A 576,716-nucleotide genomic window follows, 5' to 3' on the forward strand; every position below is an offset into this window, starting at 1 on the left:
ATGTATTTTAGAATTATGCTTTTATGGTGGTAGTAGTGAAGACAGTAACCCACCCCTGTCATTACACAGGAAAAATCTCCACCTGTCACTGTTTCACTAACAAGCACAACGCAAAACCCTGACATGCAACTGCACATGACATTTATGAGTGTCATTCACAAAAGACTTCTCTTTTCTTGGGATTTTTTCTATAGTGTGCAAGAGGAATAGGGATGATAATTTTATGCTTGCTATCCAACTTAAGACTGACTTCTAGTATGGTTTTGTCCTCCTGTACAGAATTTGATGTATTTTTTTTCCTGTTCTTCCACTGCTTTTTCCAGCAAAAAAAAAAAAAAATAGGTATTTGCCATTGTGCAAAAATGGGCCAACATCATTCTCCCTATGAATCCTTCATTGAAAATGCCTTAACTCACCTGTCACTCCAAATGCATATAAATTGATCAGGTCTCACAAAGTGGTTCCAATAGATTAGGAAAGAGGATATGACTGTAAACAGCTGGCAACACTAACATCCCCTGCAGCAGAAGGCAGAAAAACATTTTCACTAACAATCTGAAAAAGTAAAGCTACTCAAAAACCAAACTAAAACACAATACATCAAGGGAGGTGGGGGTTGGTGAAGATGGAGAAAGAGCTGTGTCCCAAAAGTGATGTCAGAGGCCATCTTTGACATTCCAAGTAGTGATAACGTTGTGTCTCAGCTCCCCAGAAAAGGTTTTAACCTCCTAACATTTACATGTGAAGTAACTACCATGGGCAGATCTTTCTCTGAAACCTCCAGATTGCTTCTTGTCAATGATAGTCCATAGCTTTGATAGAGACCAGATCGGAGCAGGTCTGGAGGCTGGCAGCCCAGCAGCCAAGCCCTCTGTGGCACTGACATTCCTGTGGACTTCTGGTCTAATCTGACACAGAACAAATAGGAAGATACATGCAAGAAGCACAAAAAAATAAACCGACCCAAAACCCCAAGAGTTTGGGTTAGGATGTACATATTTCCACACAGGAGCTAATGTCTGTATCCGTAAAGCCAGTCTCTTTTGATTGCTTTGGTTTTGTTTTGTTAGAACTGACAACTGAGGCTCAGATTTGTACCCGAAGTTTTCTGTACTGGACATCTATAAGACACAGATTGCTATGTGAACTACCAATCACTCAATATGCTATGTGACTTACCTCATTAATATTGTTAGATACTGTTCTATGGATGTAACATTTAACAGTACTGTAATTGTGGGAGCACCCAATGTGTGAACTTGACATCTACCAAGATAATACAGTTGTTGGAAATACAAACTTACGAGGAAGAAGGATCATGGTTCAGTTAGCAACTTTTAGCACTGGTACCTCATCTATTCCATATGTGCTTTTCCCATTAAGCTATACATTACACATACATTTAAAATGTTATTGACATTTCCAACACAAGCAGGTTATTAAAATCTCAGATTTGTTAAACTTTTCTGTTCCCTGAAAAATCCTACTACACAGAATAAAACACAACTCATAACATACGATTTATTTACAGATGAATTAAAGTCACATGCTACCGTGGAACAAAATAGTGTGGCAATCTGTGCTCCCTCTACACTGAAGGGAAGTTTTGAAAGACTTCCAGTTACTGAGAGAAAAAGAGTCTGTACATGAAAGCCAACATTTCTCCATCTGTATAGGTGGACTTAACAACCTCCCTTTCTATCTCCAGTCTAACTAGAATTTGTGTGCCTGATCTGTCTGCATGACTGTTCACACCCCTCGTGCTGGACATCTAGTCTTTACTTAATTATTTAATTTATCCTCTGCTCTGAGCATTTAAGCTATTTGCACAGGTACTCCAAAAAAAGCCTATAAAGCAACATATGTGTTGGTAATTCAGGCCTCACAATCCCACTATCACCTGGGGGGGGGGGGGGGGGGGGGGAATAAAATTCAATAGCAGTTAACTCCTACTTCAGCACCAAAATAGTCTTAAACATCTCTGGGGGCTTCACCTGTTCAAGGAGTCAGAGATAGGGAGGAAGGACAGATAAAAAAAAGAAAGCACAAAACACCTGTGCATGAAAGCTGTCCCTTATATGGTTCACATGAAACTTCTCATATCTTCAAGCACATAACATGCAAAATGGTTTAATATCACTTACAAAAATATAGTGGCAAATTACCACTGCGTCTATTTCAGAGCTCCTTTTATACAGTCAGGTGTGGGTGAGCTTGTTGTTTCAACATGCCTAAGTTGCCAGCAGAGAGGATTACTAAGAGCGTATCAAGAGAGCATGGAGTGGGTGTTGACTCAAAAAACAAGAACTGCAATGCTTCAGAATCACATCACAAAGTAATGGGACTACGAAAAGTCTCTACTCTCACAGGTCTCTGAACCTTAACACCCAAACGTAACAGCTTAGCAAAGCAAGCATAGGTGACAATCAGCACTGCACTCAAAACTCCCTGTCCTAACTAATCAAAACTGGGTATATAAATCCTTTGCAAAGTACCCAAAATAATCTATTTGACAGTGTCCCTTTAGCTACTATGCCCTATAATTTCTAAGTTCGGAAAGGCTGAGCTCATTACAAGTAAAAGTGGTTGGTTTTGTTTTTTCAAAAGAAAAACCAAAAAAACCAGAAAACCTTCAAACCAAGCCATCCCAAGCATCAAAGATGCATCCTTGTTATAAATAAATTTTTGTATACACAGCACTACAGTTTTGCAATAACTTAATTTGAGAAAGATCTGTCTCTTGAGTACATAGAAGGTGAGATTTTCTTGTCTCCAAACTATTGTTTTACTTTCTGAAATCCACTGTTAGTATAGATAAAAGCATAGTGAAGCTTAGTGACACAAAATTCCCATCTATGTGATATGCAGATGAAGAATATTTGTAGTTTTAAATAAACAAGATAACGAATAGTGTCAGCCCTTTCATAGTAAAAAAAATAATCTGCTAACTGTGTACACTCATAGCTTCAGACTAGATTGTTTTCCATGTCTTGTTTGAATCCTGTTAACTAATTCTTTAACCACACCAAAACAAGTATCAGTTGCTTCTGAATGATCTTCTACAAAACAACTAAAAATGGAGCTAGACCAATGCTTACACAAGAAATGCAGCTTATTACATTTGTTGCACTCCAAATAAATATTGATTTCAATCTCAGAATGCGATGAAAGGGCTTGCCTCAATTACAGAGTACATCACAGTCATGATGCAAGTTACCTAATTCCAGTGATGCACACAGCAAATCAATCATTCACATCCACACACCTTGGTGAGCCAGAGCCACCACTACTTACCTTTATCTGAACTTTTAAATACTGCATTCATTTTGGAGTGGTATTATAAAGGAAAAGGTTTACAATGAAAAAAATGTCAGCTAATCTGCCAAAAAACCTGTAGTAATTATAATTACCTCTATTCATGTCATGTGTGTTTTAATACATACACAAATGAGTAAAAGAGCCCTTAATGACAACAACATTATGAGGGGAGGTTTCCCTTTTGCATTATCTATTTATTCAGCACAAAATTATTAGGCTATTGTGATAAAGCAGCTAGAGTACAATGACTTTCCTTTAATCACTAATTAAAATGCTGATTGCCTGTTGAGTGAGACGTGCAGTTATGGTCAAACACCAAGTCCTATTGTGTGATAACAGCTTGGGCTGGCCTTACAACTGGGTGGGGTTGAATCACTGCTAAGTAAACAAACCCTCTATGGCTGGAAAACACAATCGCTTCAGCTCAATAAAATCCTTAAGTAACTTTTAATTTTACAGCCTTAGACAAGCTAATATTGCAGAGCACAAAAGTTCAGAGATAAAGAGACCTACCAGGTGCTGGAATAAACAAGCAATTACACAGATTATAGAAGAGCAGTACTGGGTCTGTATGAATTAATTTATTCTGTGTACAAGCTGAGGTGGAAATTAATTTCATGGGGCCAAATTCAAAGGACCACTGGGACATTATTGGCTTCATCTATTCAACTTCTTAAGTATACTCAAATTACACCTCTGCAATCCCACTGATAGCAACCCAGTGCCGTCAGTGGGGTTTCACAGATATAATCAGGAGAACCCACACACTTGTATTTCCCTTACATCCTTGATTTATTGCAAAATAAATTAAGCAAAATAAGACCTATTTGTCTACAGTCCTGTATTCTATGTAACCATTTAAACTCCTACTACAAAAAAAAAAAAAAATCTGCAAAATGCCACTGCTCACACTGGACTATTTAACATGTCTTTATGCTCCAGCCTTCAACACTAAACAAGAAAAAAAACCTGCATACACAGACACACAGGGTGTAGGACACAAGAAAACTAGCAACATGGTACTTGGCCTTTACAAAAAGGACAGAATTTTTTTTAAAAAAAGAGGGTAAATTATTTCTAATTAAAACCAAAATAATCTAACAACTGCTTCTAGCATTATGATTTTAGTTACATGAACTACTATCGTAGATCCCTAAGTAGCACTTCAGCATTTGGCACTTAGCAAAATAAGGAGAAAAAAAATGTTTCTTCTGACCACGGCTTGCTGATATTCTAAGAAATCAGTTTACCCCATAAAGTTAACATGGCATACAGAGAACAAACACACATTATTTTTCATCACCAAATTCATTCCTTTAAAAGGCAGTCTTGTTCGTTACTAATTTAAAACAGCTCCATCACATAAACAAGTAAAACCAAATTTGTTTTCTTCCAGTTCAACAGGTTTATTCTCTTAACAGAACAAATAGTAATGTGCTGTTTAATGGACTAACCTTTATCCCATTCCAAATAATCACAGAAAGTTCAGTGTGATCTGGATTTGGGATTTTTTTCTTTAATACACAGTATAAGAAATTATCTGGGTATGTTATTGTTATAGTAATATGTATATATTTGCCTATTATGCATAACTTGTAGTTACAATTACAGAAACTTCCAATTAAGGTGTTGGGTTTTTTTTTAATTACTTTTGCATGTGTACAATGCCATGAGGGCAGAAAGCATGATTTTTAGTCTATAGCTGCAAACATTGTCTTCCACATCTTTTTCCTAGTGTCTTTTCTGCCAGTTGCTTTTTATATATATACACATACACATCCAGTTAGATCAACTTCCTTACAAGAATTATAGTATTTAAACCAAAAAAACCCAAACACTTGATGACTCCACATCTCCTCACTTGCTGTCTCATTTCTCCACCTCACTTGTAAGAGCATCCATTTCACCTCTCTACAAGTCATCATATTCTGCAAGTAAAACCAGTATCTCTTACCCTTCTAACATCTTCGTTGCTTTTCTAGCATTTGCCTGTAGAAAAAAGAAACTGAAAATAATTCCCTTATGTTTCTGTAGAAACATAAACTGTAGCAACATACTTGGATTTTGGTTTTTTCCCTTCCCTTTTGCTGGAATGCAACTGAAGCCAAAATGGTTGTTTTGTTTATATGCAGCTGCTATTTGTACAATAATTTGTCTCACAAAAAGAGGAGCCAAAAGTCCATGTTCTGTTCAGTGTTTGGGAGTCTCATACAAGGGGCACAGGTGCAGAGAGCTTTCCTCCCCTACTGATTCTGTACAGAGAGGCCAGTGAACATGCTACATCTTGCAGACTGTCAGCACTAGACATACAGAAGTCAATGTGTCGGACTATCTCCCACACCCCATGGCTATTACTACCAAGTGCAACTATCACTGATGGCACTATGCTTCGTGTCATTCTTTCCCCTTCAAATAAATAAAACTATCGTTCTTCTTTTACACCATTGTTGTGAGACCAGTGTCAAGGAACTACAACTGATGTAACAGACAGGATCCAGCCCACAGCAAGTAAAATTCATCAGTTACCCAAGCCAATGGCTGACCTAGTGCCCTGCTCTCACTGCCACACTCTCTGCTGAGCCACGCCTCCTCTATTAGTGTGTAATCTATGTAATTAAAAAGTTACATAAAAAAGCATCAAAATCAGCTATCGAGGAAATAATCAAACATTGTCATTTCTACCAAAAGTTCAAGTAAAATTTTACTTCTATATTTTTGTAGACCATTTGGTGATCAACCCACTGAGATACTCTACAAAAGGTACCACTGAAGTAAAGAAATCATGACCATTTTATAAGATAAGGCATATTCTGACCATAGCTATTGGTAGCAGTACTTCAGAATACTGGCTAAAATAGCTCAGGTTGTAATCTTCCATGAAGACATACATCATTCTCTAAATCCCTGCCTATGTTTCTCCAGCTTTGCAGAAGCAGAGGGAGTTGCGAGGGCTATATAAGTGCAGGACTAGAATCTAGAGGCACGGGGTTCTGAGGTTTTTTGCTTCATAAGCATTCAACAGAATTACAAAACTTGGTCTTATTCTACTAACCTCGCTTAAGCTTACAGCTCAAATTCTTTTAGCCCTTCCACTTAACACATTCAAATAACTTCCAGAGGTATCAGTTTCATAACCACTGAACAAATACAGATTGGATGCAGTAAACCCATCCTTCTCGACAGCACTGCTTCAGCTTTCTTTTGATCACTATTACACAGCTGTCATCAAAAAAGCTGTCTCTTACTGCCTATAATACTTCGGTGGCTTGGCAAACATAAAAATTTGATTTTTAAAGGCATATTGATCATTGAGCACTCCACTTAGCAAAAACCACACCTTTTTAACATAAAGGAGGAACAGACTTCGATTTATACACCAACAGCTATGCCCTGATGAGCCCTCTCAGTGGTTCAAAACTTTGTAAGTTTGCAAAGAAATCTGCCCACATTTCACAAACTTACTACAATTGCAGCCTACAACTTCTATCTAGCTTTGGCATACACAGGCATCCATTTGTTAACCACAAAAATTCTGGCATCCTATCCAACACCATACAGATCCTAAAAAGAGACCAATAGAGACAGCAAGAAAAGACTACTGCTGAGGTATGGTATTCACCTATCCTGTCTGTTCCAAGCACTCCCCAGTGATGCAAAACTGGAGACTGATCAGCACTCTCATAATGGTCTGTTTAAGAGATTCAAAGAATATCAAAAGTCTAGGCAAATACATATGGATTCTCCATCGGTATACAGGAACATCACGCTGTAGTTGCAAAGGACCACTTCAGATTGCCTAATTAAGGCTGGAAAGCTTGTATCCACTTAACTGGAAACATGAAGGAACCATAAGAAACTCTAGGATGAGGTTAAAGCTTGAACATAGGCATCATCGCGAAAATCTTCCTAAAAGCCAAGTGTTTCTGGCCATAGAACAGTCTCACTGGGTAGATGCAAGAAGCCCACTAGCTTTTGACTTTTGTAACAGAACAAAGCAGAAGACTCAAAAATTAAATGTGGAGATTCACTGTGTAAGGGTAGAAAGATTGGATGATCTAAATGGTCTTTCCACAATTGAATTCTATGATTCAGTAGTCCTGAGCTTTATTTAATCTATTCCAAAACCTCACATAGCAGTAACCAGAGAACGAATTTATATCTAAAAGCAAATATTTGTAATTCAGTTCCAAAGATCTTTATAAATATTCACTTTCTCCCAAATCAAAACAGTTCTGTTTGTACCTACTCTAGATAATGTGACTGAGCATAACACTTCATAAGACAAATACACTATATCTAAACAGAAAGCATGTCATAAGAAAAATACGTTATAGCCAAACAGAAAGTAACAGTAGATGCTCAGATGCAAGAGCAGCCTTTAGGATTTCATCATCTATCACCATCACAGAGAACAAGGGAAACACAGGTAGAAAGATACTCTAGCATCATCTCCCAAGTCATGTTGTGCCATAATTTGAAAGAAGTCTTATAGACTTCTTTGTGTGAAATAAATTTAAAGGCTAAACCCATGCCAATACACACCACTAATACACATTCAGTTTACACTTAACATGCTACAGTAATGCCACAATATACACAAAAAAAGAAAGCAATTACTGTATTAACATTACAATAGTAATATGAAAATTGCATACCTGTGAAGTATTATGAACAGAGTTAGTGTTTATGAGTAGGTTACATGTCAGTATATAACCTGATGCTAACTTTATTAGCTGTGGAACAAAGTGTAGATATGCACACCAGCATATTTTCTTTTTATGAAAGGAATGGTTTTAATTAATAAGTATCTCAAACTGGCTGATTATATGGACTGGGAAGCATGTCTAAATCAATTCAAGACACTGTTGCCATCACTTGTACCCAAAAGAGATTTTATTTGACCTTCCACAGTGTCCAAACACACTCATATGTGACTGAGGAAAAGAGATTTTGTGGGTTTCTTCCATTTTCTTGTCTTAGCTCCAGGCAATGCATGAAATACCTTACCTGTCACATTTAAATGGAGTTATAACACTCTCATTAGGATTTCCTTGATCAAAAAAACTCAAATTCTGTCACTTTTTCCTTTTAGACCAAGGTTTCTAGATCTCATGTACTTATTCAAGACTTATGCTTCGCATCTCAGAACGATGATCCTGTATTTGGTTATGTATTAACATGCCACACAAGCCTCACGTTCAGCTTTTTACCAACTGCCATGACCCCAAAATGTTTTTTCTCCTAGATCACTTTTTCACAAAGTATTTAAAACCTTTGCATCATAAAGTTTAGTGCTTCCCTTTATTGACTTGTACATATTTTATTTCCTCAATTTATCGATATAATTTTGAATTCTCTCCCTATGATTTAAAGTGGGGACCTTCCCTGCTACAAGTAGCTCTAAGTAACAACTGCAAACTAAGTACATACTTACTACTCCTTCATCCAAGGCATCAGTGAAGACAAACGTTACCAGACTTAGGTCAGGTCCAGAAGGTATCCCACAGACTTCCTCCACATTGAAACTGTACTCTCACTGTTTATTTTAGGACATGAGTTTGGTACCTACATTCTATGCTTCCTATCTGATTATGATTTTTCTCTCAATCATCATCCCCACCCCCTTCATGGTAATTTTATCTTAGTTGTTATCAAAGAATGATATCTGAAGAAAGAATTTCAAAACCAAGATATTTATTAAAAGTTAGAATTTTACTAAAATTATGTTAAAATCATGATATATGACTTCCCTTGTTTCTCTGCTACCTATAAGGTGCGTTTATCCTATTACTGAAAAAAATCAGGTAGGTTTGACAGTACGCTCTTGAAGGAGTCATGTTGACTGTTACATGTGTGTTATCTTCCAGATGCTTATGATCAATGTGTATTTTTCTAATAATTGAAGTTTTCTGACTGGTCTGTTGTTGCCTGAGTCAATAAGGTTTAAAGAGAAGCATAGCTGAGCGAGGAGACAGTATTCACAGAACATCTCTCAGGAAACCAATTAAATGCCTAAATGATAATTTCTTATACAGAAGGGCACTGCCAAGCGGAGTCCCCTGCATCCACTAGGAGCCTTGACTCACCTCTAGTTGCTCTTTGGGGCCTGGAGTCTGAGTTAGATATCTAACTCACATGCTGAAGCAAGCTCTATACCTGCTAGCATGCAAGGGTTCTCACCACTTCTCCAAGAATTTCCATAGATGATGCTGTCAACTATGTAAATGACCTGGCCAGTTGTCAGTTACTCTTTGATAAACATCACTGATTATAAAAAGAAGAAGGAAAAAAAAAACACCACCAAAAGAAAACAAAAAAACCCACACCACAACCCTACTTACATAGGCATTCTTTATTCTTTTATTTTTTAAGAAACTCAGGCATCTATATACACTTTGCCATGGATGTTAATAGTAAGATGTTTTCACTAGAAGTATTAATGGACTATGCAGCAAGAAGTTAAATTATTCTGAGAATGCCAAGGCATTTATTAGTCTCTTAGTTACTCTCTATGCAACGGGCAATCCTTTTTCTCATCCATCCTTTCTCAGTGCTTTGCCTCTTATTAGTTGAATTCCCCTTTGTGCCAAAGTCTTTAAAAAATTTATCTTCACTTCTCACACCATTCTTTGATATTCATCCATAATAATTTGACCAGTTTCAACTTTTGGCAACATCCCTCAAGTTTTAGGTCACTGAAGAGCTCGTGTTTAATTAAAGTAGAATTGGTTAAATTTCCTTTCTTTGTACTAGCAAAGTTAGTGTTTCAGCCCTTGTGAATGCTTCTCTAAAGAACTATCAGCTGCCTTCATATCACTTTGCCACGCACTTGCTTCCTACAGAAAGCTACCTACCAATTCTCAGAGTTTAATGAAGCACACTTTCTTGAAGCTTACTGTCTTTAATCATAGGATACATTACATCTTCTGAAAGCAGCACAAACTCTTACCTGACAACCAGAAAGGCAATGGAAAACTAATCAAAAAACTGAAAACTAGCCAAGCTGTAGCAGTGGAAATGCTAGAGATGGGCAAATAAGGCCAAGCAATTTGGCCAAGACTATACGTTGCACACTTTGTGCCCAAGTTATTTTTTCTTCCATTTTACGAATAAGAGAAAAGAGTACAGCTGTCTTCATGGTTAGTACCATCATGAGGGTTTTGGCTTCTCTGCCAATGGGACATTCCTTTGACTGTAACCTGTTAGGGAGGGATGGGATCCATCTGACTAGAAGAGGCAAAACGATCTTTGGCAGGCTGGCCAACTTGGTGAGGCAGGCTTTAAACTGAAGGACTTGAGGCAGGGGTCCAAAGTGGCAATGCTCGTGCCATTGCATCCAACTGGGTAATAAGCCAGGCCAACCAGACCAGCAACAGATGTTCCATAGCTGCCTCCCAAGATGAGTACCAGGCAGCCAGCCACCTCAGGGGTGCAGGTGGTTGGTGCTAGATCCTCTCACACCTCTCCTGGGAAACCTGCATGCTCAAATGCTTCTCTGAAATGCCTGCACACCACAACACACGCAGCATGGGGACTGAGCAGGGAGAATCAGAGATCTGTGTCAGTCGCAGGGCCGTGATCTCGCAGTTGCAGAGACATGGTGGGATAGCTTGCATGACTGGAACGCTGTCAGGGATGGCTGTGTAGTTTTCAGGAAAGACAGGCCAGCAAGGAGACGTGGTGGCGTTGCTCTTTATGTGAAGGAGCAACTGGAACATATTGAGCTCTGCCTCAGGGTGGATGAAGAACAAGTCAAGAGTTTATGGGTAAAGACTAAGAGTCAGGCCAACATGGGTGGCACCTCTGTGGGTGTTTACCACAGGCCACCTGACCAGGAAGGGAAGTTGGTGAGGCCTTCTACAGACAGCTGGGGGTAGCCTCACCATCACAGGCCCTGGCTCTCGTGGGGGACTTCCACCACCCTGATATCTGCTGGGAAGACAACAGAGCCAGGCACACACAGTCCAGGAGGTTCCTGCACAGCACTGACAATAACTTTTTGACACAGGTGGTGGAGGAGCCGACAAGGTGAGGTGTGCTCCTGGACCTTGTACTCACAGATGAAGGAGGACTGGATGGGGATGTGAAGGGGGCAGCCTTGGCTGCAGTGCCCACGAGATGGTGGAGTTCAGGATCCCACGTGGAGGAAGCAGGGCAGTGAGCAGGATTGCAACCCTGGACTTCAGGAGGGCTAACTTTGGCCTCTTTGAGGATCTACTTGGAGGAATCCCATGGCTTAGGTTTCTAGAAGGTAGGGGGGTCCAGGAGAACTGACTAATATCCAAGCATCACTCTCTCCAAACTCACAGTAGGTGCATCCCTATGAGAAGAAATCAGGCAAAAAGGGGCAGGAGACCTGCATGGATGAGCAACAAGCTTCAGGCAAAACTCAGAAGAAAGAAGCCTACAGGTTGTGGAAAACAGGACAGGCCACTTGAAAGTAATACAGGGATGCTGTCAGACCATTCTGGAAGCAGTGAGGAAGGCTAAGGTCTATTTGGAATTAAATCTGGTGAGGGAGGTCAAGGACAACATGAAGGGCTTCTTACATCAGCAGGAAAAACGTGACTAGGGAAAATGTGGCCTCGCTGCTGAAATGAGGTGGCTGCCCTGGTGAGGAAGGACACAGAGAAGGCAGTTAGTGAATGCCACCTTTGCTTCAGGCTTTACTGCCAAGCCCAACCCTCAGTTTCCTCAAACCCTGGAGGAAAGAGAGGAAGTCTGAAGAAAGGAAGACTTTCCCCTGGTTGAGGAGGATCACATTAGAGATCACTTAAGCAAACCTGACACCCATAAACCCACCTGGATGTGATTCTGTGCAACCTGCTTTCGGTGCATCTGCTTTAGCAGGGGGTTGGGCTAGATCAGGGGTCCTCAAACTTTTTAAACAGGGGCCAGCGTGCAGATGCAGTGCCAGGCAGTCATCTGCAGCTGCTGGGTTTCCCCCCCAACCCCCGGCAGGGGGGGTGGGGGGGTGGTGGTGGTGTCTGTAAATACCTGGGACCGGATTGAGGACCCTGGGGGGCCGTATCTGGCCCGCGGACCTTAGTTTGAGGACCCCTGGGCTAGATGATCTCCAGAGGTGACTTCTAACCCTGACCATTCTGTGATTCATAAGCCTGAACCCCTTGGTTCTGGATTGCACTCGTGGATTTTTGGAAGTGTCAATTACATGGCTTTATGAAAATAAAGTTTCTTTGACCCTCATAGAGTTTCTATTTCCTTGGCACTAAACTTAAGTAATTATCATTAGTGTCAGTAGCAGTTATATGCACATGTTGAGAAGGGATTAAACAGTTTATAAATGTTTACTTGGAAGGAACAAAGACAGAAGAGGGGCAAATATGCAAAAGTTCTTGGAAAGGTAACGTATTTGGGAAAGTGCTCAGAATAGATTATCATTGTCCACAGCGTACTCCACATGCAGCCATTTATTTTTCATATATTTCTGTTCCCAAGTGCAGAAACTGAAAAATGTTCACTTTAGTGGTTTACCAACTTTAGTTCTATGATATTCACGGTTTTGTGTTTGTTTTCTACCAGTGCTCTGGCAAACTGATTTCCTGACAGAACTGTGTAAAGAAAAAGGGAATTGCTTTGCCTACTCTGGCGTTTATAACCACTAACATTTGGAATACCTAGTTTTAAAAGTTGTATCAATTCAATCGGGGAATAAAAATGACTGTGAACCCAACTGAAAAAGCTTAAGTTTCACATCCTAGCTACTCTCACAAATAGCACCTCCTAAATCAGTATTAAATAAATTTACTTAAATTGTGATTAAAACTTTTGAATAGCTAATAAGTTTGGGAAAATGTTTACAGACAATTCACGATGAGAAAGTCTGTTATGAATTAGTATTTGTTATTTGTTGCCCATTAGCTGCAAATAAATTAGCTGGCTCATAATAAAACATTGTGTCGTATGTCAGTTGCGCACTAAATTAGATGGAGCACGTTCAAAAGTTTTCACAGAAAATGCCTAAAATAAGTTTGGTAAGAGTTTCCATTTACTAATGCTCTAAATGTTTACAAATTATAAGACCAGTCGATTTTAACAAAATAATATCGATGATGAGACAGGCAGAAAGAATATAGCAAAGCTTGGTAGGATATATTGCAAATAATAACTGAAACGAAATGCTTCCCACAGCTGTGGTTGTACCAGTAGTCCAGGATGCAACAGATTTCTGCATCATCTTTATCAGCGGGAAGCTGGCCAGATCGGCTTATCAGTGGATGGAAGGCAGAGCCATGCTCTGCCAGTTTCCAGGCCTCTCCATCTCTGTGTTTTCATTTAGTTTCAACTTACAACAAGCTCTGCATCTGGCACACCCCTTCACTGTGCCAGAGTGCTCTGGCAGAGCCCCACAACTAGGAAAGGTCTAAACTGACTTTAGACCTCCACATACTACTGCTGCTCGTAATGTATTTAAATGAAAGTAATTTTAAGACTTTTGAGTACAAGAAAGTGCATATTTTGCTTATCTTTTCATAGGATTTCAGTTGTAACTAAATATTAATATATTGTGATGTTATAGAAATGCTTTTATTACTAGAAATAAACTTCAAGGTTTAAAAGCATTAATGTATACCAATATATTGAAATATTAGCTGTTCCAATAACTTTGGCTAGTTTCCTCTATGCAAAACCCACTATGGAAAGAAAAAAACAGTCAAGTCTTTTCAGCAAAATGGAAAATCCTTCCTTTAAAGCCAGGACACTTAAGGTGTGTAAGGTTAGTCAGGTTACTTGCTCAAATTAGAAATTAACTATTTGAAGATGCATACTTATTTTAGGGAAGAAACATCATACTGGAACAACATTCTTATGTGCCAGAAGAAAGTAAATCTTCAAAATGTTTGTTACATTGCAAATGCCACTCTGGACTACAGACAGAAAACATAGATCTCTGGTAACTGGATTAAAGGCCAAGGCCGTAGCTTTATTGAAATACAGTAACTCACACCACAGAATTATCTGACAGCCAATAGTCCTTGCAGTAGTAAATAATAAGAGCCCAAGGCAAAACACCATATACACTGGATGCCAAAGAAATGCAGTGCAGCCATAATGTCAAACTCCTAAGTCTACCATTACTGATGAGACTTGAACTCTTTTGTTCTGAAGTACTAAAAATGGAGTAATACCTGTATATGGCAATAAAACTTTCTTTTGCAGTAACTCTTCCTTTCCTGTTGTCTTACTGCCCATCTCAAAAAATTGGTGCAAGAAGGCTTTAACCAAAAAGTGACAACCAGAAAAACCAAGAGTATTTGGCTATTCTCAACCAAATGTAGCCAGAGTACTAGATTCCTAGCATCTCTTCAAAGGTATTCAACTAACTCTGTAACATGAGATAAGATGTAAACCACTTATAACTAGATTCAATGAACGTATAAAGCACGTGCATAACTTGTCATTGGAACCACCTGTATGTTTATACAGGCACTTAACACACCTTGCTGAAGAAAATAACTTTGCTGCTTGCTAATTTCTGACCTAATGCATCTGTCTATCTTGAGCTAGGTTCACAGAACTATGTTAGTAACATTGTAGAATATAAGGTCAATATTATACTCCTGTACTTCAAGGGTTATAGATACCTTTTAATGTGAATCAAAAAAGTACCCATTCCTTGCATCAAGTTGCTCCCTTCCCAGCTCAATACTTAATGCTACTACCCTCCCTCCCTCCCAAGAGTATCAGTCTGGAAGGAAAGTCAGCATTTTTAGCCTTTCTTCAAAAACATACCTCTTATCCTAATTTTTTTATTAGTTTTGTAACTGAATAAGCAGAACAAAAGAAAATTATAAGAAATTTGAAGTGTTATGTCCTCAGGCAACAATACTGGGAAGAGCTGATCTTGCCTGTAATTCGTTTGAGTTTGAACAAGATATTAACCAAGTTTTGCTGTATCTCACTGGTTTTATTTGTTCTTAGACAGGTGAGCAGAACAATGCTTCAGTCCAAACATACAAAAAGGAATGGAAAAACTTGAAATCCACAAATAGGAGGAACAGTCACTAAATACTGCTCAAAATCTGAAAGTATAGGGTTCACTGCAACTGGTACATCCTCCGACTGAACTGGGACCTTCCCAGAGCCTTATGACTTATAGGATCCTACTACATATCACTAAGATACATAAGTAAATAAAAGGTTGGTCATTCTCAGTCACACATCAGTAATAGATCAGTAACTTTTTTCTCTACCTGAAAAATAATGGCTCATGTCAATATCAAGGTGGTTTCAGTCCCACAGAAAAATTTCATGGCTCCTGTTCTTCTTCAGGAAGATCTACAACCAACTGCAATGTTACTAGCATTTGAGAAACAAATTAAGTTCTCTGTAAGTGGTCAGCTGCAATTAGGTAAAATAAAGTCATAGGGCTCAGAAGGAAAGCACAGGAGAAAAAAAAGGTTTGCTATTTCAAGTTAAGAATTCTCCTTCCCATTAACCCTTGCACCAAGTCCCAAAGGCTACCTGAAGAGCGACACGTTACATTAGATTTCAATTGTTTCTCCCTGTTGGACAAATGCTACATGTAAATCCATTAAGTCTTTGGAGTCTGAAACCTCTAACTGAATGCTCAGCCAAAAAAGGTGATAGAACAAAGTGCCTACTAATCAACTCAAATCATCCAGGAAGTGATGCTTTGCTAATGAATTATGGTAATTAACTCTAGGGATTGGTCACTGTGCTGGCAGACTACTGCTTGCTCTAAGCAATAAGAGGCAGATTAAACACACTTGTTCATATGCCTAACTCTATTCCTACAGGTTTTGAAGCAGCATCTCACCTCCCTGGAACCAGAAACTCTGAGGTAGCATCAACAGCTAGACAGGCCCCTGTCACTCAAGTTCAACACTTGACCAACAGTCTGTCTAGAAGGCCATGAGAAATGTACTCATTAATTCCTGTCATCTAACTAAAAAAAGTAGTGATTTGATGTAAACATATCACTTAGCTGGAGACATCAGCATCATTCTTATATCCCATGATATTTATTTGACTCTAGCTAATTGTTGGAGGTCCTGGGTTAACAAATGAGAAAAAGTCATAGGCTCATCCCACAGCTGAGATCACCATCAATACTGGCAACACAAAGAGCTAAAGAAATATTACAATCTAAATACAGAGCTAGCAAATATGCAGAGGCACCTTAGCCCCATACCACCTTTAAATAATCCAAGTAGTATATACTTGCTTAATTTTCCCTGCCCAATTCTTACCAAGGCATAAGGCAAACTGCCATCTAGTCAATTTAAATGGACAACAAAATAATGATTTATATATATATATCTATCTATATATATATCTGAGAACAAGTTAAACAAAAAAAAAGAATCAGAGAACAGTAAAACAATTGTTCAAGTCCAGATGTCAGGCTGCTTCAGGGGAGAGAGGGGAAAAAAAAAAAAAAAAAAAAAAAAGGCACTCCCCAGACACTGAATGCTTGCCTCAGATTATGAAAATAGTATGGTGTTTTCTGTGCCTTACATGCAAGCCACCTGGTAAATATGCTGCTTGTCCTGCAGTCACCCAAGAAACCAGGTCCTTTGTGAAACAAGAGTGGTGCAAGAAGTCCTAACATCACTTACATCTGTGTGTACACACTACAGAAGAAACGGTGCTGGAGATCCCAATGAGAACTGAAGGTGAACAGGGCACAGTGAGATTTAGATTCCCATCTTCTATTCAAGGAGGAGGAGATTTTTAACTCTAAAGCCCCTCTTTACTTTGCCACCACTGTGGGCTATGGCTGAGGCAGCTCAAATCCTGCTCCTCTACCCAGGGCCCAACTCTACCAGCAGCTCCAACTTCTCTCTGAGAACTTCAGCTACATGCCGGGCACAGGGTAAAGCTACCCTTGCAGTTGTATCATCTATGGCTGAAGCTGTGCTGCAGACAGTTGATCAAAAACTCCAACTTTCCACGATGCCAGCTCACCTCTGCTCAAAAAAAAATATTCCAAAACCATGCAAGCTCATTTGTCTGGATTTGTGCATGGCACTTGAGTACCAACACTTTCCTCTTCCCTCCTGGTGGCTTTCCAGCTGTTAGTATATATATAGCAAGTTGTTTTTTCACTGCTGCAAGCTGAAGGCACCACTATCACTGTCAGACTTCATCTAAACTGTATAGCATATGTACACACTCTTCCATGAAGTGATGCCACCTTCTTCAGGCTAGCTGCTACAGGGTCATAAAGTTCACTAAGGCCAAACAGGTCACCAGGATCAATTTTCCCTTTGCTTGTATCAAGCAAGAAGGAAGGAGGTGGTGAGAAACCCAGGGAGTTGTGCAGTTCTCACAACCTTAGCATCAGCAGCACCTATGGGGTCATAGCATTCAATTCCCATGCAAGTGGGGTGGGGAATCCTTGGTTTTGGCTAAGATGCTATGCCTTCAAAACAGCCAGCACAACATGATGGAAAATACCTGTTCCAGTATTTTACTGTTCTAGGTAAGAGGAATAACACTTTAATCTTTTTGCAACTGCCATGAGGCTTACACAGAGGAAATCCTACTTGGATTTCTTTAACACCAGAATAACCTGCCAAAATATTCAAGAGAAAGAGCTCATGATAGTGTTACATTCTTTTTTGAAAGCTTAATTTAGACAACTACCAGCTGATCCCTTCATGGACACAGCAAAATCTTAAACTCTCTCTATTTGACTGTGCTTGCCTAAGGCATTAAGTTCAATCCACCATGTCGCACCTCAGTAACTCACCACAGACTAGGAAATTCTTACAGTCAGCTTCCCCAAGGGATTTGTTAAGTTTCACATACATTTAGTTGTGCAGTTGGCCTGTTCAAATTGATAAACTTGTTGCTCAGTGTTTTCTGCTGCTGATTTTGTCACTAGGAAAAATAAGTACTGGAGTGGGGGAAGGAAGGCTACTATGTTTCAGTAATAACCTTTTTAAAAAAAAAATAATTAAACATGCATTACCATTCCTATCTCTTCTTGAGAGGCATTTATTTTGCAGAAGAGACAGGCAGATACTCTGGCGATGGGCACATTAAAAACGCCACAGATAGACAAGATGAATGTCATTAACATGTGAAAAATTAATAGAGCAGACAGATACAAAAATACTATTCAATCCTATCAAACATAAAGGAATAATTCACCACATGAACATCCTGTGTATCTGAACAATACACATATAATATGCAGGTTACTAATAAAGACTTCAGTCTAGAAAAGCACTTAAACGTTCTTATTTTTTAGTAGGTGAACAGTCCAGTGGAGTCAATGGAATTATTCACTGGATTAGAGTTAAAGCATATGTCTAAGTATGTTTTTGGTTGAAGGCTAATCTAATAGTTACATGTGGGTCATATTATTTTTATAATGTTATCCTATAAACACCAGCATGACATGTTATTACAGACTAAAAGCAACTTCCCACACACACTGATGCTTATGGGTATAAGAATTACTAACCTATGGTATACGGCACAAAGCAAGCCAGTTCAACCCAGTATCTGCAACAGCTTTTGTCAGAAGACGAACAGAGCAGAAAGGCAGCAGGAAAGGGAGGCTGAAGAAATAAGAAGTAAGAGCAACTTCCTTTACAGAAGGGTAGCTTTATGGACCTACAGCAAGCAAAAAGCCTACGGTTCTGGCAAAGAAAACCAGGCATGGTCACAGCATCAAAAAGAAGCAAGATATGATGTGTCTTTTCATCAGTCTTTAGCACACACAAATTAAAACTTTCTCTGTATCCTGCAGAGCTCCTCAATTACTTGTCATTACTATTGTGTGAGATAGAAAGCATTTAGTCCTCAGTGTGTAGCACAGATAGCACACCAGACTCCTCTTTCAGCTATAGAGTCATGTATTTTGATGACAACCCAAGAAGAAGCAATTACTTTCTCCATCTTTCCTCAGATGCTTTTGTTATAAAACACAAAAAGCCTTATTATCAATCCCTGCACCTAAACTGCACAAGGATTTCCAGCGATGAGATGAATTTACAAAGATGATGCATTGCAATACCAAGGACAGAACCACATAAACAAGTATCTTAGCTTCACAGTTCTGCAGTAATCAGTGGTCTGCAGTTTGTGTGATCCTCTAACAGTTACAGGCTCACAAACACTGTGTGGCTGTGCTTGTGGCCTATTGAAGGCTGAAGATTTACAACTTCAGAACAGAGAATCACTGTCTCCTGTAAAGAAATTCAGAATGTCATCATAGGTGCTTTTTTTTTTTTAATATGTTAAAAATACCAAGTTCATTTTGCAGTATGCAAACTGAATGTTTAAAACAATGCCAACAGAAATATATATACATATAATTTTTAAAAAAAGAGGATAAAGATCACCAAAGAGATAAAGACTTAATATAGCTAGGAGAAAAATATATATGTATATTCTAAAGTTAATTCAGAACACAGACCCTAAAAGGTCAAGTGTTTAAAAAAAAAATAATCAGTAAATCAAGATCTAGAAAGTATACACATATAGTTTCATGGCAAGCTCTGAAGGACAGATTACTTAAGGAGCAGGGTATGCAAATGGATATTTCGATGCAATAGCATATGTCTTAATCTTATTTTCAGAGGCAGTTATAGTACCTGTGAAAATAAACAGAATCATACAAGTATAGACTAGAATCAGGCCCATCTGAAAAAACCAAACACAACACCAAAAACCCCACAAAAACAGAATACCACCCCCCACCCCTCTCCCACAACAACACCCACAAAGAAAAAAAAAAAATCAATTGCAAAATACGCTACTGCCAGTTTGGGGCCAGTATTCCCTGCTTTTCTAACTCCTTAAGGTATCTTAGTAAGCAGACCAGGTTACAGAAGCCTTCATTCTGATTACCAGCACTGCACCTGACCTGTGAAGAAACAGGACCTCATCTTCAGCTGACTCAGTGATTTGAACTTCACAGGCAATGAATAGCTGAAGTTAGGGCTGCTACACTTTCTTCACACTTGAACATAATGATTGTCAGCTTGTGAAAGAGAATCTATACTAAAGGGAAATTTCCTCTTGCTGAAGTGCAAGAGAGCCAAACAACAGCCCATCTGCAGTAAGCTGCCTGGTTGTGTTTTTTTTAAAAACTGCGCTACTGTATGTTCTGCAACAAGGTTTTATACATTTATACATATTCAGTTACATATTTATTTTTCATTGGGGAAAGATAATTTAAAAAATACAACACCTTCCCCCCTCAACTTGCTGTATTTCAAGATGCAAAGCTGTTTTACAGTTATAAATGACTGATAAAAGGAACAAATTTCTAAACATCTTGTTGCAATTACTTACTTGTCCTAATTTCACATTAGAAAACAAATTCCTTTAATGTGCCTGAAAGAATGAATGTATTAACAGTAGCTTTGCCATTTAATATAAAACTTCTCTTCAAAAAACATGTATAAAATTTATTTGCATGACTTTTTTTGTTTCTTTCTAGGGACACAATGCTCAGCTTCTCTTTCAAATATTTGGATTGACTAATCTAACTGACAGCGATAGCTTAGTTAAACATACAGTACACTTGGGAGTTAAAGGGGATCTTCCTCAAAAAATTTAGCTGTTATTTATGTAATCCATTTCATAAAGAGTTCTCTTAAGGTGAATATGAGCCACCTTTGTGAATGCAGAATAGGCTTTTCCACAAATACACACAAAATGATTCAACAACCGTATAAAATGTACTTCACACACTTGGAATATAAACTGTGGGAGCTCTCATTTAAAGAGTAATACAGCACCTAGTTAATCTACTCAATCAAGCTATCTATAATTCTCATTTCAAGCCAGCTGTAGTTTATTGCTAAACTGAAGGTTTCTGTACTGCCCTAATAAGAAGCAGTTGAATCTCCTGTCTAAGAATGTCACAATTCTCAGACAACAGTCTGTTCACCATCTTTAGTTATGGTCAGCTCTTCAGGGATTCTTCACCTCTTTCAGAATGAGACAAGCATAAAAAGGAAAAATAACATCTATACTACTTTCAAAGAGCTACGATCAAGTACAAGCCTTGATAACCAGGATTTTGAGTAAAGGTAAATTTCATTTTACCATAGTGAAATCCTGAATCAGTGGTGGCCAATGAAAAAAATGTTGATTAATCAGTATCGTAATGAAATAATTCCTGCTGTATATGACCCAGTTCTGCACTTCTTATCACTAGTCATAGTACTTACTTTTATGAAGCCTTTGTTGGCTAGTAATTGGACTTCTCACACTGTAATTACAGACTACATCTTGAAACATTTATTTGCAGAATTGGTCCCTCTTGTTAAGGAACATAATTTTTATCAGGTAATGCAAAATGCTTAACTTTCAAATACGTGTTATTGGCATTTGAATATTATCCAACCTCTGAAGGCAGAGACACTTTTCTCAATAATCACAATAGCCAGGACACAGTCTAGACAGTGAATTCTCATCCCCTCTTAATTTTTTCAATGCTATTTACTCCATACATCTCAGCTCTAGTGTCAAATTAAGAACTTCTGCATGCATTATATTCTGTATTAGAGGACTTCCAAGGAAGAAATTAATGTAATAAGACAAACAGCACCATTGTATTTTATGACAATTCCTATGTTCAAAGCAAAGCATTACACAAGTAATATTTGTAGCATCTCTGTTAGGCAATGGGGCAAAATTCCACCAAGGAGGAATCTGAGACAAAGCAGAGTGGCTTACCTAAGGTCACTTGGAACAAGTCATAGCAGACTGAAGAATGGAAGCCAGGAACACCAGACACCTTAATCCCAAATGGATCTTTTAGACCAACTGTCTCTCTAGAAACATCCCCTAACAGCTCATAGTTCTATTTATAAATTTATAATTTAGAGCCAAACCTACTGGTAGAATCCACCTGCTTTGCAGCAAATGTTCCATATACAATGGCCCTAATAATTACTTAATTGGGTAATCATGCCTCAAGCAGTTAACAGCTGATCCTACTGCACCACATACCCAACCTGGAGCTTGTAGGCTGTTGTCTACTCTACTGCTTGTTGCCTAAGAAAAATAGGGCCAGGCTTAGCTACTTCCTTTACCACACTGATACTTGATGCACTTTTTGACCCCTGCAGCTGTTTCCAATCTGACTGAAATTAGACCAGACAGCAAATTCTTCAGTGAAGTACAGGGTTACTGAATCAGCAGAGAAGCAAGAGAGCAAAACTAAAGCCATTTTTATGCACTGGCTCTATCCTCTACACAACTGAGCTATAACCCATAAATTATGTTTACAGTTAAGCCATGGGTTGTCGCTGATCTCCTTCTGTACTTGTTTCCACCTGTAAAATGGGAATAATAGTAGTGGACTATCTCCATTCAGGAAACTAAACATGGGGTTTAATTTATTACCATTATTAGCACCACACTACATTTCAGGTAGCATGGTGCTTCATATAAGAACGTATGTATACACATAAACCTACACAGCATAAAGTGGTCTGAATCTCCAGATCTCCCTCCCACATATTTTAAGATGAACTAAGAAAATAAAAGTACATGTCATGCAGGAATTACCAAATTTTCTTCCTTTTTTTTTTTTGTTTTTGTAAAGTGTGCAGAGCAGGTGCAGCAAGTATCATTTCCCTCCTGCTGCTTGGCCCACCTGCTGTCTGCCTGATGGTGTTATCCTCACTACTTTAGTATTTATTTCCAAAATGCAAAGTTAAAAATAACAATATTTTTTTTTCTTCTTTTTTTCATGTCAAGTATATTCTAGGTATCTCCCCAAGTAACTCCATGACTGTATCAAACGCAACTTCATCAGTCATACAGATTATAGTAAAAAGAAAACAGCAAAACTCTTCCATCCAAAATGTTCTGTTGTGCAGATGTGACTTGCTGCAGAGTCCACACAGAGGACAGTGTGTCCCTTTCCTCTGTTCTGCTTCTCATGCATTGTGATGCTTCTCATGCTGCAAGATGTGAAAATGGGTGGTGTCTCATTTGGTGTGAGACATTGCATGGATTCATGAATAGGTACCCAGTGTAGAACGGCTGACAACTGCAGCAATAAAAATCTCATGAGATGCATAATAAAAATAATAAAATAGTAATAATAACAATAAATTTCAAGATATAAGTCTTCCTGGTTTCGAGCCTATAAAGTTTTCAGAGTCTTGTTAAAGAAGAGGTAAAAGAAATACACAAGCACAGGATGCTAGGGGATTTCAAGGAAAGTCTCATTAACTCATAATTAGATGAGAGTTGGCAATATTATAGCAAACCTTATCATGCAACTCTTTCTCTCTTGTTCCTCACTTTCTCTTCCACAAGCTTTATAAAAAAATACATGCTCTTCCCACAAATGTTTACTCTCCAAAACTGGACAAACCTACATGGAAACTTGCATTTCTGAAAAAAAAAATGGAATTCCCTGGTTCTCTTCAGTGGTGCACCCTCTGCCATCGCTCAGGTTGTTGGACACCTGGGCTCAGCTCTCCTGCAGCTCACCCCAGCTCCTGCTCCAAGGGTGCTGCATGAGAAAAGTCTAGAGCAGGCAGCTTGATCCCAGGAGGGGATGCAAGTGTCTCCCCACAGCCTACTGCTTGCACTCCTTTGAGCTAATGCTGCTACTTTGGGGGTGTGTTCTCATTTTTCTGCTTAGATTACAGACTCTAGAGTGGTTTTAGATTATTAAATAGAAATCTGAATTTAAAGGGCCTTACATAACCAACACTAAAACCTAGATGCCACCTGCAGCATATGGCCAGTACCCATACAACACAGCTGCCCTGCAAGCAAGTCTCACTGATGATGGGGACTGGCAGCTCTCCCAGCTTCCAGTCTTCCATGCTTCCAGTGAAGGGTATGGCTGACATCTGTATTTAGGAAATTCCTGCCACCACACACTCTCAAGGCCAAGGTTTGGACCTCTATTCTGTCCTACAAATTCATGTAGATTTTTACAGCAATGCACCAATGGTTTTGTACGAAAGCATTTATTATCTGATCATGTAAACTTAAGTTTTCCTTCTCACCTATGAACTGAAGTGCATCTTAAGCCTGCTTTTCTCTGCAACAAGGAAAGCAATCCATTGATCTGTAATTAGTAATTATTCTTTAACACTACATGTGGTAATTAAATTAACATTTTCATGATTCTGGACAATAAGGCCCCTACATTTATAACAGATACAATTCTTAATTCAAAACAATTGCTTGTATCACTACTATTTATTATGTATACTTTATTTGTTTAGAAGATATTTGCTTAAGCTTCACGTCTGTGTTTTGCTATTTTTAACACTTCCAATTCTTTCTTTGACTATCCCAAATGCCAATGAAAATTATACTGTGCCAAAGAATAATGTAAAGACTAGTGCCCAAGCAATAATGTATTTGTTATTGTTCAAGAAAAATAAATACTTTTATAAATGCATGAGTGATGAGGATATTTAGCTTTTGTTATTAATACTATATGAAAAATAAATTGAAGTCAGACAAAATAAAAAGTAACAGTTGACAATGAAAAAAACTAAGATACTTTACAAAAAGCAAATACATTTCCTACAGGTTCTTTCCTATCTATAGTAACGTCTTAACTTTTCTACATGTATGTATTTTTATGTTCTGATTCCAAATGTTTCAGTCTTTACCTGTGGCTATGCATTCTATCACACAACAAAACAGAAGTTCTCTTTATTTTACTGTGCTGTAACACACAGCATAATTATATTATCTTAAAGAAAACATTTTTACAGTCAAATAAATCAATGTTTCTTAAAGATAAAAGTTTGCAAAAACATGATCTGCTCTGTTTTCTCCCTTAACTGGCCTTCTGTTCAGCATTCATTTTAAATGTAATGTTATTTCAGTCAACCAATACTTTTAAGCATGCTGAATAGTGTGGAACATTCCTTTATTCTGATGTCATGCAGAAAGCATTTTTCTCAGAAGACATCTTTTGTAGTTGTAACCAAAAGGCAAAAGAAACTGGAGATCTCAAAGGGCGGGGGGGGGGGGGGGGAGGGGGGAGGGGAATGGCTTAAACTCCTCAATCCTGTCACTGCTAAAACTGTGTCAAAACCACACATATTTTGGGCAGTGACCTCTTAAAATAGTACCTTATAAGCCAGTAGTTCTTTGCCATTCTCAAGGTATTATTTTTTACAGGTTTTGACTAAAAATTCCTTGCATTATTGTACTGTATCACAGGGAAGTTTGCTATAGTTTCATGAAAGACGTTTTCATTTCTGACTGGCATCTTCTCAATAGCAGGGGGCCCAGGCATACCGCTCTCTTCCAGGCAAACCTTTCTGCTCTTAAACAGTACAGCATTCATAACTTACTTTCAGCACCGCAGGGCAGCTACACAGAAAAGCTTCTCCAACCTAATAGGTTACATCACAGAGAAGTCCACTATTTGGCCAAGGTGTAAAACACAAATGCACCCCTCATTCACTTCTGCACCTTACAAAAGTGAAATCTTATCTACCCCAAAGACCTGCATTTCCACACCACAGCCTGGTTGAGGCTAGAGTACTGCACTGTTCCAAATGTTGTATATTTTAGTGTGGATATTATGTATCATCACTCCCAATTAAACAGTGGAAAGGGAAAAAACAACCACAGATGAAAGGAAGTACAAAAAGTTTCCAACAGACTAAATACATATACTGGCAATAACTTTCATTTCTGCAAATACTCTGAATTCTCACTGTGTAAATTGTACTTTATGCAGAATGTGAATCTGTCTTTACTACCTAGGCTTTCTCACAGGTGTGGTAAAAGGGAAGGCATAATAAGGTAAAATTGCTTCAAAGTATCATCAGCATGACTCAGGAGCAAGAACTTCTCCTAGGAGAAGCAAATCTTGGGAGTTATCCCAAGATAATTGATGAAATTATAATTAATAAAACTTTTATATCATAATATGCTAGACTACTAGAGCATTCCACCAAGGTCCCATATTTTTCTACATGAAATTACATTATGTTACCCAAAAATAATTTTGACAATATTGGAAAGTTAAAAAAACTGCTGGAAATATATTTCAGATCCTTCCACCCATAAAAAAAAAATAAACACACCTCTAAATTTAACAATTTCTTTTCCAATGTTATTAAATATTTTGAGTCTAGCCCTGAAGAGCTTCAAGACACTGAACTTTAGAACTGTGCCATCTTTCTGTACAGAAGAGCTAGAATTAGCCAAAGGCTTGTTCTTGCCATTTTGAGTGTCAGAAAATCTTAACTCTGAGAGACAAAAAAAAAAAAAAAGAAAAAAAAAAAGAGGATTACTATACTTGGAGGAGGGAAAAAACCCACTTTCCAAGTACTTTCAAAAATGCTGTTTGTTTTAAAGGTGGTTAGGTACTCAGAATGCTAAACCTGGCCTTAACAAACACATCATTAGACCAGAGAAAGTGTCAAATGTTATCAGTATAGAAATATATACTACATATGCACAGTTATATGTACATAGCATGTTATGAAATGTGAAGTTCCAACTGTTGTTGCAGTCACAAGTAACAACACATAATGTATATAAACTTCTGTGTTCTGTAAATACAGACATAAAGACACTTTCAGGTTGGACATGTTATTGGATGTTATTGCTGGAGTCAAATGCTGGTCATTTGTGTATATATAGATATGTATAATACAATAATAAACACAACATAAGGATGTCACCTTACCACCCATGCACATTTTTTTCCTGCATACCTACCTACTAATTAGTACACTGGCTGCAACATATTCTGTCAAAACCACCATGTTTCAAGTAGACAAATGCCATACAGTTCTTAAAAAACTACAATGTTTGCTTGGGAGGGGGTTCTGTTGTTGTTGTTTTGTTTTAGTTTTTCCTTTGGTTTTTGATTATTTAGGCACCTAGATTCCAGATACTATAATGGATATTAAAAATCCTGCAGGTTAAACACAAATGTTTACTCTGAAGAAACTACCAGCAACAACGATGGATACAAACACTTAAAGAGTGATGAGAACTGGGAGACTGAACAGGCACTGTGAACCTTTATTCTTTCCACAAAAAGTAAAACAGAAGGCTGATTACTTTTCTGTAGAAATACCTCTGAGGCATGTTCTACCAGAAGGTAGGACTTGGGACACCCTTGGCTTTTCACATGTCTTTGGAACTGGGATCCAAGTCTTATGCCATGGAAAGAAGGAAAACCCGTTCTCCGCAGATGTTTAACAGTGTATCACGATGTATCTATTATTTTAATATACTTCTCCAAACACACTGACAGAAAGAGATCCAACTGTTACCACCACTTAAAAGGAAAAATATTAACAGATTTCTTTAAACATGGTACGATTCTGTTACATTCTCTGAAATTAATCATAATTGCTTTAATGGGAAAAACCGTTATTCTACTTTTTATTTTTCTTCTATAGAGTCAGCACAGCTATGGGAGAATACACTGGATTCTGTTCTGTCTCGTGCATCAGCAGAATTGGTAGCTAAGTTCCAGCTGTGGAGTCCCCATTGTTGGTGTTCCATGAACCAGAAAGAACATAGCTAGACTTTCAAATTCCAGGTTGAGCTTGTGGCACCGGCAGTCAAGAAAAGCACGTTTTCACTTACTCCTTCTCCCCTTTGACTCTACAAAATAAATTAAATTATCCCAGGGAAGACAATCAGCTGCCTTATGAGAATAGATTTTTGAAGTCTTTGCTTTAGGAAAGGACCAGTACGCACTGAATGTTAGCCTGTTGTCCACCACGAGTACTGTGCCAGATGCTTATTAAAGAGCATTAAAGTATGAAAGGGAAAAAAGTACTTTTGAAGGAAATCATGTTAAAATACTTCAGAGAAGCAGTCCAAAACCAAGGGTTTTAAATATGAAAATAATGTAAGATTATCAGCTGCAGGTAGGATTGCTGAAAAGATGAAGGCTATACAGGGCAATGTTTCTGCATGCTTCTTAACCACTGGTTTTGAGTTGCTATGGAGGGGGAAAACCCAAACAATATAAATAAATTTAAAAAATATATACTCTTCTATCTTTCAGTTATTCAGTCTTCTTAAAATTATTATTTCCCCTCAAAATGTAAATACATCGTGTAATGCAGACATTGAAGGGACTACACAGTACCATGAAAATTAAGCAATAATATTGTGTACTTAGATGTTTTGGTACATGCTACAACTTATATGTTACAACTCAATAGAATGAACTAATACTATACGCAAAAGACAGCAAGTTTGTAAAGGAAAGAAAGATACTGCTAGAGAAACATAGACATGTACCTATGAAAAATACTGCAGAATAGCTTTCACGCTCAGTGGAAAGACAGTGTTGGAAAAGAAGTTTACCTCCCACACCCTTAAAAAAAAAATAAAAGCATAAATTATGAGCTATGTATTTTTGTTTCATGAAGACTGGCATAAACTCAGTAACAGCAGTTGTCCCCAGCCTTAATGCTACTTAGCCACTTAAATGACAGCAGTAACACTTCACAGTGCAAGTTTTCCTTTATATTATACTACAGCTAGTCACCCCTAAAGTTTATCACTCTTCATATTTATAACATATCCACCAAAAGCAAAAATTCAATGTCACTCATAATATTTTGAAAGAGATGCAGCTTCACAAGTGATAGGAACCTTGGGGCATTTCAAATTGAATGCATTTTTTAAAATCACTTTAAATTTCAACTATGGACTGCAGCTAGGCCTGCTAGCCTAAAGGTAATGCTCTGTATTACCATGCCACAGATCTGGGTTAAATTTCCAGCCTCTCTACAGCTTCCCAGGCTGGCACAACCTGGGGTGAGACTAGTACCTCTTGTTATCGTGCAGACACCACTTCAGCCGATTAAGGAGCAGCACTGATAGGCTCTGAAGAGAATCGCATCCTCCTCACTATGAAGGCTGTGTCTTTGAGCATAGTGAGAGGTTAAAAACAGGGTTGAAATGGAGTATATCCTCAGGGCTCCATCAGGGACATGAAAGACAACCCAAGAAAGTATGTTATATGACAACAAAGACATCAAATAATTTTAGTGGAATAGCTGCCTTCTACCTCTACAAGTTTCCTGGGCACTTCCAGATGTATACCATATCTTTTTCCACTTCCATCACAAGATTTTTGTGTATTGCTCCTATGTGCTATGAAACAGCTACTACATTTAAATCTAGATGGCTGAATTACAATGGTGGATTAATTTATTCCCAGGTAATGGATCAATTATCGGAACCTTCTGTACCAAGAGAAAAACAGAAACTACCCATAAAAGGGCATGTGCGGAAAACAAGCAGCTGGGTTCAAGTGTTGCTACTTAGTCCTCACACCTCCAGTCCTGAAACTTCACACTATGTTGTGCACTCAGCCATGGAAGGACATTCAAGATTTAATTTACATTTAGGAATGATGGGTTCTGTTTCACTATTCCAAGATACCATTTAAATAGCCAAATTATCCTTGTTACAATGATAAATAATCTCTGAGGGTAAATGTGTGGTATTTATAACAGAGATTCACAGCCAGTCCAGTTACAGGAAAGAATTTCATATAGTTCTTGCCTGTTTTCTGAAGAGAAGCAAAGAAATCCTAAATTTGGCCTGCTTGTTTTAAAGCATTTGGGGATCCTTCAGAAAAAAAGGTGTCATCACACTATATGCTATTGTAAAAGCATTATTGTTACACTAGGCTCATGGTACAAGCTTTGTATCTGATGACTGTAAAGCTTCATAGTGTGACCACTTCACTTGAAATCTGATTTTCATCATTAATGCACTTATATACAAAAGAAAAATTACTTTCAGATTAAGGTAAGCAGCTGCATAGTGACAGTGGGAGTAAAACTAGCATCTGTGGTCTTGTGCAAGTCAGTATTAGTTCAAGACTGGGTGTTGATAAATAAAGGACTGAAAGGCTGCATACTTGCTGGAATATAGAAAAAGCCAAAAAGGCCAGTGCTTAAAAATTTGAAAGATATATACTGCGAAAAATTAAATTGAAATACATTTTCTAAATACCTTCCGCAACATAAGTGGCCTGTATCTTCTTTCAAGACAGAGTATCAGTTTATTTCAAATTTAGAGATATTGGCCTTGATTCAAATTCATGGCAGTTATAGAAACCAATGTTCCATGGCTTGATTCAGGTGGCAAGCATTAAATCTTTTTCCTGCTGTCATGCAACAACAACTTTAATACAAATTAGCACTGCCAAACTCAGTTTCCTGAGCTCAGAAGTCCTTGATGCTACTCCCTGAATTTTATTCATACTTTCACACGGGTTGTGCTCTGCTGAAATTGTTGTAGCTGACAAGAAACAAAAAACTACAATTTAATGACACTGGATTCAGTATTATAATTCATGACATTGTAGAAAATTTAACATGCAGCTCTTCATTATGTTTTTAACCGAGGTAAAGCTCAATCAAATCCGCACAATGTTTGTTGGGGTTTTTTTTAACCTGTAAATTTGGTTTCTATAACTCAGATCTTCCCTTCAGACCAATTGTTTATGCTGAACCCTATCCTGCCAGTCAATAATAGCTCACATTTTTCAAGCTACCAATTCAACTTTTACAACAGCCTACTTGGAGTTCAAGACAAAACCATCCAAGCCTCAGAAAATACAAAACAAACCAAAAGCGAGACTTGTTTCCAGTTTTCCTACTCCCCAGGAATATACAATTAACTAAACTTGACACTCCAGACAACTCAGAATGAAATCCAGAGGGTAGATCTGAGTCAGAGAAACCATATTTCCACTTAAGAAAGAACCCTCTGTTTCTCCGATCAGCCACTCCAGACAGATGGGCCCTTAATTACAGAGTTCCACAAGAAAGGGTGGGAAATACCAGTGAGTACCTAAGACTCTTGGGTTTCCATGGCCATGCTCAAAAACCCCTGGCAAAAATTTGCATTTCAAGGAACGCCCAGTTCCAATTCCTAGTGACTCCCATAGCATTAAACCAAAATCCAAAACCACTTCCTAGCAAAATTTCTGCCAAACCAGTCAACTCCCTATAACTTTAAAATGAACAGCTCATTCTACTGAATTTAGACCTCAATTTAGAGCCAGTCATTCACAAGGGGTTTTTTTCCTTTTTTTATTGTTATTATTATTTAGCAATCATTTATAATCCAGGAGTGCCCAAAGGCTAATGGAGCTCTAGGCTTTAGTGTGCTGGCAATAAAAAGGCATATAATGGTCATCCCTGGTCAGGAGCTTACAATGTGCAAAGACAAAGGAAGCAAAACAAACTAAGATAACATCCCTTTTCCTACCCAAAATCCAACAACGATGAGGACAACCTTGTTAGTTCTGTGACTAACAGGATTTTCATTTCTCATCTAAATTTAACCTCTGTTATGTTTTGGTAACTGCAGCCTTGGTATTTTCTCAGTGATCCTCTTTTAGAATTTGGGGGGGTTTACTTCATAAAAAAGGAAACAATCAATTAGTTTGTCAGTTACCTCCTTTTCTGCCTACCTGTAACTACCCTTGGAAAACTGCCTTGCAAGCATGCATAAAGATACACCAAAGTCAGCACAGGGTGACATTACTGAGGCTCTGAAGGCATGACACATGCCTCCACGGTGTCCTGCGTGGCCTTTTCTACTCCTTGTCTTCCTGGGGAATGATGGTGCTTTTCTTATGAAAAGGGGAAACTATATTCATGATCTTCCTTAAACCAACATAGACAGGACCAGAGTCTTTCTGAAAGTTCCAACAAATCTGTCTTACTCTCCAAAAGCAAAGAGATCAAAAATAGTGATTAACATGGTCCAGCTGATATGAGTGAAGCTCACCTTATGAAAACACTTAAATCAAAATATCCTTTCCTTTATGGTTCAAATACCTCTGTGTGTGCATATATGTGTGTGTTTAAATACCTCTCTCTCTCTCTGTGTAGGATGAAATAGATTTCCTCCAACAGTTTTGGTAAATTTTACATCACTATCAAATGATAACATCTTTAATAACTGATGTTACCAATGAAATATGCTTACTCGGGATTTGTAGCTATATGGCAAACAGTGCTAAGGTAAAGAGAATTTTGAGAAAACTCTGCTCTTAGCTAAAGGCAATACAAGTAGAAAATAGGCTTTTCAAAGAGCACCATAGGTGTTTACAAAAAATAACAAAGACAAGTAAGGAAAGCAATGGGTAAAAGTTCAAGGCATACTGTGCATTGATACAGTTCTTTGTATCTTACTACATACCAAACATTTATCAGATGTTAGGAATAGAAATCCCATACTTTTTAAGGCTCACATGCTTACATGTATGCCACATACACATTCCTTTATTATGATTGGTATAACATTCTCCCACTTTCATTTAAAGATACAGTTAATTTTAAATTTACTATGCATGCTCCTCGAGCAGGGGATTCACTCTCTGTGTGGGGGCCATTTGGGTAGGAGGTCGTGATCTCCCACTACCACAATTATTTTACCCTAGCATCCCTGAGTTTAACTCTTCAGCAGTTTGCTTTCTTTTAGCAGTTAGCACGTCCTTGTCAGAAGGCTTTGAAGTGCTGAGGGGGCATAGTTCCCAGCCTTCTGTCGCAGATAATGAAGCTCTTGCTTGGTCTTCACCACAGTTGTTGACCCAGTAATGGACATCTCACATATTTTACAGCCGCTATGCAGCTTATCAGCTGGACAGTACCATCACGTTTCCAGTCCTGCAGGGAGTACAACAGAGCCTGACCGCGGTGTCTCCACTTCACTCTACCCTCCACTGCTCCTCTAGGATAGCAGGTTGTGTGGTTTAGGGAACTTTGGTGATGTAGATTATGTGCATGCCAACCATCCTGAAGGTGATAGCTGTATTTTACCCTTAAAAGCTTTCTGTAATATTACACTTCTATTAGGACCCAACTCTTCTCTAAACCCCCCCACCCCCCCAAGGTGATTTTCCCACACATGAATGCATGTAACCGACTTCCAGTATCTTACCTCCAATTTGGAATTACAGATATGGCAGCATTACCTAGCTTTTATTGAAATCAAAGAACAGTCTTTTATTGATTTCACCTGTGATAGGTCCCAAGTGATGAAAAACAATCAGATGTCATATGTATATATATATATATATATATACGCAGCCAGCTTCTAAGAGGACTTGAGCATCTTACTAGCACTGACTAATTTGGTGACTAATATCAAGACACTCTATAAAATTTTTGCTCTAGGACCTAAACGAAGTGAAGGTTTTTGATCTAAGGCATAAAACCATGGGTACAAATTGAGAGAAAATAATAGAAAAAGCAGAAGAGGAAAGCTGGAATGATTTCTCATGGGATTTCCTAGCTGCACTGCACATACTCAGCTGGATATTCAGCTTGTGTAAACTGAATTGTGTAAAACACAACACCAGAGCCAATGAAGCCACAGTACTTAACACTGATAATCTGGCTCTATCTACTCATGTCAAGACAAAAATAAGTACATACTTTCCCACCAAAGAGATTAAAATATAAAAGTGACCCTAATTAATAAGATGGTATTTGGGGAAATCCTCTATCTTTTCTGCAAATCAAAAGAAATTATGAAGGGACAGAGACAGTAATGGCAGAGTAATAATGCCTCATGTAACCTTGCTGTTAAGAGATTCATAATGAAAATCATCTCTAGCTGTATGCGTAGTGCCCATGGCAATGTGTGCCTTTGCACTCCACAGAAATAAGGAAAAACTTACTGACAGGGGACTGTGAGCCCACGATACAGCACTGAAAGGTACTTAAACCTGCGAAGTATGCTGGACACCCTTTGAGAAATTAAATTCACATAAATTAATGGTGGTATTATGAGATGGGCAAAACATGAATAACTAGCAATCAGCTGCATACTTAAGGATAAAACAGTTCAACTTTCTTCATGAAAAATAAAAACTTTTTTTAAAACATCAAAAGTCTTTAGTCAATGTGAGTTAATAATTTTTCAAAATCTATCCACAGTCACGTGACACTCAAAGATGTACAATATGCAACACAGACAGATTGTTTTGAAAATTCCTACAAAAAAACTTGCTAGCCTATCTGATAGTCCAGTTTTTTACAGATTTTCATATGCCTATGATGTGAAAAGTATCTTACTGTCCTAACCTTCAGAAATTACTCTCGATTTCTGTGAAGTAATGACTCATTTCATAGGCACTCTAGTAAGTGCAGTGACTACCCTGACAATTTATCAGACAGAAATCAAAGTAAAATGTATTGATTTTATTACTGTTCAAGCCTAGTTAATAATATTAAACACAGCAAAGCTACCACTGAAGGAGAATTTTTAAGTTAGACTAAGAGTATGATCCAAAATCACTTGAAATCACTGAGTGTCTTTCCATTGATTGACTTCTGTGAGTTTTAAAACAGGCCTGAATTGGTCAGTAATGATGCCTCAGGATACATTACAAAATAAAATTAAATTAGGAATGTACAAATATGCAATTATTGTACCTCTATCATGACAGAGGAAAAGCCTCCTCTTCAGTAATCTTTAGTACCACTAGCTCACAAAGCTCTGTTAATACTATATGGATTGTCAGGGATTCTTTCTCCCTTTTTTGGGACACATTAATCTGAAGTATTTAAAGCAATCATGGCATGGCCTGAACACAATAGGGGAACGTCCTCCACGACAAATGCCAGGTGCTCCTGCCAGCAGAGCGATTCCCTGATCCTAGGAGCTGGCAGAACAGAATGTCTCAATCGGTTCGGAGGACGGCCAGTTTTCCGGGGAGGCATTCAGGAGCTTCCCTAGCCACAATCAAAAATAAACTTGTGCCACGCACCTAACAATAGATGGTGATGTAAAAATTCTAAAATAAAGCTTTCTGCCTGCTTGCTTCTGAATGGTGAGGATAAAACAGATCACCTTTACAAGACAAACAGAGGTATACAAATTCCTTAAATTAACGGAAATATTTAACACAAAGTTATACCCCAGAGCTCGCTCTTCTACGTTTTGTAGCCCTGCATTCACTTCATATTTTGAATAACTATTAAATGGATGCTCTGTTCTTTGGATAACTTTATGTTCTGGCATACCGTATGTTGCCACTGAGCACTCATTCATTAATATGTGAGTGATCCTGAAAATCTCTAACTGCGTAGGATCCCTGTACTTAGGTTTTACATTGGAAGTAGAACTGTAAGGGTTTGAAAGGCTGAGCCATGCATTCTGCAACAGGAACAGAATCTGGACGATCATTTTTGCAGCGTTTAGCAGAGCACCAGTGCATGCTGAATGTTATTTTATCTAAAAACATAGGATAATACAGAACTGGTTTTAAAATTCAACCTGAACTTGCATATTGCATCTATTGTCATTAGGCCTTAAATGTTCACGTGAATTCTTGACACCCTTTGCTATCTATTACTTCAAATCATGTTTTCACTCTCCAAAGAATTTATCTGTTTCTTTCAAAAGTATCCCTTTCTGGCAAAAATAAAGAACCCAGTCAAATTTCTGCTGAATACTGGGTGATGTTGTGTGTTACCAACAATTTCTTCTATGAAAAATACAACCCAAAGGACATTTTATTGCTAGTGGGCAAAAATTGAAAAAAAATAGTAGTGACTGAGAAACCAAAGTCCTATTTTTCAGAACAGGCCCTTAGGCACCTACACATCTCTGTTCTTTTCTATGAGATAAAAGTTTATGTAGATAAATCATATATGAAAATGAAACTTAAGGTCCTGAACCACTTTGGCTCTTCTGAAAATACTACCATGCAACTTTCAATAACTGTTCAATAGAAAATGTTGTTTATTTGTTTGCTTTAAAGTAGCATTCCTCTTAACTTAGCAATTTTCATATAATTTACTAGGACTTATGAAGATTTTCACGTAAACAAATATGCAAATCGAAGTTTCCATTTTTCAGGCAACTTTAGCATTTGCTTTATTTATACTAGCAAGTGAAACTGAAAGCAATACATTATCCAGCCTTTAGGGCTAGCTTCTCTTTCTCTTTTCAATTAATCTTGTCTCCAAGGAGCCCAGCATTAAAATAAAATAAAATATCAATACTATTATTTTTAATTTCTATGTGTTTAATTATGAGCAGCAATTAATCATTTTTTTTCAATTTCACTACTTGGGGACATTTCATGGATAAACTGAAAATCAACACTAGTGTATGAATCAAATAATCACAAAACTTTGAGGCAAATAGTGTTCACCCCATCAAGACTGTAACCTAAAGGCTAAGCAAATCCCACCTTTTTCTTGAATTATTGGTAGAACCGATTTACTTTTTCTAGAAAAAATTTTCAGAATATATATTAAACTTCAATAGCAGAGGGCCAATTTCTGTCTTCAGTTACACTCTGCAACTTCATCAACACGAGCGGAACTGTGGATATAGCTAATGACAAAAAATTACTCACAGTTTACACCTTTTTTTTCCTGAGTACTTTCTACCAGGGAAAAGAGAGCTCATGACTAATCCACGCTGATATTCCCAGTACGATCCTAAAGCCTGGAAAATGCAAATTTCAGTCATTTTGACATTGTTGTTACTACTGAATCCACTTTAAATGGAAGAACACTAGATACTGCTGATCTCTTCAACATTTTAATATCAGCAGATCAAATCAAATCACTCTGGATAGGCTTGGATTTTGATCTATGTGCAAGATTAGTTGAGTCGCACAGATTTTCCCTCAAACCCCTTGGTTTGTAAGAATTCTCACTATGTCTAACAAGCTGGCCTTCCTACTCCAATTATTTTTGTGAATATATATAAACTTCTCTGACACTGTGTTTGACCTCATTTACATTAGAACTGCCATTAGATTTTTTTAGGTACTATTACAAATAAGACATTAAAATATTCCAGGAGTTAATTTCAATTTCTAATATTAACCTTTTTTCGTTTAATCTATTTAATTATTTCTACCGTTTTAATCAGTTCAGATAAATTAACTGACTTAACTGCAGCAATCTATTTATTTCTGCGCAAACAAAATGCTGCCCATCAACAGACACCTTGGAGATTCTTCTTCCAATCTTTAAGTTAGTATTTTCTACTGAAAGCTTTAAAAAGCTTTAGTATATTTCTGCTGTGCAGTTAAGTTCTCAAAGCCCATATAGGACCAATTTATATTAATTTACATATATAAAACATATCTGCCAAATTATTATACATGGTACAGTAGTAAATTCATCACTACAGCAGTAATGAACACCCTTCCAATAAGAAAAGTGTAAAAACTGGCAAGTCCGTTACAGCACATTCTGCCACACACCCCTTTTCCCCATTCACAGAGTCAAACCCTCTAAAAGGAGCTTTATGCCTCCTGGGAAGGAAATTATTTGTGACGGACTTACTACTTTTCTTTCCCGTTGTTAATAGCTGGATCTCTTACTCAAACATTGCCTTTATTTATATACGTATCTTTTTAATTTATTTTATATATATATATTTACTTATCCATCTTAACTTACTTCTTCTTAACCAGAAAACCTGAATATGTGAAAGCATATTATATAAATCACAAAATTTTTGAGGAATTAAAAACTTTGCACTAAACACAAAACAATTGACAGGATTTGTTTACATGTGTTACAGCCATATTTTAATGTAGGACTTCAGTCTGCTTCAGAAATTTCACCACCTTTACTTTGTAAAAAGGATCCAGTGAACTATTTTTAAAAGATTCTCTTTGATCAAGAAGGATAATTTTATATTTTATCATTAGTTTTCTAGCTCAGTTCTACACAAGTGGTATTACTTTACTAGAAGTTAACTTTATGTTATTTCAGCAGTAATTTTAATTGGTTTTAATTGGGTTTAATTGTTTGATTGTTTTGCTATCTTTGTGGACAAATAACGATCCATAGTTCAACAAGAACTCAAATAAACAAAATCCATTAACACCTTACTGTGTCAGCAAAGCAGCTGATCACACTATCTTAAAAAATCTGATGTGGAGAAAAGTATAGTGACAATTACTTTTTAAACTGAATCACACCATAGAGGCAAACCCTCAATTCTAAGCATTCAAAATCCTATGGTTTTAAAGCTGCTGGCCCTATGCAAAAATTAGATTTTCTCTTGATTAAATACTGAAATTTCATCTCTTGGAATCCATTACTTTATACTAACAAGGAGTTTGCTAGAAAGAAAGTTTTTAAGAGCTCTCCAGAGGCAATAAATTTCAAGTCTGACATAATTTCAAACACTGTTAAAAACATATCTGTTGATATCTGATCTTAAAATAATCTCAGTAAGAGAGGTATACCTCAGGTATTATTACAAGGCACACTTTTTAATATCTTATTAGCACTTTATTAAGTGGTTTGTGCAGTGCCATTTTTATGATGAATCTAGAGTTTCTTGCAGAAAGTTTCCAGCAGCTCAATAGCTTCCACATATTTCAAATACTATAAAACAGTTTCAGTGTTCTCTAAATCTGGACCAAGATTTTTTAAAACACCTATTCTATTCTTGAAGGCCTCAGTTGAAGGGGCCCTGTGCCATTGCCCGCAGATACCGTCTCATAGTTCCTAACAGGAAGTGCAAAGAACAACAATTCCTAGCATGTCCTATTAATAGTAGTATTAGTATTGGTATTATAAAATTAAGCCTGCCTCTCCTGTCCAACCCTTCCAAGTTTATCAGTGAAAGAAAGATAAAATCTGATCCTGTTGAGGTCAATGGGAATGTTGCCATTGACTTCACCATCAGTAGTATCTGTCTAAGGAAATCAATTTAAAATACCTGTTCAGACTAGGTATCTACATACAGTGAAACTGCATTATTCTTTTAGTTCACTCTGTTGTGAAATAATTTTACAAATTAAATAAAATTCGTATGATGCATGCTGTCCGGCACGCCACGCCACCCCTCACGGATGGGCACCGGGCCTGCGATGTCTGCCCGTGAGGGAGCTCAGGCTCCTCCCTCCAGTTTAAAAGTCACGAAAAGCACAAAATTATGAAAAGCATGAAAGCATACCAATTTACTTTTCCATTTAAAGGTGCTTATTACAGCTTTTGATTATAGTATATTTTACCTTCCAAAGTGAAAAGTACCATCCGTAAACCCGTCATCAGTGCGTGCCCCAGGCCTGGCCTCCTGTTCGCAGCCTGTTCTGCTTCTGCCTCCCACAGCAGCTCCTGGCCAGCCACCCCAACCTCCTGCTGTCCTACTGCTCTAACGGAGACACCGGCAGTACTTCACAAATCCTAGTTTCCATTTTTCTACAAATGTCTACCTCTGTGATAAAACTAGCAAGTGTGATCTTGCCTCCTGCCTTCACCTTCATTAATAAGAGAGCTTGGCATCTCCATTATCTGGACAGCAATCAAGTTCACCAAATTATTCAACTGACCTACAACCTTAGGTTGTCTGGGGTTCCTTAAGAACGTGGAGAGCATTAAGTAGAGCCCCACGCTGGTCAGTTAATGTGTCCCATCTTCTCACAGAAAGAGATAGGTTCACAGCCTCTCAGCTTCAACCTGAAGCACATGTGCACTCTCACTGCATGGCCAGACAAACCTTCACCATGGCACATTGGATGTATTTTGCTCATGGGATCATGAGAAGAAGCAGGGAGAGGTGCCCACACCGTATACAGCCCGAATAATTCTACCTGGAGGCTAAAAAGCTTTCCAGATGAAATGCTGCCCCCACTAACATTCCTTTCTTCCATTCTGCAGATCAAACAACCTTCCCTTTTTACCCTCCATCCAGCCAACAGGTTACAGGAATAAATTTTCAGTACCTCTGATCCGGTCCTTCTAGAAACAACTGTCCAGTTCTGTACAATTCTGTAAGACTCCATAACACTTTTACTTAGGAGGTATCTCTTCAGCTCTGGGATTCCATTTGGGATTTCTGCTCCACAAACGAAGAAGTCTTGCCCCATAGTAAACACTGTCTGTTCTTCATTAAGACATTTCCTTATTCACTAAGGTCAGCTTTCCCTGAGAATTTTTCTTTCTTTTCAGCCCTCTGCCCTCCCACACACAAGCGCTTCAACTGTAAGGACAGAAACAAGCACCAGTCGTGCATGCGTTATAACATGTTTTATGCTAAGCAGTGAAATCATATGATTGCAGAGTAAAACACTACCTAATTATATGCGTAGTGGTCTCTCATGTTCTGCAGCCAGTGTAATCCTTTATGATCTACTTGAAGAACAAAATGCTTCCCTTATAAATAATGTTTGAGACTATGCTGCCCATTTGAGCAGTAAGCATTTCTTCAGCAGCTTGCTGCTCCTACAGAACAAGGATTTCTATTCCTGTAATAACACTGTTTCCAGGTCAATAATAGGCATCAACATGAGCTGCAACACTAGTTGAAAAATCAGGCTTTGAAGTTCTGGATGTTCACAGGAGCTCTTTTTTAATGTCCGGAAGCAGTTGTTAAAAATTATTCATCCACTCCACTTTATTTTGTGCATTTTTATACTGTCAATGTGATGTAAAACATTCCTGCACCATGAAGGGAAATTTTAATATTTAATCTACTTTTTTCCATTCTTGAAGCATCGCATATCTCTTAGAGACACATCAGACATAGCTAACCCAAATGTCACTAGCTGCACCTTTCATGAGTTTTTAAGAATTATTTGCAATTTTCTTATGTACCCATTTCTTACAGAAGTAAAACTTTTTTTCCTGCTGTTAACTGTCCATTTCCAGCATCCTCTTTTATCAAGATCCAGTATCAGTGGACCTCTGAGAAATTGTCACTTACATCAAATTACCTATTGCCCGCAGCATAGAAAAGACTTCCTTGGTTTCTTTCAGAATACCTAGGGATACACATGTAGTAACCATAAAAAAATCTCAAGTGGCAGACCTATTGATGCTCAAGGCACAGCTTACCAGCAATTAAATATATATATATATATATATATATGATGACACTTCTTTCAGCCTGAACCATTGATGCTAATGAATGTCTGTAGCATGCCTCCATTTCTGATTAATCCTGTCCTCAGTGTTAAATGTAAGAGGAACAAACACAATTCCACAGTTCCCAGAACAGTTTTGCATCATTTTGGATATAAAACAAGACTCCTGATTAGTAACTTCCTGGGATTTTTCCCTCTAGAAAATAACTGATGCTCATTACTTATGAACTGTGCCACAGCCATAATTTTAGTATCTATTATGATCATCACAATTTTAAATGAATGTGATTCAATCTTTCTGTCCTAGCTGATGACTACCACTGTTTCACTGCAGGTGAATTTCAGTGCCTTAAACTCAATATATTCAGTATCGCATATAACAAACTTGATCACAGCTGAAGATTGACCATCTGCTGTGGTGTATCCTTCAGTCAGGGTTTATTCAGCCACCCCAAATCACTGCTGTTACCAACCCACCCTTAACACTTTTGTCCCAAAGCTCACATTCAAACAACTGACCATATTCCACTAACATCCATGAAATTTGTGTTTCCCCTTGGAAGGATCTACAGTTTTAGAGTCGGTCTACTCCACAAGAAACCTCAGATGTCGGGACTGTGGTGGACCTTATCAGCGTGCAGCCTTGCAGCAAAAACAGCCAGCCACATACTGAGCTATAGTAACTAGACCGTATGTAGGTGCCCCTCTCTTTCCAACACTTGTGAGATTGAATCAGGAGTACTGAGTCCAGTTTGGGGCTCTCCAGTACAAGAAGTACAGGGACATACTGGAGTAAGCCACTGCAGAAAGCCACCAAGGCACACAGAGGACTGCACTAGCTAATACACCAGGAGAGGCTGCGAGAACTGGGCTTGTTCAGCCATAAGAACAGCAGGTGAAAGCAAGCTCTCATCTCCGTCTACAGCTATCTAGTGAAGTGCCAGAAGGAAGATTGAGTCAGACCCTGAAAATGTTTTCTGTCATGAGGTTGCCAAACCCTACAAGCTACTCAGGGATATTGTGGCATCTCTATCCATGGAGATACTCAAAATCTAACTGGACGCAGTCCTGGACAACCTGCTCTAGCTGATCTGCTTCAGCAGGGGGGGGTTGGACTAGATGATCTCCAGCTATCCCTGCCAACCTCAGCTATGGTGTGATTTCAGTGGAGTTATAACCTAAGCCTCTCACATCGTACCATAAACCCAGGCCCTGCTCAAGACTGTGATACACATTCAAACCTGACAATAAATAGGACTATTTCCTCCTCTTCATATTATACTGTGGAACAAATCGAGCTTCCTTTCACTCTCCTTCCAAAGCGCTCCTCTAGGCTTCTTCCTTATGAAGAGCAAACTGTATACCTGCTGCTACCACAATAAATCTGAAGCCGTTCTAACAGTGCTGGAGTCCACGTTGATACAACAGCAAAATGTGACTTCAAACAATTGTATATATAATTAAATTTACACACATGATAACCCATTCTGCCAGTATGCAAACTTACATGTTTATGAAAACAGTTATTATGAATCAGTTCTTTCTCCAAAACTGGCATAAAGACAGGAATTATATGTGGACTGGTATTACGTACCTTTGAAAGAAGTTACCAATATATATTTCTACTACATGCCCTTTAAACTCATGTCCATGTCACTATTAGTTTGTTTTGTTTACTGTTATCGTGTATAAAATAGATTATATCCCAGTTAAAAAGTATAATACACACTGAAGTTCACACGTGTTCATTGCAATGTTCAAATCATCACCGCAATTAATTTTATGCCATTGGGGTTTCACCAAGCAAAATAATATCCAAGTATTTAATTTTGCTCAATTCATCCTGTTTAATATGCACTTTTCTTGATCGTAAAAAAATCAAACTTCAAATATGAGTGTAAAATTAACTGCTATGTTACAGAAAACCCTTTCCAACAAATGAAAAATAAACAGCAATTAAAATTATGAACTCTTCAAAGCAGGGATTCTTTTTTTCTTTTTTCCAAGGCATTCATACGGCATGACACCTTGTCCATACAGTCCCAGTAAGGTCTTTCTTAGCCATATCAACGTGAGACAAAAATACATTATGCAGCAATGTAATTAAGCTGTGACACGTCTCATATCCATTCGTGAAAAGTGCTGAAAATAATAGTACCCAAAACTAATTAACCATTTTCTCCAACAGTTTCCTAAGAGAGAGAACCACCAAAGAAAATTGCTACACAACAATGTGAGCACAGGTGTACTGGGTCAGACCAGTGTTTCCTGTATCCTTATCTCCAACAACCCCCAAAATTGCAAGGAACAATATAACAACAATGACACCATATCAGGATATGTACCCATAGTCTCCAATCTTTTTCACTGCAGGCACCTCCTCAGTTATATATGTATTTAGTAACATTCAGTGGATTTCTCAGCCATTAAGTTGTCCCATCTCCTCTGAATTTTGTAAAAGCTTTTCACACCCCAACATACTCTAAAGACATAATTTTCTCTTACAGGCACTCAGCATCCCAGATCAAACAAGCACACAGAAGAATAAAGATTTCATTGACAAAAATATTCAAATTAGCAGCAGTAACTACAGTACTAACACATCCACTAGCTAACCAAGTGACAAAGGGCAAAAAAATCCTATCCCAAAGTCTTAGAGTGCAAGTATCAGATAAGAGAAACTAGAAGCAATAAGGCAAAAGCAGCTAGCATCACAAGAAGTGATATCTTGTTAGAAGTAGCTTGGTGGTGTCTTACTGTTGTAGGCATTTCAGGTAAGGAACATCTTGGGGAACAGAGAGATGAACTCGAAAGGTGAAGTTATGAAAGAGTACTAGTCCATGCATTTAGGTATCAAATGTATGTTTGCAAATACAGTGCATGGGCAACAGGGCTCGTGTTAACAACCTGAAGGAAAGCCTTGACAAAGAGAAATGGTAAGATACAGTTGGGTGAAGAAGGGCTTGAAACTTAGGGCAAGTTACTAATATTTCATGCACCAGAGAAGGGAGGCCAATGGGGATATAAAAAGACATGGTCAGAGTGACAGGCTGTCACTCTGCAAATGATCTCTGTAAGAGGATTCCAGACAGATATGACTGGAGAAAGAATAATCCTCAATGGTAGTAAAGATGAGCCTGAGGAGTAGGCAGGAAGGAAAACACATAGAGCAGGGTTGTTAGGCAGAAAAAACCTGCAAGACTTAGATGTAGTCTGAACGCAAAGAACTTAAGAACAAAACAAAACAGTTATAATAGGTCAGTAAAAAAACATATAGCACAGAAAAAGTGTTCATTTTCATGATATCCCACGTCAGCATCCAGCAGTCAGCTGTGTAAAAACTTCCTGGAGTTGCATCATCACCGTCACATTTAATAGCTCCCCAGAGACATAATAGAGTAATGCCTGATCCATTTTTTAACCTGTTCATATTTTGATCTCTAAAACACCCTTTGGCAAGGAATTCCACTATTCAATTGCATGGTATGTTGGGGGGGGGGGGGGGGGGGGGGGGGGGGAGGGGGAGGAGGAGCACACCAAAAAACCCCGAAAACAACAAAACCAAAAAAACAACTTCTGTTAAATGTTTTAAAACTGTTTCCTGAGAATTACACAGGATGTTTCCTTGTTCTTTAAATATTAGACTTAATGAATAATTGTTCCCTGATTGCCTTCTGGAGGCCTTGCATGATGTTATAGCCAATTCCCCTCAGTCATCTCTTTTCCAAGATGAAGTATTTTACTTTTCCTCTGACAAAACTCTTTCTATATATCTCAGCACCCTTCATGCCCTTATCTCAAACTACAGTATCTTTTTGAAATTATGACAAAAGTACACACAATACATAGACTGCACACACTGTGGATTTATAGATCGGCATAATTCTTTCAACGTTCATGTTTTCGGTTTGTTTTTTATTTCTTTACCACTAATACCAAATACTCTATTTGCCTTTTTACTTGCTAAACTATGAAGGGAAGGGCTGTATCTGTGAGACTGCCAAATTACAGTCCTTTCCTAACACGCAATATGGCAGTGTTATCCTGAAAAATAGATGGAGGGCTTGGAAAGAACTCTAGGAGATCTGTTTTGACTAAGGGATTCTAAGCTAGGCAATAAAGGAGGAGATGGCAAAGAAGCAAGACTAAATTTTCATTGAGGTAGAAATACCATAAACCTATGAATCATCTGCAAAGAGATGATACTTAAATTGTATTTCCAGATAAGATTATGCAAAGATGAAGAGCAGAATAAGTGAAAAAAAGGGGGCGGTTGAGAGACAACACGTTGCATAACTCCCACACAAAGCTGGATAGTGAATGAGAAAGATCCTCCAAAGGATGCACTGAAAAAGGGATGAAAGTATCCAAAGACAGCAGAAAGAGGGCACTTGCCAAGAAGTCACAGGGCAAAAAGAACAAGGACATGGTCAACTGTTTTCACAGCTGACTGGCAGGTTGAGAGGATCAAAGTTTAAGATTTAAAGTGCAGTTCACTTAATGATTTAGAAGTCTGTATCTTGCATGGAGAGACAGTCTCAGAAGCAACCCAGTGGGATCACCCCACTTAGTCACATATACCTCTGCTCTGCCTTCTACTATGGCCTTAGTACAACGGCCCATCACTCCAATGCACTCTGCATTTGTGCTTGCTTCTATTTTAGTAGCACAGGGCTATAGTATGATGCTAAGAAGTTGGTTTACTTATGTGATTGCAACGCCCAGGGCTTTTTGTGTAGTAACTGGGTTTGCATTATGCAGCCTTCTGAGCAGAAGTCAATACTGATTGAGGTAGTATGAATTCCGACTGGAACGGAGTCTTACACAACTCTATGAGATACAGTTCCTGACTACCAGCAACTGAGCTACAAGTGGAAGGGTGGCCCCAATGCTACAGGTGTGCACCTCATTTTCCTCACCCATTCCCAGATCAGTTAACCAGGTTAACTACGTTCAGCTAAGATTTCTCTCACCATGGAAGGAAATTACTGGGAAATATAATTAATACAGTTTCCCACCCTGAACTCTTTTCAAATAATTTGCCCATGAAGTTGGATAGTCTAGATCAAAATTACTGTATCACACATATATCAATGACTTCTGAAAGTACAAATGGAAATGACATAGTAATCTTCCAAGCATTTTGCTTTCTTTTTCATTGCAAACAGTAAAAAAAAAAAAAGGGGGGGGGGGGGGGGGAGGGAAGCATTCTTAACTAATACACTTTAGTTATTAAAAATTTCTGTACCTTGGAAAATAAATTAATTATAATTAGCTCCCACTTGGATAATTTTGTGTATAGCATTCACATCAGCGATCTGCTAAAAAAAAAGGCAAAATCAACACATACATTTTCTTAAATAAAGGACTTGCATAAAACAAAGTCAGGCACTCGGTTCCTCTTTCATTCCATATGATACACAGCTGCGTCAATCCCATCAGGAAACAGGCAACAGGAAATTCTTAACATTCTGAAGAGAAATCTAAAGATGTATCTCATCACCCTTCCTCCTAAAAGTGCTTTTCGATTGTCTAAAAGACTTTTACGCCAGTTCTAAAATTATTAATTACTTTACTTAGCTTTTAAGCAGCTATAGGCCTCATTAAGTAACTAACAAGGAGTCAATTTTTTTTTTGTAAGTTGCATTCGCTTTTTCATTTCCTCCATCCCAAAATATAAATCAATAATGAAACCTTGACATCTATGGACAAAATCAAAAAGCAAGTACCCTAGCTATCGGAAAATGTTCCTTCATAATGTGCTGCTCCTGTGTTTTGTGTTTCTAACTATAGCACTTGCATATATAATTCCATTATACTTTTATAAATCACCATTTTGAAAAATGCTTTTGAACCATTAATATATTTTCCTGGTTAAAATTCTTTGAGATGTTCTTAACAAGAGTCTTAGATAATGAATTTGGGCAAACTCTGGAACAGTCTTTACAGTATTATCATTCTCATTAATTTTCAGAACTACCCACTGTGTTGAGATGATTGTCATGGGCCTAAGACTTCAATTTGGCTAAATATTTTTGCATATATTTCAACATATAAGTAACTAACAGATGTTTAAAATGTTAAGTTCACATTCTAGAAATGGTTAAATGTTTACTGTAATATCATAATTTGTTTTTGCACTCATTTTTATTTTCCTGCTTCTATCTTTAAACACTCTGTTAGAGTCCTGGTTGGCTGTAGACAAAACGCTTTAAAATGACTTCACGAGAAAACAAAACATACTCGATTTAGTAAATACAGCTGTGCTTTTAAAGAAAGAAAAAAAAAAAAAAAAAAAACAAAACCCCACTTAATGGTACCACAGAGAAACAAAGAAACAAAAAGAAAACACAATGCTAGAAATGTTACTTTTACCTAAGGTCCAGACTTCATGTAAACCATTTTAAATTGTTTGCATAATAATAGCTTTTAAATTCATATTTTATGTTTGCTTTAGAAACTTAATACATTCTGCTGTCTTACATCATCACTAGAAAGCTACATTAGATGAAAAAAATTACTTTTGAAATGTTAATATGCAGCATATAGAGTATTTTACTTTAGTCCAGATTATTCTTTTTTCTTTGTTTTTTGGGTTTGTTTTTTGGGTTTGGTTTGGGTGGGGTTTTTTTGTTATCTTTGAAGACTGCTTCTGTTTCCATTGTTTCATCCTTAACCATTCACATATCAGAGCAATAAGTATTTCATTACTGGTTTATCTGTCCAGAGGCTTGAGAAGCAGTAACAATTAACCCTCCCTTCACAGTGATTGATACAGGCTTTGCTTTCAATTTGTTCCACTACACAGATCATGAAATTCTGAATGCGATCATCCTTATTGACCTACACTTTCAAACACACAGCTACAATGAGATGAAAGTAATTATTAAAAGGAACACAGGACTACTCAATGCTGAAACAAAGTCTTGAAAAATCTTTTAGATGACCTTCTCATAAAACTAGCATTGTTTGATGTGAAATAAAATGATGGATTTGCTTCATAATCTGGAAATATTAAATTTAAATCTGATCAAGGTACGGTATCATTATATCATATAAATCCAGCTCTAACATCATATCAGTTCGTATCTGACCCAATAAACAGTAACTTCAACCAGAGTGATCATAGTAGGATCAGGCCCTATATATTTTAAAAGTTCCTCCATCAGCTTTATTTTACACCAGCTCTGTTTGAAATGTTGTGTTAAAAATGACAAGACTGTAATTACTATTCCACTATAGTCCATCTCAGAAAGACACGGTGTTTCTTTTTAAGATCCTGTACCTCTTGAGGCACCTAATGTAAATAAGTACACAGGAAATTCAGACTGCTAAGGAAAAATGAGAAACTCAAGTCAGATTTCCATCATCGGCTGAGATGAACCAAGACCTATATAAACCACTGCTGGAGACTTACTGCAGTGAAAAACAAATATTTTTCATAAACCACTGAAGAATAACCCCACCAAAATATTAATTTCTTGTAATCGATCCATTTTTGAAAAATGCAAAAGGATTGGTAGGTGAACAGTAATGACAGAACTATTTAAAATATGGGTTGCAGTCAAAGAAAACCAGGATAGAAAACTGTGCAGAAGGGTGTTCTTACAGGCCTGAGGCTCTAATCACAAAACAGAGTGATGGAGATGAACCAATACTGCATGGATTAGCAATGAATTATTTTGAACTATAATCATGTGCCAGCACAAAGGGAAGGTAAAAACTAGCCATTACTCACAAGCTGATCTGCAGATAAGAAGCAGAAAAAAAAAGTAAAAATGGGAAAAAATTTATATGCTAAACTGAGTCGGGAAAATAATGAAAATCTAAAATGTTGTTACACTTCAAGTAACATTCTATTTAATGTCTTTCGTGTACTGTATAATATCAAGTATTTACACAATACAATCTGTAAGATGCTGGGGCTAAAGCAGGGTTAAATCAGAAAACTCTTCTGTAAATTAGTATGGGATAACAGTATGTGCTAAAAAATATACTACTAGAAGAGTTAGTTTTAAAATAACACACATGGGAACTAATTTTTCCCACTGTAAAATTGCAGGAAATACATATATATATATATATTTATACACACGTGTGCATAGGTGGAGATAGGTAAAGGTATATGCAAATGTGTACATGCACACACACACTTACATATACATATGCATATATCATGAGGGATTTAATTTCCATTAGTCCATCTGAAAGCAAAGCACCACCATCTTAAGATTCAACGTTAGTTTTCCCACTCGGGAAAAAAAAAAAAATATGTTAGAACTAATTTTGTGAGAAAAGAAAAATCAAAACTGCTACCCACAAAGATTCCTGAGATTCTTATGAACAGACTGTTTAAATGAAGAGCACTTTAATCAGTAGAGGAATCCTCACGTTTCTAATGTCTTGCTGTGCATTCTGCAGGTTATAGTAGCAGCTGGTAGAGGTCATATATCTTTTGTGAGCATCCCAAAAAGGCTCACTGCCAGACTGTTAAATTATGAATAAGCAATGAACAAAAGAATGCAGATACGGTGGTGACAAGATAATCCAAGCAAATTTATCTATGACAAATTTCACAGGATTAACAAATTACATTTACACAGAACAATAAAAATGTGCAAAAAAAAAAAAAAAAAAAAAAAAAGGATGAGCCTACTTTTCCCTCACAGCATTAGAGGAAAAAAAATTGCCATTCCAATGCATGTATTTACATTTAACTTTATCTAAAGTAAGACATTTATAGCTTGTGGGAGACAATCAACTAGCATTATTCCATTCAAGCAAATACATATACTGTGTCTATCTAACATACGACATATGCCTATACTTTGTAGTATACATGTGTGCAAGTCAGTGGAAAATCTTTAAAGTTTCCCTCACAATTAGTAACAAGCAGAATAAATATATAATTCTAATTTTGCTTTTCAGGTGGAATATTCTGCCCTTCTGTCAGTTAAACCACACTTTTTTCCTTAATAATTCTGGGGTTTGTTCCTATTTGAACTGAACAAATATTGGAATATATGATAATTGCCACAAGAAAAAATCAGTCATGAATCGGACTTAAATACTTTTTTGCCATAGTGTCACAAAACCATTAAGAACGATAAAAATGAAAAAAAAAAAAAAAAAATCAGCACTCTGAAAGGATTCCTAAATCCACAGTCTAAATACTGGATATTCCTAAAGATGTACATTCAGTATGTCAGAGAATTTGTGGGGGAAGAAGATGGGATTTGCAGTGTTTGCTGCATCCTGTGGTCTCCTATTCTGGTCTGGAGAAATGATACAAACACAAAATTTTTAAAACTGCCCTCAAACAGCACGGAATAACAGTTGCCAAACTGCACTTCTGTAGAGAAACATTTTTCTTCTTGTTAACAAAGGAATAAAATGAAAGACAGCGCCTCTTAGTTTCAAAATTTAACTGTAAGTAGAGTGCCTGATAAAAGAAACATCATATATGTTTGAAAGATCTGGAATCTGCTGTATCTTTTCTATCACACTTCTCATCTGAAGTCTGTATTTTCTGTCATCTCCATTTATTTCTTCTTTTTTGTTAATCCAAAACAGCAGTTTAGTAAAAACACATCTTGAATAAAAATGGGCCTTGTGAAATAATATATATCATTTATGTATCAAATATACGTTCTTGTTACAGAGCACTGCCTACAAACAGGAAACCTCACTATTAAAGTGAACATCCAATTAATTAAGATACTTTAGTAAACTACTTGGATCCTTCAAACACTGCTACTTGAGTACCATTTATCTAGCTCATTCAGCTGTTGAAAAAAATTACTGTACTTTTGATTTTCCACAAGAAATACAAGATTTATTGTAAAAATGAACAGCAACTCAGGAAGAATGAATAAATAAATTCACCCAAAGCATTTGTTTCTGTGTTTATGTTCATCTTCTATTTGTTGCTTACCAAGAGAAAACAGGTTTGTCTTTTTATAATGCGGGGGTTTTTTAAGAACCTCCTGTCCATACTGTTAGTAATTTATGCAAAGGTGAAGCAAACATGCCAATCCTACATCTAACTATAGTCAGACAAATAACATCAGCTACTTTTTTTGCAGCTGTGAAGGTTGAAGGATAAGTACCACTGGCAGCTATTTTCTTTTTTAAGACTTTTTTCCTTTTTTAATCCCACTGCCAGCAAGCACTGTACAGACTCAGTCACTCAGTTCTTTCTATTGACCTCAACCTTGACCTGTGAAGACTGCCCACCTATGTTTTTTTCCCCACAAAGTAACATATTCTGCCTCCCATCATCTCTAAGAAAAAACAGCTTTCTAACAAGTATTCTTCTAAAATTTGGTATGTTATACTTTTGCTAAATGAACTACAGTTTTGGCAGGATAATTCTGAGCCACCATATAAGCCCAGGCTGTGCATAAACTGATCATAAATGTAAATTTGCACATGACTTTCAAACACCATGCACAAGCAAGAGGAAAAAAAAAGCACACACACGCACACACACACGCTGTCAAAATATAAATGTATCGGTTCTGTGCCTAAATTTGAGCAAAACTATAACCCTTTAGGATTTAATCCAAAATGACTGTTCAAAGACTATTCATTACCCAATAAAATTCAGTTTAAACAAGTAATGTGTAATGAAGCCTGTTCTAAATTCCTGTTAGAGACAAAATTCCCAGGCAAGTATTTTAAAAGGGGCTTATAGGATTTAGGTGCCTATATTTCACTGAAATGCAGTACATTTTGGATGCCTAAATCCAATAGGCTCTTAAGAAAATCCGAGCCCCAGGGACATTATTGTAGATTACATACATACATATTATTCAGAACATATCCCATAAATTCACTATGTACATATGTAAACCTAACATGCCTGCAGGTAATGGAACAGTACTTTTCCACTTAAATTATTTAACGTAAGTGTTGAACTTCTATTATATATCAAGCTAACAGCTAATTTTAAATCGCAATCAAGCCATTCTCTGAAAGCACTTTATTTCAGTGGAGGTTTTGCCTGTAAAAGAAATGTAAATCCCTCTAACGAAGGCAGTGTAATCTTTGAATACACAGTCAAAATGGGGCCTGGAATTTCATTCCTAGTGCTAACATTGACACCTTCTGCCACTTCTGCTAGCTCTCAAAAATCTTTTGTGCGTAACTATCTCATCAGTAAAACATGTAGAATGGTGTTTACAGACCTTTCAAAGCACACCAGGCTATATAAAGAAACATATCTACAGAAATACCCAGTATTAATATTAAAGTCTTCTGCAGACGTTGTATGACATCAGTGAGAAGTTCCCTAGAACAAATGACAAGATACGACAGAAGAGTGAAAGTCCAAAATGTAACATATAGGAAAGGCTGGGAAAACAGCCTGTAACAAATCTTCAAAACTCTGCTTCTGGTAATCATTTCAAATTCTTGCTTACATATCACTTGTTCTTTAATGTGCCTGACTCTCACCCACAATCAGAGTGCCAGGTAAGGGCTCAGTATCTGGCTGCAGCAGGCTGAGATCAGAATCTCCTTGAGAACTGCTCCATTTTTACTCGAGAATCTCAAGACTTTCCCATTTTATAATAACATACAGATGCAAAGTTCATTCCTCCTCCCACTAAGTAGGTTCAAGCTTGTCATTGCAATACTGAGAACAAATTCATATCTATTGAATTATATGGTAAAAATACTTTTATCCTTGCTTGTGATTCTCTGTAGTATACTTTAATTATATGCATAATTTCATTTGGGACTTTTTTAAAGATTAAACTGCAACTTGAACTCAATATTCTCCCAAAGACAGGGTCCAGTTCAGCCAAGCTACAAACACAAACAGTATCGTACCCTTACCATACCTTCTTTGCCCTGTGTAATATACCAGTGTAGCATACAAAATTAGCAAATATTTTTACTACTGGAAGTCCTGTTCAGATCGATGGCACAACGGTCCTATTCATTTGACTAGGACTTTGTGTATTGCAAAACTACTGCTCGAGCTAGTCACAGAACAATGCTCTAGTCATATAAGACATGGCAGCAACCATTATGCTCTTACTGTGGCACATCTTATGCAGCAAAATGCAGTATTATTACAAATTATCCTTATTATGCAAAGTCCTATTAAACAAAAAGTCACGCAACCTCATTCACACTAATGGGACTTTGTATGTTAAAGATAACATGCAGTAGCTTTATAAATATTACATAGCAAGAAATTGCCTCTTCTGAAAAAAATGCAATTATTACAAAATGAATTTTCAAAACATTCCCTCTCATGGCCATGAATCTTTGGCAGCTTCTTAAAAAAAAAAAAAAAAACTAAAAAACAAGCCAAACATTAAGCATAAACAAACAAACTAACCAACCAAAGAAATAAACAACTGGGGTGAAAATGGCAAGTCTTGCCTATTTGACTTTAAAACATCTTATGTTTTGAAAACAAAGACAAATTTCCGGGCTGAATTGCTGTAGAACAACTTTGTTTGATTCATTTTGAAACAATGTAACTAATGCTGATGGCTCATCTCAGGAGGTGCTCTTATACCTGCAAGAGCTACTAGTGACAATAACATAAAATGACTCTGATGGGCTGACTGAATGTAAGGTTTATTCACGTGAGATGAGATTTCAGGAAATGGTCTCATAACATTAAATTCTAAAAAAACAATTACTTAACTGATAGCAAATGAAATTCTGCCATGTTTGTGAAACAGCTTCATCTTACTGACATCAATGGGAGCAGAATCAATCCCAAAATGTTAATAAAATGGTAACAGTTACTTTTCATGGTCAGTATCAGTTACTGAAAATTCTTATTTTAGAATACATTTTCCAATAAAGGGGGCATTATTGTAAAGATCGTTTTATGAAACAAACATTTATTTAAACATTGTACCTTTTAGGAAGCACGCTGATGAAACTAATGCCTAGAACGTCAATTTTCAACAACTGTTTTACATCACACTCGCAGTAAAATTCCCATCTGGGCTGGCAACTTGTGTGCCAAGTTTCAGACAAATGTGATTTGAAACTGCCAGTATATTACACTCAAAAATTCAAGTGAGACACTAATAAAAGGAGACGGATGTTGACAATATATCCTGACATTCCCTTAAAAATACCTATGGTTCTGGGTGCTGTATTAATCTGTTAACAAAACTCTCTAATTATTTATAACTCATTTATATGGCATTAGAATATCATGCCACTAACTTGGTAGAAAACAAGCTAACTGGATATAACTTGTAAGAAAAAAACAGCTGTGCTCTAAAGAATGTAGAAACAGTGCTGCAGACAAAATCTTGTTATTCAGAATCCCGTTAGTTACTGAAAATATGTAATATAACTTTTGTTGATCAATACTCTCATGTAAGCTCTAAATAATGTATGAATCTAGCGGAGAAAAATGCAGCAAATCAAATATGGTGGGAGAATGTTTCAAATTATGAAGAGTAGTATGACTGCTAATCCATAAATCAGAAATCGGAAAGATTGTTGTAATGTGGGAGGGCTCTATTTAATAAAGGTCATTATAACTCCTGGCTCTAGAGCTATAAGATCTAATATCCTCTCTGGTAGCTCTATGATATGCCCATGCATTACTGTTCTTGTTGACAGTCTGTTGCCTTGGAAATATTTCATTATTTCAGTTTTTCCATTTGTAGACCCTTGGCCTTGTGATATGAAGGCCACCCTATTTCATATTTTCGATTATCATTTAAGCAATCTTCTGAAGCTATTTATATAAAAGCAAGTGTTAGACAATGCATATCATCATTTATCACTGCTATGTTTAAGCTCATGCTCTAGAAAGAAATGCCAAAATAAAGGGGTTTTTTTCTCTTTCACTTTAAACCAATAGCACTCTGATATTATGATATGCTTTACAAATCAATGTTGGCATATCATATGCATGACACTTCTGTCTATTTAATTTTCTTGGTTATATAGCCACACAATTGAAAAAACTCTAAACTGCTACTGTAACTGTAAAATTTGCTAACACTGGTAGTTTAAAAGGAAATCAAACAAATGTAAGTAACTTTTCAAACATTGTTTAAAAAACCTCCACAGGTGAAAAAAGTTTCAAGGCAATTCAAGTGCTTGGTTGCATCAGAGACTGTTACTTTTTACATTTGTTTTGTAAGCACTGACCCCTTACTTGAAAAAATGTAACACAATCTACCTAAATGTTGTGGAAGCAAAGACTAAACAACAAATGTACACAAAGTTCAGTTACAGGATTCTTAATCTTGAGCACTAGTCTGCTGAAGTAGTAATTAAGAAGAGACTGCAAAAACCCTTCAGTAACTCATATGCGCCCATATTTCAAATAGCTTGGCGCACACAGCTGAAAGGATGTGTTCAAAACCAGCTCAAATAAACAGTCACATGCAAGACTTCAGGAGCACATTGCATAACTTTTAATAAAACGTACGTGAGTGCCGGTTTATTGAAGCATTGATCCACCTTCTCCAAAAACTTTGTTGTTGTTGTTTTTATTAAGGAACAAACAGGTTGCCATTATATCTGCTACAAAAAAATATCATCAACTTCTACATGTAATATTTATAACTAAACTGTTCAGAGCATTGTAAAGAGTGATAACACAGTGAACCCTAAGGGCAAAAAACAACTGCCTGGACACTAGGCCAAGTTTGTGACTATTAGTGTTCCAGGAATTTAGACCACTTTTTTTTTCCCCTGAAATGATTACTCCTCCCACTCCCTACAGGGAAAAACTACTCCGATCCAACCTTTAAAATGACAGCATCAGAGCTGAACAAGAAGATGCTATTAAAGGGCATTAAATTAAATACAGTATATCCTCCTACAACTTCAATCAGAATTTCAGACCAAGTGTTATTTAGTTCAGCTCTCAAGTGGAGCAGAATAACAAATCGCGCACTTTGATTTACCTTCTCCGAATGCCAAATGGAGACAGGTGATAAAGAAAGCACTCATGCACAGGCTATGAAGTTTCCCCTAGAAATTAATTCTATCTTCAAGATTCCTATCTCAGAGAAATTCCCAAAATGGCACACAAATATGCTTCTGCTGGAGAGATTACTGAAGCTATCCTGGCAAATACACTTAACACTAATATAGTACCATTCTCAGAAAGAAGACAGGAGAATTGTGTGTTGGGGGCGGGGGGGGGGGGACGACAGGACGTATTGATAGAAATTGTTTTTTCAACAAAGAACTCTGCAGGAGAAAAGCCTGCTGCTGTAAGTGTTATTAACACAGTAGAAATGCCTTTGCAGCCACTGAAATGGAGATTTTTAAAAAATATTTATAGTTGAAGATGAAAATCTCCAAGTTTAGTCATTGACTTCTGAGGATGCACTGTTTTCCCATTACATGTATCTCCAAATTGTGCTACATATCAATATAGCCTTGTCAAAGTGCAACAGTTAATACTAATGCATCTAACACAGCCACGCTGACACATCAGTGGCGAATATGAAATGTATGGTTTTCTGATACCGGGAAGTCTGCTTCCTTAGGAAAAATGGCATAGCTATTTAGATAAGATCTGAAGCTTTTGGAAGTTGTACCAGAAGTGCTGATCACACAAAAAAATATAAGTTTGAAGTTAAGATTAAAATAAGCCCGATTCCCTGGACTTTATTTTTGTTTAAATATTTTTCAGACTTCTGCTGTGGAATATAAACCGAGTAACACACACTCCAGCTACTTTTAAAAGCTGTCCAAATGTTAACTTCCATTTCCACAGCTAACCAGGCACCTTCCTCACCCCCCACCCACAAGTTCACTTCTAACGGTGCAGGCGGGGGGGGGGGGGGGGGGGGGGGGAGGGGAAAGGAGGGGAGCCCACCCCAAACCCTCTGGCTGCTCTCCTTCTGGGCATACACATCGCAGGGTAGCGATGGGGCTTTGAATACTTTTGTAAGAATCACAAAGTAACATCACATGAACTTGTACTCTTGTTTCCTACCAGTCACTTCTAGAAAGATTCACTTTACTAGAACAAATCCGCTACGGGCAATTCGTGTCACCAGCAGAGCAGATTAATAGCCAGCACTCTCCCCCAACAAAAGTGCGTGGGGCAGGCGGCGGGCCGGGAAGCAAACGGGGGGTAGCGCGACCACCCCCCCCCCCCCCGGCCCCCGCCTCCCTCCCCGGGCCCCGCGCACCGCCTCCCCGCCCGCCCGTGCACCGGCTCCGCTCTGCCCACCCCGAGGGGCGCCGGCACCCGCGGCCCGCCCGGCGGCGGCGGGGCGGAAGGGCCGGGCCGGGCCGGGCCGGGCAGACCCGCAGGCGCGGCCGGCGGCGCGGCCCCCCCCCTCTCCGGCCTAGCGGCACTTGAACCGCACCGGCGGAGCCGGCCCCTCCGCCCGCCAAGTCGGGCCTGGCGCGGCGCCCCGCCGCCCCCGGGGCCGCCGAACGGCGGGGACCGCCTGGGGGGGCCTCCCGCCCCCGCACACACACACACACGCGCGCTCGCTCTCTCTCACACACACACACACACGCCCGCTCGCCAACGCGCCCCGCCGAGCACCGGCTCCGCCGAGCCGCGGCGGTGCGGCTGCCGGAGCGGGGCTGCTGCTGCTGCGCGGCTCGCCCTGTGTGTGTGCGTGTGTGTGTGTGTGCGTGTGTGTGTGTGCGGCTGGCGGTACGCACTAGGAGGAACTCCCGGTGCCCGGCTGTGCGAGCAGCGGGTGCCGGCGGCAGGTCCCCCCACCCCGGCATGGCAGCCAGCCCCGGCCCCCGGCGGCGGCGGCACGGCACGGCCCGGCGCTGCTGCGGCTGCTGCTGCTGCTGCAGGTTCAATAAAGAGAAAGTGTTACCGTTCTCGCCTGGAAGGATCCTGCTGAAAGCTTGGCTTGGTGGGCGCCATCTTCCTGGGATTTTTTTTTTTTTTTTCCTCCTCTCTCCCTTACTTTTCCCCCTCCTGATGTTGGTGTGTGTTGTGTGTCTAGCAGCAGCAGCGGCGGCAGCAGCAATGGCCCTGGTTAGCCAGACAGGCTAAGGAAAAGTACTGAGGCCAAAGCATCGCGGGCTCCCACTCCTCCGCGCAGTCCTGGTGCAGGTTGCTCGCTCGCTTGCTTGCTAGCGCTGCTGCTGCCGCTGCCGCCGTCCATAAGCCGAGGAGCGGAGGGAGCCGGGGCCCCGCCGGCCCCAGAGACATGCCCAGCGCAAGCAGCGGCGGCGGCCGGCGGCGGCGGCGGGGAGAGCGAGCCGCGGCGCAGCCCCGGCGGGCAGCCCGGCCGCTGGCATCGCCCGGCAGGTGCGGCACACACACGCACACACACACACGCACACACACACACGCACACACACACACACGCTCTCTCTCGCACACTCGCACACACTCACACCGCCGCGCCCGCGGGCCAGACTACGCGGGGTGCCAGGCCATGGGGCCAGCGAGGCGGGGGCGGGGGCGGGGGAGGGAAGGAGGGGAGTCAGGGATCTCCGGGCTTGACCGCTGTGAAAGTATTTCTGGGCATTTTCCAGCTGCTTCCCCAGCTCCGCTCCCACTCTGCGTGCAGGGGACGCAGCCTCCGCTGCCGGCGCAACAACGCCACTCAGTTGCAGTTTCGCACACTTTCCTCCTCTGGAGTCTGGGCTCCAGCGGGAAGGGGCTGAGGGAGGCAGGGACTCTCCGCAACTCGGCGGGCGCAGGCGGCGTGTCCCCCGTGGGCTCCCACGGCCGAGGCCGGGCCAGGGCGGGGGGCGACCGGCCGGGGGGTGCGAGCGCCCTGCGGCCCAACGGGGCCGGACGCGGAGGTACCCGACGGCCGCCCCGCGGGGACGGCGGCGACCCCCGCACCCCCCGGCCCCCTCCGGGAACGTGCGCGCACGTCCTGAGAGTACGCGCTGGGTGCTAGCGGCATCAGGGGCGCAGTGCTGGGGACGCTAACTGAGAGTGATGACCCGCTTTGTTGGGAGAGGGTATAGCACTTCACGCTGTTTTATTGGAGATTATGAAACTAATCACGAAAGAAAGGAGCGGGGGAAAGAAACCGCTACCTTAATTGTTCCTTCCAGGACATCGGGAAAACCCGAGCGCTGAGAGCTTTTAAAGGAGGAATCCCTCCTTCGCTAAAAGCTAAAAGCCTTCCACCTCCAAGGGAACTTTGCGGCTGCTCTGCTGCTGCTGCTGCTGCTGCCGCCTGGGAAGTACAGCGTCCTGGGCCTGATCCTGCTCCCCGAGAAAAACCACCCGGCTTTCTTGGGGAAAGGAGCAAACCCCACAGGTCGAGGGGGTTTATTCACAAGAAACGTTTCGGCAGCCTCTCCAAAAGTTTGGGGTGGGTTTTTTTTTTCCGGGGGTGGGGGGGTGAGCGCGCGTGGGAGCCGCAGGGGAGAGCCGGTGGGGAAGAAGTTAGCGAAGCACCTGGAAGTTTGGCTGCGGGGCGCCGTCCGCGCACCAGGGCCCGGAGGGTTTCTGACCGCAGGAGGCACGCGGGCCGGCGTAACTTTGCGCGGAGCGGCCCGGGCCACCCGCGCAGCCCCGGTTGGCGGGGGGCAGCTGCCGCCCGCCCCGCGCTGCGCACGTGCGGCCGTTGTGCACGTGCGCAGCCGCCGGTGGGATGGCGGCCGCCCGGCCTCGGGTCCCACGGCGGCGGTACCACGGGGCTGGCAGCGCGGCCGGGGGTGCAGGTGGAGTTGAAGAACTGGACGGGGGAGGGGGGTGTCTAGAAAGTACCACATGCCGTTCCCTGCCGGCAAATCTGTCTCCTCGCCTCCAAAAAAAAAAAAAAAGTTAACAGGTGTCACCTCGGCTTTTGCAACAGCATAGGAAGGTGTCGGTGTCTGCTATAATTTAAGCGTTTACGGAAAGCACGAAGAAAAATCTTTCGACATAAAGCACGCTGTTTTGTCGATAATACATAGTCAAAATTTGGAAGAAGTGCAAAAATGGTTCCCCCTGTTAGGCTAGTGTGCGAGACATCCAGGCTGGTCTGGATCCCTGTTAGTCAAAGTACTTGGATGCCTCCTAAACACTATTTGAATTAGAGGTGTTAGTAGTTTGTCAGAGAAGTATTGCTTTTGTAACTTCTTTCTGATTACAGACTGACATAATCAAACTATTAAACGCGAGGTACTAAAAAATTGCATGCTGCCTTGTCTATATATTTCTGTTTAACTTAAAGTCTCCAGAGGTCCCTTTCATTTGTCTAAAAGCCAATCTGACATTTCTGACCCTTGACTTCCCCACTTCACAGACTAAACTATTGTGATTGCTGCCTGTACTTCCTCGTTAAAGTGTCCGTCAGTTTCCATTGTAATTTAAATATTTTATAAGTGACAAAAATCATACAGAAACCATGAAAAGAAATAAACTTTAATCCATTCTTTATATCTCTCACATTCAAGTTTTATATATATATATATATACACACACATATATATATATATATGAAAGGTCGGTGTGTTTGCTTGAGCAAAACAAGACTCATACTTAGTTTCAAATGTTTCTCAGCTAAGAAAGTGTTTAGGCATCATCAGGGGTTATTGTAGGAGTATCAGCTTCCTACTAATTTCTCATTTAATAAAACCTACAAAAGTTACCACCAAACGCTTTCTATCATGGGCACCAAATGGAAAATACATCATGTGTTTTCCAAACCTATAGGAAGCAACTCAAAGTTGCTTAACAGCAAAACAGGCAATGGTCGATTACCTATATCTGGCTCCTAAACCAATTAAGTTTGAAATATTATGCTGAAACTTCCTATGATATTTTTTTTTTCTTTTACCTCATAGAGATATTTAGTTCGGATATTGAGATTACACCGCATTTTTCTCGGTATTTAATTTAATGCAATAGTGGAAAGAAAGATACTTGGGACAGTGCCATTTTTCTTGCATTTAGAGAAGTGTAAAGGTTCTGTTCTGATTTCAGCCTACATTTATCTGTTGTAATCTTTTTTTCTTTTTTTTTTTTTGTTGTTGTTTTTTCGAGGGTTCAGCTTCGGTTACAAGTTTATGATAGAGAAAACTAACAGATTCAAACTTCAAGTTTTGCCTTGTAGAAACACGAAGAAATGTCAGGTAATTAATTAAGCTTCATGTTAGTATCAGCACATATCGATGAATTGTTAGGGGGAATGGGGTAGGTCTTTAAACTTCATTATGACTTACTGCCAACTTTCTAAGCTTTACTTCCTAAAGGCGCTCTCTGTGAATTTCCTGCATTTGCATTAGAATGCATTTAAAATGAAAAAATAACAGTGCTGAGTATACTTAGGGTTTCGTGCTATATTTCCCTGTAGTAACAGGTGACATGATAATACTGTTAAACTACAATGTGGAATTGCAAGTGTGCAACCCCAAGTGAAAATTGTTCTCTTTCTTGGTTGAAAGCAAATTATCAATCAGCATACCATGATCAATTATCCCCCTGGCTGCCACACACTGGGATTTGCACAAGGCATTGACATTGAGAAATTCCTCTTTAAAAAGGATGAGCGGACGGGATCCCAAACTTTGCAGTAGCCAAGCTAAGCTGCCGGGGTCTCACTTTTTTTTTTTTTCTCTATTGTTGCTTCCCAGCTCATCCAAGACAAAACTAGGAGATTGTGTTTACTTCTCAGTGCATTTTAAAAGATGCTGTATTGAAAAAAAAAGGTAAAAACCCTCCCCTCCAACCAAGCGCCCTCCCAACAAACAGCAAGGAGAGATTAAAAAAAAAAAAAAAAAAAAAAAAAAAGGAAAACAAAGAAACACAAAAGCACAAAGAAAAAGCAAGTGAGGGAGCCTCGGGAAGAGCCGCACACCCCTCTCCCACTCGGTTCTCACCGTTGTTGGTAGGAGGTGATGCCCTGGACGTTTTGCGGGTTGCCGTTGGCCGCGGCGCCGGCTCGCCCCATGCCCGGCGCCGCCGGCACCCCCCCGGCCGCCCCGCCGGCCGCCGCCGCCGTCACCTGCACGCTGAAATCCGGGAAGATCCTGATCATCCCCGCGGCTCAGCACCCGGCGAGTCTCGGCGAAGAGGTGCAGCAGCAGCGACTCTCCCTCCGGCGGCTGCAGCAGCAGAGCCAGGCACACTGCAATCCCATTAGTGAGTGGCGGCCACTGTGAGTGAGGAAGGGCGCTTTGATGTGAGCTGCTGGGCTGAGATTGAGAGGAGTTTGGGGGGGCTGGGGGTAAAGGGAGGGGGGGATTTTTACCGAATTGCAAACATGCAACGCGTGAAGATTTGAGGGGGTGGGGGTGGGGGTTGGGGGGTTGGAGGGTGGAATATCAGAGCTACAAAAAAAAAAAAAAAAAAAAAAAAAAGGTATGTCTAATACCACTGGAGCTGTAGATATAAGAGAAAAATCCAGGCTGAGGAGGGACAGGGAGGAGAGAGGGGGGCGCAATTACTTTAGCGGTGCAGTGAAAATGATGAGCAGCAAATGTTGCCTTTTTTCCCTCCTCCTTCTCGTCCCTCCACCCCTCACCCTCCACCCAAAATGCAAGTCTTAGAGGATTTCTCTGTCTCAATGAAGTAATAATAAAGGCGGCTGACCACAGTCTGGGCTAGCGCCAACTGTGCGGGGGGGAGGGGGAGGAATATCCCTGCTCCCAGAGTCCTGAGGAGAAGAGGAAGAGTGGAGGATTGTTGCAGCGCAAGTTCTTGCTCTTGGTAACTTGCTTTTGCTCCCCCCCCCCCCCCCCCCCCCCCTTCTTTCTCTCTGTGAAGGGACGGTTTTCACAAGCGAGGAAATGCGCCGCTTTTGTGCAATGGCAGAGTTTGTTCCCTATTATAGGGAGCTGACTCTCCTCCCCTCCTAGTGTGCAGCAATGTTACTGCTAGTCAAACTTGTAAGGTGTGCGGTGTGTGTGCACGCACTGATCCCTACCGCTGCTTCAACATATCAATTATACCGCCCAGAGCTGCGAAAAAAAAAACCCCAAAAACAAACCAAACCAAAAAAACCCAACCCCCACAAAAAAAAAACCCCATAACAAAACCCAAGCAAACCTCGCAAAGCTCCCCCCCCGGGTGCGGCAGGCACCGCACCAGCAGCGGCCAGGAGGGCGGCTTGGCCCCGCCGTCCCCGCGGGACGCGCGGCCGCGGCTCCTTTGTGCCGCCCCGGGCTGCGCAGCCCTGCCCGCCCGCCGCTCACGCCGCCGCCAAGTCCTTATCCCTGGCCGCGGCGCTGCGGGGCTCCGCCAGCCCACCGGGGCCGCGCCGCTGCCCCTGCCGCCCGCCGAGCCCGCCCGGCCGCGGCGCTGCGCTGCGCTACGCGGGGCGGCCGCCGGCAGGGGAGCGCGGAAAGTTGGGCGGGAGCGCGGGTCGGCGGCGGGACGCCCCCCCACCCCCACCCCACCCTGGCGGCTCCCCCGCCTGGTGCGGGCGGCAGCGCGGCCACGGGAGCCCCCTCTCCGCTCTGCGGTGCTCGGCGGGTGCTGCCTGGGCTGCGCTCCGCGTCCCCTCCGCCCTGCAGCTGCAGCGGGAGGCCAGGGGTGAGGAGGCTGTCCCGCAGGGCAGGGGGGAGCCGAGCCGCCCGGCGAGTCAGGGGCAGCAGGGAACGGGGGGCAAAAGGGACACACACACCCACACACGTCCCGTCCCGTCCCGTCCCGTCGTCGGGTCCCACCACACCTCCCCGCTGCCGCGGTGTGACTCTGACACCGCGGACCTGTAGCTCCAAGCTGCGGGTCCTGGAGCTGAGCGCGGCGTCTGCCGGGGACCGCGGGCTGTGTCCGCCCGGCGGAGGGGCTGTGTCCGCCCGGCGGAGGGGCTGTGCGCGCCCGGCGGAGGGGCTGTGCGCGCCCCGCGGAGGGGCTGTGCGCGCCCGGCGGAGGGGCTGTGCGCGCCCCGCGGAGGGGCTGTGCGCGCCCGGCGGAGGGGCTGTGCCCGCCCGGCGGAGGGGCTGTGCGCGCCCCGCGGAGGGGCTGTGCGCGCCCCGCGGAGGGGCCCCGCAGCAGACAGCGACGCGCCGAGGGAGCGCACCTTGCATGCGCGTTAGCTGCGCAGCTGACCCGCTTCTGCGGCAAGCGCGGCTCGCAGCAAGGGGAGCTGCGTGGGACGGAAGGCAGGTTGCACTCCAGAATACCCGTGGTGTTGGGAAGGCTATGGCAGCATCTCTGGCAGGGGCAGACGTCCCAGGCTGCCCCGTCACTCCAAAGACATTGTAACCTTTGCTTCCGTAAATCAGAGCTGTCACCTGGGCCACTCTCCCCTTTTCCCAGGCAACTGTGTGCCTCTTGGAATCATAGCTTGGTTCCTAATCTAACAATATCCTCCTATCCTGACTTTCCACTGCTGTTCCAAACCAAATTAAGACACACCAACTTTATGTTAAAACAGAATCTGCGTTCAAATCCTTTGTATTAAAAAGCATCTGTGTTTGCATTCTGTTTTAATACAAAATGCTTTGGATTGCAGCTAATACCAGGAGATATGAAACTGGTTAGTCCCCACATGTTGCACATAAAAAGAATTCATAATGAGCATCTGTGGGATGTGGAATGGATCCCATGAGTTAGCTGAAGACCTCATAACGTAAGAGCTGAGAAGCCTAAGTGAATTATGACTCTCCTTCCTCGCAAGTAGGATTAATTTTCTATCCCACTTATATTCATTATCTATCCTGTTTATACTATAGGGACATCAATTGTTTGAGTGTTAAATATGAAGGCTTTACAGAAACGTGTAGGTTAGATAGCTTGCGGTGAAGAGGGGGGATGTTATTGCTAGGAAAAATGTTATTCAATCTACATGTTTAAAGAGCAGTATTAGATGAAGCTGCTCACTTTTTTAAGGGACTGCAAATTCTGTGCCTTTCTCTTACAACATATTTAAAATGTAAGGTTTACAAAGTACCCTCCATCTGCCTGTGGCCCTCTCAGTGGTGTCAATAGGAATTTTGCATGCAGATGTAGGCCCGTATACGGCCTTTAGAGAGCAGGTCAATAAATGGCTGGAGGAATAATTAAAGACTTCTGAGCTGCTCCTTTCCTTTTTCTTACAATATAGTACAAGACTGGCATGAATATAGGCTGGGCTACCACTCTAATTGGCTATGGAATAACACTGAAAGGAATTTAAATGTGGGTAGTAGCCATTTTCCAAATGATCACTCCATTACAGTAGTTTTGTCTGTCAATGTATGGCCAGGCAGTAGAGTGGATGTAATCATGTCGAAGTCCCCATCCATTGATTGTCACTCTTTGCTCTACAGTGGCAACTCTAAGCAGATTTCCATGTTTCAAACGGACAGCCAGGACAGAGAGCCTGTCTTTTGCCAAGTTTGCTTCAGCATAGTCCTGAAAGTCACCGCTTTTCACCCGCATAGGCAGAACCAGGTTCTGTTGATACTTAATAAGATCTTTTATGACTATTGATTAATATCTTAATTTAAGTGTGAATGTAACTGAAAAGTCAGTCTTGATACCTTTGCTTCCACAAGTAGTCCCACAGAGTCACTGGAACTACTGACAAGTAGTTATGAATAAGACAAGCAGGATTCAGAGGTACGTTTGTGAATGTCTACAGAAAACAGAACCATTTTCTTTCTCATAGCCCTTAAAAGGTGTCAAATAAATAAAAAAAACCCAACACATTATCTCTGAAGAAAAGCCTGTTTGATTGTTTGAATCTTTTTTTCCCAAATTAATCACGATGGTGGAATCCAGTTAGAATTTCTGAAACTTATTCTCTAGACCAATGAAAATATCAATAATTAAGCTTATACTCTGTGCTATATTAAATAGCGTGGACCCATTCGCCGCATAATTCACCAGTGTTGCAACATACCATGGTGGATATAAATAAATTTGGAGCAATATGCTAGTGTAAATGAGAGCGAAGCCCAGTATTTTTAATGGTTTATTTCTCATTTTGCTCAAATTATTGACAGGTTTTGGTGTCTAAGTGACATAGTTTTTGTCTCAGTACCATATACTATTGTAAGATATTCTGCAAGTTGCTTTAGTATTAAGCCAAGAAATACTCAAATAGAGTACAGTTGTTTCTAACAATGTACTGTAGAACTTCCTCTCTTAGGTAAAAACATAGTAAAGATAAAAATTAAAAACACATGACTGTGTAATATAATAACATTTAATATTTATGCTTTACATATACCTCTCTATCACAATTATATATTATATCTTTATTTGCATTGTCAGTGTACTACTGTTCCTTTCTTTCACAGGTGAAAAAATATCTCTTCTCGGGAAATTCATTTCCATTTACTTAAAGTTAAATGGTTTGACTTTGAATTTTCATTATCTGCTGTTGGAAGGAGCTTGTGACAGGTATGAGAGAGAATGCTACAAAGCTTCATTGTATCATCTAATTTTTGCTTCACTTTAGTCAGATATCATTTAGGTAGAGAGTAAAATACTATATGTAGAACAGGATCAGATAGAACAAAACAGAACAGAAATAAAATAAAATGAAAATAGGATATATAATGAATTACAGTAGAAAAATGCCTTTATCTTGAAGTTATTTTTTTTTAAAGTTATACTGATTCCTCACCAGTGAGAAAATTGAACTAATTTTATATAAAAGGAATATGTCATAACAGGATATGGCATTTATCTTCCTGAGATAGGGGTGACCTCATCATTCACAAGTGGCGTAGCTATGAATGAGTAATCAGCCTCCCCACCCATTAAGTGTAGATAAAGCCCACATCTTCTGTCTAAGTATTAAATATTCAATTTATTATTTTACAACTTGCCATCTCTACAAGTGTCCACTGACTGTTGCTTCTGTTGCTGCTACCAACATGTATCATCAGTGTGAAGCAAAAGAAACTCCTCAGAAAGCTGAATGGAAGATGAGAAGGGAATTGAAAATAACAGAGGAGAAGAAAACAAGAGATGAACCTGCATAAAAAAAAATATGGGCACAACAGGGATAAGGAAACTCTTTAACTGACCTATACTTTTGTTGCCTGTAATATTCCAAGAGCTTTATAACATACATGCAGTGAAAATATTTTTCATATTAATACCTCACATATATCAGCTACGTCCTATCTCAAGTTATATTGCTAAAGTTATTCCCAAAGGAATTTATATATGTATAATGTGAGAGAAATATATAGTTTAGGAAAGGATTCCTTTTTACTGTTTATCAGCAGTGCACATTAGGGAAGAGCTGCAGTTAAAAAAAATATGGTGTCTTTCTAGAACCATATAAGATAACATAATTTTCTCCTTCAAATGATGTCACATGCTGCATTTTGTTTTCATTCCTTTGTAAAAGCAATGAGCGCTGTTTAAAGAAAATATTTGGAGTTTAATTTTAAATCAAAAAGAACTGGCTGTTCATCTGTTTAGAAGTAAAAATCTCTAAATAGAACATGAAGTCAGGAAAAACACTATCAAAACTTAAATAGGAAGTAGTCCAATATTTTCCATTTTCACAGTTCCTTGACAGGTACTCAGGGTTGGAAGAGCAGATGAGGGAAATGTCTTTTCTGAAAGGTTGTGCTGGGAATGAAGGGCAAGATTCAGGTAGCCCACCCCTACAACCCCCCGGTATTCAAAAGAAAAGCAAGCAGAGAGTAAGATAGAAGGAAAGTGCCTGGGGAAAGTAGCATCACTATCGAAATCATAAAAGATGTATAAGGACATCAGTGGAAGAACTAGAAAAACTATTAGAAGAATGCCCTACAGGGCTATCCCAATGGCTCAGTGATTAGCACACTGCGCTGCCACTGGGAAAATGCAGCTGAGGTTTGAGGCTAATCTTAGGATCTCACTCATTGGTACTGGCAGCTGAGAGCCTTACGAGGATGATGAGTCCACAGCGGAGAAAGACTGATACGTTGCTCACATGCCCAAAGGTATGTACCTAGGCTCTGTTTTGACCACCGGAGCCGTCTCAGTAAGGAGTATCGGGTTTTCTCTATCTTCAGCCTAATTTGCTCTCTGTGTGAAAGCAAAGGAGTGCCTCTGGCCCATTGTGTAATGACAAAGGACAGCTAATTTTCCAAGGGTGGAATATCGGTGTTAAAGTCAATTTCTCTTGTGTTGTATAATTTGCTGTGGCCCCAAATTTTAGTGAATGAGTTATCTCTTAGCACCAGAGGTTTTCTGCAGTGTTGATCCCCCACAAATTTTCTGGCAGTTCCAGTAGAAGATCAAGGGGCAGCCAGCTAGTTTTTCCAGACTCCATCTGCTTCTGCAGAGAGTGTGTAATCTGTGATGTTCCTCCAGGGAGTTTTAGCACCCGAGTATCTATTTCCCTTGTCTTCAAGATCACTGTTACACCTCCAAAGTAGAGTAATCTGCTACTTCGTTGGCATCAAATTGGGGTCGTACAGACCACAACTAAATTGTGCTGCTTCCACCTTTACAAAAACCTGTTTCACACCACACAGCCTGATAAGAAGCTTAATTCAAGAAAGTGGAAAAACAAATCATGTAGATGCTTTTTATCTCCAGGGCTGCTAAGAGATACCAGCATGTTATCCTGTGTTCTCACCACATTCAGATTTTTGGTCCAGTAATTCCCTGTGGTCCTGCTCATCCATAAGATAAGTGAAATTTATAAAGTACGCAGGGCCAGTCAATGCACATTTCCTTTTTATTTAACCTTTATTTTTAGCCTCTGGTGGTGTTCCTAAACCAAAATAATTTGTGGAAGCAGCTGTTGGTGTGTCCTGGAAGGACAACATCAATAGGCAGCTCAAGGTTTTTGACTGTACTTAAAGAAGGATTCTTATCCTTTCCCTCACTAAACAGTCATTCCCCTCTAATTCAGAAGAAACAGAAACCAAACATGGTCTCTTTTCTTCTAGTTCTTTTTTGGTGAACAAATCCAAGTTAATTATACATCCAGCAAAAAAAGCATCTAGCTTTCACTCAAAGCTCTTTCAGACAAACCTAGTACAGTCCAATGTAACCTTTCTTCTTTGGTAGCTACCATCAGTGCCCTGCTGAGTCATGCAGCAGTGAACATGAAACAAGAATATCCACAAGACTACCCATGCCTGTGTTTCCTCCCTTACTGTCCAAGGTGGAAGTCCCAATCGGCACCAAAACCAACAGTGCATAAGTGGGAGCTAGCATCTCTCAGCAGCAGAGGTTGTAAGCATCCAGTGCAGTTTCAAGCTGTGCTAGGTCCTCCAAGCCATGCTTCTCCACAGTTTGTTTGGGTTTTCTTTTTTTTTCTTTTTTTTTTTTTTTCTGTTTTATAACAGCAGCAGAATTTTTTCCACTCACTGAAGAAGACAATGCATTGTGCTCCTGCGTAGCACGGTCCCAAGTGGGCAGCCATGTAAATCTGGGACTCTGCTAACAGTTTCTGGAACTTCAAGCATACTAAAGACTCAGAAATAAATACTTCAATCTTTGGTTGTAGTGTTTTTCCAAAAATAATCAAAACTTGCAAGGAAATCTATGGATCAAAGACTTGAATGCAGGCTAGTTTATCTACAAATGCACCCATGCGCAGGAATGTCTAACAGAGTACCGCTCTTATTTACAGCTATTTATTATTCTGCAGTTTCCGTTCTTACCATTAGGAAGCTGATTGTCTGAATTCCTTCCTTCATTTCTTTCTTAATCAATAAATTCAAGTATTGAGCATACTCACAGGAGGCCTTCAAAGTTTAAACATATCTCAAATCTTACTTTTTCAATTTCAAAGTTCTCTTGGGTTAAAAAACAAATAAATCTTTCTGCTAATTATACATGGTCCATCAGAAACCTTAAAGAGATAGCTTTATTCACTTCAAAGTTAGACCTCCACCCACATTACTTGCACTTCTGTCATTGCTCTCCATGCTATAGTAACCACTGAGAAGAGCTAACGAATATGAGTTGTGGCACTCAGCCAAGTGTCCTTACATTTCACTCTTCAGAAGTCATTGCTCGGGGAGTTTAATTCTGACAAAAGCAGAAAATAATCTGAGATCTTTTTAGTCCACTGCTAGATCTTCATTTTAATTTTAATTTTTGCAGATGGTGTAGCCTACAAACTGGCCATAAATTGCACCAAATTTGGAATGTGCTGAACTCTAAGAATGAGTGTCTTTCTTGTTCTTTGGTTGTAAGTCTTCGCACCACTTCAAAGTGTATTTTCTTTATCAGAAAGTGGTCTGGACCGTGGTTTCTGTCTACATAAAGTTGAATGCTTTACTTCATTCACTGGAAGTTACTGAAAAAAGGTACATACACACAAAACCCATTCTTCTCTGTTCACTGCTGATGCATCACATTATCTCACTTTGGTACATGATTAGACAACATAGGAATTGTCTTTGTTACTTTTGAGACTCACTTTGGTAGGTCTTGGTAACATATCGGATGGAGAACTTCTGTACTCTTTGAAGGAAACACATACTGCGATTGCCTGGTCATCGGTATATTAGTTTAAAATATTATGGAGTTTAGCCATTTTTCTCTCTATTACACATTTGAAGCAACATATATTTGGCTATAGAGTATGTGTAGTTTGGGTAGATATGGATGTCTGTAGGAAGAAAATTATAATTCATTTTAATTCGAAATTTATGAAAAAGGCTTTATAGTACCTTTCTGGTTTTTTGTCCCAAGACGGATACTCATTTGCCTTTAATAACTTGAAAACCAGTAATGACTGCATTGTACTAGTCCCTTGATAGGACCTGCTGGTGAAAGTTACTACTTGCTAAGGGTGTCACCTTTTTCTTCTTCACATATAATACAGAAGAAAAAGCAAGGGGACTCCTACAGCCAAACTATAATTTCTTTCGACATGAGTCCTTTATTCTGCAGAAAACCTCCTACAGATTTTCAAGCATACTTCATTTAATATAGATTTGGCCTTTTCAGTCTGGAACAAGAAGAAATATCAGAGAGTTCATACAAGTAGATGTTATAACAGCAGCAACAACATTGCACAATGACAGAGTTTATTTTTAGTTGCAACTTGTAATAATCACTATTCGTCTCCTTAGCTTCTCAATTTCTGCAACAATTTTCTGGCAAACTGGTTTTGTGTCAGACTGTAGCATCACGGGAAGTTTCATCATTAAAAAAATAAGAGGAAAAATTACTTCCTTTAACTGGAATAAATCAATATTTCTTCCTATAATAATTAAACCACATGCAGATAAAAACTATCATACAGGTACAAGTGATTTTTAATCTTTTCAGGGATATCCAGACAATATAGCAGTAATTCTTCCAATACTCAAATGCAATCATTGAATTCATTAAATAAGTTATAAGTCTGTTTTGAAGAACGCTATTAACAGCCCATGGTATTTTCTACGCCAATCAATTCAAACAGCTTTTTGGTGTATCCAGTCCTTCACTATGTGCCAACCAAGTACAATGACCAGATTTATCTAGAATATACTATAATCTATTACTCTTTCTGAAGCTGAACTTTTGATTCTAATCAGTTTTATTCAACTATTATCAGCTTATGGAGAAGTATAAGGGTGAAGATCTGCATAATAAAGAAGATATTATGTGCAAAACATAAAATGACTAAAGCTGATATATCAAACACCTGAAGTAGAAAAAAAACAAGGTTAAGATTTTTCTTGAACTCTTTGTACATCTTACACTTTTTACTGTATACATTAATAATACTTCAAAGTTTGCATATTTGAAGATAGGAAGAGGAAATATTCAGTTCAAATAGCAATAGTATTCTTAGCTTTCAGAATATTCTTATTATGGGTCCTTGCTACTTCCACTAAAATTACTCTTTTGCATTTGATTTTTAGGTGAAGAAGAGTCCACGAGTGAGAATAATGCAAAATAATTTGACTTTTGAGACACTGTAAGCTCTTCAAACCTATTGTTATAACAGATCATGCTTGACATTACAAATCATTCTGTTTTACTTGTAAGTCCTGGTATCTGTAATAGACTGTGTACATACATTCATATGGTGCTGTTTGGTTAGTAGAACACACGTGGCTAGAGTTAAATTATTTAATTTATAAAGTTTAAAATATCTGCGATCTTCACTGTTAGTTAAGAAGATCTTTAAAAACAGAAGGAATAACCTGTAATATGGTTTTCAGGGAAAACAAGCATTTAGAAAAAAACTCAAAACGACCATAACATGTATATGCAAACTTGAACATACCTTTATAATTACCAGACAGTATTTATTCAGGTTTGGGACTGCATTTTGACATTGTTCATTTTATCATACACACATTATTCCATAATCTAAAAAATAACATAGTTTTGCAAGCAGATGCCTAGTGATTTATTATTAGGTTCAGTTACGATGCTGCTAGAAAATAAAATTACTACTAACCTTTCAAAGGGGGTCCAGGGTTGAATCCTCACTATCATCTAGAGAGACTAAATTTGACTATCCCATTAAACTTTGCTTAGAGTCCTGGGGAGCAGGGGGACGGTATCTTTGAGTGTTAAGCCACTGGTTTTCACACACGAATATTCAGAAATCTCAGCAAGCCAAAATGGAGACCACTGTCTGAGAGACAGTCCCTTTCTCAAAAGCAAAACAGGATTTCCTGAGGCTTCATGCTGTAAGAAAAGGAGCTGTGGAGCAGAAGATGAGTCAATGCCTTTTTCCACAACTAAGTACTGAAGTTAATGTGAATGTGAATCTATATGTCTTTGTTCAGAATTACTGTAAATGTTCTCTCACAGAGAAATTGCTCAGTCTAAGGATAATTATAGTTACACAGTCATTCAGGTGAATTAGTGCAGGGAAACGAAGAAGGCTCACCTCATCCCTAATGGACACAAGCTGCATGCAATGACTGACTCTAAACACTGGCTGTTCTGAAGTGTCCTAACCTGGATACCAGCAACAGTATCTGCTTGGATAGCAGATGTGTATGCCCTGCTCGCAGCTAATTATTTCTGCAGAGTGACAGTATGATGGTGATTAAAAATATATATTAATATATATGGTATATTGGACCTATAAATATATCTCACTTGATTTATTTGGTCTGAGCTCATCTATAAATTGTCTGGCTTCTGAAGGAAAATGGCAAAATTGTCTTGCATGTAGAGGGATAGATTTCAAGTTAAATCAGTGGTTACAACAGAAAAATCTAAACGAATGACAAACTCTGAAGAACTCAAACAAGGCAAATGTAATACATAAATATCAGAGGGCATGTGTATGTCTTGAGCAGATAACAAACCTGGGATCTGGATGGATGGGGGAAAAAAAAGGTTCAGATTAGACTTTCCCTCTGAGAAACCAAGAAGAATAAGAAGAGCATTCTAGTACAGCGTAGTGGTTAAAACTGCAACATACCTTACACAATCATGAATTTGAGTAATAAATGAGTTGTAGTCTTATTTCAAGCAAGCAAGCAAAAACCAGCATGCTCATCTTTCCCAATTATTTCCATTGTCAGTTTAATTCTTCCACAGTCTTGGAAGAATCCTGTAGTTTCCTAAAAAAATGAACCAAACAAAACCAACCGAACAAAAACCACAAAAAAAAGAATCCAAACAAACAACCCCTCCTCCCCCCCCCATAACACCACACAAAACAAAGCATCACCAAAACCTCCATAAATATTTTGAGTATATAACATATTGGACTTTTCATACAACTTTCACAAGAGGACAAGAAGGAGTGCTGATCATTTGGTTTTGAAAATGTCATTCAGAGGTTTTCATCTTTCCCCCATCCCCAAAAACCAAGTTTATAAAAGGGAACTAGCAAAAAAGTCTGCAGGATGTTTCTTTCCTTCATATGAGGTAATATTTGGTACTGCGTATTGGGACTCCACAAACCACAACCACAAGGAACTAGTTTTCACTGAAGTATATCAAGGTTTGCTTTTGTCTTTATGAAGTGTTTGAACATTTGGTCTTGAAAGTATGATAGTGGAATCAGCAGTCTGATGCTATTAAGAATGAGTATTAAAATGAATTGAGAATAATTTTTAATAGTGTTTCATTGAATTCAATGGGCCAACATTATCAGAAGTGAGTCTCATTGAAGTTGTGGAGATTAATTTTTTATTTCAAGCCATTGAAGTCAAAGGGAACAAGCTACAGAAAGTTAACCCCACACAGTGCAATTACATTCAAAACAGCCTCATCTTGTGAAGGTAAGAAAAGGCTTTATTAAGTATGAGCTTTGTGTATCATCACTTTCACAGAATGTATTAAAAAAAAACCCCACAATACTATCACAGAGGCTGGTGGAGTAACTGAACAGATGTTGCAGCTAGGCTTTTAGGATAATTGTACAATACCATTTAACAGCACAGCTACAGCATTTTTTTTTTTTAAGAGAGAAATGTTAGGCAAGATATCACATATCCTATAGTCTTTGAACAGTGCCTCAAGCTCTTGCTTTTGCTAGATAGCCATGAGAATCAGGCTGAAGGAGACTGATGGCTTCATGCAAAGGGTAGCAATTGCAAAAAGCACATCCGCTGCCTTTCTCTTCAGAAACAAAAGAAACAAGTCTTCTGCCTTGAGAGCAAGCATACCCTCACTTCAGTGAATATTTACAGAGTTTGCAACATTTGACTAATGGAGAATAAATTCAGCTACTTATATCATCAGGAAAAGGAATTTTAATATTTTTTTTTAAACTTAAATTTAATCACTATTAACTTCTAAAATGTTTAGAGGAACTCATGTAAAACCAGCAGATGCATGACTAGATCCTACTGTGGTTTATACGAGTTCATGAGTGAGAGACTTCCTTTAGTTTACCATTTAATGGGTGCTGTCATTCTCCAAACACTTCCCACTGTAAAATCACATTACAGTAGAAAACATTGTCAATGGACAAATATTATACACAAACATGATGTAGATATGTAGAGGTATATAAATGGTTCAAAGTGATTACATACTGCATAATTGATGTGCAGTTTGGTTTTCTGGGTTTTTTTCTTCACAATTCTAAAATGTTCTTTCTGCTTTAGATTATTTTCCACTGATGAAAAAATGATCCTGTAAACATTTCTACTTTTTAAGTATAAGTACAGCAATTCGAAGTTTCACTGAATGCTTAATTCTTTATATTCACGAGTGCCTTTGCAACTCAGAAGAGATCTGTAATTGTGGAACCCCTGAAGTGAAAGTATTACTTAATGGCCCATCAACACTGGGACAAAATACATAAGCCAACCTAGATGGTGTACACAGGGTAACAAAAGACTAACAAAGTATATGCCAACCAGTCAATATAGGACTTAGAAAAGTTTAAGTCAGCTGATGTAGATCAGTTTAAGTAGTGTCAAACCAGTCCTCTGAAACTCCAGGTGAGCAATGATGAGAATGAAGCAGCAAAACACTAAATGTCCTGTGTCCTTCAAGTGTAATAGGTGATTTTGTTCATTCTGCCTTAGCTGCAGGAAGTAAATTAGGTGTCTCAGTATAGAAGACATTTATGTAACTTTAAAGTCACAACAGCATATAACGTGCTTTCCAGGTCAGCCTGGAAATGTTGGCTCCTGACCAACTACACAAGTACAATGCTCTGTTACACTGCTCACACTGATGCTCTGTCTTTTAATGCCAACTCTCCTCAAAGGTTGTGCAGAACTTTCTTCCACCCATACGTGGCCTTGTGATGCAGATTCATAGAAACTGTTGCAAGGAAAAGTCATTCTTTTTTCTTGTTTGTCTTACAAATTCACTTAGATTCTTGTCATCAAAAAATCAGTTATTCAAACCTTTCTCAAAGTCATAAAAAAGAAAAAAACCCTCACAACCCTCTCTTGTATATCTGAAGATATTCTCCAAAAACTCTCTTCAGATAGTGACACAGAGTTACTGAAAAATATAGTAATTGAAAAGGATTTTGAGAAAGCGTCACAGTCAATCCTTGTGCAGGTCACTGAAAACCGGCTTACTGGTTTTGGCTGAGACAAGTTCTGTGTTAGCAGCAACATTTGCTTTCTTCCTTGAACAGCATAAAGGGAGGACAATTCACAGTCCCAATAGCTTATAAAGGACTAATACGAAAGTTACTTCTTGACAATTTACTACCGTTTTAAAAAATAATTGAAATAAGAAAGTTAGATGCCAGGATTAGTCAAATCAACGTGACTTGAAAAGGCAAAGATGATAAACCCTAAAAAGCAAAATTTTTTATGGTAGCTTTACCACACCGTTCGTTGGAGAAGGACATATATATAATTATGTATGCATGGTAGAACCCCTGTAAAGTAATAACTTTTAATGAACTAGCCCTGTTAAAATAATACATTTCTGGGCACCAAACCAAATATGTACAGGAATACAGTGCAAACCTACTGAATGATAAAGCAGGAAACTAAAAAGAAAATAAAGAAAACTAACAAAAAGAACATTCAGTAAGAAATTGAACTGATAAGCCTGCTTATATTAGTAGTTGTGCATGTTTTCATGAAATCAAAATAAATTTGATAAAAGAGAACCTGTTAAAATTACTATATGCTGAAGAAATATTATTTATTAAAAATAAAAGATTTTCCCTAAGAAGGTTGCTTCTAATTTAATCTCTTGTCCTGGTTTCAGGAGAATTATACCAGGAATGCATTTGTTCCTTTTAGAGTATTTGTTTCATGCTAGTTATATGTTTTGCTTTATTAGGGCAGCACTGCACACTGTTTGATAGAGATCCAGTCTCTGATCAGCAAACCTTATTCTAGTTAAAAAGCCTGACCCTGTGAAGAGCTTAGATCCCAGTCCTCAAATAGTTTTAAGTACCCTTTTTGAAAATAAACTCTTTTTGAGAATAAAAAGTGACACTACCTAAGATCCAGATCTTCAGAGATACTTGGTTTTCTGAACTCCAGTGATTGCCAAGGTCATCAAGTGTCAGGAGGCAGCCAGTGTATTGATGCTTCAGACATATGCTGTCATTCTCACATGATATTCAACTTTTCCCCCAAAATTTGGGAGCCGAAGCTGGTGGTGATATTCACCCTGAGAATGATGTGACCAGGGCATATGAATCTTTGTTTAGTTTTGCATAATTCATTGACTCATCAGGGAGGAACTGAACTTCCAAGGACCATGTCAAACACTCATTTTTGCTTCCCTGAGCATCAGATTACCAGTGGTAGAAGATCCTCAGGAGTGTGATTGGCTTATTAAGGCTTTCGTTAAGATTATCTCTTCCAGTATCTATTATATAGTATCTAAATATATATTCTCACATCAGATCAATTTGTTGCTGAAATTCTTTCTTATTTTAAAAGGCAAGAATACCAGGGCTCTAGGAGCTAGAGAAGAGATCTATCTGATGAGCAAGCTTTTTCTAAGTGGCAAAAAACCCCTCAAAACTGAATATTGCTCAAAAAAAGACAGAACATTAATTAAACTTGGAGAATGGATATCATGGTGTGAGAAAAAGAGCAGTCACAAATACTACAGAACATAACAACATCATAGTGAACTAATTTCCTAAATTATATTTTGAAGGTTGAATATTTCTCCCCTTAATAACGCTCCAGTTATGGTTTCAGTGTCATTTTTGTGCTTCATGTATTCATCGTTTCACTTTTCACATACTCCTGTATTTCAAAAAAATATTTTACCCAGAAATTGTAGAAAACATATTACTGAGAAGTTCTAATAGATTATACAGGAGTGAAAGTTAGTGTTACAAGAATAATGATGTTCCATATATTTTTTTTTATATATTTTACATCTCTTTATGGTTCAACCCAAGCGCAGGAGACTGTCTCCTCATGCTAACCGTGGTAGAGCCTTCTGCCGTTGTGACTCTTTCAGAAGTTGTCTGAATTAAAAGGCAGGTGGTTGTGCTTTGGGTATCTACATTTCTGCAGATGAAATACAGCAGATTAAGTGATTCTGAGCTGCTAACCTTAACGTCTATCCTTCTAGCTTTTTCAGAGCTCTTGTGACTCATTGCCATTCTCCTGAAGTCACAGAGAAAGGACAGACGGTTTTAATTACGATCACAAAAAAAAGTCTATCAGGCATATGGAGATAACAGCTCAGAATTTTTACGAGACCTTGGAGAAGTTGTTTTTTTCCAGAATTTGACACCCTGGAAGTTGGCTTATTTTAGCTTGGGAGAAAATTTCATGAGCCTGATTTTTCCCCCAGAAGAATCTGAAAATAAAATTACTAATATAGGACCTTTGCTTAGAAACAGATGAAAGAGGAAAAGTACAGATAACAATACCTGGAAAACAGAATGCGTTTCTAAGAGGTAATTACAAATTGTTTTGAACTTTATTTTAAAGCTCTTACTCATGAGACTTACTTGAAGTCCTACCATGTTAGGTTGAAGTCAGTGAAATTTTACTGTGCCAGAAGGACTGGGTCCTTGATAACAACATTATAACAGCTGTAAAGGTTTTGCAGAGTGACACAGCGTTTAATTACTTGAAGATTTTAAAAAAATTAATATTTGTGGTAAGATCAGGGGGTGAGAGGGCAAATGCTTTCTGCTGTCCTTTTGATTGACCAAACCTTTTCTTAAAAATAGATCTGATAAACTCTTCTGATTACTTTCCTAATGGAAATGTTAATAGTCAAAACATCACTATCCCCAGAAGAAGAACAAGGTTATTCCTATTCTGGTGCTGAATGTCTTAATTTTTGTTGATTTCCACTGGAACCAGCATCTTCTAAGAAAAGATTTTATAGATACACTTAAGCTGCAAAACATTAAAATAACTCAGATTCTAGCGACATTTTACTTCATCAGAATAAATTTTATGAGGTCAGGCAAAAACGTTAATATTTCAATTTCCTAATTTAGAGCTTCATAATTTTGACTTCTGTTTCCATTTTGCCTATAGGAGCTACTTTAGACAATATATGGTAAACATTTATAATTCTAAAAACATAGTGAAGGCAGAAGCAGCTTGTAATGAAGACGTACCAGAAGCTGAGGGTTCAGTTCATAAAATTTCTTTCATTCATTAATTTTCATCTACAGTAAACATAGTTGTGAGGGAGGGGGGGGGAGTTGTTTCACAAAAGGCACCGCACTGAATAAAGTATATCAGTGAAACTGTTTAAAGAAATCACGACTGTATCAGGTGTAGTCAGCTCAGTACCTGTTGCTTTTCCTGAATGAACGCTGCTCCTGTGGGACTGTGCTGGGGCCCTGTCTGACTTCAGGGAGAGCAGGCTGAGACTAACGTAACCCCGTTCCCACTGACAGCGCGGGTGCACTACCCTTTTAAGGACTAGAGATATATTTTTTTTTCTTTTCTGCAGAGAGAAATAACCTAGCAGCAGTGAATTATGAGCAATCATTGACCATTCAGAGTAATAACCAGTTTATTAAGGGAGCTATTTACAAAGGTACTGCAATTATAGCTGCCTTCTAAGTATACACAGGCTGATTTCTTAGTGCCTCCAAATTCTTTTCTCTTGCAACCTGTATTTCTTTTATAGACATGCAAGATAAATCCTGAGCAAACACAACAGCACGTGTCTTTTACCTGTGTCTATTTCCCTCCCTGTAAAGAAATTCAAGAAGAAATGACTGAAGACTGAAAATAGCTACAACAATTCAGCTTTTTGGACAAAAATCTAGGAAAATGAGAGTTAAGAATCCCACCAAATTCAGAAGTTACTATTCAGGGCCAAGCTCTTGTACTTATAATAACTTGTAACTTCGAATACTGGCTTAGCCAGTGCTTTTTGGAAAGAGGGAGTGCCAGCCTTCTTCCCCCAACCAGCTGAAGTGGCACTATGAAGATGCAGAGGCAAGTTTCAGGTAGAAGAGATGATAGCCTAGCACTTTTAACATCCATATAAAACTTTGGTAATCAGTGAGTCAGCTGGGTCTGCAATTTGATTTTGCCTCCCACATGGAAAGTTGCCATTCTGTTCATAAAGCTCGAGATGGATTTTATTAAGCGTATAAAACTCTCTCTGTAACTTTGTAAAATCACAACTTGTCAATGCATTTTTCTCCATTCAAAGAATCATTTAAACATTTTCTCACAGTTTAAATCAATACTTACTAAATGGTCAAAATTCCATACAGTGGTGAACACCAGCAGTGTTCATTGAAATCAAACCATGCCAAACAGTGCTCAGCTCATGTGCAGCCCTGTCGAATTCAACTTCTCCACCCAGTACAAAATTGATACTCCTCTGAAATCCACATTAGTTCACTGTTGTCTCCTAAACGCATGGAAGTGGGAGCTAAGTACCTCTCAGTGCGAATTCCTACACCCATCATCCATACTATCGCTCTAAGCAAGCAGGAGTACAGTGTCTTCTGAGGACAAGAGACCAGTGACCAAATTGCTATTGAATCAGTTGAACTATAAGTACAATGAAGCCTAGAGCTGTAGCCATTTGGCAAAGAGCCTTATGATCTGTTGTACTGTGGCATGGGTTTCCTGCGGAGATTTGGCTTCATCATGAATGCCGGTGGCCATTGCCATCACTGTGTGATGGAGGTGGGGATGGAGTAACAATATGGGAGTAGCACTGGGAAATTCAGATTTCCACCCCTCCCCCCCTCCTTTTTTTTTTTTTTTCCCAACTTATTTTTCCACTTCCATGTGTTTTTTATTCTGATTTTGAGGACAGAAATAATCACGCACTTACCCTATAATAATGTAGTAATCTGTCATATAAATACCCTGCCATTATATGGTAATTATGGTTTCATTAAATGATCAACAGCTACCATGTTAGCCAAGAATAATTACACATTTGTGCCCTGTATCTTAAAGTGTTCTCAGCTCCTTTTTTATTTATTGAAAAGGGGGAAAAAAATGTTCCCTTGTGAATAAGACCACAATTTGGCCCAATGTATGCATTTATTCAGTATGACTTGGAATGCCACAATCTCCTATTTTGACTTTATTCCACAGCATACCAAGGTCTCATTTAAAGGAACTTCACCACAGCTATTATGGCTGCACATTTTCAAAGTTTCCTGAATAAGGGGCCATTCCACATTACTGCTTTTTTTCCTTTTCACTTCCAGTGCCAGTTCATTACTTTCCAGAAATTTAATAACACACTTGTGTGTGGATTACAGTTCTCTGTCTGTACAACCTGGTTTAATATTTGACACTGATCCAAACAATCTGGTAACTTGAAAATTTCTGTGATTGTCCTCAGCTCCAAGTATCTTCTCGTGGTTAGTAAAGAGAGACATTCTCCACTTGCAAAATCTTTTCTTTAAGTTGAAATCAGAGACATTGGACATAAGGACCGTGTATAATATTCACCGAAGCAGCATTAAATTATACTGAATAGACCAGTGTATGCAGATCTGCTGAATTTTACTATGTAGACACGGTAAAAAAAGTAACATTTTAGCTGTACATTTTCCTACTGGTGACCTTTTAGCACAAATGTGTGATTATTCGCTACATACAGCTTTTGACCATTCATTGAAACTATGGTTGTCAATAGATCCAATGTTCTGGATAAATATGTGATCAGGGAATTTAAGGTACAGTTTGGATGCCTTATCATGGCCTTGTAAGCCCCTGAGTCATCCTGGGGCACCTAAGCCAGTGACACAGATCTGATAGGTCCTGCAGGAGACCAAAGTGCTCCTGGAGTAGCAACTACAACTCAGGTGGGATATCCTTGGGTAGCAAAAGCAACACTAGCCGTTTACATTTGGGCACTGAATTGTGTCCAAAGTATCTGGTCATGGTCAACTCATCTTCCTCCTGGCCAGCCATGATGCAGGCTGGAGTTGAGAAGCTGCAGCTGAAATTGGTACCATTGCTCCATTTCGTTTAACTGGACCAAGATTTCTTTTGAGAGACATATTCATAAAGACTGGATGGGGAAGAGGGTACCAAGGACGGAAAGAGGACAGGAGGGAGGAAAGAAGTGCAGTTTCACAGCTTCTTCTTTAAGTCTCTCCCATGATATGCATAGCTTTGGCACATTAATTCCTGCATTTCTCTTCTGCCACCAACCCATTTTTCTTCTGCCAAGTAATTTCTTTTGCAGGCACTTTACACTTTTCAGATACACTCTTCCTCATTAACTTTCCCTTTTCCTGCTCTTACTGAAAAGCCTCTGTTGTAGTTGTTCTGACCTATTTGTCAGTATTTTTCCTTTCCTTCTCCTATGTAATTTAATTTGTCAGTTCCAGAATTTCAGGGAACCTTCTGTTTCCAACATATTCATAGGGTCTGATTCAGCACGATAACTTGAGCCCATGCATAACTTGACACATTCGTTAAAAATACGCACAAACCAAAATAATTAAACATGTGCTTCACAGAACACTTTCCAAAGCATTCCACTTCTCTAAAAAGTAAAAAGGGCAAGTTATTACAACACGTCTTCTGTACTATTTCCTTGTGTTTGGAGTAGCTCTAGAAGAATCTCTTTTCCTTTCAGATAAACACATATGACGTTTACATTGAGTAAATGCAAGCAATATTTCAAACGCAATACACACACAGTGGTTGAAGACTGTCTTCCTAAAACGTGGACATGTACCCAATGGAAAATTATTTCTTTCCACCACTTTCTCATGTTAAACCCAAAGACAAAAAGACTCACATTCTGTGATACAATTAATGCATCCCGAATTAATAGGACAGCCTGGATTTTTTAAAGTTCAAGACAGAATCTGGATGGGGTTGAGTACTGAAGTCTAATCATAGCATGCTTTATCCAGTGACAGCACTTGTCCTTTGACTGCATGCCTAAAATCACCACAGCAATCTGTTCTTAGAGCATAACACAAACTGTCGTGTACCACGTTGTATTGATCTGTATTTGTACCGTGTCACCATTTCAAGTGAGATACAATACACTCAGTAAGAAACAGGTACCCTAACGCGATCTTTCCGACCATATGGGTCCAACAATCTGTTGTTAGTACAAATGCCTGTGAGGTAGGTGCTTCTTGAAAAATAATGAGTAGAAGTACAAAAAAGGAAAAAGGTGTGCAACACAAGAGAACGGAGAGTATGCAGATGTAATCCTTAACCTTTATAAATCATCATAGATGCCATAGGTTATGACACATAATGAAGTCCTGCACATATTGCTGAATAAATAAGGAGGATCAGAAAATCCAGAGAATTTCTAGATCCCACAGAGATATTTGTCTTCTGCTTTTATATTCCACTCAATCATAAGCCTTATTTATAGACACTTTCAGGGCATCTAAAAAGTATTTTCCAAGCAGAATTTATTCCCCAACTCTGTTGTTACTGTGCATATATAAAGAAAAGAAAAACCTCTGCAACAAGCACGAAAATGCAATCAAGAAATTCAAAGCAAGATTTGTACTCCCCCTCCCCAATTACCACTCAAGAGAGAAAACCTGACTGTTGAGAGGGGAAAAGCAGCTCTGTCATGTTTTATTTATATATTTATTTATTTTTAAAAAGCTTTGCTAAGAAAGGGAATAATTTAATACCAGGAAACATACAAAAGAAAGATGACCACTGATACTATATGCAAGTAGAGCATATTCAGGTAACTTGACCTATATTTTAAAATATATATATTTATTCTATCAGTGGCTGCCAGCACAAAAGGCTGTGGTCTTGCAACTGGAGATTTCTCATTGAAGCCCCAGGCCTGTGTGGAACCCTCCTGGCAACAGGGTCTACAGATGTGCTCTGGGGTGGGAGACAAAGTCGCTAACAGAGCAATAATATTTCTATGGACGGGTTAATTGAACTTTCTGTCTGGATCCTTATACACTGTTTAAAAATAGCTGAATATAGCAGCTGCACAAAGCTGGCGTCTTTTATCTTTATGTACTGGTCTTTTCTTTTCCCATTTATGGCTTGCACATTTTAAAAGTGAGCAAGTTATTAAGGATTTTATTGATGTGAGGGAAATATCTTCTAATGATATAACAGAAATTAGGGTAAAACATAAGAACGAGGTGAACAACGATACAGGCTTTGAACTTGAAAACATTTTGTGTTGTAGCTGAATGCCTTGGCAACAAGCCATATGATATGTGTAGAACCCACATGGGCAGTTCAAAATGCAAATTATAAGGATGCAAGGACACTTGCAAACACATTTAGTCTGTCACATAATTTGTTGTTTAAGTATATATTACAGGGGGGAAAAAATGCGCTTAAGAAATACCAAAGTGAAAAATCACGTCAGGTAATAAAACTGTTTGATAAAGGTGAAAGTAAACCTCTTCCTACTTAACATTACCTTTTAGGGCTGTGCCAAACCATTGTTTTGTTTTTAACTCTTTTTCCCCCCTCAATTTTTGCCGTGTTTTTGAGAGGTTCTGTCATCTTTCGAAAAAGTCCTCCCTTTCAAAGCGGGAAATCCTGTTAGTGAAAAATATCTCAAAAGAAAAGAATTGAAGTGCACATGAAAGGCACTTGAAGTGTGACTACATTACAGCCTTATGGCTCGTGTCAGGTGAAACCAGGCAGTGTTAACAAGGTAAGCAGCCAAACCCTTACGGGTGGCCCCTCTGTGGCCCCTGCCAGCCCAGAGAACTGGAAGCTTCTTCACAAGTCTCTGGTTTTCAGGTTATCTAATTGTTGTGTTCTTTCTTTTGAGCTTCCTCGGGTAATTATTTGAAACAGTGTGCACTGTTATTCTGATTTCTGCCTCATACAAATACCTTGTTCTTTTTTTTTTTTTTTTTTTCCCTCTGGGTAGATGCATTCAAAGGAAACTCATGTTAAAATACCAATGACATTTTAGGCACCCTCCTTTATGTGTACTACAATTACTTTCTTGGGAGACCCTCTGACTAACACGTGTTTGATATGTTAACTTCTGCAGTGTCCATTACAAGGCAGTAGGAAAAATATCAGCCCATTAGCAGTCTGAGTAACAGCATCTCACATACAAGACTTAGTACCCTAAGCCTGAAAAATAGTCAACAAGACAGTGTAGAAACTGATTTTAGTTTATGAAGCATGAATATGCATTTTTCTACTATACAGTAAGTAATCTGGGGTATTACTACTACTGCTGCTACTACCCATTTATCATCAAAGAGTAAGACTTGCCTTTCTGGGACAGTAGGCAAACCTATTCACCTGGGTAGTAAAAAATGGATGCTAAGGAAACAGTATCAGAGACATCACGTAGTGTAATACTTTTCCTGGTATACACTCCCAGCGGTCAACGTTTCTCTCAAAGGTCTGCTGCTTTACTGAAGTTGGTTGTCATAACTCTCAGGACTCGTTTCCTGGAAGGTGCTCAAGACCCCCATTCTACATATAGGACAGTTAGAGTTTACTGCAGCAGAGATATATTCTAGTAGCTAGAACCAATAACTTTCATAACGAACTTCTAGATGGCACTCTCATTAGACCATGAAGAGAGTTAGTAAAATATCTGAGAAATCTGAAAACCTGGAGTTAAGCTCCAGTTTGAAAACAGATATTCCTTGGCCTGCATGATGGCTCCTATGGAGCAGACTTTATCCCTGAAAAAAATAGTAAAGGGGGGGAAAAAAACCAACCCCAAACAACTGTCAAACCAAGAAAGCTGAACTTTCCTTTCCAAGATCTCTAGCACCCTGGATGTAGCAAAGAAACCAAACCCAGATCTGGTGTTTGTGACCAGATAAGCTAAGTCATATATTGTGATACACATGCAAAGTCATAAGATACATAGTTAAGTCATACATTGTGATAGCTAAGATATACTATCAAATACTTTGTATACTATTGGACTTATTGGTGGGCTTTTCCTGGCATCACATTTGGTTAGGTAAAATGGTGGAAGGTGCTGAGAATGAGCTCAGCCATAGGGGAGACATTGCTGGATTAGATCACAAATTCTAGACTTTTGTTCATATGAACATGACATCTAAGCAAAGACATTATTTTTCTTCAATGAGTAACAAAAAGTTTGTTTAGTTTCAAGTCAGCCTTTCTCTGTCTTGCTGCAGAGTGGATTTTTGAAGGGTACTGGGGATTTAGGCTCTTGAGTCTTGTTTTCCAAAGTGACTTCAGCATTTAAAAGCCACTGAAGGAAAATCAGTGGGATTGAAACATCATTTCTCAGCATGAGACCAACACCTGTATTATTTATGAACATTGAAGTGGATTTAGCATTAAACCCTTACTTTTAGATCTATTGGTCTAGATAAAACTGCCAACTGCTCTCCTTTTTCTTCTATTTCTTTGGATGGTAACGACTAGATTTTAGATGCAGTGGGCTGGTGCTTAAAAAAAGAGTGCTCAGATCATCTTTGTTCCACAGAATTCCCAAGTAATCCTGGAGAAACTCTTTATTCCCTCTCTCTCCACTGTCGTTCCTTGCTCTCTTTGTGAAGGAACTAGTGGTGTTAAAATTTGCCTTTGCATAGGGATGGGTCTGTATGGAACGGCCATATAGTGTGGGGAGTCATACTATGGAAAAGTCTATAAATACCTTTCACCTAAGTTACATCCCTGAGTGAAAGTGTATTTATTCTTCCCTGTTTTGTGCACTCAGTATTGTCTCTGCCCTAATTGGAAGCAGCTGAGCAAAAATTCATTTCATGTAGGATTTAGAAACAGGTAGTTGGATCCCTCGCTGTCTTGAATGGTAAGCAGTAAATGGCCTAATGTGATACAACAAATTAAATTAATTCCTTTCACATGTATTGTCTGCTTCTAGCCTTTCTTTTCTCATCTTAAAAGAAAACAGGTCTAATAACCTCAATGTAAAACAAAAACATACGTCATAGTTAATTAAGTAATTGCTCTAAATTGCCCTAACTAACAGATGCATGCCTAGGTACGTTCACATTGTGAATCCACAGAAAAAAGCATAAGAAATTAAGAAGTTTCAAATGGAAGAGAGGTCACTAGATGAATTACTTTACCCTAAACATTGTAATTGGCCTCTTTTAGAAGAGCAGATACTTTAAAATTGCAGAGATGATAAATGAAGAATTTCATGAATTTAGTTCTTTACCTTTGAAGGAAACGTCTTTTTATATGCATACAATTTTTTCCCCTCCCTCCCCTCCTGTCCGCCCTCTTCTTTTTGGCTGTAGACACACAAAGGAGTACCATTGTAATCCAGGAGTTATTTGAAGAGATTTCATCTGGAATGGAGTCAAGCAGAGCAGTGGCGGGGGATCTTTTACAGATTATGACCTGTAATCTGGTTAATACTCTGAATCACAAAGATCCAAATGTTGATTAATTTTGGACAAGACCACAGCCTATGTGGCTACATGCCCTTCTGACAAGACATCCTGGAAGCCAAGATGAAACCAGCTATCTTAAAAGTCCAGTATGAGATAAAATGTTGTTTATATAGCTACTGACACTTAAGTGTAATATTTCCAACAAGAGCAACATAAGCTTTTAATCAGAAGACCATCTTTTTATTTTCTGTCACCTTGCGTCATGCTTCTCCTGGCAATAAAAGGCTGCACAAGACGTAGTGCTATATAATTTCATCCAGTACTGCTAAAGACAGTAGTGCAGTAGCCATTAAAACCCAAAGCTTTTAATGTCTCTTTTGGAGCTCATCAGACAGCAAATCAGTTCACAGGACCTGGTTCAGATCCTCAGCTCTTGAGTAAATTTCACCCCACTGTGAAAAGCTAATCATATAGATAAAAGGTACATTTAAATCTTGTGCTTGAGGAGCCAGGACAATGTCTGAAAAAAGCCCTGTGACTAGATCAGAAGTTTGCCTTTATTATCAAATGAAATACCAACAAGGCTGCTATTGATTGTAAGTAGCTCCTGAATATACAGACCATGCTGAAGAAAGCTTTCCTGGGATAGTTGTATATTTTAAATGCTGCAGATTCACTTCAGAAGCAACTTCTGGCGTGACTGCTTGAGAACAGGTGGCAGAGCAGCAATAGCTGTAAGAGGTGATCTATCATTACATGGATTCTTTGGTCCTCTCCCTCATCATGGAGAAAAGTATAAAGGCTATGAGGTACTTCAGCCAATATACTTGAGTGGCTTGATTTTCATTTATTTATTTATTTTACTTTTTTTTTTTTAACTCCAGATTACATCCTTTTTTTTTGCAGCATGAAGGTAAGGGATGCTACAGATTTTTCTCTTCCTGACTCATTGTTTGCATTAAGTATTGAGGGAGCAATTATTTTTTTTCCCCCTTGAGTGTCTGCACTGTAGACTATTGTCTATTTTTATTTTTCTTTAACCTATAGATAGGAATTAAATAAAAAAAGTTTATTCTGTTCAGTGGTTTTCATAAGAAAGTTACAGAATCATGAGAAGCTGGTCTGGCTAACCAGGCTGATTCCTGCATAACAGAGACCATAAATTTTAATTGAGCTAGAAAATATATTTTAGAAGACATCCCATTTTGATTCTAGGCTCAATGCACCTTCTCTTAGAAGACAGCAATCACACTAGATGACACTAGACACCCCAAAGTCTTAGGCTGTTAAAGTTCTGAGATGAAGACCACCTTAAGCAAGCAGTAGGCCACAGAACCAAAGTAGCTGAAAGTCTTTACTTGTCCCATTCTTGTGATAAGAAGAAAAAGTTTGAGGATTCCATCTTAATTTTAACAAAAAAATATAGCAGTCCCTGATGCAAGGTTAGTATCTTACTGTCAAAAAATGCATCTTATTTCCAGTTTGAAGTTTTCTGTTTTCAGTCATTGGCTTGTTTTATGCCTCGTCTGTTTGAGTAAATAGATCCTCATGATTAGCTACACACATCCTATATAGGTACTCAAATTTGAGCATTTTGACAAGAGAAGAGCAGGAAACAGTTGAATTGTTTCAAATAATTCCAACATTTATTTTTTTGTTTTGGGGATATAGACAGGGATTATGTCAGTAAAAGTCTGTCCAAATAATGATACTTCTTTTCTCCTCACCCGTTTTCTCTCTTATATGAGCCCTCTTTGCCACAGCTCTGTTCTCCCAAACAAGTTTACAAAACAAACTAAACCCAAAATGTCTTAAAACAACATTTTTCACAAGTGTGACTATGGAAAAAATAACAACTAGAAATAATTATCTGTGTCACAGCACTCTCCAAACTATCAAGCTGCAACAAGGTCTTTTACCATCTCATACCAACACACTCTTCATGCCAGTCCCTTTGCTGCCTTCTCCTCACCCAGGGCACGCTCTCTCTTCTCTTACTTCTTCTTTCTGCTTTTTTCTTGGCTGCTTTCTCTTCACTGGCTCTCAACCACTTAACCAGCCACACCTGCACCTTACCTACATTGACCAACCTGCTGCCCCTGAAGCCAACCCACAGCTGTATATTATCAATGCTAATTAACTCAGCTTCATTCCACTACAATCTGGACCTACATGTAATAGGAGCATTTACAAATCTTTGATGTGCAATTTAAAATCACTTGTACTGTCTTTCCAAAGCTATGAAACTTTGTAAGTTCATTTGAAGTTAGTAGGAGCAGCCTCTGATAAAATCCCTATATCAAACCAGTTGCATGGTGTCAGTGGATAGACACCTGAAAACCATGGCTGTTTTTGAGACTCTGGCCTGAATGCATCAAGTCATTCAGATCTTTCTGTGAATTTGTTTGGTATACATGCTTGGTTGAAAGCATTGTAGTACCTGCTTCTTTGAAGGACAGTTGTTCTGGTAGGTCTCCTCTCTTTCCATGACATGCCATACATATTGTCAGCCCATATCACTGTAGATAAGATCTGTTCCCAAGCCTATGGTGTTCCCATATGTGCTTCTGCACAGCTGCTTAACAGCTCCTGTCTGCTAGTGGCCTAAACGTGGCCATAACATCAAGAGTCAGGAACAGGACACAAGGTATTCCCCCAGAGGAAATGGACTTGCAACAAAAACATAGTGCTCCAAGTGCTGGTATGATTTAGTTCTAGTACCTAGATGCTGGCCAGCCATGTGGAAAACAGGGATTATGGTCAAATTTTCTCTCCCTGCCCCTTACCTATTTTAGTACCCATTTCTACAGGCAGCTATGCAACCACTGCCTAATTCTTCTCCAGCTAATTTTGGATTGATAACCATAGTACTCTCCATTGCTTCCCTCTCACTTAAGCTATGTTAACAATTTAGTAGTAATAAAGGAAGACACGGTAAAGCAATCAAGTGGATGAAAACTGTGAAAGACAGTAAGGAGTAAGGTATAGAAGATACTTTTCCATAGGAACATTTGTATAAGGTGTCTGATCTAAGCTTTTAAAATATCTAGTTATTCTAATTTTAAGGTAACTTATAATTTTAAAAGCACAGTATATATCTGCTGTGGAACTTCAAAAGACAGATTTTTTTGAACTTGCTGAAAGTCAGTAGCCATATTCCTAAAGCCAGTTTGTTGGAAAGTTAAAGCATCTTTTGGTGGCAGCCCTGCTCGTAGATTACAAGAGGATATTTTCTTAATTTCCGTTTCTCTAACAGGTTCAGTTCATTAGCTACATCTTTCAAAACTGAATAACTGATTGCAATTTTTAAAAAGCAGGAAATCTTTTCCTCTTCTACTCTATGAATAACAACTAGGGGGAAATAATGAGATTATTTATAAATTCTTGGACATAGTAGCCAGAAAGAATCAGTTCTCCTACTTTCTGCCTTCAGTAAAATTGGTTTTAAATTAAAAACATATTCATATAAATATACTTAATTGTTTCAGCTAAATCCAAAAGGTTTAAATTTGAGGGATCTAAAAAAAATTATCAACATGTTTTACTGCTCATTTATTGGAAAGAATAAACTTTTCTTTAAGGAAAATGAAGTACAACTGCACAACAAGACGATATTTAATTGTACAAATCGAGCTTCCTGTGTGCTGATTTGAATCAATCCACCCTGAATTCAGTCTTTCCAGCCCCTGTGCTTGTGGTAGTAGAGTTTTCTGGCCTTCCTTCAGTTTCTCAGTGTCTTTGTGGTAATGGTTGTGCCTAAAAAGGGAATGCAATGTTCCAAGTGACTTCACACAGACATGCCTAGGGCCTGATCCAAGCCTATTGACAGGGGCTGGAGTCCTTCCATTTGCTTCAGTGAGCTTTGAATCAGTTATTTTATAAGGACATTGCCTCCTGGCTTCCTGATGCGGTAGACACGCACAAAGAGATCATATTTGCAGGGCTTCTTTTTTTGTACTCTATCAAACAGCATCTTCTTATCTAGCTTGCTCTCACTATAACTTAACATCATATTCAAAGAACTGGTTTAGGTCTCCTGCTTAGCTTTAGGGCATTTAGGATTAATGTACTAATTGTGTGTTACCTTTTATTTTTTGTAACTGAATCTGATTTGATTACTTTCTATTCACAAATCTAATTTTTCTAGATTTTCTCTGCTATTATTTCTCTGTTCCTCACAAGTAATGGCTGCTCCTTGCAATTCAACATAATTTGTGAAAATTAGTAGCTCTGTTTACTGCCTTTCTGTTAAAAGTTAAATAAGGCCGAGCGTAATACAGATTCCTGTGGTAATCTAGGGGTCTCATACCCATTGACTGATGCTGTTGGTCAATACCCTTTGGATACGGTCATCCAGGTTGTCATAGCAAGTCATATCCTCCAAACCAAACTGATCTGAGTTTGTAAAAACTAGAAGCAAATATAGACTAATATTAACCAGAATCCAAATGTAGTACAGTCAGCTCTATAAACATCACTTCATGTCCAACCAGATTCTTACAGACTTTCTTAGCTTATTAAAGTCATCAGTTACTCTGTCAAAAAAAAAAAAAAGTAATCATGTCCAACAGTTAAGTTTTACTAGTTTTAAACTCACAGCGCTTATTTTGTAGGACTCTTTAGTCATCTGGATGTTTATTGGCGCCATTCCTTCTCTCCATGGGATACAAAGTAGTCACTGCCAAAGGTCAGAACATTTTTGAAAGTTGAAATCCTTTTACTTTTCTATTTTTTCCCTTCTTTTCTTTCCTCATTTCTTTTATCTTCTCTTCTTTTTACAGTCCTGTATATCTTACTTTATCAGGAATTAAAGTCGATAAACATGCCAGTGGTACAATAAGTTCACAGTGTAACTCCTTTGGCACTGTTAGGGTGTCAGTCATCTTAAACAGGCAACTTGCAACTGCTCATATACTTCAAGTATTCCCTTTTTCAGTCTTTCCCAGTATAAATTTTACTGGGTCTCCCTGCCTTAATTTTTCTGTCACCTTCCTCTACTTGCTTTGAAGGAATTATTTTTAAGTTGTTTGGTACTGTACCTTATACAGGTTTAAGGCATTATTTTAATTTCTTTTATCATTTATGACCAAGCACTTAGCTCAGTCTTGCCTCTTCTGAAGTAAATAGGAGTATGAATGATATATCTGGAAGGCTCAGGAATACTACCAAGCTTACAAGTCTCACTGTGTACTATGTACGCAGCCCACCTCTGTGCCAAGGTGAGGTCAAGCCAGGAATGACCCCACTTTGCAACTTGGTTTCCATGTAAAGGCAGACCAGGAAAGGAGTTGCACCACATCTGAGAATGCTCTTGATGAGCACATATGGTGTATATCTTGCCTGTAAGACTGACTTTATTCTTGATATTACAGAGACAACTTTCTCTTGTTAAAACATTTTTTAGCATTATGTCACTCAGCTGAAATGTTTTCTGCCTTCTCATCTTAACCAAGATTTGAGGTATTTTCACCCCTTGGTGTTCTTTCCATTTTGAATTTCCACAGCAACATGTTGGTTCTTGTTGAAGTCTTACTCCACCACTCATCATGAAGCCACAAGGCTGCCTTCTGAACCTCTGCTTTTTTTGTTTGTTTTCAGTAGCAATTGAACTAGTATATTTTGTTAAGAGTGTCAGTTTGGCATTGTAGGCTTCTTTTCAACTGGTGGGCTTTAAGTCTTTCTTTGTGTCTTAATCATTAGATCCTACAATCATTATTCAGCTAAAATTTTCATAGGATTCAAAGAGCACCTTCTCTGAATTAAGACTGTAGTTTCAGGTCTCTTTGGTGGCTTTCTGTTACAAAATTTTACCTGAGTGATTAAGAAAGTGGGATGACTTTAACCATGTTTGCTTTATATTGAAAAAAACTGCTTTCAGGTGTTAATGGCTTGGGGGGGGTTTCCCCAAAACAAAATAACTTTATCTCATATTTCACACAAAGAGCTCCCACTAATATCATTAGGAAACCCACTTGCACTTGAAGAGAAGTAGACTCTTTTTTGTAGTAAAAAAAAAGGACACCTGATATATTAACTGAAGAAATAACTGAAACTCAGAAAACTTCAGTGAATAACTTTCATTAAAAAAAAACAAACAAACCAACCCCAAACTGAAGTGGGAAAGACTGATTGTGGATCTTCAAAACAAACAAATGAAAAAACAAACAAAAACCAAGAAAGAAAGCAAAACCACAGAGGACTGCAATTGGCCAAGCAGCCTGTTGGTACCAGGTTCTCTGTAGCATTAAAAGCCAACTTAAAAACATCAGTCACATCTGCATGTGCCTCAGGAGTGACTGAGCTTGAACTCTGGAATTACAGAGCACAAACCAGTGTCTAAACTTTACCCATGCTGGTAGGGGAACTTGCACCCTGTTGTAAGTGGTTGGCTAGTCCTCCTAGTGTGCTTGCTTGCTTTGTAATGTCGGGGACATAAAAAAAAATATGCAAAGTGCATTAAATCAACAAGCCTATAGGAAAGCAATGTTAGTCAGCAAACTGTTGCAGAGCACGGTTTCAACAGGTGTGAGCAGAGTGCTCTTTACAAGTAATTTAACTTTCAGCCTGTAAGAAAAAAACGACTACTTTTCTGACAGCTAGTTGGCTGACTCCCTCACTGTCAGCAGATGCTCTCGCTCAGGACACAAGTCCTAGCTGACTTTTCTATTTTTTTATTTTTTTTTTAACATTCACACAGTACCTTGTGGAACAGCAGGACTCTGGTCTTGAGTTCTCGTCCCTTTGGGCAGTGCTCAAATAGTAAACTCACCTGATGAGTCTTATGTGTGGTTGACAGGCAGGTGACGACAGCCATCCTTGTGACATTAGAAAGCAGCCTGAGCAGCCCAGGGGTACCTTGCCCCTCCCCCCCCGACAGATGCAGCCTCCTACCTTTTGGCACTGCTCCTTTGAGGGGAAATGTAATCATGAAATATGGTAGGGATAATTACCAAATTGAGAAGAGCAAGCTTTCAAACAAGCAACAGGCATGTTTTTGGGGAAGTAGAGGGGAGTGTTTGTTATTTTTAATTACAGCTCATTAAACAGAGAGAATCAGCTCTCAAATCAGTGGGGAGACTGGTGTTATTTCAGTAAAAGTCAAATCAACCACCAAAATATCATATAAATCAGAACTTACTTTGCTCTGTTTTGAAATGTTTTCATCTAGAAATCCGCTTCTCTTAGCTGCACCACTTCATCATGTAAACACAGCCCAAGTCAGATCTGTAGAGGAGAACAGCTGGTGCTGAGGACCCTGCTTCCATACAATACTTTTCTAATGCATATCCACCTGGAGGGTGGAAAAAGGATCCTTTCACACTAGCTCTAGTCTGGTCCTCTACATAAGAGGCGTGCGTTACAGCTCCTGTACATTAGAGCACTGGGACATAATTTTTAAAATGTTTTACCTGAAAGCAATTTAGATTGCATGTTCTCACACCACCTGCAATGTGAACGAAAGCATGGTAAGTGGAAATCATTGTGATCTACTATTCAAAAGCATGCTTTGAATCCAAATGAAAATGCTAGTATGACATAAATCATCTTAAATATGAATGATTTGCAATAAAGTGAGGCTATAAAAGTTGCGGGGGATCTTCTGTAAGAGTATGCTCAGCGGCTGAGAGAGATATGGCAGCTAATTTTTGAACAGGGAATGTGTGAGAGCCCAGAAAACTGGTACTAATTCCATGTTTGCCTCCATAAAGATAAACAACTCTTTGTTAAGTGATGCAGCCATGAAATCAAGCCTCTGAAATATTCATCAATGTAACATAAGGACTAGTAAATGCAGATCTGGTGTCTTTTGATGTCAGTAAGAGCCTGTTGTAGGGAAGTGACTGTAGAAAATTATTTATGCTATTGCGACTTCACATTTTATGTTCCCTATGTTTGCATTGTTTCAAGTCCCTCCCTTTTGTCTTTGTCATATATTTCTTTTTTTATTTGAAATGTAGAAGTTGATGGATTTGGTGTAAAATTGGTTTAATTGAGATTCCATTTAGATTCTACTCTATAGTATGATGAAATGCCAACTAGTCTAGCACTTTAATTAGAAGCCGGTTTAGGATGTGGTGGTATATCTTAATTTCTAAATTTCCTACCAAGGGTATTGAATGAAATTTTTGCTCATGTTTTCCTGAGGAAGCAATACTGATTATTGTAATAAAAGGCCTGTGGATTTGACTTCAGGAAGTAATTCTGAGACCCAAAGGAAATGAAGTCCAAGGGGGGTGTAAAATGTGAAGTACATTAATTCTGACCAGTTGTAACCTTTGTGCCTCTTCTCCACACTTTCCCCCATGTCTCTTTCTTTCCTCACTTTTCCATTTCATTTATGTACTGCTACATGTAGAGGCCACAAAGATTTCTCTTTGGGCTGTGAGAGAAACAGGCAAAGAATGAATTTCGTTTACCATGATTTTTTCAGAATTCCCCTGTCACCCTATGTAGACCAAGACGCTCCTCACAACATGTTGGCTCAGATTTCAGAAAGATGGCAAGTACCAGAAAGGCTGACATAAGCCTACATGTCTACATAGAGAACAGTCATTTTTTGGGACATAATTGCCGTAATACCCATCCGTAAGAATTTATAGCAGGAAAGAATACGCTGCACAGATCCTATTAGTTCCTTGCTGTCAAGAGTGCAATATTCTTGCCACAAACAAATAGGAATCAATAAACATAAATATTTTAAACCAGAGTCAGTGTTGGCTTTTTTAGTTACAGTTTACTTTTCTCACAAAACTCTTCAGCAAACAGCATTTGCTAGGCTAGTGCAAAGACAGGCATCTCATACAAGCTAGTCTGATTTCTTGTTCAAAGCATTTGAAAACTGACTATTTTAAGTAAGGAAAACACTTTCAATAATTGTGGCTGATGTTTATGCTTCTTCTCTTGAAATTCCAACAGAGATACAAAGTGCCTAGAACCAGAAGAACGATATTTGCATGATGTTATTATTTTTCCACACAAAGAAAAAAAAATGCACTGTAAAACTAATGGTGTTACGGAGCAAACAGACAAAATGAAGAAACTGAGTAAAGTTTATGGGGCGATGATAGGTATTGATTGCATGTGTTGCAGCAAGATGATACAAAGTTCTAGTGTTTTGTTCTGGGTGTCCCCTAGAGAACAAAGTGATAGCTTTTCTCCTGTGAAACCAGAGGGCCTCCAACTGAGGTTTTCAGGAAGCTTGGAAAGGAAACGAGCAGGAATATGTTATAGGCACTTCAGGCAGAGGTAAAAACCTCTTAAAGAGGGAGGGAATTACAGGGAGGTTATTCTTCATCCTGTACACATAAAGCAATATTTTCATTTAGTTTCACTTAATTTTGCTCTAGGAACCAGCTTTGTTACAGCATGGAAGTTTGGTGCACATGGAAGAATAAATACTACACCACTGGAGTCTAGTGCACATGCAACTGCTCCTTTAAGTTTTCTGTTAATTTTCAGTTTGATAGTCGTGTTTTTAGGGTGCATGTAGACATAGGCCAATGGTGTAGGAAAGCCAAAGGACATTCAAAACATTCAAAACCTTTAACTTCCTAACTTCTACAGCTCTCCCGTTACCTACTCTTCTCAAAGCATGAGATGAATCAAATTTTCTGTTCTCAGGTTAAAGTAGGAATTTTGAAAGGTAATTTGGAGGCTGAGAACATTTCTTGATCTGCATAGCAGAATTAGTACCAGTTGTCCAGTTTTACCCATTACTACTTGTCCAATTCACTGACTGATTTGGCTGTTTTCAGGGCAAAACTGGTATTCACATTGGAGACTTCTGCAGGGGTTGCTGCGTCCTTTCTAGGCTTGAATAAAAGCCATGATTTTAACTCTAAATTCCTGATGTATTTAAGAAATTAAGATTATTGCTGGAGTTCAAAACTCTTCTTTCTAATGGTATTAATTCAGTCCACCTAGTCTCTGTCTACACAAGACTTTCAAGTGCAGTAGCTGTTAATCTGTGTTATCAGATGTTTTCTATCACGGCTTTAATTTTCTTATTCTAGAAAAGAGCTCTGTTGATTGAGAATGCCAAGGAAGATACTAATTCTTTTCATTTGTTTCATTGCCTTTTGGAAGACATCAGCTAGGAAGTGGAGCCATACCCCAGTTCTTACAGAATCTGTGAAGCTTCTCACCCAGTGAACATAAAGTATTGTCAGCATGCAGTTCTCAGAAGTAACTGTGCCACAGCTGCTCTGATGTGGGTTATTCTCATTAATGACAGATTAATAGCATGATAAACAAATCTGGGAAATAGTGTCAAGATAGATGAGAAGCCAACATCTGTGCTGTATGACATGGGTTTAAAGGCTCAATGAAGATCCTCAAGTCAGTGGTCTTCAGATGTATGTAACACAAAGAGTTTACCTGGATGTGGAAATGACAAATAGGAGAAAACTATTTTAAGCAAATAATGTTAAATTCAGAAGAAATGCACCACATCTCATTCATTCCACTGGTATTTTCTCTGAGGAAATAACTATGTGAAGGGCTAATCCTGTTCTCTACACAGACAAAAGTCCCTTCAAGTCAGTGAGACTTTTGCTGGTGCTAAAACTGCCTGATTGGTACCCAAATGTATTCAGATTTACAGTTTGAAGTGTCTCATAATCTTCCCAGCAAAAATACAACACTTAGTGTCCTAATCCAGTGAAGACGTCCACATAGAGAGATTCTTATTTACAGCCAGAGTGATTTACAAGAGCAGAGGCTAAATCTGCCATTAAGATCGTTGACATAACCTTCCTCAAAAGCAGGCCAAGAAACATTAATGTAAAACTCTCTTCTTCTAACTGAATGCTGTTTGCAGCTGTTTTGTCAGTGCTCACCTCATATAGATGCAGTACAACTGCTCGTGTATTCATTCCCCAATGCCAATTTTTGTGCTTTATTTCCCCTTCTGTTAAAGAGACCTAACTGCAGTGAAGTAAATGTTCTTCTGGTACCGGGAATACGGAATTTATATACAAATTCCATGAGAAGCTTTTATATCTAGGCAGGCCACCAGCTTAATCAGATTATTAACTTCTGCTTGTTTCATTAAGCTGCAAGATCATTCCATTTACAGTGGCTTTTTGGACTGTGATAGTGTACCATTGCATGTGAGCCTGTGCTCTGAATAGGAATTTCAAAGCAATCTAAAAATCTTTTACATAGTGATACCTGAATATTCCAGAAAGATAGATACCATTCTTTCACCATTGTGAGAACAAGTAATTAATTAAAAAAACCCAAGCAACAACACACCAAAACCAACAAAACAAAACAAAACTCCTTACCTCTTTACTGGAAAAGGAAACAGTTACTTGTTCTACTTGTCCAGCAAAAATAGTTTATCTCATATGGACACAATAAGTAGGTATCGGGTTTGGTAAAGCTACAGTGAAAGAATAATCACAATGACAGCTAATACATTCATCATTTTGAAGAAAAATTTGACAATATTTTCAAATAATAGCCTGCCTATATAACTGAAGAAATATCTTTCAAATAAAGTCTCCCTAAACAAAGGAGAGAGTTTTATACTTTAACCTGCTGAACTGAAGATGCTTTATGATGTGTTGGGGAAACCCTTTTTTCCCTTAAAGACTCAACAAGCATTGTGATGACCAGTCTTCTTTCAAAAGAAGATACCAACCTATCTACAATATCTTTGCGATAAGAGCACTCCCCAAATACAGGAGACAGTTTAAATTACTGTGCCCTGGGAGACTTCAGCCTTCGTTTTTAACTGTTTGGCTAGTGCTATAGCCACAAGGCTGCAAGGATTTTGGAAGGGAAATCCTTGTTAGTCCTGCCTGTTGAATTATTAAATATTCACCAGGACAAAGACTGTGAGCATAGCCCTGCATCAGTTCAGACACTTATTGAACTATATGAGGATGTAGTACAAAAGACCTGGGTTTAAATCTTCAGCCTTTTGCATTAGAAGTGCAATGAAAGCAGACACTTTTTCCTGGATTTTAAAGGTGATCTTTCATCCCCTGCTGAATTTGAAACAAAAACACCTTGAACATTTAAGTTAGATGCGAGCATGTTTTAACTATAGCATCAACGTCAGCTGGTATCAATTGATGACTTAGAAATTTGAATGGCACCTGTACATATGAAGACAATACATGTTCTTTCTGTTTTCTTAGCCTTCCCCATAAATATAGGCCATATGTAAATGGTTATAATCAATGAGTTTGTTTATATGCAGTCAGGACTTTATGTATTGTATCAAATTCATATAACGTTATTACCTTTCAGCATGACCAGGACCTATTAATTTCACTCAGTATCATATTATACTTTTACTTTTGTAGGAGTATGTTATCATAATAGGTACCAACCAGATCATTGATTCTTTGCATGAAGTCTATATTACTTAGGCAACATACTTCAGTTCTAGCCTACTGCATGGTTGTCATTCCAGCAGTAACCCTCCTGGGTGCAGAATGTTGTATTGAGTTTTGTGGAATGAATTACTTCCTACAAAGTAACATATAATTAAAAGATAATGTAAGTTGTAACCTCTGTATTTGAAAAACTGCTGTTTACTTAAAAATCCAAACTGACTTGAGTACTTCCTTTCTCCAAAGCAAATAATTTCAAGTTAAATCTGAGAAGCATGGTGAGTTATACAATTAATTATCGGAAAAGCATCTGGATCTTGAAAAACTTAACAGGCACAAGGAAACAATTGCAGTAGGATCTTCATTAGGTTTCATACATTTTGTATAGCTGGTTTTTCTATTAAATTAATCATTGCTATTTGTCATTCAACTATTTCTGAGGTAATCAACCTAACACACCTCCTGGCTCCGGTCCATAACATACATTCATAATGCTCAGGTCAGCCTCTGTGGTATTCTTGTTTCTTTCTGATACATCAAGGCAGAAGCATGTTTTTTGTACTTGTTCTCCACAGCTCCGCTGAGTTTATAAAAGATGCTGAGCACAATGAGCCAGGTCATGCCTGCTTTTTAAAATGTGCTTTGCAGAAGATTTAAGAGAAGAGGTACAAAAAAAAATGTGCTAAGTACAGTATTTTCTACTCATTGCTGGAAGCACAGTCCATATCACAACAGTCAGTTGTATTATAGTAGTGTTGAGCTACATGTTGAGTTTGGCTTAACACTCCATTGCTACAAGGAAGGATGGTGTTTGAGTTAAAAAGTGTAGAAAGAGAAAGAAAGAGTGAGAGAGAACAGGAGAAGCAGGGCCACAAGCCATTTTTAATGTTGAAAGCTATATTTAATATTGCCCTTGATACATAAAAGTTTTCTGACAGCTCTACAAAGCATCCAGAACATCAGATTCAATGACTCTGGGCACCTAAATTAGGTATTTAAGGTTTAGGACCCTAAATTCAATCTACATGGTCCAATTTGAAAGCTGTCATTTAAATAGGGGCTAATCAGAATTTCTGAAAAACGACTCATTTCAGGATTCAGATATAGATTGAGACCCCCAAATTTTGAGACCTACGTTCATTTATTTTGTAGTAGATCATGATGTTGTTTCTTGCTTTTAGGGTTGGGTGGGGAGGGTACAGCAGTACTGCAGAGGTATCTTTCTATTCAGATCCTGGTTTTGTAAGAGCAGATTAGTTTCTATTATTCCTCTACTCACACCCACCCACCCACCCCACTCCCCCATTTCCTTGAATTGAAACGAGAGAGAATTTATCAGGGGGTTTTAAGACATTGGGACAAGAAACAAGACAGAAAGATGTTGTGTCTTAGCTATAAAATATTCCATATGTAATAACTCTCATCACTATCTTGTTGATAAAGATAAAGTTCATAGGAAATAAAATGAACTATAAGAAAGTTTCTAACTATCAGGAAAACAATATTTTTGAAGCAGCCCAGAAATTGGAATAAGGTAGTGACAGTTTTGTTCCATTAATGATAATGCTTTATTCACTTCAGAAAAACATTACTTGATGTGAAGATATTCCAGATCAAGATTAAATACCTTTAAAGATCTTCTCCATTCCTAGGTTATCCTTTTAACTAGGGAGTTGCCTGCTTGAGTTGTAGTTACTGAAAAGCTGCTCAATGGGCTCACTGGGTGACCAGCCCATCCCTCCCACATTAAGGGAGTCTTAAGGGCTCCTCCCAAACTGAAAATGCAACTTGATCCTGTTTACTTTATAAGGCATGCAGAATTTTCCCATCCCTTAAAATCTGACTTAAAACTCATTCCAACTGCAAAATTGTGCATTAGCCATGGGAATAAGCATGAGGTATTAATCTGCTTAGATTTCAATAATTTATCCTCTGAGGCACCCAATGGATAGCAAGTTTAGCCAAGTAGCTTGAGGGAATGTTTAAATAGAACTTTTCCACGTGTTAAACAAACATTGATGACTGACAGTAAAACATAAATTAAAATCATAAGGAAAATAATCACAGAATCCATTGCTATGATAGAGAGCTTTGCAAAGGTACATGAATTCCCATTTCAAGCTAAACAATGTAGCCCATTACTGTCAGAATTTCTTCTCTCTTCTTAGTCTCATATCCTACTGACTTACTGCATTGTTAAAAATTTTTGCATAGCTTTGAAGTGTTTGGCCATAATTTGAGCTTCCTGCTATGGGGATGTTTATCAAGTGATATCTGGATTGTTATAGTCGTCAAGATGGGAGTATTCAAAAATGTAATCAATAGCTGTTTTTCTTGTAGTAACTTGGGGAGTTTTATCCCATATTTCCAGTCAATTGCCTTGAAACATATTTCCTAGTTGCCTCTGCACAGATTTTCTCTTTCCCCCCTCCTGGATCTTGAAAAATTATGTCAAACTTGATTTTTAGGTTGCAGTAGAGAAGTACAAAACCCAGTAACTACTTCACACTGTGCCTTCTAGTAACCCTTTCATTTATCCACCACCCTGATCTTTTGTCAAAGAGTTGAGAAGTGATGAGTTTCATACTCACTACTTGTAATAAAAGGCACATCATTTTAAATGGCAAAAAATTAATTTTATCAATATATAATACCCTGAAGACTTAGTGACGGTTCAGAAATTTATTTTTTATTTCAAGTTCAGAAAACTCAGCATTCTAGAGCTAGAATAGCTTTTGGATGTGTTTTTCCTGTTTCTAAGAAAAATCAAAGAAGTAGTTTAAGATCAGCCAAATGCGTCTATAAATTGCTATAGTATCATTGCAGTGTCTTCAAAACTCTGAGTACCTATTAAGAGTCTCTCTTCATGCAAGATTTCATATTTGTACCCTGGTGAAGTGGGGCCTGACAGCCAAGGGATGGAATAAGGATGGCTTTGCAACCCACCTGTTCCCTGAAATGTTCCAACACCTTGAATGGAGTTGAGTTTATGGGAACCAGAAATTAAATCAGGTAAGTTCATTTCAAGGTACAGTTAATAAAAACCAGAGGGAGGCTGGAAATGCAAAACAGAAACAGCTTATTTATTTCTGGTACCTCACGGACTCATGACTAGGGCTTCCCAGGTGCTGCCACCGTACTGGTACTAATGACAAAAACAGAGGAAAGGAGTACAAGAAACAACCAAAAGCTTCAAACCACAGCCCAAACTCATTTCCAGGTTCTGCGAAGGCTTTAATATGTAAAATTACAGGCAATTGAAACTGTCCTTTTAATTTCTCTATTCAATTTTTATGCTTTCACTAGGCTTTTATGAAAGAGCCAGAAAGAAAGGCAGAACAGAGCTTAACCGTGGCTGGAAGACTGGCAGAGGCAGAGGAGGAAAGAGTAGTCCCATTTTCTTTGTAGCACCTCTTTGCTATAGAAAACTCTTACAGCTTCTTTTGCAATCTTGAGAGAGGTCAGAAGAGAAGAACAAATGTGACCCCTAGAAAATAATCTCTTTCATCTCCCTTGCTCTGCTAAGGATACACTTCTTGTCTTGCAAATGGAGCCGTTTGACAATCATTGCTCTCAGCGTCTGGTTAAGCTTCATCTTTGGTGCTAACAACTAGTGCACTTTTGACCTCCCTGTGCTGCAGTAGACATACAGTGGCAAAAAAGGTCAAGGAACAACTTTTCCACAAAGATTATAGTCTGACAAACCTTTTCCTCTGGGCAACCTCAGAACTTGGATATTGGCCTTATTGGACTTGATTTTAAGAAAATTCAAGGTTGCTCCAGCGTGAGCAAAGACAGTCATTCTTTTGCTATTGCTCTGGACCCCCATAGTAGTCCCCTTTTGGGGGCACACTTCTCTTTACATGTTCTCCAGTGTGCTTAAGTTAAGCCTTCTGTGCCTTTGAAAAGGGAGGGGGATAAGGGTTTTCTGTTCTCTGCAAAAGTATGGGCTCGTCTAGCAAGGAGGCCAGTATTGGTTAGGACAGGAAAAGTAAGTGCAGTTTTTGGAACACTAAATTATGCAGCTGCCCAGAATACATATACAAGCACTAGAATATACATGTACAAGCACTAGAGTATTAAATATATAAAAACACTAAAGCTTTTGTTTTTACACTACTAAAAATAAGCCTTTCAGCATTGTCTTATGTAAATACTCTTAACTCAAAGATTGTAAACCAAATCAATAGTGCAATACCTCTTCCATTTTTGTCTTTAAAAATACTAAAACATTACTCTTACAAAAGTAGCCAGGAATTTAAAGCCAGGAACCATTCCATCACCTAATCTAGGGGACTTACCTGAGTGATCCATTTAAAGGTCTTCTGTCATTGCTTACTTTTTATCATGTTTATATTCTAGGAATCGTGGCATGTTACAATCAAGCTGGCTCTCTGTCATTAGCCAGTGCTAAAGGGCAATTTGTCTTGTGTTATGGCACTGTGCACTTGGCAATTTTAATTGTGAAAAGGATATAAATTCTGCAAAATCTTATGCTGGCAGCAATAGTCACAAATTGCAATGGAATTTTAAAAATATAGCTAGTTAATGTATTATTTAACTGGTAGAATTTCTTTAGAACACAGTCATTTTTATTTCTTCTTAAGTGCATAGTTTGTTATAGAACCCAATACTCAAATCAAAGCAACTGTTATTTGCTTTTTCCAAAGATATTACAACAGAAAAATGTAAAGATTTGGTTACGAAATAAATTACGTTTAAAACCATCTGTTTCTAAGTGGACCTTGAGACTTATTTCTATGTCCAGAATGAGATCATGAAAAAACCCAGTCCAGTATAGAAGCAGTAGAGTAATATGCAGCACCACAGCAAGCTTATAATGTTTAAAATGCCAGATTGTTACTTAATCAAAAGTATTGATGTATGATGAAGTATAGTCTGGGTGAAGCTGCTATAGCACGAACAAATCACTATGCCTTTTTTAAGCATACAATATGTAAATATGTTTAAAGGTTCGGGCTAAGGAAAGGCATCGTAATTCTTTTTTCAGTCATTTGCCACACTTCAAACAGGTGCTGGCCCTCTGATTCTATAGGTAGATTCATCCCACTTCATTAGCACTTTAATGAGTTCATATTAGTTGCTTCTGGTTTCTATCTATGTAATGGAAAATTATCTTGCAATAAAGGATAGCTATTTACGGGGCCACTGTATAATTTTTTTAATATCATAACAATACTGCCTTTTTAAGCAGCTATTTCCTATTCTCATCCAGTTTCCCATACTCGCATCACCACTTGTTTATTTACACACTGCTTTGCCCTAGTGAATACAAGACCTCACTATCCAGCTTCCATTTTAAGATAAAGCAAAGGATGAAATACTAAGGGATCTTTTCCCCCTTTCATTCTAATCATGCCCTCTGTGCTGAGAACAGAACTTCCTGATAAAACAAAACAGACAATGTGAGTCTGTAGCCTGCTTTATGGTGCAGGCATTACCAGTAAATGAAACGGCAAGAGCTCCCTTTTCAGGACCACTGTTTATGGATCCTTGTGTAGGAACAGCTTGGCTTCTGTTCGCTAACATCGTCACAATGAAACTACACCCAAGGACTTTGGACCTGGCTTTAAATGTGGATGGGCATAAATGGAAGAACTGTATACTATGTAATTTTGCTTTTTTTTAAAATTTGGCTGATAAGAAATGTCTCATGTAGGAGACATTGCAAGTAGGAGTTGCTGTTGTCTCCTTTTAATAACAAACAGGTGCTCTTCCAAAACCTACTGTACTGTTACCTTTAGTGCAAGACAAAAATAACAATATAGTCACAAAAGAAGAAGCACTGGGGAATAACTTAAATGTTAATTTGAACATTTTGTCATGTAGTAATGTCCATCGGTAATGAAGCATAAGATAAGGACATTTTTATCCAAACAGATGTTTCAGCAAACAGTATTGTAAAGATTCTATAGTTACCAGCTACACTTTAGATACAAGTATATAACTATAGCCATTGCAAGAATTCTGTTAGTATCCCACACATACCTTGAGAAATCTTTTTCTTGGTTGTGCAGAAGCCTCACCAAATCCTTCTTCGCCACATGCTGGCTCATATACAACACTTACCAAATGCTACTTTCTGGGCACCTGATCTGTCATTTCATTCCTTCTATTAAAGACTGTCAGCTGCTGTTCACCAGTCTGGGAAGTTTATCCCACATTCTTAAGCCTTTGTTTTCCAGCTCAGCACACATATTCAGTGCTGAAAGTCAAGCTTTTCCCCAGAGGCCCATTTTTCTACAGCACCAGATCTATATGTGTTTGTTGCAGATACTAAATAACTGCAGTTCTAATACCTCTAAAAATGTCACGTCAAACCTTCTTTTTAGAAGAGCTGGATGAAATCTCAGCCCCTGTTCACGGGTGCCAGGGTTCAGCCACATACCTGTTTTGATGACATCTGAGCCCTATTGTGAGATGCCAGTTGCAGTAGGTGAGACAGGGCAAGCCAAGAACACTGTCCCGATAGTGGCAAGAGCAACTGGAAGGATGTTCCTGAAAGGGTTTTCTTTTTTATCCTTCCACAAGCTTCATAAGCATATGATAAAATATGATTATCAGAATGTAGATGTCTAAGATTAACATCTTTTCGATTTGACTAACCTTAAGACATACATTCAAAGGTACTCCTTAGTGTGTTTATGGTCATGATAAGGATCAGGAAAGACAAATATTATTGATCACCATTGAAAACCCATAAGAAAATAATTTTCATGGCTATCATATTCTAAAAGAACTGCCTGAATCTTTGGGTAAGGATATATAAGTTGGCTTGCAATTTAAACTATATAGTTTCTTCTAAGGAAACGTTAGCATTAAGAATTCCTGTTGTATGCAAAATGTGGTTTCCCTCCTGGCTTATTTTGAAGACCCATAAAGTAAAAGTCCTGGTATAAAATTTTCTTGGAAGAAAGAAAAAAAGAGCATATGATTGCATAAAACTTTCAAAGTACAATGGAAGTCTAAGAGAAATATAATTATTATTGTCGGTTTATCACCTCAAACATGTTGTTGTAAATGTCATTATATCAGATGAGTTTGAAAACAGGTTTTCCATTTCGCACTTTATTTGACAAGGTGATTCATTGTGTAGAGCAGTTTAAGATGTCAGTCCTTGTGGAAGAATTGAGTTGTGCTGATGTGCTTATGAGCATTCCTCCATCAAAGTGTATGATTAAAGAAGGGTTATTCTTCTGAAATATTGTTACCCAACTGGGCTGAAATATGAGTGTTTTCTTTATTGAAATATAATTTATCACAGTTAACTCCTTCTAGGTAACCATGTATATGTTACATATGGCATATGGAAACCTGGTTACAGTTATCTGCAAAATCATATTCAAGATAATTTCTTACACTGCAGCACAATAGCTTGTCAAGTAATTGAATTAATTTGTTTCTGACATCACATCTTCATTCTCAACAAGGGAATGAAGAGGAAAGAAAAGAAACACAGGCATTTTCTATGCTTTTTGTATGTGCCTTGTGCCTGTCAGCGGCCCATTTTTTATTGCCTCAGAGGAAGGAAGAAATCTTCCATCTTGCTTTGGCCATTTTTGCATTGAGTTTGGGAAATTTCCCCTGTTCTTTCAGTGGATAACAGCTTTCATCATGGAGAATGAAGTTTGCTCTCCACTGTCATTATTTTGAACTAACCTGCTATCTTAGCACAGCTGCCTGTTCTATATTTAGACTCCTTTACAATCCCACTAAGCTATTTGACTCAGTAATTTCTCGTAGAAATGAAATTCCACAGATTAATTATATATCATGCAAAGGAGTACGGTATCTCCTTCCATCATGTCTAAATTCACTACCAATCCATTTCTGTGAGTGACTTGGTATTATATGGCTGGGAGAAGAAGACAGACAGATTTGTCTTAACTAAACCATTCATTATTTTGAATACTATCATGTCTGTTGTGTTACAAAATGCTATCAAATAGTTATAGATACACGCTGTAGGCATAACTCAACTGTCCCTCTCCCCCTCCCTCCATTCCTCCCTCCCTTTCGCCTCTTCCTTTCTTTTATTTTTTCTTTTCATTTTGTTCTATGTTGTTTCTTCTCTTTTCTCAGATATCTTACTTCCACATTTGTCTCATATGGAGACCTTTACATTTCTGGATGCTTTTCTATATATGAAAATCCAGTGTGCAGGATATATGGCTAAGGACTAAGGTACAGATCTACTCACTGTCTTTGTCTTCTCCTCTTACTATGGCCATTAGAGTGGCAAGCGGCACAGAAATATCTACACACAGATTATAATTTGACTTTACTCACAATTGACAATCATTGTTAAGAACATATCCTGTCCCTCCAAAGAACTCACACATAGATTTTCCTCCCCCTCCAAGAAGGAACCTCCTCTTCAACACCCTATGTTTAATGCAATCAAATGTTAATTAACTGACAATGGTACATCTGATTGATATACTTGGCATACTGAACAGCAGATTCAGAAAAATGAGTATTCACAAATAGCATCACTTTGCAGTTTGCAATTACAAGTCTAGCAATAGAGATAAATCTGTTTCGATCCTGTATAAGCTCCTATCATTCCACAAATATTTTAACCAGAGCTAGTTCCCATCAACTATCCTTGAAGCTCAAATTCCTCCTCTGCTTCTCTCTTCTTTTTCAGTCATCAGCCAGCATGTCGCTGGCAGATCCGACCCCTCCCTCCAGCCTAGCTGGCACAGCTGCAGCATTACAGATGTACCAGCCACCTTCGCTTTGCTCCAAGCCCCTGTTGCTCTGGCTGCCACTTGCACGCCTTCCAAAACGTTACCTGTAAATGGCCTGTTACAAGATGCAAACTCTTCCTTTAGCTGCTGAACTGTGCAAGAAGAAAAGCTACAAGTAGAGAACTGTTCAGATCGAAAGACCAGAGGCTAAAAGATGCAGGAATATGTAAAATGAACAGCAACAGGTCTGAGACACATTTACACGCTCATTTAAGGCAGACTCCCCTTACAGAGGAAGCTTTCTTTAGTAGGCATATTAATAGTGGAACATAGAGCTCTATGTGCATGAAAAGCCTTTTAAAGACTTTGCCTCCACAAAATATGGCCAAAAGCGTCACTGATCAGCTGGGCTGGCACAGATGCTCAGCAACCCAACAGAGCTGTGGGGCTGGGCTATTTTCTAATTTGTGCCACGATTTTAACTGTTGAAAAGACATTTCCATAATCTTTTCAGCACTTTGAAAAGCCCTACTTTGAGGTAACTAAAGCACAAACCATAGAGAGGCATAGATCTGTTTGGCATCAGTATGTCAGGATAAATAATGATCAGTTAGTAGAACTATCATAATCCTACACAGCTTAGAGTATTCTTGATTAAACTACTGGCAGGGGACCACTAGGATTTACAGAAAGAGTGCTTTTTTGTTTTCTTTTCCCTTTATAATTTTTTCTCTTCTATTGTATATTATTTAAATTCTGCTTGCTACAACTTCATTTTCAAGCTTGTTAGAGGCAGATGTTTCTCAGCCCAAATTTGGTCCAGTTCCCTATGAAGAAATAGCAAAACCCATGCCCTCTAAAGGCAGTTCTGGGATAAAGCTTTTGATTCAGCAGAAATCAGAAAGCAGAAGTTCAAGTATACGTGCACAAGTAGCCTGTATGAGAAATTGCCATACTACCTTGCTCGAGGGCATATTATTTCCCGTAGCATTTATCTCCCCCTGAAAAAAAGGGATAGATTTGGGGTAGATGGTTGATGCTCAATATTCGTTCTTCCAGAGTCTGACTTTTTTCATTCTGTAAATGAAGTGCATCAAGAATAGTTTGTTTTTCCGCTATTGCTTCAAATCTTGTCAAATATGTTTGCCTTTCCCCGTCACTCTCATAATGTTTCTTTGCAAAATGCTACAACTGGATTCTTGCTGCATTTAAAACACCCTCACAGTAATTACAAGAAAGAGGAATATCTTAAAAATCTTGCATGTGTTTTAAAAATTATTTTCACTTTCATTTGCAAACACAGAATGTCACAGAGATGTGAGCTTAACATAAAGTGGAAGTAAAAACTTTTGTCTTTTTTTCACACCATATAATTTCATTTTAAGCATGGTGTAATTCTGTACTACTTGTAATTTTTAAGATTTTGTTTGACAATAACCACAATATCCCAGTAATATTTGTACACTAAAATTACTGACTTATACAAATCTAACTTCACTTTTAACTTACCTTATTTCCCCACTCCCCAGAAATAAAGTAATACTACTTGCTACTGCATAGGTAATTCCATTTTCAAAGCACCAAAGCACTTTGAATTCATCCAGTGCACAGACCTAAGTGATGTCAAGTTCATTTATGGTCCAGTCCTGAAAAACATTTATAAAATCAGGAATGAACATGTATTTACTGAGCAAACAGTAGTCACATGAAAAATGTAAGCAATTCAGGTTGGTAGAAAAGGTACAAGAAACAGGGCGAGTCTGAAAAATGAGAAGCGCAGCACTGAGGGCAATAGATCAGATGTCATTTGTTGGCCAAAATCCCTCTCAAAGTGATGCTTTCGTTAGGAATAACTTTGTAGAAACTTGTCAGTGAAGGGAGATTGACTTGGCTTAGAACTTGACATCCCTGTTAATCCTCTTGAGCCAACTATTAGTACCATCTGGCCTAAACATTAATAACCCCTTTTCTGTGCACTGCAGCACAGGAACTTTTAAAACATTGTTCCTGATGTCTTCAAGAAAAAAAAAAAAAGAATAAAAAAAAAAGGCAACCCTTTTACCAGATACATTTTAGTCAAAATATGTTGTTTTCCTCAACACAGAGGAATTGGAATAAAAATCTAAAATATGTGACACCGGAGGCTATGTCAGCCGTGCATCCTGTCACCAAGGAGGAAGGTCGAGATGCCATCTAACTGACAGAGACTCTTTATCTGAGTTTATTGTGAAACAAACAGGAATAATTTCAGTATCTTTGCATATGTTTGCATGCTTACATGTACACAATGAACAGCACAACCAACCATAAGGACATAGAGATGCCACCTAAATTTCTCTTACTGTGACAAAGGTGCAGAAGCACTGTTCCATAAAAACTCTTTGACTTACCTTGGGGAAAAAAGACAAATTGTTAAGTGAAAAAGACTGGGGACGTGGTTTACAAGGCTAGCCATGTATAAAACTACTGTGATTACAAAACACCTTTTAAATTATAGTCCCGGGCATGTGTTTTACCACCAGTGTTTGTGTGCATTCCCTTCACTTGGAGCTGGAGAGCTCTGGCTCTCCGTGGGAGGAATGTGAAGCAGGCAGGAAAGGGAGATCCACGTGTCAGGGCCGTTGCTGTCAAATGGCCTCCTCACACATTGCAGATGTTGTTCAAGCATTAGCCAGGGAGTGTGTGGAATGAAAAGCAGCCTATGGAACTTTGGGTGGAGATAAATGCTGCAGAAAGCTTGCAGCATGTTTCTACATCGCAAGAGAATTTCACCACCAAGGAACAGGATCAATACAGGAATCTGCGTATAGGCTGACCTTAGAGGTAATATTGGTATGTCAACACTAATTTTACACTATACCAGTATTTTTCTTTAGGGAGTTGCCACTAGAACTTCTTGAAAGTTTGTTGTGGTTTAACCCCAGCTGGCAACTGATTAACAAAGTTTTAGGCACAGTTTGGCCATAAGCATATGACTTACCCTAAGACATGAATAAATCCTGTATATATCAGATTTCTTTTCCTCTAGCAATCAATTTTTACTGACAACAAAGTCCAATATATTCTGAGAAGAAAAATAAAAAAGGGTAAATCTCCTAACCATGCCAAAAAAGGAATAGTTGGTAATGATGGGTCTTGCATCACAGTCATAAAAATGATGAATTTATCTCATGAGATTAAATAATATAGATCTGGGAACACTAGTTAAATTAAAATGTTCGGCATCTCTCAGAAAGGAACCACAGAAATTTGAGTTGTGACCATATAATATTCCAGATATTGTATGATGAATATGTGGTTTATTGATTTGACAAGTACTACCTTTTTCCCCCAGGAAAAAAGTGAATTTGTGGCAAATGGCCTAATAGAATGGTACAAGTAATTGATGGAGTTCTGCACAGTCTGTTGGGTGAGGTGACAGGTCTGAAAAGCCTCTGACTTACTAGCTTTCCTGTTGTCATAGTGTAAGGTTTGACTATAGTCAAAGCAAGTTTTAAAAAATGCAACGTAAACCAGAAAATGCTGTGGAGAAAAAAAAAAAATGGTTCTAAATTCAATTTCATTTCAAAATAATTTTTAAAATCATGTTTGAAATAACTCATAAACAAACATAATTGTCATTGTAAATACTTTACTAAAATTAAGAGTTGTATTCTGAATTCTTTATATATATTTGAATTAAAATATTTAAATTATATTAAAGTAATCCTTAGCTATACAGTTATAGATTTTAGGTAATTATAGATTAATCTATAGATTTGTACATGATACAGGATATGCATGATCAGAAAACTTTATGGATTCAAAAGGCTTTCTTAATAATTGCTTCTTATAATTTATTTATAAATATTTTTATTTATACTTTTTTATACTCTTGGTTAAGCAGAGTTGTTTCTGCTGCCCTATCCACATGATAGCCTACTCAAGGCTACGCAGTGGAAGTTAAAATTGAGAGAAATAGCTTGCTTCTTGCAGTAATAGGAGGAGGTAAATAATTTGGAAAACATGCGTTTTGGGTTTTTTTAAGTACCTGTTCCTTCAGCCTTGTATGAACACATCCTCTGGTCAGCGTAGTTCCTCCAAGCTTCTAGCTAAGCTTGTCAAAGTAATACATGTTTCTTAAAGGAAGAAGGATGTTGAAGCTTTTTGTAAAAACATTTATATACTCGGAAAACTAATGATTAAAATTTGTATGGGAGAGCTTTTCTTGCCTTTTACATTTCTTCACATCCCTTCCCAATAGTGTTTTTAGGAGATGAATGCCATGTTTGCAGAGGTAGGTTATAAAGCTGTCTGGCTTGTTTTAGCCACCCAATATAGTTTAACACAAGATAAAACCATCTAAAATGTACAGGCTAAGTCATTGAAACCACCAGCCTGTATAAGTATATAAAAAGCTTATTCAATATAATTATGTAAATGCATGAAATTTTAAGAAGCAGGCAACAAACTGTTACTGATAAACAAAGAAAAGATCTGCTATAAATGTGTGCCTGATCATTGCCACCACTGCAGTTGGCAGTGTCCTAGTTTAAATTGCTAAATATTTGTGCCTCCTTCTTCAGTCCAAAAGACCTGCAGAATCTTTAATGAAAAAGTTCTTTACCTCTGATCTAGGTAATAAAAATCTTCACCAGCTATGGAATCACATACCTCTAGGGAATATTTGCAAAAAAACCCATAATCTTCTGTATTTTGATAAATCATTCTGTTCTTGGAACGCAGGTAAAACAGATCACAAGTTCTGCTTTTTTTTCCCCAATAAACTATGTTTATTGTGCCAATTCTAATTACCATGCAATCTAATGGTTTTAAGGCTTATATTTTCCACATCACTGGACATCACAAACATGAAAGCATTTTATACTGTCATTATACATCAATGTTTGCACTTGGTTATACATATATACAGAAATTATTCACACATCTTAACCTTGCTATTTCCTTCTTTCAAACCAACATAATTTTACTGTGAAAGCAGCTTTTTAATAAATGGTATAAGAAATACAGCAAGGCACACATTTTTTAAAAACTTTTTTTCTCATTACCACCTCAAGAAGCATAAAAAACCAAAATGTTGTACTTAATTCAGTAGAATGTCAACAGTTCCTAATATACAACACCATGTAGTTGTTTCTTGAAGTGTTGCATAGATTAAATTTTAAAATTAAATAAATAAACCACCATTTATTTTAATTGCTTAATTTTTAGATGTATTGTATCAGGAGGGCTAATGACTTCTTTTCGCTGCAATCCAACAAATTTGTCACTTTTAAAGTAAAATAGTTTCAATAAACTTATGCATTATACACATAAATATTAAATTTGATACATAAAATAAAAGAGTACTGATAGGTACAGTTCTGAAAAGTTGAAACAAACTGATCGTGAATTCTGTGGAACTTCAAAACTTTAAAGAACAGAACTAGTGATAAGTAGTACAGAAGCATCCGATTTAGGAAGGGGAGGTCATTAGAGGTAGCTTGGGAGAGGAACCCATATGGAAGCAAATGGCCTTGCTACAATACAGTATGATCACCAAAATAGGACTAGCATATGCAGCCTGATCACAAAGCCAACATGGACAAATCACATTTGGAAAGAAAATTTATCTTGGGAGTCAGTGTAATGAAAGGCAGTGATACAATGGAATTGGAGGTCATTCTAGGGTTTACAGGATGAACCTGCACCTGAATTGCAGCCAAGTTTCTAAAAGGAAACAAAAAAAGTAATAATAGGTTACAGAAAACGAAGTTTTATTTGCAAAACATAGCTCTCCCAGAACAACCACAGATAGTTATTAAACGGTCACATGCCAGAGCCTTTAAAGCAGAAGCATACAGTAGGCAAACAATGACTTTTAACAGCCTGAGGTACAAGTTAGTGTAAAAAATTGTATTGATGTAGAAAAGTCATTGATTTTTGTAAAGACTTTGTTTCTAAAGAAACAAGGGAATTCATCAAATCTGACCTTTTCCCTGGATTCTGTCCTCATCCTTACCTGTGAACTTACCTTCAGCACACTCAAAAGTGCACCGATCAATGAAAACATAGGAATTTTCAAAAGCCAAGCAACAGAAATATCTACCCATCACTTATTTTAACATTTATGTAAACATATAGAATGAGATTTCAATGGAGAGGAGGAAAGGATTGTCACACAAGTGGTCCATGAATAGAATTGTCAGTGTCATCACTGTATTTTTAAATTATAATTAGCTATTTAGACACTTCTAGTAGCAGCAATGAGATAATTTTCATACTATAGAATTATCCAGCTCAGAGTTTAGGGTTAAACTATTCATCAAAGAGCACAGGCTTATGATGAGGATTATGAAGAAATAACTGTCAGAATACAGCTCAAAGATTAGTGCAAAGTACATCTCAGGCATTTCCTAGGAGGCACTCCAGACGCGCATTATGTGCCTTCCAAATTAAGCAGGAATATCTGGATCTATCCAGTTACCTTCTCCTTTGATCTTATTTGCTGTAACTGACCAGTGTCCGTCCCCCCCCAATTTACAGAAGAAATAAACTTATATGATAATAGTGAAAAGCTCAACGGTTTGTTAAGAAACTAAAGAAGAACTGATCTGAATAAATGGGAAGACTATCAAAAGGTTTCTAAAACTCTGGCATGAGTTTCATACATCTATAGTAAGAAAAGTCTCACTGATGGATACGTCAAGTTTTTCAAAAAATCATGTAATTCAGAAACAGTACAAGATTATCTGGTTTTGGTGTTGTTTTTTTTAAAGTCAGCTACTGTAAGGAGCTAAAAAGTCAGACTGTTTATAACTCTATAAAGAAACATTATAGTAACTACCTCCCTATAAAAACCTCTAGGAAAAAAACAGTAAGCAAAGATTTAGATCGTTCTTGTACTTCCATTCTCTAAAAAGTAAATTATTACATATTAAATATTGTGTAAACCTATATATTATTTTTTCTTGTAATGAATAATTAACTAACAGTCCTTTGCATTTATGTATCATCTTTTATCTGTGGATCTCAAAACACTTTTCAGTAAATAAATCATGATTCACAGGTCCCATTGATCATTATTCTCATTATTTTGTTGCTAAGGAAGCTGAAGCAAGGAAGGAATAAGTCATACCAAAAAAATCTGTTGCTTAGCAGGAAATAACAGTCAAGTCTTCTGAGTACCAGTCTGGGGTTTCTCTCCTGGCTATGGCAAGTGGCAGGATATTCTGGCTAACGTCGCAGCACTGTCATATAAAGCCAATTTAGCTTTCTTAAGCCCAAGTAAAATATCTTTTCCCCTAAATGAAGTTAAAACTTAAGTTTAAATTACAAATTCTGCACAAAAGGAAGGAAATAGCTTTTGGATTTACTTGTAAGAACTAACAGATTACACACAGAATTCTAACCATGTTCTCTAGAAAAGACTTGGACACATCACATAAACCGGCTTAATGTACTGATCTCTACAAATATTTGAATATGTGACTAAAATTCCCATCCCATTGGTGAGTCATGGGTCACAGTGACAGCAGAAGATCTCATGATCTCATGTACAGAAGGACACTTCCTTCAAGCTGTCCCCTACTTGAGAAATACAATCCGCATAGCTTTATGAGCACCTCTGCTGAAGAACTCTGTCTTGGCTCGTACAAGGCAGTGCTCACAGAGATATTTTTAAGCCTGCTTACAGAATTGTTATTATTTTCTCATAATGGTCACTTTTTGTAGCACACTGCTAAATAGCAGGATTGCATCATGTGGCAAAAATATTTTCTTCACTATTAATTTCATTCTGCTTTACAACCAAGGTAACCAGTAAAACTAATAAAATCAAACTACATTTGAAACTATGCCTTTTTCAGCTTGGAATTCTCACTATGTTTTTAAGGTACACATATACTATAGATTATTTTTCTCTAAGTATTGCAGCTACACATGGAATTACACATTTAAATGAGCTTACAGCACAGGTGCTACAGGAAAAATAATGGTGTTTGCCATTTATCTTTCAAATTAAATAATGTGTTTTTAAATAGTAACTTTTTTCATAATACACTTATGGGAACAACATTTATCTGTCACATTTTAAAAGATGTATTAGTAATAAATGTAAATTACCTTTGGAAAATCAGTAATTAGCCTCATCAAAAAATAAACAATCTGCCACCAAAAAGATAATCTTTAGCATAGTTAAGTATAATAACTGTTATTTGAATAAGTTAACAAATTAGGATAGATTGCTTCTGTAATTCATTCCCCATAGCATGAGAGATGAAGTTAAAGCACCAGGCTTGTGAGTGGGGGAAGGGAGCTCAGACTTTAATGAAACTAAATCTAGCAGCTCATATTTTCATTTTTTGGTGTGCTAGAGACAAACTATAACTATCGTAGGGCTTTACTACTGGGAATAATACAGAATTTCATGGAAGCAATGCTGTATGTATCAGATAAGAACCAGCATATTTACCTAAATGTAAAAAGTGGGAAGCGGTGAAGGGCTTTGTTACCTTAAAAATATTTGTCAACCCCTGGGCAAAAATTAAAACTATAATGGAACCCTGTGAAGTTGTTGCATACAGACATAGCATTACATTTTATTGCATTGTGGAGTGTTTATTAATTATCTCCATCCTCTATGTCCAACCTTAGACCTTATGGCAGCTGCATGTTGTCATATTCCTGTCATGAAAATCACAGCCATCTACCCTGTACATAACTACAAAGTTCTGAAGAGTGAGGGAAAGTTTACAGAGTATTTTGAGATCCTCAGAGGAAAAGTACTAATGAAGTGAAAAAACATGTTATTATCTTCATCAGTGGAAGAATGAGATGAAGAATAAAATCACACTATAGTAAGTATTCTTTCTCAAATTGATATTATAGAAATGAATGGGGAAAAAAAAGAAAACTAATAAAATAGTAATCTAGGAAGAGCGTATGTTTACATAATTATCCCTTATCAATCTCAGACTTTTGTCATCGTCTCCATTTCCAAATAGAGGTTTCCATATACACATAATCCTTTTAATGTAATTCTAGAATACATAGTATCATCTGTGAGTTTTGTAAATCCCATTTGATTTCCATCGCTTCTCCAGTTGTTTGGGTGTGTCCAAGTGTTAACTTAATTGGCAATAAACAAGTCATGACAGCCTATTTCAAAGCCATTCAAGAAATATCCTCTTTGCTACAATGTTTCCAAGATAATGCGTTATTCAAATAGATAGGTGTTGAAAGAGACAGTGGTAAGCAGTAGACACATTTTTACATATGTAAATGTGTGAACACTGGGTAAACCACTAATATGTGCAAAAGAAAAGCCCAAAGCACAGTAATATAATACAGCAAAATCAGGAAGTGCAGAAATTAGATATCTAATAGCAGCAAAGCAATCTATTTTGTATAAATAGGCCCAGATCCTCTGCTACAACTACATGGTTTGCAATAGGAGAGTACTAATGGTTTTCATGGGAGGTGATGAATAACAGCCTTTTCTCCTAGCAACATCATGGAATCCTAGCATAACATAGGTTGGAAGGAAACTTGAATGTCATCTGGTCCAACCTCCTGCTCAAAGGAAGGCTATTTTCAAAGGCGGATCAGATTATTCAGGGCCACGTCCACCTGAATTTTGAAAATCTCCAGGGATGGAGATTCCAAAGCTTCCTGGGGAAATTGGTTCCCATGCTTAGCCTCATGTTTTATTGGAAATTCCCTTGCTATAGCTTCTGGCAAGCAGTGCAATTTGGAATTGGAGTGGTATTTGGAGCTGTCATGCTGGCTCTGGTCTACTGGAGGAGTGTTTCCAAAGGCTAATGGCATTCTATACAGCTGTGCTGGCTTTTGGGTAGTAAACAACTAGTCCAACTCAAAGCAGCAGTGCTACACGCTGGGATCTGATCCAGAAGTTGCTTTGTAAATCTTCTTTTGTTGTTAAATATGCAGTTATCTTTAGATGTTTACGTGAGGTCAGAAATTCCCTATCTGAACCACTTTCAAACTTTGGATGAGATCAGAGCCACTTTTTCATCTTAGGTTCCACCATCTTACTTAAGTTTCAAAATCCTTACCACAAAAGAGAACCAAAGGTTCCATTACTGCTGTGTGGCTATCAGTTTCCATCTGCTTTGGTATTCAGGTCCTTATTCTACATTACCCTCACATTATACTCTTTAATGATGTTGCAAAGATTTCTTATTTTGGTAACCTCAGCTTTTGGCCTAACACTGCATTGTAATAATTGTGTTCTTAATAATGGCTTACTGAACTTAAATCATGGTAAACTGACATCAAGAGATGAATTTTTATCTCTCTCCAGTCTGCTTAGCCATTCTTCATGGCTTGTATGGAAGTATGGTAGAACTCCAACTCACTAGTCTTTCAAAATTCTGGTAAAACTGGAAGTTCCGCCTCATGGAGTGATTTTGAACACCTCACAAGGCCATCTGACTGTAGACAAGGGAATCAATGAGTAGAGCTGGTTTCTGGTTCCACAGCTCAGTTGAGGAGGGAAGAGAAGGCTGATATGGAATTACTTTTGAAGAATTCCCAAGTTCTGCAAGAAAGCAGATTTTTTTCCAGGAAGGAGCAGTTCCAGTCAGTGCAAAGTCAAAGGGCAAGAAGCAGTTAGTATTCACTGCAGTTCTTGACCAGTGGCATGTAAATTTGGATTATAGTGTAATCAAGACAAATGATATAGCACTATCATGAAACAGAAGCCCTGGATGGTGATTCATCTCCTTTCATTGTAAAAAATGTAAAAAAGAAAAAAAAAAGGCAAAAAAAATTAAAAAAAAAATGAATGTGCAACTTGTAGAGTACATACCTGGTTTTAGGATAATGTACGTGCCTGGAGAGAGTTACATTCTATCTGTGCATATTTATATGTCTTTCCTTATGAAGATTCAGGAGATTTTCTTCACAAGTAAGAGTTTTACTGTTCTGATGCAAAACATCCTTTTCCTGTGAATGGCCAGGCTTTAACTGAAACTCCATAGCTGAAGCCTCCTCAGAAGCAGCAACACATCCTTTGGGCTCTTCAGCTCCAGGTGATTTTCCTTTACTACTATTGTTAGTGCTAAGCTCTGGAGAATTCTTTTCCAAATATTCAGTTTGCCTGTCTGAAATCAGCAAATCACCATCTTTCAAATTGTTTGATACACTTTGTTTGTTAGGATTGGGGACGTTTATATCATTGGCATCATCACATAAGAATGATAAATCCCTGCTTTCAGATGAAGTTTTAACTTCTAATGACTCTCGAGTCACTTTGTCTAGTGACTCTGGAGGTGTTTCAGAAACAGCATTAGAAAGAGGTTGCTGCTGCTCAGCTCGTGCTTCAGGAGTACCATTAGAAATGGATTGCTGCTGCTCAACTCGTTCTTCTTCAGGACAGGCTTCAAAAAAGCATTCGATATTTTCTCTCTCATCTGTGAAGTCCAGTGGCACAGGAGTGCTGCTCTTTTCCTCTATGTACTTGATTACTTCTCCACAGTCACTATCATGAGAAGAAAGTGAAAGATAAGAATAGAAGTCCCCTTTTCTTAGCTGAATGGGTCTGTGAGAGTGTTCTAACACTTTTTCCTTGATCTGTGCTAACGAAGCTGGAGCTGATGACTCACATTCAGGTTGTGACTTACTTTTCAAAGCTGTTGATGCCATGTCTATTATCTCTCTCACAAAATTGTGTACTGAGCCATCTTCCATGTTTCTTTTATCAAAGGCAGCAGAGTCACAGTTACAGCATGAATCAAGACCATTGTCTGAGGAGTCACATTCTGCTTCATTGGATTTCAAGGCTGTACAGCGATCAGTAGATTTTTCAGTAATGCTTATGCTGTGTTGTTGACCATTAGGTAAGGATGTTTGTAAAGCTGTTTCTTGTATGTCTACACAATTCATTTCTGAGCAAGAGTCAAGACAAGGCTTTTTAGCAGGAGAGTAAGCAACAGAGTGACAATCAGGCTGAAGACTTTGACATTCTTTTGGAATGTTTCTGGATCCATCTGATGACAGAACAGTTTCCTTGCCATCCATATGTGAATCATCTGAACTGTCTGTAAATGCTTCACAGACAAAACACTCATTTTCAGCTTCTCTGACATCAGGTGATGCATGAGTTTTGGGAGCTGCTGACGTTCTAACAAGACTTTCCTTTTGACTCTCAAGAGTATTTTCAACATTGCCATTCTCCATATCATCCACAAGCTGATCCTTGGCAGCCTGGGAGATACCTTTCATCAGGTGACTCTTTGTCCCCTTTTCACAATCACGTGGTACATTCTTACTATTGCCATTATTTTCTGGTATTTTCTGTACTGAACCATTCAATAGTGTTTCAATGCTTAATGTATCTGTGGCTTTTGATGTCTCATTACTAACTTCTTTACTCCGCTGAATTTCATCACTGAGGTTACTTTTTCTCTTCTCCCTTGTCAAAGAAAATTTTGGTCTAATCCAAGTTTGGAGTTCATTTTTTATATAATCAAGTCCTGAAATTAAGTTGCATTCTTCATAAATATCCTCATCAGTTGCTATACTGGAGTCATCATCTTCATCTTTGATACCTAGCTCTTCCTCAGTTAAGGTAAGGGTGGAACTTGAGAGCAAATCACTGTCATCTTCATCATCAGTACAAGCAGAAGTGCAAGAGACATTAACAATCATGCTGACATTGACATCACTCTCATCAGCTACAGACCTATTAAGACGTTTTCTAAATGATGCATTTGAATCTGGTATTTTATTTCTGTGCAGTACAATGTCTTCAGAGCAGAGAGAAAGATCCTCACTGCTGCTGAGTTCAGTGAGAGAAGCTGCTGAGTCTTCATTTATTGAGGATGCAATATCTAGAGACATCTGTCCAGTAAAAGACATTTTCTGAGAGCTACTTTGGAGTGTTATATCAGAGATGCTGCGCTTTATCTTTTGATCTAAAGGACTCTGGATATTCTCTAAGCGATTCAAAAGATCTAATGTCCTTTTGCTGAGCTCTCCAACAGAATCACTGCTTGCACTTATGTCTCCTGAGCCGTGATGACTAAAAAGATCTTCGTTGCTTTTGTAGGAAGTCAGCCAGCTCTCCAAAGAGGTGCTTCGCTGAAGACCGTCCCCACTTTTAAAAATACCTGAGCTGAACAGATCACCTACTACAGACAGAGATTCTAATGAAGAACTACGAGATAAAGTTGAAATCTGTCCTGTATTCTCTGTAACAGTTAATTTTCTTACAGCTTCTGCAGACTTACAGGAACTGGGATCTGATTCTCCAGTGATACTTGCCAGAGTATGGTCATGAATAAACCCATCTGGTTGTGACTCTCCAGGCTTATGTTCAGATTTACCAGGTATTTTATCAAAACAAAAGCTATGAAACAAATTGCCCTCTGTATGTGGTTTTTCAATTTGTGATTGTTTCATTATCAGTGGTAATTTGAATTTGGAGCCTTGAAGATAAGAGTAATCATAAAATGTAAACACGTCATGTTTTCCTTGCAATTCTTCTAGACAAACAGGGTTACATGTGGTAATACTGCCCAAATCCTCACCATTTTCACTTCCACAACATGCAGAAGGTGCCAACTGGAAACCATCTGAGAGACTAGCACGGTCATCTTCATCTTGCTTAATTTTTTGTTTTATTACATCAACTACATCATCCACTTGAGTTTCTGCATGCCCAATTTCAGGATTACTTTGAGTGCTTTCAATATCATTTAGCAAAAAAATTTCGGAATTATTTGTAGTTTCTGTATCGCATTCACTCACTATTCCACTCTCACTCTCAGAATGCCTGCTTATGTTTCCACTCTGATACATATAGTTATATGGTTTTGCCAGCGTGTTTCCCCCTATTAGGTCTGGCAGAGATTTGGTAGATGAAAATGACGAGTCTTTACTAAGACTTTTGTTTAACATGTTAGACTGCGTTACATTGGAGAGTTTGGATGTTTTTTTCAAAAAAGGCATGTGTTTTTTTTCTGATAATTCAATATTATGAAGACTATAGACCTGATAGATGTGAGGATTTGGAGGGGAAGAAATGCTGGGACAATAAAGAGGACTTCCACGATCACTGATACTTTCGTCTTCATTCACATCGTTATCGCCACATTCTCCTGAAGCAGGTTTCTGACTTAGATCATCTTTCTTGAGTTCCTGATCAGGATCAATTAAGTCTTCATGAATACTGATCAGCTTATTACTTATATCAGTTTCATCCCATTCCAGTGCATCTTCACTTGGACCATTTAGATCCATCAAACTGGGTTCGATAACATTCAGAGGCTCCTGTAAAAAAAAAGTCAAAGATTACAAATATTTACAGCTGCACTTTAAATGTGCTTCCACTGAAAACATAAAAGTAAATTAATTGGAGTAAAGTGTGGGTTTGGGACCATGATCACTAGTAGGTTTTTAGTTTTGTTATGTTTTTTGTACCATTAAAATGACCAATGAAAATGAAATCTATTAAATTTTGCATGATTTCTTAGTCTTCTTAGGGTGTTTGGTTTTGTTGGTTGGTTTTTTTTTTATTTGCTGTCAAAATATGATACAGAAATTTGACTTTTCTTTAATAGAGATTAATTGTGCTTAGCCACTTTATATGTAACAAGTTTTAACCATTCTGCAGAATCACATAGGACTAGTTAGTGTGTTAGTAGAAAACATCAGATTAGCATGTTGGATATATGAGAACCTCACTTAGCCTGCTTAAGTTTAAAAAAGTTAAGATATAAAGGGTTTATTAAAGGATTTTTGAGATGTTTATAACAAACCTTTATGTCATCAGCCTTAAAACAGCAGCTCTAATGCACTGGAAATCACATAACTCAATGAATTTTATCAGAATTTCTATTTATTCTTTGCTTCATAATAAATGCAGTACTAATGACCAGTAAGTAAGACTAATTAATGTTAATATCTTCAGCTGTAAGAACAATCAATCAGTCTAATCAAATACTGCATGAATTTCAAATATTGTCTGTGCTGACACCTTTCTTTAGGAAAGGGCTGATAAATAATTGAGCTAAACTGAGTTTGCTTTTTCTAAGATTTTCGTAACTTTCACGTAGTATTTGCTATTATGACTCAGAACATCAAGAATTGTTCCTTCCAGAAACACGTGTGGGAGAGGGACAATACCTTGGCAACTCCTCTCACTGAAATGTGATGTGTCAAGTAGCGAACAGTACCGACTCACCTTAAACACCTTAAAATAAGACAGAAGTGGTCCCTGGTTTTGGGGCTGGTTCTCTGAGCACAAATTAATTAATTATTGACAGGCCTCCATTTTAGGGAAGTCTTTTCTTACACAATAAGTCTTGTAATGGAACTGTTAACTAATGTAGAATTGTTTAGTTTAAATCATCCTAACAGCTGAACAATGATCACTGTATCCAGAAAAACAAGCACTTTTTACAAAAAAAGCCCCTTTCAACTATGATTTCTCACTCTCTCGAGCTTTCTTGGAGCAAGTTTTGTTTTTCAAATACAGCACTGATCGCATGCCAAATAGCAATCTAAATCACAACAAACTTACAAAGTTAATGAAATACAGGCAGGTAAATGGAGGCTGTAGTCCAATGAAGTGCAGTTGTATACAGCTTAGTTACTGACTCAGATTCATCAAGACTCAGCCAAGGTTAATTGTGCAGGGGACGGCATGTATCTCTGGCTTTGATTCTCAGCTGGGAACTCTCTCCTTAAAGTAGGAACCAAAGTGGCTCAGCCCTTTTGTGAGAAATCGTGGGATGTTCTCCAACAGCTTAATGGGACACTGATTTTAGGCATGGGACACTGTCAGACTGGGCACAAGAGACATGAACCAGGTTCTCATTCTCTCAGGAGAAGCCCTACCTACATGCTGTTCTGAAAAGAAGCCTGCTTCTCTTGTTTCATTTTGCATAAAAGAGTTAAATATTAATTGGGTCGTAGATAGACGTGGAGAATTTTATCCTGCAGCACAGTGTTCAGCACACTTGGCTAGCAAGAGGCACAGACAGGTCCAAATCCCTGCTCCAGTGACTCTTTAATTCCTGTTGTAGGTGGCACTGTTTCTGTGCAAGGCACAAGGCTATCCCATCCGACGGTGGGTGGCCAAAACACTCAACTGACGTAAGGAAGAATTATTTTCAACAAATTGGGCAGCTTAGCTATCCGCCATTCAGCAGGGTGGTTGACAAAGCAAGACATTCTCCATGTAAGATAAATCTGTGTCCTCGTGCTTCCTTGGGCTTAGTTGTAAGGCAGGCCCCCGAGTTCTGCAGCTGTGGTAAGATGTTGCACATAATCATGGGCAGAAATAAGGGTGCCAAAGATTTTTTTCCTCCTTGGCAGGTTAGGAGGCTTTTGGAATTTTGAGAATGTGTCATGCCTAATGTTGAAGGCTGGAGTCTCTTTGTGGATCAACCTACTCCAAAGCTTTTTTACAGTAAATTTGTTAGAGTCTTTCACCGCCCCCCCACCCCACCCCACCCCCCATGACACATTGGCTAGTGATAGCTTAAATGTTAAATTCCCATGAAAACATCCATTTTCTAGACCACCACAGCTGTCAGAACAGTTCTGTACATTGTGGACTTTAGAAATCCATATTTGGATTTGCCAGAGGGCCTTGTTTTCATAATGGCTTGTGGCTGGTACTTAGCTGGACCCATTTTCCCACCTGTAGCTGACCCTTAGCCATCCTGCAAGTTAAATACAAGAAAATGACAATAATTAAATTGTTGGTTTGAAAACTTGTTAGGTTAAACAAGAAATCAGCTACAATTACTCATTTTCTCTCTGGCATGTTTTACGACTCTGTTGTACTTAGCATTAGGAAGACATTGCTGTGAAAAGCTTCCTAAACTGCACAGTTTTACTGGTTTAAGCTTCTGCCAGCTGCAAAAAGAAATTCCTGAAGGCAGGAAATCAGCAGCAGGTTCCAAGGATTTTATGTTCCATAGAATCTGATTTTGTTTCTCAAAAACAAAACATTTGGTCCTTATTGGTCGGGAAGATAACCTTCCCCCTGTAAATCAGCACTTGGCTGCCTTGTTTGTTCTGCAAGTCAGATGGACTAAAACAATAAAACATGTAGAGTTGTGACCTCAGCCCATTCATCTTCACTGAGTGCTCCTTGCTTCAAAGCCTATTTTTTATTCTTCAAATGCACGTGCTTTTCTGAGGCCTGGTATTTACTCAGAAGGTTTGCAGGCATAGCTATGATGGTGAAGGATTTGGTATTTATTTTTTTTCCTTCTGATTGTTACAGGTATTCTTGCAAAGGCTTTTATATAGATATGCTTATTTTTCTAGCATAGCTTTCTCTGTCCAAGGAACTGACTGAATTGATATTAGTGAATTACTGCTCTTCTTATAAGCATCACCTCCCTTGAAGTACAGCTCCAGTGGTTATCAGCTACATTCGCAGCCCTTCCCAAGCACAGACCAAGTTTTAACTTTGAAACGAACCACTCAGCTTTAGCATTTTCAGTAGAGGTATATATTTTCCCTGTCTTTTTTACAAAATTTAGCAAGCTGCTCAAACAAGAAAGAGCCTTTAGACATTGAGGTAGTTGTTGGAGAGAGCAGCATCATACAGACCCTTGAATAAATCTCTGTAACGAAGAAAGGAAGGCAGTGTTACTGCAGCCTATCTTTGCACTGACCTCCACAGCAGGTAAACCCCAAGAATCTCTAAGGACTATTTTTATCATGTCAGATGTCACCTTATCAGGCTGCTCGGTGCTTATGTAGGGTTCTGGAGGATTGGAGTTATCATGCTAGTAATAGATTATTAGGTCTTGCCAACAGAGCATTTAAAATTCCCCAAATTGATCCTTGGTGTTATACAGAGGATGGCAGGTACAACGCCTTAAGTGTTAGTTGGTGTCAGAGCTAAATTCTGATTGCTCATTTCACTGGGAAAAAAATGCTGTTGTTTCTTCCCCTGTCTTGTTTTTCATTACAAAGTACTGTATAGTATTGCACAATACATCTTTTACACAAAGCAGACAAATCTATTGCCATTTCCAACTGGGAAAAATGTACTTGTGTGAGAGCTGCACCAAGTTTTTTAATCCCATTTCAGTTAATGATGAATGTGGCTTTTCTAGTGTAAGTTTTCACTTACACGCTCCAAAGGATGTTCTACCTAGTATGGTTCAAGGTATCACTCCTGGAACCTCAAATGCCCAACAAGAAAGGGGTCTGTGACAGATAGACATGCTGATCTCCACGTGTAAGACAGACCATAATTAAAGAGAAGCTTTGAGTGTGCTGCAAAGATTCAGATTTCAATGGGGTCTGCCCTATACGCTCACTCTTAATCCTGGCCTCGCTGAAGTCGGTGACAGAACATGCTGCATAGGCACCATTCTGTCTGGCAAAAAATTCTTTGGACACCAGCTGGTGTAACTGATTGCACTAAATTTCCCAGAATTTAGAAGCTTGTTTTTTATATATGCAAGAGTGTCTGTATAAGCCATCTTTCTAAAAATGGGCATTTTTAAAGTAGGTCAAAGTGACTTTATCATTGTAAAGTCACTAAATACAACTGCATGTAGAGTAGATCTTGATGATCACATGGTTCACAGTAAAAGAAGGTAAATAGTTTTGACCAAACAAGTAAAAAATAACAATGCAATAAGAATAAAAAGATCCACCATGTTATGCATATTCCTGTTTTTAAAATATTACCACTAGATAAACAACACTTGGAAGCATTTACTGTTGCATTAAAAGTTTCATATATACTTAAGCCAAGATCAATTAAATCACAGACTCAGAAGAGTGAAAGGTTGAATTACTTCTAATGTATTTGAAAGTGCTGCTTTAAGGAGCTTGGCTATTCCCAATTTCAACCCTGAACTATTTGCACAAGACAGTACTCCCATTTCAGTGGGATAACTTCTGTGACCAAAGTTAGGTTGCACTTAAGTGTTTGTAGGGTTGGCGTTTAATGGTTAAATAGTTAATCTGCTGAAAATGTTAATGGGAAGAAATAAGATTATTAAACTGAATAAAGACATTTCCTCAATCCCAGTGCTCTTTAAGGAAAAGTCTCAAAAATGCATTTTTTCATTTGTTTCCTTTACTAAAACACAGATAGTTTTGCTTTTTCTGCAGCAAATTATATTAAACAAAGATTCTCTGTTTCAGCTTCATTTGCATGTGCTACTCCAGTACAGATACTTTGTGTTGGTGAAACAGGCCTGTAATGTAACCCCTACGTACCATTATATTTTTTTAAAGGAATTAACATGAAAAAAAGAGCTTTTACAATAATAAATACAAATTCTGTTCCTCCCTCCCCTGCAACATATCCTTCAGTTGCCGTGGACAAATTAACCAAACTCAACTGCACTTAGGGGCCAGGGGAAAAAGAAAAAGAAAGAAAGAAAACCATCCCCCATCTCCAGGAATGTGTGCACATTCAAGGAAGACAAACATGATTTTGTCTTTTGAAAAATGCAAGCATGCCAAGTACTTCTGCTGAGGGAAATAGTTATGTGTACAGTACCTCTTCACCTCAGCTTCACTTAAGTTCATTTTCTAAATGGAGCTCCCTATACCATAGCCAACAAGAAAACACTCCCCATTTCCCAACACCAACGTTTTAATATGCATAAGCATACGCATAAAATTCCATGTGCATAATATTGAAGTGACCTGCACATTACAATACAGTCTCAAAATATATGGAAGCAGTATGCTTTATCACAGATCACCAGAGAAACTGATCATGAACATATATATTTGATATAATTGCAGTCAAAAGAAGAAGGCATCTGTTTATTTCCCAAGAAAATAAGATCCAAAACTGTGGTTCATACTTTCTTTTGCTTCATTTTACAATTATTTTTGCCTCCCTCGATGAAGTAATATGCTCAGTCCTGCACAGGCAGAACTTGTGCTTTTCTCTTAGGCGTTATGGATGCTTACAGGTATTGCTGGGGTCCTAAATGCGTGGTTGTATGTACAGATTCCTGTACCACAGGAAGAACACTGACGTCACCTCTGCTCTCTGCAGTCAGAGGTGTCACCTGCAAGGGTCTCAGTGCAGGCTGGGTCTTATGGGAACAACTGAGGTTCCACCGTTGCTCAGGTACTTTATGACAATGTTTGAAGTTCTCTGATAATGCTCAGCAGTGAAAGTCTTGAGGATAGGACTGTCATATCAAAGTTTTAAAACTGATAATTTTCTTAATCATGATAGCAGCTTTGTGGGAACATCTTCTAAGCAACAGATGAAATAACAGATGAAATGCAGTGACATTTTAAGGCCCAGCTGAAATCTATTAGTCCTTACTAGTAGCAAAAATATTTTTAAAAGTCAGAGAAATTGGCCATTTTCTAACCATTCTTCTTCTCTTTGAATGCCATGTGATCATGCTAGGTAACTCTTTGGGGTCAGTTGTGCCTGCAGGTGGGTCCTCTGAGCCTCCTCTAACTCCCTTGGTAAGCTGTCTGCAGAATCAGATGGTGCAGACAAACCAGGCTGGAACAGAAGGTGACCTGCATCAGCAGAAGGTGTGCAGGAACTAACTTCTATCACAGATCAAGGCAAAAGCAAGGACTCAACATGTTTAGTCCCTGCGCTCTGCCCAGAGTATCACTGCTGACACACTGCCCGTTATCCAGCCTCTGGGGAAGCAGTGGCCTCGTTTTTTTTGCCACCATATCCTCACAGGCCTTTCTAGCATCTCTGGTTCTCATTTGCTGAAGAAGCCCTTTAAATGTTACTAGAGAGCAGAAGAACATCTATAACATTTTTTTATCAAATCATATTGTCATCCAAATAGGTTTACAATCCCAGACCTATATTCCAAGTTGTGTATTTGGGCACTTTTTTTTGGTGTTGGTTTGTTGTTGGTTTTTTTTTTTGGGGGGGGGGGGAGGCTTTTTTTGTGATGAGAAAACCTGGCTATATGGCATATTTTACTGACTGTTGTTTTTGCTGCTTTGTAGTTTTCTTTTCATCTGTCAAGAGGTTACATGACAGGATTTTTCGCCCTTGAATGTCATTTTGGTCTCACCTTTACTTCAGAGGAATATATGATTTTCTTTGTGGAAGAATCTGACACAAGCCCTTTATGAAACTCTTTAGAAAAACATTCCTAGCTTTACCCAAACCTAAAATGTTGCCATGCACACCTAGTTCAGAAAAGAACAAATCCTGGCAATCTACCTCAGATACATACCCATGCAAGCTGGTGGGAGTTCATTCATGCCCAATCACAGAATTCGACCCAATCAAAGATCAGTCTTTATGGTTAAGACCAAAAAAATCCACCACAACCAGGAAATCTGTGGAACTGACCATGCTTAAACAGGTTTAACTATTGCTCTATTGCTTTTCTACACTGCAGAACTTCGGCACAATGTTTCACTGGTACACCCATATTGATGGCAAATCAGTTACATTCTGCATTCAGGTGCTCGTGAACAAAGTTGTACTAGTAAAGCTACAGTGGCATAATAAAATCATGGTCGTTTTGTCTTTGTACTAGTTAAGAAAACTGCATACTGGTTAAGAATACTTTCAATTTAGCATCACTTACGTTGGAACTGGTACTCCTTTAATGATGTACTCTCAGTTAAACCAGAACAAATCAGTGGACACTATGAACACACTCATGGCCACAATGGTCATCTCCAACCTACAACAGGCACAGCACCACACCTGGAATCACAGAGTTTTTAAGAGCTTTGTTTCAGCAGAAATGAGTGTCTGCAAGAAAAACTAGAGTGAGGATCACTATAGAAACAGATAAGGTACAAAAGAATAGGACATAAGCCCTTCGGAGCTTGACCTTAGAATAAACCTAGGAAGAAAGTTTTCTCACCGAGAGCTGGAGGAGAGAGGCTTGAATTTCTAAATAAATTTTTTTCCAGTATACTGGGAAGGCAGACTTTATTATTTATGAATGACAGGACTACATGAAAAATATCTGGCTCTATCATCACTTTCACCTCCTCATGAAGCAGTTGAGAGACTACCAGATTTAGCCTAATTTACATTATCAAAGAGAATGTTCTCTTCCCCCCACGCCCCACCCCACCCCCCTTTAAATTTTCAACACAATTTCTTTGTCATCTCAGTTCAGGCACTTCCTGAAGTCATTGATTTGCCATCTGTAAATTTGGGATATTGACTAGAGGGGAGTCAATAAGCAAGTATTGTGAAGTCAAAGGCTAGAAGAATGCTGCCTATTATAAATACTTTCACAGTCTGCCTACCTATGGATTCCCGAGTGTTAAGTTAAACACCTCAGTTGTCAATGAGTGGCAGAGAGTTCTGGTGATGAATCAAAATTACAATGGCAAGCACCTTAAGGCTACAAGAATACAACTGCTCCTTGCCATTACACAGCCTATATCTAAGAAGAGCTGCCTTTCAAACATTGCAAAATAGAAACACTGGCCTTATTTCCAAGTATAAGAGATCCCTAGGCAGAGCTCTTTCACTAAGATCATCTCATCCTTGAACTTCCAGGGTTTTTTTCTTGTCTCCATCACTGGTAAGTGATGACGTTTATAGTTTTCTCTGCACATAACAGATGCCGACGTAGCCCTGGAGATGGCTGAGAAATAAGGACTGGAATTTGCAGCCTAATCTGGTACATCACATAGATCCTGTCCATTGTCTTAAGGTATCAGTGTTATATGCACATTTTGGTTCAGTCATTTAAGAAATTACTTAATATAAGCCTACCCTGTAGAAATTCACTTAGAAGAAGACAAAGTAATGGACAACTATATCTTACTACGGTGAGAAGTTTATATTTGGCTGCTTTAGTTTGGCTGAGTACAAAATTACAATGGGGAGTATCTCATTATTACAAAACCACTATTGCTATTGTTCAACTTTCTTCTATTACAGGAGAGTTTATTTTAAATGTTACACAGTTTAAACTTGAGCTCAAATTGGAACATAAACTGAAGATTTAAGTCTGTCTACAATTGCTATTTTCAGTGCTGGTGAGGCACAAAAAGTCCAATGAGTACTAAGAGTTTACAAAGTGGTGTAACAACTGAGGGTCACAGGGCTACTAGTATTAACATTATTAATATAAGTGTTGTTAATCTAGAACTTTAAAGTATAGAGTGCAAAGCCTTTCACACAGCAGCTCAGGTTTGTACTGAAACTGAACATTTGACACTCACCTTTTGTGTAACGCTTAGAAATTTTGGAAGAGTTTGTGGTATTTGGTTTCATACTGAAGCAATATCCACCCCCCCCCCCCCTTTTAAAAATAAAAAGAGATTTTTAAAATAAAGCATCTTTCCACATTGTTCAGTAAACCTGCTGGATGAACTGTGAATCCATAAAGTTTAGGAACTCATTTATTATGTTGGTAGATCAGACACTGCATTTATTCACACCGTGCATCTTTAAAACCTAGCTTTCATTAGAGCTGTGGGGAGGCCCAGCCTTTCTCCCTTCACTCGAGAAGGTGAAGCTCAAGAAGATAATTAACCATGAAACAATAAGGAGGCTTGCTGGGTAAGCACTACTGTGAAAACAGTTACTCCTCACAAAAGAGGGGAAATTAGCTGGCTGGATAAAAAAGGAAGTGTCAGACTGGAAGACTGAAAGGACTGCAAGCATAAGTAGATAGCTCTATGCATCATTAATGCAATTTTTTTAACACTTAAACTTCACTGCTTTCTAAATTTAAATGCATTTTAATGCTATGTTTTAGGGGAGATTAATATGCCATTTTGAAATAAGTTCTCTTAAACATTCCATTTTCACATTTCACCAGTTTTAGTCACCCTTTCCACATATAACCAAATCACTGCCTCTTAGCATTGTATTCTTGTTTACAAAGCCAATGTAAACAGAGCATTCTAAAAAGATTCAGTTCTCTCATTGTATTTTACAAGCCCATTATTTTACATTAATACAGAAATTATGATGAACAGAAAGTTTGCTTTGATTTTACTGTTTCGGAGAGTAAAGACTTATGATGTGCGTTTCCTTTCAAAACTTCCTTCTACTTGAACAGTGTTCCCTGAAGCAGCCACATTTTTGGCAGAAATTCAGTTATATGCTACGCCAAAAGAAATAGAATAAACAAACACTGCTTAATGCAGTTGGCTAGGTAATTTACATATTACTGCACACCAAACATGAAGACCTGAATATGGATTAGAGCTACAATGATGACACAAACGTCTTATATGTAAGCAGAAATGGAATTCAGATCATCATTGCTAATGATTTACATTTTATTATTTAATGTATATTATAGTACCTTTGACGTAAATGTATGTACATATTTAAATATAAAGTAGATGTATGTATTATATTTTCTATATATTTTACAGAAAAATGTGCTAGAAATATCTTGAAAATCTGTTAAGCGGGTACATTTTGCAGTATTTTTTCAATTTTTTTTCTGGTGAAAGCAGACTACCTAAATGGCCACATCCCAGTCTTTGGAAATAGCAAAAATAAAACCAGAAACCACTCAATACAATGAAAACCCTCTAGGGATTCCTTAAAAGTTTTTTGCTTTACATAAAAATATAGTACAGGTAGGCCTCCAAATCTGCAAGTTCATGTGTTTTTAAAAAACATCTGTTATTTTGGGTGAGATGGACAGTCTGTTCAGCTGAGTTCACCTCCTGCAGTTGCCAGAATGTTTATGGGAAAGTTAAAACCACACAGGATGGCATGAAAGCTGCCATCCCAAATTTAAGAAGACAGCCTGTGGGGACTTTCAGAAATGGAATTCAATAAGTATTAATTGATGTCTTCTCCCTTAATTTATCTAATTACTTACTGAATTCATTTGTATTTTTGCTAGCCACAACATCCTGTAGGAACCAGCTTAATTTTTATTATGCACTGCATGAAAATAGTATTTCCTTTTGATTCTTTTAGATCTCCTGCTTCATAATTTCATTGAGTACCTTTTACTTTGTGTGTTAAGTTAATTAATTGTACCTTTTTTCCGTGTATTTTTAAAATAGTTTTTTATTGTATTCCTGTCTGCTTACAGCTGATGCAGCTCCTGGAACGTCCTATAATATTGAACAATGAACCACTGATTATACATATGTTTACTGAACATCCTGCAAATATATTTCCATAATGGCTGGAGGACTGGGTCCATATTATCCAATAAGGAAGACCCTTGTAAGATGGAAATAAGTGCTGTACAACCTGTCAGAACATAAGGTTTCTTACTCTTTCTAAAAACTATTTTGTTTGATAAGTCTTGAAACAAAATAAGAGAAAATTAGCTTCAATTACACTCATGTACCATTCCTTGCAGAACTGGGGCCATTAGAGATGCAGTGCAACAAGTCAATCAATTAATTTAAAAAATCACAAGTTTGTGACTTTTGTGTTTCCGTTAACTCTAATTTTTTAAACAATGCTGGCGTGAGTCATGATCACTGATTAGTGTATATTAGGCATCTAAATGAAACACTGACTTCATCCTGTAACCTGAACACAATGTACTGCAATGAGAGTTGCTATCTGCTGAGCATTTTTAAATGTCTGGCCCTATACTGAAGTGCCTAAAGAGGAAGTGAAATCTTTTGAAACAAGATCTCTGTCCTTGAAAACAAAAGCCTACCCATTTTTTCTCTTTTTTTTTTAATGAGTTACTTTTGCCATTTAAATGGTGTTTGACAGTTCTTTCAGCATCTGCACGCACTGGAAACATCAGGCTTCCAATTTCTGATTACATCTTTTCCTACTAAAACTGATTATTCCTGAGAATTCACTTAAGATTTTACGCATCTTACAGTTTTAATGAACAGTTCAGGAGCAGAGAATGTCTCTTTATCAAAGCTGTGGAAAGTGTTTTACCCACACTGTTTCGACCATTATTCAATTTGTCGCATGGAAAAAGAGGTGAATAGATTGGCGGATGGCTGGTAGACCAGAGGCCACCATGCTATAAAGACCTAAACCTTCTACTGTGATGTTGACTTTCCCCATCCCAAAGTCACAAATATCACATTTCCAGATTTTATAGGATTGGATTCTGCTGTCTCAAAACTTGAATTTTTCTGAATACTCGTGGAATATTTATTTTAAAGAATTGTGGCAAGTCGATTTACTAATATTGTAGTTATCTATAAATGCAAAGCAATTAAGAATGCTAGATACACCACCAAGGGGGGTCAAATGCTGTTGCCTATGAGATATGACAGTGTTTTCATCATCATATGTTCAATCACAGGGCCGTGTGATAAAATGGCACTTTTGAAGGCCTCAATGGCATTCTAAATCTCTTGAGGGTTTGTAAACACCAACCATTTAAAAACCATCAGATCCTCAGAGAAGCAATATCAACTTTCTACCAGCTATAAAATTCCCTCACCCAACTCTGGAACAGCACCAGTCTGAAACACAGAGTTACCAGTAGATAGCTGAGGAACAGAAATGTCTTCTGGCTGCATGGATGAACACAGAAGCTTTGTATATGCCCAAAAGAAAAGATTTCCCGCTTCTCACTGGGTAACACAGCACCGCTGACCAGCCTTGAATGTTCCTGAGCTATAATGAAGTGATTCAGCAAACTTCAAACTATGTCAGATTTCCCTCTCTCTGAATTTATACAATTGAACAGATTAAACCTGAATTAACCAGAAAAGGAATACAGAAGAAATCCAAAGAAGTAATCATTTTAAGATATGACTATATATGTATATTTGTAGGTGTATATCCAAAACTTTATGGCACTGAGCCAGCAAATTTATGTCATTCTTCCCCTAACATAATGGAACATAATAAAGAAAAAAAAAAAAGAAAGTATCTGTGACTTTCAGACTTGTCAGCCACTGAAACAGACTGCTCACAGGACACTACTACAAAACCATTAGTGCAGATGCAGTATTTTATACCCGATTCACACACTATGCTTTGAGCTAATTATAACACCAAGAGCTGAGTCCTGTAACACTATGATCATGGTATTTTCTGCCTTGAATACCTTAAGTCAGTATGAGCTATGGACAGTAGTTATACATGATCATGCAACCATGTTTGGTTTGAAAATAATATTGGGAAACATATGCTTTATTTATTTTGCTTTTACAGCCTTTTTGTTTAAAAACATGATCAGCCATTATGAAGCATTCCCAGTCTCATAAAGAAACCTTTCTTCTAAAAAAGCAAGTAAATTTCAAATACTGCACAGAAATGTTGTGTGCTTCATCAAGAAAAAAAAAATATCAAAGGGGGCTTGGAGTAACTAAAGTATCACAGCAATCGATTTTCTCATTAAAATAACTCTTTACTTTTCATGTAATTTCATTTATCTTCCTATACTCACACCAACAACAAAAAAGTAACTTTCACCTCTCATGTCACAAAGTTTGCTGGGTACCCTGGAGAGGGCAAAAAGCCTAAATGTGTCTGCAGAATTAGCAAGGAGCCACAGAAGAGAAATACACACCTCAAAGAAGTATACTGAGTCCAGCTGAGGCGGATGGTGATTGAAATTTGCCAATGTAGGATTGTGGTTGAACAAGCTACAAGAAATGTTCTTGTAGGTTTCATTGTAATGTAAACTAAAAATTAATATGTAATTAACACTATCAATATTAGCAGGAAATGTTTTAGGTCTGGAAATTTCAGTGCAGAGAAAATGATTGAAAGAGCAAGAATGCTGAGCTACTCTTTCTGCTCTAGGTTGTTCACCTTATGGAGCAAAGATAAACTGCGCTGTAAGAGGCTCCACAGGAATGCCTCTTCCTAACATTGTCCACACTGAAACTGTGCTACACGTGAAGATTTTCTGTTACATGCTCCCTTTTCATTAATGGAAAACAGCAAAGGTCAGACAAGCAAAAAAGTAGAATTGGTGAGTACATTTGCTCTCAACTGTAACAACTCAGTGTAATCCCAAATCATCTTCTGGGACTCTAGAGAAAGTTAGGAGCACGTACCTTTACTTTTCATCCTCTCCAGGGGGAGAGCTGAGACTTACTATGGTTTAACAGAGATTGTGAAATAGTAAAATAGGGTTGCCTTAGTCTCTCGAGTCTGCATTAACCATTAACCTCTTCTTGCCCAATACAATCAACAACTAGAGTTCATAACATAATTAAAATTAGAGCAACAACTAGAAGTCTAAGTTGGTGGTAGTGAGCTCAGATGACCCCCTCTGAAGGTTTGCTCTCTTAGAGGACTGGAATTTGTTCTGGTTTGGCTGGGGTTATGAGTTTGAATACACATCTCAGGCTTCCTATCATTTTATGAAGCCATGGCAAAACGTAATGATATCTGCCAGAGCGAGGGAAACAGTTGAATAATTTAGCAGATTGGTAACATTGCATGGAGTATTTCACCTATGGATTGTTACCCTGTACTGTTAGCTGTGACAGAAAGTTATGCAGCCTCTGAGGATGGAGAAGAGTCTTCTGCAGAAGACTTAAATGTATTCTTTTTTCTTTCTATTCACTCTAAAAACCTATCACTGTAAGTGACCACTCAGGAGATTTTATCAAGAATATAACAAGCATTTTTCTGAATTTTTATTTAACTTTGCTGGGTCTGCAATTTTTTTACCAAGATCTGCTCAACAAGAAGGACTTTACCAGCTTCAGTTTTTCCAGATCATCCAGACTCTACATACTGCTGTTATGGCTGCCTTCATAATTATGTCTGGTCCTCAAAAAAATTATGAGAAATATAGAATTTCTTGCAAGAGTGTGGGGCCTATCAACTATCTCCAATTAAAGTCCAAGAAAAATCTAGACCTATGTTCACCATTTAAGTAATTTCATTTTAGATCCTACAGATGATTATTCCATGTCACAAATCAGGAACACAATGCAACCCAGAAGCTCAAAAATGTAAGGACCTCAAGTATGAGGATGGTGTATCACATCAAAGACTCTACAATGAAATGCCCATTCACTTAAAAAATATATATATTAAGGAAGCACTGAAGTGAGCAGTGTTCAGTGTTGAAATATGAGTAAAACAAGATGACTGACAAAACAAATACAAGCAATCAAGGTTTTACAGTCATACACTATATGAAGAGGTCAAATATAAAAAAAACCAACTACTTGTGGTAATGAAGAAAACAATGTGTAAAGGTTCAAACATCAGTCATTAAATAATTACTTTTGGGGGGCTAGATCGTATAAGAGGTGTTCAACACTTTAAAACATGTAGTGTGCCCTGCTCAGCCGATTAAGTTAATCATCACTCAGTACTTTGCTGTGTTAGGCATTTCTGATGAACTTCTAAATTTTATGCAAGATTTTTAGCTAGATCTCACCTTACAAAATAATGGCTTGTGATAAAATAATGATCTTTTAGGAAACAAGGTTTTGTCTATTGAAGCTATCTAACAAATAACTGAACAATGACAAATTCATTTTTTACCTCTGAAGGAAGTTTTTTGTGCTTTTTTCTTTTAAGCTTAGAACAAGTGTCATTCCATGGCTTGAAAAAATACTGCACCAGTGACTTAAATACACAGAAGTGAAGGGAAGACACCATGCCTAGTATTATTAAAGACTGTATTCTTTTCCAGAAAGCATCACGGAAACAGATATATTGAGAAAAAGGATAAAGATACCAGATCAGAAGTGATATAGCATTTTTAAACAGTTTGTTTTTTGAAGTGCATTATAAAGAATGAAACTAAGAGGATGTTGGAAAAAATCCTAAACAGGCTCTTTACCTCATCAGAAACAAGCTTGTGGAAAAGAAGGAGGTTCCTTTTTTTTTTTTTTTTTTTTTTTCCTCCATGTGCGCCATTGCAAATTTTCCCAAGTCCTTACAACTCTAATTAAAATGTGGTAATTGGTTATGTTACCTCAATTACCATGATGCATGGACATTGATGCAAAGCGACACCAATTGAATCCCTTGGGTGTTATACCCCAAGGCCATCCCATTTATTGTGGCCTTATTATTTTCAATTATGTGGCGGGATGTACAGCATACTTTCTAGCCAACAGAGGTGGGGGTTTTGCTGGACATACAGTACAGTGTACACATGGGATGACTCAGGAGAACAAGAGAAATTAATTTTTTTTTTTTTCGTGAAGCATAGTAGTGAACTTAGTGATCAGACAAATGAATATTTCAGACATTTTCAGGATAATGTGAGAATTACAGCACCTTAACCCAAATCGCCTTAGCTCAAAATCTCCATTTTAAAAGCATGATTAATACTGTCCCTTCAATAATTAGCTCTCTCTGTTGAATAAGAAAAGAGATTGTCTGCTCTGTAAAACAGATATGTTTCTCATTCAGTGAATGAGCAGTCTGGAGACAAAGCAGCTTCTCCAGTCACCAAAAAGGCAGGAATATTGAATTGCAACTTAGGAAGTAAAATCCATTAGAAACCACAGTTCTGTCTTTCTCCCAGCAGCGGCAGTACAACAGTTCTATATATTCCAATATTGATAAAACAGTCCCAGAAAAGTGAATTTCCACGTCACCTCGCTGTAGCTTTCTATACAGACTCATATCTGACCTGGACAGAACACCCCCAAACTGTGAACACCTATAGCAGCTGGAACAACTGACTGAAATGAAAATAACTTACATTGGGTATACTACTGGCTGAGCAGAAGATTAAAAAAATGAAAAATTACATAAAAAACCCAACGTATTCCCACTTTGATTTAACTGTTGTAAACTTGTGGACATGGCCATGACTGAGTCTGTCCCAAATGCTTTTTTTAACTGTTCAGTCTTTCAGGTAGACTAGACCCTTTAAAGGAAAGTACATAGTGTGTTAAAGCTTCTCCTGCTGTTAAGCAGAAATTTTAGATGGCAATTTTGGGTTTAGTTGACTAAAGATTGTTGCTATTGCTGTTGCCATTGCCAGACAGTCTCCTTTTTCTTTTAAGATGATTGCTAGCAGGGTCTTGTTAGGCAAACTATAAGGTATCTCTTTAATTCTGAAGCAAAAATTTAGGTGACGTATAATATTATATCAGCAAACTATGGAATGATAAATCTGGGGGGAAAGAATTTACCACAAAAACAAACAAATAAACAAACACCAAAAAAACCCAAGCAGGTGTAGGAAATAAAAACCTCTTTTGCTCAAACAGATTAGGACTGCTTCCACCAGCAGACAAGTGTCCTGCTGTTTTAAAAAAGTAATCTTTGTTTTTTTCATTGTACGAATACTTTATAGCTAGATTAGCCTACTGAATCTAACCACATTTCATCCTTCTGCAGTGATTCTTACTGATAATTTCACATTTTAGACATAACTTTTCATGTATGAGGACATCTTTTACCAGACTTTATGTGCTTGTAGTACATGTTAATATCTTCTTATTTGTAAACTTATGGTGCTCACTATTGCAAAATTTGAGCAAAATTAAACATTGCTGAAAACCATCAATGTAGACAAACAATTCAAAAGAAACAGAAAAGCCTTTTGTGGTTAATTCCAGCATACCTTTGTAATGCTCTGAGTGGCCTAGATGAGTGACTGAATGTAAAAAGGGGCAGAAACAGGACAAAGGAAGATCCAAGCACACAAATTAAGACAACAGTAAAGATGCAAGTGACTCTTGTACTTATATGAGGCAATATAATCATTTGGGCTATATTATTTACTGTCAGCAAGTCAAATGCCATGAATGAGTCAGATGCCATCAGGGTATAAAACCATCTCATTTGTTTTCATAAATTACAGTATTTTGTGGGCAACCACAAATAAAGACTTGTTACCAAGGGATACTGTTTGTGTGCCAAGACTGGCACTCCATCAAATACAGAGAGATAGGGAAGCAGAAGAAACAGTTCTGGTACCTACCCAAGAAATGACTACACAGGAACTGAATGAAAAGGAAGGCTAGAACATGCCAACTCAGGCCAGGGAAGACAAAGAAACCTGAATTCTGCAGTGACTGGGGCATCTTTAAATGTTGAGAATACAGATGTATCAACATGAGAAACTTGTAGATACTGACATACTTCAAAGAATCATATTATTATAAACAGCCCACATTGAAAATTAGGTGAGCATCATGATAGCTCTAAAGGCTGTCATTTCTCAGCAGAAAGAACGATACACCCCCTGCCTCGAGAAAGTCAACTTAGCCCAGCAAATAACTCTAGACTACTTCAGGCAAAGTGGGAACAAAGCAGCACGCACCTTGTGAGGTTCCTAGAGTCCATATATCAAGCAAGGTGCTGTACTCATAGACCCACCATGCCTCAACTCCCGGTCAGTGGCAATCCCAAACAGAAACGTGAGACTTCCTTCGCTCCTGCTGCAAGAGCAGCGCCAAGCTCTAATTAGCTCATAACAGTTTATTTAGAGTAACTGGAGATATAAACAGCAAACTGCTTCCGCACGGCAGCTGCCCACACGCAAAAGGAGAGTATATGCTATCACCACAGTAACCTGGACCTCCCTTCAGCACTAAGTTAGCTCACAAATGCAACTTGTTTCTGTTCCAAGTTCGATAGAAGATACATATTACTAAAACAAAATGATACATTTTGCAGATGAAAAAGGCAAGTCCTCATCTTTCTGGTACTTCACCTTTTAGAGAAACACAGCAGAAACTGAGTCCTGTCTCTCCTGGGCAGTTACACACCCAGCAGGTATCAGCCTCTAGCAACTAACATTCAGGATTCCAAGAAAGATTTTCTTTGTTTGGTTGCCTAACACTGCACACATTTAGTTTTGAAGCTTCAAAATTCAACTGTTTTTTTCTGCTGCCAGTCAACTCATTAAACATTTCATGTAGCACTAACCAACAGTTTACTAGAACTACTGATGTAATATATTAGTAATATGACTAAAAATATTCTGAAGATGGAACTATCAGAAAAATATAACCAGCAATTCGCAAAAGAATTAAAAAGCTTTACTATTACATTTTTTCTTTATTAATCTTACCTATTCCTCAGTCTCGTATTTGTCTTCTAACCCATTCACTTGACCAGCCTATTTCGCTGCTGACTTCTCTTACTTCTGTTCTCATTTCCCGCTCTCCCAGATTCATTACCATCAGAACTCAAGAATGTTGTCTCTCTGACACTGTTGAGAGGCACTTATCTTCTGTTATATCTTTTTCTATTTCTTGCCTTCCCTCTCATTTCAATGTGAATGTATTGTTCAAAAGTCCTATCTCCATTTTCTATCCAGCTTCATTCTAGATTCTCACTAATTCTGTTTCTTCCTTTAATTCCCTTTAAATTTCTCTCACATTTTCTCATGATCCTTATTCTACCAGCTTCTGTTTTACTTTTCACTCCACTTGATCAGATTGTCAACAAACTTCTGCCCGGAATTTTTCTGCTCTCTAGATTGTTTTTATACCTCCTCTGTGTTCTCATAGAATCATAGAATGGTTGGGGTTGGATGGGATCTTAAAGATCATCTAGTTCCAACCCCCCTGCCATGGGCAGGGACACCGTCCACTAGACGAGGTTGCTCAAAGCTCCATCCAGCCTGGCCTTGGACTCTGCCAGGGATGGGGCACCCACAGCTTCTCTGGACAACCTGTGCCAGTGTCTCACCACCCTCACTGTAAAGAATTGCTTCCTAATATCTAGTCTAAATCTACCCTCTTTCAGTTTAAACCCATTACCCCTTGTCCTACACTACAGGTCCTCCTAAAAAGTCTGTCCCTATCTTTCTCATAAGCCCCTTTTAGGTACCAGAAGGTGGCTGTAAGGTGTCCCTGAAGCCTTCTCCTATCCAGGCTCAACAACCCCAACTCTCTCAGCCTGTCTTCATAGGAGAGGTGCTCCAGTCCTCTGATAATCTTCACGGCCCTCCTCTGCGCTTGCTCCAACAGGTCCATGTCCTTCTTATGTAGGAGGCTCCAGAGCTGAATGCGGTACTGCAGGTGGGGTCTCACGAGAGTGGAGTAGAGGGGCAGAATCACCTTCCTTGAACCTCTGGTCACGCTTCTGCTGATGCAGTCCAGGATAAGGTTGGCTTTCTGGGCTGCAAGCTCACATTGGTGGGTCCTGTTGAGTTTCTCATCTGTCAACACCCCCAAGTTCTTTTTCCTCAGGGTGCTCCCAGTCCATTCTTCGCCCAGCCTGTATTTGTGCTTGGGATTGCCCTGACCCATGTGCAGCACTTTGCACTTGGCCTTGCTGAACTTCATGAGGTTTGCATGGCCCCACCTCTCAAAACTGTCAAGGTCCCTCTGGATGGTGTCCCTTCCCTCCAGTGTGTCAGCTGCACCACACAGCTTGGTGTCGTCAGCAAACTTGCTGAGGGTGCACCCAGTCCCGCTGTCTTTGTCACCAACAAAGATGTTAAACAGCGCCTGTCCCAATATCGACCCCTGAGGAATGCCAGTCGTCACCGGTCTCCACTTGGACATTGAGCTGTTGACCACAACTCTTTGAGTATGGCCATCCAGCCAATTCCTTATCCACCGAGTGGTCCAGCCGTCAAATCTGTGTCTCTCCAGTTTAGATACATGGATGTCATGTGGGACAGTGTCAAGTGCTTTGCATGAGTCCAGGTAGATGACAGCATTTCCTCTTCCCTTATCCACCAATGCTGTAACCCCATCACAGAATGCCATCGAATTTGTCAGGCACAATTTGCCCTGAGTTAAGCCATGTTGGCTGCCACCAATCATGTTCTTATTTTCCATGTCCCTCAGCATAGTTTCCCGGACGATCTGCTCCATGATCTTGCTGGGCACAGAGATGAGACTGACTGGCCTGTAGTCCCCTGGGTCTTCCTTTTTTCCCTTTTTAAAAACGGGGGTTCTGTTTCCCCTTTTCCAGGCAGCGAGAACTTCACCAAACTGCCATGACTTCTCAAATATAATGGATAGAGGCTTAGCCACTTCATCTGCCAGCTCTCTCAGGACCCGCGGATGCATCTCATCAGGTCCCACGGGCTTGTGCACCTCCAGGTTCCTTAGATGGTCTCAAGTCTGATCTTCTCCTGCAGTGGGTGGTTTTTCATTCTCCCAGTCCCTGCCTTTACCTTCTATGACTTGGATGGTGTGGCTGGAGCACTTGCTGGTGAAGAGCAAGGTGAAAAAGTTGTTGAGCACTTCAGCCTTCTCCATACCTCAGGTAACCACGTCTCCTGTTTCCTTCCAGAAAGGGCTCACATTTTCTCCAGTCTTCCTTTTATCACTGATGCAACTATTGAAGCTTTTCTTGTTGTCCTTGATGTCCCTGGCCAGATTTAATTCCATCAGGGCTTTAGGTTTCCTAACCTGATCCTTGGCTGCTCAAACAATTTCTCTGTAATCCCCCCAGGACACCTGTCTTGCTTCCACCTTCTGAGTGTTTTTTGTTAATTGTTCTTCCTTCATCTGCTTTTCAGTAGACTTGAACAAGCCTTTTTCCTTACCTGCTTCCCTTTCTCCTTTTTAGATGATAATATGCATTCTTATATCTGCACTTTCCATCTCTGGACTGAGAACTCAAGTAAACTCCTTTGCTCCTAACCCCACTCTTCTGCCTATCTCTTAAATATCTCCTACTTAGTATCCATCAACATAAACTAAGCACAGAAAAAGTTGAACTCTTGATCTGTCCTCTCCAGATCTCCTCTGTTCTTCGTGCTCAGTCAGTATGACTGTTCTCCCTCTGGTAATCTGCATCAGTTGTGACACCTACAGCTCTCACTAGCTCTATGAGATGAATCTCAGTATCGTTAAGATTTGACCTTTTTCTGCTGGTCATGTAGTAAAAGCCCTTGCTTGATCTCCTTGGCTGTTTCCCATAGCATTCTGCTCTAGTTGATACTTCCCTCTCTGCACATAGATATATAAGGAAAGGCTGAAAACAATCTTTTCTCTGTACCTTCGTACAATCACATGTAGCTTCATAATTTTTACACTTCTTCCAACCAGATCAAAATTTTGAGGGGTTAACTGACTCTCCTCATTTATCTACACTTCTTACATTGTCAGTCAACTACTCCCATGCTTATTAAATAATGACACATCTGCTTTTCAATTATGACTTCCTTCCATGTTGCCTCATACACAGACATGCCCCTTTTGACTTGTCATGGAAGTCTGTTCAATCTTGTTCCTTTCTCAGGTCCCATTTCTATCTCAGCACCTGAGACAAAGAAGCCAATAAACCAAACAGTCAGAGAAGCACTCCTACTTTGTAACATTTGATAAAGGCAGGCAAGCAACAGATTATTATTACCTTCAACAGTTCACTCGTCCACAGCACCCTCCTCAATAACTCACCAATTTTTGGCCTGTATAAACCAAGAGTATTTTCATGCAGGAACTGCTAGGGTTTCTGGACAATGTCTTGTATATCTTCATACTACACTACTATAACTTAACAAGAGAATTACAGCTTCTGTTATTTTTGTAAAGCAACTTTAACGAAAAGAAGTCAAAAGTAGTATTTCACTGTTAGTCAGATAATTGTTAGGAAGCATGTAAGTGTCAAGCGTTTTTTCCTTTTATGTGTTTGATATAAGCCTAAAAAATTATGTAAGCTAAATATATGTCACTTGTTCTCAAATCTCATCAAGGCTCTGCAGTGTATGCACTACACGGGGTTATCATTGTTGCCAATGTAGCTGCAGTACACAGACTTCAGCGTTATGATAGTAGCACGAAACATGCTGAGCCAATTCATCCATTACAGTCAACGGTTTTACAGTAGGGATTATTTTGTTCCCCCTATGGTTTATTGTTTAAATGTAGATACTGCTTTGTAATATAGTTTTTTGCTGTAGAAAACCTGTCTAATTTATGCCACTTAATGGATGGTTTAAGCAGAGTGCTCTTGTGCCTCTTAGGAATCATTTCCCTGAGATAAAAGCAAATTAATGCATTTTGCTTATATTCAAATAACACAGAATTGTATATTAATCACATACCCATGGAATTCTATGTGAAATACACATCTACTGCTGGGATGGTAATTAAAATCAGTCTTACTTACACAGAAAATACTTTTTCCAAAATATATTTACCATTGGTGGAATATATCTCTGGGCCCAGTTCTGTTAGGTAGCGAGCAATTTGGCAACACAAGAAGATTTTTTTTGTTACTTGACAGGATCAGACGAGATTAAATATCCAGCAAACAGAATACACATACTTTAAGTTTACCTTATTAATAATTTCTGTCCACAGAATACAAAACTTTCTGAAAAAGTAAAGCTTCACCTGTTGGCAGTAAAGACTAGGAATGGCATCTTCCATCAGAAGAAAACACCGAGATGAATGTGTTTGTCTTGCACTGAAAATGTGTCTCTCGTGAAGAATGAAACCACATGAGATCTTTCTAAAGCAACCATTACTCACCGAGTCTTCTTCCAATCTCTTCTGTAACCTTGTTTGCCACTGGACAGCTTGCATGACAATGGCTTCCCATCTTCTCTCCAGGTTTACGATTATCAGCTGCATAGACTGGTGATCTGCATTTAGGTTGCAGGTCTCCTGGTCATCCAGGAGGTGCTGGCATAATCGCAACACAGAGGCTACCCCACGACGTCTCTGTTTGATCTCACAGCATAGAGACTGCAGGATAGATAAACAACAGATATCCATGTGGAATACTTTGCAAATTAAAACATTAACTATTTTCTGATATTTAATAGTGCCCAGTCTCTGTCTTACAATAGTTTTTTCAGCTTTTCCATGAATTCTCAAAGCTTAGTGTTTTATTTTCAGATAAACTCAGTCTTAATTTTAACAGCACAGAAGGAGTAAAGCTACTTTTGGTCTTCAAACAAATGCCATACATAGCTAACTGTCTCAATAATGTTGAAAGTTTTATGATGTAGACTGTTTTTTTCTTCCCTTTTTTTCATTCAGCTGCGACACATCTGAAATGAGTTACCGGGACAGTAATCAGCTTCAGAAATTCTTCAGGAAAAAACAGGGGGAAAGAACTGTAGTCATGCAATGAGAATGTGTATTTTTCTAGAAAAATAGGAATTATGGGTCATATGTACCCTGTCAGAGGAGAAACCTTAAGGAAGGAGAAAATTCAGTATAAAATTCTTTACAGATGTTTTTGTTATCATAAAATATTACCAGGGTAGTTCCATATTCAAGTAAATGTAGGAATACTGTCATAACTGTATCCTTTTAAAAGATGAGTAATTTACTGCATTTATTTTATCATACTGATTCCAGCGCTACCATGAATGTGGTCTGACGTGAACTGCATGACGGGACACAATTGCTAAGTCCTAATATTGCTGAATATTGATGGGAGCCAGGATATGTTGGTTCTATGCCAGAAACTCGAGTAACTACACTGAGAATCTTATTGAACAGCAGTATAAATAATGCATCCTACATGCCTAAGCTAAAGAGGGAGCTACCACCCAGAAGCAGTTAATGGCATGGGGTGGTTTTGAGCATGGTTTTATCCACAATCGCACTCTACCATCATTCAACATCAAATCAGGATTTTATTAACTCTGAACTTGTCTTAATAATAATAAATATCTATGAAGCTAGGGCACAGAAGGCACAAACACATCTGTGGATGACTACTTCAGCCCAGCTTCTGAGGCCCTATACTTTTATAGCATTGCATGGTTCAAGTATTCAGCTGTTATCACAGGCCTGTGCTACCTCTGAGTTTAACAGGACTGTGCTCCACACGTGGGAGCTTTCCAAATAATTTAAATTGTAACTTGCCAACATCTGTTTCCCTCTGTGGGATGCCACAGATGAAAGTGCATGACCCCATGAGAAAATCTGAACTATCATCTTTTTTGAAGACAGGGTATTTGCCTTTAAGCTTCCCCAGTTAATCATAATAAGCAAACAAAAAAAGCCACCACACCTCTCAAAGCTGTTCACAAGAATTAACTGATAAAAAATCAGGACCTGCCCTCCTGAATTTTACTAGCAAAATAATAACATTCTGTAAAAAGTGGATTCAGGTTCCAGATTTTCATATCACTTTTTTTATTAAAAATCGGAATTTATACTTAGAAATGTTGTTCCTCAAAGAAGTTTTTTGCTGCTCTATGTTCTTGATCAATAATACCAAGTTGAAAGTCTGAAGGAAAACATTGGTATACACATCTAAAAATATTATCTTTTCTTTGACTATGGATAGTGTGCAAGTGATTTTTTTTATTCAAAGCCTTCAAGAGAAATGATGATTGAACCCACAGACATAGCTGAATTACTAATCTACTTTCACTGGCACAATTGGGCCGTTCTAACAGTTAACAGATTGCTTATTAATCAACAAGAGTAAACAAGACAATGCAATCTCATTTAAAGCAGAAGTTTTAATGCTTAGAAGTATTTGTGTTCAAAATGTTAATCCTGATAAGGCTTCATTAGAAGACATCTTAAAATGATTAAGTGCAATTTCATTGTAAAGTACACTGAGTAGTATATTAGCAGGTGGACATTTCATACAGATGTTCCACTTATCGATATAATGCATTCTATAGCTATTTAAATTACCCTAACTCTGTAATAGCTAGAATTCTATTACTTCTATAATGAGAGAACCCTGTATCTTTAATGTTTCTGAATTTTAAATAAGGTGAATGACAAATTTCCAAACCACTATTTATGGCAAAATATGACCAGGAATTTTATTATTCAATTTATACCAGAGCTGCATTTTCACTTATGTTTCCTGAACTTGCCCTTATTTATTTTCCTAGACTTCATTACTAGTTTCCTTCATAGCTCTTGATGTAACCACCGTGTCTGGCACATTTCCTTTGTAATGCTGTTCCTTAGCCTAATGTCACACCCAAAAAAACCCAACCCAACCCGAAAAAATCTACCTAAAGATTATGTCAGGGCTCTTATTTTACAGTTCATGGCTGCTAAGCAATTCAGCTTTATGGAAGTGATGGTAAGTTACATGCTGATGGCAGTCAAATCTACGTAGATCTGCATTAACTTCATGGAAGCCAATACAGCTCAGAATTTGGCCCCACAGCATTAACTTACCTTGATCTATCAGATTATGTCATCCCTTATAAATATCGGGGGGGGGGGGGGGGGTTTGCATACAATACCATATAATATGATGAGGTGAGGAGTATTTCATTCATAAGCCATTATACAGGAGTTTAAGTGAAGCCTTTACATTGTGTTATCTGAAAGCAGAGCTACAGCATCCAAGTCATTTCTAATTTACATCAATTTTACACCAGCATAATAACAGTAGCTTTACCAAAGCTATTTCTGATTTACATGTCTGTGACAGTACAATTAGGCCTATGGCACTTTTGTTTCAATTTTATTACATGATATTATGGTTAATATTAAACAGGATAAGAATGAAGTGCTTGTGTCTAACAGTGTGTTGAAAGAGTTGGCTACAGCAACAATACTTTAAAAGCCAGAGAACTTAATCATGTAAAGACATCTTTAAACCCTGGATAACAGCACTAGCAATAATGAATTTAAGCAGTATTAGGGTCTGGAATACAGTGACCTAAAGGGACACAATAATTGCCTGTATTCTATGATGCAACATCTCACAGTGTTTGTATATTCATCCATGTTCTGTTATTGTTAAAATGGCATGCTTGTATAAAAACCTCTCAATACGGCAGTTATACATGCAAGGTATGCTTCCAGGCCCAAGGTTACTTTAATTATTTGCAAGGTATAGTCTACATTGTGAATTAATAGCTATAAATCATGATGAATAAAAAAAAAAAAGACAAAAAAAATGAAAGATTATGAGTGTCTCTACTAAGGCTTGAACCCGATGGTCTACAGCTGCTATATAAAGCTACTGGGTACTCGGTTTAGAAAACTAGGACATGATCTTACAGTGGGCTGAGGAGCATCACTTAGGTTCACTTAGTCTCCTGTGTGTGCAGAACCGTTGATGAAGTATAGATTAAGAGATCAGATGCTTTCGATTGTGGCTCCTCACACTATCATGTGTCCGTTGAGCTGTGGTAACTGTAAATACAATCCAAATCTTTGCAAATGTGGGAGAAACACATTCACTTAAACCATTTGCAGTGAGACTTAAATTAATGTATTTGACTTTTTTGCTGCAGGCAAAGAGTATACACAGTAACCACAGCTGCCGTGTATGAACTTGACTTTGTGCCTGAGTCCTTTGCTTTGCAACAGATACTCTGATAACATCGAGGTGTTATTCATTATAATGTTATTACGAGTCGTGGTTTCCCATACTGAGGATTCCTGTCCCCGTTGCTAGAATCTTAGAAGATTTTTCTTCCCTCTGCCTACTCCTATTTTCAGTGCTTTGAAGTTATCACCCGCATAGCTAAAAAGGCCTAGCTGAAACTACTTTCACAGCTTGTTAATACCATGCCTTAAATCATCTGGAAAAGCCCCTGCTGAGTCAAATGACATCAAACACTCTTTCCAAGCCATGGGCTAATGGCACTATCTATGGGGATGGAACTAGCCATGATCTGAACAGAAGGTGTTCTGCATAGCTGCGTGACTCCTAAGTGAACAGCATATGACCAGAAACATGTGTGCTGCTTTAGGCAGTGCCAGAGCATATGGGAAGCACGGAAAGGTGGGAAGCTGAGGAATATTCAAGTCCCTCAAGCCCCAGTCCCCTCCATCCCGCAGCTTTCCTGCAGTGTACCAGCCCCCGAGCTGCACTGCGCTGCCTGCTCTGCCCAACTGAAGGACATGGATGGGAAGCCAGCTTCCTCACATAGCACCGTAGATGACCTGGCCCCTTAAAGCACTGCTACGTCAAGGTTCTTCAGCAAGTGTTTTATATTAACCATTTAAAAGTACTAAGGTGCTCAGTGAATTCAGTGGGAATACTTATGCTTAATAGTTTAGAAGTCAGTTCAAGATTAGTTCACTTAAATCCACGTAATCCACATATAATCACCATGTAAAATGTTGAGATATGATTTTTGTAGCATCATTTATTACATATTGTTTGGAAAATTATTTTTTATGGGATCTGAGGTTCTTTCAACCATTTCCTTCTTTCTTGCTTTTACTCTACAATTAGGAATAAGAAAGGTTCATGTTGAGATGCCCAGAGCTTTGAAAGTAGTTGGAAGATGACAAATGGTAACTTACACAGAGGAATTTTCTTCGCGCTTTCAGGTTCAGAAGAAATGCCAAGGTATACTGAGACAAATACTATTTCTAGGCTTACATTGTGCTTCTGTCTACAAACAATACTGGGTGTTTTTAGGAAAATGAAAGAATCTTGACTACAGATAAATCTGGAATGACCGGACCTAAGAGGACGTTTCTGTCTAACCTTGGTCTGTTAAAGTCTTACTCATTCTCCTTGTTACAGGACGTGGGTGTGTGAGGGAGGGAATGACACACTTCCAATTGCATCAGTTGTTGCCTGATGGAAGATGAAATGAAGATGGAACTGTTGTTATTTAGTACAACAACCCTAAGCAGAAATTAAGGCAAAATCTGAGAATGGAAGTTACCCTTCTGAGTAAAACAATCAAACTGCAACTCTTAAAAAAACCTGTAATTTGCATTTTAAAGTCTGATTTTTGGCTAGTGCAGGACTTCAAAAGTGCTAATGTAAAACTTTAAAGTGTCATGGCTAACAGCACTAAAAAACAGGAAATGGTACGCTCGCAAATGTTGGGTAAAATGTAGTTTTCAGTGTTCTCTGTGAAATGGCAATGCCTGCTGGAACTTCTCTTGCCGAGGTGGTGCATCTCTGTACTTCAAATTCCATTCTTACAGGATACGTAGTGAAAATAATTTGCGTTTCTGAATGAAAAAGAAAACCAATAATTCCTCAAAAAATATTAGGAAGAAAGTAATTCTTCAAAATAAAAAGCTAAATGACAAAGATAGGAAATGAATGATGACTTGTCATCTTTTAGAAAAGTATTGCCAAACCTGTGTGCTTTAGCTGATTTCAAGGTTAAAAGAAAATGTCACCTAATATGGGAACTCTACTCAGTTGCATACTGTGGGACTTAATCTATACTGAAGCTAAATATTCTATAAGTATGCAGTGAAGTGCAAAAAACAGCAATTGAAAAATGACATGATTAAATGGCACAACATGCAATCATTTGCTCTCAATTATATCAATGTATCTTCTTCATTTCAAGGAGTCAGGCAGAAATATTGTTTTTTAAATGCCTCTATTAAATTGGGCACCAATAATAAAATAGATGAGAGTCCTAATAAGCTCATTTACGTAACATACATCACACACCACAAAACTATTCTCTCCAAACGGGTTTGTTCATAGATTTGTCTCCTGGTTGTCACCAGTCTCGGCTATATTAAAAGATTTTAAAGGCACAAGGCTTGCAGTCCATCCAGTGGAAAACCTTTGTGCTTAACCCTTGAGAGATCTTTAATGCTAATTATGGAAAAAGTATTGATATAATATCTTTGCTGTCACATTTTATTATGATGACGGTCACAACAGAATCTGGGACTGACATTTTAGAAATATCTAATTGAGAGTCAGAAACACAGAATGACAGTTTAAAGTAGAATATTACTTTTTTCAAAACAGTGAACTGGTTCTCTTTATTTAAAATCCCTACTTTTAATAGCATTACAATCACTAAATTGCTACGCTGATCATATCTCTCTGTAATTCACTGCTTAGCAAAGTGTTACGATATCGCTCTTACAAGTCTGAGCACAGTTCACTATATTCCTTGTCAACTGTGAACATTTCTATACATATTTAAAATGGCAATGAACTAATAGGAAAAAATACTTCATTTTTGCATTGGCTTCAAGAATCTACATAGGCGCTTACATTCTACTTATAATCAAGTGTTTATATTAATTAATTCATTTCGCTGGCATTAAAAAATTACATGGGAATTTGTGTTTATTTGCAATCAATAATGCAAATACATTTATTAATTAGGTAAATACATTTATTTTAAATAAAATATTTATTTTTAAATAGCAGTCTAAAAGTACCCGTGTTCTTTCCCCTTTTTCTTTAGAAGTTCAATATGTGCATTAAAACCAGTAACAGTCCAGAATAGATGCTTCTGGGCTCATTCAATAAAAGATGCTATTATATCTCTACAACATGTTTTAATTTTTGTTCCATTCCTTATGCTCGTTTAAGTACTTCAAAATATTTGTTTGTATGAGTATAGTTCAATGGTCTGTTATTTAGCTCATATTCCCATGTAACTAGTAATATGTAATATACTTCTCTTCATAAATTAAAAACACTATTAAAATTCCAGACATATAAAACAATATGAAGATTAAGTTACTATAAAAGAAACTATAATAGCTTTCAGATTGCTTGTATCATTACTAAAGCACTGGTATCTATTACAGCGTCTCCCTGGAATAAAGAATGCACTTTTGGCAATAATCTGTTAAAAAAGTGCCCATTATTGTTAAGATGCTCCTATCTTAGCTCTAAACTAGTCTGCAATTACAGGAAGGTAACTTTTAAAAATAAAAGGAAAAGAGTGTTGGATGCAAATGCATCTTCCCTACTGAAATACAACATAGCTTTTCCAAGCCTTATATTTCTCGTGTTTAACAGAGAGCATTAATTAGATTCATTTCCACACTGAAGTATTTTAGAGCTATTTACTACACACTGCAAAGTTGAGGTTAACTTGGTTCCAGGGGATAAGCCAAGCCATTCAGACAGAGGAGTCAGACGTGACGGCAGGAGGACCCATTTTTCTAGTCTGGCTCTGTTTGTGTTTATAAATGCCTTCAGTTCGTGCCCTCTTTTCATTCAATTTTAAAATTCTCTTTCCAGTGAAAAAGATGCAAGGGAGAAATATTGAAAGAAGTTGCACAATCTGCTAGGGTTCCTTTTGTGCCCCCAGAAAATGCTAAAATAAAAGTAGGGAAGCCATCAGATAGGTAGGTGCTTTTAGTATGTTTTGCTTTTGTAATGAATCCTGAACCACACCACGCAAAAATTCATTTGCCTGTAATGGACATTGCAAACTCAACATTTTTGCTAGATCACCACACTGGGCAGAGTTTCAACTGAGTGTGTGTGGAAATTTAAGAGATTAAATAACTTAAGGTACAGGTGGAAACTTTACAAAATAAGGAAGGTGCACATTAGGCTCAACTTTACTTCCAGTTGTTGGAATTCACTTACAATTACAGCTTAAAAGAAATCAAGATGTTTCTCAACCTACATTACACTTTAGATGCTAAGAAACTCCCTCCAATTGCCTTAAAATTTTAGGTATCAGAATTTCAGACATCTTTAATGAACAGTTAAAAGTGTTAAAACTTGGTGTCCTGCCTCAGAGCTATACAAGGGGCTTTAAAGTAAAAACGTCTTTGCATGGATGTACATCAATACCTGCAATCCTCAGGCCGAGGTTCAGATTTTCATATTGTACTTACTCCCTTTTTTAATCCAGTTGCCCCCACAAACACACCCAAATGGCAGACATGCTTTTTTAGCTGTCTGTGCAATGGGCCTGGTACATTCTGAAATGTAGTGAGAGTTTACCCTGTTCTACAAAGGGACAAAAAAACCATCCTGCAGTTGCATTGGTATTACCTTTTTATGGGAAAGCAGCGAATACAAAATAAATTCGACTAATCTCTGGGAGACTTGGGGACAGGCAGGGTGATAGGAAAGGGGAAATAAACATATCTAATGAGTAGGGAAAAAGAGATTTCCTTTGGCTTTTTTCTTGTGTCAGTGAAGCAAATTTACCCTGGATTCAGAAATGTACAGCTTGAGCTGCTCCAGGGTAAACAGAGGAAAATATATTATGGTGCTTTCATGTGTATCTGTATATGCACGAGGACAAGCAGGCTTTTCTAGAAATGGTGTTCCTCATCTTACTTCAAAAAAGCAATGCATCCTCAGAATGGATACGTGATTAAAACATAAAAACATTATTTTAATTATTTTGCCATATCTTAATCATAAATACCCAGACAGACACACTTTTTTTTTTTGTTCCAGCTCAGGTGGTGTGGTCAAGATGGACTGAGAACAGCAGTCAAAACACTAAGGGTTGTCAGCGAAATATCTGGATGAGGTGACTGTGTATGACGGTCTCAGGGCCTTGGCACTACTCATAATATTGCACCTTCAGCTGCCATTCTTCCATTGCCTGAGCAACAGGACTGGGGTAAGAAGACTAGATAGGATGGAAGCAAAGAGGGCACAAACCAGGCTTTCCTTCCCTCACTAAACCTTAGAGAACATAACAAGGTTCCTCTTATCGTGTCCCTAATATGAGAATAAGCATTACTGTGATAAAAGGAAAGGTGAGACTGCATCATCAGCCACTGGCAAAACACACACAAAACTCATCAGAGTCCAGGCCTTCGGTTTTATTCTGAGGTGAGGAAATGCAGCACTTTCCCAACAGACCAGCAGGGGAATCGTCCTGCAAAGGACAGGAATCCACACACATCTTTTCTTGTTTTTTTCTACTGACTTTATGCAGCAAGCATAAGGTAAGCTGCTGTGCTGTCTTTAGTGATATGTTGCCAGTCTGCAAATCCCATTCCTGACTGATGTCTCAATCTTGTGATACATAATATACCTGATAAGGACTGCAATAACACTTCAGAATGTATACTGAAGGCCTGTTCTTTTTACATTCATATTCTTACTCATATTGAATTACACTTTACCTTGCAAATAATTCTACTAAAATCAGTGGGTTTCAATGGCCATATGAAACTATTTCTAGTGTGAGTAAATGTACTAGTACAGTCTATAATACTATTCCCTATTGGGACTATGATCTATTAACTTACATGTGAAGATGAAACTTGGGAAACCTGTCCAGTACTGAAACCAAAATTAGGCAACGGTCTACTAGGTCAGTGATCCACCAATTAAAGAAAAACCTTGTTAGTAGGATTTAATGACTCTGAAGAACACTATTCAATCAATAATCCACTAATATCAGAGAGATTTGCACCTGAAAATGCAATGTTATGGGTCCAAAGGGGCAGTTACAGACAATCAAATAAATTGTATAATCACATGCAGTAGCGCAAAGTGAACCCTAATGGAGACAGTACCATGATTTTTTGTTAACTCTCTCATATTTCCAGGCCACACTGTCCTTGTTTTTCTATATGTTATCACTAACAAAGGAAACAAATCTTAGAGACCAACCATTACTGTAAATCAGAGCAAGTCAATCTTGGCTTATTTTTACGGGAAATCTTTCTCTTTCTTTTGTCATCCTTTGCTTTCTTCTCGTTTTCCTTTTCCTTTTCCAGGTTGATAGTAACAGAAGAGAAAGACTCTGGTTTTGCAGTAAATAGATCTTCAAGGCAACAGCAGGACAATAAGCAGTCACATTTTCAAGGAGTCATTTGGGTGGGTTAAAAGAAGAAAATCAATTATACCTTCAGTGATAATGACAATAATAACTGATGGAACTGACAACGTTCTCTCAAAAGAAGCCAAGTCAACTATTTCACTTCTACACATCTGACTCTTGAAGAGGCCATGACTGAGAGGGGAAATAGCCCAAAGTCTGCAGATGTCCTTGATATGAAAGGTTTGGGAAAGGAACTGTAAGCTGTTTATCCTTACAAAATTGCAGGTTTTACTTTGTAATGGTCAGTTTTGGACAGCTTTCTCTGTAAGCCAAGGTGTCTTCTGGGTTAATCAGCCTGAGTCAGACCTCAAGTCTTACAAGCCTGCTCATGCCATGAGAATTAAATGCAGACCATCCCAGTACAGTAAGAAGGATGGGGGCAAGAGCCCCATTGCCTCCTTCTCACTGGCTCCAATTAACAAGAAGGCACTGGTTTGAATAAGTACCTGACTACACATTCAGGAGTGCTGAGAGCTAATTTAGGCTCAACTTTTCTGGAAAAAACAATAACCCTGTAGTTAGTGTAGAAGAATCTCACAGATATTAGCAGTGAACCTTTCTGAGCTGGGATTGCAGTTGCCTCAACATCTTCAAGTCCCTCAAGTCTTAACAACATTCCTGATGATTCCCTGAGTAGGATCCATCTGAGCTAATGGAGAACTCGATGCCTGAGCTAGTCGTTCAGAAGGAGGTATTCTGAGGTACAGTACATCCTCTCCATAGCCTGATGCCTAAAACAGGACAGATTAATTGCATCCCAGAAGTGCTCCCCCCGACCCCTGCCATAAAAGAAGCTCAGACAAGATCTGTCTGATCTTTAGGGACACTGTAGGTCCCTAAAGCTAGTGTGTTTTAATATACCTCTACCCTACGGCTATGCTGTCTGCAGGGTAATCACCTTGGTATGCCAGAAATAAGGGCAGTACATAAAACAGAGGTAGGAAGGAAGCAAAATATGAATTAGTTTCCTAAAAGTACCCACTAGGCTATTCTCTCCAAAGGATTCAGTGTATTCACTGATATGCTGTCCCTGAGCTCTGCTGCACTCAGGGCTCCCTGTTACCACAGTAGCCTACATCCCACATCCCAATCTCAGTCCAGAAGCCCGCTGCCACTGCTGAATTACAACTGCGTGCAGCTACTTCATGACACCCCTGTGGAACTCTGCAGCATGTCAGACTTAACCATCCCCGGTGGCTAGATCTGTGTCTCTTTCTTTCCCCCAGCAAAGGCAGCATTTGTGGGGTAAAAAGGTTTTAGACAACCAGATAGTGTTTATGATTAATTTTGAGATTTTGATTAATTAAAACCTAAGTAACAATGTAAAAAACCTCAGAGAATTCACAGTTCAAGCTTCACAGTCCAAATGGGATGATGGAATGAAAGCTGCTATATCAGTTGGGATATTTAATCCTAAATGGGAACCGTAAATTGTGCTAGTGTTGCCTTAAATAGACAGAGCTTATTAAAACACAAACTGAACTTTCTATCAGTAAGTATACTAAATCAAACTTTGAGATACATTTGAGTATGTTAAGTATTTAAGTACCTTGTGTGTGTATATATATATATAATTAGAGTATTAAGCATTGATATTTGAGTATATTAAAATCAAATTAGAGCTATAAACCCACATATTGTACAAGGGCCAAAATACAACATTTTTGGCAAAAAAATATGTAAAAATATAACGAGGTGGCTTCTCATTTAAGTGGTCTACAGCAGTGCTGCTTTGGGATGGTGGATCATGTAAATTCAATCTGAGTTTGCTTCAAACCATTTTAAGTTGCATCAGGCTACATTTGACTTTGGAATCCTACCTGTTTTTCATAAGATTTGATACTGTATGCCTTCCTGTTTGTTAAAATTTAATCCAAACAAAATTTGGGTAAACATTTCTTCATCTGTGAAAAGATTTAGGGCTCTGAAGTCACACTTTTTGAGAAATTTATTAAAATTATTACAACTTTTTTTTTACCATCTTAGAGGTATAAAAAGGATTAAATCCTGCTTGACTTCTTTTGGACTTTCCATTGGAAACCGTTTTGCATACTTTTGTTACATGCATATTGAATTTCTGTAATTCTTTGATTACAGCTCTGCCAGGAACATCATTCCAAGAATTGTAAAGGATCCAAAATGCAGTAGTGAAAGCGATTCCTGGCACCTGTAGGAACAGCCAGGACTTTTCTCCAATCTCTGACTTTCAAAACCTTTACTCAAAGTTAATACTTTTCTTTGATTTAAGTTTGGCCATAATCTTATACGCTCCTAAACTCGTTTGTGTTTTACTTGATAGAATTATGTTTAACTGTAAGTTTAAGATGTGCAGTGCTGACTCTCATGCAAACTTTTCCATTAAAATGAAAAGCATCATAACAAGTACTGAGTAACTGCCTGATTATTAATTACCAATGCGACTTATATTGTTTAATCAAAAAGTTCAGTTGCTTTTGTCATTGGAGAAATAAGAGCCCATGCTGAAAAATATTTTTTGAAAAAATGATGTTGCATCATCTGGTATGCTCAGTCACAAATTTAGTGGAAGATGAAAACATACATTTCTGAATGAGTCTAGTCATTAGAAATAGTTACAAGCATCAGATAATTTACACTGTTTACAAGGCAAACAGAAATGGCTGCAAATACTACTAGCTATGGAACTCAATAGACCATTGACTTTTAGAAATATTAAATGAGAAAACATTTCCAGCATTTTTTGGTGTGAATAAGTAGTCTGATTTCTTTAATGAACACATTGACTAAAGTCAATGAGAACCATAAGCTTTCAGTACTGCTGAAAAACAGGTCTCTCCTTTTTAAAGGCTCTTTTATAAAGGAGACAAGAATAACATATACAGCATGTTGCTTTTTGCTTCAAATAAAACCAGATCAGAAAACTACATTAAATGCAACATTATTGTTGCCAAAGAACACCATCTAGCAAAAAACCTCTGCTAAAATCCTGTTCTGAACAGGAAAATCTTGTTTCCCCTCCAAGTTTGGAGGGGAAGGAGAACAGGATTCTTTATGAATCTTGCTACTGAAAACAATAGAAGCTTTCCCAGTTCTATGTGATTGACAAGGGATTCTGAGATGAACTGATACTTGCAAGTCTAAGCTTGTTCTTGAGTAGATGGTCTGTGAGCTGAGGCCATCACAACTACCTTTTTGATGCTGATGGGTCTTTTCTCTATATTGAACACTTCAAGTCATCAGTTTTATTGCAAGTGACAGAAATACATGACTAATTATTTAGGCTCCCTTGCTGTCTTTTGGAGGGCATTTTTGCAGCGAAAAAACCATGCTTTTTGAAGACCCAGACACATAAAAGCAAATGTGGCAGAACACTTCCTTCTACTTACAAGCCAACAAGCACACAAATTTCTGGCTGGACCTCACTCAAATGAAATTTGCTAAAACTTTCATGGAAGAATGTGAATTCTTTTTATTATTGCTCCTCATTCTTTCCTGCTCCAAATCTCTCCTGACCCACAAAATTGCCATACATCATTAGGTTAGGAAATCAGTTATGCTGATTATTAGTCTCATGACATTAGGTCTTACAGCTGCTACAATTCAGTGTTTACCTGAGAATCTTGTATTTCATTTTAAAAGCATGTTACTGGTTCTGGTCCTCATCATTGCAGTGAAAAGCTAAGAAAACATGAACTTGAAGCACTCAAAAGGCAGAACAGAAATAAAAAGGATGAATACATAAAATAAATGCATGTTCATAGTTACAGAGATCTCACAAATTTTAAGTCAATCTCTTGATTTTCTAAGTCCAGATTCATGGGTTTTTCATGTTGCAACAGAAGAAAAGAAACCAGGAGTAAGATACCTACTCTTCCCCCTTTACTGATGAGCAACTTGTGTTCACTCCTTCTCCCTTCTCAACAGGAGCCTGGGTTAGGCTACACTTGGAAGGAAGCCCACTTAATCCTGCTGTGGAATGGCCAGCTAGTGTCACTGTAGGCTGAAGCAAAGTCCATGCCTCTCCTTCATAACTAAATATGAACATGTTTGAGGCAACCAGGAGCAGTGAAAGCTGCTGGAATGAGTAACAAAATGGCTCTGCAGACTGGCTGCACGTTGTGTTGCCCAGAGATCGCTGGGCTGACCAAAGTATACCGCATAGTTTCCACACAACCAAGAAAAACAGGACCTTCCGTAAGCTGGGTAATGACCTTAACTAATAGTATTCTAGTAATTCTAATATCTAAATATGCTAACACTAATGTCTAAATATGCTAATAATAATGAAAAAAAAATCAACCAAACGTACTCAGCAGGATTTGAACATTGAATATAAACAAGAAAAAGTGGTAAATGCAAGAAAACAGTCTCTTTAATTCAGATGTGAAAATGGAATATATTGAGAAGTAACAAGGAAGGGAGGGAGGGAGGGAGGGAAGGAAGGCAGGAAGGCAGGCAGGAAGGCAGGCAGGAAGGGAGGGAGGGAGGGAGGAAGGAAGGAAGGAAGGAAGGAAGGAAGGAAGGAAGGAAGGAAGGAAGGAAGGAAGGAATGGCTGCCTTGCGTTTAGCGCCAAAGATCAGGGTCACCGTAGCTGGGTTCTACCCTAACACAGCCATTGACTTGCTGTTAAAACCTGGGAAAGTAATTTAATCTCCATGCATTTTATTTCCTACAAGTGAGTTTGACAACCCCTCCCACCCCATTGTTCTCAACTTGGGTCCCAACTGCATGTGAACTATACATTCAATTCATCCTCCAACTGCAAAAGGAAAGGAAAACACCTGAAAAATGAAATAACTGTTTTTCCTAAGGCATAAGTGTAATTTAAATCATAGCATTATGGAATGAAAATCAAGGCATTGTTGAGTTTATGTTATTAAAAATGTTTCTCTGTGTACAGTGGCTATGTGTATAATCAGGATGGTGCAGCACAATAAATTTCCATTAAGAAACAATGATTCACCTACCACAGTGAAAGCAGTAATAAGGTTAAGCTCTTAAGTTAAGTGGAAAGTAAGTCAAACTAAACCCCAGCAGGTTTCCTACTAGTGGCATAGCTAATGTTTTTGAAAATGTTCTAAATGTTCTTCCTCAAATATATGTATTATACATCGCAGTATTGTTAATTATATCCATTTTCTCTTTTATACACTTCCCCAGGAGATCAGTGAAGAATGGAAAACTTACTTATAGTGGATTTCAGATTTAATGAGACAAAGATGGTTTAATATATATGACAAAGTGATGTGCTCTCACCATATTTGATAGGTAATTATTTTTTATACTCTAATGGCTACCATTTTGAAAATAATTAATGCATTATTTATGTAATTAATAGATAATCAACCGAGTAATGAAATACTCTGGTTACGTCATGGTGGGTGGTACTATCCTGTTTAACATCTCTAAAGCTGTTGGCCTGACATGATGTCATATACATACTAAAAGATTTCATTCATCAAAAAAAAGATTTATGCACATTCCAAATAACTAAGTAACACTGCTATGGTATTTCTGTCCATATATATATATATATATATATCTCTGCATAAAAGTCTAAGCCATACATATATAAAATGTATATTTAAAAATAAGTGTTTGAAATCAAATTTTTAAATCCACAGTTATGCACTTAAATAAATGCCATAATTTTCCACAGAAATAAAAAGCATCTACCATTTCCTTTGGAAGACATGGATCTACTGCTGTGAAGTTCTGCAGGTCTATCAATAGTCCTACATAATCACTAGCTTTGAAGTTTGGTGATAGAACAATCAGCACGATTTTTTTTCCCCATTAGCAGAAGACCACAAATAATTTAAAAACAAATAAATAGATGTTATAAGAAATTTTTAAATTGCATTCAAATGGACACGCTCAGGAACTTGAAAAAAAACCCCTATCAACTCTATCTACTTTGACACAATCTTCTCACTAATCCATATGACTGGAAAAAGAAGAGTTAAGGAATGACTAATTGAGAAGACAGTAATTTTTCTGCTGCTATTTTCTTGAATGCTTGTATAAAAAGTATGTTTAAAAGTGTTCGCAGCATGCCCTTTGAGGTGAGTATTTAATAAATTGTCCATCACTTTAAGAGTGCTGTTGCCCTAGATACCCTGATGTACTAGTGGAAGAGAAAAACCTCTTTACCTCTAAGGCTCAACAATTACTCGTGATTCCTTTCTTATTCTTTGGTCAAAGATCACTTGCAGAGTAAAGTGACCTGTAATGATGACTCAGGTGAGGGTTTATTTAGAAGTGATAGCTATGGACAGAAGAAAATCACATGGTTCTACCAGGTTTGTTTGCCAACTTAATAGCCATCTTTCCTAAATGGTCCCACTACTTTAGAGGCATGGAACAAAACATACAACCTCCATTAAGTCAGTTCCAAAGCTGAATGCTGCTCTTCAGTTGAAAGAGCTTATCGATCTGAATACAGCCTTGTGACTACAATTCTTTTCCTTCTTTTCCATAAACTGTCAGGCTTAGGCGTAAGGTGTGGCCTAGATTAATGCAAATCTCATAGTGTATATGTCTTTTTCTACATAACTATTCACCACAATCTTGAATGTTTTCTCATGTATGCTAAATTTATACCTCTGTAAATGCGACCTCAAATAGGCTATTCTTGGATTATATGTGCAGAGAAATAGGCTATTAAGCTGATGGTCATGCAACACATTAATTTAACTGATGTAGGGAGTGAAATTCGGAGTGAAGCTTTTTGTGAAAAAACTCAACTTCATAGTGAAGTAGAATGAAAGAATACTATTGCTTTTCCAATGCCATGTGATAAGCCCTCTACAGCTCTCTTTTGCAAAAAGTCTAAGGAATAAATATTATTGTAAAGATTCAATAAAATCAACATGAATGAACACACAGTACATAAATGAAGATGAAAATATGAATATATGATCACATATGTACATGAACTGCATTATGTTATGTATAGGATAAATATTTTATCCTACCATAAAGAGGAGTCTCTCTATGAAAACTATGATTGTTTTTTTATTACCTTAAAATATTGCAGTTGTTTCTCAGCATTCATTGTTCCTTCATTTTCTTGTCTCAGACAGGAATTGAAGATGAAAAGCTCTGTATCTCTCAGCCACCCTTTCAGCTCTTTGATCCTGACCTCCAGCTGCCTTACCAGGCTGCCGCTTTCAGGCGAGAGCAGGTCACGTGGACCTAACCCACTGTGCCCTACCATTGTGTCTTGGATCTTCTCTCCTAGGGTTTTCTAAAGCATCAGATAAAGAAAACATAGATTAGTCTTACGTACCAAAACATACACAGGTTAATGTGCAACAAGAAGCATCCCTTAGATGACTACAGATGTGGGCTTTTAAATAATTACTATTCATATCAATCAGTTTAATTCTTTCTTTCCTTGTTTCAATCAATTTCATTTTTTGTATCCTTGTTTCTCACTTATGCTGTTCTCTCTTGGTCAGTGACTTTGCTGGAAGCATGGTAAATCAATGTTTATTAAGAGCAACTATGGACAGAGGGGACAAAATTGTACATAACTTTGTCAAGTAGTTACTCCACAGAATTTGTCCATGGCTTTAGACACCTATGACCATGAGGGTTACTGGTTTCTAGGCCGCAACAGAAAATCTGGCAAGCACTGAGTTCCCCAAACTCTTACCCAAGGTACCGTCTAAGTTTTTGGGGAAACACTGAAATATTTTTTGAGAACTGTCAGGTCCCGGTACCCAAACTTGTAGCCCTGAGGTTGCATATAGGAGCAGTTAGGTCACAAACACTGGTTTGCTTTTAAAAGTGAATGAACTTGTTCAGCCACCAACAAACCAGAAACTGCAAAGCCTCGATGTTCCTGAACATCAGTCCAATTATTTAGGCAACTAAATTCAGATTTAAGTTCTCCGTGTTAACCATCCACTTTAAAAATAATGGGCCAGAATAAACATTCACCTCTGACCGCTAATGAAACTAATTTACTACAGCTTTTCAAAGTAGTATTTCTAATAAAAGAACCGCTGAATAACATTTTGATAGTGGGCGCTGTGAGCATAATGAATATTCTGAAGAGGCCAGGGGAAGAAAGTTACCTTCCTTTTCAGGATTTGAAAGGCAATCCTTTAACATCACAAGGGAGATATGCTGTTGCCTGCTTCTTCTATGCCAGGCAGTATTTTATCTGACCTATAAGAGGCTGTCAGGCTGACACTTATTATAAGCACTAGATCTGTGTTACTGATTGTAGAATATTGAATATACACTGACAACCACATCCAATAACCTTTTAAACTGATAATTAGCAGCGGTTAATTGTTGTAACGTGAAGATACAGTTTTAGGTGACACAGAATGGCTCTGTTGAAAATACGTGCTTCAGAAAGTTACTGGAATATAATTTATAACAATGAAGTTAGCTTCCAAAAATAAGCTTTAAAACACAAATAAAATTAGACCAACAGACATTAATCTACTATGTGGCATTCTGTAAATAACATCTTTAGGAGATCATAACTGAAAAACATGCTTTCTTGGCACCACCTTTCTATTTTCATGGTGCAAATATTGATAATTTGAAGACCCTCAGTGGAATCCAGTGCTAGCTATTGTTTTTATGCTGTAACAAAAGTAGCAGCAGGAGGTGAAATCAATGCCCTTGGAGGGTAGGGTCACAAAAAAGAATTTATTGCCACTTTTTTGTTCTGGAACAGTTTGCAATCATAAATTCTTCATAAACAGAATACTTCAGAGAATGGTCCGTCTTCATAAATATACGACAGAGGACATCAATTTCATTTAATTCACAATTTGTGTCAGCACAGCAGATGCCAATGCCTGCCTTGATAGGGTTGTTTAATATGCAATTGAGACAGAGTAATATTCAGCACAGGGGACAAAATTTCACAGATTAAACTGTACGCACCACTGACATTTCATTCTAATGTATTTCCATTCCACACTGTTCACCTTAGATGAAAGTAATATTAAAAACCATATCCCTCTATTTTACCATTGTTAGAAGTTAAAATCCTTGTCTTTAATTTTTTTCATGCCAATTAAAACGTAATCATGCCAATTAAAACAGTATGCCTAGTGCTGTTAGTTTCTGCAGAGGTTTTTATTAAATTAAACAAAACTCTATCAAACTCTGCTTATTATTCATGAAATTGCATTTAGCAGGAAAACTCTAATAGTTATATTTTATTTTTCTGTAAATGCTGAAATTAATGGCAAAACTTCATCCAGAGGTATATTCTGATTTTAACAGACTGAGAAGCAGAGGGCTTCAATCTTTTTTGAGACAGAGTTATTCTTGATTTTCAGAATTATGATCAGTTGCTTATCTCACAGTTTTATATCCTACCAGCTTTAATCAGTGCCACTGAATTAACTGATTAAAGACATTGAATGTCATAAATGCAAGGCTTACAACTGAAATTATTTTAAAAATACAAGTTGTCATGATCAGACACAAAAGAATAGTTAATAAGCCCCATTTTTATCAGTAAATTTATTAATGTTCAAATACTTTTAAAATGCTTGTGATGCTGCTGCAGACTACAATTAAAAAGTAATAAGCTCACTAGTCATAAGGCAACTTATAACAGTTTCTGACAATTTGCACATTTAGAGAATCAAGAGATTAGAAACAACTGTGCTGAACTAAAAAAGCCCCACCCTCTCAAATGGCTATTGCATTACCAAATAAGCTAAAGCAACACAAGTCAGTATTTAAAATGCTGTTGGCAGGTTGCATGTATAGCTTACTTGTAATATATTAGAAATGTTTTTCAAACTAAGATAATAGCATGCAAAATTATGCAATGTAACTGTATTGCTAATATCACACATCTATAATTAATCATTTAAAGTAATTTATAAATTTATCTTACCCTTGATTTGAAGTGAAGGCAATTAAGGAGAGAAGTGGATGGAAAAATATATAGTTTGACCTCTCTCTCTCTCAGCTGTTTTACAACAATAGGACAATAGTGTCTCCTGCACAGTGCCATCACTGGTCTCTGGGTAACAGAGTCACTATATTGCTTTTTTTGCCAGATTCTTGTATCTCACTCTTTGGCTGAGACCCAGCCCATCATAGCGTGAAATGAATTACATGAAACTTTTTTGGCTTTTGTCAAAAGTGTGCTGAATACAGCAGCATGAAACCTATCCCAGCTGTATTCTTAGCTTCAGGTATTCAGATTTGTACTGAATCTGTGTATTTGTTTTTGAGCCATCAGTGTGACCTGAAATATGCAGTGACAACCCCACTTTTCATCTTAAGGGTATAGTAAATAGTTAAACAGTAGATGTCTCTAACATGTACCTTCAGAATAAATTCTATTAACATTCACTCAAGCATGACAGTCAGTGTATATCAGATATACTGCATTATAGTTGACTTGGTGCATACCCGTAATACATGGCATATTTTACTTACATTTTTTATGTATTAAAGAACTAAAATTATTAAAGTCAGACAGGAGACAAGCATGGAATAAAAAAAAATCTACAGAAGAGGAAAATACTGTGGAGTTTTTATAATAGCATGAGTAGCTTGTTTGAAATGTACGTGGTGAATTGAAAGAGAGAGATATTTGTGCCTCAAATTAGAAATCAGACAGACAGCGTACTTCAACACAAAAATGTACACATAACCCACAAACAGTAATAAAAATGCAAATACCCCAAGCAGTTCCCATTTTTCATTAATTGAATCCACTTTTTCAAGGAGATCATTTGGTAGTAAAACACCACTTTTCTTCAGAGCTTCAACCTTACTAAGCAGTTCCATCTTTTTCGGATGCCTGATTGACATTTCTACATTGTATCTCTAAAATGAAAAGAAATAGGTAACATTAGCCACTGTAAAGAGTTTCCTCTATAAAATTAAACTTTAATTCTATGTGCCCAGTTACGATCATGCTCACTGTGTCATTTTTTTTTTTTTTTCAAGCACACCAGCATGTCATGATATATCACAAGAGATTTAGGTACCACGTATGTGGTCTTCTTGGTGACGTACCTATGCAGGCAGTTAGCAGTTGATTACATATAGTAATATTCACTCACTCACAATATTCACTTGTGCGGTAATATTCACTAACACTCATCTGAAGCTTGATCTGCCTTTGTCTCATTTAAATCAGTGGTGCCTTTTTCAAATGTGCTACTTCAGCAAGTAACACTGATGCTTTCCATAGGAAAAAAAAAACCCACCAAAAAACAAACCCAAGAAGGAAAGAATTTCATAATTATGTTTTCCTGTACAGTTTATTTCTTCTCTCTCTCATTGTGGATTCTGTCTCATATATGGGCCTGAAATGTTATTACACATGAAAACGTGAAAGTTTTGCCTTAGAAAAACAATTAGACATAACTCCCTGACAACACAATACGAGAAACTTGATTTTCATCGCATCAACCAACAGGAGCAGCGAAATGACACACAAACGAGAACAGCCACAATGCTCATACAGTCCAATAGATTCTTCAAGCTCAACATACCTTTTATTTCCTGCAATGTCATTTATTGTTAAAAAGAAAAAACCCAAACAAACAGGGAAAATAGGAATAAACCCAGAAGTTTCTTCCAAAATTACTTTAATATGGCTTTCTAAATATTTTAGCTGTATATTACTTATTTACTCTATAAAAAGGTATTCTAATCTACAGACACATTAGCAAATAAATCTCTTTAAAACCTGTATTCCCTTAAAACCTGAATTAAGTATTAAATATAATAGTTACTATATTGATTAATTATGTTTTAGTAGCTGGTACAGTAAATAAAACCACAAAATTTAATGCACAGGCATCCACTCATATACATACCCTACACATAGTTAAGCTAATCCCCTCTCCCTCCTATGTATCAAACACTCAGAGAAACAGAACTTCTGATCCGGTCAAAACTGCACCTTTTACTGCAAGAGAAGAGTTCAGCACATATTCTTAAAATGGTGTTTACAAGACGTACATAAATTATGCATCGCTGTTAGCAAATTGCATCCTAAACATTAGGCTTTCTTTGCTTTAAATTCAGCCAAGAAAACTGTCATAGCAGCTCATACTGAAAATGTTAATAACTGGGCTAAGTATAAAAAAATTAAACTAGAATAAGGAATGTTTAAAACATGGGTGCCTTTGCCAGATCCAAGAACATGCTCTGTAGGAAAACAAAGCAAAAATACAATTGGAGACAGCTTAAAGAAAATAATAAAGGTGTGAAATCACTGTTTCAGCTAACAGGTCTTCAGCATTTCCATGCATATGTTTGCATATTGTTAGTTTCATATTTTAATCTCTCATTTACACAACACATGCACATCATTTGTATTATGTAAACTTCAGCAAATATTAGTCATTTGTGGATCATAGAGCAAATGTTTTAAATGAGGTGATTTAAACCATTTCTCATTATTAATGAACACTGATCAGGTGTCTGCGTATCCAAAATTACATGAATATGCATGGTAAAAAACAAGGAATTGTTTATAAAGAACCTGCCTTTTGATACTCGGTGTACTGCCGCTAAGGTTTTAGGAATGCACAACAGGAGGCATCAGCCAGGTTTGGCACTGGGGAACTGGATCTGCCAAGAGGCAACACCATTTTATTGGACTAAAATGTTCAACAAGTATGCTTCTTGGTCCTGTATTATTGCCTTTTCAGCTAGAACGGTTACTGGAGGAGATTACAATCTTCTTTATGTAATCTGATTTCTATTTAAAGATGATATAGCTGAAAAGGATTTGCATAATTATTTCCATAAGTACATGTAATATCAAGGGGAATCCAGAGTCCAATTTGCTAGGCACTGAAATCCAGTTCGTGCGACTCCCTCTCTTTTGTCAAGTGAATTAATAGACTGAGGGAGTCCTCTAGCTGTGTGACACTGGTGCAGGCACAGCCACTGAATGCTCATCACCTGTTTTAGGCTGGCAGTGGCTGCTGCCTGGACCGGGGATGGGTATGTGCCTGGACAGTGCAGGACGGATGAAGAAATAAAATACATGGCATGTTTCATGACTACAGTGCTCTTGTTAACACAGAAACAGAAGATGTTTCATTTAATTTTGGACTAGATAAAATAATTCAGTGCAGTATAATCCAAATAGTGTGACAGATGTTATAAAAGGTTATTACATTAAAAAATAAATAAGCTAGATTTTATGTACGTGCTCTGTCTTTGTCACCGTGTAACCTACTGTATAAACAAGCATGATGAAAGTGCTGATTGATAGAAAATGCATTATACTGTAACTGTAAAAGATGAAAGAATTCAGTTCGTTATTAGATGTATTGGTATGTGACTGAGAGTCAGTATTGTTTTGGTCCTGGATATTTAACATGCAGTGTGTATTTTAAGTTAAGGGAAGAGCTTAATGTACAGGAGGAACAGTCTGAGAACTGATAGCATGAGATGCTATTGCTAATGCTATTTTTTAATCCATTAAACACCTACACTCTAGGCAGTTGCATGGAAAAATTAGCTACCAGCTCTATCAGCGCTGCACAACCCTAGTCTGGTAGGACTACTTAATCCTGTGGTGAGAAGATAATTTAATCTTCAAATTCATTCTTTTCTCAGCTTTAAGTGAGCAAAGGCTGCTCCATTGTGACAGTCTGTGGATGCTATGATACAGATTACTGTTTAATAGCCAAAAACGAGATTAAGAAAGTTAAAGTCACAGGTTTCTTGCAACAGCCACGATAATAAATAAATGAGCAATATTTAATTTCCCACAACACCTGGCATATTAAAAAACTGGAGGAAAAAACCCAAACAACAACATACTGGAAAAACTGCAAAATATTTACAGCATGATTAGCTGCCTGCATGCATGGCTGGTTTTGTGTTCCTGAAGCCACTCAAAAGAAATTCAAAACATTGTTGTGTAAGTTAAAGAATTTTGGCTTTTTATTCCTCCTCACTCAAATCAATATTTCTCAAAGGACAAATAGATGAATTTATAAAAAGACAGTAGCTTTTATCTGAGAATAAGTTTGGCAAAAATATTTAAACCACAAGAAGTTGAATTCCAAAACAAAGCAAGTTAAAACCTTACCTCCCCTGATAAAAATATTCTAAGAAATCCAGGCAGGCTTGATTGAGACACATTTTTTGACACTTTATACTAAACTGGGCCTTTCCCCCCCCCACCCCCCATCTTTTTCTTTCTTTCTTTTTTTTTTTTTTCCTTTAAAAAATTATATAAAACATTTTTTGTGTGAAAAATCACACCCGAAAATTCTGCCCAAATGGAGACTGGAACAATGCCTTGTAACAGTGTTAATTGTCACCATGGAAACCAGAAGAATAAGCCATTTTGAAACTGGTATAGAAGGCACACATTGAGCAACTCAAGCATTTTTCAGCCTCCCTCAGTGTTAAGGAACAAGATGCCTAGTCACTGAGAGGTCAGAGAAAGAAATCATCATGAAAGGTCCGTAGATGTGCACTGTCTGCTAAACAATAAAAAAATCTGTACACAGTTAACAACTCTGTAAGACTACGCACTGCATCTTTCAGAAAGAGAAACACCACAAAAAGATGATCAGGACTGGGGTGCGGATTCCACCCCTCGAGCAAAACTTTAGGGCAATATTATGCGAACCTTGCCCCTAAAGCTCCCTGGGAATTCTGTTGTTGTAATAAAACTTCAGAAGAGGAAAGAAAAAAAAAAAAAAAAAAAAAAGCCTGCATGATGGAATTCAAAATAATGCTCTAAAAGCACACAGAGAGATTAAGACATCCATTGTAAGACTTTTGTATGGTGCTTCTGTTGGTTATAGTGAAAAGAGACTAGACATACTGAACACACAGTGGAGCTATGGCTACGAAGTACAGAAGAATTAAGCCAGTGAATTTTCTCCATTATTGGAATAAGGGTGTGCTATTTGTAGATGTTCTGCATTCCACCATTCACATACTAACAAAGTATCTTCCGTCAAATGGCACTGTATGATACACAACTGAGATCAGGACTGAGTGACCTGCAGTTTTAGTTTTTACCAGGGTTGGATCTTTAAATTTAAAAAACTTGTCTTTCGGGGTGTTTCGGCTGCTGCAGACACAAATACATACACACACACGTTGTGTGTGTGTGAGTGCATGCACAGTCAGCATTGGCACACACTTGCAAAATATACTGCATACATTAAGTTAAGCAAATAGTCTGCAAGCAAATTCACCAAAATATGTAATATAAAGATATAAAAATATATAGCAATGCACATATAGCAATATTTGTCCATCATCTCTTCACACACATTCTCACTTTGTGATCTGGATAATGTTTGCACTCTTCATGCTAGGCTTCATGGTGGCCCCTTAGGAAGCCCATGCCTAATGCCATTCAGTGATGAACAAAGAGTCTTTTTATTCCAAAGTCCAGGGTCCAAAGCTCAGCCGTATACAAGCAAAGTGAAGGAATCTGCTAGAGGCCAGCCTACCCTTCACAATAGCTCTTAATGCTTCTACCTTTTTGGTACTATCAGTGTGAAATATTTCAGAAACAGTCCAGAAGCTTGGTTTTATTTCTTACGCTGTCAATAGCACTAGAACCTCTGGACAACATTCAAGATCTGGGCTGAGTGATCTGTCTAGATAAATAGCAGTTGCCGTTTCTTGCAAACTTCATGTATTTCACTATTAGCAATTTATGACAAATAATTGCACAGGGAAATTATAAAGACTCCTACAATTGTCCTTGTAAATTAATAATAGGCTTTCTTGATTGGTATAAATTTGCTGCTGAGCCTTTGGAAAAATTAAAAAGTGCAATGTCATTTAAAATTGCCAGAACTCACACAGCAAATTACATCTGAGGTTAAGAATCAGTTTTTCCTCTTCTAGTTTATTCCATTTGCATGATCTGGAAATCATATTACATTGGCTATGTATTGTTAATTGGACATAGATTGCATTATCTTTGATATAAATCAAACTACAAATATTAAAATGAATTGCAAATTCTCTAATAGAAGATCATAAAACAATCTTTTTTAAGTATCTCCCATTAATAATTTAATTCCAATTATATCACTCAGAAAACTCAAGACAGCGAGTGCTACCTTATTTCCATTTGCTTTTCTCCCTTACAAATAAGCACAATATTACTATATGTATTTGTGTAAGAGTGCATGTGCGTATGGGTGCCTGCCTGTAAACCAAAACAAATCTTAGCGCTTTTGTCTCAAACCCCTGCAAACACCTTGCTTTTTTGTTTGACAGAGTAGCAAATGTGGATTACACTTCTACTAGGCATTCCTTTCTGTGACAGCTAGAGAAATAAACACATTGAAAGAATCATTAAGCAACTTCATGAACTAAATTTTGCCTACATTAAAAAATTATGCAGTGGGTACACATTGTTCTGCCTTTTTTTTAAGGAAGGTGATCCCAACCCTTTAAATCTTACTATAAATGTAATATCTTTTTGAGGACTCTGTATGCCCTTTAATGAATTTATATTAAATATTTAATACTGTTTAGGGCATATCCACTACTACCAAAAACAGTTATATTCCCAGCAGTCCCACTGTTTCAGGCAGAGGGCTTGATTGATCCTCCTAGCCTGAATTGAGTAGAATGAAAAGAAGCAGTTGGAAAATAGCTGCAATCATTTAATGCAGATGACCTCTGACAGGCTCACAGCTCTTCTATCTGAACAGAAATTTGCATGGGGTCTCTGTGCAGAGGAACAATGTAACCTAAATGGTAGACAATCTTTATTCTAATGAAGTGGGTGTCAAGGTCAATGTAAAACTGCAATGATAAATGGTGCACCACTAGGCAAGAGAAGTTGCATAGGCATTGTAGTGCTTTCACATTAATTGAAGGCTGAAATGCACTGAGTGAAAGCACAAGACTCTCTTTTCACCATAATGTGTTAATGCACAAATGTTTAAATGTTTTATTCAAGCCCCTAGCCTGTTGGCACAAATCTTATTGCAAACAAAAATACAATAGTTGGCCAATAACCAGAAAAATAGAACTTTTTATTAGCTTGCCTTATTTCTTGAATCCCTAACAACTTCCACAATCTACTCAGAGTACCAAAAGAATAACAAGTCTCCAGACACCTAATGTAATTCCCATGATCCTTTTTCTATTTAGGATATCTGTCTTTAATTAGTTCCAAACAAGCAAGCCTTTAGACAACTCTTCATTAGATACCATTCCCAATGAACTAACTGCGAGAAAAAAAAGTCATGCTTCAATATTATTATTTCCTAGATTCCAAGTTTTCTTTTAGTATATAGTTAACATCTCCAGGTGCCTTTTGTTCTCAGTAAGAATTAGACCAGTAAAACTGGGTTTTGTAATGCAAAGAGTTGTGTGCCTAGAGTGGGGACTAAACTACAATCTGTTATTGTGGCTTTGTCAAAACTGCAATACAACTATAATTATAGTACTTCATCAGTCGATCAAGCAATTTGTAGAAGGCAGTACATTTTGTCTTATAAAAATGAGGAGGACAGTAAGCTGCTTTTTAAAATCCTGAGCTGCTTAAGCTTGTTAAGGGTATATTGTTTGCTAATACACTCATTAGCAGCCAAGCATTTTAACTTCATCAATTAAATGGGAAATGGTGTTGCACCATTAGTTTCACAAAATGCTAAAATACAGATCGCAGGGTACAGCTAAGAATTATAGAAAACGTATATTCAACTGCAAGCTGCACTACACACTTCAAACCTTTTTTTGTGCAGCAACATACACATGGGGGGGGATGTCTGTGCGTGAACGTAGGTGGTGAAAACCCTGCACATAGTTGTGAAGCTGATTATATATATACACACATATACACCCACCTAAAATTTCCCAGGTCCCATAAGGATTACTGCTAAAGCACAGCGTCATTTCTTGACACTGATGAACATTTACTCATCTGAGTAATCCCAAGGATGACAGAAGTTTATTCCTGTGAACAACTAACAGCTCTCCTGGATAACTAATGGGTTCCCAATATGGACGATAAATTTTGAATATTTATCAGCCTTTATAGTTTTAGGCTCTTCTGTGCAAATAGATGTTAACAATACGATTACAGTTATTAGACAAGGAGCTATAGCTTGTTACTAATTAAGAGGATCTGCAGTGCTTTCAGTTTCTGGGAGGCTGTGAGTGGCACGTACTGTACAACGCCATTTCTATTTTACAACTCGCCTGTGCAAGGGAATTTTCCATACAGAAATCAGCCTTCAGAATATTGCAATTCAGAGAATAAACTCGAGTGGGCGAAAAAAGAAAAAAAAAAAAGGAAAAAAAAGTATGGTGTAAAGGAAAGGAAAAAGAAAAAAACACGTTACTGATGAAACTGTTTAAAAAACTGTACAGCTTCATCTGTGTGTGATTTGTCAGGTCTGAAGCTTTGACGTGCCCAAGGGGCAGACCCCAGCGGGGAGTAGGCTGCAGAGCTAAATAGCTGTGAAAGAAGTCTTAATGTAGGATGGAATTCAAACTAACCTTGACATGACCTCGGGAAAAATATGCAAAAAGTAAAATGAATGCACTCTGCAAGATACATCCTAATTTTGTGGCCGAGCTGGTTAGTTTCACAAACATAACTGGGACTTTAAAAGCAAAATAAAATGCGAGGAAAAAGGGGAAACTTCGGAATTCAGAGTAAAAACTTAAGCGGGCATGGGGTGTTGCTGTGGAGGCATATGAACCATTTGGAAACAATCCAAATAAAAACCAACACTGAACAATATTGTTGTCAGCCTGTCTATTCAGGAAAATTGTTTTTTTAGGTTGAATATAAATGACACAAAGCCAAGATTACATCATTGCATTACAAAGTCTGTTGTGGCTTTTAGCCGAACAAGCCCCATGGATCTACTGGCTGATGGCAGTAATTCAGTAAGAAGTTTTAAGGGCCTCTCTTTTTTTTAAGCTTCATTACTCTAAAATATAGAGGATTTTTGTTTAAATGCTGACTATTTAATTTTTTTTTTTTAGTCCACATCCCTGAGTTTGTTCTGCAAGCTTACTACTTGATACAAACAATAGAAATTTGAGTGGGTGTACTAAGTCTTGATTTGGCTTTATTATGCATTTTGCCCGTCTTTCCCAGTGTTCAGTTAAGCAGGAAGACATCCACCTTAATACAGCAGCCAAGAATTGGCTAATTCACTAGATATATGGAAATTTTAATTGAGTGTCAACTTGTGTTGAAATTCAATCCCATTACCTTCAGAATGCAATTTTGTAGCAATACCAGTTATTTACTACACTATTAACCAGATTTTAAATATAATTAAATTTCTAAGAATGTATAGCCAAAATACAGCAGTTTGAATTCGTATAGCAAGGGTAATCAAGTATCAGGTGCACGAGATGCCACCAGATCTAGAAACTGCCACCCACCTACTAATAAAGACAAACCCTGGCAGACGATGGTAGAACATGGTCCCACAATACAGGTTATAGCGCGATTCAGGTGGTGTACTTCATTTTATAACAATCTATTGACCTCTTAAAGTATGTGTTTTACTGGGATCTTTGGCTGATCTGCATGGGAATTCCTGAGATTTGTTTTGCATTTCTTGCAATGGTGCTGTTACAGCTTTGAGGTTTTTTTCACGCCTTGCACCAGAGGTGTGGCTTTTGGTACAGAATAATACAGATGCAACCAACAAACATGCTCAACATATCAAATGTGGATTTAGCTTAATTTACATTTATTTAGTTGCTGGGAAAATAACTGATATTAAATAAAAACAAATCAATGCCCTTTAAGAATTAATATTTACTATACCTTTGGGTTAGTGCTCAGGTATATTTGTGGAGAAAAAAAAACAGGATAAGAGAAATTCCAAAATACTGGTGTAGACTGTAGTTCACCCATTACTGAGCAGAAAATGTATTTGATGGCAGGGAAACTGTTTGGCCTGGAAACAAAAAGGTGGAGTTGCAGCTCCATCCTTGGCTGGATTTTCTGAAATCTCATATAGCTACATCTTTACATTTACATTTTTACAAAATAAAATACAACAATGTAAGATCATGGAGATTTTTTTGAAGAAGATAATCAAAGAAAGTCATTTATAACCTGTTATCCTCTCTTCTGCTAAGCTGTGCCTGCTTTTGCAGTATGCATGAAACACAAAATTGAAACTCCTCTACACAAAGATTTAATTCCAAATGCACTGACTATTGTCAGGCTGTGTGTTACAGGCATCATTCTGTTTTGAAATGGATGTTCCTGCACATTTATCTTTCACAGACTGGCTCTTCTGAAGTCCTTACTCTGTTGTTACTCAGCCAGAATGCTAATGGCGGTCAGTAATAGCCTTCTGGGAGTGAAGTTTGACTGAAAATCGACAAATAAATTATCCTCTCTTCTAGAAATACCTACTGGGATATGACTGATGGTAGAATATACGGATCCTCTTCTTCTTACCTATTTGCTATACTGTTTCATGGAAGAAGAGCTTCCCCACTGCAAAAAGAGCCAAATGGAAATCTGAGTTCCTCAGACTGACAGAGGCAGAACTCAAAGTCTCCACCAAAGGACAGTACACCCACCTTTGGCACAATGGCTTTAGTAACCCAGATTACTAGACCTTGTCAACTGTGAGAAAAGAAAATCACCCCTGGCCTGTGGTGATAGCCCTGCAACCTTTGCAGGCTGGTGGGTGACCTCAAGTCAAGACCAGAGAGACTCTGCGTCTAGCTTGCTCAGTCTGTGCCTCAGAGCATGTGGATCTGAGTTCTCATTACCTGTAGTATCTAAGGGAACAACAGGAACTTTAACACATTTGAACTTTTTTCTACACGATGGAATTTGCACCTGTTTGAGGGCCCATCTAGGTGCTGATCGGAAAGAGTGTTGACAGCAGATTTCTCAATTTGCCCCAAAGTAATAATGAAATATGTCATTTTTATTTTAAATGCACATTCTGTACTGTATTAAGTGAAAGCTAATAGTTTTTATAATGTGCTATTTGATTTGTTCCTTATAATTTCCCTTGAGTTATGTCAAAGTTGGCACATGCAGCAGGTCCACTAGGAGTGCTAAAGCATCTCCACTGACTCCCTAAAACACTGGTAATCACCGTAATTCCTCTTACAGCAATACCATGACAACATACTGCATCAAAACTATTGTTAAACATGTTAAGAAGAAAGTTATATAGTTAGCTACTGACTGTCATCTCCAGACAGACATATCCTGAACCCTTGCAGAGACACAGCAGACAATAGCTATTCACTTCTCCAGTACACATTAATGCTATTGAAACAAAAGGAGAAAGTTTGCATTGCAATACCATTATATTTGTTAAGTGGGCTAATCTCATTTTATACTGAATTTTATAAATTCTTAAAAACTCAGTATTTCATTTTTAATATTATTCTAGGAAAAACACAGTACTTTTATAATAAAAGAAAAAATACTCTCAAGTTGAAAAGTTATTTTTATGATCAACTACAGACCGCTTTCAAGAGCAAATTTATAAAGGAACTGCTGACACAGCCCAAACTATGGCTCTGTGAATGCTGCAGAAACAGCTATTTCAGAAAACATTTTTAGCATTACAAGAAGTCCAACTTTGTTTAAACCTGAACTTACTTTTTTACAATAGCAAGTAATGTTAACAGCATGCTGAAAATGTTAAGGCTAAGTGTACAGTGTCAAAATAGATTGAATCTCTCTGAAAACTGGAAATTCAAGCTTTTTAAACATAATCCAGATGTTTGGCTTTTAATCACATTTCAAGAAAGAGGAAACTTATGCAATACAAAATTCATACATGCATATTTCATTAGTGCCTTTCCTATCACTGAATTAAAAATTTCTAACATATGTTTTCCTCATACAGATAATGTTTTAAATTAGGAGAGCTGGCAAAAAGTTGTGCACCTCACAAATGTCATTGAATTATTTTAACATGGAAGAAAATATTTCTTTTTTTATGGTATTAACAGCTTTGATAGCAAACGCTACAGCAGTGATCATTTTTTGCCTTATCGATAGGAGTTCAATAGGGCCTGAAACAAACTAAGTGTATAAAGATGACTGAGCAGCGAGAACTAACCAGCATCCTTCCGAGTATCTGAGACGGATAACAGTCTGATGGACCTATGCGTACTAAACACAGATGTTTTCTCTCTTCATCACTGGTGATCAAACCAGGATAATGCTACCCCCAAGCAGCATCTTCAGCAAGAGCCAGGCTACCTTGAAAGGTGGAAAAACTTCTTCCAAGATGTATTTCAGTTCTAGAACACTTAACAGCAGCACTGTATTTGCTGAATGATATTTAAAGGACTATATCAGTGTGGTCATGTGGTCATTGTTTCTAGAAACTAACATACATGATAACATATGATTTTTTTTAATCTCTTCAGTCTTCCAATTTTGACTCTGAGTTCATTTCTAAAAATGGACTTTCTGAATTCCATAAAATTTTAATATTTTAAGTAATTTAAGAAGACACAACCTAAGCAATGAAAATGAGAGGAATTATCACCCATATAATGGGAAAAGGGAAAAAAAGATTTTAAATCCCTGCTTCTGGCCACCCACATGTGGCATTGGGCTTGCTCTTTAAGACCCTTGTAACTTCCGAGAAGAATGTGAAGTGTGACCATGAACCACCAGGAACAGAGATACGCACTCTGTTATACTGTGATGTGATGGGGTGAGGTGTTCCTCTGAACTTTAGTTCTGTCCAGAAATGTTGGAAACTGGCAATCCAGGACATGCTGAAAGCCAGTCTTTCTGTATTTCCAACAGCTGCTGTGTCTAGGAGACATGCTCAGCCTTTTTCCAAATGGCCACCAGCACGGGTATGCCTAACACAGCCTTTTACAGGCAGGATCAAGCTTGCCATTCCCATGCTCCAAACAGTTGCAGACTTTCAACAGTCATGTGAGGTGGAGAAATATTATTCTTAATTTAAAATGGGAAACTGACATACAGATAGACACCGTGTCCAGTCTCAGGGAGGATCTCTGATGTGGGAACACAAGTCTTTTGAGATCTACCCCAGCATGCTGTCCAGCAGAATATATTGTCTGAGCTCATGACTAGTTATTGTTGTTTGTTTCACACTAGACAGAAAAAAAATGAGTTATTGCACTCACGGTACATTTTAGTCAACATAGAAAATACCTCAGCTCTAAACTCAATAAATCTTTATTTCTACAAGACATTTAGGAGCTAACACTAATAGTTACCTTTAAAAAACATACATGAATGCAGTGACACTGAACTCATTTTGTCTACTGAACAATGAGCGAGACAGAAACAAAAGAAACTTTTCCTCTGTTTCTTTCTATTTCCCTGATTTCAGGTGTCTGTTTTCAAGGATTTATGCTGCTGCTGAATGTGAACTCTGTTATTCGCTGGCGTGATGAAAGCTGAAAGCTTCTTCTCATCTCTAATGGCATTCTGCCAAAATATTCTCTGACAAAACTTGGGCTGATTCACAGATCTGAAGTTCAAGAAATTGTCATAATCTAACATCGCCATTTGTACAAAATGTCTTACCTTCTCTGCTTATATTAAGCTCTCAACTTTCTGGCTTGGAGAAAGTCTTTTGGTGTTGCAACCAGCCCTGATTTAAAGATGCAAATGATGGAAAACTCACAGCATTCCTTGGTGATGTGATTAACAACTAGCTTCCTTCACCGTAAGAAATTGTATGGCTTGTTTCTAGTTTGAATTTGTTAAATTTTAACTTCTTGCTGTTTTATCTTCTTACACCTTTGTCAACAGCTTGAATGTCTCTGAAAGCATGACGTTACTACAAGAATCACACATGAAACCAGATGACTTGCACTGATCTTGGGTTAAGTCTCTTTGGTGTTTCTGAGTTTACAATTTATAGAACCAACACATAGAGAAGTTGAACAATTTTTGCATAGGCTAGTGAACTCAAATATACATGCTTTGGACATTCTTAAAACTGTCAGAAAGCAAATTTTCAATAACTTGGCCCTGACATAAATGAAAAATATTGGGTCAGGATGTAAATTGTGATTATGGACACTATTGCCTGTACTCACATTTTGACTTTTACTTGTTAGGCTCTTCTGTTTCACTTTTTTTTTTTTTTCTGCTTCTATTCATGCTGGAAAGGAGGATGGGGAGCAGGAGAAAAAGAACATAGTAGCAGATGAAGTGGATGATATCAATGAGAATTCCACCCACCCACAAGGAGAGTGTTTTCTAGTGAACACCATCAACTGCTCTAGATTCACTGGAAATGGGAAGGTTGAATGTGATCTGGACAGACCGGGGAATCTGCCCCTTTGTGTTTAGCATTTTATAATGAGCTTCCCTGAAACCAGCACACAGCATAACACCTGTATATTAATAGTACCTGTCTTACAGCAATTAAAAAAGAAAATAGTTATGTAAAGACTCTGCAATGAAACTGTAGAAATTTATTTCAGAAAAAAAAACCCACAAGGTTGTGTTGACTTACATTGCCTCGGTGAAATACTAATCTCTGAGCTGTAAGCAAACTGATAAACTGGTGACTATAACATCAACATTCACATCTATCTAACAGTTGCAATGTTAGTGGATTTAGAGACTGGTAAGTTACTGTGATTTTAATGTCTGAATTCTACTTAAAAAAGGTGGAAAATGCATGTCTTCAAAGCTGGAAAAGGTATGCATATATCTGAGAAGGAAAGAAGTGCTTCAAAGGACCACAGCAGCAGAAAATATCAAGACACAAAACCAGTAGTGGAGAAACATGCAGCAAATTCAGGATATTTTGGATCTACTTCAGCTATAGTGAACACTAGGGAAGACATGAACTTTTGTCTTTCTGACATTCTCTCAAGACATTGTGGTCCTGCTTTCTGGAAAGCCTGCCCTGGTAACCGTGCATGCCATGATAGCTGCCTGGCTGTTCAAACACAAATTGGAAAGACCTGTGATCATTAAGACAAGATATATGCTTAAATTAATGTATATTGATGTCTTCAACTTCAGCTGTTGTCTGCTTTGTTAATAGATGTTTGTTATACTATGCAGGGAATTTAGTAATTCCAAACAAAAATGGAAAAACGTAAGAAAAAACTGAAAAAGCATGAGGGATAATGAGCAAGATCTCATTGCTTTTTCTGTCTTTCAGATTTTTTAAGGAATACATTCTATTGACAATATCAGCAAAAGTAAGCGACTCTGATTTTTATGGTGACAGAAACTTTGTGAATGGTATCTGCACTTCAATGACATAGACCCCCTGGTTTCACTGCTTAGTTTAGGTGGCTGCACTTCCTATCTTAACAAACATTTTATAATTAGCAACAATTCTAAGGATAAAAAGAAAGTATGCCTTGTTGAATACTACATGTTCCTAACAGTACTAGGTTACTTTTTACAAATGCACATCTGAGTCAACACTTTTAGGTCATTTTGTTAGCTATTATGCTAGAGGTATAATATGTTGCTATAGAAGTGAAATTTAAAGAAATTAAAGTAATGAATACATATTTTAGAACAGGCCATAGAGCTTTTGTACATTAAGTGACTACACTAGCACTACATTAACCCTATTAAAGGTAATTTTTCCAGCTCATTGGTGATTGGCATTTGGTACTGCTGTTTGAAGGATTGCCATTGCATTGATTTTATTCTTTGCGTCTTTAATAAAGTGTGGAAGAAATGGCAGAGGCAGAATTTAACTGTACTTTGGTAAAGCCATTAGGCACTTAAGAAAAGGGTGTGAATATTTAAACCATGCAAAAAATCTTTAAGGACTTTATATACGTTTTTCATTTTGCAACCTTTCATAGGCCTGAACAAGTCCCACTAGTATGACTACATTTACATTTGATTGGTACAACAAAAAAGATCAAGATTACAAATGCCACACTTGCACTTACACAATAACACCATCCAATAACATTATTTTTAATAAAAATTACTGTACACCTTTCTCCAGACACAGTGAGGGCATACGCCACAGCACAGTGTAGTAGGCCACCTGGTGGTCAAACCAGCTAATTAGCCATTTTAATCTAAAAAAATTAGAGGACCATACAAAGAAAAGATCAACATGAAAGAAATGCATAACACCCATCACCTACAGCTTATTGTCACTAATGTATGTATATGTGAAAGAGATTGTTTCTTCATCTTATCTCAGGTTTTCCAGGAGTGGTCACTACTTGAAGCAGGATACCAAGGTTGATTGATGTTTTCTGGTGTTAAAAAAAAACCTAGCTAAGTTCCTAGGGTTTTCCAGACCACTTTATAAAATGAAGTTCCATAACAGGTAAGTCTATCACACTATACCCCTCAGCTCCATAGGAAAGACCAGAAGAGAATCTGGATGAAAAACAAAAATCCATAACTCTTGAACACAGGCTACACAAAAATATGTCAGTTGGAATTGCTACTTACAGGGATGTAGGAACGAAGACTCCTGTGCCCACAGATCTGTGTCCAAATCTCATATAGCCATACAAATCAATGACAACAGGCATCAGTGCAAGCTATTGTTGACGCTGTACATTCAGCCTCACAAAAGAAGTGGATATGAAATGTAAGGTCACTGCTGACTGCTGACAAGTAGCTGAGATGCCTGAACAGATGAGTTAAGGTCAAAACTTCAGAAAGATCCTCAACTATTGGATGACCTGACAACTGGGGATCATAACATGGGAGAGCGCCTGGTTTTGAGATTCACTCAATCAGAATCTGGCGGTGTCAAAGCCTGTAGCAGTAAGGGTAGAAAATTCTGATGCTGGCAGATTAAGTCAGCAAGCTAAAAGATAGGGCTACAAAAAAAATGCAAAGATGCAGCAGTCTTTGAAGAACCTGGAAAAGGGACTATATGCTTCAGGAGGGAAGAATTTAGAAGCACCAGAGAGCAAAGTAATATGCACGGGACTGGAAATGGTGGGTATTCTTTTATTTTTAGCCTTATAAATCCATAAATATAAATATAAAAGCCTTTTCTTGTAAGACATCAAATTCACAAACAAATCATATGCATGATCAAAATGGTCTATGCTGATTGTAATAAAACTGAATGCCTAAACCATCAGATATCCCATCACTCTAGGTTTCCCTGTTTGGAGATTACCCAGACAGTGAAGAGATGTTTAGGACATATATAGGCACCCATCAGCATAATAGCTTTTAAATGATGTGCAAGTTATTATAGTAGTATATTTCTAGTGACTGGCTTGAAGGGAAGGAAACAGGGGAAATTGGTAGAAGATTCATTTGCTGGCATGAATTCACTTGGGTGAAGAGCAGGAAATATATTTTCTCACTGTTTAAACATGCAGGGACAAACCAGAAAATTTTAGCTGTCGTTCAGGCATGCCTCAGCACCAAGGTCAGGATTTTCTACTTGCTGGTTTACCATGGCAATGAAGAGCACTGTCTGTGAAATGGTTAGTCCACAGAGAGAGAACACCCTGCTGTTCAGCCAAGAAATAGCTTGTGGGACACATGGCTTTGAAAAGATGCAAAAAGCTCCTCACATACATTCCACTTAACCCCCACAATAAGCAATTTGGGTTGTTGTCGCCTGTTGCACTTGGCCAGCAATGTTCTACCTCTCTTTTAATCTGGCTTCTAATAGGAAGACTTGAATTTTAATTAATGTGAGCCCAACAGAAACATTTTCCATAAAATACACATTTTCTTGCTTAACATTTTAATATTCTGAGTAACTTTGACATGTGTCAGGAATAGCAAAGCTCACTTATTTAGCATTTGTGCTGTTAGACAAAATACATGTATATAGATATGTATCTTACAGACAGCTGAACTAAATGAAGATATGTGTCTTTAAATAACTATATTCTCTTTGCTTTGCATCTGTACTGAGTTCCGGACTATGCTATCTACTTTTAGGGAGGACTCAGTACTGTTGATTAATTTGTAGAGATACATCCAGCACTCGAATTAAGATAAAACAAGGTGGGGTGTGGGTCTGTCTGCAGCTGGAGGCTGCAGGTGGTGTCTTAAAGGTGAGATGTTACCCATCAGGTAACTCGTGGTCCATTACCTCTTCTGGCAGACAAATGCATTGTACGTGTGAAGGCAGCAAGATACGCTGTTGCTTCTGGGCAAGGCAAAAACTCCTAATTTCATTGATTTCAGAAACCAGGGCTCTCTGGGGATCTCTGTTGGAAGGAACACTACCTTCATGCTAACTTACCCCTACACTCATTCTCTACTTCTACCATGGTGTGGGGAAAAAATGATAGAGGAACGGATACAGGAACTCTGTATCATCAGGGAAGTTTCCCAAAACTCTGTCCCTTGAAATAGCCTTACTATTTAAGGACTTGTGTCCTGGTATCTTGCTTCCTCCATGGTCAGTGTTGTCATCCCCCTGTCCCTGTTGCCCCCTTTTATTTGCTTTTGGTCCTTTAAGTTGTTTTTGGGTTGTTTCTTTTCTGAGTCACTCTATGTTGTCCATAGCAAAAATACATAGGCTTTTGCCAAGTGTGCAAAAAATCTGTAAAAACAGTTGCTCATCTCTGTGAAAGACTGGACTGTCCTGTCAAGTGTTCTGCCTGTTTTCCTGAGGGGCTCTGGTTTCTCATGGCCAGCAGCTAAGTCCTTAAAAAATCAAGGGATGCCACCCACAGGTGACTCAGATTCTGTCAAGTTTTCTGCACTGAGATTAACACTCCTGTCCAGGTTTCCATGTAGGAGCTGGTTATGGATTGCCTCTTCTTTGACATTTCTCTTTCCTATTTTTTGATTGACATCAGCTACACACTAGAGGAAGGGTGCCTAGTCTGGTACATACTGAAATACCTCTAGAAGCTCAGGCTGATGAGCAGAAATACAGATACCTCAGTAAATATGCAGCAAAACAGTGACTATGTTGTTCATTCAGATGCCAAAATGAGGTTTTGACATCGCAGTGAACAATGTTGCCCTGAAAAAAAAAAATAAAAAATTGTAACTTGTCCCGAGCTCTCAGCATCTTGTTCAATGATTTTGGAAACAGTTTAAGGTTTTCTGACCATTAGTAGATCATTTATCCATTTTGCATTACTTTCTGTGGGTACATGGTCTCTGCTTTGCCACATTGTCTTTTTCAGCAGCTTTACTAGACTAACAGAATTCTGTTTGGTGGACCCTAGGGTGATTTGTGGAGTTTTGTGCTAACTTTGATTTAACATCTAAGTGCTCAACTTCTTCAAATATGTTATATTCAGCTAGAATGCTAGGGAGCAATCACAGGGACTTTCCTGTTTCTTGCAGGTACTGCTTTGAATACTGCCTTCCAATTCAAACCAGAGTTTGTACAGACCCGTGGCCATGAGCACATAGAATTCTTGTAAAACTTTATGTGATGACATCTCTCATTTCAGGGGTTCCTTGTTGACTGACTGCATTTATCCACTGGTCTCATAATGATTTCATTGCACATCTGCAGTGCTTGGTTGCATCTCTCCAGTCTAATTTTGCTCCTTATCAGTGTTGTACTGCAGCTGGCTCCACAATCCAGCTGGTATCAAATTAGTCATTGATCTAATAGCATAGTTGCAAATATAGCAATTGAATGCCTGGCAGCCTTCTGCATTGCCAGAACACTGAGAATCTTTAGATCTGCCTAAGTCACATTACAGATATCTCCTTCTTCATTAAAACCTTAAATTCTCTATGGTTTCAGACACTATATTTTAATTTCAAAGGTAACTGAAATATTCAATCTGTCTGCCTGGCTCTTTTTCTCCAGAACATTTTTCCTTCTACTTTTCATGTTGCCTGTTATACTACATATGTTGCTCTAAAATGCTTACATTTTCAGTTAGTCTGCATCTGCCCTGCTTCATGGGTTCTTCTGACTTACATCTATGTATGTGTTCTGCTGTTTCTGTTTTTGCAGTTCTCTGGATACTTCAGCCACTTTGTGGAGGCATATATTTGACTTCAACATCTTCCCTGTGAATGAGAACTGTGTATTTCACAAGTGATCCTGGGGAAGAGGTACAATTAAATGTTTTATGTCTCTATGTAACTACACAGGGGTGCGCTGGTTCCTGGTACCACACCGTATCCTATTGTCTGTTTCTGGTATTAGTTAAGAAAACATTTTAATAGCTTTAAATTTACTTAGAATTGTTTCATTCTGATCGATTCTTTTTAAAGACTAAAACACCGTTTCTATTGCCTCAAAGCAAAGCCTGTTTTGTCTGCAGTTCCTTTTCTCCTGGTTCTCGGAGTCACCACTATCTATGTCCTATGATTTTAGGTGGGTTTTTGCCCAGGTAATGGCAGATGTTTCCTTCCTCTCTAATGAGACTGTTGTCTCAGATCTCATATGCTACATTTGGGAAAATGAGATGGAATAATATAGTACTTCTAGTCTTAAACTGGCTCTTTATTTACTCCCTTGATTGATTCTTGAACTTTGGCAGGCCCAGGAAGCCCAAAGCCATAGTCTTAATCTGCAATAAGGTCTGCTCCCTTGTGTCTAACTCTCTGGGCACCTTGAGTTAGCTACCAATCTACCATGGGTATTCGTGAGTTGATGAGGAACTGCCGTTGGGCCATATTTACAAAAAAATCATCCTGTATGTTTATTAAACCTGACTCAAATATGTATCTTCATACCCCTTCTAATTCTGAGTAGGCATCTTGTGAATGTTACTTTCTATTTAGCAAGTAAATTAACTGCACAAAGAGACTACAAGGCTCATACAGCACAACGGCTGTAGGATTCAACCATTACTGTTAGAAAGAGGAATGGACAGAAAGGTCCCTAGCTCAGTACAGAGGCAAGGTGAAACAAGGGGTGACTTTCATCACCTGCTTTATTCTCTCTCTATTTCTTTATTTTAACTATTACATGTTTCAGCCTCTGGCATAAATACTTTTTGTATTCTAGTAGATGGCTAACAGAAAAGAGACACCTAAAAACCAGAACTGAAGATTAAATCAGGCAGAAGTCCTAAGAGCAGTATTTTTCTTGGACCGAAGCTGAAGCAATAAGGAAACTAAATATTACCAGAAAGAAAGCTTTTCTACCTTTCTTTTTCGAGGACCTGGGGGAAAAAAAGGCAAAAATCTTCCATACTAACACTGTGAGCCATTTGACTATTGACTTTCTGGAGAAAAATAAAACCTGACTATAAATTATGTACACTTACTGAAAAACCAAAATAGTGGAGATGAACTTTTTGAGACAACAAAGTGGGATCACATGACTAACCACTTTTCACCTCTGATGGTACTTTTTTGTTCTTTCCACACATGATAACAAATTAAAAGATATTGGGAATTATTGTTCTTCCAGCTGCATAAGCAGACACATAGTCCTCCTTGATGAAGGCCAGCAAAAAACATGCATCAGTCTCAATACATCATTCAAAAAGGCTAATGTTCATCTTTAGAAAGTTACCACCTGAAAAACTGTAACGGCAATTCTGTATCTATCATCTCCCATTTCTAAGGAAAATCAATGGGTAAAGCAGACATGATCAAACTCCAGTGTAATGTCTGTCAAAATCTGGATGCATCACAGCAGGGTTTCAAACTGGAATATTGCATAGACATGACACAATGGTACTAAAAACCCCTCTTTTCATGATAACTGAGAGTCAGTGAGAGGTAACGCTGAGTGAGGCTGATCTTCATAACCTCTTTATACAATCAGTGGAGAAAGAGATAAGAGAGAAAAGGTTTCTTCTGAAACTATTTCAGGGTGCTTAGCTTAAGCTTCTGCTCTGAATCACCAGTCAGAGGAGTCTCCTCATGATAGAGGCTGGTCTGCTTAGCTCCCTTAGTAATCTAAATCAGTCTTCACAGATGACCCTTTCTCCCAGTGTGTTACTGGGGAAGCTCCCACCTCTCCATTGCCTTCCCTGCAGTCTGTGACAGTGTCTTGCTGGTCTGCACAGTGACACCGTTGGTATATGTCATGCACACCTGTAACAGCACCTGCCATTCTACAGCTGCTGCCTTCCCCAAGAGCATCTCTCCATAGAGCCATCTTTAACATTTACAGGTCATGATCACTGGAATTCTATAGTAACCGCTTTCTGCAATGCTAAAATATCAGCACCCACCCACCAGAACTTCAGAAGAACCAAAGGACCGCACTGGCCACTGGAGTTGGCTGGAGCTTACCCTAGGTCCCCACTGGACTTAATGCAAGCACAACTTCAACAACAGTGTTTGCTTATTTTACCTTGTTAGAAGGAGAAGTTCATGCAAAATACATGCTATTTTTAGTACAATGTATTAAAAATTTATACACACAATGTAAAAATATCACCTAACCTTAAGTGTGCAAAATGGTTACAAATATATACAAATATTTTATATTGATATTTTACGTATTTTCAAGATATAAATACAATATAGAGAGTTAAAAATACAAATAAAATACATAACAAATAAGAACTCAGAAGATTATAAACTGGTATACTTCACTACAACTTATTTTTTCTAATTTAGATACATATGCATTGAATGTATTGCCACTGCAAATTTACTGAGATTTAGTGAATTTAGGTTTCATATAGAAAACCTGCTAAAAAGGTTTTCTGTGGTCATTTGTTTTTTGTTTATTTTTTAAAAAAGAAACATTATACTATCAATTATTTATGAGCTATACTGATGAGGAATAATTGGGAAAGAAAATAGTATTTCCTGTATTATGTTTATGAAGCAAAACATCATGGATAAAGCACATAATTCCCTTGAGTCTAGAAAAAATATATTTTCTCCTGGAGTATGAGGTGAAAAAATAGGGAAGTGAATTAAAAACTGGCAACTAACTTGAGGAATAGGGTAATACTATTGCCCCGCATATTTTTTGCTGGTGCTTTTTTTTACCTGCATTCCTCTAGAACCACCTAATCCACCAAGCTGCTAAAAAACTAAGAACATTTCCACACACAACTTCAAAAATTATGTTGCTATCATGTTATTAAGACTCCTAATTTTATCTTACTTCAGTGTATTATTTGGTGAGACCAGCGGAAGGCAGCTTTAAAGCAGAAACACGCACAGACACACTGCACAGAAAGTGGTTCATCGGGTGTGGGGCTAAACTGGTGGGACTCCTTGGGGCAGGATGTAAGGTTATGTGGGCTCACGAGTACTGGACAACCGCGTGGAAGAAAAATATCTGGAGAACTGCATAGAACACACTATTCTCTGAGCTGATGGAGCCATTTTTGTGTTATATAGTCATCGTATAAGATCTTAAACGTAGTATATGGTTTCACATCCCAGAACAAAGGCTGTGAAATATTAGACTAAAGGTTCTGAGATGCAGTGATAGATAAACCAGTCCTGGCTTCTTTGAATTTCATTTTTATAGACAACTGATATCCCTTATTTGTCATTTTTGTATATGAGACTTTATGACTGAATTGTGAGTGCAAATTCACAAATCACTTCATAAGATATTTTTAGTCAGCTGATTCACATGAACTTTCATAAAATCTGCCATAATACATCAAATACTAATCTCAGAGTGGGCAGCTCCCAGGACACTGCAATGCTTACATGTGGTCTGCATGTGATCCAATGTGTTAGGAAACAGGAAAATATAGATAACTTAAACTCCTTTAGACCAAAGGATGACGTTTGGAAAGGCTGTGCTAAGCACAATGTAAATCAGAGCAGGCCCATATTTTGGGGCATCATATGGACTCTTTACTCAGTTCAGGGTATTGAAGACCATTGCAGCACTGGTATTGTTGTCCCTGGTGTCGTACTGCACATATAACAGCACAAGTATAACACTTTTTCTTAGGAACTCTTGGTCCAATGATTAAGCTAGAGTGCTGCTGTGTTTCAGTTATTCTCACTTGTACTTCAGAGAACGTGAATAATTTAGTATATCTGACACTGATCTTGAGCCCTTTCTGTCTTGTTTGTACACGAGGCAGCCCTAGCATATAGAAAGCAACGGAGGATATAATTTTCATCATCGTTTGGGGTGAATTGAGGTGCCATGTCCATTTTTTAATAACTACAAATGCTTGATGAACAGAAAATGGCTTTGGGTAACTTACTGCTGGACCTATGCCCTCAAACCACCATAGCCGAGTGTGCCAGACTATTGCTTCAGTGCTGAGTATTTGACACTGCTTTAAGGTCTCACTGCTTGGGACCTTATCCTGCCATTTTATACCAGCAAGGGCACAAAGACAGAGCATGTGGAGTTGACTAAGATGCTTGACGTGATGACTGTAAATTGTCCACGTTTTGCAGCTGTAGTACGGAATGGTGATGACAGCTATGTGGTACACATTTACTTTTGTTTGAAGTCGAATGCCTCTTTCATTCTAGACACACTGCTTTAATCTCCCAAAAGCTGTGCTGGCTTTTGCTACAAGCTCAGTAAATACTGCTTTGCTACAATATGAAGTTCATCTTCAATGTCATGCTGGGAAGAAATGGGAGAAACCCACTTACTCTTGTGAAATGCATGAAGCCACTTCTTGCGGAAATACAGGGAGTCTGCTCCATAGAAATTACAACACGGCCTTTAAAAATGCATGTTTACATTTGAAATATATTATGGAAGCAACCAAGAAAATGCAGAAATATTTCTCATGTTCTTTCTTTATCTGTTTTGTAGACTTATTTCGTAATTCTGTAGACATAGTAATCAGTGTTTTCCTGTTGTAATTACATAAGACATTAAAACTTCACATTTCTCTGCTTTAAGCAAGATTTTTTTCCAGCAATGATTTTCTTTTCTGCTTTTTAAAATATAAAATTTTCCAGAAGTAGCAAGGAATTTAATCATATTACAAAGTTAAGTATATGGACCACTGAAGGTCAAGCTGGTTGTTGCGGGATGTGTCACAAAGGAGTTTTCGCTCTGTTCTCCAGTGCAACTAAACTGAAAATACTTGTGTGGAAAAAGTTAATGAATTTCATCACCCCCTGCAATAAGAGACTAGGAAACTTTGCTGTGTCAGGTCCTGAACTCATTTAGTTGATGTTCTAATAGCAGTCAGATTTTTACTGTTGCTTGAGGTATCAGGCATTTTTGAGACCTCTCATACAAAACAGTTGATTTTCCTACTATGTGGAAAGTCATAGAGGTTCTTAATCTGTTGGGGAAAACCAGTCCCAGACCAGCACATAAAAATTATTGAAATTCATGGAGAACAGTAACTGAAATCAGAGGTTTTGTGCAAAACTTAGCTCAGTCATTTTACTATACATGACAGTTACAAATATACTACATCAAAGGTAAAGAATAACTTCCATTGAAGCATGCATCAATCCGTGTCTGTAGACATGAGTGAGTGCTGTGAATGACTATTGTTAATGGGTAACTCCATTGATATTATTTAGCAGAATAATCTTCCTCTTTTTATTTTAAAGTGTTATATATGCTTTGTCAGAAAAAATAAAAGCTTTCACTTTGGGGTATAATTTGGGACATAATTTGCTAATAGCATTAAAATCATATTTCAAAAAGGTGGTGATTTTTGCAAGGTAGCTCGAAAGTTTATTAGCAAACTATAATGACTATTCTGATTGCAATTAAAAAGCCCTTCCAAATGGGTCAACACACCCAAGTGCTATCTGCAATCATTTAGATTTTAACATCATGGTTATTACTTATTATCAGGCTGCACAATGAGATATTGATTACTTTTAACCTTTAGATCTAAGAATTCAGGAAAAGTCGAGGTAGCAGCAAAGCCTACCTTTCCTGTCTGGTAAACTTACGGCCCTTAGTGGAATTCTAATGACTCCTATTGGCAAGGCAAATCTGAAATTAGTTTATTCTCTTGGCTCATACAGAAATGATGACATTCTAAAAATACTGCATGCATAGCAGATTTGTAGTTACTACCTACAAGGGGCTCAATCCTGCAGTGTGCTGAGAGCTTCCTCCAAAGCGACGATCATCGTCTTCTCCCACGGACTGTTTCAGCAGCTCCGTGCAGGCACTGACAGATTACCAGACAGACAGAAGGCAACCCGGGCTGTGCAGAATATGCAGGGTAGGGAGCAAAAATCTTCACGTTTTCTAGTTTATAACCAATCCCCTAAGCATATTGTCCAAATATATCACTCTACAGGCTGTTAATCTTTTAATAAGTTTTCTTTATATGGAAAATCTGCTTGAAATGAAGACTGAACTACAATGTGGCTTCAGTAGGTACGCAGAACTCCTTTTAAACGGAACAAAGTAATCCAATTAAACTAATCTGTTTTACAAGTTAAAATGATATGAAGCACATTAATTGATCCTTATAGGCTGCTGCTATTTGAGCCCCCTCTGTTTGCGCAGCATTTGGAACCGCTTTGCACATTTGTATCCTCTAACAGCAGAGAACTCGGTCCCCCAGCTCAGGAGAATTATGGGCAAGAGAAACATATTACTGTTATGTGTTAGATTAATTTGCAGAACACTTGGCATTATTATTGCCAAGTAGTCAAATTGTTCCAAGTTGTTCCGGAAGGTTGTTATTAATAGTATGTTTTCTGAGGAAAGTTCTGTCTACTTTTGGAACTGCATTTCTGTTGCCAAGGAAACTCCTTGAAGCACAGCATTCTAGGAGCACACTGCTGCTTTTGTTTGCCAGTATCCTATTCATATCATCTAAGTAAGCACTTTACATACTTCAGCCTCCAGTTTCAAATGTTGAAGTTTTTTATGTATTTATACTACCGCCTTAAATATTGTTTGCGCTTCTTTTTAAACTCGGCGATGCTGGCAAGATTATTTTAACAGTTGCATTAAAGGACAGGTTTGGAGTTTTTTCACAAGTTTGCAATAAATCAGTTTTAATTTGAATAATAGCTCCATAGGTTATAGCACTAGTCCTTAAGTGTTAATTATCTTTTCACTCTGAAATTAATGTAGTCATTTCCTACTGACTCCTCTACACCATTATTGAAGTGCTGAGGAAAACATGTCATTGAGTTCTGAGCCAGAACTGTTGTTGTGATTAATCCTGGTCACATGGCCAATCTCTGCCAAAAGGAGATCACTGAAAAAAGGTGACAAAGACAGTGATTTCCTGTCAGCAAAGAGTACGACAGGGCTGTCTAGAAGTGATGCAAATGAGGGAAACTTTCACCACGGTTTGTTTGAGCCACTCAGGGCCACAGCACAGTGAGCCAGGGAGAAAGGCACAATGGAGCAGCAGCACACCCAGAGGAGGAAACGAACTGCACCTTCCGAGCAGCGCTAGCTTCCAGCAGGGAGACTAAAAACTGCTGGGAGAATTTTTTTCCCCTCAACTTTTTTTTGAAAGGTATCCTCAGCTTTTGATGTGCGTTTTCATGTTATTTAATACAGCGAACCGCTTCCCTTTGATGAAGTAGTTTGGCAGTTAACCTGTTCAAAAGCCGTGTCAACTACATGTTTTCAAAATCTTTGCATTACTACATGAAGGTCTTTTCCCATCTATCATGACCATCGTTGCCGAAGACTTACTAGTGCGAGACTTACGGCTTATGCAGTTTCTATTAAATACGCCATACATTACTTGTAATCAGACAGAAAAATGTAATTCCTTTTATTTGCCATTTTAAAATGTTTAGTTAATTTTATTCCGAACATACTAACATTTTTAACAATCATACTGTACTTATTTAAATGGGGTTTTAATCTAACACAATTAAGTTTTGCAATTAATCTTCTGAGGAAAATTGAAAGAATTATCATTAACTTTTCTGCCTGGTATACTCATTTCTAATCTCCACAGTTCCAGTAAATACTGATTTGCTTCATTTTTGAACATTCAAGGTACAGAATTACTCAAGTTCCCACTAAAGGGCTAATTAGCAGAGTTTAAATTCTTTGGGTTTGATCCTCCAGTAATGGCATATGAATACAGCTGAAGTCAATGCAAGTTCTGTGTACTTAGAGCTTATGAGATCAGGCTCACATGCAGTAGATTAAAATGAAATAAACATGATACATTTGGCATTAAACAGAGCCATTACAGCAGTACAAAGAAGTGAGACTCCAAAAACATGGAAATGCTCCTTTTAATTTTTTCTTGGTTAATAGATAAAGCGTTAGAGGACAAATAAACTGTCAGCAATTCATTCCGTGACTGCCATTTTATCAAACACTAGTTGATTTTCAAAATCATTAGCTAGCTTAAGACTGTAAAGCTGACATTATTTAGGGCTGTGGGGGAACATAGCGAGGAAGAATGGTTTTCTCTTTCTCTAAATCTTTGCACTGAAATCTAGGAAACCCAGATAAAATCATACATACATACTCAGAGTTAAAAAAAAATAAGGCTGTGCTGCTCCTATTAAATTAAGGGCAAAATAAAAATAGTTAAAGAGAGATAATAAGGATCCTAATTAAAAAAAACTGTGAAGCTCCTGGAATATTACAAAACAAAGTTAAGCTGAGAGTTGACTTAAATCTATATTAAATCTGAAAACAGAGTGCTGGGAAAACAGTCTAACCATGAAAATACATTTTATTTTCCTGTATGCAATTTTAGCATTTATATATTATGTTACGCTGCTTTAATGTATGCTTTCCCCTTCCGATTTACCTGTTTTATCATTGCTCCTTCCCATTCATAGACTCCTTAGGGGCAATGATTACTGTTGGTAATAGTGATACCACAGCAGGTTCCCTGGCAGAGGCGGCTTGCTGAGCTGGCTCAGAGGTGCAATTACTTGTCAGCTCAATAACTGAGAAGAGGGAACTGTGGGTTTAGGAGAACCCAACAAAATGCAGAGTGTGCAATTAGCAGGTTCGCATTGGAAGCTGTAACCGGTAAAGAACAACTAAAGCAAGACCTGTGTTTTCATAACACCCCACCTCATTGAGGAATTCTGATAATAATAGCTGCTCAAATTTCTTTTTACGGATTTCCCTCCCTACAGACCAGAATGGCTGTGTTCCCTGTGAAGTGCAAGCAGTGCTCCTGCCCCTTAGCTGTGAGCACTCGACCATTCATGACTGTATAACGGGCTCCAAATAAAAAGGGTGTCACTATTGATTAGAAAAGAGGTTTACTAAGCTAGTTTTATACAACTATTCATACTGGTTTTCAGGGCTTGATTCATTGTTACACGAGTCTCTGAAATTAAGGATGATAAAGACCTAGTGATTTATCTGATTTCTCCTTAGCAAGTGCAGAATTATTTCCTGAATTACATTTGCTAAGGTTTTCTTTTGTCTGCTTTTAAATGTCTGAAATTATGGGGCTTTGGAGCTTTCAACAGTTCTTCTGGAGGTGGGGTTTTTGTTGTGTGGTTGTTGTGGGGTTTTTTGAAAGGCTAATAGATCTGGATGTTATGCACTCAAGCTTTTTACATTACCTGCAAATACTCCTGCTGCTTTACGGACACTCCTTAGTCATCTCTTAAGCAAACTCCACATTTCTAGCTAAGTCTTGCCTTCAGTCCTTAACAATTGCCTTGCTGTTTTCACTAGAAATGTATCTGCAGAGAGTATTCACCGCGGGAGGGCAGGCAGTCTGTTTCTACCCTTCTTCAAGTGGTTTTGCAGTGACCAAATAGGTACTTTTGAGATAGGGGCTCTGATAATTAGCAGATGACCCTCCCTGTGTTTTGGCAGCAGTACTGGTTTGTCAGTGCTGCAAGACTGGATACTCAGCTACTCTCTCTCTGGCAGAAGCATTTTGCTTTTGGTAGTGTCATGCTATCATAGTACAGAATTTCATAATATTAAGAAACTGTTATTTCCCATTTTGAATATTCAATATTCCTCATTTTGCCACCATACTGTACTGCAAACTAATTCCTAAATTATTGCCCTCATTTATTCTTCTCGCCATGCATTGTTATTCCAGCTTGACCATCTATAATTATTCTTAATGGCTACATTTGGATATCAGAAAGGGAAGTACTCTAAATAACACCTAAAATACTTAGAATGGCTGCTTAAGCTTTGTTCCTTTTCATATTGATGGATGGATTCTTTCCTTAAAATTTATGTTTATTGATTTTTTTAGTATACAATTTAGAGTAGTGGTTATAACAGGCATAGTGCAAGCTGGTCTTATGTGAACAGGCACTACCAAAACACCTTATTTTAGATTTGCAAGAAACTTTTTACCTATTTCTGACATTGTTTATTTCTGAGCCTGGCCAAGGCCAGGACTGTTAATGTAGGGCTAATTCTGATTAAGTATTTAGAAAGTTAGGAGAAAGACATTAGCAAAAATAAGAAATGGTTGTCAAAGCAAGAAATGGAGACTACTGAATTAAACTCACTTGCAGGCTAAAACTGTTTGGATCTGAACCGTATTTCCATTTATAAACATATTTTAACTCAGGTGACAACCCTTTCTCACTGGTATTTTAAATAAAAGGACTAAAATTAGAAAGACTAAAATGCAAGAAGACTATCAAGAAATTAGGATGCCAAAGCAAGTAAAAATAAATTATATTTTATTTATTTATATAGAAATTATCAAATCATGCAATCATAGAAGAAAGAAAACAACTTCTATTTGACCTTGAATGTACCATTTATTTGATAAGAAATAAAAAAAAGCTAGAGGGTAGTTGTTTCTTGTCATTATACTGTTGCTGATTCTGTGGTTAGTTATTAATTTTATTTTTTATGATTCACAATCTGCTCTTTGAAATATGCCATATGCTCAAAGCAATTCAAGGATGACAACTGTCAGAATTACTCCAATAAAAATTGCCTAAATGAGGAAGATTTACTGCAGCCTGATATTTCTGTCGAAAGCCCCTCCTTTCTTCCCCCCACCCCCACACCTCAGACCCGTAGACTACAGCTTCTCAGACACACAGTGAAGCCTGAATCAATTTTAGGATCAAATCACACATTTTGGGGAACTTCTTAAAAGTAGTGTCTATCTAAAAGAAGTGATAAAGCTTCTGGGCTAAGGCTGCTATGACAAATAAGAGAAACTCTGTGTGTGTGTGTGTGTGTGTGTATGTTAGATGAAGACCCTATAATCAATATGCAAGTTCAAAATCATTTTGCTGAAATCACAAGCAAGTGTGATGACTTAACATGACAATGTCTGCTTTATGTATAACTAATAAAAATTAAATTGGAAGAGTCCCGTATCCTGGCAGCAGCAAACCAAAATCAAGGCAAATTTCTTTCTTCCCAGATGAGGTCTGAAAGGTGGATAAAATCCAGCTGAAAGCTCCAATCAAAACACATTTTGTTAAATGCTACCATTTCATTTTTTTCCTTCATTTTGTTTCAGTCTATTTATTAATGCGGTTTCATTTATTTCTATTCATCTTGAAGACAAATCTTTGTCCTTCTATAGAATTACACCAAATAGAATGTGATAAAGGGAACTTTCTTGCAATTATGATGTCGGTGCAGCCTGTCAGCGCACAGGGGATGGAAATGAGGTTGGGGACAGGGAAGGGAATTCTAATAGACACCATGATACATACAATGAACGCAGCGATATCCTGTGAGAGAAAGACTTGTCAAGCTAATCAGATCTTCTATAGCTAGGTAAAGGCAGTAACGGTAGCGCTAACCTTGTAAAGATGCTGCTGCTGCTCCTCTGACATCATCAGGTCATGGCTGTCCATCACGATGGATTCCATGTCAATCAGCCAATCCCAGAGCTCCTGGTATTCTGAATCAAAGTCCAGAAGTCTGTAGATAAGGAACAAAATGTATTATGCATAAATACTGCGTAGTTGTTAAAATCTTGTATTAGAATAATATATTCTTGAAAACTCATGATGTTCCTAGTTATATTTCTAAAGAGACATTCTGTATTTATACAGAGTGGGTGAAAATGAAAACTGAAATCCAATTTAAGCCAGTGCCATGACCTAAATTCAGTGGCTGATGCCAAACCCTAACAACTGTCGGCATACTGCCTTTGCTTCAAAAATTTTGAAACAGAAATCCCCCATACATGTTGTGTAATGGTTTTTAAAGTGCTGACTGTATATTGAGGAAACTTCGCAACAATCACCATGAAATAATTCTTAGGAAAATATTATTTTCATCCAAAAATGACTCAATCCATTCAGCCATCCCTCTGCTGTCTATCTGCCTATCTCTGTAAATATCCTACATTTATTTTCATGGATGAGTAGCTAGCATTTCAACTTAACGCCTTAAGATAGGCTTGAGTGAATATGGTAAGCCAGTGAGAACTAAGGCCAGATACAGTATTAGACAGGTGTTCCCTACAGACATGTAAGAAACAAAGGTAAGGACAGGAAGTCAAAACAATGAATCCTTGAATAGCCAGCAATCATTAAAATTCAAAGGAGGATCACTACGGTTTTCAACAAAATAAATCATTAGAATAAGGAGCTTAAAAGGATTAATGTGATTCTCTATTGAAAGCCTAGTGAATAAGTAAAGCATAGATTCTTCTAAAATGCTGTGATACAAGACAGAAGGTACATGCTAAAAAACTGCACATTCGTCAAAAGATACCCCTTGAAAAGGGATCTGCAAACTTGCAAAACTGGAACTAACAAAAGCCTTGTCAGTAGTATCAAAAACCCCACATATTGATCAAAACAATAGTGTATGTTCCACTAAAGCTCATTTCTCCAATTATTAACAACTTTTTTAGCAACCCCATTAAATAAATCAGCAGTATTTCAACAAGAGAAACAATAAACTAAACATGTTTTTAATGTTATTAAGACTATCACAGTTTCAGTTATTAACTAGAGTACCATATGCATGGCGATTTTGAAAGCTTATAGATAAAGTTGTGACAAGCAGAACTCTCTTTCTGCAAGAAAGCAAGCAAGAGAGAAGAAAGCATTTGCCTTCTGTGGTATTATTTTCAATGAGTCAACAACAAAGGAAGTCTTGTATAATGCACAAGTGTTGATTCCAGCCTCTGAAGTAACTCTCTAGTTTAATCCACTGTACTTAGTATACTTTTACTCAATAATTTATGAGGTGTACTTACTTAAAATTGCTTGCTGCCCTGAGAAGGTAAGCAATGATGCTATTATAAAGAAGAGCCAGCATAAAAGGGCGAGTTACTATTGTTGAAATATAATAGTTTCATTTGGAGTTCAGGGCTTTTCTCCTGTTTCAGGAGGTATTTGACTCAGATATCATTTTGCAAGTAAAATAAAACTAAACTCCATTTTGAATAGTATATTTGCAGTGATACTGAATCTTTATCCCTTCCTCAGAAAGCAGTATAACCATTCTGTATCTTCAGTATCTACAGCTCCATTTTTTCCCTTCCATCTTATCCAAATACTCTCCAAAGTCATAAAACTGACAGGCAGTTATTAAAACATATGTTTTATGATAAAGAGGCGAAATTTCATCTCATATAAATCGGTACAGATTCACTTGGACTTGGACAGTCAGTACCAGTGAAAAATCTAAATTAAGATACGAAGATGATGAGAAACAAAGCCTACATCCAACGTTCATGACCTTCTCCTGCCAGAATGGGGCGGGTTGTCTTTAGAAATTGCACCAGGAAGTGGACTGGGATTTTGCTGTAATAGGCAGAAGATGTGCTGGATCCAAACACCTGCTTTGCATCTATAGAAACACATCTTAGTTACAGTCCAAACTGGTCCATATATTGGTGTAATAGAATGCACTAATCCTTTGAAGACACACCAAAGCATTTGTCCCTGACCTTTACAAAACTCAGATAAGAATTGGGAAACAGCTGAACACTATGATTTCTAGCTGAGGTTCTAAACAGCAACTCAACACAAAATGGAGAGTGAGAGAGACAGGATTCACTAGAAAAAGACCAGGAAAGGATGCAAGAGGTAATGGGGACCTTTTCCCCCTCCCTAGTTTACATACTGTGCCTATTCTCTTATTTGGTTTTCTGCTGTAAAATAAAGTCATCTGGGAGTATTTTTAAGCAAACTGTCTATGGCAGTTATTTGCCTGAGCCTGAAGATAGTGAAGTCAGCCTAAAAGCATCATAAATATTTTGTTAAAATTTGATTGTGAGATTTTTAATAGTTCTAAAATAGCTCTATTTGGGGGGGAGGGGGGAGCATTGTTCTTAAAATGAATGCCTTACATGTAAATTGATGGGTCTACTGATTACTATTAAATTACTATTTGGAAGAGGATGTAAGTTACTAAGCTGCTAAAAAGATATTCAGAAAATCCAGCAATTGTAGGATCAGTGACAGGTTAAGATTAAAATGTACCTGTCAGTATTTCTGTGGTATATTGAATATTTCTTTTTTATTCAGAATCTATTTTTACTGGGCTTAGAAGATCTTTTTTTCATATTGCCACAGGCAGAATCAGGGAAAGTATAACTTCTGAAATACTGATGTGTGCTACAGATGCAAGAACTACAGAAAAGATCAAATTTTGGTTGATTATCCAAATCCACCAGTTGCTAAAACAAGAATAAATCAGGTCATCTGTTCATCACAAAAAAAATAATAATAAAAATTCTTCCATTAGAGATACCCAAACATTGCCAACAAGAATGCTATAATATTAGTTAAAGGGCAGGTAAATACAGCTTCCCTAATACAGGTTTGTGGTTAATAAGCTAAAACCATTATCTACATAATAACTAAAATGACATTAAGAAGTATATTTTATCTTGGTAAACAGGGTATCAGATATGCAGAGTTGCATGTCTAATCCCTTGAACCCTAAACATATTTCTTAAAATGTGGACATCAATTTATTATTTTGAATGAAAATTCATGAGCACCTTTCTCATGAGAAAACCAGTTCGTCTGTGGCATTAATAAATAAAAAGGAATGTGAAGCTATTTCCATCAGCCTTTTTCCCCATGTTTAACACACACTTCCAGTTTGTATTATTTCTTTGATGGCATAACTCACATGGCATTTGGAAATACTGTAAACACACTAGTATGCCTACCAAAAAAATTCAGCCAGACAAGAAGTTCTTCCAAGTTTCTGGGTCATCATTTTTTTGAACTCCTTTCACGTTTCTTGTATAGGAGAAATCAGAGTTCTGACCTTAACGGTTGTGAAATTGCTTTATATTCTGTGCATACTTGAAGCCCCCTCTAATTCATTTATCTCAAAGCCTCACCCATGAAGGCCCAATACTAGGTGATGACAGGATCCCAGGATCCAGCCTTCATGTTGTGCAATGGTACTGTAAATATCGTACCCATATCTCCCAACAGTACCTGTATAAAGTCCTCCCCAGTTTTGAGGAGGTGCAGTATTTCCAGCCAGATCTGCTATAACATTTTTGCAGCTGCTCTCAGCTACTCTTGGTTACCTCTTGCTGCCCTGCCTGGCTAGCTGGTGTTCTCCTGCAGTGGATATCCATTCTCTTCTCTTTCATTGTCACTAGCTATTTCCATGCAGATACATGTAAACTGTCTCTATTGCTGTTGTAACAAGATTGCTGTTCTGCCGGAAATCTGTTATCTACACACCCACTAGCATCACCCTGTTCTGCAGATACTACCTTACCTATCTCACTGTAGCTATTTCTTACACAAGGCCACCTCCCAAATCTTTCCCCCCACTATATAAAAAATTCTCTATCTACAATAAATCTTGTTCTCCCTGTAGATACTCTTCTTCCTCCTAGGTCAAACTTCCACAACAGCTAATGGAAAGATGCCCTAACTTTCCCAGCCACGCAAATGGCCATTCTTTGTAGACATCTCAGCCTCTTGCTAGGTCATCCTACTGTGGAATTTCTGTATATATGCAAATATATATGTATATATGTATATATGCATATATGTAAATATGCAGTAGAGAAATCTTTTACCAACTGATTGAAATGGCTGAAAAGCATTTCCATTGTGTTCAATACAATACCTCAGACTGGTTCAACTGGAAGTTTTCCATCTGAATCCAGCCCACCCTAGTTTCTATAATGGCTGAATACATGGTATTGTATTTGTCTCCCTCTGGTCCTTTGGCCCCTTGAGCCACTGTTGAGCCTCTAAGGGCTGGGATGGCCATCAGGGCCCAGAAAGGTGGCCACAGCACAGAAAAGGTAGGGAACACTAACTAGTAGGTTACCATTCCCAGTAATAAGCATATAATTACAAGTGCAAACAAGTGCATTTAAGAGCCTATTTCCTTCTCACATATGGTATGTAGAGTTACAAACTGGATTTTTCCGTGAGGTTTAAAGCTTTATATCCCTTATCCTCAATAAAATCAAACGTTTGTTGATGTCTTACTGTCTTATGTCCCACACAGAATTCCAACCTTAAGTCTTGCTCACATTCAACTATGGCTGCAAAATTAGAAGCTGTTTTTGAACATGTAGCCCCCAGTGCACATTTATATACATATACACACTAATTCTGAACAAATTATTTTTATGGTTGGCACTAGCTGCACTGGCGTGTTTGAGAATCTGACAGATTTCTGCATATGTAATCAAGATCTCAGTAATCCTACATAATTAGCCCACATCAACTTTTCTAAAACAGTCATCTTTCCGTATAATAAGAGGGGATGTTTACAAGGCTCATTTATCCTTACAGTCGGTAATTTAATAAAACTGTGTTCCCAAGACCTCAATGTTGAGTTAACAATTGGAAAAGGAAGTTCTGGAGACAAAGAAGTCCTGAACACCTTGGTCAATGAATTTCCTTGCATAGGGAACAGCAGGCAAAGGTTCTGCTGTATTTACATGTTCCAAGAAGACTTCTATCAGGATGAGGGGGTGCCCAAAAAATGAGCACTAGTTCGCTCCTTTGAACTGCTTTTGCCCCACACTACTATGAACTCACAGATATGTTCTGATGTTAATTTAGGGGAAATAGCAGTTGGAAGATTCAGTTTTCAAAAGACCTTCAAGAAAAAATCTTAACCCAGAACTACAAGTTTTCTTGGTTGTGAAAAAGGGAGGGGCAGCATTGATTTCATTTTAGCATACTCTAGTGATTAACTTGTCCAAGATTCTTTGCTCAAACTATTAGGAAGAGTGCTTTTATATACACTTACATATGTAATATGGGGGAAGGAGAGTGGAGGGAGAGGGGAGTATGTGTGTTTACATTTATAAGAAAACAGATTGAGAAGACCAAGTTAAGGGAAAACATTTAAAATTAAAGCTTTCTAGAAGTACAAAACTGGGCTGTTTGAACTGGTGAACTTTAAGTGAATTGCTTCACATTCATATTTCCTAGTCACTAGTAGAATAGCAGTTATATTGTCTTGCAGAGGTATTAATACATTATAAAGATGCTTCCTTGGAAGATGCTAAGAAATCAAAAGATACAAAGCCATTGGAGGAGAAAAGCCTGAAGAAAAAGGACACATTACATTTGTAAATATCAAAATAATGGATTGCTATTAGGTAATGTTATGTAGTCCCATGAACAAGCCACGATTTGGATAAATTATCCAGAACCCATTATTTTTTGCATTCATATAAGAAAAAAATAAATAGAGTTTTCCCCTGCCTCTTGGGCTAGGAAGAAAAATCCTGGTTAACTACAAGTAAGAAAAAGTATATCATGTAAAAAAAAATACAGATCAGTGAGAATAAAACAACAAAAAGAATAGTTCCCTACCCATTACTTCCCACTGTGTGAACTTTTGACATATCAGCAAACTCTTCCTTTCGCTTGCTACTACTGTTGTACTGCTCACTGTACAGCTTTAAGGACATCTGTTCAACAGCATCTCTTTGTGCTTCCAGATAGCATAGCTGAACCTCAGCCTAGAAAAAGAAAACAAAGAGAAAAAAAAAACACCAAAGAACTTTAAAAAAAAATCAGAAAGAATGCATTTAAAACAAATATTTTTGGACGGCAACAATTTTAACCAAATGATTCACACCATGATTTTTCTCCTTGCATGATAGTTGAAAAGTCTGAAGCATTAAGTCAGAGAAAAGTACAGTGTATTCCCAAATGCTAGAACTGAACTATTTAGTTTCTATCAGAGAATGTGCTATATATTCCATGAGATGAGATGCATATCCAATCAAATGCTGCATAAAGATGTCTGGACATGAATAAAAAAGATATGAGAAATCACGCACTAAGACAGAACAGGTAGATACATAAAATTACATTTCTTAGAGGCTTCAAGACTGATATTATTAATACGTTGCCTGTGCTTCATAATTAATGAAAGCCACATTGCCATAGGTATATTTGTTTTAAATAGTAAGTGTAAACAAAACCAAGCAAATTGGCATCATTCACATTCAGCTTTCCCATATCTGGTGTCCACTGATTATTCAGCAATTTTAATTGCAAGGAAAAAGGCAATAAGTGAGATGTGCTGGTTTCCATCAGACTCTGTGCCTGGCCAGAAGAATGTTGAATACTTGGCATCATAACTTATTGAATAGACACTTTATTTATTGCAGCTGTGGTGATCAGTTTGATTCTGAGGCTCAGAGAACCAGATGATAAAAGGATGAAATTTGCTGTTTGCCACACTTGCCCCTAGGAACAGGACAAAGAACAGAGGGTACAGTAAGTTCAAAAGCACTTTGGGACCAATATGCTATTGTTTTCTTTTAATATGCTTCACCAAAAAAAAAAAAAAAGCATTACAAATTCTGATAATGCTTCAAAAAACCTGCTACTTCTGTGTAACTACATACTCTTATTTCCATTAGGAGAGGAACGCCTGCTTAACCATTTAGTGCTATGGCAAGTAAATGGAACAAGCACAGAGGAAATTTTTGTATGAGGACTCTTGCATTTTTCTGCTGCGGGAGGCAGGGAAATGAAGAGTTTGTTTGGCTGCTGACAGCACGGCAGAGTTACCAATCTATGGAACAATGGCAGCTGTAAAGAAAAAGTAATGAAAGGGCTAGAGAGGAGAAGGGAAACCTGCAAAATCTAGGAAAAATTCAGGCAAGTGAATGGAAAGAGGCACTGAAGATTGTCAGCAGGGAAAGCCTGAAGGAAGGTTGGAATGTCTTTATAAGCTTGTGGTAATAACAGGTATATTTGCTTATGCCTTGCCTTGGTGCAATTTTTGCTGAGTAATAATGTAGCTGATTTGGAAATGCCATTTCCTTTTAAAATTTAAAATTTAAAATTCAAACATTTACAGCTTTCTCTCTCAGTTGCCTCTTACAATGAGATTTGTTACGTTTGGCAGTAAACCAAAATATGTTTTGAGAAATTAAAGGAAAAAAAAAAAACAAACCACTAGCAATTTTCCAAGGAGACAGAAGATAAAAAATGCAAGTAAACCATGCAGGTCTTTCAGTATGCACACAAATAAAATACAAGGCTTTCATACCTTCTCTACAATAGTGGAAAATTAAACCACACAGGGTTACAATGAAGAAACATTACCTGAATACAGGACAAACTACTTGGGACTGTCCAGTTAGAGTAAAATGTTAAAGGTCTGAGAGTGCTATAAAACACGCTCTTTCAGAAACTATAATTAAAATTGCTGTTTATATAACTCAGAAACTACTAAAAGCAGCAAATACACAAACATCATCACCTTCCCGTTCCACTTCCACCCCCAAGTATGTTTCTGTTTAAGCTGATAAACAAACCCCTTCCACAGGATACAGGGGAACCTCAACAAATTTCTTTTTTGGAAGGATTCTTCCACCAGTAAGGATAATCTTCCAGCTTTTTTTTTTTTTTTTGTCCACACAAGGCTATGAATTTGTTCTTTTAATTCCACACAAGGCTATGAATTTGTTCTTTTAATTTATTCTTACCAGAAAGCAGTTATCCATTGGTTGTTTTTATCTTATTTATGGTTTCCATGACACTCAGTCAAAAGCCCTCTTGTGAGTGACCAGTAACTTTCTAAAACAATTACATTATCAATTACAATCTTCCATGATTCTTTTCAAGCCTAAAAATGAAATCTTGTGGAAGATTTTAGGCAAGTAATTTCCCTGGTATTCAGGATGGGTTTGGGAATCAAGATTAGTAATTCTGGCTTCTTTCCTATGAGTTTTGTGTGGGTTTTTTTAGGGTTATTTTTGGTGGGGGGTTTTTTTGGGAGGGAGGGTGGGTTGGCTGTCATTGAAATTATGTATACAATGCCCCCCTCCCCCACTGCTCCAGTGCTCCAAAAAGAGGGAATTCACATATAGCCTAAACTCTGGAACCTCACACACACAAATTAAAACTCAGCTCTGAACTATATGAACACATGGTGTTTCTAAAACAGCACAACTATCCCAATACTTGAGATAATCTTTTTTTTTTTTTCATTTTCTAAATCCCCTCTCTATAATTTCCTCTATAGTTTAAAATATAAAATGGGAAAAATAAGGAAAGCAGCTTTTCACAGATCTTTCATTCTCTGTTCACTTGCAAAAATATTTGTAAACAAATCACTAATGTATGTGGAAAATAGGAGAAGAAACAGGAGGATGAAACAGAATAGTGGGGGAAAGGAAAAACGGGATGGAAAGGTAACTAAATATATGGAGAGGGATGAATAAGAATGCACTATTTCTTCCTCACAGCTATAAGGCCCTCTTGTACTGAGCATTACAAACTCCACCAACATCATACTCTAAAAATCCTGAATACAAGCAATTGTGTCCCAGTTATTGTATCTCAGAACTATGATCCCTCTATAAATCAACTATTTTTGTTTTAAACCCAATTTTTGTTTTCAGCGATTGCAAATACTTACAGCAACTCAAACTCAGGCAGCGCAGAGTTTCAGATAGATCTCTCCGATTTCTTCACTGTGTGAATTCATCTATCTCACTGTTGTACTTAAGCACTTTTTGTGTCCCTATTCTACTGATATCAACTGCAAAGCCAAAGAAGCTTTGAAGAACTCGAGTCGGTATTGATCAGTTTAAGTCTCAAAAACCTACATTCTGCAGAAGCTGAACTAAGTAGGCAGAAGGCACAATCTCAAAACCAGTACAAAGCACAGATACGCAATAAATCTACTGCCATTTATTTTCAATTTAAAATCTTTACTGATAACAAAGGACTAGCTTTGCAGTATACTGGCAGAATAAAGTAGCAACTTTATTAATTGCTAATCAAATACATAAAAGCTACTTGCTTTACCTTCTAGCTTATTTTAAGTGTGCACTTTCAGATTGCTCTACATATGATTTCTTGTTACTTAACACAACTATAATTTCTATCACAAACACACCTCTATGGACTTGGATATCTAGGAAATCCTGAGAAAGTCTACTGAGATATGCATCATCCTAAATATATGTAGTTAAAATTGGTTGAGAGGTAATCATTCATTTGCTCTTGGTGCCCCATCTTAGAAGTGGAATTCAGTTTCTTCTTTTTTTCAGAAGATGTAGCCAGTCAGAATCATTGAAAAATTGAACGTGTTAAAAAAATGCCAAGGAATGATACTCAGCAGGTTTTTTCCACTTTGTGGTCCTCTTCTAAGTGACATTTTTTGCAGTAAAAACACAATAAAGATGCTGGTGATGGTCTGGCTACACATTTGTACAGATTCTCTGCCTAGCAGGATTGAATGAGTTTACAGTTTTCTGTTGGAAATTAAACTGAGATATTTCCAATAATCAAATGACAAAACGCTCTCGTTTTCCTGAGCCTGGAGGATCCAATCTCTGAACAAGACTATGAGAAAACAGTAGTCTCTGGGGAAAAACAGTGAAAAAATTTTATACTAGTGCCAAATATTCAGTTCTAGTGATCGATTAATAACGGTAAATATTTTCAAGGCTATTGTCAGAAAGCTCATTTTCTAAAAAGTAAGACCTTATAAATAAACCGATGGAGCCTGGGGTGCAGAATCTGTTCCTTAAGACTGGCTTTGCATGACAACACAGAATGTCCTTTACTATACAGATCACTATAGAACACGAAGGGGTAATCAGTGACAATACAAATCAATGAAAATACATTGTATTTCTTGTTAGACCTACACGTTAGAATGACCTTATTCTGAAGTGGAGAAAGACAAGAGGAGGGATAATGGCTGCTACTGTGGGAGGAAGGAGATTGAAAGGTTATATTGTATACAGTGTCAAATCAGAGACTCAAAATTTACACCAATGTAAATTGGAGATTTTTTTATGAGGGAAGGTACTAGAATAAATATCACTGAATTGGTATTGAAAGGAAAGTATTTTCAGATACTCTTTCCTAGGGAGCACAAGTCTTTTGTTACAAACTATGGTACTGTAAGCAAACTATTCTCTGTTTTAAATATACAAAATATAACACATTCAGTTGATTTGAATTATGAAAGTATTCTATCTTGCATTATTCTTTCTCTACAGTGCTTTAGAAAAGCTATACCACTGCCACACTAGACTGTAATTACTGTAGAATTACATATGAAATACAGACATAGTTCAGCTCCTCTGCCATTATTGGAACTTAAGCTAGATAAAAGCATTGCCTCTTAAAGTAAAGCACAAATTCCAGTTTGCACTAAACAAGGAGGTGGTCAGATGGCATTATACAGTATGTAGATTTAGAAGGCTCACCTATATGTATATTTTATAGAAGTGCAAATTCAGCTGCACCATTCTAAAAGCATGCATGTCCCATCTCGGCACGCTTTATACCTTTGTAATTGGTGAATTTCTTAAGAAATAAAATTGGGAGTAATTCCTTACCAGAACTGAGTTGATTGCAGTAGCATTTACGTGGTCATATGTGTGCCCTCAAGCATTTTTTGTTGTTTTCTGACACAATATTCTGTCTATTTCTCCACATTATAAAGTTGTGGAGAAAGCTTTATTACACAACATGAAACAGATCCTGGCTCTGTCACAGATGCAGCCACTGTATAAAATTATGTTAAGAAGTACACAGCTCAACATATCTTCCATGGGGGTGTAGCTTACAGAAAAAATTCTTTGGCAGGCAACAATTTGACCAAAGACTTGACCATCCACCACTTCATCCCCACAGCCAGCCAACAGGTCTTCTGTTGCTGTAAACACTTAGGGTAGAAGCGATACTTCCAAGAGGTTACCCTGGCATTTTAAATGGAATCGTATAACAGAATCATAGAATCATTCAGGTTGCAAAAGACGCTTAAGATCATCGAGTCTAACATTTGGCAGCATTCGGGTTCTTGGACTTCAGGTGACTTGGAAGTACTGTTTCTACCCTAAGTGTAGGCATTTGTTGCTGAAGGAGGATGGTAACTCTTATCATCAGCTTTTTTCCCCCACTTTTCTCTCCCTATCCTCCCCTACCCTGCACAACTAAAACAGAGACCTTGCTGCAGTTGACATCTTAGTCTGTTACCCTTCCTGTTTTTGGCTCCCCTGCCTCTTCCATCCTTCATCTTGCACACTTTCTTCAGAACTGAATCAGATTAAAAAATAATCCTATATCATAAAATGTGTTTACTGAGAGCTGAACATTTGATAGTCCTATTACAAAAGGACACGTTGTGTTTTGATCATGCAGGAAATGAATTCTGTTAATCAGGGCATGCTTGTTACCAGTTAAATCTCAGCAAAGTGTTTTTATCATCATAAATCTCAGAAATGCTTTTATATTGGTAATAACTTTATCACTTTGTTTTTCAGTGTACTAAAATAATCACAACAATGTGAAACCTCCACACAGAATGAGCAAAATTACAAGGCAAAAACATTCTTACTTATCAAGGTACTTAAATTCATCATAGAGTTTAAGTAACAGCAGTAACAGCACAGTGAATTTTAAGCCCATCTACAGGAGCCAGAAATTGAAATTTTAGATCAAGTAGGGTTGTGTTATAGCAAGCAGAACTTCAGGCAGTTCCCAGAGCCATCAGAAATAACAGGGGGTGGGGGGAGAAGGCCAGTAAATAACAGCAATACCTTTTTGCAGAGTTGCCCTTGGCTTTCAGAAATACATAGTGGTTTTGGATTTTTGTATAAAGATTAGGAACATGACCTGCTACTTCAGGACTGTGGAGTGCAAATGCAACCAGTAGCATGGCCTCAGCAGCATTGTCTGACCAAATCCATGGAGGTATCCTGATCATGTTGTTAATTTAAAATCTGGATCTCTGGTGTCTAATTCCTGACTGTCCCCCTGTCTTTGGTTCTGTTCAGTGTAATGTTAAACACAACACGAGAGTGTGGCATGCCCTGTGCATCAAACAGATATCAGCGATGTACTCAGAGAAGTTCCCTATATCACAAATACCAAAAAGCACTGAAGAAAAGTATGAAAGGATTAGCCTTTCCAGCGACTTCCAAGACTGAATATTTACTGACAATAGCATTCCAAAATTACAAAGTGAAAAAAAAGTCCTTGTAAGACTGGGAATCACACAATGGCCAGTATCTTTTGCTACTTACTTTTCTTGTCCTGCAGGTCTGCACCTCCAGCCTGGAGCTGGAGCGACAGGTAGGATGCAAAGGAAGGTTTTGTAATAACTGGGGGCCAGGTGGGGAACAGGCTTGCTCTGACAACAGAAAGGACTGGGATGAACAGAATAGTGCTTGCTAAAACCAGGCGGAATACACAAATTAACAAGGATGCAGATCCAGCCGAACTCATCAACATAACAGTTGGAGTGCATTTCATCAAAACTGCCACATGCCTTCCAGCTCCTTCAGTGACACATCTTCACATGCCACAAGAACTGTAAGTCCAAACAGTCCCATTCTTACAAACCCAGAAGAATTTTCTTTATTAAAGTAGCAATTCATCATCACAACCTTTTGTCTTGGTTTCTTTCCTGTCTGGCAGAGAAAACAATTTCCTATAGGAGGTCAGAACACAGATATGTTGTACTTAAACACAAGGTTGAACACCATTCCAGGCCAGACTCAAGATCCCCAAGTAGTCAAGAAGAAAGACTAGTCAGACACAAAAAGTCTTTCCTCAATGTGCAAAAATTGTAAACTTAATCTTACTTAATTAAAACCTTCACTATTTGCACAGTTCTGATTGTTCCTACCATTCCCTTTGTTTGCACATTTAGAGCAATGAAGTGGCTTAACAAGAGATTGTTAAGAGTCTGCCTGTCACCCCAAAGCATTGGTATTTCTAAAAGTCATGCTCCTCTGAAAGGCTTGTGTACCAAACCACATGGGCAGGCAATGCACCTAGCTTGATCTGTAGGGCTGGGCATTCAAAATGGCCATGCTTTTAAGGTTAAAGGTACCAACGTTCAGAATTCAGGATGGTACACATGTGCAAAAGAAAAATTCGCGTGATGGTGCACATTCCCTCACCTCCATCTCTGCAGCAGACTGACACCTACTTTTGTATTTAAAAAAAAACCGAGATGAAGTAGGTCTTGCAAAACCAATACATTGTAGGGAAAACAGGAAGGCATGACTGAACTAATATAAAAATGCTATGGCCTTTTCATTGGAAATTTTTCTCAGAGATCCACTTTGTGCATATTTTGGAGAAATCTCTTTTTCCACTGTTGGAAGCTCTACTGCCTTAAAGTGAAGTGCAACTTGATGACTTATTTGTAGAAAGTGGCTTCCAAGTTATCTTGAATGCATTATATTGATTATATTATATATATATATATATATAAAATTATATATTATATTTGAAAGTAAATATAAGGTAATGATTTCTTTAAACTTGCAACGTATGAATCTGAACTTACTTTGGTAATACTTTTAATTAATTTTAACATACTGTAATAGTATTCCCGGTTTATGTTTTGATATCGTTTCATGAACAGAAATGTTTGTGTATTTCTGTCACTTATGCTAAAGGAACCTACATAAAATGTAGAAATGGCTAGTAAGATGATGCCATATTACAGAAAAAAAATGTGAACTCTTTTTTCCTGAAATACTACATCATTTATGAGCATGCTACATAGTAATTATTTTAACTAGTGCATAAACAGGGTTTGTTTTCTTTTAGTAGCTCCATGTTAAACTTCTATATGCTTGGGAAATGTTTCATATTTAACAACTAGTTCCACAATTTCCCATACACACCAACTCAGAAAATTGCAGTTTTGAGATAAAGTTCTCCTTTTGATCTAATATTTTGAGACAAATATTTTGAAATGCTCAGAAGTGTCAAAACATTTTCAAGGCCAAACTCCTACACTGAGTTTACCTCAAATGCCTCTCATTGATTGCTTATTTGACTTGTTCAGAAATTAAGGAGATTCTTTCCATGCCTACATAGTCTATTTGATGTTGTACAAACCCTAAAGATGAGAATGTTTTCTTACTATACAATGTAGAGTGGTTTGTTTTTGGCTGGTTTTGTTTGTGGTTTTTTTTAATATGATCAATTTTTTTCCTATTACGTGGAGAAATTATATTTTTTTCAACCATTTTTTAGATATTAAACTATTAATGTTATAAAATTGCGCAGCTGTGAACACAGGATTTTGTCTCCATTGCAAGATAACTAAGAATAGGCAGATTATGAAGGAGGATAAAAATGACATTTTACTTAATTCATTAACAGCAGAGAAATGCAGGTTAAGTATTTCTTTCTGTACATTATTTTTCATATATATATATATGAAAGCTTGCGACATATGAGAAATTATGTGTGTGTATATATGGGCTTTGACTAAGATTAGGAACAGAAAATACAAAAAATAATTTTGAGGAAATGTAAAAAAATATTAGTAAAAATATTAGTAATTATTGTAGCAGCAACAAAACATACAGCTTAATACGCTGATTTGTACAACTGCTTTGCCATGTATAAAAAGCAGGCACAGACCGCTGCTCCTTTGAGTTTATTTATGATCCTCAGCTGAGGAGCCTCTTGAAGCACCTGACACCTACTGAGGCAGAGGGAACTGTAAAAAGATAACTGTTTTAAACATAAAATATTTGTATTGCTGAGAGGTCAGCTTTGCCGCTTCTGACTTCATTGCAATTTGCATACTATTAAAGCATTACCCATAATGTTTGTAAAATTTAATTTTAAAGCTATGCTGTTAAAGATGTTTGCTGAATTGTAAGCACCTAGGACATTTGGGAAATTTGTTAACACTTTGATAGTTACAGTATTTCTGTCTCACTTTGCTTTTTTATTTAACACACCCCACACACACACCCCTAAAACACACTTACTATTCTCTTCTTCCATTTTACGACAACGAATCTTGTTTTAATGCAAGCTGAGATACTTAAAAAAAAAAAAAAAAACCAAACAAAAAAACCCAAGTATACTGCACCAGTACAGTAATGGAGAAAGCTTCCCCTTTTATTCTCAATATATTTAAGTTTGTTAAAAATGTCACTAACTTATTTATTTACTTCTTGCTGGGGGCTGAGATCCAATTATAGCCCTATAGACTAGAGGTGATGGTTATGATTTTCTACTTCACTCTAATACAGGCTTTCTCATTAAATCTCACAGCTCGGTAATCACAGTCATCACATTTGTGTTTCAGTGCTGCATTCATGCTCACATTCTCTTCCCCTGGATTTCCATCCTCCTTCCCCCACCACCTCCCCCAAGATCTTTATTTACTCCCTGGCACAAACTGCAAAATTAAAGATGTATAATGTGCAGATACAATCTTTGCTTCCTTTGCTCTGCCAGGCTAACACTTCATTCTAAAATACACTTACTTTGGAAAGTACTGATATTAACTCAGTTACTGTAGTACATGAACTACCGTTCCCCTTTGAAGTACTATAGAAAAGTTGTCCTTAGATGATAATGGAAAGGATGGAGTAAAGCAGGAACAACAAGAATTACTTTACATACTAATAACAACAATTTAGTTATCAAAACAGTACAGAACAAGCATGCCTTTATACAATTCTTTAAAAAAAAATTGCTTTCTAGGGTTCTAATAGTCTTTTCCTATGGTTCAGGAATGCACAGTAGCACTCAGCCCAGTGCCTGTATCCTTATTTCAAAGAGAATCATTCAAACCGACATCCACCCTGCCAAGAATCTTGACTTTGAGCTGCTAATGCAGAATAAAAATCAATATAAATTTTGATCATTTGATGAATATTTACTTCTTTCTTTGGAGCCTGGGGATTTAGAATTGAAAACTGCTGAATCAAGTCATTTTATTTTTTTGTGTTTGTGCCAACACCAATTTACTACCCTCCTGAAAGTTCCTGAACAAGATGTCTCATGTGGCATACATGTTGGGTTTTCCTGTCAATCATAACTGTGTGCCAGTAGGGAACCATAAACATTTTCCTTTCATACTCTTAGTTCTCCAAAAAAAGAATATTTTGATTACTTCCCTGGAAAAGGTAAACTTGTCCTATTTAGACATACTGTAGAATGCCTATATCTATTTTTCTAGGATGGCTGCTGTGCCTAAATTGATACTATCTATTAAACATTTTCTTTTCAGTATGAGCTGCTTCATACAAAGAAACAGTTTAGAATCACTGCAAACAAAGCTTAGTAACACAAAACAGATAAAAATCTATATTGGCATTATCACTTCCCCTATATATTTTCTGAAAAACTGCATGAAAATTCTGACCAGTATAATTTGCACAAAACGTCTGTGAAAATGAGGATAGCAGGAGATAAATAGATCCCACAAGCAAGCAATTAAGATGCGACTCTACTTTGCATTTAATCTTAAAAAGAAATGTACCTTCAATCTTAATAAAATGAGCTTCTAAAAAATGTATATGTAAAGCTCCTATGTTTCCATAGCGATTGGCTAGGGGCGGGGGGTGGGGGTGGGGGGGGGTGGGGGTGGGGAGGAGGGGTGCAGAGGGGAAAAAGGAAAAATGATGCTTCTAAATTTGAAAAAGACTTAGATTAGTTTAACAAGAACTGTAAATGCAAGCAATTTTCATCTTGCAAAATTTTTTTATATATGACTCAGTGGCAGACGGGCTTTATCTTAAGGAGCAATTTTGTTGGTCTCTTATAAATTAAATAAAAGTGGCAGCAGCTGTCTTTCAGGAGGCTGATATAGGCTTGTATAGTCATATGATATTATGTAGACAGATGTTTTAAATAAAATAAAATATTTAGATTGCTAGATACCTTGCTAGATACAAAGGCAATTATAGGATGTCTTTGTTAAATTAAATTTCTCATTCTTCTGAGAAGAAAAAAAGGGCATTGTCCTGGAAACTGTACCAACAGGAAATGATTCTATATCTAAAACAGCTGGAGACTGCAACTAATATAAATTTACTTGAAAATAAAAATGCTGTATGCCTCTAGAGACATGCAGCAACATGCAGTAAAAACAGATGTGATACAAAATTATTTTTAAAAACCTCAGTTTATATAAATACATAAAATATTAAGATATGATCCACTTGTAGAGAGGCTGTTCAAGGCTAAGACAAACTAAGAGAACAATTAAAGTCCTAAAATATAACAAGTGACATCCCTTTTCTAGCACCAAAAACTTCTTTTTCTCATGAATGCTCCGTTTCAGAAACATGTTAGACACCTTACTTCGGCAAGAACTCTAATGTGATAACACTTTATTGAATTACCAAGACAAAATTTAGTGGAAACCTTTTATCTCAGCACTTTAAGGTAGATTTTGATTCACATGTATGTTATGTGTCAAAGCTCCAAAAATAACTGTAAAAGAAAAGCCAATATCCAGCACTCAAATTCTTTAGATACTGTATTGAGGAAAGCCTTCTACAGTTTAAAAGGGAATTTTGCCAGAGTAAAGACTGCACAATTGGGTTTTATGTGAACCATTTAAAATATATACCCACATTCTAGCCCATGAGTATCTAATGTGACTTAACCTGTTTGCTCTTTCCATTTCTGTTGAAAATGCCACAGTATAACAGAGTGCATTCCATGTACTTGTAGTTGTTTTACTTTTCCCCAGGACCTCTTTTACGAACTTGTCATGACTCCAGACCCAAACCTGCACAGCTGATTTGGTTAAAGCACCTGAGGTCTTCACTTACTCATAAAGCAAACATTCCAGAAGGAATACATATGCCTAAATGTAAGAATATGAATTTTAAAGGGGTACCTTTCAAATCACTATTGACAAAAATCTATCCAAATTTGCATGGCTTCCTTCTTCCTTGTTCTCTAATAAAATGGTACTGTAGAATCGCTTGTTTTGGATGCTTTTTTTTGAAATATTATTCTCTAATTTTTACAAGGAATTAAACTTTTTAGCCTCTCTCTCATACCTAACAAAAACACCCCAGCTAAATAAAACCACACCAAATATACCTAAGATATTGAAAGAGCTATATTATAGTCCCTATACAGCAAGAGAAGTAAATGGTGTTAAAGATTCCTTTCAGAAAGCTCCAGGTTGGATTGCTTTCATTTTTTCCAATAGCCTTAATTGGCTAAGTGCCTTTGGGCCAACTAATACCCAGAGAGACCTAAACTCAGTAATCTTGTAAATACAATGATTTCAACAGATTTTCATCAAAGACATGACCATTACACAAGATACCGCCTGTTTGGTGGTGTATTATTTCTCATTTAGAATGTAGTTAAATTGCCATATGAATACAAGATTTATTGCTAGAGTATCCTGTGCTACCCACAGAGCCCAACAAGCAGGAGACATTTGGCTTTTTTTACTTAAGTTTAGACAGATATTTAAATGGATATGATCAAACACTTTAATTTCACAAAGAAAAGAAGCCAGGTCCTAAGCAGACTGAGAACAGCAAAATCACCCATCTCAAGATGTAGATGTCCAAAGATGACATATGTGTGTAACAAATGTTCATGTGACTACAAAATTGCATAAATTAATCTTTTTGCTTCAAAGAATATTAGGAAGCATAACTGAGATGACAAGAACATATCACAGTATAATATGAATACCTCCTGCATCTTTGTATTTTAACACCTGACCCATGAAAATATGACTTTTCTGGTGCTAAAATAAGATGCATATTGAATCAAGGAATCTGAAGTTCAATTACTACAAAAAATATCTGTCAAGGGAAAGCTTTAATTAAAAGATGCACATTTCCAGTAACCATAAATAAGACAATACTTTGTGGCCATACAGTACTTCTAAAGAACATTATACTGTTAAAGAAGTTGAGTATCACTACATGGGGATTCTGGGCACTTAGATTATGATAGACTTAATGTGTTTCCAGAGACAAAAAAGTGTAATTTCTAAACCATCTAGTGACCTTACAATATGATGTGGGACACAGGCTCTTTAGAAGTGAAAACTGCAACAAAAATCATTACACACTGATTAATCAAGACCCAAGAGAGGTCACTAACTGATAACTCATAAGTCAAGGGCCATTACAACATTTTAAAACAAATATTTTAAATGCAGTTTGGTAAAAGGGTTTTATTCTAATCTCACAAATACCTTAAACAGATTGATAGTATGAAGATATTTTTTTTCTTTTTTCATAGCATTAATTAAAATGGAGGCATTAGGCCTGAGTGTTACAAAAAGCTTTTATTAAAAGGTGTAGGCAATCTCTTATACAGATAGTCAGCACCCACTCTAGTGGGATGGTCTAAGGTCTAAGGCCATTTTTAGCAGGAAAATATATAGGCACACATGATAGATTCTGGCAATATAGCCACAGGCTAACCTTGTGCTCCAGGTTCTCTTTGCTGAGCATGGTTGAAAACTGACTCTCTGGTGGTCTATTTCCCCAGAGGCCACACAAGAAATATACTTGGCTGTACTTCTGCATCACATGTATGAACAAAATTTGGAGCCTTCCACAGAAGCCTACATCCATTCCTCAACTGTGTGTCCAAACCAACAAAAGTTAGCATGCTTTTTTTGGATCTTGGCTTCATTATAACTGAACTGTCAATGTCTTATTGGAGTAGGCTCAGATTAAAAGTTCAAGTCTTGGAGCTATCAGGAATAATTACCCTAGAAAGTTGTATGGTAGCAGGACATTACGATCTTGTTTATGGAGCTTAGGTAGAATTTCCAATCAGCATGATTGCATCTATTTCTAGTGCTTTGTTAATCGCTTCCTGAAGCTGCTCATTAAAAGCTCCTATGTCAACACGTAATGCTGTGGTGGCTGAAACAGAGATTGGGAATACAATCACATCTCTTGGCTTGGCTGAGAAGTACACTGCAACATTGTGCACTTTATCACAAATGCTGCTTTCCCATTTGATAAAATGCCTCACCATGTCATGGAACAGTGGTCATTTATTTCAGAGGAACAAGCTGAATCTTCACCATTAAATGCTGGATGTGAACAAACATCATTCTATTTTTGTCTCCCTCAACAATGGAATTGCAGTGAGACCCAAGTACAGCAATTTAACATCTCTCTTACAACAGCCACAGAAGCGATGACAGCCCTAGACAATAATCACTTGCCAATACCATAGTACTTACCTACCAACTGTGAAAGCTCTCATAGCCATAGTCAATAATTGAACCGACCAATTCCACTGTGCTGCATGTGATTGGTGATATTATCCCTTTAAGTGTGTTATTTAAGTTTGCAATGCAGTTAATTGAAACCCTACTAGATGCAAATCAAAAGTTTCAGCCTTAATTGAGATATTTTGAAAATTGAACCCATTGCTTCAGGCAGGTGCTACATGAGATTCCATTAATATAGGTAATTAACATTAGCCTCTGCTTTAATTAACATGCACACTTTAATTAGTAAAGCATTAACCAACATTAAAAAATCTGATCTTCATGCATCACAAAAACTGCAAAGTTATGACTATGTTATTTTTTTCCAAGACTGTAAATCATACAACATATCAATTCTTTTCTTTAAATACATCAAGATATTTTAAAAAGAGAAATATACATATAAAATATACATCCTTCTTTAACCGAACATTTAAAATGGTGGGAAAGATTTCTTAAGAATATATAAAATGCGAAGAAAGCTCACATAATACCTTAAAACTTGTGTTTAAAATGTATAAATAGGTATATTATAGATATAGTGTGTGTGTATCTAAATAGTCACTTTATAAATGAAAATAATTCAGCTGTAATCAGATGCACTGCTCACTGTTAATTCTATGGCACCGTCCAAGACAGTATTTTCCAGACCTGGCATTTTAAAAATGAATGTCCTGTCAACAGTACTCGCTTTGTTTCCCATCATGCTTGTTTTAACACATGACATTTGAACATCATGCTGCTCCCCAAAGTAGGCCTATCACTGCAAACACATTTGCAAACACAAACTGAACATCTTCTTGAGTTTGCTCAGAGCCTTAAACAGCATCCTCAAGGACTACCCCGTTGCTCCAAAACTTTTTGTCCTACTGTGTCACAAAGCCCATTGCTGAGCATCATCATCTCTGGGAGCTCAAGTCATTGGGGAGCTGCAGTGATGCAGCTGAGCTGGTCCAAGATCAGCCTTTCTGCACAGCAGGTCCCATTTACAGCTGTCCAAGTTCTGTGAGAACGGAACTTGAACAGGTACACTCATGCTTTCAAGCAAATAGAGGAATTTTTCTTTGATACAGGCAAGGTCTTTATGACTCTGGACTGTTTCATTTCGCATCTGAAGTCAAAATTCTTATTTAGAAGCATAGTATGTTTCCAGATATATCCAACATAAGGAATTCCGTCCAGGCCTCCATCCGTGAAATTAAATGGTGCAGAGCTCCAGCTTAAAAATCCTTCTTTAAATAAAATCTAACATCAGTTTATTTCAAAATACATTTCCAAACAATGTAAAGATACCTTCATCTTCCTAATCCTTTCTTTCTGTTATGCATTTACTCATACGATCCTGACAGCTTTGCTTTAAACGTAGTAAGTTCCATCTCTACAACCTCAGTATTACCACAAAAACTATTTTTAATCCAGTCACTTTATTTCCTGTGTTTCCTTTCTCAATACAGGGAGGTGGAATGTGTATTAATTATTGTTATGAAATTCTCATAATAAGATGCTGGATGTGTTGGCTTGAATAATAGTCAGTTGAAACCTAGGTCTGTTTCTACAATTTCTGCACGTTCTGAACCTCCACTGCATTTGGCAGTGAAAGGAATGGACAATGTTAAAGGACTATATACTCTATTCATATTGCATCCAAATATCTGCAGATCTTAAAGACAGCATGTACATGTGCAGAGAAAAGAGTATGTCCTTTCTGAAGCTCCTAGAAGTACCACATCAATGTCACATCAGGGTTCTGTTTATTTCTTTTTGTTAAACCGGAAAGAACTTTCATGAAAGAAACATGAAGACAAGAAAAATGCTTTAAAACTGGAAAGATTCACTTAATTTTAAGCACTTTTTCTCTATGGGAGTAAATCCTACATTGTGCTTCATATTCGTAACACACACACACACATCTCAAATGTAAGGCTTTCCAGACACTGAATCTACAATGCTTCCAGCTAAAAAAAGCTAGATCTCTTTGGTGCAATTTGCCAGACTTTGTGGGATTCTGTGGGACACATTGTGGGTTTTTGACAGTTCTCCCTGAAATTAAAAGAGAATTACAGCTAAAAGAATACTTTGCTGAGTGCTTTTCATGGCATGCTGTTGAATTCACCATATTTTATATCCTGCAAAACCACAGCTAGACTGAAACCAACATAAATAGTAAAAATCTGTCCTGACTTGCATCTGAGTAACCCATAGAGATCAGGAAACTATTGTTTTCTGTAAAGCAATGTGACAATACTTTTAAAACAGTGATTTTCACAATACAGAGTTCTTCGAGGTCTGTGCATATTCAGATTTACATGTAATACTGAATGAATGCACAAAAATATCTTTTTGTCTTATTTACTTGCTTGACTTTAACTACGTATTTTCAGGTAACAAAGAAGCAAGAATAAAATATGTAAAGAAAGTGCTTAAAAAATGCTGAGCAGCATCTTGAGAATCAAGGTAGTCTCATCCTGAGGTGGAGAACCCACAGTGTATTGACCATGCAATGATCAAGGGGCCACAGAAACCCCTGTTCCTCTGTAGAACATGCAATAACTCTGCAGAAATCCAGCTTCTCTATAGCCCCAACAGAAAATCATCCTCACATCGTCATTGCAACATAATCAAATAGCTGGCTCTACCTGTTACTCTTTCACTTTTTCAGAGGAATCCTCCCTGTTGTTGGGCAATGAGGACAACAGAAGTCTACAACAAGAAAATTCACTTTCGATTGCAGTAACCTGCAAATTGTGTAGGGTTTGGTGACAGTTTCTGATTGCTTTCACAGCTGGCTGTACTACCTACATGAGCCTGAAGTTAGGGTGATGGGTTTTACAAACACTATAATTTTCATTAGTCCTGATACCACAAAGTTAAAATAGACATGACTTTTAAGACTAAACTAAAAGTTGGGAATAACTAGCCCAGAAATTCCATCATATAAAAATCAGTTCCTCATTCATCTGTGACACAATTTCTGAGTTTCCTTATGGAAACTTGTTCAGACTCTTATTAAAAATGAATGGCTTTAAAAGGGTCCTAACTTAGTAAAAAAACACACATCATACAATATTATAAATAAGCAACTTCTAAATCTGCTAAAATCATCAGTTTTAAAATATTAACATCTACTTCTCAGACTTGTCAGTGTAGTAGCCATGATGTCCTTCTCCAGTGCAGTATTTTTCATCAGTAAACAGTTGTGTAAAAGAAGTTTCAGGACTTCCAGTAACACAAGAATCATAAACATACAGGGTTGAAATGCATTGCATTCATGACATTTTGAAAGGTTTCTTTTTTTTTTCCCCTGTGTGGTCTTTAAAGTGCTACCATTCAAAATCTTCTAGCACCTCTAGCAAAACAGGCTAAATGTAGGAAATGAAAGGTGGATTGCATTCTGTCAAAGTCGATGACAATTTTCTTATTTCTATTTCAAGCAAGCAAAATATGCTCTTACAAATTATGTGACAAAAAAAAGTATATATCTATAAAGATGATTTCAGAGATATGGGCTCCTGACACCAATATTTTACATATTTTTAAGGCAACGACTGCATACTGTAGCATAACTATCACAATATGGGGTTGCAAGCAAAGAAAAGTTTGAAAGCAAGTGCAGAGGAGTCAACGTTTTGGTTTTAGCGGTTTAGTTCGTTTTAGTAGCTACAGGAAAACTTGAATTTTACTGCTCTAAGAATACTGTATCCCCCTTTTATCATGAAGAAAACAGGACAGTATCGGGATCAGTTAATAACTTGGGCTGGAACTTCAAATGTCAGCCTTGCTTCTCCAGTACAGCCACAGGAAGGAAGGGCTGGAGACAACAAATATCTTTTGTTCACTGTGGGAAGTGGATTTTGCCTTCCTCTACTAGCTGCCACTTCTTCTACCCAACTTCTTCATTTGCAGCTATAAGTTTCCCATGACACAGACAACTGCAGACATCGGGGTCATGGGTACCATGCATTGTGCTGAGAGCCACCCCTTAGGCTTTCAATTCTTTTTTTGTCTCTAATAGATGGTCTAATAAAAGATATTAAACTTTCCCTCCCTTATCTATAGTTCATAACTTGTCCTTACACACTAAAGTTATGAGCAGTTTTGCACCTTTATAGAGTTTAACATGTTCTGAAGCACTACTTCAAATGTGCCTGGAACACTTCTGGAATTACGAAAAGCAAAACGGGTGTGATACACAGCACTCAATGTCCTTTTGTTAAGAACAATGACTTTTCTTAGGCTACGAAAATACATAGCTAACATCCTTTATGAATTAGAATGATAACTATTATTTTTGTCTCATGGAGGTTTGTGAGGAATTTGGCAAATGTGACTTACACTTACAAAAGCCACAATGAATATGAGAATGCAACTTTGAGTTAACTCACTAAAGCAGTTTTAAAAACCTACATTTTATTTTTCTGCATTTAAAATGCCATAATATAGAAAACAGCAAAACATTAGAAGTAGTCATTCCGATAAGCACTATATTGCATGTCATGTCATTTATAGAGTCACTTTCTTTTTTAAAAAACATGCACCTTAGCACGTTCCCAAATGGCTGTGTATACTTCAAGTGTGAGCTTATAATAGCTATTAGTACCCATTTGAATTTTATATAACCTATTCCTAATTATCTGAACTTCAAATCCTACCAAAAAGTAGGAACAGACCACCTAAATTGCTTGTCCTGCACTTGCATGGTTGTCCCGGAATCCTAGAAAGAGTGTTTCTTTCTCTGTTGATCTTGTTGCTTGCCAGTACTGACATTCACTATTTGTGTCTCTGGCAGGACTTTTGTTCCCCACTTGATTTGCTGTCCTATTGAGACATTACCAGGAGCATGGGAAGTTTGCTGCCGTACTCACAGAAAACCTTTTCTGTTTCCGTTTTCCTTCTTACATGTGTGATGAGAACACCAGCCTTAAAAATCCTCTGTGATCAAAGTATATACTACATACAAAAAATAGAGAAGCTTAATATTTCTCATCAACAAATATATTTACTGGCTACATCCGTGTTCAGTTTGTTTAATTGCTAATAATTTCCTAAGAAAGTTCAAGCACAGTATGCTAACTTCATTCAAGGAGCAAACCTTCTGCAATAAGTGGAAATACCCCAGGATTCATTTGCATTTTGCATCTCTTTAGACAAAAAATGGAGAAGAAATTATTGAAACTTAGCAGAAACTTTGGAGAAAAATTAAAGGTAGATAAGTTTTGATCATGTATTTCTTCTTGCCAATTGACATACATAATAGAAAATGGTAGAGAATAGGTTAAACAGTCTAAAAGGATTTTAACCTTAAATTTGACAGAAGCTAAATGGCTGTGACATTGGGTTCTTCTACTTTATTCCAGCTAGTAATCCACCTTCAAAGTTCCTGTCAGGTAAATGACCTTGTATTTCATTAACTGATAATTAAATGGATTTATTCCACTAACGGTTTTAATTAAAATGCTAGAAATATTGATTACCCCTCTCATCCTTATTCCCCCAGATGAAAAAAAGGTTTTAGGAATGTTTATTTAGAGAAGACAGAGAATTAAATTAGATTGAATCTCTATGAGACCTGAAGACTGGTTCTTTCATTTCTGCTGCTCAAGCAGAAAAAGGTTTCAATTTTTTGATGTTTGATTAATTATTTTGAAATCCATTTATGCTTACCTTGGTGTTTAATTAAAAATGTCATTTTTAGCATAATTTAATTGGCTATCTGTGGAAGACTAACTTCGAACTTATATTTTAAAAATGTTGTGGTTTTTTTTTAATTTGGGGTAAAAGAAACTTTTTAGTTATTTGCTTTTGCTTTAAAGGTATCATCTCATGAATGAAGAACTAAGAAGGGCTGAAGCTTAACTGGATTTTCTACATTTGAATATGAGGATACATATGCTTATGAGTAATGCAGCTTTATTTGGCTGTACGCTTGAATCCATTACCAGTCATTTAGAATCTCTAATCTAACAAATATGGAGTGTGTGCCTCCAAATATGTTGGATTTATTGTTACTGACATTAACCAAACTCTCTGCAGTGTGTCCAGAAATGCTTTCAGTTTGGGCTGGGATCCTTTTGCAAATGATTTAATATACAGTATGTAGTACTGAAGAAACCATTCAGCTCCATTTATAATCAGCAAACAAATATTAGAAAGGAACACAAATTTTAAATATTAATTGAAAATTTATCTACTTAGTTTTACTCACATAAACATATGTGAATATTTCACTGTTCTCAAATCCTATTGTCTTCCCTATCTAAAATTTGCTTTCTACATGAGCCACTAATCCACTGAAGAACCAGGCCTTTTTTCTTAAATATGAGGGAGATTTAAATCAAACTGATTTGTATCTTTTCAATACCACATAAGAACATATTGTGGTCTTATAAAGAACACGCTTTGTTACCACTTGCTACCTCTAAAACATTTGTTCTAGAATATTCTATACAGAACGTGACAGTATCTTGACCAAAAAAAAGTGCAAACCCGATAACTAATGTCCTGCAAATAATAACTATAAAAAATAACTATAAAAAACCCCACTAAATTCTGCAAAACACATGCTTAACTTCAAGCACATAATCTGTCCCAATGAAGGCCAATAAGATTACTCCCACAGTTACTGCTACAGGTTGTGGAGTTGCTTAACATCTTTGGTGACTCAAGACCTTCACACCTACATATTTGTTCCTTTTCTGCTATTTACTTGTGAATTGAATGCTACACAAATATGGGGTCAAAAACCTAAGATTTAAAAAACTAAAAATCCTCACTGTTATGGAAAGGCTAATTGCAGCAGGTTGTTTAATTTCTAGTGTGAAAAAGAAGAAAGCTCTCCTCTGCAGACAGATGTGATACCGGACTTTCAGGCTTGTCAAAAACACACTAATGATCTATTTCATGCAGTCAGTATAATTTATATTTCTCCCCTCTTTCTTCAAGTATTTAATGAAGAAAAATTTCATAGCCTGATTCAAAGCCCAATGAATCAATGAAAATATCCTTAATCAAAATATTTGTCTCCAGAACTACATTTCTTTACATTACTTTAAAATGTTGTGTGAGCCTGAAATACAGTTAGGTGACAGTGGCTTGTGTACAGTCATGAGTCATTTAAGAATGGGGTGGCTTAAAGGTCCTTCCAATAATTTACTGTCTAAAAGTCATCCCTGCCTCTTAAAAAATAACTGCAAAAAGCAAGCGGAAAACAACCCGGTCCACCTTGTGCATTTGTGAGCTGCATAAGATTTAAGTTGAGGAGCTGAAGAAGATGAAATGAGTAGCATGATGCTGCTTGTCTCAAGTCAGTGGATGTTCCACTCCCCTGACGTACACATTTTACATTTTCAAAGGCTGCACTTGGTTTTACTCACACAGCTCTCCATGACGTCTGTGCCAGCCCGGGAGCCAGCACCCCAAGTCAGGCTCCTTCCCGCAAACACGTACTCATGCAGGGACTTTATTCCTACAGTGGTCCTTCTGAATTCATGGCCGCCACCCAAAGAGGTGGTGGCAGCAAGGACTGTCAGATCATTCAGTCAAGATTCTGCTTCTTTGACATACCCAATGCCACAACAAATTCTTGTCACTGTTCAGCGAAGGACTAAAGAACTTGGTCACAGCATTTCATTTCTGAGTCACATTTTTATTGCCACTTTCATTTTCATTACTGTGAATATGGGGAAACAGAGTATTATGTTCTTTTCATTTAATTTTCTGCTATTGATTTGCTCAATATTTAACAGGATCATTTTGCCTTATTTGGTTATATTTTCTATTTTATTGTGCAAATTTATTAAATTACAGAAGAACTTTGACCATGTAGTGCCTATAAATTAAAATTCTGACAACGATGATCTATTGGGTGTTTTCCATGTCTACTTTCAATGCTGATTTCCAAGGAAAATGTGAAATAAAAAGTCACCATATGTTAGTAACTCGGATGTCCATGGACAAAAGAGGATTGAAAACATGTGGAAGCTTTTCAACAAAGAGCAATCACCATTCAAAACTAGAGAAATTACACAAGCAAATCCATGTAAAAATGCTGCCTTTACTATTGCTACCATTGGGAGCAACTGAATTGGTTTGTTTTCAGAGACATGCGAAATAATTTTTAAAGATACACATGGCATAGGTTTTACTGCCTTTTTTTTCTGAACTTTGAGAAAATAGCCAAGATGAATAACTTTATTTTTAACACTGATATATGACACATTTTAACCTGTCTACATACAAAAGTAGTGCTGTTAACAACTGCAACTTTCTTCAAGTATGCTATGAATCACTGTATTCCTTTTCCCTTTTTTCATGCACCATTGCCACTATCTTACCTTCAGCGGTTTTGCTAGATTTCAATGAAGATGGAACCAGAGGGCACACATTAGAATTTTATATCAGTTCAAGAAGGGGAGAGAAGAAAGACATATGAAGCTAGAATGACATTCATTGAAGGTTCCCTAGGGAAGATAACACATGTTTTTGTCTCTCACCTGCTAGGCATGCTAAATCAGTGCAATGATAAGCTAATTTATGAAATATATTTCATTGAAACCTGGACATCTTTACTGTTGCTAGTTTGGATATTAGCTTTTCAGAAATAAAAGACACCTAATTTAAAAAATGTTAAAATACTGCTTTTCTTAGGTAATGCTTACAATATATGTTCACTGGGGCTCCTGATTTCCCTGCATAAACATTTCAAAAGCAGTTACGATCAGGTGAAAGTTAAAATTTACACTCACTGTTCCTTCAAAAAAAGGCGTAGCTTGCTTTCAAAACCAAAAGAGGACTGTACCCTATTTTTCTTTAAATGTACTGAAACAAAACCACAGCAGCTGTAAGAATGGTGAAAGTGTGTCTTACCAAAACACTGGCTCAGCCACTTTCTGTAACAATGTTTAGCAATCCAACACCGAGTAGTTCATTTCTTATCAAGACAGTATAGGCTGCCTTTTGTTCCTCACAGAGCCCAACATGTAGGAGCTGACTCTTCAGGAGAGACCTTTAGGCTACATGTGTTCAGGGATTGCATACCGGAAGATTTTTAAGACTTCTATTTCAGTTACGGGAAAATGTATTATATGTCTGTTAATGGAACACGATGCTAATGTAAAGCTTTACAATTTACTTCACCATCAAAAAGAACACTGGAAAATGTTGCGATACTTCTGAGTTTGGGGTTTTCTTTTGCGAACAAGAACACCTCAACATTTCATCATTCTTGCTGAACACACACTCACAAGGAATTTAGAGATAGTCCATAATGCAGATGTACAGACGTACAATTCAAAAAGCATGTACTAATGAGGTTAAATTTTATAAAGTAACCTAGCTGTCTTACAGATAATTGTGTTTAATTTTAACAGTTTCATGATCAGACACAGATGTGAGCATAATATCAAAGAGGATTTAATGCTTACAACAGTTATATCTCATAATTTATTCTATTTATAATTTTGGCAGTGCATTAACAATTATCTTTTTTTTTTTAATAATACTCCAAGCAAAGATTTTAAAGAAAAAAATATGTCTCTATATCTTGAAATACTGAGCACAGAGGTCTTACACATTTTTACTGCTGTACTACTGGGACTTAAATATTTTTGTTTCGGAAAAAAAGCAGCTTGGAGAAATTGGAACAACCAGGAGCTTAACCACCATGGATGAATATAGTTATCTTCACTACCCCCAGAACTGAAGACTGTACTTCCCAAAATCTTTATCTTTGCTTCGACTGCAGTGTTTGTTGGCCCCAATAGAGAGAGGAACTTTAGACTGATGAGCAGCTTCAGCAAGGTCAATGAGGCAACATATATGCTTTAAGTTTTAGTGCATGCTTAAGCATTTCACTGAATTCGTGCCACGGTCTTTTTCTGAGCATTTATGCAAGAGGTAGGAGAAAATGTGTCAGTTAAAGTTACCTGTTCATTGTGGGGGATGAATAAAATCTCTTTTGCTCAGTCAAGTTTCCCTGGGTGTTTCCACATCTTTTCTGATGTGATCTCTACACTGCAACATTTTCTTTTTACTAATAATTCATTTTCAAGCATTCAGGACTTATCCTGAATATATTCACACCAACTTTTATAAACCAAGCAAAAGCATAATTTTCACCAAGTTATATTTATTATTCCTCCACGTTGATTTAATAACTTTTAAAATGGTTGAACTAAATCAGCCAAAACTTTTACCTCCTCAATTCAGTTTCCTTTGTGAGAACTTCCCAGAGACTGAATGTCTCTGATATCTTCAGTTCCTGCAGTCTGCTGCACATTGGCAGACCCTGTGGACCCCAGTGTGGAAAGCTCCACTGAAATCAGTAGGTATCTGCTCAGGCATAAGTAGTCGGAAGATGAAGATTTTAACAAATAAATATGAAGAAGGCTCAAAATGACCAATTTTCAAAGGTGTTCGTAGTGCTCAGGGATTCAACTAGGTACTGAAATTCAGAAGTATGCATGCATACATCCAAATTTTCATTATTTTCTGGGGTATATCAATACTTAATTTGTATAGGTATTTCTAAAAATGCTTCTAGGGGTTTGTAGACCCCCTGGGACGTTTGGGCACCAAACGATCTCAGCAAATATCTTTTTAAGTGACTGCAGTCATACAGTATTTTTTTGAAGCATGAAAATAACATGTTCTTTGACTGCCTGAATTCCTCTTTTATGCTTGCTAATTACCACAATATATACAAAATATATAAACAGAAGGAAAAAAATAGCAATAATTGGATGCCAAGATCTCATGCAGTCTTCTGTAGAAGTGTGGCAAGACTGTACTGCAAAAACAAACTCATTCCAGAATGTAGGACTACCTGGATTCAGACTGGCAGTTTGGCATTTGCAGTGTTGCAAAAGGATAAATACAAAAATATTCTTGATTGCTTCCTGTGATTTTAATGAAAGGTACTTTTTCAGTGTTTACATGACCGTGGCTCTTGCTGCAAAAAAGCTTTAGCCACTAGCAGTTTTAAAAATGTGCACAGATTTTTGCATAGAAATTAATAACAGCTTTTTCTGATCTAGTTTTTCAGTGCACAGTGTCAGAACAGCAGTGACCCCTTTTGACCTTTAGAAAGAAGGAAGGTCTTTTAGGGAAGCAGATATTCTTCTTTTATAGGGGAACTCTGTAAACATAAGTAATGTGCCCATGAACATTTTATGATCAAGATAATAACAGAGGATTTAGCTTCGGTGTCCACCACACAAATCTTTAACAGAGATGACTGTTTTGTGACTTCTTCAGCTGAATACAGTGGTGCTTATGCTAACCATCCCTTCAGTACTGGCAGCCTTATGAGAACTCTCAGAAAACCTTTCCTGTCATTAGACATTCTCAGCTGGTCTCCAAGTGAAGGAGTATCCAGCCCCTTGTCAAAGAAAATGTCATCATAAGATTATGAGAAAGAGGGGAGTGAAGGTAAAATTAAGTAAATCAGGGAAAATGGAATTCTGAGGAGGATGTGAAAAGTATATTAAAAATGAAGTGAAGATCAGCATCTTACTTAGTACACATTTCAATATTCTTACAGGAAAAGAGAATATCAAATCAAACTACTGATCTCCTGAGGACCAGACCATCGTAGGGAGGATACTCTCTTTTTCTAAATGGACAGATGGTGTGTAGCTGAAAACAGAAATTCCTACTTACTATCAGGAAAATGTATGGATCTGCAATGAACATTACCTTGGAAGCAAGCACTATGGTTTATGTGTACTGAATTTTTCAACTTGGTGAGGCAGCAGGAGTGAAATTTAAAATTATCAGCTATAAATTAGGATATGGAAGGGTAGGTCCAAGAGCATTTTCCTACAATAATCCACAGAACTACCTACAGGAAAATGGATAAACTTTAAGGGTATTACTTTGAATAACCATAGGTTATTCACACAGGGGCTGGCAGGAAAAGCCCATGCTAACAGCAGTTAAGAAGGCTGTAGACAATATGCACATGCATAGCTGATATATACTTGTCTCTATATATTGTTTGAATCCTTAAGATTCATATCCTTTAACTGCTCTTCCTCTTTAATGAGGTGAAAGGAAACTTCAGACAAACAAATGGTGAAGAGATCTGGAGAACCTCAAAGGGGAAATCTTTCATCCAGGAGACAATCTGATATCGGATAATAAGACAAAAACATTCATGCATGCAATTATATAGCAAAACTATTACCTGGACATTACAATAAATAGTCTGCTTGTCAGAAGTGGTGCCTCACAGCCCTAGCTATTGCCAAGAAAACCTAAGATACTCCAGCATCGAAGTGTTGATTTAAGTATGCAGTCTTGAACACTTGGGTTTGAATATTTTTACTTAAGTGACCTTCCCAAGGTCAGGAAAATTTTATGCATAACTCTCTGTTGACTTATACCTACTCAATTCAGCACTTTAATACTAGGCTCCCTGCTGTTTAATCTATCTTTTTTTCAATATGAAAGTTGTAACTAAAATCCTAAATTTGCCATGACTTATACACATGCTGAATAGTATGTACCTAAAAGGTGTGTAAAATTAAAAAGACATGTGAGACCTAGATCAAGACATACACATGGGAGGGAATTTAAAAATATAATTCACAGTCCAGGCAAGGTGGCCAACTTCTCTTTACAAGGCATGGAGATAGCTGGGTAGTAAGAATGGGATTTCTGACATTCAGCACACTGAGCAGAACGTTATATAAGGAACCAATAGAAAATGAAGAAGACCAAATTTCACACTGTCGCCTATAAGCCTAAAATAGATGTCATGGAAATCTCGAATTCAGACCATAAAATGCCCCCTGAACATATAAAATGCACATAAGATATCCCTATAGGTTAGCTCTGCAAGAAAAGTAGATCACTGTTTTCTTAAAAAAAATCTGGGGATTGGAGCTGCTACGATTAATCTGTTTCTTGATAGCTTGGTAATTAGAGCATTCTCTTGGGATGTTGAAAATAGAGATTTGATTTCTCATAGTAACTGCTTAGACAGCTAGACTGCATGCAAGGTATTGTCTGCTCCTCCTACTGAAGCTGGGTGATGAGAATCAGAAATACAAGATTGCTGATGACAGAGAATAAGCAAGAGGGATCCTGCCTATCAGCCAGTGAGAACAATCTTCCAAGTAAATGAAAAGAGAAGAAGGGACAGCTTGTGTTCCTGGCCCTAACCTAGAGGCTGAATGCAATTTTTCAACAAAGAATTACTGGATAAAACATTTAAACATATTGTGAACAGAAATAAAAGCTCAGAATTTCTCTTTTCCAAGAATGAAAGGGTATTCTCTCTATTATTTCTCCTCGCTTTCTTTATAAATTGAGATGTATGTTGTATCTACATGTATACTTTAACTGCACTGGCAATTTTGTATGTACACTAATTCTGTGCCAGGCTGTGGTAGTTTTAACAAAAAACAATGAAATTATGAAGACTGCTGACATTATCTGAATTTTCTGTTGTGTTGACCATTTTCTGATGTATTGTACTACCATCATGCATTTACCCTGGGAAATGTACACACAGATATACTCTATTAGTACACTCTAATGGCTTCACTTACACAAGTGTCAACATTTGTTCTAAAACATAACAGCCTTGTATGGGATACTAAGTGAAATAAATCTTTGTGAATCAAAATAAGAATATATTGCTATGTTAATAAATTTATTTGGGCTCATTTAACTTTTTTTAACAATTCTCTTTTACATGTAATACATGTAAACAACAACAACAAGGACATAGCTTTTTATGTAGCATAATATAACGGTAACTTCAACAATTTTATACGGATGTTGTTCCAGTTTGTTGCTATTCGAATCGTCCATTTAAAAGGAAGATATCTAATTTCAAGGACTTTCTTTTTGCATTTTATTAAATAAAATCTATACACTATGAGAAAAATAGACAGCTACCAAGGAAGCATCTGTGAAAAAACAAAAAAAACCCCCCAAAAAACCCCCAACCAAACCAACACCACCAAAGCAAAACAACAAACTACTGCCCAAAATAGGGAGGCAAGAAATTACATTAAAATTTTAAACAGAAACAGAAATTTTCCACCAATGTAGATAAAAATCTTGTAGAGATAAAACTGTGCAAATACAATGCTCCTGACTGCAAGCCCATTATTGAATGCTACTGGGAAATGACCATAAGACTCCAAAAAGGGCAATGCTAAAGTTACGAAATACAGACCTTACAAAATATATACACTGCAGTGTAATTTTTCATGTTATGTTCTCTTATCATCAATATATAGCAAAGTATAACAACAAGAACAAAATAGCAATAACGTTAGTTTGCAAAGATGAAAAAAGCAAATAAAATAATACGGATACCTAGTTAATTAGCTTAACAGCCTTTTATCTTGTGGAATAGTTTCCCTCCATCAAAAAGACTGTATTAATCATCTCTTGTTCTTCTCTACAGATGATAGAACATTTTCAGAAATCTAATGTTAACCACTTTTTTTCTTAATGACAGAGCTGGATTCTTCAATGGTCAGAGTACTGGAAACACATCTTTCAGCATAAATACCCTAACAGGACTACCATGCCTCTTCACATAAATAATACCTAAACTCAAGTCAAGATTCCCTAGAATTTCCCAGTAGGGTCTCTCCTTTCCTCCTTCATATATGTACATCTGGTCTCCAACTTTACTACATAAAACACAGAATCAATATGTTTTACCGTTTTATTCTTTCAGGCTCATGATACCACAGTCACACATATACAGAATGATAGTTGCCAGCAAGATAAATAAGCAGTGATAAAACCTACAATATTATTACTATAACTCTTTCCCAGAATTCCTTAAATTCTTGGGAATTCCTGCCCTTAAAAAGTGACACATCTTGCAGCTAGTCAAAGCACAAAGAGATGAAATACAGATGCAACATTTTCTCAAGCCTATGTTATGTTCAAGCATCTTTCACCATTCATCAACTCCTGCCCCACTGCTCTCCTAAAAATCCAGGATCCAGCCTGGGATCAACTAGTATGCTACATTCTTCTATGGATTCTCCAGTAAAGGCTCCTTATCACTGTTCAGAGACCTAATCTGCTTGGGAGTAATTATTTCTAAAATAATTTTAATTTCTACTTTAAGTTTATTTTCTTAATATGTCTTACCCTAGTAAACATCCTTTAAGTGATATATGTCTGTACTTTCAATATTTGCAACATGTGTGGATGGTACTGACTATTTTGGCTGTTCCATAGCCCATTCAAATACAATTCAATACATGCTTTAACACTTTTCTAAATAATAGAATACGCAAGACACTGAACAGACAAAAATAAGTATAATACAAAAGTATTATAACTGTAAGAATATCTCCCTCTAAGAGAATGCAGACTTCTATGAATAAGTAACCTTCTCTAAAGATTGATTAGAACAGATGTTTTTGTTTGTACTTATGTAGCTGTTTATAGATGGTTACAAATGAAAATGGATATATTAAGTTTCTTTTCAAGCATACAACAGGCTGGAGAAAAACGATGACAAGTATCTGGGGCAAGCCCTTTAGGTCTTAGGAGAAGGAGGGACTATTCTTTCCCAAGGCCCCATAATCATTTAAAATGATGAGGGTTTTTTTAATGATTTAATATAGTGAGTTGAGCTACATTCCATTAGATATAATTAGACCTAGACAGGAAAGGTAGATCTGAAAAGCTAATGAAATATTATTCAGATTGAATCTAAGATTGTTGATTAGGATAAAGCTAACCCTGATTAGTATAAACAAGATAGGTGTTAGAGACCTTATTTTTCTTTTCCTTTTAATTTCATTTTTATGTTAGTCTGAGGAGAGTCATAACTTACCATTTTCTTAAAGGAGGTACATCTGGAAAGATTTCCTTTATACTTCCTAATAATTTCTTCCTTTCGTTTGGTTATACTTTCAAAGTCTTCATCATTTGACCTCTTCTATACCTGTACTTTCAATTCATTATATATATACCATATGACTCCTAAGACTCACCACAATTCTCCCCCATATGATAAGTGCTCATTTTGCAATGAGTTGGCACAAGATCAGTGCTCTGCATGAGTCCCACGTAAGCTCCATCATAATTTCTTCAAACAGTTCATAGCTATACAAACCCCTACGTTGAGGGATTAAGTAAGATCTAAGTGATGTATAGATTTTGTGCTGGCCTTTCACATAGCAGTGTATTTCGTCTTCTGTCTAGTCCCACTCCCAGCTTTATACTTTCTTCATGCTACTTCTTAACGCTTTCATCAGCTTTCCAAATCCTACGTGTCAAGCAATTTCTGAATCCTTGTACAAATCTCCCTTTAAACCTATTTCTTTCAAAAAATTGCCCTTGCTTCCCATGTCTAAATACATGATGCTCAGTCTAAAAAAACCTTTCTACAGAAACAATGAAGAAGCGTTGCTAAACTTTGTATGTGTCCTAAAGTAAACTTCGGTGTTGGTGTTCAAATAGTGAATTAATGATGAGAGCTGCTTTTAGCTTAGTTCTTTCACTATGGTCTTTCAAAATAAACTTTGAAAGCTTGCTAATAGAATTTGAGAAGTCCAAAACAATGCTAATTTGTGAAAGATTTTCAGAAACTTGACATGAGCAATCTGAATACTTCTATTAGTCATCTTTGCTGGCAAAGAAACATCATACCTAATTAAGAAGAATTTCTGGAATGTAACAGCTTGAAATGTATATTAATACTGCCTTAGATTTATTATATTCCACCAAAATGTTTATAAAATTATTATGTCGTGCATTATTTCTCACATGGCAACTAATCTGGAAAATATCCTGTGGGTAATAGACTACACTAGTAACTTTTAAGAGGGACACCTCATCCGCCTCTAGGCGGATCTGAAACCTGAACAAACAGTGCCCTTTTTAATAAATTGCTTGGGATGAAATTTTCTAACCAGATGAGTAGTAGTAAATTGTCACAGTAACAAATTAAATGATGCCAACCCCTTAGATACTGATAAAAATGTATTACATATAGAAAATACATACTTATAGCATTAGTTTAATTTATGCATTGGTCGAAATACGCAAGCAGAGGGCATGAGGTGGGTAGCATCCAATGATAGACTCAGCTAATTGATAAGTAGGTATTATTTGTACTTTTGATTATTCTTGCTAATGATTTTTTTAAAATGGACAGCCTAGGGCACAGCCACTTTTTGTACTATGTGTTGCTGTAGGAGCACACAGTGACATAATGGCATTCCATTTCCACTCAAGGATAGAAGTTACCTTGGATTTATCAGACATAATTTCTATCAATGTTATTTCAGATTATATTTTAATTCATTCCTTTAATCCATCTACAAAAGACTATTAGTCACAACTAATTTACTAATACAGCTTTATTATAGGAAGTGCTTTTCGAAGTAACTCTGATTTTAATTAATCTCTATTGTGTGCTCAGTCCCAATTTTGGAGTGACAGATACACAAATAGAAAAAGACAATGAAATACACAAATACAAATCCTCTCTCTTTCATGCTTATATTTCAATATGCCAAAACAGAGATTTTTGTATCTTACATACTAACACCTCTGTAATTCTTTTTTCTTCACAATTACAGAGCTTTGCAAGAGATATTCCATTTCTTCCTACCTTCAATGATTCTCTCACAACACAGACTTGTGGCAAGGCCTATGGAATTTAAGTTATAGGTGTAATATAAAGATGAAATTCAGGTTTGTGCTGAAGTTGTAATTGTTGTGCAGCTGGAAATCAAGGAGATCATGCATCTGTGGGCATATCCAGTGCACTTAGTCATTAATTTCCTGAGTGGCCCAGAAACTCCTTGCCTAGTGTCTGAACAGAGATAACAGGCTGATTGGAGACACCAGACCAACTTAAGCAGCAACTGCCTGACTGCCTCACCACCCTGACGGCAAAGCGCTTCACTGTTTCAGGAGCTCTCCAGGTGGGACTTTCAGTTCTGGAGATTCCTGCAGGCAGCTCCTGCTGTGCCTGGACCAACTGACAGACACTACTTGTGTGCTTCAAAGTGCTGTTTAACATCCTAGGTGGACAACCCAGCCAGACCAGAGACTCCCCAGGCAGTTTCTGCTGCAGGACTGACCAAACTGGACATGGATGATATACCTGTAGTAGTCAGTAGAAACTGTCTCTGCAGATGAAGAAATGCTTATGCAGGACATTCCTTTCTGTGTAATTAAGACCATAAAGAGATGTTTAGTAACTAATTGCTAATAATCGGTAGCAATGGATCCTTCACATGCTGTATTGGTCACATAAGACAACAGGCCAGTTAATTTTAAGAATTCAACAGAACAGCACTTTGGGGAGCTTCATGTGATGCAGCTGAAGCCACCACTGCAGGAACCTTTGTCTATTGGCACTTGGAAAATGACTGGTCATCTTCTCTGAGAGATTTGATTCCTCATGTCAGTGTTACTCTATGCCAAAACCCCCCAAAAAAGCAGGGTGGAGGTGGGGGTGTACTGCTGGGTTCTTTTTACAAGGTTTTCAGTGTCTGTGCTGTAGATTTCCAGGAAAACTGAAAAGTCATTTTAGAAACAGGAAGAAAAAAAAAAAAAAAAAAAACACGTCCAACTTTTCACTTTAAATCATACTTTATATTATTATATTTTTCTGTATGTATGAATGGCCTGTGCTCAGAAAAGCCAAATTGTACTATAAAAGAAGACCAAAAAAAAAAAAAAAAATCAGTCCAAAACAGAACAAACCCCTCAATCCATCCCTATTTTGGTTTGAAATAATTTGAGAACACTTAAACTCTGCAATGTGCAATAGATTTTTTTCTTTTTTTAGAAACCAGAAAGACAAAAAGGCCCAATAAGTGAAACAACAGTAAACGTTGAATTCAGACGGAAAATTCAAAGTGAATATAAACTTTAAAGTTAGCTGCCTTTCCTGATTTATCACAAACTTAATACTGTTACAAAGTATTTAAACGAGACACTGTCTTTCCTGCAGGATCTGCAGAAACCAGCATGAGTCCCTTCACAAGTTTCTCTGAGCTCATAAGTTCATTAGAAATATTTTTTCAATAAAATTTCAGATGCAGAAGGTTACTGCAAAAAACAACAAAAACTGCTACTAGTGATAAATACAAAACTGCCAATAGCAGTTATTGCCAAATCCAATAAAACTTACTTCGTAAAATGAACTAAATGCAAAATTTTACTGTGCTGAGTAAAGCATGTTGAAAATTTCCCAGCACTTCTATTTTTAAAATGTGTTGTTTAACAACATTTTGAAAAACGTACAGAGAATCACATATATTATGTTCATCATTGAGATTAAATCCTAGAGGTGAAAAGATTAATTTTTCTGTATGTCAAACTATGGTAACTGGCAGTAATGGATTTATTCCTTTGCAGAAAACAATCATTAGGGACTGGAAAAAATCAGTTAAGATACAAAAGTATACAGAAGGCAAACCTGCAAAGCAAGATGTCATACTATGTACTCATTTTCCTGGATGTTGTTTATATTGTTTAATAATATATTTTGCTGTGTTGCAAAAAGTACTTTACAACAAATTTTTTTGTAACACTGTGTTTTGGTATAACTTCTGGCCTACAACATCTTAGTTTTCATCTTGAAAAACCATCCTCTTTTTAAGTAAGAGCATTTCATGGAGAGAAAAAGAAGATGGGAAGCTTTCCAACCAGCAGTAGTTGTGAGACATTAAGATCCCTCAAGACTGTTCTTTTTTCTCTTTTATGATAACGAGAATATAAAAAACTAAAAACTTAATTAACTTAAGTTTTTAATTATAGTTATACTTTAATGAACTGACAACTCTGCATGCATGATGAATAAAGAATTATCTTTTTCCCTTTCAGACTTTATCTTGGTTTTGTTTTGGGGGTTTGTTCTGCTGGGGTTTTTTTTGCATTATGCACAATCTGAGCAACAAAGTATACAAGGGGATAAATTAATATCTTCTTAATAACATAAATTATTTAAGTACTCTTTTGGATAGTCTTGGCCTGGGATAGGAGAAAACAATCATATCTTCTCAAGCAGTTTTATCCGAGGGTTACTTTTATCAATTACACAATGTAAGGTTACGCAACAGGGACAAAAAAAACAGAATTTGCCATGTTCCCTATTTATAGCTAAGCAGCTTCCTATACAAACAGCTGCAGTCAAGATGAACATTTAAGAAAATAATGGCAGATAAATTGTCAGACCAGTAACTTCTGTCATCTTTTTGAAGTGCCTGCATTTAAATTAATGCCCATTTGGCTATTTTTCAACATCCAACTTCTGAAAAGCTTAGAGGAATTATTTTTACTTTGGGTAATAACAATACTACCTACCAGTATTCATTCCTTATTTGCAATATTAGTTTTCTGCTCTAAATACAAGATATGTCTTGTGCAATGTCTTTTAAAAAGCCTGTTTCAGAAGTTAATAAAAAAGCTCTGGAAAGTAAATATCTTAATCAAATTCAACTGCATTGCCAGGAGAAACTATCGCATTTCAGGGATATTTCCACATACCGCTCTGCTTTTCATTCATACAGCCTAACCTGGCAAAAACAATTGTAATAGCTTTTATACTTATCTGAAATCGTAGTATAGTGTTGCAAATCTATACCTAACCGTGTTTATTTTTATGTGATGTTTCCCCTTCTAAAGATGATTGCTATCTACCAAATTGGACTGAGTTCTTTTCTGACACCGTTATGATGTCAACATACATCATCTATTTGAGATGGTGTTTCCAAAGTTTTAGTAAGCAAAGGAACAGAACTGCACATGTTTAGAAATTACATTTAAATACTGAACTTTAAAAGTTTAAGAATATGTTCCTTCAAAAAATGTCATCTTAGGACATATGCACAAAGAACTAACTCACCAGCACTTTGGCAATCAACATCTCTGGAAGCTCTCTGAGCATTTGTTAGCATGGGGACAAGACTTCTAAGGTTAATTAACTAATGTTTCAAAACTAAGGTGCAGAAGTTAAAGTGCATTAATCCCCCATGTGGACACTCATTCAGGGCTAAAGTGGTCTTAATTTGCTGTAGCTTAATCCTCCCCAAAGGAACAAGAGCAAGCTACAATGACTTCTGAGTAAACATCCATTCGGGATTTTAATGCTCTTCAACTTTTGCACAAAACCTGCATTGATTTAGTAAGATTTCCTAGGTGCTCACCATGCAGACAAGCTTTTAGATACAAAGGAAACAGTATCACTGCTAACCACTCTGTGTGGGATCTCTTCTACCACTACTTGCCTTTGCTAATTTGGGTTATTATTGCATTATGTTCTGCCATGTTTAAGTAGCAACCAATGGACCAAAAAATTAAGTAGGCTGGACTTACAGAGTCTACACAAAGCAGAACTGAGAGTAAGGACATACGGATTCTGATTTTGCCTTGTTTCTGACCTGCTATGTGAACTTCTTAGTAATGCTTCCATCTCTTTGCTTCTGATTCCATAACTGTAAAACAGAACCACATCTTCCTATCAACTTGTTTCTGGTACACATACTACTAATACAGGTTTCCCACACCATAAATTTTCTCATAGCTTATACATGTGCCCTGACTAGAGACTAGAAAAGATGAAATCCAGGCACAGGTGCAAGCCTGCAGTACAGCTGTAATTTTCTACATATGTCTGATCAGCACAATTTAAAACTTTGGTTTACAAATATGACATGTGATGGCAAGATTAGTTCACAATCCCTACAAATCAAAGTCACAAATTGGAACCAGATACCATGCGACACTAAGCTATTTCAATTACAGTTAAAAATCAATACATGTGGTCATTTGACTTTCCTGACAAAAATGTTGCTCACATAGCACGTAAGCCTAACACTGCAATTCATAGGAGAGATGTCAAATGATGATTCATGTATATTCATATAGTCAACGATTTTTAAAGGGGTTTTTGCCATTCTTTTGGGGATAATATTATTAATGCTCTTATAAGGAAGAGACTCTACTCAAGTTGATCTTGCACAAAATTCCCAAAACAAACTGGTCCACATGAAAATTGGCCTAATTTTACTTTGCACTGCACACATTGCAATCCTTGAGACACAGGAAATGCACCATATGCCCTGGTACTACTACTGAATGGCATAACACCCACTCCAGACTGCATATACAGCCTCTATATCTACCACTCCTCTAATAAAAGTTCCTGGGAACAGCTCAGCTCTTCCAGGGGAGCTCTGATCTCACCATCAGCTTGCACTAAAAGCAAAGGAAATAGGTCTGACTGGCCTGTTCACCCCTGCTATCTTTTTGTAAATGTAATTTCTCCATACACATCTTCAGTATCATTTGTAACTGCATCATTTGGCAGTGTCATTTCTGTTCCCCATTGTTTTACCACCTCTGAAAAGCAAGAAGGCCCATTCATGACAGATCGTGCACAGCAGCTCTGATCTCAGCAAGCTTAGATCTGCCCTGTCCTTTGCTCAGATAGGACAGTCAGTAACAAGGAGAAGATAGTAACCTTGCTTCTTGTCCCATTATTTTACTATTTATTGCTTCAGCTCATTATCTTTTTATCATTTTTTTCAGTTTTTCATCAGATTCAGCCTGCTTCAGACACCTCCCTTCTCCACAACTTCTTTACATCAGCCTACACAGTTCCAACAAGCAAAAGCAAAAGGACTGTGACAATTCAAACAAACATGACTTTTGACTCCTAATTTTTAGCTACCATGATGCAGACATGGCATGCCTATTCCTCCTGGTTTTGTTTTCCTCTATTTCTCCAAAACCCTACTACCACAAATGTTTAACCATTTATCATGGTACGTTTTACAGATACCTCAATTCTGGTAACCTTCAAGAACATGCTTCACTCTACTCATGTTAACCTTTGTCTTTTGTAAGATCATTGGATGGAGAAATACATGTGCTAATACTGAAACAATGAGGATTTAAAAGTATTTTTGCCTTTATCTCCCCAGTGCTACACCTTACCACCTACTCATCTGTTTGTTTTCTATTACGGTCTCATTAAAAGGAAAACTTCGAGGATCAAACGCTCCAGAGCTGTTAAATGTTAGTGACATTGGGCTTCCTCATGAGACAGTAAAAAACTAAGAACTGACTTATCCTATATTTTTGAACATACATATTACTATAGAACATAAGGTCAGGCAAAAGGTATATTACATGCTGAAGAGAATTTAAAGTAGCAACAGAAGAAGGGGGGGGGGGGGGGGCGGGGGAAGTGTGTATCTCCCCATGTAAACAGTTGTTTACTAGCAAGTGCAGGAAATCATTCCTAGTACAATCATAGAATCATAGAATGGTTGGGGTTGGATGGGATCTTAAAGATCATCTAGTTCCAACCCCCCTGCCATGGGCAGGGACATCTTCCACTAGACCAGGTTGCTCCCAGCCCCATCCAGCCTGGCCTTCGATTCTGCCAAGGATGGGGCACCCACAGCTTCTCTGGACAACCTGTGCCAGTGTCTCACCACCCTCACGGTAAAGAATTGCTTCCTAATATCTAGTCTAAATCTACCCTCTTTCAGTTTAAAACCATTACCCCTTGTCCTACACTACAGGTCCTCCTAAAAAGTCTGTCCCTATCTTTCTTATAAGCCCCCTTTAGTTACCTGAAGGCATCTGTAAGGTGTCCCTGGAGCTGCCTTCTCTCAGGCTCAACAACCCCGACTCTCTCAGCCTGTCTTCACAGGAGAGGTGCTCCAGTCCTCTGATAATCTTCACGGCCCTCCTCTGCGCTTGCTCCAACAGGTCCATGTCCTTCTTATGTAGGAGGCTCCAGAGCTGAATGCGGTACTGCAGGTGGGGTCTCACGAGAGTGGAGTAGAGGGGCAGAATCACCTTCCTTGAACCTCTGGTCACGCTTCTGCTGATGCAGTCCAGGATAAGGTTGGCTTTCTGGGCTGCAAGCTCACATTGGTGGGTCCTGTTGAGTTTCTCATCTGTCAACGCCCCCAAGTTCTTTTTCCTCAGGGTGCTCCCAGTCCATTCTCTGCCTAGCCTGTATTTGTGCTTGGGATTGCCCTGACCCATGTGCAGCACTTTGCACTTGGCCTTGCTGAACTTCATAAGGCTTGCATGGCCCCACCTCTCAAAACTGTCAAGGTCCCTCTGGATGGTGTCCCTTCCCTCCAGTGTGTCAGCTGCACCACACAGCTTGGTGTCGTCAGCAAACTTGCTGAGGGTGCACCCAGTCCCGCTGTCTTTGTCACCAACAAAGATGTTAAACAGCGCCTGTCCCAATACTGACCCCTGAGGAATGCCAGTCGTCACCGGTCTCCACTTGGACATTGAGCTGTTGACCACAACTCTTTGAGTATGACCATCCAGCCAATTCCTTATCCACTGAGTGGTCCAGCCATCAAATCTGTGTCTCTCCAGTTTAGATACATGGATGTCATGTGGGACAGTGTCAAGTGCTTTGCACAAGTCCAGATAGATGAGGGCAACATCCCCTCCTCGTCTCCCCCTGCCTGTCCTTCCTAAAGAGCCTGTATCCTTCCATTCCAACACTTCAGCCATAGGAGCCATCCCACCAAGTCTCCATGATGCCAATAAGATCACAGCCCTGCAGGTGTGCGTGCATCTCTAACTCCACCTGTTTATTCCCCATGCTACGTGCACTGCCTTTGCATAAAGGCATTTAAGTTGGGCCCCCGATGAAGCTGACTTACTGGCTGGAGTGGCTGCAATTCCTCTGCACTGCTCTTCAGGTGCTCTCCTGCTGGCCACATAGTTACAAAGGGGAAACAAACTGTTCTAATAAAGAGGTTGCCCAGAAAGTCTCCCCTACTGAAGAAGAAAATAGGAGTTTTGAAGAGTAAAGGATTAAAACAGCCTAGACCTTTTAGAAGATCTGAATGGGAGATGCAAAGCATGCACAAGGCCCCATCTCCCACTTTGACAAGGAGCAAGTAGTGACCAGGCTGAATGAATGAGAGAGAAAGATTAGGTGTGTAATTTATTTTATTACTTCATTTATGCCCTCTCTAAACATACTAAATATTTCACCTTTCTCGAATATTTGTTCTTACATTTTTACTTCAATCTAGTTCAAATGCCACATCAGGTAAGTAGGTTAACAACAATACATTCCTGACTGGAAGGGTGGCAGGTGACTAAATATCATTTGCCTTTAGACACTCCTGCAGTGCCTCAGCTTCCAGGCTCATCTTCCACTGTGTCTAAGGGATTATGGAACTGGTCTTATGGTGAGAAACAACAGAGCTGGCACCAATGGACCAGGGGAGATAGAAGTGTCCTCTTGTGAATGCTGATACAGTGAAGGCTCTCTGCCATGCTGCAGAATATTGGGATAAAGTTTGAATCTCAAGGGGTGCAGAGAAGATGTCACTTCCTTTGTTTGTTTGTGTTTACCATGGAAGGCACTTATCTTGACTTTCATTTATTATTAGTTTTACACTCAGTTTACAGTTTGACAGAACAAGCCCATGCAATGTGAAACAGAACAGCAAAATGGTGATCTTCAAATACATTAAAGCTTGCCACACAGAATAAAGTAACGATTCTCTGTGTCTTTTGGGGATAGGACAAGAACAACTGTGCATAAACTGCTGTGAGGTAAATTTAGGCAAGACTGTAGGGTAAAGCTTTCAAGTTTGCTAAGCACTGGAATAAATTGTTTTGGATGTTAGAGAATACCCACCACCGGCTGTTTTTAAGAAAACAGTCAGACAGCTTAAACAGTTCAGATGTGTTCTTTAACTGTTTGTGCATTGGACAAGGGAGAGGACTAAATGACCTCCTGGAATGTTTTTTAGTACTCTGTTCTATGATTTTCTGAAAATGTCACGTACCTATGAAACAGAACTACAAGGACTTGCGCATCACTTATTAGAACCCATCTTCTCCCAGTTACAAGGCTAATACATTAGACCACTGCACTAGGCAGCCCCAGGAAAACGCTCTAAAATACTGAAGTAGTTCTTTGCATGGAAATATGCACACACCACTTCACCATTTTTCAAGAGGAGTCAGCATCTCAGCAAATGACATTGTTATGTTGTGTTATGATGCATGATGTTTTCATAATGATGTGACATGTCTAAATGACAAAAACCTGGCTTCCTACCAAAAATATAAAGTGGTGTACTTTTTTTTTCTTTTAACATGGGAAAGGAGCCATGATCAGTTCATATAGCAAATTTCCATGCAAGAAAATGGCAATAGACCAATTTAAAGTATTCCCCAAGTCTGTAATTATGAGAAAACAAAAAGGTTCAAAGGATTTTAGAAGCAGAAGATGCTTTCTTAGAACTGTGCATCACTCCATACAATGAAACTATAGAAATATATAATGAACAACAGAACTGCAAATTGAGCATCATCCTGGAAGTTCTGGAAACACCCAGAACATTTCCAAAACCTAGAATATTTTTTCTGTAGTAAAGTCAATTGACACTAATAGTATTAGTAACTGGGTTTTCCTCACTGCAGAAAACCCTGTCCGGTAACAATACAACAAATAACCACCGTTTAACCTTATTGGTTTCATTTGATGCATTAATATAAAAGCAGCAAAAAATCTTTTGGATAGCATGTTCTCCTTTGTTATAAATAACTCACCCTGAGATTCTTTTCTCTTTGCAACTTTATAAGACTGCTAGATCTCTTTTAATGTCACAGTTTTTCATAGCATAAACACAGTATAGCTTTTGGCTCTCAAATAGGACCTTGAAAAGTTGCCATGACAGCATGGAGGATTCTGTTCAGTTTGCAATCCTCTGTATGCTACGCTGTTCCTTTCTTACTAAAGTCTCTTAGCACCTGCCCAGACATGCACTTGGCAATGTGATTAACTTCTATCATATAGCAGCCATTCTTCTGCTCATCATTCCTCCATGTGAACAAAACAGTGTTTAGCGTTTTGTTCTGGTAGCGTGTTGGTTTTGCTGCTGTTATTTTAAAGCACATTACTGTGTCCTCGGGTTAGAAAGGCAAGTACAAAAAATTCTGTTTCAAGAAGACTAAAAGGTGGCAAGATATGCGATATTCCTCTGGTCCCCTGAGAGTTCATTTTACAGTCTCATACCTCTTCTCTAGCCCTCCAGCATTTCAGACTTATTCCACAGCCTATTCCTGATATGCCTTAGGGAAGGGGACAACATAGAAAGATGGAGCAGGAGGGCTACTCATGTATTAGCTCAGCCCTTCCACCTAGTAGCTGCTGTTTCAGGTTCCTGGGAGCCCCAGCCACAGCCCGACTGGATTTTGTGTGGCTGGAAGAACAGCAGCGATACTGTCCCCACTTACCTTCAGGATGAGGTTCTCTATACAACAAGTACTGAACTTAGCATGGAACTATAAACTGAATTCAGAATCAATTCAGTGTGGCTGCCACCACGCATCAGGTTTATAAGACAGATCTTTTTAGGCATCAAAGGATTTTTGCTTTAACTTAGCAAGAGTTTTGAGAACACATGCAATTGTATTTATGAAAAGAAGTTATTTTTTACTCAAAAATATACCGCCTGCATTTGCTACGGGTCAAGCTGGGATTTGTTCCTGAATCAGTCACCCAACTCTCATTCTAACAGCATACCTCTGAATAGTTTTATACTAATAACTGCTCTGTAGGGACTCTTGAAATGATAATATATTAAAGACTCATCAGCCTATCAGAAGAACATGTAATTTTATGTTCATTACTTCTTGGTTCCTGACTATAGAATTTGGATGGTTGCACCTCAATTAAAAGTTGAATCAAAGTTAATATAATTTAAATAAAAACTTCAATAAAAAGTTAAAGTTCTGTTCTTAATAGCATTAATACCCTCTAATGACCGCTACGGTCATTACCACTAGATAACTGACCTTCTTGAACCTCTCTTCACATAGAAACCTTTCTCCCAACACAGTCAATTATTTAGCAGTAATGAGTGCTCTGTAAGAGATTATTGTTTAACCAAGTACCTTGACACACTGCTTTTTCCCTGTTATCTCTATTCTTCAACAAATGGTACATTTTTTTCTATTGTAAGCTTTTTTAGTTCTGCGGATAGAAGGCTGTGGTCTTATTCTTTCCCATGGCAAAGCTTCAGATATAATTAAAATCTTGAAAATTAGGGTGCTATGAAACACTGTGAGCAGCAATTGTGGCCCTGTAAGACAGAGCAGTACTGAGGGCAGGTTTGAGATACCTAGGGAAAATGAGGGACACAAAAAGAAATATTGTTGGGGGTGAAAAGACCTAATTCTCTTAACAGCATGTGGACAAAAGGAGGAAAAAAGAAAAATGAATTAAAAAAGACAAAGATTCAGGAGCATAAAAGAAGTGAAAGGGAAGACAGAATGAAAGAACAAATAAAGAAGAGCAAAGAAAGCAAGGGAAACAGATTTGGGTGGACAGAATTAGTTTTCATAAAGAAAGAAATCTTTTTGGCAGCGTCCTGGAAGCATTAAATGTTAAAGGGTCTTTGGTACTGTAGAAGTGTGAGAATTACTGGTTCAGTGAGCTCAACATAAGGCTGAAAGACAAAACTCCTGAATTCTAATTACAGCTGGCCTAATGACTCCCTTAAACTGTGGGGAAGGCTCTTCACCCCTCTGCCTCAGTTTCTTTCTCTGTAAAATGTAAAAAATATTCTTTTTTTCAAAAGGCATTCTGAAGTTTAAGTATCCTGTGCTTCAGAAATACCAAGCATTAGTAGTTAGTAATGCCATTAACTATGTCCTCTTCCCCATATCTTTCTTTAAGATGTCACGCAGGTTATTTTGTTTTCAAGTTTTTAATACAAGACTCCAGAAGCACCTTCCAATTCAAATGCTCATGTTGAAGTACCTCAACCATTTTGCACAAATTCAGGTGTTTTTTTTCCTAAAAGATGCTTAATCAATTTAACAGAGCAAGTATATTCTAATCAGTTTATTTTGAATGTTCTGATCACTGTTGCTTCCTCTGGCTCCTCTATACATGAAGCGAGCTACAGTCAGATTGTGGAACGATACCTGATGAATGTATAAGAAATACCAGTGTGCTATGCTAGAAATAACATAGTAAAAATCAGACATTTAAAATCTGCATGTCATTGTTATACGTTACTTGCTCTATGAGAGGGTATTTTGGCACAAAATACATGAAAAAAGGTCCATATAATGCCTTAATCCAGTATTCAGAAAAGAATGTCCTAAACAAGTCCTTTGCTCATTTAAAAGCAGTAAATATCTTTTAACGTCTTGGACGAATTCTTATCTGCTCTCTTTCCTTAGAAAAGGGCCTTGAAACCTGAAAAGGGGGAAGTAATACATTTTCCTATTGCCAACACTGCTGCTATTTAGAAGACAACACGGGAGACATTTTTTCAAATTATTTTTCTACACTAATATGTAGTCTAAACGGCCAGCTTTTTTCAGTATATCTGTTACATTGATTGAGGTTTCCTCGGTAATGGAGCTACTTTGCTGAAAGGGGACAACAGAGAACAACAGGGAGAGGGCCTTCAAAGCAAACTGCTTATGACATACCTCCTATCTTAAAGGGGTTAAGCTAGATTTTTTCTTAATGAGGAGATTGGAGGAAAGTGCAATATTCTATTCAGTTCTGGAAAATACTACAGGTAGCACTGCTGTATATAGAACCTTGTCAAGTAGACAGTTTACTACACTGGAAGAAAATGGAGCAAGAAGGATTTTTTTATTATTTGTATAAAATATATTGTTCTTCCAGGCTGTAGTGAAATAGTTTCTATTTAATTGCAGAGAAATCCTAAGAAGGTTACAGCAGTGAAACATTAAAATTCTAAGGGCAACTAATAACATTAAAACTTTATAGCCCCAGATAGAATAATTTAGACAAAAACAACATGAACATATGTTTTGTGTAATAATAACAAACATTTATAGCTGTCAAGAGAGAAAAACACAGGTTTATGCACACCTTAATGGCGTGCATGGGTGAGCATGAGTATATTTAAAACATAATATATTACAAAATTGACAGCAGGCATGACTCTTCTGGGTACTATGTTAAATCAATGAATAAATTACCAAAAGTGTGTTGTGGCTGTTTGGATGTGTAATTGAGCTTAACGTATGTAGTGTTATTTCAAAAGAAACTGTTCAAGGAGTTTCTAGACCAATCCACTATGCATCTTTACTAAGCTGTTTACAAATAACAATAAATGAAACTGTCTCACAGTAGGAAGGAAGTTTAGTTATACGCATTACGTAAATGGGGGAAAAGTTAATTTTAATATGTTTTTCAAGAATTAAACCCAAACATTATAATATTGCTAGGATTCACTGAATTGGAAATCAACATTTTTCATGTTCACTTTTAGATTTATTTTAATTAGCTGATACTCTACAAACAAAAGTCTTTGTACCAGTACATGTCAGGAAGAAGTCCACTGAGATAACTATGGATGCATCATGCAATATCTATACTAAAGACTAAGAATCAAGGCCCAAATGAATGAACTAGCAAAAACATGAACTTAAATATATTTATTTCCTTAATACATTTCCTGTCCAACAGATAGACAACATATTTTAAAAACATTTTATTAGATTAGAAACCTATGAAAGTAACTTTCTAACCTTATTGTTGACTTGTTAATAACAAAAAAAAAAAAATCACCGATTTACAAACTAACTCATTAGTTGTCATATTTAGAAAAAAGCTGGGCATCTACTTCCATTCCTTGTTTTAGGGCTGTTTCATCTCACTACACCCAGGATTTGTGTAATAGAAACTGGTCCTATTTTCTTCCATTCCTCTTTATATTTTGCTGTCCTAATAGTACTGGGTTATTATACAGTGCTCTAAACCCTTGCACCTCAAATCTAAGATAGGAAGGGCAGCCTGTACAGGTTAATACTTGTACTTAACATCCTTGCGGTCTCCAGGAAAACTTGCCAAACCAACAGCAAGTACAGAAAAGACAAGCTGACCTCAGTCACCTACTTCTTGCACCTCTCCTCCAAACTGAAATGACAGTCCTCAAATGTACACAATCATAAATGCACCATTCTAGACTTCTGTTGCATATCATAGCTTTAAGTCATAGTATTTCAGAACACATGGTGCCGAACACTTAATTGGATCTGAACTTTTTCCTTTGCAATTTTCTCTCTGTTCTTACCATTTCCTTTCATGATGTGACCTATCAGTATCAACCATATTTGTGATGTTCTTAGGGCTCATAAACCCAAGGATTAAGGTATTCTATGCTAAATGCCTGGCTCCTTTCTATAACATGGTTGTAAAGAGGAAAAATAAGATGAAGAAATGAAGTGTACATGCCCAGATGAGCTATTCTTTCTCTCTGGCCTGATGATGGTTCATAAAGCATGCTATGGGGCGATTATAAAAGAATATGGCTACCACCTGTCTCCTGGTCAGAATTCCCATTTTACATTTAAAGCCATCTTAGGTTAACTGTCATTAATGTTTACAGCTGCCCATGGGATGTAGCTAAGTGCACTACTACCACACATATTTTTCTGTAGTTACTTCCAGGTGTTTAAGAAACAAGTCTAGATTTCTAAATGTGATGCAGCCCCAATCATACCTCTCAGATTAGTCACACTACCCTGGGTAACTATAATTATCAATAAATTAAGACCTTCTGAGATATTGTGGTAAAGGCTTAATTAAAAATCCTGGCAAAATACAAAAAGAAAAGTACTACAAAAAATATTATCCACAAGTTACTAGACCTGACATACAAACTTGCGTATGCTTTTACCATAAGCCTTTTGCAGTCTTCTAATATGTAAGCCTATGTTTCACCAAGTGCTCTGCTGAAAAGGTGTTTTTTTTTTTCATAATGTAGATACACATAAAGACGTTAGATGACACAACACTCAGCATGGTATTCTGTTGCCTTTTAATAGATTACCATACAAAACTAACAAGATCTGTAACATCACTCTGAATCTAAAAGTTTAAGTGTAGTCAAGTGTACTATGCCACAAGACATTTAAGAACAAATCAGATTTAAAATGCTGAATGTCCAACTAGATTGTTCCTTCATACATTATTTTACCTGATTTCGCTTTTGTGACTACCCCAGTGAAGAATAGCTGTTTTATACATACAGCTGAGACTAGAATGGAAAGATTCTACAGATTAAATCATTGCTAGAAGATGTTGTTCTGAAAGACTAAAATAGGAACTGAATTGGAAAAAAAGGAAATGCCACCCAATCACACTGACTATAAAAGTAATTAAAATACTTTAAAAAGAATAAAAACATGCAGAAGATAAAATTTAACTTTATCTAATAGTATCTTTGTTCACATCAATGTTTCTTTTGTTCTCTATTACATATTTAATCACTCCTAGACATCAACCATAACAGCAAAAACTCAAATACTGAACTGATAATTAAACACAGTAATATTTATAAGATGTTAGTTTATTCTGTAGATACGAACACTTAATTTAATGCACAAATACAATGAAAGTAAAATTTCTTTTTAAAGATCAGAGGAGTGCCATGCCAGTCACTCTTCAATTGAATAAAGCAGTAATTCTTGTTTTCAGAGCAGTAATATAATTTTAATAAAATGACAAAGATCGAATGCTATTAACAGAAGCAACAATCTTCAGTAATGACAATTGGCAATAGCATCCACATTAAGCTGCCATTTTTAAAGTATAGGATTTTCAGGATACTATGTGAAAAGGGAAAAGCTAGATTTTTAAACATGATTTTTGTGCAAGCAAAACATGGTGGGAACAGTTTAGCAACAAAAATAAGAAAGCACCTCAGTACAGGAGGCAAGCTGAGTTTACTCCACTGAAGCCTGCACTACCAGAGGTAATCAGGATAAGCATGAAGTGATTCTGTGTTGTTACTACCAGAGCTAGAAAAGGCAAAATAGGCTAGTGGAGATAGTCAAAGAGAGCCCTGTAAGCCCAACCTCTAACTCTTATGCCACATTATCTAAACAATCCAAAATATTTATCATTGTGATGACTGGTAAACAACACGTGGGTAGAACACACATTCAAACTCTATTGTTTGAGCTGACCAGAACCAATTTTGTTTGCAATTTAGCTACAATGTCCATAGAGTACCAGCTTTCAGTCCTACTGCCCTTCCATCTGGGTCTGACCACGCAGTGAACCCTGTGAGAAGAGTCTCCCCACACGCTCCTGTACTTTGTTTCGCTTGTGATCCTGGTGAAATCCTTAACTATTCTGAAGAGCAACAGATGGCATGGAGGGCAATGGAGCAGGGATAAGAAATGAGGAAGGAAAGTTAACTGAAAAGATCTGAATTTCAAATAATTTGCTTTGTTAGTGATCACTATCTACAAAGCCAACCACAAACTTGTTCCACCAAGACTTTTCAGTCAGCTAGTATTCCTTCTTTTCACTTGCTTATTTCTGAATTCAAACTCAAAAAAATAAATAAAGAAAAAAGCTGTTTCTCCTGTGGCTGTAAAAACTTGAAGGGGCACACCGGATTCTGAGCCCACACAGGAAAAAGAGAAGTAATAGCTCCAACAGCCTATCCTAGAAATTTCTGCTTTGAAGTGGGAGATGTCCAGTTTTCAGTAAAATGAATCTGTATATTTGTATGTGCATGTTACTAAACACTTATTAAATGTGGATTTCTCTGGAAATCTGAGAAGCATGTGAAACAATAAGCAGACATGAATAAGAACAGCCTTCTACCAATATTCACTGCTGAAAATACATTCTATTAAAACTAACAGAACAAAAATGCATAAATAGAATTGTATAGAGAAAGCAGAATGAACAGATACTGGCAAAATAGAAAATCAAGGCCTTTGAGTGGTTAATACTTAGTTTAAGTCACTTAAGATAAATGTGTTCATATGAATACATACACAAATTACACTCTTGTCTTTGTATTTTCAAATACAGGCCAAGCCCAACTGGGATTTTTGTCTAAATAAAATGTCGGAGTTGTCCAGTTATGCATGCGAAGTTACAATAGCCTAACATACTTTCAGAGTTTCAGATAATAGCGTTCAAAGATTCAAATAGCATTATGATAAAATTTGCCCCTTGGGCGTATGTCAGTTTAAATATCAGTTCTCATCAAGTTCTCAGTCTGCACTTGTTCTCAGTGGAGTGATTTAGATTTAAAACATCTTTCAAACTGAACTTGATCTATGTTTTAATAGAAAGTAGCTTTCCTTATTCTTAAAGTAAAAAATCATAATTTCTTTGCTAACTGTTTAAGTGTAACTGTTTCTATTAACAGTGATGGCTGTTAAAGAGCCTACAGTTGCCAAAAGTCATCAATATACACTATCTAGAATCACTAAGGTGTAAAAATTATAGAAGCATACTATAAGTACCACAGATACCTTGGAGTCCTTGTTCACATCTTCAGTTAGAATATGACTTTTAATATTTTTGTAGGAAATATCAGAATATATTGGTTTAAATACATACCTATGTTTTATAACAGGATTTAACATTGTGCTTAATAGTAGATGCAACTTAGCTGCAAAAATACGACTTTTAAAGTACAGTACTCTGCATTTTATACTTGCTAGTGAGCTCAATAAACCAAAGATAAGGTTACTTTTAGATTCACTGGAAAAAAATGAGGAGCTTTGCTACTGTTTTAGAAATCTGGCTTGTTAAAGAGTATCAAAATTATTTTAGATACCATGAAAACAATATTGTCATACAGAATTTGCAGCAAATATGCAAGGAGGTTGATGGATATATGAGAAAACAATCTGAGAACTAAAATGGGACCCAGGTTTGCTTAACTAAGACTTCAGGGACATAGTATCATTGAAAACTAGCAAGATATTTAGTTAAGTTGTGATATAGAGAAGTTTTAACAGGGCTTATGTAACATGAAAGAAAAGAATGAAAGAAAGAGGATGGCGCTCGTATTCATTTGTCTTATTGCAGTCCAAGCACGGTCTGCTTAGTTTCATTCCTTTCTCCGTGAAGCGGGGCTCTGAATTAAACACAAAACTGTTCCTCCTGCTCACTAAAAGTCATACAGTTAACAACTCGGGAGAAACATCTTCCAGTAAATACCAGTGAATCTACCATGTGGAAGCTGACTGTACATTCAAGAGCCCTAAATCTTTTTTGGGGCACCTCAAATTTTTTTGCTTTCAATCATACAGAAAAAAAAATCTGCAATTATTTGAACAAAAGAAACATTTTCAAAATACAGCTCTCCCAGATACATAACTTTTAAATTCTTCTATCAACTAAAAATGACTTCTAAAAGCAATGGTAAAGTGTTACTAATCCATTTACAAGCACACCTGCATAATGCTGCACTTCAGCCATTGAAAAATGTAGTTATTATCACAACATACTCCCACCAAAACAATGGGTGAGATTCATCCCAGGTGGCCTCAGTAGTGCAGGCTGTGGATTTCCAGCCAGTGGTGAGGAAGGCAGTGGGGAAGAACCACACCATCTCTTTTCCTGTGAAGCAGCCCACTGGCACGGTCCACAGCAGGCTTACAGGGGCACAACGTGATGAGGCTACCAAGGACATGATTTGATTAACAGCATTTTCCTGGAAGATCTCAGCTGTGTAAATCCTTCTGAAAAGCCAGCTGGAATATAACACTCTTCCTCCAGAAAAAGAACAATAGTTCAGACACCTGCTCAGGGTGTGGTGGGGAGAAAGCCCTTCTAAAAGAGCTGACAAAGGGAAGGTTTTAAGGTTCAGTTTGCTTGTGCCTATGTTTGTGAAAAAGACCTTGGTCTAATGATCCTAAAAATTCAACTTTTATGAGCTTTGAAATTTACAATCTTTCACCCCAAAATTACTTGCTCATTTAAAGCCTTTTAACTAAGCAAGAACTTGTTCAACTACATAATTCCTTTACTCTAGGATAGACACAAAAGACAAGACAGAAGAATCTTAGCAGTTTTATGATGAAGCCGAGGCATTCTGTGAATATTATTCTGTATGGAATTTATAAATTTAAGATTGCACTCACTTAGAAACTTAAAGGAAACTTTCTATACATAGAAGACTACATGGCTACCTTGTCTTTGCATGGGTTTTTGAAAGCTTCTGCTTATCTCAAGAAAATTGTTCTTCGAAATGTGACAAAGAAAGGCACTTCCTTGGCAAGGCACAGATTTTGCCGATTAAAACCCCCATACCAGAAAGGTACTAAAAAGTACTAAAGTTCTGTGTTTTCTTTCTCTCTATACTACAGTTCTCACGTAAAATTTTCCAACTAATTCTCAGTCTAGTACAATACTTTCAAAAAAGATTTTCTGCCCAGTTGTCATGATCACATCTTTGATACCCTTCAGTAGATTCCATTTATCTGTATTTCTTGTTTCTACAAGACTCACTATAAGTCAGTCCCATTCAATTTTCCATATGCAGGCTGTCCTTTTACCAATGCCGGCTTGTGCTACTACACAATCTAAAACACCCTTCTGTTTCCTTTTATTCATCCACTGTAAAATGGTGTGTAAATTATGGTTTCACCTCTCAAATCCTTCCTGAAGATACTTTATGTTACAATGATGGCTAGGTCTGTGCACATTCTAGGTGATGTCTGTAAGATTAAAAATACTTAACTTATAAAGCAAGGTATTAAAAACTAGCAAACTGAGGAAGCAGAAGTGTCTAGCTGCACTAAAAGACACAAATATTCCTTCTTGTTTCTTAGGTTCTTTTCATTGTTACACCAACATAGCTTGTTTTGACTAGCTTGGAAATTCTTAATGGACATTTTCAATCCCGTATTTGGATAACAACTAATATAAAAAGAACTCAGTTGTGTTTCACATGCTCCAGTAAAAACACTAATAGACAGGCTTATTCCTCACAAAACCAAAATTTTGTCTATCAATTTACAGAAGGATTTTGGAAATACCACTACCCTTTCTATCCATTTGACCAACTCATCCAACCCCACCATAGAGGCTGACACATCAAGAATACTGTAATGTCACATACTAAAATACCTAAATCCAAGCAAAATAATAACTGTCAATGCATTTTTTTTCTGAGTAGGGCAGAATTAACAGCATCATTTCTACTCAAGAGTGAGATCACAATATCTTTAGTCTAGACTTCCAAAGTTACAAAAGATTCAGAATTGAAATGTCACATGTATGATTTTAAACTGTTCAGCTGTTAGGCACAATAATACTATTTATGTACAGACAGCATTTTAAATATTCAACAATTTAAGACTATGCCGCAATGGCAACATAGCAAAACCTTCTGTTCTAATTACAGGAAATCACTTCCCCTATTACCACCTTTTGCAGTAGCGAATGGTGAGCTACAGACTTGCAGTAATACTTTTCAGCACAGAAATAATTTGTAAATACTTTGTAAGGTATTATAAGGAAATTTATTCACCAGTGAAAAGTAGTAACTATTTAACTGTGCCCAGCACTATCCAGTTGTTCTGAACAGAAGAGACTAATACATTCAGCTGAAACTGCAAAGAATTAAGACAGCAGATGGTAATTACTGATACTGGAAGTAAGCCTGGATAAAGGTGGTTGGAATTTAACTTTAATGTCTGATCTATAAGGTGTTGTATTCACAGCATAAAGCTCTCTCATGTCTAGATGGGAATGTGGCTCATTATGGACACATTAGAGAAAAAAAATAAAGCACAAACTTTCCTTGTACATTTCTTTTCCAAGAAAAGACTTGATTAAGCCATGAGATAACCGCATGGCATGTGTACCACCAGATGAGGTTCCCTTTCCATATGTCTGTACCATGTCAGAGATGGAAGTCTGATTTTCATTTTATTATTTTTCAAATTGTTACTGACGAAGTGATGGCTATTTATTTGACATTTTATTCCACAATATTAAGAACATGAGACGTAGGATTGAACGCATGTGTCTGACACTGAGTTTGTGCATGTAGAAGACAGAGAAAGAGAGACTGTAAAATAAATAAATTCAGTTTGAGGTGTGAAGTTTCAGAATTCTTCTGTGACTTAAGAAACTCCAGCAACCCAAGTAAAATGATCCCTCTAGCATATGCTATTCCTGCCTAGATGCAACTAACTCTCTGTTATCTGTTGACAATATTTAAGACTGTCCCAATACAGACTTTGCCTGTTTTTAAATAATGGAAGACATCAGAAGAAATACCAGTGTGTTGGCTTTTATATTACAGCACATGCATCATACTGATGTCTGCAGATTAGAAATCTAGAGCTGATAAAAGACACTGAGAAAAAGCAAAATGTCGACTCACAAATATGATATTTTTCTGCACTGATCACAAAGATGCCAAAACACTTCATTTGTATATTCCTTTTGTATCAACATATTAATCTAAATGTTGTAGTCGTAGCAGCATGATATGATGGCCAGGACATTACAAGTCTGAAGTAATAAAGGACGGACTGTTACCATTCTCTAACCTTTGGTCTGTCTTGTCCATTTCACAGATTCATCCTCATATTAAAATGTCAAACAGGATGCAATTGTTCTGGACTGCAGTGCTAAGTCCACGAGTTAGGTCTGAGACCAGTGCCACTATAAAACTGTCTGTCAAGGAGTGCTCCCAGAATCTCAAACTGAGGTAGATATTAAACAGCTTCACCAAGTTTTATTTTTTTTCATGAAAATCACTTTTCTATGTACTGAAGACCATTTATTTAGAATGGCTGTAAAACTGTAAAATTATGTGCAATTGAGTGGGAGATGATCCTTGACGTGTGGGATGCTTAATTACACATCAAGAGGAAAATAGACTGGTTTTCTTTTTCCCTTTATACAAAGGCTTTTTTAACCACTTTGAACTCTGTTATCCTGAGCCATCTATTATTTCTGTGATTTAGGTTTACTTTGTTATTTTCACCTCTCCTTCTAATATTCTTTAAATCCTTACTGTTTCTATCAATAACCCACTGACAGGCAAGTCTATCAGAGAGTTATGACAATCTTCCCAAGAGTGCTTTTCACCTGAGACAACAAAGTCAGATTTCAATGTTCTAAGCATTAGGCCCAATGCCTTAAACAGTTTCATGCTTGTTTCTCTGAAGCTGGAATGGAAAAGCAGAAATATTTTCCAGTAATACAGCAGTTATTCTGGAAAGGAACATGTCCAGAAGTACAGACTACATATATATTTCTAAAGTACAGCGCTATCCTTTTAACCTACCAGCCTTTACATTCTGATGTTTTGCTCTGAACTGTTACATAAAAAACAAAACTTACTTCAAACATTTACTTGCAGAACAAAAATATCCAGATCCAAAAACTGTAGTAATGAACCAACTGTCCAAAAGCATGTTGGGAGTAAAACTTACAGGTGACCCTAAGAATAGTATTCCATACAAGTTTCAATGAAGGAGAATGTCTGCCATGGGCATAAGTTAAACACTTAACTTACGGGGTCTTCAGAACTTTTCCACCAAACAATGATTTAAATAGATCAGGGTAATACTCAGGCAATAACACAGCCACTAGATAAGAAAGTTCATCTTTTTATTTTTCAATACCACTCTTCACTGTTCATTGAAAGCAATACTGTTCCAGTAGGCCTTTCCTGATGGAGAAGTGGCCCAATTATAGAGTTTGTTACAAAACAAGTGGTCTCAGACATCTCCAGAAGGTGAAAAAACACAAGATACATACACATATGCAAACATTCATCCTATTTTCCGGATATTTTAGAATATTACTTACTATTTCCACGGGGAGAAAACCCCTACTGTTAGCTAAGTGTCTTAAGATTCTGAAAGGAAGTCATATGTATTGTATGTCATGTTTACTACTCATAATGTTAGATCAGTACTTGTTGGAATGTATCATGGCAAATCTGACATTTATTTTTAAAGGTATTTCTCAATGGGGTAAGAAGGCAAAACCTTATATCCTTCAATTTAAGCTGAATACAGTCATCATTTGTTTCTTTATAAAAATGACTGAATAACAGTTATAGTAAATACTTAAAGAGGAGACCTAATTGTTTTTCTAAGATTGTACAGAGAATGCAATACCTTAGAAAAGCTTAGGCAAGAGAAATATTTGAAATCCCTTGAGTCTTCTACAGCAATCACTAGGAACCACTACGAGATTCATATACAATAAAATGAAAAATTTCATAAGCAAAATCTGAATTCTTGAATACAAATGTTGACAATGTATTTCTAGAGTGCAGAATGTCCTTCTCTCCCTTCCACTCTCCATTGCTTGCATAAAAGATGCTGTAGCACTATGAAAACATGTTTAGAAAGTCCTAAGGGAAAAGTTTCCTAGGGTCTTTGAAATTTCTTCTTTTCCTATTTCTTTACAGATTTCTAACACCAGCACTGTTCCTGTAGCTTCTCAAACAAGGCAAAAAGAAAAATACCCTCTAGATATAATCTTTAGATTTTCTATTATACTTCTCAGGTTCCTTTTGGCTTTTCAAATAAATGCAAACTGAAACCTACAGTTATATTACCAACTGTATTTTAACATTACTTAATCTTTCAGCATGAAGAGGTAGATGGCATTTGACTGCACTATTGCCCGTATTTATAAGAATCATACAGGGATGTGATTTAATTAATGAATTAACCTGAAAATACTTCTTGTTTGGTCTATTTTTTTTTTGGTCTATTTGCGTTTTTATTTAACTGTAGGCACAAAAAAAGCATTGCTTCAGGCTCCTATCTCTATGATGAAAAGCACGGGGCAAGGACCTACCACCTATCTCTATGAAAAAGTTACTGCAACATAAAACATGCCTCCATTTCTCCCTTTTGAAGCAAATATTTGAATATAATTACTCCAAGCTAGGGATTCCATGATTTCCACAGCAAAATCCAGCTGAATTTTAGACCAGTTTTATGTGGTTAGACTTTTGGCCATAGATGCGTCAAGCTATTCAGTGTGGTCATACTATTGGTGGGGTAGAACCTGAGCTTTGAGCTATTCTGTTTACTTTAACAGACCTAACTATGAAACCAAGTGTTGCTCCACTACCTCCTTTCTAAAGAGCTGCGTGCCACAGCAGCACCTTCCACCACGCATGTGATGAGGACTATCAGTTCAAGTTGTGTCTCCTGCATACATGTCTTTTCCTGAATTTTTGTTTCATTGTTATCCTTGGCTCTTCCTCCACCATCTCTAGGAACATTCTTGCTATGTAGAATTATTATAAGAAAACACCAGAACATTTCATGTAATCCTAGACAAGTCACTCTACAAACTAGTTCACTAGGAAGCACTAAAGACAAATGCAAAGAATTGTCTAGTATCAGAATTTGAAAATCTATTCAGCACAAACATCTCTGTTATTTCTAGAAATCGGAATTGTGAATTTGTCTACAAATCTGAGCCTGCTACATGCCAAGACATTACGTTATTGGATTGTTCTGCTGCATATTCTTTGCTTAGAATGCATTGGAAAAATCAGCACTTCTCCAATGCACCTTCCCCCAACCACCTTTGCTTACTACTGATGATAATGAAAGGTCATGGATCCTCTGCCAGTAGTTCCTATTGTGTGTAGTGTCCCCACACTACTTGCACCAATTTGAATAAGCATGTTTTGTATTCAAAATGCTCTTACAAATATTAAGTTTGGCAACTGGTAAGTACTAAAGCCCCCTTTAATAATTAATACCCACACAATTATGATAGGTGTCACTACCTTATTCTTAAAGTACTTGTTGTATTTAACACATGCACTATTACAGAGGACTTAAACTCAGAGCAAAAAGATTTGTGAAAAGGCATATGACCTTCTTCCCACTACAATGGCCATCCCCTAATTAAGCAATGCATCTGATAGTCATTAACAGGAATGAGATAATGAATCACTTTCTCTCTTCTTTGTTAATTTGCTGTAACCAAGCGGCTAATGGATGTCAGAGCTGAGTGATTGCACTGATTATAGTGATTTATAGTTGCAACAAAACAATTTAAAACCATTCTGATTATTCATGTTAAAGATGCTTTATGTTTTGTTTACTAAATGTTTTATGTTCCCCCCCATGCCCCTCTACACACACAGTGAGACAGGTCTTCCTGGAAAACTTGAAAGTTCTAAGATTTTTTATTGTTTCAGAGTAAGGCATTTCATTTTGTTTATTAAAAAAAAGTTTACCCAGTAGAAATGAAAAGAAAGAAAACTTCAGTGGTGCCTAGTTCAAAAGAAGACAGAAATAAGAGGAAATAAGGCAAACTTCAAGCCACTTACCTTAGGGCTCCCAGTCCCTTCCTCATTCTCTACAGACACATCAGTAGCCAGTATCTCTGCTTTGATGATATCCAGAGCCCTAAGAATCCAGCTGTGTTGCCGTTTGATTTGCCTCTGTAGTTCCTTCCATTGACTTGCAATCATCTGCAGCATGTCCTTCAGTCCTTCTCCACAATGAAGGGGAAAAGAGTTAAAGCTGTAAACTCAACTGCATCTTTAAATATTATTCTTTATTCAAAGAATTAGCAGGATATTTAAAAGAATAATTGCACCACGGATTTTAATGTATTTTCTCAGCAATAAATTCAAGCATTACCTTTGTTCATACTGCACAACAGTGCTATATGGTAAAAACATTTCTTTTGGCCATCAGGTTAAATTCTGATTATGTTTCAGCTGATGATTTCAAGAAAAGGAAAATCCCACATAAACTGTGATTCCTATGCAGTAAGGAATGCTCTGGTAGTCTGAACCTCTAATATCTAGTCTTTATTTCAAAACATTTCAGAATCTTCAGAATACATTTTTTGTAAATATTATCTGCAGTTTACACATTATCGTTTCCAAAGTATATGATGACATGCACTACCCTTCTCTGTTATGGTTTCTATACCTTTTTGGAACTATACATAGAAGTCACTAATTTCCTATAGCTTTCACATTACACAGATGTCTGATGCTGTGAAACAATAGAGGCACAATGTGAAAGAGGCACATGATCAGAAACAATAGAAGCACATGAGCAGAAAACAGTAGACCAAAGGATAACTTCAACCAGGACGAAAAGCATGTCAAATAGGCCAAAATTAAGATGACATTCCATATCAGTATATGCTGATTAAAACCCTACTATCATACAAGTCACACAAACACCTAAAAATATAGGGGGTGGTGGGGATAGAGATAGGGAAATAAGCATATCTCTCCTCCTCCTCTCGATTTAAGGCCTCTGCAGAAGACAAGCCTAACCAAGGGAAAAAGGTATTTTTAATTTATTCCTCATAAATATATTAAAATCAATGTAAGAATTAGTTTAAGTGGCAAAATAAAGCTTTACCAATGCAATTATCCATGCAGAGTATGTAAAAATATATATATATTTGAAATCCTAATTCATTATCTTAATGTTATTTCCATAGCACCTACATCAAAGAATGTGTCAGTGTGAAGTTTTCAGTGATGTGATTTCAATTGAAACTCAGCTGAGCAGCAAGACCAAAATAAAATGAACAGACTATTTGCAGGCAGTATTTCATTTTATAAGTATCACTGCATTGTATGCAGTATATGAAACATTTATAAATCTTGAAGGTCAATCTGATAATGTAAATATTAATAATACATAAGGAAGTGAATATATGCAGTAATTTACAGCAATGCTTCTTCATTCTTTAATAGTCTGGAGACATAAAGACTTGCAATATTTCAGAAGGATTTACCTGATTTGTGAGATACAATAAGCTCAAGAAGTTGACGTCCCTCTTCTACCACTGCTTCTTTTAAAGCACAGTGGCTATCTACATTCAACTTAAAACTCTGCAAAAAAAAGAGAAGAAAAAAAAAGAGGAAAAATCTCAGTATCAGACATTGGAGAGGCAGTTATCATAAAACACACGTACAAAATTACTTGCTGCTTTTTATCAAGAACCACATCCCTATTTACCCAATAGCCAAACTAATTTGCGATACTAAAAGCTATTGATATTTTGGATCTGGGCTCAAAATGTTTCCATTAGATCAGCAAAGTGCATCTGTGTTGAAACAGCTGACAAATCTAGAAATTCATTAGGTTTTATGAAAAGTCACAACCCGTAGGCTATATCTGGAGTAACAGTGTTCTATAAAATACACTAAATTTATGCTACCACATATGAGCTCTGTATTTTTCAGATTTCTTTGAAATGTTGGTGATAGCACTATTTATGAAACCATAAAAAATTACAGCATTGAATATATTGGCCTTATGCGCACTCATACAAAACTATTAATATTGTGTTTCTGAGTTTCTCTCGTATCCGTTTTCAAAGAACAAATCAGACTGCTTTAGATCTCTGCATTCTTAATTTGCAAAGCAAGTATTTTTCATCCTTTTTTCACGAATATTTTTACTAGTTTACAAAGGATCTCCGCTTTAACAGTGATTAAAATATTTTGTTTCTTTTTTTAATTTAATTTTTATTTTTACAAATTGCATTAAAATCTAGTGATAAAGAAAGGAACTGGAAACATGATCCAGTACTATATGTTATGCCATTTCATACACTACCAATAACTTGGATAAATTTGTGAATTATTTGCCAGAGCTTCTCACTCGTACTTGTGTGTAAGAAAGAGAAACACAATACAATAAAGAAAGGGGTACTTGCTGTATTTAATCATAAACCATGTGCAGCCCTGAACACACACACACACACGCAACTCTTGTTCCCTTTGAAATGTCTATGGAATGAATGAAAACAATATTTGACCCCTTGGAAGAAAACTGTTTTGCCTTCTCTTGGGAATGAGTTAAGTAGATGATGAAAGAGATGAAAGGAGACTGCAAGAGTACATTCGCAGCTTCTGGGTTTTATAAAACTTATTTATAAGTCTCCAAATACTAGTGACTATGTTAGTACTGAAGTAGCAGCCACCACAAAATACTCAAAAGCCTTCATTTCTTAGGGAAGCAACCATTTCCTTTCTTTCCTAACTTCTGTAGTCAGGCTGATTGGTGTAGCAGAAAATAATATTGCCTGAACTGTAAAAAAGTGATGTTCTTTTACTGTATTTGTCATGGTTGAAAGAGGCATCTTGCTCAGGCAGACTAAGAGTCTCAGGCAACAGTGTACCTCACACTTAGTGACAGAATATTTTTAAGAATTCTCCATTCAAATAGAGCAATAAACAAGAATTTTGCTACCTTCAGCATTTTGCCTAGTCCAATTTTCCTTGGATGGGCATCTGAATACATTGTTTCGTACCAGCTGTTGAACAACTGGGGCAGCCCCGAGAGAAGTTAAGAAGGAGAAAGGATGCCTAGTTTACGTCTGGCCCTTTCTTAAATCTAGAGTTTTATGAACTCAAATCTAGAAGTTCTTTTTCCTTCGTAAGAGCATGTCTGAACAAGCATTGACAATATTTAATTTTCTGTTTACTTAAAACAGGCTTGTACTGAATAGTTTGTAATCATGCACTTCACAGGAAATGCACTATGCGTGTGCCTCACACAGCAAAAGAGAACCTAAAGGACCTGAGAGTAGGTTGTGTAATTTCATATAATTGAAGTTGAGTATAGATGCAGCTGGATGTGGCAGTGTCTCGAGATGATGTGGATGTGTTTGATAGGAAAATCGGAAAAGATGAGGTATTCTTTTTCATTAGGGAAAAAAAAAGAGGCTTGGTGTCCTAGAAAAGATTCATTTAACATAACGCACCAGATACTACAATACAGCTTGATTTTCAGGTGCACCTATTAACCAGTAATAATGTTAAACTGAAGAAGCAAAATATGATGAATAAAGATGGGGCCAAACTTCTGGGATTTGACTAGCAATATTCTCCTTGTGCAAAATTCTGATTTTAAGGCTAAATCATGTGTGGCACAAATACTGTGAACATACATGAAATTTAGCAGAAATAAACTCTTAACAGCACAGAGCCGCCACGTTGTGGTTTAACCCTAGCCAGAGACTAAGCCCCATGCAGCCACTCACTCATTTCCCCCCGGGCAGGATGGGGGAGAGAAGCAGAAGAGTAAAAATGAGAAAACTCGTGAGTTGAGATAAAGACAGTGTAATAGGGAAAGCAAAAGCCAGACACACAAGTAAAGCAAAAGAAGGAATTCATTCACCACCTCCCATCGGCAGGCAGGTGTTCAGCCACCTCCAGGAAAGCCGGGCTCCATCACTCAACAGTTATTTGGGAAGACAAACACCATCACTCTGAACATTCCCCCCCTTCCTTCTTATTCACCCAGCTTCATATGCTGAGCATGATGCCATATGGTGTGGAATGTCCCTTCGGTCAGTTGGGGCCAGCCGTCCCAGCTGTGCCCCCTCCCAGCTCCTTGTGCCCTGCCAGCCCCTTGCTGGTGGGGTGGGGTGAGGAGCAGAAGAAGCCTTGGCTCTGTGTGAGCGCTGCTCAGCATTAACGAAAACACCCCTGTGTTATCAACACTGCTTTCAGCAAAAACCTAAAACACAGCCCCATGCTAGCTACTGTGAGGAATATTAACTCTATCCCAGCCAAAACCAGCACACACTAAAAGAAGGGAACCACTCATGTAAGTTTAAATACCAACAGAAGAAAAGGAAATTGTCAGTTGATGTAGGTGAAATGTGAGTTTTGGCTTTAGAATTATATATGTATGTATAATTCCTTACAGGTGGTAATTTCATAAGAAAAAGAAACAAATGGACAAGGAACGCTGGAAAGAATAGCCCTCAATCAGGGCATCGGTGTTCATGGTTCCTCATACCGCAGGGCTGATAACGTGACACATGAAAAAGGAAGAGTTGAAGATGTAACAAGTATTACATGTTTATACAATGGAGAGATGCAAATTTGCACAGCTAAAAATAAAATCAGGTGAAATATTTAGAATGAAGGAGGAACTTCAAACATAGAGGTCCTCTCCCACCCCAGATATTTCCCGTTCCCTACTGTTTACTTATGGCATCTGGAAAATTGTAACTCTAACAGCGTGCGACCCAGGAACTCTGCTCCCCTCCTCCTCTGATCTTCCCTGATAATGAATGGAGCCTTTGCATTTGAGGAGAGGAAAGGAGAAGAGGAGGGTAGTCAATTAATCAAAGCCATTTTACCAGACACATTTGCAGCTATGGAGCAGTCTAAATATCACACATGAGCACATATACATTATGGAAAATGCATGTGCATTGGCCTGACAGCAGCTTTTTAAACAACACATTAATGTCATCCCTAGCACTACAGTGTATGTAATGTAGTTTACAAGCTGCAAGAAGCAAAACATCCTTATGAAGTTCTCTGCACTTTTCCCAGTCACCATGCATCTATATATAAATATCAACTGTTCTTATTTAGCAAGAAAGGAAAAGTGAGGCAGGAATCATGCAGTTCTGTTAAAGCTACAGAACTGTAAATAAACAGGAATAAAGACTCCAAAACTGTAAGTACAAAGCCCCAGGAGTGCTATCTTCTGTTGGCTGCACGGGGCCAAGGAGCTCAGCCTTCACAAAATGAAGCTGTCCCCTGACACTTAGCAAACTGATTGATTCATAGGGCAACAATACTGCAAGAACCTCCATGGGGAAAAAGGCACCTCCTGATCTATACTGGGCTCTGAACACACTAAAAATAAGAGTACTTTTCCAACATATTATAATCTCGCCCTCTCATCTTATTCGCCTGTGCAACTGGGGATGAGAAAAAATATTTGAAAAAATATTTATTTGAAGTTCCCCTGAGGATATATTTTACAGCTGTAGATACTTATATTTAGGAAACTTCTACTGAGTAGCTATCCTACAGTATGTACATATTGAGCTCTGATATACAATCTTTCACTGTTTCGCAACCCTCTGTTCTTAACAAATCTTTGTAATGTGATAAAGCACAACTTGGGTCTTGACCTCTTCATATCTGCAGTAAGGGAAGTCAAATATTGAGTATTTTTGTTTCCAGAGGCACACAGACTTTGTGTAAGCATGTATTTTATTTAAGTCATGATGTGTCCGACTAATGATTTCTAGAGTACTTTGCATCTCTGAAACACAAATAAGCAACTAAGTATCATGTGAACCTAAAATGTATATGTTAATATAGATTACTTTAAATGACACAGCAGATTACAACTACTGCCAGATGAAGGTAATGTACTAAAATAAATATTTTAATTATCTCAGTCAATCATACTATTAGTGTGTGTGGAGTACTGGGCTACCCCTGAGACCTAATTTTCTTGAGGTTCATTTTTTTATGTGTTTGAATACCTTTGAGAAAAATATCACCACTTCTAGGGTATTTATTTTTAGAGCAATGGTTTAGACAATTCAACTTTAAGTGAGCTATGATTTTAGAATTTTAAATAGAAAGCTTAATTTAAAATTTCCTATAGTCATTTGCATTTTTCAAGAAAACCACAGTATTACTAAAGTAGGGACTTCTATATTTAGGTACAGTTGAATGTATGTTTTTGCTAATAATGTAGCACATTTAATTACAACACCTTCTGTGACAGATAGAATTAAATTGTGAAATTTAGAGTGATGGGTACAGTTTCTGGTAGAAAAGACATGTGATTCTTTCACTGAGACAATCCTGGAAGGGTAACCAAACTCCTGCAAATATTACCAGCCATGCTGTGTTTTGGATAGGTAGACAGTTTCAACTCACAGTAAAGTTCCAAGAAAATGGAGCAACAAATGTGTTTCACTTATTTACTAAATACATGCCATATACCAATAATCTCCAAGAAAAAAAAAATGTTGGTTTTTTTTTTAATTATCATATTACATTTTTCTTAAAGGGAATATTACTTGAAACAGATCCTGAAAATTTGTTCTGATATTCTTAATATACTTTTGCAACTATGTTGGTCCTGGCACAGTTACCTCCCAATAGCTTGCTATGACAAAATACCAAGATATAAAGTACTGAATTCAACTTTTGGTTATGCAAAGATAGCGGGTTTTGGGTGGGGTTTTTGGTTGTTTTTTTTGTTGTTGTTGTTTTTGTTTTGGTTTGGTTTGGTTTTTTGGTGTTTGTTTTTTTTTCCTTGAGGAGTTCTGACCACACAGAAAGTCTCTGTCTGGTCACTGTCTACTCTCAACATACTCGAGTTAATAACCTAATAAGCCATGTAATAATATGGTACTTTCACACTCCTGAACACTACCTAACAATGACGTTCAGTAAATCAAAAAAATAACTACTGTGAAAGCTGCCCTTATGTTAACAAGGAAATGGTCATATATTTAGCATTCTAATGACATAATAATAAATACATAATTAATGGGTCAATGGTTATATAAAATGGGTATTCATATGCAATTTGTACATGGAAAAAGATCCTATCTTCTATGAAATAGTGCATTTCACAGATCTACAAATAGATCATCAAACTATTTGAGTTTTTAACAATTGGTGAATATCTTGCTTAGGAAAGCCTTACATTTTTCATCAGAGATATAAAGCTTACTCACTATTAGAAGTCAGTAGGATATGTTTTCCTGGGCATTAAATGTTACATGTGAAATGGTTCCAGTAAATGTCTCCTTTGATCACATTTTCTATAAAACCTAGGTGAGTATAAAGAATTTTTTAATTTCTTCTTTTTTTTAAGCTGTATTTCTGAGTAACACTCCACCTATTAAACAGAACACAAACACCATGGAAATGCTTTACGAAGCTCCATAGTCAAGGTTTATTTTTACCACAACAGCAGACATTCTACCTTTGCTTTCTAAGGAGAACATGGTGAATCCACTTCTGAAGCTGCAGCACCCACTAAGGATCTTTTTCTTCTTTCCCTAAGACGGAGAACATAACCTCCCTACAGCAGCGATGGCCAAGGGGCCAATTATCACCAACTGCTAAGCAAATTTCTAATGCCTAATAGAATATGATCATCATTTTCCTTAGATGAACCACACAGTATTTCCTTCTGTAACTGATGGGAGCTGGTAGATACTTTTTAAAATTGGATAGCTAGTGGAAAGATGTCATCTTCTACTCCCTGCAACAATGAGAAAGCTTTAAAAGATTAATTTGTTGGGTTTCTCTGGGGGTAATTCCTTCCATTGGCATCTGTAGGCAGATAAAACTGGGCAAAATAACAGTATCACTATCTATGTTGATTCACAATATCAGATTATAATCTAAAATGCCTTTAAAATTGACATAAAACTGATCTGGGAACCTCACTACTGAAATCCCACAATCATCATCTTATGCTGGCATTGTGCCACTGTAGATGTAGATCAGATGTAAGGTGGTTTGACTGCTCAGACAATTTCTTTTTGTAAGTTTATCATTCATTTAAACATAGTATTAACTGAACATTCTGAGTTCAAAATGCTTAGTAACGAGATAATTATAGCAAACCCAGGAATGATTTTACCTTCCAATCACTGATATGCATTCTCCACCTTTCACTTGATCTGAATATACATTTTGCCTGGGAGGACCCAGCATATTTGTGAACACACAGACTGGTGGGAGTTTAGTGAAGAGCAAACGGAATATGTTTAAAGGTGGAAATGGTAGAAGTTTATAAGAAATAAACAAGACTGACTAAATGATGATTAAGGGCCATTATCAGCTACTTATATTCTATGAATCTGAACACCAAGCAGAAAGAAGACTTATTAGCATAGTACAGTATCAGAGGGTCTAGTAGATGGGACTAATGGAATTAAATTAAGAAAAAGTCAGATCTATTAGATTGTGTAATAATCTCCTAAGGGAAATAGTGAAAGCCCTGATCCCTTGAGACCTTTAAATAGATAAAATTGTAAGAGTAAGAACTATAATACAAGGACAGAGAGCAGCCTAGGTCTTTCGCATACCATCGAATTTGTGACAGGCCAAAAAATCTAAATACAGTGGGGAAGGCTCTACCCCAGAAGTCCTACAGTAATTCACACTTTTGTAAAACCACCTCACCCCTTTCTTCTCCATCACAGCTTCTGCCATTCCAGTACTAGGCAATCAATGTCTTTTCCCTTTGTTACCTCCTAACCATGAATAGCACAATCTTCTTCACAGTAAATACTTTAGGTTTCCCAGTTTCTGTTTCTCATTTCTCATGGTGTTTTTCATCTCTTCAGAATTTAGCCAAGTTTTGAATGCCTAATTTTAGACGTTGAGAAAAAAGTATAGCTAGCCCAACTCTCCAGGAAGCCCTTTTTGCAGATTTAGTTTAGAAGGCATAGAGGCTATTTTTGCAGATGCTTCCAATTTCAAACTGTCCTGGTTTCAGCTGGGATAGAGTTAATTTTCTTCCTAGTAGCTGGTACAGTGCAGTGGTTTGGATTTAGTATGAGAATGATGTTGATCACACACTGATGTTTTAGTTGTTGCCAAGTGGTGCTTACCCTAAGTCAAGGACTTTTCAGTTTCCCATGCTCTGCCAGTGAGCAGGTGCACAAAAAGGCAAGAGGGAGCATGGCCAGGACAGCTGACCCGAACTAGCCAAAGGGATATTCCGTACCATGGAACGTCATGCTCAATATACAAACTGGCAGGAGCTGGCTGGGAGAGGTCAGTTGCTGCTTGGGGACTGGATGGGCATCATTCAGCAGGTAGTAAGCAATTACATTGTGCATCACTTGTTTTTCTTGGGTTTTGTTCCTCTGCCTCTTTTTTTTTTTTTATCTCCCTTTTCATTATCTACTATTATGTTGTTGTTGCTGTTGTTGTGTTTTACTCTATTTAATTATTAAAATCTTATCTCAACCCATAGCTTTTACCTTTTTCCAATTCTCCTTCCCATCACACCAGGGTGGGGGGAGTGCGCGAGCAGCTGCGTGGTACTTCATCACCAGCAAGGGTTAAACCACAACACAAACTCACGTAAATTCTCCTGCTGCCAACTCTGATTTCTTTTTTGTGTTTCACTACAGAAATTTCTCTCTGCTTTTGTCTAAGCGTAGTACATTCATAAAAATGTTTACGTGAGGCTTCCTAAATTGAATCTCTGTTCATTATCAAGGGATGAGGAATGGAAGAACATGGGCAAGAAAGCACAGGGGCAAAATGGCTATACAGTGAAACAATTGTTAAATTGTCATAAGCACGGAGAACTGCACATCCAGTCCACCATATGTAACTGTCCTTGATCACGTCTTGTCTTCCTGACATACTCAGAAAATAATCCCCAGAAGTCGCAGTCTTCTGACTCCTTTTTCTTTCAAGATGACATTTGTCTAGCTGATCTTACACATTTCTAGGTATACTTCTTCCATCTGGAGAGACCCAACATGCCGGAAAGATATTTCACCAAAATATGCCTAAGTAGTATTGTCCTACTACATGCAAAAAAAAGCCAACCAAGAGAAAAGAACTTTCCAATCCAAAGATAAATTAATGGGGCACAGCAGCCTTGGCAAATATGGAGTTACTGTTGGGGAGGGGTGGATATAGATATAGATAGATATAGATATAAAATTTAAAAATAAATTTACTAACTTACAGACCAAAAAGCACTCACTGACACTAAATAACAGTATGTAGTTTTAGAAAAATCCTTGAAAGATTTTAGTTCTGTTAAAATTTCAGGGGAATATGAATGAGATGTAATTTGCTTTTTATATATGTACAGATATAAGGTTTAATGCAATTTATGCCTTCTTAGCAATATATACCTAACAAACTGAGATTCCAAATTATTAACCCAATTCATCTGTAGAATTAGGAAACAAAAAAACCCAAATACCATAGGAGGTGCAATGCAAAACATTTACCAGTGAAGACCTCCATTCATGTCCTGATTTTTCAGTAATTCTGCTGAAATCTTTGGCATTGCAAACACCAAAACACAGTCAGCAATGCCATCACTTCTAGTACTTAAAGTGTGAATATTATGCCTTTGAGAGACATAGCACAGAACCCATGGGAGTGAACTAACTCTTGGCAGATAAGTAAAAGCAAATATAGTTTAAATGTTGTTGAAAGTGTGCTTGTTTGTTCTCTGAGATCCTAGCATTATATTCTTTTTAGTCTCAGAATTTTTTAAGAATAGATTTCATTTCACTTTCAAAAACAAATTACAGACTACATCTATATTGATCATGCCAGCATACTAAAATTTCAGGCAATAGCATATATATTAAGACATAAAAATCACAGTTAACAGAGTTTCTACACAAAGCATTATGCAATTCATTAATAAAATAATCATAACTTTAAAATCAAATTTTTAAAGTTTTGCAAAATCTTACAATGATAAATTAGTGTAAAGAGAGTAACCAAGTTGTCATTCAAAGAGAGATTATTTGGCAATTGCTATAAAGCTTCTAAGTCAGAACTACATGAAATACTTTTTACTGAAATTTCCTGATCAAGTTAGTACAGAACATTTTATAATGGCAGTTTGATTCCATTATATCATTACAGGCACTGAATCCCCTGCATGCAAACAATTTCTTCTGCAGGCCAGGCACACAGTGGACCCAGCGGAATGCCTAACTTTCGCCACTCAGACTTACAGTATCTGTGTTTTGGGATACCTCAGCACCCAAGAGTTTTACTGTTATGAGTGGTGAGACTTGAGAGGGGATGAACACTGTAACACTGCCAAGTCATTACCCTGCTTTGTTCAGCTTCATCCACAAGTGCAAATGAATTTAAACCTTTCCCAAAGTCTGAACAATCTGGGTTTTAATGTGCTTCATGACAGCGTTTGGCCTTGTTTTCTAACAAAACTACATCAGATATTTCATACATACCCAGAGGAATATACCACCCTCTATATTCTTGCATGTAAAAGAACACTATGCTTTAAGGATCTCATCGTTCCCTCCTCCAAAGCAATAAATATTAGCTTAAAAGTATCCTGGATATTGGTGAAAATAAAATTCTGGTTTTTTCAAATCTCAAAGATCATGAATTATTTTTAAAAAACAAACAAACAAACAAACAAAAAAAACAACAGAGCAATATCATTGTTCTTGAGACACACATTAAACTTGTTCATACACTAGATTTCCATACACTTAGATCAAAAGACTTCAAAATCCTCACAAATGATGGAGTTTAGATTTTGGACGTTACAATTTTCCCTTCTCCTTCATTAGAAGCAGCAGAGCTACTTTAGGGTGATGTTCTAATATTCTTTGCCTCTGGTTTAATGCCTCCTCTGTCCAGAGAGAGCTGCAGCTCTAAAAACTAGAGATGCTGGGACAGCCTCCTGTGAAGCTAGTTAACTAATATGTTACAGGCAGGCCCAACAGTGCTACCTTTCATGACGGGATCCTGTTCCCCTCCTATGCACAACTATGTAAATTCGGTGTGGTAACAAAGAGAAGAAAAGGAGTACTGGGATGGTGTGAACCAATAAAAAAAAAAGTAAATGCAATAGCCTTTTTTTCTTCATGGCTGTAAAAAGTACCTATGCAAGGTTAGGTATCTACAAATTTGGACGACAAGTTTAGAAAAAAGTTGTACTCTTAATAGCATTCAAGCCATTCAGTCTCTAGGAAAATTACTAAGCCATCACTTCTTTTGGTACAAGCTTGCACAAAATAAACCTCCTGAGTGGGACTGTGTGGTAACAGCTGGTAGTAACAGCATGGGCCAGTAAATGGACAAGTCCTTCCTTCACTGAAAACAAACATAGTAGTAACAGATCGCCTACTTCTGTGATGCTGGGAGCATAAACATGGCCCACTCCTTCTTACAAAGAAAAGATATGTGTCAGCTCTTCCTCATTGCGTGACCTTATGGGAAACATTTTTAGATCAAGCGCAGCATCTCTCTATTGGTCAGGACAACAGTACTGTGATTAGCAGACTATATACCTGGATTTCTCTTATATACCTGATTTTTTCTCTTATTTAGTCACCAAAAAAGTCGCTGAAATTCTAAAGAACAGTCCAAACAGTTTAGAAGCCTCTATTTTTCCCACTGTCAGCAACTGTACGCTGTCTGGCTCCAGGTACAGCCAAATGCATTAAATGACAGCAACATTTCCTCTTGATGATCTCAAACTCAAGAAACAGAAAAAAATACATAGAAGTTATTGAATTTACATATTTAAAAAGCTGAATAATAGTCACAACTGGCAATATACATGCATTCTCTTTGTTTAAGATTGATGTCTTACTTTCTATTAAGTCCTTTTATTTGCCTGTGTCATTTGCAATCTGCTGGGTTTAGTCTGTATCTCTGATTAGTGTGTTCTGCAGACTGCTCTCTATATAAAAGGGCATACATTCAGGAACCCATGCATACCCAAAATACCTTTCAAGATAACAGCATAGGATTCAGAAATTCAAAGTAACAATAGGCTAAACAGATTCAAACCAAAGTCCTTAGAAAAGCAAGAGATTAGTCCACCCATGGCGCTCAGACTCTTCAGCACCATCATCCTGCAGACACTATTGTGTATTTTGAAGAAAAAAATCTAAATTGGCTGACAAGGACATTGGAAATGCCCAAACAGCAAAAGCACAGTACATAACTTTGCCATTTCAGAGGCTTTAATACATTTAATAAAATTACTGTTACCACCACTACCACAAAGACAGCCAGTAGATTAGCCCAAGGCATGTGTATTTAACCTTATTTTCAACAAGAACAGGTATTTAATACTCCTCTAAACTGACATTTTTCAGAAAACGAGATTTTCCAAGGAGATGAGAATGATTTTTTTTTCAGACATAGCAGACTTGTTACAAACAGACAATCAGTTATCATGAGATATCACAGAAGCATCATTACTTCACCAATACAATTTCTTAAACGGGGAAATAGTCTATTTTCTGTATGAAAGCATTTTCTATTTACAGCTAAGAAAGTGCTGAGCAATGATGTGGCCAGAAACATTTATACTGGACATAGGAAAATTCTTACTTCATTTCTCTGTAGATAAAACTATCAAAACTCCCATATCATAAGAAGAATTTAGTTTTGGAATGGAGTTGACATCTAAACTTCATATACAGAAGAGAAGTAAATGCTAGTGTGAATCAACATGTATAATTTGCTTTGAAATACTAGTGATAATTGCTCTATGATATTTTTAAGACTGTAGCATGTAAAGTAAATATGGTGACTGAGAAGGTTAATATAATGGCACAATTCTGGGCTAAAAAGCCCTTTAATGTGGCATAAAAGTTGCAAATAAAATGAGGTTAAAAATACAGAAAGGGATCACACAATTTTTTAGAAATAAAACCAAAAAAATTCTCATTGATGGAAATGATCATTTAGCATAGCCAAACCACACTTTGTACTGCAATGACTCCATCCAATCCAAGCCACTTGTACTTTCTACAGAACAGTATTTGCTATTCTAGTTTCAACTAAATAGAACAGATATTTTTGCCTAAAAAAGCCAACAAATAAATAACCCTGGTGTGAACAATTATTTTCAAGGAGGCCATCTTCCTCCATTCTTTCTGTGAGTGACCAACAACTCCTTTGTGCTATCTGGAGAAACAGGAAACCACCAGCTGCCATCTTTTCTAAGGATAACTTATGTCCACATTTACAATGACAGTAAAGTGAAACACTGACAGAAGCCCTGCAGAGAAGGACCTGGGGGTACTAGTAGATTAAATGCTGGACATGAGCCAGCAATGTGCGCTCACAGCCCAGAAAGCTAACCGTATCCTGTTCCGCATCAAAAGAAGCGTGATCAGCAGGTTGAGAGAGGTGATTCTGCCCCTGTTCAGCTCTGCTGAGCCCCCACCTAGAGTGCTGCATCCAGCTCTGGGGCCCTCAGCACGGAAGAGGCATGGACATGCTGGAGCAGGTCCAGAGGAGGGCTACAAAAAATGATCAGAAGAATGAAGCACCCCTCTTATGAGGAAAGACTGAGGGACTTGGGGTTGTTCAGCCTGGACAAGAGAGGGCTCCGGAAAGACTTTATTGTGGCCTTTCAGTACTTAAAGGGGGCTTATAAGAAAGCTGGGGACAAAGTTTTTAGCAAGGCCTGTTGCAACAGGACAAGAGGTAATATTTTAAACTAAAAGTTTCAGACTAGACATAAGGAAGACATTTTTTACAATGAGGGTGGTGAAACACTGGAACAGGTTGTCCAGAGAGATGGTAGATGCCCCATCCCTGGAAAAATTCAAGGTCAGGTTGGACCGGGCTCTAGTTAAAGATGTCCCTGCTCACTGCAGGATGGTTGGACTAAATGACCTTTAAAGGTCCCTTCCAACTCAAACCATTCTATGATTATGTGATTATACAATTTGCTCTCATCCAGACTGCAAACTTAAATGTAAGCAGGTCACAGCCATGGTCTTACTCAAAAGGCAACAGGCACTTCAAAAGAAAGTACATCATCTTAGGAACCTCTAGCAATTCTTTAGCTGGTTTTGAAATAAAAATGCTAAATCTATCATCCTACTTCCCCTCTTGTTCCTTGTACTCAAGATTTCAGCATTTTAACCTTAAGATATTCTGAAGAGCAAGATTGCTAGGACAAAAATACCTGACTACTAATTCCAAATTTCTAAGACGACCTTTCCTTAATTAATTTTATCTCCACTGAAAAACAGTTTGTCAACATCCACTAATAAATGCAAGGATTTAAAAAGTTCCGTCAAATAAGCTATTTTTAATTTGCAGGTTTCAATTTAAAAGGCTTGTATTACCTAGCTCTAAGTATGACACTAAACACAGAAATGGATTTGGCCAAAAGACCTAAGAGGACACCACACTATGGTGCACAACCAGGAGTTGTGCAGCAACAAGAAAGCAGATTACTGTATTGACAACAAAGGGAAAAGCTGAGACTACAGAATTAAAAGTCCCAGGCCTCAGCAAATATATCCAGTGCCTTTCATCTAAACCTTTTCCTTGATGGCTCTTCACATTTCCCCATTTGCTAGCTTACTTCTTTACTGTGCTAAAACAATGTATCTTTTCAGGTCAGGGAGAAAGAGCAGTAAAATGTCTATTTTAGCAGACTAAAATGGTCACAAGTAACATGGAGAATTCTTATTTGTTAAGCTGGTAAGAAAGTCTGTTTGGTTTCACCAGCACAGCAGTACCATCTAGACAGATGCTTTTAGCTCACAAGCTACCTTCAGGATACTGTTTCTGATGAGAACTCATCTGCATACCACCAAGACTATGCTTAGAGTCTGCTAGTAGCTGATTTTGATCTGGGTGCCAATGGGCAAGAATCAGCAAAACAGAAAAGAAGAGCTACAAAAGATAAAGTGAATTAGAAACCATTTTCAGAAGTTCCTTTTTGTAAGGATAATGAAGCTATCTTTTCATTAGGAAGTGATTTGAGCCTAACCATTGACAAAATTCAAATCCTGCCCCCCTTTTTTCTCTAGTAGGGGCTGACTGAGGCCTTTGTGGCAAAGCAGATTTCTGCTGAAAAATGCCCATTTTATGAAAAACATATGAGAGTGTTTTCAACATCTGTCGGCTTGGGTGGCTGCCTGCAGTGGTGCCAGAAGTCCAAGTGGTGGCAGCTCCATGTCAGCTCTCCTATATGAAAGGGAAGCACACAACGCCCAAATCACTTTCACCAATGTTGCTCAGTTGTGAAGACCCATAAAATTGAAAGAATAATTTCGGTCACTATTCCAGGGGTCTCTCAGAGTATTTTTATTGATTGTTTTGTGCTTTGGTGTTATCTAAAATGAAGTATATAGCAATGTCTTTTTTCAGAAAATCAGGGAAATGAATTTTAAAATTTGCAAGAAAACTGCCTCCAAGCTGAAGATTGTCTGTTTGGTGCACATTCCAGATGTAGACTACATTTCAATTTGTAGAAGAAATTTACTCTTTACCAAACCATATGGTCACTCATCATGGCAAAATCTATGGAGTTTAAGTTGTAACTGTAATTTCAGAATGAAATTTCAATTTGTCCTACAGTTAGTAATTATAATTGTGGTGTATTTGAGTATCAGGGCTGTGCCTGTGTGCACACACAGCGCACTTAGTTGACAATTCCCTGGATGGCCCAGGAACTCCACAGCTAGTCTCTGCACAGACGACATAATGGATTAATTGGGAACAACAGACCAACTTGAGGAGAGGCTGCCTTCCACCTTTCACAATGAAGTGCTTCACTAATTATTTCAGGAGCTGTCCAGGTGGGGCCTTCAGACAGTCACAGTGATGACTCCAGGTAGCTCTTGCTAGGCCAAGAGCAATAGACATACACTATTTGTATGCTTCAAAGTGCTGATTAACATCCTGCGTGGACAGTCATGTCAGACCAAGTATAAGAATTAACTAGAACAATAGTTTGGGGAGTTCTACCAATTTAAGCTGATGTCATGCAAGGATGCTTATAATAGAGACTTGCATTGCCATCCTGTTCAAGAGATTTGATTCCTCATGTGAGCATTACCTTATACAAAGATTCTAATAAATTGAGGTTGTCGGTTTCTTGTGGTGTGTTTTTGTGGGGTTTTGGGGGTTTTCTTAATATAAATACACTCTCTTTAAGTGTTTGTGCCACACCATTTCTGGAAATGTCAAAGATGTAAAAAAGCGAGTTAGAGTGAGGAAAGACTTTAAAATTCAATCTTGTATCAACAATTTACACTGAGACCCTAAAATAAGAGTCAATAATTTTACATACTGAAAAATTTTGAGGATGTTCACAACTTTGTCCTTGTGTCCTGTGCAAGACTTTTCCCAGCCAATAAGGAGAAAGGGGACAAGTACATTTTTCTGTTTTCCTGCTCCCATATTTTCTTTCCTTAGATTTTGACAGCAGACGTTTAATTCATGAATGCAAAATATTCTCACTTTATGGCACTAATTTTGTTATTGCAACAAACATATTTCCAAGAAAACAATATCACAGGTGGTGAAATTGATAATTTGTGCCAAAGGCTAAGGCCTTGCCTCTACTAATAAAAATACTAATCTACAGAGTTTTCACTCCTTCTACAACCAGAAAATGTGCACCAGTGAGGAATCATAGCTATAAGGTTCGCCAGTGCAGATGCAGTATATAGTAAAGAACCAATACATTTTCTTTGTTTTCCAGGTTAGTTTGCTACTAGTGTCTGAACCCCTAAGTCTGGAACCTAAACCTGTAAAGTACTAAAGCCCTCTTCAACAAATCTTAGGCGAGTAACAGCATGTCACCGACTGGCAAAAGAAGAAAATGAGCAGTATAAGTACCCTCACAGAGACCTTAATCACCATTGTCTCATAATGCTGAACCAAGGGACATCTTAACATTGAGCTTAATGCGAATTGTAGTTCATATACTTCTGTTTAAACACAGATTAGGATTTCTGACAGACAAATGACACTGAAAAGCTGACAATCTAATTAATATAAATTACTATCTTCCCCACTATAAAAATGCTCTGTATTTTAATAGTTCAATTCACTGTGTAGAAACAAACACAACAGCAAGTTTTCTGAAATCTAAAAAGTCACAGTTACTTTTTTTAGGTTGTACAATGATATTTTCACTAGCTATATATGCCACAAAAATAATTATAATATCATCAAATTGAAACTGAACTATTCTTTAGACATTTTACATCACAGTAGTAAAGGAAAAAAAACAACAAACCAATCTTCTTGTTTCATAACATAGTAATCCTGAAACATACGAAGATCTTCTTGCCCCAAAGATACGCAGATATACAGAGTACAGCTGGGAGCCTAAGTACTTGCAGAGGAAAGTGAAGTTGTACAGGTGCCCACATACTCATTAATTCTGACTACCTCTAGCAATGAAGGAGTTGCCTCTGGGCTACTACTCCACATTCCAGTTTGATAGATGGGTTTGGCCTCACCTCCCACAGAAGGACAAGGCAAATTTGGAAGTCTGCAAAAGAGCTACTGTGCTACTCCCCATGGAAGAGGGAGAAAAAGAAACTGACTGTGACAGAGACTCAGACTGGTGATTGCCCTGTTCCTGGAATATGTTTCTTTCTATCCAGTCAAGAGTGAAAATTGCAGTTCTACTTGCAAAAATTCATCTCTCCAAAAGTTTCATGTTGCAGAGTAAGAAGAAAACAAATTGAAATTACCAATGCCTTTCCTGAGGCCTGATCTCTATGTCTTCAGAGCACCTGTAAACATAGTGGGAATCATGGGACCAAGTGTGTGCAGAAAAGGCAAAAAAACAAACTCTGCCATAAAATCCAAAATCTGCAATGTAAGGTGAATATGTAGTGTCTTCGTACTACATTTAATAGACTAGCACAACAGGCACTTAGTCTAGTGGCTGCCTATAGGTGCTACTACAACAGAAATGTTTAAGAACAAAAGACACAAAAGAGTTTTCTTATAGCTGAAATTCTAAAGACAGTTTTCAGTTTGGTTCTAATTTTATATGTGGTTAATGTATATTTAATTAATAACAGTCACTCCAGTATTACGGGAGGGGCAGAATGACATTTTTTCCTGTAATGCATCATGTGACTTCCTGGGACTGTCAAATAATTTTCCACCATCAGATTATCAGAGACTGGAAATGAGCCTGAGCTTTGCAGGTTGATGCTCTGATGTGGGTTCAGCTAATGTACTGTTTTATCTAGCTGGGGCGTCTAAGTCATTGGCTCAGAATAGTGCTATCACTGGGTTTTCTTCCAATTCATACCGGCAAGAACCTAAGATTTTGGCAGAGAAGGAATTACTTAGCTTAATTTTCCATTCTTTTTTTTTCTTCTTTTTTTTTTTTTTTTTTACTGTATAGTTTACCTATTAAGACACCTATCCATTGAACAGCATATATTGATGTCTGTTTTCTACCTGCAGCATAAAATTTTGCTTTTGAGAACTTAATATTTGGTTTAATTCAGGTCTTTGTTTCACCTCCACATAACCAGAAACAGAATTCTTCCAGAAACTGGAAGAACTCAGTGAATGTCTCATGAGGTTTACCAAATATTTCTCAATGTGTAATTCCAGCTTGCAATATATTCAGAAGATTATTCATCCAAGTGTTTGCTACTTCCACCCAATGATTTAGCTTTTTGCACAAGAACAAGCTTAGTGACAGTTGTATTAATAATACAACAAAAATGCACATCAAGTAAAATGATGGAAATAATTATTTCATATATTTTATTTAAATTACTCTGTACTATGTTAAAAGTGTGGGAGAGAGGAAGAGTTCCTTGCTAGTGGCAGTTTTGCTAATGTTACAGTCTAGTAAAAATCCTAGAATGATCAGAAGAAACATTATCTTTTCTCCTTTTGCTATCGCCATTTTCTTTCAGTTTTGGAGATAATTTCTGAACTGCAATGTAATTCTGGCTCTTAATTTAATTTTTACAAAGCTATCAGTACATATTTCAAATACAGAAAATAATTTGTTGGTATTTTCATTAAAATAAACTGCAATGCTGCAAATCTTACTTTAAAATATAGATTCACACCAGTAATTAAAAAATAATAATCAAGTAAAAAGCACAGCAGAACACTTCAATTACAGATAGTAATCATAGTATAATCTTGTCCTACCAAGTGCGTCTCCAGGTACAGTTTAAGGCTGTCTGTCTCTGCTTTAGGAGGAGTCCAATTCTCTGTTGTTTCCATGGCTTCATTTAACCAGTGAATGAATTCATCCAGCTTGCTTACAAACCCCTTACCAGATAAGAAAAGAGAAAGAACAAGAAAAGCATATTTGTTAGTAAAATGGCAATCCAGAAAATGTATGCTCGATATTTTTTTTAAGCCAGGAGAGTTTTGTACTCTCATTTTGTAAAATGTTGCCTTTTACTTTACAAGCATGCAAAGAAATAAACAATTAGCAAGTGGCCTTCTAGTAAATGAGGAGCAGACTGGTGTTTCTGGGGATAATCTAAGGTGATATTTTGGAACAGAACAATGCGACATCTATATGACTGTGATGAAATGGAGAAAACAGTAAGTTTTAGAAGATATGAGGGGAATATGTAAAAAGCTGCATATAGATTACAATGAAAATTGAGCTGAAGACCTTGCACTGGGCAGACTGGGTGTAGCATGAGCACTGCTGGCTGAATTAAGTGCTGAACAAAGCTGCATTATATACATGAGTGGACTGAGGGAAGAAACTACTTGTCAGAACTTGGGTCTTGTGATCCCTGTTTTGGTTCACAGGATGAGACTCAGAAGAAATCTAACAGTAGGTGAGGCAGAATATATAGCATTTAATATAAATATTGCTGATTGCATATGAGCCACACAGATGGGGTTCCTGAGAAGACAGGAGCTCCTGCTTCTCAGGAGCACCATTTATTTCAAGATTAGTACCAATTATATTGTCTGATTAAAAATAGTGCCCATGAATTTACATGATTAGATGATACTGTAAGCACATACTGGGTACAGATAATTTTACTGAAATCTTATCCACCACAAAGCAAGAGAGTAAATGGAATAAACTGACTGTGATGTTTATAAGCATGCTGAAAATTAACTCTGAAGAGAAATGTCCATCTATTACAAGATGAAGAGCAGATTAAGTTAGGTCTAATATTGGTTATATTATTAGTTACTAACTATGAATTTCACAGCATGGTGAGAATTTTAATTTCTAGTCAGATAACAACTCTGTATATACACTCAGTATCTCGTTCTCACCAATTTATTTATGGAATGCTTTCTGTCAATTACTAGTCCATTCAGATAGCTGAAAGCAAGCTACACGTAACTTTCAAAGGCTCCTGAGCAACTCAAGAGCCCAAATCCCCTTCTCTGAAGTGACACATGAAACTGGAATTCTAAACAAGAGAGAAATGAGTTTGAGCAGTTGGTGCACCGCTGTGTTATGCAAAGAAGCGCAATGGTAATAGCCCAGACCAAGCAGAGTCACACTTCCTCCAAAATTCACGGTAGCAGTTATTTTGGTCCAACACTGTGCCAAGAAGCAGGGCCCAAGAACAAACTCCTGGCTTCCAGCTGAAGTGGCAGTGCTTCTGAACCAAAGCTAGCCTCTGACAGGACGCTCCAGTGCATACTGCAGGCATGACAGCACTCACTCAGGCATTCTAAATACTTTGTTTTAATTAGTATTATTATTTATATGAGACCCTTACACATCCTCAGTATGAAACGGAGACTATTGCCATCTCTATTCATGGAACCCACTGCATCTCAGAACATTATAAGGATGAAAACTGTTATTCTGTGGGTTTTGTTGTAGGCTGTTTATCAGGACATTCCAGAAAGGGGGAAAGAAGACAGGCAGAACAGCCCAGTGGATGTGGTGAGATGACGTGCCTCCCTCCACTCTGGGGCAAGTAATGAAGGTGGCTGCATCTTCTCTCTCCCGTATCAGGCCATACCACAAAGGCTATGTTCCCCACATCAAGCCATGGGACCAAGGGGAGGCAAGATGTTCCTCAGCTCTGTTTCTTGCTTTCTCCCAGCTCGCAGTGGAGCGTAAGAGATGCCAGACTGGCAAAGCAGTAGGACATGAGCTGAGGGGGAAAGGCAGGCACAGGAGGAGTAAAGTCTTTCTAGTCCCTCCAATAAATCTCTGCCTGCATTTTAGCAATGTGTTGTCCTTGAGAGACAAGGTGATATGGTAAGCACAAAAAAATGAAGAAAGGCTCTCTCTTGTATATGCGTCATGTATTTTACGGAGACAGACACGTATAACATCTGCCTGCAGTACTCGATGTCTGTATGCCTTCAAAAGGGTGCTCGGAGACATTGCAGCCTTGCACCAGTATAAAAAAGCAACTACTAGCAACCAAGTTACTTCTGCCCTCTGACAAAACATGCCTGTGTTTTTATATCTGCTGCTTCACGCTGGTGCTTAGAAACTGCCAAGCAGCAGTCTCCAGCAGCCTGGCACGTGCCCCTCGCCGCACAGATGAGGTGGGCTGCAGGCCTGAGCAGGCGTGGGGGTGGCACAAGGAATGCCGGGGGGCTGGTTTGGGGGCCTGGGGGAAAAAATTATATATATACACATGCAGTCTCCCACAGAGCCACGATGCGCCAAGTTATCTGAGGAAAAAAGAGGCAGAGCTGCCAGCACCAGGCACTGAGCATGGCAAGGCCGGGCCTGCGGCTGGGGACCCACTGCCCGCGGGGAGCCCCGCTGAGAGAGCACGGGCCGCGGCCAGCCCCGCCGGATTCGGTTTCTTTGCCAGGCATCACAAATCACAACAATCCCACTGTCTTTCAAATGACGGCAATAAAATGTCGTTGAAACCACGCAAGAGCGCACATCTGTAGAAACCGCAAACAGCGGCGGGCCGGGAAGCGGCAGGGCCGGACGGGCAGGGCTGGGCAGCGCGCGGCCGCCGGCGGAGGGAGCGCCGTGCCTGGGCCCACAGCGCCACCTGCCGGCGCGCGCCGCCACTCCGCCCGCCCGCGGGACGGGACGGGACGGGACGGGAGGGGGCGGGACGGGACGGGACGGGACGGGACGGGACGGGGCGGGACGCCCCTCGGACTGCGCACCCCGGCGCGGAGGGGCACGCGGCGGGCTTGTAGCAGCGCTTGTAGACTGCAGCCTATGTATTTCAATAGCCTGGTGCCGGTGAGCGAGGACAGAGCCACTTTTATCACCCAGAGACTCGTCCCTACCTGGGAACCGAAACCCACGCCAATGCACCCCACCGTGGCGGCGCTGGCGTTGCGGACGAGACCGCGGAAGGCGCTCGGTGCTGAGCTTTCCCTTCTCGCCTTTGACGTTTTGCCGAGGCGCAGCGATGTACAGGCTGCCCGGCCCCGGCCCGGCCTCGCCGCCTCCATCGGCTGCAGACCCCGCAGCTGTGCGGACCCAGCCAGAGCAGGAGGCTGCCGGCGCTCCCACACGTGGGGAAGGAGCATCTGCAATACCGGCGGGCCATCAGCCCCTCATCACCGATAAAAATCCACGTCCTTTATCCCCTCGATTCTCATAACAGAGGGGAAGCCCAAACACAACTTAGCCCGGATGGAAGGGCTGCTGCTCCTCCGCAGACTGACCAGCACAAAGTCATTTCTGCGTAATCAGGACGGCTTAGTTAGTTGGAACAGAATGCAATCGGTGACGTATGTGTACCCAGGGACACAAGCAGCATTACAATAGTTGTGTTTTGCATCGTTTAGGGTATTTGCCAGAATCTACATTTAAATAAAAGCTTTAGACAAAATAAGTTCTAAAAAATAATAGGGGAAAAACGTCTTACAATACAGAAAATCTGTTGTGAGACCCTGCCGGACCATGAAACTACGCTTTGAAAGAACAGATTACAACATAAATTATATCAAAACAAAGGATGAGGCTTAATGTGCAATTCTAAATCCAAATCAAGGAGTATTCAGCAAAAGAAATAAATTCATAGGATGACAAATAACCAATAAAGGATCTTTTTCAGGTTTTTTTCTTCATTTTATAAGGTGCCCATGAAACCATTTTATATCCCTTCCTAGACACTTAACCTTTCTGCTTTTTCTGTTTGAACTTACATTTTTCTTTCTCTAGATTATTTGTTTCTCATCATTCTTAAGGTGGAAAAGAGTTTCAACAGGTATAAACTTCAGTGGAGCTATGCTGATTTATACTAGTTAAGGGCCTGATCTAATCACTATCCCATTTGTAATGAAAATGCTGTAAAATCCACTCAACCTGTGCTTTGCCAATGAGAAATTAAACTTTTGTATTTTCCATCAAAACTTCTTGAAAGTTGAAAACCCACAGGCAGCCACGTTGAAGCTAAAAATTACCGTACAAGAATTCCTCAGCAAGAAAAGAAGGGAACAGAACAGAAAAAAAGGAGCACCAGTATAATCCAGTCCCTGCCTTTTGACCAGCTGGTTCAGTATTGCAACTGTAATAGTTTTGTCATAGTTTTGTACTGTGCTAGCAAGCTAGATGTTTCTAAAAAACTCAAGCCCCTACATGACACAGCATAAAGTTATTCTTACTCTGTGCTGCTTAGTACAGAAACAAATGTTTCTGGATTGTTCTTGGATGATTTGTAGCAACTTCTATAGTCAAGTTTGCGAATAATGATAAAGCTTTTCCCTACCCTACACAGAAAATTTGTAAACATTCAGCTTTCCATTTTGTTTCATGACAGGTTACAGATTTTTCTTAGGGGGCGGGAAGAAAGTTCTAATCACACATACCTGAACAAAGCTAGGGCAAAAATGCCTTCATTTGAAATTTGGCATGTACAAAGTGTTGTTTTTGGAGTCTAATTCTATTTGCTCTGGATAGATAAGAATGAAAAAGACAGACCATGGTAAATACTGGGGGGAAAAAAATGCTGTAACTCAGTGTGTCTGCTTTGGTGTCTTATAGAATTAAAATATACTTAATTCAATTGTTCTGTAGAATTAAGGAATTAATTAACTGAAGAATTAAAAACAAATTAGATGGGATTTAACTGAATTTCCTGAGACTTCCTCATTAATGACCAGAACATTCAAATATTTTAAATCATAACACATGAGAATTCATTTGCTGAGTCACCCAAAAAGGCTGGGGATGGACCAGCTCAGAGGCCAAAGGCATGCATGGATATTGGGCTGAAGAAGATACTGTACCTGGAAGCGTGCCTCCCACCTTTGTTTTGTTAAATATAAAGGCACACAAAAATTACAGATCCTCCAGCTGCTGCACAGGGCTGTAGGGCTCCCTACACCCAGTACAGCTGGTCAAAGGATCTTGGGTTAGGCAGCCTGGTTGTGTCTGGCATGTGGGTAACAGAGTGGGAGAGCAGCTGTGGTGGTATGCTGCCAGTACAAGAAACCCTGGAGCGTGGCAGCGAGGCCTACAGAGGTGGTCAGATGAACAAGTCTCACATGCAATTCATTACATTTAATAGGACTGTGTGTGTTCTGTCTATCCCAAGTGTGTGTCAGAAAAATTAAATACTTAAAATAAAAAAAGAAATGTGCAGTCTCTGGCATCCCAAGCAGTTTGTGCCTGACTCCATTCCTTTTTCCTGTTTCGCTTGATGCTATTTGCAAATATGTTCCTCCCTACTTGCGACAACTGCTCAGCACAGCTCATTGCTCACTACCTGTAGCCACTACTGCCTCTTGGCATTGCCCAGGAGTCAGTCTCTCCTTGGGCCTCTCCAGCTCCTATAGTCCTCTCCTGCACTTTGCCACTGAACTTCAGAAGCTCACCCCATCTCCGGCCAAAGACCGACCTTTAGAAACAGATATCCATTAACTTCCCATTTCACAGTTTGCGGCAGAAGACCCAAGGCTGATGCTTACTGCCATCAAATGTGTCAGTTAAAGTTAGGTACCCACTGACCCTCACTACATGGTCCCCCTGAGTTGGTGGCACAGCCAGTGCTTATGGTGAAAAAGGACAAAGTAGAGCTCAGGAGAAATATTAAGGCCTGTGGGCAAAATAACAAGCAGCTGACCAACTTAAAAACTTCTGATAACACCTGATAAAAACTGGTGATAACAACATAAGTGCTTATGACACTGTAGAAAGGCTTCAGTCCCTGGTGACATCCATGCATGCTTTCTTAGCTTGTCAGGGGTGTTGCTTAGACACACTCTCATAGGAATTCAATTTTCTGAGCAGCACACAACTAAGACCTCCCAGAAAAGTTTTTACTGCCACAGTCATGAAAAAAATGTGTGACTGTCAAGTGAGTCACTTAAAATTATGCACAAATGCCTCTCAACCAAGCTAGCACCACTACTTGCAACTAGAACTTGTAAAGTTTCCTAACTTTATTTCAGCGGTTTAATTTTACTTTTACATTTCAAGCTCTCTCTTTTTCTTGGTCAGATAGGAAGGTAAACAGTTCTGGTGTTCAATAATTTTAGCACTTCAAATGATCCTGTTTAGACTTTGAAGTTCAGCTTTCATTAATTGAATGGAGTGGGAAAGGAAGATGTTTCCATCTCAGCTGCAGCTGTCGCTTTACAAATCCAGCTTTTATTAGACCACATTTAGAATGGAAACAGACTAAAGCCCAGTTCTGTAATTTTGAGCTCTAGTCTAAGAGATAGCAAATTTATGGCTAAAAAAAAAAAATAAATGTGAAAACATGGAATTTTTATTGTATTAAAAATTGCCATTTTTTTTACACCAAATGCAGCAGTATCTTAGATGTTTTTAGTATATTTTTAATGTGAGATTCCTTTAGACAGGGTATATGTATATGTGCATTTAAAGAAGCTAGCGTTAACATTGCCAAAATTATGCCATAAAACACAGGGGATGCAACTGCATCCAGTTAACACCATTATGAAAAGTTTTATGGCCCTCATCCTAGACCAGATTTTGGGTTTGCTTTTTATGGAAAAATATTTCCAGATTTACTGTGCCTACATGGCACAGGTACTCAAATTATTTCAATACCTTTTGGCTTGTAACTTTAAACTGTGCAGTGTTAACACTGCTCGGTTTATTAGTCTAGCTTTTTTGTCTAACATGTATGCTGGCTTATACTTAAGGCACTTCTGGTCATTGCATTAAAAGTACAAAGCCCTTCTAATGACTTGAACTAAGATCAAAATCAGAATATAAGAGATGCACCAAACTATTAAAAGCAAACATACTAAAATAATCAGTCATGGTAATTAAGAGTGACAGAGTGACAGTGGAAAGTCTACTGTATCCCACAAGCCTCGGTGTGGAAGCACCAGACAACAATGCTTATTAAATCACTACCCCAGACCTTTTTTTTTTTTTTTTTTTCTCTCCACCTTCCCTTTATTGCACAAAGGGAGTTCTCTTCTTTAAAGAATTGATTATGAGGCTGTGTGCTTAAAAATGAATGTCCAATTTTGTTGCAAGCAAGGAGTGTTGTAAAGTTTGTTCCCAATTTACGAAAAGACGGAGCTCACACAGGGGTCTGTGCACAAGGATGGGCTGGCTCTAAGGGCACTTCTATCACAGAATGAATTAAGAAAACCCTTTGTCTAACCACAAAAGGACTTACATATTAGTCTCAGGAGGAACACATTCCTGCCCATGGACTTTATTTTCAAAAGGATAAAAGTGCACTTTCTTCATAGGCAAAGGTAAGTCAAAGAAATCCAGGTACTCAAGAGGATGAGGCTGCAACAAACTGCCACGGTCAATTTAATTGGAGTTAGACCCAGAGGCAACGATAAAACCATTAACACTACAGATGTTAGGGGTCCCCAAAGAACAAAGATGCCACAATGGAAAATATTCTTTGTGTGATATTGTCAAGATTCTGTGGCAGACAGTGACCTCCCAGAAACATACAACTGACCAAACACATCAGAAGGATGGCAGTGCTTAATATACAGTTCAGGGTACATTCATTCACACTTTAGAAATAGAAAATAGCAGCTTTCTGCTAAAGAAGAATATGTTAATGTTCCTGCCAAACGGAGAAGATAAAGATTAAATACTTTTCTTAGTGGGCATCTGTGTAAAGAAACATCCTCGTCTTCTACTATATACTGTCTAGTTATGCATTTTTAAGACTGTTTAATTACATAAATCTTTCACAAGTACCACCTCTAGGCTTTGTACCCAACTACTACACACAGAATTAGAAATGATTATTCAATGTATTTTCCCTAATGGCCATCTGATTTGTCACGATTCATATGGACACAGAAGGGGAAGTGGTAGCACAGGCTGGTCACTGGCTCATGACTTTTCCTGCGTTTAGAGTCCCTAGGATGCATTCTGATGCTGGAAAATGAGAAGGATTAGTACATAAAAATATAGAGTTATTTCAATCAGAGCCAGTCAGACGTATCTCAGCTTTTCAGGGAGATTTCACTGGAGAGCTGAGAGTACTTGAAACAGTAAAGACAACAAAACACAGTACTTACAAGACTAGGAGAACACTACAAATTAACTCAGTTCTAGCTTTGTCCCTAAAAGTTGACAATAAGGTACTCTTTTGCAGACGTTTTGGTCTGCTACTAAATCGACAGACTTTGCTTACATTTCCAAGCTCTTTTTCCATACTGTATTTTAACTAGAGCAGAAATGGCAGACAACAATTTTAAGAAGTTCTCAGTTTCCAAAAGCCTTCTAGTTAAAAGAGCCAGAACCATAAAAGTAGGATGGGCTTAAAAAGCATGATACAGAGGAACACGTAAAGAGTTACTTTTCAATCCATTAAAAACAACTATGACTGAAGACAATGAACCTGATTCTGCAATAAAAAGTTCATTGCCCCCATGGGACTGTTGACTTTATTTCTGCTTCTAGACAAAGAGCAGGTTATGCTAATTGAATATTAAGAATCATTCCTAAATGTATCTATGCAGGGTACTTAAAACTTTCCATGATACCACAAACAACATTCATTCTTTACCCTACGCCTTGTCTTACCTTTTGCTCAAGGTGAAGATCTACTTTCTATTTAAAAAAAAAATACAAGGCCTCCACTGCTATTTGAAACTTACCAGATCTAAAAAAGGACATTCTTAACATCAGCAGATTGACTGTGGCGCAAAGGTAGATACAGGAAAATTAAGCCAAATGCTTCCTAAACCCTGTTCCTGAGAGGTATATTCTTAGACAACAGGCAAGCTTCCAACACCACCGGTAACATTTCTCCAGCCTTCTGAATGATCACTGGACACCTAGAACCACAGAAGCAAAATCCATGGGCTGGAAGAACATTGCTGTGAAGAGATCCAAAACAGCCACACATATGAAGGTCATACAGCAGCATAGGAAAGCCCAGCATCATTGTGACTTTGCAGGTGTTCAAGAGTAGAGAGGGCTAGTGGAGAGAAAGAAGGGGATAGGGAAGACTTGTCTGAGAAGGCGATAGGGAAGACTTGTCTGAGAAGAGGATAGGGAAGACTTGTCTGATTCATCCGTCATTTAAAGAATCATCTGGTATGAACCTAACAGCAGTATGGATTCATTGTAAACCTCCAGAGATGCCATCTGCTCTGATGGCAACAATGCCAGGCATACAAAATGGCTGCTGATCTCTTCTCATACTGATGTGGCCATGCTTTCTACCTGAGATGTAATTTTGACAGGCACAAAGCCAGATAAAGTTTTAAGCCTCCTGCATTCATTCAGGTGAAGACAGAGTTCATGCTAAGAAAATATGGGAGGCCGGCACTGTATCTCAAAAGTGGTGTGAGATTCAAAGCACTGCTGGGAATCAAGTAAATAAGTAAATTAGCATATCCCTTCTTTGTATGGAAAAATTTTATGTACGCCTTCACATTCTAGATGTCAGAAAATAATTTTGCTTAGCTGCCTCCTAAGTTACCATGCACACTAACTGGATTCTTAGTGATTTTCAAGGCAATATTTCAAATGGCCCAAGTCCCATGCGAGGCTGCCATGGCCTGACCTGGCCCATGGCCTGCGCCAGCCCTCCCAGGGAGGCTGCCTGCGCTGCCCCAAACCCACCGCGCTGCAGGGCCGCGAAACCCTCCTTTCCAACGTATGAAAGTAATACTGACAGGAAACTCACCACTTTTATTGGCATTGGGCTATGCCCATGCAGATACATTGGTTAAAGAAGGAAATATTTTCCACTGTTCTAATCAGTACTGGCTTTTGTCAGAAAATCTCTGCAGTGTAAGCCTGTATTTGCATGTTTCTAGCACTCGTCTCATTCAGCATTCCTAATCCGTATGAAATTTTGAGGTTGACTGGGAATAGATTCCTGAGGAAATGATATTGAAACAATGGAATGAATACTATAAGCAGCAGAAGGGAGAAACAGGAGTTAAAGGATACCAAGAACCCTGAAAATGAGACAGAAACAGGAAGGAAGAACAGACAATACAGAAATGGGGCATTAAACAGGGAGGAAAATTGAGGAGGAGGAAATATAAGCAAAGGACAAGGTAGTTCTTTTTATTTAGTTTAAATAAATAAGACTGTGATGTTCTTTGGGCCATTGGGAATAAAACAGGCAGCGAAAAGCTCCTAGAGTTAAAAGCAGAACAGTCAGCACCTGTGATATTGTTGTGACTCAGCTGAGTAATGTGCAAACTTAATGATCATCCAAGTCTCATCTTCGAAGTTCATCATACTACTAGGAATGAACATTTTGTTTCTGAAAATACATTTATGCACCAAGAGCAATGCCTGTTATTGGTCATGTCTCACAGAAACTCTCACTACTCCTAAAAGAACCTTTTCCTGAGTCATTTATTTTCTATGTAAAACCCAAGAGGCCTAAGCAGCAGTTAGGGAATAAAGATAGGTGCCCAAAACATCGTCTAGTACACGATAAGTTTTGCATGTCTCTTGTGCATCACAGCACCAGATATCCCAAATGGAGGCCTTTTTTGATTATACCCTCATATGACCCTAAGTCAAAGACGTGCCATTATCTAGAGATCAGCTAAGAGATGTGAATGTTTTTAGGTCACATACTCATTTCACTCAGCTGGTACACCAGGGAGCAAGACATTTGTGGCCAGCGATATATCAAGGGAAGGACAAGAACAGCAAATAAATCTGCCAAAGGCAAGAAAGATGATGCCAGTAACTCCCAGAAAAGGGGGACTTCAGCTCTGCAGCAGCAGCTGAAAGGAGTGTCTGGATTCTGGAGGGACCCTGAGCACAGCACGGGAGGGGGCCCTGTCTTTGGGAAAAGTACCAGGCAGCAACACAAGTTGCTATGTCCTGTTAAAGGATAATGGCACAATGCTGCAGTGTACTCACATCTATGTCACAGCCCCAAATATTTTTTTATGTCCACTCTCAGCAAGAAAGAATGAGCAATAGAATAGAAAATGTAGAAGTTAGCCCAGGACGTGTTGTTCCTAACTGCAAATTTATTTATTCTACTGATAATCCTAAATCAAATCTCCTGATCAAAACTTGGTTTTTTTCAGTACGAAATGTTTGTTATGCAGCAGCCTTGATCGAAACTCTATGGCTAATGTAAGTCTATAGACAGTATCTTCATTTTCAGTGAAGCCAGTTTTCTGATGCACTTTTTCTTAAAACGCTGCCAATATAACTGTTGATGTTGAAGCAACTGACAGTGATTTAAGGGTACTTGGAAGTACTGCACTGTCTCTTCATATAATTTTGTAAAATACGTGTTGGCAACATACCTTATTTTCAGATTGTTTTACAGCTAATCTATGTATCAATTATGAGCTGTACTGCATCCAAAAGACAAGCTAATCTTCATTTGCAATTTTTCTGTATAATGGCCGCTGTAATATATTAGTATTCAGCTTTATTCTGCTCTAAAAAATAGACAATTATGGATGACCATCATTCCTTGGCTTGCTTACCCTGAGTATTTGGGCTTCAGACAGTGGACTGGGGGTGGAATGCCCTTGTGCAGCTGTTATTTCCAGCTGATGGTCAGCTGCTACCTTGCACACACACTGGCCAGCATCAGAGGACACTCTATTGGAGCCACGCTGGCACCTCCCTTAACTGGTCCTAACATTTCTTTGCTCTTTGATCTCATAGTTGCTAGAAATGAACCTCATTCTCCAGCATTTAATTCCTTGAAAGGTACATGTGATATATATACAGCATGGTTGCTCCAGTAACCTGAAATCAGAGTGGCCCTATATGGCTTGATGTCAATTAAACAGATTTGTGCACTTCCAAAAATGTCACCTTTTCCCAAAAAAAGAACAAATCATGCTAAAAGAATTAAATTAGCCAAATTTTATACCTTTACCCAATGGCAAAAAATTAATTCTATAGGATTTTCAGTGCCTTTTGAATAAAAATTAAATTCATTATTTTTCACATAACATTTTCAGGAAGTTAGCCAGTAAGTGATAGAGGAAAAAAGCAACTGTATTCTTGGCCTGATGGTCACAAAGCAGGACTAAACACTGCTTATTTAAGTAATGTAACTATAGTTCTCTAAATAATAATAAAAATGGCAGTTATATTTGCAGGGAGATAACATCTCTAAATTTTTGTAAGAAGAAAAGGTGTATTGGTTTAATATATTTCACAAAATCTGTAGAAGTGCACTTGAAGGTTACATTTTTTGAAAGTATAATTGGCAGACACATGCTATTTTTTTAAAAAAAGACAATATTTCAACACTAAATTTGTTGGAATAAAATTGTAAAAAAAAATGTTGGAGACTCCACTAAAGGAAAAAAGAATCTTAAAAAGCAGGAAAGATTCTATTTTATGTTTTATTTAATCTCTGAATTTCTAACAACTACGTTTGTAAAGTTAAATGAGTCTCGTTCATTTGAGAAGGAAATCAAACATTTCTGTAAAATAGGTGCAGTAACAAGTTCTGGCCTCAAGAGGGAGATACAGCACCACGTCTAAAAGTTTTCCAAAATGAAGGAAAAAACCACTTTTTACTTAAATAGAACAGCTGCTGTTTGCTTGTGGGTAGCTGCTAAATGCATTGACCTCTGCTATATCATTGACATGACTTAAGATATAATGACCACGATTCTCCCTCAAAAGCAGAACGTTTAATACAGCATTTCCTATTATTCAAAGCTAATTGGTTAGAAGAGGTTAAGTCTGTCACCTCACAAGAGATATTATAATTCTTTGACCCATGAACTTGCTTCACAGTTAAGATTTCTGAGTTTAAAAACAGGGAAAATGGTGACTGCCACTATTTGCTAAATATGGCAGCAGTGAGGAGAAATTAATATTTACCACCTCTTTTCTTTACTCCATTATTATTCCTCTAGTTTCCTAATTTAGCCTCCTGTTATGCACTTGGTTCTTCTTCACCTGCAGTCTCCAAAGAAATCCTGTCACTATTAGTTCCTCCATTAATTGCTTTTCCTTTGCTTCCTAATTCATGTGCCTTCCCTTTTAGCTAGTTTCTTTTTTCAGTGTTCTCCAGTGGACATTCCTTTACACCCTTTTTAGACCCTAATTCTGGCTTACTTTTGTCATCCCAAAATCGGGATATGTTTACAGAGTAAAATAAAAACAGTCTCGTCTTTTTTATCTTCTTATTCTTTATTTTTTACTCCAGAAGCTTCACTGTTTCTAATAAATTTAGTATTTTTTCTTGCCTCTGTGTATCTCAGCAGAGCTGTAGGAGATTTGCACTGCAATGCATAAATGAGGTTGAACCTAGTTTGGACTTACCTGAGCTAATTTTATGCTACCTGCCATAGTTCAGTTGCTCCTAATAGTGCAGCAGTATTAACATTTTAAAGTATTTGTCTTTAGTCTTACACAACACAGCAAGGAAACATTTGTGTAGTCAGATGCTGGCAGATCAGTAAGGAAGAAGCAGTTAGTAATATTAAATTACTGTGACTTGAACATCTACACTGTCTACTACCAAAAATCTGTTTGCTTGCTGGTCCTCCCCTCTGTCAGCCTGGAGAGATTCCAAGCATTGTCCAAGGGAAACCAGAGGCAAATCTAGCCCTTGTTTGGGTAACCTTACTTGACCTGCATGAGAATCAGCATTCAAAATAAGTCTTTACTAACAATAAAGGAATATTCAGATAAGATTCCAGTTTGATTTGCTAAGGACAGCTCAGTTGTTTGTGAGGACTGTCATCTGTGCTCCAAAACCTAAAAGGATGAAAAAACAATTTTTTGCCTTTCTGGTTGCTTTCAAGATAACTTTCAAATACCTGCATAAGCATATAAACAGTCTGAAACAAGCCTCTGAGAGACAGTTTCCTGTCCATATTTACCACAAATTATCTTCACTCTGATGCCTAATGATGACAACTGTGATTTAAGAGTCAGCATTATTTAATGTTTCATTCCTGATCATAACATACTGGAAAGGATGAAGGAATGAAAACCAGTTGCTGTCAAAATATATAAAGATACACGAGAAAAAGATATGAACACATTTTGAGAAGTTATGCAATAATCTTACATAAGTGGACTTGATCTTTCTCCTCAGGTTAATCCTCTCTAGACCCTTGGACATTTTTCTTGCTCTGACTCATCTCCAGCACACACACATTTTAAGGCAATGATGCGTTAACAACAGTAGATAGACTGGAGTTTGATTTAGGTGGAAATTAGCAGCAATGTATTATTTAAATAATTAAATATTTAGAATAGAGCATAGTGATTTTGGTATACTGTATCTTTCTGGAATATCCTGTACCTCCTTACATAAGATACATAAAACATAAGTACCCAAGAGCCTAAGTATATTATGTAATGGAAGAGCTGGACCTTAAAACATTGGGAAAGGCATATCACTATGAAAATAAAAATCAATGAGCATGCTGTCTCACTGCTCCATATTTACTATATTTTAAGGGAATATTAGAAAGCATGATTTTAATTTCAATAGTTTTGTGTTTAATAACAGTGACACTTCAAGGAGTCCTAAAATCAATACAGTAAGTAGTTGACAGGGTAGCTCAGAAATATTCTCGAACTTTTCACAACGAACCAACCCTCTCCCCAGCACCTGCCCCCATAAAACAGCAGTTATAGAGGATTCAGACCTGAGCAACACAAGAAGATTCCTCTTAAACCACCATACATACCCTGAAGTAAATTTTCAACAGCTATTTGACTCTTTCTGTCTGTTTTGAAAGCTAGTGCCATCACTGAAAGCTTCCAAACCTCCTTCAGTGGTTTCTGAGTGCCTTTACCTCCATGAGAGAACTGAAAGCTGTGAACAATCCCAGATAATAGAGTGTATGCACTGATAGAAAGGAGTTGATAATATGATCATCTTAAAGTCAATACTGATTAGTTTTCCAGGTTATCACTGTGTGCCTTTTAAATCTTGAGCCTCTACTGGCTTTCTGAGTAAGTCACCTGGCACTCACTGCTCACCTTCGAGCCTGTCCTTTGCTGCAGAGAGCAAGAAGTCCACCTCTTGCAGTCTCAGCATTCCTTCTCTCCATCTTCAGCTTGGTTGCACCCTTTTGACTATTAGCAGAGATCCAGAACGTAAGAAATAATCCTTGACCAATTTATAGGAAGTTTCCAATTCACAAACAAATAATGTGGATGGCTGTGGTGCAGATGTGTGGCTAGGCTGTGATACAGATGATTAAGACGTGACTCTGGGTTGTAAAGCCAATGGTCACTCAAAGCTGAGCTGGGTGACTGCATTAGAATAGGAGGGGCTCACAGAGTGCATGCAAAAGCAGCTGTTCCTCGGTTCTTCTAAGCTGTTAGCCATCCCTGAGCTGAGATGTGGTGTCCAGCTATGTACACAACAAGAGAAAATTGTGAGGCTTTCTGCAGCCAAAGGTCTCACATCAGATGTGAGCCAAACACTGGATGCAGACATATCCCTTACAATCAGTTCTAAATACCAGTAAAGACATACCCTAAAATCAGTGCTACTAAAATTATTTGTGAGCAGGTTTTTTCTATTTCTCTCTCTTCCTCTCTCTTTTTTTTTCCCCAGAAAAATTATTTGGAATGACTGCCAAATACTGAGTGTAAAAGAGTCCCTGATCTAAAACTGCTCACTGCCAAATCATTCTGAGATCTTTACACTGGAAATTCAAACAGCTCTGAACAAGCATATGCTTCGCAATAGATGTGTTTCATTAAGGAGGCATAATTCCTGCAGTCAGTCTTAGATGTAAAGTTACAAATTCAGAATTTGTGCAGCTCACATAGAAGTTCTGTTTTCGCAAAGATCACTGGTGACAAACTCGCTCAGATTCTTGGTGGTGAAGCCAATGCCAAGGAAAAGTGAATGTACTTGGAGAAGCTGTTTAAAATTCAAGCAAACTGTCAGGAGCTAAGTGTTTTGGAGGAACAGAAGGTTCACTGTATTTCAGAATCATCTTCTAGTAAAGAAGCATTTGTCTGAATAAAAGTGAAAGTTCCATATGTATCCTACATTACTACTTAATAATACTTTAACCAGCTTGAAAACTGAGCAATGAACTTTCAAAGCAGGCAAGTATCATCAGACTCGACTCCCAGTACAAAAATGTGAAGCGACATTTTCAGTTATGCTGCACAAAGCAGCAAGACTGCTGAGAAAACTGCAGAGTTGCCAAGGAATTTCTGGATCTGATACCTCTTTCAATTACTGTTTTTCATAAACTGGTTATCAACCAAGAGCAGTATTTTAATCTAAACTGTATGAAGCAGTATAAGTAAGATACAGAGATGAACAAATTTTGGCAAGCACTCCATGTATTAGGAAAAATACACAGCCCATTTCTTTTAAAAGGGTCACTATTAGAAGCACCATTACTAAGTTATTGAAAGCAAGAGGGCTGAAGGGAGCACTGCAACACTTTAAAAATCCCTTATCTGGTAATCCAAAATAAGGCAGTCCTCTTCCCTGGTGATTACCTTTGCTTTTTCCACCTGTTCTGTCATTGCTGATTTCAGTTCTGGTTTTTCTTTGCTACCAAGCCCCATCAGCATCACCAGGTCTTATTAGTTTTTCACTATGTTAGCCCCAGAGCCCAAACTTCATTTGTCCTCTATGCATGCTTTTCCCCCTAACGATGAAAATCACCTCCAAACACAATAAACTGTGCTTCCCCTAAAGCAATACAGCTTCCACCTTAACGGTACTCGTGTGTTTTCAGTCCATTCTCTGCCCAGAAGCAACTCAAGTCCCCTTTCAATCTAAACACCACAAATTCTTTCCCCTTTGTGTCAGTTCTCCAAATATTTTCTAACCAGCTGGCTCTCCACTGCCCAAATGTACCCCCAGCCATATTTCCAATACACACACTCTCTACCAAGTCCATTAACCATTTGCAGAAGCCTACTGTTTAATCACTTTTTGTGACTACCCTCTAAAAATGCAAATCTTTCCCACCTAAACACACAAGCTATTTGTCATACTAACAAGGCTTAGCACTGATATTGCACTCTCCTTTGCACACTGCACCGATCCTTAGTCCCTCCTAGACAGGAAAATTATTCACATTACTCCAATAATTTGGAAAAGGAGTCTTTAGTCTCTGCTCTGCTGAGGCATCTTGGGTTCAGAGGGGATAAATGGTTGCACAAGGGTGAGGCGTTCCCTGACTGGGTCCTGGTAGGCAGCAAAATCTTTTTTTCCTGTCTCTTTGCTACAGGATCCCTGTGGCATGGTCTAACCCATAGCAGAAAATCATGCAGAGCAGAATTATTTTATTCCCTTAGCACATCAAGAACGTGGTAACCAGTGCCAAGGCTAACTGGGCTTCCCAGACATAATACAAAGCCAACAGACTTGAAGGCAAATTCATGAAATGTGATGAGCTAAAAAGATGGGATCGATAGATATCAAATTGCTTCTTGCAGAGGAAATTTAGCTGCCTCTTACAGAAACAGAGTCTGTGATAAAACAAGCTATGAGTCTGTATAACAGGAAAAAATCAGCAATTTGCTCCATACAATTAACCCTGAGGCCTGCAAAGCAAACACATCTTCGTTTAAATGAATAGTGTTGCAAACGGGAAAATTTCTACCCTTTACAATAGTGCCCTCAAAAATCAAGTAGACGGGAGTATCAGTGACCCCAAATTAAAGCACAAAGATGTCGGTATAGTCACAACCCTAGTATCGCTTTCTAGAGAGGGAGATGGAACTGCCTGAACAAGGTTTATTGTGATTATTACAGTATTCACGTAAGATAATTGAAAATCATTGTCATTAGATCAGCCCAGGATCATTTTTTTCTTCCAGTTTTTCAGTTTGCACATAAAAGGGGGAGAAAAAATCAATTATTTAAGTTTTCTTACAGAAAATAAATTTTAAAGCATTCTGAACCCAATACTATGGAGTCCTGGTGTTACATATGAGAAGTGACAATCAACCATCTTCTTACAGCAAAAAGAACTCTGTTGACTTTACTTGTGAGAATGATGTTGTTCTATCTTTTTCCTCTCCAGTTAGTATAACAGAAGCTACAGAGCTTAATGTGCATTCTAAAAATTCATTTGGGGTGGCTACTAAAAGCTGAATGATACTTCAACAGTAAGAGAAACATTCAGAATTTGCTATGACTTGTTCTTACATTTAATTCCAAAAAGTAATTTCTGAAACATACAAGGTGCTGCCACAGAAATTGTTATGTACCCCAGAATGGAAATACCCAGTACTAAAGGCATAAGCACTTGCCAAAGAATTAGCTGCAGTAAAAGGCAAAATATGGTGAGAATATGCAGTACTTATTGCAAAGCAAGAAAGTGATCCTATGTAACAGCAAATGGGCAAGTCAAGCAGAATTCTGTTTGTAGGTGGACAGATTAACAGCATGATAATACACATGCAAGGGCATCTGCATAATTTGCAAGTATGAAACCCCACATTTTATCAGTTTCTACACATGACTATCCACCATATAACTGAGAAATGAATAAGGCTTCCAATAAATGCTTTTTGTTGTTTCTAAGCTGTTGTTATCTGAAAAAGAAAGGTTGTGTTATTTTAGTTCTCTTTTACAATCTCAATAAATAAAATTATAAAAAAAAAATATTAGGCTAGACATTTGCAGCAGTGTAACTGGATTACTAATGGGCATGAGCATGCTTCTTCTGTCCTTAATTAAGCTCTCAATTCAGATCTGACTTCTTTAGCACAAAAGTACCACTAACAATAGTACTACTGAATTATTGCTAAGACATGTATTCATGCAATTAGGAAACTCCTTTTTGAGTTGGAGACTTCTTATTAAATAATGGAATTAATGTAAATGCCAGATGACTAATTTAAAAAGCAATGGCACACTTCTGATATGCTGCTTAGGGAATTATGAAACAGGAGATCTAGCAATTGAAAGGACTCAATATGTGACACAGGTATGGTATTTTATGTTAGATTTTGTTTACAATACTTCATAACATCACATAAGGGAGGAATTTTCTTTTTTTCTGTTACTTATGTCAAATTAAAGCACCTCAGCAAGACACCATAATGTTACTGAGGAAGAATTTACCTCAGTAAGAGCTCTTGTATTGAAAAATTGGTTATTAGTCTTACAAGCAGAAGATATAATTACTAGCAACAATGGGAAAACTCAGGTAAATAAGCAGCTTGGAAAAACCTTCTAGTTCTTTAAAATATTATAATTGCTTTGCCAAAATTTTTATTCAAAACTTTTATCTTGATTATTTTTATTCACTATTCAGGAAGTACATTTTCAAGCCATTGAGTGTAGCTAGCATACATCTTTCTTCATGAAATAAATATGAAACATTCTTGTGTTTGATTTTTAAGGGCATGGATCACTGAGCTATCTCTTCCTAGCAGTGCTCTTTGCATCTGGTCTTCTTTTTGTTTAAAGCCCTTCTAATTTGAGCCCCTTCCCACAACTCACTTCATAAGATTATTTTCAAACTCTGTGATCAACACTCCCCAAACATTCACCACAACCAGGAACACTGAGAAATTGTGGAAAAAGCATCAGCAGTAGCAAAGTTCCTCAAGGACAAGAGCAGCAGCTGTAATCACTAGCTAGAAGGGTTTACTCTGGCCAGAGAGCAGCTAACTACCTTTAATTGCTGTCACAAGCTCAGTTCACTCCCCAGAGAAGGTAAGGAGAAGATGGGTATGGAGAAGTGGGTGTTTACAGCTGCAGCCAGCTGTTAGAGCTGGTTCTTATTCCTCCATCCTGGCAAGACTGAACTGTAGCTGCAGGGAATCACACAAAGACAGATGACCCCAAAAAGAAGAATTAACTTTTCCAAAAGTTTGAGAAAAATAAACATGATGATTTGAGAGGGTGATGCAAAATTTCTCTGCCATCTGCTTCTGGCCAAAAGGATGCTAGTCAGCATCTAGTGGAGGGAGCTGGTCCCTAGACACTCAACTAAATCCATTCCTTAAACAGGCTCTTGTAGTATCATTTGAAAGACACCATGTTACATATTCACAAGCAGCTTTGATGGGATTTGTTGCTTGCACAGAATGAAGGGGTCTGTATCCGTCAGACTCATCTGGACTAATTTTCAACACTACACAAACTTAAGCACAGAAATAGCTTGCACTTATGAAGATGGTTCTTTCATCAGAGCCCAGAAGATGAACCCCAGCCATCAGGATGGAGGGAACAACTTGAATCATTAAACGCTGCCCTTTAGAGCTGACAGTTTCAAGGCTGACAGCTGCTGCTCCCTCTTTTGTTTAAGAATTTTCTCTTTCTGTGTTTTCTACTCTGACTTTATCATCCAACATTTCTAGCTCAACTACTTTTCTACTAGTTATAGTACTTGGAATGCCTTCAAAAGTTATAGAAATCATGCATCGTAAGAAGCATTTACTGAAGTAATAGCTATAAAACCTTTTTTCTTAGCTCTTACAGAGCTTGATAAAACAGAAGATAATACAGAGACCAGATTTAGCATTTAGATGCCAAGATCACCCTTTAATATATATATCATGAGCTTCAAAGGATTTTGAAATCTAATAGAGATGAAGCTTTCTTTTCTGACAGCCATTTTACTAAACTATATCGCGGATGGACATGAAATGTTCTGCATAGGAGAGTTCTGCTCTGCAATGGTAAGGAAGACAAACCCATCAGAAAACTGAAACAAAAATTTACTATGAATGTAAGCTAATAATTATATTATTGAGATGTCTAGGTCCTTATTTGATTATTCATTCAAATTCACCTCCCTTTCCAAAGTTTATCTTTTTACTCGGAAAGATCTTTCATAGTGTTAACTACTGCAAAAGTTTCCATTTTTTATAAAGAGGTATTTCTGAAGAAGTGATGTCAGAAGCCAAGAATGAAATCCTATTAAATTTCTCTTATTCAGAAAGGATTATTTAAGAAAAAACAAAAACACAACAAAACCAAAAAAAACCCCAACAGTTGCTGTGCTTAGTTCCACCAACACTGGAGGGAATATACTCGCTGTCAGGGAAAAGACCTGATTAAAAAGAAATGTGATTATTATACATGATATGACAGGAATCAAGAAAATTATTATTCTATTCTTGGACTAAAGAATTTTTTTATTTTTTTTTAAGATAGTAGGCAGATGATATTAGGTATAACTTCATTCAAATACAACAAAGATCCCTGATTTTCCAATGTTTATTTTTCACGTCATCTTAAAAATAACTTATGTACCTGATCTTGGCAAAAAGAAACTGTATTGATTAAAATAATGTTTTGCCAAGGGTAAAGGCATTGGTGTAAGTAAAATAATGTAGGCAAATTCTGTATAGTTAGTTAAAGTTACCTGCAGTCTATTGGAATTACAGTTGCTGCTGTTTTCTACTTCTAACAGTCACTAGACAAGACCATTCTCAACATTAAAAGAAAACAAGAAAGCAACTCCACCCCTGTCCACACCTCCATCTCCATATACAGTCTTATCAAGAACAGAACAGAACAGCACAGGATTACTGCTTTACCTCAATTTTCTCCCATACGGTTTCATAATTCTCTTGATGTTGTATATCTTGCATCAGTTGATGAATTAAAGCTGATTTATTTGAGGCAGAAGTCTCATTCTCAGTGGACTGAGTGACAGCAGTCCTTTCTGACTTTTTTTCAATGTATTTTTTAACGCAAGATACAGGCATACAAAGTTCTTCATCAGAGAGAATATCACTGAGAGGCCCAGATTCAATACTGTCACCTAAAGAGGATACTATATCACTGGAAGAGCTTGGTGAAATTCTACCCATCTTTTTGTGCTTTTTGGTCTGGTATGTTGGATACATTTCTGAATCAGAGTTCATTTCTGACAGCTCCCAGTCATCAATGTTTTGAATTGTTTCTCTTCTGGGCTTTTGGGGCAGCAACTTTGTCAGATTTTCTAGTTTTAAAGCTAATACTTCAGTCTGTTTGAGATGTGAAGGAAGTGCTAAATATTCATCAGATCCATACCAGACCTCACCATCTTTACTGGTTTTTTGAGTGTAGCTTGGGGTTGAGAAGCTTTTATTATTCTTTCTTCTCAGTGGAAGAGGTGATGAGTTGTTAAGCTCAGAACCAGCTGAGGAAGCACTCTTCTGGCTACGTGTTGGTGAACTGAAAGACTCATTTTTACCTTGTGATTGCCCATTTGGGTCTCCCTGGTTACAAGAATCTAATGATGCAGGAGAATCTGTTTCCGTCTCCTCCAGAGACTGAGAGTTATGAGAAGAAATTCCATTCTGTAGAGAAGAACGTCCTCTTTTTTTGACTTGTATTGATGGACCTCCAGGTGCTCTGCCAGCTTTCACTTTCTCTGGAGCATCATGAGGCTTCTTGTGTTTTGATTTTTCTTTACTGTTATAGAAAGCAGACTTTCCTAGACTTATGGGACTGCCCTTAAAGTGATTATTTATTGTGTACTCAAGATTTCTGTCACCTATTGTATTTAAGCAATCATATGACTGACTAACTGCAGATGGACTGTTAGTGTAGGGTGACTGTAAAGCTAGGCAAAGCTTGGACCTGTCTGGTGGATCTAACAATGAGGGTGTACTTCTACTCATTTCATTTTTAACTATCTGAGAGATTTGCCTTTTAAAATCATTGGCTTCCATATAATCTTTAAGCACATCATCTTTCAAAAATAGACCTCTTTTTGGCAATGTAGGCTGTGTAGGGGAGTCTTCATTATAGTTAAAGCAGTCTCTGATGGACCTCTTAGGAGTTGAGTTTTCACATTGAGAATGGTTGATTTTTTCCCTGGTGTGCTGTGGAAGATTGGATTCTGCTTTCTTTACTGTGGAAGCTGGTTTGCTGTCAGTAGGTAAAACACCATCTTCAGATGGTCCTTTAGGAAGAGAGGAGTTCACAGAAGGAGATACTAGCGAGTGCTCATGCAGTGCTTTCCTGTCTTTGCTTTCTTCTCCATCTTCCACTGGAAAAGGTACATGGGTTTCTTTCTCATGTAATGCTTCATTACACTGGGAAGCGATGGAATCAGTTGCTACTGCAAGTAAACCCACACTTCTAATAAGTCCTGGAAAGTCCTTATCCATCTCACTGTAGTTCCAGGATTCAAATGATTTTGCTTTCCCTTGGCCAGAGGTCATATCATCCAGAGCACCAAGCAAATCCTCACTAGGACTGTAGTCAGATAGTTCAAATGCAGTAATACCACAATCCAGTGACAAGTAATTTTGAGAACATTTGATGGTTAACTGTCCAGAATCATCAACTTCAGTTAAAGAGTCAAGACGGTCCTGAAATAGACAAAGAAATGGTACTTTTTTAGAAAATTAATTTGCATATACAGCACACAAAGTACCAAACTGTCAGCTTTTATGTTTTCCTAACACCTAGAAAAGCATTTATCACTGACCTGCCTCTTCTGGCAGTACCCTGTAGATAAGCAAACCATTCCAAAGTGTTTGGGAATAAAAAATGGCACCAAACTGAAAAATGCTTAGATTCAGTCAGGTGTGTCAAGTTACCTAAAAATATCAACTCACTTTTCTATTGGTATTCTCCTGCTTAAATTCTGTTCTCAGTTCTACATACTCTGTAGGGGGGACTCAGAAATTCCATACAGCAGACTCATATTTCCTGTGCTAACAACCTCAAAAAGGAAGGAGGGGATCCTGGGGACCGCTGACTGTATCAGTCAACTTGTTAATCTTGTGTTCTGAGAAATCTATCATTCTCTACTGTCTTTCAGTTGATTGCCAGAATGTTTTTTCCAAACACCACCTTACAATGACAGACATTTCTTCCTGTATTTGTGAGATAAATGTTGTTAACTACATGTCACTTTTCTGTAGCATTATGAACTGAGGATGGATTTATCTGCTGGATATTTGGAGCACAAATAGAGAACAACTCAAGGAAAAGAAACTATAGCCAGTTTTCCTAAACCTCTGGCCTGCTGTGATCCCTTGACAGCATCATCTCAATGGACATCCTTCAATCTCAGAAATGCAGATATAGCCAGAGGACACATCTCAGGTGGCAAATAAGATTTTAAGATTGAAGTCACATTAATGTCTATAAATCGGTGACTTATTTGAAGGATACTAAAAAAAATCTGACTACATTAAGATCCAAAAGCAGCCTGATATTATAACAATCACAGAAAAAATTATGTTCAGTCAAGAGTTTATAAGCATATTTTTAGTAGATGAACACCTAGGCAGGTTTCAACTATTCCCAGATCCTAGCACATGACTTGAAACCTGAATGCAGGATCAAATAATGCTGAAACAATTTCTGTTCTTATTTACACTGGTATACATTTTAAGTAACTCCATGAAACTATCTAGAACAAGAGTAATTGGCAGAGCACATCAACTGAACAAAAGAAACTGAAAAGCAGAATTTAAAATAAAAAAGCCAACATTAGCCCAAGTGCTTACAGAAACTACTTTAAAAACATACAGGGCAGAAACTCATGGTTTAGGGTTCTAACTTTAGGTGCCTTAATCAGTGTACTGGTTTTCCGAGGTATGGTTTTCATAATAGAGTTCTTTAAAGCAAACTCTTGAGTATCCACAATAGGTGCTTGTCTGAATTATTCTCTGGAATAAGCTTGTCTCACTACACTGCCTAAATCCATAGTTTAAGGACCTTGAGCATCACGGCTGAAGAAGATTCAATAACCCCATAATCTCTTCATCTCGCAATAAACCATTTGGATTTTGGTCTGAACAAGAATAGCGTCAATAAAGAAGGCTATTGCTTGCCATCTTCTATAAGCATGTAATGTTTGAGTCCTGTACTCTGTCCACCCCACTTATATTATTCAAAATAAAAATGCAAAAAATCCTCCAGATAAAAATATTATTTATTTATAGAAAAGATTTATTAGAAAGTTATTTATTAACCATAATCTTGGGCACTGGAAATATATTTTATTTATCACCATTTACCCAGATGTAGAACCTATGCCACAAATTGTACATTGTCGATAGTCCAGAATTAAAAGAGGAAGTTTCTATAAATCTGTCAAATTTATATATTGAAGCTGCATTTAATAAGGAAAATAATGACCAAACAATGATCAGTATTACAGCTGCATTTTCCCTCTAATCTCAGGAAAAGATTAGAAACTGTAAAACCATATATAAATCAAAATCTTTTCCAAGGCCCTAAGGGCTTTCATTTCTCCCGAGTAATGAGCTCCATTCCTCCGTCTCTTAAAAATGTGTTTATTAACATTAATAAAATTTACAATCACATGCATTAAACCATCTTGCTTCATCATTTTCCAAGCAGTCTCTTAAATGTGTGCTTCAGAGGAGCATTATTTAATGCCAGTATTACCATGTTTTTGGTTTGGTTTTTTTTTTCAGAAAAGCATTGTATTTAGTTATTTGCATGGCTACCAATAGGAATACCTTAGTTCAAAAAATATGTTCCTTTTCACATAGTAATGCTTCCTGTAAAGCTGTGTAGGCTGTTTCCAATACTTTCTTGTATTTTTATTTAAACCAGGACAATTCTGCTGGTTTTGGTTTCTTTTTCTTTTTTTTTTTTTAACTCTTTCAAATGAGCTGATTTAATTTTTAAGATATTCCTTTTGTGACTTTACCAACTGTTTGAGAACATAAGGATTCACTGCATTTTAGCATAGCCTTGTACTGATCCTTTCTCTACTTCCTGGCTTTATCAAATGTGAAATGAAACTCACAGGCTAGGTTCAGCTGGACAGAACTCGGGCCACACAGAACTCATTTTTCTTCCCTTCTTACCTATCTCTGGGTAATTCCTGAAGGAGAAATGGTCCTCCAGAACCTTAACTCTCTGAAGTTTTTTATTTAAAAAAGTGTTTTCTTAATTTGGCGTCTCCATAATGGCAGGCTGCTTGCCTCACTGGTTCCGCTATATCCTCCAACCCATAAAACTTTTTGTGCCTTTTCTTGCTGACATCTTATGCAGTATGGCACTGCTGAGACAGCCAAAAGCACAGTTACTGCCTGCCCAGTTAATGAGCTGGATTCCTAACCAAGCCAGGACAGCTTGTGCTGTACACTTCCATGTTTTGGCAGGTACATTAGTGGCTACATCCCCGTTTGTTATGTTGAGGCTAGCTTGTGCACATCTATGTGCGTTACAGCTACATTGTAAATATAGCCCTGGCGGGACTGTTGAGCTGTGATTGACTGCAGTCTATAAACTGAGTAGCAAATATTAACTAGATGAGACTGTCTACTGAATACGAAAGAGACCTTGGCAGGTCACTTCTCCCGTGGAGCTCCTCAGTTAACTTTGGCAGTCAAAGATGCTCTTCAGCATTACACAGAACACAGCTGACTTGAGGAGTGAGCCAAACATTTTGTGAAATGATAGGTTCATGGACTACAGGAAAGCATAACATTTGCAGTACAGCTTCAGATCAAATTTCTGTCTAGCTGAGTACTGTCTCTGCATCAGTTCTAAACATTTTCTGCTAGCTGAGCTATAAGCCATGGGTATACGTATGTGGCCCTTCCACATACAACATTTCTACCAGCACTCCCACCTTCTACCAATGAGCAGCATAGGGACTTCCTCATCTAGAGTTATAATTTGTCCTATCTTTGCTTAGTTTTCACATTTATTCTTTTAACTTCTTTCTACTTCTAAGTGTCTTATGATAGTGAATTCCAAAATAGAAGTCTTTGTTGTGTGTGAAAGTTTCCTTCTATTGATTTCAAACCAGATGACTTCTCAACCTTAGGAGAAAAAAATAAGTTGTCGTTCCTAGTTCATAATCCTCAAGGAATACTGAAAATTAGGGTAATAATTCTCCAAGGAAGGGTTATCTGTATGGGCAAATGTTTCTAGGTTTGCTCAGAGTCTCACTATTCACACATGCATGAAAATCCTTAATAGATAATACCTGTATCATGAGGCACTTACTAGCCCTACAGTGTAGTCCTGTCTGGGAAAGGATATGGGGGAAACGCACCAAAAAACAGAGGCAGATGAGAGTAGATACAATTGCCTCTACATTACATTTTATGTATTAATTTGTTTTCATCAAATAAAGCCACGACCATTATACCTGCCGAAAGGCTTGAATAAATACCTGAACGTTAAAAGCTGCAGAGCAATTTCTGGGAACCTATTCAAGCATTAGACCAGAAACATAATATTAATATTGTGTGCCTGCTATTGCTAGCCATTAATTTTACAAAATATTATTTATGTTTTTGTTGGAGTGGAGAAAAACTATCGTGTCAGGATATTTTGTCTTTTTAATTACCATAGAAACCTGTCTGGCAACATGTTTTTTTCCCCACTGAAAAATAGTCTATCCTTCCCCAGTCAGTCCTCTCCTGTACTTAGGGATGTTTTTTATAGCTGTTGTAATCAGATCCAGATGGGACATTTCCTGTTTCTTAGTATCTGAATCTGCCCCTTCCTTATGTCTTGAAATCATCACGCTCATGTCATGAAATGATGACTTCACCCTAATTCACCACTCTGGATATTCAGACAAGTGTGGATTTCCTTCAGACTTGCCTGAGGGGGTCTACCAGGAAGAGCAAAGCAGAAACTGAACCTGAAGCACCAGGTATGTACACATCAGGAAGAGGGGGTGTGGAAGGTGGGCCTGGGCATATCTAAGCATTGATTTCAGAACCACCCACTCTGTTGTGCCAAAGTCAACTATAAAACCCAACAGGGAGCAGAGAAACATGCACATTCTGTTTAAAGTTGAGTGATCTGAAATTCAGGACATCGTTAGGGAACTTCTGACTTCCTCTGTAACACAAGTCGCAGAATCTCACTACATCGATCTAGAGGTCTCTTTATGTAAATGTATCTAATCCTAAAAAAGCATTTTATCCTAATCTTATGACTTTCCACAAATAAAGAATCCTCTACACACTAAGTTATCTTCTATTAACCATTAACTACCCTAACTATTAAAAATTTACCTCTTCTTTCAGTTTTCAAAATTAGGCCAGTAGTGTCCTTCTAACTAAGCTAATTTAGTAATGATTAATTCAAAGGAAAAGGCATTTTAGTTAAATGAATCCAGATTTACAAACCATTTACATGTGTGCAACTTTGACACCCCGTTAGAATAAAAGATGTATGATTCATGCATCATTGTTTTTCAGACAGAGTGTGTAACTGTTTAGAGGCATATTGCAGAATTCCCATAAAGTTCAGCCTCTCTGTTATAAAGGAATGTTGACCTAGTCTGGAAAGTTTTGGAAAACATTGTGTAAGCAAGAAGGGAAATATCTACATTTTTCATTAAAGAATTCACTGCAGATAAAAATTGAGTTTTGAATTTTATATGAACCTTAAATTCACGAGTGACCAGACCAAGGACTTTGGACCAGATGCACCCCTGCAAGTGTTTCCAATCCTTTGTGAAAAATATTTCAATCATAAGAAAACATTGCTATCCATTAGCATGACACTTCTAAAATTTTACCTTAATGTGCTTTAATTAATGAAGTGAGAACAGATATCAGTGAAGACATTTAAAACACCAAATCAGCAAAATATCTAGAAGACAAGTAAGCCATCCTTTAAATTGTCATCCTAGCAATTTTAAATGTGCAACAGGGATGAGCTGTTTCAAATATAGATGAAATTCTCAAAATTGAATTTAGTTACTGTACCTCCTTAGTCTCTTCAGAAAATGCTTGTAGAATATCAGTCTGCCTGGTGTAGTTTCCATTGGCGTCTTGTAGTCCCTGGAGAATACGCTCTCTCAGAACCAGAACAGAAACACGTAGCTGGTGCCAGAGTAGTTGTACTGTATGGATATCGACTATCACATTGACAGAGTAAGAGAGAAGCTTCAGGGAAAACTCAGTCTCTAGTAGAGCATGAATTTGTTCAACATGATCAGATATATCTTCACAAATATCCTGTAATGGAAAAATAAAGCAGATATTTAGCTACAGGCATGGTCCTTTCATGGATCAGCTCTACTTTTCAAGTACTTTTTATTAAATGCAGAACAGATTATTTCAGAGAGGAAAGTAATTAATACATCCAAGGTTCTTTTTTTTTTAATTTCTTTTTTTATTTATGGCAATGCTACAGCAACTGAACCAGCAGCTGTCCTGTTTGGCAGGACTGCTCAGTAAGTGCAGACACATCGTATCATAAGGAAGCCTGGCACAACAAGATCACATGAATCAGAAGCAGAAAACTAACACTGTAAAGTGACATCCTAGAAGACGGCAATAGGAATGAACATGGTAAGATTGCCAAAAGCAGTCTCCCTCTCTGCTTCACCACCACCCCACCCCATTAAAATGCAAAGAATTAGAACTGTGCCATCATCAACAAAAAAATATTTTGAACAGAATTTACCTTTTAATCTAGCCTCTATAGCAAAGTAGGGCAAAAGTCTGGGATAGACTCAATGTGGATAAGCTGTGTCTGAGATCCATTGCTAACTGCTCTGATGAGAGGGGGCTAACTTTTGCATAGTCTTGTTCTGGACTCAAAATTTAACAGAATAAGATGGGTGGAGAAGGAGAAAGAGGTAAAGCAGAGAAGCTGTGAACAGTTGTGTCTAGAAAGGAGAAAATTCAAGTTACAAGGTTATAAAATTAAGGTTTCGATGGGATGGTATCCTCCAAATTTAGCAATTAATGTTCCAGATTTCTGCACATATTTAATATGCCTTAATAGCATATTTTAAATCCCAAACTTATTTCTTTCAAAAAAACATAAAGAAGTTTTTTCAATTCAAACCTTCAGAAGTGTCCTTTTGAGGTAAAAGTTTGTATATGCATAACACCAATTAAAAAAAAAGACTAAACAATATAATTTTTATTCATTTGAAAACTGGTATCAAAACAATTCTATCAGGCAATTATAATGAAACCTTATGCCTCTGATGATACTCCTGTGGGTTTGTACAGCAGTAGAATAACAAGAAAATCACTAAAGCTGATTTTTTCTAAATTAAAAATACAGTACAGTATTTTTTATTAGTTCAGATATGGCATCTTCAGTCTGAAAGTAAAGCCAAATTATTCAATATGTAAGTGTATGAATGTAACAAATTAATCAAAATCAAATCCCTAGATAATTTTAAATAATTTTAGTACAACAGATAACAGATAATATTAGCCCATGAGAAACTCTTATGGTTAAGTACTATCAGTAGTTATTCATTCTAATAAATCACTAACAGATTAATCAAGTCCACTGCAGGGGTAGCTCTCAGGAATGCCAGAGATGAACACACAATGTTGGAGTTTCAAAGAGCAGAGTTTTGAGGTTGCCTTAAGAGAGAGGCAGTATCTCTTCCCCTCTATCCTCAGTTCCCTTATTGTGACAACCAGCACCTATATTTGCAAGTACAAAACACACAGCCTCACCTGGAAACACATAGGGCTGCAAGTGCTCAGGGCTTCAAACATCCACAACACTTGCAGGTGAGCAAATCGACACTAGCTACCAGATTAGTGTATTAATCTAATTCTACAGACACACAGACAAGGCTAAAACTCTCAGAAAAATCTTTTCCAAGCTTTGGAAAGATTACCGTTATCCATTTATCCAACTACAACTGAATCTTGACTGAAAAGCACAGCTGTATTCCTGTGGTTTCAAATGTTTTAAAGAATATTCTTAGTGAATTAGCTTGTTTGAATTTGCATTCGCTTCTCCAACGTCATTCACATCTTTTGTCTTGGCCATAAAGCAGTTTAATTTTAATTTCAGGGATTAAAAAACAGGTTGCTGCCCAGTAACTGTAACTTTGTAAATTAGACTCAATGTATAGAAAAATACTTAATGTACCTTCAGTTAGACTACTTATGTGAACGAGCTTAAGTTTGTACCAACCTGCAAAACCAGTTTTCAATATTTTCCAGCTCCACACACACACGGTGAATTCAACTGCCATAAGAATTTTCAGAGAGGTTGAAAATGTGAAGCCATAAGAAGAAACTATTAAGAATGAGTAAGTGTCTCCTCATAATTGTTAAGTAATGTACTGAAAATACTGGCTAATGGATCTAGATAACACTCTAAAGCAAGAGTTCAGACCTACACTTCAAACAAGTTTTGTCTTGCTCTACCATTACACTAGCTACCAAGCCATCTCAAATTTCTGAAGCAGACAAGCTTTCCACACCAACACAGAAAATTTTGTACCAAAATGCAAATTCCAGCACCACTAGGGGCTTGAAAGAAACACATATTCAAAGACATGTGCTGTTAATTTTTACATGGACTGTTATAAGTTGCTTGTTTTCCTCAAAAAGCAAAGGCAGAAGTACTTACAGACTACTGTGAGCACGGCAGCAGCCAAATGCTTTATGCACTAACAAGATAATGAATGGCTTTTGGCAGTTTCAGTAACACAGAGAGAACCTAAGGCTGACCTCATCCATATACAAGCGAAGGTCATGTACTCTGATCTTGACATATAAGACTACCATCCTAGTCAGAGACAAAGTACCAGCTCTTAAAGGATGTAGGTTTTAGAAAAAGTGGGTGGCCACAAGACAGGAAGCTATTTTCTCAGTGGCTGAATGAGGAAATCAAGTCCCTACATACCTTTTCATAATACATAAACTCTGAGCTCCATTTTATGATGATCATCATCTCTCTCTCCCTTCTGGCCTGGAATTAGTGTAGCATTGAGCTGTCACTGTAGCCTTGTATTTGCTTTCATGGGAGAATAGAAAGTATTCTTTCCTTTGCTGATATGTTGACATGATGTGATCTTTAGGGCTGATGGTTTGATTATATTTTTTTTCTTCTCTTCCTATTAGATGAAAATCTGATTGAACCATTCAGGAAGTCTGATTTAATTTGCAATAGGGCCAGGCATAGATTTTAAGCGATTTAACTCCCTTATTAATTGCTGCAGCTATTCAACACCTGGAAGTCCTGGACAAATGTCTACAATGCATGCACAGGTTCAGTATGCCCGGTTTGATACCACACACACACACACACACACATATATATATATATAAAAAGAGCAGTAGTGTCAATGCAACAATCTTGCTGAACGTGCACTAACCGTTTGTGTGGTAGCTAGTAGCTGACTAGCAGTCCCAATAACGTCAGACCCTGCACGCATGGCACAAGGTCATATATGGGTCTATTGGGTATTTCTTGAAAAAATTCTTAGGAGCCATAAGTTGACATTCCTGCATCACATAACATTGTTTTGATAGGTAACTTCCATTTCAGCTGAGTCAGTAGCCACTGTCAAAGGTACTGGATTTCATTTTACCACAGGCCAGGTTCCTGACTAAAATAGATTAGGCCTGGGTTTGCAGGAAGTCCATCTTACGTAAAGTTTGGAAAAAGAATTTATGCCCCTATTCATATCCCCTTTCCTTGTTTTTTAACTGTCATATGATGATGCAAAGGTGAAGGTCGCACAAAGAATAGCTGTGTAAAGGCTAATACCAGATGTTTATCAAGAGAACATGATTACAAAGAAATGATCACTTTTGAAATATAAGTTAATGCTGATTAGTCTTCAGCAGAAGAGCATTAATAAAGCTGCAGCCTACTTACTGGCATTTTCTCTTTACGCTTGACTGGCACAAAACAGCATATTGAGAGGAAACGATATAATGTCAAGTCCAGTTGGCATTATCCAGTACAACACTTTCTTCCTGCTGTACCTGATGTCTAGATTCACATATAATTCAGCAAAATGAAGTAATTATATTTAGCACAGCTATGAATTTAATAGTTTTCTGTAATAATTAATGCAGTTCAAATGCAGCACAAAAATGTCATGTTATGTAAGTTCCCAATTTTACTGAGGCTCAATGTCAAGACCTGGTACAACATAGCCTCATTGTCCTCATTCTTCCTAGCTCTTTGTAGGTGATTTAGCATTAGCTAGAACAAAACCAGCTGTCATGTGCCCGTTTTACACTTTGTATTTATGACTGTACCTCAGTGCTGGCATGAGTGCCAGTTGCTTTTACCAGAAGTGGCAGGTAGATAAAATAAACCATGTACTCCTAAGTAATAAGAAAACAGCATTTATCTATCGGCATCTATTTCTAAATATGCGTAGTTCCTGGTCAATAGCAATAATATACAGCATACGAATACAAGCATGGAAATCCTTCCCCGTTTTATTGTATATAGTTTCATATCAAAAGCTATTCTAGCCTGATAGTTTAGAAAACAGCATTTCCAAAACAACTTTTTGAAATCATTAATCTCACATATCCACTAGGCATTTTTATTTTTACACAGTTTCACAGTGGTGTTAAGGTAAAGATTTTCTCATAAGCTATCCTGGAGTACCAACTGTGGAATTTCTTAGGCTACAGGGGTTGTACCCATTTGGCTGCCAACTGCCCACTTCACTCAGTCTTCCAGACAGCTGATCCTGTAATGTGCAGCTGCTGAATCCATCAGCCAGCTTGTAGCCCTCCACATCAACCAAAATAGCCTGAACTGCAAACACTGCAGTAGACAAAGTGCATAAACAAACGCGCAAGAGTCCATGAAAATTAAGCTTTGATGTTGACTTTAAAAAATATTTTTGCTCTGCTCTTCAAGAAATTCTGTTAAGATGCACATGAAACTACTGCAAGATGAAAGGTTGCAGTATGTTGCTTTAGAGTTAGTATCAGTGACAGAGAAGCTGTACTGCAGATTTCTGTTCTTTGATCTCACGGTAAAACCTCAGTAGGAAAACCTGATTGCCATTGAGTCTTACAACTACTGTACATGCAAAAAAACCCACCATGATTTAAGAAAATGTCTGTCTATTTGGTTTTTCCTTTTAAGTACATTTTAATTCCTCAGAAGGCAAGGATTCCAAACAGAATGTACCAATTCTTCTCTTCAGAAAAAAAATACAATATCTGCCAAATAATTTTTAGATTCATTTTTTAAAAAATGAACTTGAAAATTATGAATTAAACTCACTCTCTGCACTGTTCTTTTAATGCTTATAGAGAAAGACCACACAAGAGAGGCTTTTTTATTACTGAACAAATAAAGATTTGAAGTTTTCAGAAAGGAAATTTTCCTTTAAAATGCACTCTGACTTCTTAAAGAGAAAAATTTTTCATCTTTACCTGCATCCAAACAGTGTTGTAAAAAGGATAAAATTATTCTCTTCTGTTTTGGATTGTTGGTGAAAGCTTAAGAGCAAATGCTACTCACTTTCTTTTTTTTAACTGCTGTTTTTAAGTAAACAAGTAAGTGAAAGATACATGGAAAATACAGTTTGACTAAGCAAAATCAGCTGTCGTGGAAAACTCTAGACTCACTGGGAGTGACAAGTTTAGCACTTGAGCTCACTTTCTGACAAAGTGCTGTAGCTGGTATTGCTCTGGCATTCAGTGGCTAGAGGAAATAAGTACATTTTACCTGGTGAAGAATGCAAGTGCAGCAGGAAAATAGCTACAGCTCTGAGATCACTGACCCTGCCTTCTGCTGACACTGACAGCTTGGAAACACACTGGTCCTCAAAGTAAGCGTCTTTGCTCTTCCTTCATGATAATACACATTATTCTCTTTCCCAGCTTGGCTTTTATTTTGATAAATTTACTTGCATTATAAGTGAGCAACATTTCCATCATTGCAAAATTCCAGTAAGTAATCTTCATTTTACCTCTTGCTAAAAATCTTAGATTTTTTTTTTGGAATATGAGAAAGTTGTTAACTTGACAGAAGTGTTTTCCCTGAAGAAAATTTGTTTTCCTTTTTTTTTTTTTTTTTTTTCCTTAAGAAAGCCCTGTTTTAAAACAGATTTCTTCTTCAATGGAAATTTCCAGGTGTCACAGAAGCCTAGCTGCCTTGACACGCTTGCAAGGAAAGATGATCCACTTTTTATTGTGCAAACATTGCTATTACAATATGCCCTCAAAAGTTTTGAAAATAAATATCCAGTCTGGTGAACTCTAAGTAGGCATGCTTTACTGTATTCTGTTATGTCAGGAATCAGTTATTTACATTTTTATATCCCTGTACTTCAAAAGAAAGTGAAACAGATGTCAAATCACCAATTCTTTGATAAAGCTGCTAAAATAGTAATGGTTTGTCTAAGATCGTAGCAGGCATGGTGCTGCTCTGTAATAATTTCTTAGTAGTTTGTGTGGCACGCTTTGTTAAGCTGTTTCTTGTGCAAGTATATTGGTTGACTACCAACCTGCACGGAAAACGAGCAAGAAGAAAGGAAGTGAGTAAGATATGATATCACTGGCTAAGCGCTAATGCCTGATGTTAGTTGTGAAGCTCCTGCCTCAGGATTCCAGGAACTTGCATTTGTTTTGCCATATGGGCCGTTGCTGGGGCCAAAGGATCAAACATACTGGGAAGAAGCAAAAGGATTCTTTTGTCCAGGAGCAGGGCAGTTGCTGCTGTAAGATATTCCAGCTCACTTCCAGGACCAGCTGCAGTGCCTTACAAACCTAGGCCAGCCTGTACCTCTTCTGCAGGAGGGGGTGGCTGCAAAGACGACAACCTGCTTTCAAACATTTATTTTCCCTATTAAGTTTAATGAGTATTTTAATGTAAAATGACTGTCTGGTCACAGCACTCACCACAGGCCAGATTCTTAAATGCTAGGAAGTATTTAGTTCACCCAAGAAGCTTCAGACAGCTGATGCACAAAAACATTCCACCGTAAGGCCTGGGATGGAACTAGAGAAATACGGAAGAAGTTGTGGCAGTAAAATAAGCACCTCCGAAATGTGCTGAGTATCATGTAAACAAATCTGGGCTAGCCATTTCTGGGATATTCCTGACATCAGTAAATCTGATGCATGAATTTCATTTGTGTAAGAAGCCACATATATGAACTGAACATGGCAACTGATTTGGTGTGGGGAGTGATGTGATATCTGCAGCTCAGTGTTGCTTTGATATTCCTGAACCTCCACTAGTTCCACACTGTGTAACGTGCCTACCCTTTGAAACATGCTGAATGAGAATACTCCTGTACACCCCATAACCAGCCAAGCCCACAACGTTCAGAGACTTTGCCCATTAAAATTATCACTGTACAACATTTCCTCAGTGAGTAACCTTACAACTTCTATCTTACTTTAAGCATGTTAAAGCATACTGATTTTTATAAAGGTCTAACCTTCTAAATTTTTAAAAAGTGTGCAAAAAAAATTTACAACTTGATAGCAAAAGTCATATCTGTGCTTACTGAAATCTGGTTTTGTACCACACCCTGGAAGACAGTGTTGCACAGGTACTCTAGAGCAGTTTTTCATGCAAGAAGATAGCTGGTACTGAACTGTGCAATACAATAGCAGGTTTTGATTCTAGCTACTGCTGACAAAAAAGCAAAAATACCAAAACCCAAACTTGTGTGAAAACCTAGTCAAGCAATTGGTAGTAGAGGCAAGTTTTGAAAAACAATAAAAAATTTTCAAATGTCAGTTCATTGGACAATAATAACAATATATGCATATATATTCCACTGATTGTTTAATATCACAAAGAAATGAGAAAAAATGATGAAGTAGCTTTATATACTAGACATACTCATCATCTACTATATATTCATATCTACTGAAACAGAAGAGTGAAGACTTATTAAAGCATCCTTTAAAAAAGTCCTTAAAATCATCCTTAAGAGATCTTAAAACATCATAAGAGACCTTACAGATCTCTTCACACAACTCTAGCCTTTTTCTGTAATAATGGAAGTATGTAGGATATATTTTACCATCCTCTAGATAACAACGTTTGCTTCTTATTTTTTGCTCTCTTTACTCACCACTTTCTTGATTCTGTAAGCCATATATACTAAATGGAATTTAAAGGCATCTCTAACAAGTTCCAATTACCACAGGCAAATAAAAAATGAGGATGCAAATGGAAGGATGTTTTACCCACAGTGAACACTGTGAACTCCATTGTAGCTAAAATAACCAGTTCTTGGTCAGCTGGCCAGGACTAGGCAACTTTTAATCTCAGTGTAGACAGTAGCTAACTGGCTATGAAGAAACCCATACTATCATTTCATGCAAGACATACATCAATTGAATGTGATAAACAATCATGTCAGCTACATGAAGAAGCAGGAAGAAGACCACTCCTATTATTTGATAAAACTTTCATAATTTGATCTACTACATTAAATAACTAGTAGAATACAATACTAATGCACAAATAGCTCAGTAATTTTCCAGCGAAATGGTTAGACTTCTGAAAACAATGAGTTTTCAAAGCTTTATGCAGCTAAACTATTACTCTGACATCTCAGCTTTGAGTATATCCCACTCAAGAATTATTTAAGACTTCTACAGGGCTGTAGGATCCTCTTTGTCTCAGCTCTGTTTTCTGATCTTTTTTTATTGTTTATACAAGATAGTAGGTGCATTTCTCTTAAAAGATTTTTCAGTTTATAGACTTCTTCAGAAAGAGTCTTGTTCTTATTAAACTCAGTAGACTTAATTAGGGTGTTTGGTGGAGATCAGCTGCTCCTGAAGAGTTTAGATGAAGCAAAAAAAAATTCTTGGAGAAAAGAAATTTTCATTCTTGAAATAATGAAGTTTCAAATAACAAAGTGTAACCCCACATAAATATCATGAAGTATTTTAGGCAGCAACGAATTACTGAAATGTAAGATGTCAAAATAAATGAAAGGAACTGCAAGTTCATACAGGAGAAAAATTCAGTCCTTCTGCATAGACATGCATATCACAAGAGAAAAATTTTAATCAAAATGTTTTGACTTGCTCAAGCCAAAGAATGCTAACCTCATTCAGTCTCTTTGACTACAGCTTAGTAGCTATAACAGAATTTGATGAAGGTTGGTGAGACTCTTTACTCTCATGTCAAATGCTCAATATGGTAGCTGTGCTCTCCTTTCTTTTCTGGAACAGGTCAGAAGTGAACTACCATCTGTGCCAAATTTTCTATAATGAAAACTGATAGCATGATAGGAAGTTTTCAAGATAAGTGGCTGTTTTATATCAGTGCAGCTAAGCCTCCAAGAACTTCTGTGACATGTTTTTGAAGTTATTTTCCATCAGTCACTGTTGAGGACAGTGAAAAGGACACAAACTCTCTTGTACTTTATTATCAGACTTTGCTTTATTAGCACTCTTGTTCCCTTTTATGTTCTTCAATGAATCATAGACTCATTTAGGTTAGAAAAGACCAAAAGCTAACATTTAATCCATGAACCCTTATGGGGTTCACTGACATTTTTTTGCTTGGTTCAGAAATATAGATAAGAAGCCTTATAGTCTATCTTGCATGCTGCTTGCTGTTAGTGACCTTCCTGCCCTCTTTCCAGAATGACAAATGTTCAAGTCAGCTGGAAAGCTCTTGTAGATCCTCCAATGAGTTAGTAACAAAGCACTCTAAGCATGTGGAGGTACTTCCAGTAGTCTGAAACAGCTACCACCTACCCAGAGTAGCAGGAGGCCTGTTCCACACTGGATATCACTCACTGTCCTCTAAGAGTCAGGGTTAGAATATGTATCAGTGCTAGTTAAAAAAACAACAACAAACAAAGAACCACACCTAAGTTGGCTATATCCAGGAAGAAAAACTTGAAAGACTGGTAGAAATCTATTTTACGAACTTAAAGTCTTAAGCGAATAAAGAAATAAAAGAGTAAATTTTAGAAAAAAAAATAACAGTTAGACAAGTGAATCTTAAAGACATCCAAAATGCACAGAATGCACAATGCCACTTCTGCAAGTGCACATGGAATTTTTTGATTTTGGAAAAAGCTCTTCAGCAGGTAAATCAAACCCCTTATTATGATTCCTAATTAGACAATATGTTAGAAATCATTCCTAATTGGTTTGTGATAGGTACAACATAGGATGTAGAGAATGTTCCTGTGACTTTTGGCCTCAAATACAACAAAGACGAAACTAAACAAAAAAACTAATTTACATCCACAGAAGGAAGAATACAGTAGGTTTTTGCAGGCTTTTTTGAGAAGGAATATGACAGAGACTAAATTTGAAACCTGGAATTATGGGACTGGCATGACATCCAAAGCTAACCGAATCATTCAAACTACTTTAATTGGCTTTTGGCAAGTATCAAAGTGCTTACAACATGAGACTTCACATATAAAAACAATTAACATATATTATCTGGTAGTTTGTACTAAGTATTTCCAAATCTCACTGTCACCCCACAGGTGGCTCTTGGGTAATACAGATATATATTTGAAGTTTGTGTATGGCACCTTCTTTTCACACAAAATCATGTTCATAATATCTTTGATTTTTTGATTCAGATGTAAAGAGGATACTGCATAAACAGCAAATGATCAAAACTCGGATTTTATACCATATCTGCAGCACTTTAATCATAAATACTTCTAACAAACTGGTAAACATTGCCATACTCAATAGACACAATGAAGCATTTCTTTCAAATTAAATTGGCTCTAAGGAATCTGAAATTCAGCATCATTAATAATAAATGGTTGTTCTGGCTGCTTATAAGATTGAGAGTGCCAAACGTTAGTGGTTTAATACCATATTTAGAACTAAATATTTAATTTTAAAATTATACATAATATCATAGATAGAACTATTCAAAGAAACTGTAGTTGTAATTTAGAAACATGTTACAAGACCGTAGAGCATATTCCAATAGCATACTCATATATAGCATATTCCAATGCAACAGTTCTAAGAAGTCAGCTTGTGCTCTGGCAGGATAATTTTCCTAATAGTGCCAGTTTTAGCTTTACAAGAGAACTTTCCTGTGTAAAGTACCAACAGATTTAATGGCTGTTAAAATGTTGATGCTGCTTGAGAAAGTACTCATGCACTACACAGTAGGACTGAAGTGCCTTGAAAGAAGCAGGAAATGAGCAGTGCTTATTTAAATATTTATTCATTTCTGTATACACATATGTATATATAGACAAATATACTTATTACATATTGCTAACTGAAATAAGATCCTTGATTTATAAAGCACTTCATAGTCGGTGTCATTCAATCTTTAAGAGAGCGAGGCAGCATGACCTGTGGTTTTGGTTTAGATATTTTTTTTCTTATGCTGATGGAGAAAAGAATGATTTTATGTATGAACAGCCTTGCATTTCTTTATATGCTATTTTATTTTCCAGCTATATGGAGATAAGTTATAAATTACCTTTTTCTAGACTGTAGCTTTCAGTGATGAGTGTAACTTGCCACTGTGCAGGCACAATGAGAAAAAGAAAGGTTGTTGCCATGCCTGGGCTTGTAAAGTAGCCCTTTGAAATTCAATAGCTGAAATTTTCTGCGTGGAAGTTAATGAATCTAAGTGGCTTCAAGCTGCAAATGCATATTTGTGTATTTTATTCTCTTGTAAATATTTTTATTTCCTGCAAAAACAGTCATCATCAGTTTAGCCTCAAATTGAATCCTGAATTTACACAAAGTCAAACCTTTTATCTTCCTCAGATAGTAAGATTCACAAGAAATAGCACAGGATCCCTGGATTGTAGCATTTTGAAGGGAAAAAGGAAAGGTAAGAAGCACATCAAACTGCAAGTGTTCGTATTTCCATATTCTTCTTGGAACCACTGAGCTGGGTCTGCAAAGACCTAGCTATTCTCACAAGCTTTCCCCTGTGATAGACAGGCCACGTTGCTGCTGGGTTGGATGTGACCCTGGAAATACAGTAACTGTACTCTCATGGTGTCACACTTGAGCTAATATCCCTCCCTGCCAAAGCCTGACTCACTCTGCATTAAGTCCCCACCTCTTGCACAGGTAATATAAAATGCCCATGGAAAATGAACGACTCTTGTAGGCTAAAGACAACATTACTGTATGACAATCTTGGAAAGAAAAACACTTGCAGCAGCCTGACCACAAAGCCATGAATTTTAGTCTGGAACTGATAACAAGAAACGTCCCCCCACCCTATACAGCCCAAAAGCCTACATTCTTAGAGGATTCTGTAGCTTTTACATTTTCTACACATTTCAACTCTACAATATATTTCTACGCAGGTCATGTTCCACCAAAACAGGAAAACCATTAAACTGTAGAAAAAGCCAAAACTGCAACTGTTTTCTCTTTCTGGACAAGCCACAGTAGGATAGCAGCCAATCCTGGCATAATAACTGGCAAGTTTGAGTTAAAAAGTACTGGTATTTTTAAATAATCTTTTTATTTATATTACACTTTTGAATAGCAAGGTATTTTCACAGACTTTTGCAGCAGTTCATCAAGAATTTTGTGAGAAACCGAGTCACACTGAGCCAATAGGAAACTTGGTCAGCTGAGGAATTTTGAAATAGCATTGATAACAGCAAGTCTGTCAAACCTAATATATATATATATATATATTCTCTACATCCTTTCTTATAAAATTCTAGAACTGCCAATAATTCAATAACCTACCCTCCAAAAATACATTAACCTAACACAAATATGTCAGAACGTTCTGACTCCTTTTAGCCATTATTATAAATTCACTTCCATCAAGAAGACATCCTAAAACCCGTACCAACGGTTTAGCTCTCTTTATAAAGGGCTGGGGGAGGCCATAGTTCTTAATGAATTGAGCAATCTCTAGCTCTGTGATTGGAGCATAAGCATGGAGGATGACAAAATTGCCTGTTGTAATGACCCTTTCCCAAATAATTAGCCATACCTTCTTTCAAAGCTCGCAGTGTGAAAAATTTCTAAAATCTACCCTTACTGTTTATATTTCATTATGTTTATTTCAGTAAAACTTTCAAATGGGATTAGGAGAATCAAAATAATTCAAAAATCTCTCCTGAAGATAGCTGCAACTTGAACTTATAGAAAATACAGTATGAAAAATCTGTTTTGCAGACTTAAAATAAAATTCAGGCAATAATCAAAACTGAATGACTCTATACTTCCTGATTTTGTCTGTGAAGTGAGCATACTGAAAAAGAAAAGCAAACCAGCAATAATACTAATTTCTCAGAAATTTTCTTCACTTATCAGTACAGGCAATAGAGACAGGAAAGGCAAATGTTATAGCAGCTAAGTTTATCTCTGACTCATTCAAGGCAATCACCTATACCTTAAATGCCAAACCTACTTGCACAAGAAACTATCAAGTCAGAAATGCAAAAGAAAATATCCCTACAGATGTGACAACAAATGAAACAAATAGAGACAAAGGGATTTAGAAAACAAACCTCAAAAAAAAGAAACCTCTAGTTGGCAAAGACTGTGAATAGCAAGCAGTTTGCACACAGGAAGACTGCTCTCCAGCACAAACCCTGAGTGCTGACTGGGGATAAATAGCAGATTCACTTCAAAATCACACTCTCAGCCCAAGGTTAAATGGTAATTTAGGCATACCCATGGAAAAGCAAAAAGATCTTTCTAGTTCTTATATGGAGCAAAAAGAATTGAGACTCTTACTTACTGATACATTTCAATATCTGAAACAGCATTCAGAAAAGAGTAAGAAATGGAGCAACAGTATTTATGTAAGAAGCACCAACTACACTTAATGTAGTGCTAAGCACATATAGCTGTGGCAGAATTTTCCACTCCTTGATGCTTCTGAGCTTTAAATGAAACTTTCAGGAATAGCACTTTAGAGAAGAATACAGCAACGACTGCCATTATAAAAATGAAGGTCCTAACTTGCTTAGCCAGCAAAGTCTAAACAAGAACAGTTGGCCACTGATGCATGGGCAGCTGAAGAGCAAAAGTAAAAACTTTTTTAAAGTCAATGAAAAATTCCTAGCCAAATAACAGATGTAACTGCTGCCATAACGTATGGCTGATTTCCCATTCTTCTGGCACCTTGTACAAACTATACATCAGTCAACAAGTGCCAACTTTTGCTTCAGGGAAGTCAAAAGGCTTTATCATCTTAATCCAATGCAAATCTTTGAAGAAAACAGTCTTGGCTAACCAAAAATTCCTGAACTTTTCCTGTAGATACAATTTCAAAAGAATGAATAATTTTGCAGAGAGAACAGACACTTTTGAGTAGCCTGAGCATATTCCTCAGGACATGGCACACACACAACTTTGTGAGCTGAGAACAAAAATAAAACAAAGGGCCTTTGGAAAGGGTACAGTTCTCAGAATATTTTTTAAATTCCTAAACCAATGTAACCATGATAAGCAGCAGACTGTTCATGTGACATTCAGTCTCCCTATGAAAAGCTACAGAATCTATTAAGTTTCTAATAATGGTAATAAAATCTAGATATATTGAAGATGTTCCGTGTTTTCTATTATTTCTTATTATTTTCAAGTCTGCTGGCATCCTGAGCCTTTACTAAACACATCTCTTCACAATATAGGTCAAAGTTTTAACCAAAGTACTGTAATTATAATCTTACAGTGTCTATTTCTAATTATACTGTGACCTATAAAAAGTTAGCTGAGTAATGTCTCAGGGAATAGGGAAGATTGAGCATTAAGTTTCACCTCAAGACACATACAAAAGCTATAATGTCCTCAACAAAACATGGGAGTAAGGGCTTTAGACAACAAACATCTTTTTTACCTTCAGAAGTGAAAGATTTTGATTGCTTAAGCCTAAAACTGGGATTGGTGAAACTTTACACTGTGTAGAACAGGGAATGAAAGAGACCGAACAGCTTTTCTTGTTATTCAGAAATCTACATCCACAGGGAAAAAGATCTCTCAGTTTTGCAAGTTAGATTTGCAGTGCACAGGAAATGCAATGTATTATTTCAAACCAAACACATTTAGTCATGCAATACTTCCAAAGACATTGCAAACAATCTGAGTTTTTTTTAAAAAAAATTGCTTTTGTTGATATAATATTTGCAAGCACTGATAATTTACTGGTTTAGACCTTTCTAGTGTTTTGTAAAATATTTCACTTTAATGGTGTCTTACCTCATTTATACTGGAAGGAGAGTTTTCAGGTATCAGCTTTGCAAAAAGATAATCTGTCCCATTTCCTTTCCTCAGCTAAAGGCATTACATGCAACCAGCAATTCAGAAAATAAGTGTCTGTTTAAAAGACAGACAAGTAAGTCATAGATGATCTGTAACCCAATCCATCTTCAGTGCAGCGTCAACAGCTTTTGTTTTGCATGAAATATAGCAAATAGTCTGCTGTCTCTACCTGTGTTATTGTGCAGATCAAGTTTAGGCCTGTCTGCTCTTCCCTTGCACGTTCTGAGCTACAGTAGTGATTTCTCAGCATTCAGATCGGCTGTGTGGCAGCTAACTGAAATTTCAGCCGACACTTGTAGACTTGCAATTAGCAAGGTTATTTTAAGCAGTGATCTAAGTTCCAGCAGAATGTTTATGGCATTATGACAGGAAGGCATCTAATATAATATCAGTCACTTGGTGACCCTGTAAAGCTGATCTCAGAGAGGAGAGAGAGCATAAAAGTAAATATCTGACCCCCAATTCACTTTGATTTTTGTTTTCAAGCTTTGAGTGGAATGGAAATATTTACCGGGTTAATATTAGGAAGCTTAGAATTTATTTTAGGAGCTAGTAGATCATATGCTTGGAACAAATGTATTAATAGGAAGCTGTGACTTCCCCCATGGAGTGATTCATCACCTACAAAACAGACCGTTACTTTGGTAATGTTCACATTTGTAGTAATTACCTATCACGTTCTGAACGGGAGGAGAAAATCACTTAAAGAGTTGAACTTATTACAGCTGGACTCTATAACAATACCTTTTAGTTTCTCCTTGGTTATCTTGAAAAGGGCTCCCTCTTCTGTGCAGGCCTTTGGAAACCCTTGTTTGCCCTGGATTCCTTCTGAATTCTCTGGCTGGCTGAACTATTTCAGAGTCATGTCGCAAGGCTCAGTCATACCTCCACACCCTCATCCGTTGTTCATCCTCATTCCTCCCCCCTCCTTTCTTCTTTTTTGTTCGTGGATCAGCTTTCTTGTTCCCACCCATCCTCATACTTCCAATAGTAGCAGATCTAACCTCGCAGAACCATGACAAACAGCTCCTCTGACTGCCCCAGATGAGAGCTATAATGGTCAGCCAGCTCGTGTCTGCACACAGACACGAGACAAGATTTTCTGAAAGCATCACAATCAGAAACACTATTAAAAGAGAGAGATTTGTTTTAAAGGAGAAAATAAATAGTGAAGAAATAAAAAAAAATCCTCACAGAGGTGTTACTTTTGTAATTTAGTCACTTCTACACATCACTGATCACAATGAAACTGCTCTCTTCTTCTTGTAACATAATTTACCTGAGGCAACATGTACATTTAAGAATTAAGAATATTGAAAGAAAAAATGAAAACAATATAAATTTGTTTTCTCATTTAAAAACATGAAGTGTATCCTGAGTTACATACAAACTTGAGATGGCATTCAAAACAATTAGCAACAAGCTGACCGTTAGACGTATCCTAAATAGCAAAGTTTAAGATACAATATAGGCACCAAGCAGTGTCTTCAAATATATCACAAGATATAGAGCTAGAGTTTCTGAGTGAACTGACCGTTCATACACCTTTGAGATAGTCAACACTCAGAAGGGCACTGTAGTCACCGCAAATAGTGCAGTACCTGAATGCATGCACGCTTCTGAACTCTGAGTGTAAGGACAGAAACATTACTGTCATGGATACACAATTACCTCTTTTTTAGAAGAATATCTTTATAAGAGGAGATTTCTTCTGAAATATCGTAACCTAACTATTTGAAGACATCATGAAAGCATTGGTTTGCTAACACAGGATAGCCTCAGCTGTCAAAAACTCTAAGGAAGTTAATAAAAAACATTTTTCCTCTCTCAGACATCCTTTTTTTTCAAACCTGAGAATCATAAAATCTGCATTTTAAGTGGGTGTTTTCCATTTTAGATTAATTCCTGAACATATAAATAGGATGACTTCTGTAGGAATAAGCGCTAATAAAAAATAATAATAATAAAAAAAACATTATAAAAGTATTTGATTCAAAAAAGGCAGGAAAAATACCAGCCAAGTAAATATTTTGTTTCAGCGCTTAGTAAAAAAGCAGGCTGAGGCTACTGACTTCAGAGTAGAGGGGAGAAAAATCTGGCTGAAGCAGCTTTTCCAGGTTTGGCCATAGTTGCTTGCTCTGTGCCTGAGACACATATCTTACATTGCATTACCTGGTTTTACTCAAGCCATTTAGAACAATGTTATACAAAGCTCTCTGGCCAGATCTTAAAACACCACAGTTCAAAATTATTTCAGATTATTTCAGTTGCAAATTATTTCAGTTTCAGTTTCAAAGAATCCTGGTTCAGAAATATTATATCTTTCATAGGAAAAATATCAGTTTTGATCAATTGCTAATACTTAAACTGGTAGATCATAGGCTACAGTAGGTTTGTATCCTTTTTACAACACTAAATAGATTTTCCAAGGTTAATTAAAACCTTTATTTAATTTATACATAACAGTGTCATGATACCTTGAGATGTGATGAATCTGCAAGGGCTTCCTTTGTTTTGGGGCTTAACTTGTAAAATACTGAGAAAGTATAAGTGAGGATCAGTGGCTCAGTTCTCTCTTTGAAACTTGATTCATAGCTGCCAAATAGGAGGAAATTCATTTCCCATTGAATACCAGGTAAGTCCAAGAACTACATCTCAGCATGTTGTTTGCATTACTAGCTAGTATTTTCCTTGCTGATTGCACTCCCTGTTCCAGGAGGGAGCTATAGTTGAGTCAAGTTGGGTGAGAAAGGCATGAAGTCTACTGATGAGTTGGAAATGGACTGCTATCTTAATCAGAAGAAACTATAAAGATCATTAATAAATCCATGGTGAAAGAAATATATGCAGAATAACATACACGAGCTGACTTTTTTAATAAACACTACATAGTAGGAGGATAATTCAGTAGAGCTGGATGGTTTCATAATTTTTTGAAAGATCTCTATTGCTAGTAGCTCTGCAAATGGGGCAGATTTTTGGCAAATTAATCTGGAGACATGGAAGAGGGAATGCAGTAAGGAAAACAACTCAGGGGCAGAATTAATAAGTGAGTCATATGTTTTCCCTGAAATACAAATACTCTTAGAAGTGTTGGGTAAAATGCGAACATTCAGTGAAGTGACACCCGCGATCAGTTTCATTACTCGTGGGCTGACTTATACACTCTAAATAGAATTATTGAGTGGCATTTTTTTATTTGTTACTAATGACTTTTTTTGTTAAAAAAATATATCAGAAATAAGATATGAAAGGCTTCTCATTTCAAACTTGTAACATCACTGTAACTTTTCAATTATATCCTTTTGTTTGAGGTTTAATTCCCATGTTCTTTCCCTTGTGCTATCTTTTCCAACAAAACAGACAACCTACATAATTTATATCACAAACTCACAATTTTTTATATAATAGACTAAGAATGCAGCCCTGGACTGCAACCGAGGTGATCTTTTATGAGTTTGACGAACAGAGCTAGATAACATGACTTAAGGTAGTTTCAGGTTTTCCAGTTAAATAAATCTTCCCTGGGAAAAAAAAAATAAATCTATTACTTTAAATCAAGAATTTGCAAAGAAATTTATGTACAATCTGACTGGAAATGTTTCTCAAAAGCAAAATAGGCTTTCTCTCCATGATATCCAGTTTGTATAAGTGACTCAACGTGCAGGATTTAAAAAAGTTTTTTACAGCCTGTTATGTTTCTGTGGTTCTCAAGTGGGATGTAAGAGACCAAAATACATACCGCTTTTCCACTTGGTATTTACTAATTCACAGAAGTGTAGCTATGCATGGAATACATCAAAGACTTATGCACGATAATTCAAGAAGGGTGTCAAGACAAGCATTGGATGTATGATACTATGTTGTTCTGTAACTTTTTAGATAAAATTCTATTTGGGGGGTTGACAATATAAGAATAGGGTGGCTTTAGTTTCTTACGGGTAATATAACCAAGTCTGAATACAAGGGTGGGAAAATTCAAACTTAATGAAGTTTTAATTAACTGATACTTTCATAATTTCCCTAAAATTTTCACTAAGTACCCCACTCAATCATTATAAACAAAAAAGGAAAACACACCAGTTAGAAGCAACAAACAGATCAAAAGGAAAACAGATGAATTCTAACATGACAGCTTTTGCAGTCTGGGTATCACCATAATTTAGTTGAAAAATGAAGTTTAACAACAAATCTGCCCCATGTGCTGGTCCCATGGCATGTATTTGCATTTATTTAATGCCTTCAGAAAAACTATGTGAAGAAATGCACCTATGTGAGGCCCAGAGACATAGTATAGACATTAACCTCTCCTTTTGATAAAGAAAACATCGGTGAATACTGCCTTTGGCATTTTCATTACTGGCATTTAAACTGGGAATCATTGAGAGTAATTTTTTTCACTGCATACCTATTATGTATCCCTTTGTTGCAACATATCTTCCATTTGCACACAGAAGAGAGCAAAGGTTTAATCTGTTCCTCCCTATGTTTTCAAATTCTTTCTCTCAGAAAATAAGTAATTCAGCGGGGCTGCTTGGAGTGCACACATGTTGGCTTCCTATTTATTCTAGCAAACAAGTGCACCGAAAATGGATGAACCTGCAGATTTCACTCACACTGTTCAAGCTTAGTAACCTATTAAAAAAATCCTCAATGTGTTATCATTACAAAGTATGAGTTGGCGTATTAGGAGATAAATATATTGTAATTGAAAGACTCTAAGTAGAGCCAGACTTCCCTGTTATAACATTTCATCATCCTCCTGAAAAAAAAAATGAAAGCTGAGTAAGCCCACTGCAGAGGAATTCTTTTTCTAAATTGCATTTCTAATATTTCATACAGAATAAATAGCTAGACAAATGACAGTTTTAGCCTTTGCCCTGAAGGATTTAATCATGTAAAATTCTAAACATGGTCTTTCCTAGGAAATGAAAGGCTGGTTAAAACTGGTTTTCCTTCTCCTATTCCAAGTGACTGATTGTCACATTCCAGACATTTCTAGGCAATGGGATTACATCATTCAATTTTTTTTTTAATGGAAACAGCTGTTACATCCAATATTCATGACCTTTAAGTTTTCCATATCAAGTTATTCAGCTGTTCTTTCAGCCCATCTGAGATGCAGCAAAATGAAACTGTGCAAAAGACCAAACAGTTTTATTCCATAGTTAAATGAATGCACATATTGTTCCAAAGCAACAGAAAGAAAACAGAGCTTAGGGGAAACACAGCATACAAAAATCTTGGTCTTATCACTGCTTCAATGGCCTGTCAGGCCCTTATTCATCCCACACAAAAATCAGGGCAGTATTTTGTTGCATATTTCACATTGCTTCTTACTAGGGTTTGATGTGCACAGCTGTATGTGTTATGTGTGGATAATTCTTACAGGGCTTCATAGAAGAAGAAAAAAAAAAGAAAAAAAAAGGGAAAGCACACAAAGATTTTTAAAGACAGAACACAGATACTTTTGAGGATACGTGCCAGCTCATTTCATTAACTGTTTTTTGAGCTTCAAGTTCAGTCTACGTTACATCTTTTTTACTGATTTTGGTTTGTTTTTTCAGAGAAGGAAAACATGAGTATCTGGATAAAAGGAATTTATCATGTTTTGATTTAGAAACATATTTACTTGTTAGATATTCAGATGGTCATTAACTTATCAAGGGAAGTTAAACACAATCCATTAGTCTACTTAATGCATAAGGGCATTTTTCATGCTAAAATTTTATCATGCTGGATACATTACATTTCCAGGATGTTGTTGTATTGATGTCTGCACCTCTTGCAGAAAACTTGCTTTGTAATAATGCTTACTGCAAAATATAAAAGCTTATTTTGTTTAAAATAAATTTAAAAATTTGTGTAAATTTAAATTTGTGTAAACAAAACAGTGAAAGAACCATGCTATTACAAAGAGAGATCTTGCCATAGGAACTGCCCGAGAGGTTGAAGGAATAATAACAGCAGTGGTCTTGTGGATTGGTAGAACTGAGGGAACTTGTTCTTGCTCCTGATTTTGCTACCAGTTTATTTTGCATTTCAGTACAAGTCATATTGTGTCTGTCTGGTCTGCTTTATGTCAGGTATACAGTGGGTGTGATCATGCTAACTCGCACTGTGTAAACAACTTTAAAGTAGTGGGTAAACCCAACTAAAATAGTAATTAATCCAGTGACCTACGCAGACCTGGAGAAGCTGTAATTTTGTATCCAAAGAGAAACTTGTGGGTTTGTAGGTATCACCATCTTCAGGGACATCCTTACCTTAAACACTGTCTCCCATTAGCGGCACTGCCAAGCTGCTATTTTTCTCATACAAAGCACTGTAGAAATTGAATGTTTCGGGGGAGTACCAGTATAAATATTTATAAATATAAGTATCTACATAAATGTACACAGGTTTCCCTAAGGGCTCTATATCAGCTTTGCCATTGCAGGATCAAGCATTTTATTTTAAGTCTTATTATGCTAAATTTGCCATATTAGTCACGATATTATTTTTTTTCCAGATAAGCATTTCAAAAACCTTGCAAGTGACTACGGATGCTCCGTGCATGCTATAACAAACTGATGTCCCGCCTCACCGCCTCACCCCCTTCCCTCCCCCCCCCCCCCCGCCCCCCCCCGCCGGGCGGCGGCTGGCGCTGAGCTCCCCGCAGCGCTAGGGGGCGCCGCAGCACCAGCGCCAGCGCCCGGCCCCGCAGCGAGCTCCCCCTCCGCTATCCCCGATAGCTGCCCGCACACCCAGCTGACATTCCAGCTCCCCGGGAAAATAAGATTGAAACCACACTGGCGTGTTTTGTCTGCTTTTCTACATGCTAACAATAGTAAGCATCCCATAAGTATCACTGCTGCAAGTCATGATCCATGATAGTTTGGATGATCTGGTGAAAGGAACGGGTATTTCTAGGAGGAACGCAGGGAAGAACTGCACGGGACAGAGGCAAGCCTGTTCATTGCAGAGTCTTACAGTTAGGCAATTGGGATTCCACAAGTTTAGTGCAAGACAAGTTTTGTAGGAAAAAAAATTTAAAGCAAACAGCTGGGTTTGGCAGCTTATACATCTGCATTAACAGAGAAGAAAACATATCTTCGAAAACCTGAATATTTCTGGTATATGAAATGATTAAGACTCAGGGCATTTTTACAGTACTGAAGCAGATAGGAACTGCTGAGGATTTTACTGCACAAATTAGACCGGAGGTATGGCTTTTAATATACTAGTGCCTGCTGATAATTCTGAGATTTCACGCTCTGAAACTAATGGTTTAAACTAGAAAAAGTTTTTGCAACAAAAGAACCATTATAGCTATGGCAACAGCAACTTGAATGGAGGAATTGCATTACTTGTTAGAGAATTGGGGAGAAAAAGATGGAGACTTTCTAGGAGACTATATCCAGCGTGGTTTTCTCACAAATGCTTTATGAACAGCAATAACGATGAAAAGTAATGTATGTCATAAATGCAATTAATTGCACACAAAGCCAATATTATTGAAATTTGTAATTTATCTCCTTTATCTTCTCACGCAGTGAACCAAGAAGACAAATCGTAAAGTTTTTTTCCTACAGTATGAAACTTGTACCTTGTGAAAGCAATTTCTCTAATAGGGGTACAATCAATGAAGGCATTTTAATCCTTTATAAAAATAACAAGGTACAACATTATAATCATGTTATTCGCATGCTAAAAAGCAAATCCAGTCTGTTATTAAACTCCACATCTGAGTTACGCCACACAGTTCAAGGGCTTCTCAGGAGCATGACATTACCACCGTGCACTCCTGCAAAACTATGTCCTAAGTGTACATTAGTTCTCCAGCTTTCTGTATATTACAAAAAGCAGAGGGTTTGTCTTTGTGTAGCTTTTTTAGATTTGTTCATTTTGGCCTGGGTAAGTAGACTTCCATGCACTGGGTAATTTCCCAATTACAGCTAGTTCTGCAAGAGAGTAAAGTCCACTTGCCGAGAACAGTTTGATGAAGTGAAATCTTCAAAATAGACTTGAAGCATGTAATAATTGCAGTTTAATGGAGAATTTTTGGAAATTCTTATAGATGTGTAATTTATAGTTCCTTCTCAATTGCCATTTTTCACTACCAAAATTACATTGCTTCCTTTCTGTAAAAGCTAATAGCTGTATTTCTTACTCAAGGCCAGGTTATTCAAATAGCAAGGCAACAAAACCAGTATACATTCAATTATAACAAGTGAATCTTAGTCTTTAATAAGGGAACATGCAAGACTAACTATAAAACCTCCACTAAAGTCAGCAAGATCAGATTCTAGTAATGCAGGACAGTGTGTCTGCACGCAGAGCCAACTGCTGACTAGATAATTTGCTACAGGCACATACCGTGACCATACTAGAAACTCTTTGAAGCAGAAGCCCTCCATCCTAAGAACCTATGCATCCATTGTTTTGAGCACACTAGAAAAGGTATTAAAAATTTTAAACCAAACTTTCTCTTTACTCTTCTATGGTCATACGAATTACACAGAGCCAGACCTAACAAAAAAGGCACTAGGAGGAAATAAGGCCCATGCGCAGAGAACAGCATTGTCCTTTGCTTCCCTCCTTCGTTCCTAACGCAGTAAGTATTTCTTAAACATGTGCTCTGGCAGGCTCCTGCCGTCGCCACAGAATGTGGCACTGGTCCAGGTTAAGAAAGAAAGAACGGTTTTTTGAATTAGCAATGCAACATGGTAGCAGATGACTCGGCAACGTGCTTTGGTGAAGAACAAATAGGAAGAAGAAAATGAAAAAGGACAAGAATCAGATGGGAGTTTTGAAAGACAAAAATTGCGAGAGAGAGAACCTGACAAGAACAGAAAAGAAAACACAGGAGAGAGGCTGGAAAATAAAGCTAGCAACTGATAGCTAGAAACTGATTTGCAACCAAACAAAATAAAACTCCTGAGCTGGTCTGCACCGACTATTCATTTGAATGGAGGAAAATGTCTTTTTCAGCAGGTTGTAGGATAGCTACGTAATGTGGGTCTTTCCCTGGTAATTTTTCAAGCAACCTCTGTAATAAGTTACAGGTGTGGCCCTGTCATTCTGACTTGTGATCTTTTTCAGATCTTGTATGTAAGACAACACAGTAGCAAAGAAAATCCAGCTAACAATTAAGAACTGGTGCAAAATTCACATATCAATCCCAAATATTGTAACTACAAAACTGAGAATAGTGTAAACCACTATTACAGTGGACATCACCATGAATTCTTTGCCACTCAAATGCTTAGTTTGATGCTACATTTATTTATTCATTAGCAATTAAAAAAAAAAAAGGAAGAAAATTAACTCTGTCCCAGCTGAAACCAGGACACAGGGACACTGAGAGAGATATTATAAGTATTCCATTCATAATTGGTATCAAGAAACAATCTGGAACAGATTTGAGTCAGGGAAGCTATTCTTGCAGATCTCAACTGAAGACCAAAAGCATATAATTTAAATTGTAATGCGGTAAAAAAGCATGTTTTCAGCATTTGTTACTTATTCTACCTGATGTTTGGAAGAAATGCAGCATTGTCAGTATTTTGTGTTTCTTTGAAAGAAAACAATGTTATTCATAACCAGAGATGTAATGTTCCTATGGAGAAAAGAGACTGGTTCCCTTCCCAGGTACATTTTTCCTATTTACCTCTGCTTTAATCCCTCATACTGAACTTCTGGCCTAAATTCATAAATAATGTGGATACTTAAACTACTCTTTCAAGAGAAGATTATATTTGTGTGCTTCGTATCCAAGAATCCATATGAGATCACACACATGCACAGGTAGCGCGCTGTGCAACTTTTGCTATTTTAATCCAATGTACCAAAATTATCTATTTCAAGTTAAGATGCTAGCCCCATGTGAAAAACAGGTGAAGAAGGGATCCTGTATCTGATAACGGACAGACAAATGTGTAACAAACTGTCCTTCTTCACAGTTAAATCTGGCATCTGAACTTTCAGGTAGCCCCTACAAACACTGTATGAAAGAAGTCCAGATGACAGCAAAGAAAACATAGGATAACTTAAATGATAACACATCTATACAAATCCTACTGTATTGCCCTTGGAAATATCCCTTTTCCCTTTATTTTATCATGAGTCTTATGATACCTGATAATATTCTTAAATGTCCAGATTGTGAAATTCATTTGTTACCTCAAAATCCTGGATTTAATTAAAAGGTTTCTAGCCTTGCTTTCTTCTTTAAAATAGCCTCAAAAGAACCACCGAAGAGCAAGTAAGATCATTCAGTTTAATATTTCAGCTCTATGATTTTAAAGCATAGTTGGCTAATGATTTGGCAGACTACCATTTGATGATTTTGTCTTCTAGATACTGGACGGTGCTGGGATGTAGTGACAAATTCCAGCCACACCTCTCATACAAGCCAACTGAGTGGTGTGTGAACCACTTTGCTCACCCCACACAGCTTAATAGCTTTAAACATTCAGTTCTGTTTCTATTATTCTGGGGGTCATTTTCATGTGTTACTGCATCCAAAAGTACAGCTATGTTGCACCATTTACAATATAACATTGCTCCTTGAATACATTTTCTGCTTCCCAAAGGACATTAGCAATATTCTGTCATGTCAGAAATTTTTATTCTGTCAGTATACTAGACGCATAGACATAGAGTAACCCTCAATAACTATCCAATAACGAGGTGAACTGCAAGCACAGAGATCTTACGCACAACAAACTAAATTATGTACTACAGTGAATTGTAGTATAGCAGCTCAAATAGGGTGGATAATTCAGAAGAATCTTGGAGAAAAAACAGAAATGTATGATGAATAAGTGGATATGCAGATACTGAAGTAGTGGCACTGAATGTCTTTTACAGTATTACAAACATGATATACACACACACATATATTTATGCACATATATACCCCTATATGTATTTATTAAGAATGTATTTCAGGATGTCAGATCATGATCACACTGGAAATGCACATATAAAATCATCTATTTCCTATTCATTACCACTTAAATTATGATTAAATCTACAGAACCTATTCTGAAGAAATGTTACTTGCTTTCTTGCCTTTTGAATGTCTGCATAATACGTGATCAGAAGCAAATGTACTCATCAGAACACAAAGAGATGAATGGTCACACCAAAAGACACAACTGTATATTGTAACTTGTTTCAAGTCCCTTTTTGGAGTATGGAACCACAGGTAAGGGCAGGTATGGTTGCAGGGCCAACTGAGGAGAATAAAAGCAATATAGTTATATAGTGAAATATAGATTATGAAAAGTAAGTACACTGCTCAACGGGAAAAGGAAATTGCAATATATTGCTAGACTCAGATCTCATATTTTGTGAAAGCTTATGAAAGCTCTGGCAGAATTTTGGAGTGTTACCATTGTTAACGCAGTGCTGCTTTATACCTTCTAAATTACATGTGTTTTCTAAAAAGAAATGGAAACATTTCAAAAAAATTAAGTACTCCATCTTCAGAAATGCAAGGTGTAAAATCACAACTGACTCTACAAAAGCTATTATCTTCCTCCAGGGAATCATTTACAGGGAGAAAGAGAAGAAAACATTCATAAAGCTTTAACAGATGGAACTGGTAGATATCAGTTCTCCTTTTCCTCCCTGTTTCTGCACACTCCGTTGTAAATGGTTCAGCTCCCATTCAAAAAGCAAGTTTGTTCATCTGTCTCAGATTCTGCACAATGTCACTGGAGACAGTTACATGGAATATGTTAAAATCTTCAGATCAAACCTTTTGGATGTATGTCTGTAATTCTGCTAATACTTCTTTAATGACAACTCAAGGAAGCATAAGGCAATTCAAGAAAAAAAATCTAGTGTGTATTTCTAACATTTTCTGAAGAAGATGGCATCATTACACCTATGAAGTCAGCCAGACCTTAGCCTGAATTTAGGCTCCTGCCCAGACTTGCCACCCACCTGTATTTGTTAGATGCAAACAATGAGGCCAAGCTCTAGAGCAATCCTTAAGAAAAGTTCAGTGTCCATCACAGTTCCCAGACTGCCCAAGATGACAGATCAGTCTCGGGCAAGGCCACTTGAACTTCATCTTAGTCCTCCAGAAGACATCTCATGCACCTTAGTCACAGGATGGGTACTATGTGTAGGCCAACATTTCAATTAAAATTATAACCATAGCCATGCAGACATGTCAGTGCATTCTCCACAGGAAAATACACAACACCCTTTTGCTGTGTTTGCTCATTAGTTGTGAGATTTTGATTGATTTATGAAGGAACCCCATGAATTCACAGAAAGCATTTTAATGATTAACTATACAGAAAGGGATTTCATTCTGAGGAAGAATGCGTATAATTCAAGAGGCAAATATCCAAGGATATTTTAAAAACACAAACTTATGGAACTTGTTCTGACTAAAATGCAAGTGTGTTATGTTATTGAAATATTCATGTCACATTCCTGGCTTTCAGACAGCAATCGTCCTATAATCTGAAATTTCTTCTGTCAACTCTCATAATGAAAGCCCATCAGGCAGTTTTACCAATAATGAAGCAAACTAAAAAATTCCTTACATTCTGTGCAATTTTCTGTGCCTGTTCTTTGTCTGCTCCTTTATGCCACATTACAATTTTCAGATATCTATTATAAATGGCATGTAATTATAAATTGAAAAAGCAACAAACCCTGCCAGTATAATGACTAATAAATATATCCACAAAGCCTACTGAAATATGCAAAGCAAGAAAACATCTGTAAACATAATAGCTCACAATGCAGATAAGAACTAGATGACTGCTATAAAACATAATAATATCCTACCTTCTAAACTACATACAGACTCAAACAGTTCCTCAAGAAAAAAAATCACCAGGAGGATTTATGTCGCATTGCTTTTTGTGTGTATGGTTTTGTTTATATATATTTACATTAATGTAAATATATTACATTATACACACATATATATTTACATTATAAAATAAATTCTTTCAACCAAGTCACAGCTACCATAATAAAAATTCCCATTGGCACCTTTACTTTCAAATCAAAACAACAATATAGTGTCAATGACCTTTAGTTTAGAAAGTTGACATTACTAATCTTATTCATACCATTGAAATAATATTTAGGATTTTTCCAGCAAATCTGGACATCAATAGGTGTTATTATCATAATATGTGCATATACTAAACTATAAAATATATTCCCTCAGCAAGTGTTTTGGTTAATAAAATTCATGATTACTTAACATACAACATTTTTTTCATCATACTGAAAAGTCTTTATATCATTACATGCAGTAAACATTTGTGCTTGAGTCAGATTAGAATACAGGCTAGAAAAGACTGTAATAGGAAACATCTGTGCTGGAATTTGATATTTGATTTAATATTTCTCCAGAGACCATTGGTAGAGTACATTAGCTCATGTTCCAAACCTGTATTAACATATTTTAACGTAGGAGCAACATGAAGTGGAAGAGAGAGAATAATCATTATATTTGGTCAAAGGGCACTTACATGCATTTATGTATCGCTGAGGTCTAAACCAGAAATTCTGGAATAAGTATATATTTAAAAAGTGTAGATATCCAAATGAGAGTGAGATTTTGCAGCGTTTTTATTTTCAAAACTAGATTAGGAAACTGAAAGTGGTAAATCGCCCACTTTCTTCCTCATCTGAGAGCTCTGATTCCCTTTTTCACAAGCAAATGTTCACCGTTCTTCTCCTGAGTCTCCTGACTGCTGAATTATCCAAATGTCTATTTTTGGACAATCTTAAGACCTCCACAGCATTGCAGATGCTACTCTACTCTTCTGCCTACATCCCCCTGAAATACACACCACCCTTCTATGTCCAAATACATCGCTCAGAAACTACCGAATCCATCTCTACCCTCACAAGAAGAGGTAATGTCCCTTGGAGGTAATATCACAGGTCGTGGTATTTTTGCCCCATGTGTCCTTGCCGGTTTGCTCTGAAGAAATCCAAGCCAATTCAAGGAGCTGTTCAGATTGTACCCTTGCATTAAGGGGAGGGTTTAGAAGCCTCAGGCATTGTTCGCAATTCCTCTCCAAAGGCCATGCATATGGACCCTAAATTAATCAATTAAGTAACCTATGCCTTTTCTTTTCTTTTTTTCTTTTCTTTTTTTTTTTTTAAATCTTTTTTGCCCAAGCCTAAAAGGGACATCCAAGTGCTGGTGTCTTCTACCACTCCAAGGAATATTCAAGTCTCTTTGTCACAAGAGCAGTAATTCCAACCATTATTTGTTGGTGTTCTTTCTCTGCTTTTCTAGAAACAAAGTCCAAGCTTAAAAGGGTCCAGCACACTGTTTGCAACATTTATTAATTATTAATTTATCCTGATAAATTATGCAAGCCAGATCCACCATTATCACTGGGGTTACCAGTTAAGTCCTTTCCAGCTCTTAGCTACTTTCATTCCCTTGATACATAGATAACAGCAGGCTAACCAAGTAGTTCTGACTTTTCTACTGAGAAATGGTATCACAGCAGACAGGAATTTCTTATTGTTTCTCCATTTTTTTTCTTCTCTTTATTAGCTCCCAATTCTTTCATCCTCTTACTATATTCCAACCAGCAGCCTTCCATCTCAATTTGATCCCTCAAATAATGACCAGCCTTCTTTAGAAGGCAACTGAATCTCCAGTAAAGTATGTATGCTCTTTCTGTGTTCATACTATGTCTCCTATGGCATCCAAGCAGACAATTAGAGGATGGTGGGTGTGCATAAATATGGGCTATATCAATAGACTTATTTACTAAATGATAACAGGAGAAAATCACTTTAACTTCATTGTATCTGCACAGACTGAACAATAGCGGCAGGAGAGGGGGAAAGTTTTTTTCTATTAGGCCGAATGGTACAGTTTAAATCCACCTAATTTTTTAAAAGTATTGTGCTAACATACCATTATTTGCTTTTTTTAAAAAAATGTAATTATCAGTGTACATTAGCTAAATGTTAAGGGTATACAATTTGATTTGAAAATTGCAGTATTATCTATAACTGTACTAGATCATAATTTAGAATTAGATTACAAATGTTGGTGGTTTATTGTTTTTTCTAAGGTTACTGTTGAAGAAAAGATTGTCTGAGTATTAATAAATCAATACAGTCACTAGCAATACTTAGGTACTTGAAGTTAAAAATAGGTAAGAGCCTACACAGGTTTAAGAGGTACTTGCTTAGTGTAAAATATTTGTAGCACCAAAAATGGTTTTAGCGCCAACAGTAACATATAACTAGCAGTAATCCAATGCATTCAAGTATGTATTATAAAATGGTATAAGCAATCAGATGAGGGGGTTTTTTTCCTCATTGGGAATTTAATATGGGCCTTCAGGAATGTGTTCTTAACAGACTTTAATGACTAGAGCAGAATAAACACTAGGACAGAAGGTAGGCAACAATGCCATCATGAATCATGTTGCTCAGTCACCATTTAGTTTGTAGATACCTAATACCACAGATACACCTCTGTCACTCATTCCAGTAGAAGTATCCAGCAACCTAAAATTTTGCATTTCTGAGCTCAGACTACCACCAGTCCCAGCAAGTCTGAGCAACTCACACCTAGTTTCTAAACGTAATTAGTACCTAGAAAATCAACATTTACTTGATCATTATTATCATCCTTGAAGGCACTGACCCAGTAGGTGAGCAAGCAGCATACCTAGCACCTCCAGGGTTGCACTCTATATCAAATCAAGCACTACGCTCTGTTCATGCCTGGTAACATATAGCCAAGGGATTAGAACAATTTTTGAGGCATGTGGAAAAAGTGGGTTTGCTCCCCTCAGGCAGAAGAGAATTTAGCCTAAAAGCTACAAAACCAAGATGACTTTTATAGGTGTGGTATTGTAGTTATTTTAGTAAAGCATTTTAAGATGTGGTAAACAAGTCACATCATCATCTTTAAAAAAAAAAATTAAAAAAATCGATCTGAGCAAGACTGCAGAAACGCCGTGCAAGTTGGAAGGCTTCTAAACAACGTCATTCTTTGACCAGATAAAGTTTGAGAAGCACAGATTTATTTCTGGTACTCAGTATTTTCCATTCTGGCTTTTCTCCAAAATTGGAATATGCTCAAGGCACAGAAGAAAATTTAAAAATTAAAAAAGTGTAGGCACACTCAACTAATCAGAAAATAAGAAAAGCTAATAAACCCACCTGTTTGATGTTCAAGCCTGGACTGTAAGTAAAGGGTAGCCTCTGCAAAACCCAATTTTGGAACAGTTAATCTGTATTTAGCAGCATTTACACTCAACTGCACTACTGAATGCTGGGATTCCACCAAGCTGTTCAGAGGCAAACTATATAAGAATACAACTTCCTAACCAACCAATTGCTTCCTTTAAAGTGTGTGTTAATCTTGTGTTTACAAAGCATAGAACTAAATATATAGCAGATATGTTCTGCCAATTTATAGATGCATCAGGCTATCATTACAGCATTATAGATACACATTACTATGTAGCATCTGCTCCTGTAGAGCTACTTATGAGTGCCTGACATTTCTGGAGTGCATAATATATTTGGTCTGAAAAAATAACTTGAGCATAAAAAATATGATATAACCTACGAACAGTTTTTAAAAAAAATCCACAACAAATGTTTTAATCCAAATAAATCCTATTACCCATTTGTTAAATGCTAGGTGAATTAAGGCCTATAAAGCTGCCCCACTGATATTGTTGGGATGAGTACACAATAAATTTAACATTTGTCTAGAGGCTTAGCTAGAATGTGCTCTTAACCATAACCCTTTTCCTCCCAAAAAAAACTATATCACCAATACAGTGTAATAGAACATATTTTATGTTTACATAAATATATTCCACTGGTAATGTTCCATATAGATAAATTTATTTATTATCTAGTCTTTCACCATACTTTCATAAGCAAACTTGGATTTGATTTGCAGCCAGTCAGGTAGCAAATTTCTGCCTATGTTGTATTTGTGTTAAGCCCTTGGGGGCGGGGGGTGGGGGGGAGGAGAGGAAAAAAAAAAAAAGTCACATCTGTAATCTGCAGTTATTTAGATTGTAAACTAAAAAGACTGTCACAACTTTGGAATCGCTATGCATAAAAAGCAGTGTAATATATGGTATGTTTATAGAGAAATTGCTATTTGTTTGGTGTTCAAGTGTTTCACAAATATATGACCTGTCATCAGATGAGAAAATAAAAGGATAAGAGCAAAATGATTTTGCATATATTTTCCTTGACATAATTAATCTAACACAGAAATATCCTGTATGTTACATAGAGAACCAAGATCTAAAGTTTTCTTACCAAATTTGCAGTTAAGAAAATCCGATACTCAGAACTGAATCCACAATACAGCTGCAACTAACTTTCTTTTCTGTATTTGAAGTTAATAAAGAGTTTGAAAATTCGGAGTATTTTTTTAATTGCTTCAATCTGCAGTGGACACCAAAACCTCAAGTACTGCAAGAAAATTTTCTTTAAAAAAATCTTCAGTAAATTTGAGTTTACTTATGCTTGTCAATAATGTGGAAAATATTTCCCCTCCCCCTCAGCATTCAACTGAAACATTCAAGCTCTCTTTTAAACTTTAAACTTTTCAGATTAATTTTCTCTCAGAGAAGTTTACAGCTTTAACAGGATCAAGGAGACTGGAATTTGTCAAGTGTCATTAGCTTAAGAGAGTCCCTTTGAGATGCACAATCCTAATAAATTAGGTCATGTTTTAAATAGTTCAATATGAAAGAAGTTACATTTTCCTTGTAGTTACAGTCAGCTTTCGTTTTAGGAGGGTTTTTTGTGCACATTCTGTCCTTTAGCTACAAACAATCTAAAATAATTCTCAAAAACTGAAAATCACGTTTCATAGTGGAGATATCCTATTGCACAGATAACCCTTAAATGTTAGGTTTGGTTATCGGAATTGCATTTCAATTATGCTTAATAGATTTTATTTCATATGCAACTTCAGGTGACTTCTTAGTATAGGATTGTTAATAGTGACAAAACCAAGTAATTACCAATGTTACTGGCTTTCAACCTATTTGCTAGACCTGAGACTGCAAATAATAAGTCCCATGAATTTCTGTGCAACAGCTTGTTGATCCTCAGAACTAAACCCAATAGTATGTCTTTGTCACCATGGAGCTATAGGTCATAGTTTACAGCCAAATGTCTGCTTTTATAAACACTCATACTAACGCTCACACATAGAAGGTATAAAACTATTTGTCAGAGAGATTTGTTTCATGAAGCATAACTGTTAAACAGGCCCAGAAGTCTTCTGAGAAATATCTCTGTGAATGTAAAAGTTGTTCTTTCCCTTCACCTCCTTTTGAATAACTCACGAATCTGCATAGCAACCCTTCACATGAAGTACCGGCATCATATCTTGCCTGCAAGCAAAACAGCTGAGCAAACTTGCAGTCAACCTCTCCAATTAAGGTTTTCTTTTTACCTCTTGAGTATAACTGTCATCTCGTGTGACAAACTTCTGTCAAGATAAAGCAGCACACAGAGTATTTCCATTAGGAGGTTCATCTATACAACCTTCTGTAAAGACTGTGGCTAACACTTTCTGTGATTATTAGTAAAATATTAATTATGTTATGGTAACGTGGTAAGTTCTTAATACTTCTCTTACAATACACGGTTGCCTGTGCAGTCTAGAGATTTAGACTTTAGAAAAACTTCATCTGTACACTTAGTTAAAGGTGGTTTAGATAGCACAGCTGAAAAGCTGTACAGCTGCAGAAGCAAGTATGTTGTCACAAGCCTAGGAATACTAGAGCCACTAAGTCATCGAACCAAAGGTTAGAAGAGAGAAACCAAACCTACTGAAGTCATCTTCCAGACTCAGCCATATTTTGAGTCACTTATTTTAACATGAGGAAAAAAATACTGATTTTTGCTCTTGAAAAGAACTGATACAGGAAAAAGAAGTTGAAAAGGACTCAGAAAAGTAATTTGGTCTACCCTTCGTATTTATTCAATAAAACCAGAAACAATATTATTTATGCAATAAAAGCCTACTGAATTCAAGAAGGGGGGAGGATGCAAGAGAGAGGCTCCTACAGTACCCTAGGTTTACATTTATTTTCACAATGCATGTAATGGAGTGAAAAATAGAATAACTTGTGTCTAACTGCAGATACATCAGAAGCTAATACCATTTAATATCTTTCTTTGACAATGCCTTACACTCTTCTCTTATCCAGGATTTAAGTACAAGGAGAAAAGCAACTAACAATTTTTTGGTGCTCAAAAAAGTGGAAACAGAGATAGCAAAAGGATAATGGTTGCATCATACTTGACCTCTATCCAAAGTAATGACAAACTTGTTGTAGGAGTCAAAAGGAAAGATGAAACATCCTGTCAAGAGATGTTTGAGGCTGATCCAGGTATCCTGGAAAAAGATGACTGAAGTTTCTTTCTTGGAAAGACAGAAAGGATCAGTGCTCTTCAAAGATCTAAAGATACTATCGTAGCAGAAAATGTGGCTGTTTCTATGCCAATATATGTGGTTCATATATTTAAGTCACAAAGCGGTGGTGGAGTGCTTTACTACACAGTAAGTTAGAAGTTAATTGACATCTCAAATATAGACCATTGTACTAGATCATCCAAAATGACAGTTTTTTTCAAAAAGATAGAAATCAATAATCAATGAGTTGAACCACTAGACCCTTTCCTGAGGGGGTTAAGGGATATAAAGTAAAGCAGAAGAACTGGAGTTGAATCCAAGTTGGATCTCAGGAGGAATCCAAGAAAGAATGTGCTGTAAAGGCAAGCATATTTTCTTCACAATAAAAAAGCTAAATAGATCATGAAAGCATCTCAGCAGGTTAACACAATACAAGCACAGAAAGAGCATTTTCAGATTCGCTTGTACTAGATTCAAAAGGTTTTTTCATCTCTTTTACAAATATTTGCAATTAGTAACAGCTCCACTGAATGTGTAACAGAGATGTAAATGTATGTTAGCCCAGCTTAAGTTAAGAGTGATGACCAGATAAATGACTAATATAAAGCATTCCAGGACCCAGAGAGTTATGATTCATGCATCTAGCTTACTGAAGCACTCATGTGAAGCTGAGCTTGCCAGGAAATTTCCCAAGGGACAACATAAGACAAGCCTTGCACTCATGCTGCATGGCTAGTTCTGAGAAAGGGCATTGCAAAACTGAGAGAAACAAGTATGTTCAAAGGATCAGTGGTGGCTAGTAAAGCTTTAAGTCATGTAGCATGAGACTGGCAGCAAACATGAAAATATCCAGGGAACAAGGCAGAGAAAAGAAACAATGCTTTGGATTGCAGAAAGAGCAGAAGCATAGACAGATTTGCAACAGGGATACAGAGCAAATGTTCACAAAAGAAAGAGACGATCTGTTTGCTGAGCAATTTTTCCCAGAAATAACATAAAAAGTCTGCTATGGCCTAGATCATCAAACCAGCTGTATCACCATGAGCCAACCAACAGTCATAGGAGAGAAATCAACATTAAACATCCAAAATCAATAGAAAACTGCATAAAAATGGAATTGGACCTCTCCTGGCTGAGGAATACAAACTATGAGAAAAAGAAAAATTGTTTGCCTTGCTGCTACATCTGGAGTTTAAAGATTATATTCAGAAATTACTATATTACAGACTTTTATCCTGAGTCTGTATCATTCACTTTTGGCTTTATGATTTGGACAAAGGAGTAGAGAGAAGCCTTCTTAAATTTGCAGATGACAACAATGCGTTTGGGGGAGATACTTCAAACACACCAGCAGACAGATTCAGAACTGAAAAAGTCACAGGCATGCTTGAGAAATGGGAGACACAATAAAATAAAATACATAAATAAAAAAAAAATCTAAAATAGACAAAGGCAAAATCCTACATGTAACATTGCACAGATAAAATGGATAAGAGAGAAGAAAAAGCCATAATGCAGCAAAGGAGTTTAGGAGTTACAGTGAATCACAAGTTGAACATGAACCAACCATCTCCTGCTATTATGAAAAGAAGAAAATACTAAACCCTGAGTGTGGCAAGACACTGGCACAGGTTACCCAGAGAAGCTGTGGATGCCCCATCCCTGGCAGAGTCCAAGGCCAGGCTGGATGGGGCTGTGAGCAACCTGGTCTAGTAGAAGGTGTCCCTGCCCATGGCAGGGGGGTTGGAACTAGATGATATTTAAGGTCCCTTCCAACCCAAACCGTCCTATGATTCTATGTATTGTTTGAAAGACATATGAAATACTTTTTCATGTCTACTCAGCCATGGTGAAGCTTCACATTGAGCCCTGTGTCCAGCCTGAGCACAATTCCAGAAGGACTCAGGTCAGCTGGAAGGAGTCCCTCAAGGAGAATTATCAGAGCACAGAAGAAATAAAAAAAGAGGATCTGTATGAGGTTGCTTTTGGGGGTTTTTGCTTAGCTGATTTTCATTAAGTTATGTAATGCAAGAGGATACAAGGATAAACAATTTAAAATATTACTAAAGTCTGAACAAAAGCATTTCCACAACACTTGCTTTTAAAGTCTTTTTCTTTTTGTCTGTAAACAGATTTAAAGGTAAGCAGGTTACAAAAGTTCTGTATTCCTAATGTGTTTGTTAAGACTTTGCTGTGTTTCTTACTACTACTCCAGATCTTTCTGAAAGCTTTTTCTTTCTATGTTGCTTTGTGAAAAATCCAAAGATATATCAAATATTTTAGAAGTATCTTCAAATACAAGTCACAATTGCGCATGCACACAGGTACGCACGCGTATAAATACACAGGAAAAAGAACACTTCCCTGTGAGTCCAGGGTCTGTACATCAAATACTTGACAGCCTCAATGACAGTCCCCCTAGGCTGACAGGCCAGATAACTGCAGATAATTGAGATTCCTTCTTGTTATTATTTTGTCTTTTTTTATAGTTGCATTAACCAGATTTTTCCCAGTCCCAAACAATCCCTAAGTGCTACAGCAATTACATGGAGAAACACAGTAGTGAAGTATTTTATGAACTACGGTTGACTCTTGCAGCTTCAAAATAGACTTTACAAAGGAGAAAAACTGAGAGGAATGCTATTCACTCACTGACTTCCATTTGGAAAGAAAACCTTTTAGTGGATGTATGAGATTGAATTATACGTACAGAATATTCACCTTTTGCAAGCAGGCACAGATCACTTCTGCTTATGCTCTGAGCCAGCCCAAAGCTGTGTGTGAATACCATCCACAGGCTCCACAGCCATTCAATTTCAGCTCATCCACTGCGCTAATACAGCCACAAGCAATTCCAGATCAGAACTGGCACCAAGTCCAGCAAGATTTGTTACGTCTGCCTGCAGAAATACCTTTCAGGCATATTTGTTAAAAGCCTACTGCACATTGTGGACATAGTCCTTTCTCTCATCAAAAGCCGGTAATGTCTACCCCAAATTTTTCAGAGAAATGATAGGACCATAAAAATCTCAAGATTGGCTCTCTATTTTGTTAGGACTGATTACAGTACAATTGCTCCATGGTTAGCACTAGTACACAGAATGGTATTTTGAGGCAGCCTACAGCTCCAGTCCTAAAATAAACACAAACAAAATACCATCATGCTGAGTATGAAGCAAGACTATGTTCACATAAACAGGCTTCAGAATGCGATTCTGAAGACAGCTCAGTCTGAAGAGATAACATTTGCCTGCTATTTTTGGAGTTTGCTTGCTGCCTTCAAAAGTATGTTTCATGTGCTGCAGCAAACCAAGCCATGCAAACGAACATACACACACAGTGCCAGACACTATTTATTTTAATTTCACCTTGAATTTAAAGATTCAACATCAAAATCTACATCTGGGATGAAGACAGAAATAATTGTTTAAAGATACTTGTGTTCAGTTGTCAGGTTGGGGGAAGGAAGATTGTTCTTTTAGTTTACACAAAACACAGATTTTTAGGGTCAAAGTGCAGTCTTGCTGTAATGCATTTTCTTGCTGGGGAAAATAAAAAGGTTGATTTACTGGCTGTGACTGTTTGAATTTTATCACTTCATATTTCTTCCCAAGAATCAGATCTGAAAAAAAATTCTACACGTTTACCATTTTGTATGTAGTCCCACCAGAGTTCAATCTTCAGCATAACCTTTACGTGACTGAAAGCCAGACGTTAGACAACCTTGCTACCTTTCTGCCTCTGTAACTTGCTTAGTTTTCAAATGAGCAGCCATGCTTATTGGGGAAAAAAATTGGGAGTTTTAGGTACTGAAGTGCATAAAAATCAATGGGAATTTTTCTGGGTACTTCTGAGATGTCCAGTCAGGTTACCGTTAGTGTTGTATTAGCTGCTCTTGAAGTGTGAACATGTTCTTTAATATGGTTATGACTGTTGAATTAAGTGATGATTAAATAATGTTGCCAATAATCTGAGAACGATGCGGTTTCTATTATCTCCCTGGAAAGGATTTATTCGCTTTTCAACACAGGCTGTCAGACATGCTACAGCAGTTACAGAAAGCCCTTTTGTTTACTCTACTAGTAGCAGAGTTGAGCAAACCACCTTTCACTGAAAAGTCTGCAATATAAAATTCATCCTACCTTGAGCTGTACTAGATGCACATCCACATGCTTGCTATCTGAGTCCTGCTGGACAGAGTAGGTCAGATCTCTGACTCTTTCAGATGTCATCCGAAGCCAGGTCTCAATTTCTGGCAAGTGGAGAACAATCTTCCAATCGGCCCCAGTGTGTAGAGGAGGAGGCTTCTCATACTGCTGGCCAGAATCGAGCTCCTTCATGACACCCTCTTCCCCATCTTGTTCTGCTGTAGGAGTCATGTTTATAAGCATGGGAGATGCATCAGACAGCACGGGATCCAGTTCTTGTGTTCTCATGGGAGAAAGTGCTACGTCCATGGCTAACATGAGAAAGTCTAAACCATAATTCTTTCCAAAATAGCTGCAAAGACAAAAAGAAAAGAGACTGCTGTTATGAGACCAAATTTTGCAACAAAAATGTTCACGAGGAATAAATGCTCATATCTGAGAGGTATCATACTTCTAGCAAATCCATACAATAACTTCAAGAATAAATAGATTTTTTCAAATTAACTTTGCATATTTGTACAAACAAGTTCTTTGTTTAAGAAAACAGCAAACTTCATTTCTTTCATTGTATACAATCACCTTGGAAATGGCAGTTTCCATTGATGAAAAATATGTGCTGATTTTCTACAACTGCAACATTGAGCACTGACAAAGTTAGCAGAACTTTGCTGAACTCTACATCTCCAATAAGACTGGTATTTGTAAACTAATACATATTAGAACATATTCCTTGGCCTGAAATGTATGACTAAACACAAAATACCTCAAGTTTTATTCAAATTTCCCAAATGTCCACTCAATTATTGATCACATAGAACAAAAATTTTGAAGGCAAATTTGAAGCAACTATTGAGGAAACTTGGGTTGATTTTCTGTAGGCAGATAGTAGGTTTTAAGTTTACATTCTTGCAGTTCCGTTAGATATGAACTGTTGCAATAAGCAATAACTATCAAAACTCAGAGATAAGAATTCCAAATGTCAAAATATGTACCCAAAATTAAAGCATCATTTTATGAGTGGCTTTATTAAATTCCAAAAGCTGTATCATCAATATAAATTTACAAGGTTCACTGGAGCAAGTAAATCAGTAAAACATGTACCTCTTTGTACCTCTTTCTCTGTACACTCTAGCTGTACAAAATACAGAAGACTGCCATAAACCCTATGCCCAAGAAATAAAAATACCTTACTTAACAGCATGCACCTGGTTTGGAGCTAAGTACCTAAAGCATTATGAAAACTTTAATTTGGTAGGAGATGTATTTTTTGCCTAATTTTGGAGATACTCAAATATGACACGTGCCTGTCGTCACTAAAACTTCACTAAACCTTATACCAGCACATACTTGCTTCTTCAATACTTTGCAACCCTAAGCTATATTCAGTAAGTTTATATTAAGAGAATCAGGAAGATTATGTCCTTTAAAGCTTTTTTTCTTTTTTTTAACCAGTGCACATTAGAAATACTTCAACTACATTTTAATAACTTTTGCTTGTATTCCTCTTCCATAATGCTAAGATTGCAAATAACTCACGCCGCTATTAATTTGGGCAACATTCCAAGTTTTTATACTTTGACTTCCTTTTCTATAAAAACTGCATTTTAGCATTTAGCATAATAGCTATAAGATTGCAGGAAAGAAAGAAATGCCTCTCACCATTAAATCAACTGCACTGACTACAGAGTTATATTCCTAAATATTTCAAGTGGAGCCTCAGCATCCAGAGGCAACTACGGCAGGCAGTGAGACTATCGAAGAAGTATCCAAACACCAGTCTACTTATCATAGCTGCGAAGGACAAGAAAAGATCACATATACTGTTAATTTGATTTTATTTCCTATCCTGCCACTACCTAGTAAATTATCTTTTGCACATCTATCACCTCCACAAAACATTATTTAAAACTGATACTAAGCTAGTAAATATTAATTTGGCACTTCAGAACAGAATTTTTTATTAGTGCAATCAATGAAAGGGAATGAAAGAATATTCCAATCATTCTCAGTGCCTGCTGCACAATTTCCAACTCTTTAGTTTGATTTTGAAGACTTCAGAATTAAATGATGTCAAATAAAAAACTGCAGCAAGACTCTGAAATTAACATTTCAGGATGCTGAAAAGTCCATCTCTTTTCACTGCCTGTTTTTCAACTTAAACTGCTACCATGGTACATATCTACAATGTACCAATGTTAGACAACTACTCAATTTGGAAACATTTTTGTCTTAGACACTGCAGATAATAGCCCCAGTTTAAAAGTATAAAAATCAACTGTTTGAACAGCCAAAACCATTTTGTTACTTTAAGCATATACTTTACATTATTTACTCCTGAAAATGAAATTTTGGTGAAGCACATGTGGTCCTTATTTGTGCATGTTTATCATTAACAAATTAAACATGCCTACCAGTAAAACAGGTGATCCTGAATCACTAATTTATAGGAAGTGCAGCACTTGCTTCATAATTTTTCCACAAAAGCTTGGCACTTTTAAACATTTTTAAACATGACTCAGCTCTTGTAGGGACATTAAAGCAATTAGCAAACAGAAATTAAAACATGCTCCTGCAGAAGCAAACAAAAGGCAGTTCATGCTGCATGCAGAGTGTAGCTCTAGCTTTGATACCCTGGGTTTGCAATAAGCAACCATTAGGAACGTGCTGACCTGTTTGTTACGATGTGCTTGACTCTACACTGGCTCTCCAGCACTACAGCTAATGCCTCCTTAATCCTAGTTGCTCTGAAAGTCAGGTCCTTTGAATCCTTTCCTTTCTGCCCGATCACAACAAGTTGCAACACTTTAAATAAGAATATGTGGAGAAACTTTAAAATAGATCATTCCACATTCTTAAAAAAAAAAAAAAATCCTACAAAGGTAATAAAACACACTGCGGATACTAATTAGCAAGAACCGGGAAAGCTTTAAAAAGCTCAGAAATACTTGAAAGGAGAAACTGTTGCAGCTAGAAACAGCTGAATCCAAACACTAGGGCATAGATTCATTAAATTATTTCTTGGCAGAATAAAAAGGCATCGTCATCCAGCTACGCTGTGAGAAAGGAAAACCGAAAGGTTCTCCTGCACCTTCCGAGAAAACTGGCACTGAAGCGGCGTATTCACAGGGGTGCTCCTAAGTTCACTGGAGAACCAGTAAGCTCCACCCTGCTATCCCTCCCCCAGCTCCTCCACAACTGTGGAAAGCAACACCATTCCCCTGGCACGCCTGCACTGACCTACGAAACACACTGGCAGGGCACTGAGAGTGCAAGCTTCAGTCACCCCATGCACTGGTTATGAAAGGAAAATAGGAAAATCCCTGCCAGAGAGGTGTTTTTTACAAAGTTCTGATCTTGAAATATTTCAATAGCACACAACAAGGCCCAGCAGCAACAGCAAATGTCACAGACATACCCATTTCAAGCAATTTTGGAGTTATAAAACTTGCCAAAATACTTTGGATCAGAAGTAGGTTCTGCTTTTTTGATTTCTGAACACGTGCAAGTTAGACTTCCATACTCCTGGCTAGGTCAGCAACCTTGCAGAGGACTGCATTCATATAGTTTTGTTAAGCTACTGAAGATGACTAAATTAGCTGCTCTCTACCCCATTCTTGTATAGACACTTGCATGTATTGTCCTTTAGCTCTACCCTTTCCCCCCCAATATTTAGGATATTACTTTTGTACTGACACATGAAAGGTGGAAACAGCAAGATGGGGCATGGAAGTCCTTCTTCAGCAGTTCCACTATTTGCATAACATACCAGCAGCGACATATGAAAATTTCAGCAAAGCCAGTTTTAATTTGACATTTGAAAAAGTGTATTTAAGAACAATATTCCATGTAACAAGCTGTCATCTAGTGCATTAAAACATTCACTAAAAAAGATATGAATGGATGATCAAGTTAAACAATACTTTGGGTCATATATTGTGGTATTTGGTATTTTAACTGACTGATTTTAAATGCTGGCCTTATAATTTGTTATATTTCTAGAGTATTTTTCTTTTGCAGATTTTGCAAGATGTACAGGTAGTGAGTTGTAAACCACTACAATAAGTGTTAGAACACATATTAAAACTGAATAAATATTTTAGAGTTGCTCTTTTTACACTACTATGCAAAAATAATTCTTGAAAAGAGGTAAAGTGATTAATTTCCTTCTAAGCAGGACCTCTAGCACCACTAAAGTTCTTTATAAACATGAAAAACTAAGCTCAGCCTTGTTTTCTACATCACAAAATCCTGGTAGCATCAATGACAGTTTTAGGTTGGCAAGCAATGTTAAGTCAGACTAGCTTTCTTCTAAACCAAATCATTTCTGTACCTGGAATAGCTGTATAAACTAGAGTATTTTAAATTTGCAGGTGAACAGCTGAAAAAACATTTTCAAGTGTCCTGATCAAAGTTCATCTCTGAATATTTTAGAGCATAGCCTTGTTTTCATCATCACAGAGTGAGAGATATGATGCCATTATTTTTTCAAATTTTCAAATTACTTCTTTCTGTCACTTCTGAAGCTACTGTTGCAATCTGCTGAAAGGACTCATTTATGAACTGTACAACACAGCTGTAAGCTTGTACTCTTTCTGGTGGGAGAAAAAAACAGATTAATTGAGGGTATTTTTTGCCATGTGTTATTTCTTTGTATACAGTTCTATATTTTCATGGATGCTTGTATAAAGGTGAGAGATCCTGTGTAAGCACGTGCACACATATGCTTTCTATCTTCATCTTTGGTAAGTGCATTATGCCTAACAGATGGCTGATTACCTTCCACTAATCACATAGGCAATCTCGCTTTCCCCTGGTTTTCTGCTCAGTCAGATGCTAACGCTTTTATGCAAATCGTAGAGTGTGTGTGTCAACCATAGCATAGTTCATCAATTGCCACAAGCCTTGACAGACTTCTCTCACTCATTCTGCTCCCCAGTTATTCACATTTCCCTTGTTTATAAATTGCAGGCCATATTCACCCTGCCAGCTATCAGATCATCCACATTTTCCTCCAGCAGCAGTTGGTTCCTGTCAAACAAAGATTCATTAAGCATTTTAAGCCATACAGTAGCCCAAGCATTGATCAGTGGTGCAGACACTGGGTCGAGTGAATGTTAATGAGCTCTAATTTTTCTTACTGTCACATATTGTTAAAATCAGCTATAAGCACTATACAGCCACCTGTCTGTCAAGTAAACAATTCATTTCATTCTCCAAAATGGCCCCAAAACCCCAGAGAAACTCCATCATTAAATAATTATGTCTGCTTGCTGACTTTGAAATCTAATGACGTAAATTTTAACATCAATTTAACGCATTCATTGATGTTGAGGTTTCTTAAACAGATACAATGAAAATTAATATCCCACACAGCCAAGTCATACTTCAATATCTTTTCCATTTCAATAGTCTCAGAAATTCTCTGCCAAGTTTTAAGGCTCATTATATCTTTCCTTGAAAATGCACTGTACTGCATCTATGCAAAGATAAACTGTCAGTACACAAAAAAAAATGAAATACATCATGTGAGTAACTATATATAGAGCAACTTGAATTAAATAACATATTAACACTATCCATGCTGCACTGATTCTGTTGCTGATTTCCTACATAATTTAAGAAATACAATAATTTAAAAAAGCTTTCAAAGAACTGAATTATAAGAGAGCCAGTTTAGGTTTTTCTCTTCGTATCATTCATATATTTAAAAAATATCTCCTTTACAATTATACTATTATTACAGCTACAAATCTGAACAAATTGGACAGGAAGAGAAAAAAAAATAATTTAGCACTGCTGGGCCTCCTATTTGATGTCTCTAGACTCCTAGAAGGTACATCTGAGAGGAAATACAATGATGCCTGAACTCCTGCATGATGTGGACCAAAGAGCCTTGCATAGTAATGACAATATTAAGCCTGAACATAGATCCAATCATGATTAAAATTTTTAATGTGACTGACTTAAAGACCATTTAAAAGTCTACCCCCAAGGCTTTAATGGTAGCAAAGCCAGGCGACTAATAATTAACTGTGGAAATCCCACCATGAATGTTTGAGTTCCTGATTATGTCTATAAATCAGGATTTAAGACACTGCAATGACCGAACATGTTCTTTGGTATCTGCTGTTTCTCTTTCTAATAGAAGATGAGGGGCAATGTAGAACTTAAAAGGCAAGTGTTTAGCTAGAAACTGGAAATTATTGTGGAAAATCAGGGCAAGTGAAAATTCTACTGGAGGATTTAGCAAAAGATCTGTCTGAAATTGGTGGCATAGTAGGAGAGACTATGAAACACACAGACCACAAGGTCTAGGCATTATATAGTCAAGCAATCTATGAGAAGCCAAGGATGAAATAGGCAAATTGCTGATTGTGGTGTGCATAATCTTTCATTTGCAACTTCTTCAGTTCTTAGGAAAACAGTTTTTAAAGAAAGGTTCTGGGGAACCTTTCCACGTGATGTTTATACCAGGAAAATTAGTAGAAACTGTAGCAGAATGAGGCAAAACCTGAAAATGTACCATTTTTTAGAGGAAGAGACTCCACTGCTTTTGAAAAACCACACTACTGGAGTTTTCCAAACAGATCAAAAAAACCCTTTGGACAAAACGCAATGCCAAAAGCTAAAGGAATCTAAATAGCCATAGGATAAGGAGAAAGGTCCTTGAATAGACAAATAATTGAGTAAAAGCCGGAAACAGTAGCAAGAATTAGACAGTGGAATGGAGAATGAATGGAGACAAACAGAGATCACAAACAGAATTTCACAGAAACCTCTGCTAGACACTGCTTCTCAATAAACTTAAATGACCTGACAAATGGGTGAATAATCAAATTAAAATGTCTGCAGAAGGTATTGAAATATTTGGGACAAATTCAAACTCTGAGTAAATGCAGGACCTTACAAGGCTGAAAAAATGAACAATACAGTATTGGATTAAACTCACTATGAGCAAATTTGAAGTTATGTGTATGAGAAAAAACAAAAGTCTTAATTGCATTTATAGAATGGTCTCCAAGATGAATGTTACTACTCAAGAGCAACGTCTTGGAAGGAAAACTATCAAAGGTCCATAAAAATAATTGGCTTAATACACAATAGCAGTCAAAAAGAAAATCAAATGTTAGGAACATTTACCAAAGGAATAGGAAATAAAACAGAAAAAAATATATCATTACATCACAATATAAATCTATGGTACACATCCAGCATATTATGTGCAATTTTGGCCCCCTCATCACAAAGGAAATACAGGGAGATGGAAAAGGCAAAAAAGCCTTCAAAAAAGACAGCTTGAAGGACAAACAGGAATAAGTAACCACCTCTGTTCAGATCAAAACTGAGCAGGTTGAGACTTGCAGCCTTGAAAAGAGTTGAGTTAGGAGGATAGGGTGGAGGTCATAAAAAAAACACTTTAAGACCACGCTGTCCAGAAACTTTAAATGTTGCTTTCTTTCACAACCTGGGCCTCTTTGTTCTGCAAAAGAACCCCAACCTCTTATCAATGGAAGCGGTCATTATATTTCCTATGTGCTTTTTGTCCAAAGGACATTAAAGTGGTAGACAATTCCTCACAGTCTCAGTCATTTGCCAAACCGCATAATATATACCTAAAAGGGTGCTTCAGCCATTCTACTTGTTGTGGGTTTTGTGCGCAATTCTCCTAAAGAGACCTGGAAGATCCAAGCAGGACCACTTTTTCAGGTATTCCTTTCAGGAACAACTCAGCACAAAACCTTGACCTGCAAACAGCTTCCTTTTAAAGAAAACATAACTGAAAATTTCAAACAGCAGTCCTGAACTCACCTCTCTTTAAGCCCTTGGTTTATTCAGTGTCTTCAACTGCTTCAATAAACGCAAAGTCCCTGATCTAAACTAATTTCAGTATATCTACAAAGTCACAAGTATGATAATCTGTATGAATAAAAGCTTTGGGCATAAATCCAGTACACTCATTGTATCAACATTTTTCACCTGTACTGTCAAGTCCAGGAATTTCATAAACTATGGAAACTGTACAGTATTATGGCCCTACAATTCATCAGGGATTAGTACTGGAAGCAAAACAGTTCTTTTTCAGAGAGAGAGTTCACATCTCAAGATGTACCAACTGTGCCTTTACACAAGAACCAAGTTTATTCAAAAATATATCCAGTAGTTCTAGTCCAGCGTTAACTGCAATTATCCTAAAAAAACCCAACTAACCAGCCAAAAAACAAACAACACATACAAAAAAGCCCCCAAAACCCCAAAACCAACAGCCGGGGGGGGGGGGGGGGGGGGGGGGGGCGCAGAACAACAACAACAACCAGCCAAAACCCCCAACTATTCCTCTGAAATTAATTGAGTATTGGAACTGTCATACTGACCCTAGAAAGTCACCACGGAGAGAATGGAGTGATTCTCTGCTAAAGAAAATATGCCATACATGCTTATGTAAAAACCTAAACACTGTGATGTATACTGAAGTCTTGCCTGAAACAGTGCATAAAATTTACACACTCCCGGGTCATATCATTATGAAAAACAGGGGGAATAGCTGGAAAGGATCCTGTTAGACAACCATTATGAGGTACATCAGAAAAAAATTTACACTACAACATGTACAGACATTGAAAACAATTGTGTAGTGCTAGATTTGTAGAGGTAGAGGAGTGTATTCAAAGACTCAATCATATTGGGCTGAGTAGTTGTGTTCCCTGGCCATTTCTGACTTGGTGCAGGTTTGCACTGCAGTAAGAAACAGTGACTGAGAGATGATGTGGTGCAAAGAGATTAGCATTAACACAGACAAAGACAAATCAGCTGCTTCATATTAATTCACTTCAGCATCCTTTATTAGCTAATTACCCTACACCACCATAAGCTTTTATTCTCCTAATTTTCACTCCAGAATGTCAGCAGTACATAGAAGTCATACATAGCTGTAACTTTCATATGCTGATTCTTCAACATACCTGTGAGGGGTTGGTTGCTGGTTTTTGGTTTATGTTTTGAGGATTTTTTTATAATCTCCCTAGATAAGGCCATTTTTGTCATTCTAGTGGCCTTTCTACTGACCAAAGCATTTGCAGTCATAACATAATTTTTTCCCTTCACCAGCTACAAAAGTCAGATGGTGAAGGATGCAAAATAATTATTCTAGCAAGAGGGCAGCCCCTTGTTCCAAAATTTTTCTCCAAACACATAATATGAAACGTCTTTTAAATTGGAAGACAGCAAAATCAAGATTAGGTTTGGCTGAATACTAATCTGGATCTAAAATGGTTTTTAAGTATGCACAGAGGCTGTGAGACTTAGGTGAGAACATTCAGAACTGTTTCACAGAGGATCTGCTTATTCACTCATGAATATACTACCACAGGTCTTTGCCTACCAAATCTGACCCATGTCCAGTCAGGTAAATGAGCAGGAAGAATCCATAATTGTTTGTACGCATTTGTGCAGACACGATCTTAAACTCTTCAGTCACTGGGAAGTTTTCTCAAGAAGTTATCTGCCACCAAAATCCCAAACAGATTATTTCCACTTCCTAAACCAAAACAGTTTACAGACATGACATTTCATTTCGTATCTGTCTGCGTCACTTTCTTGAAGGGCTCGACCAAGCAAGTGGTGCACTACGTAAGGACCAACCTTTTCCAGCTCCAAGCAAGATGACTGTTAATTCTCTCTAAACACAGCTAGCTTGGTAGCTCCCTAGGAGCTGCTGCTGCTGCTGAACTAGATGGAAGTTCACTTGGTTTGCAATGCTAATTTTTTTCCAGTTGTGCATTAAAGGGAACTTCCTCATTTCAACTTCAGGACAAAACTTAAGGTCTAAATTATATTTTTAAACCTGATTTAATTGTAGCTACCTGAAAATATCTTACCAAATCATTCACAGAACCCTAGTTCACATTTGCATCTTTAATTCGGTGTTTACTTGGCAGCTGGGAAAGGATGTTTTTAACTGAAGGTTAATTGATTCTGAGATAGAAAAATCCTCACATCAAAAAATATGGGTTTTTTTACCATAAACTTGATCAGATTCAACAAAATTAAGTTAAGCTAGAAGAGGAATCCAAATGTTGATGGTTCTCAAACTTTAGGGTACAAAATGATTGCTTCAAAACTTTAACTAGCGATATTAACATAATATTTATAATATTAGTAGTTCAGCGTTAACACTGATGCTTTGGGTAGCTTTGTACAGATATTAGCTATCATACATGCTCTGGGAGAGAAACTATAGTTCTGACACGGGTTGTTCAAAGCACAATCCCTGAGGAAAAAAAAATAAAAAAACAGGAAGGAAGCACCTTTGTCCACCTAGGACAATCTTGTACAACAGAAGAATACAACTAGGAAAACAAAAACAACAACAAAAAAAAATTAAAACAAAAAAAAAACAAAAATAAAGAATGAATGAACAAAAGAAAGAAATTAAAAAACCAACCTGCCCTTTTATCCCCTTTATGTAGGTACACATCAATACCTAAGCTATTTATATTGTTAAGGGCAAACTCAAACTCTTGTAGTCTGACTGCACTCATGAAAAAAGTACTTCTGGTAAGTTTTTTTTCTAATCTGGACAGATACTGTCTTGAAAAGGCTATGAAATGCTTCACAGGAATACTACAGATTTTTGCACAAGACTCTTCCAAGGAAGCTCAGTCCTTGAAGAACACATATATCTTGGAAGGATCAGTGATAAAAGAACACAAACTTGGTTTTGAAGTGACTTCTAAATTCCAAGAGCTAAACATTTGACCAGGAAATAAAAGAAAGCAGACAGTGTTTTGAAAAGAAGCAGATAAAGCAAAAATGCAAGGACTACAGGCTGGAGATATAAGAAATAAAAAAAAGGTCAGTGGGAGCTACAAGAAAGTGAGAAGCTTACATATGGGTGCAAGACAAAAAGATGCTAGGGAATAGACTCAAAAAAGCAAGTAATCAGAGTAATAGGAAATTCCATCTAAAATACAGCTTATCTGGTGTGAAACAAGAGGAAAAGATGCAAGCAGAATTAACAGGGTATAACTATGTTCATCTATATCAGGGGTCCTCAAACTTTTTAAGCAGGGGCCCGGCGCACGGATGCAGTGCCAGGCAGTCATCTGCGGCTGTTTGGTTTCACCCCCAACCCCTGGCGGGGGGTGTGTGTGTGTGGGGGGGGGGTGTCTGTAAATACCGGGGGCTGGATTGAGGACCCTGGGGGGCCGTAGCTGGCCCGCGGGCTGTAGTTTGAGGACCCCTGATCTATATCAACATTAGAGCTTGCACTACCTTGACCACATTTAACCATGGCACCTTAATGGTACGCCAGGGCAAAATGAGGCCCTTTGCCCCCAGTGCACTGAAGAGGCTTAGCTTGCCTGAAACTGCAGGCAACAGTAACAGAACGACTGCAGGAAGAAATTGTGGCACAACAATTATATTGGAAAAAATCAGCAAGAGGGTAATACCAGAACGGATGTTTAGTAAAATATAAACATTCAGTGTCCTGCTTGACGGTACTCTTTTATTCAACATCCACATGACAAAATATCCAGACTTCAGAGCATACCACCACAAAGAACAGAATATCATCAAACAAGAAAGGAATAGGCAGGAGTTTTCACTCGTATAGCTCAAGCAGTTTATTAACATATTTTCTACAATTAACAATTCACCTTTACTGTAGAGCAAAGGAAAACTCAGCCATTGTGCCACAGTTCATGAAAAGCAATATGTTGATGCTTCCTGCCAATCAGAACAACTTTAGGAGAAAAAAATATTCCTCTTTTAATCTTGCAAGACATACTTCTCAAAGTCCCACACAATGAAGTAGTAAGATACTTTCCAATCCCCCAAATTGCACATAGGTATGAGTACAAATGTTGTTTTAAAGCTGAACTATACCTGTAATTACAAATTGTTAAGAGGGACAGAACTCTTTACTTCCTAAAGGCAAGAAGAAGGGGAAATCAGTACTATTCAGCATCATCTATAAAATTATAAGGATGTTTTCATTGTTTATATATGGCATTTTGTTATCACGGGAGGCACTGCCTATATTCTAAGGCTATATAAGGTGGACCACATGTTATTGAGACTGTACTTAAGAAATGGCCCAGGAATTCTGGAAAATATGGCTTAAGCATCAACACTGTCTGTGTGGGAGTTGGACTCTGGCTCAGCAAGGAAAGGAAAAGTTAAAGATCTAAAGTTTGAAGTTCCACTATAGGGAACAAGGACTCTGAACAGAAGTCCTACTTACTCTGGATGCTTTTTCTCTTTCTTCCTGCCTTTCCCAGTGATTTTGACTCTTGCAGGAGTGGTTCTATGATAATGACCAAAGAGTCACCCAAACACAGACTTTTTTCAGTGAGACCCAACAGATTATGATGGTGCAGATATCACCTTACAATACTCCAAAAAGACCACCCCAAAGCTGGCCAACATGCACTGAAAGAACATATATCACAGAACTAGACCATCTGCACAGTAGATTGCAACTTTTTTTTCCACAGTTGTCTGTGGGCTGGCACAGAAGAGAGGGATGGCAGTCTCCAGCTATGAAAGCTACTTGTACATGGGAATAAACAGTTATGGATGTTTCTGGTTCAGATTCTTGGACCCCAGTAACTCAGAGAGTGTTGTCTTTTTGTCTGCCCCATTATGACTGGGCTACACTCATTTCGTACAATGAGAACATACAGACAGTTATGGTTGTTCATTTGGGCTTATTATTTTTTCTTCTAATATAAAAGGTACATGTAGCACTATGCTCCAAGACTTCTCTGAATGCTTTCAAGCACAGAGAATTCTGATAGAAATGTGACCAGGGATTTATATTTTCATTTTCCAGAGCCAGAAATAATTACACTTGTCCAAATATGATCTTAAAATATAATTTGATTCATAAGAGTAGCTTGAGAACGATGGATCTTACCCTGTCTGCTGCCACCAGCAGGCGGTAAAACGTTCGCACCAGCACATTTTATGAATAAACAAGCTGCAAACCCTTGTTCTCTGCACATATATGGTGTACACTTTTGGTAAATCTGTACAACTCGGATAATTTTCTTATTATTTTCAGAATTGTACTGAACAATTCAATAATATGAATTAATAGAGATGCCATAAAACAGTACACAGGAGATCCATTAAATTTGCTATGCAGTCTAAATTTTAGACCAAGCACCTACAGAAACAGTAGGATCGTAATACATTCTGAAGAACTGAAATGCTGATATGAACTAGAATTTTTCTTTGGTTAAATTTTAAGTCAGTGTATATAATTACAGGTTATTTACGGTTCTGAGACTTTTTCATCTTGCTACCAAATACACGTACGGTATGTGAAAAAGGAAGAGTATAAATGGGCAGAACAGGAAAACAGTCATTGACCCAGAAGACCAATTGTCTGGACAATTGCAGCATTATTCTTCACGGTTTTAATCTAGATTTTCTTACTCTGTATGATAGTTTATACAAAATTTGAATGTTTATTATGATGGAATAGTACCTACTTCAAAAAATACACTTGCATCATTGTTTTGAACATATTGCTACAAGTCAAACATATCTTCATCATATGTCTGTCTTTCTTAACTCAGCAAAAGCAAACTATATAGCTAGGCAGAATTTGTTCAGAAAGCTGGGTAAACATACAGCTATGAATTATATGCATGCAGGAATGTGTTTTAAGTCTGTATTTAAGCCTGGTTTAATAAAAACTGCTTCAATGAAGTAATTTCAGTTTTATGACTAGGTCCCCTCCAAACAGAAACAACCAAGACATCAAGCACTGGCTAACTGCTTGAGCTAAGAAGCAGTGAGGAAACAATCTGCAATCAGTAAGTTATCTCTGGAGAGTTCCCAGGTGTGTTTCATTCAGAAGTTGTGGCCTACTTAAGCTGCATTCTGGTTATGTTGTTTTTCTTTCTGCATTGCCCATGAAAATTCATTTTGCTGTTTGGGAAATCAGTGTCTGAGACAAATAATTGACTGATTTAGCAGTAAGGAGAAGTGGAAGTTCAAACAAGAAGCTGAAACAAATTTGGAAGGCAGCCACTTCACAAGTCCCTGAGATTTACCTGTTTTAGGTCAGATACCAGGGCTCCAGGACAGAAAAGAAAGAAGATAAGTGGTCTACCTCATAAATTCAGAAAAGACTGTAATGAGCTTCAGTTATTCTAGAGTCTAGTAATAGAAAATGACAGAGATATTCCAGCCGCCAGAAAGCTACCAGCAGAAACAGTGGAAAAGGCTGGAAATGTCTGTGTTCCCAGCAGCTGTGGAATTATATGCTATTTATAGAGCCTGCCACAAGTGATAACATTTTTCCAGAAAAATCTCAAAATCAGTGGAAAGCTAAGAGGGAGGGAGAGATGAACAGTCAGCTGGGAAGGTAATTTTCTTTGCAGTTGCCAAAATCTGATACAATTAAGATGACATGCATGTTTTCTGCATCGCTCCTCTTCTAATTGGTAACTACACTCCTTGATGATATTTTAAACAGGAACAGATGCTTCTGTCTTAAATTTATTTTGCAAAGCAAAAGGAAAACTGTGTCATGGATGAATGGATCTGTTTGTCCTTTATGTTCAGAAAAATTGATTTTACAAGGATTACAGATCCTTCTTTGTGGAATGAAAACTATGCTATCCTATGACAGCTTAAAAACTCCTATAAAATTAGAATAGTAATTTATAATGGACAGTGTAATCAGATATTTGTATCTCCGCAGTCTGTTCTTTCATTCACTGATAAACATTTTCAGGAGGATAAAAAGCATACTATGTTATGGAACATATCATAGGAACGTAGGGCTTTTAGTAACAAGGAAAATACTTTCCTCCTCTCCAGTGCTGTCATTTACATTCTCCATTATGTAGACAAAGAGTAAGCTATGTCAGACACCTTCACTCCTCTACTGATTCTGCATTTGTTGAATAAGCAAATCACCTCCCTGTGCTTCTGTTTCCATCCTTTGATAAGCACGCTCCTCAGGCCAATAACTTTTCAGTATGCACCAGAAGTAACAAAACAGAGCCTAATTATGTCTGGGAATTTTAAGCATTAAAGGTAGTAAAAAATAACTTGCTGTGAAAAAAAGGGGAAAGCAAAGTAACAGCCAGTCTGAATGTAGGACTTGCCATCCTCCCTCCAGATAGCATCAGTATATTCTTTAGTAACAATGAGACATAGTGGTACACTTTAAGTAGAGACACCTTAATTATGAAGGGCAACCCAGTTTCACTCCCATTACATAATTAAAATGAAAGACATATTTGCTGAGCAGCAACTGTTTCCAGGGTTCTTTTCTTGGAGAAAATGATCCCTTATCACTTGCCTAAGAAGTAACATGAAGCTATGAAAAAAACAGAGTAAATACAAAGACCTGGCACAGCTCTTCCAACCTTAACTCTCCTTCTTGCCTATAATAAGACTTTTTTCTTTTTACTGCATTTAGCAATCTGAACTAAACTGGGAGTATGAATGCCCTTGTGTTCATATCACAAATTATATCTACTTTGTTAACTGGACTTATTCTTTCCTGGATGTAATCTTGGAAGCAAAATTCCAAAAGTATTACATTCCGTTTTGATTGCCATATTCAAATATTTATCAGGGCGACATTATTGTTGCTTCCTTTTCAGTTAGTATAAGACTATTAATACCTACCATGCATCAATCAACAGTTCTGGATATGCTAAAACATGGTAGTATCATGAATGTTACATAAAGTCTGTGTGAAGATTCAAAGTAGGTTTTTCAAATGTACGTTTATGGCATGCAGTTCTTCAGAGATTATTTGTGGGAAGTGCTTTAAAAGGAGGAAAGTATAGCTATTAAGCACATTTAATATTCTTATACAAGATGTTATATTTGGTTACAACAGAGAAAGGTTGCTGATGAAATTTGCTAAAATCTTCATTATGAGAAAATAGCTAGGATTTCAAAGAAATAAAAATTACCTAAATTTATGATAGAATAATACTAATTTCATTTATGACCTATAAATTTATATTTATATGTGTATTTATTTGTGCTTGTAAATTGCAAGTTCAATATTAATGATAGTTTTTGACCAAAAATGCATATACAATGCATTTTAAAATTAACTATACTATCACAGTCTTGCAATAAGTGTAACAAGTGAAACCACAGGAAAAGCTGTACATTTACCAAGAACTGGAGAATGAAATTGGAGGAAAAAGGATTCTTGTCTCTTCCATTTCGTTACATGGGCTCACGCTTAGATCCAGTCTCGAAATGTATTAGTGCACAGCCCCCATAAAAACAGCATACCTGCATCTAAACTGAACGCAAAGTGTTTTCCCCATAGGTATGATCACATCTGTGTTCAGATTAGTATTTTTGAGTCTTTATAATTTTAACAACTCTTGACTCAAGCTTTTCTTCATGTTCATTTCCCCTCAATATTTTCATAATTTTCTTTATCTGGCTTACTGAGAACTTTGGTCTACATCAAAACCATTCTAGAGAAATACCAAATCCTGTGCTTAACTGAATTTTGTAAATTGTCCAGCTAAAGTAATGTGTGAACATCTGGTTATGTGCCTAAGATCTTGGTTGTGTCAAAGCATTTTTATAAATAAAGGCAGCACTTTATAGCTTAAGGCAGCACTAGCCTTATTGCTGCCTTTTATACTCAAAAGATTTTACTGTCAAGTGAGCAGAATTAGACCCATATTGGGTATTTTTGAGAATGTCATCTCACATTTTCTGTAGCCACAGGTATACCCACAATGATCCAATACCCTCAAAAAGGCTAATCACTAGATTTATTACACAAATCATTCTGTGTTTGTGCTTGACCTTCTAAAGAATTTCTGAAAACAATCCCACTCACTTATAATGGAACTGATTGGGGGGGACTGAACTAAGTGAGTATAGTATATATTGCTTTATACAAAAACTAATAAAAATCCACGGTAGTAAAACTCGCACAGGCCTTTTACAAGTTTGTTACAAGGAAATTGAGATGTTTCCTTCTTTGTAGTACCAAGAAAGTACCAGAACTGCACTATCATTTCTAGATTTTCTTGATACTGTAATTCGCTCATGTTCACTGCTCTGTCATTTTCAGCCATTCCATGATCCTGCATTTTTTTCCTCTCCTAGTTCCTTTGAAGAGCATATAATGTAATACTGTTATGATCCTTGAGGGGGAAATGACACTTGATACTAAAATGCAGGTGAATAATGGTATCACATGCTAGTTTGTTTAACATTGTTTTATATAGGCTATAAAAATATACCTAACTAAAAAGTAGTTATAACCTCCTGTTCAGTAACTCAGTGAGAAATTTTTCTAGAGTTGCTTGCTAGATAAAAGGAAGGTCTCTAAGAGTATGACAGTAAGTAACTGAAAAATGGGTCAGTCATTGAGCATGAGAAAAATGAGTAAAAACATGAGTGAGTCTCAGAAGAGGCTCTAACAGTCATTTCACAAAGAGTTTTTAATTCGAAAGGGAATCAGTTAATTTTCATAGCAATAAACTACCATATTTAGAAAGCATACCAGATGTGTAAAGTTTCAACCCACATACATAAACTTATTTTGTTTGTAATTAATTTGAAAATTCTCCATGTGATTTCACGCAAGCTCAAGCATTCCTATGCTTGCAACAGTGACATCAACAATTTGATTAGACGGTTTGCAGTCCCATTAAACATCTATGACTAAAGAGCTTTCTAACCCTTCCTTTGTTGTGATGCTCATTCCTATTTGAATTAATATCTCACTCCTAAAATTAGTTTATCACCATTTCTTCTCAAACTTGCCTACAAAACAACCTCATATCCAATAATTCTTAAGTTGCAACCATTTTCCCTACCTAGATATGGAAGACCTCAACTCATTTGTTCAAACACCAGCACCTAGGACTATACCCTTTCAATATTTAAGATACTTGCGTGGGCTAGTAGCTATGATACAGGAGCTATGGGAAAACTGTAAACTTCCAGCTGGAAGCCAGGCAGAATATTCTAGGATGGTGCAGCTCTAACCTTGGAGACAGTCCCACTCCACCAGACCTTTACAATCCATGTTGCAATTATATTTCCTTTCTCACACCAAGTATGAATGGCACACGTGCCAGAATCAAGCCTTGCACAACTCGCCAGAAGCAGCGTTACATGCCAGGAGAGCAAGTACCGTGCCCTTGCCTGCTGAGATCCCCCCAAGCAAAAAGCTTTGAGCTAGAACTGCTCTGGGGCATCTCATATCCCTATTGCCAACTGAATCAAAACCAAACAGTCCATTTTATGGTTGGCCCACATCATCTCCCTAACAATTCTCATTAAAGCATGTTTTCATCTGCTCGTCTACCTTTGGCCACTAATTCTGTTCAAAGTACATGCCCTAACTGAATCACACTCTAGGGCCCCACAGCATTATGTCCTGGATTTTATCCTGAGTCTCTTTCTACTCAGGACAAATGAGAATCTTCCTTGCAAATTGTATGTCCACCTGGAAATCTTCTTCATCAAAACTTTGGAGGATTATTTTTTTCAGCAGTCTACGAGGAAGACATATTTCTCTGAAATACTGTATTTGTAACAATGAAATATTCTGCCCTAATGGACAAGCTCACTTTAGAGAAATTTGGTCATATTTCAGCTGTCAATCTTGAATTTCTTATTCTCTATCATTGCTTTCATTTTTTGTTAAGGGATTTTCTGCCTTTTCAAAACAGATGCGTTACTATGTTTGTAGTATTGCATACCCGATTGCATATACTATATATTAAAGGCCAAAATGAACACAGAAAAAAACCTAAATTTTCAACTAAATTCAGTCTGAAATATTGTTCAAAAAGATGAAGAGTACAGTAGAATGTGTTGGAAATTGAGTAATACATTTTGAAATAAACTTCAGAAGATTTCCTTTGCATTACAAAGCTGTTGAATATACTGTCAAGACCATTTTCATGATGCCTTCAGTACCTTTTCCTTGAATAGCAAAAGCTTCCAGATGAGTTACATGCTGATCCTGGGAAGAAAGTGAGTCATCAGTGGAAAGAAAGAATGTTCAAGAGAAGTGAGGGAACTAATTCTGCTGCTGTTAAAAACACAAGGCAGAAAGGAGAACGCAAAAGTATTTGAGAATGAGAACTTCCAACTGGTAAATTACAAGAGTACTTTTGAAATTATTTTAATTACAAATATTATGTTGACATCACACTGTTTGGGTTCACTACATCCTGGTTTTTCCTTAATTAAATAACAACATAAACTGAATGCAATTGAATAGTTACCATACGAAAATGCCCCAAGTTTCAGCTTACTACTTCATCAGTAAGAAACTGTCATACAACGCTGTGGAGTCTCATCCCATATATCAAAAAGTAATTCTAAATGCCAAGACACGCAAGACATGCAATTCTTTTCAAGGGAATATTCTCACTGAATATTCCGAAATCTGGAATAATCCACTTGGATAGTTTATACAACACTGTGCAACAGAAACACATAATGAAATACAAAGATGTAATGAACTATTAGAACTTTATTGTAGTGTGTAGGAGTATCTGCATGAACACTGCTATATGAACATCACCTAATCTTCATTCTTTAAATAGAAATAGACATTAAACAATCAGAAGGATGTAGCAGTGCCAAAGGAAGAGGTGAACTTTGGCATTTGCTATTGCTCCCTGTAGGAGTTTTAATGCATATCTTGTTTCAAGTATCTATCTTTGTGAAAGCATCTTTTTGCATTAACATAGCACAGTAGCAATTAGCATTCTCTTCTGTAACACTAATGACCCCAGTTTATCCTGATGTTACCAAACAGCTTCAGTCAGAACAGAAACCAGCTTTTTGTCTACCAGAGAACAGAGGTAAAGGACAGTACAGAATATTAACTTTAAAATTAACTGAAACAGTGGCTCTTCAGAGTAACACACAGTGACAGTCTTTGCCATCGCTCTGCTTCCCTGAATTCTTTTCTGGTTGAACAAATGTAGTCATCTTTAAAAGACACAAGTAAAACAGGCTTGGGGATAGGAAATACATTTCTCCAGTGGGGAAAGAAGGAACAAGCTCAAATAATGCAAGTTTTCCCATAACAACCTATCCACTTTCTGAGCTGATTGCTTCTATTCAGGCACATAGGCAGAGTTTCCAAAGTCATCCTAACAGTGAGGAGAGGTAAACACTGATAAAGCACATAGGGTTTTTTCAATAGAAATAAAGTATATATCAAAAAGACTTAAGAAGCTGGTGGCAAGCTGAGGGATCTTGGAAAGAAGCATTTGGTGGCGAATCAAACAAGGCTGTTTTGAGTGAGATTCCACAGGGATTAGAGAGGCCAAATGCTTTTTGACGTTTCCACCAGTAATCTAGAGGCAAATATAAAAACACTACTCATAATGTTTGCAGCTAGGCAGACTACTGGAAACCTAAGAATGACTGGTCCAAGCCTGTTACAGCAAGAAACCTCCCCTGCTTTTCCAGAGGAGCCCCACTGGTGGCTAAGATCATGCTTTTTTGAACACTAGCCCAATAAATAAAACACATTTTAATCTAAGCAAATGCTGAGTTGCACACCAAAGATCAAGGAATGAAGTCAGTAACTAACATATGGGAGAATTCTGACTTGGGAAAGAAATTAAGGATTGTTAAGGGCAAACTGAAAATGAGTGCTATACATTATGCTGTGATCACCTGAGTTAATACGGTTTTTGGAGCAAAACAGGAGGAAAAAACTAGCACTACCTCTGAACATAAGTAATAGTGAGAATGGAATGCTGTGTGGAGGCGTGGTATACACATTTAAAAAAAAAATGTTGAAAAACCGGAAAGTGTATGGCAAAAGTCATTGAAACAATAATAGAAAGAATGTTAAAATTCGAAGGCATAAATAGCTTTATGTTTAATGTATCAACAGGAAAACTGATGGACATTTAACATGGAGAACACATGAAACTCCAAAGAAGAATATGTTTCTTATTAAAAAGCAGAGGAAAATTCAGGTGTGAAAGTTGAAGCCAGACAAGTTCAAATTATGAAAGATGTATCCAGCAATAAGGGCAATTAATCATGATAATCAAACTGCTGAGGAAAAAAAGGTGGATTCTTTGCCTGTTGTTAATCCAGAAAGGAAGGTAACAGTTGGCCAAATGGAAGTTATTTGGCCCAAACACATGCGAAGATTCAGCAACTTTAAAACCTAGAAACTGTTCAGGAAAGAAAATTGTCAGAAAAGACTGCTGGAACAGAAATAAGGATTTCTGTAGTCAGTATTCATACCCTTCGGCTGTACTACATTTCACAACACTAAAGACTGCTAAACCATCAGAAAAATAAGTATCTGACTCCTTCTGATCATGCCTTAAAGAATTATTGGTTTACTGCCATTATTGTTCTGAATACCTAACTCTATTTCAGTGCTATAACCCTTCTCCCCCCACCAAGTGAAGAGATTCATTAATAAACACATGTTGTTTTGTAAATAATGGATTTTACCATCTACTAGCATTTCTGAAATATTTTCTTTTCTATCAAACAAAGTTGCATTTCAAATAATTTCTGAAGGGAAGAGAGATTGAAATTAAAGAAGATTTACACTGAAAAGACTTTTTAGTATTTATGGCTTATAGTTTTCTTTCTCAGTATCTTTCCATATTTCTACAGTTAGAAAATTCAGTGTGGCCATATCCAATTAAAAAATAGATTTGGATTAAGAATTTTCTTTGAACCCAGTAAATAAATTAGTCCAGTAAACTGTCCACCACTATTTTTTCCAGCACTGCAGAAAACAGGCAATGAAAATAACATCTTCAGCGTAGCCTTTAAATACTCCCTTCCTGAAGCAGAGCTGAAATAGCATGATTGATAACTCAGCCTATTCTGGGTGCCTTCATTTAGACTATATTACTCAGTGTATCATGCTGGTTTGATTCAACATATTGGTAATATAAGCTTCTGACACTAAAAATAAGTTTCAAAAAGAGGTGTTTATTACAAATTGCACAGAATAGCTCTGCTTCCAAAAGTGTACAGTCAGTCAGGAATAGTTGGTTTGTATATTACATCCCCTGCAAACACAGCCTGACAGAAGGAGAGAAGCAGACCTCTTCTTCCATTTCTTTTCACCTCTTAAAGGAGTGAAGAAACAGGTCTACAAAAGGAGAGGAGAATAATTTGCATTGAACTTTACAGAACATACCCTCAACCACATTCCATAATAATAAAACTACAATTATACTTAATGTATATCCTATTTTCTATTCATATATATAGATATATATATAGGATGTGCTTATGGAAGGCTCCTGTTTAATTCATAACATTCCTGAACAGACTCTGAAAGTTCTGTACTTAGCAATCATAATAATTTCAAAGGCATTGCAATACATTCTGTAATTACAGCAATCTTGTATATAGAGGCAGTCTATATTACTCATGGTTTCATTCTGCTAGACCAGTTTTTCATTCGACATTGAAGCAACTGAAAATTCACTGACTCACAGAACTGTTCCATCTTTGAAGAGCTGCAGACTTGTTTATATAAATATGATTCTAGGAACAGCAAGTCTGCCTGCAGTTCCTGTAGAACTGCTCTGACATGCCATGTTGTCAAAACCACAACCATCATATATACTGTAGACTCAGTTTAACCCCTTTCAGATGAGAGATTTATACCTTCACTTCTGCACTCCCCGAAATGCACACTGGATCCTTTCCGTTGAGCTTCAGAGCAAAAGAATAACAAAGCATGACTCATAGCCTTGGAAGAAAAAACCATGACCGTGCCTTGGAGAAAAAGATATTGGGTATACCTACAAGATCTGAGCTGACACCAAGCAAGAGAACATTGGCATGGATAAACAGTAAGACTTTATATCAGTTGCCATTACCACAGCTTTTGTTTGTATAATATGTGATATGGAGCTGTCGGTGGGTAACTGTTTGCAGCAGGTATAAACAGTCCTGATGCATTTTGCATTCCAAACTCAAAAGTTTAGCATCTCATGTTGTCAGCAGTTGTTCACAGCAGAGCTGCTCACCCTCCTGAGGGAAGCGAGCTGCAGCCTTCCCCAGGCACTCCTGCCACACACCTGGGTGTGCATACCTGGGCCTTAACATGCAACTGAGTTTTTGCCAGTGACACAGTTGGCTGCACGCATATACTTCACAATCTTGTGAACTGATACATGATGTCTCAAGTGCTCTCAGGGACCATGCTGTCAGTTGCTTAACAAGTCACAAAAGCTGTGGCCCCAAGTTCAACGTCCTTTTAGGAGGGAAGGTGACACAGGGAAGCCAGTGGACAGCTGGTCACAGGTTGCTCCCCTGCTGGAAATCCTGCTACAGCATTTCCTCTAGGACACAACAACAAGGAGAGAAATTTCTCCTCTATCTCTAGACAGAACAACCAGGTTCTGTTACACTGCATTTCACAAAACCCTTCTCCAGTCCAAATTAGGAAAAATTAATTATTTGTCTACGTCATATGCCATACAAACATGGGATAGTCCATGGGCTGGGCAGCAGGTGGGCTGATAAGGGCATTGTGGGTGTTCTGTAGTCTGATATTATTATGTACAAAGCTGAAACCCCCAGCTACAATGATGCCAGTGAGGACAGCTACCTGGCAAGGAGTATGTAACCCTGCCGTTACCCCATACCTGGCTTCCCTAACTCCAGAGGTGCACTCCACACTTCCATCTGTGCAGACTCTGATAGCTGAGATTGCATGTCTACTGCAGACTCTGCTTTCAAAACCCTAAATTTGCCACATTACTTTGAAATGTCATTACAGATTTGCTAGGTTTTTCTACAGCATTAGTATCATTTTCTTTGAAGGTCCTTTATAACCACAGTTGTCAGCTGTTCAGCTATCACTTTTATTACATCATGATGTTATGGGCCATTAGCACAAGTTGTCTTTATCACCTCATTTGCACATTTTAAAGTTCATGATGTATTATACCTCTTTAGCACAATGCAACCATTTTTACTGTGTTCAACTAAGAGCTGCCCTTAAGGCCAAAAACCTATTAATCACAGCTTTTTCCTCCATTGCAATGTTTTGCTTAAAATATGTCTTTATTAAATATTTCAGCATATAGTTCCTGTCTGCATATGTGGCTTGTTAGTAAAGCAATGATTAATAAAAACATACCTCCTCTAAGAAAAATATTGCAAACAGCCTTGAAAATTCACTTCTATATTCATTTAAAAAAAAAAAAAAAAAGTGTCACCAAAACTGTAAAATCCAGATGGGCAAGTAATTCCTGCTCATCTGTGTACACCTCAGGTATCTATAGATATCTATGAATTCTTCTCTGGAGTGTTATTCCTAAAAAGTTTCTCTGGAAAGGAAATCAGCGAAGCACTAATTCGAAGTTGGTACTTCCCATATTAGCATAAATCTCACTATAGATAGATTGATACTTCATGTACTAAAAACTAACCATTTTCTGTTTTCATCTGTACAAGCTCCATTCTTTAGGATATCATATGGTAGGTACCTTACCCACTGTATATAAGTTCGATTTGTAATGCAGTGTATATATATCAAGTTAATTTCGCAAAATCAATATATAAAACTAGATGCTCCCAAAACAGTAATTTGTAAACTGGCAAGCTGTAGTTCTACATAACATATCTGAAGATGAGACTGATAGAAAAGTCACTTGAATAGGATGAGCATAAGCTACTTAGTATTATATACTAACAACATGAATTAGACTGACTCTTCATGTATTCATCTAGATGTATGTACACTTGTATAATGCGTATATGTTCATAGGTGTGTTTGTTCTTGTGTCCAGGTCACTGTTCTCTTTGCCTCCCTTTACTCTTTCTACCCCAGTCATGACCTTTTCCAGTATTTCCACAGTCCCATACCTTGATTTACAGCAAAAGCTTGTCTTTCATCCTTCTGCTAGACTACTAATATATGTCTTTGCCTTCATAAATTTAAGGCATTTTATATAAAACTTCTATATAACTTAAATATATAAGGCATCTATATTATAACTTAATTGTTATTGTCCCTTTTCCGGTATAACAATAGCTGTATCTAATGATAAACACAATCAGGAAAAACATATAGTACAGTACAGACTTCATGTGCACAAACCATCATAGAAGTTTGGAACAAGTCACTTCTCAAATAGATTTTCATTTTATGTTGTACTTGATCCAAAGAAGGTTCTAATACTGTAGAACACAATAGAACCTAAAGAGCTGCATTATTTTTTACCTCTATAATTTTTTTCATTTTAAAACCTGATATTAACACTCAGGTTCTTCCTCTATCCCAGGAAGTATTACCAACGATGGCATTTGTTCACATTGTCGAGAACAGGCATTTGCATGAGATTTCCATACTTGTAAGAGCCAAACTACCACCCTGGTTTTGAACATCACATCCTTGTTTGCTTGCTCCTGGTTGGAACAAAGATGTAGATTGAAAGATGGAACTACAGAATATTTGAAATAATGTAAGTAATTTCAGCCGGGTGTTTGAGCATATCACTGTTCCCTGTCTTCCAAAAAAGACAAACAGAGATCTGAAGACTGAACTTCATTATCTTCAAAATCCATTCGCTAATTTTGACCTGCACTCAAATTTTATTTGTAGAGTTTATGAGATTAAGGTTAAAAAAAATTTATTTTTAAAAGTGTAGGTGACATTTATATGCCAAAGTATTTTTATGTATTAGACCACAGTTCACTAAATGAGATTTCCCTTAACCAAACATTACAGTTCCAGAGCAAACATTGCTATATGAATTATTAGCCACAACACGTGAAGCAGAAAAAAAGATGACAAAGGTCTACTTTTGTTCAGTTTTGCAAACCAACCATTTCTAGCTATTAAAAAAATCCAATGAATCAATGTACTCTTATATGATAACATGAACTAGAGAAAACAGAAATTCAGTTTGCATGCGTACTACAATCTGAGTAAAACAAGCAAGGGCAATAATGAGAAATAATTTAACTTTCATTCAAAAGTTCACTGGCATACTGCACAGTAAGAAAGAATTGCAAAAAAATTTGAAAGTCAATACATTACTTTAGAAGTTACTTTTAGATATTAGACATTGTATTAGAAAGTCAGAGGTCAGACTAAATTCATATTGACAGGTGAGTTCTGTCAGCTGCCAACTCCATCACTCACATGTTATTTTGCGGTTTATCTCATCACCCATATCATCTCAAAGAGTTAAAGTTTATGTTGCAGTATAAAGTAGATTCATGAGCAAGGGGACAAGAGGGGCAGGACATGCGGTATTTTATTTATGTTTTTTAAAATCAGACTAAGGTTTGTGTCCTTACCTGCAAGCCTCTGTTTATGTAGTTATTTCAGGAACTCCTGTTGTGACAAAATCATATCTAAATGTCTTTATATTTTTTTTTTTTTTTCTGTTTTGTATTTTAACCTCCTGCTGTTTTGACAGTTTCTTTTCAACTTTTTAGTTTCATGCTACCTATGTTCTACACTACTTGGGATCAACATCCCAGTTCATATTTAAATGCTCATTCAAGAATGCCATTGGATGTGAAGTGCAGAAGGAAAACCAAAATACAGCAGTACCAATAAGTTTAGAGACATTAATACATTCTAAGCTCTCATACAGCAAATAATACAGACAGCATCTGGGGCACTGTTGAAATCACAACAGCCTTCCTGACCTGAAGCACTGCTTTCTTTGGCCTGTTCTCTGACCCTGTAAAAGGGTCCATTTTTGAAATCTTTATTCAGTCAGGATTTCTTGCTTAACTACTCATTAATCCTGCATAAGTACCATAACTATACATATCTTCCTGGGGACTTATTGTTAACAAGAGGGATATACACCAGTATAGACTGTCTGCTAATATTTACTCCTTTTTTATTCTTTCTTAAACACCAGTAAAATGCAATAGCTGAAAGGCTAAACAGAAGCAAGTAGTGTACCATGCAGATGTTTTTCAGTAGCAGAAAAAGATCTTTCTTTCTGAATAGAATCATAATGGTCCCATAAATAAAAACAGGAAAGAAAAAAAAAACAAACCCACAACCACTCGATTTTAAAATCGAGTGATGTTTCTAGGAGGCTTAAGGCAAAATAATATAGCTCTTTTATATCAAAAAATAAGAAACTGCGACAATAGCCTGGCTTGCTACCTCTCCAGATTGCCCTGCAGCCTCAGCTGTAACCTGCAGCAGTAACACTCTGATATAAACTAAACTGCTGTCCTTTGATAGTAAGTATATACAAGATACTCTGCATGGGCTAGAGCACCATGGAAGCAAAGGTGACACTCACTTTTTGCAGAAAATCTGTAAAGGAAATAGTAATAGCAGGCAACCTGGAAACCGGGCCAGACATTGTTCAGAAAGCTCCCTTCTGATAAGGATAAAAACCCAGCTATCAGCTGTCTCAATCTGCAGATAAAGAACCCTAGGAGCTGATGTTGGGGAGAGATTAGGATTTCACAGGGAGAAGGAAAAGAGATCACAATCGCATAGAAAAGTAGCTTTAACTGCTCTACCTTGACCCTCACTAACTCAGGGACACACTGCCTGCAGGCAGGAGTCTGCAGGGAGCAGGGAGGAAACGGCTGGAAGTTCTTTCCTGCAAGTACAAGTCCCAGAAGTAATAATATGTGATGTTGGTCCTCAGTCTTGTAACCCAGCTGCGAAGACCAGGTAAGAATTTTTGTGTTCCTCATATTTCCGTGTTTATGAATGCTGTCTTAAAAAGAAAAAAAATATATATATATATAAATAAATATACTTTTTAAAAAATAATAATTATTTTTTTAATTAATGGAAGAAACAGAAATACAGGCTGAGCAAGAGGCCACAGCGTGTCAGAATGGAGCATTCGCTGCAGTGCACCTTGTTACTGCATAAAAGAATTATACAAGTGATAAAAGCGACAGGGTATATCACAAAGAAAGGAAAAGGAGAAAAGAGCCATCTATGCAAATATTTTCCGTTCATTAACTTAATGTTTGATCACATAAAGCACATTAAAAGATGCCAAGTTGTTTCTTTCCAAGTAAAAATACACAGACAAATCTGTTTGTTTAGATTAACAGAAGATTGACTAACGTAGTTTTGACAAAACTTCTCATATGTACATTCAAATGCATGCAAAACCAGCATCACGCTGGTCTGTTTGCTGTAAATCTTTAAGGAGAAAACGTATGACTTTGCATAACTGGTAAATTTTGTGCACAGCATGCCTTCAAAAATGCATGATCTCTTAAAAGTCTCAGCTGTCTTCCTTTGAAATGCACTCCTATCGAATGAAAGATGATGATATGACACCATAACACATGGTAAACACACCAAAGAAAGTAAAAACAACCCCCCAAACGGGCAGTGTTTGGCTTCACGCGGACATGAATAAGGCATGCTTTCATGCAGTTGCCCCTTATCTTCATAATTTATGTTCAAGTAGTTTACAGCAATTAAGAGTCAAGCGAAACCAAAAACAAGAAACGTGCCTGTGTGCAGCTTAAATTCAAAGCAATAATGAGGATGGCTCTTTCTATGAGCATCATAATGAGCAGTAATCAAATAATCAAGACCGACTAATTGACAGTTTTGGTGTCTTTGGTGAAAGACTTCTGTAACGCATACTGGAACTAGAACACTACATTGTAATGTTAATTAGGTAAATAACAGTTGTTCGGCAAAGTTCTCCGGTAGGCTTTAATGAAACAAAGAAGGGAACAGATCGCTATGGCTTCTCTTAGGCACAGCATCATTCTAAAAAATGGGACCACTTCTGTAAGTATGATTAACCAAATTAACTACCATTTGTTTTGGACAAGATCAGGGGCAAGGAAACTAAAGTGCTACAGGTTTTTTTTTAATTTTATAGATATATTCATATTCCAGTTTTAAGCTCTATATTACAAATCCAGATTACTAAAGGTTTTAAGTCTTCTCCCTTTCTCATCCCTTCCATGCCTTGCCTTAGAGCTTTTTCCAAAATGCCTGTACCTCTACAAGATCTATAAGCTCTGATGACATGATGTGACATGAGTATTGTTTTTTAAATAACTAAGCATCGTGGGGGGAAGAAGTGGAAATTCATTTACCCTGGTTAAAAAAAATGTTACTAGAAAATTATCTTTGTTGTTTCTGTGGCTGTTACTTTAACATCAGATTCAGAGAAGGTAAAACATATCAAGTACGATAAATCAACAGTTACTGACTGCTGTTCACGGTTTTGGAAAAATTCTAGAACAAAAGTAGATTTCTACTCATGTACTGTACACAAGTTACTGTAAGCCCTAGAAAGAAATACAAAGAGATTGTGATGTTAATGGGAAGTAAAGAAAAAGGTCCAACAAAGTCAACTCAAACTCCTGGGGCTTCCTCACGTAAGAGTAGTTGCTCTCCTGGCAGCAAACCCAGCAACATCCATTATGTAATCGATTTTATTGCAACAATGATGTTGTGCTCAGGCTACACAGGAGTGCACAGAATATCTCCATGTGTCATGCTTAACTAATATAATGGATCCGAATTTTGGAAATTTGTTGGACGCAGATTAAATACAGCATGTAAAACTCATTTTGGCTGTACTTTATATTTAGAGTGCTTTGGGGGAAATTAAGCAACCTATAGTCAAAAAAGGGTTTTTACTTTCTAATTGACAAGTAATTTTGAACCTGTTAAATACCTGAAAAGGAAAGAAATTTTTGGAGAAGTGAATGTTCTGTCAAGATGTATGCGGTCTGAAACTAGATCACTGTTTTGTGATACAGGAAATCTTGCACTTTTTGAGAACTTGTAGATCACTTTCAACTGCAAAGAGATCATAAAAAACAGAGGAAAACTATTTCCTGTGCTCATTTTCATGCTGAGTATAAGAATCACCCCTGGAAATTTCAAGGAGCAATGCATGGTAAACTGCAACCACATGAAGAATGTTTTTTCAAGGCCATATAGCCTAACCAGCTGTGGAAGCAAAAAAGCGTGTGAGACGTGAGGATAAGCCTGCTGCCAATAGTAAGTTCTTATTTTACAGTATGCTTTTTAAGTATCATTTTCAAGTATTTTAAAGATACTAAAGTATCTTAAGATATACTCATTTTTAAAGAAATTCTTACGGTTTGTTTCCTCATTTTTTTAATTAATACTATCAAATCTGTATTTTCTCTCATATATTTTAAAAATGTTATCTCCCTCTCACAAAAGAAATCCAAAGAAAATTTAGCCTTAGATGTTTATCCATCTGGAAAAACTTCATTTCCAATGGTAAACATCAAGGTCTTACACACCACTTTACATGGATAGAAAAAAAAAATGCCTGCATATATATAAAAATGTATTTATATCTTTATGTGACCATGCAGGCACAAGTAAATAGGTCTCCTACAGGACAATATCTTAATTTGTGCAGTAGATAGTGTTTTTGCTTGAATGGGTACAATTTACATAGCTGCAATACTTTCTACAACCTAAGTGTTTCACTGTGACCTGCTTATTCCTACTCTTCACAATCACAAAATAGCCACTGGATGAAGGAGAGTGAAACTGTCTTTGTATCAAATTTTGAAAATGTACAAGCTAAAAGGTGGGGGGCAGGAGAGACTTGGGAGTGAGAGAAAAGGAATAATCTCAAAACAAACAGTATAAGCCCCTTGAGGCTGATCCTCAGACCCAATTAGGTTTATAAAGTTACACTGATCTGCTCCACTTGCAGAACTGGTTCAAGTCTGTGTGTTCAACAATGCAAGAGAAACATATTGAACCTTGTTCCTAGCTGAGCCTTGATTCTAATTGTACCTTATTTCTAGTTAAATATACAGTGAAGAACATGCATCACCCTCCTGTCAGTAGAATGCTTCTGGATACTTCTCCCAGTATGGTGGAGAATTACCCAGATCTCATTTCTTAGTCTTAGTGGTGGTGATCTTTTAAGTCTTCCAATCCCACAATAATATTCACATATACTTGCTCCTCCATTCTGTCTCACAGCTCTAGCTGCAAATCCAAGCCTGCACACACAATCATCTTCAGTGGTTTCTCAGCACTTAGTTCTTTTGATGAGTCAGAGATCATTGTGCTGGGTGGTATCCTGCTTCCAGGTTGAACATTATGAAATTACAGCATATTTCAAGCATAGAAAAGGCATCCTGGGATTGCCATCATTATAAATGTAGCTATCAAGCATGACTAGAAATACATGTACACTGTCAGCATCTTCACCACTTTGGTTTCTAGACTAGTACAAGTTGTAGGTACATATAACAGTAACTAAAGTGCTAGTGGCTGGTCTATACCAATGTTCTTATAAATGCTGTTCTGAGCAGAGCTGCATTGGTGAGGGAAATAGGAAAAGTGAAATAAATTCAGCTTGGGATAAAGAATACGTCTAGTACCCCTAAAATAATTTTTCACTCTGAGTTTATCATGCGTTTTACAAGTTTTCTCTCTAACTTCTCTGCCAGGCAACTCTCAGGTCCAAGCCCTAGGAAACTTCAACCAACAGGTAAGTCAGAGAGAGATTTGACCTCACTTTACTTCAGTGCAGGTTAATGATTCAGCTCTGAGGATGTAAGCGTAGGAGTTGACAGCCCTGTAGTGCATGCACTGACGCTTCCCTCCAGCTCAGCTACATTATCCCGTTTCCTCTTTCTCCCCTTCTTTATTAGAAACACCTTACACTGGCTTGATTTTTACATCCTGGGCTATTCAGCTGTATTTCTACAGATCCAGCAATTCAACAGAAAGGCTTAACCTACTAAGCCTTACTACTGACATGCTGCCTGCTACCTGCACCACTCAAAAAAAAAAAGGGGGGGGTACATGAAGGTTCTGGAGCATCTGGTACATTAATATCAGCAGGACTCCTGACTTTGGAGAGGCATCAGGATGCAGCAGTTCCACCACAAAAATTTCAAGAAACAGCAGGTAGTTATCGGAGGATGCCCCAAGAAAAAAAAAAAAAACACCACCACCCCAAAGTTTTTGAGAACATACATGGAAAAGCTATGGTGCATAAATTCAAAGAAATATGACATGGATTTACTAAGAGGAGTTTCACCCTTTCCCTTTCTCACTGGCTACATTTAGGTGAGAAAGGAGAGGCAGTGGAGAAATAGCAGCTCCAAGAACAAGTGAAGGCAAAGATGTGGGGCTGGCACCCACACCTACTCTCCTGACAGATTCATGGCTCAGAATTTTTGAAGGATTAAATGACAGGAAGAAAAATCAGAAAGTGTTAGTTACTGCAGCAAGGGAAGAAACAGATAGGTACATTAGGAGTTAAATCATAACATAAACCAAATCCTGCACCTGTTATAATCTCATTTTGCTGTTGAAATTAAAACCTGAAGAACTATGGTTTTCAGCTCTTGCCTCCCAGACATTCAAGACAGAATTGAAGCTGGGAGAAAAACTAAGCATAGAAAGAGCAGACAATTCTGTTTGGCAGCACCATGTGCAACAACTAGCACAAACAGAGCAGAATGTATAAAACACATGTTTATGTATGTTTTCATCATGTGCACTTGCTGACATCAACACCAGCACTAAGGAATTTTAAGAAAAAAACAATGTATTAAGGCCCGATCATCTACGTCACTATTCAGATCAGGAATTTTTCAAATCTTCTCAGGATTGCAGGTCTGAAAAACTACCAAGTGTTGATAGGACATGACAGAACGATTCATCTGTGGTTCCATCTATGCTTTCATTACTCACAAGACTTCTTAGAGCTTAGTCTTTGTATATATCATCAGAAAATACAGAACGCTTCAAAAGAAATGCCTGGAAAGCCTCTTTCCTCTTCCAGTCTGGACCTTGCAGAATGTGACACTTCAGTCACGTTCTAGTGCAATTGGTGTCTCAGGTACTGCTAAGATCATTTATAGCTACCACAAGGTCCCTGCCCTGCTGCCAGATTAGCTGTTCCTCATTTCTGTTTATCACTTCTTATCCTGTTCTGTGGTTAAACTGGTTACAGCAGCTTCTGAGCAAAGAATCTGAGCCTATACCTCAAGTAAATAAAGAGCTAGCATTTCCTTTTTGCTGGGACTCGGTAACGTCAGGGGGAAAAAATTCTCCTCCACCTCCAGACACAATAATAAAGTACTGCTTTTCACAAAACTCTGCCCCAGTCCAAACAAGGCATGTCCACAGGAGCGTGTGTCAGCAAAAGGAACAAGAATCCTTTAAGAAACGAGAAATGGCTGGAGGCAAGCTGCTGCAGGAGCTACAAAGAGAACTGCCAACAAGTCAAACCAGCTTCTAGAGTAGCACAACAGCCAGGGCTGGTCTGCCGCTGAGCGGGTGCTGGTGGAGGTTATAGCAAACTACATTCCCCATTATCTCAGTAAGGAGAGGGGGAGGAGGAAAGGCAGTGCTGATAACAGCTGAGGAAACAGCAAGCCAGGGAAACACTAAGGCAGCTGCTTGGCAGCAAACAGGCAGCAGCAGAAAGTACTCATCACGACGAAATAGAATTGCATGTACACAGAGTTATTCTATTGTATTGCACTTCCAATTCACTTTCTCCCTTAATCAGAATTAATTTTTAAGGTCCTAAGAGAAATCCACCTTCCACACGGCTGCTCTTGCAGTAATAAGGATTAAATCAATCCTTTCTTCCTTCAGCACCCCACGGGGAGCAAACATATGGCTTCTGAGAGAGTTTGACCCATTTCCCATCTGCCAGTGACCAAAGTGGAGGTGGTGAAGTGAAGCATTGTCACCCTTCTACGAGAAGATGGAAAGAAACCTTCTAAAATTGGGATGAAATGAGTCATCAAGCAAAGATTTTTAAATGAAGGAAAGCTTTTTAGCATGCCAGAACTCATTATGTAACATGTACGTGTATGCATATGTATGTGTACATGCATACATTAGGGTTCCAGACAAATCTTCTATCAGTCATGCTATGATAATGCGAACTCTTCCACAGTGAATTTTCAACTGAAATTATTAGTCAGTTTTCAGGATTCCCTTTTGTCATTACTTTAGCTGTTTGTAGACACCAGGTAAAGCTACATGTGAGATGGACACTGTTGATCATCCCTACCGCAGAGCAGGATGCAGTGAAGGGCTTCTCAAGTTTGTGAATCCGATTTCTCCAAAAGTAGCCACGTTCCATTAGTAAGCCCAGCTGACAGATAAATTTATTGCCTCAGGTAAAGTACTCCACTAATGGAGCCTTACTGCTTTAGTGGCCTGAGCTCTCTGTATCAATGCATTATATGATGCAAAGCTATTGAGCTCATTTACTGTTATCTCAGGGTTTCTGTAGTGCATTTTATTATAGAATTGCCAGTGCTAGACTTGTCCTGGCACTCTTGCAAAGAGACTTAATATATGCATTCCTGTTTTTAGGCACTGTGGGGCATTATTGTAACCACTTTTTCATACCCTGATAGTCACTGATGTGCATCTTTTATAAATGTGCTAAAACACCAGCATATTTTTAGTCCAATATAGATCTTCCAAGCTCTAACCAGCCAAAGCTTGTATATGGGCCTATTCAGAGTTGCCAGCATCTCTGTTCTGCAGGAATCAAGCTCAACATCTGTACAATTTAGGAACAAACTATTAAAGGACCTTTCCTGCTCATGCAATCTCCAGCTTTCCTAAAGGTTTTCACCCTTTATAAAATCTTCATAAAAAGCAATGCACCTAAATTTGCATAGTTCCATTGACAGTCATAAGAGTTATCAGGTGCTAGATGACTTACTGATTTAGACTGCTAGCTCAATTGTCAATGCTTTTCATTCTAGACTGTAATTTATTTTGTTCCAGTCTTCATTCATTCATTGAGCAACACCCATCACTTCTTACATTATGGAATTAAACCAAGGGCACTTTTAAATGAAAGTCAATGGCTGTGAAAATGAAAATAAAGCATTTAGCTTTATGTTAACTTCCAATCATTCAAAAGTTTTGTCTGCTACTCAGATTTTAGTGAAATTGAAGTTCAGTGAACACCAGTATCTCACCTAAGCCTCAAGTGCATAAAATGAGAAACACACCTTCTTAATGCTCAGTAGCCAGCACAATGTTTCCTAAGGTAACTAGTTTCATAGATTTAAGAAAGTTATGATGTAGTGAATCTAACAGAAGCAATAGGTATCAGCAGGCACCAAGACTGTAATGGTGCTTTCTGTTATTTAATTTTCCATTTGGGTCAGGTCAGAAACACCACAAGAATGTGTTCCCATAGTACTTCAGAACTTCCAAGAGCAGAAAGAAGTAAACAGAGAGCATAGCAGGACAAAAATTCACATCAAAAATTGTTTTGAGGCCCAAACAAGCATTTAGACTAATCCACATATTAGCCACAGGAATGCTTCTTTTCCCTTTTGGGAAGACTGAATAGCTTGAGAAGACCAAATAGCTTGAAAAGGCCAATACCTTTCGCTATACATTAAAGCTGCAGACTTCAGAGCTATCTATTCTTAGCTGAACTTCAATTTTTCTTTTTCTCTTTGCTTTTAATTCTGTTACTACATATAATACATTTTTTTCTTTAGGAAACTGACAATGACAGAGACTGAAATGGGTACCAGCTTTACTACTACCTTTATTTTTACTATTACTACTTCATTTAGTTTTATATCTGAAAATGTTTTATTCTGTAAACTTTATACTGCTAGAACCAGAGACGATTCTGAACTAATGTGATTAAGGAGATTTTTTTTTCTGAAATATTAGAAAACGTGTGTGAAAGGGATTGTAAATACATGGTCAATGTTACACAGTTTCTGCTACATTTAGGTTATTACTATCTCATCAACCATTAACATCTGACTTGCCACAATTTTTTATTTTTTCGGCGCTGATCAGAAATTTCTGTCATGGAAGTCAGAAAATATCACTTGAATTGCAAATTCTTCTCCCTCATTCTTTAAAAATCTTTGTAAATTTTTAACTGTAAGTCAGTGTATTGGGAAACAAGACTGTTCAAAAAACAGCTCCAAAATATTATATTAGCTTTGTACCTACATTTTTCAGAATCAAGTAGATAAAGTTTCAGAACCATTCAAAATATCTTTTAGAATCCGTTTCTAAAAGGTTTTAAAATTTTGAAACAAGGAAAAGCTTTACAACAAAATAAATTATTCTTTTTTTCATTTTACTACTACTTTGATCAACAATTTTTATGATGCTTTACAATGCAATCATTCTTAGGGATTTCATATATATGTGTGAAGGTAAATATCTTTTCAAAAGCTTTAAGAGTAAACTCACCAAGACAGGAAATTCAACAGAAATACCTGTTTGCACCAATTTCATGAAAAATAAAGAAAGAATCATGAACGACTTCCATCTCTTACTTCCAAAAAAAAATATGAAATCCTATAAAATGCACTAAGATAATTTAGTTATGGTACATACATTTTAATGAACAAGCTGCAATAATCTCATCATAGAAAACTTTAAATTCTAGGAACGAAACTGGCTTTTTCAGCCTCGTTCCAAGCAATTTTTCTTACCTTGGGAGGCATAAGGCACTCTAAATTCTGGCCCACATAAATGCATTAAAAAAAATTTCCTGGGTCTTAACTGGAATCTTTGAATAGTTCTGCGAGTGACCTATAGTACTAGGTCAGTACATGTTCTCTTAGATACTTTTGAAACCATGAGTGGTCTTCAAACTGCTGAAGAAAACATGTTCTTCCCCAGAGAAAATAAAATCGCTTGCCTAATTAAGCATGTCTACAATATTTGCTGAAAAATGTATGCCTAACCTATATGCTCCAGACATAAAAACAACATATGAAATTGTGGCTATGGTTTAGTTTCACACACAGAAAATGTCATTTATGCCAGAATTTTAATTAAAGTCCTCAGCTGCTGTTTTAAGGATGTAGTTTTAGTATGCTTGGATTTATTAAGCAGATCATAATTTGGTATCATGTTCTAATAGTCTAGGTAAACAAATTCTTAATAATGGATGCAAAGTCAGCATTGATTAAATTGAGCTCCATGCCAGAAGGATGTAGCTATTATTTTCAGAAAGTAATACAGCTATTTGTATTGTTTCTTCTTTTGCAGAGGCAAGTAGTCTACTTTTTACATTTAACATTTCAGATATTGCAAAGTCGGTAAAAATACTTCCCCCCACCCCTGCCAGTTTTTCATTTTAAATCACAGCACATATCATTAAAAAAGATTTTTCTATGTGGACTGATGATGAAGTTAATATAGAATAAATCTGTTTCACGATATAGACAGATACACTGATAATTAATTTTAAGATATAAAGGTTCCAGAGAAACATGGATTTTAATTATATTCTCACCTGTTTACTTAAATTTTCATTCATCTATGACAAAGCACTGACATATAGACAGAATTAATGGTGGAGAAGACAGATACAATAACGGCTTCATCAGTTAATTGACTGAGCACTCTAACATTTAGTGGAAGATCCATCGCTGTTAAAAGGATCACATAACATTTCTGACTGCAAAACACCTGTCTAAACAAAAAGGACATCTATAAATGAAATAAGAATAGAGTACTAGGCACCAAATGCAACCAAACTATTTGAGCATGTGAGCCCAATCATTTTAACCATTCCACATCTACCTTTATATTTTAATATAATGTTAATTTTTAAATTAATTTTAATATAGTAAAATTAATATAAATCTGGGTAATGCTAGACACAAGCATCTTTGGGGAGAGGAGTGGCTGGAGAGCAGCTCTGAAGGAAAGGATCTGGGGGTGCTGGTTCGTAGCAGGCTCAACCCGAGCCAGCAGTGTCCCCTGACAGCCAAGAGGGCAAACCACATCCCAGGGTGTATCAATCACAGCCTAATCAGCCAGTTAAAAGAGGTGATTATCCCACTGCATTTAGCATTGGTGTTGCCTCACCTTGAGGTATGCAGTTCTGGGCCCCAGAATTTAAAGAGGATGTTAATGCACCCAGAGGAGGGCAACAAAGCTGGCAAAAGGGCTGGAAGGATGTACTGAGGAGCAGCTAAGGGCTTTGGGTTTGTCTAGTTTGGAGAAAAGGAGGCTGAGGGTGACCTCATTGCTCTCTGCAGCTTTCTGAGGAGGGGAAATAGGGAGGGGGGCACCAATCTCTTCTCCCTTGATATTCAGTGATAAGACACATGGGAATGGTTCCAAGCTGCAGCAGTGGAGGCTTAGACTGGACATTAGGAAGAATTTCTTTACTGAGAGGGTAAAACACTTTAATAGTCTTCCTAGACAGGTGGTCAATGCCCCTCACCTGTCAGTGTTTAAGAGGCATTTGGGCAATGCCCTTAAAACATACTCTAACTTCGGGACTTCCTGAAGTGCTCTGGCAATTGGACTAGATGATCATTGTAGGTTCCTTCCAACGGAACTATCCTATTCTATATCAAATACCAACAAGAAAAAAGGTTGATAAATTATCTTTTATTATTTTTCATATTTCAGAGAACAGAATTTTTTGGATCTCTGCAAGTCAATAATGTCTTCTTTTTAGATGAGAATTATTCAAATCTTAAAGACTACTGCTGGTATTTCAGAAAGTGCACTCCCTATTTAGCAGCTCTCTAAATCACATCATTTCCTTCTTTTCACCCAGAAAATAGGTTTAATTTGTGGTTTCAATATGGTTCTCTGCTAACCTCTGTAACACAGATGGAGACAATATCTTTCTGGGTGGCAATGATACACAGATCAAGCTATTCCTAATTACAGATGGCTCCCTCAATTTATGTTGTCAATGGCTGGCTTCAAAGGTTCCCCCAAAATCATCAAGAGCAGTGGTGGAACTCATATTGCCTTTTTTGACATACAGCTGTGTATTAAGGACTTATTAATTGCAAGCTTATTGCCAAAGGGTAAGTATAGAGCCTAAAAAGCTTTGTAATGGGATATGCAGCATTTCACTGTTAAGCCATTCATCCACATCTGGTCTAGCTTAGCAGTGACCTAAAATCATTAACGTATGAAGGCTCCTTCCTAAGTTATGCAAAATGAACCTCCTTAGTCTAGTTTTTAAACTGAGGAAATATCCACATCACAAAAGACCCATTAAAACATCCTGCAGAGTCTCCAAGGATTTAAAAAATGAGCTCGCTTAGCCAAAGTTAAATTTATTATTATGTTCTTATATTGCTGCTGATTCATTTTCTGCATGCTGTAACCATACTGGGTAATGCCATTACATATATTTTGTTGCATATTGTGCTTTAAACTTCTAGTTGTATTGGGAATAAGTCTAAGAAATAGTGCATCAGACCCATTAGATGGCCACAGAGGGGTTTGCAATGTTCACGTCATTTTGACAGGAGCTGAATAGGACTAAGGGCCTGTGGAGTCTTTAAGCAGCAGTTAACTTCTGGCCCACTAGTATCAGCTGTTACCTCATTCTCCCTCAGCTTGTTACAGCCCACAGCAAACCCATTCAGCCTGGAGCAATCCAATTCCTCCCCTCTTTGCTTGAGGTAGCTCTTACGAAACTCTTCCCATTCTGTGCCCCTTCACTAATGCTTTCTCCAGACTCCAACCAGCTGGGCTGCTCCTGGCTGCCTCTCTGCATCTCCTTGTGCACCGGGGTACCCTGATACGACAAGCACACCCTGGGCACGTGATTTTCTTCCTCTCAAATCCCTTCCTTATCTGCCCAAGCATCCTAAAAGGATGTTGACTCTCTCATTTAGCATTCCCCACATATGTCTAGCAGCAAGAATCACTTCTTAAAAAAAAAATCTATCTGTCAATAAGTGGTGGTAGGAGTACCTAATAGGGCTGTTACAGGTCATGTAGGAGCTCATGTCACAAATCTTTAATATCCTCTCACATGCCTGCCACGTTCCTTTGCAGGCCTGCTCTCAGACTCACACACTAACACAGTATGTGTTCTGGGGTGGGGAGCAGATACTCAGGACTTCCGTGTGCATCTGTGTGGGACTTCACATGCTAAGACCCTCTTTCTGACATTAGCAACAACAATAACCACAGAAATATAACCCATACCAGAACAGATCACACTACTCTGTTCGGCTTATTTGGTTTTAGGCTCTGCAAAAACAACTTGTACCTACTGTGGATTTCTTCAAAAACAGGTTGAATTACATCAGCAGATGGAGTTGTGGATCTTGACCCTAATGTTCTTACTGCCTGTCTACTTTGTCACTATTATCCCTGCTTTGTCATTAAATAGGACTTCATTTCCTGCAGCTATCATAAATAATTCCTGTAAATTCATGTTTCAAGTTGGCTGTTATGCTGTAGTTCAAAGAAAGCACTACACGAAACTGTTCCCTGCACAACTAAGAATCTTCTGTTCTCAGATTCAGTACTGGGGATTCTTCATTTTCAAATAAGAGCAAAATACACCCAAAACTTTAAGATGATAATATCAAGCAGTCTAGCCTTCTGCACCTAAAAATCAATGAATTTTTAAATCTTATTTTCAGGCCATGGATATCTTTCCTGGCCTTTTCAAAAATAAAGCCACACATCTTTAAAGTTCTTGATGCATTCCCGAAAATTTTGCCTTCTTTACCCTTTAAAAGCTATATATATCAAAGGATAGCAAGGACAAAGCACATCAAATTTGGTAAGATTTTTTTATCACTTCTCAGGAAGGCAAAATACTCATGTTATCTTCTTGAAAAATGAATTTAAAACGCACCTGCGTAATATTACTGGTACTCAGATCTTAATCAGCTTGACAGCACACAAAAAAATGTTTTAGCACTCCACAATACTATAGCAGCACCCTGAGCTTCACAGGCAATACCAGTAACATTTTCAGTATTTAGCAGGAAGCTGAGGAGCAAGATTATTCCCAAATCTTTACAGTTGCATAGTCCTTTTTCAAACCTTTGAATCTCAAATGAGACACATACATTTCAAATGGTTTTGCTGCTTCCAAGAATTCTGCTTGGCTTCATTTAATTCACCACATGACACTTTCCTTGGGGAAATCACAGAACCAGGAAAAAACACCCAACCAAAACCCACACAACATGGGAAGATACTGGGCCTGACGCCTATTAATCACTCCAGTAAGCCTCGAATAAGATCCACAGATTTATATTTCCATTAGACGTGAAACATGAGAAGCCAGGAGCAGCAGTTAGACCTGCACCAAGAACTAAACACCTCCTGAGGCACGTTTCAGCGGCATGCCTGTAATAGGTGCAGCACAGAAATGATTGTGAAAAGAAAAACGTGCTAAGGTAGTTTCAAGACTAACCTTGTGCTGACATTTCTGGGCAGTTCCAAGACGTAACTTACAAGCATGCAATATTGTCACAGGTAATGAGCAGACCAAACCCCACTCGCCGCTGCTGTGCTGCAGACCCTGCTCCTCCCAGCCACTGCACCGCTCTCAAGGGAACTCTGACAGCCTTCCCCCTTGTCACTGCAGCAGGAATTATCTTGCTGCAAAGCCTGGGAGCCATTAAAGTGCCATTATGCCTTTTTAGTTCCTTCACTCTTATTTAAAAACAAAAAAACTCATCCGCAGAAGCTCACATTTTATTTGTGTGTTTTTTTAAATCAAGTTTTCCCTGTTGTGTTTCAATATGTTCTAGATTTGTTTCTTGGAGTCAAAGTTAATGTCCCTGGCACATACACTTGATGAGCTAGTCAACTGACTGCTTAGATAGCAGTCTCCCTTCCCACCCCCATACATCTACTCCTCTAATCTCTTTAATCTTAAAGAACAATATTTTTCCTCCCCTTAAAAAAGGATATTATTTGTATTGTATTACCACCCAAAAAGTGTAATAACTGTATGATTAACTACAATGGGGAAACATTATTGGACTTTTTTCTACTCTCAGTACCACAGAGTTACCACTAGATTCATAATTTTTATATCAAATTGCTGGTAATCTGACCTACATCTACATCTTTACCAATCTTCTAAAGGGTCACTGAACAGAATTTTGTTTGTTTTTGAAGTATTGCCTATTTCATCCCACTGGAATCGAACTTTGATTCTGTGATGTCTTAAAAGAGATTGTTTAAATGCTGCAAACTGTAGCAAATAATTTCTGATAGTATAACCAACTCTGAAGTTTTTTGACTACAGACAATGCAACTATTCATAGAGTTTTGGTGTGTAAAATAATCATGTTGCAATAATGTATTCCCTAGTATTTTAGTTCTGTGTAAAGATCTTTCAAGATTACTTGAAACAATTTTCAGAAGGAAATTTGAACCATTTCCAATATACACATTCTACATTCCATTTAATTATTCATTCTCTAGTCTTTGTTGAATGCAGACAATTGAATTTCCATTTTAGCAAATCATATAAACTCATTTATTAAGTTAGATCTAAAATATATGCAATTAAAATTGAAATGCTTGTTTACAATTTTTCTGATCATAGAACTACATAGATCAACAGAAAAAATCTATTTGGCTTTTTAATCATGAGTACATTTCTGTGTGAAGTTTAAGTTGTAGATGTAAAGATGTCTGGGTTTAGTTTTAAGAAAGAAGCCAACTTTTCTTTATGCTGCAGCTAGCAGTAAGATGAGGACACCTTAAACAGAGTCATATGGCATAGACCATATTTTCCTCACCTTCAGTAAAACACTTCAGAAAGCTGGAATGAAGCACAATGCATCCTGGCCCAGGCGATAACCACCTCTAAATATTCAATACATCCAGCATTTTTACTCATAAAAGGATTTAATCTACCAAAACGATTCTTTTCTCAGCTCCCTGCAGTGAGAAGTGAAACACTGGACCTCGTTCCACTAGCCTGTCAGGATATGTTATTTTGCTGATCAAGAATCTTCAAGTACCCAACACTAATCAGCCTAAGACAGGCTAATTATAATCCCTGAGGCCTTCTCCAGTCTAGGAAAATACTGCTTTAAAAAAAAAATATCATCTGAGCCCTGCCAAAGTGGCATTTTTCCTCATTCCAAATGCTATCAGTTTTCACTGTCAGAATGTATAATTTTCAGGTTGGATGTAGAAGGGGGAAATAGCATTTCACAGACTGAAGGTTTGTTGAGGTTCTCTACAACCTCTGTCCTCCCTGTGGTTCTCCCATACCAACAAAAGCACCAGACAAATCAAAGAATGTTTCTCAGAACCCTATTTTATCTTCACACATTTGATTAGGTCATTGCTGTCCAGAGTCTGAACTTACTAAGAATTAGTTAAAAGCATGAGGAACCAATCAGTTTATAAGAATAATACGAAGAACCCCACTAATAATCCATTAACAGTTAACACCCGGTAAGAACACAGAGAAACACACAATTCAATTCATAAGCCATTCAAGAAAGTTCAAGAAAATATGTTATTGGAATTCAGGTGTGTCCAGCACTAATTTTAGCATACTAGATTGTTTTATTTACATCCTTAGATTATTTTTTTTTTAACAATTCAAAGGATGACTATGGGAATCAAAGCTACATGCCAGTATATAGGTCTAAGGAAGGCTAAACTGAAGTGGATTCTAAGTTATATTGGGAGTCAGAAAAAAATACAGGTTAACTGTGGGAGCTTGATAAGGTGCCTTTCTTGCCGTGCCCCTCTTTCCTGAACTATCTGAAATATACATCCTTATGTCACTTGACACAGCTATTCTAATTTCTATAAATAATTAAGTATTTATTAGACTGGAAAAAGAGAGATCTCCGGAACCCAGGGGTCTGCCTAGTACAGAATAGATGCTAGTCTATTATACATATCTTACATCTCATTTTAATGCATATCCCTCAGTCATAAGCTGGTTTGGGTTGTTTGCTCTCTGAACAAAACCTCGGCAAAAAAGTTTCATGAGGATCAACAATAGGTATTTTAATGAATCAGCAATAACTGAGAAAACAGTACTTTGTTGAATAATTCTTATCAAGCTCTAATTGTTGAAAAAAATCCTTGAAGATCATGCAAAATCATGGTGGGTCCCCCTTCTTCACCAAAAAAGATTTCTTCTACAGCAGGATGGCACGCACATGTGGCCTCAAGCTTTACAGACCAGGTGTTGCTGCTCTCTGTATGGCAATCATTTAGATTCAGCCAGTAGAGATGTCTGCTTTGTCTTTTCAAGCTGAGTTGTAGAATTAAGCTTTTATTTTCAGCTAAGCAGGCTCAACAGTTTGACATATGCTACTTATAAATGTAAATTTTGTGTTGCCAAAACCACTAAGTTTTCCATATGTTTGGTAAGTCTTCTACTGTGCAATCCGTTATCCCAGGACAAAAATCCCAAAAGGTAGAATGTAAAAATAAAAAGGAATTAAACTATTTTCAGCATCCAAATTTGTCTTTTATTCAGCAGTGTTCCCTTGCACCATTCTGTCTGGCATCTGCTGCTGTCTTGCCTGTATATATATGTGTGTGTAAAGTTAAATTGATAGTAGTGTCACCTAGCACTTTCACAGAGCACTCTACAAAGGGGATCAATATCATTAATTATGTCCATTCCACAGGTGATGAACAAGAGACAGGGGTTCAGAGATGATGTGCCAGGGCACATTAAGTATCAAAGCCAGAAGTATTTTCTAGGTCTCCTTGATTCAAGTATCACAGGCCACAGCCCAAGGCTACCATTCTTGTAACTTAGCACTTCTCTGACCAGCTCTTATTCTATATCTTACGTTAAAATTTAATCCCATGAAGTCCTTTTACTAGTTTCAGTACATTTTTGTGACAAGCAAATGAGGGAGAATACCTATAATCCTTACCTCAAAGAAATAATAATCTAATACTAGCGTCCTACATAACTCACCATTCAAGCCCTCAACATGCTGACAAACATTTCTCTGTATCGCCCAACGAGAAGAGAGAACAACAAAAATTTAAGGGGGATTTAATTTTCTTGACCAAAGTGACTTTACAAGTTACAAGAAAGAGAAGGGATCACATAGATGGGACCAGCAAATGAAATTGAAGTTCCAATCCAATTTAAAATGACATGATGAAGCTAAACAAAAGGAGTAATTAAGAAGTTTTCTGCATAATTCACTGAAATGCAAAATCAAATCTCTCTTTAAAAAGCTACTGCATTGCAAACAGGTACCAAGCACTTGGAGGGTTAAAATTGTTTTCTTCTGAAAGAGGAATCATCATTGCTGCTGATACACTGTCTGTTCCTACATCATGCATAGAGCATATTTGGACTCCACCTTTTCCAGACAGAAGAAAACCAAAAATCTCCTAATTATTTTTCCAAGGTATCTGTGCATAATGTCACCAAAAACTAAACAAGAGTGTTATTATTAATGACCTAGTAAAATACTAGGATGAAGTTTTGAGAAGGAACAAGACTAGATGACATATTAAGGATCTGTAATATATACCCTGCATATTTTAATAGCTGACCCTTAAAATGGCAACTCACATATCTGCTGTGTCACTGCCTCAGTGACAGACTAGACATGCTGAAATCTGACAGCGGCAGCCTTTTCTAGCTGTAGCTATGGGGTTTGGGTGGGGTTTTTTGTGGCAATCAAAATCTGATGTATTATTCTAACAAAATATGGTACATTTTAGGAAACTAGCAGTGCAGCTTGAAGTACAGGAACAATACATACTTGCTAGTACAGAAGTACCTTGGCCAGGGAATTAGCCTCCTTAGCTGGAAAAGCGGCTTCTAAACATGACTAACACACTTGAGAATTGTAAGCAGCCTAGAGTAGCTACATGCAACAGCTCTGAAAGATGTCTGTATTTGAAAACATTCTCAACAGACCCTAGTTATTCTCTTAATAGCATTCAACTCTGAAGTGCAGTTTTTCATGACAAAAAGTAAGTGTTGAGAAAAGTCTTTCATTAGTTTTGGCATTGTTAAGTAGTATTTTATTTGAGTTTCTCTAACACTTGAATTATCATCTTAAAAACAATCTTATACAGCCCTCAGACTTGACAATATCTGGCTCCTTTTTGGTTTGTATTCACTGTGTGAGTTCCACCAAATATCTGTCAGAAATCTTACATTTACTGAAAGGGTGAAAATGCAGCAAGTCACCTGTTAAACATTATTTCTTGGTGGGCTCAACTACAAGCATCTAAGGTTGTATTTTGTAGTGTAAACCAGGCATTTATCTTTATTTTCTAATTTCCTACCTAATAAGCCTAATATTTCAGTAGGCAGGTAGGTTATTTTCTTAAACGTTTTAAATTATTTTGCAGAAAATTTTTTTATATCAACTCCCTTGGCGGTATTCTGTCACAGAAATCTGTCAAAGGATAAGCATTTACCTAGCCAATAAAGAAAATGCTGTTTTAAAACTTTCAAAACAAATGTGCTTTTTTCAAAAAAAAACCCCAAAACAAACAAAAAAAAACCCCGAACACAAAACCAAACAACTAAGTGTACAGAAATTTTTTTTCTGTTGCCAACTCAGCATATAAAGGTCCAGCTTTCAGCAACTAAGGTATGGATTTTTATTATGTTTTTCATCTTAAACAATACAGTCAAGGTTTGTCTAAAAAAGGTTGACAAGCAGATCCTCCTCTTTTGAAAGACTAGAACATTCCCAAGCTCATCATATTAAGCTGCAGAATAATTTAGGATAGGTAACAATCATTTTTTTGCCTTAGATCCCTTGAAATTTCATGGATCTACACTACGAGCTCAGCTTTACCCAATACAACCACCAACACCAAATATTAATCAACCTCAGAAAACAAACACAGAAGTACAAACAGAAAAATACAAAACCAGACAGATTAAAAGATTATTTAAGTACTATACAAGCAATAAGAAAAATAGCTTCTTCTCCCAGGTCTGCCAAAGTTTTTCCAAGAAATGAGCATGTTACCTATCCTTTATGAGGCATATTTACAAAAAGTGAGGAAAATAGTTTCTCACCTCAATTTAAACTGAAAATTAATGCAATCTAGTAAAGAAAGACTTCATTTCTCAGGTATTTGTACAGCCCCTAGCGCTGTAAGGGTCCTATCCAAAATTTGGTAGGGATACCTGAATTGTTTTGTTATTTTAAAATATAGTAATAACCCTGAAGTCCCACAAGTTTTCTGTATACAGCTTATCACAAACCACTTTTTAGAGATTGTGCAGAGGACACGCAACTTTTTTCCAAGGGATTTAAATAAGAAAAAAATGACAACTTGGTAGAAGAGAGCAATTACAGGCATAACATTCAGGAACAGAAAGGTGGACAGAGCAAGTCAGACCAGAGGAAGTCAACACGTGATAGAATTGAGCAGGAACTGAAAATAACAAAAGCAAGTCTAACATAGTTTGCAAGAAGTAATAATGGAGGTTAGGTGGGATGCATTTTAAAACTTGATGCATTAAAGACTTGGCTACAAAGTTCTCGTCCAGAGAGAAGATGCTGCAAAAATGACACAGAAAAAAAGAAAAAAAAATCTACAACCCAACTCATTTTATATTAAGATACATGCCTCCTTTATTTTATCCACACACAGGGCTGGTAAACAATTATTATTCTTCTTTGACAGATCATAAAGGAACTTCATGTCTGCATCCTAACCTTGAAACTAAGGCAACATCGAGTTTACAAGGCAATCAGTACAGGGCAACTCTTGAAAGAAAAAAAACCACCGACCACTATATGTGAAAGTAATAGATACACATTTAGACTGAAAACAGAACTAATTATTGCAGTTGGGTGCTTCCTCACTTTAAAGCTAGGACTTCTTTTAGCACAACCTAAAGCTAACAAAGGCCATCTTTTTAAGTGTGTCAGCTCCCACAAGGCATTGTACCATGGGGGCTGGGAAATCTATTTCATAGAGCTAGTTCCTCATAGAAATCGCTATCGCTGGAAAGATCTCTTTGCCAAACACAGAGAGCACATTTTGGCTATACACTTAGTGTCTATGAGAAAGTAATTGGACCTGGGGCACCAGCAGTACTTGGGGTCAGGCCTTTCAGTGCCTGCACTCAGGACTCACAGAAACCTGACTGCCGCACAGAGGGTCCTGTGGTTCCCCTGGCACAGCGCCTCTACTGCCTCACCCTGCAAAACAACTGGTCCTGTGGAGAGCTGACTACTTACCCTGGGTGCTCTTAACAGATCCAGAAGCCACTTAGCTGGCAAAGGTGAGAAAGTGTTATGACAATTCACAGTGCTCATCCTGCACTCTTAACATCGAGGCCAATAGTCTCCACAGGACATGATGACAACGCCCTGGGCTGAAGAACACTTCACTTACATTTACAAGCCATCTTTGCTTCCAGGTGTCTTAGAAGACACGTCATTCAGCAGCTGAGAGAAAGTCTCTCCTTGCCTGGCACCAGGATTGAATACTGGACAAGAAGCAGGAGGTGACAGCCTTTTGGCCAAGGCTGCCAGAGCAAGCCTGTATCTGACACATGCCATGAGAACTGAAAGTTCTCATAGAGCAGAGAGCATTTCTGGCTTTAAATATCTCATCTGAAAGCACCAGACATTATAAACTGCACAGAGCTGAATTCTTTGACCTTGGAGGGATGAAAAGCTGAGTCAGTCTTGCTGGGATTCAGAGCAGCCAGGAGTCTAGATACTTGAAACCTGTAGTTCAACGATAAAACAGGAAGGGAAGAGCTATCGGGATTGGTTTTTTTCTTTATCCCCTAGCCCTTTTCCTCATGCAGCAAAGCTTTTCTGATGGTATTCTAATAAGAAGAAATCTTTTGCTTCAGGAAAGCACATTTTGACACTCTTTAAGAGTGATTTTTGTGATGATCCTTCTGACATTATACATATGTACACATGTGTGTGTATATATATATATATATGTAGGATATTAATGCAGTTAAAATTACTGTGACCATACCAAACCAGTTTAAGGGATTTATATTAGGCATTTTTATGTTTGATTTGAGGGATGTGAAGTGTGGTTAGGTGTCTTTATTTTTAAATTAATAGAAAATATTAGATACAAAACTGAATATGAGAAAGAAAATACTCCATGGGCCTTTGCACAAGAGAACTGATTGAACAGCATGTGTGCCCACTCAGCAAACAAGGGACAAGGACCTTTTAAGCACCGACAAAATAGAAAAAGTCTATAGCAAAAACTTTTTAGGGTTAGGGACATAGCTGAGGTCTCCCTTCCTCTGTACGAAAACCTGCAGAAGCCGAGAAACCCAGGATGGCAGCCACCTTTTCTGGATCATGACAGTGATGTCAGATATGGTTGCCTATCCCTTGTCACTTCACCCACTGTATGTCCTGCTCCCTTACTGCATAGAGCAGCAATCTGACCTCCCCCTGGCTCTCTGTCCAGCTCAGCTTTTCCTTTTTCTCCTTCCCTTTCTGTGGCAGGAAAGACCTGGCCCAGCACATGATAGGGGTAATACATACAACTTCCACTTTCTGCAGCTAGAATCTGCTTTAATGAGTGGCTGTTTTCATCAAAACAGCAAAGCAAAAGGCACATTTTTTCCCCCCTAGTCCACAGAAATATTAGTACTCAGACATAAATTAGTTGCAAGGTGATTCCTTGAAGCCATTTTTGCATTCATGTATCATTAATTTTATGCCAGTAGTATCAGTATGTCTCATTACAGAATGTACAGACAGTTCGTTATATAGCATAGGCCATACTTACAATACAAAATACAAATATTCTACTTCAACAGACAAACATGGTATCTTCTAATACATACAAATCTTTTTTCTTTTAGATACAACTCCAGAACTTCAGGCATTATGGATAACTGTACATCTCCCTTAAGCCAGTAGCATTCAACACAGACCAGAAAAAATTAAAATTAAAAAAAAAAAAAAAAAAAAAAAGGCAAGCACAGAATTTTGTCAATATTTCTTTCATGATGCAGCAGTGATTTTTTTATAGACGGGTGCAAGTAAATTAAGACATGGCATAGGATTTTCTTTATTATTATTCTTAATTTCTCAATTATTTCAAAGGAAATATTTCACCAGCATTTTTTGAATACTGCAAGTTTTAATCAATGCCTGAGCACTTCTGATAAAGAGGACTCCTTTGACTTGACTTTCCAAGGATGAGTTCCTGGATGCAGACCCATTCCAGATCTGCCAGAGGGTGGGAAGGACAGGACACTAACCCACCACTGTTATAATGCAAAATGACCAACAGAAGTCTAGAGCACAGGGTTCCCTCAACTCCTCTTTAAAGAAAGAAGGCTTTCTTCCATTGAGGACACACTCTGATCCCCTCTAAGTGGCCTTTGCATTGCCATATACTGACAGAAATATTCACAGTCTTAAAACTGTACCAACTTCCACTGCTGGAGTCAGGTTCTGTCATCAATTCATAGCTGTTTTAGGAGGAACCAAGCTTCTGTTTCTCTCTGTTCAGTGCTAAGCTATGTAGGAACTAATTAATTTATGATATAATAAAAATCTTTAGAGCAAAGTAAAGATTAAATAGTAGCATCCTTTCAAGTTCACCAGTATACACCCATCTCCAGCTACATGTCAGTATGAAACTGCATACACAGAGGAACTCAAGCCTCCAGATTAACTGTCCACATTCAGCTACTTTGGGGAAGAGTATATGTATTTACAAAACATATTGCCCTCAGTAATGATGAGTAAAACCAGCTGTGTAACAAAACTGAAAGCAACACATTTCCTACTGTTGAACGCTGTCTCACTCATAATTGTACCAGTCATGAATCTGCCTCAACAGCAAACAAAACTGTATTAAATCTGTAGTGTCTCTACATTTGCTCATGTTCTGACTCAGGTAAGTAGGCTTGCTCTTCATAGTAAGATTCTCTTCATTACTCCATACTCTTTCATGTCTTCATATACAGACCTTAGTGAAACACTTAGGTCCATACAGAAATGGCCAGGAAGTATTCTACAGCCAAGGTATTCAGCTGGAGTCAGAATCAGCAAAGATGTTCACCAAGAAACAAGTAGTGTCATCACAACTCCATTATTAACGAGTGTTCCCCAGGACAAACAATGCTGTGAGAAGTGTGTGGAATAGACAGTAACAGGAACTTTTAAAAAAATAATGTTTAAAACACAGCATGATTTGCATTCTCATTATTAGAAAAACTAAAAAAAATCTGCACTGTATGCTTCACAGCAGGTCATCTCTCTATTAATACTGTCAAAAGTTGATCCTTTTCCCCCAGTATGTTTGCCCTCATTTTTAACTCTTGCAAGTGACTTGATTACCACTAGAATTTCTCAGGCTAGGCCTAACAAAATACATTATTATTAGTAAAGGCACAGTATTTCAACCAAATATATCTTATATTTGCTCCTTATAAACTGTTCTTTGACAGTCCCTAAAGTCGCAAGTTAAAATGCATGGCTCACCAGCTCTCTTCACATCTCCAGTTCTGACACTAGCCAGACATCAGCTGTCCCGCCCTCTTTCCCATCCTCTTGCTAACTCATACCTTCCGAGTTTGCCTGATGAGAGCACAGCAAGCACAGGAGACCACTATTTTCACACTGAAAAATGCATCACAAGTAAATAAAGCATCATTCTAATGCTCATTTACAGTCATCTGCTTTGGGATTTGCAGTAGAAAAAAACCTCAGCAAACGTACACAGACCATACTGAAAAAAAAGCATATATAATGCAGTATAAACTAACTAATTAAGACATAGGAGCTCCATTCCAGCTTGTGCCAGACGAGACCATCACACCCATCCCTATGAAAAGCAGTAAGATCTCATTATATTTACTACTCCATACTTTATGAAGTATAAGGGACTAAAACCCACAATAAATACAGACACCACTACAAGATTAGTGGTTGGCATTTTTCTTGCTGCATTTTTGAAATATAAACTACACAGACAGAACAGAGCCAGAGACCACTCCCTAATTCCTAGTGGACATATTGATCAATTAAAATGACATGTGTCTGGTCTTTTCTTTCTTTCTAATAGCAAGCAGCTGAAAGACTGAGTCTTTTAAACATGCAAAATCAAACAATTAGTGTTGTATACCATCCAGCAAGATTAACTTGAAGTTAAGCAAAATTAGCCTGGCCTCCAGAAACCAGACCTTAATACGATATAAACAAATATTAGATATTTTAAAGAATTACTGAATATTATAAACATGTTTTTAGCCAGCTTGCTAAATGTAAGAAATATGTATTTTCTTCCTACGATAGAGGTAGAAGCTTTAAAATTATTACTATTATTTTTTCCATAGCAAACCCCCTCAGAATGCATGAATCTTTGACTACACCTTTTACTGCAGTTGCAGCAGAAAAAAAAAAAGCTTGTTTTCCTTCCAGTAAAAGATAGATCTAAAATTCAATAAATTCATATTACTATTTAAAAAAACAGACTAAAAGCAAGTCAAACAGTGGGAAAGCTAAAAGCCACGTTACTTTAAAAATATCTGATTATTGTTTGACAATTCTGTCAATGTTTTCCTTTTTTTAAGAATACCAACAGAAATAGGACAGTACTGAACCATATTTAAAATCAATATTGTTCCAGTTGCTTGTTCAGCACTGGTTCACAGTATTTTCTGTACTATCATGTTATGGAAGGCCAATGAAAGTAAATAGGTGATATTCATGCTGTTGAAATAAAATAGGTTAAAAGAAGAGCTCCACATAATAAGAATGCTTAAATAAAGAGAAAGGGAAAGGAACAAGCTATGTTTGTGGCATTAAAAGTGAAAACAGCTATTCTTTCCATTTAAGCAAATCAGACTGTAGCAACTTTAATTGGATTGTGAAATTTAAATATATTCTTAGCAAATCTTTAGGGTATTATCACAAACACAACGACAAGTCTAAACATTCAGACTGAATGCATTTTCTGTAGGCCTTTGTCTTAACCTGTCTGCCTGAAAAATAATATTTAGGCATGCAGCATCTTTCTTCAAAATGATTTTCACAAGGCAAAATCCACACATTCTTATATTAGGAAAACCTTATAAACAGGAAAAAACAACGGTGCAATTAAGAACAGAACAACATTTTGCACTTACCATGTCCTGTTCAAATCATCCTCTTTTGATGTTTACGGCACATCTGTAAGATGCAATACTAGGAGGTGCCTTGTGTGACCTGCTGCATGATGCTGTGACATCAGTTCAGATGATGCAGCTCATTATGGGAAAGACTGCTGTTGCTATGGCAACAGAGATGTGATACGAATCCTTACTGCATTTCCAGGGGAGCCCGAGACAATACGGAAGCCCTTTAAAGACACAGACAAAACACAAACAGGCTTTTAAAGTACTGTGCCATAGGTTTCAGAGCCCACATTCAAGTACATGTCTTTTATTAAGGAATATTTTAGACAAATTATTCCTGCATGGTGATACAGAATGCAGATGTATGAGCTATAAATAATTTTTATATTTAAAACTTAGTATCACGTGTGTCAATTTAAGAACAAATTTTATAAGTAAAATTTGGTTATCGTGTAAGGGAACCTTACTTAAAATGAACAGTCAGTGGTATGATTTTACCACTAGGTCTGTACAGACAACAGTTATTGAACAGTATTTTAAGAAATATACATTTTCACCCTGCCCCACCCTGCTCCTACATCCAATCTGTCATTTAGAAGAAAAATCTTGTTGCTAGGGAAAAATGCTTGATACTTCAAAATGAGCAGATTTCACACTGTTGAATGAATGACAATGAGTTTTAAAAAAAAACAAACGGGGGGTGGGGGGGTGGTGTGGTTATTCACAAGAGGGTAAAGAAGTTTCTAACCAACCAAGTAAAAATCTCCTTATCATTTTTCAACTGTAGGGCAACCTGCACTACCATCTGCATGCTGAGTAGCCTGGCTTTCATCTGCCTATCAGACAGATGGATGAGTGAGGACTTTGGAAGCTGTGGGCCATGCTGCTGCTAGCCTCTACTGCCCAGGTAGAAAGGGAAGGCCAGAAGGGACAGCCCCTCCCCATAACCTACCTCAGGGGCTGGGATTGGTGAGGCTGAGCCTGTAGATGTTATCTTTGGCACTGGGAACCTGCTTGCATCCTCTGTTCACAGTAGTGATGAGAGAAGCAAAGGCTATGTGAACAAGTACCAAAAGGAGCTGTCTGGAAATTAAAATTCACAACCAAAGAAGAACCAGCACATTTTTGGCCACTCGCCAGTTCTATTTGGGTGAGAAAAGTTTCTGGCAAAACCTGCTTTCCCTAGCCATGAAAATCCCTTTCTACACAGTAGGGGAAAAAAAAAAAAAAAAAAGAAAAAAAAGTACACAAAAGGCTGGACCCTAAACACTTGATATGCTGAAGCCCAGAGTAAAGCAAAGGCCCAGCTTGAACCAAGAAGCCTCAATGCCTTGAAGATGTCCAACAAACATGGGTGCCACTTTCTGAAGCCCCTCATTCCATTAAACTTCAACCTGTGAGTCAAAATTTTGATTTCAGAGGAAACCACAGGAAATAATTATATGCTTTTACCCATCATCCACTTTTGAAAGAAAAGTTACATTCGTACCTTTTGATTAATGGATTAAATACAAAGCATCTCCATAAATCTAGGAAATGTCATAGCCTTTCTAATTAGTGCTGTCTTGACACTCTATGTTTTCATTTTTGACTGTTTTTCTCTTCTAACGTTAATCCTATGTAATTCCAAACAACACAATAAAGCTCTCAAACTGACTCAATAACAAATCCAGTCCAGTGGCCTATAGTAGAGTGTTAGTCCCAAAAGAGCTATAGCTCTAGCTTTTTGAATGTTTAAAACTTTCTTAGGTCTCTGAGGATACGAGTCACAATTTCGGTGAGGACTACATGATTGAAACATGATTTGGGTTGGACTGCCATGAAAGCTAAGGAATGTCATTGCAACTTAGCAAAGTTTGCAGCATGCTAAATGCCACACCGTTCAAATTATATGAGTTTCTGAAAGTTTTCATTAAAGGAATATTTTTCTTTTGCTAATTATTATTTGATATAATTTTTACTACCCTGACTGCTATGGGAATAGAGTTGAATGGAGACAGTGATCTTTTGTTTTTCTTAGGAAAAGTAGGACATCCAGGATCATCATTATGGCAAGCCAGGAGTCAATCTAGTTGATATGAGGGCTCTGCCTCATGTCTGTCAGCTTGGTCCTTGTTCCTGAACACTGGGAAAGTGCAACTGGTGGGACAGGCACATCAGGAAAGCCCACCCTGGGCTTGCCCCACCACAGTGTAGTAGCCAGCCCCACCAGGCATCCCTCTCCAGGCTTATGCTCCACAGTCTCCAGAACATATTTGGCTGTGTGTGACCTCCGTGTAAGCTCCTCTTGCAGTCGTGAAGTAGAAGCATGGCTAACATGGACACAGAGAAATATAGGGAGGGGAGGGAGGTCAGGCAGGAGCAGGGGAATTATCAGGCTATTTTTACAAAGACCTCTGCCGGTTTACTGTTAACTACAGACTGAATGAGTCTGTTTATTCACATATGCAAATGATAAGTAAATGAAGACAAAATTATAGTGATTTTCCTGACTTCTGAGTGTTTAGTATTTTTTAAATACCAGTCTGTTGCTGGTATTTCTCCAGAAATGTTTATTATGAGCCAGGGCATATGTCAGATCGCATGCAAAACAGCTATACCAGGAACGTCCCAGGAAGGGTGTAAACTAAAGATTTGTCATGTAGGTGTTATGAATTTTGCTATAGTGACTTTACATGGAGGACTGCAACCACTAGATGCTAAAAGGAAGTTCTACCTTATGATTACAAAAGGTAGCACTCTCAAGCTTTGCAAGCCCGTAATTAAAACTGCAGATCTAGAGGAAGAGAACTGTGCGTAGCTGCTCCAGTTGCCTTTTTTTCCCCCTTTGGCAGGGTGTAGAAATGAAGCTTTTGTTTTAAGACAGCTGCAGTTATTCACCGAACCCAGAACTGACATATCTTTTAAATCTAAGCCTTAAAGTTGCTTTCCATTTGCATTCCTTCCAGTTCACTGGAACAAAAGATGGAAAGAGAGAGAGAGTGCACCCAACCCATTCTATCACCACATAAACACCTTGATCATTTTGAAGTATCACCAGTAGGTTTCCAACCCAAAAGCACAGGGCTTTGATTATACCTTTTTCCTACCAAAACAGAAATATTTCATCCTACTTTCAACCATCATAACGCAGGTCATTGCTGGCCATAGATTTCTTACTCTAAATCCTTATTTTAGTCACATTCTTCCTCTCCAACACAAGCTGTAGTGTCTTTCCCTTTCCTCACACTGGGATTCCCCCCCATTGTTTTGAAGGGAACAAATTTTATTAATGTTCTGTATTGAGTCTGGCTGAGCCTCACAGCAGTCCTTATAGTGCTGTGCTTTGTACTGGTAATACACTAGTGTTTTGAGCACTGCTGAGCCTGAGCCATGCTCACACATCATCAGGGCTGTCTCTCCAACATTCCCCCACCACCACCAGTAGGCTGGGGGTGGGCAAGATCTTGGAAGAGGGCACAGGCAGGACAGCTGACCCAAACTGACCAAAGGGATATTCCATACCATATGATATCTGCTCAGATATAAAAGCTAAGAGGAAGGGGGTGGGGGGTGGGGGTGGGGGCATTTGTTATTTACGATGTTTTCCAGAGCAACCACTACAAGTACTGAAGCACTGCTTCCCACGAAGTGGTTAAATATCACCTGCTGTTGGTAGAGAATGACATCCTTTTTTTCCTTTGCTTGCAAGTGCACAACCTTAGCTATTGCTTCATTAAACTGCCTTTATCTTGACCCACAAGGTGTTTTTCATCTTATTTTCTCCCCCCCATTCTGCTGAGGAGGGGAGTGATAGACCTGCTTGGTGGGCACACGGTGCCCAGCCAGGCTCAACCCACCACAAGGTCATCTGAAGGGAAGAAGTGTTTCGCCTACCTACTGCCATTATTTTTCCTTACAATCAGTTTATGTGGATAACTAACATTTGCACAATCCACAGAGGTTTTCAATGAGCAAGTCTTTGCCATGTAAGCAGGCACTGCCTTAACTTTAAAAAGTTCTGTTTCCCCTCAATAAGACCAGTAATAAGCCAAGGACTAACCGTGACATGATTTACTTTCCATTTAATTATGTTCAAGAAAATGAGTTAGGAGCAAACTCACAAACACAGCTAAACCAAGTAAAATGCCATTGCAGACCTTTTCTCTGCAAAATCCAGATGTTTCCTTTTATGTTGTTTCCCCTCTCTGAATGAAGGAAAGCAGCTGCTTACCAGTTGCCAGCTACACTACCCAAACAGCCAAGAAAGAAAGGGGGAAGTACATGGAAGGACCAAAGGAAATGAGAATTCCATATTCTGAATTACTTGTCAGATAAATCAGAAGCAGGCTTTAAATTAAAAATAAAATGCAAAATCACAATTACTGAATGCCAGTGCACAACACATCAGCAATGTGTAATGGCACTCAAAGGAAGTCATGATTCTCATGCAAGATTTTGCAATCCAGTTCAAGAACCCATGTCCCAGATTTTGGATGGAGTGCCTTAACTAAACAGCTATATATCAGGGTTTCCATTCCACCACTGACCTTGTCAGAAGGAAAGGCTAGGTCACACATATTGATAAGAACTCTATCCCTTTTCTCTAAAAGGAAAGGGTTATAAATCGAGGTCTTATTGAATCTACTGTATTGAATCCATCAGCTGAATGTTGAAGGTCAGAGATATGCATAGTCTGCTTTGACTAAACTCATTAAACACCTATGTCTACCTACAGTGTAGGTAGGGGATATTGTCCACTCTGTCATCAAGGTCATCTGATCGGACAAGGGAGAATGACTTTAAAGTGAAAGAGGATAAATTTAGATCATATATTAGGAAGAAATTCTGTACTGTGAGGGTGGTGAGGCACTGGCACAGGTTGCCCAGAGAAGCTGTGGGTTCCCCATCCCTGAAAGTGCTCAAGGCCAGGTTGGATGCGGCTGGGAGCAACCTGGTCTAGTGGAAGGTGTCCCTGCCCATGGGTCATCTTTAAGGTTCCTTCTAACCCAAATCGTTATATGATTCTATGAAGCTGACTACCGTCACTGATTGACTTCTATACCATATTTGGCCAACATGTTCTAAAACATTTTATTTTCCTTCATCCACCTTAGCCCCCTCCAGTCAATCTGTGATGCTCCTCCCCACTTGTTTCACATATTTACTATATATTGCATTTTAGGAACAACAGGATAATGGCATAAACATTGTACACACAAATGACTGAAAAATCCATGGGAAAAGCTGAATAACCATTTTGGCTTCATGCTGCTGGATTTACAGCTATTTGCTCTGAAACTGGGTAGTTTAAAGTTAGCTCAGGCATTCCAGTATTAGGCTAAACTTCTAGTTTAGTTTAAAGCTAAGTCACCTCCTGTACACACATACCCACAGAGGGTAAAACACAGCATGGTTCCCACATACCCACAGAGGGTAAAACACAGCATGGTTCCCCATACTAGTTAAAGCAGGGACCTATTTTTAGCATCTGAAAGCAACAGTCATTTTATTAAAAAATTAATAATGAAAAAAAGATTGTTTTTATCTTAACAGGCTCAATGCTTTCAAGAGCATCTTGTTACAGCAGTTACAAGGCTGCTTTAATCTTTCGTATTTTCTTTTTAAAAACATAGTTCAACATTAAGTGGACTCCAAGTTAGTACTTAAACACAGTAGGATGGAAAAAAGTCTGGCTATTATTGTAATAGAATATGGGTAAAAGAAACCACACGCACAACAAAAAAACACAACAGGAGGAACACAGCAAGAAATATCAGATAACTTATGGTGACCACAGGTTGCTGCAAGGTACTAGACCCCACTACATAGCAGAAATAATCAGCACTAGTAGAAAACAACTCATTATATCTTTAAGTAGATGCTATACACTAGTTTGATAGCCCTGAAGAAAGACTGTACAGAAAAAATGCTGAACAGGTCCATCAACACCTTACAAGCCCTACTTGGCATATTACCACCTCATACTAGGTAGTTTGTGTAGCAGGTACTTTTATAAGCAGAATAAAAAAATTACATTCCAATAATTGACCCATTTGTTGAAATGACCCAGGTACTGGGAGACAGTAAATCTGTTTATTTTATTATCTTAAAAAAAACCAAAAAACAAAAAAAAAAAACCAACACACCACCAAAACCACACCACAAATTTAAAAAAGGCTGTGGCTGCTTTATTTTTTCCACCTTGGCTGTTGGTATCAAACAACAATCGATGTCATTCCCTAACAAGTGAACAGGATGCAAGCTGGATGCCTGTGCCTGGAGCAGGGCTGTACATACCCTCCTCGGGACACACCACTACAGCTCTTTTGGGAAGTCTGTGCGAGGGCTTACTAGCAGAGTACATACGCACTGTAGAAGCCAACTCACCAAACTTTTTGCACACAACACAAGTTTACTCACTCCATGCTATAAACTGTAACTGCTTACATTTACTATCTAAAGATAAGTATATTTAGTTACATTATTATTATGGCTAGAATATCTTGTTACGAACTTACTTATTCAGAAACCCTACAATGTGGGCATGAATAATGTATCTTTAAATACTTTATTTCATATATTGAAAATACAGTCACTACTTATTATGTTTATTACTTCTAAATTAAATTTTATATTACAAACATCCTCACATCTGAAAAGGCATTAACTATCTTTCGGGCCTTGGACATGTATCTTCTGCCTAGCAGAGCTGAGGTACTATTATCTCACTAGCTGCCTCTCCATGTCCAGGAGGTAGCTCTGGCTACGGTTTATAGTCTGAATGAATCTTTTGGGCTTTAGAGATCATAAAAAGAGTTGAACAAGTGTGACGTTACCCCCAGACTGAAGCACAGCATAAATTTAACAACTCAGCAAATTCAGACCTCCCGCAGATAGCACTGCTCTGAAACCAAGTTCTCCTGACGGAGGCGGCACACTGGAGCCGCAGGCCTGCCCTCCCTTTGCCTGCCCACATGAACTCAGCACCCAATTCAAACCCAAACCCATGACAGAAACAGCTTTTCCCACTGGCAAAAAAATCAAATTTATCAACAGCTATTCCCCCCCCCCCCCATTGCACCAAAGCCAGAGTCCTTACCGACCTGCTGCCACAAGCACAGCCTCTCCCAGCCGCCGCCGGCTGAAATGGCCAACACCTGGGCTGCCAGGCCCGGCAGAGCCCTCCCTGCCCCCTCAGCTTCCACCCCTCGTATGTGGGCTCCCAGACACACAGATGCTAAATCTAGTTGTCAGGGCAGGGCTGGGGGCCAATAAAGCTTTTTGCAGCTCTCCCAATTTCATCAAGGTCCCTGAATCTAAAAGCCGACCCCAGAGCACAGGCTGAGTAGATTTCCCACTCAAGAGCAGCTGCTGGCCCATGATGGGTCTGGTGACCTACAGGCAATGCTCTAGCTGGGCTTTGCCCTTGTTTTCCCACAATTTCCTTCCAAGTGAAGTTGTTGGGAGTTGGAGAAGACAAGGCCAAAGCTGTGTCAGGGCACAAAGACTGAATGGCCCTCTGATTTTTGAACACATTTTCTTTAAACAGTTAGGGAGCTCAGAATGCTCACGGGACAGTGCAAAACAGCTTACCTCAAGTCTCGGCCACAGAGCAGATTTACCTGCCCTTTGGTATGGCTAGCTGGCCAATGTATATATATGCAAAACAAACCGAGGGACCGAAATCTGAGTCAAACAAGGTTAAAACCTGAAAATCTGGGCACGGTGTGCCTGCTGCCACTCAGAGAAGGCCCCTTACCCCAGGGCCAGGCGCGCCAGCCATCTTCACCAGCAACACTCAGTCTTGTTGCAGCACTGTGGTCCCCTGAGACAACCGGGGCCAAAACACCAAGAGGCAGCACTGTCTCCACAACACATGGAATGCAATGGTCCCCTCGGATCCAGAAAAGAGGCCAAGACTATGTCAAGCCACTCAGGTGCTTTTCAAAAGGAAGACTAGATCTAAACTGGTTGATCCTCATATGTGTGCTTAAACTAGCTTTCTGGTTTAAAGCAAAAGCACATTTTCAAAGCAACTCTCCCAACCATCTACATTGATTGTACTTGCATTCAAATCACTGAGCAGTCTCTGAGGACACAAACTGCATTCCTTTCTCACAAGACTAAACCAGAAGATGAACTCCATGAGTGCACCCAATGCACTGCAACTGCTAAGAAGTATTTAATCCTGGGAACTAGATGGGGTCTAGTCTGCAGTGAAACCTCCTGCAATGCTTCTAATGTAGTTGTTTGGCCCCCAGAACCAGCTGTGTTGCTTCACAGCTGTGCTCTCACTGAGAGGCAGAGCTTGCTTGGGTGGGCACTGCCACTGAGGCAGGGCCATGAGACCAGGCTGGGCCTGTGGGTTCCCTGCAACACACCTTCACTGGTCACAGCTTCAGGAACAGCTGGCTCTGAACCAGCATTATTATCTCTGTGCTGCATTAGAGAGACTGCATAGCCTCAAAATCTGGCTTCTCCCTGAAGACAGTACAGCTGCATTCACACAGCACAGCATCTAATCTAGTAAGTCCTAGTAGACCTGGGCTGGCTCTGCATCATTGCCTCTTCTCCTTCCAGTCTTACAAGAAAACCACATCTTCTCCCCATCCTCCTCCTCCTCCAGGCTTTCCCTATGCCACAGCCCATCTCTCCACCCCTCTCCTTTGCTTGCATCCTCCCCAAACAAATTACCTGTATCACTCAACCTCCATGTGCTCTCAGTCTTCAAAATTTCTCAAAACCAATTCATGTATGTTGGGAGAACTTTTCAGGTGTTGCTGGCCACAGTCTCTGATTATTGCATTCTCACTTGGTGTGGTTGAGTCTCCACAGTCCTTGGTACAGTGGGTCTGACACTGCCCCATGCCTTTGCAGCTCCTGTAGGTGTCTAGCTGGGCCTTTACCTGCCACTGGGAAGAAACATGCATCTGTGCTTTGGATGGCAAATGAAAAAGGGATCTTACTATTGCAAGACTGAATTCAGCAATTTTCCTATAAAATTGACAAATAAAATTTGTCAAATGCAGCTGAGCTGATCCAGTTGTTCACTGTCCACCAAAAAAAAAAAAAAAAGATAAATCTTAATCCTTCCTTCCTAGAGCCTTCTTAACTTTCCAGGTGTGCAGTTTCACCCCTTCCCTCATACCAATGAAACTTGCGAGATACTTTCATCAGCCCATTTAACACACTAGTTCAGAAAGAAAATGATACAATTTTTGCTGGGTTTATTTCCTGCTAAATTAGTAAAATAAATTGACTGACAGAGGATAAACAGTCGAGTCTGTGCCACTCCCACTTCTAGGAGAAGTAAGCTAAGAGATGGTTTCACCTCTCTCCAAACTGCTCATTTCCTTTGATGTATTTTTTCTGGGCTTGGTGGGGAAGGGCTCATGCCTCAGAGAGTGCTTGATGCTGGATCAGGGCTGGCAACGACAGGAGACAGCCTGACACTTACTTCAGTGTGGTTATGTAATGCTTGTATGTATTGCTGCTCTTATGCGCTCGTCCTCCCCATCACTTGTGCTGCTTACACCTCCAATTGATCCAACATCATCAGAGCATCTATGTCCCTTTCCTCTGTGCCCTTCTTTTCATATTGTGCTTATATTTAGTTTACCTTTTCTGTGGGTTTAGTGAAATACTTTTCCATCCTCCAACTATGGCATATAAACAGCGCTGTATTTGTTCCACTCAGGGACCATGTTTACGGTAATCTAGAAGATGCCATCTCACTCCCTGTATAAGGTAGGTCAACTTTATGTGGCATGCTGCTCCTCCATCCTGTTTTATTTTCATTCAATGGACAGCCATAGACTGTCATACATTGTATGAATTCAAAAGACAGAATGATTAAATTTCCTTGTGAACTTTTCTATGTTACCCTTCACTGGGGTACCTGAAAGCTTCACAAAACCAAGCTCCTTCTTGTTCACAAAATCCCTATAATGGGAGAGATCTTAACCCTGCTTTAAGGAAGATAAAAAAAGACACATGAAGATTAAAAACAAAAGTATGACTAATTTTGTGTGCCTGATCTAAGATTTGACTTTTCAAGAGCACATGGCTTCCTACAGCATGTTTTCTATTCAAAGCACAGCTGCTGTTGATTTCAGTTTCAGCTGTGAGCACTCAGCAAGCCAGTTCCCAGGGTTTCAAGTCAGGGCTAAGGAAAACAAGGAAACAAGTATCAATGTGACAGAAGTTTAGGTTAAATAAATTGACCAACATCATACAGCAGCTCTGTAGAAGAGTCAGAAACACAGGCAGGAGCTGTTCTGTACTCAATGGCCTAAATTATGCACTTTTTTAAAAACCTTCCTGTATTCACTTGCATGCTTTCAACCTATGCCACAGAGGACTGATGAATAATACAAAAATCTTCTCCTGGCCTTTTTTGCTTTCATTCATTTATCACAGATCCTTCCCATGCAGGCATTTTGAGGGGAGGAAGTAGTAGATGAGCATTATAATTACAGACTATATTAGAAAGCACTCGTGCAAGAGGGTCGGTTAAATGTTAATTATAATGTTGTCTACCTTAGCAAAGTCAAGAGCCAGATCCTCACAGTGACCTATAGAACAGGTTTTTTGAACAATACATGTAACTTTGTGTGTTTGATCCTACATGGGGTAGATCCATATGTCTGGTTTACTTTAATATTAAAGTTTATGTTGTGTACGATATAGGTAGGAAAATGTCAGTTTAACACAGGTACATGCATAGGAGGTACAAGCCCCAAAGAGCAGATGCAGATCTTGTCTAGCCATCAAGTGAAGCTAAATTCTAATGCTGTGAAATACTCAGGTGACTGACTTACTGTATAAGTGACTTTTCGTTAGTAATCTTTGGTCTATCATTACATAATAAATCAGAATACATTTTCATATAAAGAATATTAGGTGATGAATGTATAGCACTACTGGCTGCCAGCAGACAAAGAGAATAATTGATCATTTTTCTAATGCGAGGTTAGTTAATACATAGCTGGTTATCTTAGTACCTTGAAAATTACAAAGTTATGCAGAGTTTGCGCTTCTACTTAAAGTTTTCCGTTTGAATGTGCATTTCCCAGACAAGAAGATAATTATCAGCTTTTGATTAAAACAAAATCTAGATCTCACACGCCTCCTGGAAATGACCATAAAATAAATCGGTTTACTGTATGATTTGATTAGGTTACTTAATATTCTCTGTGTAAATCAGTTTTCTAGTTAATAAGAATATATGCTTTATTATATCTAGATATAAAGGAATAGAAATCAGTTATGCATGTGGATTTTTACAATATAGGAATACTTGAAAACTCAAAAAAAGTAAGCGTGCAAGAAAGAAGAAAACATGAAAATGCTTCAATTTCAAGACATCGTGAGAACACAATAGCCCAAGCACAATGCTGCACATCTGCCTCTTCAATAATAGCGAACTAAAAACTAAATGTGACAATAATGTTCTAAAAAAACAAAAGTGACATTTTACTTCTACACTGTGTAAAATGTTCTCATTTTTAAATATCTCCCTCTGTTCTGAACAGTGCTGGTGCCCGAGTCCCTATCTGACAACAGGACAAGCAGACAAGGCTGCAGTGCAGCATGGTCCCTTGCATGGGATTTTCACTGGGAGCTGAGGGCACTTGCAGTGAGTACCTGGCTCCCAGCATGCTGTGGGTGTCTCAGTGGTGTCATCAACAAGGCATCATACAAGTAAAATAGTTTTATTCCCACAAAGGCCGGAGTTCACTTTAACAAAGGAAAACAAATGTCTGTATTCCTCTTCAACAGTCAGGCAGCAAAATGGCCATGGGCTTTAAACCCTATGGAGTATTTTTGCCTTAGGACTTCAAGATAACCCTTCTTGTCTCTCCATAGGCACAGCTCCAGAAATAATCCACTCAGTCATCATTTCATGGCTCAGTTACTGCCACCTTTTGGCATCTGACCTTGATAGGTTTAGACTGAAACTAAAACCATCTCTTCCTTGACTGTTACTTTGCCTGTATTGCTCTCTGCATTCCTCGGCTTTCTCAGAAGTTTAAATTGTTTACTTGAATTTCAGTTCCTTTCCTAGCCCATCACCACTATACCAATCTTTTATCATTTCCATCTCCACATCAGCATCAGTTTAAGGCATGAAACTTCATCACCCTTAAAAACAAGCCTTCAAAACGGGTTGCTTACTAGCATTCATTTTTTTGGCAAAGCTCCTCATAAGCTTTGAAGAACTTTCTTCTCGATTTCAAAGAAACCTCTTCTTAAAAGTCCCTTATTTATTCTAGGCATTGCACAGGTCATAAGGCAGAAGTAACAAGGTCCCAGTAGCCCATGAAACTGATCGGTGCTAGACATGAAGTTGAAAAATGAAATATTCTCATTAGACCAACTGACAAAGCTGGAAAATTAAACACTAGTCCTTCTTTGTAAACAGAAGCAAAGAATGTCAAAGATATGCACAAGCTGAGAATAAATGTTTTCAAAAAAAGCTCAGTTCAATATATGAGAGAAAATGAAGCTGGTACTTAAGAGTGGAAAAAGGTGCTGGAGAGAAGTGATACAGTGATTCTCTCCAATAGGAAAGAGAAAGATGGTTAAAATATCATACATGGTACAAGAAGGAATAGCTGGTGGCATGGAATAAAAATATAACACCAAACTAATATAACTTTGGAATAGCACATGGGACCTGTTTCAAAAAGTTATGATCAAAAGCTGTTCTGTAATATACTAAAACTGTGTCCTTACTGGATCAACATCAGAAAGATACTACATAGACAGCTTCTTAAAGAGAAGCTATATGAGCAATGTAGGACGTAAACCTTTACAGGCAGGCTGGAGGCTGACTATTTACAGACACCACTTTATAGGCATAGAAGAAACACATCATCTTTCAAAGAAGGCTACGGAAGGGCAAAAAGCCACTAAATAGCAAGGTAAAGAAGTTTTTAGTGGCAGAAAGACATGAATCAAACAGCAAAATCTATGGCCAAATAAGGAATGTAAAAAAGACTATAAACCATGGCAGTTTAAATGTGAAAATGTGATGTCAGGGCCAAAAAGAAAAAAATAAATAAAAGAAAGAGTTTGAAGAGGAAAGCTTGCACAAGAATAAAACCAAAACAGGCTGTAACTTCTTTCTTGAACATAGCAGGAGCAGAAAGCTTGTCAAGAGTCTGTCAAGCTAGTAGATAACCTGGATATGCATGGAGTACTAATAAGCTAAGACCATAATAAAAAAAGCTAAATATATTTTTCACTTCTATGGTTACTACGGAAGAGATTTACAAAGTTTGTAGCCCAAAACTCTTTGCAGGGGAGTCACCAGATGGATATCAAAACTGAATTACTGAGAAGCTGATATGGAACAAAACAGACAGAACAAACTAACAGAATCACAGTCTTCAATCAGGAGTACAAAACAAACTCAAACATGAAATAACTAAGATACCAACAATGGTATGTTAACTCTCACTTTAAAACTGCCCTGATAACTCGAGTGTGTCATGTAGGAAATGGCACCAATTTTCAAAAGGATTTCACAGAGTATCTTGGAAATGACGAACAAGTTAATTTGGCATCTACATTGAGGAATAAGAATGTAAGAATTTGTGACAAACAATATAGCGAGGAACACTTGCCACATATTTTAATACGGGAGCATGCACCTCACGGATGTATTGAGACTTTTCAGGGTGTCAGCAAGTATATGACCAAAATGACCAAAAATGGTCCAGAGGATACTGTTCATGGGGTTTTCCAAAAGGTACTCAACCAAGTTTTTCACCATAGGCTTTCAAGGTTATTAAGCAGCCTGGAAACCAAAAGGAATTCTCAGATGAAATATTGGAAAGAGGTGGGAGGAAAAAACAGTTTCTCCAGTAAAGAGAGATCACCAGGGGACTTCTGCCAGAAGGTGAAAGTGGCATGTTAGGAATTCTAGGTTAATCAGTCCAGTAAAGATGAGAGCTGTCTCTGAAGAAGTGCACGAAGAGCTTACAAGAGTAAGTGACTATGCATTAAAATGGCAGATAAAATTCAATAGACATCAGTGTGAAGTAACGTACCCAAGAAAAATTATCCTAATTTTGCAAATACAGTGGTGGGTGCTGAGGTGTCCATTATGAGTCAGGGATGAGATCTTGCAGACTTCATAAATAATTCAATGCAAACCTGAGCTCAGTGCTGTAGCAATCAAAAAAGCCAAACACTTTACTTATTTCCTGACAGACTAGCACAAGCAAGCACTCATCCTACTGTAATAAAGGTATTTCAGCCCAAGTCAGTGTCTCTCTTACTGGAAGTGAGCTCACAGCCTGTCTGTCTCTCTTCCTTGGCATGGGAGTTCTGGTTGCTTTCCCCCTTTGCTCCACAAGCAGGAAGAACATATGCAACTCATAATTTCCTCATACAAATCTAATCTCTGCCAGTGTCTCTCCTTGAAAGTGCTCAAATACTCTACCAGCCATCCTGTTTGCAACATGCTGAGGGAATAATGCTGTTGGCAGTGCACTGAAGCTCCTGTGCTGGCTCCCAACAGCTACAATTGAGTGGCCTGTCATGTTCTCCAGTGAAGTTAAACCTTGAACGTATTTCCTGACGTCTGTTTAGAAACTCTCCCTATTAGACAGGTTATTTAAAAATACGTATCATTCATATTAGTGCAACTGGGAATAAAAGTATAGTTGGCTTAAATGGCTGTCACTCACCTTTTCCTAGATACTAAGTGCTTACTGGTATTAGTAAGATTGCAAGAATGTTTGACTCCTTAGATATTTGGTGAATTTTTTGTTCAAAATTCTTCATTTCACAAGGCATTATTTCAAATCTCTAATAGATTCAGTAGCATAACATGAAACTAACAACGTGTTTACCTCTTTAGCTCTTGTAACTTGTGCATTCTAGAGTAGATCTCTAGACTCAACCACAGAGAAGACTGTGAAAGGGACAAAGATTACGTGTCTCCCTACCGTAAGGCAGTTATTTATTTGGTGCAGTAAGCTTTAAACTTATGTTCAGTAATAATGCAAAGAGCTAACTTCAGCATCAATAAAGCAGCATAATGCAATGAACAATCCTCTAATAAGCTAGACTTCCCTATAAAACTTTATAGTTGCTCTGGGACATAGAAAGAGGGTTGCATATTTATTGCACAGTGTATGAAAGTAAAATTGTTGTAAAATGAAAAGAGATAGAAATCCATAGGTTCCATGTCCTAGGGCAATTCGTGAAAATATTCAGCTTCCTACCTTTCAAAAAATGTATTTTACAGATGTATTATTATTATAAGATATAGAAATAACTGAACATTATCCACAGGGCATTTTGGAAACTCTGAAAGAGGAGAGAGAATTACCCCAGGAATCCTGCCATAAATTTTATGTCAGAATTTTGAGAAAGATATCCCAGAAATGCCTTTGGGCACGTCACTGATATTATTTCCAGGCTAATTAAGGATATATGCTCTCTCCCAATGGGATGAGTGATGTGGTATGTTTAACCAGGTCTTGCCAGGAAAATGAAAATATGTGCCTATTTCAGTACATCATCTCTTCTTGGCAATATGCTTAGTCACCGTAGAAATTTGCACAAAAGCAAAAGGTTTGCATAGGAGCGTGTATGGCCTGAACCTGCAAAATGTTCTATCTGATATAGTTCAGCTTTTCACTCCACCTTTTCCATAACTACTCAGTCTCTGAAAGCAGTAACACTAATGTTCTTCTCTTTTTCCTCTTTTATGAAGTGACCAAAATGGGGGGGGGGGGGGGGGGGGGGGCGGGGGGGGGAGAAAAGAAGAGAAAAAAAATCCGTAAAAGCGGGTATGCTTGAATAATCACTGCAAAGCAATAACAGACATGTGTTACACTAGCAGCAGATACAGCTCCACTGTAAAAGATAAGAACTGAATCCATCCCTTACACTGGGTCACGTCCCTCCGAGGTTTTATAGTTCATGGCTGCAGGAGAGGGATGAATCATAGACATGTTGGTTGGAAGAAACCTCTGGAGGTGTTTGGTCCAACCCATGGAATAACGTTGAACTATTGCCAGAACTAGACCAGATGAGCCAAGCTTTGTCTGGCTCAGTCTTGAAAACTTCCAAGGATGGAGCTTCCACACCCTCTCTGCATAACCTGCTCCAGTGCTACTCTACTCTCCTAGTGAAGAAGCTGGTTTGCTTTGGGTTTTTTTGTCTAGATGGGAGCAGAAAGTAGGAAAGTGATAGGACATCATAAAAAAACCCCATACTATATATGCTGCCTATCCGAATGGCAGTGTCATAGTCTCTGTGACTTCATGTGAACTAGAAATAGCAGTGGCAGCTTACAACAGCAAAGAGCATATGAAGCATCGGTGCCACGACAGGACAGTGAGAAGCAACATGGCAGCTAACAGAGGGAGGAAGGAGTGAAATTTCTCTTCTGCCCTCCTTGCAAAGCTGCCCCTGCCCCTTCGATACACAACCTACCACCCGCTGGGCTTGAAAACAGGCTGCCTCAATCAGGTGGGGTTACAAATAGCAGATGACATAGGAAAGAGCCTGGTTCTGGACCCCCTGTGCTACGCTGGGGCATGCAGGGCTTCAACTGAAATGTCTCAAGCAACTGTAATCAGATTTAGGCGTCAGTGGCTGACCATTGGTGCTCTAAGGTGGAAATCAAAGTTTTCATAGACAGTTCTGAGAAGGAGGCATAACATGATAGCTTAAACCTTTGGCAGAATTAGAACACAATGGGGAGATGTGCATCTCTAAATTCACTCTTATTTCAAATATTTATCCACCTCTCTTTTCTAGATTTGAAACTAGTCTGACAATCAAGTCTCCCTAGATACTGCTCCCTGAGCCCAGGACACAGACGCGTCAGCCTGAATCATGCTGCCTCCAGCCCTCTGAGCGTTTCCTGGTGCAGAGGGAGCAAACAGCTACAGTCTGACAGTTTCAATGGGAGGTGTCAGCCTGTTTCCAGAGCTTTCAAAAGACATTCCATCATTTCATGAATCATATCATTGTGTGGAACCTCTGAGATAATGAGACTATGAACATCATTTCATGATGCCATTTGGCTCAAAGACAGGGAAACATATGGGCATTCTCCTCAACACAGATTTTGCAGGGGAAATAGGGAAAATCCTGCTATCTGTAAAAGACTTTTATTAGCCTCACTTGCAAGAGGTTGGAAGCTACCAACAGTGGACGAGACGGAACTGGTCAGCCACAGATTGCACATCTCAACACAGCTTTGTTCTGCTTTAAAGATTGCACATCTCAACACAGCTTTGTTCTGCTTTAAAATCCTGCATAGAAGTGTGAGAGAGTCACCATGGGATGTGAAACCTGTTAAAACTTACTAAGGGCATTAGACTGAAATAATTGCAATAAAACCATCCCACTTCAATTGAAAGACTATTTTTTCCTCTTATTGCCAAATTAAATGAGTCTATGAGACTGCCCAAGTCTAGATTTTAGCCTACATAGATAGGATGACCCACCTACAGCTTACCTCTATGCAACGGAACTTGATAGTCACTGGGATGAAACTGATCTGCAACAAAAATATTAAACTCCCAAGTCCCACACCGCAGATTGACATGACCATTTAGGATCCTAAATGTCATTGAAAATTCTTTATACTTGAGATTTTATTCTGGAAAACAGAAGTTAGAACCTAGCAGAGACTCTGCCAAAATTGTCACACAAGCTTCAACTACCACTTTATCTCACTTTTCAGAATAGCACTTCTGAGTTGTACTATGAAACAGGTTTTATATTTACACATTTATCAAAAGGTTTTATTCAGTAGCTACTGCTTCATTTGGTTCAGCCACTGACCCCCAGGCCCAATCACACTCTGCACCTCTTCATATATATAAACTACCTACAGAAAGCAATAAAACCCAAACCCCCAGCACGTTCCCTCAAGGAAGGATGTTCAGCCCTCTGGAGAAAAAAAAAAACACCAAACCAACAAACGTGAACATGTTACAAAAGACTAAAACACTTTTCTACCTTTGCCTAGATTTTCCTACATATGGTATATATTAAAATTCTCAGAGTTTACATATGTCATATGAGAGCAATAAATTACTTTAATTGGCTCAAGTGTGAATTTTGAATGAATGGAATTTTTTTTTTTGTAGGTGTTTAAATGTAACATAGAATTTATTTTTCACATTAAAAGGCCACATGTTCTAAGCCACATTCCTTAAATAAAAAGGCAATAATGTAAAAACTTTTTAGCATCCAGCATTTCTAGTCCGAGCAGGGATATTTCAGCAGGTTCTTACATAAAGTAGTTCAAAACCTATAGGTGAAAATGTCTGGAGAAGTCATTCCCATACCATTTGAATTGTTCATTCAACAGGCAAATATTTTCAATGTATACAAAACACAGGCTGTAGCCCACCTTGCTGCCTACACCAGCACAAAGCAGCGCCAGCAAATGTAACCTCCGTGGTACTGCATTGCGGCACTTTCCATGAATTTAACTTCAGTAATCAAAATATTCCACTCAGGGTTTTAGATGAGCTTGGCTCTCTCAGTGATCTGGACACATTCCAGTGTAAACCCCTTTTTTTTTTTTTATAACAACATAACAGGAAGGAGGAGTAAACGGACAAAATAGAGAATAACTTGTCTGTTCTGAATTTGCTAAGTATTTCCTAAGCGTTAGGCCCAGTTCTGCACAATACTAAATCAAGGCTCAACTTTGTTGACTCGGAAGATGTTTAAAGCCTGTTTTCTACAGTAATATTCTGCATTTATTTACACAGACAAGATGGAGTTTCCCTCCTGGTGACACAGGCACCAAGGAAGAGGCTGCTAACTCTGTTAAAGCAGTCTTCTTTCTTTGTAAAATTATCTCAGCCTGAAGCACTTAGGCAGGGACTCCACAGAATTTTGAATACAGATTCAAGAAGAGAAAAAACAGGTTATTTTCTTTTTTTCTTTCTTTCTTAAGCACAGGTTGTCTATGAAGAACTAACCTGAGCCTCAGCATTTGTATTTATACCTCAAGGGAAGGACAGATTTCAGAGGCGATAAAAGTTGTTACAAGCTAGAGAGCCGTAATAGAAAGCCAGCCCTTTTGGTGGAGTGGGAATTCCCTTCTCCAGCTTTTGTGTCTGCTTCTCTCACACAGCCCCCTCCAAATCTCTTTGCAATTAAACTTGCCAGGGTTCAACTAACAATGAAATAGCATCCAGGCACTTACCTCAGAATTAATCCTCAACAGCAGTGGAATAGATAAGTATGATGATTAACAGTCACAGCAATTAAAGCAATTTCATGTTGTGATATTCATTCTCAGCAGAAAGGAAAATCTAGTTGATTTCTCCTGAATGAGTGCCAAGATAGCCAACATGACACTGAAAGATTTAACACAGCTACTTGCAACACAGAAAATGTGCCTCCTCTCTTCTGTAAAAAGGAGAATGAGGTGACACGCAGAGTTCTTAGGCCCATCTATATTGTGCTTTCCTCTGCTGCACTGCTTTGGCCTACACTGAGTCAAAAATACTGTACAATACAGCACGCTAACCAACTTTATTTCTATTCTCTGATACGCTTATGTTCACAACCTGTATTTAACTACATGTTAAAATACAACAACCAAAAGCTAGGGACTGTGTTCTTTGCTACATCTGGCAGTGAAATGTAAGAAGAAAGCCAAGTGAAGTGAAAGAACTGCCAAACTGAAAATGCATTCCCCAAAACGTTGGTCATTTGCTACAGATCTTGGAGGAAATACCAGTACATTTCTGTCACCCAGAGCAATGAAAAGTCAGGGCATTGACACAGTGGAATTGGGAAAGACATCTTTACAGAAACTGGAATTATACAGCTAATCAAAATCTAAATACAGATGCTCTTACCACCAACATCTATGTTGTATCAATTATTCTTACCAGGCCAAAAAAGCAAGAAATAAAACAAAGATAAACTAATATACAAGCTCTTTGCCTGCAGAGCTGTAGAACCAAAGCAAGCCAGACTACCAAGAGAGTAATTTCTATTGCCATCTATGAAAAGCGTAATGTTCCAGTTTAAAAATATAAATTATGTGTCTAAACTTGAAATAATTCAGAAAGTGTAATAATGGATAATATAGATATGCGAACATATAAATTGTATGACATTGATATGTTCCATGTGTTGATCCATAGAAGCGGTCATACTGAAGACTATAAAGGTTTATAGGATTTGACTGGAATAAAAGAAATCTGAGTTTATCTGGGGGCTTTGATGCACACTGTCTGCATGATCTCAGGATGCTTCAGAGGCAGTCACACCTATTCTCATGCAGATGAGAACCTTACTCATGCCAAGAGCCCCTTCTCTTGACGTTATTTTCACATAGGTTAAATTATTCACAAACCTATCTATCTGCAATATCAGTCATTCGTTCCATAGGACTCAGATCACCAAGTATAAAATGGGCTAATGACACTTTTCTCCTTATGTAATTAATCTCTATTTCCCCAGCCTTGCTCTCCGTCAGGCCAGAATATGTCTGGGTGATCTCTCTTAGTACATACCTGTAGAGTACCTAGCACAAAAGGAACCCAAATTTTGTTGTTGTAAGTCATTCTAACAGTAGCACAAGTAGGCTGAGAAACACCTTCTGTTTGAATAGTCCATCTTCACAAAACACTCTAAAATTGGAGGGGCTTTTCCTTTCCATATCTAGTTTAAAGTTTTCACAGATTCAGTGATCATGCAAAATGGAAGTGGGAGTGAACAAACTGGATCTTTTCCATTTCCTTGAAGTCCCAACATATGGAAGAGGAGAAGCTGGATTCTCTGTCCTTTACACAGCAGGGAAGGAAGGGAAGAAGGAAAATGCAGAACACTTCTCAACTGACTGTCAAATGCCAGGAATCTTTACAGAAGACTTTACCTCCTGGTTCACTGAAGATCTGTAATGCACAGAGCTGCAATGTTCTGAACTTTCTATGTATAGCGTATAGCAATGAACTTAAAGGTTTTGCATATGAGCAATAGAGAGCTAAACATAGGCACTTAACAGCTTCTGACATGTCTGGGTGAAACAAATCATGCTTCTAAATGAAATTCATCTTTGAATAACATGGTTACCCTTGGCAGAAATTTCCCCATTTGGCAACACCGTAATTTCAGTGTCTACATACAGGCTGGATGCTAGGGATTCTAATTCCTTAGTCAGGAATTAGAAGAGAGAAATTAATAACGTCTGGTGCTCACTAACACTCATCACAGCCAACAAACAGAGGCTGGTGCATCTCTTAGGCTAATTACGTGTGCTATGACTGAATTGGAGAACAGGCATGGTAACCCTCGTAAAATAAGCTACGAAGTTGCAGGTCCAAGTGAGGACAATCATATCAACCCATATTGCTCAAAACTGGTGAGCCAGGGAGGCCAGGAAGACTGGTGTTAGGAGGATATGGATAGTTTTTGTTTTCTGCATGGTCTAAGGAACACGTGGTAATAGCTTAGTACAGTTGCAAGCAGTTTATGCTTTAGTGATCTGGGGTGATCTCAGCACTTTTTAATATTTTAATTAATTTTAAACACTTTTGGAGAGAGCAACACGTTTTGCTCTGCTACAACAGTTCCTAGGCCCATTTATGAAAAGTATGGATCTTAATAACCAAGACTTCTTTTCGGTTTCACCTCAACAGTTTAGTGATTCTTCTCCACAAGGTGGCAGAAAGACCACACAGTTGACCAATAATGGTTCTAACCAACCTCGGTCTTGTCAGAGAATTACCACTGTAAAAGTCCTACCGCTCAAGCGAAATAAATCCTTAAACAATTAATTCTATGTTAATTGGAACAGTGCAATGTACCCATATGATATTACAAAGTTTTAAGGATGAAGATCACAAACAGAAGAGATTAAACTGCTTAGTCATCATGACCTACTCAAACATTATTATGCAAATGGCGGCTTTGCACAAACATCCCGGTGATACCTTGGATATCTGAACCAAAATGGATACGAAAGCAATTTGGATAAGAAAGAGGATCATATTTATAATAAATGAAACCAGCCTGGAGGTCAATAACCTCACATTGGATGAGTTTTCAGATGATAAATCTTCAGAGAAAGAAGCTCAAGATAAAGTGGCTTTTAAAACACAAGTTTTTAAGACAGGTAATGAGGGAACAGGACATGTGTGGGGAAGGCCCCCCCAGCCCTGGGTCACACAGGGCTGTCCATGGAACGGGGTGACACTCATGTGTCTGTGGGACAGGAGCTGGGACAGGAGCGTGGCAGGGCAGCCAGCTCGGGGGAGCAGGGCTGGCCTGAGGGGGAAGCAGGCGGGCAGAGCGAAGGCTGCCTGGCTGGCTGGCAGTGAAAAGCCTTCTGGCACAACTGGAGATCCAGGATTCAGGGCAGGGGCAGGAGCCTGGTGTGAATTCAGCGTGAAGCATGAGACTTGGTATGGCCGTAATGGATTCTGCAGCCTGGAGCAGCCTGCGAGCTCAGCTTGGTGCCTGAGGGGCTGCCTGGCCAGGGCCCTGCGGTGCACCACCAGCTCCCTCTGTACAAAAAGGTTGTAAGCCACTTCAAACTAGAGATTACATTTCTGCTCCTCTCCTAGATTTGCCTAAACTGGCTGTAACAGATCACTGCAATTCAGAAGGGAAACAATTCTTGCCCAACACTGTATTTTTTGATCACTCCCCCCACAGTATCTCTCAGTGTCTATCTGACCCTAGTTTTTTTACAACTGATAAAAAGATATGCTTCATGTACATAAGAAGCCCTCTCTACTTCTATACCAGATCCTCCCAGGTTCATCTACACCTCCTATCAATAAATTGCAATTTCCCCCTTGAGGATTAGTGGTAGGAATGATCCTTACACCCTCCAGAAAGGCCTCCAGCCCTGCCACACCATATGAGTAGCTGGCCTTTTAAGAGGCTTACACAATAACAAATTGTGAAATATCTTTTAGTGGAACTGACTGTTGTAGTTATTTCAGAATAGAATAAGTAGTAAAAGATAATCAGAAGTTAGGGCAAAAGCTAGTTAAATGGATAGAAGCGTTAAGGCCAAGTACACAGCAGCAATGGCGGTAAAGAGTCACGTGCTGCGAAGGCCTGACATGACCTCGTCTCGGTGACAAACAACCTCTTCAACTTGCGAAAATGTCCGTGATTTTGTTGAAAAATTATTCCAAAGTCTGTTGAAGCCAGAAAATCAAATTAGGAAAGCATTTAAAAATCAGCTTAAAGAGATTAAAATTTTTGTGAAGTGTAAAAAAAGGGATTTTTAAATCACTTTTGCTTGTCAGGAAGAAAGCACATCATCTGACTGAACGTGTTGCCCACACGCAAACAGAAGAGCTACAAGGAGCTGGGCTGTGCTATGTGACAGCTTTGATGTCCACTGTAGTGCCACAGTGACCACAGCTTCAAAAGTGTCATCCCTCCCTCCTGTTTCAGCCCTAGAGACTGGGGGAGTTGGTTTGTAAAAGTTGGCCTTTTTGTGAAAACCCACCAGACTTGCAGAGGTGCCTCAGTCTCATCTCTGGCTTGTCCATGTGGTGTCAGCCGTTCGACCTGAGAAGTGGGTCTTCTCTGCTTTCCCCCTCTTCTACAATCAGGTGGGCCAGACCTAAGTTAAAATTAATTCACTGAAATACATTAACATGTTTGGGATGCCACAAGCAAAATTTGTAGTATCTTTTATTGGGTTTTGGATTTTCAGTTTAAAGCAGCCAGAGCCTCCAAGGTAATTTAGTGGAGTTTAAGAATAGCTTCTGTTTATACCAGTGGGACTGTGCATCTACAGAAATAATGTCCTACATCTGAGAGAAGCCAGGGCATTTAACAAGATTCTCCTCACAGAAAAAGAAAACACATTTCAAGTGCTTCTATTTCATGTATGAAAAAGATTAATCCTATTCACAACCTAAGCTGGGAAAAAAGGTGATTTTGCAGCTGAAATTCAGGAGGCAGGGATTTGTCACCCTGATGGTTCGTTCACAGGTTCTCTGCATTGCCTCAGATGACTTGTGTCTCTGCTTTCACCTGGGAAACGATGGAGGCAGTGTGTCACATCTGCTTCATCTGTGCCTTTCTGATCTACTTAAATCATAGGGTTTTTTTCAGACAGGAACAAATGCTGAGGGCTTGCTTTTTCTTAACAGAAGAAGACTAAGAAGGTAAACATCAATAAAATGCCCTTCCATGCTTACCTTAAACTATTCACAGACCACAGAAGAGAGGGAAAATAAGAGCATGGCAGGCCCCACGCAGGCTGTTGAGTGGGGAAGCTTCTGCTCTTCCACTTTTGCCCTGATGCTCAAGAGAGTTTCTATCCGAGCTGAGAAAGAAGCATATCAGAGCAGGCCAAAAGTACACTCTGCATGAAGACACCATCTCCAGAGTATGCTGGATCTGTATTTTCAAGTCTACCCAAACAGGGTCAGCCCCAATTTCCCCAGTCTATATTGCAAATTGCCCCCTTGATAAGCACCCCCATGCTCTACCAGGTGCATGCTTGTTCTGGCTAACAGCTTTCAGGCTTTCACACTGCCAGAACATGGGGCATGCAGGAATGAAGGAAATGAAGCAGTGCACTGGCTTTTATGTCCTTTTGCTGAGATCTTGCAGACTTCTAAAGCTGCCTGGTTTCAGTGCTAAATACTTGAGTTACTCACTAAGAACAGCCTGCTCACTCCCCCTAAGAATGAGCCAAAGGAAACCCTGCAAATGGTTCCCAGCTTTCAACAAGGCGGGGGTGGTGGTGTCACTATATAAGGGATAATCTACTTTGCAAAGCTACTTGCTATAGTTAATGGGTATCAGGGTGGTACAGAGAAAATTATGACCAAATGTGCTTAGGTAAAACGAAGATAAGGTACTGGAGCACTACACAGAAGGAAGGCACTTTTCTGCCAAGTTAAAAACACCACAGATCTGGTACAGCCATTACTGATCATGTTCACACAGCCTTAACTGCCTTGCCCACTCTCTGCAAAACTGAGAATGGCTTTATGCACCTTGTACCTCTTACCCAGAAGCTATCATTTAGCATCATACCTAGATAAATAATATAAAGTCCTAAAAGCAATGCAGTCAGGAACTTCCCCTGCAGGTGGAGGGTTTTTTTTTTTTCTGTGCATCTTCACAGATGATTTAGCCCAAATTAACCTGTTTAACTAAGTGTGGCAGAGACAGCATGGCTACATCTTTCTTATTCCCATCAACATTATCTGAAGTGCAATCAAGTTTGCAATTCTTTAAAATAAAGTCCCAACCCTGTCATAAAATGTGACAAATCTGATCAATTGTCTAAAAATATGAAAGCATTTATAACACTGCATATTCATTTGCTGGGAATACTAGAAGAAAAAGGAAGAAATTAATGCAACCAGGAATTTAGAAAATACTATAAAAATCACACAGGAAGAAAATTTGCTCAGTGTCAAATCCTTATTCAGTTAAGCTCTAATTGCACTGTAGTTTAAGATGGAAATGACTTACAGAGCTCATCAAATTTATGTCACTGCAAGGGCTGTCACGGAAGATGTATCAGATAGTTAGATGAGAATACATTTGTTCTTAGCAAAAAGGCCAAGAAAAAATGTATCTTCTTCCTACATCCATCAGCTGAGGCAAGAACACATAACTGGTTTAGAAGATAAGGCGGTAACTAATTCAGTCATGTGGAAAGAGCTGCCATGAAATCCCTCCCACCACCCACAACATTTTTCCACCCACATTGTTTGTGCTGCCGCACAATCCCCACCTAAACTTTAAGAAACTGAAATTCATCTCTTGGCAATAGTAATGCTTTGTTATTTCAGCCCACGATTCTTTGCTTTGTTGGCAGCATAATATGTTAACGACAATGAAATCACTACAAGCCTAATTCAAGACCCTCAGATGTCCACAGCAGCAGTCACTTGAAAGGGAATCTATCCTTATTAGAGGCAAGAGGATTTTCAATCAATAACTGTCAGCTGTGCATTTTCTTAAACATGCTGTCAATGGGATTTCTCTCCTTCCTTACAGCAGTCAAATGCTTTCCATGCACACAAATGTGAGAGCCATCTAGTCATTCCATGCATCTGTTTGGATTTTAGTTTCTCCAGTGAGAATGCCAACAGGGAGGCCAACACTGACTGTGATTTTTCTGTTCTCTGCGTACACATGTAGTAGAAACTGTATTGAGACCACAAACTCATTTCACATTCTGTAGGTCACTGAACAGCTGCTGGTAATGATTTTTGCTCACTAATGACCTAGGTTATATTTGAATCAGTGCCCTAGAGGGGAAAAACTCTGTATTCCATTACTGATCCCCTGAGTAATAAAACCCCTTGATAATTTTTTTCTAGGTGGCTTTTGCAGTATTGTTATTTATTATCTTATAAAAATCGCATGCTCATCAAGCTTCAGAAAAATGTGTAATAAAAAGCTGCACGCATAAGAGGTGGTAAAATTTGCATTAAATGACCCTCAAAATGTGCCAATGCAATGGAATCAACACTATGTAACAGTCAAGGGGGTCGGAAGTAAAAGGCTTGCTACCCATTGAAAGGAAATATTCTGTCAGGAGAATCGAATTGTATAACCAAATAGATGAACAAGACATTATTTCTGGCATAGTCAAAAGGCTACATAGTAAATGAATTATTGCTTGGCTTCCAGTCGCATCCTTAGGTAATATTCCAACACACATCATTCACATACTTAAGTTAACATGACCATTTCTACTGGGGAAGTATACTTCTTCTAGTAAGATATTATGCATATCATTCGCCACGTCACGACCTCCCATGTGTTACATACATAATTCTCCTACTCCAAGGGAAGAATTAATTAAGAGAAACACCCGGGCTCTTTGGAGAAAAAAAAAAAATTACCGTGAATCTTAAAAACACAGACTTGTGTAAGAAATATAGCAAGGCGTTAAAAAGACAGAGGTAAGCACTTTGGTGTCTCCACATACCAGTGCCTGTCAAATATTAGACTCTTCCTATCTGCTGGATTTTGAAGCTAAGCACAGTGCTGCCACAGGAAAAAGAAGAAGAAGAAAAAATCTGTTTGCTTTTTCATCCATGTACCACATGACTTTCACTTTCATCAAAACACAGCAAAAGTGTCACAGGGGAATCATTCCCTTGACTGCCTTAGCACTCCTGATCCTTGACCTCCACCGGAAATGGATTCCAGGCACACTTCTGCCTGACAAGTGAACCGTGTAAAATCTTGATGAGGTGTGTGTTTTGTTTTGTTTGATTAGCAAGCCCTAAAATCGAGGGAAAGCTTTGTCTAACAACAACAACAACAAAAAGCTCACTTTCTTCGTCTATGCTTCCCCTTTGAAAATTTACTGACCTAGAATGGCAAATGCTGCCTTCTACATAGGTAAAAAGCACATTAGTACATCAAAGTGGCATTTTAGCAAGACACAAAAGGCAACAGCTATGCATACAGACCTTGTGGCAAAGGAGGAAGGCTTAGAGCCATGACGTCATAAACCTCAGCAACTCCCGCAATGCACTGAACGGGTACGGACAGCATAATGATTCTGCTCCCTGGAGGAAAAAGCTTAGGAGCAAGAGGAAAGAAAAGATTATTTTTAGCTAAGGGAACCCTTTGTCTTACAGCATTAAAAATCCTTGAGTTGGCTTCTCACAATAGCAGCCTTGTGCAGTGCTCTACTTTTAACTCTCGGAGTGCCGTAAAATGTAACAATTACAGAGCAAAGTGCCACCTTCTGAACTTGCCTATTTGTTTTTTACTTGATGTCCTTTTGGCTTCTATTAGAATTTTGCACATATCAAAGCTTCAGATTTTAGCCATAGAATTCAAAGCTCTTGTTCTTATCCATTTCCAAGTTACACATTTTCATAAGTAACACAGACAGAAGCAATAGGAGCAATAAGCATCATTTATTAGCCTGACAGGTTTAAAATGCAATACCTGAAATTAAACTGAACGTCCATTCCCATTTAAACATTTTATCTAGTGAAACACAGATCATCCTTTTCCTCTAATGCCAAAGAAATTTGATTCTACATCCATTAATAATCCCAGATGTCAGCCACAGACAACATTTTCATCAATCATTGCATTAAAGCACTGACCAAAAGATATACCTATAAAAGAAGAAACCATACTTCCCACTACTTTAATGTCTTTAATGTGTTTTCAAGATTTTAAGCCATTTTGCTGAAGGCTACTTTTAGTAAAGTAAAGAGACAACTGCATATACATCTCAGTTGTAAAAAAAAAAATTGATTTTGTTTAGCAAAGAAAAAACAAGTCTTTAGCTGCATCCTGGACACTCCAAAGTAACATACCACGTTTTGTAGTGTGCCTAGCTGTTTGGCATACTTCGACCGGACCTCTACTATATGTGGAAAAGCCGCAACTGCCTACTCTTGCTCCATGTGCCAGGGCAGCCTGGCATAGCTCTGTTGAATGGTGTAACAGGGGCATGCCTACATCACACAGATCAAACCTGAGCTGCCTCCAAAAACGTTAATTCAGAAACAAGACAAACACATCAGTGCAGTATTAGTCTGACTAACAAGCAGGGCTAATTAGTCTATATAGCAGCTTTTACTAATGGATTTCAATGAAAATGGGCTAAGTCTAATTATCTAACAGTTCTTCTGGTTAAGAGCACATACACAAAGTGTTACTATGAATTTGCTGGTCCACAGTACCTGTTCACACATTTAACCTTTCAGTCCAGCTTGTATCAGTTTCATTCCCCAACCATACCCCTAGAACAGGCCTCCTGACCAGCTGTTGGAGAAGCCATGCCAAAGACTGAAGGTGGAAGATGTGGAACTACCACAGGTGATCCTTTACATTAGGACATAGCTGGTGAACAAAAGAAACCCACCCATGTGCTACTAACGTCACACCGTAGTTGTTCTGTACATTACTGACATGTGCTTAGGGCAACCTTTTAAAAATAGAACGGAGGTGGCAATCAGAGTAACTGGTGGGGAAGGAGGAGAGAAGAATTTGGTACCCTTCCCCTGTCAAAAATCCCCCACTGTGCTGGCCCACATCATTGGGCAGCTCTTGGAAATCAGACATACTCAGTGAACCAGCTGAAGGCACAGATTAAGATAGATTCATCCTGTACCTGCCACACACAAATGATGGCACTCCAGCACTTGCCACACACAGTGCCTCTTCGACAGCAAGTCTGCCACATGGAAATTCAGCCTCTGCCCTCATCTCTATAGGCATTGCCATTCCAGATAGACAAACCAAACTGTTCACAGCTGAAAGCCTGGTGATGATTTTTAAGACTGCTGCAACTTTGTTTGCTAGTTGCTTCAAATGGAGAAGAAATTGAAATAATGTATAGCCATTCAAGACTTGCCTTTCAGAAAAGTGCTTCAGAATGGTCATGGTTATTTCAGGAAACAAGCGGATCCTTATATGTAGTATGCCCATCCTCTCTGTCACTAAACAACATTGAATATAACTAGTGATTATTAATAAGGCTAGGAATCCTTATCACAGGAATTAGAAATGCTAATCAATTTTTGCCAAATGTGTTCTAATTTCCTAGCACACGCAGTAGATAATGTATATTGCTTACTGACTCTGATACAATATGTGTGCTAATTTACTGGCATCTACGGAAACCATAAGAAACCAAATATATTATACAAAAAATGTCTTAACTCAATCTTATAGTCTCATCCTTCACAGGAAAAGCATCTGAAATCCATTAATAACTTGAACTTTAGCCGTGTCTTAATGAGATACAGACTTGATCCTTTTAGTAAGCGTGGCAGCAAATTCAAATGTTTCTAAAAATACAGATATTACAATTCATTGTAACCAAACACTTTCTTGGCATTCATTTCAAACAACAATACTAATGAAGCATGATAATCCTTGATGGTACAGGATGTTTAAGCATCTAATTAATTTTAACAGGCAAAGACTAATCAAGGGTTATAAAGAAAGTGCTATAAGCTGGTCTAAGAAAGATGAACCATGCAACACCTACTTGAAAACAAATCCTACTCTGATTGCCAATAATTGGACTGTAATAGGTAGGATCTAGTTAGTGCACGTAGACAGATTTTAGAGCGGAAGTAGTTACAGTGGGGAAAGTAGTGAAAGCAACCTTTTTCCACAAAAACAAGATTTCCTCATGAAACAAGTTCAGGGATGTAAAAAAATCTCGAGTTTCTGACAAAGAAACTGCAATGACAAATAACGCAGATCAACAGAAGGCTCAAGGATTACTGCATCCAGGATTTATTTTATTTATATGTAATTCCTAGGGAAAAATCGCATAAAAACATTTATTTTGAAGTCTGGGTGCTACATGAGAATCTGGAGAAACAGTTGTTATCCCCGAGATTGGCACAGCTGATGGGAAGAACTTCACCTTGGGAAAGGATGTCTTATTATGAAGGTTAATGTACTCAGCTGGTATGTTCGGTGAAAGGACCATGTTTAACTGGACTAGAGAACTAGGCGAGTCAGTGAAAAACAAAGGATCCTTATATTTACGAAGAGATCCTGAGAAGCCAGTTAGGACAAATGGATATATTATTGAGGATCACAAAACAGGATACCTTCTGTAAAGCAGAATGCAGTAACCCTGAATGGAGCACAGCTATTAAAATGCTGTCCAGGACAGGAGGAAAAGATAAAGGTGTTTGATAGCATTCTTCATTAATGGCATGTGAGATGTAAAGAGAGAAGAAAGGGAGGCTGCAGTACAGGTCCAGAGGTGAACAGAGAGCACAGAAATTCATTCATAGGAATAATTACCAAGGTCTGTCTCATCATTGAGAAAGATTATAAAAACCCCTGTAATAACTCTACTGAAGACCTGTTTATTTCTGGATGAGACAGTGGGTTTTATAAATTTTATAACCAAATAGTTACTTTCTTTCAGTAAAAGCAAAGAAAAGAGGAACTGATCCTGAATTGAACAACTATGTTTATTCAATACATGGAATGTAAGTATATAAATATATATTTATATTAGATTATTATATAAATAAGAATATAATTCAAGAAATAGTAGTGTTTGAAATTTTCTGTTTCCATAAGGTACACATGGGAAATACTTAGTTAAACCACATGGACAAGGAATTTTATGGACTTCAATAAAGGTGACCTGGAATTTCTTTACATCAGATGGGCATGTTTCCTGTAAATTGTATATGAGTCAAAGAAAGAAAAATCTCTTACGGGATTAACATACCAGACCCAGCTACATCAACAGCAGCTATTGCTAGGCTGGAAAGGAAAGAGAGGCCTGGGAAAAATGAAGGCCAAGCTATCAGTCTCCAATATGTTGTCTGTATAGCTCAGAGAACAAAACTGACGGGATCCTTGCCAGCCAAGTAATCTGGAGGCAAACATTCATTTTCAGGGAGCTTCAAACTGAGTTTTTGCCTGGAAAGTGCCTCCCAGTGAGATTTTGCATGGGATGGATTTTCCTTCTCTGGCTCGCTCTGCTTCTGCTTTAGGTCTTGAATCCTTTTTGGCTTTTAACCCCTCTGTCACACTCTCCCTCTCTACGTATATGTTCGTAATAAGGTTTCTCTTCCTATCATGTGAAGGGTTTTTTTGTGAAGATCTGTCAGTTAATTAAACAAACACTTCTCATTCAGTAAACGTTATTACCAGCTAAACCAGGTACCCTTTCCTTTGGCTGTGACAACTATGGTTCTCTATGGCTTTTTTTTTTGTTGTTTTTTTGGGGTTTTTTTGTTTGTTTTTTTTTTTTTTTAGTTTGAGGAGTAAAAGAAGTTTGCTCATCTCTTCCTGATTTTCTCTTTCAGACAACGTAGGGCTATTTAGCTCATGTGTACTATGGACTGCCTGCTTTATAGGACCTTGGAAGGTGGAATTCTGACCAAAGAGAACCGCTTTCATTGTCTGAAGTGAGTAACCCAATGTTTGGATTCTGAGGAACTCTGGTATGAATATCTCGTTACACACTGGGTCTAGGAAAGCAGACAAATAAACAAGGACCGGTTAAATCCTACTTACTGAAATGATCTCTCTGGGTATTTTGCAGTAAGATTGAAAGATGTCCACCTGGCACTCAATATACATTTGCAATGTCGATTCTCAGATGACTTCCAGTACACTGCCAATGCTGACTTTCCCATCTACCCCAACTGCAGCTATGGTGGGGGAAAGGCAATCTCTTCTCATGCAAGGGAAAATGCATTTCTTTATGAGTTTCTGAGGATTTCACATACATACTCCAAGGCCACCGACAAACAGGTAAGAAGAGTGAATAATCTGTATGATACTGAACATTAAACGACTTCTACAGAAAAAGAACAACAACCAAAATCAAACACCTTTCTCTGATCACACACCATTTTCTAACACACACATTATCCTAACTGATCTCTGTCTAAATAAATACTAAACTTGACCAGCTGGAATTAATGAGCACTTTAATAAATCATGTAAAACTATAGAAGTTTTAAAATATAAAACTGAAGTTATATTCCATATTGAAAAAAAATTAGTTTAAAAAAAAAAGACCATAAAAAAAAAAAAAAAAAGAGGGGATGGTGCTTTGATACGAAGATAAATTTAGAGGAAAAGTGTTGTACTTCTGAAAGCCATGCAAAGGAGATAACGCAATCATACACATACAAAAAAGAAGTTAAGATAACACTCTTTACCACGGATGATTTGTAGCATTCCCTTAACTTCTGCTCTTTTTTTCAGTTGTTACTGCTCTGAAGAATATTATCTGTACTCACAGCTGCTAGATAAGTAATACCGATATTTCAGATATCTGTTGAGATCTTGTGGTATAACAAGTTGTAAAACACACTACGAGAACACAGGAAATATTAATCCTCATGTTTCAGGATAACCACTTCCAGGGCTTGAGAAGGTCAAGACGACATTTCCTGCATAGTACATGATTGCTCTCCCGATTAGTACAAAGATTCTCACCTTAAAAAGCCCTTGTAAAGCCATAAAATAAAGGAGTGACAAAATACTCTGGCAGTACAGCAACTTTATTTTTTCCTTTTGAAAATCAGAAGCATTGGGCTTCTCAGACATTTAGCTTAATTTTCTTTTTCAGATTAAGTAAGAAGGAAATATTTTTTATTATTACCGATTAATTTTGGTAAGACTCTGGAACAGCCCTGTCTGGTTCAGAACAACTTAACCCAAAGACTGCAAACATTTTCAAAATCAAAATATTTAAAAGGCAGGAAAATATTGTAGCTGAAGCAGGATTAAGTTGACAGAAGTTTCACGTGTAAAACATATTTTTACCAGAAAAGAAAAATTGAAGAAAAGGAGAATGCTGGAGATAGGCAATGTTTGGTAAATTCTTGTTCATTCAAGGCTATTTTCACCAAGGGACAAGTGAAATTAAATTCCCACACTTGGGAAAACAAGAACCAAGCAAACCAAGGACTCAATAAGGTGTAAAGCATCATATTATTATTTTTGTGAAATAGAAGAGAAACAAGTGAGCACCTGCATATTCAAGGGAGAAGGACAGGATGTTTGAGTTCTTTTTCTGTTTCCTTGAAATATTGTCTGTGCATTCTCCATTTAAACACCATGGGCCTTTGTGAAAACCAGCACGATAACAGTAACTGTCAAACAAGGTGAGCCTAGGAGGCTCCGTTCATTAGCATTTCTAACTGACTTAGGAAGCTCAGCTGCAACATCCTGCTCAGAAATGCAAAAATCTTATCTGTATTCTGATGTAATGAACAGACATGATGCAGATGATGTTTAGAATAAAAATTCAGAGAAAGGTGAGACTGCCTTAAAGCTTGTGTTTTCTGGAGAACAGGGACTGGTTACAAAAGGCTGGCAGGCTGTAAGGTACGTGAGCTTTCAAGAAGAAAGGTTCTCTTATGGATTGATCACAGCAGTTTCTTCTGGCTGAATCAGATGCAGTCATTAGGGTTCATGTGCTTTGTTCTTGTATTTTTCAGTGTTTAACTTTTTCAGGTCTTTTAATGGCAACATCAGATGCAGTTGAATTTGATCACCGTGAATCATATTTATGATCAGGGAAGTCAGTCATCTATATTAGCTAGTCATTCTACTAGATTTTTCACTATCATCACAGCGGATGCTGTGAGCCACATTCTCCCAACATTATTCTCCCTGAGCAATTTTTCTGCAAAAAATCTTGTTGACTTCAATGGATAAGTGAATTTTATTCTCACTGGCAGGAGACCTGATTGCAATTTTTATTATAGGCACAAATTGTTCCCCAGCTTCTATGCCCTATCGTTACCCATCAACCAAAAATCTTTTACTGAGAGTGCTTTCTATTGCTGGAAATACTAGCCAATGCTTACAAGATGAAGAGGTGCTTGGGAGCACCTGTGTTCTGCTGCAGAACAGATCAGTCAGATAGGAAGGAATAAAAAGGCGGTGAAAAATGAGCATCTCCTCTAATACTTGTTTCCTTTTACAAACACGCCTCTTCCCAGCCTTGTTCCAGATGTGCAACCAATCTTGCAAATAAAGTGGCAATAGGATGAAGGATTGATTGCTTTGAGGTAATATTCACAATCTTTTCCAGGAAAGAGAAATAGTGGGACATCCAGCCTACTGCATGTTGTTTCTAAAATATGGTGCAAAGTTTTCTGCCTTTAAAATAAAATAAATTAAAAAATTAAGTAAAGGACGATTCACCACCTTCCTCTGAAACTCACTTAATTCACCTCCCTGGATTGAATATTTCTTTTATGTGACATTTTAAGCTTCCCGACTTTGCATTTCAATTGTAAATGGATGAAAAGATGTGTTCACAAGAAAGCATGAGTGGTACCACCAGATTTGGATGGAATGAAAGTAAGCTTTGTAGCCGAAGGAAAAGATGGGGGACAAAGGCAGTCAAGTTTCCTACTGAACTACATGCTCCTCCATCACCCCGCACACAAGCAGTGAAGCAGATAACCTATCTGCAAGGCTGCAGCCCAGTTACAGGAAGGTGTCCTTTCCCTCTTGCTATAAAAGGCAAATGGAAGAAAAAATATAGTTAAATGGCGAGTGAGTTACAAAGGATAACATGGAAGTGAAGAAATAACTCACAACCAAGACTCTTCTTTTTCTTCAAAACACTTAAGACATTAGAAGCACATAATCCTATTTCTTTCCCTGAATTTCAATTGTCTGCTGAAGCATTTGCATACTGCAAATCAAAAAACAACAGTGAGTGGGCTCTGGCTCAAGAGTCACCTTCTGACAAAGAAAAGCGTCAGTAAAAGACACAGCCTGATTTAAACAGCCCACTCGGGAACGTAAGCCTGACTGCAGGCCATCATTTTGCAAACAAAAATCTTTTTCATGGGCAAGGATCACCTCTTCGTAAAATAGAAGGGTGAAAACGACACCTTCCTTCTCAGTTTTTGAACTCACTCCTGTTAGTGACTATAGTCCGAAAAACCAGGATCCACCGAGTGCCAAAGGCTTTACCCAGTTGGATGATGAGAGTTCATGGGTGGCTAGTCTGCAGCAAAGGAGTTTGCCCGTGCATGCCTTCCAAGATTCAAGTCTTTGTGAACACTTTGCTCTTCTACGCCCCCTCCAGCCACACAACCGAAGAGTAGGGGAGGGAGAAAAGCAAAACTCCAGGAAGGAGCCTGAGAGAAGCTGCAATTAAAATAGGCCTGGCCAAATGCCAGCCCTGAATACCTCTAGATACAATGGGTCCTAAACCTAAATTAGGCCAACTGCCAGGCTTGGGGACACATGCACAACCATAATCTCCCAAGAACAGACAGAGACAGCAAAATGCAATTAAGTGTTCTCAGTTCACCAGTCAGTCAGAGCAATCCTCAAGCACAGCGACACTTGCCAAACATTTTCCACATACAACATGAATAACAAAAAAAATAAAAGATTTGGTTTGATTCCTATCACTTTGGAGAAAAAGAAAGAGAATCTGAGATCTGGGAAAAGAAATATTAAAGCACATGTATGGACAGGGCTAGGAAAAAAAGATTTCGAAGTTATTTTTTGACAAGGACACATGCCTACACATGAATGCCATTGATTTACCTTTCAGTAACAAGGACAGTTGCAAAAATGTTGGCGAAGAGGCAAGAAATTAAATAAGAAAACTGCATAGCAATATACTTTGGCTACAATTTATGTTTGTTGCATTCTCAGCTTGTACAAGACAGACTTCCAGTAATCCCCTCTGACACTACTACCGTGATCCAACTTATTCCCCTCATTAGGCTCAGTTATTCACCATCTGTCTCTGCAAAAAAAATTGTCTGAATATTAGTTCTTCCTCGTAATGTGGAAGCAATAATGAAATACGGTACAGGAAAAGCAAGCTGGAACTAGGATACCTCTCAGTCCAAACAAGAAAGAGCTGGAATCCATACTAAGGCTGCTGGAGTTCAAGTTCTGCCACAGCCTTGTACTGGGAGCCAACTGCAGGGACTGCCAGAAAGGGAGAAAGCATTAAATCACAGCCAGCACTACTTAGGGTCAAGAGTCAGAAGAAAAGAGTTTTAGTTATGAATAATGCCACTGCAAAGAAAACAAACCCCACAAACATACATGCAACACCCAAAAGCATTCCAGGTAAGAAGGACCATGAGGTCATGCCTCGCAGGCTACTGCAGCACAGCGCTCTTGCTCTTTCTCGTTAAGCAGAGCCAGGATGCAGTCTCAAGTTCTAAGCATCCTCCCCCCACCTCATCCCCCTTCCCACACCATAAAAAAGGCCAGAACTGGTTGAAAGCAATGGTAGTGGCTTACCTGGACGTACATCAGCAGGAGCCTGCTGTCCGCGAAGCATGCTGCAAAAAGATGTGCAGCTGGCTGCAGGGGCACACAAAGCAGGGCTGTGGTGCTGGGGCAGGGGACAGAACCACTGGGCACTTGCAGGATGGCAGCTGCAGCCCAAGAAGGGGCAAGCAGCACGGCAGGTCAGTAAGGCAGCAGTACCCGCAGCGTGGGCTCAAAGGAGAAAGGAGCTGGAACACCCGCCTGTGCCTGCTGGCTGCTCAGCTGCCTGCAGCGGGGCTGGGCGAGGGTGGCTGGGATCAAGGATACCGGTCAGAGCACAAGCCCCGACTCTGGCAGGTGCAGGTCACTCTACAGGTAAAAACTATGGATAGTTTTAGTGGACTTCATTCCCCTACAAACTCTAAAGACAGGGATACAAATACTTCAAATGATCCCTAACTCCCAGCTGTTAAGCTGAAAAATCTGGCCTAACTAGCCAAGCTTTGCCCTGATTTCAAAATCAGCTTTGCCCTGGTACTTACTTGTTCCAGTTCTAATAACTGAATCGCCTTTTTTCTTTCTTCTGTACACAACATTTATGGAAACCCTCACAAATAAACCTCAGGATATTGAATCTCACCATCTAGTAGCTGAAAAACTAAATGGTATGCACAATTGCTTCATTACTGTTCACTAGCATTTCTAGGAAGTCAGAGATACCAAGAGAAAGAAAGAAATATCCAACAATTTCTGTGCACCCCTTCTCCCATCCAGCCAAAGAGAGAATCACAAGGTATTCATTGTCTGGGTTTTTTTTTTTTTCTTTTATGATTGACAGAAGTGAAGCAAGTCTCCCAAAGGAGCATATAAATAATGTAAATAACACGCGCAGTGGCTGCCGGTACCCAGCCAAATTCACCCCTGCTATAATTCTGCTTGCCTCTGTAGCATTCCGTCTCCAAAACAGATAAACCAAATGCCTAACCGAGAATAAAGAAAGAATAAAAAACATCAGTAACCCTCTCTAGTAACAGTTATAACATGTCTTGATATAGATTTAAAATCTAAGCTGTGTTTTCAGAAAGGTTATAAAGAAATTACGTGCTGAACTGCTCTGCGTTCTTTGGATGCAAAACAGTACATATATTCTTAAGTCATTGTTAACTACCACAACTTGCATACCATTACTTTGAACACAGCCAATCCAAAGTACATGTAAAAGATGTTATAGGAGTATTTTAAATCAGGGCACCAAGCCAGAGAATATTAAAGTATATAAGCTGCCTTCCTGTCTCTAGAGGTTTTAATATGACGAATGCTTGAACTCCTGTTAGCCTTGTTGCAAGAGTTACGATGTAGAAACTGTTCATCTGAGCACAACCAGTCCATTGTAAACCCAAGCAAAATTGATACTACCCTCCAGTGAAAACTAAGAATTGTTTCTTCTGCTTTTTTTGTGTTGTTGTTTCTTTCTTGCAAAAAAACCATTTGATTTAAAATTTTCATTTCAGCACTACAAAGAAGTTAAAAGGTCTTGGTTTGCCTGCTGATTTAGAAGGCTACATCAAAAGGGCTTTTTATTTTGGTTTGGTCTTATATCATTAGGGAGTTAAGGCATTCTTTTTCTTGTAAATAGTCTAGAGAACTAAAGAACTAAATATCTGCACAAATTAATTTGGAAGCTAACATAATTTTCTTTACTTTAAGGAAAACATGGTTTACTAAGGCAGCCCAAGGAAAACCTATGCTATTTATTTTTTCCTTTGAACATCATACCAGCTACAATCTAAAATAAACCTGTGTTGGGGGAGAGAAAAATATATAGTTTTGTCTATCAAAGTCAAAGCGCAAAGTACAAACATCATTAAACTTTTCAAAACCTTTGTCAGAGGTATGAATGTTCTCTTTGAGGGGAAAACCAAAACAAAAAACGAAAAATTACTTCTGTTTAAATTCCTTCTATGGGATTTTTCTAAGTCTTTTAAAGCTCCTTCCTAATCCACAGCTATAGAGGCATTTCAAGCAACAGAACTAAGGGACTAAATGTTTTGTGGTTTATTCTACATATGGAATGATTTACTTAACAACCAAATTGCTTGTGATATTAAGAAATTATTGAATGGTTTCTAAGCATGATCTTAGGTGTCAAGAAACATTCTTTTCCCGTGGAAAAATACTGCAACACATAATATACTCCACTGCTGCATGTCTTACAAAGTTAGTCAGATTTAAGTGTCATTCCTGAACTTGAATTAGCTGTGCAATACAAATTAACATGGCAGTCCTTAGCCATGTTATCTACGGAACGAGCTGACTTTCAGAAAATTCCAAAGAATGCATAAGCCACTGAACCAGTCACTGCTAATGGTGATGTTTCTTAAGGCTTTTTGGGGGGAGCAGCATTCTTCTCACTTTGACCCATCCACACCACCCTGTGAACTCCATTAGAAATCATCTTTGCTGATTCTGCAGCTCAGTAAGATCTTACCTGGGTCTCACTTGCTGCATTATTATTTGTGTCGTGTACTGCTTCAATGTGTTCAAGTCTACTCTATCATTGCTCAAGCTCTTCACGTGTGTGTGTGTGTGTGTGTGTGTTTAAAATTCAAAAAAGGATCACGAGTAACAATCACTTTTTAAAAGTGCAGTGACACAGCTAAACATGGACCTCATGCACATATGGTAAAAGCCTGCAATTTTGTACAAAACACTGTAAAAAGTTAAATCTAGCACAGATAAAAATCACTAAGGACTTCAGTGTGAATTTTAACCCAGCAAACTCTACAGAATTTACTCCTTTTGAAAATCTTATTAAATACTAGATGAAGCAGAAGTGATTTTATAGAATTCATAGAACCTGCTTTACAAGTAAAAAGAACATGTACTATTTATCTGCATGTGAAAGTAATTAAAATTCAAAGCATTGACATGAATAGTAAGAATAACAAGAACTTTAATGGGTCTCTGTGGAGCATAGGCTAAGCTGGTTTGTTTGGCTAAAATCTCTTTCATAAATATAACTGCAGTGGAATTGCGCACACAAGAACAATAAAGCAGAGTAACCGCCTGAAAAAGAGAACGAAATAAAGGTGAACAAAGCAAAAAGTATGAATAAATGTAAATCTAGTGTACCAAATATAAGTGAGAATTAAGGATGACTGTATCAGCATGTAGTGAGAGGGGCAGCTAAAGAAGCATTGCTGTCTCTCAGCCACTGTCTTTATCTCCTGCCTGTTTCATGTAACAAAACCTAGACAAAAGCTGTAAAAGTAAATTCGGAATAAATATCAGAGGCACACCGCAACGTTGTACTGAAACAGCAGCATATACAAACCGCTTTTTCCAGATGACAACTGAACAGACAGTGAAAAGAAGTTTCCCTGCAGTCCACCTCTCCTGATGCTGTACACAGACCTGAGCTGGCTGCTTGTTAGGCAACTAGTTTGCATCAAAGCAAGCAGCCTTCCCTCAGAGGAGTATCTTTTAACAACCTCTTAAGTCTTTTAAGTGCCAATTTTCCAAATATGCTCCAAGGACACAAAAGAAGTCAGTCACTCCAATCCCTGCTTTAACTGAAGGATTTGATTAACCATCCAGAACGTATTACCTTGGGACACATGACAAGCTTACATCTCTCTATCTCCACTGCATGGATTTTCAAACTGTTTGTGAAACAGCTCCCAAAGGGCTATATTACAGTACAGTTTTAAAGTGCATGGAAATGAGTGATAGATCTCTGTAAAATGTTACATTTCAACCTAAAACATAAGCCCCTGGATCACTAACAACCTGGACACAGACCGAGCAGGGCAGGAAACTCAGAGAAGTTACTGCAAAAGTTGTCCCAGCGTAAGCCTTTCCTGCTTATTTCCAGAGGCCTGAGAATACCCTTTGTTAATCAGGCTAGATCCACAGTTGGCTCTCAAAGCACCTATTTTTCGGCACTTCACGGTCTGGTACAACACACAGCCTTTAATTGGGACTTAGACTTCCATTATGATGTGTGGAAAGATTTGATAACTAAAGGTCGATCTACAAAAAACAGTCTTGGTGGAAGTATGGACCAAACCGAGGGGTTGTGTCTGTGTGGAAATCATGCTCTTGGGCCTGCTCCTAGGACTTGGTGTTTCCTACAACACTTGCCCATAAAACCAGGGGGCCAAGTGGTGGCTTTTTGGTTTCATCCTATAGTTAAATAGCTGCAGCATACCACTTGAGACACAGAAGAGTTGTGTCCAGATCCACTCTCCTCTTGAGACATTTTAAAATTGTTTATCTTACCTCCAGTGACAATGCAGGCTGCTTTAATTACTTTTTTTAAAAACAGGGCTTTGAATCTTTGCTTCAATTATCATTTACATACATAACATTCAGTTGAGCACGGACAGAAAGGAAAAGTGGCAGTGACTTGGTATTATTTTAAAAAATGTTAATTATTTTAACCTGTTGTTGTCAGACAAAATACTCAAATTATTTCAACATGTAGTAAATGTGTATGTGTACACGCAAAGCCGCAGTAACAACTGCAACAACAAAACAAACCCCAATGATATTCATTTCAGTTATCTTTGGTGAATTGCACTGATGCAACACTGGAAATCTTCTAAATGGAAATAATGTGCTCACACACATCAGTTTATACTTCTTGCTATAAACAGCTTTTTTTGCAATATTTACTTTCATCAGCAACAGCCTGTCTACTCACACTTTTGAATCACAGCAGATTCCTGCAGTATAAGAGCCTTAAAAATAATAAAACAAATGGCTTTCTGATTCAAGAGATTAGCCTCTAGCACACATAACCATTATTCTAGCTCTAATACAATTCACATCTGGTTAAAAGAGATGTAATGTGCAGAGATGTGAAGAGAGGGTCTGTCTATCATGCAGACCTGATGCATTAAGTCTTTATTTTTCCTGTTCATAGATATTTGCTGTGCTCTAAGGTTCAATGGAGAACATGAATTGGAGGTCTCACAGCTCTCCCCTCTCCTTTTTTTCTTACCTTAGAGATCAAGCCTACTGTATGAAACATCGGGGCAGGGGGAGGGGGGGGAATAATTTCTAAAACTATCCCATGGTGAAGAATATTATTTCTTAGGTATTCTATTAAACAGGGATAGTCAGTGTTTACAGCAGGGTCATGACTCAACACAGAGATAATTTAGTGAAGTATTTGCCTTAGCTGCATTGCTGACAAAATAAAGTAACAGTAGCAATGGCAAGTTGACATTTGTTTTCATAAAGTTAATTATTTAAAGTAGCAGTAATGAGTCTCTCACAGTGATAGAGAAAGAGAAAAGCTGCTTTCTTTACAGCACAAACTTGAAGAACCATAGGCACAGTAAGGACACCTCAAGATAACAGCCAGCACAGAAGTACGTATGAATACCATGAGTCCTGTTTTATGTCCTAACCACTACATACACTCATTTTCTGACCATGAACAGACTCAAGTAAAGACTTTTTTAGATGACAGAGAGGAGGAACTCACTTAGAAATATGAAAATATTTAATTCTCTGGGTTTTCTCACATTCAAAAATAATGTTTAGAAGAAATCCCAGGCTGAGTCGTATGTGTGTTTTTAAGGCAAGCAATCTTCAGGAGAAGATAAATCCGGATTAAGTCCCATGCAGGTTCAGGAGAAACATAAAAAGGATACCACACTGAGAGCTGAATTCTTTTTGCCTGAGGGCACTTCTCTTTGCCTGAGGGATTACACTTTGCCTAGTTATGTTAATTGAAAGAAAAAGTTAATAAAGAGTGAGCAAGACTTTACTTTCTGTAAAACTTCTAGATAGTCTAGAAGAGCTAGATGGGAACCTCACAAAAGCATAAAAACCTCAACTGAAAAAAAATGAAGCTATACTGAAAACTAATTAAATATGAGAATCAAAGAAGTGAAGCCCCCACCAAAATTACTCGGAAGTTTCCATGTAGTAATGACACATCATCCAGTGTTTTATTGGGTTTGCTGCTGGTGGAAGGAGAAATGGACACAGCTGCTCAGTAGGCTCTACAGCAAGTGGCCATACTGGGAGACAGAGTTGATTGACAGCAAATCTGAGATGATGCCATGTGTAACGTTTTGTTGTTGTTGTACAAGTGAGTATCACAGATGAGAATACCTTGGATGAGATATCAGTAAAACATTCAATACAGTTATTCCAGAGTCTTTAATTGAAGGCTGGTCCAGCTGCGTAAGTCAACGCAAATGAAAACTGGCTGCGCGGTCATACACAAAGGATAACAGTAAATGACATAACATAAAGCTGAAATTTTTATCACAACAGCACATCCCAGAGACTCATACTAGCCCCTTGCTGCTTAACAGCTCTACTGATTGACTGAAAGGAGTATGCCAAGAAGAGAACAGCATGTTGGTCAAGTTCTTAGTTAATAATACATCTCATGAAGATCGCTGTAACTGAGAGAACAGATTCAGGAAGTTTTCAGTATTGGCTGAATAGAGATTTTTTTTAGCTAGGAAAAATACAAGCTAATCCATCTGTGAGAAAAGAAACTGAAACACAGCGATAGAATACGAGCGAACATTCAGTGGAGCATTGTGGCCACAGGAGATCCAGAGGAAAGTGAGGAAAGGAGCAGAGGTGTGCAAACTCTGCAGGGGTCAGGTCTCCAGAGGCATACTTGCAGCACTCGGCCAGCTTGCTCACAGGGGCTGGCAGCATGCCAGCTCCCAGATGTTCATCTGGAGATTGGAGTGATGATATTGAACCTCCGAGGGAAGACATCCTGTCCTCCTTCCTTTCACAACTTAGGCACTTGAGGCTATGTGACCTCCCGGCCTTTAGTTGTCTATAATGAACTTGTCTGCTGTCTTACGGCACGTCGCTCTGCTGGAGCATTGACTCAGGTGTATCCTGTCCCCTAGCAAATATTTTGTGGCTGGAGGCCTGCAGCCAATACAAACCATCACCTCAAAAGAGTGACAGTTGAGTGTTGGAGAAAGAGGGAACACGTATGATGTTACTCAACAACTTCTTTGTGCAAAAGGTCCACAAGAGTGATTTGCTGTCCAAGTTGCTGATCAGCATGGTTGAGCAGAACCACCACTTGGTACTTGATCCCTTCCCCAGAAAAGAAAGGATAGAAAGGACGAAGGTATTCAGACTGAAAATGTAACATAAGGCTCACTCCTATGTCTAATTCAGCTTGAGGAGACCTGAAGCTGTGGGTAGCAAATGCTTTCAGTGATGAACATCAAGATCACAAATATGGTTGAGACAAGGAACGTGAAAACTGGCCAAAGCATGTTAAACAGAAAAGTGATTTTTCTAATGGTTCAAGCAGTTTTGTTTTGTTTTTCATTAATAAATTAATTTTAAAAGGAGTAAAATCCCATTGATCAAGCAATTAGGTATGCATTTGCAAAATTAATTAACATTTTACCTTGAAAACATTATTACAGAAAGCACGTGTAGTGAAATATTTTACAAATCTCATCGCTCCCCTGAAAGCATTATGGCATTTCACAGAGAAGAGAAAGTTGGAAGAAAAGATAAATCACTTCCTATCTTTCAACAGGAATGTTTGGGGGTTTGTTTTTTCCTTGCCTAGTTATGTGCCTTCTTTTTTGCCTGCTTCATTATTAAAAAGAAACTCATTCACCGAGCCCTGAAGCCCAGCCATGACTCCCAGCTGAAGGCAGCTTGCAGTTCATAGGCAGTACCGGGTCTATGGCTGGAAACCCCAGCACACGTGGCACCGTAGCAAGTCTTACACAGAGCACATCAACACATGCCAACCCAAGACAACTTTGCTGCTGAGGCCCAGCCGTGGGCCGCTGCTCAGAATAAAATAACCACTTGCAGGCCAAATGAATTCTACTATGTCCAGCTAGCTAGTCATCAGATCGCCCAAAACACTGAAATGGTGATGAAGGAAGCTTACCTAAACCATGTTCACAGCAAGGCCTTTGCTAGCCAGAATAATTCATGTGCCACTGTTATATATATTATTTTTGAGTCTATTCAAACAGCGCAATGTAAGCAAATAGCCTGAGTGCACTGGTGACCTTCCCCTTAAGCTCCAGACTCAAAGACACGTGATCTTTGATAAGGTGATCAGTACCCTAGTAAACCCCCCTCTTGGTTCCCAGACACACCTTAATAAAGTTCCAGTTGAATACTGATAACATACTTGGGGTAGAAAGAAGACAAACTCATCTTATGTTAGTATCTCAACAGTACACAAATGTGCTAGATGGCGAAAAATAAAATCGATTTATATATTCTTTATTGTGTACGTACTAGTGCTTGCTGCAGTGGCTTTGCAATCAATTTATCCTAGGTTATCCCACGCTTTTGTCAATAAAACCTCACATTCACACCACAATGGATTGCATTTCTGAAATAATATACAGTGCATTCTATATCGTGTCAGGTGTGCATACTTGTATCTATAAATATGTTAGCATTACAGGAATATGCTTCCTAATAGGATATTTTTCTTAAAGCAATCCTTTCATGTTATTACCTTTTACAGGTGTACCATAAGTTGTTTGCTTTGTCATTTAAGAAACTGCTGCTTCAATATTTTAGAATGCATTGTCAACACTAAAGGCTGAAGGGAGTGATATTGATACCACACTCCAAAACCAGCGTAACTTGATTAATGGCCTCTATTGTAATAAGAAGTCACACTGCAGCACTATGGATTTACCTTCCTATGAGTGTAAAGAAAGTGAGAAGAATGAGAGGACAGCTATGTGTTTTAAAAGCCAAATCAGACACTGGCCTTCAGACAGTGGTATTTACGTCACAAATTTAAGGTTTGGGTTTATGTTTTTTGTTGGGCTTTTTGTTGCTTTTATCTAGCCCTGGAACTGATCAAGGAAGCCATAAATTTAAGTCAACAAACCTTATGAAAACATGACATTAAATCTTAAATTAACGTGTACTAAATGAGATCTTTATTATGGGATTCAGTGCCAAAGATATTTGTATTTTTTTATACAACATCACATACATCTTTGCAGACAAAGCTAAAAATGCTGCAAGAGAAATCCTCATTCCTTTCAATTTTAGAATAAGGAGTTATTAAATGTTAATTAGGTACTCTGAAAAGTGGGAAATATCTGAACAGTTTGGATACATTGAAGTAATTCAGAGGTGAAGAATCCAACTTGCATCACCTAACTGTATTTCTCTCTTGAATGTTAGAAGCATTCACTAAAGAACAAATGGTAATTCTAGAATCCTCACTGAACAAAGCAATTCTAATATTTTTATGAAACAACCAGCCATGGTAATTGAAGAAAACAGCACATCTGCATTAACTATACATGCTTTAAGAAGACACATCTCCTATTCCTCACCACTCAATTCAGTAACCATTTTGAATGCTGCCTCTGCTTTTATCCAAGGCTCACCGTGTCTTTTGTGTTTTCTCTATCATCCTTCTCAATGACAGCATTGGATCACAGCGCTGTAGCACGGTTTAATAGCTAGTATTTCAGGAGCAACTAATAATAAAACCACTCGCCTCTCGACTTTGAAAGGCAGAACTGCAGAACGCCTCACCTCGCATCTTCTCCCCATCACTCACGTGCTTATTGAGGAGATGCCCGTAACCCAACAGCTCACACCACAGTGCATCGAGTGGACAGAAACACACACTGAACAGTGCAATAGAAGAACCTGCATCTCGTAAGCTTCAGCTAAAACCAAGTCCCCCTGTTTGTTACCATTTTGAAGGCACACACTGATAACAAAATTCAGGGCTTACAGTATATTGGCTTAGAGGCTTATCAGCCTTACATTTACAAGATAGAAGAGATATTACAGTGGTGTAATTCATTGCAGTGGTCAGGACTGTGCCCAGTTGGACGACCAATGTACTTAAAAGAAAGGCAACAAAAATACTACAAGGTTTATAATCACAAACGGTAAAAAAGCTTAAAGGAATGTGTTACTTTGACAAAGACAGCTGTGGAAAGCAGTGAGAGAGGAATGGGACATAGCAGCCTTCCAGCATCTAAAGATCACCATAAAGGTGACAGTGATAAATATTCACCACGTGCACTTGCAATAGAACTAGAAGAAGTCAGTTTATCTTGCAGTAAAGAAGATTTAGTTTGGCTAGCAAGAGAATCTTTCTTCCCATAAGGATACTGAATCACTGAAATAAGACATGGAGAAAGCTGTGGAATTATTTCACAGGTTTAGAAGAAAAGCATAGATTAATTTCATCAGAGATACAAGAATGATTAAGACCTATATTTGTATACTCAAAGATACTTGGTTTTATAATATATCTCTTGTGAGTCAAGAGTTGTTGTGTCTCAATACTTGCGTAAGTTTTAAAACCTAATGAGCATTTGTACTTATTAAACCAGCACAATTTAAATACAGATTAGTTAAAAAAAAAACCACCACTTGCTCACCTTGAGCTAGAACCTTTATGTTAATACATGCAGCCATTCCCCTGTCTATGAAGTAGCTTATTTCTCCATCTTGTAGCGCATCTTCACCTTCTTTAAAAGCTAAATTCTTCCCCCTTTAAAGACCTTTGCCTTAACTCTAGTTCTTATCCATTTCCATATTTTGTTCACTATTTTGAGGCCTTTTCTTTATTATTCTCATCAATATTCTATAACTCTCCCCCCGCACGCTCCCCCCATCCCCTGGCCCTGACCATACATTTCTTAAACAACCTGTGCAGTCTCCACAACTTCCAGCATCTTGTTCACAGAAAACACTATATGGCCATAAAGGTCTATCACCTAGCAAGGGAAGAGAGAAAGAAAGTAGGGTGTTACATAAGGAAAAAAGTGAAAGCATTTCCACAGGATCAGAAAAAATAATAATAATAAATAAAGAACTGGGTGGGTGGGGTGGCAGAATTATTTTCTGCTCAGTGAGTAGGTGCACGTGAAGATCTCATGCATGTATTTGAACTTCTTTCTTCCATTTTGCCATTCAGTTATTCTGAAAGCTTGTTTACACAATTCTTTATCTCCTACATCAATTAATCAGAAGGATCAGGGAAAGCGTGCAGTTCAGAAACAGAAGTGCGTTCCTTTAAGCCTTTTGAGGAAAAGGACAAATACTGACATTTCTGATGTGAAACGAGGATAATTTTCTAAACTCTCTCTCAGCAGTATTTAAAGAGGGCAGTACACAGTCACATACCACAGGTTTTCAAAGACACACCTGGTGATGAAAGGCCAACCTTTGAGCCTCTACCCTGCCAAGAAACAAGGCACAAGGGACCAGCTACCCACAGCACACCTGCAGGAATGCTGCAGCTGGAGCTCTTCCACAGACACAGAACAGGGGCCAATTCCCAATACAGAAACTCCCAGATTGTTCTGAAATCCACAGAGGTAAAAATCACTCACCTTCAATTTCTCCTCTGCTTCTTAAATACCAGATACAGGGATAAAGCATGGATGCTCCTCAGGAAGCAGACATAGACCAAAAATTCACACACTTAGAGCAAATTTAGGTTTAGTTTCCAATACAAGGTGGAAAACTCAACAGGTTATGCCATATGTAGCTGAATCTGAGACATTTGGGGACATAGTAATAATAGTTTAACAAGTAAACAGCAGTGCCCGAGAGCCATGCTCATAACTCTCCGCATGTACATGCACATATGTGAGAGACTTCCACCAATCAAGTAGAATCTGCCTGCTGGGGACTTCACATGTAAATGAAAACTGCAATTCCTTCCTTGCTAACTGAACCTTCACTGAAGCAGGCAGCACAACATTTCCACCTCAAGTTAATTTCTACTTCACTTTTAGGTGAAGAAGCACTTTATTAACACAGGACTCGATCTAACTTTATCAGATAGACTCCAACCAAAGACTGTTTTCTGACAACATTCACTAAAACTTCTAAATTGAGCTAATGTTGCCTTTGAGTTAATATGGTTTTGTACATGTGTAAACAACTACTCTTTTTTAAAAGAAACTGGGTACAGGGCAGAAATGAGAATATAACGAATATAGGAATATGGGTCTGCTACGGAGTTTTGAGAGACAGGGTAGAAAATATAAGTCTAGCATTTATACTTGGCCAGATTACGGCACAAGACTATAAAACAGGCTATATAAGAGTCATTCTTGTAGTCAAATTTCCAGGAAGGAAAAATGAAGACATGATTTTATCTGCTTTACCCATTGCTTCACTCTTTAGAAAGTTACATATATACAGAACCGGCTTCTCTTCCCTTTGCACATGGGTGCTCCAGATGTTGCAGTAGAAAAAAACTTCCACCAGTCCAGGCAAAAAAAAGAATACCCTAGTTTTTCTTCAGTAAGGAAGAACATCAGCTGTCTCCTTTTTATATCGTAAGAAATCTGAATCCCTTTTACTCACCGTCAGAAGACGGAATAATCCAGGGCTGTCTATAGGCAGGTACCTCCACACATTAGTTTCTTTTGAAACTAATGACTGCAATTGCAGTAGTTTAAAAATGGCATTAATATACCTGCAAATAAAATATACTTATACAAAGCTGTAAGAAAGAATCTGCTTGCTAGTCAGAAAAATGTGATGCCACTAGGAAAACTAAAAACAAAAACTTATTTTCTTCAATGGTATTTCCACAGTGTTACTTAGCTAATCCTAATACTTTCTTTGAAGAGTAAATTCCACCCCACCACCACCCCCAAAATGTTTCCCATTCAACAATAAAATGCTTATTAACATTTTTTTGCCCTCCTTTTTATAAAAAAAGAAAAAAACACCCCATCAATGAACCCCCCAAAACCCTACAAAAACTGTTGAGCTTGTGGTTTTGTATATCTATACATACATATATATATATGTACCATGTATACCCCTGAGAACTTTGCCAGGGTGGGAAACTCTTACCCTACATGAAACTAGAAAAGGCTCCCTGTAAGCAGGCATTGGTTTTACAGCACTCGGTTCTTATGTTGAAAGGGGAAAGGCTGGTGCAAACTGTCTCCAGCACCTCCTCAAGTCTCCCCATCAAGCACACAACTAGATAGCTGTCCAGAGCATTGCGGCACTGGGGATGGAGCCTGCTGGAACATGTCCTCGTGTATAAAGATGCAACAGAAGCCACTGAAAACACTAGAAGGGAAAAAACACCCAGCGTAAGTTTTCCTTCAATTCAGTTAAAAACTGCTAAGTTCTAAACATTCCCACTCTATCTTAGCATCCTACCGATGAGCTAAACTAGTCACACATCCTATTTGCTTACATTTAGCACTTTTTCTGGTGGTTCTTCACTTCACCTGTACTTGCAATGTTTATCTGCCAAGGCGGCAATTAATTTTTTTTTTTTTTTTTTTTTTGCAGCACAATTCTGAATATAGAGACATTTAACGTTTACATGAGCTCAAAACATACTTTTTACTGTTAGCACAAGAACAGGTGTAGGCTTCCTTAACTAGTACATCAGAAGGAAGGAGGATCACAGAAGTTGTAAGGTGTTTTTTTCTTTACATTTCTGAAGAAATTTTGCCATCCTAGAGCTCTGAGCACCTGTCCCATAAATTGGTGCATAAAGATAAATAAATGCCTGGAGACATTCACTTCAGCCCACTCGTCCTCAGCAGGTTTAGGGAGGGGAAAAAAAATTGGTTTTGTAGCAAGTCCAGAAGTTAACATACATTCTTGTAGAACAAAGGAGAAGAGGTGAGACGTAAAGCCAAGTACTCCCAAATGAGAATGGCCTGCAGCAGAACCCCTGCTCCATATTGAGGGAATTCTAGCTGAGCAGCTCAGCTGTTGCCAGGGGGTGTAAAGGGGGGGAGAAAAAACATGAAGAAAAAAGAAAAAAAAAAAAATGGAGGGGAGGAGGATGATGGTACCATTTCAGGAAATCTGACTCAACCTACATATAGATCAGTAGCTTAAAACCACAATTGTTATGGCCAATATTTTTAAGTAGAATACTGGCTGTGGGGCAGTGGTCAAAATCCAAAGAGAGCCGTGAGACCCTGCCCCTCAGCTGAGCAGCACACGGTTTTGGAGGAAAACAGAAGCATCCAGCTCCTCCTGATACTTTGGATACCAGGATGGGACATAGATGTTTGCAGAGTCTTCTAGGGTGTTCCCGGTGCCAAGTTGTTTGCTCACTTCCCCATTGGGTAGGAGCTCAGCTTTGACAGTCAAATTACATGCACACCAGTTCGCCTCCCTTCTGGGGAAGGGAAGGAAAGGAATAAAACAGTATTGTTACCTTCCAAAAGGAACTGCAGCCAGGATAATTTTCTCCACAATTCACTTAACTCTGCCACGGACAGTCCTCCACACCACTGCAGCAAGGTTCACATCTTCATACGCTACTTCCATGTCTTCACTGAATGAGCTGGACATTTACTTTCTGGTGTCGCTATCACGCTACAAACATACACCTCTGTCAGGTAATAGCTCAGCCCTCTCATTTGTCTTAGAAACTACCTTCTTTGAAAAGAATGGAGAAAATAAAATAATGCTTGATGGCACCATGTACAAGCTCCAGGAGAACAGAGTTTGATTTCTACTTCCCCAGAAGCATTTCAGGTCAAAGCAGCTTTGTATCCTGGTAAGTCAGTCTGGCCAGCTACAAGGAGATGACTTAGAACTGCTGATCTTGGTGGTAATACCACTCAACACTGTTTGATACTAAAAAACAGCAACAAAAGACCCGTAGGGCAGCATGTTTCAAGGAACAGGGATGCTGAGGAACAAGTCAAGGTTGTAAGTGTGTCACCATTTTTTTGCTGCACCAGTTTTGGTTGAAGGCCACATGCTATTCCATGACCCTCTTCTTGGGGGGCCAAAACTCCACACTGGGCAGAGGACTTGGTGCCCCAAACTCTGCAGGAACAACACTGGCCCTTGAGGTTAGAGAGAAGGGTACAGGGAAGCGCTTTCCCATCTCCTCCTCCCTTTACACCATCAGTGGACAGCTTGAAAGCTCCCTACACACAAACCTCTCGCACAGGCATGAAGAGTTGAGGCAAGCATCTTCAGCTCACCGACGCACAGACCACACGTAGTATTTACCCTTTGCCATTTTTAAAGTTTCCTAGCTGCTCTTTCCAGCACTCTCACGATAAGCAGGCTAGGATACAGAAAAGGATCACCCCAATATCTACCTCCAAGCGACCAGAATCTCCAGACATGGACAAGTGCCACATTGCCCCAGGTCCTGCATACCCAAAACAGCAAACGAGTGCACACAGACAAGTGCAGACACAAGGGGACAAGAAAGTATTGACAGACTTTTATGAACTTTATGCAGGACCCAGTATGTTTTACAAGTAGTATGATCACGCTATAAATTTTAAGTTTTGACTTTAAAACTGATCAAGTCAAAGAGACGTACTAAGAGAAGAAAGAATAGACGGCAGCCATCTGTGAAGAGATAAAGAAACTTTGCAACTCCGATACAGTTAACCAAAGGACACAAAATCAGGCTCGTCTGTGTGACCACACAGGATAACAAAATCAAATCAACGTGAAGAGCTAGACAACTCACAGATAGGATATCAAAATTAGTGACATGTTTACATTCTGTTTTCAAAACTTAACATCCGAATTGTAAGCAATGTTTATCTGTAGCAGGCTGGCCACCAACATTACTTCTTTACTAAATTCCAAAAGCATATGTGTGTATACATACATATTTCAGTAATGAACCATGGACATTTCATTCTCCGTATTTTTTTCCTACATTCTACATTTAATAATTTCATCTCAGTGTTTTAAGAGGCGGCTGTTTAAAGTACATGATTTTTTTGAGGTAGGTTTCTTGATCTCTTCCTCATTCCCAACGTGCATGGGGTCAACGTGGCCAAGTAAGGGCAGTCACGGTAGAAACTGAGGTCACACGGCCAAGTACCGAGGGGGGAACCTTCCAAGGGAGACTTAGCCCATAATTCAATAGCGCAGCTTGGTTTTTTCCCAGATGCTTCACCAGTTCATCGCACTCAGCATCAGTTAACCAAAGAACTTCAACTCATAACTTACCACTCTGGACATTTTCTACTTGTAATTCAGTAAAATCCTGCAAAAGCTATTGCAGAGTCCCTGACAATTCTCATCAATGGCAAAGCTGAGAGCGCTGCAGGAACAGGTGAGAACTACTTTGCCTCCCCTTCACTTCATCAGTTATGAAGCAGAAAAATCTGTAAGAACAGATAGACCGTGATACTGTAATTCTGGGGAAAATACAAGCTACAGCTACACTACTTATAATATGTACAATAAAGTACAGCTATACTACTATCAGTCAGCCACCTAAGCAGCCAGAGGTACTCTTCAAGGCAGGGTATCTACCCCTGAAGCACTGATAAGCAGTCATGGCTGGAAGGGCCACCATGAGATCCCCTTCCCAGCTTAGCTTAAACAGCTCATAAGTAGAAGCAACGATGGCCTTTCATTATCACCACACTCTAAGTCTGAAAAAAACACAGTTACCGCACTGTAGGCATTCAGTGAAATTATTTAATTCTCCATATTTCATAAGTCACACCAAATAAAAAAACAGTAACGGACAAATTATTATTAATGTAATCAGGCATACTAAACCCTATTCTGTAATATAAAAGCACCAGAATGTTGGCTAGGCACCCATGACACTCAATTCAGCAACAAAAATACCAGGTCTAAACACACATGCATTGTATTTTATAAGGAAGATGAGAAACATATGGGCAACAGCCGTAACATGCACCATCTACACACTTGGGAAAGAACTTGTCAATAGGAAAAGGAAGGAAGTCTTTGCTTTCACTAGCCACGATGACAGATTAAATTCATTCCTTCTGATTCCATGGAAACCATGAATTAGCTGAAGGATGGAATTTGACACAAGTGAACACTAATGTCACACTTTGGTTCCCTAGGACAGCTATTCATCAGAAACCTGCGGTCTGTTCAGAGCCCGAACACAATACACTGTGCCTCAGATTCAGCACAGACAGCTTCTGATAACAGAAGTCTAAAAAACAGATTTGCACACTGAGTAAGTTATAGGTAAAAGGCATCCTATATCCTATCTGAGATTAAAATGCTCCAGTACCTGAAAGCGTTAAGATATATAATAAAACCTGAACCATGTTCAGATTTGAAGGTTGTCAGGAAGTTTTTGCAGTTATTTCTGCATCAGCCATGTGACTGAAGATGCTTTGAAAAAAAACAAGCATAGATGTTGCGTGCACAAGAACTCAAAGCAATAGTATCATCAGAGTTGGATTTATCCCATATAGTTCGTAGAATTTTGACCAATGACATACAACTCTGAAAATGTAAAGCTGACCTGAAAAGCCTCAGTATTTACTTCAGGATTAAAAATTCTGTAGGAAAAATAATTTTAAGAGACCCATAAGAGACACCCTCCCCACCCTGAGAATTGCTTAAACACTTAGTGCACTCAGTTTAGCAAGATTTACTACTAAATTTCATCTCTGTGTATGTTAAAGACAGGGTGCTTTTGCCTTTAAAACTTTAGCAGGCAACTAAACTGAACATTATACACAGTAAGCATCTTAGTATTTTATTCGTTGAATCTTTTATACAGAATAAGCTTCACTGATATTTAATTCACTGCAGTATTCTGCTGACGTAGCAACAAAAGATTACATTATAAACAAAGAACAAAATTTTGACTTTAAAATTTTTATAGATGTGTAATTTTTTCAGTTGACAAACAGCATCACAGTTACTGAAAAAACCTGAAATAAGCATGTAAGCTAAGGCCAATTTTTTTCATTTCCAATTGATAGGTTTTTTCTATATTTATCATAAATATTGGAAGCTAAACTCCAGCAACTAAAAATAAACATATCTATAATTTCCTAGCAACCAGGATTAAAATAATGGAGAAAACATACAGCAACAAAAAAAGTGTCTTTTCACTTAAGTTGACATCCGTAATCTATTTACACTATATATGTTAAAATCCCACAAGATCATCGAGGGTAAGGAATTTTGAAATAACCTGTTAAGCATTACTTAAAATGGCACTTTTGTAACTCAGGGCTGGGATTTTAAAATTGCGAAAACACTGAAAGACAATACACTGCAGTATGTCTATACCAATAATACATAAAAAAGACAACCTACTCCATAAAGTGTCACTGAGATGCTCAACCAAAAATAATATACATTTGTATCTTTATCAAGATAGATATTACTGTAAAAATGCTCACATTAAAAAATATAGTTATTATTGTTTGGATTTTCATTAAAACTAGAACGGACTACATTGAGCCAAAGTATGAGGAATTCGTATATAATGAAATGCTTCCTCATTTTATAGCACTAATAAAAATAATAATAGAGAAAGCTCTATTATAACTCTTTAATAACGATGGTATAATTTCCTAGTCTTTTAAAAACTTTACCTATGTGGGTGTATGTGCATGCAAGTCTGTGCACATGTGCTTGTGTACATAAACACACAAACACATAAAAAATATCAACGTGTATATATTATACATACACACATATCCACATTCCTGCATATAACACTTCTATAATGCTAACAGTATGCAGGGACTCTTCCATGTGACAATCAAGCGCCACATGCCATGTTTTTGTATTATTTCTTTTTGTTTTATCCAGTAAATGTAATAACACTTTCACATTTGGCCAAACGTAAGCATTGAGATTTTCAAAAAACCATGAAGTGATTTAGCTGTAACATTATACACAAGAAATAAATGACACCACAAATACTGCTGATCACAAGTCCAACATGAAACGGAATGTAAATTATTTGAAAAATTAGTATTCAAAGATTAGTTAAATATTATGGCAAACAACTTGGAATTCATAGAAAGTTTAAAATGCAATTCACATTACAAAGACTGGAGATACTTTATAGATAGAACTTTTAAATATGGATATGACTGGCATTTATTTTTAAGCTTACTTCTATGAGAAATAGACTTGTTTCCTGTACAGGTGATGCTTTGTCTATACCATATACAGTAGAAAAATAAATTCTTTAGCAACCTAGAAATAGTTTATAAAACTCTTGAAGTTTCATTTTCTTTGCTAAACATGCCAAGATTAGACTGACAACTATAAATAAAAGCTATATAGACAACAGGTAAAGTAGAACAAGTTAAGAATGCTACAATGTACAGGACAGACTTTATTGTACTATTAATTCCTGTGTGCTTTGCAATAGGAATAGGGTTGACTTTTCTTTTTTGTTTGTTTTCTTAGAAAAGATAATTACTTGCAAGAATATAACACAATATCAAGATAATTTATAATATACATGTACTTCAAACAGCAGCCAGGTTTATGGTATCATAGTAATCTAGAACGATAATCCAAGTCATAATTAGAAGTACAATACCTAGGACATTAAGTGGGAAAGGCAATTTTTATTTTGGGAAAATGGAGCAAATCAAACTCTTAAAAGCCTTAATTCTCAAAATCATCTATTTACTATAATACATACAAGGCGATCTTAAATCTTGTTATAAGTGAAGATTACAACAGTGACCATCATAAAGCTTTTTTTTTTTTTTTTTTTTAAACTACACAAAACATTCTAGCGGCTGAATGAGCCAAAACTGTTGTCTTCTTTGCAGACCTAAAAAGGTGTACTTTGAGCATGAAAGAAAAAAAGCTGCTATGAAAAGTCTCACAGGTAGTGTTTATCTATGGTCTCCCCTTTGCTACAATTTGTAACCTTCTAAATTTTTTACCACTAACAAAATATTTAACCAAAAGATTTGTTTAAATTAAGCAGCATTCTTTTACAGCAAAATTGGTACCAACGTAAAAGTAACATAAATGGGGGGAAAAAAAAAAAAAGAGAGATAATTTAGAAATGGGGGGGGGGGGGAAGGAGGGAGAAGAAAGAAAAAAATTCAGTCATTTGAATTTTTAGCACAACATACCACAGGAAAAAAATATGATTACAAGTTTATGTGATTTTATATATACACACTCCAAAGAGGTTAATTGTCAGTACCCAAAGTATTTATTGCTATGTATTAGCAATGCATTTTTGTATATCTTTAAAGGGTCACATAAAAATAGATTTAAAGAATAGATTAATTGAAGTCCTAGATTAAAACATTGTTTGGTTTAGAGAATTTTACTACAACAAAATTCATGTTTATGTATGAAAAGTTATATAACCTTATATGAAAATGTCATGAACTATTTTCTAAACACTACATGTATTCCCAAGTGGGAAAAATTAAAATATCTAAAATATATTAGATTAAGTTTACAAGACCATCAATGATCTTTTAAACATGCAGCTGTTTACAGAATTAACAGTTTTACAAAATGTTTAGTTCAGTAATGGAACATAAAGAAATAAGTAGGCAACATCAAAATTTTTGTACAGTATTTGAAACTCACTTTTACAACAAGCATGTCCTTGGTATTGTGCTGTAAAAAATAATAAGCAACTTCACCCACCCTTAACGAACTGTCCACAGGTTTACTTACAAGTAAAGATGGATGGTTAGGGATTGTAAAATTCTCAACAGTGCATTTTGCATTCTTCCATAAACCATCCTAAGCATACCGTCACATAAGTAGCCAGGAGATTACAAAATAAACTATAGCTGGGCTTTAGTTGTTTACACAGAATGCTCGAATGCGAATAAAATTGCCAAAAATAGCATGTTAAATAACAAAAACAGCCATAAAGCAGGCTGTAAGCATTGAATGTTTCATAAATGTTTTTTTTTTAAATCATTAAATTTGTATAGAAAAATTTTATTCACAATATATTGTGACAAACCGTCACAGGAATGATATAGTGATTGCAATAAGGTATCATGCAGCAGCAGCTTTGTACTTTATAGCTATTTTTGCTTTTAAAAATTAAACCTCTCCAGTCATGCTTATCACATAGTTTTTATCTGCAGTGTGTACAAATGAGGAACACAGTACGGGATATAACAAAAAGATGTCCAATCAGCTGGATGGGAATTAGTTTTCATAAATATGAAATACATTACTGTATCCTGAAACATGCATGTCTATAGCTTGTCTTTACTGTCCAGTGCCAGGCTGCCTGCAATCATCTTCTGTCTATATAATACCAAGAGGGTCTGCTGGTAATTGCGACTGTATCAGCTGAGGCTGCAGCGGTGGTGGTAACTGCAGAGGTACCATTGGTTCCACCATCTGTACTGCGTTGGAAGGCGGTGGCTGACACGCCACGGGATTAGGTGCTTCTACAATCTCTCCATTGTAAAAGAAAAACTGACACTGTTGAATGAAGGTCTCTATAACCGACTGGTGGATTTTGGTGGTAGAAAGAAACTCTCTGTTTTCAAAATCAGGTCTCATCAAAGTAGGCCAGAAACAAATGGACAAGTTATCAGCCGTCATATAGTTGGTTTTATATTGCTGACTAACCCTGAAATGAGAACATGCACAAATTGAATTCAAACCAGTATGCAATCAGTTACAAATAGTTTCATAGCTCTCTAACTGTAAGCAGTATTATTAAACATTCTCAAGGTTATTGTTGCTTTCCTCCAGCTATCTATTTAAACAATCATTCTTGTTTTTTAAAAGTGATTATGCAGAAGAAAATTTAGAAACCATGACTTTTCCAGATTTGAATAGCTAACAATTATCAACACGATTAAGCTTTTAATTAAGAAAGAAGTTCAACATTCCACCAACATTCTGATGTGACAATTATAAACAAACTTTCAATTTCTCAACCAGCTACAGGAGTTCATAAAATTAAGATTTTTGTCCATTAAAATGTCTAGAACAAAAGTGACAGAAATCACCTCTTACTGAGGACAGTCAGATATTAACCAACATCTATGGCACTCAAAGGAAAAAGGCATCACATTAGATCACATGTTAAAAAAAACCCACAAAACAAAACAAAAAACCAACAAACAAATCAAGCGTTGACTAAAGCACACCACTGCAGGTTTTTTCATACTGGCCAGCAACAGAATTTGGCCAAGCTGTAAAGAATACCACCAGTGGAAATTTCACTAGTATCAACACACACAAATATTGGTTTATTTTTCAGCGTATAACACAAAGACTTCCAACTGGGTTTTTCTTTCTAGAAGTTTCCTGCTTTTAAGCAAGGGCTGAAACAGATTCTTCACTTATGATCTAAATTCATTATTACAATACTATTACAAGAAAAAATAACCAAAAAAACCAAACCATCCTGTTACCAAATTTACCATCTACAACTAAATGCCGCCTCAGAAAAAATGCAGTCCTTTTCATAGTAATAGTCTAGTAAGAGACAGGATATTTTGTTGTCTAAAAATACTCTGCATTCTAAAGTAACATCACAATTTTATCTAGAAGTAATTAGCGAGAGAGATACATAAAAAAGTGTGTGTTAATAAATCTGACAAACACCTAAGAAATTCATTCAGCGGGGAACATGTAATCCCTGTATTACAGGAGACAGCACAAAGCTAACTGAGCTACAGTTGTCCTGCAGAAACAGACAGAAAATAAAACTTCAGCAATTTGTCTGTTACAGTTTTGATGATTAACAAGAGCAAACTGCAAGAATTTCTGACAGCTGGCTGTAGTCCATAGATTCAAAAGCTGTGAAAACTATAGTAAACACTAGAACTAATGCTGTAACAAAATATTTTCACTCATTTACAATGCATGTATAGTGAAAACTATAAAGCGTAGGCTTACATTTTAGCATGCGCATTACTTGGAATAAGTAGTGTAAGGGTACACAGACACTGCTTCTCACAATCTGTTTTGAGTAAGTTTGGTCCAAAGGATATTTGGATACTATTGACAGTAATACTAGTGACAGTAATGTTCCTAAGCCCCTTCCTAAAACAATCACATTTTAACTTCATTTAAGGATTAAAGAACCCAAAAATACAAATGTAAGCTTACATTTTCCTTAGTGTTTTTATTAAAGGGTTTCCTTCCTATACTGAATTCTGTGTATAAACTCCTCCTAGACTATAGTCTAGGGGTAGAGCAATGAATGAGACTTACCAAGAATTAAATAAAACTTAAGTGTAAGACACATTGTGATGGGACAACGAATCGGTCAGAGTTTTGAATCAGAACTGCCTGTACCTTTTCCCTAAAATGAGTACAATGAGCATGATTTCAAACTCTGTAATGGTGTACCGTTAGAGAACAAACTACACCATGATAAGTTATAAAACCAGAGAAAGAATAGCACCTGCTATATAATAAAACCTATTTTATGAAATAAAAGCCAGATAGTCTATTTTACGGACTGCTTTTTTCCTGACATTTTTGCTCTGAATTTAAAAATCTTTCAAGAGGCTTCTTCAGTCACATAGGCTAAAACTTACACCCTCCAACATACTTAAGCACATCTAAGGTTTGATTATGTGTTTGGCCATCTCATGCATCTTTTTTCCCCACCCTTGTCATGAGCTTACTGCTTGCCGGTTCTCTCATACTGTTTTCTTAATCTAATCTGATGTAGCTGTAGACTGCTGCTGCTGTTTCATTCTTCCCCTCCTCCTTCTCCACCAACTTTCTGGCATCAGACCACAGGGTGTCTGAGATCAGCTAGTATGTTCTACAGAAAATTAGTTTTCCGCTATTTCTCTTTTCCTTTAGAACATGCTGCAGCTGCATAATCATCAGATCCAACAAATGAAGTAGTGGGAATCTATGGCTAAAAGTGAGATCGGAAAAGCGCTGCACCTCTTTCCTGATTGCAACCCACAACTAGATTAAGCATAACGAACAATCAACTTTATTCTCTCCTGTCTTTAAACCTCACCTCTGTCCTAAGGGTAAATAAAAACCTACCACCGTGTATGCCATCTCCTACCAAACTTTCCCAAACTATTTCACAATCTTCTTGTAAGTACTTAGCAAATGCCCATTCACCTTCTTTTAGGTTCACACAAAAAGGAAAAATGAAGAGCCTGTTTCTCTTGATCCTGCCACCTTCCTCCACTGCAAACTCTTCAGGAACTTCAGGCTGTAAACCCACTCTATGATCAGACTTTAGAAGTTGTACATCTGTCTTCCCAGACTTCAGAAGCATACTATACCATATTGGCCCTTATTTATAAAGGGAGTAATTATCAAAGAACAAACATAAAACACAACCAGTATCAAAAAAGCCAATGTCAATCTAACACTGTCCTGTTTCAACATCTTTCAAACTCACTTCTGCTCATAGTTCATCAACCACAATTAGCTAGCTAGTATCCTCTGAAAGGTGCTTATCACACTGAAGAAAAATTCACATCACTGTTGTTATTTATTATATTCTCATGGTTATTGGCCTCATATTACAACAGCACTCAGCTGGATAACACTTGTATTTTTTGTTTCAACAACTAAGTCCTATGCTCATGAACACAGCAAACCAGCATCAATCACTAACACTATAATCTATACAATACCCCAATCCTTACTCTAATGACATACGATGCACACACAAAGCATTTAAAACATCAGTTTGCGATGAGAACTCTTCCATCACGTAGAAGTGTGTTTTATCGCATTTAACAATTAATTGATGAACATTTCCATTTTAATTATATACTAGCAGTAATTTACCATAAATTAATCTCTTAAAAAATAAATACAGACTCTAAAGAATTTAGTTACAAGTTTCCTTTAGGATCCTGTATCCACCTCTATCTACCCCTCGCCCCCACCTCACCCTCTGCAACTGCTTATGCTCAAGCAGTTTTCTTGTTGAATGGGCCACAACTACTTGGCACTGCAAATGAAAGAAAAAATGACAGCCTTAAGATTATTTTACTAGCAACCTGCGATGTAAATCGGTCACCACTAAAAAGAGAGTGGACCAGAAAGCAGTTCTCCAGTAAGTTCTGCGATTAATGCAACTTCATTTGTCTGTAGATAGGTGTGAATTAGAACCTATTCAGAATTTTTTAAAATTGTATTTAGCTCTTTCACTTGCAGCAATCCAGGTACTTCACACTGTACATTCAGCTGCACTACGGAAATAGGTAACCAGATGAAGCTTTTTGACAATTCAGAGACTGCCATCCTTCCACAAAAATTTCTATCAGGTCCATTAAGAACTATTGAAACATTTCAGGTAATTAATAACTGTGTCAAATTTGAGATGTTTGGTTTTACTTCGTACGCACAAGCACATCTTGCAATTCTGTAATATGTAAATGCATGGAATAATTATATCCATTGATATGAGTTCATCTGTTTTAGGGCTCAATTTGTATTTGGCAAGACTGCAATGGAAAAACTGATTGATTTCCCTGCAAAGGAGAACTTATAACTTTTATAAACGCTTAGTAAGTTGTATATGTGATAGAGAAGTGTAAAAGTAGGTGCCTAAATTCTCAAGTTTCTCATTCAGTGAATGACTCCTTCCAAACTGCAATGGAGAGTACCTACATTCTCTCTGTTGACTAAACAGGGAAGTTAAAAGGTCTCATTTCTGCCCCCATATCACATGCCCAATTAGAGTGTTACAAATACCTGCGAAAACACAAACACACACACACACACGTCTAGAACAATTTAACAACTTAAAAGTCATTAAGAGGTTATTGGTGTATATATATGAAATTGTCTAGCTGGAAAGCACCATTGCAGACAATGACTTGAGAATCCTGGTGGGCAAGAAACAGAACAGGAGCCAGCAACGGGCCCCTGCGGCGAAGGCAGCCAACAATCAGGAGTGCTGCCAGCTGGTTGGGGAGGTGATCCTTCCCCTCTACTCAGCACTGCTAAGGCCACATCTGGAATACGGGGTCCAGCTCTGGGCTCTCCAGCAAAACAGACACATGGAGGCACAGAAGCAAACCCGGTGAAGGGACACAAAAATCATTAAGAGACCAAGGATCTGTCAAGTGGGGAAAGGCTGAGAAAGCTGGGACTGCTTAGCCTGGAAAAGCTATGGGGAAGTCTTGTAATTGGTTTTAAATATCCTATAGGAGGGTGTAAAGAAGATGGATTGAGACTCTTCTGAGTGGTGTCCAGTGACAGGACAAAAAGTCACAGGCACTAACAGAAACAGGAAATTTTGCCTGAGCATAAGAAAACACTTTTTTACTGTAATGGTGACTGAGCACTAGCACAGGTTGCCCAGAGAGGCTGTGGAGTCTCCCTCCTTGGAGATACCGAAAACTCAACTGGACACCATCCTGAGCAATCTGTTCCAGTTGACTGCCAAAGCAATGGGGTTGGACTAAACAACCTCCAGAGGTTCTTCATAAACTCAACAATTCTGTGATTCTGTCTAAAAACAGATTAAAAAAAAAAAATCACAAGCTAATCTTTACATGACATATACTGGAAAACAAAGTTTCTTACAAAAAAGTTATTTTAGCTTTATTTCAGAGAATAATCCCATTTTAGTTGAAAAAGTAACATGACTAAGCTGGTCTTTGTCTTCCTGTTTTTTATAACTTAATATTATACACTTGAGCATGTAAAGCAGCAGATTATGAGGCAGTATATATCTACCAGTATCAGATTATTTTAAAAGTTATTTTTCTATTTACTAAACACAAACCTATTAAAATTCCATGCAGGAGGCAAGATTTAGGAAGCAAGTGTAACCAATTTATTGTTACTTACAGCTTTGTCCTACATTTTACTTACTCAGCAGGGAGTTTGGGTGCTACATTTTAGATTCTGATTGAAGCCAGCCCTGCTTTAAAGGGGTGGGGGTTAGGTTTAGGCCAAATGACTTTCAGATCCCCTAAAACCTCTATTAGTCTATAAATTTAACAGCTACTTCCTGAAAACAAACAAAAAGAATTTTTTTTGAAAAAAAAAGACCTGTAACTGTGATGCATAGTTATTTTTCAAGCTTTTTTGTTATATACACCAATCACCCTTACAACTTTATAGTAGCAATGACGCCAGCTATTTATACATCAGTAAAAGACAACAGAACATACAATCCTTTTCTAATGAATCCCTAATTCCTAGTTTCATTTTCCAGAGTTATACTAACAGATAAGCAATACAGCATAACATTTTCTATTCTGGTGGTCAATTCATTGTTACTAACACAATCTTTTTTGCAATTGTTACAACAAACAAAATTTTAGTAGAAAAATACTAAACCTGTTTAGATGCGTTATTACATATTTGAAGACATCATAATTCACTGGGTGGAATTTCTTCACAATTTCTTTTAACTCGTGTAGCCGTTCTGTCTTATCCATGATTTCTATAGAAATAAGTGACATTTTCTGACACATCAAGACATACTGAATAAAGCGTTGCTAAGCCTTTTTCCTGGTATAATGATACAGATAAGATACCCACAGAGAAATATCAAGTGAGAAAATATTTGATAAAATTCCTGTCTGCATATACTATTGTATAGCATAACTTTTTATTATAGAGGTAACTATCTAAACAAAGAAATATTTTTCTGTATTTAAGCAGAATTACTCATCTGTGTCTAACAGCAAAGAATCACTTGATTAGCTCATCGTTGGCTTGTAGAATGACAAGTAACAATGTGACAGGGTCATTTCTTGTTAGATTTTCCTCTGCTTGCAAAATGTGAAAACTTAGACATAAGATTTATTTAGACTGAAGTTTCATAAAGATTTGGAAGAAGGAAGACATTCACATGAACTTAGAATATCGTAATTTTCTCATTTAAATAACTGATAAGCTTATGAATGAGCCTGATGTAACTATTTTAAATACACAACTGAAAGAAAAACAGGGATTTTTACAGGCCCAAGCAACATCATTTATGCTTCCAAGAGGAAATGTGCAACGTGTAAGAAAGGACTACAGAATAAAACAACTTTAAAAAAAAAAAAAAACGAAACAACTCATGCTGCCGCTAAAACACTTGTGGAAAATACCACTGAAGTATTGTAGAACGATACATTCTGCAGAATATACTTCTATTCCATGATGATTTGTACCATAAAAAGGAATACAAATTCACCTCTATTACTTGACTGCACTGCTAAAACGAAATTTGATATAGCCTAGCACTACTGTAGGAATAATATGAAATATGCTCCAATATATCACAAATAGTGATTTAATGCAGTATTAATGACATTTTAAGCAGTAAGTCCATTTATATTCTAAGTTATTACACATTTTGGCTGAAATCTAACTGATACGCTTTTAAGAAAAACTAAAACCTAACTAATAACATTAAACGAGCAATTTGTCTGAAAAATACAGGTGTAATACTACAAATATGTATCTACAGATATAGTCTATTAGAAGTTTTGTATTTTTGGACGATTATTAACCAAGTCCAGGCCCAAGCCTTAGGTTTCCATGTTCTGAACAAAAAGCATTAGGAATACTGTCAGAGTCGTATCCTACAAAAACGTTTAGCAGACTTTTTGTAAAGCAGTTTGCTGACAATACAAGAGAGATACTGTTTAAAAGAAGGGAACAATTTAGTCTTTTCACTTTGAAGTGTCCAAAAAATATTTGTAAGGCAAACATAATTAAGTATTTGATCTTACAAGGAGTTCAAAAAGAATTTGAAAAATCTAAAAGAATTACCATAACATTCCATAGATGTGTCTGATTTCTAAAGCCTACTTTGAATCTAAGACTTCATGAATTCAAAGACTTTTTTCCCTGTTAACAACTGCAATACAGTTCCAAGAGCTTTCATCATATGCAGCCCTAATACAGAACAGAAAAAAGTAGTTTTCTCCTATTAAATTTTCTACAAAAAGAATAATAAGCCACAACTTATTTAGAAAAAATAATGTATTAAAATTATTTCATCATATAGTTCTGTTAATTTTAAAGAATGCTTAAAAAAACTACATGTCTAAGCACTTTTAAAAATATTTTGGTGTGGCTAGTCCTTTCAACTTACAATGAAGTAAAAATTGCAATAAGGGCAATCAATATAACATAACTAGGCCAAGACAAGATTTGTTTATTACTTACTTGATGTTTCTAACAACTCTTGATGCAAAGAATAAGGAATTAATGGATCTGGCAGATCTGCAAAAAAAGCTTTAAGAGCCCCAGCCACAGCATTTACTGTTACTCCCATAGACTCTAGACTGATATTGTGATCTGTAAAACAAAATTAAACAGCAGTGTAAATAAAACTTACAGCTATCATTCCTCATTAGTATTTAATGAAACAAGAATTTACTCAAAACACTGAATATGAAAATGTTGCCAAACGTTTATTACAAGAATGCATGAAAAGGTGAACCTACAGATAAGGTGCCATCACTGTGACCCACATGAATTCAAATATAAGAAAATCTGACAGTATAAGAAATCAGCAGAAGATCAGAAAAATAAAGTTGTCTGATTTTCCATGCAGACTTAAATGCTTTTCTATTTGTCACTGACTGGCTTCTGATTATCATTTTTGCCCAATAGTAAGTTTTAAATTATATTTCCCAACATTTTGTTAAAACCTGGTACAGGGCACATTGATTGGCAGAATTCATGTAACCACATAAAGCCTTTTAAAAAAAGGACAACAAAACATAACAGTGACCACACTTAGCCATATAATCTACTGCTAGATTCCCAAATAACAGAAGCTTCATGTTTTATAACTAGAGATTTTTTTTAAGATGAAATTTATAATAATAAATTAATGCTACATAATTTTAATACCGAGGCTAGAATTGGAAGCACTGCAAACTGCAGAACTTCAAAATGTAAAATATTTGAAATGTTTTTAAAATTTTAAAAACATAAAATTTAAAATATTTAAAAACTGAAATTTTGAAAATAATAAGTTTAGTTTCCAAAAGTCCACTCCACCTGAAACTCTGGAACATCCTTTAATAAGGTGACTGAAGAAAATCTCAGACTATCTGAAACAGCATAGTAAGGCATAAAAAACTCGAACCTAGCACGTTTATTTTTCTTACCACCAAAGAGTGTTTTTACTATTTTTCACAGGCTCAACTTCATTATTAATATCCAAGAACAATTCATAAGTGTTTTCATTTTGAAATATCAACCAAGATCATAAATTAAATGAGAAAACAGAAGGAAAAAAATAATGCAACCCTTTCCTTTAACACATCAAAGTAAACAGCATAACCTACCAATCATATTTCAGTACATTCTAGCATGAGAAAGGCTGCATTTGAAATTTATTATCAAGATTTAATTGTTAATCCATATTATTCAAGACAGCTTTCAATAAAACAAGTATCAAGAAGTACTACATTTACCAGAGGGTAAGAGGGGGAAGCGAATGCATTAATGCCTAGGTACTGATAAACTATTAACACAAGGAGCACCTAGGACTCCATTTAAACTCTTAAAAACTAGAATACCACTAGAAAATATTTTTAACAGCACTTAAAGCCAGCTGCAACAAGATTCTATCCCATCTTGTGTTTATACATAGCTTTATTGGTAATAACCAATGGACCATACCAATACAACCTACCAGAGCATTAAGTACTCGGTGCTATGGAAGTCAGTTTGGAAGTGCAACCCCTTTATATTGCACTATGATAAATCCATGGAGAATTCAAGTTCTGTTTTGACTTTAAATAATAAAATCTGCCATTACCTTGATCAAACTGTTTCTGAATGTTGTCTTGATCTGTTTTATTCCCACTAACACGGTACAGGCCTTCCGTACATAATCCTTAGAAGGGGAGGGAAAAAAACAAATTAAAAACCAAGTTTGTATACTATAGAGCAAAACACAGCCAGTCATAATTACTAATACAGAAACCAAAAGTAGGAATACAAATCTTAGATGCCTAAAAATTAACATGTTAACCATTTTACTGATATAGTATTATCAAAACATAAAGTATCAGTTGTTTATCGAGTCCAGTGTTCCATTTAATACAAATCACTCTGAAACTACATTGTGGGACAGCAAGAATCTGACTGTAGGCATTTGTGGAATAGTTACCCAAAACTATTCCCTTCCTGATCTCTACTAGACTCTTGTTACTTACATCTTTTTTTTATATCATCAAAAATCTTAATTCTGGAGTTTGGTACCCACAGAATTTATGTTTTTAAAAACAGTCTTCACAAATTGGGTGTAACAACTTACTGGCAAGCAATAACACACTGGTAAAATACTCTGCAGAAAAATCTAGCATTTGTAATTGATTCCTGGTTTTTTTAATTTCATGGCGTAACGCACTCCTGCAAGATGCAAGGACTTAATCTTTTAACATACCTTCCCTTTTACCATTTATATTTTATAAGTCTTGCATACATTTCTCCTCATTTCTTTGCTAAGATAAACCATCATGCCATTTACAAGTCTGTCTTTAAGGGTGCAGAGGAAGAGGGAAAAGGAGACAGGTGTTAGGAAGCAGAGGTTCTCCAGGCTTCTCATTATTACTTTGTTCTACTGTGCATTATGGAGCCATCATAATTACAGCAGCCATTCTAAGTAAATATTAAAAAATACACCTTTATTATGTACACACACACACACCCTGCTCACTCCACTCCAGTGATTATGCTTCCTATCACATTGCTATCTTTTTCGCACACAGCTACTCACTGAATGAAACTGTCCATCCTGCTATTTCACACCATTACCCAAGATCTTGTTCTTTGTTAATTTAGAACCCATTAAGGAGTACAAGCAGTTTATAGTTCCATAATTCTCCAAGTTACTTTTATGGATGCAGAATTACCTATAAGCTAGATCTCCATAACAGTACATGGTTCTATTTACAAATTCCCAAGTTTTAGAGCTTTGTGAAATCCCTAGGCTTTTTACCATCACAGCCTAGTGACTGAACACATTTTAGATTATCAGATCAATACATAACTTCGCTGTCACACCACAGTCACCGAGTGTGCCTTTTAAGCTACCAAGAAACACTAGGAATCCTGTTACAATGCCCAAAGTACAAAAAGCACTTAAATGCTTCATACTGCTGGGAAATTTATATCAATTAATTTTATATCAACTCTTCTAACTTAATGCCACAACAATTCACATGTCTCTCTACTGGCTGTACCAAGTCTATGTGAAGTAAGCTTTTCTTCAACTAACTTTTATGCCTACCATTTATCTTTCCAAATCCATAGTCAAAGAGTTTTCTCTGGTAAATACACTCCTAAACAGTTCTTTCAAGAAACTGAGACTCATTCACTGACATCCTCAAAAAGCACCAGAGGGTATAATTGGTGGCACAGGGCAAAAAGTGGTTTCAGTGATTCAATGGTTTCCACAGCTGGAAGGGATTTCAAACCTGTCTTCAAAAGAATGCCCTGGATATGCTACATACTATCACAGATGTAAACACTTTGCATTCCTCTTTCAGAAGTTGTAAATAAAGAAATATAAGAAAATCACTAGTAGATAAGAGCAAGCTAAGATCAAGATTCTCTTTGTTTAGCATGGGAGAATTCTCAGTTGGAGACCCTACAGCCCCAGGGTATTCTGTGTTCTATCGAACTACTATTCAATTTGTTTTTGCACAAAAGGAATTGAATGTGCTGCAACAACATTTTCTGAGAAGTCTGATCCAGTCACTGTTTAGTAGGAATGTTTAATCCTTGAACTGGGCTGCTCTGAAGACAGAGATGCTCTATTGCAATATTTGGGCTTCCCCTCCCCATTTCATCATGTAGTAGACACATATTTACTCAGACCAGTACAGCCCCAAGCAACACAGAAAGACTGCTTACAGTATTTCAGAAAATTTTCAGATTAAACAAGGAGATGCCTACTGAGAGTAAAAATAATTATTCTTGCTTGTATATTTTAAAAAGTAACACTTCATAAAACAGTTGGTCAACAGTCATTAAAGTGTTTCTCTAAGGCACACAAGGACACAAGTTTAATCTGTTCATGGGCATACACACAGCTAGAAGTCTGAAAGTGTAATTTTTAAGTAATGCTTCAATTGTTTGTTTTTTATTATACTTCATGAAGATGTGATTGGATAAGACATACAAGTTCCCTAGTTTTAGCTTTTAAATTTCTTGTGTATCTATAATATATGTTCATATATTGAGAAACAGAGAGAAGGTAACATTTATTTTTTAAAATTTATCCACTTCCTTCATCTGCAAGCCCATTGATTTTTTCAGAATTCTTATCTATGTTCTTATCCTGCTTCCCTTCTGGTCCAGCTGTAATTTTCACAATAACCTTACTAGACAGAATGGCTGTTGTAATACTATATATCAGAATAATCTAATTTATTTGCTTCTCTGACCTGCAAGCTTTATACACCTTTAGGTTTAAAGAATTAGATCCTCCTTATTTCACGTCACAATAGCCTACATTTGCTTCAAGACAGAGCTCATCTTTGTGTGGACTAATCCTTTCTCGAAGTAGCTTGTATTGCCTCATAAATTCTCTTCTTGTGCCTTCTTTTGTGCTGCCGGTTGTGATTAGTGTTCCATCCCATCTAACTGGAACTTCACACAGGGTTCAAAGCATTTCAAGGAAAACAAGCAAAGTGGATCTGCACCTACAGACATACTTAGTTTGTAGGACAATTCCATTCTTAGGCACCAACACATTTCACAACTCTTGGTTCCTCCACAGAACATACTAACTTCAACACATGGGCAGATCAAAGCCTACCTGGTACAATAGCCAGTTTCCACACCAGTAAGCAGTATGTGCTTGAGAAGACAAGTAGGAAGAGCAGGAGGGAGACAATTTTCCTGTGGGATATACTCTCAGCTTCCTGCAAATGGTGGCTTACACAGACTTTTGCATAAGGTGTTGTAATAGCCACTTGTGGATTCATCTTCCACCGATTCATCCAAATCCCTTTAAGTCATTTACTTGTGATCTTTACAACTACCCACAGCAAATGTAGTTTTGTAATTCAGGAATGCACATCATGAAAGCACACTAGGTTTATGCTCAGTAGCTGAAGTTTTCATAAAATCTTTTTTTCTTTATTAACAAGAAGCAGTAACTTCTCTGCTCTTTCCCAGCAATATTTATAAAAACCTATGTAATTTCCTTTCCTCAGAAATTCTCTAAGTTAATCATTTCAGTCTCTTTTTTTATCCAAGAGTTACTATTATTGTCATATGAAGTATCTTTTCCCAATCTTTTCTACTCTAAGACAGACTGACCCAAATTGTAACCAATTCAAACTGCCTGCATACCCTGGAATTACATAACAGCATGATTTCCTCCCGGCCCCCATATCACACACTCATAATTCTTCTAACTCTTTTTTGCTTACTTGATAGCAAGTACTAAGAGTTTAAATTTTTCAGACAACTGTCTATAATGGTTTTAAAGCTTTTTCCTGAGTGACAACAGCTATATTCATATTTAGTCTGTTAAAAAAAAAAGTCACACAGCATCTGCCAACTTGACATCCATAGCCAGGTTCCGCTACCATTGCTCTGTCTCCATTTCTGAATATGTGCCACCTAATCACAGCAAGTCTCTCTCTCTCCCCAGCTTAAATCCTTCCTCTACAGCAACCATTTGAACTTTTCAGGAATCATTCATCACCACAATAGCTGAAGCTATCATTCCCACACCTACTTTTGTAAATTTTGGGATCTATACAATTCTAGAATTTTATTTCACAGATTGACCCGGTGTACTGCTTCCCAACCCCTGTGCTACCCAGACTGCACAAGACTAAAGGAACTACCACCCTACTGATCTAGAATGGTAACTTCTATGAATGTAATTACAGAGCAAAGAATCTAAACTCTTGTCAATTAAGAGTCTAGCAACTAAACTGACTTACATAAAATACATTTAAAATTCTACATACAAGGTGTTATCTGTGCCTATCAACACTGGCCTTTAAATATCCATGACGTTCAATTCACACACTGAAAACCAGACACAAAAATAAGTGTCTTACTGCTTCTTATAAAAATATAACTTAAAGAATAATGATAAGTTTGATAAAAAGTAAGCAGTGTAAGAAAATAAGGAGTACTTTTTAAAGACTCAAAGAACAGGCAGCTCTCAGCCAATGCTGAATTAACATTTCTATCATATACGTTAACCAATTATTAAACAAGCTCTCAATCATTTTATGAAGCATCGCTCAATCACATATTTCAGGGCCTGTTCATTTCGAAAAAAGAATAAAAGACTTCAATTAATAGGACATGCCAAACACACCTAGAAAAAGGTAGGCACATTCTTTACTTCATTAAATACGGGTGACATCTGAAGATACTCTAATTTTCCAGGCATACTGGCTGTTTGGTCACTTTGGGCCTGGAAAAAGCTAGGGGAGTAAGAGGAGCAGCGTAAGCACTGTCAGTACTCTGCAAAAGATATTGATATCTTGGTCCTGTCTGCACTGTTTAGGAATTCTTTATGTAATTCCCATGATGTTCCCTTTGAAGCGATACCTTAATTAGCAATACAGCTCAAGTGCACAACGTGTTTATGAGTATTTCAAAACATATTTGTTTTCAGTGATTCTCACACACTAATGAATTAATGCATGTGCTCCTCCTCCACCCGTCTGGTAGTCGGTCTTCCATTAGGAGAAACAACTGATGCCTGTTTCCCCCTCCTCTCAAGTTTGGACAGGGTTTCCTCCCTGGTGATTAATTCCCAAGTTGCAAAACACAAAGTGGTATATAGCTTCTTAACTGCTGAAATGTATTCTATTTTAATGTTGAAGCAATCACAGAAGGGATCCTCAGGAAGTCATCTATCAAACTTTCTGCTCAAACACGGGTCATCACTGAATTCAGACTAGGTTGCTTTCCGAAATCTGATCTTGAGTATCTCCAAGGACACAGTGCCCACAACCTCTTTGAGCAACCTGAACCAGTGCTTAAATATCCTCAGGACAAGAGTCTTTCCTTTCTTTCTAGTTGGAACCTCATATTTTAATGATCATTGTCTCTGCTCCTCCTGCCATGGACTTCAGTACTTTAGCCTTGGCTGCAACTTTAAGTCATTTTTGGGTATCTCTTCAGCCTTTCCCTCTCCAAGCTGAACAAACCCACTTGTTTGGTGGCTAGACCCAACCAAAGTTGTCAACACCTTTCTCACAGTATCTCAGATGAGGTCTAACAAGTGCAGAGTAAAAACAAATAATCACTTCTGTTGCTGTAGTGCCTACCCGTCTGTTGGGACAGTCCAATATGGACGGCATCATTAGCAGGATGCACAATTGACTCATGCTTAGCCTATTCTGCACCCCAACCCCAGATCTTTTTCAGCAGCATTGCTATCCTGCCATTCAAGTCCTCAACATGTACCACTGCAGAAGTTTAGTCCTTGCAATTCTAGTTGCAGGACCCTCCATTTGTCCCTGTTGAATTCCATCAGGTTCCTGTTGTCCCATTCCTCCAGCTTGTCTACACTCCCCTGAATGGAAGCCCTGGCCTTGAATATATTAACTACACCACTAGGATCACTCACACACTTCATGAGGGTACAAAATGTACTGTAGGGCTATTTAACTCTATTGTTACTCCATCCAGAATCGATAGTAACAACCACGGCCTATGCATTTTTTTTGCTAAACATGTACTTTCATGGGCAGTTGGGTCAACTTAATTGAACATTATAACTGAAAAAGATTGTCTAACTCCCTGCCTCATCAATCACTCTTTCTATCCTTCCCTTGCTCCTAGCTACATAGCCCTGCTCCATGCCTTGCACTTGTTTTGACATGGATTTGACCCTTAACTTACCAGCTGTAATGCTACACAGCAGGACCTTGTCCGTTTTTGCTGATGTAGCTTTCCAAGACAGTGAACTCCACCGATTCAGAGATGTCTGACAAGCACCCAAAATTAAAAGCAACAGAAGCATACAGCAGGAAAGGATCGTACTGGCTATTACACTGTTTCTTATGAAACTACCCTCAGAATGCTGGATCTCATACATAAGGCTAAGGAGGATGGCCACTCTTGTCCTATTCTATTTTCTGTGTCCAACAGAACAGCGCCTTAAAAGCTTCTAGCTCTCCCAAGCCCTTTGAATAAAAGGGGAGATAATTAATCTTGAATTTCTGGATTTTGCAGCCACTATTAATACTTTTCAATGATTTACCAGCCTTTTGACCTCAGCAGGTGCTGCTGACTCATCTTCTTTGCCTATTTCTACCCAATCCTCATTCTCTAAAGACAAACTTCGCATTATCTATACTTTCAAAGTCAAAATCCAGCCTCATGGCAGATTCAATGTAAAGACCTGGGTATAACTTAGGTGAGAGGGAAATTCACAGAAGGCAGTATTCTTTTACTTGCATTACCTCCAAAGTTGTTAATTTAACAGCATTACAAAGTGGCATCAATATCAAAAGCAGTGATTACTGCAAACATAGCAAGTACAAAACTTTTAATTTCACCTATAGCTCCCTACCAAGACCATGTGAGACATTAAATGAGATATGGCTCAAATTCATTCATCCTTCTTTATTCCATTCCTTGTCTGACATAAATTGAGTAACTAAATTATTAAAATTCATATTATTCTAATAAGCTTATCTTCCCTAAATTGTTTCATGTAGAATTAGCACTGTATTAATGCTATCAGTTTTCTATGAAGTACAGAATCTAAAATTTCTAATCTTGTCAATGAAGCACAGGAATGTCAGTATTCTACAAAGATTTAAAAAAAATATTTGAAAACCCAGAGGAAAATCACATTAAAATACTGCTATTATTATTACAGTTGCAAATAGTCAAGAGCTAAATTCATTACATTGCAAAATTGTACTAGTATTCATATTAATTTGATGCCTCCTTCCTCAGTAAACAGAACGTAATTTATACCAAACTTTTCAACAATGAAAAAAATCAAATCCAAAACCAATTTAAAAAAAGATACTGAAATATTAGAAGACCCTCATAAGCTAATACTATCGGTGAGCATGAGTAATTTTTTCCCACATTATTATAAGTTTGGGAAAGTTAAAAATAATCAACAACAGTATGTGTTGAATAGCACACAAACAGTACTTGAAATTAAATTGGTGTCATGTAAAACAGCATAAAAATTTTATTGTTCACAAAACACTCGAGCTACAAACTTGCCATAAACATGTGAGCTTTTCCACTTAAAATTAGACATTCAATATATATTTCCACATGGTATTGCAACAGAAAATTCAAATCATACCAGCATTTTGAAGGTAAACATTAAATTAGCCTTCAGAAATCTGCATTGCATTCTCTCAAAATTATCAAAAAATCCTACTTACTCTCTACATAATTCTTAGAGAAACACAGAATCCACACTATTAATACAGTTAAACAGCTTAGCTTCAACAATTATCTGAATTCTGCCTACATTTAGAAAAAATGAGCTGTACTAAAAAAAAAGTAATGGTCTACATTGGATAGATTTTTTTTTTTTAAATTAGTTCATTTTTTTTCTAGCACATCTCACATCACCATTATTCTGCACAAAAAACGCGACTTCAGTTTTAAGAAAATTATACTTTAGTTTCCCTGCTAAATACATTTCCATAAACCTAGTTTGTAGAAAACCAATACACTTTGTAAGTTCATTGCAAGTGACATAACACAATGACCTTCAGTCCATCAGGAGAAAGCAACAAAATACACCAGAACAACCGTATCATCAAATTCTTCTTTTGGAAACCCATAACTGAAAGTTAACTACCAACGTCAAAAAGTCACTTTAACTAGCTGCCCTCAGGAGCAAGTTACACATTGATTTCCAAAGAATGTGACAGAGCATACAAACACCAGCAGCTTATAGCTTACGCTATGTCACTAATGATAGGTAAGTGTTTATATAGTCTGTAGAAGGTTACAGATAAGATTGCAATATCTTTACCAGAAAACACATTTTCCTGAAAACATTATACATCTATACCAAGCCATTTAGTGAAAAACTTGGTAATTCACCATTATCAACTTACTTACCTGAAAGGTAAAAATTGTTTTGATCATCTTGTTAAATGAACCAACAAGAGCTCTGACAACCAGCCAAAAAATTACTCATCCTGCTATAATTACAATGAATTAAAAAATGAAAGGCTTCAATAGAGAAAAGGTTTTCATATAATCACGGAGAATGCATAAATACTCAAGCAAGCTTTTTTACAGTATTTATCCAACCTTTCCTCACTCCTTATCCAGAAGTGACAGTGTTATTAAATTTAAGATAACCTTACATGGTATTTTACAAAGTGTTTTTTAATCAATAGGTTCTAACAAGACAAAGTACTATGTAGTATTACTGCTTTCTACTACCAGTACCAGCAGCGAGTACACAGGGCAGCTGAAACGGAGGTTCTGATACATACTTGCTGCTTATTAGGTTTAGATCTGTTCACGTATTAACCACTTCACTCCCTCATTTTCTACTTCCAATACTATCAAGAAGATTCCAAAAGGGATTCAAGCACTAGGTTATCTTTCAAAACCAGAAATTAGTTGACTCCATAAAGCTAAACCAGTTCAGAATAAAACTTCTTGTCAGAAAATAGCAAACTAAACAGAAACACACAAAAAAACCCCTACATCTGTAGGCCCTGACTTAGGATCCCTTATCTCTACCAGATCTCCCTTTAACCTGACAGCATCTGTATAGCTCCTTCAAAATAAAAAAATCTGTTTATTTATAAAAAGCTAGAGCTATTCAGCTCCTGGATTTACTTAATTTTTTCCATATTGTTCCTTTTCTACTGATGCAGATGATTTTTTTTTTATGAGGATATTCCAGAAGAGTATGGTAAAACAAAAATCTGATGGTATTTTCTGCATGCACTCAATTCTTTAAGGTTTACGGTGGAGCACAAATCTTCAACAACACCTTCTGATATCATCTTCTCATCTAAGCATCCAAAACAAAGCAGAGAAAACTTTTTTCACACTGCGTACTTTCTAGCCTCAGTCACAATTTAGGTGAGTGGGTACGACACACTGTTTTGTATAATTTCATGAGGCAGAGATAGAGAACATGAAAATTAGCTCTTCAATTTGAGGTTAATCATATCGTCGCAAAAACATGTGCAATTCAGCCACAATACAAATTGTATGTGGTAATACAAAGGGAAGGAGCTGCACTTCACAGAAGTACCTTAAAAGGAAAAGCTGAACAAATACATCATCTGTAAGAGAAATATACTGATTAGCCTCATTCAGGAAGAGTTGGGAAAGACTGCACTTCTTGAATAAAAAGGCAATGACAATAAACACCGGCATTCAGTTCGGTTAGTACTGGTACTAGGCTGACTTGCTAAAAGACAGCTGAAGTACTGGGATGATTCCCCAGGGCCAAGCAGCTTTGTCAAAGGGGAACGGTACCATTCTGGATTCCCACCTGAAGCCAACAGACCCCAACTTGCCTTCTGCAGACTGATCATCTCCAAAACCGTATTTGTGGCATTTTCTCTCAGACAGGCTCACATCACTGACTTTGAGACTATCTCAGCACAGGATTTGAAGACAATGCAAGTGAACAACCTCCTCAAAGGCAACAAATATGTTCCATCAGAACAATGCTTGAAACTCAAATACCTACAGAATATTAACCCAACATAAAAATAATAAACACCAAAAATAAAATTCCCACAGCCAAGTATAAAGTTGAAAAGAACAACCAAAGCTACTTACACAGAATTCAGCGTAGGAGGAAAAAAAAAAATCTAATACAGATAAAAAGTAGAGGTTTTCTTCCATCTTTGCTAAGTGCTTAACAGAAACAGCAGGACAACTATGGTCTTCACAGCCACAAAAAAGGCATACAGATGGCACAATGGTTGTCCAGCTTACATGTATGTCCAGAATTAAAGTTCTCCAGCTTTCAGTAGCTGCACAGCAGCATCCCAGGATGAACTAACAAATACTCAACCAAATAAAGGTAATGCAGTACCTCCCAAGTCACCACTTTTGAGGAGCCACTCACATCTTGAAAACATCAGAAGCTTAACTAAACATCTAATTCCTCAAAGACAGGTGATTAGAGGAGAATAAAGTGTTAAATCTTCTGGATGTTTGCACTATTTGACTATTATAAGGAAAAAAAGATGACAAATCATACTCCCACAATACTAGTTCTCTCTCGCCCCACAAGTTGGTGAAAATCCTTTTGGAGAAATACTACACTTCCTTTCAAAAGCCTACCACAAAGTCAGATAACAGACACCATTACTTATAAGCAAATACAATTTTCTTTAGATCTAGATTTATAATTTTGTTGTTTGAAAGCATTCTTATAAAGTTAAGCATGCTCAAATATAAGATACTACCTTCCAGATCCTACAAACTTCAAAATTCACTTGGTCTTCATTACTGGTGTATGTTTATTTTATATAGCTATACATAGTAGCTGCATGTAGCCACTTTTAAAGAAAACACATTCAGACAGTGACTCACCCATAAATTTATGTTGATTTGTTTTAATTTGGTTTTTTTGCTACATACAATAGCGAACAAAATATAAAACTGTCTATACCACCCTATTACTCCTTGCCCTTCTTTCTCCTTCCCTTTTTTTTTTTCCTGGATGAGGTGGGGAAAGCAAAAGCAAGAGGGAAGAAAACACAGCTATTACCTTCAGGCAAGGAATCAATAGCAGGTAAAGTTTAAAGACAGATTTATACTAACATATCTAACTCCCAAAAGATCAGTGCCTAAGATTTCACCTAATTCTTTTCATTGCATTAATGCAGTATTTAAGTCTTCAAAAACAGTCATTAGGCGTACCACCTGCAGTAATTCTTCCAGAAACACTACTCTCACAGATAGCAGTAAATGTGAATTTTAGTTTAAGAAAGAATATCTATCAGTTTTATTCCTGCTAAAACTGCTACTGTCATCGTATAGCCAAAATTGTATTACAGAACTAAGGAAATGTTGAGAAAAGGTGCAGTTTTACCCCACGCTAAACAATATTGAACTGCAGACACCCATCAAAAGATGGTCCTGCTCACGTTTCAGCTTCAGTCAGTCAGTTTCATACTCTCATTTGCTTCAAATACAGCAATACAGCATTCAGGCAACCTCACAGCAAGCAAGATCTACACACTAACAGAAAACCGATGCTCACCATCTTTAAAAAAAAAAACAAAAAAAAAAACCAAACCCAACCACAGGTCAGTCCCAAACCTCAACACAATTCCCCACTCCTAAATGTAGTCTTCTGTTGGACCAGCAAGATCATCCTATTCGCCTCATGGTCACACAGTAAATAGGCTGAAAGCAGTGACAAACACACAACCAGGGAGCCAGGAAAAAAAAAAAAAAAAAAAAAAGAGAGAGAAAACCATACTGTGAAATTTCATCCCAGTGCACACACATATATGTTAATATTTTACATTCAACTGGAAATCTGCAAGTTAAACTGATTATCATTTTCCATGTAGAATTACACAGTATTTAGAAAAACAAATGTTTCCATTTCTGTATAAGTTAAAAGTACAAAACTACATTTATCGGTAAAATAAAGAAAGCAAGCTAATTAAGCCATATGAAGTGCCCATTTTCTGCAGTTGGAAAAAGTGGATTTCAGAAGTTTTTAAAATTTGAATTAAAACAGAGTGCTACAGTGAGACATATAAGACTGAAATGTCATCAGGTTAAAAGTCATTTGGCATTAGAAAAAAATACAAGTTTTTTAAATTACATGAAAAAATTGTTAAATTCAAATGTTTGTCAGAAAGAAATTAAATATTTGTGTAAATAAAGACAAAAGACCATCACATATTAAGCATACAATTTAGAGAGCATATTCTACTTTTAAAATGTGCTTCTCCCATAATTATTTATTTCCAGGATAAAATTCTAAAAATATTTTAAAACAGAAAATGAAAGGCTTTACTCAGTATGCAAAGTGGGAAAGTCTTTCCTCCAACAGTTCTCCTATCTTACCTGTATCTTCAATGAATTGCACACATTTTTCAACAAACAGAGGTATCGGTTTCTCAGGTGTAACCAGATCCTGTAGGGGCATCCCAAAGTAATTACTTTCCCAGTTTCTACGGATTGGAGGATTGAATGTCTTAGTTTTCTTTTTCGGCTACAACAAAACAGAGTTATTTAAGTAATATTTTAACTAATTCATATTGTAACCATTCAGTAAAAACAAAGAGATTATACAGCTATCAGACATTAAAAATTCCTCTAAGGCAGACTGAAAAAAAAAAAATGTACTTTTAAAATAGCATACGTTAGAGACAAAGCACTCAAATAACTTCTAATAAATTTGGTCATTTTTGTATCACATTAGGAACTGGATCACCCAATGCATCAGTAATTGAAACACCGTAGGAATAAAAATAAACACACTACTTGTTGTTTAGAGTTCTATGACAAGTCTGCATACAAACTTTCAGCACCACTCACAGAAGAGTCTCTATGAATCCCACCAGAACCACACCTCCACAGAAATCTTTAGGACAGGACTGAGTGTCATATCAAAACAAAACAAAAAAGGGTTTTCTGTATGCATCTCATTAAAGACACTAAATAACCTTTATAGTGTAACTATGCTAGAATAGAAACATGATGATGCAGAGCATATAGTAATCAATCTTAGAGTTGCAGGCACTCCTATAAAGCATGATTGCTTTGTTACAGGCACAAGATCTTGAGCCAAAAGGAAGTCCGCACCCAATTGAATCTAGTAAGACAATGAGTTTCACATGGAATTTTCTTGCTTGGAGAGGGGCTTTTATCAGTTCAACTGATAAACCACCCTTGAACAATTACAAGAACTGCAATATACTGCATTGGATACCATGTTTCATCTCTTGACTGTTAATGAAAATATTCAGAGATAGCCATATTCAATGGTCAATCAATTGGCTGTATATTGGCAACTGAATATGGAAACTGAATGAACATCACCATTAAAATCATAGAACCATTTAGGCTGGAACAGACCTTTAAGATCAAGTCCAACCATTAACCCAGGACTGCCAAGTCCACCACTAAACCGTGTCCCTGAGCACTGCAGCTACATGTTTTTTGAACACTTTGAACACGTGATTCCGCCACATCCCTGGGCGGCCTGTTCCAATGCCTGACCACCCTTTCAGCATTTTACCTACAGTTTATATACAGTAGAGAAGTTAGTTAAAAGAAGTTACATTTTCATATAAAAGCTCTTCAGTCAACATCCAATAGTATAAAAGAAAAACAAAAAGCACAACAACAGCCAAATTACAATTTAAGGTTTTGAGAATGTTAAAATGTATAATAAGACTACACCTCAATTAACTATTAAGACAAAATGTCTTGTTTCTGCATTTTACATCTAGAAGAGTCTTGAATTTCAATCACTTTGTGTAAAAAAAAAAAGTTAACAGTTAACCACCATCAAATTTGCTCAATCACTGCTTACTGACTACCTCAAATTTCAATTCAGTAAGGTACATATTTCATTATTATCTTGCCCACTGAGAATTAATGAGCTGAAGTTGGAGGGAAAGTGGAAACTACAGCCTAAAGAACATTTCTCCAACCATCACCCTACAGCACCTGTGGAACTTCTCCAACATTTGATAAAGAAACAACTCTGTTAATCAAAGCCTTTCAATAATATAATACACAGGTGAAACCTTTTATGTGGAATGTCTCTTTGTAAGACAATCAGCAGCAGAGTACCTGTGACCGGCCCCAGTAACAGAAGGGTAGCAAAAAAAAATATTGCGTATCTTTCAAATTTGGGATTTCTAGAAAAGGTTTGGCACTTACAGCTTAGAAGGAAGGAATATTTACTAGAGCATTCTCCAAAACATTAGAAAGAAATTGTTTTCCAGCAATTCAATTCTCAAAGTTTTACGTTAACTGAAAATTTAAATTTAATGAAAATTTTACTTAAAAGTTTAGAAAAAAGCTTAGGATAAAACTTTAGGATAAACCTTCATGACTAAAGCAGACTATATCTGAAAGCATTCTTTTCAACTGTCAGCTCCTTGGGTCACTTTTATTCATCTTGACTAAGATATCTATGCTTTCACTAGTATATGCCTTCAGATTAGAAACAGCTTTTTCTTTTTCTTCTCTCCTACTCACTGCAACAGTCCCTGCTTTGATGTCCCAAGCACCCAACCTAGTTCATCAGCCATTTTCTCTTTAGTGGCAAAATTGTATTTATTTAGAGGCAACACCAGTTCAGATAAGCAGCAGCTGGAAGGGCCAAGCTGAAGCTAAAGAACCTGTAACACTCAGTGAAAACATCTTTGTCAAATGTTAAATGAAAATATCATTTTAGAGAGACATACATTAGAACAATGAAAAAGTGTTGTTTTTTTCCCCCAAGGTATTCAGTGCACATCCACACCATCTTAGAATAAATGGATCTACATTCAGACTGTGTATTTCAGACCCAGCAGATAATCAGAGACACACAGTCTTTTTCTAAGACAAGATATTAGCATAAAATAATTAAATATAAACAGATTTTGTTGGTGTGATTGGAAAGCAATCCAGTTAATAGAATAATAAACTAGGATTTTACAGAATTTTTATGACAATTATGATACTAATGGATATTATTACTGCATAGAATACCTGGACATAGTATGAAATATCAAATATGTCTGCAAAGCCAGAATAAATAATGTTTTCTTCTAATAGTTGTCCTGTGTTTACAAGAATGGTTGTAAGGAACTGACATATCAAGTATGACATACACTCAAAAAAGCAGAAAGGTTTCTTAGATGAGTTGTCTGCTGAAACAGTTTACTCTCCAATTTGGAAAGCAAGAATTTGTCTACAGAATTTAAAAAATAATAAAGAATAAAAGGATAAAGCAAAAAAACCAGACCCTGAAGTCCTTTTCAAACTGATCCAAATGTAAGGCAGGAGAAGAGGTGATCATTGCAGGGCTACCCCACAAGCGTGAAATTATGATTTCACATTGCAAAGTTACAATGATAATTTTATCAGTTATTTCCCGTTACATATTTTGTCTCCCTCCCATCCAATATTTATTTAAATACCTTACTCATGATTTCCCTTTCTTTTGGGGCATGTGAGTAGGCAAACTCTCCAGTGACAGTGCAAATCAAATCTTCCTGCAAATAATCCTATCTACACAATCTTCACCAAAAAAAACCAACCAACCAAACACCAAAACATCTGCAAATTAACAACAAAACTTTAAGGTATTAAAAAAACACCATGTTATTTCCTGATTTGAGACTTCCACACTTTCCTTAGTTGTAGACTTCTCAGGTAAAAAACTTGTTCTGAAAGTAAAGCCATGTCACTGTGCAAAAAGCCTGATCTCTGTCAAAAGATCAGCTGACTTTAGGAAAAGATACAAGTCTTATTTCTAAGAAAAATAAGCTTAAGTGAAAGCTTTTTTTTCATCTGTGTTCCCCACCCTGAGAAAATAACAGCTTTTCTGATCCATCAGTCATAGCATTGAACTTTAAAATCTACTAGTCAACATAATGACCATCATATTTTTTTCTGGGTAAAATTAACTTTTAGAAGTTTTCTAATGAAACAATATCAAACAAAAACACTGTTAAACATTAAATTGTTCATTTAAACAACACCTGAAAAAAAGTGAATTATTTCTAAATTCCTAGATTTTGATGGAGAGATTATGAATTTGCCACCGGTATTTTCAGTTCAATAGTTCTGCCCAATAGACCCACTCCCCACAATACAGCAGTCCCCTAATACTGCATACAAAGAGCACTAACCTAGGCACAGTCCAAGACATTTTTGTATGCTTTTTATACATCATAATAAAAAAGGACTAATAGGCACCAAGTTATTGTTAGCTTATTCTAGAAAGGTTTTGTTAGCTTATCCTAGCAAAAAGCTCATTGTTTCATATACCACTGTTTCATGTTAGTAATTAAAATACAAGTCCAACACCATAAAGCTGAAATCCTTATTTTTCATATAAATCTGTTGGTTTGGGGTTTTTTTAAATAATTGATTGCTGCACTAATGTTGAGCTTTCCAGCATGGGTTTCACTACTTGTGAAAGTACTTGTCTTGCCAAAGACAACTTCTCTTCATACCCTAACAGAGGTCAACGCCAAACCTCCAGCTGATCCTTACATATTTTGGCAGGAAAGCACTTTAACTCTGAGAATCGCAAACTTGTCTTGAGTCACTGATACCAAAGGCATTTACCTGAAATATTGATTTAATTACAGTAGTTTGATCACTGAAATACATGTTGCAAAAGATTACCTGAAGTCCTCTCAATAAAAGACAAGGTAAACAAGAAAACATGTATTCTAACACAGCACAGTATACAATTCTTGATTTCAAAACTAGAAATATTATTTTTAAAAAAGCATCAAACTGAAAATGTGGATTTGAGGCATACTCAAGATTAACCCTCTTGACTGTAGGTGCCAGGGAACTAGCTAGGCACCACTCATTGTCTGCGAGTCTTGAGAGTACAATGCACTTAAATACAACCTTTCAAAATTAACTTAGAAAACTGAAAAACTGCCTAAACCTAGCTATCAACCCCCTTTATTGATGGACTGCTTACTCTAGCAAGTCCTCTCTGCTCAAGATGGGCTCCCTTCTTCCCCCCCCCCCCCCCCCCCCCCCCCCCACCTCCATCCCATCGGAACTACCACCATAATTTATCAAATGGGAAATTCAGCCACTTCTCTACCTCCCACACATTTCACTACTACTTTTAAAACAAAGAATATTTTCTGTCTGCTTCATTTGTAGTCAGCCCTAGGTCATAGAGGGCAAAGTCAATATTTTCAGGACTATTAAAATACTTCATAAAATGACACAGTATGAACAGCATTCATTTTATAGGCTCAATAAAGTATTTGTAATCTCTAATCCATGGCTAGCTCGTCAGAAACTATACAACATGAATAATGCAGAAGATAGTCCCCGACATGCTCTGTCTTTCTTCCCCTCCTGCCTTCTGCCATTTTTAGAGTTACAGCTTGTTATACTAAGTTTTAAACTATGGAGGCTCAAGAAGGCATATGGCTCCAAACATGCATTTTAAAAGTGTTAAATTTGAACAGATGAAACCTGAAAGTACAGATTTTGATATTTCCTATACTCCTCAGAAGAAAAAAAAAAAAATAATCACTGCACATTCCAGTCTGAAGTAGACAGTACTTTGCTAAATCAACCACTGAACTGACACTAGAACAGCTGAATAAAAATCTAAGTTGATCTCCCATTTCTCACATGTTTACCACAGTTTTATTAAAACTGAGATCAACACACACGGGCTATACAGCTCCTGACACTATTTCAGTAATAGCTGCAACACAAAATTTCATATAGTTTTGAAATTATAATGAGAGCAAACAAGTTTCAGCATAGAAAAATAGATGTCAAACCTGTACTACAACTATGGTGTTCTAAAACAAGTCAGTGTAAGACATGTGAAAAAATCCTTCTAGGTGCTAGTGGATTTTTCTTGCTAAAATACTGAGACAAGTTTTCAGGTTAATGTAAATTAAAAGGCATCTTACAATCATCTTGGTATAAAGGAAAATAGAAAGAATGTAATTCACAATCTTCTTTGGAAACAACAAATGTTTGCAAACAAGATTACAAGGCTTAATGTTTTAAAATACCGTTTTTCAGATTTAATTGAACACCAAAGGTGGAAACTCCAGTCACAACAACAACAACAAAAAAAAGTAACAACAAAAAAAAGTGATCAGACTTTGAATAATAAAATTATTGACTATTGGTCAACAAACAAAAATAGTGAAACTTTTTCAGATTTAATAACTTTTAACAATGGCATTATCACTGGTCAGTTAATTTACTATATTGTTTACAAGATCTCTGTAGTTACTACTTGTTTCAAAAGTACTCCAAATAATTTCTTCCACACAAATAAATGAAAGATACTCATACTAATCTTATTCATCCTTTTACAAAATGTTTTCCATAACAAGGCAAGAAGCCTGCAGAATTTATTTCAAGATGAGGCTCTGCCTTTCTCTTTGCAGAAATATATTCAGGATATTTGCATTTCTTTATATGCTGGGGAAGATAAAAACTAAATGAACTATATTTTATAAGAGGGGGAAAAAACACAGCGTAGATACTCAACATATCTCAAAGTGTTCACAAAGATAACAGCTCTAAATTAAATGGGTAATTTTTTAATACTCATCAATTCCATAGTAAAGATTAATAAGGTTATTATTTGTATCTGCATGGAATAGCTACAAGTTCCTGGATCAGGCAGGCTTCCTGCTATACAGGGAATTACTAAGACAAGGGTCAAAAATAACTTGCAATTATTATATATACAACAAAAGTAATAATAATAGAAGATCAATAATAATGGATAAATAATTTTAAAATATTTCCATGAAGCTTGTTTACACGACTAAAACATGGTGAGAACAACGAAAAGCCAAGGAGCACTGTGGTTTGTGCCTTGTATCAAGGCATAAACTGCATGACCGTTGCAGCTTTAGGGTTAATGCACACACATGAAGAGGATCCTCCTGTCTGAGGTGTAAGAAGACTTCCTCCAGCAGGATCCTTATCCTCTAGGAATGTTCACTGCCCTTTCATGTCCTGAAATTTTCTGCATTTTCTCTGATGTTCCATATCTCCAAACTCATCGAGTTAACTAAATCAAAAACTAAGGCTGCTGCTTTTAAAGAGTCTGGTGGGTATCAACACACAATAATGTCCTGTATTAGACCTTAATATTACAGCAATAAAGATTCTAATTGAGATAAGCATCTACCTGTAGTTGTGTAGCTCCCACCTGCAATTTTTGAAAAAAAGACATGGAGATGAATGAGCACACAGTTCAGCTGGAGAGGTCTAACTTTGTAAAGCAGAAACAACAGGGGTAAAGTTGCATGTGAACATAGTACTCTGTGCTTAGTTCTTCCAAGTTTGCACAACGGTAAGGAAACAATCAAACATAGAAAGCGTGTTGATACAGGGGAGACTTCACTCTGGAAAACACATTTAATCTGAGAGATACTTCGCATAGTAACAGCGGAAAGGACTGGACTAGGCGCTTTTTCATAAGAGAAACTTCTACAGAAAAAGTTCCGGGGGGGGGGGGGGAGAGCACATCATATCTTAACAAATATTGGCACACAACATGCACAGTGTGCACAAACAACTCCACATAACTTGGTTAAAACGTCCTATGACTGAGGGCAGTCTGCTTTCTTTTCTCTCCTTCTCTCCAGTTTTCTTCATCTACTTCCCTACCAGAAAAAGTTTAACAATCCACTTGTTAACAGCACATGCAAGGCCATACAATAAATATTTCAGAACATTTAGAAACACGGTAATAACATGAAATAGGATACAGGTGGACACATCACAAGTTAGACTATGTTAGACAGATTCAACCTTCTTTGTTGGAAACATGTTCTTTTCTAGAGGCAAAGAAACTACAACAATCAGTTGGGTTTACCAATCTAGCCTTTAGGAAGGCATTTAATGGTGGCATATAGGAAACTACCACAACAGCTGGAGTAACAGAAACAAGATGATATTCAACAACAAAAAGGACAAAGTCATAGGCTAAGGGAAAAATCATGTACTGGAATGTCATATAGCACATACTATAATGTACATGTACTATAATACACATGTACTATAAACCACCTGTACTAGATGGCAGGAAGTCATTAGCTGCAAATTATCAAGGACAAGAATAGGCCAGTGGTTACTAAGTGACAATAACTGCAGCTACGAAAAAGTTTGGTGCGATCACACAGTTGTGTCAGTAATTTCTAGTACAGATCAATAAACATTAAGATTTTGTAATGCACTGCTATGACATTCTTTGCAATATTATACACAGGTTCATCCATGTTCATTCAAAAACATAAGTTCAGAGGGAATTACAAAACCATTTTTAATCTTCTAAAACTTGGGTCAAGTAGCAGTCATATTCTCATTACCTCTTTGGAGGTCAGAGACATAACAACAGAAGAAAACATTTCAGGAGAAAGGTTACCACAAGGAAAGGTGAAAACTGGAAGCTGCTAGAAGATTCCTCACCAATACGGAGGAAACTGAAGTTCTGGATGAGTTTTACAGAACAGTGAGAACGAGGAATAGAAGTTTTCATAGGAATTATTTCTGTGATAACTGAAAACAGAGCACAAGGATGTTTTTTCCAGTTCTCACTACGAGTATACAGAAACAAGATCTGAGGAAACAAACATGGTGTTACGGACAACAACAGCGGGCAAATAATTCAGACCAAAGCACATTTACTGAACTGATCTCAGTTTTAGATTGTTTAATTTCCTCTGGTAGTAAGCAATGTTAAAGGCCCTTGCAAGTAACATTACCTGCTCACCACAGATTTGTCATGGCTATACTATCCACAGTAAAACATCTGAATTTATGCTTCTGAATAGCAACAAGTAGCACAATTCTGACTATTCACTTCTGCTTTTAATAACATGTATCACAACAGATTTTTTAGAAGTTTGGTACATGTGTTAGCAGATCAGTCAAACTATGGCTGCTAATTTCAAGGCTGTAAAAAGGAACTCTTATTTTTCCTATTCTGTAGTTCACCAAAACTCCATTCCTCCTTCCTACCCACCCAGCTCTTGCATTCTTCCCTTCAATTTCTACCTGAATCCTATGACTGTATCTGTCCTAGTGCCCATACCTTTATATGATTTCATCTAGTAAGTTGGGAGACTGGAACCTGGAAGCATCAGGACAGAATAAGCATCCTTCAGCAAGGTCATGTCTCTTTCTCGAAACACATTATCTTTAAACGTTTTCTTATTCTGGCCCTGACTTTAAAACATTTTCCAGAACCTCCAAGACGAAAGTAAATAGCACTTTAAGAAACTTTCATTGTGTGTAACTTTAAAAGTAATTGGGGGGGGGGGGGGGGGGGAGAAAGCCAAACCCAAATAATCCAAAACAAACCAATGCCCCCCAACGTGATTTTTTAAAAAAATTCTAAATGTAAAAATTTGCATAGGCAAATTATGTCTTCAAATGAAATTTGCTTTGTGTAACTGAAAAAACGTGCAAAGCCCATAAATGACTGCATAGGAGCTTTCTGCAATACTGTACAAGAAACTCACCCAGCACATGGGATCTCAAAACCCTCAAATCAACAAAGAGGAAAGGAGTATCAAGAATGTTACATATCCTGTTCGGGCTTTAAAAAGCAACAGCATACTACGAAGCTGATTTAAAAAAAAAAATCATTAAAAAACAAATCAAGTCATAATCTTTGACAGAGATAGTGAGGACCTCTGACTTCAAAAGTTGAGTTTTTCCAAACAAATTCGTTTTGTTTGTAAGATTTCTATATTTCAGAATCACTGTAATTATACCAAGAGTAGCTACATGTGCATCTGATGTTCCCTTTACATACAACTGAACAATTTAGAAAAAGTATCAGTAAGAGCTTTAAGAAATATTCAGAAAGGACTACAAATGTTTTACTTATCTCTTTCACATTCAGGGGGTCAAATTTCTCAAAAAAACCAGCAAGTAATCTGTAAACAGTGGGGCACTAACATCCCTCACATAGACTAAAAAACACTGAACAAGGAAAATACAATATGACTAAGTTTTGAAGTTTTGCAATTAAAGACTGCTAGCTGCTCATCTAGAAGAACACAGGAAAACACAGTGAATAAGTTCCAAAACTAGTAAAACTGCATCTCTCTTGGAAAAGAAAAAAATAATCAACAGTTAAACACCAAAAGGAGTATATTACGGACTAGAATGACTCATCACAAAACTGGAACTACGCTCACTTCAACATAACGAAATTCAACACATATAGAAGTCACTACTTATCAAACATTAAGTACTCATATTTTGAATGCTTGCAAACATTTTAGCTATCAAGTTAAATTTGCTTTCTCCATCATCACTTTACTATTAAAAGTTTTCTCTGACTAATTTCAAAGTATCAGCCCTGGACCACAACTTGCAAGTAAAGAACAGTATAAAAAACCAACACAACACCACCAAGAGGTATGTTAAAGAAAATTTGAAACAGCTTTTTGTACTCTTCAAGAGTCTTAACCACTATAAAAATTCAAATAGCCTGAAACTTCCAAGTCAGGCTGCCTCTCAACAGGCCAAAGCCAAAAGTGGAGGCTTTGGATATCAGGGGGTTTCCTGACACAATGCCAGGAATAAAAGACTCCACTATACCAAGTCTACACAGTTTAAGTGTAAATATCCAACTCGGAGGAGCTTTCTGTCAACTTAACACAGCTGAAACAGTAGGATTATGAATACTACATTTCAATTTCTATGTGGCAAGATTATTTCAATCAAAAGCATATAAATTACTGTTTTAAAAAACATTTAACTTTCCCAAAAAGAATAACTTCAAAGTATTTTTAACCATATGATTATATACCCACAAGACATCATTATCTATGCTTATGAGTAAGCCTTAAGAAAATTTAGTGCCCTTGAAATCAGCCATGTGTAATTCAAATCACAGCTGCATACTAGGAAATGCAATTCAGAATTTAATCCATTACTAAAATTTAACTATGCTCTACTTGAACAAAACTTATTTCTAAATGCTACTCAAGTACCGTCAGACTTAAGCTAAAAGGGACATTTTTAAAATGCTATGAAAGATCATATTAAAAAGGTTGACTTATTTTGAGACAAGAAAGAAAATATCTACCTAACCAGGAATGCTTCTGATTTAATATTAAACAAAACCTATATGCAAGACAATGATTATAGTTTAAATTTTAATTTTAGGGTAGAAAAGCGTATACATCTAGAATCTACACCACAACACTACCTTGACATAATTTTTTTTTAAAACAGTAGATCAAAAAAATAAGTAACTATCAAGCATAAAGATCAAAATAAAATGCAGACATTTTTCAAGTGGAATGTCACATTATTATTTAGAGACCCACACTGGGCAGGCGTTTTGTTCCCTTCTATTTTGTAATAGAGAATTGTACAGGTAGCACAGCTTTCAACTTGATTACTTGCTTGCTCACACTAGGAAAATGCAGCAGTCAGTAAAACCACTATACAGTTTCCTTTTCTTGCTCTTGTTTTAGAGTTTCAGGTAGACAACTGAGAATTAAAAAGAAACCACCCCTTTCATTCACCAGCCCTAAACTTCATTCCAACAGCCAGAACTGCAAGAACTGAAAGAACCAGTTCTACCCAAGAACTCATAAAGGAGCTTTTTTAAAATTAAAAATAATAATAATGTTATGATTAACAAAAAAAAGGCTCTGTGGAACAAATTCTGTCTCCACTCTACTCATATGGAAGGGAGACTGCATACCTACATACAGAGGTGAAAAGAACTGAAACTTACTGAACAGCTGATTAGATACACAAACCATCTCATTCCCTCAGCTTTGCCAGTTCTGAGCAAGTTAAGTGGAAAATTGGACAAAAATCAAACACTGCTACATCAAAATTTTAAAGCACCCATTTCAAAATAGGATGCAACTCCTGCATATTTTGATTCTTCCCTTCTTACAATGCACCAGAAGTTGTAAATAAAATTTAAATCAATTGACTTACTTTCTTATCTTCTTTTACTTTGTGGGTTTTCTTTTTCATTTTTTTATCATCCAATTCTTGATCCGACGTAATAGCAGGGTTATCTATGCCACCCTTCCATGTTTCAACAGGTGAAAGAAGTGGATCTTCTTCACTTCCACGATGTCTTCCTTTTCTTTTAGTTTTAGAGGTGGTGAAAGCCTCATCATCACTCGCATCCGAATGTGTTCTCCTATAGTAAGATTTAGCTTTGCTGAACAGAGTCTTGGATTTATATTTGTATTTTGATGGCCTTCTTTCCCCATGACTTTTGGATATTCTATCAGAAAACCCATTTTCTTCCTCACTTTGGGTATTTATAACAATTGAGTTTCGAACTTTAATAATACGATTCTGACTATCATCTGGAACCGCATAGATATCATCTGCAAAGCCTTTATGTTTGAAAATAGTGTCAATAGGTTCAGCATAGTTATCAGACTGGTCTATATCTTCTGGTGGTACCGGAGGCACTCGAGAAGGTTGTTTCCTGGGATTTTTGCCAATACCTGCCTCAATTGTTTTCAGGAGGTTAGGATCCAGTTTTTTCACATTTGTTCTTGGAACAAGTGGTTTCGGTTTTATTGGAGGAGGCACTTTATGGTTGCGTTCATGGTCATGACAATTGAGCGGTGTACTGTGAATAGGATACTCGTTTCCTTCCAAATCCAGTCGGTACTTTGAACGGTCACTAGGTGCTGGGAGTAACCTTACGTCATCACCAATTGGACTGTAAGGTGGTGGTCCTTCAGTATCATCCTCTGAATCTGGATAATTATAGTCAAGGGAACTTCCTCTGGGAGATCTTGGAAAAACATCTTCACTTGTATGTGTTGTTTCCCTTGTGCTGTCTGACATGTAAGAACTTTCAATCATGTTTTTCTTCTCTAATACATCACTGAAGAACAATGTGAAAACTTCGGTTTGACGATGATACTGAGATAATGAATATAAAGCTGTAAACTTAGCAGTAATCTCTGTTGCTATGTGTTCCCCTTCAGTCATAAGTTCCTTGATTGCTTCATTCTCAAAGAAGTCTGCCTGGCTATCAGTAACAGCCACTAACTGGACAGGAATCGTATCCTGAACTTCAGAAAGAAATGCTCGAAGCATTCCCATGGACGCCTTCCGCTTCGCAGAATAAACCAGTATATATCCATGAACAAGTTCATCTTTCCTTACCCCAATTGAAGAATGATATGATAATATAGTTATCTGTATTCGACGCCTCTTTTCACCTATTATTTTATCAAGCATCAAAGAATTATTCTGGCCAGCCTGAGCAGCACTACAGGAGTGAGAGTCAAGGAAGGGTGAAAGAATAAGATCCACACTAAACGGATCACCACACATGGCACACATGACAATTCTTAAGTCAGCTTCTGACAGATCTTTAATGGTAGGAACTGGACTTACAACATCAAAGTTGTGTTTAACTGCTTCTAGTACTCCCCTCAGAGCTTGTTTTATTTGGGTCTCATTAAATTTGCGTGGATATGTACCAGCAGGTACATCTACAAAGGGACACTGTAATTTGTTGGCCAATTGCTGTCCCTGATGTCTCAGTATAGGCAGATTCTTGCTAACACTGTCCCTCTGGTTCGCCAGTATTAACGTAAATGGAAGATTAGCCATATACTTGTCTCTCCTTATCTGAGATGCTTCAGCCCTTATTTTTGCAATGCACTCCCCAATATAATTCAGCGATTCAATAGAGTTAAACACACAAAAACAACCATGTGGTTTGAAGGTTGAGGTCCACAACTGAGTCAACAGGTATGGGGATTTTGCATCAACTGGCCTAAGATCTAGTTCATATATTTTTCCATCTAATGCATATTCATCATCAGTGGACTGTGTCCGAATTTCATTTGCCAATTCTTGTGCAAGGCCATCTTTGCCCAAAATGAAAAGATTGACTTTATCAATGTTGGCACTATCATGGTATAAATTTGAGCGGCCATGGTCTAGTTGCAGAAGACTGTTGGCAAGTAACTGCTCTACTTTAATGTCTGTGCAATTTTGGCCACTAAGACAAGTTTCTTTAGTTGGGTGATAAACAAACCCTATGTGTTTAAGCAGAAGAGATTCTCTGTCAGGTGCAAGTTTCTGTAAAGCTTTGTATCTAGGTTCTTCACTCAGAACAGCGTGAATTTCACTCATTTTATCTGAACTTGGTGTTGCATTAAGATCCAGGTCATAAAACAGCTCTGAATGTTCAAAAAGCATTTCCTGAAACTCCTCTTTGGCTTTTTCAACAATCTCCCTCTGATGCCTACCATACACTTCCTTACTATCTGCATCAGTGATGTATTTGAATGCTTCGTCCTCCACCACAAAACATATAACTTCTTCCCATGGCTGTCCAGGTGAAATGAACTGGATTTTCTCAAGAGTTTTTTTGAATTTCTCCTTCATTTCAACCCTCCTTTTTTCAGATATAAGATGCTGCACATGGTTTTGATAAACTTTTTCTGCCTCTAGCGTAGTAAGAAGGTCAAATGGAATTCTTCTGTCATTCACTTTATCTATATGGTCAGTTTCATCCCAGGGTGTTTTTTCAAGCACTACAAAACAGGACTGGAAGTCGGGCCTTTTCTCCATTAACTTCAAGGCTTCTGACCAGCTCAAGTGTTCAATCTCATCAAGATTTGACAGAAGAGTATTAAGAGCTCTTGGCAATGCATTAATGTATTCTTCTTTTCTTTTTCGAATATGTTCCTGTTTAAGCTGCTCTATGTGTTTTGAAAATGTATTTTTGGCCTTTTTTGTTCCTTCCAAATTTATGTACTCTTCATAATCAGGGTGGTTTTTCAGTTTATTACTAACAGTTTTCCAAGTTGCATGATAGTCTCTCACAGTTTGGACAAGTTTTTCAAACTTGTCCGTTGCTGTAACAACTAGCTGTCTTTGAGTTTTATAGGCATCCAGATAGGGGATTATTTTAGGTTTACCACGAGTTTTATCCATCATTTGTACCAGTGCAGTAAAACATGTTTCAACATTGACATTGAATCTCGCTGATGTTTCCACTACCACAAGGTTCTTCTTATTTGAAGCAAAGGCCTGAACCTCTCGCAAATAATGATCCACACATTCATCACATTTTGTTGCTGCTATTATTATGGGTTTTTTAGATTTTGAGAGCTGTATATAGAGGTTATTCACAAATTTAAGTTGATCATCAAACTTCCTATTACATCCTTGGCTTACGTCAATGCACAATAAAAACCCATCTATGCTTAGTTTCCCTTCAGGCATTTGTTTTTGCTCAAAGTCTTGCTCCAAGCCTAGCTGATCTGTGCAAATGTACATTAGTTTTTCTGCTGACTGCAGTTTGGAGGCAGCTGCACGTTTTATATATGGTTGTAAATTCGTACTCCGATGAGGCAAGAAAGTCTGATCATCAATGAACTCAGTCTGTTCAATCACGTGAATCCTGCACTCAATTCCATCCTCACCGCTTTGTGTTACGTCACCCCAGTACAAAAAGTGATCATTGTTAACAACTCTTCCTCCAAAGTCAATTGTGCTAAGCACAGAGGTATGCTCAGGATAATATTCATCTGCTTTTGAACGAACGAATCTATTGCACAAACATGACTTTCCAACTCCACAATTACCTTTATCCTTTTCAGTTCCAGACAGTCCAACAACACTAACAGCATAAGATGGGGGGCGTGGCTCTTTGTTTTTTGCCATCATAACTTTTCTCTCATCCTTTTGCAATTATCAAGGTAACTGTATGTGGTTTTCATTCTGGAAAGGTTCCTACAAATTTAAGTTGTATATCCAGGGCTTCAGAAAGAGCTTTCAGTTGTTCCTACTTCAGCTTGTCATTGAGAGAAGCTCAGATAACCAGGATGAGGAGGATCATCTTCCTAAAGAAAACAAAAAGGAGAAAAAATTTAAAGTTTGCAGGTACTTCTTTCTGATATTCATGAGAGAAAAGAGTTTTTTTAAAGCATTTTGCTTGCTCACCCTGAAATTGTTTTCTGTGTACATGAAAATTTTACAGCTATTTTAAATGAGGTCTTAAACCCGTTATTAATTCATGTTAATGCTATTTATGTTTTAAAATAAACAGTTTCTAGGTACAGTTTAGTAACAGTTAATCACATATTTTGATAGGTGATCATCATACTTCTAAAAAAACAAAACAAACTAAAAACACCACACTCAAAATCCCAAATTACCATTTTCCTTTACAGCTTACAGGTAACTAGGCAGTAGCATTTTCCACAATAAATACAACAGAAAAACTAAACCAAACCCAATATTCACATACACATACATCTATTCAGTCTCATATTCCCACTAGATAGCCTGCTTACCTACATGAACAACACTCCTTTTCTGTGCATTTCTATGTTTGGTTTTAGGTTTCAAAAAAAGAAGCTGTAAAACCAGGAAGCTGGCAATGTGGCTCAGCCACTACCTATCTGCACAAGTGAACTACTTCACTTGTATACTAACAGTAAACTGCTTTTAAGAAGTTTCTAACCTGAATTCTACAGAAAAATACAAATATTGCCATACGGATACTAGACATAGAAAAATGAGACTTATTTCGGAGATTTTAAGATTACAAATGTAGTATTACTCCTTCTATCTTTAACAAAAGACAAAAACAAACTTTTTAACAGCCATAAACAAAAACTGTATCTACACTCAAACTTCCACAGAATTATTACAAGGTTCCAGTGGCTTTACTGAACCTGTTGTCAAGTGTAACGACTACGACTAACACTCAGTTAATAATCAGAAGACTTTGCCTACACACATACTGCAAATGGAAAGATATTAACTGATTTAGAAACAATTACATTATAAGGAAAACATAAAAAATTAAATGGCTGGGCCTTGCAGGCTGCAATCAGTGGTGTGAAATCTAGTTGGAGGCTACTAATCAGGGTTGTGCTCTAGAGGGCAACACTGGGACCAACACTGTTCAACGTCTTCATTAATGAGTTGGATGACGGGACAGAGTGTGCCCTCTGTATATCTGCTAATGACAGAACTGGGAGGATTGGCTGATACACCGAAGAGTCATGCTGCCTTTCAGGGAGACCTCAACAGGCTGAAGACATGGGCTGATGGAAACCTCGTGCACTGCAATGTCCTGCAGCCAGGGAGAAATAACCCATGTACCAGCATATACTGGGAACCAACTGGTTGGAAAGCAGTTTTACAGAAAAAGACCTGGGGATCCCAGTGGGCAGCAAGCTAAACATGAGCCAGCAATGCACACTTGTGGCAAACAAGGCTAACTGTACCCTGGGCAGCATTAGACAAAGTATTACCAGCAGGTCAAGGTGGGTGAACCTTCCCCTCTACACAGCACTGGTGAAGCCACACCGGATGTACTGTAGAACTGGACACAGTGTAAAATAAAAGAGATACAGAGCTACCAGACAGGGTCCAGCAAAGGGTCACTAAACTGATTAATGGACTGAAGCATCTCTCATATAAGGAAAGGCTGGCAGAGCTGGGACTGTTTAGCCAGGAGAAGAAAAGGCTTGGGGGGCGGGGATCCCATCAGTGTGCACAAATATTTGGAGAAAACGCACAAAGACGACAGAGCCAGACTCTTTTCAGAGGTGCCCAGTGCCAGAACAAGAGGCAACGGGCACAGACAGAAACACAGGAGGTGCCATATGAACATCAGGAAACACTTTTATATTCTGAGGGTGACTGAGCACTGGCACAGGTTACCCAGAGAGCATGGTCCTCAGCAGCCTGCTCTAGGTGACCCTGCTTGAGCCAGAAGGTTGGACAAGATGACCTTCAGAGGTCACTTCCAACCTACACTGTTCTATAATTTCGTGAAAACATTCTAATAAAAAATACTTCTCATTTTCTTAGAAAAAAAGACAGCTATCACATAGCCCTATAAATGAAAGGTACAGACTACTGTACTTAATGTATTTGGGTTTACACTTGTGGAGTAAAAAAGTAACAACATAAATGTATGTAAACAAACCTGTAAACGGCTGTCCTGGTTTCAGCTGGGATAGTTAATTTTCTTCTTAGTAGCTGGTGCAGTGCTGTGTTTTGGATTTGGTGTGAGAACAATGTTGATAGGACACTGATGTTTTTAGTTGTTGCTAAGTAGTGTTTATACTAAATCAAGGACTTCTCAGTTTCTCAGGCCCTGCAGTGAGAGGGCTGGAGGGGCATGGGAAACTGGGAGGGGACGCAGCCAGGGCAGCTGACCCAAACTAGCCAAAGGGATATTCCATACCATATGACATCATGCTGAGCACATAAACTGGGGGAAGAACAAGGAAGCAGGGGACACCCGGCATTATGGCGTTTGTCTCCCCGAGTAACTGTTAGGCGTGCTGGAGCCCTGCTTCCCTAGGGATGGCCAAACACCTGCCTGCCTGTGGGAAGTGGTGAATGAATTCCTTGTTTTGCTTTGCTTGCATGAGTGGCTTTTGCTTTACCTATTAAACTGTTCTTATCTCAACCCTTGAGTTTCACATTCCTTTCCGATTCTCTTCCCCATCCCTCTGGGTGAGGGGGGAGTGAGCAGGCGGCTGCGTGGTGCTTGGTTGCCGGCCAGGGTTAAACCACGACTATAGCCCTTATACAAAGGAAAGGGCATAACAAGCATTCATACTGAATTTATAATATCCATATTTCACCATTATTTATTATGTATTTTTTCATTCTTAGCAACAATTTATTGAGAAGGGTACTGTAGTACCTTCCTTCTGTTTAAAAAAAAATAAATAGTGTAGAAACTGTCACCCAAAAAGCTCTCAAAATCTGCTTTAATACTTGTAAAACTAATTCACAACTGCTAAAATATATCTGAGTTTGAAGACATGCAGCAGTAAAAGTAGTATTTTGTCATGGTTTAACCCCAGCCAGCAACCAAGCACCACGCAGCCGCCTGCTCACTCCTCCCTCACCCAGAGGGATGGGGAAGAGAATCGGAAAGGAATGTAAAACTCAAGGGTTCAGATAAGAACAATTTAATAGGTAAAGCAAAAGCCACACATGTAAGCAAAGCAAAGAATTCATTCACCACTTCCCACGGGCAGGCAGGTGTTCGGCCACCTCCAGGGAAGCAGCACTCCAGCATGTGTAATGGTTACTTGGGAAAACAAAACGCCATAATGCCGGATGTCCCCTGCTTCCTTGTTCTTCCCCCGGTTTATGTGCTCAGCATGATGCCATACGGTATGGCATACCCCTTTGGCTAGTTTGGATCAGCTGCCCTGGCTGTGTCCCCTCCCAGTTTCCCATGCCCCTCCAGCCTTCTCACTGGCAGGGCCCGAGAAACCAGAAAGTCCTTGACTTAGTATAAACATCACCCAGCAACAACTAAAAACATCAGCGTCCTATCAACATTGTTCTCACATCAGAGCCAAAAGACAGCACTGTACTACCTATAAGGAAGAAAACTATCCCAACTGAAACCAGGACATATTTGTATCATGACAAGTTGCAACACAAGATAAAAATATTGAAACCTTTAATACCTTGTATAGAATCAGTGCCTGGTCAACAGAGCTTTCCAACTTACTAACATCTAGAAATTGTACCTATCTAACAGTATTTGTAATGAAATTAATTGACCAAAGTATAAAATAAAATATATTTTTTATATATATACATAAAACCAGCTTTCAGTTACAGAAATCATAGTCAAGGAAAGTATCTTCTTTTACAAGTTTCAACTTCATTACAAAATGACGAGGAAAGTAAACTCATTCTAGTTTCTGTACTTCAGATTTTTTGTATTACAAAAATGGAAATGTTTATGCCATGTTTTAGGAATTATTTTCTTTTTTTGTTTAAATCAGTTTACTCAATGACACATTCAGAAAAAGAATTTGTATTTTAAATTTTGGTTTTTACTCTTTCCACTGTTTTTTACATCCTTAAAACACAGATTTTAGAGGTAACAGAAAATGGTTCTGGGAATAAAAAATACATGGCGAAAGTAAATTCTTCATGAACAGCATTTATATTACTACAAATAAACCTGGTATTTTCTTTCTGAAGCAAAGCTTATCACAGTAGCATCATTCAAACCATTAGAATGAGAAGTTTAGTCAGCACTTCCACTATAAAATGTTTTGTTTGCCACAGCACAATACAGATTTGGTGTGGACTAAACCAGAACACAAAAATCTTCATCCATGGGATTATTTCATTAATCAGGAAGACAGTATCAATTTGCAACTGGTTTATAAGAAAGAATCAATACTTTCAGATACTCTACATCCTCAGTTAACAAAGGTTCATCCTCCTCAAGCAATAAATGTTTGTCAAATCGATACATTTGTAAGTAAGTACAAAGAGAAAGGTGAAATGGGACACCGACACAGGGAAAACACACACATTAGTCTCTCACAAAATTTCTGACATGGAAGAATTTCACCCATAGAGGCAGTTGAATTACTGAAGATATTTAAAACCAGTGTGGTTTTCTTTCCATTCCTTATACAGTTTCTACTGTGCACTGATTGTACAAAGCAAAGTCACAGAATGAAATCTATGTTAAGTAATAAACCTGGTAGAAACCTGAAGTTATAATGGCTACACATTTAATATGCAATCATTATCAAATTGCTCCCTAAATGGAAGATTCTTCTTTTCAGTATACCACTAATTTAAAAGTACTTTATAGTTTTATACTGTTTTAAAACATACACTACACACTGGAAATTCATGGTAAAGTAAGTTCAATTATCTTACTTCAATCTGCCTAATTCCATTATAACAAATTGAAAACACTACAATTCATTGCCCCCCCCATCTTTGTTACAGATTCAAAGGAAGAGTTGTTTGATTTCCCCAACTAATTTCAATCTTTGAATTGAAAATAGAGCATTTCTATATTTAAATAGAAAATTTCTGAAGAACTACAGAAGACAATATATGACATCACCGCAGGAAGAATCTCTGACCTTCTACAGTCACACCATAGGACCTTGTCTCTACAGGCTCTTAGATTTCCAGATTTAGTTATAAAGAAAATAAGGTGTATCATATTGTACTTTCTTACTCACTTCCCCCCTTAAACACAAGTTTATGAAGACCTAAAGTCCCAACTTACCCTTAGGAAAACAAGGTGCAAAGCAAGATGATTATCCTGCTGCAATCTTCCTGCAGTAATGCCACACATTTAAACAGTGTCCTTCAGTAAGTCCTTCCCTGAGGGATCTGAAAATGAAAAGTAAGAATCATTAATATTTTCAAAATTATGAAAGCAGCAGCAGCAATCAGAGAAGGTACAACACTTCACCTGTGCATGAGGATTGTTTTCCTCAATTTAAACCTATAAACAGAACTCAGAACTCATGTTGGTCTTCCTCTAAACTTAAGAGGGTTTAAATCCTGTAAGCACAGCTATTAATACTTGGGACAGAAAGGGAACAATTCTTCTTAAGTGACTGTGATTTCACAAGTTCAACTTGGTATTTTAACAATACCTAGGTTGCAGAAGCCTTTTCTGAAAAAAAACCCAAACGTAGTATCTCAGATAACAGATGTGAGTTATGCATATCACTAATCACTTGCACAAGAATTTGGAATTCTGAAACATCTAGAACATAGCTTTCCAAGTTGAAGGAAGTATAGTCTGTAAGTACAAAATATATAAAATTAATGTATGCTTAAATACATGTATATACATTTCATTACTGGGAAAAAGTACAATCTACCTCAAAACCCTTTTATCTGTAGTACAGCATTTCTTAATTAAAAGGCCTCACAGACTATGACAAATCAGAAATTGAAAGCGTAATTATATTTGAAAATTGTAAATTCTCAACTAGGATACAAATTATTAGTATAACCTTGATAAGTGTTGATGATTGTACTGCAGGGATGCTGCTACAAAGTAACCAAAAATGGACCTCTCTTCCAGGGAACTTCTTCAGCTTGTACCCACACAAAACCCAGACTTTGAATGCCAAGCCAGTGAAGCACATATTAAGATGCAGAAAGAGAACTTGAGGCATTTGTAAGCCACATAACTAAGGAAAAGTGTCACTCTGAAGAAGGGTGCAGCACCACACTGTGCATGTGCTAAACATCACATCAAGAAGGTATGGCAGAGCTTCTTCTTGTTTTGTTACTTATGATGATACTCTTAGTAATTCCACTTTTCTTTGGGAATAATACAGCTAATTTAAAAAGTCTAAGCTTTAGTAAACTTTCTTTGTGAACAGAAAGGGTTCAGCAATAGTGATAAGCAATATACCAATACCATAATAATACTTCAAGTCCAACTTGTTACCAAACGCCAAAATCATTAGGCAGCAGGCTACCAGTCCCACACTAAGCCTGGCTCAGCTGCAAAGCTAAACTCTTATTACTTGGAAGAGAACACAGGAGGTAAATAACTCCCTGCCCTTACCTCCTAGCTGTGGCACTCCTCTACGTCCACAGCTAGGCGAGCAGAACAGATAGTTGCAGGTGAGGAAACAAACTATGGGAGTCTGGAGAAGGGTACGTGGAAGAGCAGACAGATCACTAGAAAAGTTTCTCTGCCTGAAAGAATGCATCTAGTGCTTGGGGAAGGAACATCAGCCATTTTGCAATGCACACTACCACAAGAGAAAGCTCCAAGACAGGCCACCACAAGATGAGCCAGAAGCATTAATAGGCCAGAGAAAGCCCTATTTTCAAATACTTGTCTCCCCATGACTTCTGAGCAGAATTCTAAACATTAGCACAGAATACCATATTATTAGCAACTAATAAATACTAAAATAGTTAATACCTTATCATTTAGAAATTGTGGCTGCACAGGAACTTGTATGTGGGTCCATAGCCAAGAAAATCACTTACAGGTAAATAGTTCTGCGTAATGCTGAATACTTTCCAAAATTGCTTTCTGACCCTACACATGTTTACCACCTTCAGACCTAAAACGGCCAAAGCAGAAATGTTGTCTGAAAGACTCTACAGAATTGCTCATGACCAACAACCATTTAAGCAGCCACAAATAATGCCAATAGGGAAAGTAACAGTGTTTTCCCAGAGTCCTTTACTCACTCTGTAATGCTGTCTAAATGCAACAGTTTACAGACCAGTATTTTTAAGGGTTATTTTCAATTACCGTAGTCTTGTGATAATGTTTGTAAATTAGCTTGCCAAGTGAAGAAAAGCACACATGAGAAAAAGGGCCATCACAGTCTAGTCAGCTTTGCAGGGTATACGAATACACCAAGAGAAAGCTACTGTGACCTCTACAGTGGATCGTAAAATAAATTCAAACACATTAGATATCACTGAAATGGTTTGTAGGATGACTTTTGAATGCACAGCACACTCAAAAAACAAAGACCATGATCCCAAGGAAGTTACAGCTCTGGATTCAGGTTACTGCTCACAGAAAGTTCTTACACCAAGTCACCGCTCACTGCATTTTTTGAGAACCAAAACTTGGCATTGGAAAATATTCAATAAGGTATCCAAACTCCAAGACCTATCAGCACATCAGTAATTACAGCTCTACCCAAAACATACCAGAAAAACAAATCAACCATTTTCATTTCAAGAACCAGTAAAAAATCTGATGTTGAAGTAGTTTAATGTAATTTGTTACTTCTCATTCAGTATTTACCAAGAGGTATCTTTCCACTGGAACAAGCATGAGGAATCTTCTCTTCAAATCAAAATCCTTTTTAGAAACTAAACCAGATACATAGTATACCAATTTCATCTTATCAACAACTTTACCAAAGTCTGACGAGGTCCTAGCCACTTCATGTGTCCTGTCTCCATTATTAACATGCCAATATTCTTCCCTTCACAAATGCTGCTAATCTTAAGTAACTGTAATCTCACTTATAAATACAGGTAAATACAATAAAAATAAGGGTAAAATACTGCAAGTACCAGCCAACACTAGGAAAAAAAAAAGATTCAGATTGCTCATCGGGAAATATGCTTAATCAGGCAATAACAAGACAGTAATGGGCACTGCCTTGAAATGCCTTCAATAGTGATACTCTGACTGAAAAGCAACACAGTTTAAGTGGTATGGTGATTAGTCATGCTAGGTAAATGAAGGATAAGAATGGATTACCCCAACCATTGTTCATTTCAGATTCGGTTAGCATGATAGCCAACTACCATACCTGAAGGAGTTATGTAGCCTAGATAATTCTTTACATTTATTTAAAAAAAAGAGAAAAAACCTGACTGCCCAACTTCACATTACAAATTAGTGCAAAAATGCGGTTAAAAACAGAGGTTCAAAGCTTTTAGTTCTTACCAGGTTCACTAAATTCCTCCTATTAGTAGCAATACTCTCAAGACCGCCAGTGTTTTACGAAAAATGAAATCAATGCCTAAACTCTATTTCTAAACTCAAAACAAAACATCATACTTTAACTGGAATCTCGCATTCCAGGGGGCATCTGTTATCATTGTTGCTGTTAAAAAAAACAAAACTAACCAAAACCCCCAAAGCAACCTATAATACAAGTAAGATCAAGGTACAACGAACAGGTAAACTGCAAAGGTTCAAATTATCAGTGCTAAACTAGTCTGAGCTTAGGCATCTCAAGTTACGTATCTACAGATTTCCGAGAATTTGACAGCACTCCATCTAGGTTCAAAGCCAATATTTTAACAGGAAAGGGAACAGTACAAGTTTAAAAGAAAAATAAATTCATATCTTTGCACAGGAGAAGCTCCTACTAAAGACATGTATAGTGCTCACAGAAGTTCCTTAGTGCAAGACTACCTGATCAGGCTTATTTACAAAGTTATTCAGGAAGAACACAAAAGAACCAATGGGAGAAATTTTACAAAGGGGACCCAAGAAAGAACTGGTAAAAAAAAGAAGCAGCAGGTGAGGAAGAAGGGATCAAGGTAAGGAGTGAAAAAGAGCTAAAACACATTTCCTGCAAAAATTTACATCCTGGCAGCAGCAACCTAACAAATTTCACTGATCCACATATCTGGATATTTTAATGTTATTTTGCATGGCAGTATAGAACCCAGGACCCAACACCCAAAGTTTTGAGACCTAATTCAAACAGTAGTCTGTTCTTTGACCTTGTACAGGCCGTATGTATAATTTCTACTTGTGTAAAATGAGAACACTGGTTACTCATTTCTTTTTTAAGTTATGAAATGAGCAAGTGAAAAGGCATATGTAAGCAGTAAAAAATATTCTGCATAAAAATTAGCCAACTGAAATTAATGCCAAGATGCAACAACATACACAATTTCCAAAATTGTGCATGCAGGTATTGGTCTTACTTTTTTAAATGCAAACAGCCTTCTCTTACACTTACATGTCAACTGATGCAGGATTGCAAAGATGCATGGGAATTGCAACTAAAAGTCAAAGAAATAACTCTAATGTACCACAAAATGTAATGTGCAGAACTAGCAACAGTTTAATTATTTCAGCTTCCAGTATGTGTTGGTGACTAGAGAAGCACAGTTAAAACTTTAATTCAAAATAAATTGACTATAATTAGTTCAGATTTTCCTCCAAGGAATTCTGAAATCATTTTTTCTTGGAATATTTCGTTAAAATCCATCAATATACGGAAGTGATGAGAGGGTTCAACCAACAATCTGTAAAACATAATACCTTTAAAACTGATGAAAAAAACAAGGATACTCCAGTTCACTTACACTGACCTTTAGGTTAAAATGTTCAGGGAATTAAAAAAAAAAAAAGAAAAGAAAAAAAGAAAAAAAAAGAAACGATAGAGTTTTGTGCGCCCATTAAGACAGAAAGAAATACAACAGACAGAGAAAATCTTGACGGTCCTAGTTCTGAATTCCCCGTGTTATCAGGACTACCCGAAAGTAAACTTTTTCTTATAGCTATGAGTACGGTGGAGTACTTCAAAAGCAACATGCAGCTTAGGTCAGCTCCTGCATTATTTACTTTAAACATGTAGTTAAAAGGGACAGACCCGCCGGCAGCTCGCCGCGGTCGGGCCGGGCCGGGCCGGGCCGGGCGGCGCGGGACAGGCACGCTTACAAAGCCCCCTAGCGGCCGAGACTGGGACCAGCAGCTCGCGCCAGCACGGCGCACCGTCCCCGAGCACGGGCACGGCGAGCTCCCGGGAAGAGCATTTCTTTCCTTATCACCCGGCGAGAATGCAGCACGGGCTCTGCCTGCCTAGGTGCGTCACGGCCACCGACGTGACTGTTCTCGGTTTGCTCACGGACACAGCTACGCCGGCGGGACTCAACGCAGAATATTCGGCTTCGCAAACTTCCGTTCCTTCAGCGAAGGTCTGCGAGTGTCCTCCTGAAGGATGCCTTACACGCTAAGAACACACCGCCACATACCAGTCTACTATGAGTAGTGGAGTGTTTTGAAGTTTTACACAAAATACTCCTGAAGGACGCCAGTACACGCGATTTATCTTCTGTTAAGGCAATGCTTCTGGAAGTCTTAAGATCCCATCAGCATACTTCTAATATTGCTATTAAACAGAATGGAATTATTTTTGCGCTATCTACTCAAATAACAAGTCCCAAAGGGGAAGTTATACAGAACAATCTATTATTATGATCAGTGCTTTTCTCTCCTACAAAGTTTGCACACGTAGAAACACCTACAGCTTTAGGAAAGCACGTTTTACCTTTAACCTCAAAAACATGTGCAGCCTCTGATGCTGTTGGTGCTAAATATAGCATTTTAAAACAATTTAGTCTCAGCCCAAAGTATTTAATTGGATTATGTTACACATGCAACACCTTAGCTAAAATAAAGTCCAATACCAGGGAGTGGTAGGCATTTGGTTGCAATTATTTACATTTTTACAATGCTGGCAGCTGCTTTCTATAGGGATACTTTAAAAAAAGAAAAGCATACTACTTAAGCTCAGTATGTTCCAAGCTTAAAAGCAACTTGTTATACTAACACAAGCTAGTGATAATGTAACAAATGCTTAAACAATTTCTGATACTTGTAGTACCACAGACTCCTTCAAAAAACTACTGTATTTACATCATACTTCCCAAGCTCTAGTAGCACTGAGTTTCAGTAGAGTGCTATAAATAGATTTTTGAGAATTTTAGCACTTCCTTAAAAATGATTTTCAAAGCAGCACAAAGGAAAATAAACCCTTGTAAAAATGCACCTGGATGGATCATTTAATATGCTCATTTTAGTTATGTACTATAAATTTAAAATATATACGGTTTTTGAGAAAGCACTTAACTCTGGCCACTGATGTCACTGCTGAAAACAGCTGTCATACTGAAGAATCTCAGGAAGGTAAGACAACACAAGGGAAAAAAAGCTGCCTATTAATTCCTCATTCATTTATGACATAAGTATACAAGTACCAGTGCTGTAACTGGCTTCAATGCACAGGTTTAAAATGGACGTCCAATTGACCAGCAAACGCTGTTCCCTCCTGTTTTTACTCTGCAGTGTAGAGTTTTTAAATTTCTGTCAAGGATCTTTATTAAGAAAGAAATAACCCTCCAGTTATCTGCATGACACTGAACTAAAGAATACACACATACCCCCACAGGCCTATTTTGGTCTAGATTAAAAACGTTTCCCTCCTACTTATTAAGGAAATATTCCATGCTGTTATCAAAAGCGATACAGGAGAGGGCAAAAGGGGGGTAGCGAGGAAGGGTGGGGTGTATTCTGGAGGGAAGGTGACAAGTATGTCTTCCTTTTACAAGTAAATGGTCTTTCTTCTATTTTCAATTAAAACAGCAGTTTACAGTCCTTGTGGCCTAAATTTGGAACAGTGTGGCATTATATCTGTATATCTGGTGCTTTCCTTGGGTGGAGAGAGTCTAAAGGTTATGCTGGTCGAAGGGATTCAAAACGCTTGAAAGCTGCAACACTGCAACTGGCTACCCTATTTCAAAGCCTTAAAATCCACCTGGTGGAAAAACAGAAATGCACACACATCATTAGGAGAGTGAAGTTTTCTGAAATTTAATATCGAGCAATATTTGAAGGTGAAAGGAAGGAGGAGAGGAACTGACAACTGTTCAAATTTAGTAGAGAAGGAAAAGAACAGATAAGACAAGAATGAGTAAAGGGGGCGACGAGGAGGAAAAGAAGTACAGAGAAAGGAGAACAGAAAAGGGGGGGGGCAGCAGGAATGGAAGAAGGGAGGAAGCTGAAGGAGTAGGGGGAAGAAGGGAATGAGGAAGGAAGAAAAGAGGAGCAGGGAAGCTCCCCTTCCTGCCTTCCTCCCTCCCTGGAGAGCCGTGACCAGCTGGCAGCCTCGTACAGCAGGCTCAGACCCTCCCATTGCTCAGGCCTTCATCACCTGTCTGGGACCAGGCACTCCGCTCCCTGCCCTTCCCGCCTCCCCTCCCTCGCACGGAGGTGCCGAGGGGGCCGTGCGGGGGAAAGGGGGAGGGGGGGCTGGCTCCCCTCTCCCCACGCCAGCCCCAGCCCTTTGAACTGGCTGCAGCCAGCGGCCGCCGCACCAGCTCGCCAGGCTCCGGCCGCCTCCTCCTCCCCCCGCTCCCCTTCCGCCTGCCGGGCCGGCCGCCCCGCTCCGGGCCGCCGGGCCGGGCCGGGTCCCGCGGGACCGGATTCCTCCCCTCACCTCGCGCCGTCGGGATCCGGCTCCTCGGCGGCGGCGGGAGCGGCAGCATTCCCGGGACGCTCTCTCCACGCCGGCGCCCCCGGCGGCTTTTCCTCCCCGCGGGGCTCTCTCCGCTCTCCGGCCCGCAGCTCCCGAGCGCTCCCGGCCGCCGCAGCCCCGTCCCACCTCTCCGTTCCCTCCCCGGCGCTCTCGGCTCAGTAATGGCGGCCGCCGAGCTTCCCCGGCTCTCGCTTCGCTGACGGAGTCTCTCTCTCCCCCTAACTTTACCTCAGCAGCTTCCCTCCCCTCCCCCCTCCCTCCCGCCGCCGCGGCTCAGCGCGCGCCCGCCCGGCCAGCTGCGCGTGCGCGGGGAAGCGCCTCTTCCTGCTGCCGCTGGAATCCCTGGGAAGCCTGGGAGAGTGCGCGCGGCCGGCGACCAGCTGCGCGCGCCCGCGGGCCGCTCCGCCTCCCCCCCTCCCTTTAGCGGCCCGCGCGGACGCGCGCGTAGGCTGCCCCAGTGGCTGCGCGAGTAGCGTAGAGAGCCGGCAGGCTGAAGGACCGCGAGTTCGAGTCCTGCCTCGGCAGCGACACACGGTCGGGACGCCGCCCAGCTCCGCACTGCGTCCGGCGAGAGGGCTACCGCGCAACTTCGCGTGGCCTTGCCCTGCCGTAACACGGCGCTTCTTTTGGGTTTTAATCACGGAAAAAACGAGGGCTGGCAGCAGAGCCCGCTCTGCGGCCTACAGCCGTACCCTCTGCCTGCAAGGGGGCCGTAGGGCACTGCTTCGCCAGCCGTGCCGCCTGCCTTTGACAATTCAGAACCCCATCGAGCAGCCAAATGTCACACATGCTTTCCAGCACCATCCCCATGCGCCGCCATGTTGCGGGTGGCCGGCGGGAGGTTGGAATCCTCCTGCCGGTCCCGCAGGCCTCCCGGGTTGTGCCTGCGGCCTGTGGTGGCTGTGTGGCCTGTGGGGCGCTGGTGGCTGTGTGGCTGCCTTGGGCGCTGGGTTCCCCTGGGGGTGCTGGGTGAGGCACTGAACGCGGGGAAAGAACGAGTAAGCAGGTGCTAATCCGTTCTGTCCCTTGCAGGGAACAGGGCACCTGTGCGCACAGTGCACCTACGCCTTATTTCTGCGTACGCGGAAATGCATGTTCTACACAGCTTTTATTACCGAAGGTGGTTTTCATGTGTACGTACAAAGGAACAAAGTAATATTTTACTTAGCAACCATCTTCCTGGCGCAGTCCAAATTTTGAGTGGTTTACTTGTAACCGTAGTGTTTAATCACAGTATGGTTCGTTCTGTGCAGTTTTACACGTTGCATGTGCGTCTTAAAATTTTACATCTGAAAATTAGAAAATTAAAAGGCTTAAAAATTCAGATGCTTTCTAAAGATTCATAAACTGTGTCATAAAATGTTACAGGCACATTACTGTGCCTGTAAGCTTGAATTTTTGAGAAAATTCTAAATAGCTAAACTTTTTTATGTTAAATTTGAGCAAATGGCCTCGTGTGGATGTTGCCCTACAGGAGAATATTTCTAGAAATACTCATCTTAGGTAGGTCCACATTGAAGAAAAGTAACATTATTTGACACTGTAATCACAGCATCTGCTCAAGAGTGTTTGTGGTTATGTGGTAGGTGGGTTGTTTGTTTTTTTTTTAAAAAAAAAAAGAAATGCAAACTAACAAGCCTAAAATCAGAACTTAATTTTAATTTGAATTGCCTGATTTTTAGCTGCTTCTATTTTTTTTTTGTTCAAAATACTTACCTTGTGGTATTAAAGCCCCATTTCACATTACCAGAATCAAAACCTTATATTCATATGAAAAAAAAAAATCTTTTGAGATTTCTTACCTTAATAAAATAGAAATTTAAAGGAGTGCAATCTGTGTCCTTCAGAAACTCCACTTAGGTATTAATTACCTTAAGCAGTTAATATTAATGAATTTTCATAAAGTTCCTTCATGTAGAAGACCTTTCATGTAGAAGACCTCTCAGGTAGGAACTGATTGTATCACTTACTTTGATCCTGATCTGAGTAAAAAAAAAAAAAATAATTCAGCAAAGCAAGCAGGCTTACATAGGTGTAAAAAAAATCCAAACCCCAAAACGTTTAATGAAGCAGGACGTGAGCTTGGGAATAGCAGGAAGCCTTTCCCAGCAAGCTCAAACATAAAGCATGCAAGAACAGCCAAGGAGTGCTTCAGTCAGAAGCAGATGGCAACACCATTAGTTACTGGGAGGGTGGAGGTACTCTCCTCACAAGGATGCACAGCGAGCAAATGAAAGGCAACAGGTATGAGTAGCTTCCTGTGATGTTAGTCCCCTGCAGTCACACTATCATTTCCAAAAGCGGTCCTCAGTGAAAGAAAGGAACAGGTTTCCAGACAGAATTCGATCAGCTAATTCTTCTTCCTTGACCTTAAATATTCCCCCAAAAAATTAATATAATGGAGGAAGACTGTAAAGACAGAAATTGATTTTCATATAGATTTCCTCAGTTCAGATCACAACAATTAGAGGAAACTGATGTGCAGAAACTGCATTTGCTTGTTGCCTTCTAGGAAGCATGCAAAAATCTGGCAGGCTAGAGTAGGCAGCTTGATATGATTTTGCAGAGCTTATTAAACCCTTTGATTTTGGATAAAGCTACAGAAAGGCAAGAGTTATGGCCAACAAACCAGCAAGCAGGGTTATAAGCATATTTATGAATCAGTGTTTTTCCTAGACTCTATGAAATGTATAAGCTTTACAGTTTAGTGTTAACTATTGGGTAGAGATATACATGCAACCCATTTCAGAGGTATCTTAAGAAGACAAGCAAGGTTTATAAAGTTTCAGAGGGGAAGTGGTGAGAAAGTTTCAAATCCATGAGAAAACAGTAGACATACAGGTAGTTGTATGCCCTTATAATAATTAGGGCTATATGGCTACTTAAAGATTTCATGTCACTGGTGAAGCAATAAAATAAATGACAACTCGATCAAACTATTTTTAACATAAAATGTAATTAAAATAGTTCAGAAATATTTGTATTTTTCATAAGAAATCTTTCAAAAAATCTTTTCCACAACTGAGGAGAATACAGGGAGCATTATAACTTAGAGAAGGCAGGCATAAAAATAAAATAATGAAATCCTATTAATAATTTTTGTTAATTATACAGAAAGAAATTTCAGAGAAATGTTTTAGTAAAACTTGAGAAGCTCAGACGAAAGTCATTAATGATGTGCAACATTTGTAATTTGTAATGACTATTGTTATTTGAGCTTTTTTCTGTAGCAGATTTCCCCTTAGCAATACCCTCATGCTTCAAGGGCTGATGATAAACACAAATAAAGTAAGCGCCTTCCTGATATCTAGAAGCCGATGCAAGGCAAACAAAGAATGGATAGTTTGCCTGTCTTTCTTTTAGGAAGGGGGCCTAGGAATAGAAAACAACAGCATCAGCATCAGCGGTCCACCACTTCCCAGCCTCTTTCTGTCTCTTTCATTAAGCCAGGCCAAAGGAGAGAAAAGTTCACACCTCACTTTCCTCACGTCTCTGGAACTGGGGGATTTCAGATCAGTAATGCACACACTTTCCATGGGTACAGCATTTTCTTAACTGCCTTTGCTCTTCCATCGTTGCTTTCTTTATACCACTCGGAAGTACAAAGCAAGCATTGGTACCAGTGTACTGAACCAAAAATAAATGTGCTGGTTTTGGTTCTAGAACATGAAAACTGCCCATATTATTTTACCACAAGCTGCTTTTCAGACCTCTTCCCCAACATCTCTCACTAAACAAAACTGCCAGGTCTGTCTCACTTTAAGGAAAAGGCACTGTTTTGCATAAAATTTAAGAATCGATGTCACAGCACCTTCTCTGTGAGAAAGTCTTCACACACTTTGAAATTGTTCTACTATTTATGCTCATGTTAATTCATTGCACTGTAAGAACATTTGTGTACAGGAAGAGAGGGCAAAATAGAAGCATAAATACTTACACCATTATCTCAAATTATTAGGGAAAACCTGTTTGGTTTCTAATAGGATCATTTAGATAAATGCATTCACTTGCTAAGAGACCCACATCACTGCATAATTCCATGGTGTTAAGGGGAAAGCTCACCAATATTACTGGTTTCCTGAGCATCAGCACATCTGACACAACAAATAGAAGGTAGAATATTCCCCTTTCTTCACCTTTCTCTTATCTCCAACCTGGTTCTTGTTTGGGGGTCCAGATTTCAGGGTTGTGGGGGTTTTAAACAAATCTTTTATCCATTTTTAAATTTAATACCGCATTGCTCACTGTTTTTTACTCATTTGGATGATCTACCATTTCAAAAGGAATGTCAGGAGCATGATCAGTGATTGCACTGAACCTGGCTTATGCAAGATCAAGCATTTTTTTGTTGCAATATTCTGTCTTGAGGATACCTAACATAAATACAAAAAGCTATTAATAAACAATCAATTATCCATAGATCACCATTTGGGTTTCTAGAAGTCAATTATTTTGGAAATAAATTATGGAAATTTTTCTTCCCTTAAATTTTTATTGACCTTTTGTGCAGCAGAATGCTATTTTATCTATTGAAAACTGAAATGTAAGTAAATATTTGAATATGTCAATGCACTCATTTACAAGTTAGCTATATGCAACAGTGTTTACCAGAATCATAATTTTGCTTATTATTTTACATGTAATGATTTCTGTGTCAAGAATATTTATATATATACACAAAATTATGTACTTTTTTCTTATTCTGTGGCTTCACTATTGTTTGGTTAAGTATGAATGACAGAACCATCGTTCTGTCCACATCTGTAAGAAAACCAGGCATCCAAAGGGGGTTTTGTTGGTTTTTGTTTATTTATTTTTTTCTTCCCAAAAAATCCATTATTTTAGATTATATTGCCTAATAGTGGGCAGCATGTAGGCAAACCATAGGAAAAGGAACTGAGTATGGTCAGTATCTCCACTAAACAATTGTTTTTTGCCTTCTTCTTACAGATGCTGACACATCACTTTCTTGTCATCCTTATCACTCCTGTGGACCAGCATGGTGGTGGGTTGACTCTGGCTGGACACCAGTTGCCCACCAAAGCTGCTCTATTGCTCCCCTCCTCAACCAGACAAACCAGAGAGAAAACCTAACAAAAGGTTCATGGGTGAATGATAAGGACAGGGAGATCACTCAGTAAGTACCATCACAGACAAAACAGACTCAGCTTGGGGAAATTAGTTTCAATTATTAGCATACAAATCACAGTGGGATAATGGGAAATAAACCCAAAACTTAAAAACACCTTTACGCCTCCTCCCTTCTTCCCAGGTTCATCTTCACTTCCAATTTCTCTACCTCCTCCAAGGGGTCACAGCCTCCCTCGGGCACCCCCTGCCCCGGCGTGGGGCCCTCCGCGGGCTGCGGGGGGGTGTCTGCTCCCCCGTGGGCTCCGTGGGCTGGGGGCACAGCCTGCCGCACCGGGGGCTGCACCTCGGGCTGCCGGGGGGTCTCTGCTCCGGCACCTGGAGCCCCCCGGCCTCCTCCTGCCCTGGGTGCCGCCAGGGCTGCTGCTCTCACACAGTCTCACCCCTCTCTCCAGCTGCGATTTATTGCGCAGGTTTTTCCCCCCTTCTGAAATACGTTACCCCCAGGCGCTGCCACCGTCGCTGACGGGCTCGGCCTTGGCCAGCGGCGGGTCCGTCTTGGAGCCGGCTGGCATCGGCTCCATCGCCATGGGGGAAGCTGCCAGCAGCTCCTCACACAAGCCACCCCATAGCCCCTGCTACCGAAACCTTGCCACGCAAACCCAATACAATAACCATACTTTTTTCCATACTGGAAACATGTCATAGGGGTAAAAAAAAGCAGTTTTGAAGGGCACTTTGGGCAGAGCATGTTGTACAAGAAAGCACTTTTTCCTATCCCCCTGTACTCCTTAGCAATGCACAGAAAATTCTGTTCATGCGAGAGTAGTAAACTGAAATCTGCCATACAAAGGAGGTTGTCTCATGAATTAAGTTGGATCAAAACATCCATATCACACTCCAATACAGAAATGACAGCTACCAGGTTCACAAAATCAGCTTTTTGTGCCATTGACTCCCTGCCTGCCTTTTCCTAAGCCGTGCTACGTTCCATCTGCCAATGTGGAGCCCATGACTCCTGGAGACTGGAAAATGTCGGAGGAGTGCAGAAAGACTGAACAGGGCATGGGAAAGAGACAGTGTGCAAAGACACGGAATCAGTTCTACTTCTAAAAATTAACTGGAAAAGAAAATTAGCCAGATACCTTGCATATTTTAGTTTAGAAAAAAAAAAAAAAGGAAAAGAAAAAACCCCTTTCAGAATAAGTTTAGCACTTTTTTATATTAATGAAACCTAAACACTGAGGAGAGAGCTATTGCCGAACCTAATATAGAGAAGGAAACAGCCAGTTGTTTCAGTTTGGTATTGTTGGCTCATTATCACTTATAATGAGTCAGTTTTACCTCCTGCTCCAAACCCCTGGCTGCTGTAGCCCAGCTTCACAGAAGCCTTGGCTTCATCAGAGCACTGGTGCACCCACAGCATCCTGCACCCGTTGCTGGAGGCTTCCAACAGGCATAGGTATACCCGCAGCATCCTCTCCAGCCGACAGAGGCTACTGCTGTAACCTACGCAGGTTTGAATACCAGTTCCTACTGATGACACCTCATTTCAGTGCAGGCGTCAATCTGATTAAGGGAGAGGAGGATAGATTTTTTATGAACAACACCTCTTCTGTTGCTTGCTTGCTTGTTGAAATCAGTGAGTGAAGTACTGGGGGCTGCCGAGAAGAGATTACAGTTATCATAGGTGAACAAGAAGAGGGCTGCAAGGAAAAGATACCAGAAAAGACTACAGAGGTCAAGGCCATAAAGGAGGCTTGCTTTTGCTATCATCATGTCTCCCTGTGTGCTTTCAAGACAGCTCAGGCTTTTCTGTTTAGAGGCACGTTGGTTGTAGGAGTAAGGGGAGCAGAGAGAGTTGGGAGTAAGAAGGTTTTCTTGATTGCTTTCTGCTAATTAGTATCAATATGTTCTTGTTTCAGATGCCTCAGGGATAACAGAGCTTTAGGAAATGGGTGGATTTCAGTTGCCTGTTTGCTTTAACAGCTACAATTGAGAATTTCTTTTTCTGAAAGGGGGGAAAAAAAGGTGCTAAATGTGCCTTGGGAGAGGTGATGGAAAATATTATGACATTAGTCAAGATGATTGCAAACACGGTAAGGCTGAAATGTGTTCAGCTGACCTAACTAAGCATGAATAATACATCACTTCATTTAACTACAATATTACTGGTCAAATTCCAAACATAGCAAGGTGATTTCAATAGCCAAGTTGTTGTAGTATCGAATACTAACAGTTTAGATGTTACAAGAAAAATACGCTAAAATATTAAGTTTCCAAAGAAACAGTACTAAGCATTGTGTTTCAAAGCAGTCTTCCTTATAATGGCAAGCACCTTTCCTTCTCTAATAAAAAGTTGTCAGAGACTGCAGTTTTTTAATATCACAAGAAGAGCAGTTTCCTCCAAAGTACAAACATCTGAGGAGATTAAAGGCAACAAATTCTATGTGAAGGAGCAGGGGGATGTTCATTTTACCAACAGATTACAATTAGAAAGTGATCACACCATTGATTATATTGACTTCTACTATTGAAACTGTCCTTGTAAAGATATTTTACTATTTAGAAATTATCTTGAATAGGAAATCTAATAGAAATAAAGAAAGTTCATCAACTACCGAGAAATTGACTGTAGGCTGCAATATTTTCAAGCCAAATTACAATTGTAGGGCTGTACCTCCTTGTGTTCTCCCTCCCCAGACGTAAAGGGAGAGCTAGGAAAGAATTATGCTGGAAAGGATTGGTGGATCTTGCACTAAAGGTTGGAGAGGCTGAGTAGGCTTTTGTTTTGTATACGTATCAGAATCCTGGGCAAAGGCAAACAAATACAGCTATGAAATGCCTCATTTGGAAATCTACTGTTTGTGCATATAAGTTCTGGGTTTTTTTCACCAAAAGTGAATGTGGCTCTTTTTTTCAGTGTGAAGAACACAGAACGGCCATTATTTTCCCAATAGGTGCTAACTGCCTTCAGTAGATGCACAGTTCCGTACTTTTGCCCAATAGTATGAATCTAGTATGTAGTCAGATGAGACTACATTAGGAGAATTCAGGTTGTATGAGAGCATCGTAAGTTAACAAAACATTAAGAACACTTACTCCCAAAACTTGGATTCTGAGCTGTAACTCAGAAATGGCTTCTATATGCCTATGCCAAATACTTCACATCTAAGTCACATGTTAAAACACTTCTGCATGAAAATAGTCAGTTGAGCAAACATGTCTTAAAAGGTGTTGCCAAATAGAAGCCCAAGTTATTATATACCGACAATAAACGGGAAAAAGATCTTTTGTTTTCATTGTAAAAAGAGTTAATGGATTCATATGAACACATTTAAATGCAAATCTACATTTATTAATGTAATGGTGTTTTTGACATTATGTTGTACACCTCTCTTTTTTAAGGTAATTTCTGCAGTGAAGTATAACAGCCCAAATTTGTAAGAAAAAAAAGCAAAACCTTGGGATTTTTAAATCCTTGGTGTGAAGAATTTGTTTTAGAGTCCTGGACAAAAGCAAGCAAATACTGCTATGGAATATATCCTCTAGAAACCTATTGTTCCTGCATGTGTTCTGTTTTTTCACCAGAAGTGTATGTGGCTTTTTAGCCTGTGTGAAGAATGCAGAGCAGCCATGTTTTCATAATAGATGCTAATTGCCTTGAACAGATATGCAGTTCCCTCCTTTTGCCCAGTGGTATGAATTCAGGATAACAGGCCTATTCTTCCCATTCTCTATATATAGACTTCACAGACTGCAGTCAAGACAGCTATTCTACTGAGTACGAGCAACTTACGTGCATATATGCTTATGGGAACTGTCCCAGTAAAAAGCAACATAGACATTTATGTCGTGTGGTGCCTGAAAGTCATTCTTTACCATTTTTTTCAGGTGCTTTTTTTTCCTTGGTGATTTTCTTAGTTCTCATTGTTTCTTCCTCAGTAATTTCTATACTGTCTTTTCCAGTGCATGATCCTTTATATATATCGATCTATAGATATAGATATACAGATATATAGGTAAAGCTGAGAAAAACTGAGAAAAGTCATAAGGTAAAATTTTGATCTGGTTGGTATGAATGGCAACATTTCCATTGACTGTCCAAAAGCCATGACCTACCTGACGGGGTGTTGCAGAAACAAGTAGTGGCAGAGTACCTCGTGTATTTATGCTGTGCTGACAAAAGTAAGTTTAAAAAGACCCAGAGGAAAGGTTCCTTTCAGGTGGTTCTTTCGTATTTAAAACCTTAAAATATTTTCCTCTTACAAAACCGACATGTTTACCTAGTTAATATGACACTCAGTGCTTCACTGTGGTCTTTTTTTCTACATTCCTGCCTTTCCAGCTACATACGCATGTGCACATGCTCTCACGAGTACCACGTCAAATGGTACAGCAACTGGCTGAAAGGCTCTGCTAGGAAGGTTTTGTTACTAAACAGCTGCTCTCCTCCTTTAGCGTTATTCATGAGCCTGCCAACTCCTTCCTCTTCTGACAGTGAGTCTGTTGTGCACATGGAAGAGGTGTGGCACTCCTCTCTATCTTTGAGCGCATGAATAAGAGAAAATATGGTGTTTGTTAAACAGTAGCTATCATTATACCATTTTGTTATCTTATAATCTAATCCTTCTTTACAAAGTTTCATCTTAACAAGACTGAAAGGAAAACAGAAAATAATCTTGTTAAGTGACAGATGTATTTATGAACTATAAACCTTATTACATCAAACAACTAATATGGCACCAAATTAGTTTTGCAATTAGGGGAATTTTTCTTTTTAGTAAAACAGAAAATTAAACACATTTCAGTCATTTTGGGTATTCTGAGGTAAATCAAGCATTTGAGCTGTATTCACAAGTTCCATATAGATTTGTCTATGTAAATCATTTAAATTAGAGAAGCTACAATGATGCTATCACGTTAAAAAAGCAAAATTATTTTTTTTTAAATCAGTAACTCTTCAACATTCGTGTGTCTGAAATATTGGACACTATAGCTATAAGCAAAAATAAGTACATTCCTCAGATTCCTGTTCACAAATGTCATCTCTGCTTCTAGGAAGCTCCTTGGACTTCTTTTGTGCCTGGCAATCAAGTCAGATTTTTTAACAAAAAGAGTAAAATTACACAGGAAGTCGTTTCATGATCAAAAATTTAATAAATATTATTTACTCATGAAAATATATGGAAGGAATTTCAAAACTGCTAAATGTAATTTAATACAGTCCAGAAGTGAAGTAATTAATATTTTATAGAAACGTCTGTATTTTGAGACACATTAATCACACAGATTGCATTTGGAAAACTGACTAGTTGATTTTGCTCTTTGCTTTAAAAAAGAACATGTATTTTCACTTTTCTGAAAGTGTTATTTTAGCTTTGTCTGAAAACTAAAAGTAACAGTTCATTTCTATTTCCAGTTAAATGCATTACCTGGAGTACTTAAAGAGTTGATGGATAGCTAATGGTTTCCTTGTTTTAGAGGCTTGCCGGCTGCGGAGCAGGTCATTTTTGCTGAGAAACACCCCACAGGAATCCATCCATCCATGTCCTTAGTCTTCACCGGGTTCAACTAAGTCTCCTGTTTAGTCAGTGGGATGTTTGCCAGTAATTCCACTAAGATCCAAATTTCTCCCGTCATGCATCTATACGATTCATTAATATAATAAGATGCAAGCAGTGAGTGGCAAATAATCCTCAGCAGAGCTGAGCCAAACCTACATCAATAATACAGATATAGGAAGAACTCTTGCCCAGATACTTACCTGGTTTCCCCACCTTACACTGGGAGATGCTACCCATTGTGGCCAAAGAATAAAAAAAATCAATTCTTGTCTCAGCTGTCAAAAAACCCTGTCTCACTCAGGAGAGGTAACCAGATTCTCTGGCATTTGCCACACCTTTATATGTCACATGAATTGCTGACATCTGTGTCAGGCTTTTAAAATTTATTTCAAGACTGCTCTGCAGGAGTTAAAATTGTTGGTCACAGTACGGAAGCATGTACTAGTTTTGCCATTAAATTGCTATGTGGAGTCAACAAATTGCTTAGGGCCAAATCTAAAAAATGCTGATAGATACACAAAACAGGACACAAACATATTCAGAAAAGCCCTACCAACCTCCAGTCAGATCACTCTGTGTTGTATTGTGCAGGGCATTCCCCTAGGAGTAAGGAACCCTGGGCTCTGGTTCCAGTGCTGTAAATTATTTTGGTTCTTTTACTTTTCTTGAGCAATTGTCTAATGTAGGATGGATAGGAAGACCACTGTTTCAGCATCCTCCCTTACAGCTGGTGTCCTAACCATGGTGTCAGGCTCTTCTTTACACTCTTAGTAGTCATGTGTTTCCTTCCTTTCCGCCTGGTGACACAGCTCAAATAGAAAACTCCAATGGCAACACTTGCCTTTTGTCTATAGTTTGGATCTTTCGCAGAAATAAAAGATAGAAGGTTGAATACTCCCCATCTGAAGAGAAAAGGCAAAGACGATATTGGACAGATACATCTCTGTTTCCGTAGATGACTTTCCACCATGCTCAGCTCTTTGACCTAAGGGGTTTAATTGCATAACCTCTAAGGTGGCTTCCCTGACTTCCTTTGGGCATCACTCTCCATTCACCAAATGGTGCTTTGCATAGCTATTCTGCACGAATTGCTAAGGGGAGCCTGAGCATCCAGTCTGGTTTTGGATCCCATTCTTAGCACCAGGGGCCTTAAACTTACAAGCACATAATTTCTAGGTGCTTTTGCCTTTTACTGTAACTAATTCTTAATTTTTACAGCTCAGATTTTCAGCTCAGGTCCACAAACAAATTGCAATGTCATCTCTCAGATTATTGTTAGGCTTCATTAATTTCATATCTGTAAAACCCCTAGAAACCATCAGAAAAATGCAGAGTAGTACTCTTGCTACCATTACTTTTTTTTTAAGATAATAGGTCTGAACATCCCTGTATGTGTTAACTTTCTACATGCTGGTAATTCTTTTGAGCTAAGCTTGACATGTGAAATTTGCAAAGTTAAGCATGTATTTCAGTGATTACAGGGTCACCGTGTCTCCCCATGTAATGAATAAGAGAAAATGACATTAGAAGAAATAACAACCATCATTATTTTTACATGTTTTTATGTTTCTGGTATCCACTTAAATTCCAGGTAGGCACTTAATGACTAGATAGGCAGATAAAGTGGCTTTACTAAGATATGCCATATATAGCAGAATTATTACAGTTTCCATTCATAGATTAAGTCTATAGTAAACAATGGATGGAGACCCCCTCAAATACAAAAAGTTATGTTTTGAGGTTCCATTCTCTAAAAGGAAGATGCCTACCTTATCTGATTAATTTCGTTTTGTTGGCTGTAAACTATAGCTTGTGTTGTGAATTTCTTTACCAATCCTCACTGGACAATCTGAACAAAGAAAAGCTAGTAATAAAGGTGCTTTAAAATAATTGGCAAAAATTTGCAAATAATTTGCAAAAAAATGGAGGACAGACTTTTCAGCAGAGCCTGTTGTGACAGGACAAGGGGTAATGCTTTTAAACTAAAAGAGAGTAGATTCAGACTAGATAGAAGGAAGAAATTTTTTATGATGAGGGTGTTGAAACACTGGAACAGGTTGCCCAGAGGTGGTGGATGGAAACACTCAAGGTCGGGTTGGACGGGGGCTCTGAGCAACCTGATCTAGTGGAAGTTGTCCCTGCTCATTGTAGGGGGAGTTTAACTAGCTGACCTTTAAAGGTCCTTTCCAACCCAAACTATCCTATGATTCTATAAATTTATAAATGCATGTGTTTGTGAGATAATAGGAAAATTGATTCCTTTACATATAGGTTTACCATCGTTTAGCTTTCTTTTTGGTTTGGGATTTTTTTTTTTTCTTCACTGAGTGGTTACTATATTCCCTTTCATTTGCTCTTATAGTTGGTGAGAACACTCTAGGAACAAATTGCTCTACTGCAGTTTTCATAAATCTTAGAAAAATCATGTGCTTAATATAACATTCATAATTCTGAGTAAATCAATAAGAAAATCACTACCAATTGTTTTCATTTCCAAAGTTACAAGATTCAACAGTAACTTGAAAAGTTAAGTCAGTAATATTCTAGTTTATCTATCATTTAAATAAATGTAATCTGTCAAATGAACGCTGTGTGCTTTCCTGTGTCAGGTAAGATTTCTCCTTGGTTCAAAAATACCTTAGTCATCTTCTTTATTCTTTTAAAAGTGCATTTTAAATAAATTTTCCAGAAGTATGTAAATCTGTGGGGTTTTGAAGCATGACGATCTTAGGGCATTTCAATAATGCATATACTATTCTTGTAGCCTTTTACAGTTTTAATATAAATGTCAGTATTTTTATTTGGTTCAGACTATCTGTTTATTTTTATGCTGTAATCTAATTGAGCATTTTCATTCCATTTCCTCTCATTCAGATTCCTGAACTGTTCTCACTACGGATACAGTGCTACCTTGATATGGATACTCAATTTTCAGTTTATTTCTTTGAAATATAAACTCTTTAACTCCTCTTCAACTCTCTTCCCTGTTTTCTAATTAAGGTGCTCCACTTCCTGAGGCTGAAGAATTAGGTCCAGACTTGGTATTAAAAGGGGCAAACACAGGTCTAGATGCAGTCTGCCTGGGAAGTGCTGCAAAAACTCACTAGCGCTTCCCCAGCACTCAAAACGGTGCATAATTCTGATGAGAAAGCCATTCTGATAATGCGGCACAAGTAACATTGAAAATCACTCAGAGCAAAGCATTCATTTATAGGAATATTTCCTACTGCTGAAATTGTAAACACGGGGATTTTAAAATTTTAAAATTCAGCTGTTCAAAATCTCTTGCTTCTCCTCACAACTAGAGATTTTTGAGTTGATGTCACTTTCAATATGCTTTGAAAATGGTAAGTTGTTTTTTTTTTTATATGGAACCTTTTAAAAAGAAATTGATGGACCAGGTAACAGGAATATAATCCTGAAGAACTACTCAACCCTAAAGATTTCCTCGGTCCCTTCACATACATTGAGGGTCCTGTGGCTGCTTGCTGCTCTTGTCCTTTCCTATGTTGGCAGAGTCAGCAGAAAGCACAGAAGTGGTACCAGAGAAAGTCAGCACAAAGTGATGTAATGTGAAGGAACCTGCTTCTGCTGTAAATTAAACTCTCATTTTCCCAAAAATGAAAACAGAAGTTTCACTGGTCATAACATAGACCAAAAGCCTCTGACTGTCAAACCCAGGGTTTAGGACCAGGACTATTAACACATTCCTGGATAGATCCATATATTACAAGGGAGTAATGAGTAATGACTTAATGCTACATTTTAACAGTGCCATCAGCTTACAACTGAGCACATGAGACCATTGCTATTATAACATTTAGCCAATTTTGGCTAAATTCTCTTTTCATGTTAAAAGATCAGACAATACTGTGCATGAGTAAAGTGAAGCTATGTTCCAAAGTTCTCCAAACAAATTTTTAAGACTTTTTCCCACAAGTATGTCTTCTAAAATGCTAATAAAATCAGTTTTTTAATGGGATTGCTTAAGACTTTCAAGGCCCTATGCTGAACAAAGAAAGCCTACTTTTTTAAAGAATTAACAGATCATGAAAGGAATTTCTATTCTTGTTTTCTAATCACTTTCAAAAATTACACAAGCCTGTAAAACCACATTCTGATCCCATCACCTCTAGCAGTTTTTACCCAGTATTTGACATTGACATAGTTTTCACAACTTTATTTTCAAAAATAGAAATAGTGAATGTCTCAAAAAAGAAATAAAAAAACCTGGCTCAAGCATAACCTGCCGAAGACAGCAGCATAGAAGTACACTAACAGAAAAGAGCAAAACACTTAACTAAAATCTTATTTGAACTCAAAGTAGGACAACGTCCTTTTATATGTCAAAAAAAAATAATGGTTAGCCTAGCAAATTACTGTCTCCTCCTGGTAATCAGCAAAGTGAATAGTAAGAAATATTTTTTACTGTCTCCAGATTCCTAGAAGATTGTGCATATTCCCTTCACATGACAACTTTTCAGCCATGATGTAGAAAAGTGACCTTTTTTGCTCCTACTTACAGTTTTCACCCAGGAACTCTTTAAACCTCTCAGCAGTACAACATGCTCAGTTGCTGCTTTTGAGAGCACTTCACCAGGGATGCAGGCAACTGTGTATTTTTAAGTTCAAACAATTTTTTCTTGCAGCCCCCACAGCCTGACAGCAGGGCTCTGTCCATGACCTACCGTCACAGCAGTTATTTGTCAGGTTGAATTCTTTGGTCTACTAAAGCCTGGATTAAAGGGGATCTAAAGGTGTACAAACGACTATGCTAAGGAGGCTCTCTGGCCTTGTTCCAGGCACCCCCTGGATGGCAGCAGCCAATGGCTTCCCCTTCTTCCAGAAGCTACCTGAGGTCAAAGCAAGCCCCAACACAAACTAGAATTCTTGCATAAAACCAGAAAAAACTACAGCTCTTGCAACCAACCACTGACTGTGGAGTGAATGACACTCCTGGTTTACTCTTCCATCCCAAACTAATCTTGACAAGTCCCTGTGGCAGGGACAGCAAGGAGAGACACAAAGTGGCCTCTGGGGCATCTCAGGGTTCCTTCATGCCAAAGGTACCCTGAACAGCACGCTTAGAAATGCATTGGAGTTACCTGATGTCATTTTAACATGCACTGAGGATCTGCTAGGAAGATGTGGAGATTGCATCCAAAAGGTCAACAGACCTAAATCATTCTTTTTTTCAGTTGGCATTTGCTTACCTGTCAAGAGGTGGCTCAAAAAGGAGCAAGGTTCATGGCAGATAACACCTGAATACAAGTTCCATGGCAATGGATTAAGGTGATCTTTGTACAGGCAGGGGGTTACCCTCAGTTATCCGCTCTAGCTGGCCCTGCTTTGAGCAGGCCATTGCTCCACACAGGGTCTGGAGATCCCTTCCAAACTACACGATTCTTTAATTTTACCAATATTGTAGTACTTCTGAACTCATGTTTGGTGACCAAAGTACTAGAACATCTACATACCTTTCAGAATTTGCATTTTAAATCAGAAAGAGTTTGGAAAAGAGTTGCAAGCTTGTGCAGAAGTTTGCGAAGCCTGTCTCACTCTGTACTTTTTACTTCTCCAGCGTACATCAGAAACAGAGTAAGAGTGGATTTGTTTATGCTCTCTGCGTATTTTGCGCTGGAAAAGATTTGGATAGTAAAAGACTAGTCCTTAGTCTAGTAGTCAAGAGAATAATGATTATAGGTTACTAAGTTTTTATTTCAGTAATCAATTCATTGATGTGAAGTAGTATTTCAGAAGAACCAAGAAAATTACAAATTTCAGTACAAGTTGGCAAATGTATCTGAAAAGGAAGAAAGATCAACAGGAATGTGGAGAGGAAAGTTTTAAGATATAAGAATATTTTGTTTCAATATTTGCTAAATGTCTTTCAGAATTGCTTCAATTTGTTCATTAAGGCATTTTTTAAATGAAGGTTTAAACCTTTTCTGTAGCGCTTCTAATAAGAAATTGAAATACGTTTTTAAAGAAGAAAGCTTAAAAGAGCTTATTTAACCAGTTGAAGAAATAAATTAATTTTCTTTATAGAAAAGGCATTATGACTTAACCACAAATATTCTTCGATTTTTGGTCTCTTTGAAAATAAAAAGCCAATCTATATTATCCTAACATGAGCTTCCACCCATATTTTATGCAGACTTGTTGGCACATTCATGGGGTTCAGGATGGATTACTATCCTGTATCTATTGAAATTAAAACTCCACCATTTGCCCAGCTTAAGAAAGAGATACAGTGGATGAAAATGATCTAATTAGGAAGAAAACCAAAGTGCAGATATTTAAATATAACAATGTTTAATCTTTAGAGTAGCTTACCAAAGCATGTGGAGTCTTCTATGCAAACAAGATTTTATTGTTCTTTAAAATATGCTCTAATTCAGTTAAACTTATGGCCCATACTATGAGGGAGCTGAGACCAAATAATACTGTTCTCTGGTCTTAAAAAATCAGTGAGTCTGGCCAATAAAATCCATCATCAAAGGATTCTCAGCAATCAGCCACAAGTGCTGAATCACTTGTTGTAAGAGACTAGAGCAAGTGCTTCTCTGTTATTTTTACATCCAAACCTGACCCTGTCAGAATCAACTCTCAAGCTTTCATTTCCAGAAAAGTGTGAAAATAGAACACACTGGAGATAGGAAATCACCTAGAAGAATGAAAATGTTCATTTTGTGACTAAGCATTAAATTAGTAGCAATAAATATTTACAACAGACTAGTCCTGCAAAGACTTGATGCTCCATGCCCACTGGGGACTTTGGTTCATAGCAGAGTTAAGGAATTTCACACTCTACCTTAATTTGTTCGTGCAAAAATGACTAACACTACCATTGCACCGCAGGACTTCATTGTATTTTACTGCAGATATTTATATTCATTTAGCTCTGTTCATTATTGTGGCAGTGTAATGTATACTTTTGAACATATTAATAACAGCTATAATGGGACATAAAGGAAACAGAATATGTTCCTGTAATAATATATTGAAAGTTCAATTTCAATTTAATATGCTCTAAAATCAGGCAAATTATAGATACAAAGCATTTAATTAAACTGATTACTCTGGCTGTGCCCATTCTACCTCTGTTAACAGCACACAGATGCATACACCATTTGCCAGACCCAGCCCAGTGCCCTGGCCTTGGCAAAGCCCATCAGGATGTCCATCCCATGCTTTGGAAGAAGCACCATGAACCATCCCATGGGTCTTTGCAGTCTACAACCAGAAGCTTTTATGTTATACGAAGTTCACAAAACTCCCCTGACTCTCCTGTGTTCACCCCAGGGTGCTCTAAAAAATCAAGATCTCATTTTTTGCTGTTCTTCAGGCTCCATCCTGAAACTGAGGGGCAGCCAGCCCACTTTAGGGCCACCTTCCATCTCCATCAGATGGCTGGGCAAACTAGGGGGGATCTAGCATGCCTCACCTGACCCGTATCCATGCACAGGAGAGCATGCCTGCCTTTGTCTGTAGACCAGGCTTCAGGTATAGTCCAAAACAGTCTCACATTTGTAGAATGCCAGGCACAGACAAGAGAAGCTAGCGCCAACCACACAGCACTCCAGACCTGCCATGACCAGAAGCTTTTGCTAGCTGTTGCAGTGCCTAGACAAGGATGAAGCATACGTATGCACAATGTGAATCTAGTGTAAACATTCCTCTCTGCAGAAAAATTGAGGAACCCGCTTCCACGTCTTACCATTTTAAATGTACACCTACAGCCCACTTAACAAGCCAATACAGGATGCCTGCAAATGACGCTTTTGTGTTTTCTCACTTTTAAGTGGCTCAGGTGCCATGACCAGTTATACTAACCAAGTTCACCTTCTCTTGTCCAGGTATTCTGCCTTTTCTCAGCACACATAGGGTGGCACTCCCTTCCTGACAGCAAAGAGAGATATTCGTGATGTCAAGTCACCTACCTGTCCTGCAGATGGTACAGTCCTTGGGCTATGGATCGTATAGCCCTAACTAGTTTGTCAGGGTCCATATAGGGAGTTACCAACAACACTCCCTTTCCAAATGTCCTTATTCTCAAAGGATACACATTTGTGAGCTGTACTAATGGAGTGCTTCACCAAGGACCTGGCAGCATGGGGAGCCAGAAAGTGAGTGGGTGGGACATGGCCCTTATCAAGCCTGGCACATAACCTGGCTGTTGTCCCTGCGCCTGAGATCACTTCCACAGAAAGAAAGCAGCAGTCTCCAACTTGACCTAATGTCCCAGTGGGTTGCCAGGAAACCCCTTTCTCCTTCCTAGAGTTATTTGATATTGTGCAGAGCCATACTCTGTTTTACTAGTGAGCTAGCAACGAGGAGGTGAAGCAAGCAGAATGCAACCAGAACCATGTGTATGTAGAAAACCCCCGGGCGGGGGGATGCTAAGTTGTGCTTTGACAAGCCCATGACTCAAGCCAAGACCAGAAGAAGAGGGAGGTGCCCAAGAGGATGTCTAGCTAGGGCTGGGAGAGCCTGATGACAACCAGATCATGCCATGTAATCAGAACAAAGTCCTGCCAGGTAATTGTTTACCAATCTGAATGGTGTGTTTGCATTCAGCAGTTGCATGCAACTACTTGAATATGCTGCCATGGCAGCTCTTCCAGGATGGTATATAATGGGGAACAAGGATTGTGTGTGCAAGTCACCTGCAGATATCTGGGAAGGTCTGTGTCCCTTGGGAAAGAAATGCCTTCCAGCGCTGCAGTCAAGCATAGCAGTAACCCAGTCATGGCACAGCCTGCTACCAGGTGGAGCTTCCAGCCAACCTGCTACACATACCTTGGCCTCTCCCCAGCACAGAGTATGGCTCCATCCATAAGCAGTCCAGAATTCCCCTTTGTCCACAAGAAAAGGAGAGCAGATGGATAGGGAAGGGGTGAGTTGTTTGTGAAAGGCTCCGTTTCTCCTCAAGAGTGCTATGTCCTGCCTTTGCCTTTGTCTGGCTAGAACTTGCCCGTCATTATCAGATGACCCAAATCTAAGCAGAGCAGTTTACCATCACCTACACAACCCCTGCTCCCCACTGCCAAAACATTAAACATACTCACCACAGCTCAGCTCCTCTCCAGATGTTTAGCTGGTCCACATCTCCTGGTTTCAGCTCCTTATGAAGAGAAAATGAGAAGAAAGCAGCTGCAGATGGGTCTCCTGGATTCTGGAGATCTGTCTGTCTGCAACGGTTGGTGTTGCAGATGTGGATACTTGTTTGAACTCCAAGTGTAACTCTTCCCTGCTTTGTGAACAGCCAGCCTAGGGCAGCTCTGTCATGCTCCTGTCAGGCATCCTCCTTGCCAGAGCAGAGATGAATCCTCATCTCTGTTTGTACCAAGAAGTGTCTGAGTCTCTTCTGAGCTCAGGTTGCTCCTTTGTGTATTGCTGCTGTGCCGAATAGGTGGGATCAAATGGCTTTTTACAATGTGTACCTGGGGATGGTGAATGTATGCAAAGTGTGAGGACATGGTGGGATTTAAGGAGCTATCAAGACCTGGAAGACTTGCAAGTGAGCTGCACCCACTGTTACGTTGCCCTGTTTGTGGGAAGCACTGGGATGCAACAGTGTGTGCCATGCAGCACCTCTACCAAGCACAGGCTGCCCTAGAAAGGGAGCCCCGGGTGCACTCCAGCACACCTTGGCACCTATGCAATGAAGATTATCGGTGGACTCGCAAACAAAATCCACAATCTTAGTTTGGCAGAACAGTTGAACTGTGAAAAAAATGCTGCTAAAAACATAGCACACTGTCACTGTAAAAAAGGAGTCTGAGGACAAACTTTAGGTCAGACTTGTCTGTCTCTTGCCATGTGCCTGCTGACAGCAGTTCAAACCATGCTTTAGTTTTCTGGGTATAAGCTGGGAAGTAGGAAGTGAGCAGGCCTGGCGCTGGGAAAGGACAGCTTATTCTGCTTTTCCCTTCTTGTTCCTCACCACGCAAATCATTTATATTTGCCAGAAAGAACTGACAAAGGGAATGAAATGTTAGGAAGAAGTGAAATAACACAGGAACTTATAGCAGAATGCTATTCAGTCACAGGCAGAGCTGGAAAGACCTTCAGAATAAGTGTATTGTGTTTGAAGAGAGCCATGCTAACTCCTTGTTTATATGATAGGCACAGCTGCAGCAGAGCTCCAGATGAAAACAAACTTCTAGGCTATGCTGATGTTAATACACAAGCTATCAAAAAACCACACCACCAAGAAAATCATGATATTATGTGAAACCAATCCATATAAATCTTTCATATGGTATATATCCTCCTTGGGAAGAGTACAAAGGATATGTGGTATGTCTAATGCATTGCTGAATTGAATATTCTTTTATACTTATTTACAAGCAGACAAGTACAGCATACTGAATTTATAAACTGAATTTTACTTTTCAGTCTTCTGAGTTCAGAATATGTTTGTAAGATAATTTCACTGTAAAGATGCTGAAAACAAACTTGTAATTTGTCTTGCAAAGATGGCTTTGGAATTAAGAAAAATATGGAATCCACGCAGCATGGGGCCTAAACAGGGAGAATCAGAGATCTGTGTCAGTCGCAGGGCCGTGATCTTGCTGCAGTTGCAGAGACATGGTGGGATAGCTTGCATGACTGGAACGCTGTCAGGGATGGCTGTGTAGTTTTCAGGAAAGACAGGCCAGCAAGGAGACGTGGTGGCGTTGCTCTTTATGTGAAGGAGCAACTGGAACATATTGAGCTCTGCCTCGGGGTGGATGAAGAACAAGTCAAGAGTTTATGGGTAAAGACTAAGAGTCAGGCCAACATGGGTGGCACCTCTGTGGGTGTTTACCACAGGCCACCTGACCAGGAAGGGAAGTTGGTGAGGCCTTCTACAGACAGCCGGGGGTAGCCTCACCGTCACAGGCCCTGGCTCTCGTGGGGGACTTCCACCACCCTGATATCTGCTGGGAAGACAACAGAGCCAGGCACACACAGTCCAGGAGGTTCCTGCACAGCACTGACGATAACTTTTTGACACAGGTGGTGGAGGAGCCGATAAGGTGAGGTGTGCTCCTGGACCTTGTACTCACAGATGAAGAAGGACTGGATGGGGATGTGAAGGGGGCAGCCTTGGCTGCAGTGCCCACGAGATGGTGGAGTTCAGGATCCCACATGGAGGAAGCAGGGCAGTGAGCAGGATTGCAACCCTGGAGTTCAGGAGGGCTAACTTTGGCCTCTTTGAGGATCTACCTGGAGGAATCCGATGGGTTAGGACCCTAGAAGGTAGAGGGCTCCAAGAAACCTGGCTAATATTCAAGCACCATTTCTTCCTGTTATGATGGAATGACAGAGAGAAGAGACAAGAAGCAAGAGATCAGAAATTAAATGAAAGGTAGGTAATGGTTGGTGCAGGAATCCTCCAGAAAAGTAAAATGCTGGGTTCACTGACCTGCTTCTCTGCTTGTTCCCTATCCCTTCTCTGAAAGGCTCACGGGTTTTCCTGTGTTTTCTATTTTTAAGGAGAGAAACCCCCTCAGCTTCTGCTTGTGGACTCTTCCTTAGTGACATTGCCCTGATTGCATTTGCAGGGCTTCTGTTGTAATAGAAGGTGGCACAGAAATGAAATGCAGAGGAGAGACCAACCCTTTGGACAGGCCATTGGAGAAACGGGGCATTCATTTTCTTTCTTCTAAGGCACTAGTTTTGTTTGTCAAATACAATATTTTATTCTTTTCCTACTGAAATAAACTCTCACAAATTTAAGTAGTAAAGCAGCTTTGAACTTACAGACACACTATTAGTACAGGAATTTTTTTCTCTACCACATACTTTATTATTTTCTTCAATGTCACTGGTTGGTTTTGAATATATGGTCAGATTAGAAAGTCTGATATAGAGTATTTTCAATTTACATGGATTTCTCTGTCATTATAAAAAAAATAAATTTGCTCTAAGTATTGACTGTAAAAGTCATAGAGCTCTAGATCACTTCCCCTAGGAATCTTTCAGTATCCTTCCAATTAGTCAGTCAATAGGATCGTCTTATGAACATGGTAGTTTATTCTTCTTTAGGGATTTCCTTCTACACTCTTCATCCAAGATGTTTCCAGAAGAGGAAGAAAGCTTTTAAAGCGTCTACTCCCCCAGCACAGCGTTTGTGATGACTAATATGCATCCCATGCTGTGAATGATAAAGAAGCAACTGCACAGTGATTTGCTCTTTTCTTTTAAAAGTATTTGCTGTATTTTATTTCTAGGCAACTGTCTTTTTTGGTAGCACCTAGACAAATGACAATGGTAACAAACTACTCTTACTGATTCCACCAATTATTCTTCTAGTGATGGTAAAAATCATGCTTATTGCCAGTTACCTGATTTAATATAAATTCTTATTGTTTCTACTGCACAAACAAAAAGCTTCTATTATTCATATCAATACTTTTTCTTATACTTTTTATTAGATTCTAATGCTCCACCCATATAAAGTAGGCTGTCACTGTATTTACACTCCAAAATATATATAAATATACATGCAGACAATACATAGGATACATATCCCACAGACTTCAGATGATTCTATTCCCATCAACTTTTCTTCATGCTGGGGAAAAAAATCTAACAATAAAATCATTAAAAGGTCCTTCAGGCAGATAACTGTCTTCTAATTACATGAATAAATATATTTGCATTATTTTACTTAAATGCAATATATTTACATAGCATTAAGTTCCTCAGTCAAAATGAAGGTCTGTGAAAGACTGTATGTATTTCATCAGTCCTATATTACATATTTTCTTTCACAGAAAGAAAATACAAACTAGTACAGTTTGTTTCACTTGCCACTTCCACTGTAGACAGGACAGATGCCAGGAGCTCAGATCCCAGGTGAGGATGCTCAGTCCCTTGCTGCGGAGGGTGACCCACCGCGGTCATGCCGTACTCTGCCGCGTGTGTTGAGCAGCCCCTTGTAGCGTGACGCTACAACTTTAAAGTCTGGCCTCACAAAAAATGGCTGTAAATTCTGATATTCAGATTACTGTGTTAATATTGTCACACAGGCTTGAGCCAAAACTCTCTTATCACCCCTGTGCTGGCTTGTCAAGAGGGATCACTGGCACAGGTCGGAAGATTCAGTGATCAAAACCAGGGCAGCTGAAAACCTGCTGCCACAGGCAATGTAGATGCAGCTGGCTCAAGGGGCATGAGGTAGTGGACTCTGGCCCAGACACAGCTACTACCAAGTATAAGGAACAGTCACTGAGACCGCTGTTTTGTGTCACACATAATCTGTATGGTCTGCCCCTCATTTTGCATACATTCAACCTACTAACTCAGTGGCTGTAGGGTGAGTTGGATCAGCTTACCACTTTAGCAGAAATCTGACTTACCCAAAGCAAGACCAAAGAAAAAGATGATGTAAAATAACAGCTAAAATACTGTCAGAGCAGTGAATTAAATAAAGTCATTTCTCAGCCTGGATTTTATATAGGGAATGGAATGGAAATATATGGGACAGAGAGTCAATAAACACAGGACTGTCATTTTTAGCATGTGACTGCAGGTAAACTGAATGGTGTGTAACATGAAGCTGCATCCTGCACTGAAGGGGGCAATTAGGTGAGCTGCACAACAGAGTTACAGCACGTTTTCAAAACACATTCTACAAAATCTCATCCCCCTGAAATGAAATCATGTAAGTTCAAAATGACGAGGAGTGAAATAGCAGAGTTTTCAAAAAGCTATTAAGTTGAAAAATAACAGAAATATGTTCACATAGTTGTAAAATCAGTCAAAAATATTCAAAAGAGGTTCTTATTAAATAAATGAAGAATATTTACAACCAAATTCTTACCCTTGGACAAAGCTCGGGTAAACCTGGCTTTCACAGACAAACCCTAATAAATAAGCTGGTAGACAGCATTTTCCAACTAAGCTGAAGTTTTCACAGTCCATTGCAACCTAGAGAGTGAACCAGTGAATTTGCATCATGACATATACCAGCTATACCTTTGCCTCATTCTAAGCCCTGTGAATCATCTTAAAACCGAATGACAACAAATAGCAATAAATGGCACGTAAAAGCACAGCTTCTTTCAACACATCATCACCTACATCTAGTGCTCACACTGCAAGATGCTACTGTCTTGGGGGCCTTGATTATGTAAGCAAATATTAATTCCCTAATATACACTTTGGGGTCTAATGTATACTACTGTATTATTCAAATCTTGGATGAAACACCTCAGTTGAGCAATAAAATTCTGGTCACAGCCCTAGAGAAGAAAGTAAAGGTCAATTTTAAAAACAGACCTGGTAGAAGACAGTATTTTAGCTGTTATTTTGCATCTTTTTTTTTTTTTTCTTCGGGGAGTTTTGTTCTATAACTAGCTTTTTTCATCTTCTAAATATTGGTTATTCAGAATAGTTCTTGTAGTAGCAAAGAGCTGATACAGAAAGGATCTCATAATAATAAAGAAACTTTCAAAAAGGAGGAAATGCTTTTCTTTTAAAACTAACAATTTTGGATCATGCAGCATTTCAGCATTTGATATTGTCCTTCAGAAAGTCTTTGTTCTGGAGAAAATATTCTGTGAACACTGAATGTTTTAAGATACTTCTAAAACAAAAGAAAAATAAGTAAGATTTGATACAGAGTCCAGAGTCATAGAAAAACAAACAAAAAAATCACTTAAATCATGTTTACATCCCTTCACTGGCAGGAAAAATGAAGTCTCCTAAACATGTGTGGAGACTTTTAATTGGCTTTTAATTCTAAACAAAAAAAAACTTCGGATCACAAAAGTTACACCCCTTCAAAGATGTGCTTGTCATTTCTCATCACAGCAGCTGCCCACAATGACCATCAACAAAACCAGAGTCTGAGTCATGAGACTCAGCAAAGCACCCCTGGCAGAAGATCCTTGATCCCTCTCCCATAGAAAGTCAGCAGTGACCTTAACCCATGAGGTCCCCTGTAGATGACTGCTCTTTGGGACCATTCCATCAACCTTTACCTGGGCAAAATTCCCACAGACTTCCAATGGACAGTGTTTTATCTGCACAAGCACTTCAGGCTCAGGACTTGAGCACAACATAGTGCTTCACAGAGAACAGCGCCTAGTCATCCATCCACAGGTTTCCACTGTGTCTTTCACTATAATGGCCAGGCAGCAAGTTTGAGATCAGTAAAAGTGTTTGTTTGCCATTCAGTTTTGCTACTATCATCCTATGAAATATTTACTCTGGTTCCACTAGCAAAACACATCTTGAGGGAAAAATGTGTGTAGTAAACACTTTGCTGACATACATGATCGATTTGTAGGCATAGGTAAAGTTTTGGTTAGTCACCAGAGAATACAGCAAGGGTTCATGACTTTGGGGAAGATTTGGTCCCAGAAGTCCACGAGATCAACTTACATTAATAGTGCTTTTGGGAATTACAATCCCAAACTGTTCAGCTTTATTCTGCAAGGCCAGGTGATGTAAGTGGGAACGATACTGTGATTCAGAGCTGAAAAGCGAGAGTTGGAGTCTGTAAAAAAACATTGCACTCTCTTTCCGTGATGGCCTTCTGTTGTGCTCCTTTGGGGCTAGGCTGCCGAACAGTTCACAGCGGGTGTCCACACAGCTATTGCTACCATTGATATAATGATAAATGTCAGTTCATTAGTATTTTCAGCCCCTCATCTAACTGCCTCCCTTTTGTCCCCTACTGTGTTTGAGCCACAAACTTTGTGTTTCTGTGTTCATTAATGGACTAAATATATAGAAGATTGCAAATAGTCTGAGAGCTTTTTAAAGCTCAAGCATAATGAAGATTTGGGGTAAGGAATACCCAAAGTTTATAGGTGCAGTGTTGCTGTCGGGGAACGGGGCAAAATAGCACAATGTTCTCCATTTCTTTCAATTATTGTTAAACAAGTTAAATTTCTAAACAGAGTGACTATGCATGCTCATATTTGCTATATGCATCATAATTAAAAAATCTCTAATATTTGTCATTAATTCCTTGATGACTAGAATAACTGAAAAACATAACAGGGTGGGCTGTCATAAATCTAGGTGGAGCTCTCCTTGTGACTATCAGCATAGGCTCTAAGGAAAAGGTTGGGAGGCTTCTGGGAGGGGTGGCACCTTGTGTCTGGCAAAGCCCCTACAACTGAGAAATTGCATATGCTTTGTAGTGTCAGACATGCAGTAACACAAGAAACAAAAATCACTATGATTTTTCGAAATGCCTATACGCCTGCTTCCTAGTAAAACAAGAGGGCCGGGCATGCAGATGCTTTTGAAAACTGTAATAGTAGACATCACACTAAAGTATTTAAGGCATAAGTACCTATAAAATCTGTCCCTCGCTGTCCAATAATTTTTAGAAAACCTTTCTAGCTACAGAGATAGGTTTCATTCTGGTGAGTCTGCTGTCAGACCGGGGCTCACAGTCTAGCCATATTGCAGCAAATTTGCCCTAGTGTTAGTCCTTATACTGACACTTTGATAAACTAGAACTCCAGCTCTGATGAGAAATAGTGTGATAATAATCTCTGGCAAACAGTCACAAATGAAAAAAAAAAAAAAGAACAGTGGTGTAATGTATTGCTTCCCAGCATTAGTTCCTACAAGAGACATCTGGGCAGTGCATTGCACTCTTGCTTTCTCTCTCCCTTGTACTCTCTCTCCCCCTCTCTGCTTCTCAAACACACTTTTAATTTTGGAAATCAGAAACATAATGAGATCCAACCCATAATTTAAGGTTAATTTAGCATTAAGTTAAGATGTTTCAGAAAGTCTGAAACTGACAGTATACCTCGTTCTTTAGCATAAATCAGGAGTAAAGAGCTGGGAAATCAGACCCTCTAATCATAATGAAGCAGAAACACTGAGCATGATCAAATCAAACCATAGTTTAAATATGTGTAAATTAATTTTATCAGTGGTTCACTTCATTTATTTAATTTGTCTCTTATAATGACACTCCTTGTCAAATCACCTTCATTACTTACTTTTTTAACCTAGCATTTTTATCAAACACACAGAACCCAGGACTGTGTCTAAACTTATTTCCTTGGTTGGCCATGGTGTTTTTTTTTTAATTTAAAAAGACTCACAAATTCTTGAGCTGTCCTTTCCCTGATGCATGATGCAATCAAGCTTCCCAGGTTCCTTACAGCTCTTATCATGCCATTAATTATGGCAGGCAACAATACTGACAGACACACTCCCAAGCATCTTTCTGTAGTGAAGCACACAGCTGATGCACTGTCACTGGCTGCTTCAAGCACCCAAAAGAAAAGAAAAAAAAATGCTGAAAGTCCAAGCAGAAGATAGTGTGCACATACCTTTTGAATATTGATGGTTCATTAGTTTCATTAGAAAAATCAGAAGGTTCCAGTCACAATTAGATACTGGCTGACTAACTGTACGTTTTGTGTGCTTGTTCCTTCTACAGATGCACCTTGTAAGAGATGAGAATAAAAACCATGTACAGATGAGGTAAGAAATGTTTGTGGGACAGTATCATAGGGCTTATGTTTTGAGTTCAGAAGATTTTCTGTATCAGTATGTTGGTTAAATTGATCAGTAACTGATAGATGCAATACATAAAACCATAGAAAATGGCTACAAAGTAAAGCTTATAAAGACATAAGAATTACTTTAGGAGCCTAAACTTAATTTTGAAAATTGACTCAGAGCTGAGACTCCAGCTTTCATCCATTTAAAATATGTTTATATAACTGAAGATGCACATAAGCACCTACTATTGAGCTTTTAAGTATCTATACCTGTTGAGCATTTTTAAGTATCCCACTGGAGTCCAGATTTCCCAAAGTACTTCAATTGTATTGTTTCTAACAGAGGTTAGAATTGAGGACCATCGCTCCAAAGAAGATATGTTAGTCTTTACACATATGCATTACTAGTTTAAGGAATCATGGAATATCTGATGTAGGTCTTTTAAAGTGTGTCATGAAAATGCAGGCTAAAACTAAAAAAATCTTGAGCTACAACTGGAAGATTCACAGTAACTAACTTCACTTAGGCTGATATTTCATGTAAGTAACTTTTAATCATTCATCATTAGAACAATAAGAGTCATAAGAAAAAAAGACATAAACGGTAAGAAACATTTCATACATTCCATCTGGTTCAAGAGAAAATAGTATTGAATTCAAATTTCTTATGCAATTCTTAAAAACTTTGCTCCGGATCTTACTTGACTGGAAAAAAATGGGTGCCTTTATTAATACAGTTCATAAGAAACAAGGCCTCAAGATCTAAGCTTCTCATCACTTAAATTTGTTGCAAAATAGTTGTTTTCCTCTGTTGAAACCTTAGTTTGGAGTAAATGCAGGATTCCCACATCCTGCAGCTCCAGCTTTCAGGAGGAATTGCAAAGATGCCAAGGAGGAAAACTGGAAGAAAAGGGCAGGGTGTTAGGACTTTCCTGCATGCCTACTCTTGTTCAGCTGTTCCATCTCCTGTCAGTGATGTAGAGATGGATTCTGATTTTTGTGATGATTCAGTTCGTTCAAGTCCACAATAACTTCACCAATGGACACGGAGACTTCCTCTGGGTTGAGAATCATGCCCACCTTGTATCTCCTTGCTGGCTGAAGGACAGGGAAATAAATGTTTGAGTGAAGCTCAGAGGGGGAAACGGGAATGCATGTTTTGGGAGTGCCTTTTTATTACAGCAGAAACTCCTTGACTTCCTGCCTCCCTCTGAGATTGAGAGGGAGAGAAGCAAGACAGAAATGTCTTCTGTTTTATCTTTAATTGAACTGTGAAGTCTATTTTCTACTTTTCATTATCTATGTATTTCACTAATACAAGACCAGTGAAGAATTTGAAGAATAAATGTACAGAATTATTAAATTTAATTACTCAACAGCTTTCATTAATGTTTTAAATACATAATTTTTATTATTTCTGAATAAATGCAAGGGCTACATTTTTTCATATTTTAATATTCAGGGTGTAAAAAGCTAACTGGAATGCATTTACTCTTTAAAAAAGTTAACATTCAGACTGTACCAAAATAACAAAATAAACGGATTAAAAACAAGTAGAATAAATATGTTACATTAGTTGTCATTTGCCTACGTGCTGGTATATTGTCCAGACTTCACATTATGAAACATTGCTGAAAATGCTGCAGATTGTGAAAAAAGCTATGATGAGTACTATTCCCACCCAGAATTTGTGGTACAAAGCTTCACTTCTTTTAGTCTATTGTCCAACAAATCTTTTTTTATTCATATTACTCTCCAAAACTGAAAATATGCTTTTATCTCACCTTTCAATTTTCAGATAGCACTATGTGCTTTGAAGATAATTTTCTGTGAGGGGACAACATGAAAATTGTAAGCAATTTATGTCCATGGCTGTGCTATGACAGCATCTTTAATTGTTAAAGTAGACAGAGAATCTTCCTAGCCTCAGGCAGAAGCACAAGTAAATTGGCCTTGAGTTTCTAAGATTGCAGAGATACAGGTTATTAAAAAATTATCAGCTTTGGGGTTACAAGTATAAATCGTAACAAAAACATTTATATTGGTTTTATGGTTGGAAGAGCCCTCTTAACAGTCTACACATTTACCTAAGTTTATTACCTTCAAATTTAATCTTAAACTATTTCTTCATTTGTCTTCACATACCACTGGGTAGATCTGAGGACAGTGGAATAAATTTTTCATATTCTGAGTCCACTACAGGGAGCAACACTCCCTCACACTGCACCAGCTCCAGGAAAGCTGCGTGCTTGAGCAACATCTTGCTGCAGTGCATTGCAGTTGATCAGAAGTCCACAGCTCTCCGTCCTGCTAATGTGTTATCCTGGGAGAGACTGAAAAAAATCAGAGGAATACAGCAGCTTTTCAGTAGTGTGTGTCCTAAGCCTCCTCTGAACCATTCACCACCTCTGAAAAGGCTGTGCTTCCTACCGCCCTGACCTAGACCATGCATAGAGCTGTACTACATAGTTCAAAGGTTGTCACAGAGGGTTGCTGTTAGGTGTGGGTGACCTGCCTTCAGGAGGGTCCCATCTAGGCACCAAAGAACTCCACCAACAAGGTGCATCTACATGAACTGCAAGAACAGTGGTAGTATCAGGCTTCGTCACAGCAAGCGGCACCTTCCTGAACAGGCATCTGACAGTTTATTCAGAGCTGGAGTCTGAGCAGTGTGTGGGACAGGGGATCCAACAGGAACCATCAGCTGAAGAGGCGGACATGCACATGCCTGTCGTTGATTACTAGGCCCTCTGCTGAAATGGCCCATCCAGTGTATGAGTTTTCTGTAGATTTTAGAGAAGCCTGAATTCAGAGAGATTCTTTTTCAAGCTCTCCCTTGACCTGAAGACTTTGTACAGTGCTGTAAGTGCAGATGCGTGGGAGAGGGAATGAGCTGGATTTCCCCTTTGTTCATATCCAGGACCCATCAGAAGGTCACGATGCACCAGTCGAATTAAAGAGATAAGCAGTTATCACTTAGGTATAGCACTAATGTCTCATTAACTGCCATTGTATTTTAGAAATGTCAAAGAATCAGAGTGGTAAAACACACTTTCAATTCCTATTGAAATTGTACTTAATCCTGCTTAAGTTGAATTAATCTTGTTTAAATGCTGACGTAAAAGCCACAAAATGAGGATCCCAAATACATCCTTATATCATAGCAATTATTTGGAACAAAATTATAATAATCTTTATTCCTTTTATCGTCATGCTGGTATTTCATTATTGCTCTGCTCAAAAGGATTTTAATACAATGCATGGAATGGGCCTTTCAATTCTACTGGCATCATATTTATCTAATCCACAAGTTATTTTCTCAAATTTTATTTAATAGGTTGTATTTTTCTCCCAGTTTCAGAGTCCTATTTGTACAGGTACTGTACATTGACATAAACCAGGAAAATAACAACTGACAAGCACTGTAAGATTGCAGTAATTATTTTAAAATCAGGCTGATTTGTTCTACTGCTTCCTTCCCTGAGGCCAATAACTAGAGGCTAGCTATGCTGCAATTCAACAAGCCAGAGGAAAAACACCTGTTGCATACGATTATTCTCTATTAAAATGCAATGAATAATTCAGCATGAATATTTTAAAGAGCAGCATTGTTATCATGCCTCTCAGTTCTTAAAAAAGTGTCTGTAGCTGAAGAAAGAGAGAGGGTCAGGTCAACCCAAAATATTGGCTGTGCCCTATGAGGTATAGTCCATTCACTTTCTCATGCTTAACAAACACACAATTGTGCTTTTCCCTGTCATTGATAGGGCAGTGATACAGCTTCATTAGCATCATAGAATGACAGTAGCAAAGAATGATAGAATCAAAGACTAGTTTGGGTTGGAAGGGACCTTTAAAGGTTATCTAGTCCAACCCCCCCTGCAATGAGCAGAGACATAGAATCATAGAATGTGTTGGGCTGGAAGGGACCTCATCTAGTTCCAACTCCCCTGCCATGGGCAGGGACACCTTCCATTAGACCAGGTTGCTCCCAGCCCCATCCAACCTGGCCTTGAGCACTGCCAGGGATGGGGCATCCACAGCTGCTCTGGGCAACCTGTGCCAGTGTCTCACCACCCTCACGGTAAAGAATTTCTTCCTAATAAATCATCTAAATCTACCCTCTTTTAGTTTAAAACCATTACCCCTTGTCTTATCACTAAATGCTCTTGTAAAAAGTCCCTCTCCAGACCTTTCTTGTAAGCCCCCCTTTAGGTACTGGCAGGCTGCTATAAGGTCTCCCCAGAGCCCTCTCTTCTCCAGGCTGAAGAACCCCAATTCTCAGCCTGTCTTCACAGGAGAGGTGCTCCAGCCCTCTGATCATCTTCACGGCCCTCCTCTGGGCCTCCTGACCTGCAACTAGATCAGGTTGCTCGGAGCTCTGTCCAGCCTACCCCTGAATGTTTCCAGGGATAACATTCTGGTGATTTTCTACATCATATTATTATATACATAAGTGAGCTGAAAAAAAACAGCTGAGCAAGATGACGGATTTGTGCAATGACCATTCCAAATAAGCAGTTCCAAAGTTAAGACAGTGATGTGACTTGAGTTTCATCTGAAATAATTTCCCATTTCACTGAAGTTAACAAGTAAGTTCCTAGCAGTTCCAGTGGAACCTAGATACTTGCCAGGTCAGTGATTCAGCATATTTTCCAAGAACTCCTTTATTACTACAATTTCATGAAAGATAAGTTTTGTGCGTCAATGCTTTTAAGCATACACCACCTTGGGATTATCAAAAGCTCAAAAGATTATAAAGGGCTCAAATATGCCAACCAACTAACAGAAAATGAAGAGCATCCTCCTTATACATCAAGAATGCTCAGCACCTTGCAGCACTGGGCTCTCACGAAATAAGAGACAGTTCTTAGCAGTACAGATAGATACGAAGTAAATATACATATTTATTTCTTCTCACACAGCTCTAATAATCTAAACTCTCACTTGTTTCAAGGTAGGGAAGTTGCATGTTTTCAGCATCAAGGAAGGATCTACAGAAAGAGAGGTAGGGGAGCTCTATTCATTATTAGTAGTAACCATAATAATAGTTTTACATGCCATGACTCCTTGAGCACTGGCTAAGCCATGCAGACTCTGTCATGGTTCCATTTTAACAGGCATCATCCTGAAATTCAAACTCGGTTGCTGTAAATATATAAATCACCAGAACTTCCACTTCTAAAAGCTCATTCACTCAGAATATGACTTACAGGGACAAGTTATATTATTCTTTCTATAGTTTTACACAGTTACTGGAAAGACAATCAATAGTACCCATGATTCACAAAGGGAAATAACGCTTTTGTTCAGATACTGCCTACTGGCAGATCAGGCAATTAATTCAGTAATATTTTCAGTGATTTCTAATATCCTTTCATAAACCAATCACTCAATTGATAGCCTCAGAGGGTGGCCTAATCCTCATTAGACCTGTATGAAAATGCTTGTATTCAGGGGAAACACACACATTCTGGCATTGGGAGTGATATTTTCAATGATTCTTATGTTTTGCAGTATTAAAAAAAATTTTTTGAGGAACTCCTTTTTTTCCTGTAAATCAACATTTCTTCTCAATACTGTAACAAAAACCTGTCTGGCTTTACAATTAGGTAGAAAATATGTTACCAAAATTCTCACTGTGGGGCAGTAAGGAAGCTTCTCTCCCTGCAACTTCTTTACTCTTTTTCTACAAAAGGCTCACAGCTGCTTGATTTGCAGGCTGTCTCACAGCACTCCTAAACCATTGTAGCAGACTTTGCAACCTCAAACCAGCTAGAGACAGCATCTCTGGAAATGGGCAGTTCTTCATTTTTTCAAGACGTAGAAAGTTTTCACAAATTTTGATTGGGCTAGGGAGAAAGATTGTAGAGGGCCTCTATTTTAATTTTCACAGTTTTCTCTAAGCTATTTTGTGCAATATTTTACATTCATGAACGCTGTTAGCACAATTCTTTCAGCAACTACAATTTTCATGTTGCCAGCCTTCTCTCTACCTGAAAAATCCATACTGGGTCAGAGCAAAAACAAGCTGAATGAACCTTCTGTAGGTTAGGAACTGAAGTATTTCCTAAGCTAGCTATTATTTCCAGTTTCCTTTTTCCATATCATTCATGGTATTATGGACATCTATCCTCTCCCTGAAGTTGTCCTACTCTAGCTTCACACAGAAGCTATGCAAAACATTTGATAGTTTTTATTGTCCTATTCTGTTCTTCTTTTCTAATTCTTCTATATTCATTTAGAGATGAAATCATCAAACTTAAAGCAATAGTCAAGATGTGGGAATATTACAGGTCCACAAAGAGTTATTATTTTTTGGTTTGCTGTCAACCCTTTTTTAAAATTTAATTAAATTCTCTATGCATTGTTGTATTGTTTTCACAGAGAACCCTACAAACATTTCAACATTTCAAAGCATTTTCCTGTGGCACTGAAATTCAATCCCATAGATGTCTCTCAGCAGTCCATTTTGGCATCCAGCAGCCAAGTTGTCATCACCACCACGCTGCCTGCATTTCTGATGAAGAAAAGCTACATAACAACATCTTGCTTCCTAGATGTAACATCAACCCCTATAGTGACCTCCTCTGTGTCTGATGAGTTGGTTTCACTGTATGAGTTGATAGGAATATCTCCATAATTACATATGGAACTATTAGTAACCTACCTTTGTCCATACTGTCATGCTATAGGTGTCTCTTAGTGTCCACCCAGAGCTTCTAGCCACACACACTGCCAGGCTGCCAGAGCCATTCCTTAGGATGATTGCTGTCATGTATGGGAAATTATTACTAACTAAGAAATTTTAACTTGTATGTTTTAAGCAATAAGAAACCTAACTTTAAGTTTATTCAAAAAATCATATTCCTAGAATTTTAATGTGTTTGAACTGCTTATTTGTAGAAAGGATAGTGAGTTTCAGCTGTCACATGAATCACAAAGTATTTCCATGACATGCAGATGAGATCATCATATTTCTTGGTACTATTACTTTTCCTAAAGACTTTAACTGGCAAAGTACTGCTGCAAGCTACAAGTACGTGAGAAATACACCACATCATTCTGTGCTTGTTTTACCCTTCCTGGACTGGTTTTTATTTTATTGCACCTTTTGCCATTAAAAAAAAACCAACACAAAAAACCACACCACCATTCTATCAGAACACAACACCATCATACAATAATACCATAATACTAACAAATGATTTGCCTTGAATCAGTTTATTTGGTAAAAAAAATACTGGATAATATAGTGTTTTACATTAAACATTGAAAAAAGACATGTGCAAGCATAATTTATCTCCCTACCATCTATGAGATTTACCTTAGCTTCCTAGTCACAGAGTTCTACCACCTCCTATGTTCTTCCTCCTTAGCTCAGTGAAATCTTTAATCACTTCTCTGCTCACCTTCAGTTCTCCCTGTTTCCCCATTCAAAATATGTCATGCATTGAGAACGCTATTTGATGTCCTCGAGTGGTGGAAGGGAAGTAACCAAAGTTCGATCTCTTAGGGTGCCTTAGTGCCCCAGGTTACTGTAGAAGAAATGACATGTGCTTCTTCTTATGCCTTAAAAGAAGGTGGTGGCTATCGCAAATTTATTTTTTGAGGGGTCAGCAAAATTAAATACATTCCAGAAATACCTACAGCCTCAAGACCCTGAGATAAAAAGCGTCTACTCTCTATTTTGTGATTTTGATTAGATATGAGCACAGATATGAGCACAGAACTAAGACAGTTTGGCACTTGTGTAAAAAAAAAAATGCCTGGAAAACATAAAAAATTAATAATTCTAGTATCTTCAAAATCAGCTGGCAATTGAAGCAGAGGTTTTCAGCACTAAAATGTTGGATATAGGTATCTAAATTCCACCTAAGTTTCACCTAAGATGCCTAAAAGTTCTTTGATGGATCTGGCTCCAAATTCCTTTAGTTATAAGAACAGGATAGAAGAAAATCAATACTTCAGGACCAAATGTGTCTGGAAATAGAGTTAATCCATTACATACACATTGTGTCATACCAAAACAATATAAGAATTCTCTTCCTTTGGAGAACTCACAGCTGCAATATTTCAGCTCTACTTTGCAGGTTTTATCACAATTTTAATGAAGTGTAGTTGGTTTTGAAGTAAAAGTCTGTCAGTTTTCGTGAAAAGAATTAGATTATTGTCTTGCATTGCCTGATCAGCTTTAAAATAGGGCTTAGTTCTCATTATCCTCTGAACAATATGTTTTAAAGAAATTAATTGTAGTGATACATTTTAACCTGATGTGATGACAGGCTCATTATCAAGAGTAGTATGCTATCAGGCAAAAATGGATTATCTAAAAAATGGACTGTTTAAAAAATGGACTCATGGGAAGGAAGTTTAAAAGATTAGACGTCTCCTGTGTAAAGGGTCTTTTTACCGAAGTGAAGAACCTTTGGGAATGCTCTACATTCACTTGCAATTTTAATAGAAAGGATGCCTTTCATTTCTACAGAGGAGGCTGTAAATGCCACAAGAGTAACTTCTTAGACCATCATTTATCGGTAGGACGTTAGCAAAGATCCAAGAAGGTAACCCAGTAGGTAACTGCCTGACTTCCGTGGCCTCAGCACTCTAGCAAGCCCCATGCTCTCAAAGTGGGGAAAGGTCAGTATGTCCCTTGAAAATTTCAAATTTTGATATGATACATGGAAGACATTAGGAGAAGAGGAAAACAAAATAATTAGACTTTTGTTGTCTCTGCTTAGAGTTCTACCACCTCTAGATTTTCGGCAATTGATATGAGTTCTCCTCCAGACTTCAGCCTGATGAACTTCTAACCATTCAATTTACACCGAATCCTGTCCTGCTATATTTGGTGATTGTGTTGGCTCTGGCATTGGCATCCTGCCTCCTGCCTTCATTACTTTGTGGCAAAGCTCTCATGTGGAACTCCTCCTGCAGTGGAGGTGGCCGCCTGGGTGCTCAGGCCTCATTCCTCAAGCAGAAGCACCCTGTGCCCATCAGTCCTGGGCATCTGCCAAAGCAGCAGAGAGCACCAACAAGAGACTTGAAATGGTCAGTCCTTAGCGAGACTGCACTACCTGCTGTCACCTGTGTCTGTGAATAGAAATAGCCGTGCTTTCTACATTTCCTCCACTCCCAGCCAACTTTCATCCGAACACTCATAATCAAATTGAAGGCCATGATCAAGCTCATTCATGGATGGTGAGGGAAAAATTGATACCTCATCATGCTGTGCAGCCAGCCCTGCAGTCTCTAGTAGTAGTGCTTCTCTAGAGGGAAATCGGGAGATACTTTTAATAGGAAAATATAGTATTTGCTTTAAACAATCTTAACTGAGGAAGAGTTACTGATGCAGCTTAGTGGCTTGACTAAATTGGAAATGGAACAAGCTTCAGAAAAATCTGTCTCTGGAAGTTTTTCAGAGGGAGAACAGAGCATGTCAACATTTTTGCAATCTCTCCAGCACTGTGAAACACTAGTTACCAGAAGACTGCTTTTATAAAGGAGAAAGGGCAGGGAAAGCTAAGAACTAAATAACACAGAGATTGTTAAATTCCAAGAAAATTAAAGCCTTGAAGGAGACACAAAAAAACCCCAAAAGAGAATAATTTAGACTTTTTAAAATATTACTGAATATGTGTAGTTTTCACAGGAAAAGAAAAGAAACAAGAAAAAGAAACAGGTCACAGCAGAAGAAAGACTTTTCAGAAAGAATCTAGGGAATCAAAGAGGTCTTACAAGAGACAGACGTGAAATGTCTTCTCTACAAAAGATTTATATAAAGGGGGAAGCTCCCAGCAGGAGACCACCTCTGTGATTAAACCCAGAAAAACTAGTATCAACAAATTCCACTAGTTACCAAATGTTTTTCATTACTTCCGCAGTGGAGGCTTCTGCCTTGAACTATGAAAAATGCTTTGACAAATAGCTTCCAAAAACCCAGCGTGAGGAAGCTACAAAGTTGTTTCATTCATAAACAGAGACTACAAATTTCTGGCAAAAAGTCTGGCTTCCCAGCTGCAAGACAAAACACCCCAAAATAGCGCACTCAATTAGGTGGGGGTTTTGAAGGAGTGGTTGCTGCCTAGCGAAAATAAGGGAACTGATTAATGTAATGTATCAGGCAAAGCACACTGAAGAGCCAGCTGCAGATTTTGTAATAGGAAGAGGCTACAAATTTGAAAGGGGCTCTCTCTTCGAGATTATAAACCACTGAAATATTCTATTGATGGTGGTGGTTAAACTTCTCTACAGCCTTCTTGAACACCAGTGTTTTCTGCAGCAAACTTTTTATCAGCAACCAAAGCAGAGGTTTCTCAACTTGCTGTCCTTTTTTTTTCCCTCTTTCCCCTTTTGCCTTTCCCTACGTACCCATGGAGAGGAAAAAGGAATCAAAACCATGGATATGTAGATAATGCCCAACCTGCACGTAAATTGCTTGTATTAACTTTGATGGAAACTGCTCAAAAATAAAAGGGTTTATGAAGATTTAGATTTTCTGAAAGGATTATTTTTTCTATTAATATCTGTAATGAAAACTTCATTTTTAAATGAAAATACATTAGGGTGAAGGTTGAATTGTAATTTAAGTAGAGCAACTGAGGCCTCACATTCAAGTTAACGTATATCACGAGTGTGAGAGATGCACAAAAACACTTCCCTCCTCCTTAACAGATCCTACTTAGAAAGCTTCTAACTGGTAGATTTTATTTGCCCTACACTTCTTTTTTTTTCTGACTTGTTTCAGAAAGGGTGATAAAAATTACTATCATTCTCAAAGATTTAAATAAAATTTGTATGAACACAATTCCTTGTATTGTACAGTTAATATTCTGTTTCCTTTTAATGTTATGACAGTTATTTAAACACAGTGGCTGGTGATCCACTACCTTTTCTAAAACTTACTCACCGACTATCTGTGAATTCAGGCAGAAAATATCCTCAACACAGTGACAAAATGTGGAATAATTATTCTACATGAATATGCAAGGAAAACTTCTAAATTTGTGCTTTGAATTTTTTCCAATTTTGCTTCCAGGCACCAATTTCCCATCCTTTCAGTAAAAAATTTGAGAACACACAAAAAAAAAAAAAGCAAACCAAATTCCATAAATAAAGCATGACTTCCTCAAGAAACTAATTTTTCATCTGATTCTTATTGAAGGGATGTCAGTGGGCAAACAGTGCACAGAAGCAAGGATGGGGGTTATTCTGTGACCTTGAGAGAACTCTCCCTGACTTTCTTTGTTACTCTTCAACTTGGCGATACCTAAAAGCACATCCCTGAAGAGCCTCTCAACTGCAAGTCAGTGACAATTGCTCCTCAGCTACCCGCAGGCACTGCAACAGCAAGCATCTCTGCCAGATACATAGAGAAGTGTCGCAAAGACTTGTTACCAGTTACAAGGATACAAAAGGAGATTAGCTCATTAGGGTCAGGGTTGATGCTATAGAGAGAAATAATGGTAGAGTATTAAAATGGAGCAGAAAATCCACCAAAGAAATATTGTTTTCTTTTGGATCTGGAACAAGTGATGTAACTCCATCACAGGAGAAATGAAGATATTTAAAAGCAAACACAGCTAACTATTCAGATGGTAGAAAAAAGCAGCAGCCAAACCAGAGACTTGTCTAGGAACAAGTGACAAAATGAGGTCTAGTCAAAACCACTCTCCCTCTGACCAAGAACTATTTAGAGGAGATTGTGTGAACGTTAAGAGAAACTTGTGGCTTTGGAAGGAGACAAATTGTAAGTGACATCAGCTTTCCAAGCAAAAGGATTGAGAGAAATGGTACGAATAATTCAGAGGCCAGCTATTCCCTGGTACAATAACCAACAGATATTTTCAGCAAATAGTTGTTAAAACAACTGGACAGAATTCTATTTTAAGCTTAGTTTTGTTAGTAGTGAGGACATTTATAAAATAACTTGGTCATAGGAAATAACCTTGAATTGAATGATCTGAAGCTGATGCCATTTAAATGGAATGGAAGGACAAACAAAAAGCACAGGCTGTAACTCAGCAGCCTGTAATAAACTTGGACACTTGCAGGTGAAGTAAAGCAGCCTGGTACTCAGGGCAGGCTTCAAAACCTACCTAAGAAATAAAGTTAGCCTGAGCAAACCTAACTGCTACAGTCAGAGTAGTGCATGAATAACCCAATTCAAAGCTGCCATGGATGTTTTTTGTTACTCCTCAAAAAAAACCCCCGACACTATTGCTACTGTGAGAGTTGCAGTACACGTAAGAGTGAAAGCTCCGGACTTCAAAGGGCAGACTTTAAGGAAGTGAGGGTACTGGTGAAGTCCACCAGGCAAAGAAGCTCAGACACCTCTTTCTTCAGGAAGGCGGGAATGTCAAAGGTGCCCATCCTATCTGGAATTGATACACTAAGGCAGAAGATTGTAGGAAAAGTCTTGAAAATATTACTGAAAATAAGGAAATGACAAAAAAACCCACCAGTCAGCCAAGAGTCAAATATTTTAATGGTCAGGAGGTTTAAGAATAAAGTAAATATATTCAATAGTCAAAGGAAATGAAAACAATACCCTTTAGTCATAAAACTGAAAAGCAGGGGAAGACAAAATTAGGCTCATTATACAAGAAGGAAGAGGTGGTTATTAAATGACATACAGGTATGTTCCTAAAATTAAGCAGGGACAGGTTGGAAAAAGGGTATGGAACTTGTACCGACTTGGAAACAAATCTGTATGTGTGAAGGGCTAGGTTATCAATTCAAAAGGAGGGCCACAAAAAATTCCAGGTCTGACACCAAGTATAAGCAATAAATTTATCAAATTGAATGGTACCAAGTAACCAGAAAATCACGTGTGTAGTAGCTACATGTGAAGAAGCAGGGAAGGGGAAAGAAGAGTGGCCAGGGTGACTATAGACCCATTGATCTGAAAAAAATCCAAAAAATCTAGAAAGAGTTTTGAAGGGGAAGACAATCAGATCTGAAGGCACAATGAAAATGGAGTGGAATGTAACAGAACCTTACTTAACATAGTGAAATACTAACAAAATCATATCTCCCTTTTCAAAGATAATCAACTCTCTAGCCAAAGGTAATGCAGTACATCTATGCTAGTTAGAGTTCAGTAAAGCATTTGATTCAAAAATTAAATGAGAAATGGTTAGTGACACTAAAGAGAATTATTCTTTTAATGAAAATAGTACTGTTGGTAAGGATGTACAGCAGTATCACGTACGCCATAGTTATGGCCCAGGCTTTGACAAGCAGTAAGGGTAGGCTGAGAGTATATTTTCTCTGCCCACATGCAATATGAATTTCATTGATATTGTTTCATGTTTCAATATGCTTGCCAATCCTGGAGCAACTTTTTTTCAGTTAAATGAGATAGAGAAATAGATAGATAGGTACTGGAAAAATGGAAGATCAGCTGATACTTCATGGCAAAGTAGAAAATATTTTGAAAACAGTGCTCAGCCTGAATTTTCACTATCTTGCTATCTGAACACCCAGATGGAGAGCAGTTGTCTTTAGTAATAGTAGTATTTATTGTCGTTTGCATAATTGTATATGACCACATAAAGTCACAAGAGGAGAAACTAGGCTATTGTGTCAATTATAACAGATGTACTGTTTGTTTGGCTTTTCCTTCCTCTTTCCCATTGTTACCAGAATGCTATTGAGGAAATAAGAATTTACTGACAGTTGCTCCAGCTGTTTATTTTCTGCCAGGCGCTTCAGGGGGACTGCTTTTTTGTCAACACTTGTTTGATGCTATACCCAGATGTACATGGTGGCACAGCCTGGCAAAGGTGGCTAACAGTGACCGAGATTTCTCTGGCAGCAAGGAAGCTGGCCCTTTGCTGTGCCTTTTAGCCCACCTGGGGCAACTGGTCAATAAGGGGAACTAAGGGTAACTCCAGCTGCCATCCACATTTAGCGGAACACAGACCTATCTTTCACTGAGCTCCTCTACTTAATGTTATTTATTTATGTAGCATTTTGGAGGAGTAATGTGAATTGGGAGAAATCCCTTCTAGGAACAGATGAAATACCTCTCTCACCCATGTGAATTTCTTTGTTTGACATAACTTCTATGTGACAGCTGCAAATAACGGCCAATCCACCAGTCTGGGCACCTTAGCAAATTACCAGTCAGAGAACTGGATGTGCATCCACCTGCTATGGAGCAGCATATCCCTTTCATAAAGCTTTATCACATCACGTGATTCACTGGAAGATTTGATATGGAAAATCAGCTGGGAATTTTTTCTTTAGAGATTAGAAAATAGCCATTCTGCAAACAAAATAATCTATAAATGCTTTGCTAGGTCTTATTTATAGTGCTTAGCCATTATAGTACTACGGGTCTTACCGAGTACATACTTTTACAGTTACACATAAGTTATACACAATAGCATTCACAAGGGAGCCGTGCATAGTGACACTGAGGTAATGCAGCCATTGCTGGCATGCGTAAACTAAATAAGCCAAAGAAACTGCAGATACTAACAAAAATGTCTTTTCTCCACAAAGAAAAACAGAGCAGAAAATAATAGTGTGAAAAGCTGAAAGCAGAACATCTCCAAGCTAAGAAAGGGCCTGAAAGCCAACTTCTGAAGTGAGCTAACCCTAAATTCAGAAATAACAACCAAAAAGCAGGCAGACTGAAATAAAAGCCAGTGTAAGATAGAAAGCCTCTGGGATATAGTGTCAAAGTGACTCATGAGGTTTAAAGTCAATACAAGCTGATGAGTGAGACAGAGATTCTGTGTAGTGCTTTAAAAATATACCCGAAGGTACCAAGCAAAGAAACCAAGAGCTAATCCCTGCATACAAATATCATAGAATCATGGAATCATTCAGGTTGGAAAGGACCTTTGAGATCATCAAGTCCAGCTGTTAACCCAGGACTGCCAAGTCCACCGCTAAACCCTGTCCCTGAGCACTGCATCTATGTGGTTTTTGAACACTTTGAACACGTGATTCTGCCACCTCCCTGGGCAGCCTGTTCCAATGCTTGACCACCCTTTCTGTGAAGAAATTTTTCTTAATATCCAGTCTAAACCTCCCCTGATGTAAACTTGAAGCAGTTTCCTCTTGTCCTGTCACTTGTTTACCTGGGAGAAGAGACCGACCCCCACCGGCCCGCAGCCTCCTGTCAGGCGGTTGCAGAGAGCGATAAGGTCCCCCCTGAGCCTCCCCCTCTCCAGGCTAAGCACCCCCAGGTCCCTCAGCCACTCCTCATAACACTTGTGCTCCAGACCCTTCCCCAGCCCCGTTGCCCTTCCCTGGACACGCTGCAGCCCCTCAATGTCCCTCCTGAAGTGAGGGGCCCAGCACTGAACACAGGAGCCGAGGTGCGGCCTCACCAGTGCCCAGTACAGGGGGGCAATCACTGCCCTTGTCCTGCTGGCCACACTGTGTGGGATACAAGCCAGGATGCTGGTGGCCTTCTTGGCCCCCTGGGCACACTGCTGGCTCATGTTCAGCCGGCCATCAGCCACCACCCCCAGGTCCTTTCCCCCAGGCAGCTTCCCAGCCACTCTGCCCCCAGCCTGTAGCGCTGCGTGGGGCTGGTGTGACCCAAGTGCAGGACCCGGCACTGAGCCTTGTTGAACCTCATACAACTGGCCTTGGCCCATGGGTCCAGCCTGTCCAGATCCCTCTGCAGAGCCTGCCTGCCCTCCAGCAGATCGACACACCCCCCCCTGCCTCCCCCCAACTTGAGGGTGCACTCAATCCCCTCATCCAGATCATTTGTAAAGATACTAAACAGACCTGGTGCCAATACTGAGCCCTGGGGAACACCACCTGCGACCAGCCACCAGCTGGGTGTAACTCCATTCTCTACCACTCCTTGGGCTCAAGCCGTGCAGCCAGCTTTTTACCCAGTGTAGAGCACACCCGTCCAAGCCACGAGCAGCCAGTTTCTCCAGGAGGATGCTGTGGGAGACAGTAGCAAAGGCTTTGCTAAGGTCCAGATAGACAACATCCACAGCCTTTCCCTCATCCGCTAGGCAGGTCACCTTGTCATAGAAGGGGATCAGGCTGGTCAAGCAGGACCTGCCTGTTATAAACCCGTGCTGGCTGGGCCTGATCACCCGGCTGTCCTCCACGTGCCACAGGATGATCTATCTATCATTCTGCAAACTTTACTTACACATGTTTTTTTAAAAAGGTCGCGAGGAATAGGTTTTTCTGCCTGCCCTAGAGGGCACAAAACATTTTGAAAGAAGCCTGCCCCGCAGAGAGAGGCAACCCAAATCTGATGGTTTAAATGAAATTTCAGTGGTGGCCAGCGCTCTTATTATTCCTCTTCACTTCAGACTATGACGACCATTACTACTGGTACGATTATCTCAAGCACATGCACACCTGCCGTGTATGCACTTTCAACCTCTAGATCCATGCACAAATCTATGATGGTTTTACCTCTCACTTCTCTCTTCCCTTTCTCGTTTTCAATTTCTACAGTTCCATCAAAGCAGGGACATGTAATAAAATTATCTGTGGCTGAAATCTTTTAGAAATCAGGACACTTGATTGTTAAACATATGCAAAAAAATACTGCTTTTACAATTGCATTTTTAAGAATTTGTCTTGATGTTTGTGGTACAAACAGGGAACTGAATGAAATTTCAAGTAATAAAAATCCCAGACAAATCTGCATGCAGGCATCTGACAAAACCTATTCAATTGTTTATTCTTCTGAGTCATGCTGCAGTTGGGAGTGAGGGAGACACAGAAAGATGACCTTTCTATTTACTGAACTCAGTGCTGTTGATGCTTAATGGAATCTGTGTTCTTCTAATAACATTTTTATTTTAGTATCATTTTCTCTGCTTAATGTCTCACACTTTTTATTTAACATAGCATGAAAATGGGATGCTTCCTCATTGACGACTTCACCTGCTTCAGTTCAAGTTTCTCATCTGGACTCTGAGGACGATGACATTTGACACAGGAATGTGGTTTTCTAGGCTGTGTTTAGCAAGGGCTGAGATCTCCTGTGTGATAACAAAGAGCTCAGCTCTGAACAATGGCTGGCCCATTTTTCTGGGTGGGACACACCAGTAGGCTCCCTCTTCCCTGCTGAGAGATACTGGTTTGTTCCTCTCCAAGAATGTACTGCGTGTTTACAGAGCAATTGTTGCAGTGGGTAAATAAATAGCCATATGCTTTAGACCTTTGGGCAGCAACAGCATAAATGGTCACTTCCTCAGTTACTTCCTATGAGGGTGTTCATGTTATCCTAATCATACGGACTACAGGCAATAATAAACTATACTGCTATTCCAAAGAGCATAAAAAATTCAGTCCTTGTCCTAGAATTCAGGCATATGACTTTAAACCTTGCTTGCTTATTTTAGCTGCAAATTATTGCTTAAGAAATTATTCCAGCACAAGGAATCTCTAGTAGGCTGCTGCAGTGCTATTTTGGTTTTGAAAGGCAACATTTGAAGAACCAAGCCAACTAAATTCCAGTAGGACAGCACTCTTCAAATGGCAACATTTCATCTCTTGACCTGCAAAGGCATATCTTGAGACTGGAGAGGCACTGAGAGGTTTTCCAAAGGAATATTTCTTGACCATATTTCTATGAGTGCTTTAAGATAATGTTCTCTCATAAAGGGATTCAATTCTTCTCTGTGTCCAAATCTGCTGAGCAGCAGATGAAGCTATTAGGTAGCATCCGTGATTTAGGCTGATAAGACCCTGGCATTAAAGTAGCAAAGGACCTGCTCTGACTTATAGTACTGGCATAAAAGCCCTTAGGAGTGCCAGATAAGTGAAGTGTAATAAAGTATGCAGTTCTGCCCCAGCTCCCATCAGATGTACCAGCACATGGACACCCACCTTCCCTGCTCCATTATACCCCAAGGGTCCCTGGCACAGGTGCTGCCTTCACTGAGGGAATGGTTCCTGCCAACCACTTTGAACACGGTCCATCCACTTGGTCCCTCTGGAGAGCCACTAAGAGCTGAGCTGGGCAACCCTTGCAGCATCGAGCACTGTCACGGGAGTCTTGAGGACCAACCATGGGAATACGCATGCCCCAGCTGGGGCAGAGCCCTGCAGCTCAGTTCTCAGGGGACAGTCTAATTGAGGACTAGCAGATGGCAAGCAACATGAAGCAGCAGTTGCTGTAGTTAATTGAATCCAAGCACGCATTAAGACATGAGTACTCTTAAGACCATTTTTACCCATGGCTCTCAGACATGACTTTGTTTTCCTCGTGAACCATGCTAAGTGTTGCACAAGAAATTCTTCATAATGCTCCCCCCCCCAAATCTATTGGGTAAGTTCAAACATTTTTCTACTACTAATCAAATGCACAAAATACCATTCCCCCAAAAAATAAAAGATATCGGTGAATTGGTCTCACCGTTTACATTGCACCTACTTCACCCTCAATGCAGCTAATCTGCTCTCCCTGACAACTCCCATGTCCAGCCTCACTGGAAAATTCACAGCAGACACAATGAAGGGAATCAGGGGGTGTCATTTGGACACTGAAAGCTCTGCTGGAGCTGACAGACCGATGCCGTGGAGTTCAGGCCTGGATGTGAACCCTGCATGGCTCTGGAGGAAGCAGGGTCACACGGCCTGGGTCCTGGCCACACTGTTACGTGGAGTGCAGAGGCTGTTCTCTGTGTAAATCAAAGCCTAGCCTTTAATAACAAGAAAATCTTTTCAGGGCATCACTGATTAGATGATGATTGCTGCAGACATGACTTATAGGAAACCTGGAACTGACACAGTGAATATTGTTGCCTGGAACTAATGGTCAGACTCTGATAGAAAAAAAACCCTTTATTTTAATCACTAGCTAATCTAATGCATTATTTGATTTCAAGTTAATTTATCTTTCCACTTCATTACCTATTACAAGCGACCCTTTTTCCATTCAAAATGAAAAATGTTTACACTGATTAAATTCTACCAGCAAAAAGTTTGCATACAGGGAATACCTGAGACCAGCTTTCACATATCACATCAGTGGAATCTTTTCTCCAGCATTCACAAAGATGCTCAGCCTTACCATACTACCATTATGAATACTGTAATCACAAATACGTATGTATACATACACATACACATATATAACTTGTATGTGTAAAATGACTGAATGGAATTTTGTTTTTAAATGACAAGTTTGTCTTAAGGTTTGAAGTTTTAGCTTTCATATTCAGTGAGGCCAATGTGTACCACACCTGTTACACATGAAGGGGAAAGAAAAGGAGACTTTTAGTTATAGAACAAACCTGCAATAGATGACCCTCTGTTAATGGACATAGCATGTATGTGGGGTGTGTGTGTATACATATATATATATATATATTTATATGCGCACATAATATATATGTGTTATATTAGAATATATAAATAGATTAGCTTAAAGAAGTTTATGAATGCTAAATAGTCTCCAGGTATTTACTTAGATATGCATGATTCTGATTAGAATCTTTAAATAACATTTATGACAATTAAGTGCCAAATTATACTAATTAATGTCTCTCCTTTCTCCTCTATAGATGAATAGCAGATGCATTTTAAGCTACTTTACACTTAAATTACACATTTCAAATGTAGCTTTGTATACACTGTATTTATTTATTTAATGCATTTAAGAGTAGACTGTAGTTCTTCCCCTGCATTTGAAATGCAAAAATTGCACTGGGAGTCAAATATTATTGTGATGTTGTAATTAAAAATTGACATTAATTTCCCCACAGACTATTCACCTCTAGAAAAGAGGTTCATACAGTTCATTTGTTCTTTCCTGCACAATGATGCTCTCATTTTATCTGACATTCACTAAAAATAAATGTGTGTGAATGAAGGAATTAGGTCACCTAGTGACATTACCAGTGGTAGAAGAATATTCAAGAAAAAAAGTTTGTATCTGTGCACACCGAGTAGTATAGCTTCATGCAATAAAATGACAGGACAGCCACAGTAATTGGTTCCAGTCATGGAGCAGAGTGAGGGATGCCATGGTTACTGGAGACAGGGTCGCTCCTGCTAGCGGGCAGTGCGCTGCACCCAGGTGTGCAGCAGCCTTGCACATTTGCTGCCCTGAGGCTGTGATGGCTTTGGGCATAATCAGGGGAGAGTGCCTGATTCACAGCCAGGTTTCTCCCACCAGCTGCACAGGGTCTCTGCTGCTTGGCAGGCAACACCCCGCTGAGGGCAGGGCAGGGCAGGGTAGGGGTATGCCAGCCCTCGCCCCGCTGCCCGTACAGGGAATTTGCACACCACCAGGGCCTGAAAACCCCTCTGTACCACTCCAGGCGCTTTACCTGGTGTGAGTTACCTCCTGTCTCCAACTAGGAGCATATGTTGGAGACAGCGGTAACAACATACTTGCTCCTCTCACGTTACTTCAATCCCCAGCTTTTCAGACAGCTCTGTGTCTGCTCCGTGCTGTACAGAGCCTCTAGGTTCTCATGTTTTTTCTATTTTGGTGCATGATACTACATGCCAGCTCGTGATCTGGTCTGCTACCAGCCTTGTTTTCTGAGCATCAGGCCTGTCAGAGCACATGTACCTGCTAGAGGTATTTTATCTGATGCCTGGGATATCCAGTATATATGCAGTTAATTGACTTCATGACTTGCCCATTTGGACCTGCCCTGGTGCAATGCATGCTCTGGAACAGGATTAGACAAAATAGACAACTCCAGTCCAACAAGAAAGGAGTTAATGTAAAATAACAATCCTGGAAGACAAGATGAGGCTTCTCCTTCATCTCCAGGTTTTAGGATGGCCATTATGTTGTGGTCTTTCTAGGAGAACTACTTAGCAATAGAAAGCACACCTATAGTTTCATAGTAACAGTAATGTAATTGATTCCTTAAATTATGAAAAGCAGCATTATCTAAATTCCTATTATTACTTTTTTTTACTTAATGGGTATGACACATAAAAAGAAGAAGGAAAAAAAAAAACCTTTAGAGCTTCCTGTGGAGTCAGGAGCTGTACAAATCTGCGCACATTCTTTTCAGTAGACAAACGTAATACAGTTTTATTTATTTGGGGAAGCAAGTAATTCCTCATGTAAAACAACAAGCTGTTAGCTATGGTGCTGAGTCCAGACAGGAGAATGCTGAAGAGCCTTGACCTTGATACCTACGATGACTGACCAGTATGTAAAGAGGAAGAGGGGGCCTGCTCCCTGAGCGCAGTGTATTCTTTTAATCATCTTTGCCTCCTTACTCAACTGGTCTTTTATCATTACAACCTTCCCTGTGTCTGAGAAGCATTGTTATCTTTGGTTTTCATTGACCTACACCTCTGCCTCCGAGACTGCAGTGTCCTTCCTAAACATGTCCTCTGTGTAAAACTCACACAAGGTCTTCTGGCTTAGGGAACAAGTTCAGGATCCAGACTCAGTTCCGTGTACATGCTTCACTGCCAGTATTTTGGGGGAAATCCTTTCCCTTTGTAGTGCTTGCAGTGCTTTCACAGGCATCTTGGGATTTACACAATCATATTCACCAAAGCTGCTGTACACCGTTTGTAGGTACGGTGCTAAAACAGCATACACTAGTATCTCATGTTGCTAGAGCTGCAGTTCCAGCCACAATTGGCCCAGCCCACATGAAGCATTATACTGCCAGAAAACAATCAGAGTGACCCAGAAAAACCACAGGTACGATAATCTTTATATATCCATTTACACCGGATCTGAACTCAGTCCTGTGCCCGTTTGATAAATGATAAGCTTTAGCAATATTACAGTGTTTGATTCACCGTGATGAGAGGCATGTGCTGAAAAACTCTGAGTTAAGAATCCTTCAGCGCAGTGAGGAAACGCATCAATAATGAAAGAGCAAGGACAGGTCACATCTAACAGCAATATGGGGCTTCACAAACTGCAGTCAGTATGCAGTGCTTTTGCTGTGGTATAGAAGGGGCAGGGATTGTGTGTACTGTTTTCTACTGGTTTTGTGCTGTAAGACCACCCTTCCTTTAGGTATGGTAAAAAAATGACTCGTGAAAAACAGGAAAGGGCAGACATTCAACAAGGAATTTTCTATTTTCTACCTTCTAGCTGTACAGTGTAGAAATCCAGGAAGAAATTCATTCCACTCACCATGGGAATTGTTTGTATCTCTATACCAGCCAAGTTACTTTGAGCAAGGCAAGCAAAAGCTACACACTGCAGATCTGCTTACCTCTATCTATCTAGTGGGCAAAGGTGAAGAAGTCTCCTCATACCATGGCTTTCCAGGTCCCTTCCTCTTGAAAGCAACAAATTTCACTGAATATACACCCAAAAGGGCTGGTCCTCCAATCCCTTTCTCAGGAATTTTGCCATTGGGATGCAAAAGCAGCCTCAGAGAGTGCCTCCAGGGCAACTGAAGTCCACCTAAGCCTTTCCTTCTAGTTCCTGACTGTGTGTCCTAGCCTTAATCATCCAGAAAGCTGATCTAGCCAAGAAGTAATGACTTTTCTCATAGGATGAGTTTTCATCACTTCTCTGAAACAACCTGTGCAGCCACATGAGCACTAGGGCTGACACAGGGTGGGAGGAGAGGACAGGGCCTCAGCAACCTCAGCCTACATCCTGAGATGTTCTGGATGTGCATATTCAGTATCTTCAGTTTCTTAGTCCTTTTCCAGGCAAAGTCATAAACCATCTCAAAGAAAATTTTCGCTGTTGTTGCAATACACAATTCATCAGAAAACTGATCAGCGCCCATATTCTGAGACTGTTCTCAAAAAGGAAGTGTATTTATGGGCTAGTTGTCTAACGAATCTTGCATGAAACCAGTACAAATGCAAAATGCATACTCAACTCAAAGTTGACTTGCTTTTGCAGAAGAACCTGATTTCTTTGGCCATAGCAAACTTAGTGTGGTTCCAGGCCAACTTTCTTTGTGCCTTAGCTCTACGCACAGTGATCTTTTCATAGCACAGCAGCTGCCATGCTGACACGTGCAATACCCTTACACCAAAATGACTGTCCTACTAAAATGCTCTGGTTCGCTGTGAACTGTACATTGAATTCTGATGACACAAGGTTTTATTGTGATCCTGATGGACTGTGTCGATTGTTTTGTTTTTACAGAGGTGAAATTTCAAACTGAAAGACTATTCTGAACCTCAGATAGATAATAGCAAAGGATCTGTAGTGAGACACTGTATTTGACACAACTGAAGGCTGTAAAAATATGGGTTTAGAAGTGTTCATCTCTTCCCACTGCATATCATCTAACTCAAATGAATACTGCTATTGCTAACATAATGCATTTTTTAGCAACAAATCCTTCTCTCAGGCATATAAATTACTGCCTGCACAGTTTTGTTTTTATTTTAGTGATCCAAACAGTTTCCAAAATAAGAAGAAAGCTGACAACAGAGTGCTTCTGTTTAATACTATAGGACATTTTTTTATGCAGCTGCTAAAACAATGGCAAATATCATCTCTGTCCCTGAAGATAAACTTTCTGGACCTAACACTGCTTTAACTACCAATGCTTTAACCACAAATGTATTTGGTGAGAGTGGAGAAAGGAGAATGCCAGAGCAACAGGAGCAGAGACAGAGGGCATGAGGCCTTTCATAGAACAGGCATTATGCATGTTACTGTAACATGGCTAAGGAGAGGGAAACCTTCACTAAGTGACAAAAATTTTACGAGGTTCAACCTTTTGGAAATAAATTACTACCGTGCTTCATTTTAAGTGGCTGTATAAAGTTTACAAGGACATTTTAAGGTATCTTGTTCCTTATTTCCTGTGGCTGTAAATGCCACTTCAAGAACCAGAAAGTAAAAAACATTCCCGGTAATTTTGCTTAAGAAACACTGCTTTTTATCCAGCATGCCAGTAGAGATGAGTTGAGTCTTTTCCACTGTATTTTAGTAGTACATAGACAGGGTTACAGCCATGAGGGGTTGGTTTTTTTTACAGTTCATACTTTTAAAACTAGAATTGCTAAAAATCTTCAAATGCAAATGTCTAAATGAAAGCATCTAATGCCACATGGAGTCACTCCTGCAAAGCTGGAGATCCTTGACAGGTCCAGCTAAAAGGATGTAACCTTCACACTGTTCAGCAGTGCTTTGCAAAAAACACCAGAGCCTAATAAAGCACCTACCTCGCGGCTCAGAGCATGGCAGAGCATCCCACAGCCCCTCAGCCAGCGTGCCAGCATAAGCCTGCTCCTGACTTCACAGCCCTAAGGCCAACTTCTGAGGTCCTTATTCTTCAGAAACACATGTTTCTGAAACTGTTCTGCTGAAATAAGCCACCCATTTTTCTTTCCAGGGTAAGGATTCATGATGCGTGTAACCTGTTTTAGTTTTTTCTGCACATGCATCTGAAGCAAGGCCAGGTAAGTGGAAAGAAAAAGTGTGCTTTTTCTTACTGGATCCATTTCCAGCACTGGAAGCAGCAGACCAGCATTTCAGCATCTAAGCTATTTTCCAAGCCCTAAAGAAGGATTTCTGTGTTGGAGGCCCTGTTTGCTTTCTTTATGTCCTTAGGCCATCGTAGCTACAACAGCAGTATTGCTACAGCATAGTAGGTATATCACGTACAACATAAACATAGCACATTCATATAGAGCAATTGATTTTCATCTCATGAAATTGGACCTCTGTCTTTCTGGAATGTTTTTTAGGTTTCTTTTTCTTTTGAGTAGGGACAGAGCACGTTCCTACTTTCTGTCATGCTCTGACACTCGCATCCACGTGGCACTGAAGGAAGGCAGCCCGGGAAGTGTCTGCTGGGACCCGGCAGACTGCTTATTAATACAGTTCTTCAAAGCCTGCGCCTAGAAAAAGTATTTATAGAAATTCAACAGCCAACCTCTTAAACCTGGACACCCGAAATCAGGCATCTGTGGTCATATTTACATGTCTTTGAGATTTCTTGCAAGTTTGGAGGGCCTACAGGGACAAAGCTGCAGCTTTGAACAAATGACTAAGCAGCCTGCAAAGACTTGCCCCAGAGCAGAGGAGGGAAAAGGCCTTCTCACACCGAGCAGGTGGCCACCAGGCAGCTCCTAAGCCCTGCCCTGACCCCCCTCTTCTCCCTTTTCATCAGGGGCTGAGCTCTGCCCCCGTGCACAGGGAAGGAGCTGCTTCCCAGGGGCAGAAGGTCTTGCCAACATGGTCAGCCCCAGCCATGAGGGACCAGAGGGCACCAGGGGGGTTTGTGTCACCACTCAGATGCAGAGTGTTTTGTCTGAGTTGCTGCCTCCATCTCTCAGATACACATGCACAGGTTTCTCATCTTTTATCTGATTTGTATTTTATCTGATGAGATGAATCTCAGCTTAAAAAATGTGTGGTTTAGGTCTAGCATTGAGGCTAATAGAGGTTTTAGCTTCCGAGAAGTCGAGGTGAGGACAGACACTTGATCTGCATGCACACAATTCACACACAGGCACATATATGTATGATACAGTACGCTGACATCAAATGTCAACATTTGGCTATTTCATTTATAAGGAAAAGTAAACTTTTTTCAAGCACACACAAAAAATCTTTACAAACTTATTTTTTTCTTTTTATGATTTAGGTAAGGAAGTGATAAAATATATTTTCTTCCCTTACTCCCTTCCTTCTCAAGTAATGTTCTTTATACCAGTGTTTCTCATCATCAGAGCAGACATGAAGGAAGCACTGTGAATAAACAGAAGGGAATTTGGGCTTCAGGACACAATTTACCCCAGGCTTTTAGCATGCAATATAGTTTGCTAGAAGGCAGCTTTGATGCCACTGTTCTTTCCCCAAAGACATCGCTCATTACTGAATGCTACATGTTGCCCTGTTGGTCTGGAAGAAACATTTCATTAACTACAATATCACTATAGATTGCATCTAGTTGCCATAGAAACTTTAGAGAAGAAGCTTGGGTTTAACCCTTGGAATGGACTGAATTTTTATCCTTATAGCATTATAACTTAAAAAGATACCATGTCTTTCATTGGCCTTTATCTTTCAGTATAAAAACTGACAGCTGCTGATAATTCATACAGGGTTGATGGCTGTGAAATATTTTCATTACAATATCTACTACTTAACTGGGACACTGCAGTGAGGGACAAAATTGCTGTTGACTTCACTGCAACTGTGATCTCCAGCACAGCCACTCAAAGTCAAAGGCTGCTCTAAAATTGACACAGAAAATTCCTTTTACTGGTATGTTCTGATGGAAGAGAGAATGAGCCAGCAAATGTGGGTGCTGGTCACAGCTTTGCCACAACTTCTGTCAGTCACAATTTATTTGACAAATGAGTGTAAGGATACTGCGTATTTCTGAGATGCTTAAACATCCTCAGGTAGAAAGTGACTGCTTATGGCCACCCATTTGTTTTCTTCATGCACCAGAAGATGCCCAAGAGATATTTTTCTTTTGCAAATACAGGTAACCCTTCAGCCCAGGACCACAGACTAATCCATACATCAGGCTCTGCAGCAACCTAGGCAGCAGTACCACTACAAAAATGGTGTTTCCTTTTCACTGAGACTCCTTCCTAGTGTGCATGGAAAGACCAAACTTAATAGTGTTTTCACACTGAAGTAATGAACTGCTGTGCTCCAGATCACACCACTTTATCTGATAGCTAAATAGCTTGCCGGAGAAGCATCAGCTGTCTCTGAAACTGGAGCCACAATCCCGTATCTGTCCACACTTTGGACTTGAGCAACAAAGCATTTTTTCTTTGCTGGTTTCACTTCTGTGAAACAAAAAGCTTTCAGATTATGGCACTTCCCATTCACATAAGCATAAGAGTAAATTATGCAGTGTATGCTATTATCACTCAATAAAGAGCTCCTTCTGCCTTGCCAGGATACATAAAAATGTGAAAACCCTAGTCTCCAAAAGGTCTCAAGTTCTCCATCTCCCTTTTTCTTGTGTTCTCATTTCCTCACTTATTAGAAATACATCAACATCAACAAATGATAGTTTAAGGTTACAGCAGTGGAAGGGTCTGGCTTCCTCTCCTGCCAACATTCTTTGCAGGGTGGCTTCTGCACACTAGCACTTTTGTTCTTTTCGCTACAAGCTCTTTTCAGTTTGTAAAACTCAGCCTCTAGTTACAGCTGGTTTTGTTCCGAAAGAAAAACTGGAGGGGGATGTGTGTGTGCGCGCGGGGATGGGAGAGCTTGCACCCATGCAGTTTTGTGACTATTCCATGGCAGCGTTGTGGTGGGGGTTATATTTAACTTAGTAACAGAGATTTTGTTATTAAGATCCTCTTAATTACATTGCACAGCCCTTACTCATGTTGGTGGACCAAGTACTGTCACTGAAGTCAATGAGGCTGTGGTGCTTTATTATTTCAAATCATATAATGATCACTGTAATAGGAATGATTATAATGAAACACTTTCATTGGGAAGTCAATGGGTCTATTTGTACAAATGTTCACAAGCGTGAATGAGAATTGCACAATTTAGCCCGATACATACTATTTTCTGACAAGTTCAGTATCTTTTCTTGATAAAAACTCCATGAATAATACTGTCTCACATGTGCAAACTACACAATGAACCTGATTCTGCTTGGAATATCTAATTTGTCTCAGTGGCATTGCTCCAGAGGAATGTATTTAACTCTTTGAAGCCACTATTAGATTAGGACAAATTTGATGCTTTTAGCTGATTGACTAGAGTAGATTCAAAAAAAGGATTTTCTGTCCTTGAGAAGCACTGGCTTTAAATAGCACTATTTCATTTGAAATGTCTCATAGCTGAAGTAATGCCTTAAAATGGCGCACCTATGGAAATTCACATGAAGGAAATAAGATTCAGTATGAGAATTCCTTTTAGAGGACAATTATATGACTTGAAATAATGAGGTACCACAGTGAAAACTGTCCAGTGAATACAGAGCTCATTAGTGAATAGTTTCATATTTAATTAGCATTCAGTGTTTTGAAATAGAAAGACAGCCTGCTACCCAGTTATACATTCAGATTTAGAATTACAAACACCAGTAGCACAGGAATTCTGCGGGGAACTATCCTGTTGAAGGTAGTCCCAGCAGCACACACTGGTAGAAGGTTTAATTTGGCTGGGACAGCAAAACTGTAAACAGAGAGCTGCTTATCAAACATCCTGTTCTTGCACCAGACCTAGGCAGGTTTTTAGGTTATGAAAGACACACACCTTATTTATCTGACAGCATTTGCCATTACACATTGGATAATTCAAAGCTGTATTTCCTTTCTCTTTTTCTACTGGCAGCTACGTTTCATTCCCATCTCTTTTACTTGTCCTAAAATGACACATCTTAAACAGAAACTCATAGCTGCCAAAGGGAAGGATGAATGATTGCAACAGACCTCATGCTTTATGCGAATAAGGATCTGATGGAGACTGCGGCAGCTTCATACCTGACCGGGCTGGAATGGGAGTGCAGGACGCAGGGGGCTGAGACCACAGAGGAACAAGCCCTTCTGCACCAGTTAAGGGGATACCCTCTTTTGCTGGTATGCGGGGTACAGAAGCCCTGTTTGCTATGGAAGAATACCAGCATCAGTCTGTACAGAAAAACATGGCATTATTTCTCATCCCTGACTGCAGGCAGTCCTTATGAAGAGGTTCAAAAAGCATGAGGAAACCACATTGCTTCTTTCACAGAATGAGCCATAATCTATTCTTTGTCTGACTGCTGTGTGTCTGAGTTATTCTGGACATGTCTGGATGTAAAAGGAGACCTTTGGCTATTTGTCTGGATGTCTGGTATCCTGGTTGGAGCAGAGAAGAACTAAACATGATCAGGTTGACTCTACATGTATGCACAGTGAGTCTGACATATCCAGAAGCTGGATTTATGGCACATGAATGGCATAGTGCGGGCACCCAAATATTTTGCTTGTGGAAATCCTGGACAGCAGTATGAGAGCTCTGCATATTGTAAAGAGGCAAGTTCAGTAGTGTAAAACTTGGAATATCTGAAAAAGTGAAACCAGTTCAATGGTCATAAGATACTAAAGATAACCAGCTCTGTATTTGTTGATACTGACTCAAATACAAAAGTGTTCTCTGAACTGATGAAAGTCTATCCTATTATCCCACTGCGTCATCCTAGTGGGACAGGGCAGTAAGAGTAAGCACTGTTGTGACCTCTCCCATGCTCATCCATCCCTACAAACTGACTGACCAACCATGGAGTGAGCAGTCTTACAACCAGGCAACTGTAAATCTCAGCATCTCTAACACTGCTTGCTCTGGCTCGGGAGTTCTCCAATTTGTCTGTGACTTGAGTGTCAGAGAAAAATTGCTGTATAATGGTTCAGATTCTGAAGAACTAAGTATCATATTAATGATCAGATTAATCTGCCCTTGTATTTTCAAGATGCAGCAGAAACATCTGAGAGAAAAATCTGATCTGAAAAGTCCCTAAATTCTCACACTCAGTAGGATGCGCATTTAATAGCAGTCAGGATTTGTGAGCTTATAAATTTGTTGTCTGCCACAACTCTAAAACTTTGTGTACTTAAATTATCTAACAGATGTATTTCCACAGCAATTCTACCTGCAGACATCCTGCCACAAAGAGACCAGATGTCAGTTCAGCATCAGAAGGAATATCTGAGCCTTAGAAGAGCAAATAGTTCTTATACAAAAAAAGGAAGAACATCTGCCTAAACAATCTTAAAAAAACACCACAGTGTTCTAGAAAAAAATAACCCAAATGCACATAGCAACACTTACTGCATTCACAGAGTCCCAAAACAGAATATTACAGGCTATTATTTTCAAGGTACTACTGCTTGAATTTTTTTAAACCTGCACCTTTTGAAACATGCTAAGCACAGCATCAATGCTCCTATCTACTAAAACTTGGTACCCCAAGCTGGTATCAACCAAAATCAAGTCATCTGTGAAAAATCAATACTTTCTAGTATTATTTTCCTTCAGGCTAAGATTGGTTTTATGTACATGTTAATGTTAATAACAAATTGATAGTTACATCTAAGATATGACAGAAGAGCTCATATACGGATAATGTTTTAATTTAATTTAACTTAAGATTAAAAACAATATATACACTACTGATATCGAACAGTGTAGTCCAGTATCTGTATCAGATGGTGGGGGTCCTGACTTTGTATAGATTTGCAGGTGTGTGCTGTACGACAGAAGGCATTCAAATATGTGCTTCAGTTTCCCTTCTAAAACGGGGTTGGTTTTAATTAGGCATATGCTTACTGAAGTGCGTGAATGAGAGTGCACAAATGAAAATCTTCCATACAAATTGAGTGCTTTAGAACTAAAATCATATTAGTGATGTTAAGTTTGTGAGTTTTTTTCATTCAAGATATCCCCAAGTATAGAACAGATATTTTCATCTCACCCTGTCTCGCTGACTTGGACTCTGACAGCTACCCAGAGCAAGACTTTCAAAAAGGAATGCTAAGGAATAGGTAACAAATACTAAGGGATGTGAATTCATGATAAAAGGGAATTTTTGTTCATTTTCTTAGAAACTGAAAAATAAAGAGTTAAAATTGAATCCTATTTCATTTGCCTTTTGTTAATTTCTCCTCTTCTTGACTAAATTGCACAGCATAGACACACAACTGTTGTTTGTAAACAAACGGTTAAAGGATTACAAACATACAGCAGTCACCCTGCCAGCCTTATTGATGAATTCTCGAACAGGCAAGCCCTGGCAGAGGGATTTAAGCAAACGAAAAGCATCACTTACCTTACATGAGTTAATTGCACTTGCTGGATTGCAAACAGTACTGTACAAAGGAAATAAATAGGGGTTTAATTCCTCAAGGTGAATTAGGTTCAGCATTTTAAGCATCCTGCCACCTAGTGAGTCCTGGTCCTAAGCCCACGGTTTTGTGTTTTATAGAGAGAAACAGGTGCTTAAGAATGGAGTTCGCAAACAGCGGTTGACAGACCAGACAACATGCTAAGCTTTCTAGCAAGAAACACTAGCACAAAGACTGGAGCTTGAGTGCTCACAAACTTTCCTGCCACCTTCTAGCCTGCCATATAGATTCACAGTTACATCCTCTTCTAGACAGCAGTGTCCATGTCGCATCACTCCTGTCTTGCAAAACAGAGTAAAACCAGTGTGGCAGGCCCTCTTGCACTTAACAGCCCAGCTGAGCTCAGGTGAGCAGTCAGCAATTAAGGAGAAGCAGCCAGAGCAAGAACAAAAGGCTTTCCCTTGCTTTTACCTCTTCCCTCCACCACACACACTTCATATCAAGCTCTGTCCAAACAGCAGACTGAGTGGGGGAACAAGAAGCAGAGGAAAAAAAAAATATTCTGAAAAAGTAGGAGTAGCTTCCAACCACATTTTGACATTTCTACAACCTACACTACCTCCTTCCTTCTCAAAGCCTTCCCTGGCCATTTAGCACCACCACTTCCTCCTGCTAGAGGAGATTGAACAAAATAGTCTGGATAAAATACTTAAATATTCATTAGGGCAAATTGCTTAAAAGAACAGTCTAATAGCCTTAGAAAGGACACATCCTGGGAAGACTTGGGCTTCAGTTTCTCCTCCAATGCAGATACTAGTACTTATACAGCATGTCTTCCTTGGACTACAGATACACAGTCACTCCATGCTTCTTCACAAGCCAAAAGAAACCACTAAATATTAATGGACAGATTCATCAACATCCTGAAGTTTACCGATGTGCTGAAACATTGAATTCAAAGCCTGTCAAAGATAAACAATAGCCACTGGCAGTCTATTTGGAGCTCTTCAGGGAGCACAGCCCATCCTGACTGCACCTGCAGGCTGCCATGTTGTCACCGAGATTATTTTCCAACTATATCCTCACTTTCTCACAGAATCACATAAGGGTCAGGGTTGGAAGGGACCTCTGGAGATCATCTAGCCCAACCCCCTGCTAAAGCAGCTTCACCTACAGCAGGTTGGAGAGTTACATCCCGACAAGTTTTGAATGTCCCCAGAGAAGGAGACCTCACAGCCTCTGGGCAGCCTGTCTCAGAGCTCTGTCACCCTCAACGTAACGAAGCTCTTCCTGACATTCAGATGGAAGTTTCTGTGCTGCAGTTTGTGCCCATTGCCCCTTGTCCTGTTGCTGAATAACGCTGAAAACCGCCTGGCTCCATCCTCTTGGCATTCACCTTTAAGGTTTTTGTGGACATTGACAAGATCCCCTCTCGGTCTTCTCTTCTGCAGGCTGTACAGGCCCAGCTCTCTCAGTTTCCCTCGTCAGGGAGATGCTCCCGTCCCCTCAGCATCTTCATAGCCCTCTGCTGGACCCACCCCAACAGCTCCCTGTCCCCGTTGAACTGGGGAGCCCAGCACTGGGCCCAGCACTCCAGATGCACCTCCCCAGGGCAGAGCAGAGGGGCAGGATCACCTCCCTCGACCTGCTGGCCACGGTCCTGCTAATGCCCCCCAGGGACCCGCTGGCCTTCTTGGCCACCAGGCCACACTGCTGGCTCGTGGGCAACTTGCTGCCCACCAGAGCTCCCAGGTCCTTCCCCGCAGAGCTGCCCCCCAGCAGGTCCCCCCCAGCCCGTACTGGTGCACGGGGCTGTCCCTCCCCAGGGGCAGGACCCTGCACTGGCCTCTGCTGAACTCCATCAGGTCCCTCTCCGCCCAGCTCTCCAGCCTGCCCAGGTCTCGCTGAATGGCAGCGCAGCCTCTGGGGTACCAGCCGCTCCTCCCAGTTCTGTATCATCAGCAAACTGGCTGAGGGCACCCTCTGCCCCTTCCTCCAGGCCCCTGGTGAGTGAGTTGGGCAAGACTGGACCCAGCACTGACCCCTGGGGAAGCCACTAGCTACAGGCCTCCAGCCGGACTCTGCCCCATTGACTGCAGCCCTCTGAGCTCTGCCATTCAGCCAGTTCTCAATCCACCTCACTGTCCACCCATCTCACCCACAGTTTCTGAGCTTACCTATGAGGATGTTACAGGAGACAGTGTCAAAAGCCTTGCTGAAGTCAAGGTAGACAACATCCACCACTCTCCTCTCGTCCACCCAGCCAGTCATTCCATCACAGAAGGCTATTAGATCGGTCAGGCATGATTTCGCTGTCCTTCCTCTAAGCAGCACACCATCTTGGTCAGGTAACTAGCAGGGGACAGTCTTACTTTAACTGCTGGCTAGCAGTGTCCTGCAGGAAAGCTCAGAGAGGCTTCGCAGCACTCATCAGATGAGCAACCACTCCTGTGGGGGAGCCGGGAAGAGCCTTCTTTGTTCTTCTTGCTTTATAATTAGGTTGAAATTACCCAGAAAAATGTCTACAAAGGTGACTCTTCATTCACCAGGGGGGCAGAGATTTATTCAGTATTAGATTGTTCCCTGCTTCTCCCTTCATTGTAGGGCAAACAACCATTACCAGTCTTGTTAAATGATGGAATTTCCTGTTCTGGTTAGCGCTACAGTTAAGGTTTTAAATTATCCCCCAACTGAATGTTTTCCTGGTTTAATTGCCAGGCTTTGGAAAGAGGCCTAGCACCCAGGCCCTGACAGGAGTGCAGCTATGCAATATCCAGCTGGCTGCTGTCCCAAAGCAGTTAGAGCAGCCAGTGACTACAGGGAGATTTACACCCCTGTGGGCTGAAATACTTGTAGCTTCTCTTGCAGAGCTCTGCCATCCCCTGCTACTGTAACCCATGCTTCCCAAGTGACTGCACAGAGCAACTTGCTGGGTTTTTTTGCATTGCATTGACCCTGCAAGTCTTGCCAAGCCTTGGGAGAGCTGGATAGGCAGCTGGCTGTTGTGTCAGTCTGCGAATGCTGCTAGAGGGCTGGATGATGCTGGGATCTGCCCTGCATGCAGCCTTGCTCCACGCTGGCTGAAAAATCTTTGCAGCTGAATTTCTTCCTGAGGAAGGGTGGTAGCGCTACAGTTTTCTGATTTTCTTTGGTTTAAACAAAGTATTTCCACTATTACTAATCCAGAGGATTCACTTGTTAGTTAACCTACAGCTAGAAAAAAAAAAGATTTCACTTCTTATTAACATCAATGTGATGACTAATGTGGACTCATTCAACTTGATTATGATGATGGTATAAAGCCCCTGTTATTCTTTTTGCATTGTCCCTATATAGGCACAGGGCTTGATTCTATCCCCAGCTCATTTGATTACTGCTATTTTACTCCTAAGCTGAGCTCAAGGTAATTATAAGCCTCCCTCTTTTATTTTTGTCAAATGTTCAGTAATTCAGTCTCCCCTGGATTGTTTTGCCTCTCCTGGGATAGAAGGGGTGACAGAGAGAATCAATCATTCACGTGAAAAGGCTGCAGCAGCCTCAGCGGACCCTCTGCAGCGCGTACAGGGCTGTTGCGCCAATATTACCAATGTCCCGCCTGGCTGCCATCACGCTGCCCCACGTCCCGCTACCCCTGCACTGTTCTGTGGAGTTCTCAGGGAGCTACTAGCATCCCAGTGCAGAGAAAATCTCCTGTGCAAAATAGGCTAAGCACAAATCCTATCTAGAAGACTCAGAACCTAGTGATGTAAACCCACTCATGAGCACTGCGCTGGTTTATGAGGAGACCTCTGCAAGGTTACAAGAGCAATCAGTCAGGTACGGCAACGGCTACAGTTGTTCTGGGGGCCAGTTCCATAATTTTCCGGTACTTACACAGCCTGTGCCCATTTACAAGAGTGGGTTTTACCAAAGAAGGTCCTTAGTCTTTATCATAGTGATAGGATAAGAAGAATTAATATCAAGTGACTTAAGCCAGAAGCAACTCTAGAGTGCGCATTGGCACTTGGGTCACACCAGCCCCACACAGCGCTACAGGCTGGGGGCAGAGTGGCTGGGAAGCTGCCCGGGGGTAAAGGGACCTGGGGGTGGTGGCTGATGGCCGGCTGAACATGAGCCAGCAGTGTGCCCAGGGGGCCAAGAAGGCCACCAGCATCCTGGCTTGTATCCCACACAGTGTGGCCAGCAGGACAAGGGCAGTGATTGCCCCCCTGTACTGGGCACTGGTGAGGCCGCACCTCGGCTCCTGTGTTCAGTGCTGGGCCCCTCACTTCAGGAGGGACATTGAGGGGCTGCAGCGTGTCCAGGGAAGGGCAACGGGGCTGGGGAAGGGTCTGGAGCACAAGTGTTATGAGGAGCGGCTGAGGGACCTGGGGGTGCTTAGCCTGGAGAGGGGGAGGCTCAGGGGGGACCTTATCGCTCTCTGCAACCGCCTGACAGGAGGCTGCGGGCCGGTGGGGGTCGGTCTCTTCTCCCAGGTAAACAAGTGACAGGACAAGAGGAAACTGCTTCAAGTTTACATCAGGGGAGGTTTAGACTGGATATTAAGAAAAATTTCTTCACAGAAAGGGTGGTCAAGCATTGGAACAGGCTGCCCAGGGAGGTGGCAGAATCACGTGTTCAAAGTGTTCAAAAACCACATAGATGCAGTGCTCAGGGACAGGGTTTAGCGGTGGACTTGGCAGTCCTGGGTTAACAGCTGGACTTGATGCTCCCAAAGGTCCTTTCCAACCTAAATGGCTCTGTGATTCTATGACAGAGCCCAGAGCCTCACACTACACCTGTTGTTCAGCCACACAGCTAACCAGTTTGCCTAGGCCAAGATGCCTTTTCTCTGAAGGGCGAGGAAGTCTTCCGGCTCTCAGAGGGCTAGAGGCTTATTAAGAGAGTCTGGCCTTCCTCTTCAAAGGCTGTATGGATGGAAAAGTATAGGGGCATCAGTGCCAAGCTCATCAGTTTGCTTAGGAAACAGCTGTAGCAGTTTAAGAAATAAATATGTCACAGCTGCTCCAGACAGTAAATTCCTGCTGTTTTGATGTGATGAGAGGACAAATGCATGAAACCCCTTTAACCTAGTTCACTACAGAGCTAAACCATTCCTAGTGTGGCTTAACCCATCCTGTCTGACTTGGCACCGAAAGGGGCCAGGAAAGCTAACCCAGTCAGCCCCCAGTGCTCCTCAGCTGAAGGCCGGGAACTCGTAGCTGAGAGTTCAAGGACACAACTAGAATGTAGCTGCAGTCGTTACCATATGCTCTGAAGATTTTGAAACAGAAGCACAGCTCTGGGCTTGGATTGTTCCTCTAAGCACGTGCTGCTCAGGCAGTGTGTTTCAAAGGATGATGAGGATGGATGGGGGAGTTAAAAGGCTCACGATGCCGTGGCCCTAATCCCAGACCTATGGACACAATAATGTCTTTAGATTTTCCAGATCAATGTCTTTTAAAGGCCATTGTCCAGGTGATTAAATAGCCCAAAAGGTTAAAATACATCACAAATGAAGGTTACGTTTTTAAAAGAAACCTAATGGGTTTAGGCATCCAAATCATATTGAACTTAACATCTCAGGCTTTATTGAGCCGATTTTCTGACCTCCAGGCAAAACATGTCCATGACTGAAGTAGGCTTACAGCTACCTGCTGTTTGCTGTGTATGTTTTCCTGTACAAAAGGAGACATTCAGAGATTTCTTCAAAGAATGTGGAGTGTGAATAAAATAGAGGAGATCTTGTCTACCTTGAGTGGCCTTAATGGCTGAAGAGGCTTCTGGTGAATTTTGCCAAAGAAAATGGCAGGGAAGATTACACCGAGGCACAAGGTGTCCCAGAGAAAATACCGCCAGACGGGAACTCAAAGTTTTAAAGACAGAGCAGAAGCATGGTGGAGGAGTCTGACTTGCTATTTGTGCATTACTGATTTTGAAAAGCAACTTACTGGGGGGTTTTTGTTTGTTTTTGTTTTTTTTTTTACAGGCCACATTGTTGCAGGCTGTTACCCTGACCCTTGGGAAGCTGGGTACACCAATGAAGTGCCACTGCAAATTATGTTTTTGTCAGCTCCCAAGAACATAGTGTTCTTAAAACAGGAACTGGCAGAGTTTGACATGCTGTTAGTGTGGGGGACGGTAGAAGCAGTGTCCAGAAGGGAAAGGTCTTGAGGCACTAGTTCCAGGAAAGAGCCTGATAGACCTTAAGAACAGAAAGAAAAACAAAGTGCACCAGAAGAATAAAGCTCTAGGCAATGCAAGCCAAGAGACGGACCTCTATTGCTGTGAAATACAGGCTTTTTGCACCACTGAAGGAAGATGCCCTTCATTTTATGCCCTGGCTGATCTGTCAGAGAAATATCAATAGATAAAACATACATGCACAGGAAGGAGAAAATTGGATTCTGCCTTGGAATTTTTCTCCTTCTGCTTGGTGCAAAGTATTATGTTCCGTGGCAACATAACTACGGTGCAGTATTTAAATCCATTTGGAAAAGGAAAACCTCAGGACAAAGTCTCATTTCCAGAGAAGTTTCACCCCTGTTGGCCCAGCTCACTGTTCCTCATCAACATCTAAGAGGAACAAACAGATTTTGCCCGCCTGGATGTAAAATAGGCACAGGATGAATATATCCTGCATGTTCGTATTTCAGTACTGCCAAAGCTTGCAGCTGCGAGTTTAATAAACTGTAAGTTGAATTACTTAAGGTGTATCAAGAAAACAAGGGAAGGACAGAAGCGAACCTGAGAGAGAAAGGGCATGCCTGAGGAAGCAGAGTGACCAAAGCCCAGGTGGATATAGAAAATTCAGGAAAATTTAAGAATATACAGCTTTGGGAAGGGATGGGACAGAAAAAATGGGATAGTATCATTGAAGAAGGGGAGTGGGGACCCTTTTTCTGATAGTGTTTGGCTTTCATGGAGAACAGTGATCAAAGGTATGGTCAGGGGAATCTATGTTTCCCCCAGCTAAGCAGAGTGATTAGGTATAATTCATACACCCATTAAGAACAAATACAACTGACTATACTGAGAAGATATGAAAAGTAGAAGTGAATCAGGCAGCAACCAGAAGACCATTAACCTCATCTCAGCACAAGCCAAAACACATGATAAATGAGCCTCCATGGAAGGGAAGCAGCTGAGCAATACGCAGTGCAATATAGACTGTAACGTTCAGTGATAAGAAAGCATGAGCATGCAGGATATACACAACTCATGGGGAATGTCCGTGATGTGATAATAAGTTTAGCAGCTGTGCAAACCACCAAAAAGAGAGGTTTCTCTTGTCTCTATTACAGCTTGTGCAGTTAACGCATTCCAGGACTGATAGTGGGACTGAAACAATTTATTAAGAAAATGCACATTATTTGCACTTAGCCTTCACTGCTCATCTTTCCTTATTTATTAAACTGTGATCACTTCTGAAGCAGATGGCCAACATTCTCCAGAAAGGCAGAGTTACCAGTGACCCTACTGAGCTGTATGGTGACATGCTTGTTCCCTTACAGGGAAAAACATTTCTTATCATCACTTGTTGCTCTCTCCATCACATCTAATGCAAATGACATAGAGAAGCTTGGACTATTACTGCAGCTCATCAATTCACATCAATCAGGTTAACAACCTTCCTCTGATGTTTACATTCAACGCTTTGGCACCAAGACTGTCACATCCCTGTTACTACTGAAACGCGACTGGACACAGACCATGTGTACATACTTACTAGTTAAAGGCCGTAATATTTCACATTGTTATTTGCCTTGCCTGCCATAAACAGAAGGAGAACGGAAAAAGAAAACTGGCCATGAAAAGCATTGTTCTGATAGGCAATCTGCATTAAAGGTTTGGCTTTACCTTCCTTATCTTTGCCCTCACCTGAGACACAAGCTTTTATCTAGGAGATGGGTTTGAAGAAGATAAAGAAAAGTCTCTGTTGGCTCTGTGGTTACTATATTATTATATACTGTTCTTTCATTGAATGCATGTTTGTTGGTTTTGGTTTGGTTTTTTTTTTTTAAATAAAGAGTTTAAACCTGAATGTAAATATTTGTATAAACAGGATGCTTAGAAAGAAAAGTCATGCAAAACTTACCTGTTCAGTGGCATCTGCTATCATTGTCCACAGGAAAACAGTCTTGCTTCCAGTTCACAAATCATTTTGCATTTATACAAAACGTTACACCTTATTCAAGTTGGTGAAACAATAATGAGACTATATATTGGGCAAATATATGGACCTTTAAAAAACTGTTTGTACTACATATTTCTGATCTTTAGCCAAAACATATTTGTGAGAGTTTATCCTGAATTTAGTTTTTAAACATAATTTTGTTTTATTGATAATCTATGAAAAAAATAATTTTGTTTTATTGCTTTTTATTTTTTATAACAACGGAGAACTTGCTGTTTCTCCATTCAGCTTTCTCAGATGTTAAATAGTTTTGACAATTATGTTCTTGCAATGAACGTAGAGTCTGCCAGTTTTGATGCTGACTTCACTGTGGGCAGGATAACATGTTTGAGCCTGTTTCCATGAAAGACAGTAGAGAAAACTCCCTTGAATTTTCATGGCACAGGATGAAGACTTTTAAGGATGATCCATACTGAGTGGGTGTTAGACAGATCCTTGTTCAGAAGTCTCCCGAAGTTTGAAATGGACTGTTTTGGTTGCCTTGAATCAATTCATCAGCATGCTTTCCAGTCAGAAGCATACACCCATCTAGGTTAATGTGATCTCTTGAAGGATGCCAATCATTTCCAATGACCTACTAACAGTTAACACTGCACATATAATACTTTAAAAATCACATGATGCAGACAGCTCATAGAGAATACAGTGTATGTAGCAGCTTTCTGGTTTAGACCTTCTAATGGCAACACATTGCAGGGTTTTGTTTGCTTTGGGTTTTGTGTTTGCTTTGGGTTTTGTGTTTGGTTTCTAAATGCTGATGCAGGTACTAAGTCCTGCTGTTGGGTCAATGTTTGAAGGACTGGTATGTCCAAGCACAGAAAAATTCAGTTGAGAGAATAATAGTTGCAGGGTGCTTGGATCCATTTCATATTATTTTAGTGAATTCCAGCCTTACAACACAGGTGACATCAGCTAATAACTGAAGCTGGAAAGCAGATAGGGAGTGTAAGTGCAATTACTACAGCCAACATCTGTAAAAGTACAAACGTTAAAGTCACTTTTGGAATTTAACCCATCCTCTATTTATATTATCAACACTTATTCTTGTTGATATGACAACGGAAAAGTTTCATTAATATGATGAAAGCTTTGCATTGCCGACACCCAGTAACATGATCTGCAGCTCAGAAGGGGATTTCCCTGCCAATCTGGCAAAGTAGTAATCAACAGGATTTTTATTGATAAAACTGAAGATGGTAGTAAAATGGAAGCAAACAACTGTGCTAGAGAAACACCCCCAGTAACATACTGGTTTCTGGACTATGCAAAAACCAAGAAAAAGTGAAATCTGATCATAGGCACCTTATGACATCTGCTTACAGGCAGCTAATTAAGAGCAGATAGCCTAAGTAATCACAGCAAACAACCTAAAGAAATAAGACATACAAAGGAAACAAGAAGAAGAACATGCATTTACAACAGGACAGCTGTGAGCCTAGGCAAACTTGGTAAAATCAGCCATTGACAGTGATTCACGTGAGGTAAAGAAAGCATCAATTGAAGTGAGAAAGAAAATCTTACTATTCCCTACTGGCTCTCAGCCTACTGTTACTGGTTGGCAGATCCATATGGACAGGCCAGTAGAAGCAAGTACAGAAGATGACTTTGAAGTGGAGTAGTTATTTAGCTTATTGTATGTTCCTCTAAATGCAATCCAGTGTTTGTTTTCATAGAGTGAACTCCTCACTATCATCTCTAAGTGTTTGGAACTTGTCTAGTACATAAAGAGTGCTGCTGTAAATAAACACAGAAAAGATATTTTAATTCACATTCTCATTCATTCCTAAAATCTCAGCTTATGCAAATTTTTACTGAATTTAATAGGACTTTCCCCTAGGTGAAGGCTGAAAGCACAAAGAGACCATAAATCTGCTTAATATCAAGTCATTATTCTTCTGGTTTTATATGAATGCCTATCCACCTGCAGAAGCTGGATAGAAAAATGTGGTTGACAGCCCAAAGACATGAAACTCCTGTACTGCTACTGGGGTTCAGGGGTCTGCAGCTGAAATCCTGACAACACACACCTCACAACAGCCCGGTCGCAGCTGGTACCTTCTCAGGTGCTTTGGCTGCAGCTGCACAAATAGATTCCCAGACATGACCTGAAGGACCATCCCCTCACTAGCAAAAAGCCTTCCTTTCTTTGCAATCATTCTTCCCTGTCCTCTCTACAGAGAGGAAACCAAGGAGACTTCCTTCACAGAACTGCCACCTTCTTCAGGTGAAAAGGTAGTGTCAGTGGGAACATGGTATTTCAGTGTAACCGCTACCCAGGATGTTAGCAGTCCTGTTCTACCAGCAGGAAAAAAGGAAAAAGC

General features: G+C 38.1%; 4 protein-coding genes and 1 long non-coding RNA gene across 9 annotated transcripts in view; 1 reads left to right on the forward strand and 4 right to left on the reverse strand.

Moving 5' to 3' along the window:
* Window positions 1-58,475, reverse strand: part of NPAS3 (neuronal PAS domain protein 3) — a 613,103-nt gene extending 554,628 nt beyond the window's left edge. The window contains exon 1 of the mRNA XM_056347593.1: window positions 57,943-58,475. Coding sequence (XP_056203568.1) covers window positions 57,943-57,992 — 50 coding nt within the window. The 5' untranslated portion in view covers window positions 57,993-58,475. The remainder of the gene's footprint in view (window positions 1-57,942) is intronic.
* Window positions 58,476-59,483: 1,008 nt separating this feature from the next.
* Window positions 59,484-62,197, reverse strand: LOC130152391 (transcription initiation factor TFIID subunit 4-like). Its single transcript, XM_056345897.1, has 2 exons — window positions 61,904-62,197; window positions 59,484-59,844 (listed from the first exon to the last, which is right to left on the reverse strand). The coding sequence occupies exons 1-2, from the start codon at window positions 62,059-62,061 to the stop codon at window positions 59,484-59,486; spliced, it is 519 nt and encodes a 172-aa protein (XP_056201872.1). The 5' UTR covers window positions 62,062-62,197.
* Window positions 62,198-112,845: 50,648 nt separating this feature from the next.
* Window positions 112,846-400,171, reverse strand: AKAP6 (A-kinase anchoring protein 6). Of its 2 annotated transcripts, none has more exons than XM_056347614.1 (14): window positions 399,876-400,171; window positions 347,056-347,413; window positions 308,290-308,541; window positions 301,165-302,931; window positions 279,513-279,635; window positions 260,849-260,945; window positions 259,410-259,576; window positions 202,647-202,795; window positions 196,665-196,785; window positions 165,920-166,066; window positions 162,264-162,488; window positions 145,298-145,513; window positions 118,896-122,359; window positions 112,846-113,794 (listed from the first exon to the last, which is right to left on the reverse strand). In XM_056347614.1, the coding sequence occupies exons 2-13, from the start codon at window positions 347,377-347,379 to the stop codon at window positions 118,937-118,939; spliced, it is 7,011 nt and encodes a 2,336-aa protein (XP_056203589.1). In that variant the 5' UTR covers window positions 347,380-347,413; window positions 399,876-400,171; the 3' UTR covers window positions 112,846-113,794; window positions 118,896-118,936. The 2 variants fall into 2 exon arrangements, with proteins under 2 accessions (XP_056203589.1, XP_056203590.1); XM_056347615.1 differs by having other exon boundaries at window positions 259,410-259,573; window positions 399,876-400,170.
* Window positions 374,307-432,949, forward strand: LOC130153156 (uncharacterized). Of its 3 annotated transcripts, XR_008823245.1 has the most exons (6): window positions 374,307-374,719; window positions 376,798-377,041; window positions 378,487-378,527; window positions 431,624-431,725; window positions 431,863-432,074; window positions 432,534-432,949. It is a non-coding gene; the product is annotated as an uncharacterized LOC130153156 (long non-coding RNA). The 3 variants fall into 3 exon arrangements; XR_008823244.1 differs by lacking the exons at window positions 431,624-431,725; window positions 431,863-432,074; window positions 432,534-432,949 and adding an exon at window positions 416,631-417,879; XR_008823243.1 differs by lacking the exons at window positions 431,624-431,725; window positions 431,863-432,074; window positions 432,534-432,949 and adding an exon at window positions 396,597-397,239.
* An 18,794-nt stretch (window positions 432,950-451,743) lies between these two features.
* Window positions 451,744-507,656, reverse strand: ARHGAP5 (Rho GTPase activating protein 5). Of its 2 annotated transcripts, XM_056345491.1 has the most exons (8): window positions 507,371-507,654; window positions 499,909-500,015; window positions 490,815-494,713; window positions 479,214-479,361; window positions 466,984-467,061; window positions 465,375-465,506; window positions 463,548-463,653; window positions 451,744-457,878 (listed from the first exon to the last, which is right to left on the reverse strand). In XM_056345491.1, the coding sequence occupies exons 3-8, from the start codon at window positions 494,535-494,537 to the stop codon at window positions 457,548-457,550; spliced, it is 4,518 nt and encodes a 1,505-aa protein (XP_056201466.1). In that variant the 5' UTR covers window positions 494,538-494,713; window positions 499,909-500,015; window positions 507,371-507,654; the 3' UTR covers window positions 451,744-457,547. The 2 variants fall into 2 exon arrangements, with proteins under 2 accessions (XP_056201466.1, XP_056201467.1); XM_056345492.1 differs by lacking the exons at window positions 451,744-457,878; window positions 463,548-463,653; window positions 465,375-465,506 and adding an exon at window positions 478,452-478,538 and having other exon boundaries at window positions 466,989-467,061; window positions 507,371-507,656.
* Window positions 507,657-576,716: the final 69,060 nt, after the last annotated feature.

This window comes from Falco biarmicus, chromosome 7, assembly GCF_023638135.1.
Source record: "Falco biarmicus isolate bFalBia1 chromosome 7, bFalBia1.pri, whole genome shotgun sequence".
NCBI lineage: Eukaryota > Metazoa > Chordata > Aves > Falconiformes > Falconidae > Falco > Falco biarmicus.

Bases quoted from the DNA above. Each gene is read 5' to 3' on its own strand.
- AKAP6 (XM_056347614.1), bottom strand. From the start codon at position 347,379: ATGTTAGCCATGGACGTAGCACTTTCTCCCATGAGAACACAAGAACTG. The intron at 260,946-279,512 runs GTAGGACAAGAT...TTTTTTTTGCAG, and splicing joins TGTACCTGGAGACGCACTTG to AGTTTTAAGTTGAATGTAGA. The intron at 166,067-196,664 runs GTTAGCGCTACC...TTTTCATTTTAG, and splicing joins AGCAGCAGCATCTTTACAAG to AGATACAATGTAGAAATGTC.
- ARHGAP5 (XM_056345491.1), bottom strand. From the start codon at position 494,537: ATGATGGCAAAAAACAAAGAGCCACGCCCCCCATCTTATGCTGTTAGT. The intron at 479,362-490,814 runs GTAAGTCAATTG...GTTTTGTTGTAG, and splicing joins AAGTAAAAGAAGATAAGAAA to CCGAAAAAGAAAACTAAGAC. The intron at 465,507-466,983 runs GTAATGGCAGAT...TTTGTTTTACAG, and splicing joins TCAGAAACAGTTTGATCAAG to ATCACAATATCAGTCTAGAG.
- LOC130152391 (XM_056345897.1), bottom strand. From the start codon at position 62,061: ATGATCAGGATCTTCCCGGATTTCAGCGTGCAGGTGACGGCGGCGGCG. The intron at 59,845-61,903 runs GTGAGAACCGAG...TTTTTTTTGGAG, and splicing joins ATCACCTCCTACCAACAACG to GCGAGGAGACAGATTTGCCG.